Source organism: Lynx canadensis, chromosome E1 (assembly GCF_007474595.2).
Source record: "Lynx canadensis isolate LIC74 chromosome E1, mLynCan4.pri.v2, whole genome shotgun sequence".
Classification (NCBI taxonomy): domain Eukaryota; kingdom Metazoa; phylum Chordata; class Mammalia; order Carnivora; family Felidae; genus Lynx; species Lynx canadensis.
In genome coordinates, this window is record NC_044316.2 from 36,333,710 (window position 1) to 36,885,611 (window position 551,902).

The window sequence follows — 551,902 nt, forward strand, 5'->3', positions numbered from 1 at the left end:
AAGAGTGGAAAATAGATTATGAATCAAACCATCTGGCGAGGCTCTTCTGCTACCTTGCTGTGGGGTTTTGGGCAAAGCCTTTAACGTCTCTGTGCCTTCGTGTCTTATTTATCAGGTGAGGATAATATTGTCTGACTTATCGACCTCTAAGATATGTTAAAGATAAAGTAGGGGAGCAGATTTAAACTTCTTCTTAATTTAAAAGAATATTAGGGGAAAAAAGAGAAAATTCCACCTAAATAGCATCACGTTGAGGATTTACTTCCTCCAAAATCACACACACACACACACACACACACACACACGATTTTTTTTTTTTAATTACCCTTCTCTACCAGTGTCCTCTGAGGTATATTGATAAGCAGCTAAGGGCTAAACTGAGTCTGAATTTCATCTCCTTTAATACCCTGTCATCTGGGGAGAGGGGCTGATGAGTGGTGCTATACTGGGTCAGGAGAAATAGAGGACCTGCATAATCCAGAAAGGTCTGAACAATCTAGTGTTGATTGTGAAGAAAAACCAAGGGAAAAAGCAGTAGGATCAGACTCTGGCCTCACCCGTCTCATCCTAGCAAACCTTTCCCATCTGGCTATTGTTAGGGTTGAGCTCCGATTGGGTTTGATTTATAATTAGGGTCCAGGAGAGGATTAGGGTTAGGGTTGGGGTTTCAGTTAGGATTAGATTCTGAGTTTGGGTATACGTTTAGTTTAGAGTTAGGGGTGGGAAATTAGGTTAAAGTTATATTTAAAGTTAGGGTCTGGGGCACCTGGTTGATTCAGTCAGTAGATAGCGTGTGATTCTTGATCTCGGGGTTGTAAGTTTGAGCCCCATGATGGGTGTAGAGATTGCCTTTAGAAAATAAAAAATAAGGGTGCCTGGGTGACTCAGCTGTTTGAGTATCTGACTTCGGCTCGGTCATGAAGTTATACTTTGTGAGTTTGAGCCCCATATGGGGCTTGCTGCTGTCAGTGTGGAGCCTGCTTGGGATCCCCTGTAGCCCCCTCTGTCTGCCCCATCCCTGCTTGTTCTCTCTCTCTTTCTCTCAAAAATAAATAAAAAAACATTAATAAAAGATAAAATAGGGGCACCTATTTTTGGCTCAGTCAGTTAAGCGTCCGACTTCAGCTCAGGTCATGATCTCACTGTTCGTGGGTTCAAGCCCCGCATTGGGCTTTGTGCTGACAGCTCAGAGCCTGGAGACTGCTTTGCGTTCTGTGTCTCCCTCTCTCTCTGCCCATCCCCAGCGTGTGCTCTGTCTCTCAAAAATAAATAAAAACATTTCTAAAAAATTAAAAAGAAATAAAAATAAAACAAGGATCAGTATTCATTTAATTTAGAATTAGGGTTAGGTCAAGGTTAGGGCAATGTTTCTCAGTCCAGGCACTACAGCCATTTGAAGCTGGATAATTCCATCATGGGGGCCACCCTGTCATTTTTAGGGTGTTCAGAAGCAACCCTGGCCTCTACCCACTAGATTCTTATAGTATCTGCTACATCATAGGAACCAAAAATATCTCCGGACATCGTCAAATGCTTCCTTGGGTGTGGGGGTTGGGGTAGCAACAGTGGGAGTCTCCCTTGGTTGAGAACCCCTGAGTTAACATCAGGGTTAGGGTTAATGTTAGGATTATGGTCTGGAGTCAGGTTGTTTTAGATTTTAGAGTTGGGTTTGTGTTTAGACTGGGGTTAGTCGAGAGGGTTGGGAAGATGTTTAGATTTAGGGTCAGGAGTGAGGTGAAGGCTCAGGTTCAGGTTCAGGTTCAGGTGAGGATTTGTATGTTGGTTATGTTTAGGGTTAGTACCTTGCTACAGATGCATTGTGGAAATATCATGTTATGAATTTAGTGTCTTTCCTCTGGCATTATTGGCATTATTGGGAAGTGGCTGTATTTCTTGGGGAACAGAATACAAGGAGATGCCCCACACTGGGAAGCTCCCCGTAGAACCCCGCTGTGTCTGTGGAGAGTGACTTCTTAAGAGCCTTCGTGTCTAAGGAAGGTCACTATTTGGGGTTGTTCCTCATCTCTATGTGTGACGTAAAGATAAAGACAGCTGGAAACAGCCCATATGTCCACCTGCACCAGCATATATACTCTGTGCTGAGTCTCTATTTACATTTTATTGCATATGTCATTTGCATAGTGCAGACACAAAGACCTTCATGCCTAAGGTCAGGAAACCAATATATATGGCAGGGCTCCCCTTCTGCCACATTGTCACAGGTACGAGGAAGCCCACCTGAAGGCAAGGGTTTCAAGAACAGCACAGCAGGATGACTCAAGGACCCGAGCAATGGGAAGATCTCGGAGCTGGAAGCCAGGACACCGATTGTTCACCCCTTTGTTGTTCTACTGTGTGCGGAATCACGGGCAAGTTCGTCGCCCTGCCTTAGTTTGCCCTTGTGTAGAATAACCAGAATGGAACTCACCTGAAACCCTCCATCCCTCTCCAATTCAACCGAGGGTGAGGTTCATTTCAACAAGCTCTTGAGTTGTTTGGGAAGGAAGGTGTGGCGTCGGCCCACGGTAATTTTATTATTCTGTTTCCAGAAGAAAGGGGTGTATACAGCCTCTAGGCCAGCACCCGCGTGGTGGTTGGAGCCAGCCAAGGCGTCCATCTGCCCATGTCAGAGAATACAGGAGGGATGGTGGTGTCAGAGGCAGACGCAACAGAGAGGGAACGATGCTTCACCAGCTTGTCAACATGTCATTAGGGTGTTCCTGTGGGAACCAAGAGCAGAGGCAGGAGGCAGGAGACATGGGAGGGAGGGGGGAGGGAGGGAGGGAGGAAGGGAGAGAAATGGAAGAGATGAAGGGGTCCGCATTCATCCCTGTCATGAGGAGAGCTCTATCAAACCAAGGCCAGGCCTATAAATCAGGCCATAATTAGTTGCAAAGAGAAAGCTTTAACATCCTCATCAAATTGATTAATACATCTTGCAGCTCAGGACAGGCTGGCCCTGCCTTGGAAAAACTGCAAGCTGGCCCGGCTGGATGGGAAGGGAAGGGGAGAAGGGACAGTTCTAGCTGTGACAGCGTGGAGCCAGCTGAGTTCTGCCCCTCAGTGTACTCACTTGAAGGAGGCTCGGACAGGTGGCAGGTGGGGCCGTTCTCAGTCCGGGGGGGGGGGTCATCAAGGGCCAGGAATTGGCCCCAACACCTCTGGCACATTATTGGTTTATTTTTCTAGGCCTCGGTTTCACCATCTGTAAAAGGGACGTTTTGAACCGGAGGAACTTTCATTACTTCCGGTTCAGACACCATAAATATCTAGGAGCTCAAGGGACAAGGATGTTTGGGGGTTATGGCCAGTAAAGACCTAATCCCAGGATCAATTCCTAGGATATCCAAAGGCGGGGGGGGCGGTCAGGAGTTTGGGATAAGCTTAAGGAATCTGGTCTGCCTCTGGCTTGAGATTACCAAGTACTGCCTGTGTGTCTTTCCCAAGGCCTAAGCAAGCAGCAAATACCCTTCATCTTCTTCTAAAGTGGCACAGAGAGAAAAGATATGGATTGCCTTGGATTCACATCCTGCCTCAACCGCTTATTTGCCGTGTGTTTGGGGAAAATCACCCAGCCTCCTCAGCTTTCTCCTCTATAATAGGGATAACAAAATAACAATATCTACCTTGCGGGGTCATTATGAGGAGTCGGTAAGATATATATGTCATGTGCTCAGCTCAGAGCCTGGCACATAGTAGGTGGTCAGCAAGTACTAATTAGTATTGTTGTTCAGATGACTCTTGATATCTTAAAAATGGCATCTAACTCACACGGAGACTGAAAAAGTCAAGTCTCGTAAAAAAGTAAAGCCCTGGGGCGCCTGGGTGGCTCAGTCCGTTAAGCGTCCACCTTCGGCTCAGGTCATGATCTCACGGTTCATGAGTTCGAGCCCCGCGTCGGGCTCTGTGCTGACAGCTCGGAGCCTGGAGCCTGCTTCGGGTTCTGTGTCTCCCTCTCTCTCTGCCCCTCCTTCTCTCGTGCGCATGTGCTCTCTCTCTCTCTCTCAAAAATAAATAAACATTAAAAAAATTTTTTTTTTTTTAAATCAAGCCCTGATTCCCCCACAAGATGTCCAACTAGTCACCCTCCTGGGGTATAAAATGACATTTTGTGTAAAAGGTACTGGACTTGAGCTTAAAGACTTGGGTTCTGATCTTACCTTTGCTGCTTATGGGTTACGTGACTTTGTTTGTGCAAGATCTTTCACCTTTCTGAGCCTTGCTTTCCTGAATCAGGAATGTTTTCAGCATTCAATCAGATAATGTGTATAAATGATCCTTGTAAAATGTAAGTCATATTCAAGCATATTTAAATATAAAGCCTTTTGGGGCCCCTGGGTGGCTCAGTTGGTTAAGCGTCTGACTTCAGCTCAGGTCATGATCTCGCAGTCCGTGAGTCCGAGCCCTGCGTTGGGCTCTGTGCTGACAGTGGGGAGCCTGGAGCCTGCTTTGAATTCTGTGTCTCCTCTCTCTGCCCCTCTCCCACTCACACTCTGTCTCTCTCTCTCTCTCTCTCTCTCTCTCTCAAAAATAAATAAACACTAAAAATTTTTTTAAACAGCATTTTATGAGCAACATTCAGGGCATCAGTCACTTTTGTCTGCTGCTGACCGCCCCAAATCCCCCATTAGGAATAACAAATGAAATACATTTCTTCTCAAGCCCTTGGGACGTGCTCCATTGCTTGAAAGGACCCTGTGGGCTTTATGTCTTCTATAAATTGCATTTTCCTATTTCCTGCTTTAACAAAAACTCTCTGACTTAATTGCTTATAATAAACAAAGATCCTCTATTTAGTGGCGTTTGGGGCACATCCAGGTTTATGTGGTGACGCTATCCAAAAATCCATTCTTTCCTTCTTCTGTAATAATTGAACTGTTGAACATATGGCTGCTCATATGTATCTGTTTCCCAGACTCCCTTGCGTTTACGATGGCTAGATGACTAAGTTCTCGGTAATGGAATGAAAGCAAAAGTGATGTGGGCCAATTAGGAGCTGGGTCCTTAAGAAATGAGTGTGCCTCTTCTACACTTTTAATCCTTCCTGAGACCCAGAACACGAGTGTACCCTCCATCCAGCTTGGACCAGGCAGATAAAGGCCACCATGGGGGGGTGGTGGGAAAGCAAGGCAGAAGGAACCTGGGTCCCCGATGACAACATGGAGGAGAATCCCCTGCCAACCTGGAGCTCAGGCTGTTCTGTGAGAAAAAACATAAACTCCTACCGTGTTGAGATGTTGCATTTGGCGATCTTTATTATAAAGTTTAATCTTTCATCTTGAGGAATTACTTCTTTGCACTGAGTGTCCCTCAGGAGTCCATTTTCTTTCTTTTTTCTTTTTTTTAATTTTTAATGTTTATTCATTGAGAGAGAGAGAGAGAGAGAGCGCGTGCACGCAGGGAAGGGGCAGAGAGAGGGAGACACAGAATCTGAAGCAGGCTCCAGGCTCTGAGCTGTCAGCACAGAGCCTCATGCGGGGCTTGAACCCACGAACCGTGAGTTCATGACCTGAGCTGAAGTCGGATGCTTAACTGACTGATCCACCGAGGCGCCCCCCCTTTTTTTTCTTTAGGAGTCCATTTTCTTATCCACCCCACTATGTTTAGGCTATAGTGCCAAACGTGGGAGACACTCTCCATTTTAAAAGACACAGTAGAAGATTCCACCGCTTCTGCTATATTTGAAGGTTGGGTCTGCATCTCATTCAGAGTCATCTTCTGCTAATAATTTTATTAAGAAACCCTCCATCCATTTCTACTCAAAACAACCCCCCCAAAAATAATAAACTCCGTTTTCTTTTTTTTTTTTAACATTTATTTATTTTGGAGAGAGAGACAGAGAGACAGAGCATGAGCGAGGGAGGGGCAGAGAGAGAGAGGGAGACACAGAATCCGAAGCAGGCTCCAGGTTCTGAGCTGTCAGCACAGAGCCTGACGCGGGGCTCAAACCCACGAACCATGAGATCGTGACCTGAGCTGAAGCCGGACGCTTAACCGACTGAGTCACCCATGCGCCCCAATCAGCTCCATTTTCTCATACTCTTCCTGCAAGAACAAAGTCTACTCTATTCCTGGAAAGCAGCTGCAATTCGAAGACCAATGGGGGGAAAGAAGAAGCAGAAAATCAGACAACTGTAGATTGAGGATGCCTGGAGGGATCCACAGGAATCTGAACTCTGACCCCGGCCCACGTGAAGGGACAGGGAGGGCTCAGGGACCACAGAGCTGGAGAAATAAACCAGAGGTGCCCAAATGACTCGTCATGAGCCGCCGGTAGAGGAAGTGGGCTTTTCAAAACCTGTGCACTGCTTTCTTATGCTTCTAATCCCCGAGAAAACTTGACCCTCACCGGCTGACCCATTGGCTTCCCACCAGTTTGTCATCATCAGTCAAGATTTTTTTCAAAGCCTATGACATTTAGAAAGCCTCCCTCCTGACATCCACCCCTCCCCTTTCGGAATGTGGTCCTGGGCAGACTCAGAATTCCTCTTTAACATGTTGAACTGAGCAGATGGCTTGGAATGTGAGTGCTGAATACCTCCTTTCAAAAGCCAAGAGGTATGGGAGTCCAGCAGACATGGGATCATGGGGAAGAGGAGACAACGGAGGAAGCCACAGGTGGGAGCCAGAGGGGGGAGGACGGGCAGCCTCGCCTTGCCACACCACTGGCCCGAATCGCAGGGCAAGGCCGGAAGGGAAGTACCAGTTGCGAAAGTTCCAACCTCATCTCACAGCTCACCAAATATTACGGCCTAGCACATAAAAGCCAGCGTGCTAATCTGCCAGGAGTGTTAAACTCAAGGAGCTGTGACCAGAAGCAGGCGGGCTCTGGGGACAGGAGTAGGGAGGTAGCTCCAGCAGGCCAGGGGCTCCCCTTAGGCCTCGCCGGCTCTCAGGCAGCCTGAAACCAAACAGGGAACTCAGCCCTTGTCCTGGAACCCATGTCTGCCTCCTGCCTCTCCACGGTGAGAGCATTTAGGGGAGTCCTGAGCCTTCTTAGAGGGACCCGGGCCGCTTCTAGGCAGAAAATAAATGCTTTCAAGCCACATAAATCAACGAAAATTAGCAGGAGTCAAGGTAGAAATCTGTCCTCCAGCACTTGGATGTTTGAGCCACGGTTCTTCTCTGTGATTTAGAGCCGTGTGATTAGAGTGATCCGATCTCGTTTTTTTTTCTTTTTCTTTTTTTCCTTTTGTCCCCCCCTCTCCTCCCCTTTCCAGATAAAGTCCTCTCCTATGAGGCAGGTTCCCACTGTCCGCTAGTTTCTCTGGCTAGAAACAGGTGTGTGCACCTGTCCGCTCAGCCCCTTGATGGATCTCTGTGCCGTCTTGGTTCGTCTCCTCCCCGCCTGCTCCTTAATGAACAGTCCGCCCCAGGCCAGGGATGAGTTGTGGGTGGGAGCCCACATTCCGAAGAATGCTGCAGAAGAGGAGATGTGTGGCTGCTGACCCAAGTGAAATGCGGCACCACCCTAGAGGTGGAGGAGGGGGGCTGCGGTGATCAGAACTCCTCACTCTGACCTCTGAACTTGGGAGAAGATTGATAACGGGCATGAAGGTTTCCCAGCCCTGAGCCCCCTGCCAGAGGAGGAGCATATAACCCAGCCACTGATGGAAGTGTGAGCTGGGAACCAGAGAGCTGAGATGCAGTGTTTCACCTCAGAGAACGGGGACTCAGGGGCGCCTGGGTGGCTCAGTCGGTTAAGGGTCTGACTCTGGATTTCGGCTCAGGTCATGATTTCACGGTTGGTGAGTTCGAGCCCCCATCGGGCCCTGCGCTGGCAGTGCGGAGCTAGCTTGGAATTCTCTCTCTCCCTTGCTTTCTGCCCCTTCCCCACTCACATATGCATGCTCTCTCTTTCTTTCTCCCCAAATAAATTAAAAAAATTAAAAAAAAATTTTAAATGGGACTCAGAGGGACAACATTGTGTGGGAAATGGTGGAATTTGGAATCAGAGAGACACAGGTGCAAATCCCATCTCCCTCACTTACCACCTAGATGACCCTGTGCAAGTTTCTCAAACTCTTTGAGCCTCAGTCTCCACGCCTTTAAAATGAAAATAATGAGGGGCGCCTGGGTGGCTCTGTCGGTTGAACATCGGACTTCAGTTCAGATCACGGTCTCACGGCACGTGAGTTCAAGCCCCACATCGGGCTCTGTGCTGACAGCTCAGAGCCTGGAACCTGCTTTAGATTCTGTGACTCCCTCTGCCCCTCCCCCACTCGTGCTCTGTCTCTTTCTCTCTCTCTCAAAAGTAAATAAACATTTAAAAAATAAAATGAAAATAATGCTATTAATCTCACAGAGCTGTAGTGAAGGCTATATGAAATAATCAAATTAATGTCAAGTTTCTAGTACATGGGGTGCCTGGAACGTAGCATTTGCTCATAACATACTTTCCTGCCTTTCCACTCTTCTTGCCCAAGGCTGTACAGCAAGCTAGGAAAGAAATCAGTGTCTCCTAACTCCTCCTCCAGTACCTGGTATCCGTCCAGCTCAGGAATCTACCCACTCACTATGAGTTCTCGGTCTAGACACTAACTGAATGGCAGAGAGCAGTCCTCTAGGAGACAGACTAGAACATACCCATTCTTTTTTTTTTTTTTTAATTATTTCTAATGTTTATTTATTTATTTATTTATTTTTAATTTTTTTTAACGTTTTATTTATTTTTGAGACAGGGAGAGACAAAGCATGAACAGGGGAGGGTCAGAGAGAGGGAGACACAGAATCTGAAACAGGCTCCGGGCTCCGAGCTGTCAGCACAGAGCCCGATGGCGGGGCTCGAACTCACGGACCGCGAGATCATGACCCGAGCCGAAGTCGGCCGCTTAACCGACTGAGCCACCCAGGCGCCCCTAATGTTTATTTATTTTTGAGAGATAGAGAGATACAGAGCATGAGCAGTGGAGGAGCAGAGAGAGAGGGAGACACAGAATCCGAAGCAGGCTCCAGGCTCCGAGCCGTCAGCACAGAGCCTCACGCGGGGCTTGAACTCACAAACCCTGAGATCATGACCTAAGCTGAAGTCGGACGCTCAACCAACGGGGCCACCCAGGTGCCCCTAGAACATGCCCATTCTGAGGAAGGAAGAATCACACCCAGCATGGTATTGTGCCATAGTCACTGCCAGGTTCAAGCCCTGACTACAAGCCACCTGCAAGTTGTGACCCTGGGCGATTCCTTGAGCCTCAGATTCCCCGATGTGAAGTGGCTGTGATTGCAATCCTTGCTACAGGGTGGCTTTGGAGTTCAAAGGAAATAGTGGATGGGGAAAACCTGTGCAAATGATTCTTTGTGGATAATGGGGTGCTAATCATTTTATTAACCAGATTTCTCTTGGGAAGGGAACGCTGGTTAGAAGAACACGTTGGTATGTGCCTATCATATGGCAGATGTTACCAAAATATTAGAGAAGGGAGAGCATTGCTCTGCATGAGAGAGACAAAGAAGAGAGAAAAGAGGAGGTGGGGAGGCTCCAAGAGGATAGAGAGAGGCAGGGCTTCCTGAATGCCACACTGGTTAGATGGACTGGGAGGCATTTTAAGAACAGTGGTGCCCACTGTGGTCATTAAAGCTGTTTGTGCCATGTAACAGAAGCTCGTCCTCTTGTGCCCCTGCAAAGTCTTTGGGTTTCTCCATTAAACTCACCCGTTTTGGAGCACTGATCACACACCTCTAGTGATTTATACACATTCTTTAATTTATCCCTCTATAACCTTCCACGGATGTAGCCCTGAGGCCCAGAAACCTTGGACAGCTTGCTCAAGGTCACGTAAATCGTAGCTGCCAGAGAAGGGATTCCAACGGGTGCCTAGCCCCCGCTACTGTGCCCCATTGCCCCTCGGGACCTTGGTTTTCTGAGGTTCAGAAGGTCACTTAACCTCCCCGAGCCCCAGTTTCTCTAGCTTTAAGAAGAAATGTCTCTGTTGCTCCTCTCCTTGGTCACTCAAATACTTGATAGATGGGAGAGGTAATAGATGTGAAGTACTTTGAGAGCTTTTAAACAAACAACCCTGTTGCGAAAGTAAGCTATTATTAATACCACATCTCACATGCTAAAAGGTCCGCTTAATCCGTCCTGCCCCAAGGAGCCAGAGAGGATATTTCTCCTCTCTGTTTAGTTTATCCAAGTGCCAAGGGTGTTCTTCGTTCCTTTCTCTCATGGGAGAGAGCGTATGGCTCTCCCCTGAAGCTACCCAAGTCCAAATAGCATGATCATCTCCAAGGATTCCCTTCCTCCCACGCATCTCTCCTGCCCCCTCCAAAAATAGGGACTAGACCCGTGGTATTTAACATACAGCCCTCCAGGGAAAAAAGGCCTATTTTGATTCGTAGCATTTGCCAATTTCCTTGGTGTAAATACTCTCAGCATGCCTGATTTCACATGATCGTTATGATATGAGTGCAGAATTGGGGAGAGATGGACAGTATCACACCCTTATACAGTATTTCCGCCATATAGGTACAAGAGGTATCAATGACCCCAGAAGGGATGCCTGGGTGGCTCAGTCGGTTAAGCGTCCGGCTTCGGCTCAGGTCATGATCCCAGACCCGCGTCTGTTGTCAGCGAAGAGCCCACTTCAGATCCTCTGTCCCTCTCTCTCTGCCCCTTCCCTGCTCTCTCCCTCTCTCTCTTAAAAATAGACTTAAAAAAGAAATAACCCCAAAAGGTTATAGTAAAATCTGGTGAAGGGGCACCCAGCCAACTCAGTCATAGAGCATGTGACTCTTAATCTCAGGGTTGTGAGTTTGAGCCCCATGTTGGATGTAGAGATGACTTAAAAATAAAATCTCGGAGTGCCTGGGTGGCTCAGTCGGTTGAGCATCCGACGCCAGCTCAGATCGTGATCTCATGGGTTCGTGAGTTCGAGCCCCGCATCGGGCTCTGTGCTGTCAGCGCAGGGCCTGCTTCCTATCGTCTGCCCCCGCCTCTGCCCCTGCCCCGCTCGCGTGCTCTCTTTCTAAAATAAATAAACACAAAAAAAAAACCTTTAAAAAGATCTAGTGAAATAAAGACTAAATAAATAAAGAAGGGATGTGTTTTTATTATTTATTATTTTTGTTTTTAAATGTGATTTATTTCATCGTAACTTCACATGGTTTTAGGGTTTTTTTGGAGTAACTGTTCAACAAAATTCTTGAAAACTTAAAAATCAGTGCTCGCAAGCCAGCATAAGGAGGTTCCACACCACCCCTGTGTGACCCACACGTGCACATGAAGACAGTCTACAGTCCTCCCCGTTCATGCTCTATTTCTCTCTATCAGAAATAAATAAACATTAAAAATAATTTTTAAGAAAAGAATGGGTATGTCCTAGTCTGTCTCCTAGAGGACTGCTCTCTGCCATTCAGTTAGTGTCTAGACCGAGAACTCATAGTGAGTGGGTAGATTCCTGAGCTGGACGGATACCAGGTACTGGATGAGGAGTTAGGAGACACTGATTTCTTTCCTAGCTTGCTGTACAGCCTTGAGCAAGAAGAGTGGAAAGGCAGGAAAGTATGATGTTATGAGCAAATGCTACGTTCCAGGCACCATGTGCTAGGAAGCTGAGGAATGTGGGGGGAAGCACCAAGTGATCCTGTCATATATTTTTCTTCTTTTTTTTTTTAAGATTTTTTTTTTAGAAGAATGTCTTTTTTTAAATTTTTTTATTTTTTAACATTTTATTTATTTTTGAGACAGGGAGAGACAGAGCATGAACAGGGGAGGGTCAGAGAGAGGGCGACACAGAATCTGAAACAGGCTCCAGGCTCTGAGCTGTCAGCACAGAGCCCGATGCGGGGCTCGAACTCACGGACCGTGAGGTCATGACCTGAGCCGAAGTCGGCCGCTCAACCGGTTGAGCCACCCAGGCGCCCCTTTTTAAGATTTTTTAATGTGTTTATTTTTGGAGAGAGAGACAGAGAGACAGAACACAAATGGGAGAAGGGCAGAGAGAGAGGGAGACACAGAATCCGAAGCAGGCTCCAGGCTCCAAGCCATCAGCACAGAGCCCGATGTGGGGCTCAAACCCACAGACCGGGAGATCATGACCTGAGCTGAAGTCGGACGCTTAACTGACCGAACCACCCAGGAGCCCCGTTGTGATATATTTTTCTCTTTCAGAAACAAGAATCTCACAAGAAATGGTATGCTGGATTGACAATGGCCATTTCGATCTCAAAGATTCTTTTCTTCTTTAAAAATGTTTATTTATTTTTGAGAGAGAGAGAGAGAGAGAGAGACAGAGAGGAGCGGGGGAGGGGCAGAGAGAGAGGGAGACACAGAATCCGAAGCAGGCTCCAGGCTCCGAGCTGTCAGCACAGAGCCCGACGCGGGGTGCTAACTCATGAACCATGAGATCATGACCTGAGCCGAAGTTGGCCGCTTAACCGACTGAGCCACCAATCTCAAATATTCTTAAATTGGAAGTACTCATCTAGTCCTTTTCCCTAACCGTGAGCAAGAGTCTGTTCTCCAGGATCCAGTGTGGATCAGGGTCCTGTTGGGAAAGAGATGGTACCCTGGAGAAGAGTTTAACAAAGGCATATTTACAAAGCTCTGGGCAGGGTTCAGAGACATCCACAAGGGCTGGTGAAGTTAGCCAGAGCGGGGAATGATTGGCACTCGAGGCTCAAAGGGTTAAAGAAGGAGCCTTCCCCCAAATCTGGAGAGTGTAGCAGAGGGTGTCCCACTGGGGCCATGGCCTTTTTAGTTAAGGAACACAGGCATCGTCAGCCGGAGGCCTGGCTGGTGGGGAGCTGGGGGAATAAAGACCCTGACCTCACGCTCTCTCTACCTTCCGTCGCTTCCGGTGACTTGCTATAACACGTAAATGTGTTATCTTGTTCTCCTTTAAAAACTTCAGGTCGGGGCGCCTGGGTGGCTCAGTCAGTTGAGCGTTTGACTTTGACTCAGGTCATGATCTCGTGATTGATGAGTTTGAGCCCCGCGTGGGGCTCTGTGCTGACAAGCTCGGAGGCTGGAGCCTGCTTCAGATTCTGTGTCTCCCTCTCTCTCTGCTTCTCTCCGCTCATCCTCTGTCTCTGTCTCAGAAATAAATAAACATTAAAACAATTTTTTCTTTAAAAAAACAAACTTCAGGTAAAGTCACTGGTTCTTGAGCATTGGCCATTGACTGACCCCAACCAGAAGTCAGAGGACAAGGGAGCCTGTTGGAGTAATTCATGAGGAACATTTCCCAGCACCAAGAGCAGGAGAGGAGAAGGTGAAGAATGGATATGGAAGGCGAGAGAGATCACCCAGCACACGTCCTCAGTGGCTCATTGCAAGAAGCCATTCCCAAAGCAGCATGCTTCTGAAACTTTAACAGACATACTAGCCATCTAGGGATTATAATGCAATTTCTGACTCAGTAGGCCTGGGTTGAGTCCTAAGATGCTGCTGGCCTGTGGGCTACCCTTTGGGTAAGAGGGTGTTAGGCCATACCCACCCCACTGCAAACTCTAGTGGGCTTGTCCAGCTATGAGAAAAGCAGAGCCGTAAAACTCCCTTAGTCTTTCCCTTCTCACTTCCTACCTCCCCCACCTCCTTTCCTTCTCCCAACATACCCTGCTGGGGCAATCCGACGATCCACGACAACCTAGAATTTGATTCTCTCTCCTCCCCACCCTGTTCCAAGGCCATACTAGAAAGATGTGGGTTTGCAGACCCCCAGAACTGGAAGGCAGATCTCTCCACTGGAGGCAATCCATAGGGAATATTCCTAAGTCCTACAATCTCCCCTGTCTCCTTTTTCTCTCCTTGTTTTCGCCTCTACAGCAGGAGGAAGCAGCTGCGGGCTTAGCCCCTGGACACTGGGTCCAGTTGCCTGGTATAAGAAAGGCTGGCCCTAAGGGGTATCCCCATTAATTCCAGACACAATGCATGTGTGTGCACTCGCAGGAAGATACACACACATATATATGAGGTAAGTGCACCGGGGTGGGCAGGGAACGGAAGGCTGGAATTGGATCAAGATGGCTTAACACAATTCCTTCTCCCTGGGAACTTAGATAATCTGGAAGAGGGACGGTGTAACAACAAAGACCTAGCGACTTTCAAGATGTGCCCCATTACCTATATTTATTCACTACTATTCCCACATAGGATAACTTCCATGCAAAAGTCTAGGAAAAAGGCCTAGCCAAGTGAGGATTTTCCAAAAGTGGCCTGTTCATAAGATCAGCAACAGATATCCAGATTCCACTGGAAAAGGCCCCCCAGGCCACATGTGTCCAGCAGCCTAGGCATAGTCCTGCTTGCTCCTTTTCCCAAGAGAAAGCAGGAGAGGATGAGGGCCCAGACTCCCAGCCAGTGAATGTACTGTCTCAGTCCACAGTACTGAACTCACTGTGTCCTTTATTTGGCGCTTGTCATAAAACACCCGACACCATAGAGCAACTTACAGTTTACAAGGAACTCTTCAAATACATTACCTCCTTAAATTTTTACAATACACCTATGAGATAAGGCAAGGCAGATTTATCACCATTTTACAAACAAGAAGCTGAGGTTCTAAGAAGTTCAATAATCTACCTAAGGCCACCAGACTCTTGGGTAGTGGAGCCGGGACTGGAATCCAGTTTTCCTCACTCCTGCCTCATATAGGATCCTTTCTGTACACTCCCTTCCTTGCAAACGCTCTTTTGTCTAGTAGCTAATTGTTGGGCATTTTCTGACTTTGTTCCCTTACAGATAAGTAAGCGCCCAGACAGCATAGACTTTGTCTCTCTTCCTTACCGATATTTCTCCAACACCTACAACAATGCCTTATGCGTAGTATGTGCTTAATAAAATTACGTTGAATGCGTGAACAAATGAAACAGACGACAAGCTGCCGGAAGGTGGGGCTCTAACTTGGACTTCTTAGAATCCCTCCCGATATTTACACAGTGGGAGAGAAAATGTTACTGATAAGAAAAATGACCTAATATCCAGTGGGTGTGACTGATGCACAGGAAGTCATCTGCCCTGGAAGGTAATATATTTTGAGGAAAGAGAGTGGCTCCCATAGCTTCTAGAATTCTAAGCACTGACTCTCTATTCTCAGTATTTCTCATTACCTTCAACTTTGCCCCTCTCTCACCCTCGGGGTGAAGACATCTGCCCTTGGGACAGACGGTCCAGAAGTTCAGGCTGCGTCTTTTCGATTTAGGGAACAGGCACCACGTATGGAGTCTCGTAACAACGGCCTGCACCTCCACACGATCCCACTGCCACCAGAAATAATAAAATGGTTTGTTTCTCTTGGCAGCCTCCGCCTAACAGCTCCCCATGTGTGTGTCGCTTTCTTCAATTTTCCCCTCTACAAAATCTGGTCATGTTTAATAACAATAAATCAGAGGAGAGATTGCAGCCCGGAAGAGAAGTCTGGAGCAGCCGGGGTTTCCACATCTGGGGCCCATTCGGGTTGAAGCGATGACAATTCCTAATAAATGTTAATGGAGAACCTCCTCAGATTCATACACTCCAGCCATAATTTAGCCTGTCTCCATGCCAGATGACCTTTTGAACATCCAGAATACACCCATCATAGCACCAGCTATAGCCCTGGATTGCTTCCTGCATATGAAGTGGGGGTGGGGGGGGTGGGGGAGAAACACAACACAAGGCTTCTTGTTATTGATTACATTTTTCCATTTTCTCTTCCCCGGTCTCCTCTTCAAGGCTCACAAAGCCTTGGGGCCCCCAGCCACCCAGGTGGTTAGAGGCCAGAGAGTCAGGTTAAAGGATGCTCCCTTCTACTCGTCAAGGAGGCCGCCTGAAGTCTGACAGCTGACAGTGTTCCCACAAGAGACAGGCCTGGACATCAAAATTCCTCCCTTTCCTTTTTTTTTTTTTTTTTTCTCTTCTGAGAGACCCTTTGCTGGTCCTGTTTGTTCTCTTTCATCAGCCACCCTTCCCCCTTCTAGAAGCCCCTTCTAATTAGGCAGTCTACAAGGCTGGCTTCGGTCTTTGGTTTCTCACTTCCTATACCTGTCACCTCCGTGGATCTAATGTCCACGTGTCCTTTTCTTCTGACCTCTCTCTCAAGAGGCAGTCAGTCCTGAGATTGCAGGCCAGGAGCCCTGGGGCAACGTGTTTTCACCTGATACCCAGTCCATTGTCGAAAATTCTAAATTAACTTATCATCTCAACAAAACGTTTGGCCTCTTGGCCAAATTTCCATATCTCAGTTGATACTTAGACCCTCCCTCTCTGCTGCCTTCTTTTCCCACCAGGTGATAGGGTTATAGGAGCCCCCATCCCAACCTCACCCCTTTTACTTCCACTGCCACCTCATGCCTCAGGTCCTTATCACCTCACTTGGAAATTGCCTCCTAACTGGTCTCTCTCTGCTAAACCACCCCTGGACACGGCAGTTAGAGACACCATTCCAAGATGGTATCTCGATCGTGTTTTCCTCAGCTCAAAATTCCTCAGTGGCTCCCCATTGACTTACTATTATTGTTACTCAAATGATTGTTTTTCATAACTAGGTACCCTTTGAACTGTCTAAGATCACCTAGTGTTGGAGCAAAAGAGTTTTAGACTGTATATCCCAGGCTTTCTTTTTTTTTTTTTTCACCATTTCCCCCTTACCTGGTCTCATGACATGCTTTATTAGAATTTATTAGAACACTCCTTTATTTATTCAACAAATATTTCTTTTAAGTTCATTTATTTATTTTGAAAGAGAGAGAGAGAAAGAGAGAATCCCAAGCAGGCTCCACACTGTCAGCATGGAGCCCGAAGCGCGGCTTGAACCCACAAACCGTGAGATCGTGACCTGAGCAGAAGCCAGCTGCCCAACCAACTGAGGCGCCCCTAACATTTACTTCTTGCTTACAGGTGTGTGGGCTGGCTGCAGTGGCTCTGTCCCAGGTCGTGGAACAACCGTGTACCTTCGTATTGGGGGACCCAGGCTGAGGCGATAACCATGCCGTTCTCACGGCCAAGGGCAGAAATGGAAGAGGCCAAGCCAAATCAAGCAAGCAGAGTGAAAATCTCTGCTTACACTCCATTGACTAAAGCAAGTCACATGGCTAAACCCACCAGCCGGGGTGCGGGGTAAGTTTTCTTCCCCCATGGAGGGGTATGTGCTGAATAATAATAATACCTTCCACCACAGGGAAGTTCTAGTTTTCCTTCATAAGTCCTCTTTATGAATAGAAGAGACTGTCATTTATCTGGGTGTCTCTCGGTACCACATTACCTGAAGTATAGCAAAGGAGGACCAGAAGACATGAGTTCTTAAAGATGCCTATTTTGGTACAAGGGCAATGTAATTCGTGTTTGATATCCGGTTGCCACTGAAGTGCCTTTTCCTTTTCCGCCAGAGCTGTGCCATGGGGGTGATTTGCAGCCCAAGTCTTAATATCAGAGTCTCTATGTGACTGTATACAAGTGACAGTCACACAGCAAACATAAATACAGAAGAGGTTCTGATACCATCGGGGAACAGTATTCCTGCCATCGGGCCAGCTTTGTCTGCTGCTACAGCGCAGTTGACTCTGGAATAAAATTGGAGAGCTAACTGATGGTCAGAGGGGACCAGGAAGGCTTCCATTTGTAACGGAGACGGGCAGGGCTCAGCCAAAGGGAAGGCAGGAAGGGATTTTACCACCCTAGATAAATGCAGGGCACGAACATTTATACAGTGTGTGAAATCACTGAATGGTATAACTTTTGAACTTATTCAAAGGTAAAGACACAGGCATAATTGTGAACCCACACCTTCAGAAGTCTTTGACTCCAAATTTCCATATTCTGTATCTTTTTCATCCGTAATAATGACCTTCCTCTCTCTTTTTACCCCAGGGTGCTTTTCCTCCTTTTCCACTCTCAGTATCTGCTATTAGGAACTTTTTTTTTTTTTTTTTTTTAATTTTTTTTTCAACGTTTATTCACTTTTGGGACAGAGAGAGACAGAGCATGAACGGGGGAGGGGCAGAGAGAGAGGGAGACACAGAATCGGAAACAGGCTCCAGGCTCTGAGCCATCAGCCCAGAGCCTGACGCGGGGCTCGAACTCCCGGACCGCGAGATCGTGACCTGGCTGAAGTCGGACGCTCAACCGACTGCGCCACCCAGGCGCCCCTAGGAACTTTTTTTTTTTTAATTTTTTTTAATGTTTATTTATTTTTGAGACAGAGAGAGACAGAGCATGAATGGGAGAGGGTCAGAGAGAGAGGCAGACACAGAATCTGAAGCAGGCTCCAGGCTCTGAGCTGTCAGCACAGAGCCCGACCGGGGCTCGAACTCACGGACCATGAGATCATGACCTGAGCCGACGTCGGACGCTTAACCGACTGAACCACCCAGGCGCCCCGGAACTTTTTAAGTACTACTCAAAGAATAGTGCCCAGACTGGGGCGCCTGGCTGGCTTAGTCAGTACAGCGTGTGACCCTTGATCTCAGGGTTGTGAGTTTGAGCCCCACGTTGGGTGTAGAGCTTACTTAAATAAATAAACTTAAAAAAATTTAAAAAAAGAATAGGCCCCAGACCATCAGCAGTGGCGCCACCTGAGAACAACTTGTTAGAAATGCCAATTGGGGGCGACTCCCCAAGACTTGCTGAATCAGAACCTCTGGGGATGGAGTGGAGAGGGGTTGTTCCAGGAAATGGTGTTTTAATAAGCTCTGTAGGTGACAACATAAGCACACGCACTGAAGTCTGGGAATCAGGGTAGTTCTGACTCAGTAGGTCTGGGGCAGAACCCACGACTTGCAATTCTAACAATATGCAAGTGATACGGATGCTGCTGCTTATGGACCACACTTTGAGTAGTGCTGGTTTAGACCTCAACCACATACACGTGAAATGACAGCCAACAGTGAAAGCCTTACTGGTCCTGGGTGGATAGTACCAAAGTGTTAGTGAAAGAAAGAAGTCACTAATGGTAGGATTGCAGGTAAAAGCCACCAGATTAAAAAAAAAAAAAAAAAAAAAAAAAAAAGGCAGGTTTTGGTCAGAGGATGGACCTGAACCTCCTGAAGCCACATTGTGTGAGATTAACTTTCTTTCTCGTATAAAGCCTGGCTATGGACAGTTAAAGAATGAGCATTGTATGGGGGGAAAGCACGGGGCTGGGAGTCGGGAGACCTGGGTTCTATTCTTGCCCTATCACTGAGAATCAGCCATGGTTGGGTCCCTCCTAAACCAAAGAAGATGAGTGTTATGCAATCTCTACCACCCCTACTCTCAACCCCCTTACCAACTTTTTATTACACAAAACTATGATTATCTTAGCAATGATTTTCTCTCTGAGTAAAGGAGTCTGAAAAATAGGGAACCCTGAGGTGGAGAATTGAGGGCCCATTGAACTCAATACTTGACCCTGAATTACACTGAGGATCATGAGTGGAATTAGGACTGACTCCAACCTTTCCACCACACCCTCCTTAGTGTAATGCTGAGCACCCAGGCTCTGAGACACGCTTTCAGGGTTGAGATCCCAGCCGTCCACTTTTTTTTTTTTTTTTTTTTTTTTTTTGACACAGAGAGAGAGCGAGCGTGAGCCAGGGAGGGGCAGAGACAGAGGGAGACACAGAATCCGAAGCAGGTTCCAGGCTCCGAGCTGTCAGCCCAGAGCCCCACGCGGGGCTCGAACTCACGAACCGTGAGACCCTGACCTGGGCCGAAGACGGACGCCTCACCGACTGAGCCACCCAGGCGCCCCTCAGCCTTCCATTTTTTGGGGGGCAAGTTACTCTCTTGGATCTGTAGTTTTCTATTCTACGGAACGGGGATGACAATAACATAGGGTTGTTGTAACGTTTAGAGGAGTTAATAACACATCAAGCGCTTGGGAGAGCGTCTGGCAGGAGAAAGGATTGGATAAATGTCAGAGGCTACGAGGAGGAGGAGGGGCGGTGTCCAGTCGGTTCCAGACCCACCAGCGGTTGAATTTTCCAGATCAGGTTGCAGGTCCTCCTCTCTCCTGTAGGTGGCGCCTCCCCTCGTTGAGCGCGCTACCTGCGTGCTGGAGCGCTTGAGGAAGCTGGAAGAAGTTTCTTTATGTCTCTGCTCTGTTTAGGATTACCAGAGTGGGCTCTCCCCCACTCCCTTGAAACCTGTGCCCAGGACAGCCAGGTTTGGGGATGCCGACTTCCTTCCTGGAATGGCTCCGCCTCCCCCCACCCCCAGCAGAGGCCACACACTAAGGCCTGCAGCCTCCCCTGCGGATGCAACCATGCAGGCCTTGTCGTGGGAGGATTTAACGCCCAGCACCTGAGCTAGGGAGTTCGGTGGGAGTTTCTTTCCTGCTCGGTTAAAATGACAAATTGGTACATGAGCGCTTAATGAAAGATGCTGGAAACGTCCGTGAAGATCAGAAAAATCGCCTCTCGGAGCTGACAGCCAGGCCATCTGCATTCCCGCATTCCTATTAATTCCTTAACAATAAACGACAGGAGCGCCTAGAGGGTTAACAGCTTAATTTAATCTCTGAGATTCCTTCCTGGAGCATTGAGAATTAGAAAGGCATTTACAAAACGTTATCTGCACACCTGATTTTTCCCCACTTGATGTGTCTTCTGGGCCCGGCACACCCATTCCTGACGCATCTGGCACAGAGGCTCTGCCCCTCCCGCCACCGATAGAGTGCTCACTCTCCGCCGTGCACTCTTGGCTCCTTGAACCGCACGATTGGGCTCCAAGTGTCACAAGATTTGGCTTCTTAGCAGTCACCTCAAATGCTGGTTTACGTTATTTCCCCAGGGCCTATTTAGGGAGGAAAGTCCCTTTATAAACAGAGCAGGAAAGCTGTTCCTCCTGTTTTGAGTAAATTTCCTTCCTGGTGGGAAGCGATGCGAAAATGGGAAGAGGTACCTGGTAGCAGCAATTGGCTTCGAGAGCTATTGGGTCAGGCTTTGAGAGTCTCTAGCAGAGGACTATTTACGGAAGATGCCAATCCTCTCATTTGACAGATAAGGAAACAGACCCGGAAATATTTAATAGTTTGGTCAAGCTCCCATATCCAGGTAATGTCAAAACTTCTAAGTAAGATTCAACTCCTCTTACTCAAGGACAAATTATTTGTTCCACGACAGGGTTAGCCAATAGATTTCCTCTTGCCCAGTAACTCCCATCACTGGTTGATAGGGACTGCCCAGGGCTTCTCCAGCTGTGTCGTAGCTTAGCAGGGAAAGCCTCAGTGACAATTTGGAAATGTCTTCTAGGGACAGAGAAGGGCAAAGGTGCCAGGTAATTGCCCTCCGTGCACTTTTCCGGTGGTTTCCTTTGGGTTAAGGCATTTAAAGGCTTCCATTAAAATGGAAATGTTATCTGGGAGGAGTAATGCATTCAGCCATTATCTGTCATTAACACCTTGGCTAGCATTCAGTTAAGATTACTTTGTTTGTTGCTCAGCAGATCCTTGAAAGAATGAGAGTTTTGACCTGGATAGGGGCCTAGGAAAGGATGAAGGGCCTCCCCTTCCCTGGTGGGTGCAATATTCAGGGGCTCAGTGCAGACAGGAGGTAGAAAGAAGACACTGGATATCTAGTAGGAGGAACGCTGAGGGGCCGAGGTAAGGGCAAGAGATGATCCCCAAGACATTTTTGCATGATTCTCTTTGGGCTTACCTTTGCATCATATGGTTTCTACCAGTCACACTGTTTGAGCCTCAGTTTCCCCAACTGTTAAATAAAGAATTGGACTAGACCAGAGGTTCTCAAATCTCTACATATTAGAATCACCTGGGGCCCTTTTTTCTTTTTAAATACCAATATTTGTGTCCTACACTGGGTCAATTAAATCAGAAAATCCAGGAGCCAGACCTGCCTCCCCTTTGCCCCAACACCTCTCTACAGAATATTCTTCCATCAGTCATTCTACCATCCATCTTGTCCTTGTCCATACCCTAACATATTTTGTGTACTTACAATCCCAGTTTCTGTACCATGTTACATTTTGAATGTATCAACATGCTTTCAGAAGCAGGTAACAAGATTAACAAAAAGCCTGGATGGCACTCTTTACTGTCTCACAAAACCGGAAGTGTTGAGGTCCCATTTTGGTTTATCAGCTGAAAAATACTACAACTGACCAGGCTTCTTTCCACCTTTTGTTTCTTTACCCTCGATGTTGGCTCTTCATCTTTAGGCTGGCTGTGGTACGGTCACCATAGCTGAAGAAATCATGTCCTCACACAACTACGTTCATAGACAGGAAAGGGCAGGAGCCTCGCGCACACTCAGCCTTTCACCTACAAGAAAAATATAGTCTTCCTTTTGCCTCTCATTGGCCAGAATGGGGTCATATGGCCATCTTTAGCTTCAAAGGAACCTGGGGAAGTGAGAATCTTGTATTTTCAGCCTCTATCGTGAGATGCAGTTCTGCCAGAAATAAAGAATGGTGACTATTAGGTAAGCTACTTACAGAATCCACCCAACTGCAATGAGTATGTGTGATAAGACATACAAGACAATTAAATCTGCAACAACAGTTAAGGCCTTCAACGTAGCAGCTACTTCATGTACTATTTCCTTAAGCGGCTAATGCCATTTTATTCATATCTGCAGGGCTGGCTCCTGAGACCACATCCTCCTACCTAGGCAGGAAATATAAAAGAAGATCAAGGCCGTTTCGATGTGTTTTGTTAACTTGTGATGTGACTTTAAATGTCTTCCTGAAGAGCAGACTCCTGTCATCTGGGATCTGATTCCCCTACCCCATCTTGCTAACTGACCTCATGGCATTTAGACCTTCATTATACTCTTGAACAAGGGAGACCACCCACATTCTGGCATCTGTACCTTCGACTCCAGATCCCATACCACTGGTGTTTGTCTGTCCTTGACATCTGCAGAGCTCTCTAGAGGTCCTGTCTCTCCAACGGACAAACTCAATTCTGCTGCTGGGACTGTAGGGGTGGGGGGATGTGCACACACCGAATAAAGCTGAATATCTGTGAAACAGACCAAATGCGTAAGTATCGAAGGGGTGCCAAACAAGGGAACCATCCGCTGGGTTAATCAGATCTTGGCTGGCTCCTGGCAAAATCTGACATTTCGAAAATGGTCTTTGGTTAGTGGGGTAATCCTTTTTCATACACAAAGAGTTCTAAAAAATCTATAAGGAAAAAAGGACAAATACCCCCAAAGGAAACAGGTAAGGAGTAGAACTGGCAATTTACAAAAGAAGTAAAGAAAGGCCAAGAGATGCATTTTTAAAAGTTCATCTTTACCAATAATCACATAAATATAAATAAAAACAAGATACCAATTCTGTCAACTTGACAAAGGTTTTAAAAAATTTAGTACCTAGTGTGCTGGATAAGATCAATTAGCCCTCAGGATCCATTTCCACTGTTTCTGCTGTACTATTCTTGTCCTGCAGAGGCTGGAAAGCTAAATATTACATTTTCCACCTAAGATTCTGGATGGGAATTAGGTTCCCCTGATTAAAAACACTTTCCTGAGATTTGAATGGTGCTGTCTGCTGCTGTCCAGAAGCCTTAGCCACGTTTCCTTTGGGTTGGATCCTTTGGAGTACCGAGCCCCGTGGCAAATAAGAGACTTGACAATCACTGATATGTGTTTGTGCTTCAAAGAAGTGAGAAAACAAGTTTACCATATATTAGTAGCTCAAGGAAATAAAGTATTTAGTTCCAGTTCTGGCTCTGACTTCTAGCCTTGAAAAGCTCACCTGTTTCTCTAGGTCACAGCTTCCCTTTCTGCACAGGGTAAGGGATTTATTAGCTGACTCCGGTCCTCTTGATAGTCTAGCCTCATGCCAATCAAACACAGTGCCGAGTCCTTTCTCCTTGGGAGAGTCTGTCAGGCAGGTGACCCTAAGCTAGCTTGCAGGTCAGTGGGAGAACCTCCAATCCTGGGGCGGATCCAAGTTCATTTCCTGGGTCAGGGCAGAGACCTCACACAACACTCTCGGTGTTAGTATCCATGGGCTGTGCCACTTCTGTGACTCTTTGACACAAGTGGGGTGGGTGACATGGTTTTAGGAGTCCTTACACAGGAGTTCTTGCAACCTTGCTGCCAACTATTTCCCAACACTCATCCACCCCGAATGCTGGCATGGTGTGATCACCACTAGAAATGGCTCCATTAGGTCAAGGAATTGTTTCCAGTTAAAGTGAAAACACATCGTCAAGAGAAGGAATACATTAATATGGTAACCACAGTTACTAACCTCATTAGCACTCATTCCACACGGGGTTAGCTAACTAGCTATCAGTCTGGAGGGCAGAGAGAAGAGAAAGGGAGGGCTGACAGAGTTTGTCTGGAAGAAGGGGATCTCAAGAGACTAGGTGAGGTGCTACAGGGGACACACTAGGCAAGTTGGGGGCAACATGAGTGTACTCATTCATCCATTCATTCTTTCAAACAAATAAATATTTCTTAAGTTTTTCTTATGTGCTGGGCACCCACAACGTTGGTGTTATGGATCCAGAGACAAATAAATATTAGTCCTGTTTCCTAGGGCAGGTACAATCTCTCTGGGGAGAAATGTAACATGAGCAGGACAGTTTTCTTTTTTTTCTTTTTCCTCTCCTCCTCCTCCTCCTTCTCGCTCTCTCTTTCTTTCTCTCTCTCAGTGTGTGCACAAAAGAAGGGGCGATCAATTCTTTTTGGAGGCATCAGAACAAATTTCATAGAAGAAGTATTGCTTTCCTTCCTGGTACGATGAAGGAGTTGCTCAGCGGGAGAGAACCAACTATAGTTACCTCGTAATTTTGATCTAGGGTCAGCCTTGATAACAGAAGTGAAAAACTTTCTTTGTGGTTGGATAACGCAGCAAAATAAATTTATAGAAGAATCGGAGGCAGAGTCCTATTGAACTCCCTTAGTGGTCCGAGGTCAAACTGCCCTGCATCTACGGGTGACCAATGGCAACTTGGAGTAGCGCCTGTGGGGGCCGAGAGCATGGGCTTTGCTGGCAGCCTCCGTGGGTTTGAACTCTGGCTCTGTGACCTTATGCAGTGTACCTGCCAACCCTGGTTTCTGTTTTATTCTTCGTAAAATGAGGAGAAAATAATACCTATCTCATGAAGTTGGGAGGATTCAATGAAATAATGCATGGAAAGCCCTTAGCAGGTGCAGCGATTACCCTGTATTATCTGAGCTGTGTCCTGCAAAACAGAAATTACCTTATTCAACGGTGGAGCTCCAGTTCGGTGTCTTGTCTCATTGATGAAACCAACAGCTTTTCCATGGTGTCCCAGGGATCTTGTGAATCTTTTTTATAACCTCTTTGCCAGCCTCATGGTCCCATCCAATTCTTTTGTAATTACAACTGTGTCTTACGTTCAGAAAAACCAGGACAGGAAAAGCTGAGTGTGTTAAACAGATACGCTTAGGGTCCGTTATTCATATTACAAAATAATTATTTGTTTTACAGGAGAATTAGCCTTTATGAAGTTAATTTCCTAGGTACATGCAAAACTGAACGCAGAATATACAAACCTATTTTCAATGCATCTGAGAATCATAGAATGTGAAACCTTAAAGATGCAACTGGCCTAGGAATCATCCAGGCCGGTGTTTTTTACACTTTTATTGCAGCAGCCCTATTTCGCTAAGAGTCTCTCTTGGATTTCTTAGATGCACGATGCAGAGAAACACAGGTCTATGTGATTAAACCAGGGATGGAGAGCAGGCAGCACCTGCTTCCTGATTCTGTTGCCCTATACTTGAAGCAGCCTTTGGAATCCTCTGAGGAACTCGTAGGGCTTCAGGAACACACATTTGAGTCCCACCCATCTCCCTCAATGATCCTACTTTGCACATTCCTTCTGTAAAACGTGGTGCTCCTGTGTTTCTATTCATTCAACTGTCTTATTCTCTCTTTTTAATTATAGGTCTCTTGAGGGCTGGTGCCTTTTTTATTTAAATTAAAAAAAATTCTCAGTATACTAGTCTGAATGTACGTTGAGCATTTAAGGCCTTGTTAAAGTCTTCCTGTGCCAGAAATGACCAGAGACCATTATTACATATAAACATCCTTTATTGAATCTTTGAAAAGTGATTTCATAGAACCAGAGAATTTTCAGCTTGAAGGGACCTTAGAGAACATGTACTTGGACACTCTCATTTTCTGGATGTGGAAATTGGGGCCCAGATAAGTGATTTGGCTGATGTCATGTTGTAAGTTAATAATAGAGCTGGAACAAGAGTGCTGGACGCCTGATTCCTGGGTTAGGGCTGTTTCAACTCATAACCAGAGGCTGCTCTTACAGTACTGGGATATTATAGATTTGTATTCCTAAAAACACAGGTAAGATGCCTACAAATCTCCTTCCTTTTCTCAATAGTTAACCCAGAGAACTATCTTTATAACCCACGGCCTATGTTTTAGTATGTAAAATTTAAAAAATATTTAATGTTTATTTATTATTTTGAGAGAGAGCGAAAGAGCAGGGGAGGGGCAGAGAGAGAGGGAGACACAGAAACCGAAGGAGGCTCCAGGCTCTGCGCTGACAAGCTGTGAGCCCAACGCGGGGCTCGAACTCACAAACCGTGAGATCATGACCTGAGCTGAAGTCTGACACAATTGACCGAGCCACCCAGGTGCCCCTTGTATGTAAAATTTTAAATTATAAAAGTAAAAAAAAGGACTGACATAAAAAGACGTCTGTGATATAGTAAATGAAAAAATGCAACTATTACATGTAGGATGATCCCATTTTGTGTAAAGCTTAGGTTATTTCTGTAAGGTTTAGCTGGACGTAGTTTTCTCCAATCATTCCACTTAAGCATCTAAAGATGTGGTAACCACACCTGTTAATTTATATAAGTTGACATTGATGCATGACTCTAACAAACTGTAAGGGTTTTTACTTACTTTATCTTATTTTTTTACTACTGCGCAGTGTTGCCTACAATGCATGCATCATAATTTATTTACCCAACCTTCTATTGACAACATTCAGTTTATCTCCGAGTTTTCAACAAGCTGCAGTGAAATTCCTCACGCATACATCCTTCTGCCCCGCAGAGCGTTTTTGTGGGATAAATCCCTGGAAGTCGAGTTGCTGGATCAAATTCTGAGATGCTGTACGGCTTCATCTTCATTGTTTTTCTTTTGTTGCTGAGGCTAAAATGAATGAACCCTAGCATCTGCACACAACTTTGTAATTTACTGAGGCTTTCACATATGCAAAGTTCTTTGCACGTTGTGACAGCCTTGTGTGTTTGCAGATGAAGAAAGATGAGGTTTAGGTAAATTAAGTAATCCACTCAAGTTTTACAGCTAGGGAGGGTAGGACCAGACTTGAAAACTGGGTCTTCTCACTCTAGGTGTAGGCCAAAAGTGCCCAGTGTGAACACAGAAAGAAACCATTAGGACGAGAACAGGAATGTGAGTACATTGTCTCTGGGCTGTGGATACCATTAATTTGGCCTGTTGCTGGATAGTAGATGGGGCATCCTTCAACTTAAAATCACATTTTTTAAAATATTTATTTTAGAGAGAGCGAGGAGGAGGAGAGAGAGGGGGGTGCAGAGGATCCGAAGCAGGCTCTGCACCGACAGCTGTGAGCCCGATGCGGGGCTCAAACTCACAAACTGTGAGATCATGACCTGAGCCGAGGTCAGATGCTCAATCGGCTGAGCCACCCAGGCGGCCCTTAAAATCACTTTAAAACCTTCAAATCATCCTGAGGGTGGTTCAGTTGTATGTCCACAAACACTGTCACACTATCTATGGTGAGAAGAGGTTCAAAGAGTATTGAATAAAGCATTTGTGCCCTAGGTGCAGAGGAGAAAAGCCCTAAGATTTGCTAATCAGACTTATTGGATAGGCCTTTGTGAACAGAAGCGGGGTATACATGTGAGGGGGGGAGGCATAAGGCACTTTTTCTTCTGGAGACTGAGGACTCTGTTCTGCTGTGCTCCAAAGAGCTGTACTTTGACTTGCCAGTGGGTTTCCAACATGGACTTGGGCCCAATCAATGGCTGTGACAGTAAAGACATCCCTAGACAAACATCTCTTTTTCCTTTCCCCCACCAAGACCGTGCCCATGCTATCTTGTGTGAACTTTTCCATCTAATCATTGATGCTAAAGCGAATATCAAGTCTTACTTGGTTTACTGGATATTTATCGGGCGCCTACCAGGTATAAGGCCCTGAGGATGTTGTCCTAGTTTAGGCTGCCATAGCAGAATACCATAGACTGGGTAACTTCAACAACAAATATTTCCCACAGTACTGCAGGCTGGAGGTCTGAGGAGGCGGGTGGGGCCAGCATGGTTTGGGTTCCCCGTGAGAGCCCTGTTTCTGGTTTACATATGGCTGCCTCTCTTCCTCACTGTATCCTCTCACGGCTGAGAAAGATCTGTGTCTCTTACTCTAATCAGAAAGACACTAATCAATCCCATCACCAGGGCCCTGCCCTCCGGACCTAATCTAACCCTAATTATCTCCCAAATGCCCCACCTCCAAATACCAGTGGCGCTGAGGATTACAGCGCCAACATATACATTTGGGGAGATACAAACATTCAGTCCATCGGATGTGAAGTTAAACAGAGCACAGAGGTTTCTGCCACAAGACTTGGGCCACTTTTGCGGGACCTCCATTCTTGACCACCAACCCTAGCCAACCGTGGTATCTCTGGGGAGCAGAGGTCGACGTGGACAGAAGTAGAGCGAGCCCAGGCCTGGCTTCTCACAGCCACTGCCACGGGCCAGTAGCTGCAGGGGAGGGGGGGGGGGGCGGCAACCTTTCGGGCCCAGGTTACATTTCGCTTACTCTCTCTCTGAGACCCCGGCTCCAAGCTGCGTATTACGCTAGCGGGACCCAGTGAGATTTATTTGGTGACCTTTCTGGATGCGGAATCCAAGCAGGGGGAGGGAGCAAGTCAGCTCCGAAGCGGTTAATTTTACTGGCTCCTAAATTGATAAGCGGTGGGACGTCAGTCTGAAATGAACTCGCCTTGTTCGAAGGGGTTCTAAGACAGCGGAACTCAATCAGCAGCGGGCCGCACGGTTCAAGGCTGCAATTCATCCCGCCGTGCCTCTGAAAAATGGGAAGGTGACAGTTCATTTTGCCAGTGACAGTCTGTCGGTCTCGCTCGCTGCTTCTCCTGTCGATTGCCTGGCTGAGGTGAAGTGCGGCTCCGAGACACCCTCGTTTGGTATTCCACTCAGCCGAGCAGGATGGTCCCAGGACCCAAGGTGTGGCAAATCTTACTCTACCCCACGGCTGCCTCTTCCCTTCTCTGAGGCTCTGAAATGCCCATGCGCGATTGTGGGTCCCAGGAGCCATCTTTCCCACTTCCTGTGCCTCATCTTTCCTTCCAGCTTCCACTTCCGGTAGCCTGGGCTTCCTCCTGTTTCCGGAGCCTGTGGAACAAAGGCCTCCTGCCCCCGGGGTGGGGGGCCCTCCCAGTCTCACCACAGGGGACTGTGGGTGGGGGCCAGATGGAACAGGGGGGCAGAGAAGTTACTGGAGCAAGTGGGGGGCACGGGGGTGGGGGGACCAACAGGCACCACAGGCCCCTTCTTTGACCACAGCTGCAGTTTTTGAAGAAACCCATGAACAAGGGCAGAGAGAGACACAGAGAGGAAAGAGACAGGGATGTGACCTTGTAAACGCATGAGCTTAATCCGGGACAGCCACCCTTCCCCAGTACTTGTACTTGTCTAAAAAAGCAAGAAAGAAAAAGACAAAAAGACGTTTGAATTAGAACTCATTTATCTTTGTTAACGTTCCTCGTTTTGATAACTGTACTGGTGTTATTTAAGGAAATACTACTGAAGTGTTTAGGGGAACAGGACCCTGATGTCCGCAACTTGCTCTCAAATGGTTTGGAAAAAAATATGTAAATTTACATACGTAGGAAATAGTAAAGCCAACGTGAGGAAAGCTAACAATCGATGAATCTAGGTAAATGGTATATAAGAGTTCTAGGTACTCTGCTAAATTTCCTGTAAGTTTGTAACTAATTCAAAGTAAAAGTATAATTAAACCCCAACAGACTTAACCTCACAGCGTTTCCCCAGTAAGCGTTTATTGAGCACTACTAGGTGCCAGGCACAGTAGGTGCTGGGGATACACTGAAGGACGAGATAGGAAGAGTCTGGACCCTCAGGGAGCTCACAATTGGGAGAGGAAGATGGGTGGTAGACAAGTAATTACAGATGGAAGGGGAGGTTTTTATTTTTTATTATTTTTTTTAATGTTTATTTATCTTTGAGGACAGAGGACAGAATGTGAGTGGTTAGGGGCAGAGAAGAGAGAGGCACAGAATCCGAAGCAGGCTCCAGGCTCCAAGCTATCAGCACAGAGCCCGACTCGGGGCTCAAACCCATGAACCATGAGATCATGACTGGAGCCGAAGTGAGATGTTCAACCCACTGAGCCACCCAGGTGCGCCTGAAAGGGGAGGTTTTGAATGGCAGGTCTTAAGTGCTACAGAAATGTGTGAGAGGGAAACAAGGCAACCTGGGGAGCCAAGAGTGCTGACCAGAGGAAATGGGATGTTTGAGACCTGAAGCATGAGTAGGGGTTAGCTGAATGAAGGCAGGGAGGAAGAGTGTTGCAGAGAGGGCAACGCAGGGAACAAAGAGAACAGCAAGTGTGAAAAAAAAAATGGCAGTGGGAGAAGGTGTGGACTCATTGAGAAACTGAAAGAGTGGCTACTGAAGATGACATAGAATAAGGGGACCATGCAGAGGGTGGGGCAGGGTAGTTAAGCAGGACATCAAGCACGGTGGTGGTGGGTGCTTATTAGCCATATTTGGAAGTATAACATTGGGAAGCTACTGATGTTTTAATTGGAGGAGGGACACGAGCAGATTTTTAAAAAAGAGTGAGAGCGAGAGAGAGATCACTGGCTATAAGGTGGAGAATAGATTGCTGAGTATAAGACCAGAGGGCTGCAAGGTGAGAGGTGATGGTGGCCTGGACCAGGAGGGTGGCCTCAGGGCTGGAGAGATGTGGATAGTTTGAAAGATATTTAGAATTGGCAAAGAGAGAAAGAGGAATGAATGGCTCCCAGGTTTCTAGATTGGACAATTGGGTTACCCCTTTACTGACCTAGGGAAGCTGGAAGAAGAAAGAGGATTGGCTAAGGAAAGGTGAGCTGTTATCTCTGTGGAATCCGGGTCTACTTTACACATTTCACAGCCAAAAATATAACACCTAGAAGCTCAGAGTCCCGGTCAGGCTGGAACTCTATGGCTCCAGTGAGCAGAATAAGGATCTAAGGCCCCTATGTGACCACATCCCTGATTTTCAGGGGCCCAGAAGTCATGTGAGAGAGAATTTGAACCTTCTCCATAGTGACTGAGGAGGATACGTGTAGATCTGAAGAATAGGGGGTATGATGGATACGTCGCTCTTTCTGTTCAACAACTCTACCCACTTCTGGAAACAACGATCCATGCTGTCTAGGAGTTTCTTTCTCTCCCATTTCCACCCATTTGGATTCTGTAGGATCTGCTGCGTTCTGATGTGACACTGCCTCCATGGCCCTACCACTAGCCAGGTTGGGCCAATGACAGCCTGCCCTATGGCCAAAGCAACAATGGAATCAGAGACTCCAGAACAGTTGCATTTAAGATGCAGTTATATTCCTGCCCTTCCATGTTCGATATTCAACTTTTCCTTGAATTCTTGGTCCTAATTAATTTTCCTTTTTGCCTAAGGCTTTTATTTGGGTTTCTGTCTCATTCAATCAAAAGTCTTGATTCATTCAAGGGACCCTTTAAAGAAGCCAGGTGGTTGGAAAGACAATGAGAGCCAGATAATCACAAAAGTAAGGATAGAGTCTGCAGATGGGCCAGCAGCAGTGACAAAATTTGAGTGGAAGGCAGCATGTGGTTCTTCTTCTTTTTTATTTTAATGCTTATTTATTTATTTTGAGAGAGAGAGAGAGCACGCAGGTGAAGGGAAGAGACACACACACACACACACACACACACAGAGAGAGAGAGAGAGAGAGAGAGAGAATCCCAAGCAGGCTCCATGCTGTCAGCGCAGAACCCAACATGGGGCTCGATCTCACAAACCATGAGATCATGAGCAGAGCTGAACCCAAGAGTCAGATGCTTGACCAACTGAGCCACCCAGGCACCTCAGCATGTGATTATTCATAGGTCCTCCTGACCCAGCCCTTGCAAGTGCTGAATTCTCTGTCAGGTGAAGGGTAAGCAGTGTCACATTTCAGGGGTAGCAGAGCAGAAGTAGGACTTTCAAAACGAGTCAAGAGAACAAACAAGAAAAAAAAAAAAAAAGGACGTTAGAGTGGGAGAGAGCCAAAGCATAAGAGACTGTTAAAAAACTGAGAACAAACTGAGGGTTGATGGGGGTGGGAGGGAGGGGAGGGTGGGTGATGGGTATTGAGGAGGGCACCTTTTGGGATGAGCACTGGGTTGTATGGAAACCAATTTGTCAATAAATTTCATAAAAAAAAAAAAAGAGAACAAACAAAACCCAATGGGTTGACAGAAGGAGAAGTGATGCAAAGCTGTGAAATGACCCTGGAAATATCAGAAAGAAGGACTGAGATAATTACATTTGAGACACGGGTTATGGATCTGGTGCCCTTAGGGACAAATTGTTAAAGTGATCTCACCTGGTAATACCTGGGGGCCCACACGAAAAAACTTTTACGAGCACAAAGAGAAGCCACGGAGGAAGCCCATAGCCGAGCCAGGACTTTTGTAAGGCTGAGCAAAAATGGAAGATTCCAGAGGACAATGATCAGAGGTCCTAGGGAGAAACTTCTGAAATAAGCATTGCTTGCCTTTCAGATCCCTTTTGTTCTCCATCCTTCTTTGGTACCCAGGCCCTCGGGCGATTTTAAAATTTGTATTTAATTATTTTTTAATATCCACCCAGACCTGAAATGTCTTCTGTAATCCTCAGTGGTCCCGACATTTCCTGCTTTCATGTCCTATCAAAATTTACCTGCCTGTATCCGGTATCAGCCCCTCAGGACAGCTACTAATCTGATAAATCAGTGTGTACTAATGGGATAAAGAGTATGAATGTAACAACATGTTGGCCCTGCCAGGTAATTCGTGTCTTATTTATTTATGAATTCCACTACCTGACACTGTTCCTGGCACATACCGGGTGTTCAGTTCATGTCCGGTGAAAAGAAATTGATGGAGTATGCCCCCTTTCACCCAGACTTTCTGGAGACAATACCTTACTCAAAGGTAAGACCCTCATGGTAAGAATTTCAAGCATGTGGCACATCAGAGTGGGGGAGATAGATGGTGTTCAGATGGCCTTTCGACATTCCTCAAACCACATCATGAGGTCCGTTGCCCATCCTGGCTCTGTATGGAATGGATCTTAGCTTGCATCTCGTGGTCCACATGGAACATTAATTGAGCATGTGTTTTGGGAGCCTCTGTTTTAGCACCAGACATCTTGGGGCACTCAGTTAATACGGAGGCATTAAACAGACAAGTATTTTGGTCTCTACAGAGAATGGCATTGTCCTTTGACACGAAGGTGATATCATTAATATAGCATTTGTAGGTCATGTGTTTGGGTCCAATCATGAGAATGGGAATATTTGACAACTACCAGGTCATGTATTTCTTCTTAGGGGCAGCCATACTGTCTCCATGTTTGTGTCCTACTGCTTTGAACATAGTAGGAGCTTAATAAAGAAGGAAGGGGGTGCCTGGGTGGCTCAGTCGGTTAAGCATCCTAGCCTTGGTTTCTTCCGTTTAGGTCATGATTTCACAGTTTCTGAGTTTGAGCCCCTCATCGGGCTCTGTCCTGACGGTGTGGAGCCTGCTTGAGATTCTCTCTCTCCCTTTCTCTCTGCCTCTCTCTGTCTCTCTCTCAAATAAACTTTAAAGAAAAAGAAGAAGGAAAGAAAGAATCCACAGTAGTATTCCTGGTTCTCTCTCTTTTTTTTTAATTTTTTAAAATGTTTTTATTTATTCTTGAGAGAGAGAGAGAGACAGAGCGCGAGTGGGGGAGAGGCAGAGAGAGAGGGAGACACAGAATCTAAGGCAGGCTCCAGGCTCCGAGCTGTCAACACAGAGCCTGATGCGGGGCTCGAACCCACAAACCGCAAGATCATGACCTGAGCTGAAGTCGGATGCTTAACCGACTGAGCCGCCCAGTCACCCTAAATTTTTTTGATGTTTATTTATTTTTGAGAGAGAGAAAGAGAGAGCACACATTATCAGGGAAGGGCCAGAGAGAGAGGAGACACAGAATCTGAAGCAGGCTCCAAGCTCTGAGCTCTGAGCACAGAGCCCGATGCAGGGCTCGAACTCATGAACCGTGAGATCATGACCTGAGCCAAATTCAGACATTTAACCCACTGAGCCACCCAGGCGCCCTGATTCTCTTTGTGACTAAAGGAATACACAAGGGTTTCTTACTTCTTTCTTTCTTTCTTTCTTTCTTTCTTTCTTCTTTCTTTCTTTTTCTTTCTTTCTTTTTAGAGAGAGAGAGAGAGAGAGAGAGAGAGAGCGCACATGCATAAGCGAGCAAGGGAGAGGCAGAGAGAATGAGAGTGGAAAAAGAGAATCCCAAGCAGGCTCCACGCTGTCAGTACAGACCCCGACTTGGGGCTCAATTTCATTACTGTGAGATCTTGACCTGAGCAGAAATCAAGGGTCAGACACTTAACCGACTGACCCACCGAGGCACCCCAGGAATTCCCAAGGCCTTTTTGCAGTTCATGTTAACAGAAGTTCCAAGGAATAGAAGTGTTGGTGGTGTTGTTGTTTCTGTTTTTCTCTTCTTGTGAAGCCGTTGGGTCTACTGAGGACTAAACCTCAAGTCCAAACCACATGATTGCCCTGCCTCAAGCTGTCCTGTTAGCTGGAGTATTATCAACTGGGACTGACATGAGTAGAACGCAACAGGTTTCCTCCTCCTCCTTCTTAAAGCACTAGAAGAATTTTCACTGCACGTGCCAATTCTGGCCTGAAGTCCATGGTAAATCTGTGGGAGTTGAACATACCTTTGGTGTTCGCCACCCGGATGGTGCTAAACTTGGGGCAGAGGAAGTAAGCCACTTACATTATGTGCATTGCCATTTATGTAATCAAACACTGTAGCAGGATACTGGAAAAGCCTGGGAAGTCTCCACTTTTAGGATCATGGAATTCTGGACGTTAGAGCTGGAAGGAACCTTATTTCCTTGTTCACAGTGGAGGAGCTGGGTCCTTTCATAAAAAGGAAAGACAATCAAATTACCTGTCCTAGATAGTTGAGTTACCAGGAGACATAGTGCCAAACCAGATATTCTCCTGGAGTTCTTATAAACTCCATTATTCTTTGGCTTCATGACTCTGTTGGACACTAACCAATAAACCCCCCCGAACGATCAGATTCATGCTCCCCTCAGTGGCCTGAGAGAAATAGTGTGGAGTGGTTGGGGGTGATTGTGCAGAAGCCCACAGTCCTGTCCCTTAACTCTTTTCTTCTCTGGAATCTTCCCCCATCTTCCCTTCTTGGGCATCAGCTAACACAGGAAGTGGTACTGCTATTATCTGTAGTTTCAGCCAAATCACCATTTCCTGATTCTAATGTTCAACAACCACTTTTGAATCCTCCCCCACTTCCTCTCTGCTTCAGTTTGAGGTTCAAAAGCGTCCCGGAGGTAAATTCGTACTTAGCCGAGCAGAGCGGGGGCCCTGACACCCCTATGGCTCTGCCATTAATTTGCCATGCTTTGGGCATCACGCCTCTCCATTTTGGGCCTCAGTTTTTCCCCTGTGAGTTATGGGGTTTCTAAAGTCCCTTCCAGCTCTGAAATCCTGAGGTTCTTTGTGGGAGACTCTGGAAGGAAAAATCTTAATGGGTCTGCTCCCTTTGGGAAGAAAAATATGTCACAGAGCCTATGAATCTCTTCTTAGCCAACCTGTTGGTTGTTGTTGTTTCCAGAGCACTATATTGGAACAGTGAGAGGAAATCGGAGAAGCAGGGTGACCTGTAACTGAAATCTGCCAGCGTCTCATGTGAATCGGCAAATGGAATCAGAGGATGCCAGCATCGAAATGGTCAGAGTAGCTCTTTGCTGAGGCTGAGTGGGATTCAAGGAGAGAGAGGCTGTGGGCTCCTCCTTTGAGATTGCTACATTTTCTCTGAGGCTGTTTCCTGTCAAAACTCTGGACTCCTACTCCAGGCCCGCTCGGAAAAAAATCGCATCCTGGTTTTGTTTCCAAATCAACATAGAGGTGAGGAAGTCCTGCTGAGGCCCCCCAATGGCAGTCCCCACGCATTCTGTTGACAGCCGTGGAATTAGGGCTAGACAGCGTAGTGACTAGTCACTTCTGGGGGCAGAATTCCACTGGGAGTTGCAGAATTGCGTAAGTGGGTACCACCTTCTCCTGGGGACTTTGGCAGCCCTCAGCCTCCTCGTCCCCGGGCATTTCTTTCTTGTGGGAAGATGTTGAAAGTTGGAGGTCAAATGACTCGCTCAAGGTCACGGTGTTGGTAGCAAAGCAGAGATGAAGACTTCAGCCAACATTTTGCGTCCTTAGCTCTCGTCGGACCATGCCACAGCCGCTCCTCAGTGAAGGGCCAGTCACACCTCCTGAGGATGCTGGGCGGGGATGACTGCTGTTCCGGTCCCCAGTGACCTTTCTCATCCTGCAGCCCGCTCAGACGGGGGGAGGAAGCAGCTCTGGGGCAGAGGGGGTTGCCATGTGCAGAGCTGGCCTGGCGAAGATAACAGGTTGTCTGTCGGTGTATGAAGCCTGTGTACAGCCCAGACCACAGAGCCTCCACCGGAGGAGAAATTAAACCTGTCTCACATACCAATCCCAGCGCTCTGATTACATTTACAGAGGTCACGGCCTGCATTCTGTCACCATGGAAACCTCTCATGCTGCCAGTGTGTTGTCTGTGTGTGGGGTTGATATTTAAAGGCAAAGTCACAGGCCCTGTTGCCGAACTCTCAGCTGCCAGGGGCAATTGCTCTCCTTCACCAGCCCGAGTCCTGGGGCTTCATCCCGGAGATAAGAAGAAGGGGAAGAGATGGAGAAAAGAGCCCACCTGCCTCTCCAACAGGCAGGTCTTCTTAGTAGAGCCAGGTTTGCGGGGAGGAGGGCTCTGGGCTGGAGGTGCAGGGAGAGCAGAAGTGAGGGAATCAAGAGCACCCCGACTTTGTCAGAATACAGACCTCTTCTCACGGCACATGAGCCCCATTCTTGAGTGGAGCCCTTCTCCTCTGATACCTTCTCTGACTCGTGAGCGCATCTCCGAGCGGCCAGATGGAGCCGGAGAAGCCCCCTCTGCCTGAGTGCCCTTGGTGGTTTCGATTCTGCACATCTGGTGGCTGTGTGAATTGTGCTGATAACAACACGGCTTATGAAGGATCCCTGCTTCTTCCAAAGACCCCATAGCACTGTCCTGGAAAAGCTACCAGGGAGTGACTTATCAGGAGTCCCAGGTGTTGGAAGAGGTAAATAACACCTGATTCAACAGAGTAAGAAAGGAACACAAGTGCTGACTCGGCTTGTGACCATCAATTTTTTTTCTTTAGTCTCAAGACAATTATTTCCACACCATTGAATGGAGTGTAGATAACACAGGCACCTTAATAGGCCGGGAGCAGAGGCTGTTTAGAGGAGATTTTAAGCACTGTGAGCATAAAATGAACGTGAATATTCTGCAATATGCATCTTACGACTTGTCATTAAGTGGATGGCCTCAATGATGTGATGCAACAGGCTTTGATTGGAATATTGAGCTCTGAAAAGGGAAATTCTGCATCAATAGTCACATGATGTGGAATATCACGTATTACTCAATAAGACATGTCATTGTGTTGGGAGTGCATATGCTAAAAAGCGCAGCAGCAGATAATAATGGCTTGAGTCTTCACAAAATGCACCTTTCTCTAGGAATTTACAGCCACTCCCCGAAGCTTCTCTGTGTCCTTGGGGGTGGAACATGGCATATCCTGAAATTACAACTTCAGGAAATGGAGTGAATCTGTTTGATTTAGTTTCTAATCCTCCCAAGCATGGAAATCTCTTTATTTTCTCCTTATGTTTTCTTTCTCTTTCTTCATCTCTTCATTGTTTTCATCCAGTTTCTCATTCACTTTTTTCTTTCTTGTTTTCTTCATCCCTGGTCCATCACCCCTCCCTGTCACCTGCCCCCCCTCCCCGCCCCAGCCCTTTCTGCAGAGTTTAGCCCAGCTGGCAGTCCTCCAGAGTAAAGACGTAAGGACTCTACCCGGGGGACATAATCTGCCTTCTGATTGGCTCTTTCTGGGGTTGGTGTTTATAGTGGAAACTTGGTTTCTGCCACAATGAGTGAAAAGAGGAGTTAATATCTCGTGCCTTCCAGATGAGTGTTTTCCCCATGTGGTTTGGAGAACACAGCAAGTATTCCAGAACAGATAGGTCAGGGAGGAAATCTTTGTGGAGGTGGGCAAGGAGAATCTACAGGCAGATTATCCCAATTTGTTAGAGCCTCATGCTAAGGAAGTGAAGACCACTCTTTCCATCTCTCTGAAGGCAAGTTAGAAAATACTTTCAATAGTGTCATTTTGCAGATGAGGAAATTGAGGCATGGAGAGGATAAGTAGTTTGCCCAGGCTCATAGTAGGCAAGCAGTGGACTTGAACACAGGACTGTCCAACTGTAGGGCCACTATACCCTATCTGCTCTTTGCTGGGGTCAGGATCGTGCTTTGGGATGTGCATTCTGGAACTTGGGTGATGGGGGCAGAGATTGGATGCCAGAGGCTAGATTGGAAGCCATTTCGATATCCCTTCTCAACAAAGATTGTAAGAACCCAACACAGCGTGGTGACGCTCAGGATGCAAAGGAGGGTAAGAATTCAAAAGCCATTGGTGAGAAGGTAAGACTGGCAGGCTTGGCAGATGTTTGAAATGAGGACGAAGAAAGGTCCCACGTTTTACGCTTAGGTTACTGGAGAACAGCCATTCCTTTATAACTGTTACAATTTATTGAGCATATACCATATGTTACATGCATATGCCATCCTATTTAAGCTTCACAATTACCCTGCAAGGTAGGGATTATGATCTCCAATTTATAGATGAGGAAGCTGAGGATCATAGAGCTTTGCCCAGAGTCTTAGAGCTGGTAGGTGGCTGAGCCAGAACTGGGATACGGGTCCTTTGATTCATAAGCTTTTTAACTGAGCTTTGTTGCCATTACAAGGATTAAGGAGAGAGGAAATGACACACTCGTGGAACTGTTCAGATATCCAGGTGGAAATGTGGGACAGCAGTATAAATTAGAGAAGTAATGTGCATGAAGGAGAAAGTTAAAGCAGTGGGAGAATGAAACCAAGGGGGACTCGGAGAGCAAGGAGAAATCCAAGGGGAAGGAGGAGAGGAGAAAGGCAGATGCAAACCTCTGGTGAATACCTGTGACCGGAGGTGAAATGAAGAGAGTTGGCAGGAAAGGAGGCAGAATAACATTAGTTAAGAAGAACAGGAAGAGGGAAGCCGAGGTGGTTCAGTGAGTTGAGCATCTGACTCAGGGCAGATCCCAGGGTCATGGAATCAAGTCCTGCCTCGGGCTCCAAGCTCAGCATGGATTCAATGGCGGAAAGATGGGCAGGCGAGGAGACAGGACGTGAGCTCCGACAGGGGAAAGAAAGGAAAAGAAAAGATGAGATTTAGAGAAAGGAGCAGGGTTGAAGGAACGATTTTGTTCATTTTGTTTTGTTTTGTTTTGTTTTGTTTTGTTTTGTTTTGTTTTGCAGTAAAACTAAGAGTGTGGTCTTATATATGAAGGAGAGTGTGGTTTACGTGATCAGAAAATGCTGCCAGGAGGGAAGCCCAAGGATGTTTGGGAACAGACATTTAGAAAGGAAAAAAACCAAAATTGTCACTGACGCAATTCTGAGAGCAAGGAAAAAACATATTTGGGGATCTGAAGGTCATTGCATATAGGATGTCCATTAGGGAAAGGTGTTTTTACCCCACTTTCTTACACTGAATAATCAGCCCTTGCTGGCATTATCTCTGACTCCAGGTAGTGCTTCTGTTGGTAATTGTGAATACAGGCGATTCTGGTCAGATTACATCAGCTCCTCTTCATGTGAGTTATTCTTCCAAAGCATGTGTGCATATGTGCCACGCAGGCCAGAGCCTTCTATCAGATTCTAAACAACCGCCTCTTCTCTCACCTTGATTCTCCCTACCTCTATCTTGAATTCTAAGATCTGTAATAAAGTGAGGGAGAAGAAAGAGCAGAAATAAAGGAAGGGGCTTAGAGGGTTTAAACTTTCACCCTTTGAAATAACAGATGAAAGGAAACCAAAGAAAGCCTGTTCAACTTTAAAAAATTGCTATCCCTCTGCGGGGCACCGGGTGGCTCAGTCAGGTGGGCGTCTGACTTCCGCTCAGGTCATGATCTCATGGTTCGTGGGTTCGAGCCCCACGTCAGGCTCTGTGCTGACAGCTCGGAGCCTGGAGCCTGTTCAGATTCTGTGTCTCCCTCTCTCTCTCTGCCCCTCCCCTGTTCATGCTCTGTCTCTGTCTCAAAAATAATAAACATTAAAAAAATTCAAAAAATTGCTATCCCTCTGCTATTTACCTTCAATCTCCTTAATCACCCCCAAAGAAATGGTTACTCCTTCTGTATAATTTCCCAAAGTTATCATGTCTGTGAACCCCACCTGCCTCCCATGCAGACTAACCCCGTAGATTGCCTGTACATCTCACTCAGAGAGTACACAGCCTCATCTGGCTACAGCTGACACATTCTCTGTGCCCCCCCTCCACTTTGGATTCCCAAGAGAGCCAATCAAAGACAGAGAATGTCAGAGTCAGCAACCTCTTTGGTCTTTAGGGTTTCTGCTGGGCTCAGCAGTGCCCACGGGGGATGTCTAATATGGTCTAAGGGATAGGCCAAGAAGACACCAAAAAAAAGGGGGGGGGGGACTGGGGAATAGGGCAAAAAAATAATAAGAGGGGGGAGTGATAGAAAGATAAGATAAAGAACAAAGAAAGAACTGTTACTATTTAGATGGAGGGAGCCCAACAACCATGGCTTCCCAGACAAGTGTGTCTGTGATCCCTGGCTGTAATTATTCACCTCAGGAGTTCAGTCTACAAGAGCTTTGGATCAGTGCTAAAGAACCAGGATTCTAATGCCAGCGCAGCCCCTAGTGAGCTGAGTGGCCATGGCAGAGCACTGGGTCTGTTCCTCATCTTGAATTTGATCACTTGAAGATCCTTTGAGTTTTAATAGTCCCGTGTTCTGTTCTGAGCCTGCACATCATTGAGAACCGCTTTGAGAATGTTCCCTGATATGACACGAGAATCTGCTTATTTATCGTATGTGTGGGTGCAGAGAATCTAGGAGTGTGAACTGGCAAGGGAGACCATCAAAGTGCTTTTGGGTGAGTGTGGGCGTAGGTCCTTCCTAAGTCACGAGGTTAGCTAATTACTAAGAGCATGGCTTCTGGCAAGTGGTAGACACTTTGCATTTTAAGGCCGCTGAAGTGATGAGCCCAAGTGAACACCTCGTGTCTGGCTCCTTAGGGGTGGCAGGAGGCTGGGTGTCCGGGGCCTTGCAAAGCACGTGGTGAGACTGCTTCTTGGCACTGGGCAGGATGCATCATCTCTCCTTCCACAGCCCTTAATGAAGTGTGCAGCTCTTGTCCTCATTAGGCCCCAGCATCGTCAATAAAAGAGTCAATAAACCCGGTTGATGGGGTTGGGACCGAGGGGCTGAGATGCGGCAGCCGCGCATCCACAGGGCAGACGTCAGCTCGGCCGTGTGTCGTGACCCAGCATCCAGGGATCAATAACCAGCTCGGAATAAAGTCCAAAAGCCTGCCCTCCCCAGCCTCCTCTCCAGACCCATTTTAGCCAGGGTGGCGCGATGCCAGCCGGCTCCTGCTTTGCTTGTAGTCCCACCCCATGCCATTCTGGGTGCCAGATGCTTTTGTTTCTTCCTGATTGAGTCCCCTGGACACCCCATGGATGCATATTTAGTGAGTGCCCACCTGGCATGAGAACATGTAGACGGCATCTCCGAGCAGCCCAGAGGCTGGCATGGGCCCTGTTTTGTGTGTCTTCTGTCTGCTGACAGCGTGTGAGGGGCCCCAGTGGACCAGGAGGTATATTCTCTGCATGTTGTGCGGCTGGAGTCCATTCCTGGCTGCTATGCATCTCTTTAGATAGCCTTATCTTATCTAATTACAAGGAATTTCAGATTAATTTCGTGGCCTCTGCTCCAAGGACCTCTTATCTGTTGGGGGCCTTGTATTTTGACCTTGTCATTCTTTTGTTGTTTGCCCTTTAAGGGGCAGGCAGCTTTCGAAGGGGATGCTAAGATCTTGCTGGAATTGGGGCTGGGGGAGGGGAAGAAGAGGGAGGCCGACAGATCTGGGGTTTGTGTATTCTGCTCCATCCCCCTGCCTGTGTGAGGAGACAGCTGGCTGCTTACTTCCAGGACAGCCACATGGTACCCAGCCACACAGAACAGGCCCCGGGCAGGGACTCGCCGGCTTGCCAACCTCTCCAGATCCCTTGATATTTCCGACCGAGCAGTAAAGGACTCTTGACTATCACGTTTTGCCTTGCCTCTCTCCACCTTCTCAAAGACTCCTCGGTGTGGTTTCCATGGCTACCCCCAATCAGATCTGGCTTCTTGCGAAATTGGATTTCAAAGAAGGACAAGGCTTCAAAGGAATTTGTCCATTAACAGAATGTCATTAGGAGTGAGGCTGACTGCTGAACCAGGGTCCTCAGATGATTAAGGAGGGGCCGCGCTCATGTGTGGAGGCAGGTTTCTGTCTGCAACGAGGAACCTTGATGCAACATGACAATGCCGTATTGCAATCTGCCAGTCACCCACCGCACCCTACCCAACTCTGCACCTCCCTCTCCCCCTGTCTCTCTAAGACCCAGAATGGATGTAGAATACCTATGCCTCGAGTTTCTGCTGCCTCCTTTGGTAGAAGTAAGCCAGGCAGTGAAGGCCTGGGAGGTCGTAAGATTACCTGGGTTCATTGCTCTTCCCCAAATGACTCATTAGCTTGTAGCCTATATTAGCATTTACAAATATCCTTGAAGAAGTGGGAAAGGTTGTCAGATTTCCTCCCACTGCTGAGAGGGAAGGCAAGGCAAAGTGCTGGGGTTACATACAGGAGGGACTTTGTTTTCCCTTGCCTTTTTTTTTTTTTTTTTTAGAACGGTTTCAGATTTAGAGAAAAATTATGGTGATACTACTGAGAGTTCCCATATATCCTCCCTTGCCTTTTAACACGTCATAAGTACCCAAAAAATGATTCCAGAGCAACCTACAATTTTATAGAAGGAGCAGTATGATAAAAATGCCCGACAGGGACCTGGTATTTGCTCCAGAGCCTGGAGGAGGCGGCCTGCTTGTGGTTAACTTTTCCAGAGCGAGAAAGGAAGAGCAGCGGGAGCTAGAGTCCCCAGAGACTTCCCAGCCCGTGTCCCCCAACCCCAGTCCAGTTTGCTGCAACTTGTGGGTGGGGTCATGTGATCCCCAAACCATTCCTCTTCAGATTGCCGGATGTGGACGCGTAAAGATGCTCGAAGCCACTGCACTCCTTAAAGGATCAAGCCCCCAACCTTGGGAAACTATGCCAGGCAGTGCTACCCCACATCCTTCTGGACAGTTTCTCCTTGTGGCTCCCGTCCCCCCTATTCACAATTCCGTCATTATTTCCCCTGAGGCTGTCAAAACCACTTCACCCATCTTCCCTGTGTCCTCTCCCTTACTGCTCCCAATCCTCCCCACACGTTCTGTGGGCAGAGTCTGAGACTAGAGACTTCATGTTTTAGAAAGAAGGAAAACGGTAGAGGTAAAGTGAGATGTGTAAGATCACACACTACACAGGTAGGTTGCTCGCCAGCTCAGAATTGTCAATGCTCCCAAGTGCACACTCAGCTGAGTTCAAAATCCTCATTCTGACTTTCAAGTCCCTTCACAATAAAAGTTTTCTCGACAACCACAATTTCCCTACAGTGTCCGGTAAAAAGGGTATTAGCTGTTCCTCAAAGAAAAGGTTTTTCCGTCTTTGTTTACTCTGGTCTTTCCACCTGGAAAGCCCTCCTGCCCCTTCAAAGTCAGGTATGTTCAGAGCCCATCTCGAATGCCACATGCACCATTAAACACACATGCACCCACACTTCCCTCTTTTTTTTTAATATATTAGTCTTCCTCCTTTTACCGCTCATGACACTGTCTACCTTCATGGCACTGGGTTTATCGTACTTTATTTTTTAAATATGTAATTTATCGTCAAGTTAGCTAACATACAGTGTATACAGTGTGCTCTTGGTTTGGGGGGTATTGTGCTTTAAAACCCCCACAAAACTATTCTGCGATCGCTGAGACTCACAAAAGTTCAAAGAGATGATAGAGTGATCCTGTCTACCCCTTACCCTGTTTCCCTCAATGGTAACATCTTGCAATATTACAGTACCGTGTCACAACCAGGACACTGACCCCCACTGTACTTCGGATGAGGGGAGGAGAACACGTTTTCTGTGGTCTTTCACTCCCCCCCTCCCTTAGAGGGAAAAGGCTTGGTTCCCCTCTCCCTCACCCTTCTCTCCAGATTGCCCCTCCCCTTCCTCACATCCTTTTAGCCTCAGGGAGGAAGGGACACAGGGCTCCCTGTATCTGCTGCAGCCCTGCTTCTGCTTCTCCTAAATGTTGGTGGCTTTGCATTATTTATTGGGACCTACGGCCATTCCCTTTAGACATCCGGTTTGCCTGAGATAGTGAACGTTCTGCCCTGGTTTCCTGGGCGTGTATGTGCGAGCTGGATCGGGAATTGCTTGCTGCTGCTGGGCTGGGAGAGGACGGCTCTCCTGGGATTCTGCCTCTCCGCGCCCCGTTTCGGGCACCACCGTGGATTTTAAGCCTGTCCCTTGAGGTCAACTGTCCAGGCTGAGGATAGAAAGTCTCCCAGGGGACCAGGTTCCTTTGGGTTGAGTCTTTGTGCTGGTGGGGCTTTGCCTGTGCGGCGGCCCCCCCGCCCCCAGGTCTTCCACCTGAGGGCGCCCCGGGAGTGGCGCGTGCACCCACGCACAGGTGTCCGCCCCCCCCCCCGCCCCCACCGCCCGGGGCGCGCCCCCCGCCCGCCGCGCGCGCCACTTCCTGAGCGCGCCCCGGGCCCGCGGCCCCGCCCTGCGGCCAGGCCGGGAGGCGGCGGCAGAGACAGAGGTACAGGTGCCTCCGCCGGGCGACCGCCGCCCGCCAGCCCGCCCGCCTTGGCACCAGGCCTTCACGGCCCCTCTCCCGCCTCACACTCCGGCCTCCTCACCGCCCGGCCAAATGCAGGCCGTCGCCCTCCCCGAGGAGATCCGTTGGCTCATGGAAGGTAACGCCCTGGCCCAGCCCCAGGCCCCCTCCCGCCGTCCCCCCCTCCTCCCGGGGGAGTCCCTCTGGTGCGGAGCTAGAGGCCCCCACCCGGGACGCCAGAGGCTTCCCAAGGCCGGCCTCTCTTTGCAGCTCCATCACCCTCCACCTTCTAGAGCCTCAGGGCTTCTAGAACCCTCACTCTGCAGAGCCACATTTCATTCTGCCCGCTCAGGGTCCCATTCGCCCCGCTCAGTTCCACATTTTCTTTTTCCTCGAGGCGTCTCCACTCCTCCACGTAACCTCCCAGGCTTCCGAACCACCTTCCAGCCAGGTCCTCAGGGGCGCTCCTCACGTTCCCGTCTCCTGGGGACAGCCCCCCACCACCGCGCCTGTGGGGCTTTGCCTTCTTCCTCCCTCCCCAGCCCCGAAGTCCCTCACCCTCCTGCTCAGAGCTCCCCCGAGGCTCTCAGGGGGGTGCGACGGGCTCGTGGGATGCTGTCGGCCAAGGCCTGGGGGTTAATGGGAGTTTTGCTGGCGCCCAAAGCCCGTGCCTTCCCTCTGCCAGCCTGCAGACTTGTGGGGCGGGGTGGGGGCGGGGGAGGTCTTGCTGCCCACCCAGGGCAGGCTGACACGCAGTATTACATTTCTGACTTTTCTAGAAATGCCCCATCCTAGGGTGTGTACCTTCAAACTATCGTTCCTAAGCAGTCCTTTTAAGAGTTAAGGTCATACTCAGCAACACTCGACACATCTAAGAAGGATGTCTTCTTAACACTCGAAATATCACCTGCTCCATTCACACTTTTTCTCGTGCAAGAAACTTGCTTCCCTGTAACTGACCTTCCTGGAAGGACAGAGGCCTGGAATCTGTGCTTGCATAAGGGCCCCAGGAGGAAACTACTCGGAATTAAGCCTTTTGGCATCCGAGTGACATTTTTGACACATATTTAACAGATGGCCTGCTTTGGGCAGGTCAGACTTTTGGCAAGGAGTATTTTTTTTTTTCCAGTTTCTCTCAATTTAATTGGTTTTATATCTCCATTACCTTGTTATCTTGGTATAAATGCCTCCTAATCAAATATTTGGCAGTCCTTTTGGTCTCTGTTTGTAGCACTGTTTCCAGTCTGGATTGCTTCTATGTAAAAGCTGTCAACTAGGTATTTCTTTTAAGGTGAAGCTTCCAAAATCCACTTTACTTATGACCTGAGTAAATCTAAACTTTCAGAGTAAAAAAGTATTTATAGGCTAAAATAGCATCATCTGGGTGTCTGAGAAGAAGCAATCCAGCCTTTCCCTCTGTTGTTGGTTGAATATTCGATGTTAAGTATAAAGAGGCTGTGAGTGTGGTTCCTGGGAGACAAGGAACTGTGGCGAAAAGTTTAATTCTGCCCTTGCATTAAAAAATATAAAGTGATTCTTTTTATTGGTATCTGTCATTTGATGAGAGAAAACCTATTTTACAAGCTCATTAAACTATACTTCCGTTCTGTGTGCATCTTAGTAGAAAATTCCTTTTTATTTTCAGAGGCTTGCAGTGAAATCCACTCCTTCAACATTTTTGATGTGCAGTTCTTTATTGTTCAAAACTGACACTTTGGTAAACAACTCATTTCTGCACCTGCCACCTTCCTTTAGCTTAGATTATTTTCTTGTTAGCTGACTGTTTTTAATTGAAGTCTTCAGATCTCCTTCTAAAGCAGAACCTTTGTTTGCTGACAAGTAGAGCAGGGTATGAATGGAGATTAATTGCATGTCACATACTTCTGTATCAAACTTGCTGTGTCTTAACAATGTCTGTTGGTGCTTGCATCTTTAGAATATACAGAGGAGTCTGAGATTAAATTTTAAGGAGCTTCGTTGGTTAATGTATTTCTTTAAGGCCTTTTTTTTTTTAAGTTTGCAATTGGAATCTGAATCCGAACTAGAGGGGAAAAAAGATAAAAGTGGGATTCCAACCAACCAATAATTCTATTGAAAAATGTTTGAAGACTATGTTTTTGAAAGGTTCATGTAATCATAGCAACATATTGGTTATAGATTTTTTTAAATATTTTTTTTACTTTTTTTTAGATTTTGTTTTTTATGGAATACAGTCTCTGGTGTAGACCAGTAGAATTATTCATTGTACTACAAATAATTTGTGGATATTAGAAACCCATAATGGCTATCAGTTTATCGTCTGTTACTGTGTACTTGTCTCCCCCCTTCTCTGGCCCCTCCCACACACACTTTTTAAGGTTAACTGTTGACAATTAGAAAATATGTAGGTCCTGATCTCTATATTGTCACTCAGTGGAGAGAGTCACAGGGTGAGAGAGCTGCCACTTTAGTGCTGCCACATGGCTGTGGTGGTGGGGTTTCCACAATGAATTACTACTTTCATAAACCAAGGCATAAGCATTTGCACGGTGATTTAATGCTGGCCATCACAGCCATAACTTAAGCATTTATTTATTTATAACTACACGAGCATAAATGACAGGGGCATTTTTGACATAATGTGTGTGCTTTTAAAAATAAAATATGCAAAGCATTATGAAAGGTTTATGCCAAAATTTTGCATAAGGAAGAAGGGAACAGAAATGCTGAAGGTCTACAATTAATTTTGTTTAAGGATAAAATTTTAAACATTTGGAAATGTTTCATTTGACCCAAAAACTCAACTTCTGGGAATCTGTATTACTGAAATTAAAGGACAGGAGGTATGCGTACAAGGATCCATCTCGAATGTCCATGAGTTGGGAAAGGTGGGGCGATGGTATGAATGAATTATCCATCTTATGGAATATTTTGCAGCCATTAAAAAGAATGTACTGTATCTGTATATATTGGCTTGGAAAATGTCCATAGGTTTAAGACTAAAAGCAAGGCGCACAATAACATATATGATCTGTTTTTGTTTGAGAACAAAAAAGTGAACCATGCCCTCCCTCCCATATATTATGTACTATTTTGTAAGCCTAGGAAGAAGTAAGAATATATACCTAGCTGTTAGCATTGGTTTCTTTGGGAGGGGAATAAGAAGGTGGGGGAGACAGAGATCATTACTTTTATTTCATACACCTTCATGTTGTTGGAATTGTGACAATGACCATGTATTAACTTTTGTTAATCAGATAAACAATCAGTAGCGTTCTTTAATTTTTTTTTTAATGTTTATTTATTTTTGAGACAGAGACAGACAGAGCATGAACGGGGGAGGGTCAGAGAGAGAGGGAGACACAGAATCCGAAGCAGGCTCCAGGCTCCGAGCTGTCAGCACAGAGCCCGATGCGGGGCTCAAACTCATGAACCATGAGATCATGACCTGAGCCAAAGGTGGAAGCTCAACCGACTGAGCCACCCAGGCGCCCCAGTAGTGTTCTTTAAAAGAAAAAGGGACAAACAAAAGACAAAAAGAAGCTTGCAGATGTCAGAGTGGTCAGAGTGCTAAAGGACCATTAACTGAGGTTATGATTATGTTTTTCTCTTGTTAGCTCTGGGGGTGTGTGGAGGGTGGGGATTTTTTTTTTTTTTTAATGCTTTCTTGGAGTTTTGGCAAATGTTAAAGCAGCGAGAGTACTTTTAGAGTAACTCAGGAAATAGCCTCCTCAGACTCTGTCAAGCTCTCTTATAGAAATTGTAACTAGTCCATATCAGCAAATAAGTACCTTACAGATAAGTAAAATGAAAAGTGTTTGTTTACTGCCTTATTGAAAGAGGAGGAAATATTCAGGTCAGTTTTCAAATAATCAGGCTTGAGATGTAGAAGCTATCTTTTTGTTTTTGTTTTGTGATAACCATACTGAAAGCAAAAACAATGGTGTGCTGGCAGTTTGCATAATCTTTGCTCCATAGATATAAACATAATCAGTTTCTTCCTTGTCTTTCTATCCCTGCTTTTGAAGTAAGAAGCACAAGAGGCAAGTATGAAGGAGGTTGAATATATATTTATTTCTTCAGTTCAAAATGTGCCGTGTGTGATGGAATGGGACCTACTGATTTTACCCTAAGAGCTAATAGGTGCCAACTACCTACAAGGTACCTAGATCCTGCTGGGAATGTGGAGTAAAGCCAAAACAACATCCACATCCCAGCTGCATTTAGTAGCAACTGCTGTGTGAACACTAATTCTGATATGCCTATGGTTACTAATTTTTAAACTTCCTTGGAAAGAAATAGTAATTAATCATTTCCTTCTAGATTGTTCTCCAGATTTGTTTTGGTCGATGCAACCAACCCTAAAATTCTTTTCAGTACAGTAAAATTCCAACTCTGTGGAACTGGTAAGAGTGAGTTACTCTTGATAGTTTGATTCTCTTTAATGAAGCACTCTAACTTTTTATCATAAAATTTGTGATTAATCTTTTTCTAAAATGTATTTGGAATTTTTCTCACTTCCTCACTTTCTCACTTCCTCAACTAGCCAATCTGTAACTCAAGAGTTGTTACAGTGAATATAGGTTATCAAACTTTGTGGAAACATATTGAGTTGTTTAGAGCTGTTTTTGTCCCAGTTGCCCCCGGACTGCCTTGTGAAGGTCAACATCTGTTTTCTATTTTTATTTTTGTCACTTTTTTCCTACTGCAAGGTCGGGTCTATCACTTTACATTGCTCTCAGTGGTTCTGGAGCCATACTGCTACTGGAATATGAGGGAATCAAGCTTGTTGGGATTGAGATGTGTAAAAGAAGGTATGAAGGGCTCTTTAGATGAACACAGTACCCAAATCTTTAGGTGTAGACTTTGTGACATGCATTTGGCTGCTCAAGAGTCTTTTTTGCTTAATTTCTGATACCGGGTTGTCTTCTAGATAGGAGAGACTACCGGCAGGTGAGATCTAACCATTCTTCTTTTTCCATGTTAAAATTTTCTCTGATTATAAAGGTAATAATGCTCATTGTAGAAAATTTAGAACACACACAATGATACACAGTCCCCCATGGTCAACAATTGTTAAAGTTCCATGTATTTCTGTCAGCTTTTATTGTATGTACGTACTTTAAAAGTTGGGACATAGTGTGTGGATAGTTTTATATAGTGATCTTTCCACTTACAGTCTTTCAATTCCTAAGGTCTCTTGAGAATTTTCTCAGATCATTAAAATTATTTTTTTCTTGCCAGTGATCTAGAAGTTATATATTCAGGTGTTATTCCACTGATATTTTTTCTCTTATGGCTTAAAAAAAAGCACCATATCCCTTTGATTTAGCAACACTAAGAATGAATCTTTTCTTTTGGCTCTTTCCTCTCAGGTGAAATGTGAAATTCCTGATATAATCTGAGATTTTAGACTTAGAATTGTTAATATTTTATTATGTATATTACAATAATTATTTTCTGACATTTGCATAATATTTTTAAACCATAGATATAATACTGTTTTTTTCCCTTTGATTTGCTCATTGCTTACTTTTTGTACCATGGTTTTTTCATTCTTGAACTTTTAATTTTATCTCTCTTAGATATTTAGACTGGGCTAATATGGTGGCCACTAGCCATAGGTGGCTATTTACGTTTAAATTAAATTAAAAATTTCGGTTCCTCAATTGCGCTAGCTACATTTCAGCTGCTCAGTAGCCATGCTGGCTACTGGATTGGACAGTGCATAAGGCCCTAGTAGATGATGATCTAGAATATAATACTGGGTGAATTTCTCAAGAAGGGTTCCTTTAAAAAAAATCTTTTTTTAATGTTTATTTTTTTTGAAGAAGAAGAGAGACAGAATGCAAGCGAGGGAGGGGAAGAGACAGAGGGAGACACAGAATTTGAGGTAGGCTCCAGGCTCTGAGCTGTCAGCACAGAGCCCGATGTGGGGCTTGGACCCGTGAGCAGCGAGATCACAATCTGAGCCGAGGTCAGACTGAGCCGACTGAGCCACCCAGGCACCCCTCAGGAAGGGTTCTTTGATACTACACTTCCTTATCCCCTGCATGTCCAAGAATGTGTCTATCTAGTTTCATATAAACTTAGGTGTGTAGGGGCGCCTGGGTGGCTCAGTCGGTTAAGCATCCGACTTCGGCTCAGGTCATGATCTCGTGGTTTGTGAGTTGGAGCCCTGCGTCAGGCTCTATGCTGACAGCTCAGAGCCTGGAGCCTGCCTCGAATTCTGTGTCTCCCTCGGTCTCTGCCCCTCCTTCGCTTGCATTCTGTCTCTCTTCTTCAAAAATAAATAAACATTAAAAAAAAAATTAAAAAAAATTTGAAACTTACGTGTGTACAGAAAGTTCTAGACTTGCACTCTGCCCATTTCTTCCCCTTCCTACTAATTCACTCTCTAGAAGTATCCCATTATCTTCTGGCCTTCAGTTTTGTGGAGGAGAAGTCTGATGCCAGCCTGATGTATTTCTTTTGTAGCCCATTTCTCCCACCCTCTGCCTAGATGTTTATAGGATGTTTTTCTTTGCTCTCAGAAATGTCACTAGATAGTGTCAAAGTTTTAGATTTTTAAAATAACTTTTCTCAGTTTGTAATGAACCATTTTGACCTGTAGACTCAGGTCTTTAACTTGGGGAAGTTTTCTATTATCACTACTTCTGCTCCATTTGCTTTATTTTGTCACATTGGAGTATACTTTAAGATATATTAAACCTTAAACTACTGTCTCCAATTCACCTTTTTTATTGTTCTATCTGTCACTGACTTCATCATGATTTTAAATTCAGCATTCAATTAAAAAAAAAATTCCATGTATTTTTTCCTTATAACTCATTGTTTCCTTGTCATTACATCTGCAAAGCTCTGGCTTATAGATCTGAGTTTTTGTATGTTTTTGAGAATACAAATTAGAAATTTTCTATACATCTGTTCTTTAATAATAAATCTACTTGGGGCCCCTGGGTGACTCAGTCAGTTAAGCATCCAACTTTGGCTCAAGTCATGATCTCACAGTCTATGAGTTTGAACACCATGTCAGGCTCTGTGCTGACAGCTCAGAGCCTGGAGCCTGCTTCTGATTCTGTGTCTCCCTCTCTCTCTGCCCCTTCTCTGATCATGCTCTGTCTCTCTATATCTCTCAAAAATAAAGACACATTACAATTTTTTTTTTAAATAATAAATCTACTTCAGAGGAAGGCATTTTTTTCTAGTTTTTCAAGATGATCTTTTCTCTTTGAATTTGAGTGTTTTCTCACAGGTCCTGTATGGTTTTGTCTGTGTGTGTGTGTGTGTGTGTGTGTGTGTGTGTGTGTTTAGTTTGCCTAAATTCAAATCCTGACTCTGCCACTTTCTTACTACCTGGTTGACTTTGGGTCTCAGTTTGCTCATCTGTAAAATGGGAATCATAATAGTACCTATCTCATAGAATTTACATGGGGAACAAAGGAATGAATATTTGAAAAGAACTTACAATAGTGTCTGGCGTGGACTAAACATCATATAAATATTTGGTAAATTTAAAAAAATTATTTTCTTAGAGAAAGTCTTATTGATTTTTTTGGTTTAGTTTGTTTTGTTTTGTTTGCTTTTGCCTCTTTATAGGAAAGCTCTGAGGTGTGGCCTTTTACCTATGTCGGTGATTCACCCTTGCCTCTCTAAATTAGGGGAAGTTTGTAGGGGTTCTTTCCGAGTCTCCTCCATTTCTATCCTTCCTTAGATTAGAGTCCAGTGATCATTCTATGAGAAAATTTATGGAAGAAGAAGAGATATTAGCTTCATTGTTAACTTAGGAAAAATATGGGCTCCTTACCTTGTTGTAGAATGCTGTGTGTGTGTGTGTTTGTGTTTGTAAAATAGTACTTTTGCATTACTTCTCAGTAGAAAAAAAAGAAAGGTTTACTCTTCCTCTTCTTCCTTTTTGTTTTTTAAAAAAACATTTTTTTAATAGGTAGAAATATTTGAGCTTCATTGTGGGTATACCCTAGGTGTTGGGTGGGCTGCCCCGACCTTTTGAACTCTAGGCATGATCTATTCCCTGTGGAAGCCCAGACGTCTCCTCAAAATCCTAATAATTCTCAAGGAGCATGCATTCTCAGGGTACTTTTCCTTCCAGGCTCTTAACTGCCCTGAGTCATGTAGGCGTAAACTTTTGGTTCCCAAATCGGATGATTTTGTTTCTCAGGGGACTTTTGGCAACACATGGACACGTTTTTTGTTGTTGCAACTGGGGAGGTGCTATGGAATCTAGTGGGTAGAGACCAGGCCTGATGCTAAACTTCCTACAATGCATAGGACAGCCCCCACAAGCAAAGAATCATACAACCCCAAATGTCAGTAGTGCAAGATTGAGAAACCCTGGCCTAGATAGACCCTTTTCCTCAGTTTCCACAAAAGCCTACTCATGTGAAGCCCCTGCAATTGTAGAAGACATCACTGGAATTTTAGGGGGAACAGGAGGAGGGATGAGGGGTTTACATAGCAGTAATGCAAATTATTTCAATTTGAATATTAAGCATCCCTATTCCTAAATCTTTGCCACCCCAGTCATCAGAGAGTGCCCTCTGACCCTTCACCTGATGTAGTTCTCAGCCTGTGCTTTCTCATAGGCACTTTCTCCCTTTATCCTATCTGGAACAAAACCAAAAAGAAAAAAGAAAAAGACAACAACAACAACTCTATTTCCCTGGCCAACTGAAAAGATAGTTTAGCTGTCTGTTGAATTTTTTAGGCTCCCCCCACCAACACCCACACAGAAAACAAGTTACTTTCCCAAACGGTGACAGTTGTCTCTCTAAGAGGAATTTTGGTGCCACCAATTAAGATAATAACATTTTTTCCTCATTATATACTTGTAATACTTAAACAATTTTCAGTCACTTTAAATATTGGAAAAATAAGATAAGTTTCAAGTTTTACCATCATCTGAGAATCTTAACATATTGACATAACTATCATAGATCTCATTTTTTCACGTCATAAGCCATTACACCCTACAGAAATCCTATAATTTCTGCTACATTTATTCATATTTATTTCCCCTGTGTTTCCAAGTTCATTGCTTGCTTTTCCGGTTTGTCAGTGCTGCATTATAGGTTAGATGATTCTAACAGATGGCTTTTCAGGTTTGGAGTCTTTGAGTTCCACTGCTTAATTTTACTATCCAGCTTTTACATGGAAGATAGGACAGATGTGGGCTCAGGAACAAAGTGGTCTTAACATCCAGAGAGCAAGCTTTACTGAAAGCTGATGGGTTTGATAAAATAATTTATGGGTTACTTAAATTCTCATCTAGGGTCTCCTCCTAACATTGTTGACATTCTAATGTTAGTATGATACAAGGAAATAAGGTGTTTATTCACATAGTAGGAGCTTTGCTAAAATGTGTCCTGTGACACATATTTTTACTTATGCAAACCAATATCGTAGTTGAGTTGGAATTAATTAAGGTAGTGTACCTTATAACTCAAATATATGGAGAATGCTGGGGTATTTAGCTACTGAAAATACCTCTTTTTGTTTGTTTTATTTTGTGTTGTTTTTTATTTATTAAAAACTATTTTTTAATATTTATTCATCTTTTTGAGAGAGAGAGACAGAGTGTGAGCAGGGGAGGGGCAGAAGGAGAGGGAGACACAGAATCTGAAGCAGGCTCCAGGCTCTGATCTGTCAGCACAGAGCCCAATGCAGGGCTCGAACTCATGAACCGTTGAGATCATGACCTGGGCAGAAGTTGGACGCTATACCAACTGAGCCACCCAGTACCCCCTATTTTGTGATGTTTTTATTGGGTACAATATACTTCCAGAAAAATGCTCAATCATAAATATACAGCTCAGTGAATCTTCACAAAAAGAACACATCCCCAAAACAAAGGCAAAAACGTTACCAAAACTTCCAGAGACCCTCTGTGTCCTTTAGTACCTACCCACACCTATAAGCAAGCACGCCTCTGATTTCTAACAGCAAAGTTCAGCTTTGCTTATTCAATCATACAGTATGTCCTCATGTATCTGGCTGCTTTGCTCAAGATGATGCAGAAAATATCTCTTAGCTGTGGTCTAATAAACCTCCTGAAAATCACACTGCCTTTAAAATAATTTTTCTGGGGCTCCTGGGCAGCTCATTTGGTTAAGTGTCCAACTTTGGCTCAGGTCATGATCTCGCGGTTTGTGGGTTCAAGCCCTGCGTTGCGCTCTGTAGTGACAGCTTAGAGCCTGGAGCCTGCTTCAGATTCTGTGTCTCCCTCTCTGCCCCTCCCCTGCTCACACTCTGTCTCTGTCTCAAAAAGAAATAAACATTTAAAAGAATTTAAATAATTTTTCCTTTCTGATAACTTTTTATATGAACCTCTTCCTCCCTCAATCCATCTATTCATTCCTCCCTCCCTCCCTTTCTCCCTTCCTTCTTTCATTAAGGTATGATTTATGTACATAAAATGCACTAATCTTAAGTGTTACAACTCGATGACTTTAATATACGTAAACACCTGTGTGACCGCCACCCAGATTAAGATATAAACATTTCCATCATCCTGAAAAGTTTCCTTTCCAGTTAGTAGCCCTCCCCAGAGGTAACCACTATTCTGACCTCTATCATCATGGATTACTGTAGTTGTTCTGGAACTTCATGAATCAATATGATCTCTTTTGTGTCTGTCCTCAACATCGTATTTTTGTGATTTATCCCTGTTGTTCTGTGTATCAGTTTTATCTTATCCTTTATGCAGAGTAGTATCCCATATTCCATATTTTGTTTATCCATTTTTCTGCTGATGGACATTGAGCTGTTCAGTTTGGGGCTATTGTGAATACAGCTGCTGTGAGCACTCTTACATAACTTGCTTTGTGAACATGAGCACTCACTTCTTTCAGATAAATATTTAGGAGTAGAATTACTGGGTCATAGGGTAGGTATATGTTTAATTTTATTAGAAACTCCAGTTTCCCAAAGCAATTATACTTATTTTACACTCCTACCAGCAGTGTGTGAGAGTTCTCATGGATATATTTTTATTATAGAATATTTACACAACATAGAAATAAGACTACTTGATTTTTTAGTATTATATACTTTTCCATGTGAATCTGTCTATCCATGCATATATATAAATTGCTGCCTGGTGTTGCAAAATTTGTAACTATTTTTCTATTGATGGATGTTTAAGTTTTTCCCAATTTTTAAAAATATTTCCACAGTGCTGTAGAGAACCTATCTCTGTGCATCTTTGTGTACATGTGAAAATATTTCTGTAGGACAAATTTTTAGACTCTCAAATAGATTGCAGATGTGTTAATCCTAGAATTTTAGTTTGGCCACTAGCTAAAACTTAATCTAAAGTACTCGCTGTGTTTTAGGTTCTGGTTTTTGTTCTCTCTGTGCTGTGAGTATACAGGTATTGTCATTTTCCCCCCTCCAGGAGGTAGAAAGAGAATTAAAAATATAAACACCACAATTCTTGGGTCATGGGGCAGAAACAATCAGCAGGTTGAAGCAAACCACAACCAGAACATGCTGATAATTTCTCTGTTGTATGCTGACAACTTCCTGCACGCCAAAACAAAGCTGGTGGGTATGATTTTAGCCTTGCCAATAAGTTTACCTCTTAACAGAAGGCAAAAAATATATGCCTTAAGGATTACAATTAATTGCCAGATAAAAATGTAATGCAAGGTTTAAAACAAGTTTTAAACAAACTGAAAGTAATTATCCCCTTCTATTATACTTTTATTTAATTGGTATGAAAATAGACAATATTTCCTTGAAGACTTCCATTATTGATTGGGGTAGGAAAAATCAAACACTGAAGTTTTAAAGATTGAATTTCAGTGTGACATTTAAGAGTGACTGCAGAAATCTTAACGGTCTGAAATCTTCAGTGTACCTGTGATAGGGAATCAGAAATTTTGGTTTCTTTCCACCAGAAGCTGTCAATGAGACTTTGTAGAAGCTGGATTAGCAACCAGGCTGGTTTCTTCTGTAAAATAGGAATATATAATTTAAAGGAATAGTTGTGATATTTAATTTAATGTAAAGAATACTCAGGGTCACGTAGGTGGCTCATTCGGGTAAGCGCCTGACTCTTGATTTCGGCTCAGGTCATGATCTCAAGGTACGTGGGTTCAAGCCCCATATCGGGTTCCTCACTCACTGACAGTGCAGAGCCTGTTTGCGATACTCTGTCTCTCTCTCTCTCTCTCTCTCTCTCTCAAAATAAATAAATAAATAAATAAACTTTTTTAAAATCCTAAAAGGAAAAAGAATACCCAAGTATCTTAGTAGTAAATGTGACCCATAAGATATCATTGTCCTCAAAATAAACGAAAGAGTAAATGGACAAGGTCAGATATTTGGGAAAATGTCAGAAACTTGCACCAGTCTACAAAACCTAGTGATCTTGGACACATCCTGCCAAGAATCTTTTCAGCTGGCCCTAGATCCTGCAGGGGTATGATGATCATATTACTTCTACAGTGTTCCACATACCTTCTGTTCCCTTATCCTTCTGTCTTCTTTTCCTACTCTGACTTGCTGGAATAGATGTCCAAATAAGCTGCCCAGAAGCTGAGGGAGTCTGTTTTAGAGCATCTATGAATTATGAAATGCAGATACAGCTTTGCCAGAGCTGAGTTTACCTTTTAAATATGGGACTTAAAATCACTGTATATTACTTTTAGTACGAAATACCATATGCTACTATAAGCCTTCCTTCCAGAGTAATCTTTCACCATTGTCCCTCTCACCTCTAACCTTCTGCTGTCTAAGTTGAGACTCTTTCAGTCTCTCCAGCTGAACTGAGATCTGTCACCTCAGGACCTTTGTACATGATGTTCCCATGCTTGTGCCATTCTTTTCCTAGTTCCACCAACTCCCTACCTTCTCCCACACACAACATACATACTTAGCCTGCTAATTTGGGAATTTCAGATAAAAGATCAGTTCTCTAAGAGGTCTCCCCTGACTTACTGCCCTCCCTAGATGAGGTGCCTATACCATGGGGTTGTGGCCTCCCTTCCTTTTCATATTAGCACAATTAACTCATATCACAGTTTATTCTAATTGCCTATTTAAGTCTGTATTCTCTGCTAGACTGTATACTCTTATGATAGAGTTTAGATCTAATTCACTTTTTCCAGTACTTGGCATGTATTAAGCACTCAACAAATATTTGTTGAAGAATGAAGATGTGTAGGAAAAAAGTGGCATTGTTGATGGTATGTTTCTCATTTTGTCTTTTCTCTTTGATGTGAAGACATTTACACCATGTGGTTCGTCTTGCTCACTTGCCAGTTGAAGGTAACGATGTGCAGAGCCTGTAACGTTGAGTATTACACACAGTGAGAGCTGCAGGGTCAGAGGTGCCTCAAGAGTGTTCTTACACAGTGGTGTTTTCCACACTGGGTTATGCAATTGCAGGATCCTAAGGCATCCTGTTGTGGCAGGATGTGATGTTTATGTTAGAAGACTTGTTTGTAAAAGGTTGATTGCTTAACAGAAAACCTATAGTTAGCTTGGTGAGCTGGGTTAAATATAGGAGCTGATATGTTGAGAGACCTTTTAAAATCTCTTTCCTGTTCAGTGGTGAGGAGTGTGTTTCCGATCAGGGTTGTGCAGGCACCTTCTGGTCATAATCACTGTAAGTGGCATCATCTAAATTGAAAGATAAATGTATTATATATTGATCTGTAATTTTTGTTTCCTTAATATCTTTATCACGTTGTGATGTCAGGGTTATGCTGGCTTCATAAAATGAGTAGGCAAGTGTGTATAATACTGGATATATAATCCCTCATACAGCCCTTATAGCCCTTGCTTTTAACTCATTTTTTCTTTCAAATGTTTTATTTATTTTTGAGAGAGAGAGTGCGAGCTGGGGAAGGGCAAAGAGAGAGGGGGACAGAGAATCCGAAGTGGGCTCTGTGCTGACAGCAGTGAGCCCAATGTGGGGCTCGAGCTCATGAACCCCCTATGAGATCATGGCCTGAGCTAAAGTCGGCCGCTCAACCAACTGAGCCACCCAGGTGCCCCGCTTTTATTTATATTTTTCTTGTTTATACACTTGTTTATCTACTAAGTTGTGGGTGTAATTTTAGATCTGATTTTTAAAAAACAGATGAGACAGACAGCAGAGATTGTCTTTGTGTTATTTTATTCCTGAGGAGATGACACTTGCACGTGAATTAACATTTGGAAAGGAAGCTTTGCAAAAAAGTAATTTGAAAAAGTAAGATCATAACAAAAATGGCAAGCTTTTCTTAATATCATTGGGGGGTAATTATATCCTGTTGATGTTCTTTTAACACTTTTCGTATATAGAAATACAATTACATAGGATACTTTACTTACAAGAGTACAGTAAGGAGGGTAGAAGTACAAAATACTATATAGTTGATCCTTGAACGTGTGGGTTAGGGCTGCTGCCTCCTCCCCCCTCCCCCCCCAACCCTACAGTTGAAAATCCTCATATAGCTTTTGACTCCCCCAAAAGTTAACTACTAGTAGCCTACCATTGAGCAGAGCCTTACTAATAACATAAACAGTCAATTGACACATATTTTATATGTTGTATGCACCATACACTGTATTCTAAAAATAAAGTAAACTGGCAGGGCACCTGGGTGGCTCAGTCATTTAAGCGTCCGATGTCAGCTCAGGTCATGATCTCACGGTTCATGGGTTCCAGCCCCCTGTCAGGCTCTGTGCTGACAGCTCAGAGCCTGGAGCCTGCTTCAGATTCTGTGCCTCCCTCTTTCTCTGGCTCTCCCCTGCTCATGCTCTCTCTCTCTCTTTCTCTCTCTCTCAAAAATAAATAAACATTAAAGAAAACAATAAAGTAAGCTGGAGAAAAGAAAATGTTATAAAGAAATCATAAGGAAGAGAAAATACATTTACAAGACTGTACTGTATTTATAAAAAAAAAATCTGCATCTAAGTGGACTGGTCAGTTCACACTCAGGTTGTTCAAGGGCCAACTGTATACATTTATCATCTGTGGGAATAAAGTATACACTGTGACCACCCCTCTCTCACAGGATTCCTCTTCATTCCTGACTTTCTATCTGCCCAGGTGGCCTCCTTCCCTGCTCACAACTATGAACCAGCTCAGCACATCACCACCAAGTGAAACGAAGATAGACGTACAAGTACGTCTCCAGTCCTCCCTCCTTTTTTTTTTTCAAAATGTTAAAATTATACTGTACACCGCTTTTTGAAAATTAATAGACTTCTTATTTTTAGAACAGTTTTAGATTCACAGAAAAATGGAGCAGTAGTACACTGTTCTATTTCCCCTTCTTCCCAGTTTCCCTTATTATGAACATTTAACGTTAATATGATAACATTTGTTACTGTTCATGAACCAACACAGATATGTTATTAACTAAAGTTCATAATGTATTCTCTTTCCCTTAGTTTTTACCTAGTATCCTTTTTTCTGTCCCAGGATCCTATTGATGATACCTTACTTAATTTAGTTTCCTTACATTCCTTTTGGCTGTCACAATTTCTCAAACTTTCCTTGTTTTTGATGACCTTGAAGGTGAGGAGCACTGGTCAGTTGTACTGTAGAATGTGCCTACATTAGAATTCGATGTTTTTCTCATGACTAGACTAGGGCTATGAATTTTGGTGAGGAATATCACAGTGGTAAAGTGCCATTCTTATCACATGTTGAGGGTATGTAATATTAAGATGATTCATGACTGTTGGTATTGACCTTGATCACCTGGTTGATGCAATGTTTGTCTGGTTTCTTTACTGTAAAGTTACTCTTTATTCCGCCTTTCAGTACTGCATTCTTTAGAAGGAAGTCTGTATGTGAAGCCTACACTTAAGGGGTGGCAGTTTATGTTCCCTCTTCTTAAACAATTTTTTTTTTTACGTTTATTTATTTTGAGAGAGAGAGAGACAGAGTGTGAGCAGGGGAGGGACAGAGAAAGAGGGAGAGGGAACCTCAAGCAGGCTCCACACTGGCAATGAAAAGCCTGCCTTGGGGCACAAACCCACGAACCATGAGGTCATAACCTGAACTGAAATCAAGAGTCAGGTGTTTAACCGACTGAGCCACCCAGGCACCCCATATGTTCCCCCTTCTTTAAAGTGAAGTATCTACATAAATTATTTGGAATGCGTCTGCACTGGAGATTTGTCTCTTCATTCCCATTTATTAATTTCTTGAGTTACTTGTTTAAATGTATGGACTAATGAAGAATACATATTTTATACTTTGAATTGTAATCCAATATTACTTTATTTTATTGCTCAAATTGTTCCAGCTTTGGCCATTGGGACCTCTTTTACGTGGCTTCTGTGACTTTTTTGATACGCTCATCATGTGTGTGTGAGTGCGTGTTCGGGGCATATTCTTACTTTCTGGCACTACAACATACTCCAGGCTCATCTTGTATATCTCCTGCCCCAGTTCTAGAATCAGCCATTTCTCCAAGGAGATTTTTTCCTTTTTATTGAAAATCGGTATTAGAAACCAAGATCTGGGTTCTGGGTGAGCTCATGGGTACTGGGATGTTTCTTTTAGGGCCTCTCCGTTGACAGAGCAAAGAAACACATTGTTTATAATAATCCCATATACACATATATCTATAAAAAATCCTCTATATAACCATCTGTATCTATATAAAATTAGACATGAGTTTTTACAATGTCTTCAATTCTAATTCATTCTACACTCCTCTCCTTGCTATTCTTCATACCTGCTCTTCTCCTTTCCATTCCAACAGGAAGAAACCTGGTTCCAACCATTCATCATCCATTTATTGTTTGATCAGAATATACACATATAGCAATATAAGAATCATTAACCCATACACCTTTGGGAAACAAAAGACCAGTTTCCCAGTTTCATTGACTGAAGACCAGTATTTATGTGCAGTTTCTTTTGCCTTTAGTCTTATAAACTCCACTTATTTCCAAAGTTACTTAGGTCAGTACCTTTTCCCCCATCCCCTTCAGTGAGGTTTTCCCCCATTATTGGTAATACAGTGAGATTATGTTGCTACAATCTGCATTCTTTCCTGAGATCCCCCAACCTCCTAAATGTTGGTTGTTGTTGTTGTTGTTGTTTTTAATTTGTAGACATTAAGGCTCACTCTGTGTTGTAAAGTTCTACAGGTTTTGACAAATGCATAATGTTGTGTATCCACCATTAAAGTATCATATAGTCTGGTTTTACTGCCCCCAAAATCCTCTGAGCTTCACCTATTCACCCCTTCCCCACTCCTGTTGGACCCCTTGCCAACCACTGATCTTTTTACTGTCTCTACAGTATTGCCTTTTCCAGAATGTCATATAATTGGAATTACACAATATGTAGCCTTTTCAGATTGGCCTCTTCCACTTAGTAATATGCATTACTTAAGATTTCCCCATATCTTTTCATGGCTTGATAGCTCATTGCTTGTTAGTACTGAATAGTATTCCATTGTCTGGATGTTTATTTATCCATTCACCTACAGACAGACATCTTGGTTGCTTCCAAGTTTTGGCAATTATGAATAAAACTGCTATAAACATCCATGTACAGGTTTTTGTATGGGCATACATTTTCAGTTCAATTGGGTAAATACTGCTGTTCTAATAGGCATGTAGTGATTTCTTATTGTTTTAATTTGCAATTCCTTAGTGACACATAACGCTGAGCATCTATTCATATGGTTTTTCATCTTCTGTATATCATCTCTGGTGAGGTATCTGCTCAGATCTTTTGTCCATTTTCAAATTGGTTTTTAATTTTCTCATTGTTGAGTTTTAAGAATTCTTTGTGTATTTTAGTTACCAGTCCTTTATCAGTTGTATGTTTTGCAAAGATTTTCTATCAGTCTGTGTCTTGTCTTTTCATTCTCCTATTGTCTTTTGCAGAGCAGAAGTTTTCCATTTTAATGAAGTCTAACTTACCAATTATTTCTTCCATGTATCATGCTGTTGGTGTTGTAGCTAAAAGCTTATTGCCAAAAACAAGGTCACCTACATTTTTTCCTATGTTATCTTCTAAAGTTTTATAGTTTTATGTTTTACACTTAGGCCTGTGATCCACTTTGAGTTAATTTTTGTGAAAGGTGTAAAGATCTGTGTCTTTTCAAGAAAAATTTGGTGAATGGATGTCCAGTTGTTCCAGCACCATTTGTTAAAGACTATTCCCTCTCCGTTGAATTGCCTTTACTCCTTTGTCAAAAATCAGTGGACTCTGCGTGGGCCTATCCCTAGACTCTCTGTTGTGTTTCATTGATCTGTGTGTCCAATCTTTCAACAATACCACTCTGTCTTGATCACTGCAACGTTATAGCAAGTCTTGAAGTTGAGTAAAGTCAGTCTTCCAATTTCTTCCTCTTTCTCCTCCTCCTCCTCCTCCTTTTTCTTCTTCAGTATTGTGTTAAAAGTACACTATGAGAATTTTCTGAATTTCTTAAAATTTCATCGTGAATATTATGTTTAAATGGCTATATAATATTTCATTATGTGGATCTATGATATAACCAATAACCAATGTTTTTTTTTCTTTTTAAAGTTCATTTTTTTAGTTGTTATCGTTATTTTTCTTTTTTTAAATGTTTATTTATTTTTGAGAGAGAGACAGAGACAGAGCACGAGCAGGGGAGGGGGAGAGAGAGAGACACACACACAGAATCTGAAGCAGCTCCAGGCTCTGAGCTGTCAGCACAGAGCCCAATGGGGGACTTGAACTCACGAACCGTGAGGTCATGACCTGAGCCAAAGTCAGAGGCTTAGCCAGCTGAGCCACCCAGGCATCCCAACCAATAACCAAAGTTGAGTGTAAAAACCTCAGGACATTTGATATCTTATTTTTGTAAATGAAGATTAAAAGGTCATGTTAGCAGAGAATAAAAACTTAAAGAATGGTGGAATTGCAAGTAATTGCAATTTTCTTCCTTATATCAATTTCTGTATTTTCCAAATTTTCTACAATGAGCAGCAATACCTTTTTTATTAGAGGGAAAGGTAAAATATGTTTGTGTTTATTTTCTAAAGTCTGAGAAATATCTCTTTTTTCTTTTCCTCTCTCAATCTGTCTGGATACTTTAATGGTTGCATAGTATTCAAATATGATACACCATAATTTATTTACCTATAATTATGTTACTGGATTAATGTATTTGGAGGAGCAGCACAGGGTAGTGATTAAGAGCTCAGGCTCTGGAACCAGACTGCTTGAGTTCATATCTTTGCTAGGTGTGTCACCTGGAAGCAGGTTTTTTTAACCTTTGTTTTCTCATCCAGAAAATGGGACAGTAGTATCTACCTCATAGGAAACCCAATGTCTTCTGATGTGGTGTGATATGATATTTACATTAGAAAAGATTTTGTTTTAAAATGATTGATACTTAACAGAAAGCCTATCAGATAGAGTGGTAAGCTTGGTTACATAAGTGAGGTGATATACAGAGGGACCTTTTAAATTCTCTTTCCCATTCAGTGCTGAGCAGTGTGTTCAGATCACATTCACTGTGATTAGCCTTAGCTTCTAAACTGAAGGGCAAATGTATTATACACTGATCTGTAATTTTTCTTCTCTTAATATCTTTATCAAGTTTTGGTATCAGAGTTATGCTGGCTTCATAAAATGAATTAGAAGGTGCTCACACTACTCTGTTTTCTCTAAGAGTTTGTGTAAGATTGGTATTCTTTCTAGCTTAAATGTTTGGTAGAAATCACTTGTGAAATCATCTGGGCCTAACCTTTCTGGAAAGTTTTTTTTTTTTTTTTTAACTATGCATTCAATTTCTTTTATAGATATAGGGCTATTTGGATTTTGTATTTCATCTTGCACATTTTGGTAAATTGTGCTTTTCAAGGAGTTTGTCGGTTTAATGTAAGTTGTCAAATTTATTGGCAACAAGATGTTGATAATATTCCCTTAGTATTCTTTTAACTTCTGTGAGGTTTTTAATAATATCCCTTTCTTCATTCCTGATATTGGTAATTTGTGGGGTTTTTTTCTTTCCTTTGATGGATCTTGATAAAACTGTTAGGGGTTTATCAAATTTATTGGTCATTAGAAAGAACCAACTAATGTTTATTCTGCTTTTTAAATTGATTTCTACCCTTATCTTTATTATTTTCTTTTTTCTACTTGGGGTTTAATTTACTTATATTTTTCTAGTTTTTTACGGTGAAGACTTAGATCATTGATTTTAAAACTTTCTTCTTCTCTAACACGAACATTTAAAACTATACATTGCCCTTAACTACAGGAATCTATAAATCCCATAAATTTAAATATGTTGTATTTTATAGTCATTCTGTTTGAAATATTCGTTTTATTCAAAGAATACTATTTCTTCCTTGGTTTATTTTATTTCTAACTGTTGAATCTTTTTAGATATCTTAGTGTTACTAATTTCTAAATTCTTTTGTGGTCAGGGAACATATTCTATAAGGTTTTAGACTTTGGGCATTTATGAAGACTTATTTTATGGCCTAGAATAGGTATATTTTGCTGAACATACCATGTGCATTAAAAAAATGTATATTCTGCAGTTGTTGAATAGATCATTCTATGGATGTCAATTAGGTCAAAGTGACTGATGGTGTTGGTCAGGTCCTCTATCTCCTTAGTGATTATTCTTCTAGTTGTTCTATTAGTTTCTGAAGGAGGCTGGTAAAATCCCCAACTATGATTGTAGACATGTCTTTTCCTCACTTTAATTTGGTCAGAATTTACTTCAGGTATTTTGTAGCTCTTGTTATGTGCATACACATCTATGATTCTATCTTCCTTATGACTTGGCCTTTTTATCATAATGAAATATCCCTCTTTATTTCTGGTAATACTCCCTGTCTTGAAGTCTCCTTTGTCTTACATTAATATAGCCATTCTAACTTCTTTATGCTTGCGGTTTGCTTCTATATCACTTCCATTCTTTTATTTTCAGCCTGTGTGTTTATATTTAAAGTGTGTTCCTTGTAGATAGCATGTAATTGTCTTGCATTCTTACTCAGTCAAACGTACTCTGCTTTTTAAAAATTTTTTAGGTTTATTTATTTAATTTAATTTATTTTATTTTTTTAATTTACATCCAAGTTAGTTAGCATATAGTGCAACGATTTCAGGAGTAGGTTCCTTAATGCCTCTTAACCATTTACCCCCTCCCCCTTCCCACAATCCCTCCAGTAACCCTCTGTTTGTTCTCCATATTTAAGAGTCTCTTATGTTTTGTCCCCCTCCCTGTTTTTATATTATTTTTGCTTCCCTTCCATTGTATTCATCTGTTCTGTGTCTTAAAGTCCTCATATGAGTGAAGTCATATGATATTTGTCTTTCTCTGACTAATTTCACTTAGCATAATACCCTAAAGTTCCACCCATGTAGTTGCAAATGGCAAGATTTCATTCTTTTTGATTACCACGTACTCTGCTTTTTTAAAAAAAAATTTTCAAGTGTTTATTTATTTTTGAGAGACAGAGAGAGACAGAGAGGAAGTGGGGATTGGGCAGAGAAAAAGGGAGACACAGAATCTAAAGCAGGCTCCAGGCTCTGAGCTGTCAGCACAGAGCCCAATGAGGGGCTTGAACTCACAAACCGTGAGATCATGACCTGAGCCGAAGTTGGACACTTAACCGACTGAGCCACCCAGGCACCCCTCTGCTTTTTAATTGGAGTGTTTAGTTCATTTATATCTAATATAATTATCATTATGAATGGATTTAGAGTCTACCATTTACTATATGTTTTCCAATTGTCACATTTTTTAGTTACACTTGCCTTGTTAAAAAGTAATCAAATGCTTTTTAGTATTCCACTTTAATTTCTCTATTTCTAAAAACTGTACCTCTTTGTTTTATTTTGTTTGTTAGATTTACTCCAGTGATTACAATATCCTTAATTTGTCACAGTCTGCTTAGGTTAATATTGTGCCAATAAACTGGTTTCACTTACCTGCCTCCCCCATCCTCTGTTGTTGCCATATATTTTACACATACATATGTTATAAATAACGAAATGCAGTGTTTATCTGTGGTTTAACTTGCCAGCTGTCTTTTGAAGAAATTAAGAAGAGAAAAAAAGTGATAATGTTTTATGTATACCCACATACTTAGCACTTTGGTGCCCCTTTTGATCTGGGTTTCCCACTGGTGCAGCTTGATGAATTTCCTTTAGATTTCTTTTAGTGCAGGTTTCCTAGCAAAAAATGTTCTCCATTTTTATTTATCTGAAAAATGTCTTTATTTTGCCTTCACATTTTGATGACTGTTGTCACTGGATATAGAATTCTGGGTTGACAGGTTTTTTTGTTTTTATTTTTTTCTTTTTCTTCTCAGCACTTTAAAGATGTCATTCTAGTGTCTTCTGGCCTCTATTATTTTTGATGAACAGTCACTTTTATTCCTATCCTTATTCTCCTATATGTAATGGGTCATTTTCTCTGCCTTCTTTGAAATTTTTCTCTTTATCTTTGGTTTTCTGCAGTATGACTATAATATGCCTACATTTAGTTTTCTTTATATTTATCTTATGTGCACTGAGCTTCCTGAACCTATAAATTAATACTTTTTACCAAAATTGAAAATTTTCAGCTATTATTTCTTCTGTGGTTTTTGTTTGTTTGTTTGTTTACCCATTTCTTTCTGCTCTTCTGGGACACTGAATATATGTAAGTATTGGCATTTGATGTTGTCCCACCTTCCATTAAGCTTTGCCTGAGGGTATTCCTCAGTTACTCCGTCCCACACAGGTTGGGTGTACCCTTAGAGGAAAAGCTGTAAAAATGCAAGTCTCATTCTGCAGTTCCTTTCTTTCAACAGTCAAATTCCTGCCAGTTTCTGCCTGCCTTTGGGTACTGTTTGGTGCCTTAAAATGGTTGTTTTTAAATATTTTGTTGATAATTCTTATCTTTGCAAAAGTTAGTCCAACACAAATTATTGTACTATTACCCAGCAAGCTATTGATTTTTAAAATATTTATCTTCTGGCTACCCTACCAAATTCTTACAAGTTCTAAAAGTTTTCAAGTTCAGAGTTTTAAGTTTGTATATATTTGATTATAATATCTGCGTAATGACAGTTTTATTTTTCCTCCTTAGGCTTCTTTTTGTCTAGAACCTCCAGAACAGTGTTAATTAATTAATAGTGGGAGTAGTTGGCAAACCAATCTTGTTCTTTTTTTTTTTTTTTTAATGTTTATTTATGTTTGAGAGAGAGAGGGAGCATAAGTGGGGCAGGGGCAGAGAGAGAGGGAGACACAGAATCCGAAGCTGGCTCCAGGCTCTGAGCTGTCAGCACAGAGCCTGATGCGAGGCTCGAACTCGTGAACCACGAGATCATGACCTGAGCTGAAGTCAGCTGCTTAACCGACTGAGTCACCCAGGTGCCCCAAACCAATCTTCTTCTTTAATAATAATGATTTTAGTTTTTTAGGCATAAATATGATGATGGTTTGTGATATATATATTTCTTAGGCTAAGAAGGTATTTTTTTACTTCTACTAAATACAGTTTTGTCATTTATGTTAGCTAACTAGAATTTCAATAAAAAAAATTTAAAAATACAGTTTTGTCACAAATAGATAATAAATATCATGAGGTGAGGTTTTTGCCATTTATCACCTGCTTGTATAGATCTCTTCTTTAACATACTAAATAAGTATGTAACACATCAATAATATTCAAACATCGTTATATTCCCAGGATAAACTTTATATTATTCTTTTAATGTACTGCTAAGTTTGACTTACTAGTACTTCATTTAGGATTTTTGTATTTACATTAACTTTAAACTGATTCCTTTTTATGCTCTTTTAGAACTGGCATTATGCTGGCTTATAACAAATAATTAAAGAAGCATTATGTTGGGGCACCTGGGTGGCTCAGTCGGTTGAGCGTCTGACTTAGGCTCGGGTCATGATCTCACAGTTTGTGGGTTCGAGCCCCGCGTCGGGCTCTGGGCTGACAGCTCAGAGCCTGGAGCCTGCTTCGGATTCTGTGTCTCTCCCTCTCTCTGCCCCTCCCCCACTCATGCTGTGTGTCTCTCTCTGTCTCAGAAATAAATAAACATTTAAAAAAAAAAAAAAGCATTCTGTTCTGTGCACTGGGACAGTTCATGTAGTACGGGAATGATTTATCACTTAAAACTTTGAAAGACATTTATACAACTGTATGAATCTGAATTTTTTTTTAAACAATTTGACCAACATTTCTTCTTTTTCCCTGGTTATTAGCATGTTCCAGATTCAGGTTTTCCATTCTCAATTCAATTTTAGAAATTTATTTTTTTCTCAGAAACTGTTTCACTGAGATTTTCAAATTTATTTGCATGACATTTTATTTTGTTTGCATAGCATCTTACTTTTGAAAATAACCTCTCAGGGGCGCCTGGGTGGTTCAGTCGGTTAAGCAGCCGACTTCGGCTCAGGTCATGATCTCGTGGTCCGTGAGTTCAAGCCCCGTGTTGGGCTCTGTGCTGACAGCTCAGAGCCTGGAGCCTGTTTCAGATTCTATGTCTCCCTCTTTCTCTGACCCTCCCCAGTTCATGCTCTGTCTCTCTCTGTCTCAAAAATAAATAAATGTTAAAAAAAAAAAAACGAAAAGAACCTCTCAAAGGGGAGAGAAAGATAATATCACAAAATGCAGAATACATAAAAGCACAAAGAAGAAAATTAAAATAACTTGAAATCTCACCAGCTTTATGAAATATTTCATACTTATTAAAATTCATGTATTTGTTGTTGCTTCCTTTTAATTCTGCTTCATTTCTGTATATTTGTGCTTTCTTTCCTTTTTCCTTGATTACCTTTGCTGATGGTTTATTAGCTTATTGGATTTCCCCCTCACCTCTGAAAATTCCCAGCTGTTAACACTTATTTAGCATTTACACATTTTTTTCCCACTGTTTTAAGGTCAGTGCCTTTTTAACCATTAAGTTGTGCAATGGAACCCTTTTCAAAGTTAAAGTATTATGTGAAATCACAGTGTATAAATAGATAAAAGCCAAGTGCTTGTGATTCAGACAAAGGGGAGTGAGGGGAAAGGAGGGGATTTCCCAGAGTCTCGCTCACTTGACCTGCCCCTGCTTTTTCTCTTCCTTATCAGAGGCTTAGGACTCCAGAGAGCACTGTTACGACAGCCACTGTTCTGATTTATTAATTCTGCTTTTATCTTTATTGTTTCCTTCTTCCTATTTGCCATAGACTTGTTTTATTGCTCTTTTCTGATTTCTTGAGTTTGGTGCTTACTGTATTAATTTTCATTCTCTCTTATTTAATACTGGAGATATTTAAGTCTATGAATTTGTCACTCAATACAACACTGGTTATATCTTATAATGTTTTATCCAGGCTACTTTCTCAGTAGGTTGTAATTGTAGTTTTAAGTTTCCTTTCTAATCCATGACATAAGTAGGAGTGTGTTTTCAATGTCTAGGTGTGGCAGGGTTTGTTTACTCTTTCTTTTAATGTTTATTTATTTTGATATAGAGAGAGAGAGCAGGGGAGGGGCAGAGAAACAGGAAGAGAGAGAATCCCAAGGAGGCTCTGCGCTGTTAGCACACAGCCAGGCGCAGGGCCCCATCTCACCAATGGTGAGATCATGACCTGAGCTGAAATCAAGTGTTGGAGGCTTAACCAACTGAGCCATCCAGATGCCCCTGTTTACTCTTTTTGATTTTAAGTTTTGGTTTTATTTCATTGTGGTCATAAAACAAGATCTTTCTAATTTTGAGTTTTAAAGAAACTATTGATGTTTCCTTTGTAATCCAGTGTTTAATCAACTTTATAAATTTTTTGTCAGTTGTAAATTCTATTTTTAGGTTGAGCTTAGTTTTTAGAATATATTCTATTCTTAGGTTGCAGAGTTTAGTTCACTCCTAACATCTACCTTATTAATTATATTATTTAAATCCTCTATATCTGTACTATCCAAAGCAGTAGCTGCTCTCCACTTATGGCTATTGAACATTTGAAATGTGACTAGTCTGAACTGATATGTGTTGTCAAGTATAAAATACACACGAGGTTTTGAAAATTTACTACAAAAAAGATAAAATACCTCAACAAAAATTTTTATATTGACAATGTATTGAAATGATAATATTTTGGATCTGTTGGATTGGAAAAAATAAGTAAACATCACTAAAATTAATTCCATCTTTTTTTGGTACTTTTTGAAATGAGGCTACTAGAAAATTTCAAATTACGTATATAGCTGATGTTTTATTTATTTTTTTATATTCAAATTTGAGTTAACATACAGTGCCATATTGGTTTCAGGAATATAATTCAGTGATTCATCACTTACATACAGCACCCAGTGCTCATCACAACACATGCCCTCCTTAATACCCATCCCCCATCTAGCCCATCTCCCCACTCACCTCCCTCCATCAACCCTCATTTTGTTCTCTATCATTAAGAGTTTCTTGTGGTTTGTTTCCCTCTCTTACCCCCGCTTCCCATATGTTCATCTGTTTTGTTTCTTAAATTCCACATGAGTGAAATCATATGGTATTTATCTTTCTCTGACTGCCTTATTTCACTTAGCATAACACATTCTAGTTCCATCATTGTAAGTGGTGTTGTAAATGGTTGAATATCTTTTCGTGTGTCTTTTGGCCATTCAGAGTGTATCGTTGAAAAGATTTTCTTCAGGAAAAGAATGTAGGTGGTAGACGTTGAGAGCCACAACTGTTTGAAAATGTTTTTCTGGTCTCCTTCTTATAACCAACATCTTGGCTATGTTTAGAATTCTTGAACACAGAATTTTTCCTTTAAAACTCTGTAAAACTTTCATCTTCTGATGTTTATTTTGTGGAGAGGACATTCTGACTCCGTTGTTTTGTAAGAAACTTATTTTTTCTGTCTGGGTCCTTGAGGGATGTTTTCATTTTCCTTCAGTTTTGAAAGTTGAGAAGGATATCTGTAGATGTTGTTATTTATTTATTTAATTTTTTAACAGCTTCATTGAGATGATATGCAGTTCATATACCATGCAACCTACCCTACACTTTAAGTGTACAATTCAGTGGCTTTTAGTATATCCACAGAGTTGTGCAATTATTACCACAACAAATTTTAGAACATTTTCGTCATCCCGAATGAAGACTTAAACCCCTGAGCCATCACTCCCCAATTCCCCTCTCTCCTGCAGTTGTAGGCATCCACTAATCTGTTTCCAGAGATTTGCCTATTCTGTGTATTTCATGTGAATTGATTTATACAATATGTGGTCCTTGTGACTAGTTTCTTTCACTTACTATAATAGTTTTGGAGATTCACCCATATTGTAGCATGTGGCATTTCGTTTCATTTTTTTTTTTTATTGCTGAATAGTATTCCACTGTATAGATATAACACATTCATCAGTTGATAGACATTTGGGTTGTTTCCACCATACGTACTGACTAGTAAGAATAATGCTGTTATGAGCATTTGTTTTCGTTTCTCTTGGGTATATATCTAGTAGTGGAATGGCTGGGTCTTTTGGTAACTCTCTGTTTAGCCTTTTGAGAAACTGCAAGACTGTTTTACATAGCAGCAACGCCATTTTACATTGCCAACAGCAATATATGAGGGTCTCAATTTTTCTGCATCTTTGACAACATTCATTTTTGTCCATCTTTAGACTACAGCCATCCTAGTGAGTGTGAAGTGGTATCTCCTTGTGGTTTTGATTTGCATTTCCCTGATGACAGTTGATGTTGAGCATTTTTTCATGTGCTCATTGGCCATTTGTATATTTTTGGGGAGAGTAAATGTCTGTTCATCTCCTTTGCTCATTTTAAAATTGAAGTGTTAAGAAACAAAGCAGATGAACATAGATGAAGGGAAGGAAAAATAAAATAAAAAGAGAGAGAGAGAAACCACAAGAGACTCTTAAATCCAGAGAACAAACTGAGGGTTGCTGGAGGGGTGAAGAGTGAGGAATGGGCCAGATGGGTGATGTGTATCAAGGAGGGCACTTGTGATGAGCACTGGGTGTTGTATGTAAGTGATGAACTGAATTCTACTCCTGAAACCAATACTACACTATATGTTAACTAACTTGAATTTAAATAAAAGAATAAAATAAAAAATTGAATTGTCTGAGTTGTAAGAATTCTCTATATATTCTACATAGAAGTCTCTTGTCAGCTATATGATTTGCAAAAATTTTCTCCTGTTCTGTGGGTTGTCTCTTTGCTTTCTTGATGACATCCTTTGAAGCACAGTAATTTTTAATTTTTGATGTCCAATTTATTTTTTCTTTTGTTGCTTATTCTTTTGGCATCACATCTAAGACACTTACCTAATTTTGGAAATATTACCTAATCCAAGGTCACAAGGATTTATGCTTGTTTTCTTCTAAGAGCTTTATAGTTTTACATTTTACATTTAGGTCTTTGATCCATTTTGCCTTCATTTTTGTATATTGTTTGAGGTAGGGATCCAACTTCGGGTTTTTACATATGGATATTCAGTAGTTCCAGCACTATTTGTTGAAAAAAAATTTTTTTCCTATTGAATTGTCTTAGCATCCTTGTCAAAAATTTATTGACTATAAATGTGAAGGCCTATTTGTGAAATTTTCATTTTATTCCTTTGATTTATGTGTCTGCCTTTCTGCTGCTACTGTATTGTCTTGATTGTTGTAACTTTATAGTAAGTTTTGAAATCAGAAAATGTGAATTGTCCAAATTGTTCTTCGTTTTCAAAATTGTTTTGGCTATTCTGGGTTCCATGAATTTCCACATGAATTTTAGGAGTAGCTTATCAATTTCTGCAAAAAATCCAACCAAGATTTTTATAGGGATTGCATTAAATCTTTAGATCAATTTGAGGAATATTGCCGTTTTAACAATAGTAAGTCTTTCCATCTCTGAACATGGATGTCTTTCCATTTATTTAGATCTTTAATTTCTTTTAACAGTTCTTTTTGCAATTTTAAGAGTTTAAGTCTTGTGTTACTTTTGTTAAATTTATTTCTAAGTGTTTAATTCTGTTTTATGCTATCTTAAGTGGAATTTTTCTAATTTCATTTTGGTTTGTTCATTGCAACTCTACAGAAAGACAATTGCTTTTGTACATTAATCTTGTTTCCTGCAAACTTACTGAATTTATTAGTTCTAATAACTTTTTTTATTGGATTCCTTAGGGTTTTCTATACACAAGAATATGTAATCTGCAAGTAGAGATAGTTTCACTTCTTCCTTTCTAATCTGGACTATTTTAATTTCATTTTCTTGTGCAATTGCCCTGGCTAGCAACAGTACAATTTTGAATATATGTGGTGAGAACAGAACATTCTTATTTTGTTTCTGATCTTCGGAACAGGGGGAAAACATCAGTCTTTGATATGAAGTATGATGTTAGCTGTGGAGTTTTTTGTAGCTGCTCTTTATCAGGCTGAGAAAGTTTCCTTCTATTCTGGTTTGTTGAGTATTTTTTATCTTGAATTTTTGCCAAATGCTTTTTTCTGTTTCTGTTGAGATGATCATGTGTCCTTGTCCATATTAGTAGGTGTATTACATTCATTGAATTTTGGGTAGCATTTATTTATTTATTTATTTATTTATTTTTTTTTTTTCAACGTTTATTTATTTTTGGGACAGAGAGAGACAGAGCATGAACGGGGGAGGGGCAGAGAGAGAGGAAGACACAGAATCGGAAACAGGCTCCAGGCTCTGAGCCATCAGCCCAGAGCCTGACGCGGGGCTCGAACTCACGGACTGCGAGATCGTGACCTGGCTGAAGTCGGACGCCCAACCGACTGCGCCACCCAGGCGCCCCTAGTAGCATTTATTTTTATCTTTTAATTCAACTTCCCATTTCCTCATTCTTTAGCCTTCAGAGAACTTTAAAAGAACCCATAAATGACACATGCAATAGATGTGGTGCAAACCCTGGAAGTTGGTGGCGGTCCACTGTGAAACTTTTAATTTCCAGAACTTTATACCTCATCAAAAGTACTGGTGAGGGCTATCTAAGATTGGTTTGTTTTGCTTTGGTGTTGTTGAATGGTGTGAATGTAAAACAAATTTTTAAGCATGCTTATGTAACCCAACTGTATAAATTCATAACATTATTTTTATAGTGTATATGACACAGTTTTATATTGCAGGCACTGTTTTTTAATGTGGGAAATTTTGACTGTGTTATTTATATATATGTTGGGGGTAATAACCCTTTTCTGCATACTAAGTATGTAGCTAGTATTTCTGACAATTGTAATCATTATCAATGTATTTTATCTTTGAAGATATCTAGATGCCCCCCCCCCCCACCATTTCTTTCAGCATAACATGATTTGTTTCATGCTATATATTTCTATTATGTCCTTATTTGATTTTGTTTATTTAATTTAGTTAATGTTTATTCTCGAGAGCGAGAGACAGAGTGCAAGTTGAGACAGAGGGAGACACAGAATCCAAAGCAGGCTCCAGGCTCTCAGCTGTCAGCACAGAGCCCAATGCGGGGCTAGAACTCACGAACTATGAGATCATGACCTGAGCCGAAGTCAATGCTGAACTGACTGAGCCACCCAGGCGTCCCTATCATGTCCCTATTTTATAATGTATGTTCACATTAATTGCAGTTTCCTTCTCTTGGACACATTTTTCTTTCCATGTGAGTTCCTTCACTTGGTTAGATTGTCATTTTCATTGATAATGCTTTTGCTAATCAATTTTTCTTCTTTGAATGCCTGTCCTTTTGTTCCTGATTTTGTAGTTCCACTCTATTTTTTATTTCAGCTGTATTTATTGGTATTTCTTTCTCATTTCTGTTGGCCTATGACCTTCTATTACTGGTTTATGATATTTATAGGTTTATGAAATTGACCGTCCATCCTCTGCTATCAGAGACAATTAATATTTACATGTTTCTTAGAAAATAGTTATTTTTTGTGATTAACATATGTGTTAGCATTCCAACTTTATAGCAAGGTCTTGGATTATCAGAAGGCATCACTTATAGGCATATAAAGTTTTATTTATTTTCTATCCAGGTAAAATTTACATAACATAAAATGTACTGTTTGAACCATTACTAAGTGTATGGTTCGGTGGTAGTAAGTGCACTCACATTGCTTTGCAACTTTAAAGTTTTTAAAGAGAAAAGAATACCCATTTCTTAATCCTTCAGACTTTCCTATTCTCCCTTATTACTTATTCTTTTCTGTTGATCAACTTTCCATTTCTTTTAGATGCTGAGGAGTTCTTGGCTGAAGGTTTGCGGAATGAGAACCTCAGTGCTACTGCAAGGGACCACAGAGACCATATACTAAGGGGCTTCCAGCAAATCAAAACTAGGTTTGTATAAACTGGTTCCATTTTTCTTTGTCAGCTTTTACACAATTTATAACCACTAAAATCTACTTATACATTAAAGAGGTAAGATGTACTTATCATAGTTCTTTATACTTGATAGAGGCTTACTAAATATTTACTGAATTGAATTGGAGGTAGGCAGGCATGATTAGTGTAGTTAGTATACCAAAATAAAAATATTTTTATAATTATGTACCTTAAGATAAAGAATCTGCCTTTAGCTGTAGACTGTTGTGTTCATCTTTATTGAATACTTTGGCCAAATGTGTGAAAAACTAAACATTTATGCCTGTCCAAGTTACTAAAGGGAAGATGTTAGGCGGTATGACATAATTTTTGTTGTGATTTTTGGTTCTGATTTTACTTCCACATCTCCTTCCTTAATAGAAAACTTAAACCAGACTTACCAGTTGACTCTTTGGCCGTATTGGAATGTTTTAGTCTCAGACTGGTTTAGAGTATCATGGTCATTGACTTTTAAAAAAAATTTTTTTTTCAACGTTTATTTATTTTTGGGACAGAGAGAGACAGAGCATGAACGGGGGAGGGGCAGAGAGAGAGGGAGACACAGAATCGGAAACAGGCTCCAGGCTCCGAGCCATCAGCCCAGAGCCCGACGCGGGGCTCGAACTCACGGACCGCGAGATCGTGACCTGGCTGAAGTCGGACGCTTAACCGACTGCGCCACCCAGGCGCCCCGGTCATTGACTTTTTAAAATGAGAGGTCCTGACCTAATTTGTGCCTTTTAGAATGTGAGCATCTGACAGATACATACATACATTTGCTTGGGGGAGAAAGAATAAAATTTTTCTTTTACAGTGTATTTCCTGGCCATCTTTTGCTTGAAATGTGGTAACTGAAAGAGATTTGGGGGATAAGTTGAATGTTATTTTAAGCTTTTCTCAACCCAATGGCAATACGGTTCAGAATGTTTGAACTAAGTACTCTTAGAAAAGGGAGAACATCTGTAGGGTTATGACTGGGATTTAATTTGTGTGCCTGACTGATCTTAGCATCTACTTTTAAAGCTCACTGAAACTCCTTAGAAGCAGGGAATTTTATCCTTTGGAAGGGCACAGCCAGAATCTATTCCCTCCAGAAATGTGAGAGAACCTCACAAGATGCCCTGCTGGATCTTAATCGATCTTTCCTGCTGGCTAATTAAGCATCACTTTTACTCAGCAACTGGGGACTGTGTAATTATCAGCCTGGGTTGCCCTGAATAATTGAAACAAACAGAATGCAGAAGATGGGAGCTTTTTGCAAAAGTGAGAATATCTGTAATTTTTGGTAGGCTGGAAGAGTGTTTAAAACAAGTTTCTCCATAATGTTACTTTATTAGTAGATAAGTTTAGGCTTACCTGTGTATCTGAAGGTTTAGTTAGTAACCCATAGAATTTTTTTTTTAATTTTCACAAGTTGACCTTTGTATTTACAGGAGTATTATAAGCTTTGCATAAGGAATGGAGGTGGCATTACTTCAAATTGTATTATAGGGAGACGGATGCCCAGAACATAATTGTGTATTGATGGTGCTATTGGTATAAATTTGTGATAAGGAATGCAAAAAAAAATGAGTGTTACTGTATCTATATGGACAAATATACAACGAGGAGGAATTTTCCTTTTCCATATTTGTACCACAGCGTTTGGAAAGGGCTAAACTTCAATCTGAAATTGGTAGTAAAAGGTGATTTTGTGGTCACTCGTTATTATCAATTGCTTATTACTTCTTAGTCTTCTTTTTAAATGCACACACATACACACACACCCATGCACACTCACAGAAGCTGTCTTTGGTACGGGGTCGAGAGGGTTCCTTGTTCTCCAAGAGCTTGCTGTGCGGTTTGTGGGATAGACGTTCAGGAAACAATCAGCAGGAGCTTTAGGAAACATCTGATGGGAGCTTTCTGTTCATTGATTTGTTGCAAGAAAGATGACACTTTATTTAGAATTTCATAATTATCAGATCATGGAGGAAATGAGGAGCCAGAAATTAGATATTGTACCAGAAAATGGAAAAATGAGGCTTTCCTTTGGCAAGCTGTTTGAAATTGCCTTACATCCACCCATTCAATCATCATCCCCTTAATGTAACCCTTGTTTTACTGAACACTCTTCTTCAGCCATATTGCTTCTACAGTCCTATTGACGGCTGGTCCCCATCATACACTATTTGTACGGATACCGAAAGCTTGTACAATACCAGCTACATTTACTCTTGTTGTGTGGTACTGTATCTCATGACAAAAAGCCAGGTGTGAAAAGAAATTTGGAAATCACAAAACTTGAGAGTTAAATGTATATGGTAAGTTGACATGTAACATGGAAAGAATCACTGAAAGTTGCTTCTAACATTGTATCTTTAATCATATTAAGCCAATTATATTTTAGGGTTTGGTACATTTTGAGGGGTAGGAACCTATCTAAAACTATGATCTGACACTTCAGGGCTTGAAGGTGGGTAAAAAAATCTCAAGGTAATCTGAGAAAGCCACTAGATGGATATAAATACTGTATGTATACATACACACACACATATATTTCACACACACACACACACACACACACACACACACACACCTTTCCATTCTATTGTTATTTTCTTGGTTCGGTTTCTCTAATTCTTTCCTCAAGTTGAGCTGCGTGAGAACGAGAAGGGTAGAGAGGAGTGAAAAGAGCACTGCCTCTGATTCTTGGTAAACTTTAGAGGGTTGGCCCTAATTTTTAGGGTGACTGAGAATTCAGTGGTGTTTGCCATGACTATGGAATTACTGTAAGTCCCAGTGTCTGTCACAGCTGTCACAGCTGTCACATTATAAAACGTGCCATTTGCTACCTTTCTGTTGTCTAGCCCGACTGACCCCAGGAAATGATAGCTGTGTCCAGAGTCGTGGGTGTCCTCCAAGTGCTCATCTGTTTTCCAGAACCGGTGGCTTAGCCATTCTCTTTCCTCACAGACTTAAAAACAGACAAACAAGGCATGCCTGAGTGGCTCAGTCAGTTAAGCGTCTGACTTCAGCTCGGGTCGTGATCTTGCAGTTCGTGGGTTTGAGCCCTGCACCAGGTTTTGTGCTGACAGCTCAGAGCCTGGAGCCTGCTTTGGATTCTGTGTCTCCCTCTCTCTCTCTGCCCCTCCCCTGCTCACACTCGGTCTCTCTCTCTCTCTCTCTCTCTCAAAAATAAATAAACATTTAAAAAATATTTTAAAAAACAAACAAAAATCGTCTCTGTATCTCCATCTGCATACTAGTTTTTTTGGCTTACATGTATTACCAATGAAGGATCATGTATGCCACGTAAGACAAAATGAAAAAATGGGTGCTTTCAAAGAAGTGGAGCCCTTGTGTGGTATTCCATGTCCTGAGCTGTGATATTCATTGCTCTTCTTCCAACTGCCTCATTTAAACCTTCTCCCTAAAATCTAACAGCTTTCACATTCTGAGTCCAAGTTTTCACTGAGCTCTTTAGAGTATGATTAGGATGAAAGCCAGGCACAGGCTCCTCCTGTTTTATTACGCTGGTCACTGCAGGATCCGCGCCAGATGTGGGACACCTGGAATGAAGCAGACGATCTGCACGTAGAAGCTGGATGGCAGTCTCATGCATTTGCCGAAACAGTCGAGCATTTCTTAAAAGTTTCATTCAGGGGAGGCCATCTGACAGCAAGGATACATTGAGAGTGGGGGAAGGAATGAAGAAAATAGAATATTTTTATTACTAAGGTAGGGACATACATATTCTCTCTTGATGGCCTGTTTTGGAACAACCATTTATGCTCACTGTTGGAAGTGAAGGCCGGAGCCAATGGAAACAAACTTGGAGTATTGTTTCCTTCTGTGAAACTTAAAGGAGTTCCAAAAAGAGACAGGTAGATTTATAGCATATTGAAATGGAGAGAAATCAAGAAATAACTTTCTGTAACAGGATTACGGCAAAAAAGCCACAAAACCCAGGACATTTAATGCATAGGCTGGAAGAGTATCTTGAACATGTTTCATTGTGGGTGGCTAGTCCGGCTCTGCATGAAACATGATACATTAATATGAATATCATAATAACAATTCCAGTTTCCTTGAGAACTTCAAGTGTTTCTTTTCGGTTTACCGTGGATTTAACTATAAAGTAGGATTTAGCTTAAGATTATCATCGGATGGCCTTTGCTTTATAGGAGGAGAGACAAAAAGTTAGTCTGATACAACTCTTGGGAGTTAAAAGTTTCAAAATAGTGTACCGTAAATACTATTACCATTAATCACATAGAGGGTTTCACTCTTCTTAAGTGCTGGTTAATGAGCTTAAACACCCCAAAAGAAAACACATTCAAATGAAGCATGCTTAAAGAGAACTAAGGTGTAATGTGCTGTTATATTAATTAATACATTTGTGTTGCTTGCAAGTTTAGGTATTTGCTCACAACATCTTTCTGATGTTTCATTTTGCTACTTACACTGGAGTTTCAGTGCCAACTCAGAGAAAAGAAAGAGTAGGAAATAATTATACCATCCATCTAAGTTTCAATAGCTCTAAAAAAGGTTCAAAAGTCATAGCAATAATTTGACCACATCTCGAAGGTTGATAATTTATTTTTTCCTTTTCTAGTCCCATCCCTGCCTCCCAGCCTTAAACTAAGAAAGAAACAAAACCCCGCCAAAACTTCAGGGCTCTCAACTGATCGTTTATATGCCAAATTCCTGTATACTAGTGTTCTGTTATTCAGTGAGTGTATGTTGAGATTTCACGACTGTGTTAAAAGATTTGGGGGAATATACTTATGTGGCAGTGAGGGGTTATATTTATTGTTCTTTGAGTCTGAAATGCTCTGCAGGTGAGACTGATATAACATTACCCACTTCTGGTCTCTTGGCTTAACCTGGAAGGGAAAATCATCTCAGTATGTGTTCTTTCCTAGCAAGCCTTCTGCTCTTCCCAAGCAGCCTTGAAGTGTATAACTTGCCTTTTGATGTTATGATGATGATAATCCTATGTATTCTTTCACTTGTGAGGATATCTTGGGTTTGGTACCAGCTCCAAGATTAAATTGATCCATTTTTTGTTTCTTTTACACTGGGCTATTGTGATAGTAGTGAGCAGAAACTTCTCTCTTTGGGCATCCTATAAAATAAGTATTTTTATATAAGTAACTCTGATATGTAATAATATTTTAGTATTTTTTCATGCTAAGTAATAGGTGGGTTTTTTCAAAAGCATGGATGAATAAATTTGTTCCTTCCAAAAGTTTTAATAAAAATTCCGAGTACTGCTCTCTTTAAACAGAATAACATGTTCTATTGCGAAAGGAATTTTGAAATGTGACCTAGGAGGCAGGCAAGTAACTGAACTTGCACCCTTTAGATTGGACTAACTCATTAGAGTAATAAGCTGAGCACTACTCCTTAGCCATACAGTGAGGTCGCTGAAATTTGCTTTATTCCTGATGGAATTACAGCTATCATTATCGCTTGGGCACATTCCTATTATCTACTTAATATGGATTTGTCTTGAAAGGTCTCAGAAAATCCTGTGTGTTTTTTTAATACAGGAAGCTTGTATATTTGTCTCTAAATGGAGGCTCTTAATTCATACATTGTGTGAAAAGATCATTTGTATAAAATCACTGTCTTCATCTTCCCTTGATTTTAAGTCTCATTTTATCTAGAGCTAGTCTTTTATCCCAGCCCTGCACTATTTCCTCGGCTTATAGAAAGCCAATGAAAAAATGCCTCTCTGCGTTCATCTATTTGTGGATTTCCAGGGACCTTGTGGTTGTGGGGCCTTCCGGATTGTGGTTTTCTCTAATTTGCTTGTTTTCTCTTATTTCAGATATAGACCCACTCTGTATCCACTTTGTGAAAGTAGAGCAAAGGGGAGAGAAATACAAGAGCACTGGGTCAGCTGTCAGAAGCCAAACTCTTTGTTCGGATGTTATTTTTCTAACGCTGACTCATTCAATTGAAGATTCCCCTAACACCGATCTTATGTTGTCTTTCGAAGTTGCCTCTCTCATCACATTGTTTGGAATTTTTTTTTTTTTTTTCCAAGTGTTACAAAACTGCACACATTACCAACCAAAGTTTGAAACCTCTATTTGATTTTCCTTTATAATGTCGCTATGATTTTTTTTTTAATTTGGAAAATGATGCAGGAAATTTCATTTCCTTGGGATTTTATTTTATTTCACAATTCTGCTGAAAATGAGTTGGGCCTAAAGTGGGTTTTTATCATCACACCACGTGAATCATATCTTCTTTGGAAGCCGGATCTTCTCCCCCACTGTGTACACTCATCTAGTCTCCCCAAAGTGCAGTGCTAGCAGGGTTGGTAATGAAATGCGGTCCTACTTATCACGCTCAGGAAAGGGCTCAGAGAAGACGGGGGAAAAAATCAATCCCACAGGAACTTCTCCAGTGCTAGATATCCATATTTAACCCCCATGCATTTAAAATGGAAATGAGATTTCTTAGGGTTTTAGTTTTTGATTTACACAAGATGTCACCGCCTCCTTGGCAATGGGAATATTTTACAGACCTACTGCTGACCCGTTTGGGAAGATCTCAGCCTATCGCCCCAGGTCCAATGTAGTTTCTTCATATTTCTTTCAAAACTCTCAGCAGTGCTTTGCAATAGCTTTGATTCTTCAGGCTTCAAAGGATGCCCCTTCCAGGGCCAATCCTCTGAAAGAAAAAAAAAAGGAAGACCAGTGTAGGGGAACAAACAGCTCATAAAGGAAGGCGCAGCTCTCCCTGTGGCAACTTTTACTGTAGTCCATTATTAGGGAGTTTACAAATCAGTAATACCACAGCTTTGCAAACCCAAGAAAACTCCATTTTGATGCCAGTACTTTGTTGCCAAATTTGTTCCTGGAGTGACCTAGTCTTCAAAAGTCCGGCTTCAGATTGTTGTATCGGAGAAACAGTGTGGCTTACATGAGATGCATTATTATTTAACGCTCGAACTCAAACTCCCTCCTGAGTTGGTGAGCCTTGTTGAGGTTCTCATTATAACTTACCAAAAACTTTATGTCCGCATGATCTCCATTAGCTATTTCTCTAAGTTATACTGGGGAGTGTCTCTCTTATTTGTGAATTCTGCCATACCCACAAGGTCCATCTTGCAATTTGGTAATTGAGACCTTTTACCATGTCTATTAAGTGCCCTTGTGCCTTTGTTGATGAAAGAACTGAGATATAAGAAATTACACAAAGTAATAGAATTAATAAAAGATTAGGATTTAGGATTTAGAATTTGTAATTAGTTGCTTAGTTCACTTAGCCATTACAAAAAATGAATTGGCATCTTTCAAAGATTATTGGTTTAAAGAATTGTAACAAATATTGAAGTTTAGTCAATTATACATGCATATGGAATTGATTAGGTGGAGTATACTAATGTCTAATGTATACTAATTTATTTTGGAATCCATCCAAAAGAAGATGGATGAGTGGATGGATGGATGGATGGATGGATATGTGACAAAGCAAATATAACAAAATGTGAGTCATAGAGTCTAGGCTGTAGGTATATATGGAGTTCTTTTAATATTTATGCATATTAGAAAATTTTCATAATATAATATAAAAATTATTATATTAATATTATTCAGAAGTCATGGACTTAATTCACTGTGGTTTCAGAAAACCACAGACTTCCTCAGTTTGGAAATGTAATAAACATATTTGGGATTTTTCAGGATGTAATTTTCTAGGAATAGCATTATGACTTTTGCTTTTCTAAGTGAAGTAAAGGATAATCCTCTAGTTTGTTATTTCTGTCATAAGTAGCTAACTTTTATACTTGTTTAAAACTTCTAGGCCAGCAATTATGGAGTGCTAAAATTCAATTCAAGCATTCTGCCCAGGAGATCCTGAAATTTTGATTTTTTTTTAAGGAAAGGCAATTTCTGACTTTTCTCATAAATTTGATAAAAGGAAAGCTAATATGAGATTGGTGGTCCAGTAGGAAATGGAACTCAATTTTACATTTTTAAAATCACTTTATGGTATTAAAAATGACAGAGGTTAGAAACAAAGCTCTTATTCTTTTATTGAACTAGAATTGAAAGTGGCAGAAAATCATTTTGGCCCTAGTGCAGTAAATGTTATCACTAAAACATGTTCGGGGGATATTAGGATAGTCTCTCAAGCACTGGAGACAAAAGTTCACAGAACAAGAACTGATTTTTCTGTCCTTATCTTGAAATTATTAGATGTACAGGAGATGAAAGTATCTTAGCTCTAAGAGGACAGGGGAGTGGAGTGTGTGTTGAAAATGATAATGTCTCCATTCTGGAGAGAGGTGAAATGGAGAGAGTATGGTGGAGTGGGTGTCCCAGCACTGACAGGATGATGGAGGGGGTCCACAGGCATGGGGAGCCAGCACCTGAACCAACCCCAGCACTGGGGAATCCAGAACCAGAGATAATTTCACCCGTGCAAAACGGTGCGCTGATAATGAAATGAAAAGCCAGGGATTCTATTCATTAAAAGAATTGCTTGAAGATTTTATTTAAAAGGGAAATGAAGCTGGAGCTGTCAGCACCTACTTTATTTTGAGAATCCAATAGGAGAGAAATTTTAAGTCCATGTGGGAAAAACCAATCATTTTTGAGTGTGCAGTGTGATTATTCTTTAGAATTTTGTGTAAATGGAGCAGGTTGGTAGGCATATGTTTGCTGATCCTACAATGATTAAAATTCAGAATAAGTAAGGCTCCTGTGAAATGGAGTTTTCAGGCTCCAGCCAGTGTTCTGTACTGCCATATGGCATAACTAGAATTAATTGCTGTTCCCAGTCTCTTATTCTTTTACTGAATATCTAGGTGCTCTGTGTGAAATATAAGCGGTTCCACAGAAGTATTTAATCACAGGAGATAGATGTTTGACATGTTCACGAAAGCAGTGTGTGTAGCTAATAGTCGCTTGGAAGAAAAAGCCCTTTGTGAGGTTTTCTTACCCCCCCTCCCCTTTTTATTAAGAAAAATGCATGGACAGGAGAGTTAGCAAGGAAAAGAGGGAAGATTCTCAGGACTTTATAGGTCAGAGTCAATAGAAATGGTGAAGCAAGGAATCTTTTCTGCTCGAGTCTTCATTACTCCAGGTGTGGCTCGTGGACCAGCCACAGCAGCATCACCTGGAAACTTGTTAGAAATGTAAACTCTCGGGCTCCACTGAATCAGACCTATTGAATCGGAATCTGCATTCCAATACAAATCCAAGGTTACTTGTATGCACAGTCCCATTTGAGAAGCACTGCTCTAACACATACGTTTAATTTCATTTCAAATTCATTTTCTCAGAATTCAGAATACATATTTCTGGAGATTATAAACTCCTTAAAGGCATGGATGGTCTTATGTTAATTAAAAAAAAAAAAAAAGCTCTAGCATGGCGCTGGCAAGTGGTGTGAGCTAAATAATGTGAGTTGAATGAATGGGGGAGGGGGACTGTTAAAACCAGAAACTGATTTTTTAGGTCCTTGGCTAAACCTTAAAGCAAGAAACCCTCTTTATTAGAAAATTTAATATTTGGTAGCTAGCCCCACATATTCTTTTTTTTTTAATTTTTTTTAGCCCCACATATTCTTTAACAAAGATAGGATGCCTTTTTTTTTTAGTTTATTGATTTATTTTGAGAGTGCGCGCGCGCACACACACACACACACACACACACACACACACACACGGGGCGCGCGCGCGCAAGTTGGGGAGGGGCAGGGAGAGAGAGAGAATCTCAAGCAGGCTCTGCACTGTCAGTGCAGAACCAGACGAGGGGCTCAATGTCACAAATCGCGAGAGTATGACCTGAGACGAAGTCGGATGTTCAACCGACTAAGCCACCCAGGCACCCCAGGGTGCTTTCTTTTTACCGAGTGTTAGGGAGTACAGTCTCCTATAGTAGTATCTCTCTAATGTTCTGTGGTAAAAGGGTACCAGGTTGCTGACCATGCACTGGCATTCTACTGGAGCATGGGTGCCAGTCATTCCACCATCGGTGTGACCCATCACCAGCCCTCTGCTTCTGGTCATCATACTGCCTACTCAGTTCTGCATATCCTTGTCTCCACCATCTCTCACCTCCCCCGATGACCTCTCTTCTAGCCTTTTCCCTGTGTTTCTTAGCATCCATGTCTTTTTAGAATCAAACTCCATTACATCCTCAACCATTTTGCTCCGTCTCTGCCTTCGTAAAACACACCTATTCTGCAGGACACTGTTTTGCTCACAGTCATCTTAAATAGAATTTGCTTACTTTCCAGTAGTGCTGTTGGCATTCTTCAAACTCCTTGCTGACACTTCTAGACTTTTCCCATTCAGTCTTGTCCCAACCTCTCCCCTTTGAGATGTGTCTACATGGCTTTACATGTCTCTGACCCTCTGTCATCTTTTGAGATCACGCTCCTCCTCCCGCTGTTTGAGGACTGAAGCAGTGACACGGTTATCTTCCCTCCTCTGTTATCACTACGCCCCAGAGACCCTCTCTTTCTTAAATTTAGCTTTCCTCCCCCCTCTGTTACATGTCTCCTTCATCACAGAAATATGTTCAAATATCTCCTAATGTTAAGAAAAACATTACATCCTGCACAGCGGTTCCCTACTGTTCTGTATCTCTTTTTTTGCAGACAGAAGCCTAGACTCTGGTTTCCTCTTCTCTGGTCACTCCTCATTCCTCTACAATCTTGCCTCTGCTTCTGTCAAGTTACTCTTGCCAAAGCACCAAAGTGCCAGTAACTCTTTAATTGCCACATCTAGAAGACACTTTTCAGTCTTTGTCTTATTTGTTCTCTCTGCAGCATCTGACGCTGTTGATAGCTTCCTTTTCCTCCAAAAGTTAAAAACAAAACCCAAAAATCCTCTCCCTCTCTTAATAGTAATAGTCTCTCCTGATTTTCCTTCTTCCTTGCTTTTATACTCTCTGTCTCCCCCTCCCACTGCCCCAGGTTTTTGCTTGGGCTCATTTTCCTGCCCTGCCCTCTTTACCATTGCCCCTCAGTCTTGCCTCTTTCCCCACCACATTCTTCTTAGGCAGTTGCACGCATGTCCACAGCTTCATGACTTCCTCTACAGTTCTGCAGCTCCACTGCGCATCTCTCCGCAAGGCTTCAGACAGCATATTGGATAGCTCCTTTTGGGTGTCTTAGATATCTCAAAGCTCACATGGCTGAGGCAGACCCTTCTGGATGCCTAGCCAGCAGGCACCCTCCACTCTTCCTTGACAACAGAACCCTACTAGCCTAGGGATGAATCATGATTTGAAAGCCATGACAGACTTCTGATAGCCTCTTACAGGACAGTCTTATGCTTGGGAGATGGCATACATTAAATGCAATAGCCACCTTAAGACATAACTCTGCTCTTAGGTATTCGAGCAGAAATACAGGAAGAGCCTAGGTCCTTCATGCCATTGTTGGGCCCCTGTATCAACCCTGGAATCACCTGTCTTCAGACCTTTTGTTTTAAAAGAAAAATAAACTTCTGTTTATTTAAGCCTATGTCCTTTAGGTGTTCTGTTACTCGTAGTCAGAAAAATCCTGATGCAGTGTCCAGAGCTGAACTCACTATTTTCTATTCTGCTCACCCCTAAACCTAATTCTGATTTCCCTAGACCTAACACCCCCAAGGCAGAATCCTGGGAGTCATTCCTGACTCCTTTGTCTTTAGTCCCTGATCCATCAACAAGCCTATTGATTCTTCATCCTAAATCTGTCCTCCCTTTTCCCTTTGCCACTGGCTAAACTTCAGTCTTCATAAAGTCTTACTCAGAGCATTACAAAATTCTGCTTTCTGGTTCTCTGTCTCAGGTTTCTCCCTGTTCCAGTTTATTCTGTTTATCCATTCTGTTGGAAGGGCAAACTTAAAAAAAAAAAAAAAGATAAGAAGATAATTTAATCATGCTATAGAAGATTTCTTGATGTAAAGCAATAAGATATATACTATAAGTGAAAAAAGTACTATATATATATATATATATATATATATATATATATATGTATAAAACCTCAGAGAAAAATGCCTGAAGAAACCACCAAAATGTGTTCTTTTTATGTTAATTTATTTAAGTAATCTCTACGCCCAACATGGGGCTCGAACTCAAGACCCTGAGATCATGAGTCACATGCTCTACCAACTGAGCCAGCAGGTACCCCACCCCACCAAAAACGTATGGTAATGATTGTAATCTCTAGGAAGTGGAGTTTGAGTGATTTTTAATTTCTCCTTTTTGTTTATTTGTATTTTCCAACTCTACAGTGAATATGTATTTAATACTAAGTCATTGAGATCAGAGCCTTTCCTGTTTTAAAAAGGGACAGATTTAATAGCCAAAGAGTATTTGGTTTCCAGGTGAGAAAGGAGTTGGAACTGAGGGGAAAAGAGATGTCAAAAGAGGAAATTAAGCTTTAATTGTGTAGTATGGCCTTGGGTCACTCTTGTGAAGATTTGGAGGTGTTTTACCCTGTGCCAAAACAAACATACACCCATAAATGCACATGAAAGTAAAATTATTTTTGAGCCATATGAAATACAGCCATCCTTTGAGTAATTTATGATGATTTTGCTAAAAAATAGTTTTGTTTTTTTTTTTAAATAAAGGAAGTTCATTCTCAAGGTCTTCATTAGATGAGGTATGACTGACTGGGAACAACTTTCATTTCTTAGATATTATCTCTTTGAGCTGCACTGAACTGACACAGGATGAATCCTTCATTAGAAAAGGATTATCTACACTTTGTGTGACTAGTAAAACATTTGGGTTTGTGGGACTAGTTTCCCAAAGTGATGGTGCGTGAGTAAACCCCTCACTTCCTCCTTCTCAAAACATCAGTCACCATGATTGAGTTTTATGTTGGTCATAAAGAGAAATGGAATCACCTAAGAGCAGGATGAAGATTACAAACTGGAAGCAGTTAATTTGCTTAAATATTTATTGGCTCTTTGTTTACTCTCTGTTGGGAATGATGCCAGGCAATCAAGACAGTCTCACACATGACATAACCCTGTTTTTCAAGAAGTTACTGGGCCAGTGAGTGGCCAGACTCATGACCAGAGCCAGCATGTAGACCACTGCTCACAGATATCTTCTATAGAAGGTCTGAAATGTTTGATTTCAATTTGTTACATACCTGGAGTCTCACCATTTAGAAATTTATTTAGGCTCATCACCTTATTTTAAAATACAAATTCACCTGGAGGGTTAAGAGACTTTTGAGTGCACATGCATGTGCATTAGCCCTGTTTAATGGTTTTCTTGTAACTTTTGGTTAAGATGACTGTGCTTGGGAAATTCAGTGGCCAGTGAGTTGTTGAACCTACTTTTTATGTGTAATGAACAGTGTTAGGTACACTGAGGGTTATCAAAGCATCAGAGGACCCTTTTCCTTGGGAAGAATGAGGGCTTCAGAGACTCTAACGTCTGTGATTTAAGAATGACAGAGCCAACATTCATTGCACATGCACTGTATGCCAGTCCCATTGTCAAGGGCTTTACACACATTATCCCATTTAATTCTCCCCATAGGTGTGTGAGATGAATATTGAATAATCCCTATTTAGCAGATGAGAAAACAGATTCAGAGAGGTAACCGACTTTCTCAAGGTTACACAACTGTTAGGGTCTGGAATTGGGATTTGAACCCAGGCGGTATGATTGTTGGGCCAGCACTCTTTTGAGGCTCAATTTCTTTATAAAAAGCAAAGAGTATAACTTTATCCATTCATTCATTCAATGTTTATTGAGCATATACTATTTGCAAAGCATTTTTGTGGTGAATATGACACAGATTCCAGTCTTCCCGTAACTTATTTTTGAGCTGGATAAACCAAATAATTATACAATACATGCACCTAGTAGGATTGTTGTCCTGCATAAAAGTGCCTAATATAACCCATGTTACTTAATTAGATACCCCAAAAATATTCCCAAGAAACTTATAACCCAATGGGAAAGATGTAAAAGCGTGCATAAATAACTATAACTCAAGATATACTGTGGCTAAAGCTTTAGAAGAGGTACACATAGATTGTACTGTGAAATCCCAGAGAAAGAAGTCAGTTCTGGCTGAGGGGATCTGAGAAACCTTCAGGGCTATGAGATGGCATCATGGCTTGGCTGGGGATTGAAAAGGATGGGTTTTGGTGAGGTACATGGCACCCAGAAATAGCAGGTACAAAGATACAGAGAAGGTAAAGTTTAGCCATGTTTGGGAACCAAAGGGTAATTTGGTTTCTTAAGCATAAGGAAGTAACTGGAGAGATACCTGGAAAAGATTGGATGGAACCAAACGTTGGAAATGAGAGCTTTGACTGGATTTGAGAGAAGTAGGTAATTTGAGAGAGGAAAGCTCTGGGCAGGGGTATGTAAGCTGATGCTTTAGTAGGGAGCTATGGATAACATGTGAATCCTTGGCACCTGGGAGGTGGGAGATGGTTGCAAAGAGAATAGAGGGTAAGAATGTCAGAGTTTGCCTATGTTTCCTATGCCCAGAGAAGGAAGGCATATCATTTCTCCTTCTCATTATCTTTTGCTTTGAGGACACCAAGCTCATGTTTATATCCTTGGTTCTATAGCTGGCTTTGGTTTGTTACGGGCTTAATAAGCTTTTATGGATAGCCAGGTAACCTAACCATTTCTTGGAACTTTACAGAAAAATTAGCCAACTTTATGCTTCAACTTCTGAAATGTGATTGGTTTGTAAATGAAAGATTGTATCTACTATACTTCAGATCTGTTAACAAGATTTAATCACTGTTCTGTTTTGTTTCTAAGATTTCATGGGTTTTTGAAACTGGCCCAGAATACTTAACACTATTATTTTGTTTCATTAGGAAAATGCATTCCAAGGTCCAAGCAACTGGAAATGGAGCACAGACTATACTTGAACTGGGGCCTACCTGTCTAGAATTTTCTTAACAGACAACCATTGGCAAAATACCCATTTCCTTTATAATGTTTTCCAAGCTTGCCCCATCATATGAATTACCTGAGGATCTTGCTAAAAAATAGTTTTCTAGGTCTATACCCTGGAGATGCTAATTTACTAGGTCTGGGGTGATCTCTGGGAATTCATGTTTCAATAAGGGCTCCAGGAGAGTCTTAAAATCGGGCAAGTATATGTAAAAATCTTTATCAGAAGTTGTTTTTTTTTTTTTTTTTTAAGGTAAGGGACTACTTTGGTTTTCAAATGAATTTTAATAATGAAGGGGAAGGAAGGAAGAAGGATTTGACAGGGAAGTGTGAGTTGAGGCTGTTAGTTGGGTGGTGAGGAGGGTCCCCCAGTATGATTGGGGATCATTGACAGGAAAATTTTACCAACAGGGCTTAAGACCAGCAAGTAGCTGACAACATTTTAACCTAATTGACTTGTAGGGTGGGGCATAGGGATACAGTCAGCAGCAGCTGGCTTTGGTCCTTCCTTTGGCATGATGTTTGCCTACTGTCTTTTGCACTTATGTGTGGCCTGGCAACATGTGGAGACATTTCTGATGCTGAAAAATCCCTTAAAGTGGGACAGAACCAAAGTCCTGGCCCCGTGATGGGTCAGGTAAGTTCTAGGATTGACTGATTGATTGTAGTTGAACTGCTGGTGACCCCTGGTTCATATTGATACAGCCATAGAACTGGTCACATAGTCACTAGTCTTTATTTTTTTCTTTTCTTTTCTTTTTTTTTAGTCATTAGCCTTTAGATCAAGCAGTTCGATTCTTTATGATTTAGATAATTGGGACCCTCCTGTAAGGATTTAACTATGACTGCTATAGATACGGTACAAAGAAATAAATGGGAAAGTGATATTCTAGTATAGAATCTTGTGTAATTAGGAAAAAAACTCAAGTTGAGGGCAAAACTGAAACAACTTAAAAATGATCTCTGAATTTCTGTGTGTATATCTCAGTTCCTAACTGGAAGAAAGTGTATATATAAGGGCATGAGGTTTTTGAAAATTTCGGTAAGTAATTCATTGTAGCTTTTAGAGTGGTTACCAGTAGAAGCCTGCATTTTAGATTCTATTTTTATATATTTAATTATTCAGATTTTGGAGTGGTATGAATGAGTGAAATAATATTATGTCTTTAATTAGGATCCTGTTGTTATTTTTCAATTAATCTGTGTCAGTAGCTTTAGCATTTGTATTAAATCATTTTCTTCATGAAAGCTTTTAATGAAGAAACAAATTGATTGTATTTATATATTGGATTCTTGCCACTACAATGTGTATTCGGTCGTGTCTTTTGAAGTATATTTTTGCCGGTCATATTGTGGTTATTTTTTGAAGCCAGTCTTTGAAGGGGAAAAACTCTTCGTTTGGATAAAGGTTTTAACTTAACAAAGCATTCTTATTTTTTCTCTTTCTCTTCTTCCTTGTCTTCTCCTCCTTTGGTTTTCTTCCTGGTTTTCCCTCTTGCCTTCGTGTGAGTAATTTAGAGGGAAATGAAAGTATCCTTCCCCATCTTCTTTGGGATAAAATCCATACCCCATGGCATTGCTTGGAGAGCCTTGCCTGCTGCCTGTGTCTCCAGCCTTGTCTTTGACCCCTCCCTGAAATGCGCTCTGTGCTTCACTTAGGCTGAACTCAGACGGCCCTTCTGTTTCTCATGTCCATTCACTTACTTAGCAAGCATTTATTGAGCCCAATTTCTGTGCCACTGCGCCCTGAGGGCTCAGTGACATAGAGAGACAAGAGGACTGTGGTGCAGTATTGTAGGTGTTGCTCAGAGGCATACATAGAGGTGCTATGGGAGCACCAAAGGACCACCAAGGGTTCACTGGGACAAGAAGGGGCACGATGGAGAAAGTGTGCTGGCAGAGAGAGCAGAGACGTGTGAGAGCTGCAGTGTGAACAGAGGAGGGGAGAGCCTCAAAGCTAGAGCTGGGGTAAACCACTGCAGGATTTCAAGCAGGGGAATGATAAGACTGGGTTTGCACTTTAGGTCATTAGAATAACATGGTGGTAATGACATTACAGCTGACATTTACCAAAGGCCTGCCAGGCGCCAGGCCTAGTGCTCAGCTCTTCGTGCGCATGATCTCAGTTAACCCTCCCCAAAACCATACAATGCAGGTATAGCTTTTATTTCTATTTTAAAGATGAAACCAAAGGAGGGGGTGGGGCAATGGGCAAAATGGTGGAAGGGGAGTGGGGGATACAGGCTTCTAGTTATGGAATGAGTAAGTCATAAGAATAAAAGGTACAGCACAGGGAATATAGTTAGTGATGTTGTAATAGCATTGTGTCATGACAGGTGGTACTACACTTGTGGTGAGCACAGTATAATGTATAGACTTGTGGAGTCACTATGTTGTACACCTGAAACTAATGTAACATTGTGTGTCAACTATAACTCAATTAAAAAAAAAAAGATGAGGAAACTGAGGCTGCAGCCAAAGTCTGACAGCTAGAAGGTGGAGAAGCTGGGACTCCGACCCAGACTTGTCTGCAAAGACTTTGCTCATCACTTCCTTCTTCATCAGCACTGGGAGAATGGGTCAGGGAGGAGCAGGGTGGCAGGTGGACATCTTAGGATGTGGTGATATCAATATATGAGTCAGGCATCTTGAGGGCTTGAATGAATCCAGCATCTGTAGACATAGGAGCTAGATTAAAAGATATAAAGGGAGTAGAATTTACAGGTCTTGGTGTTTGATGGGATGTCCACAGTAATTGAGAAAGAGGTGAAGGGGCAGTTCCTGAGTTTCAGTTGGGTGGGCAGAGATGTCATCCATTAAAACGGGGAACAAGAGATAGGAGAGGTTTGAGACTGGTGGGACAGAGGAGAGTCCTGAGAGCAAAGAGAAGAATAATGCTATTTCCTGTTTTTGGATATTTTAATTGATTGTGAAAAATCTCCACTATATACAGGCATTACAGTCAAGTCTTTGGCCATTGGTGTCTCTCCCTCCTGCCCCAGCCTAAGCCCCAGGACATGCCCTCCAGTCTTCTCTTACTTTCTTGTCCTTCATCTCACAAGCCTAGAAGAACCTTAACCTCAGATCAATTCAACTATCCATCCACCTTCTCTGCTTTTATACTTGGGCAGCTACTCAGTGCTGAAGAAAAATTACGCAGTGGGACTTAGTAAGTCTTAGTTTCCAACCCCAGCCGAGCCCTTAATGACACCTGGCAGTTACTTTACATGCCTCCTCTTAGCAACATTTCTAATTTCCTCTCCTCCCACCCTGCTCCCCAGTCCTTAGCAGATTTATCATATCACTCTTGAATGACATCATTGCCTACTTCACAAGATAAAAAAGAGGCTTGCAGGTTGGAAACCACTCAGAATCTTGCCATATCCCCTTCTCAAACATGCCTGCTTTGGGCCTCTGCCATCTGTTCTGAGGGGACTGGCCCCTCTGCATCCTGGGCCTGGCCTCTCTGTGACCCCCCCTCCCTCCCCTACCAGGCATCCTCCTCTATCTGATCCCAGATCCTCCCTCAGCAACCCTTATCTGCAAGCAGTAAGATGGGTTCTGGCATTAGCCAGACCTGGGTTCTTCTGGCCCTAGTTTTTACCTTGTGTGTGTTTTGTGCCAATCAAATCACTCCTGCACAATTTGACCATTCCAGCCAAACAGTCTCACAGTTGGGGCTTTCTGTACTCTCAGTCCCTCACAGTGTCTGGCAAATTGCAGAGATTTATTAATGTTTGAGAGAGTGAATGCAGCCTTCATAACTTAAGATATAGATGGTATGTTGGCATGTTAATGTTGAGAAATCCACTCTGCCTAGATGAGCTCTAAGAACTAGTCCAGCTTAAATATTTTTATGTAACATTTGCTCTCAGGTGAATAATGTGATCATGTTCATAACAAGGTAAATACCAAAGGAATTTTCGAGTGAATATCATGTTTTTGAACCTGCCCCCTGATTCTGCACAAGATAAACTGTGGTAGCTTCACAATGTGGACTTCTAAACTTCTATGATGCAATCAGATAACCTCTCCATACTTCGTTTTCCCATCTATAAAGTGATGGGCTGGATTAAATGACCTTCAGTGTCCTTCCAGCTGTAAAATTCAATGAGTATAGGGTCCACAGTCACAGTGTCATGCAGATAGCAGTTATTTACTAATCAGATAACTAGGAGTCTTGGTGGCCCAAGAGTAGCTATTAACCTGAAGCAGGCAAAAATAAAATAAAATTAGGTTCCAAGCATCAACACAGACACAAATGGCAGAGCCCAAGATACTACAGTTTAAAACATGGTGATCAGCTGGATTTCTTTGTAGGTGATTGCTGCCTTGTTCTCTCCAATACACAAGTTTGGAACCAAAAGATATCTCTGGTTTTCCTCTTGACAGTCTATTCCCAGCCTGCCTCCATATCTGTTGTCAAATCTCTTGTCCCTCTTCTTGGTCTTCAGTAAACTGTCTCTCAGGCTTTTTCCTTCCCCTCCAGGCTGCACATTTCTGCTGGTTTATCACAGTGGACATCATTCCCTGTCCTTAAAAACAAGCAAGCCAACCAACCAACCAAACAACCGGTTCTTCAGCTGCTCCCCTTTATCTACAGAAAGAAAAAAAAAATCTAAACTCCGACTTGACATTTATAGTCATTTATTTGGTCACAATATACCTGGCTGGCATTTTTCTTTAATAGTTCATCGAGTTATAATTGGTTGCCTATTACACGTAGGGAGCATGGAGATTATGAGACATACAACCACAATTTGCAGTCCTGATGCTAGAACAAAGGAGAAGGGATATTTGAATGCAGGTTTTCAGTGATGTGGTGAAAGACCATAATCATTGACTAATTGAGGAAAGCATGTAGATCTCTTACTGTTGGAATCCGAGTGGATGTTGGATTGACTGTGGGAGGGATTTCATGTAGTGAAAGTGTTATGGAAGACTCTACTGGTGAGTAAGGTTTTGTTTTATTTCTTTATTATTGTCTGGGAACAGACTTCCAAAAAATCAATACTGTCAACATTGGATAACAATGCTTGTTTATTATTTAATGAAAGCTGAATTGTGACCAGTTCATAAGTAAGAGAACATTGTGTTGTCTTCCAGAGTAGGTTTCTAAAATTTGTGGGTATAGCAGGGCACCTGGGTGGCTCAATCGGTTAAGCATCCGATTTCGACTCAGGTCATGATCTCAATGTTTGTGGGTTTGATCCCTGCATTGGGTTCTGTGCTGACAGCTCAGAGCCTGGAGCCTGCTTCAGATCCTGCCTCTCTCTCTCTCTCTCTCTCTCTCTCTCTCTCTCTCTCTCTCTGACCCTCCCCTGCTCATGCTCTGTCTCTTTCTCAAAAATAAACATTAAAAACAATTTTTTAAATTTGTGGATATAGTCTCAAGACCACAGAAATATTACGTCCAAAAAGAGAACCTATGAACTTATGGCAGATCCTTCTGTTACATGAGTTATATGCTTCTCTGCTATTACCACAGTATTTGTTATTTACTATCTTAGATTGACATCTGTTCGTGTATAAATATCTCATAGTTTAGACCAGATTGTAAGCTTCTTGTAGGCAGATACAAGGTCCTGTTCTTTTGATGGATTGAAGGTACTGGGCTAGATGGGGCACCAGCTCCCCTCCAGGGGACTTCCCATTCCTGCCTATTTCTGAGACTGGTGCCCCAACCCCTGGGTCCCAACCTCTGAGGCCTCCACCAGAGACTTCCACCAGATGGTGCTCTTTTCCCATTTCTGTTCTTGGGTGTCGTTGGCCATATTACCCTTTGCCACTTGTCCATTCTTTTTGCAAGGTAGTAGATGAAACACTGGTACTAGAAAGAAAATTTGAAATCAAGTGAATCTTCCAAAGTGAGAAATGAAGTTTTAGGAAACATCTGTAGTGTACAGACTATTAGTATTGTTCACAAAAGCCATTTCCTTGGTCATATATAACTCTCTACATGTGGCTGATCAAGGCCATTTGCAAGGGTTTTACTAGTGTTATCAACTTGCCATTGAAGCCCTGGTCAACCAGGTTTCCATTTGAATTCTAAGATTCCATTACTAATATCAGTATAACACTTCATTCTTGGCAGTCTGTTTGGAGACAGCCATTACCAGAGAACAGAGATAGTCAAGAGGGAAATAGAAGTCATCTCTGGACCTTGAGTATCGCAGACAGCCTATCCATTTAGAAGGCACCACGGTTTTGGTATAAAAACCAAAGTTCAAATTTACATCCTTAAGAAGAGATTCAATTTTGTTTAGCAGGTGGCTTAACAAGACAGAGAATGTATGATGTGTTTTAAATTTCCATAAGTCACAGGTAAAATAACACCTTTAATAGTTTAGTTGCAAAAAAAAATCATCTAGATGTTCTAGATTTATAACATTACAGATGTTGGCCTTTCTGGGTAGCTATTTTATAATGTCATTGCAACCTTATTCATCTAACCCAGAGGGTCTTATCATTTTGGAGGAAAAGAGTTATTGACATTTTTGGAAATCTAATGAAGTTTATGGACTCTTCTTCAAGGGAAAAGAAAACATAGATTGATTTTAACCCATAATTTTAGGGAGTTTATGAGTCTTCTAAAGCTCAACTATGGACTCCAAGTTAAAGATGTCTGGTCTAACTACTCTCTGATGCTAAACTGTCTGACAAAACAATTATACCTTCTCTTAATAGTAGATTTATTTCCTATAGTACAGTAAATAGAAAAACAGTTAATGTGGAATTTAAGAGCTTGAACTCTGAGCCAAGGAGACCTGGATACAAATCTTGGTTCTGCCATTTAATAGCTGTGTGATTTTGGTCAAGTTTGTTGGCCTTCCTGAGTTTCAGTTTCCTTATCTGTAAAATGGAAATAGTAATAGTACTGACCTCATAGGGTTTTGATGAAGGTTAAATAAAATAATACATATAAAATGTATACATAGCACAATGCCTAGCATATGTTAAGTGCTGAATATGCTAACCTTTGCTATAATCAAGAGATGGAATTATTTTTCTTTCTGAGATATTTTCAGTAATAGAGGATAAAGTAGTTTGTCTTACCTACTTCACCAGGATCTATCTAATTAGCTAGCTAAGGGGTGAAAGCTCTGAGTACTTTAATCTCAATAACTATGTTCATTGGTTAGCTCCATAGTCAAGAATTTGATACCCACCCCAACTTTCCAGTCTAATTAAGAGTCAGTAGCTTCATTTTTAGCAGACATCTAGTGTTCTGTGACTCTTGAGTAGCAAACTAGACCAGTTTGTTTGCAGTTTGAAAGATACTGAAATATATCAGCAGGTGGACTCTATGTATTTTAGACACCATTTTGTCCATGGCACCAGAGCAAAACACTTGTCATATACAAGACATTCGACAAGTATTTGTTGATTGAGTGACTGAATTCTGTTACAATGGTAAAATGTATCTAGAGAAAAAAGTGAATTTTGCTGAGTGTTTTTTAAATTAGATTATATTTTTAAGACTTTCCTCCTCAATTTTTTATGAGAGTGCATGCTCTGGAACTAGTTGCTAAAATTGGAAACTTGTCTGCCTCATTACGTGCCGAGTAAACCGTGAGCAAGTTATCTCCCCTCTCAATACCTTGGTTTCCTTAGTTATTAAATGAGCATAATAATAGGGTTACACAGTGTGGAGGAAGTGGGTTCATATAAGAGAAGTATTTAGAACAGTGTCCAGCAATATATTCGAGAAATCTTAATGTTGTTATTACTGTCCTTGCTATTACTACTACTGCTACTGCTGCTGCTATAGATTCAAGATCCCCTCAATATGGTGAATTCAATTTATTTGTTGTTACCTTTCCCTAAGTTTCACTGAAAACCTAATTTAAAAACACAAGTAGAATGCAACAAATATTGCATTGCATGTTAAGTAACTAGAATTTAAATAAAATTTGGAAAATAAAATAAAATAAAATAAAATAAAATAAAATAAAATATAAAATAAAATAAAATAAAATAAAATAAAATAAAATAAAAATAGCAAACTTTGTCTGACATGTAATGTAACTGTAAATTTTCTAGGCTATTCTGCCTAGCCGACCGTTAGGAAATTTTATTCTTCTATTTTCATTTTTTGAGGAACAAGTAAAGATGGATTTGTTTTGACTGAATGTGAAAATAATAATCATCAATATGGTTGCAGCATTTTCTCTCTGCTCATTCTGTGCTCATCTTTTTCCAGTTCCAAATATCATTTGCATGGACCTGATGATGTTGAGTATGGATATTGCCGCGGAGTGATAGCTTCCTTTTCATATTGAAGCTGAAGCTTCAAAGGGAAGATTAAAGAAGTGTTTGTTATCTATCTGCACAGGCCTGATATGAAATTCTCAGAGGCTTTTAGGATAAACACAACTCTGTGTGTGTGTGTGTGTGTGTGTGTGTGTGTGTGCGCGCGCGCGCGCGGGCATGTGTGCATGTGCCTATGCTTTTTCTTCTATATAATTCTATTGTGGTATTTGCATTTTGGTTTAAAATTTCTAGTTTCAGACTTGTTGGAGTCTCCAGCTAAGAGATAATTGTTTTCAGAATGAAGGAAAAGAATTAGAAGCTGTTGGCTGGATTTGACTAAATGCCTCCTAAAGAGCATAGAATTCTCTAGTGTGGAGTCATCTTTCCAGAGAATGTGATGAAGGCCATCTATAGGATATGTTTAATGAAACAAGATCAAAACTTTAAATGTGTTGTGTTCAGCAAAGAATAATCCATAGTGCCCTGCAGTGAGGGATGAGGTTGCTCACCTTCTCGCCTTACTTCTAAAAAGAAGTATCCTCTGTGAGCTGTGGGGTAGAGGTGTGTGTATGAACAAACTTCTTGAGGGTTGTTGCACAATTAAGGCTTAGGGTAAGAAGAAAGGGGAAAGGTAGGGTAGCAGGATTGTTTTATACCTTCTGAAAATGAAGGGAACTAACATTCCCCTTCATGCCATTCCACATCAAGTTCTACATATGATTTTTATTGGCAGAAATATTTAATTACAACGTCATCAAGATTAAAGTGGATTCTGCTTTTTAACATCAACTAGATAGACCTGCTACTTTATTTAATACCATTAAGCTGAATTATTTCTTTGTAATCAGCCTTCATATGATACAGCTATGATTGGCAAAAGCAATACTCTTGGTGGGGTGCTTGGGTGGCTCAGTCAGTTGAATGTCCAACTCTTGATTTTGGCTCAGGTCATGATCCCAGGGTTGAGGGATCAAGCTCTGCGTTGGGCTCCATGCTGAGTGTGGAGCCTGCTTAAGATTCTCTCTCTCTTTCCTTCTGCTCATCTCCATCCCCTTTAAAATAAAATTTAAAAAATAAAACATAAGCGTTATGTGAACTTACAAGATCTTCTTAACTAAAAAGAGAAAGCAGGAACCCAAGGGCACTTTACAGTAGGTAGAGAGGGGAACTGAAGATATGTGTGTGCATTGTAGTAGGGGTTGTGGGGGAGAGAGGACAAAAGAAGAGGTTGAGATCATCAATAACATATTTTGCCTACTTAATAATTTGCCAAGAGTTGGCCTTTAAACTGCCACAGCATGGCTCCATTTTTTTTTCTGGGTCAATAAATGAGAACCACATTGGTTAGCAAAGTTCCTGCTGTTGCTTTCATATACATTTTGGCAAGAGAAGTGCACACACGCATGCATGCATACATGTGCGCACACACATACACATACGCTTGCACAGACTCACATTCTAATTTCTATTTCTATTGAATTGGAGGTTGGGTAACTATAGGAATCAGGGGCTAGAGCTGTGGCACAAGAGAAGATGGAAAGTTGCTCATCCCTTTGATGATTTGCTTGATTAGCTGTTTTTTATAGAAAGGAGTTTTATGGAAAAACTCTTCACAGTGGCCAGGTACAGTGGGAAGCTGCGCTGTCTGCCAGGGCGAGATTGACCCATCATACTAATTTATGCAACTTAAGTTACAGCCACTTTCAATCTCCATATGCCTTTATATCAACATGGACACCCTTCTTCCCAGCTGTTGCTGCTTTACCCTTCCCACCTCTTCCTCCTCTTATTCCCTGTCTTTCCACTGCACATGTCAGAGCTGTCCTGAACTTTCCCTGCCCTATCATCCAAGTATCTTACATTTCTCTTCATCTGATCGCCAGCCCGGAACTGTTCTGGGAAAAGAAAGGAATACGAGAAGTCAACCAGGAGGCTTCACCATCTTCTCTTCCTTATCTTTCGTAGTTTCCCACAAATTCATCTTGAATTATGGCAACATACTCCCCACTTATCTCCTTCTTTTCCATTTTCTGAATTTTTGTCTTATAAAGAAATAACCTAGGTACTCACTGGGATGATACTCTCTCAAGTAGACTCACCTTATTTCAGTTGTGGGTATGCTGGAAGACACTCCATTATTACCTATGTATTGCCTTTTCCTTAATCTTTTTTTGGGTTATGGATTTCTTTTAAGAATTTGATTTAAAAAATAACTCTGGACTCTCTCCCAAGGAAAAAGGTGCTCAAATGCACATACACATTCCTGAGACGTTAAGATGAGGATAGAAAAATATTCATTCTATTTAGTGGCATGGAATTCACTATGTCCATGACAGGAATTAATGTGTGGTTACTATAAGCAAGATTGGAGTATGTTGGGGAGCGAGTGGGAGGTGAGAAAACAGAGAGAAACTACAGACAACACTTCTTGAAAATTTCACTGTGATATGAAGGGAAAGAGGATAGCAGATGGAGGGATATGAAGAAAGTGAGGGAGGGTTTGCTTTATTTTTATACAAGCATAAATACTGAAGGAAAGGGCCACATTGAGAGGAAGAGGTTGAATATATACAAAAGGAAATCAATACAGAATAATGTAAGGTTCCTGTGAAGGCAGGAGGAAATGGAATCCAAAGTACAGTAGACTTTTGTGGGTAGCCGCCATATATAACATTGCTTCTATGGGGGAAAGTGCTATTAGATTCCAAGTAGGTGACTTACAAATGATCCTTTCTGCTACTGCCATTTCATTAGGTTTAAGACTTTAAGGGTTGTTGGCTTTGCCAATGATACCCCAAAATAAAAGAGGCGATGGAATGACACAGTGAATTGTAAGAGCCCCAATCCTGGCATAGACACTCAAACGTTAGGTGACCTTAAGTCAGTTGTTTGGGTTTCACCTGTAAAATTAAGAATTTATGCCTAGAAGTATTTGAGGATGTTTTGGGGGGTGAGGGGGATGCTGTTTGGCTGTCATTATAAGTGGGAGTGCCACTGGTGTTTGGTGCCAAGGACCAGTGATGCTGATTGTCCTGTAATACACAGGACAGGTTGTCACAACAAAGAACTGTCATACTCAAAGCCTGTAGGGCTCCTGATGAGAAACTCTGGACCATGGATGGCTAGGTAACCTCTTAGGACCTTTCCAGCAATATGGTCAAAATTTTCTGAGTTACAGTGAGTTAAATGTTGCCTTCAGGCCATTGAGAATCTTCCAAATCTCAGGGACGCTTTGGTTTTTCTCAGAGTGAGTAGTGGCTTGGCTGGTTATTGACTATTTAGCAAGCTTTTTGGGCTAGGTGCTGTATCTACCATATGTTTGACTTATTTCCATTCTTTTCCTTGTATTTCAGGTACTATTGGGATTTTCAGCCCCAAGGTGAGTGCTTTTTGACCATTTATGGTTTCACACTAAAAATGTGTGGATGGTATTGTTTACTTCTGTGTCTTCTAAACAAGCTTCTACACAGAATGGTATTAGCCATATCTAAGGAAAGTTAGTGGAGTGTTTAATTAACCTTCACCCTGCTGGGCTCCCCTGCCCTGCTTTTTAGCAACAAGAGGCTGTAATGCATCTGCCTTCTGAGTGGATTGGTGCTAGATTATTTTATCGAACCAAAGCTATAATATGCTTTTACTCCTTGAGCTTTGTTAGATGCCAACAGGATCCAGTAGCATTCAAATAAAATGGTGGCCGAGTCCATAATAAAAACCTTGGGAGGGCTCCAACTCAGCTAATCCTTCATTTGCTCCAGAAATAAATTCCAGTTTGTTACCTCCTTGGTCACAGTGGTCTTCCACACAGCCTGCCTGTCTGGCAGCAGAGAAATGTCAGAAATAGAGTAGTGTTGAAATTCCCACTAGAACAGTGTTATCACATTTTAATATGAGCCTCACTGCAGCCTCGGTGCTTCTAATTGCTTTCAAACCATTGTTTTCCTGCTTTTGCTTGATGAACCCAGCATCTGGCATGATTCTAAAAACTACAACAGACAGCTGTGTGCAAAATTAAAAAAAAAAAAAAGGACAGGATTAGAACATATTTTTAAAAGGTTCAAAATTGGATTTTTTTTTGCCTGAATTCAGTTTGAGGGGGTGTCTTTCAACTATATGCATTTTTTCCTTTTTAGTACTCTGATTGAGAATGTCAGAAACCTCATTCTGAATATTGATTATTAACCTATTATAAATGGGGGATTTTCATTTTTTTCAGAGAATCACAGAGTGTTTTAGATCAAGCTTGCAAATAGTTTTATGAACTCTTTTGCTCTAAAACTTTTTTTAATCAATTGCAAACTTTTCCAGGTTTTTTTTTTTTTTTTTGCTCTTAATATTGTAGTGTATCCATTGTCAGTGAGCAGTAATACCATAGAGAAATTCAAATTGTGAGGAATGATACTAGTTTTATGAAAATTTTAATTTTCCTAGCTCACACTTTTAGTGTATTTCAAGTCTATATAAGGTTTTCTTTAAAAACAGTCAGAAATAAATACCTTACACTTTTAAAGGCTTTTGACTCTTGTACATTGGTTGTAGTATTTATAATATTTTTAAATTTATAATATTTTAAATAATGTGATGTATTACTGTGTATCTCACTGTCCTAAAGCATTTATGGCTAAAAACATAGACTGAGAATAGAGAATTATATGTACTAATGTAGCAGTTTGCTTTGCAGACTATGAAATATGCTCTTCAGGCAATGGCCCTCTATAGTTCAGGGTTTAACAGATGTTAACCAAAATCCACAGGGGCTAGAATGTGAATGTGAACTGGCAGAAACGAATGGAACTGTGAGAGTAGAATTAATTACCTAAAGGAGAAATAAAGAATTAGTGTCAGAGATACGGCATAGTAATGTGTTGCGAAGAGAAGATACTTTGGAGTTTAACACAGGAGACTATATGGGACCACAGAGACAAAGGGCAGATCTTACCAGATTCTTGTAGTGGTGGCATTGCAGTCACCTTCCAGTTTATGGCAACTTCTACACAGCCTTTCTCTCTTAGAGGACAGAGGTAGAGTAACCAACGGAACAATTGAAGAGTTTACTTAGAACAGACAACTCTATTTGCTTCTCAACAATGATTGGATATAGGTAGCAAATTCTTTGCTCATTTGGAAGCACAAGTAAGGAAAGATCAAGTTGGAAAACCCATACTGATGTCTTGGCCCCAGCCTTGCTCTTCCCCCTAAGACATTTTTTTGACGGAGTATCTTTTACCTTGCTCTTTGGATCAGATCTTAGCTGATTGCACATTCAGAAACTGGCAGAGTGTGCGGGGCAGGAGGGCACTAACAGGTCTCTGGAAGGCACTATAGGACATTTTAGGGATATGAAAAGAATAAGAATATGTAAATAAGAGAACAGCAGGCAAAAGAATTTAAAAAGCCCTGGAAGACTAGGGAGTATTGGGAAGGGAATGAGAAAGGACAGAAATGATGGCCTCAAACTTTCTTACCATTTTTATCTATGGCAGCATCCTCATGCAGGAAGGTGATGGGATGAATTTTATTAACTCCGTGCATTTGCCTAAATACACACCTGTGTTCTTCAGGATATTTGGACTAAACTAGAGTCTGGTGCCTGGGAGGAAAATAGTTCTTAATTATAAAGGATCTCTTATTTACACATCTCTTTAGTAGTACACATTTAAACATCTGGTTATGGGAAAGTCTGTGATGAGTTGGTACAATGTGTTGAAAGGGTCACCTTTGAAGAAAGATGCTTGGGAGGATGGACTGCCCCGAGATAGAAAAGATTGCAAACAAACTCTTTCTTACCCATCATTCCATTAAACCCCAGGTTTAATGTGGTAGCAGGGTGACCATTGAATAGTGTTAGGGAGAGTCTTGTCCCTAGTCTAGAGAAGAAACATGCCATGGTAGAAAGAGCGTGGACGTTGAGTCTTGACAGACCTGGTTCAAATCCCACCCAAAACATTTAGCTAAAGGTCATGTGACCTTAACAAGTTGCTTAATTTCTCTGAAACTCAGCTTCTTTATCTATAAAATGGGAGATGCTCCAGACACTGTGCTAAGTCCTATATATGTGTTCTCTTATTTGATTTTCAGAACAGCCCTATGAAGCAGGTACTAATAAACCCATTTGACAGACATGGGCACTGAGGCACAGAGAGGTTGAGAATTGTTCAATGTCGTGCCCCTCAAGGATTCTAACTTGGTCAGGCTGACTCCATGGCATATGCTTTTTTTTTGAGATAGAATTCACATAACACAAAATTCACCCTTTCAAAGTATACAAGTCAGTGGTTTTTAGTATAGTAAGTACAGTAAGAAACCTCATGCTCATTCATAGTCCCAGAGCCCATGCTCTTCGTCACTGTATTTTACTGTCTCATTTGCAGTGCTGTTACGAGGACAAATGGTAATATGTGTAAGCCCTAGCACAGTACCTGGGCATAGTGAACAGTGAGAAAATGTAGTGTGCGTTTACGAGTGTGTTAATGGCAATTCTTGCCCTCACATTTCCACCCAAATTTTCTTATTGGCCCACAGTCACCTTCCTGAATGATGTTTGTTAACAAAGAATGAAACATGGGGAAAATAAAACATAATCCAAATAGTTTATTTTCATGTGGAAGGAACAGAAGTGAAAGAGCTCTTTTAGTGAGCTCAAATATGATTGGAGAATGTGGGAAAAGCTTTTTATTTTTATTTTATTTATTTATTTATTTTTTCAACGTTTATTTATTTTTGGGACAGAGAGAGACAGAGCATGAATGGGGGAGGGGCAGAGAGAGGGAGACAAAGAATCGGAAACAGGCTCCAGGCTCTGAGCCATCAGCCCAGAGCCCGACGCGGGGCTCGAACTCACGGACCGCGAGATCGTGACCTGGCTGAAGTCGGACGCTTAACCGACTGCGCCACCCAGGCGCCCCTTTATTTTTATTTTTTAATAAGACATAGATTCCTTTCACAATCCAAGTCCTGCTTGCTTTAAGAACTTGTTTTTCTACTTAATGTTTCACTTAAAGTTACAAAGAAAATTCACTGGGATCTTTGCCGTAGAGCTTTTACATTTCATGAATCAGGTATCTAAAGCAAGATATTGATCAGATGTTAAACATTAGTTTTACTTTTTGGATATAATGACAGTATGACTTTGTGGCATTAAGCAAACTGATATACTTCATTTTGTTTAGCTTCCCTTTTTGTAAAACAAGTTAATTACCAACAGTTATAGTTTAATCAGATTTGAATTACAAGGTATAATGTTTTTAATTAGAAATTTATTACTGGAAAAACATTATCATGAATAGTAGAAAAATTGCCCACCATGGACCCAGAGCCTAAAGCAAATGACACGATATTTAAATAAAAATTTAAGAAAGACCATATGTAAATATATATAACAACAAAAATATTTTTTTTAATCCAGTGGTCACTATGAGCCAGTGAAATTTCTTGCCAGCTTGAAGATTCTTTGAGTATCTTCATGAGGGGTGTGGAGAGTTTCTGAGAAAATTATTCAGTATATTTTAATATGAAAAATTTCTACTGTGTGAACCTTAAAAACCCTATTATGAAATGGCAAGCCTATATCCCTTATCAAAGTAAATTGCCTAAAAATATAGTTTGGCATAAGCAAATAATGCAAAGTGAATAAAGAAAATGTTATTATAAAGCCTTATTAACTGTAGGCTTTAAGAGATGTAAGGGGCACCTGGGTGGCTCAGTCGGTTAAGTGTCTTGATTTCAGCTTAGGTCATGACCTCGCAGTTTGTGAGATTGAGTCCTGCGTTGGGCTCCACGCTTACAGTGCAGAGCCTGTTTGGGATTCTGTCTTTCCCTGTCTCTGCCCCTCCTCACCCCCCCCCCCCGTCTCTCTCTCAAAAATAAATAAATAAACTTAAAAAAAGGAGATTTAAAAGGCATATCAACTAATGTGTAGACCTCATTTTCATCTTGAGTCAAATAAACTATAAAGAATTATATCTGTGAGAGAATTAGAAATTTTAACATTGAATAATTTATGTTAAGAATCTACTGTTGACTACATCAAAGTAAAAAGCTTTTGCATGGCCAAAGAAACCATCAACAAAAAGAAAGGGCAGCCTCCTGAGTGAGACAGATATTTATTTGCAAATCGTACATCTGATAAGGAGTTCATTCCAAAGTATATAAAGATACAACTTAATGTACAAAAAAACCCAAACAACCTGATTAAAAAGTGGGCGAGGACTTAATAGACATTTTCCAAAGAAGACACACAGATGACCGACTGGCAGGTGAAAAGACGATCAGCTTCACTCATCATCATCAGGGAAATACAAATCAAAGTCACAATGAGATATCACCTCACACCTGTTAGACTGGTTAGTATCAAAAAGACAAGAAATACCAAGTGTTGGCAAGGATGTGCAGAAAAGAGAACTCTTACATACTGTTGGTGGGAATGTAAATTTGTGCAGCCACTATGGAAAACAGTTTGGAGGTTCCTCAAAAACTTAAAAATGGAACTACCATATGATCCAGCAATTCTGCTTCTGGGTGCTTATCCAAAGAAAACAAAAACACCAATTCAAAGATGTATATGCATCTCTCTATGTTCACTGCAGCATTATTTACAATAGCTAAGATATGGAAGTAACCTAAGTGTCCATTGATGGATGAATGGTTAAAGGTGATGAGGTAGATTTATACAATGGAATATTACTCATCCATTAAAAAGAATGAAATCTTGCCATTTGTGACAGCATGGATCGACCTAGAAGGCATTATGCCTTCTGAAATAAATCAGTCAGATAAAGCCAAATACCATATGATTTCACTTATATGTGGAATCTAAAACAAATGGGGGCACCTGGATGGCTCAGTCACTTAAGCGTCCAACTTTGGCTCAGGTCATGATGTCACAGTCTGTGAGTTCGAGCCCTTCATGGGGCTCTGTGCTGGCAGCTCGGAGTCTGGAGCCTGCTTCCGATCTGTGTCTCCCTCTCTCTCTGCTCCTACCTGGCTCGTGCTCTGCCTCTGTCTCTGTCTCTCTCTCTCTCAAAAATAAACATTTAAAAAACAAAAATAGAAAAATAAACAAAACAAATGAACAAACAAAATAAAACAGAAACAGACTCATAGATATAGTAAACACACTGTTGGTTACCAGAGTGGGTGAAATAGGTGAAGGGGATTAAGAGGTACAAACTTCCAGTTATAAAATAAATAAGTGACAGGAACGTAATGTACAGCATGGGGAATATAGCCAATAATACTGTAATAACTTTGTATGATGACAGATGCTAACTAGACTTATCATGGGGCCCATTTCATAATATATGTAAATATTGGATCACTATGATGTACACTTGAAACTAGCAGGAGATAGTATGTCAATTATACTTCAATTTAAAAAGAATCTATTGTTATTATTTTAGGTGTGACAATGGTGTTATGCTTATATATATATATTTTTAAAGAGTCCTTATCTTAGAGAGATATACACTGTGATATTGAAAGATAAAGTAATAGATGTCTGACATAGTATTCAAAATAGTATGGGAGAGGAAGGAAGAAATGGGGTGGGGGTGTATATTAGACCAGATGGATCATAAATTGACTCTGATTGTTGAGGATGGATGATGTGTACATGGGGGTTTATTGCACTGTTTTGTCTTTTGTATGCATTTAAAATTCTCATAATGCAAAGATAAAAGAAAAAGAAATCCAGGTTGAGAATTTTTTTAAATGTGACATTATTCTTATATTTCTATTGTAAGAACTAGTACATTAATGCATTAGATATTTTATGTGTCTTGGGCACAAAATACATAGAATAGTTAGCCTTTTTCAAAAAAACCCCCGCAAGTTTAATGTTTTGTGATGGAAAGAGCATGAGTTTTGACATCAGAGGTAAATTTGAATGCCAGCTCCTCTACTTACAAACTGTGTGAGCTATGGCAAGTGACATAACCTCTTCATCTACAAAATGTTGCTAATAATATCTACTTCATAGTTATTGTGAGTTGTAAGAAATTATAATGCTATGACAAACTCAGGGGGAGTGCTTGCTTCCTGGTAGTTACTTACTACACACAAAACCAAAGTATTATTTTTATGTTTCAAAGGAGGTCTATGTGAGTAAATCCATGCATAGAACTTAAACAATATGTACCTCATGTCTTCCCATAAAATTCATCTATTCCAGCTGAACCCTAGTATAGGGCCATGTATATATTTGTGAGGTTTGCATTTAAAGGATGTATGTGCAGGATTTGTATTGGTAGGCACTTCTGAGGTTAGATTGATGAGCTTGCTGCTCTGTAATGTCTGAGACATGTTGAATCGAAGCAAAGATGTCATTTAACTTCTCGTCTCTTACTATCACATACTTGGGGCATGTAGTTATGACAGCTACAAGAAGCAAACCATTAACGCAGCAAAGAAACACCATCTTAGCACTAAAAAAGGAGAAAAGGGTCTCCCTTTGAAGTTGGAGAGAAGTGTTTTTAAATTGATGGAGTGTACAGTGATTTTACTAAGTTTTATTTATGAAAATACTCTTTGCATTCATGCCAGAAGGCTTTAGCACAGTCGTAAGTAGGATTTATACAAAGAAACACAGCCCAAATTTATGACGTGTTTGCAACTGTAAGAAAAAGTCTGAATTTACAATATTTGTAATTTATTGTTAAATATCTTTTCTATCACTATTCCTGGAATGCTAATATTTTATAAACACAAGTGTTGGTTATGAACCTAGAATATCCTAACTTATACTACTTTTTATAAAGAAGTCTTCCGGAATGTTTTCTATGTCTTTTGGGGATTTAATAACGGGAAATGTACACAGGACGAATACTCTTGCCTTTGGCTTTAGCCCAACCTCTTAGCATCAACAATCTTGACAGCTGCTTTTGTGACTTGACTTCCTTTAGGCCTTTCCCCCTTTCCTTTTTTGCTACATTTTATACAAATTAATCTGTAGAAAGTGGATATACACACAAGTTGTTTCTGAAGTTAATTACTGACTTTGATACCTTTTCAAATATTTTACTTCCTATACATCTACTGTTTGGTGCATTTTTTTAAAAAGAGTGCACCAGTATATTTTAAAATTAATACACTGTTTTGTAGCTATTGCCAAAAAGAGTTAAGATTTTTCTTTAATGAAAAGACTAATTTTTTTTTCTTTTCAAGGTTAAAGTTTTCTAAGATTTTTATGTTCTTTCTAAATTCCCTATTCTGGAATAGATGATATTGAGATGTAAGAAAAATAATTGAAAAAAATAAAATAAAAAATAAAACCTATTGTTGGTCAAAAAAAGAACTGGATTTAATACAGTTGAAGGAAAAAATCATTGGAATCAGATGATGCTGCCTTCTGTGTCCTCTACACCATGAGTTATATGTAAGCATTCCTTAGAATAGGAAAGACTCCAAATAACCTGAATGTCTAGCATTAGGGGACTAGCTGAATAAAGTACGTCACATCCATTTAATGGAATATTACATACAAGTTAAAAGAACATAATACATATAGATGTGTAACATGTAAAGTTCTCCAAGGCATATTGTTAAATGAAAGGGCAATTTGGGCACACAGTGTACAATTCTCTGTGTGTGTGTACATGTATCTTGCACATGTGCTTGCTTTTTACTCAGGTATAGAATATTTGGGGGAGGATACACATGAATCTATGAACAGTGGTAACCTCTGCTGAGGGGGATATCCAGATGAGCGGAAGAAAGAAGCTTCATTATTCATATCCTTTGGTACTATCTGAATTTTCACCATGTGTATATATTATTTTTAACTAAATATTGGTTAAAATGAGAAATGAGATAAATCTATATATGCTGATATGGAAGAACCTCCAAGATAAATGAATGGGAAGAAAAGTAGATTACAGAACAGGACAAATACTAACATTTGTTTAAAAAAAATCCACTAACACAGACTCTTGTTACATTGAGATAAAAAATTTATGGCACACTCAGAAACCCCCAGAATGGTTACCTCTGGAGAGAAGAACCAAGAGAAGCAAAGGAAAATGAGATTTCATTATATACCTTCCTGTAATGTTTGAAATTTTTTGCTCTGGGCATGTTTAACTTTTTTTTAAATCTAATAAAGAAGTTTACTATAGTTGACAATACTGTATTGTATATTTGGAAGTTGACTAGAGTAGATCTTAAAAGTTCTCATGATAAGAAAAAAAAATTTGTAGCTATGTGAGGCGATGGATTTTGACTAAACTTACAGTGGTGATCATTTCACAAGGTATACAGATCACGATTTTGTCCACCTAAAACTAATACAATGTTGTATGTCGGTTATAGCTCAATAAAACTGGAGGCAAAAAAAAAGCTCACAAAACGACCTCATTTAACACAATAGTGAGCTCTTTTTCAGTAGAATCATGATTTGGTAGTTTCATGTCCGTTCAGATATTTTTTCCCTCTCCTTTACTTACTTATTTTTACATTTGAATTTACATCAGGCAGAATCCTGATGATGGTATGAAATAACGGCATTCTCTGTTGTTTAGTGTTTGAGGGCCAGCAATATATACGTGTGTTAGGTTGACTTATCACTTAAAAGTGAATTTAAAAATAGATAATAAAGTAGTATCATATAATACCCATGGTCATCGATAAAGAACACCTTTCTTACCCCATCTCAGTCTTTTTTTTTTCCCATATGTGGTCATTAAAAGTTCATGAAATTTCTTGTTTTTATGCAGATGCAAAGAATGAAACTGATAAATAAATGACTGCTTTAAGTTTGATTAGTCTGGGAACTTTTGTTGAGGAAAAAAAACATATAAATGATTTCTCTTGGAGAGTATTTTCCCTGGATAATACAGAAAAGTATGTGAGGAGTAGTTTCTGAACCAAAAGTTTGGGCATAAGAACTAATCTACTTCAGGAGTGCTGCTTCTAATGAATTCTCATGTTCTGGACACAAAATATTGAGAGAAATGTGTAATGTGAGGTAAAGTGGAACATAACATTTTTCGCTTTTCTGCTCAAAACTTCTGTAAGTAGGTTAAGTCTTTGGACTTGAACCCCAGTGAATTTGTTTGATATTTGGAGGCTAAATAATGTGATGGTCGAGCCTAATTATACAGCAGTGATTTTTCGCTGTGCTGCCCATCAACACATACTTCTCTCAGAAACTTGTTTAATAGTTACTGTTTACCAGGATGGCTGAAGTACCACTAATACAGGAAAGGGATGGCTTAGTTATGGACAAGGGAATTATACGATATGCAAAATGAAGCTTCCAGTTCCTGCTGACTCTTGTGAGGCAAAGAGTAAGAGAACCAACCTTCACACGTACCCTTGTCAGCTGACGTGTACTTACGCAGACTTGCCAGCCTGACCCGGTTCTTGATCACAGTTCATCACCAGACGGCATTTTCCTAAACTTAAAATGCAACACCCACTTACCCTCCTTAAGATTTGTGCACTTTCCTCGTGTTAGCAATACCCTAATGAAGAAGCAAACATAAATCTTAAAAACAAGGAAATGCTCTTCCATGTGAAACTTCTGTTCCAAAAAGGACCAAACATTGAATGGAATTGTTGGTAGTGAGAGATTTTGGTTGTTGATGTTGTTGTTATGTGTTGTTATCATACACGAACACCTCTTTTTGAGGTGAGGTAGGCGTGGGGAGGCTGAACTTTGTCACCCTCTGCCATTTCAGCGTCAGTGGTATTGGAGGTCTGTATTACTCAAAGACAACTCACCTTCTCTTCAGTACATTAAAAGTCATTTCATGTCCAGGAGCACCTGGGGGGCTCAGTCGGTTAAGTGTCTGACTTTGGCTCAGGCCATGAGCTCCTGGTTTGTGAGTTCTAGCCCCGCGTCGGGCTCTGTGCTGACAGCTCAGAGCCTGGAGCCTGCTTCAGATTCTGTGTCTCCCTCCCTCCCTGCCCCTCTCCCGCTCACACTCTGACTGTCTGTTACAAATAAATAAACACTTAAAAAAAAGTCATTTCACATTTTCAGGCCTGCTGATCTTACCCACAGTCTATTCTTTATTATATGTTGTTTTATTTTTACTCTTTGGATTCTTTTCTTACATCTGATCTTCGCCCTATAGATCATGGAGTTCTATTCTTCTTTAGCAGAAGATACTGGGGTCCAACTGGCCTTACGGTTTCTCTCAAGAAGAAGAGATATGGGTAAACTAACTGGGGTATAATAGATCCTAGAATGCATCAGGACTGGAAGTCATTGCTAAAGACTACTACAATTTGTTATTTGGGAGAAGGAAACAAAAAAGATGGGAGGAGAGAGCGGGATGAACCAATAGTCATAAAATTGCTGCATTCATATGTAATTACATCTTTTTTGAGGCATTTTCCTGCTGTGAGACTTAAAAGATGATAGTGCCAGAAAGGAAGTACATTCTTTAATTAAGCCAGGTCAGAACTGCATTTGGGTGTGAAGTATGTTGGCCCATTTTCTATGAGGCAGGGTCAAAAATACCCAGGATTCAATAAAATCAAACAGAAGATGCTGGGAAAAAATTTCAATATATTGATAGGACAAAACCCAAAGTTTTCGGTAAGACTTACAAAAGACTATCTTTTGTAAGCATGAAATCCATGCCAAAAGGTGTTATTTTAAAAATCACTGTAGGGGCTCCTGGGTGGCTCAGTCTGTTGAGCGTCCAGCTCTTGGTTTCGGCTCCAGTCATGATCCCAGGGTTGTGGGATTGAGCCCTGGGTTAGGCTCCACCCTGAGTGGAGGGATTCTTTCCCTCCCCCTCTGCTGGGATTCTGTCTCTCTCCCTCTGCCCCACTCCCCAACTTGTGTTAGTGCTTCTCTCTGTCAAATAAAAAAATATATAAAAAATTAAAATTAAAACCACTGCGACAACACTACTCCAATAAATTTGAACCCGTGAATTGAACCAGCTCCTTCTTCGCGAAATCACTGACCACATTTGGCTTTGTTGATCAGTTCAATGCCTAATGTGGTTACTAGCATTACTACTATTTATAATGATTTATACCTTTGATTATAGATTTACTTCACCCAAGTAAAGAAAAAAACACTAATTAATAGCATATGCCATAAATCCAAGTCATTGACGGTCATTCAGTATGCTTTGCCTTTGAGTAATGATCATGATTTAGGAAGCATACAGTTTTGAAGACTGTACAGCTCAGTGGATTAGAACAAGAGCTTAGGAATCAGACAACAAGGGGTCAAAGCCTAGCTCTGCCACTTATGAGTCACTTATGTGACTTTAGGTAAGTTATTTAATCTCTGTGTCTCGATTTCTTTATCTGCAGCTTTGAGATAATAACATACCACAGGATTAGCTTGAGAATTAAATGAGATAGTATGTGAAGAATCTTGACCTAGAGCCTGTACCCAGTAAGCCTTCAGTAAGCTGTTGTATTGTTATTCTTGCTATAGCTTTCTCCTGTAAGTCAAAGCATGTGGAGAATTCAGTTGAATAGCTTCATAATAAGAATTAAACACTGAAAAATACAGTGGTCCAAGGAAAACAGAACTATGAACCAATAATTCCAGGTTATGATTGCCTGGTTGACATATGACAAATGCGTTTATTTTACATTGTATTTATCCATATATACCAAATACTTAGGTTTACATGTTTTGAATTCTGTCAAAGTCTCATTACTATTGAAAATATTCTAACCCAGCAGGCTCCATTTTAGTACCAGTTGAACGATAACAGTAGTAGATAGAATGTGTTATTATAAAGCCAGAATGATTGCTGACAGGCTATAATTTGCTTTATGAAGTGTGCGTTGTCACATATACAATTATCTGGTTTGTATTTGTTGCTGCCAGCCCCCCAGTTTGTTAATGTCCAGAAGTTATGCCTTATGTGAAACCTAAAAAGGGTTAAAAATCTCAGCGTTTTCTGGTGGGGGAGGGGTAGGAGCAGGAAGGTTCACTTGGTGGCTACCTTTTTTTTTTTTTTCTTTTTTAAGAACTAGGATGATGCTACACACTGCAGCCCACCCTACTGGTCAAAATGAAAAACTGCATCATAAAAGACCACTTTTTAGAAGGAGGGGGAAAAAAAACTTTTCAGTTTGTTCCCCTGGGTATTTTCCTGTCCAACCCCCCACTGACAGGTGTAGTTCATTTCTGAAATATTATTAAGCTATGCTGCACTTTTGGTTGTTGGATTCACAGATGTTGTAGTGACTGTGCTATAAGCGTCTAAGCAATTTGATTCCATTTCTAATCATTTGGACTGCTATTCTCTGCAATGATATCCCTAAAAGTTCTTAAGAAGGCTGTTATTCTCAGCATGTTGAAAATAATACAATTAGTAAACAGTATCATGAGCTAAAAAACTTAACGTTAAGCTCAATTTATTTCTTGTACATTCAAGATCTAGTTGGAGCAGCTTTTTAAAAGAATGATAAATGGGAACTTTCTTTACCTGACCTATCATTTGTTCTGTAGACTTAATGACATTCAGTACTATTACACTCACTGCCAGGGCCTTGGGGGAAAAAAAGAATATTTATACATTGAGTTATGGCTAGATGTTGGGGGGCGGGGGATGGCCAGGAAGTCAGGCTGCATCGAATGGAGAAGAATTTGAGACCTTCACTACACGTGGATTAATCACAAGGACTAACCACGTAAATCCAAATGGATATTTAGAAATCAGTGAAGCTTCTAAGATGTTCTGTGGGAAACACCATACATTTTCTAATGCATGAGTGTGTGCAAAATGTTATCTAATTTATAACACAAGTGTTGACAGAACTTTAGCTTTGGTGTTGCAAATGGGCTCCATAACATATTTACATGTGAGGAACATTTCACATATATGGGCACATATGTACCCAACCTATTCTAGTTGGTGTTATATTCAATAACTTAGGTGAATGCTTATAATAAGGAATAATAAGCAGCAGTTTTTCTAATCTTACCTTAGTTCAGCTTTGGGAACTGCATTACCATTAAATTGGTCTGTGAAAACCTGGCAATATTAATGCTATGAAGCATGAAAACTAACTGGATTTGGATCAGGGACCTTTATTTATAGCATTTTCTTTAGGATTTATTAGTTTAAAGAGGGAGCTGTGTGTCTCATGGGTTCTTAAATATTAAATAGAGTCAGAAGTCGTGTGTTCCTTTCCAACAGCAACAATAAAAACAAAGAACAAAAAATTGCAGACAATTCTACATTAATTTCAATTTCCTGATTTTATCCAGAGGTACTTGGTGAAGTGATAGCAAACCCTAGGAATTTTGAACCACACCATAGAAACAGTTGGTTGCAGACGTGAATAAAGTCTTTGTAATAGAGCTCACAATTAATTAGAAGTAAAAGATGATGGCTTCATACTAACGTGGAAAAACCATTGAGCCTTTACATGTTGAATAAGCAAACATAGACTTATATGTTTTATCTATTTGTTAACTGTCATGTTACTTTTTATGCCTAAACTGCTTTCGGTCTGTTTTCAGTTCTTTGGTAAAGTTGTCATTATGGCCTGTTTTTGTCCCTAAATAGTACCTGTAAGTTAAGAATCAGATGGGTTTGCTATGAGTCAAAATAGTTACAAGGGGAACATCATCATGGTTCATTTTTTTCCCCCTGTTTTATTTGGAATTGAATTAGGAAATGAAAGTTTTTAGCAGTCTAATTCACTTCTCCATAAAGTTTATGGAGCAGCAACAGCTGGTTGAATCCATGGCAGAAAAAAGCCAACTTCTAGTGGCCAAGCTATTGTTTCAGAGTTGGGGGGGGGGGTGGGACTCATTAACTGTTAATGAAAACACAGGGAATAAAAACAAATAGCACAGAAACCCTAGCAAATAATTACCTCACACCTGACACAAAGCTGCTTTATATTTCTGCTCCAAACTTCAGAAATTCCCAACTTATCATTCTATGGAGCATGGATGAAATTGAGTTTGACTCTCAGGAACGAACAATAGAGAAATCATCCCCCTTATAGGCCCCTCAGCACGATACTCAGAGGAGAACCGCCATTGAATATACTGAGGAGAGTATCCGGTGCCCAATTCTTACAACACTTAGGGTAGAGCAGCAAATTACCAGCTAATAGCAGATGAACACTTGATATAGTTTCCCCAGATCTTGTACAGAAATACAAAGAAAAGGGACCAGAGGTGGTGGATGTGATTAATGGAGATATTGTGTGTTAGAATATATATCTGTGTAGAAATATATTGATTCTGGGCAAGTTGCAATGGGAAAGTGTGTCTCCAGTGGCAAGGGGTCTTGCTTGTGAGAAAGCCACTCTAAGCAGATGGAGTTCTAAGCCCTAATTGTAGAGCTGCTGAATGGAAGTGTCTGTCACTATAGTTTGTGATCATTTATGTCTGATCCCACTGGACAACGGTAGTGGCCACTTGGAACTGCGATTCTCAGAGCTGCAGATGAATCCAGCGACCACTTGCGGTTATGTTTTAAGGAAAAATGATGTTCTAAACTTAAACAAATCCAAAATGACCACAGTAATTGCTGGTTCTCCTATAAAACTTTTCACCCATGCATCTTGAGTAGTTGTAATCATTTTAATTACACGGGAGTGTCTATTTATATACTGTTATAGGCTTTTTTCTGTGTGTGCCCAAGGGAGTTGGGCCACTTGATGTGACACTAAAAACACTTCTAGCAACATTTCCATCATCAGGAACTAATTATGCTTGGAAGTAAAACATATTTTTAAATGTTTCCCCCACCACAACCATTTTTAGTACTGACCCAGGCTCTGTTTTTGCTGCATCGAGTTGTATACCTTTGCTGTTGATACTTTACAAAAGCACGGCCTTATATTTGGCACAGGAATGGCTGTTAAAAGCCCCCCTTGGGTAACTATGTCCAGAAACCATAGGAACCACATGGAAGTGACTTTTCCATTTGAAGTTGATAAATCAAATGCCAAATTCAGGCAGGTATTTTGGACGAGATTTTTTTTTTAAGTTTATTTATTTTGAGAGAAACAGAGAAAGTGTGAGTGGGGGAGGGGCAGAGAGAGAGGGAAAGAGAGAATCCCAAACAGGCTCCATGCTCAGCACGGAGCCCAATGCGGGACTCGATCTCACGAATTGTGAGATCATGACCTGAGCCAAGATCAAGAGTTGGATGCCTAACTGACTGAGCCACCCAGGGGCCCCTGATGAGGTTTTTTAAGTGGAGACTCTAAATCCAATTGAATTGGATTCTGAAACAGAAAAAGAACATTAGTGGAAAAACTGGTGAAATCCAAATAAAGTCTATAGTTTAGGTAATAGCAGTGTACCAATGTTAATTTCTTGGTTTGGACAGACATAGCCTAGTTATATAAGAAGTTGACATTGGGAGAAGTTGGGTGAAGGGTGTGCAGGAACCCTCTGTACTATCTTTGCAATATTTACAATAAATCTAAAATTATACCAAAATAAAAATTTCATTTAAAATACAATAAAACAGGGGGCCCAGGTGGCTCAGTCGAGCGTCCAACTCTTGATTTCAGCTCAAGTCATGATCCTAGGTTTGTGGGATGGAGCCTGTTTGGGATTCATTCCCCCACCTCTCTCTCTGCCCCTCTCCCCCACTCGTGCACTCTCTCTTTCTAAAATTAAAAAATTATGCTCTGGTTTCTCTTCAGATCACATAAATCTTTCACCTTTTACTAAAATTAAAAAATTAAGTAAGTAAGTAATTAAAACACAACAAAACAAAGTCCCTCCTGATCTGCTTATTTAAAAAAAAAAAAAAGTCTGGAATGCTAGAATATGTAAGAGTAGTTTTGCAAATTTCTGAAGCCAGCAGAAAATTGAGTCTAGAATGATAGTTGATAATGTTCAGTATATCCTACAGATGTTAAATTTTGCTTGGCAACCCAAACTGCTACTTCTTCTTCTTTTTTTTTTTTTTTAATGGATTTTGGTTTGGCTCAAATTTTTAAAATTCCTTTAACCTCACAGCTCACTTTCAGGTTACTTGCCAAAGCAGTCCATTAGGTTGTATTGATAATATAATTTCAGTGGATTTGCAGTGATGTAAAATTTGAGTCATTTAACCTTCAGTCCAGGTTTTGAAAATTTTTCTGGTTATAAAGGCGAAATTTCGCAGTGATACTTTAAGCATAACCGTAATCAGCTTTGTATCCTGATCAGTAGCCTAATAAAGGAGAGCATTTCTTCTGGCTCTGACCAGCAACTACTGTGTGAGGTGGTGGTGGTGGGTGCTGTTGTCTTGTTTTAAACTTTTCTTTTCCACCATAAAGCCCATAGTTTATTTCTAAAGTCCTGTATATGCAGGTGTTCAACTCAGTTATGGACAAGCTACCTACCATTGAGTATTCGTAGAGGAGTCTAGATACGATCATCTAATTTATGGAAAGAGAAGGCCACAGCCATTCTCTTTTCATCATTTTATATCCTCCCTATCCTTCCAGTTTAATTGTAGGAAATAAACCTTTAAAGTGAGGCAATACAGATTCTATGTAGGTTGTTTGGTTTCACTGCTCCCTCGTTGAAATCCAGGGCCAAAACTCTACAGTGTTTACGGAGATTAGCATTGGTGATTTCCTTTGGAAATTAGTATTTGAGATAATATTAAATTCAGTTGAAAATCCCCTTTTCATGTTTGTGAAATGAACTGAGCAGCTGTTGGTGTCCTTTTATCAGCACACTGTACCTCTGTTTGGGGGATTTTAAGGAAACCATTTGCAATGCAGAGTCTTTTCTTCCGGTTTCTGAATGATAGAACATCTTCCATCTGAACCTTTTAAAGTATCATAATAGCATGGGCCACTTCTACAAAATATAATCCAATGTATGTTGAAAACACCCAAAAGGGATTAGCATTGTTTTAATTGCATAATTCAGTATTGCATATACATTACCTTTCATCAAAGCCATTTTACAGAACAAACATTACCTTCTTAGGGCTTTTAGAATTCCTAAGAGGTTGGTTGCATGGGCTGTAAACTAGAATTATAAAGAGAGAACTTTCTTAAGATTGCAAAACAAGTAGTGATTTAAATTGGAATAGAATCCAGCAAAGTCTAGGTTCTTTCTGTTTTTAAGGCTCTTAGTTTTCAGAGAAGGGAAGAATACTGGCCTTGTTACATTATATTAAGTATAGGTTAACCCTTTGTGTGATTTATTCTATCCTATTTGGAAATATATAGAGAAACAGGCATTCAGAGTAAAGGCTCTAATTAATGGAAGACAAGTAAATACGAATGCATATTTATATAGCTGTGTTCTCATTTTAAGTGTGATGGAGAAGTTTCTTTCTGGTGGCAAGAGGTCTCCCCACTCTCTGATAACCGTTTCTAAGTTCTAGTTAGTTGAATGGAAAATTTCCCAGCCAGGTAAGTTGGTTCTTACTTATTTTTTTCTCATATGTTAATGGATAGTGGCCATTTTATCTTTTGGGGTTTGGGGGTTAATGGCAGAAGAAATCTACGAAGACCTTTATAAAGATGTCCCAAGTGTGACCTGACTTTTGTCCTTTTTTATCCCTCAGGGGGAGACCAAGCTGAAAGTTTCCTTGGACAGGACAGCTCTGATGATAACCATAGTGGAACTCATGGCCCCTCTCTCACATCAGATGCACCTTTTTTGCCCGATTATCAGGATGAGGGTGAGTGTCATCTTCCTGGATCTTGGGTTGACCGCACTTTGTTACTTTTTGTCTTGGTGTCTTTGCCTTTTGTCATTTTGAACCAAGCTGACTTCAGTGAGTTTTCTGTCTTGGTAATCACTAGTTTGCAAAGAACAACTATTTGTTTAGTTGTGGTGCTGATCCTCCTAGGTAAGTCAATACTTCTGAAGCTAATGTAGTTAGGGAAACACTAATTCCATGCTGGAGCAGGAAGACGTCGTTATTGATCTTTTTATAAGAACCATAGCTCAAAAGCTAAGAGGGCATTTTAAGATTGCCCAGTTCACCGTCTTACAGCTTTCTTAGTTTCACAGTGTTGCATGAGAATTGGAGCTTTCATTTGGTGATTATTGGATTATTGATTTGTTGTGGATTATTTGAGACCCTTGAACCGATAATATTATAGTAAGATATGATTTTTATCCATGCTTCTCACCTATCCCTCTCTGACCATGTTGGTGTTATTCAAAGGGAAGTGGAAGCCACAAGAACCACAATGTAAATCTTCATGGAGCATTCATTTTCCTTGAAGATTTGGGAATGAGAGGAGTTAAATAATTCAACTGTTACAAACATTACTTTTATCTTAAATTTTATATTACATTGGTATGTAATAGAGTGGGATGCAAAATATGCATTAATTTTTAAGGTACACGAATATAAAAACGTTGTCTTAGTGGCTGCTAGTTTCTGGCTCAGGCTCAGATATCCCAAGGGTGGGGGTTCACTGTGCCTCTTCTGGCATCTGGCCACTTGAACAGACGGTTTGATCATCACTGATGCACACGGTTATCTTACCAAGGCCTCTCTTGTGCCTTTTCAGTGGGGGCAAAAAGGTAGAGATGCTACTAAACTGAATATTAAATTGGAATCATATTATTCACCTAGGGATTGGGAGTAAAGCTGGTAAACTATTCCTTATTTCTCTTCATTAGCCTGTAATCTTTTAATTTATTTTTCTGTCAGATTTCCCTATGACTTTGGCATTTGCCGAGAGTTCACAATCCCTAATTCCTTTCTCTCTTTAACATAACCATTAATTCTTTTTTTTTTTCTGAAGCTTTTGTTTAAATTCCAGTTAGCTAATATGCGGTGTGATATTAGTTCACTTATCCATTAAATATCATTTCATTTAGCCCATTCGACAGTTCATATTTTCTCCACGTCAGAACTATGAATTCCATTGTGCAGAAACATTTTATTTTGCTTGAGATTTGTATACTAACGCGGTTAGTAATACCCAAGTTTTAGAAATTGGGGCTTACAATTTAGGATCTGTATATTGACTCAAGTATTACACTTAAAAACATTGTTTGGATTGAAAGCTTAATAGTTGCACTGGTGGTTTATTATAATTTTAGAAAATTAACAGTGCAAAACATTAAAAAAACCAACCTTCCGTTTGTTTTTGATTAACCTAATGCTTGACAGAATTAGAACAGTAGCACCTCATTAATCCATAGGTCACTTATTTGGTACTTCCAACTTTCCCAAACACAGCTGAGAACACAATAAGTTAGCCAGAAAGACCTCTAAGTGGGAATAGATGTTCCCGAGTGCTGTGTTAACACTTACATATCATATTCTTGGGAAGACCCCGGAGGCCCTCACTGGGATTCCTCTTCTTACAAATGTCCTTTTTTTTTTTTAAGTTTATTCATTTATTATTTCAGAGAGAGTGAGAGAGAGAGAGCATGTGCGCACGCACCTCCACAAGAAGGGGAGGGGCAGAGAGAGAGGGAGACACAGAATCCGAAGCAGGCTCCAGGCTCTGAGCTGTCAGCACGGAGCCCAATGCAGGGCTCGAACCCAGGAACCGTGAGATTACGGCCTGAGCCAAAGTCAGACACTTAACCGACTGAACCACCCAGGCGCCCCTCCTCTCCTTACAAATTTATAACCATTACCATGTTTTGATTTCTCAACCCACAGTAGGATGAAACATCAAGTTAGAAGAAGGGGCACTTTAGAGGCATCAATTAAATAATATGGAGGTGAGAAACAAGAAAACAACTAAAAACTTATACAGAAAACAAAATCTGTAAAGAAATAAAATTTATATAGGAACTTAAAAACACTGGGGCCATATCATACTGTAGAAATAAGTGGCCCAAACTAAGAGCTCAGTGCCTTAATAAAGTAAAACTTTTTTAGCTAGCATTTATTGAGCACTTACTGTGTGCCTTGCATCTGTGTTCTAAGTACTTTGCATATATCACCATTTAATCCTATGAAGAGCCCTAAGAGGTAGATATTAGGATTAGCCTCATTTCACAGAGAAGGAAACGGAGACCCAGGGAAGTTAACTTATCTAAGATCACACAGCTAGTAAGCAATAGTGCCAGGATTTATACCTATGCAGTCTAGTTCTAGAACCTCTGCTTTTAACCACTCTACTATCTTTACCACTCTCCTTATCTATGTTGGAGATAAAGATAAAGATGATGGATTAATGTCTCAGACATTTTGGGGGCACCTGGGTGGCTCAGTCAGTTAAGCATCTGACCTCAGCTCAGGTCATGATCTCACGGTCTGTGAGTTCAAGCCCCGCATTGGGCCCTGTGCTGGCATCTCAGAGCCTGGAGCCTGCTTCAGATTCTGTGTCTCCCTCTCTCTCTCTCTATCCCTACCCTGCTCGTGCTCTGTCTCTCTCTGTCTCAAAAACAAATAAACATTAAAAAAAATGTTTCAGACATTTTGGTTAAGACTATACAGATACGGAAAGTTTGCGTAAAAGTAGTTTCATTAAAAATAGTTGAAATTAAAAAAAAAAAATAGTGTTAAAAGAGGTAAACCTAGTATCTGGAAAATTCCAAGGTGGAAACTTTGCTCCATAATAGTTCCCCATAAGAGAGGAGCTAACTATATTAGTAATATTAAATTCTTACTTCATTGATTTTAATTTATAGTTTTGTGCCTAAAAGTTAAGAGAATTCTCAAAAAAAAAAAGTTAAGAGAATTCTCAAAGGGACACAGTCAATGCCAGAGGTAGGAATAGATTGTTTATGTGTTAGAAATTTGATTGTAGGATGTTGAAATAATGTTTATTTTAAAATATTTTTTTAATTTCACTTTTTTAAAGTTTTTATTTAAATTCCAGTTAGATAACATGCAGTGTAATATTAATTTCAGGGGCACAATGTAGTGATTCAACACTCCCACGCAACGCCCAGTGCACATCACAAGTACACTCCTTAATCCCCTTCATCTGTATCACTCACCCCCGCCCCCCCCACCCCCCCGTAACCGTCAGTTTGTTCTCTTTAGGTAAGAGTCTATTTCATGGTTTGCCTCCCTCTCTCTTTTCTTTTTTTTTTTCCTTGCCATTTGCAATGACGTAGATGAAGCTAGAGAGTATTACACTAAGCAAAACAAGTCAGTCAGAGGAAAACAAATACCATATGATTTCACTCATATGTGGAACCTAAGAAACAAAGGAGCAAAGGGGAAAAAAAGAGAGGGAGATAATGTTTTAATATGAGTTTCTGCAAAGCACTGAAACCAGCACAGTACCTGAGTGCCTGATGCATAGTGGGCACGATAAATGTTTGTTTCCTTCCCCTAAAAAGTAAAGATACATACATTTCCTGTGACATTAAGGAGGTTTTAAAGATGTTAAAATTTTCAGTAAATGCTATATCCTAGACATAACTAGATTTTACCATTATTGAGAACAGTAACATTTGATATGCTACTTATTCATTATTTTAAATACTTATTTAGAGATTACAAGGTACTACCAAGGCACTGTGCTAAGCAGTAAGTGAAATATGCAGTAAAAAAATCAGACATAGTCCCTGTCCTATGGAGTTTACCATCTCATTGGGAAAACACACTGTTATGAGCAGACAAATGAACAAATATAAAAATGTCTTCATTTGCTGGGGAAATAGCTAAGGTGATCCTTTAGGAAGAAAAGATATTCTTTGACTTTTTTTTGTTGTGTCCGTTGTTTTAGACTTTTGGAACTTTATATCTTTGTTAGAAAATGAAAAGTCACTGTTAAAATATTTCAGCTTTGTTGAATTCCACCTCCAGCCAGAGCAGTATCCTAAATGTACAATTATAAAAGGACACACGGTCTGACCCATCCACCCATAACGTCAGTGTGAGAAGCAATAACCATGGTGCGTGTCATGTTTGGATCATGCTTTTGTGAAGGCTACAAAGAGCTCTAGAAGCATATAGAAACCTGGCCAGGTGCACAGCTCAAAGAAAGAAAGAAAGAAAGAAAGAAAGAAAGAAAAGAAAAGAAAAGAAAAAAGAAAACCAAGGTTACAGGCTAAACCATGCATAAAAATGAGAGCATGTTGCTACCTAATCACAATTTCTTCTCCTTTTCCTTTGCAAATGCCCTCAATCTGAGAACAGCAGGCTATACCCTGTGGAGAGACACCCACAAATAAGAGCATAGTCACAGCATGGGAATGAAAACTTACTAACAAGTAATAACATTTAGATTTCTAAACCTAAGGAGGCGTAGTTTCTACCATATTGAAGTTTACTATGAAACACTGGATATAATTAATGTACAAAAGCCAGCCAGCTATGAAGCTCAAGATCTAATTGCTTTCATTGTCCAAAATATACGATGGATTTTAATGTGTCCATAAAATTATTTCATTAGTATACATTTTTAAAAGATAAGTGTACGTATATATATTTTTTGCAGATCAGTTGGGGAAGGTACTCTATAAACAGGGTATAGTGACTCCTTCTGGAAGAAAAAGAAAAAATAAAATTATTTTCTGGGAGAAGAAACCCAGAGTCTGTAACGGTATATTATTTATTATGTATTATATATTATCACATTCTAATTAAAGAAAAAGGAATGAATGGATATTGGACAAATAAATCTGGGAAGAAGTAAGAAAGAATGTTTTTAGAGTTTAGTTTTACATCAGGCTGTCAAAAGTTAGAGAAAGTTCTTATTCTCCAGTGAAATGAAAAATAGAATCAGAATTGTTAAATAGCTATAACCGTTTTTGGAGAAGAGTAATAATGAATATGTGAAAACCTGTTTTTGAACAATTTGTTATATGCTACTTGATTTCAAAGAAATTGCAGACCCATTTAGCAGAGGCCATTTTCAACTCCAGGCCCCTTTTGAAAGGTACATTAGAAAATATATAGAACATTTTGAAAATGAAGAGAATCCGTCTTTCACAGCTTTATGTTTAGCGCTTTCCTTGTTTTTACATTTCTGTTTTCATTTTAGTTCTGAAATAGAAGTCTGTTTTTGGATTTTTTTTTTCAACGTTTATTTATTTTTGGGACAGAGAGAGACAGAGCATGAACGGGGGAGGGGCAGAGAGAGAGGGAGACACAGAATCGGAAACAGGCTCCAGGCTCCGAGCCATCAGCCCAGAGCCCGACGCGGGGCTCGAACTCACGGACCGCGAGATCGTGACCTGGCTGAAGTCGGACGCTTAACCGACTGCGCCACCCAGGCGCCCCTGTTTTTGGATTTGATATTATGAACAACAGTAGACTAGCTTTTGTTGATCCTTGTGTGTTTCATTTCTATAGTAATAGGAAGAGAATAGTATTTTAATATCTTCCCTAATGGCAGGAAGAATGTATTTTCAATAAAACTATATTAGTATTGTGAAATAAAAATGGACTTAATTTATTGATTAGACTTTTTTGGCTGGAGTTCATGTTTGTCTTAAATTTCATTGTACCAAAGTTAGAATCATGCCGTCTGGGAGTCGGAAAGTATGATAGTAGCAGGAACCATTTATTGAGCACTGTGCTACCCTAAGTGCTTGTTGTGGATCATCTCGTTTAATTCTCAAACCAGCCTAAAGAAGATCCTGTTATCCCCATTTTACAGGTAAAAAAAGAAAAATTGAGGTTTAGAGAAATTAACTACTTGGCCAAGAATGGAGTACCCAATCCACCGGTAGAGGGTGGAGGTAGGGTTCCAATAGAGTGCTGCATTGTGAAGAGTTTTGGTTAGCTGCATAGTTTTCCTCTGAAACATCCATTCTTATGGGCTTTACATATCATTCTCCTTATTGCTTTTATTCCAGCAAATATAGTGTTCATTTACAAAATAAATGTTTTCAAAGCTAAAACCTATCCTCTAAATACCACTTCAACTGCATCCTTTGATATGTGCTACTTTCATTATAATTGACAATTCCTTTCTAAGTGTTTTGTAATTCCTTTGATAATATCCTTTTAAACCTACGTGTTATTTAGAAGCGTGTGTGTGTGTGTGTGTGTGCGTGTGTGTGTGTGTTTTCCCAGTTTTTATTTTGGTTTGTTTTTAGTTTACAGGGATTTTTAAACCTGCTTTTCCATTTTGAAAAAAAAGTCTAAGAACATATATTATAGTCTTATAGTCTAAGTCTAATATAGTCTTATAGTCTTATAGTCTAATATAAGAACATATATTATGTTCTTATAGTCTAAGAACATATTATTTAGATTCTTGGGACTTTGTTGAGATTTCTTTTGTGGCCTGGTAATGATCAATTTATGCTTATATGCTGTGTGGCTCCCCCAGTATTTATTTAACACACTCACTATTTTTATACTTATAAATAGTATTCTTCAAATCTTTTATATCCTGGCTTTTCTTTTATCTGCTGAAAGTTTGGCATTAAAATCTCCAATTATAGTTGTAGATTTATCCATTTTTCTGTGTTTTGCTTTACATTTTCAAGGTCATGTTATTAGATACTTATAAAGACCTGTAATTTGTTTTAAAAGGTTTCCTCTTATTGAACTGAAATCCTATCTCTAGAATTTCCATTTATTAAGCTAGTCTACTCATAGCACCCCTGATAGACTTTCCGCTCAAGGAGTAAAAAAAAAAATGTTTGTTCACAAGCCACTTTGAGACCCCTGTTGCTCTGAGTCATGTATGAGGCCTGATTTTGGCATTAAATCATGTTGTATCACAGAATAAATAACCTGCACATCTTATAGTGTTTACTGAGGTATGTGAATTAACGACGCAGTGGTTAGCAGTAAGTGACCTTACTGATCAGGTAAATCTTAGGCCAAATCCTGCTGATGACTTTGGAAGAAAATGTGCATATTTTAGGGCTGCTCTACTTGGAATGTTAGAAACCTCTATTGCAGGCTCGGTCATTGGTACCCTAGTAGGTGGAGAGAGTTAATGGCCTAAATACAAGTTATTTGCTTCCTTCTCACTGATAGGGTCAAGCCCACTATTTTTGTCTGTGTGTGTGTGTGTGTGTGTGTGTGTGTGTGTTTAGTTACATAAACTATATGAAGATATTTAGAATTTTTAGTTCCTTTTTATTCTATGATGTGAAAATAATGCATATGACTCAAAATAGTCGCTCTCCATATTCAAATATGTAAATAAATATATGTGCATATATACATGCATTCAAACGGTATTTATCTCATTTTCTTTTTATTCTTCAGACAGTTGCTTTCATCTTTGCTGCTCACAGGTATATTTTTCTTTAGTAAAGGCACATGACTCCTGTCAACCCTGATGGAGTTTATGTGTGTGTGTGTTTATGGTACGCACTGTGGAAGAACGCAAAGCTTCCTTCCTTCCACATCTGTGTTTTTGGAGCCAAAGAACAAATCCTACTGTAAAACACATACTTTCATAAGCATGGTATTTGTGAACAAGTTTCTGTTGGCTTCAGGTGAGTCCGTCAGATCAGATCATTGGGAGAAATTAAGGACTCAATGTTGAGTTAACTGTGATAAGGGTAAGTAAGCTGTCACTCAGGATCACAGTGGCCTCCTTCATGAAGATAAATGTCTTATTAGATCGAAGACATCATGTCGTTTATATAGTCTGGTATAAATCACAGATGAAGATGACAAACTGGGTTTCAAAGTTGACAGTAATTTATATAACTTAAACAAATGATTACCAAGGATTATACATGTTTTGTGAAGAATAAAAAAACAATAACAATTATCTGTCTATGAACAACCCATTTTTCATTCTTCAGCCTGGCATGTTGGGCTGTTAGCGCATGTTTAAAGTCTAACCTTCTGTCCAGTACCCAGTAAAGTATTCTTTCGTGTGTTGATGGCTGGATATCTTCCGTAATGCTTTTTTTCACTATAATGTACTCTATAGAGTTAACGCAAAGTTTTATATAGAATAATGGCATTTTACAGCTGGAAGAGGCTTGGTAATCACCTAATCTAATCTCTGTTTTACCAAAGAGGAAACTAAATTCTAAAGAGGCTAAATTCCTACATCTCATGTCTAGCAAGATAGAACCAGGATGGAAACCAAGACCACCGCCTGGGAGTGGCCTTCCCAGACCCACACTACACACCTTCCCTCACCTGCATGATCTCAACAAGCTTTTCAGAGCAGTCCCCAACAGCTTTTCAGGAGACTTGATCATGGCTCTTAGGCTATTTCTTGCAAGTTCTTCAGACACACAGGTGTCTCTCTGGCCTTTGTATGTTCTTATTCTCTTCCCAGAATGTTTTGGGGGTATTACATTTTATAAAGAATCCCAAAGAGTTCCATAAATGCTAGCAGTTATAACGATGAGAAGCATACTATCAGCCTCTGAATTGATTTGACATAGAACTAATTAGTTGTCTTTTTTTGGCCTTTTTGTCCATGTTATAGATTTTAATATACTGCCAATGAAGAGTTGGCTATTGAATACCTATACTGAATGTCCTTTTATTCAGTCATGAGTTTAGAGTCTGTGTGGACGATACAAAGAGGAATAAGATATGATCCCTTTCCTAAGTGAGCAAATAATCTAGTTGAAGAGAAAAGATTAGACTCCCCCAAACAAAGTATACAGTACATAATCAAGTGCTGATTATCAGGGACAGAATTTGCAGGGGGAAAAAAAAACAATTGGTTAGACTTGCAAGCTTGGAAGAAAGTCAAGATAATATTTGGCCTGCGCTGTGGCCAAAGTGTTTTTAGAAGTCGATTCCAGGCTGGGAGTGTGCACAGAAGTCCATTCTCTGAAAGGTCAAACCTTTATTGAGCTTCCACTATAATTAGGGGCGAAATAACAGTGGCCATTTTTAAGTGCAAACAGTTTATTTTTAAGTGAGTGACGTGGCAAATGAGATTAAGCCTTCTCATACTGCCTTGAGTATTCTTTGTCTCTCCAACTTGGAGTTCTCCAAATTCTAAAAAGAGTCAGCAACTCTAATGGTATTGTGAAAGTTCCAGTATATGGTTATTGAAGATGTGTGTGCGTGGTCATTACAGTGGTGGTAGCATGATACGCCATGTTTTGGTTGCTAATGTAACATATTTATCGAATTGATATATAAATCAATCAGAAGTGGGGAGGGCTTATGTATCTTTGTGTGCTGTTTATTAGAAAATCTTATATACCATGCTTAATTACCTTGCTCTTAGAATCTGTAAATGCATTATAATTAAACATAGCATCTGCCTTATAGATGAACACTGAATCACCTGAGAGTTAGCTAACTGACCTAGGACAATCATGTCTAAAGCTCAGGAATTCTATACTCTCAGGTGTGATATAAATACATGTACTTAGTTTATGTAAATATACAGTTATATTTATACTCTTTCTATTCATATATATTTTTTCAACTCTTCATGCTTTGGTGATCTTTGTTTTTCAGCTGTCCGTAAATTCTTTGGCCTGTCATAGAACTCTGAATTTTCAAGTAAAAGTAAATGTTAGTAATGCTGTTTAAAACAACGTGAAAGCACCTGTTAATCTAGAACATTATGTTCTACTAGGAAAAGATTGTTGAATTCACAGATCATTTTACACTTAGGCTCTAGATTGCCTTTCTGACTTTGAGTGACAGCCTTTTTTTCTGCTGGGCCCTACGTAGCTTAAGCCCAGATACACTAGTCTAATAGCAAAGAAAGATTATACAGAGTAGTTTCTCTGGCTTGTAAAATTGGGATTTATAGGGGAATTGTTCCTTAATGGAAAGTTTTCACTTATAGAAGCCTTTATCCAATTTATAGATCCATTTCTATAAAACTTTAGGGTATAACTTATATGGCACAGTATATTTTAAAGGAGTGCTCTGACAGATAAACATTGTTGCTGTGGTTAATTTTATAATTAAGTTATTTTATAGTAACACTCAGATTTTTTTTTTTAATCAACAGCACATAGGGTTAACTGGGATCGTGAGCTCTTCTCTCTACCAATGATCATTATCATCATTGAAAGACATTTATGAATGCCCAAGAACACAGTTGGGCCTAGAGATTGTCACAGCTTAGGGGAAAAAAAAATCACTTGAGTTATCTAATCTAGCCCTTCTAATGAATTCACATCATTCTTACTAATATCTCATTTAATTAATTATCAAATATAGCGATTATGCTTTGTATCCTTCCCTTGCAGGACATCTTGCCCGCCCAACTATTATTACTAATTTATTCTTCATGTCTAACCTAAACTTTTCCTTCCTTAGTTTCAGGCCATTGCTCTTTTCTATACCATCTTCTGAGACTGAATAATTCCCCTAATTCATTTATATTGTTACCTTTAGAAGGTATTTAAAGACTGTGAACGTTTATCCCCAGAGTCTTCACTTTTCCAAACTACATAAATTTCAGTTCTCTTAATCCTTGCCTCACTCTGCCCCTGCCATACTCTCTAGTCTTTGAGTATTTTATCACACTCCTTGATATTTTCCATTCCAAGGGGATCACCTAACCAAGAGAGCTGCCTTTTGGGGGAGGAAGTGCTAAAGCGTAAAATCTCATATAAACCACTAGAAGATGCCTAAGTGCTTATTTGATGTTGTTGTTGGTGATCATCTGGTGGGCACGCCAGTGTAGTGCTTGCTTTGGCATATGTTGGGATATATGTGTATTTTAATGCCTTAATGTATTATGGCCTGTTGTAATTGAATGTCTATAAAGTAGCAGTTAAGAGGGTTTTACAGACCTTAGAAGAGATCAGAATTCTCTAGCCCCCTCTTGTGGTAAAAGAAAATACTACATTTGGGCTTTCCTAGATTATTTTGTTTTAGCTGCTGAGGAAGGCTGAAATGCTTAAGTTCTCAACATATGAGCATAGATAATGAATCAAAAAAATTAAAAATTATACACACATGTATATCCCTATATATGTACCCAAGTACACATACACTAAGATCTGAGAAATTCCTGTTCTTTTATTTTATTAATGCCCTAAAACCTAAAAGATATTACTTTCTTACAACTGTCATTTCAGTATATTCTTATTATGTAAGTTAGGATGAGGACAAATAAAATAAAACTATCATCTTGAAGGTTTTATATTCCTAAATAGATAAATAAAGGAGGTTTGGATATGAGTTTTAAACCAAATTTATAGGTATTTTTTTTCTTTGCCATTCTAAATGCATGTGGTTAGCATTTCTGACAGAGTTAAACAGATATCCTAAATCCTCTATAACATATTAATTTGACCAGTTTTTAAATTTATGACCGTAGCATTCCTTCTATGGTAGATGCATTTTAGATATTCATAAAGGCCTAGTAAGTAGCATATAGCTGAAGGGAAGACTGAACTGGCATGCAAATAAGGTCATGTATCTTGCCGATGGAAAGAAATTTCTACAGGTAACACAAAATTGCGTTTATTATTCTAGGACACCACTAAAGGTAACACCTATGTCTTGGAATAGTTGGTATATAGACAAGAACCAATGAGGGATTGTTATTAACATGCCTTACATAATAATCCAGGAAGGAGAGAGATTCAAATTAAACACTGCCCCTAAGTAGTTTTGTTTTGTTTTGTTTTGTTTTTTAGAGATACTCAAAAAACTTGAGTAATGGTTTAGGTTGATTGCCTTCATGCTCAGGTCACGTGCTAATGAAAATATGGGGTCCTATCTGGAAATTCCAGGAACTCTAGAAATAAATATGGGACCATGCTTTTTAATATTAGATTTTTTTCCAAAAGGGAGATATTGAATATTGCACCAGTTAAGGCATTGCAAGAGAGGAATGGCATAGACATAGCAGAACAAAATGAAAAGGGTTTGGTCACAGGTGAAACAAGTAAGAATATTGTAATGATTTAAATATTAAATAGAAAACTGATAGTTTTGACTGATTCTCTTTTTTCTTCCCTACTTGAAGAGATGATAGTTTTTTTCTTTTAAATAGGGAAATTAATTCAATTTGTGTGCTTCCCCCTTAAGATGTATGAATAAAATTTTAATCTCAGCTATTTATTAATCTCTGGTATTGACATTCCTCTGAGCTTCTGAAGACAAAATTTAACAAACCTAAACCTCTTAATAACAAAGTATGGATCTTAATAGGAATAGTATAATTTTTATATATTTTTTTAACAAACAATAATTTGACAACATTTTTGAGATTTCTCTGTAATCAGTTTAGGTGATCTTTAAACCTGATTTTCTGATCTGTGTCAGCTTTCTCAAGCAACTGCTGTATCCAATTTTTTTTTTTCACGTAAAGCTGCACTTTTCATGAGACAGATTAAGTTGTGGATTTTCATAAAAATGGAAAGTGGAGAAACGGAAAACGGCCCTTACTTATCCCTGCGCTATTTACCACCACGTATATTTCGATTGGTTTGTTCACCAAAAAATTGTGACTGCTCTTGGACATACATTCTTTGACTATCGATTTTAAGTCATATATATGTATTTTCACAAAGCTCTCTGGCATGTATGTTCCTACCTAGAGATCTGTCTTTCCTTGACTCTTGGAAGAAGATTTATTTTAGAATAGTTATTTATTAACCCAAATTTACTAGTCAGTTTGAGAGTTTGAATTCTTTATTTTAGCATTAAAACGGGGAAAGTATAATGATCAGTTTCTTGGAAATTACAGTTAATAATAATATAGTATAATAGAGAAATTTTTGCAGAAGTTTGACTTTTCTAGCTACAAAGAGGTGTCAGAGGGAGTATCATAGTCATTGTTGGTATAGAAGAGAGTTTCCTAGAAATTACATCTGAGTTCTTATTAAGTGTCTTATTATAAAGAATAGTTATTTTCTTTATCATATCATTGAAGCTGAAAAGAAAGCAAGTTACTTGTTTCTTCCTTGCTTTCTCACTCTCTATGTGTAAATACCTTCAGCTGTAAAGCAAGCATCTTTCTGAATTTTCTTAAGGAACACCAAGGCAGTTCAAGCAGCTTTTCATATGGAATCTTTTGCATGTTTGTTTCTCCAAAAATAATACATTTATTTAAATTTGATAGTGTTGCTTTTTAAGTGTTTCCCCCTTAATTTGCAATTCATTAAAATTCCCTTTCATTTAGGATGAGAGACATTAAGAAGGAGCCAAACAGGGAAGACTTTTTTACTACATTTTTAACTTGATCAAATCCTGCTTTTCAAAAAAGCAGCTTCTCGGTGCTTTTGTGTCTGTCCGATGAATGACTTATCAAATTGTACTGTAATTTAGCTCTAAATATGTTAACTTTGAAAAAAAAGATATGTTTCATTTAGCGTTAAGAGACAATACATATAGCTTGTCTTACCAGTGCAGAAAACGTTTTCCAGCTATAAAAGAGGTCCCAGCTTTATCTAATTGGGAGAGAAAAGTACATGCATGAGTAATGACTTTGCATATCTGGTGCAAAGAAATTTAGAACGAATGTTGGAAAAGTTGGTATTAATTCTAGTTCAGTGAGAAAGGTTAGGTTACTCCACTAAATTATGTCTGGCAAAAATAAATGGGGACTAGCTTGTGAAGGCACATAACATTTATAAACTTTTAAGATGTTTAGCTTTTATATCTGATGGTCTTCCTTCAGCATTTTTGTTGTTTCTTATACTCTTTTTGTTTACCTGTTTGCTGTAGGAAGTTAGTTAAGGGGGGATTGCTGGAAAGATACAAGCGGCGAGATGGTAAATTCTAAGAGTTGGGTGAGTATTGAGGCACATTTTACAGTTCACTTATGATGATTAGAGTGTGGTATACTGTATATTACAGTTATGACCGCTACGGTATAAATCACTATACACAACATTGCAGAGACCCAGGTCTAGCACTGCAGAAGCCAGACTGAGGTACAAAAGTTTCACAACTTGCAAGTTTTCTTTTCCTATATAAAATGGGCAGGAATTGAGTTCTGTCTGATTTAGTTACAATGTCCTTTAAACTCTTACCCGACTTATCACTCACAGTAATTTTAACATATTCTGTTTTTCAGTCCAAATGATATAAGAGCATGCTGGGTATGATTTTCAATATATGGCAAAGGTGTAAAATTAGGAAAAGATTTTTATGAAATCTTTTGCACACTGCTAAATGAATTATTGGAATTCCAATAAAGAATTTAAAAAAAAAACCCTAAAAAGCAGTATGGGTTTTATTTTTCCCTCAGTCCTTTCAGGTCTCATAAATGTCTCCATGAAAGCTGTATCTGCAGGGTTAGGAAAGAATATATCCTATAATATTTACCTGATCAGGGAGATTTTTTAAAACATGGCATCTCAGTGTGAGATATTGACTGAGGTGGGCTGGCAGGTTTACTGGTCTGGCAGAAATAGCAGGTTTGCAGTAAATCCCTGTGGTGAAAAATCCCTGAGAAGTTTTTGATTAAGAAACTTTTACTATCCTTTAAAAATGAAATATGCTGGTCATTTTTAAATGATAAAAGGCAGATATTTTATGTTGTTGTCTGAGTCAGTTTCTGAAATATATTTTAATGAGTTTGTTACATGAAAGTTTCTGGATTTCTAAGATGCTAACTTAAATTATCGGTCCTTGATCCAGCATATCCAGAGAACATATGAAAAGAAATGATAAAAATAAGCCTACTCAGCAAAAGTAAGAACAAAATTTTGTATCTGAAGGCTAGGAAGCCTACATTCAGAGAAGAGTTAATAGTGTCATTCTTTTATAAATTGCATCAGTATTTTAAAGCTAGAGTAATATTATAAACTCTGCTGAATGATAAAATTAAAGAAAAATCTTTTAAAAAAACGAATGTAATTTTAAAAATTGTAGTTTTTAAAAAAACAAACTAAAATTATAAAGTGGTTTTTGCTAATGTATTACAGGTTCCATTTCTCTTTAGAGTCAGTAAAAGCAATGATTAAGTTAAAATATAACGTGAAGAAACTGTCAAGTGGCAAACAATTTTATTGGGCAGATGAACTGAGAAATAACATTTTGTGTAGCAGTTCATAATTAGAGTAAAGTTTATATTTTATTGAGAATTAAATTTTGAAGTCGGTGCCTACTCCTTCAAAACCCACGTGCCCAGTGAATATATTCTCCCTTTCCTTAAATGTTTTACTAACTAGTCCTTGAATGTTGCCTAGAAGCTAGTGTTCAGCCCAACTAGACTTTTAAGAAGTCTTATATGATTGAGTATTTTAAAACTTTTTAGTTTAATGAGGTAAGAGCAGAGGTTACAAAGAGATCTATGTCTCAGATTGATTCCTGGTTGCTGTTGAGGAAGAGGTATGTGTCTATATACCCTCCCAAATTAAACTTAAATTTTAAGAAATCCTCAACACCACAGTCACAAAAACTGCTCCGTAACTTGCTGGGACCCTATGTTCTACTCCACAATTTCGGGAGAAGCAGCTAAAACAATCGGCATCGTTCTTCACCTAGATAATGCTTTCTCTGCAGCTAATAGCTCCTTGTTCATCAAGGAAACGAATGTGCAGAGAGGTGACATGCTCGTCACCCACTGCTCTTTGTTCTAGGGGCTCTCAGACTGATTATATCAGCCCCAGCACTGACAAATATCCCCCCAAACTTTAACACTATGTTAAATTGAGTTATGAGGTTTTAAGGTTACACTCCTCTGGCTGAAGGTTGATTGTCTCTGAGAGATAAAGGAATCCTGCTCAATGATAACAGAATCCTTTATCTCTTGCCATGGGATAATCCCAGTTATTGAACTCAGAGCTCTCATTATTTGGTTACTTGGTCAGTTGGTCACTCTCTCTCTCTCTCTCTCTCTCTCTCTCTCTCTCTCTCCCTCTCCTGTGGAACGACTGGGTACTAACTTGGTTATTCACTATTCTCCACCTCCTCCCCCGGGGATATTTTAGAAAGACCCACAAGTTGCAGATGAAGGAACAAGACAACTCAAGCAAATAGAACACCTCCTTGAAATATACTCTCACTTAGGGTGTACCAACTGCTAGAAGCAAGAGAGATTTGATTTTCGTTTGCCCTTCTCCTGGCAGCATGAATGTGTAAGAGGGTCTCAGAATGCAAAATGTTTCCCTTCTCCTTCCCCCAGCCCTCCAATTCCTCATGCATGCATCTAATCTCTGTTAAGACAGAAAAAAAAAAAAAAAAAGTTGTGATATTTGGATTGTGCTCTGAAGGCATATATTTCAGACTTGCCGTCCAGGCACAATTTTTAGCTGCAGCCTCTCTTGGTGACAGTGATGGTGACAGTTCTTTATGCCAATCTTTGCAGTGCCAATCCAGCATGCCACTCTGTAAATGCCTTTAGAATAGTAAAAACTACTGAGTGACAGTAAGTTAAAATCCATCTGATGAGTTGTGAATGCTCGGTTTTTTCACCCTATCATACAAACTGAAGATAACTGTTATGAGTGGAATTGATAATACCACAGAGGAAAAGTTTAGTTTAGCTGTATCCCAGGAATACTAAAGAAAGCCCTATGTGGGGAGAAGTGTTGGAACAATGCCTAACACCTAACACATTCTACAAAAGGTTTATTAGCCTGACCTTCATTAGCAACAGCAACAATCACTTAGCATCTAACTATGCTGAATACATGGCACTCTCCAAGGTGAATTAATAGTACCTGCCTTGTATAATAAATTTATTGAACCCATACCATATGCCAGACATAGTGTTTTACATACATTACCTGTAATCATCATTACTACTGTAATACAGCATAAATATTATTATTCCCATATTATAGATGAAGAAACTGAGCCTCAGAGAGAGATTAATTTGCCCAGGACCCTCAGCTAATAAAATGGATCTAAACGAGTCTCTATGCATCCAAAGCCCATAATCTTTCCAATATGCCACATTGCCTCATAGAAAAAAGAAAACAACTTTTGTTGTTTTTCCTTTAGATACTTGTGTATACTGCTAAACAGAAAAGGTAGAAGCTCTGGAGTTACCTGAACAAGGAGTAGAGTATTAATAATGGCTACCATTGAGTGAGCACCTACTCTGTGGCAGGTATTGTGCTAGGTGCTTCCACAATTTCACATAATCACCCTTTTCCGTCCAATATGCAAAAGCTAGAGGGCATTTAATTTCAGAGCTCATATCTCTTCCGCTACACCACATTGTCTAACGAGATTGTAGAGGGAGAGGAAAGGTGCCCCTGCACAATGCTTTCCAAAAGAACTTTCTGCGGTGATGAAAATGTTCTGTAATATTTACACACCACCAAATGTAGCTACTGAGCACTCGACAACATGGCCAGCAAGCGTGAGAAACCGTATTTTTCAAATTAATTTAAATTTAAATATACCTGTAAATAGTCACGTGTAGCTAGTAGCTACCATATTGAAGAGCACGGCTCTGGACAAATGGCTTCTTCTTAATTAGATAATCAAGACAACCTGGAAATAGTATTTCTGAAACTCCCTGAGACATGGGTTGGATGGGAGTTGGGTGGGCAAGGGAGAGAAGAAAGGAAGGCTCCAGCACAAGCTGCAGCTGAGAAGGTCAGAGGTGGCAGGTACATGACTAGGCAGAAGGGCTCTCAGGTGAATTTATGTGAGAAGCCCGGAGAAAACAGGATGTGGAGTGGAAGAAGAAAAGCGACCTGGCAAAGTGCTTTAAAGAAGAGAGTATTAGAATCCATAGTTAACGGATTTGCACAGATTGAAAGGTAAATGAAGTCAGCATTTCCCCCTCCCCCCCCGACCCAGTATTCACCTGCTATAAATCATTACTCATCATTTTGATGAGTGGCTTTGGAATGGGTTGCTTAAACGGTACCGTGATGTTTGTGCATGGTGGAAGCTTGCAAGGCTCTCATCCTACGGAACTCGCAGAGCTCCTGAGTCCTAGGGCCGTAAGTTTCTGGGGTGCAGCTGGGAGGCTGTCATTTATTCCTTCACAAGTATTCATTAAGTCATATCATCTTTTTGTTTTGTGCTAGTGCCTCATCTAACCCTTCTCAAGAAATTAATTCTCCAAGGCATTAAAATGTTTTTTCATTATGAAAGTGTTTAAGCCCCCGCTAATGAGTAATGTCACTAATTTGTACATGTTTATAGTACTTGAGACTTTAAAACTCTTGTGTGATTGCATCACCCCATTTAACCCTCAGTTGTCTCATGAGGTGAGTGGCATCCCTGTCTGATCGAGGGGAAGGAAACTGAGCCTGAGATTTGTCTGGGATCACCTCACATGTGGCAGAGCTGGAAGCCAGACAGAAGCCAGGCAACAGCAGGGTCTGGGTTCTCTGACCATATTCTTGCCAAGGTAGTTTCTTGGTCTTCAGCTCCCTCCACAGTGAGCTGTAATGTGTGGGTCTCCTTTTTTCAAATTAAGAAACTGAGGAACAGGTAGTCAATAGTATTGTAGTAGCATTAGGTGGTGACAGATGGTAGATAGCTACACTTGGGGTAAGCACAACATAACCTAAAAAAAGAAAGATAAGGAACCGAGGCACAGAACAGTGCCAGACACGAGCCATCAAGGCTTTGAGCCCAACTGGCAATTTGCAGGAAAAACACGACAGAAGAACATGGGGAACTGTGAGCCTGCAACTAGCAAAATTCGGACAGTGGGAACCTCCAAACAATTGAACATCCCAGGTTCTTCAGTGGATAAATTATAAGGAAAAGTAAGGGATGAAGGGCAAAAAGATTTACGAGACATAACATTTTTTTTTTTACATGGGCAAGATTTTTAAAAAGGAAAAGAAAAACTTAAGGTGCAGATATATCTGAACAGAGGATTTATTTCCTGGTCTGCCACTTAGTATTGTGAGCTTTATGCCTTTCTGTAAGTTGAAAGAGTGTTCCATTAGCTTCATATTTAGCAATCACTTTGGAAAATACATATTTAAACATTTTTAAAAAGAAATAAGCGGGAGTTACTCTTTTGTATGTTGATCCTAATGGTCCTTTCTGAATGGCCATAAACTCTTTGCCCAACCAGTTTTCTTATCACACACCTTGTGGTCATCACTTAAAATGGTTCTTTGGAAAGAAAGCATTTTGGATCGAGGAGCTTTGTAATAAGTTACTAGTGTTCGGTAAACCTTGATAATGCTCGAGTTTATGGCCATCAGAACAAGGAATAATCTAGGAAAAACAGTAAGGAGAAATTATTAGATATGTTATTAATGTCCTGCTCTGAATTCTGATCTACAATCAATATAAGAATGAAAACAAACATAAAAATAAAAGATTTCAAACATGAAAGGAATGCTCTTATACTGCATTGCAACATCCAGGTGTTTGAATTTGCTCTAGGTAAACCATTTAACACAAAATCAGTCCTTCACTCACAGGGGTGCTGCGTTTGCAGGGAAAAAAAATATTCCAATGAGAGACAACCTTGCAGATGTCATTTCCAATCAATTCCAAAGCTCCAGAAGATTGAAGAGGCTGGGCCATTCGACCTGTAGAATTTCCTACAGGCTATGATAGTTTCTTTTGTTTTTTATCATCTCTATTTCCCTAGCTTTGAAACAAATGAACTTATTGAGGTTTCAAGAATATAATATGGACAGGAAGATTTTGACAGCATCCTAATCAGTGGGGGTCATGCTAAAATAAACAATGCCTTTCCCTTCATTATCAGGATAGTTCTAGCAAGATGTAAGTTCTAGCAAGATGTTCATATTTGGGGTTGTTTATAATAAAAGTGGAGTTATTGATGTTTTACACCCTTGGAAGGATTATGAAGTGTTATAAAATTAGTTTAACATAACTATTTTTAAGTTTCCCCATATTCTGCTTGGCTGGAACTTGTAGATCTTCGTTGTTTGCACGCAGAGATAGGGTGTGTGTGTGTGTGTGTGTGTGTGTGTGTGTGTGTGTGTTTGGCAGTGCTAAGTGTGTTTGTGTTTATTAATGAGCATTTTCCCCTTTAAAGTGAAAGCAATTTATAGTATTAAGACATTTTTTGCTTATAAATATGTGGTAGAGATTTTGAAATAGAAGGTCAAAGTTTGGAAACGCAAGCCTTGTTTTCCCTTCCATAAAGATTACTAATGAACACTTCCCACTAGATTATACTTTAAAAATCCGGACACTTCCTGTGTTTAACACCTACAGATTCTTACATAACTAATTATGTCAAGAATTGAAATCTGAGGGGCGCCTGGGTGGCTCAGTCGGTTAAGCGTCCGACTTCGGCTCAGGTCGTGATCTTGCGGTTTGTGAGTTCGAGCCCCGCGTCCGGCTCTGTGCTGACAGCTCAGAGCCTGGAGCCTGCTTCCGATTCTGGGTCTCCCTCTCTCTCTGCCCCTCCCCTGTTCACGCTCTGTCTCTCAATAATAAATAAACGTTAAAAGCATTTAAAAAAAAAGAATTGAAATCTGAAATGAAACTTGTGGCATTTTCTGTAAGAAAGCATGGGAAGTTGTGACAGTAATCTGTATATTCACCCAGCAAACATTTCTTGGTGCCTAGTGTGTGTCAGACACAGCCAGGCACGGAGACTATAGCAGTGAATAAGATGTGACACTTACCTCCAAGAAGTACACAGTCTAGTTGGAAAGACAATATTTGAATGAGTAATTTAACTTCTTAGAAGTAAACACTAAAAATGAGGAGTATTAATTGTGTTAGAGAGCATTGTGAAGGGAACAACTATACCTGGAAAGGAAATGAGATCAGGGAAGGCCTCTCGGAGGAGGTGATATTTGAGTTACATCGTAAAAGATCTATAGGAATTTATCAGGCTGACAAGGTTTGGGCAGCAATAAGTGAAAATATTCAGGGTTGGGCAAAATTGTAGGAAGCGGCCACACACTGCAGCGTGACTATAGTACTGACTATAGTCTTTCTGGAGGGACATATCAGGGGGACTATAACAAAAACTTTAATTGTAAGTGCCCTTTGACTTGACAGTTTAACTTTAAATGTGCTTTCAAAAAATAAACAGTATGTATAAGGATGTTCATTGAACACTTGTTTATGAAAGCACAAAATTGGAAACAGGCTAAATGTCTAACTACCAGCATATAATGGAATATATGTAAGCATTAGAAGTGATGTTTGTAGAAGAACATTTAATGAGTGGAAAGATGCTTATACTCTGTTAAGTGAAAACACAAGGTTATAAGAGCCCCACTTTTTAAAATAGATATATATATGGAGGTGCCTGGGTGGCTCAGTTGCTTAAGCATCCGATTCTGGATTTTGGCTTAGGTCATGATCTCGTAGCTTGTGGGATCGATCCACACTGTTAGCACAGAGCCTGCTTGGGATCTTCTTTCTCCCTCTCTTGTTGCCCCTCCCCTGCTCGTGCTCTTTCTCTCTCTCTCAAAATAAATAAATAACAAATTAAAAAAATAAAATAAAATAGATACATATGTGTACAAAAAACCCCCATAATGTTCTTCACCATAATTTTTGACATGCTTTTATTTCTAAATTTTATATAGAATATTATTTTTATAATGAACAATAAACAATAAAAATTATTTTTCAAAAATCTTGAAAACATACAGAGCCGTAGGCCCAGAAGTTTCACTTCTAGGAATTTATTCTAAGGAAATAAGCCAATATAGCTCCTAGAACATCAAGTAATTGGAAACAAGCTAAATGTCTAATTACATGGGTTTGGTTTAATAAATTATGGTACACCATATGATGGACTGCAGTGCAGCCATTAGAAGTCATGTTGTCAGTAGATGAGTCATTACTGTCATAGGAAGATGTTCATGATATATTAAAGGGAAAAAGCAGGATACGAAACAGTATGGAAAGGACATTTACCAAAATGTTAACAGTGGGTTTTTCTGGGTTATGGTATTATATGTTGTTGGTTTTTTTTTTCCTTTTGTGCATTTCTATATTTCCTAAGTTTGCTGCTTTGAGCATGTTAGTTTTTTAAATGAAAGGTCATTGGGGTTTTTTTTGTTTTGTTTTGTTTTAATGAGCGTGCTTGTTAGTTGTGACATTAAATAAGTATCGATGAACAGCAGGGGATGCAAGAGAGTCCACAGTGACACGAGCGCATCAAAGGAGCGAACGGTAGTCACAGCACGTGTTTGTAAAGAGCTCGATGTCATAGAGAACATGCCAACCAGACCTGAGAAGACTTCTCCATCCTGTCGCTGGAGCAGTGTTAGAGTAACAGACAGCCCAACACTCACGGTCCCATTTGGAATCTTCCTTGGCTCAGCACCATCTCTCCCATCCTTCTGTTTCGCCCAGGCCTTCATATGTGTCTCCCTCTTCATCATCACCTCTTTTGAAGGCGGTGATGATGCCTAATCCAACTTTGTGTTTTGGGTTTTTTTTTCTTCTTCAGCCTCCAGCATCTGGCATGGCGCTTTTCACATAGAAAAGCTCAGTATGTACTTGTTAAACAAATTTTAAAACAAACACATTGAAAAATAGAAGTCACAAGGCTTTTTATCATATCGCCTCCAATTTTGTGCCCTGTTTGCTCAGAGAAGCCCATTAGACTAATGTCTTCAAGCATCACTTTCTCATGATCTAAGTGAGAAACTTTTCTTTAGTTTTAATTGTTGAATGTCCATAATCCATTAAGTATAATTTAGATTCTGTGAGTAAAATTTCTTGTATGTTTTCCTAGTACTAAAAAGCATTAGCTAACACTTAGCTGCACTGGAGCTCATCTGCCATCTCTCTGCCTGTGATTGATGCAGGCTTGTGAGGCTTTTCTGCAATTTGTCCGCATTAACGTGCTTTTTTTTTTTCCTCTGGCTTTGTTTTACTGTTGCCTGAAAATGTAGCAATTTGACTATCTTCCTTCTTCTAAGTTGTTGCCGGCCCTACTAATTGTGTATCAGCATCCATTTCATTTCATTTATTACTTACAGAACCCTGATTTTGTCCAAGTGGCCATGTGCCCAGCTGAAAACCCTTGTCTTCCTAGACAAACCTGCAGGAAGGTGGCCACCAGACACAGTTCTGGCCATCAAGTTGTAAGGTAAAGTCACCAGAGGAAGCGTCCGTTCCAAAATAAGAAAGTCCTTTGCCCTTTTATCCCTTCACCTTCCTCTTACCTGGAATACAGACTTGTTGCCTAGAGCCATAGCAGCCATTGGCTCAGAGATACTGTGATTTGCCCTAGACATAGCCATTAAGTAGCAAAACTAGAAGAACATAGATCTACAGAGCACTCTTTCTGTTATTCTTCCAGTGTAATTATCAGTAAACTTCCCTTTATTATAGAGCCTGTGCAAGATCTATGCCAAGAAATAAAGGAGAGAGCATCCCTGCCCTCAAGTGGATTACAAATGAACTTTTGTGCAAATGTAATGAAGATAGAATATGGTAATTATGTAATGTGTTAAAAGAACAAAGGAGTGCGAGATCCATCTTGAGTGGGAAATTCTACAGAAACTTTGAGAAGGCCGTGGGCCTTCTGAAGTACGGTCAGCAGTTTAAAATAAAGGAAAGGCAATTCCAGGCAGATAATGAAACATGAGCGAGGATATGAAAGGAGGCTTTTGGGGGTAGCATGTAGTAGTGGGAGGTGGCTGCGGCATATGCTGCACAGGTAAAGACAGAGGGAGACAAACCTGGAAAATACTTCGGGTATGGATTGTGAAGACTATGTTTCAATTTTATTTTGTAGGTGGTAGGCATCTATGAAAAAAATTTTAAGTCATGAATTGACACAGTCAGATCTATGTTATAGGAGGAAGGAAGCAAGGTTAGCAGGCTCTTGCCATGGTGTTCATGAGCAATGATGAGGACCTTTCCATGTCATTCATTGCTGGGGGGAAAGGCAAGGGATGGGTTGGAGAGAGCATTTTAACTGTAAAATGATGAAACAGAAGGGTGAACTAGACACCAAAGATGACAGTGGAATATTGTTACTTGAAAATTTTTAAAGAGGATGGTAATCATCTATCTTGAATAAGTTGCATATTTATATCTAGGAAGGTAAGGGATTGGCCATGTGATTTCTTGAGGGACCATTTTCTGCCTTGTGGTAAATAGAAAACATGAACGAATGGTAACTCCTACAATGTGGGTGGATTACTGATTATCTAAGTCCCTTGCTTTTTTCTCTCCATCATATTGTAGACTGCTAACTATATTACTCATTAGCATGACATCCTCCAAAAAAAATCTGGAGAAATTCTGAGACCTCACATACCAAGGTTCCCATTATCTGGATGCCCGCCATTGGCTTGGGTAGCCTGTGCCTGAATACACAGATTTCCACGAGAAATAGAAAACATTAGACGTGTAATGAGTTCAGTAATCACTGTCTTCTATTCCTCCCTGGTCAGCATGATAACAGTTGAATGAGTTTTTAAGTATCTATGAATTTTATTCATGATTGTTCTTTTTCCCTCAACTTTGTTGAGGAATAGTTGACAAATATAATTGTATATATTTAAAAGTGTACAGTGTGATGATTTTGTATACATATGCATCATGGAATGATTGCCAAGATCAAGATAATTAACATATTCATCACCTTACACACTTAACTCTCTCTTTTTTGTGTGTGCTGAGAATGCCTGAGGTGTATTCCTAGCAACTTTCAAGTATACAATATCATGTTTTATTACTGCTGTTTTAACTACTGTTATTACTGATAAGAAGAAATCCTTTTCCTTTTGATGAAAAGTCTGTACTATTTTTTCTTTTAGACTGTGTTTCCTTTGCCTTAATAAGATTTTTAAGAGAAGGTTACTTTTTGGGGCGCCTGGGTGGCGCAGTCGGTTAAGCGTCCGACTTCAGCCAGGTCACGATCTCGCGGTCCGTGAGTTCGAGCCCCGCGTCGGGCTCTGTGCTGACTGCTCAGAGCCTGGAGCCTGTTTCCGATTCTGTGTCTCCCTCTCTCTCTGCCCCTCCCCCGTTCATGCTCTGTCTCTCTCTGTCCCAAAAATAAATAAACGTTGAAAAAAAAAAATTAAAAAAAAAAAAAAAAGAGAAGGTTACTTTCTTTTTTATACTAGTGTAACTATTGCTATTTTTAGGAATTACAAAGTTCAGCCCCAATAAGTTGTTTTTATTTAACCTTTATAAGTGTGCTGGACACTATGAGTTTCTACCATGTTATAGGTTTTTACAGCAACCTTATCTCCAAAATAGTAAAAAAAAAATTTACTTTTGGAAGATATCCTTGCCTAGGATATCAGTTTAATTTTAAGGTAATATTATGGAATTATTTAGGACCCAGAATTGATTTAGGGGCTTTTTAAGGTATACAAAGAGCCAATAAGATCATTTAATTCATACTTAAGGCCAAGTTTTTCCTGATGACCTGCTCTTGAGTTATTGTGTGGTTATTTGTAGTTCATGAGAGACTATTTCCTGGTATAATCAATATACACATCCTTCTTTATTTTTGGCTTGATTTTTGTTCCCGGGTTACCTTATGTATGCCTTTGGATCTCTTATCTCCTGAAATATCTTGATAATTTTGCTCTTCAGTTTTTTTCACCTATTGATATTTGGAAGACCTTGGGTTACTTGTCCATTTGGTAGATGCTCTTTGTTTAAGGGATATTTTAGACACTTGGTCATAAGCTTTCTCATTAAATCTTTAAATTTTTATTCACAGAAAAGAGTCATCTCAAATACAATATTCATAATTTTAATAGAACTGTTCTGTTCAAGTTGTGAAGCACCACTATTGACCACCAGAATACACCAATGGAGAAAATGATTGGCTTCTCCAAGTTTGTCATTATTTTCCCAGTTGGGAAAAGACTTTATCTATTCTTTCAAATTATTAAATATTTTCTAGCTCTAATTCCTAAAATTGTCTGCTCCAGAGTTATGGAACGGGTGTGGCGGGTAAAGACCTTTCCCGAAGGAGAGTCCTCTCGAGGTGATAGGAACTGGGGGTTATGGCTGAAAATGCTTCTACAATGGATATTTGAACCTGAAGGCGACTGGCTCTAGTTTCACACTCCTGATTACTTGCCTGCCTTTTGCCATTCCAGTCTACTTATTTTATTTTATTGTGTTTTTTTTTTTTTAACTCTGTCAGAGAATCGTCAACAACAAAGTCACAGGAATTCATTTGTTCTAGGAAATTTCTATCAAAAGGTTATTCTTGCCACTCTTGTGTATTTATGGCCTCCTTCAAACATTAAAGGTTCGTATCTCCTTTTTGTCTCCACTTCAAGATTATTATTTATATTAAATTGGGAATACCAGAGTCTTTGAAAACATGGAAGCTAATAATAGAAAACTTTGATTTTTTTAAAGAGAGCCACGATTTTTAAGACATCAGTTGCTAGTACAAATACAACCGTTTGTATTATACCTACGTGATTCCAAATCCCTGAGAGCCTAATAGTGACGGTGATGACAGCAGATTGTGGAAGTAGTCTAGTGTGTCAGAAAAGCCAAGTGAATGAAGATAGCAGCCTTGATGTAATTTTAAGTGGGACATCTTAAGTGGGCCACCCAGCATGAAATCAAAGTGAGTCAGCCTCCTGCTTTGGGTAGAAGATAATTGCCATCTGAGGTCAAAAAGAAATGATGTTCTTGATATAGAATTGCACCATTAGGTGTATTATTGGATTTGGGTTGCTGAGAGGAGAGCTTTCCTCTGAAGCATCTGTTCCCCGTCAGAGTCACATGGCAAAGGGGATGGACCCGTGGTCTGTTTCAATATGGCAGTTCCTGTGTAAGAATATAGAAACCCAAATGCCTTCCTGGGCCATTATGAATTATGGTGATGAATATGAAATTTAAAAACCATTGTCTTTGCTAGTGTGTCATATTGCAAGTTCATTTGCCCTTCTCTGTGGCCACAAGCTCTTTAATAGTATTATGCTTTTGAAACCTTTCCTTTTAATTGATACTTGTATTTTGGATTATTTTTCCCCCAGACCTGTTGATTGCAAATTTTTTTTTCTTGATCGAATTCCATTTTATTTTTATTCTTGAAGTGCTTCAGTTTCTACCTGTCCTCTGCCTTTTGATTACTTCTCTGTTTTTGCGGACTTCTAGGATACCTTCTAAGTTAATGTCTCCTGAGAGTAATATTTGTTCTAGTCTTCATCATTAATAAGCATAAAACACATAAGCATCCTGAAAAACCCAACTAGATTCATATCTGAACTGTTATCATTCAAATAAGAAGAGACCTGAAGAAGTTATTTATTTCAGTTCCTTTAGTTTGTAGATAATGATAGTAAGCTACAGAAGTGTTAAGTCACTTGCTTATTATCATTTGTTTTCAAGTTTTATCGAATTTTTGGTATGTAAGAATTATTCACGTCCAAGTATATTTGAATTGATTTCAAAGGGAGATTTTTATGGACATTTTATATGACCAACCTACCGATCTAAGTATAGAATTATATTTTGCTTAGTCTGAACATTTGAGCACATTTCATTTCATCATCCTTAAAATTGTTCCTATTGCATATCTTGATTTAAGTTTATTCAATACAGTATATGTACCCGTTCTAAGCATTGTTATTTAAGTGCCATGTTTGTGATATTTCAACTTCTGTTGGGAATTGACCTCTAAAAAAGAAATGAAGGTCATCTGATAATTTAAGTTTAGTCTCTATTTGTGTTCATCATTCTTTTATCAACATTGAGATAGTTTTTCCCTCCATTATCATGCAAGGAATTGGTGATTTTTCATAGATTCATTTCCAGTGTGAGTCTTTTTTCTTCATTCAGCCTTGTCAACAGATGAATGCCCATGAACATCCATCTGAGTGTAGAGTCAAGGATCATCGTTTAGGGTAGCTCCAAGGGGCTGGCAACCCTCACTCTTGCATGAGCAGCTGGACCTCAATTTGTCATGGCCAGGATGTGACTGTCAGCTCCCCCCCCACCCCCCACAATCCAGAGGCTGGGCACCTGCTACATGTTGGATGTGGTGATGGGTAAGATAAAGGATTAGATTGGGATTTTCCCACAAAGGCTACTAGGGGAGATAAGATCTGTATGCAAATAAGCATGATGAAAAAGAAGTAGTAATAGGTACCATAAGGAAGTGTGGTTTTAGTGTTAACTGAGTTGAGAAAAGAGAGAGCTGACTTTTAGCTGATTGTCAGCTGATGGTTCACCTTAGCATGGTGGGTTCTGTTATGTAAATATTCCTTTGAGGTTCATTTTCAAATGAACAACAGGTGGAATGCCTGTCAGTTGCCTTGACTCTTCATTTCTCATTGAAGACCTACTGTCTGCTAGACTGTAGGCCAGGTTGTTTGGGACCCGGAAATGAAACTGACAAAACCCCTAGCCATGTGGAGCTTAAATTTTACTGGGGAGATAAATAGTATAATGTCAGGCCACGGTAAATACTCTGAAACAAAACAAAACAAAAAGACTGGAGGCCACAGACATAGAAAATGACTGGAAAGGGGTGGCAGTAAGACTCTTGGAGACAGAGACCTAAATACAGTGAGAAGTCAAACCATGCTGTGATCTGAAGGACAAGTGTTCCAGGCAGAAGGAACAGCAAATGCAAAGGCTCTGAGGTAGAAACCATCTTGGAAAGTTCAAGGAATAGTTAAGAAATCTGTGCAGCACTGGGGCGCCTGGGTGGCGCAGTCGGTTAAGCGTCCGACTTCAGCCAGGTCCCTATCTCGCGGTCCGTGAGTTCGAGCCCCGCGTCAGGCTCTGGGCTGATGGCTCGGAGCCTGGAGCCTGTTTCCGGTTCTGTGTCTCCCTCTCTCTCTGCCCCTCCCCCGTTCATGCTCTGTCTCTCTCTGTCCCAAAAATAAATAAAAACGTTGAAAAAAAAATTAAAAAAAAAAAAAAAGAAAGAAATCTGTGCAGCACTAAATGAATGAGACAGAGTGAGGAAAATAATGTTGAAGAGGCAGAAAGAACTAAGTCCTGGAGGGCCTCTGAAGCCATAGTAAGGTATAATTTATATTTATAAAAAATTTCTTTAATTACTCTTTGCAGAATTGATTAAAAGGGGAATAGAGGTGGATGAGGGGAAAAACCAGAATGAGAGGTACTAGATGACCCACAGCAGATGGGGAGAAAATACTAGAATGTGTGCATGTGTGTGTGTGTGTGAAATTAAAGTTTTCTAATATTAATGACTTATTGGTAGTGTATGTATATAATTTGTAAATTAATATACATATATTTTTGTGTCTAATAAAAAATTTACAATTGGAGCAATCAGTTTTTAAAAGTTTGAAAACCGCTGTTCTAAGTGAGAGATGATGGTGGCTGCTAGTTGGCTTCCAACATCTTTTCTTTGGGAACATAATAATCATTTTTTGTGTGCTTTTATTCCTTTGCTTATCACTGTGTAGCAGTGGTTCTTCATGCCATAAAAATGAGCATGCACAGGCAAGCACACACACACATTTGCATATAATTTCAGGGTGTTCACAGATACCACATTAAGAATCTCAACTGTAGAGGATCATTTCACAGCACCCCACCCCCCCAGGGATATCCCATTTGTCCTTTCTTTCTGAATACTCTACTCCAGTATTTCTGTCCATGTTTGTGTTCAATCCTAAAATTGTTATATGAGTTCAGATTTTTAATTTATTCCTCAAGTATAGAATTCCCACCTGCAAGTGAGCCAGTTTCTTTAATTATATTTTGCTACCTGTCTATTATGACCTCTTGACATTTGAACCATCCTGAGGTTCAGAATGATGCCAAATCCATTTCTGAATGACTATTCTATTTCTCTGTTTCCTGGAGTGTTGCCTGGTAGACCAAAATTAATATATATTGATAAAGGTCCTTATGATAGTCAAACACAAATAGAAGTACTGTTTATATAAATAAGTGATGTGATTTTAACATGGATCCCAGCCATCTGGCTATATGTTGCTCTCCTCAAGGAAGTTCTGTGACACTCTTTTGTCCTTCCTTGGCTATACCTCAGGTCCTTGTGCAGAAGTGGGAGTAGAAATAATGGATTTTTCAAGTATTCTTCAGAGTTCTTTATAATTGTTGTACATTTATAAGTGAAGGAAGGTAGCAGATTTTACCTGCTTCCTTTAGAAACTCTACCCAATGGCCCAGCATCATGGGACTCTTCTAGCCTATTTTGTAATGTCTGTCCAACCCTAGTTACATTTGACATCAGAAAACATTAATCTAAGATTTGCCTCAGTGTACACTGTGATAATTTCCTACTTAGAAAGTTTGCCCACATACTTTTTCTCCCTGTTTGCTTAGGCCTTTGGTTTCAGAGTATAATTAAAACTAATTACTGAGAATAAAACTTGGGATGCTGTCCACCATGTTGATCAGATGAAGGATTACATTTTCAGTGTTGTTTAATTTTGCAAGAGAGGACACTAGTAGCTCCAGCAAAAAAGAACTGACGATGCAACTTCATGTGTGTGTTTTTTTCAAGCCTTTTGTCCTCTTCCACCTGTAATGCCCATTAACATTTGGAGTGATATGATGTAAACATGATATAAGGGGGAAATGATTGTCATTTCATTTGTAAGAGAACATGATGCCCTGAGTTTAAACTATGACATAAAGAATGAAAACAATCTCTTCTTTGTTTATTCTTTCTTGTTTAACTTTTTGCAATTCATCTTTATTTTTCAGTTGTCTAAGACAAGATAGTGAAAACTCTGTGGTTTCAGTTTATTCCTTTTAAAGACGTAACTCGAGGTAGAAATACCAATTCATTTTAAAAATCAATTGATAGTTTCTATCACCTATACTTTTGCTTTTAAATAACATATTTAATTTTTAAAAATGTATTCCATGATTTAAACTTTCTTATTAAAGTCTTTGTTTGGCATTTGTTGCAATAAACTGAGCAGACATAACCCCCCTGCCACCCCCCCCCACATTCCCTTTAAAAAAGACAATCCCTTATAGTTTAAATTGATTGTACTAACTCTATTGATATTGCCAGTGTCCATTTTATAAGCTGAAGTTTGTAAATTATTAGGAGAGAGTCTGAATCATAATAGATTGATGCTAAGAAGTCAGATAATTTCAGAATCTTGTGGGAACTTTCTAGTTTCCACTCTTTTATCACCTCAGAAGACTTTTTCATGAAAGACAGGGATTAGTGACGACTTTCTAATGCAGAGTTAGTCTTTAGTTTTTTGTTTAAAAATGACACTTTGAACATGTAGTGCATAATGCATTTGAAGGTCTGTTGCCAAGCAGCTTGAAACCTAGGGGGCATTGTTGAATTTGAAGGAATAGTGGGTTCAGGGAAGGGGCCAAAAGAAAACTTGAGAAAAATAGAGTAAGACTGAAAGTGTTTTATGATAATTAGAATAAAAATTGGATATCAGAACTTCACGGGTCAGCTTCTGTTCACACATTTAGCTTTCACCTTGCAAAGAAAGGGATGTATCAGATAATTAGGTCAAATCAATGATTATATATCTTTAACTCAAGTGGAAGGGACTGTAATTGTGATGAAATTTGTCTGAAGGGGAACGCATGGGGAATCTTGTCAAAGGTCATGAGTTCAAAGGGGAAATTAAGTTCAAGGTTCGGTTCCTGTTCACATACCCCCACCAGTAGTGTATAACAAGAAACCAAACAACCAATATTTGTATAAACAGTTATTTTATCATTTTTGGAACAAGTAGAATCTTTCTCATTCATATCCCTTCAGGGATATAGAATTAAAGCAGTTACATCTCCTTCACAGGGTATTTTCTCCTGATATGGACAGAAAGAATACCTCTAGTATTATATTTCCTGCTTGTTGTTTTCTTCTGCTTTGTTGCTGATCACACACAAGACATTCAGCTGCGCGGAATGCAAATGAACAGCTCATCTTCAAGAGATCACATGGCTATGTGTCCCCTAATGCAAATTCCTAACTCATTTACAAGATAACAATAAAATATTTTAAGTTTAAGATTGGAGGTGGTGGGGGGACAGCTCAGAAAGTTGTTTGGGTCTTTCTCTCTCTTTTCCTGAATTCAGTTTCCCCTTAAACTTGACAAAGTGGAACCAAAATTCACCCTTGTCTTGGTCATTCTTCTGAAACAAAGGGTCTATTCTCCCTTTTAATGCATGTAGAACTTCCATTAAGGTTGACCGTAAGCCTTGCATGGGATGAAAAAAAGAAAAAGCCGTCAAATCTTTTCTTTTCCCTGGTATTATTTTTAAAGGGCAAACAATAAGAACATAGTTTCACATAGTGGTAAAGAAACCCTGGCTAAGGAGACACAGCCTTTAAGATCCAATGGCCTTTAAACATTCTGGATTCCATGTGTAACCCCAATACATTAAATTCTATAAGAGTGTTTCGATAAGTGTTTTAAGAAAGAGAAATACATGCAAAAAAAGTATAAAATTGCTTAAAGCAAATCAAGAAAGTTCTTGCAGATTTTTTAAAAAGTATTTTTTTGCACCCAATCAAGTATTACATTTGCAATTCATGAAGTGACATTATTATTGACTGGAAACCAAGAAGCATAACTGGTAAAAGAAAAACTAGCCAATCTGTTTTCTCTGCTCTACAGTGGAGCCATGTGTGAGGACCTGCCACCACACATGACTGGGGCTCAAACAAACTGGCTAATGACTGAAATGGTATTTTCATGTTAAACGTTATTCATGTACAGAATACAGAAAGATTTCAAATATAAACACTAGTAACCAAACCCCATTTGCTTGTATCCTTAGAACGATATTCAGTGAAGTAGATTCTTGCCATAAAACAGGACAAGAAGACACTTGATTAAATCTACCCATATTTTTGCTAATGAATTTCCTTGTATTTATCATGTCCAATGCTTGGATGGGCTCATTATCCTGGAGTTCCTTCTCGAACAACTCCTTTTTTGTGTCAGAGTGTATGTGATTTCTGTCTGTAAATTCTAAGATACTTGCCAGATTTTAACAGAAAAACAATCTCTGACACAGATCGTGATTGATAAACTATTTTGGGACAAACTATTTTGGAATAAACAATCCTATGAGTGGAGAAGATTCTAGGAGACAGGTGCCTCACTGGACTAAATGGGTTTGGGAGGGAGGGGTAAAGGGCTAGGGCAGTTCACACTTTGGTTAAACTCGAGAAACTAAAATTTCCACCCTGGTGAAACTTAGAAGTTCAAGGAACAACATTGCCATGATATTAATGACCTTTGAGGGCATATAGAGTTCAAAGTTCATTTTCTGTTTACAACATCCCTTGCTGCCCCACCTCTTACCCTTCCCCCTTCCAAAAAAGAAAGAAAGAAAGAAAGAAAGAAAGAAAGAAAGAAAGAAAGAAAGAAAGAAAGAAAGAAGAAAAGCAATCATTTAGGACATTGTGACATTCAGCCTGACTAATTTTTATACAAAAAAAAAGAAGAAAAAAAAGTCAGTGGCAAATATAGCAGTTAAAAGTATTAGTAATGGACAGAACTAGGGGTGCCCAATGTGGGGAGAGGGAAACTCCTAAGCAGTTCAAAGTTCATTCTTTGTTCACATATAATGAAAAGTCTTCAGTTATCAGGTATTTAAACCCAAATCAGCAGTTCCATATCCGTAACCTGAGCCGAGTGTTCCTCCATCTAATGGCCATACTGCTGTCGTTTGCAGTGAGTTGGGTGACATTCGATTTGTACTCCGAGACAGGAACAGATGGGCTTTCATTGTGAGGCTCCGCCTGTATGCAAATGTGAACCGAGTTTCACCCGATCCCGGGGCCTGACCTGACCGTGCACATGCATTTACTCAACGTGGCTCAGCCTGGGGGGGCGGCGAAGGGGGAATAAAAAATGGCGATCGGATAGTACCAGCGGCAGGTCAAGTTTACCATCCGTCTTTCAGCGGGACTGAGATGGCAACACAGTTATTTGGTTTCAGTGTTGATGTGCGTCGCAATAAACTCCATCATTTCACCTGTTTATGAACCCAGCCTCGTATGAGATCTCTGTGAAATCAAACAAAGCTGGCAATCAACTCTCTTGTTTCCAGCCGAATGGGGGATTATGGACTTTTTTTTTTAAAGCATCTTTATTTTTTTCCCCCAGCCTCACATACATAAATCAGTAATTTTTTTCTTCAGTCCTTTTTATTTCTTACATTGAATTTATTAATTTCTTATTTGGAGGGGACAAAATACATTTTCCCCAAATGCTTTTTGTTTCAAATTAAGAAATATGACCATTAATGTCAGAATAAACAACCAGCATTTTAGATGTCGATTAACTGTTTTGCATGTACACAGCAATGTAATAAATCTTACAATTAAATGTGCAGCCCTTCATTAGAGTGAAAATATGAACAGCTGTAATCATACACATTCTATTGACAGAGAAAAATTTGGTTTCCTTTGTAATTTTTCACACTGGGAAAGAATGAGGGATGGATTGAAACACAACTGTTTCTGTAACTGTGGGCTTTTTCTTCCTATGTACAGAAGGACAACAAACCAGTGTCTCTGACTTCAGGGTCTAACAGCAGTGATTTGCCTCAATTTTCTTCTCTCATGAAAGTAAATTTCTCTTGGGAAACATATAAGCCTTTGGCTAGAAAACCCACAGGACAGACACCCCCAAACTGTAACAAATAACGAATTGATGCATTTCTTCAGTACATCTGTTCTTTAAGGGGTTCTGTTAACTGATGTCTGAAACTGGCATAAAAGAAAGAGTTGCTAAGAATATAGTGAAAGTTGCTGCGTGTAGCAAAAGCTGCTTCTGGCAACAAAAGACACTGCTGCTGGTAACACATACATATTGTTCAGAATGGAAGAGGGGTCTTTCAGAGTTGTATTTGTGCAAGTGTGGGCAAAGCCAAGGCAAGCTTCCCTCTAAAAAGGTGCCAAATTGTTTCTGCATAAGGACTGCTCACCCCCTCCCCTCACTCTGGAGCGCAAGGCCAACACATCAGGACAGCATTTTCAAGCAGTTCGAAAGAGTTAGGCTTGAAATAATTCCAAATAGAAATAAATGGTTGGGACTGGGACTAGCATTTGTCTACTAGGCACCTGGTAGTAGCTGACAGAGATAATAAAGAATAAAGGGTTGCATGACAGTGTAGCAGGTATTAAAAAATGTCATACTCCTTTTCCTTGCCTTATTGAAAATTGATTTGCCTATCTCGCCTGGTCTCTAAACATGCATTTCCATCTATTTGTAATATATGTGGAGGGCATATGCGTGGACATATATGTATACACACGCACTGACACATATATATATATTTACATCTATGTATACAAGATCTCTCCTTATACAAATAAGGATTTATGTGAATGCAGGATTTTATGTCCACATAAACTTTTGCTCATGGTTGAATTATTGTAGGTCACCTTAAGTTAAGGATACCATTTGTACCCTTAGAAAATGTGTTTGGGAATTGTCAAGGCAGTGCTTAGGAGGAAATTCAAAATTGTTTATTTACTTTAGAAGCAGGGGGCTCATATGTTCTAAGTTTAACAAGAGGCTTAACAAAGTTACATTCTGGCATGAGTAAGGTAGGGAGATTTTTTTAACTGGTGAAAAATGAAAATTAAAACTTGTATAATATGCACATTGTAACCAAGTTATGAAACCACCACTTACGGTTGTTTGCTTGAGTAAAGTGATGCATTTGGTAAAATAACATCTGAAACAAGTTTTAGAGTTGGAAATTGGCAGTTTATTTTTCTAATGTCATGTTGAAAGTAATATCATGAATTGGGGGGAAATGCTTATATAACTTTTTAAGTTCTTGAGGAGGAAAAAGCCCAGACACCGCCTGATCAGAACATTCAGGTATCTAGAAAATGATACATTTGTGTCTTTACAAAACCCATGGAAGTCCATTTGTCTCAAATGTTTGTCTCACGAAATACTTGCCAATGAGGAGGTACTGAGCTCAAATGAATAATAATAGTAATAGCAAACATTTATATAGCTCTTGTGTAGTACCAAGGACTCTTTCAAGTGCTTTATGTATATTAACTCATTTAATCCTGACAAAAAGCCCATGAGGAATAGGTCCTATTTTTACCTCCATTTTACAGATGAGGAAAATGAAACTTGCCCAAATAGCTTGTCCCTGGAACAGAAAGTGGAAAATGTGAGAAATTAGGACTCAGACTTTTGGAAAGAATTTCCATGTAATCAGATGAATGATTTGTCTCTCTATGCTTGCTTCATGTGTAGAAAATTAGGATGTATTCTGTAAAAATCACCTTTGTGAAATATGGACCCTGTTTCCTAAGCAGCAAGAAGTAGATACATGGTATTTCTATTCCTTTTAAAGCCTGGAAGTGTTAGAGATCACTGTTCTTCATCTATGACACGGTGCAGGACGTCTAAGCCAGTGCTACAGAGTCCTCACAAAAAACTTCCTTGTGTGGAAGTTCCCAGAACAGAAAACTCAAACCCCTTTTCTACTCCAAATGCAGGCTCCGGTTTGAGCAGGAAGAAGTTGCATATTTCGCTTGAAATTTTGCCTTGTCCGCTCTGTGTCCCTCTTCTTTGGCAACAAAATTAGGTTCCTCTAGAACACGTCATTATTTTCCTTTATTTTTCTCTCTCAAAGTTTAGTTGGTCGTACCCTTGAAAGGATAGGTGAAGAGCCATCAGGCAGGACACGAAAATCTTCTTCCTTCTCCTCTTTCTGAAGACCAGTTTTCCATTGCATCTCACTGTGCCAGCGTCCGGGTTGTTATCCATTCAATTCGCAATGAAAATAATGGTATTTATGGATCATAATTAGCCTCTGAATCCTAGTCTGCCGGCAGTACTCAGCAAAGGTGTGTGCCCTGTTGGCTAGAGAGAAGGGGTGGGGGGAGCCACCTTGTGGCTGGAAGATGACCCAGCAGCCTCTGGAGCCCTTGCTCTGTTCCGTGTAGAAAGTAAAGGCGATGAGGGTAGAAGCCAGAGAGAAATCAGAAATATCAATCACTAAATATTTGCAGAAAGTGGTAAGGGATATAAATAGAATCTATAACTACAATAACAGGGGAGCTGTAGTTGTAAATATACATTATCCTCTTTAATATGACACAGAGTAGATTGAGAACCGAGAAATTATTAAGAACCCCACAAAAAAAATTGGAAGAAAGAATGAAAACATTTAAGTTAAAATTATGTTCATTTTGTAATTCAATAAAGAAATCCCAGAGACATATTTTTAAATTTAATGTTGTTTTCCAAAGCACAGAAAAAGCCCCACAGACATCTGTTTGCATACATTGTGTGTCAGGCAACATCAGATTTGAATGGAATTTATCTAAATTTTATATGCATGGCTTGATGTAAATTGAAATAAATTGCACAGCATACTCTGCGTGGACATATTGGTTTTTCCATCGCTGCTTGAACTTTTAACCCCAGGGCCTGAGCCGGTCACACGTTGACCTGTCTGAACTCTGCTGGTAGATCCAAGTGTGGAAGGCTGACCTTGCCTCCATGGCAACCATAAAGTAGGGTCCATGACTCCTTCTCTCCCTTTCTCTCTCTTTTCTCCACACTCCAAACAAAACAAAACAAAACAAAACAAATTAGTATATTCTCGCACACCCAGTCAGTGTAATCTTGGAATAGTTTTGCCAAAATGCATTTTGCCCCTAACCCAAGCTCTAAGCAAAGCTTTTTCAGCTTGCTTGTCAGATGTTAATGAAAGTTTGAAATGAAAGCCTTTATAAAAGTTAATGGAAAAGACCCCTTCCTGGGACACATTCAGTTTGCTTGTCTACTGTTATAATAAAATATACTTCACATACTCATATATTAAGTAATGTTGCTATCGGTATATTATACATGCAGATGAGAATTATACCAGTGCGGGATTCCAACATAATCCTTTATGGCTGGATTTAAAAAAATACTTAGATAAGGTTTTACCAGTGGCCACCGTATCCACATGAGATCTAACATTTTCCAGTGTCATAGAGCTAATGTATCTGAAAAGGATTAAGGATCTAGAGTTAATCTTTCTTTTGTGGGTTGCAGTCTCCATTTTAATTAAGGTGCTTGTACACTTCTGATTTGTTTTAATTTTGATGATTGATCTTTAAACCCATGTACTAACAAATTATCATCTCCACCATCTTGGTGGTAGTGTAAAAGTGTTATTTTATTCATCTCTAAAGTTAAAAATTCTGTTCATGGGAGGTGTTTGTGGCTATTCATTTATTAATGCAAGAAGCATTTGTCAAATGCCTACTACATAAAAAACTTCAAAGAAGTACTGTGACGTGATACCAAAAAAAATGGTATGTGCCTGGCCCTAAGGAATTCCAGTTTTGTTGCAAGATAGGGTGTATTATATAGAAAGAGAAAAAGTGGAGCAGAGTTAGACAGCAATGCCAGATGTATAATTGTTTAAAATTGTATACCACCTGACAAGGGAACATGATATAATGGAGTGACCATTTGGGAACGGAGTTAATGAAGAAAGACTCCTTGTGAACAAATCTTCAAAAAGGGTGGTTGTCCAGGGCATCCTGCTAGGTTTAACAGGTGTTGTAGAGTCAGCAAAACCTGGGGTGGTGTTGGTAACGTGCAAGGGTTGATAAGGAAGAAAAGAGACCAGAGAAAATGGGTTATGTTTTGCCGAGAATAATAAATACCCTTGAATGCACATGGAATAATCTGCTATCCTTCAGATCTTGATGTCTGTATGCACGCCTCAGTTCTTGGTTTCTGAAGTTTTTGCAGTAAATATTGGGAAAAAAGCCAGACTCATCAGTTTTGAGTTGTAGGGGACTTGGATTGTCCTTTTTGTGGAAGGCATAAAGAAAATCTTGATTTCTAGAAGTTTGAGGTAAAGACCTGAAAATCACAAATGTTCCACAAGTTGCCTTTGGGTGACTGTAGGTCCCAGAATTGATAGGAGACCAGGCTGATGAAACTGAAGTTCTCATTCACAGTGGCCTTCAGGTAGTTTAAAAACAGAAACCAAAACTTCAGAAGAACGTTTTTCTTTGTCAGGCAATGTAGAAAGTAAAAAAGACAACCTAGGCAAGGAGAATCAAGAAGTTTGCCGTGGGCCAGTTTCTTCATGTGTAATAGTAAGAACACTGAACACTTAGCTGAATTCTTGCTTTATACCAGGCCCTTGTGTTTTAAGCACCTTCATTTATTCTCACAACAACCCCGTCAGGTAAGTACCATTATTGCCCCCAGTTTACGGATCAGGAGACGGAGGCATGCCACCTTTTCCAGGATCACTCCCAGGTAGTCTGGCTTTAGACTTTATGTGCTTCATCCACTGCACCAGGGGGCCAGCAAACTTCTTCTGTAAAGTACCATATGGCATCTTGGGATTTTCAACCTCTAGAGTGACAGCTGTACCGGTATAGGGCAAAAGTGCCGTAGATAATATGTGGATGAATGAATGTGGCTGTATTCCACTAAAACTTTTTTTAGAGACACTGAAATTTGAATTCCATATAATTTTCACCTGTCATGAAATACTATTCTGATTTCCCCCAGCCATTAAAAGAAAATGTAAAACAAAACAAAACAAAAACAAAAACAAAAAATGCTCTAAGCTTGCAGGCCCTACAAAAACAAAGGGTGGGGCCGAATTTGGCCCATGGGTCATAGTTTGCTCATCTCTCCACTGCACTTACGCCCCTCAGGGTTCAGAAACTAGATGGTCTCTAAACTTACTACTCTCTGAAAAACTTTAAATTCAGCGACTTTCTAGCTCTAAAAGTAGGGTAACCATTTTGGATTCAATACTGTGTAATTAGAAAATTGAAAGCTGCTTTGGAAAACAAGCCTGCCCATCCCTGTCCTTTAGATAGACTATATCTAAACTATCTCAGAAGGATGAAGAATTATCTTCATTTAATTGATATTTTGAGAAGGAGATTTCATTATCTCCTTTAACAAGCCATTTTACGTTAATGGCTATTCCTATTGGGATCGTAGTCCTAATATCTAGGCTGAGTCCCTTACGACGCAGTGGAAACCCACTTCTCCACTCCTTAGAAATAATGATGAGCTCGTCTCTGTCTTCTACACCATGCTACCCCACCTTCTACAACTTCTACATCACCTCTGCAGCTGAAGATGAGGACCTCCAGTCCTTTTCTCAAGCGTTCATTTTTTTCTCGTGTATATTTTTCCTATTCTCCTAGCTACTGTTGTAATGTTCAAAGAACTCTTTCCAAAATGTCTTTATCTCTATTTTATGATAGGATCAGGAACAGGAAAGGTTAAAGACATCTTTTCTTTGTATCTGAAAGTTTCATTTCCCAAGAGATGCATATGTGAAAATGTCTATAAATGTCATTATTACTTAAAATAAGTCATTTGCAGGGGTCCATATTCTTAACTCATAACTGTTTTAGTTGCATAATACTTTGATATTATGATAGATGTGGCAAATCATCTCTTCTCTTAAAATCAAGTAACATAGCTGGTTGTGAATTTAAACTCTTTTCTTGCAGCTCTAAATTTTTTTCTAGCATTTATTTATTTTTGAGACACAGAGAGAGACAGAGGGTAAATGGGGGAGGGGCAGAGAGAGAGGGAGACACAGAATCTGAAGCAGGCTCCAGGCTGAGCTGTCAGCACAAAGCCCTACGCAGGGCTCTAACCCACAAACTGTGAGATCACGACCTGAGCTGAAGTCAGACGCTCACCCAGGTACCCCTCTTTCAGCTTTAAAACTCACAGTCATCCCAGAGTTTGCTTCTGTTTCCTTAGTGTCTGTTGAGGTGATGTGATAAAAACAAAACATAAAACCTCTCAGATGTGATGGCAGTCCTACATATTATCCCCAGTTACGACCTTAGTGTTCAAACTCCTGGATGGCCTACTGAGCTGTATGCCTTGTAGCTTCACAAGCACCAACAATTTATTTCATAGGTGGCAAGAAAACATCCCCTTATTATCTAACAATCTTCTATATGTCCTAGGTATGATAAATTCAGAGGACTGTATTTCATTTTCAGAATAGCCATTGAGAGTCAAAATTTTGAAGGTTTTTCCCAAGCCTGTATCTTTTACAGATATTTTTGTCAGAAAACTAATATTAACACATATGGAGGGTGTTTTTTTTTTTTTTGACATAAGATGGTTCTATAGCCACAGAATTAGAGGTACATGAAGGAAAACATTTGGCCCTAAAAGTCTGCCTCCTTTATATGTGTTCAGTATGGTCTTAGAGTACTCACTGAACAACTTGGGTCATAGAGTTGTAGTGAAGCCAGCTGAATAAAGTGTTCCATGAGAGTAAAATGCTCATCTATTTATATTTCTAAGACTGCAGAGTATTATTTGACAGATTACAGAGGCGTTAATGTAAAGACTATTTACAGGTTATATGAAGGGGCTGAAATAAAATGCGATTTATCTAGAAAAAGAGGGCCTTTAAAAAAGAAAAAAGAAAACACGACTGTAATAAAAAGATTCCCTTCCCTAAAACAGTGTCACAGGACAGTGATACTGGATCACCCACCATCTGGTAACTTCTTAGCATAACCAAAAGATAAATTTGCTAGTGGTAGTGAGATTCTCTAATATCTCCTTGTCCCCTACTACTGTTGAATAAAAACATTTAATGCCTTTGAAGATCTTTATTTTGAAAGGAATCTGTTCTGTGACTAGACTTGTCATTGTTGTTGTTGTTGTTGTTGTTGTTTTACTTTGTTCTTATTTATTTATTTTGTTAACATCTAAAGGATCTCTAAAACCTTAAATTTTGAGTTTTAAATTTGGGCAATTCTACATTTTAAGATAAAACTTGTTTTTAATTAAATCTAAGTAATTTAATGTAATTTTTAAATTTTATCTTAAAATGTAGAATTGCCCAAAGCATAGTTCATTCTTTTTTTTTTTTATCCCTGTGATTTGATTTTTCCAAACCACTGCCAATATTATATTGGAATCTGTGTTTACAAATCTCTATTCCCACTGGACTCTGGCTCCTTGAAGGCCTTAGCATGATGCCTGTCACAGGATAAGTGCTCCAGGAGTGTTTGTTGACCTGAACTGTTGAACCAGTGACAAAGAGGGTGGATTTTGATTTAGCACTAGAATGCCACGCAGAAACTCATGGATTCTTTACATTTTTGGTGGATACACCCACTCTAAAGGAACACTGCAAGCAAACAACTGTAACAAGCCCCTATGGCTGGCTTTCTTGGGCATTTTGCATGGCTTGTAATAAGCTGGGCAGGGTAGTGTAGACAAGTGGCAGGGTACCTCTGGTATGAGCATGTGTGAAGAGGTCATGTGACACTTGTGCTGGTCCTCACTACTCCTAAAGGATCTCAGTGAAATAGAGGAGTTTGTGAGAGATGGGAGAAAAGGCCTCCACGTCCTGTTAGTAAAATTCTGTAGCAATATAAGACACCAAAGGAGGGGCACCTGGGTGGCTCGGTTGGTGAAGTGTCCAACTTTTGATTTCGGCTCAGGTCATGATCTCACGCTTCGTGGGATGGAGCCTCATGTTGTACAACATGGAACCTGTTTGGGATTCTCTCTCTCCTTCTCTCCCTCTCTCCCTCTGCCCCTCCCCTTCACACTCTCTCTCTTTCAAAAAAACTTAAAAAAAAAAAAAGACACCTAAGGGAAATGTAGAAGTAAAAAAGAGTTCTTACATCCCATTGATTATCTTTATGCATTTGGATTTCAAACAAGAGTGTGTTCTTGTACCCTCTACAGAAAAAAAAATCATACGTATTTATTAAAGTTGTCATAACCACACATTAGTAGTGACTGGCTCAATTCCTGGTTATGTTTTAGTATTTGTCGTGTCTCAGCCACCTGTAGAACTTCCTGGGGAAGAGTCTCAAGAAATATAGCTTATTGAATAGAACAAGGTACTGTATTACAACGTGGTTTATGTTTGGGTCAATGGGAGGCCACTTGATAAGTTTGGCAAGTCAGTTTGTCTTTTTTTCTCTTTAATATATATTTTTTTAACATTTACTCACTTTTGAGAGACAGACAGAGTGTGAGCAGGGCAGGGACAGAGAGAGAGAGGGAGACACAGAATCCGTAGCAGGCTCCAGGCTCTGAGCTGTCAGCACAGAGCCCAATGCGGGGCTCAAACTCACGAACCACGAGATAGTGACCTGAGCTGAAGTCAGATGCTTAACCGACTGAGCCAACCAGGTGCCCCTATTTTTTTTTTTTTTTTTAGTTTGTCTTGAATTCTCCATTTGTGAACTGTTGTTCATTACTATTGATCATCATGATATACATTTCATGTTGGGTATTTATTTTTGGTTTTGTGTATGTTAGCAGCAAAATAAAAATAACACAATCTTCACCATACTTTCTGGTAAACAAGAGTTTAAAATAATTTGGTTGTCAACAACGGAGGATGAGATGTTTTCTAATTCTCTAAACCCATGAGAGAAAGCTACATGCCCTGATACCAGCGATAGCATCTGAAACCATTGCTAGGTTCCTAATGTGGTAGAATATCAGGAGCCATGGGGACCATGAGGAAGGTTGAAGAAATTCAGATGCAATTCACATACTCTGGGAGTCTCTACCACATGCAAAGCATAATGCTGGGTGTTGAGGGGTTATAAAGGTAAGTAATTAACAATACCCCCATCATGTTCATAAGCTTTTAGACATGCGCCTAGGGGGCAAGGATGGTGGGAGTAAATGGGAAACAAAACAAGAAGTTATTTGCTAATCTTTTGAGAGGCAGGTAAATAGAGTAGAGAAGGCAGAAGCCTGGTTTTAGGGATTCAGGTGTGAGCAAGAGGTGAAAAACTAGAGGTTGTGGATTTATGCTGCTCTCAAAATTTGGCCAAAAGAAGAGCAGGGATAAATGACAGCAGGGAAGAGGAACTTTTTTGGTTGTTTTGTTTTTGTTGTAGGAGAGGGTAAATCTGAGCTCATTTTTCCAGGAAATGAGAAAGAACCAATCTAAAAAATAATGGATAGAATCAAGTCCTGGAAAAGGTAGAAGTGGGTTGGATAATACTATTCAAGAATCAGTCTTAGCTAAAAGGCAAAACACTCACTCCTAGGAGTTCAAAGATAAAGGAGGTAAAGATACAGGGTGTTTTTACTTGGAGGGAGAGGAGGGCAAAGCCTTGTGCTGAGAGTAAAGAGCATAGGGTAGGGATTGGTCCAGGGCTTGGAGAAAATGGGGAGTAGAAGTTCAGGGCAGCTAAACTCCCTAAAGAAATACGATAGTCAAGAAAATAAGAATTATTTCTGAGCAGTAAATAATATACAGTGAGAACCATCTCAATCTATTCAACAAGCATTAAACATTAAATGGAGAATTCACGGAGGTATGAAATGGTAAAAGTTACTGGTCCAACTTCATTTTCAGGCTCAGCCCTCCTCTCTCTCTTTGCTGGTATAATGTGAGCCATAGCCTCCAGTCCATAGAAAATCACATATGATCTCTTGCCAAGCAGTCCCAAATCTTTGCTTACCTATCTATCATCCCTGCTGACACCGAGGCCCAGTCCTGAAGACATATCACATTCACAGACACACAGTAAGAGTAAGCATTGCAGTTCTCAAAAATACCTAGGGGCGCTTGGGTGGTTCAATCCGTTAAGCATCCAACTTCGGCTCAGATCATCATCTCATGGTCCGTTGAGTTTGAGCCCCGCATCGCGCTCTGTGCTGACAGCTCAGAGCCTTGAACCTGCTTTGGATTCTGTGTCTCCCTCTCTCTCTGCTCCTCCCCCCACCCATGCTCTGTCTTTCTCTCTCAAGAAATAAAAATAAACATTAAGAAAAAAGATTTTTTAAATATCTTTAGCATATTTTACAAGGCAACTTTCCCCTCTTCAAAATCCCCACGACTCCCCAGAGCCTCTTACTCTCCTGCCCCAGAAGTTTCTCAAACATGCCATTCTGCCCTGTCTCTCTGGATCCTCAACCATGCAAGGTGGAGAGTGCTTCTTTGCTTCTCTGTCCTTTACTATTGATTGAAGTGACCTCTGTCCTTTCAAACTCCTCTCTCCTTCTCCTCAATCTCTCCATGCTGCATCACAAACCACCAAGACACTTGTCTGAGGATGGCAGAGCCCTCCTTGGATGGGGGAAGACCTGGGAAGGAACTGAGCCAGTGTAGCCAGACCCTGTTGAGCCCACAGGGGGAATAACAGACTAGGAACACTCGTTGTTAAGAACTATTATTTGGTTACACTGCAGTTTCATCATCTCAGCTTATTTTGAGGAGGATTTGAAATCACAATCTGAAATACAAGTTGTGTTTCTGAACCTACCTTTCCTCTTACCTCTGGCCTTATGGAATTATTTGTATTTCCCTAAATCCAGTCTTGTGACTGGAATGCCCTTCCCAACCTCTCTGGAATGCCCTTCCCAACCTCTACCTGGAATGCCCTTCCCAACCTCTCCAGCCACCCACATTCCACTAATCCTTCAAGGCTCCGCCTAAACTCTTTTCTTCTCAACATGGCTTTCTAGCTGCCCCAGTTCATACTCAACATCTCCCTGTCTTGCGGTTTACTTGATCAGTACCTCTATTTTAGCTGTTACTTCCATTTGCCTTGCATTATAGTACTTACATGTGCTGGCTTTTCCAATGGATTGTGAGCTCCAGAGGGCAGGGGTTGTGTCTTAATTATTTTTATGTATCTTACAGGTTTCAGCATAGATTAGACATTCAGTAAGTGTTTGTCAAATTGAACAAAATATGATTATGTGGTTCGGACTCTCAAATTATGTCAGATCCTAAAAGCCTTCAAAGAACCATGAGATAATAACAGTCTCTTGTTTCACAGTGTTTCTTACTGTGCCACAGAGTGACTGCCTCCCTCTCTCCCCGCTTCCATGGTATCTGGAGGACTTAGACACCAGACATACTGAGGGTGGAAAGCACTATGCCAGACAGATCCAAGATAAATGTTTACTTCCTTCAGTTATATAACTTGGGAGTTCAAAGGCAAATACTGGACAGTACAGTGACACCACAAAGACAAATGAAAGAGACAGGAACTTTAGAAAAGGGAAAAGAGCCAGCCAACAAAGGCATGCTCTATTGTGTGTGCTACAACTCAGGGAAGAGAAAATGGCAGAAAAAACCAAATCCACGTAAGAGTTTATATCCCTTGGACTACTGAGATATGTTTATGCTGAGATATCAACTATCTGCGATCATCTACATGAAGTGAAAATGCTCATATTTATTTTTTAAGTTTATTTATTTATTTTGAGAGAGAGAGAGAATCCCAAGCAGACTCCGCACTGTCAGGTCAGAACCCAATGCGGGGCTCGATCTTACAAACCGTGATTATGACCTGAGCCAAAATCAAGAGTACAAAGCTTAACCGACTGAGGCACCCAGGTGCCCTGAATATGTTTATATTTATATGGTGCCTTTTATCCAGAGAAATCCCAAGGTACTTTATAAATTATAAATTTGAAAAGGCCTTATGCAATGTCCCTGATGTTGTCCATACCCCAAATCCAGTTCCTAAAGTCTGGCCAAAGTCTCCTCACCCCCACCATACCACTGAAAATTTTAATATTTTTACCAGGTCACAGTTTTTTGTCTTTAAAAAAAAAAATCCTCTATATACCAAAAGTCTACAATTAACACTATTTATCTTCTAGCATATACTGCATTTCTCCTGCCCACCTCCCTTCCCCCACTAACATGGAAAGTGAATTCAATTAGATTTAAGACAAAGAGTAATTGCATTGGAAAATAGAAAAAATATCTCATCCCAGAGTGATTAAGCTCTTTACCTTATAGAGGGAGTTTAACTCCTTGGAGAAAACAGGATCCCATGTAATAAATGAATACAGAGATTTGCTAAATCAAAGTATAGTGTCTTGAATCTAATTCCCTAGTCATCAGTGAGCTCTTTGCTCCAGGAGAAAAGTGTACTCATTCATTATAAGGTGTGTAGGAAATGTAAAATAAAGATCAAGTCAATTAAGGGTTTTACAATTGTATCCTTAGCTATTCTTATTTTTACACTAAGTATCTCAAAATTCAAAACTTGTTCTAAAATCGTGGATTCCTTAAAGCAGATTTAATCATCTGCATTACCAGAATCGTTTTGTGCTTTTGGTTATCTTGATTTTGATAACCTTTTCACATACTCAATGTGAATTGGTTCAAGCAGAGCCTGAGTTATTCGTGCTACCAAAACCGCTTTGCCAGCAGCTTCTGGCAGCTTACTGGTGCTCATTTTGGAATTTGCAGGAAGATTATAAAGTACCCTAATGTGACAGGTTCTATACAGAGGAAGTCCCAGAACTTGAGATGACCAGTCATTAGGGATGACATATAGGACTTTCATTTGCAACACTCCCTGTTTGAGGTGGGTGGGGATTGTGTTAATTGCACAGAACCTTAAAAGGTAAACGTTGGATCATCTGAGAGAATCTGGAGTAAAGAGACAGGTCAAATGTGCAAGTCCCGGCTGCAGTTAGCCCTGTGGGGGTGGCTGCTCAAGTTGGAGTGCAGCAGACAGGAAGAGATCTTTCTAGGCAGGGAAATAAGTTCAGGTGCCTTGAACTGAGTAATCTCCCTTCTTGGATTTTTCCCACCTTTTTTTTTTTTTTTTAATTTTTTTTTTTCAACGTTTATTTCTTTTTGGGACAGAGAGAGACAGAGCATGAAGAGAGAGAGGGAGACACAGAATCGGAAACAGGCTCCAGGCTCCGAGCCATCAGCCCAGAGCCCGACGCGGGGCTCGAACTCACGGACCGCGAGATTGTGACCTGGCTGAAGTCGGACGCTTAACCGACTGCGCCACCCAGGCGCCCCTCCCACCTTTTTTATTCAGGCATTTTCGTAACTATCATGTGGTTTGGCTTAAGTAAAACTGCTCAGCTTTCTGAAGCTGGCCTTGTTTTAGTACCTAAGTTCAACTGTCTTTTGTAATGGTAAAGTTATATAGGTCCAACCCCATGTATTTCCTGTCTGTGCTCTTTAATAACCAGTAAAATAGATACTACGCATTTTATGTCACATTTAGAAAGACACTAGCCGCACACGGCACAGGCTCAGTTTTGACCTGAGTTTCTCATAGCAGCGTGGATTTTTCTCTTCTGAGTAGTTCCTGGACCGAACCGGATGTTTTTGAGTGTTAGTAAGATTCTACTTTTAAATAGTGGCTGTTCGAATGGGGTGGTAGGATCTGATTTTAAAAGGTAAAGGAACAAAAGTTGAATACTTGTCTTCGAAGTTTTGCTCTGTCTCACCATATGATCTTGTTTGTCCCATCCTAACTAGGGATGATGATATCTGTAACTGTTTATAAGGTCATCTATGTCGTTCTTTGAGATCTGCTTGTGAAAGGCAGCATATAAGCTAATCCTGATGTTAATACGTCTATATTTTATCCATACCTTATAAACTCTGTTGTACCTAGGACAGATTCATTTATTTATGATATGTCCTTAGTTTGTTACTCTTAGCAAAATTTGTGTCATGATAAATATTTCAGAATAATGACACATGTTTACTGGGGATCAGAGAGATTGATTTATAGATTCAGAATGGAAGAATAAAATAAAACCACCATTTACTTGGATCGTGGAATAAAGTAAGTTTAGAAGTTCTTAGCGAAATGTGTTTAGTTAAATCAACAACAGGGTGGATCACATCCAAAGGAGCATCTGTAATGAAGGAACACAGGGATTTTTTTTTTTTAATCTGGAAAAGAGTGAGTTAGGAAAATTAATGTCTCTCCTAGCTCCTTAGACAGAGAGTGGTCCTTTCAAGTTTGATGAAGGTCATTTTCAGGACAGTGTAAGAGAGAGGTTACAGTTCAATTTCTACTTGCAGGACTTCAGAAAAGGCAAAAATGGCTCAAATTTCTGAAGCTTCTATGCTTTTTTAAAAATTAAAGCTGATAAAAATGCAAACAATCACCTATGGTCTGAATACTTTATAACAATATTTTTACTTTTCTCCCCCCACCCAAATTAGGAATTTATCACTTTTTCCAAAGACTGGTATGGAGGGAATACCAGCTAACCAAAACACGGTGAATGGGTGCCAGTGTGTACTCCCAGCTGCCCATGTAAATCTTTCTTCACAGTAGGATCTGAACAAAAACACACCACTTAATTCAATAGTTCAAACGCCACTGAGTAGGAAATTTCTGTTAGCCCAGAATATGTGTAAACTTAAAGTAGATATATGTATTCTGGCAGCATACACAGTAATTCTGAAATATCAACAGAATTTAAAGGAATTTTTGCACCCTTAACGCCAATTGTGGGTATTACTTGTTTTAGGACTATTAAAAGTGTTACTTTTATACTGTAGCTGTCTTTTTTTAAACAACAACAACAACACCCTTGCTTCATTTTCCTTTTTATTTTTGAGCTGTTTGCAACCCCCTTTTGAATAGTGAGAAACAATGCAATTAATTTTCTCCAGCGCAATCATGCATAGATTTAATAAGCATCCGAAGGTAGGATCCATCTGTAAAGTATGCACTGCATGCTAAATTACTTCTCTTCTGTGGTTTTTTTTCTTTCCAAACCTTAATTAATTGAAGAAAAAAAATGTTTATTAAAGTGGGAACAGGCTGGGCTCTGGCTCTCCGCCTCTGGTTCAAAAGTTCATACAATTCCCTGAAGGCTCATCTGAATGTGTGTGTCTCCTTCTCACAATCTTCCTTTCTCCGTGTCTATAGTCGGGATGAATGCCTAGGAAGGTGTATTATTTTGTTCCCAGGATCAATTTTAATAATCCTAACTTGAGTAAACTAAATTTTTTGTGTGTATGGATTTATATACATTATATATGTTTACATAAGCAGTACATACACATAGACACATAAATGTGCTATTTACCCATTTTCCTATTGCTTACAATAAAATATTGATATGCTTTCAGTGGCATCTTTAAATAGGATGTAGATAGAGAGCAGGAAGCATAATTCTACAGGTGGATCTCAGACAGGAAATTAAAGGAATTATGTATGAAAATAAGATAAGTCTTTATGAATAATTTTAGACCAAAAGAAAAAATATTAAATCTATCCCAAGTAGAAAAATATCTACCTATAAACAGAGAAATGGAAAAAATAAATCATAGGAAGTGACTCACTCCTGTGAGCTGCTCTGGAAACAGAAGACATTTCCTGACCTGCAGTAAGCTTTATGTGACCTAGGTGAAAAAAAGAACAAGTTTATTGTGAAAGAAAAATATTATCTAAGAGACGGACTCAAAATTTTTTCAATTATCTCCATTGCTTACCGAGGATGTCATGATCTTCCTTTTGTTTTTTTCAAAGTATTGCTTCTTTCTCCTTATTATATGCCACAATTTTTAGATATTTTTTAAAAGTAAATACAAAGTTGTCGTTTACATCCAAACTCCTTATTTCTTTTTTACTTTAAAGTAGGATTAGTGTTCTCCTTTAACACAAACAAGGTTTATACATCCACTTGCAGATTTAGGAGTGTATGTATGGAATCCGAAAGCGGTGCCAAACCTGACCGTGATGTTGCCTGATCAAGTCTACTGCCCTTTGCCCAGTCGCTGCTTGCAGAGCATAATGTCCACATAAGAGCCTAACGGAGGACTTGGTACAGGTTGTTTCATTTTCTCTTTGGACTCTTGTACAGGGTAACTAAAGCCAGTGGTCTATTAGTCATTTAAATTTTTTGCTTTTTAAAATAGGCATTTAAGTAGGGAAAAACTAAACAACACAGAGGAGCTGTTTTAGTTGATGATAGACACAGCCTTATTCACGTTAGCCCTCTTATCACGTACATGTCTACCGTCCCATACTTTTGCCATGTGTCAGAGGAGCCATGGGGACGTTACTGGAAGGAGTTTTGAGGAATCAACATTTCATATTTCCCTCTCAGAGGTCCTGTTCCTACTGTATTATTGACATGTACACATTTGGGCCACATTTGCAAACTTGTATACCAACTTCCGTGGAGGTGGTAATGAAATATGATCACCAAGTAGCAATTGTAATTGATGTCTTGGAAACTTGAAGGCTATCATCCACTATAGTAGGACATCTATTTATGTGCAAAACATACCAGAATCTCCCCACACCCAAAATTCTGTGACTTCTGGAAGAATCTTGCCACTTGCTTTCCAAACAGATTTTGGTTAGACTTCTGTGAAACCCCTGAATCGAATAGCTGTGTGTTTCACAAATTACATGCATGTAAACAACATACCTTTGTAAAGAGGATGTGTGGGCCCTTTCTCCTATATGCTTATGTCTCTGTTGTCGTAGATTGGCGTCCTTTGTGAGCTATTCAGTGACATTTCAGAACCATTTCGCTCTGCAGAAAACCCACAGTTGTGTTTCTTTAGCTGACACTGTGGTACTTGCACTCGAAATTGCTAGTTAGAAAAAAAAATTGTTGAGGCCGGTGGCTGTAATCAGCGTTGTTGCTGTCTGTTTCCTCAGACTAATAGCAGAGCGATCCGAGTCTGAGAGTTCAAACAGAGGTTATCTTTCCCAGGTAGCATCTCGTCCAACGAGAATTTGATTTTTTTCTATAGGACTTTACTCCATTAGATTAATGAAATTTCAATGAGAGCCTGGCGCCCCCTGAAGCTTTGTTAAGAAAACAAATGGTGATTCTGTAGGTGTGACAGCTTGCTTGGAGAGTTACGAGAAGGTGAATACATCCCCACAATCCAGGCAGCCTGGAACACATTGATCTCTATTTAAAGCACCAATCGGATTTTTGTTAATTATAAATGATTGATCTGCAGTTTTTTCCCCCTCTCTCTTCTTATATGTGTGGTTCCCCCTCCTTTCTCCACTTCTAACTTCTTTGCATGCTGAGTGCAGAGCTTTTTGTTTAAAGGGACAATCATAGAGAGCAAATTATAGCAATACCCAGCAGCGATGCTATTGTGAATGTCATTGTCAGAGCATTCACTGTTCACCCGATTGAGGTGAGCCCTGAAGTCGATTTCAAACTGACTCCATGTTCCCTCTTTACTTGGCTCATTCCTGAAATAAAGAATTATTTTAGTGGAAATAAAGCATTAGATTCATTAGAATAGTATCATAGATACTACCATTATTATGTTTTAAAATCTGACTTGTGAGCCCTGTGAAGCAAATCCCCAGTATTAACTCTGAACCACAGTGCATACCTTCTACGAACCAGGGTATGATGTGTAACCAACCAACCCCATGTGAGACAACAGAGTGAGCGAAGGGAATATCTCTGACCTTAAATCTCAATTTATAGGCATTTAGGTGATTAATCCACCTTTTATCACCTTTGTGGAGTGGTTTTTTAATAATGTTTAGAAGCAATACTGTACTCAAAAACTGACACGTATATTATTCCTGATAATTGCTCACCACACATAGTTCTGAAGAGTATAGAAAAATGTCCCCAGCTTCTTTGTGGAACTATCTTTAGTGAAAATATCTGAACATTTAATGCATTTATTTATTGAATCCAAAAGCACATAGTTGTTTATAACATATGCAGGGCATAAAGGAGATAATTTACACAGCTCTTAGGGGACATATTTGTAGAAATTACAGTTTAAAGAGTATGGTTATTAGTGGATTACATTGAAAACCACACTGATTTCACACTTCTAACTCACGTGTAGGTTTTTATGAACACGTCTTTAAGTTTGAGCCCTTAATTAAGTTTTAGGGCATGTCACATTAGAAAAATGAATTTCCCCCAGTGTTCTTTTTTTCTTTTAATTGTCTAAATAATCCATGCAATGCACAAGAAACTTTTGTAGGCCAAGAGTCTTAAAGTAGTTTATAGCTTGCAGTGACACTTTTCTGCAAAATCCTTTAGATTTGAAGAAGTATTGCCTCATTTCTTCAAGTGTCCTGGAACTTGTTCAATTTCCCTGTGAGTTGCTGTATCACTAATTGTATATGATAAACTCTCAATAGTATAAAAGCAATACTGTAAAGCATAAAAAGGGCAGCAGTATAAAAAGCAGCAGTCTAAAATGGGCAATAACCTTCTGTATAACATACCATAGTCTCCCCACACCCCAAATTCTGTGATTTTTTGGGAAGAAGTTCACTATTGCTTCCTAAGCAGGTTCTAAGCTATAATGCTCATCTAAATATGAACGGTGTTCTGACAAAACTTCCTCATGCAGTAATTATTTAACGATCCTGTAAGTACTCTTGGAAAACTAGATTTAAAGTGTTATTTTTGCCGTGTAGTGTTTGTTCCCAGTACTTTAAAATACTAATTTTTTCTCTTTATTACTACTTATTGTTTCTATTGTAATATTTTTTAAATTAGCAAAAGTCATTAAGGCGCATTTGAAAATAACTGTAAGTATGACTTTTAAAACCAGGTTTCGAATTAGGCAGAAAAAAGCAATGTGACTTTTTTTAATACAAATATTAGCATATCAGAATAGTTTGTTGATGTCAATATCCAAATAAGTGACAAACAACAACATTAAGAAATGGGCCATTATGGTAAATTCACCAAGTTATTTTTAAAACATGTTTCCAAAGGACTGATTTTAAAATGTTTTAATTTTATTCCAGTTGTTGTTGTTGTTTGGGTTTTTTTTTAATAGGCTAACTAATGATTTTCATTAGTGTATTTGTAATTTATGTGATCTTAGTAGGTTCTACCAAGGTTAAATAATTTAAGGAAATAAACCCTTATCTGATGTAAGATAGCTAATGAAGTATATTAGATACTTGCCCTATTGCTGTATGAAATGGATCTCCAAAGCTAACAACAGCTTTCTGCGGGAACACAAATCTCTATATAAATATCCAAATGTAGCAAGATGTTGCAAATTTTTAAAGATATGCCATAAAAATAGATTAACGCTAGTATGCAGTCCTGTTCAACTGAATTACAAAGGGATATCATGGGATTGCCAGTGACATTCACATAAATAAAAAATCAATTCTTAATGATGAGGCAGACTTGTTTTAGCGCATTACCCAGGTTAAATGGGAGCACACAAAGACATCAACTCCTATAAGACTAGTGAAATCATTGTATATTAATATGATTTAGGAAGCTACACACCTCGATGGAATAATTGTTATTATATCTATAGAGCCAGATGGCACTTGGTGTAAACAGCCATTGAGCACCTCAAACACAAGTGTGGCAGGTGATCTTTAAGGTGTTCTTCATCCTGCTCATTCATCTTATATCTTATCACTGGAATCTGCGTTACTGTTTGCAAAATGGTTTGATTGCCAGTACGCAAATTTTTCAGAATGATCCTATTGTTCAGTAGGAGTATAGAATATAGAATGTCTTTAGCAGGAGAATGGATGATGCAGAATAGATGACAATAGAGGAGGCAGCTACCTGGATTTGTGTGGTTAGGATTGTATTTTTTATAAGAAACAGAATGGAGGGAGTCAATTTTTTTTCCAGCACAGTGACAAAAAAAAAGAAAAAGTAGGGGGGAGGGGTTCCAAAATTTAAAAAAAAGGATTTGCAAATTCTCAGTGGAGTAGTGTCAAGTAATTACTGTTATCAAAATAACCCTATAAAGGAAACCAAAGTTATAAAAATCTCTTCCAAAGTAAGAGAAATCCAAGTTCGGAGCGGAAGTACCTTTTGTTTCTTGTGAAATGTCTTTCTTTGCTTTGAAGGTTTAAATTGACTTCTGTTAACTCTAATTATCCAATTGAAAACTCATTCGTTGATTCAACAGATATTTATTGGGCACCTACTATGTACTAAGTTCTGTTCTAGGCACTGGGGATACATCAGTGTAAAAACCCTGCCCCCATGGAGTTTACATTCCTCAAGGGTGGCAGTAAATGATATGAGCTGAGCTGAGCTGAGATGAGATATGGGAGAAATGAAATAGGGAAGGGAGACAGTGTGCTAAGATGAAGCATAAGATTTGCCTTTTCCCTCTTAAAAACAGAAAAGTTCATCTTCATCTAGGAATAAGAAAAGAGGCCAGAAAAGTTCGTGTTTGTCTTCCAACTTGATTGATCTTGTGAAATTTCTAGTGGGTTGTCTGAAAACACACCGCTGTTACAGCCTCGGCTCAGTGGGCAGGGTTTTAAATAATTGGAGTGAGTTCAGTATAAGTTTAGATTTTCTTGGCCTAAATTTCATAATGTTACATAAGATTTTATGCTTTGGCTTCTTTCCTTTGGTAATGACATTAAAAAGCGTATCGTTTTATTTTAAAATAGCATATTAAAAAGCATATTATTTAATTTTAAATAATTCTTAAATTGCCCCTTGCTCTACTTTATTTAATCCATATTTTCTAGTTTCTAAATAAATATCAAGGACATAAAACTAGCCTCATATAGGAATCTTTATCATAGTAGATTTAGTCGATTTAGATTTCCAAACATATAAAACAGATTTTCCAAGTGCTAAAATATAGAAAGCCCCTCGAAATTTTGGGATCTCACAAATTAACCCTTCTGCCCCCTAATGACAAAATTCACCTTAATCCAGAGAATATATTCCCCATCTCACTCCATGGTGCTATTGACTAATTAACTCCTGGATTTTAAACTAATGTTCAGTTCTTCACCAAAAGCCATTTATCATATAATTGCAGCTACACTTTAGATGAAACATAGTACCTGCTGTGAAGTATTCCTTTAGGTGAAAAGTAAAACTCATTTTGTAATATGCATAGTCTTCATTCAGGCTTTTTATTAAATATTAAGAATAAAAAATATAGATGCTTATTACTGCATAGATAAAAACCTGAAAAGATGTGTTCCAAAGTGTTAATAAAAAGCCAAAGGTTATAACATAACATATAGTTTTTGCTTTGCACTTTTCTGTAGTTTTATTTTTTCTACAAAGAACTCACATTCTGTTTGTAATCAAGAAAAAAACTCTCCGTATTATTTTCTGAGAGCTAAAGGAGCCTAAAAGTTGATATTTTTACTTAACAAAAAACCTCACAGCTGGCAAGTATATGCAGATCAGTTCTGCAAATAATAGATAGTGGAAATCAGCAAGCATCAAGATTTAGATAATACCATGAAGTTATCTCTTTTATCTGTTTCTATTCATTGTACTTGAAAAGTGCCATACTGTGCAAAATTTGACCAATTTGTCCTTTTTTTTTTTTTAATTCCCAAGACATCAAGTTTCTTTAAAAAAAAAAAGTAGACTGAGATATTACTGTAGCAACATGCCAGATATACCAAATTTCATAAGGAAACATGTTTTTAATTTCAGGCCTTTGAATGTAGTGTTGCTCATAAGGATGAGTATTTATGAAGGTATAAGAAAAAAAGGGGCTTGAAAACTTTATTTCTTTTAACAGTCAATAATATTTAGCCTATCAGAATGCTTGAATGGATAAACATTCCTACTGTTTTAATTTTGAATATAGATTGTCTCGTGCTGATGGGAAGTATTGTTAATTTTAATAAAATTAACTTTATATTGTTATTTCACCGCTTTATAATAATTTTACATGGCGCCCTGGGGATGCCTTTGTTTTACATTATCAGGTGTCACATTTGCCATTTGGTTGGTACAGCAGCGTTCAGCTTCGCTTCTCCCTTCAATTGCCTGAAGCCACACTCTTCACGTTATATTACAAGTAGCTATATTGCTATACACTGCACAAGTTTATATACTTTTATTTTATATGTATATATCATTTTTGTATTTTCTTAAAATCATTGTTTTGTGCTATTTCCCAGCATTCCTGTTGCTTGCCTTTAGGTAGACACAGTTATGATAACAAGTTGACTAAGACACCTTAGCAATCTGCCTCAAGTACTAACATGTTTAAATTTATTTTCAATCTGATAGTCAACCACAATTTTGATACAATCTAATCAAGTGCTTCATTGTTTTTGATAAGAGTGAAAACTTATAAATCCATTAAAACATAACTTTTTACACAGAGGGAATTACTGCTATTTGAAAATAAGGGGAAATTATTGACAACTTCCATAACTCACTGTATGTTGGACAGATCACTCAGAGATAATTAATCAGAACATGTCTCCATTAAATGTTACCAACTTGGCTTAGAGTCTCCCAGGAATTAACAGAAATCAGACAGACTAGCAAATAATCTGTAAGCGAATTGAATACTTGTCAAATTAAGTACCACTGTTAACAAATATACAGTAGTTAAATTAAAGACATACCAGGTTAGTCTTGAATCAGTCCATCTTCTTTACTTTTTACTTTTTTAAAAATGTACATTTATGGCTTAGCTCTAAATTTGAGTTTTGTCTGCTTTAAAGTCTATTTACATGCTTTATCATGCTGCTATTTAAGGTGTTAAGAGTGCGCTAAAACATTTTGGTTAGCTGTGTCAACTATTTATTAAGGACAATTCAAAATATGTATTTTAAAATAGACTTTTCTTTTCCACTTGAGTCTGTGTATATATGTTGATAAGCAAGCTGGTCTCTTGTCTGAGACTTTATGTGCAGATGGCTGGTATTTGGTTGATAAACTAATGATCCCTATAATCTGAGGATCATATAACTAACTGATAACTGATAAATAGACTAACCAATTTAACCCTGTGCGTTTTAATAGCGCATAGTCAGAAACTACATAAAAATGAGTACTGAGAAGTTTCTATTTTCGTATGCTGTGTATTGGTATTTTTGTTTTTCAGAAATTTCTCCCTTTTTTCTTTTACCAAAATTTCTGTGGCTAATAGGAACTGTGTCTCTGCTTTGAATTATACCACTATTCCACGTTATTAACAATCATATATCACTTCCTTTCACACCTTCAAGCTTAATATTTTGTATACACTCTTTTAGTTAGAATCTTGGAACGAAATATTATATAATAGTCTCGCCTTTATTTCTACTCAATAAATGTAATTACCCTGCCATTCTCCTAAAGTGTAAGCTGCTTATTGGATATATTTTTCATTTTCTGTTATTATTGTGAAATTTGTAGTTTTAGGGGAGGTTGCTGACTACAGGTAGTGAAACGTGGAACCAGGTGGTAAGAGCCACACGTATGTCCTAGTTATGGCTGGCACAATCTGCCACCTGATGAGGTAATTAAACTCATCTGGCTAGTTAAGATGAACAATATGAAGAGGGATCATTAAAAAAGGTGGGGGGGACAGTATTTATTAAGCTGATTGAAAGCCAAAAAGAACTCTTGCTCTTGAAGAAGTCAAATATGTGTGTTTGTTATATGGATGTTACAGGTATTGGTTGTAAATGTTGTGTGCCTGTTGAGTCCTTATGTAGCTTAGATCCACTCAGTAATTCCTAGTTGGCTGTTTGCCTCTGGGCTGAATTCATAGACTTTATCTTTGCTCTTCTAATTCAAATATTTAGAGATTCTACATGTGCCATTTGAAAAGTCCTGTTTATACCACTGCAATGGCAATATTGCAGAGAACTTTCTTGTAAAAATTTAGCAGGACATGGAGAGAATTGGGGGATAAAAATAGTTTGCATAAACTCCATTCTGAGCCGGAATTGAAGGCAAATGACCCACAATGTATACGACAATTTAATGGCTATTAATATATTTCTAAATTTTTAGAGGAAAATTTATTTGAAAAAGATTTTATGTAGGTAATTTGAATCATGTTTATAAATATTTTACCTGCCTTGAATAGATGATTAGTTTTGTCCAATAACAATTTCAGAGTAGCTAATGTGGCAATATAAATATGAATATTTAGGGGGGCATTTTTCCTTTATATAGGAAATGCATGATTAGTAATGATTTGTATTACAGAAGGTTTTATTATGGCACATTGCTTTATAAAGGAAACGAAGTTAAGTCTGGAGAATTACATAATGAAATCTGGGAGTATGTGGTTTAGGTATAATTACAAAAGTAAAAATGTGTAATTTATGTTTGCGTAATGCCCTTCATTGAAGGTTGTGAAAATAAGTCTTACGTACTCCAGGCTTCACATCTCTTATATGCCTCCCTATTTAATTGAAACAACTTCCCTACTATGGCCTAGCAATTCTCCCACATGCAAAAATACCTAAAATTCAGCATCATTCAGCAAATTCTCTCCATATGGTAATGTGACCAATACCTCGGTTGTCTTTCTTCTCAGTTGTTTGCTTATATAGTTCCTCCTTCCACCAAGCATTTGAAGCAGCTTCCCCTACCTTTTAAAAGACTTTTACCCAAACTAAATAACTACCGTCAAAAATTAAAATTGCAATCATTTAGTGAGAGCCCTGTATGTACTAAGCATAGTCCTGGCTGCTTTCCATGTAATATCTCATTTTCACTCTCACAGGAGTTCTGTAAACTAGATATTGCCACCCCCATTTCACAGATAAGAAAACTAATACTCAGAGAGGTGAAGTAACTTTCCCAAGACCATACTACTCAGCTGTGGCAAAACAGGAATATTAACTTATGTCCAACTCCAAAAATAGATGCCTGAGAAAATGAAGAACAGAGTAAGCAACAATACCCAGAATTCCTGACTCCTGTTTTCGCCATAAGATTACACTTGGTGGTTATTATGATTTATGATGGAGAACAAAATTAATAATAAAAATGTAGCATTTCTTTAGGGCCAAAGGATCAAAAAGGGTTCATGGGAAATACTGACATATGGGCTCTGTCTGTCTCTCTAGACCCAGCATGACCAGCAAAAGGAGTTGGTATTTTGTGAAGGAGAGTGGGTGTTTCATGTAGTCCTACTTAATGATTTTTGCCCTTTTATCTTGCGCTTTTGGTGTCATACCCAAATAAGCCACTGCCAGGACCAACGTCAAGGAGTTTTACCCTACATTTTCTTCTAGGAGTTTTATGGATTCAGTTCTTATATTTAAGTGTTTAATCTATTCAGAGTTAACATGCAGACCATATATCTGATATGGCAATATCCAAAATATATAAAGAACTCATACAAATCATTACAACAACAAAAATCCAATTTGAAAATGGGCAGAGGAACCGAATAGATATTTTTCCAAAGAATATATACAAATGGCCAAGAGGTACACAAACAGGTACTCAACATCACTAACCATCAGGGAAATGCAAATCAAAACAACAACGAGATATCACCTCACACCTGTGCAAATGGCTACCATCAAAAAGGCCAGCGATAACCAGTGTTAATGGGGATGTTGAAAAAAGGGAACCCAGGTGCACTGTTGGTGGAAATGTAAATTGGTACAGGCACTATGGAAAGCAGTATAGAGGTTCCCTGCAAAATTAAAAATAGAACTGTGATATTACCCAGCAAGCCCACTTCTAGGTATATATCCAAAGGAAATGAAAATAGTATCTTGAAGAGCTATCTGCCCTCCCATATTTATTACAGCATTATTAACAATAGCCGAGATATGAACCTAAGTGTTTGTCAGCAGATGAATGTATCTATATATATACGTACATACACACAATGGAATATTATTCAGCCATGAGAAAGAAGAAAATCCTCCCATTTGTAATAGCATGGATGAAACTTGAGGGCATTATGCTGATATAAGACATACAGAGAAAGACAAATACTTATATATAATAACACATGTGGAATCTAAAAACATTGAACTTGTAGAAACAGAGAGTAGAACGATGATTACCAGGAGTTGGCGGGGGTGGGGGGGGTGCGGGAGAAATGGAGAGATGTTGATTCAAAGGGTTCAAAGTTCCAGCTAGAAGATGAGTAAAGTCTGGGGTTCTAATGCACAGTATTGTGATTATAGTTAATGAAACTGTATTATATACTTGAAAGTTGCTAAGAAAGTAGATTGCAAATATTCCCACAATAACAACAAAAAAGAAATGGTAATTATGTGACCTGATGGAGGTGTTAGTGAAAGCTATGGTGGTAATCATTTTGTCATATATAAGTGTGTCAAATCAACATGTATACCTTAAACATATGTAATGTTAAATGTCAATTATATCTCTGTAAGTTTGGAAGAAAAAAGAAAGGACAATAGGTGAAAATAAGCTTTCTGTTCCTCTCTTAGACTCACCCTTCCCATCTTACTGCTCATTCAGAAATGGCTCAAATATTTTGCTAGCTGTTTCTTTCCCCATCCCTGACCATCGAGCAAAAAGCCAGAAGAATATTTAAAGATGGCTGTGAAGATTTGGAGAGCTTAGTGAATGAATATACCAAAAGCATAAAAAATGGTCCTCTCTCTGTGTCACAAGAGGCCTCAGGCTTACCGTGAGAGAACTCTGCATTTAATTGCTTTGTAGGCTAATCCATACCTCCATGTCTTTCAATATGACTTCCATAAATCTCAAGCAACTAAGAATTTCAGTGTGCACTGTCTGGCATCTGATGCTGAAAACTACTGATCGGGTAACCTGAGCGAGGTTTAATGACTACTGTGGGAGAATTTTGTTGAATTGTGAATAAAACCTAAATGCTTTCAGTCTTATCATGTAGATCTGTGCCAGATTCTTTGGCAGCCCATGAAAGCCGGGTCCTCCAAGAGACTTGGCTAATGTCCAATTTTCTTTAAGATTTCCAAGTTTATAGAACTCCTAAAATATATACTGGTTGACTCTAGTATAAGGTGAGAATGAAATTGTCACAGAATATCTGCATCCCTGAGTTACTTATAGGAAAGGGACCTGTCGAAAGCAAGTATCTTTTTTTCCCCACAACGTGCCAATTGTGCTTTTCAGAAGCTATTTCTGAACACGGCGATAGAGAATAACTGAACGTAAACATCACCCATGTACTCATACCCAAGCCCCCATCACAGATGACCACCTGAAGAATGGACTGAGCTGCCACTGGCCCACGTGTCTCCGAGTACAAGGAAAGGAACGCCATTTCATAAATCACCTGTGCTAAGATGGCAGACAATGTTTCCTACATGTTCTGACAATGACCCATGAGTGGTCTCTTTCAATGTTTCAAGTTCACCAGAAAGTTTCTATTTGATATAGAATGTCTTAAAGGACACTGACCTCCACAAATTATTCCTTACCTTTATCAGCAGTTCTGTTGATGACCTACTTTCAAAAACATTATCGTGAAGGATCACCTAATTAAAATCAGAACAACTGCAAATGTTTGCCATAAGCAGTGTTGGGTTAATCAGTCAACAGGTTGGTAGTTCCCGCTAGGAGAAGGGGCTGTGTGGGATTTAGCTAAGGAGAAAGAGGAAGCAGGGGGAGAGGTAGAGGGAGATTTAGGGATGTGGAAAGAGAGGGAGCAGCTGGGTTTTACCTTGAACTGAGTTTAAGCAGGGCTAACAATTGCAAAATGACTTCCAAGGTATTCAATGTAAAAGGGCCAGACAGAATGGCATCAAAACAGACTGAGTTGTTTAAAAAATGACAGATGGGAGCCTGGGGCATTCACCAGGGAGTTCCACGTGGGAAGGAAGGAAGTAGAGTCTGGTCTCAGGGAAGGAGGATGGCTAGAATACTAGCTTCTGCCTTGGCTGGAGTTCAAGCCCATGGGCGACCAGCTAGGTACAAGAAGCCCAGACAGAAGGCCCAATTAGGCAGACTGAGAGCACATTGTCCTTCTGATACCTTACTTACCTACCCTGAGGGACACAGAAGGGAGCAGCAGCTCGTAACCAGACCTCACCTACAACTGTAGACGAGTGTTCAGGAACCAATGACACCCCACCCCCTGCCTGTCTGCAGATTTCAGTGAGAGTGAAGTATCACTAGTCAGCCAAATCAACAAACATTTGTTCTCACTAGTCAGCCAAATCAACAAACATTTGTGTAGTTCTCCTTGTCCCAAGCCTGCTGCACCTGAAAATAGCAGAGGTTATTACAAGCACCTGGAGTCAAGCTGGGTTTGAAAGAGTTAAATAGGGGCACCCGCGTGGCTCAATGGGTTAGGTTCCGACTCTTGATTTCGCTTCAGGTCATGATCTTGTGGGGTTCATGAGTTTGAGCCCCACATCAGGCTCCATGCTGACACTGAGCCTGATTGGAATCTTCTCTCTTCCTCATTCTCTGCTCCTCCCCACTCATGCTGTCTCCCTCTCTCAAGGGAGGAAGGAAGGAAGGAAGGAAGGAAGGAAGGAAGGAAGGAAGGGAGGGAGGGAGGGAGGGAGGGAGGGAGGAAGGAAGGAAGGAAGGAGGAAGGAAGGAAGGGAGGGAGGGAGGAAGGAAGGAAGGAAGGAAGGAAGGAGGGAGGAAGGAAGATGGTTGGTTTAAATAACTTGTCTCAGGCCACAGAGCAAGAGGGAGTTGAACTGTTATTTGATCCAAGCAGTTTGACTCTAGAGAGAATCTGGCTTTAACCCCTAGGTTACACTGCCTCAATCATGTGCACTTAAACGTTAGATAACAATTTTAAGCAGATTTTTCTCTTGGAATACTTTCTCCAGTTCTGTCTCTTATAGTTCACCCTCATCACAGCTCACCTCTGTATTCCCTCATCAGTCACATATTTTGTCTAAAAACTCTAAACTCTTTTTCACTGTTTAAAGCTGCTTTGGGGTTCTCCTCAAGTTGTTAAAGATATGTGACTATTCTGATGACCTTGACAAAATTGTAAGCGCCAAAATGGCCTAGGCCATGTTACTTGCTGTAGTTCGCTTATTTACTGGGGATACAAATAGGAACAGAATCACAACCCTGCTTGCTCTTAAGGAGTTAAGTGCGGTCTCACTCACTCTGCCTAGGGGAGTTAAGAAAAGCTTTCTCTCTGCAAAGTCCTCGGTCCTAGGATCCCAAATATTTGATGGCTTAGATAACTTACTATATTTCATAATAAGTAATATGGAATTCTGAGAGGCAGGGAGAGCTTCATTTACCCTCGAACATTTTTTTTTTTTTTTTTTTTTTTTTTGAGAGAGAGAGAGAAAGAGCATGAGTGGGAGAGGAGCAGAGAGAGACAGAGGGAGAGAGTGAGAACCCCAAGCAGGCTCCACACTGTCACTGCAGAGCCCAATGTGGGGCTTGATCTCATGAAGCTAGAGATTATGACCTGAGCCAAAATCAAGAGCTGGATGCTTAACTAACTGAACCACGTAGGCACCCCTACTCTTGAACATACTAATGGTAGAATCAGAGCAGGAATCTCTTGACATTAATTATCTATATTTTAGAAACAGCCAATGTGTCTGAGCCAAAACTTTATGGTACTTCTGTGTTTGGATCATAGGAGCTTGACTTTAGCAAACATCTTGTTAAGTAAAAATGTCATTAGTATATGGCTATTTCAGAGATCTTAAAATACTTGCTTTTTTAATCTAAATTAAGAAAATAATTTTGAGGAATTACAAAACTGCTAATGATGGATGGATGGTGTTTTATGGTTAATGTTCCTTCAAATGGATGAATTTGCACTCAGCAGAGGAGTACAAAAACTGTGCAGTGTTTCTTGCAGAAAAATAAGAATAGTTTCTTGGTTTGGGCAGCTAAGCTGTCATACTGTGGTTTTGTAATATGTTAGCATCAGAGGTTGCTGATGAAGGATATATGGGAACTGTACTATTTTAGCAACTTTTCTGAAAATACAAAATTATTTCAAAGTTAAAAAGTTAAAAAAAAAAAGGCATTAATTTGGGTGGAGGTGAGGAGTGAATGGGAGATAGAAGACATAGGATTGACCAAGAGTTGATAATTGTTGAAGTGGGGTGATAAGTCAAGGAAGTTTATTATAGTCCGTATGTTAGTACATGTTTGAAATTTTTATAATAATTTTTTAATCTAATAAAATAAAAAAGAAAGACGTAAGAACAATTATGCACAGTTCAACTTTGGGCAAACAGAAGAATTTTCTAAGTGGCATTGTTAGCTGAGACAAACTTGTATCTTATTTATTTACTTATGTATGTATGTATGTGTGTATGTATGTATGTAATCTCTACACCCAACATGGGGCTTGAACTCATGACCCTGAGATCGAGAGTCACATGCTCTTCCAACTGAGCCAGCCAGGTATCCCTAAACTTGTATTATCTTTTGATTTCAGTTTTCTCTGTCATTCTTATCCTTTGGTGCACCAAGAATCAAGTATATGCTTGATTGTAATTTTTTTAATTCTACAATCTATATTCTTAATTACTTTTAGTTGTTATTATTCAGGTTTTCTTTATTGTTATAGTACTAAAAATACATGCCTACAATAGTAAACTAGAAAAAATTTTAAAGTTGTCTTTCTTGTCCATGGACTTTTCGATACTAATATTTCTCTTATAAGTCTATTTTTGGTTTTTGTTTTTCTAAACGATATGGGTGTAAGGTCACACCATTGGCAGATATTTTTCCACTGTTTATATAATGAATTTATGTTGTTCCAAAGATAATAAGTTATGCTAGATCAACCCTTCTGGGTAAGAGAAGTGTTAAGTGCCATGTTAGAACTTAAGCCATAGACCACCAGATGGTGGCCACAATGTTAATTTATTTTCTAAACCCTCCCTTTAAAGATATATAAGTCAGGGGGTGCTGGGTTGCTCAGTCAGTTAAGCGTCTGACTTTGGCTCAGGTCATGATCTCACAGCTCATGAGTTTGAGCCTTGTGTCCGGCTTTGTGCTAACAGCTCAGAGCCTGGAGCCTGCTTTGGATTCTTTGTCTCTGTCTCTCTCTGCCCTCCCCTGCTTGAGCTCGCTCTCTCTCTCTCTCTCTCTCTCTCTCTCAAAAATAAACATTTTTTTAAAAATCTAAATTAGAGGGTTTCCTTACAAATAAATTTCCTCAATTAGTTTGGGAATACAGAGGCTTTCTTTAAAATACAATTTGAGGGGCGCCTGGGTGGCTCAGTCGGCTAAGCGTCCGACTTCAGCTCAGGTCATGATCTCGCGGTCCATGAGTTCGAGCCCCGCGTCGGGCTCTGTGCTGACCGCTCAGAGCCTAAAGCCTGTTTCGGATTCTGTGTCTCCCTCTCTCTCTGACCCTCCCCCGTTCATGCTCTGTCTCTGTCTGAAAAATAAATAAACGTTAAAAAAATTAAAAAAAAAAAAAAAGAAAAAAGATAAAATACAATTTGAACATGAATAGACACTTCTCTAAAGAAGACATCCGGATGGCCAACAGGCACATGAAAAGATGCTCAACGTCGCTCCTTGTCAGGGAAATACAAATCAAAACCACACTCAGATATCACCTCACGCCAGTCAGAGTGGCCAAAATGAACAAATCAGGAGACTATAGATGCTGGAGAGGATGTGGAGAAACGGGAACCCTCTTGCACTGTTGGTGGGAATGCAAATTGGTGCAGCTGCTCTGGAAAGCAGTGTGGAGGTTCCTCAGAAAATTAAAAATAGACCTACCCTGGGGCACCTGGGTGGCGCAGTCGGTTAAGCGTCCGACTTCAGCCAGGTCACGATCTCGCGGTCTGTGAGTTCGAGCCCCACGTCGGGCTCTGGGCTGATGGCTCAGAGCCTGGAGCCTGTTTCCGATGCTGTGTCTCCCTCTCTCTCTGCCCCTCCCCCGTTCATGCTCTGTCTCTCTCTGTCCCAAAAATAAATAAACGTTGAAAAAAAAAAAAAATAGACCTACCCTATGACCCAGCAATAGCACTGCTAGGAATTTACCCAAGGGATACAGGAGTACTGATGCATAGGGGCACTTGTACCCCAATGTTCATAGCAGCACTCTCAACAATAGCCAAATTATGGAAAGAGCCTAAATGTCCATCAACTGATGAATGGATAAAGAAATTGTGGTTTATATACACAATGGAGTACTACATGGCAATGAGAAAGAACGAAATATGGCCCTTTGTAGCAACGTGGAGGGAACTGGAGAGTGTGATGCTAAGTGAAATAAGCCATACAGAGAAAGACAGATACCATATGTTTTCACGCTTATGTGGATCCTGAGAAACTTAACAGAAACCCATGGAGGAGGGGAAGGAAAAAAAAAAAAAAAAGAGGTTAGAGTGGGAGAGAGCCAAAGCATAAGAGACTCTTAAAAACTGAGAACAGGGGCGCCTGGGTGGCACAGTCGGTTAAGCGTCCGACTTCAGCCAGGTCACGATCTCGCGGTCCGTGAGTTCAAGCCCCGCGTCAGGCTCTGGGCTGACGGCTCAGAGCCTGGAGCCTGTTTCCGATTCTGTGTCTCCCTCTCTCTCTGCCCCTCCCCCGTTCATGCTCTGTCTCTCTCTGTCCCAAAAATAAATAAACGTTGAAAAAAAAAAAATTTTAAAAAAAAATAATAAAATAAATAAAAAAAAAAACAACTGAGAACAAACTGAGGGTTGATGGGGGGTGGGAGGGAGGGGAGGGTGGGTGATGGGTATTGAGGAGGGCACCTTTTGGGATGAGCACTGGGTGTTGTATGGAAACCAATTTGACAATAAGTTTCATATATTGAAAAAAAAAATACAATTTGAAGGCATGTTGCTTTTGACCACTTGCCTAACTCTGTGGTGCTTGATTTGGGGCCAGGCAATTGCTACTTGGAAAGCATTACAGGAACCAGGAGTAGTCAGGAGAACAGGAGAAAAGGGGTGCTGTGATGATGGCAAATAGCTTTGTGGCTCCTGATTGGGCAACAGTGGAGTGGAGTACTTACAAACGTGGGTTGTGAATCCAGACTTCCTAGGTCTGAACACGGACTCTGCCTTGAGTGTTTGTAGCAGCTTTATTCACAATAGTCCTAAACCTAGAACAGCTCAAGCATCCATCAACTGATAAACACATAACGTGTGGTATATCCATATACTGGGGGACTGTCTGGCAATAAAAAGTAATTAACTGCTGATACATATAACATGGATGAATCTCAAAAGTTTTATGCTAATTGAAGGAAGCCAGACATAAAAGATTAAATATCATATGATTTCACTTATAGAACACCGCTAAAAAGTCAGATCTATAGATAGAAAAATAGATCAGTGGTTGCCAGGGCCAGGGATGGAGGGAGTATATTGACTGCAAAAAGGCAAAAAGCAACTTTTTGGAGTGATGGAAATATTCGATATTTTGATTTACTAAACTGCTTGTACAACTATATATATATATATATGTTGTCAAAGTCATCCAACTGTACACTTAGAATTGCATTTTATGTAAATTATGTCTCGATAAAATATTCAGAACCAAATATATAAAATACATTCATTTACCAGAACCCTTTTTGATTTGTCTGGCTTCCGTGAACAAGCCTATTGTTATTGCTTCAGCTTTAAGGCATGCCTTTCTAGAACTAAGAGATATGTGAGTTCTTTGCCACATGTATATTCTCATATCTACCTTCTTCTAGTAAGACTGTATATGACAACAAGGCTCCAGGGGGATAAAGATAGCAAAAGACATCCTGAGGTAAATACTGGCCTTGGATGACAAGCTCCTAGAAGGGATTCAGGAAAAGTGGAGCTGCCCAAGCTACAGAGAGAGGAAGACTCAAGAACAGAGCGTTGGCTGGCCCTCGGAAGGGAGAAGGGGGTGAGGTGACCCTGTTGGGGAAAGGCAAGCTGAGAGAGCAAGATGAAATGTACCTCTTTAGGTATCACAGCTCTCAAATTAACATGTTTACACATTCATGACACCCACGTGGCTTCAGTTTCTCGGCAGTGGAATTTCTCACATAATTAAGCTTTTAGAAAAAAATTCATTTTTTTGCCATTAAAAAAATGTAACAAATGATCCACATGTATCATTTGGACACAGGTCACACTACCCAGATAATGAACTCTTTCATGTAGAATTTCCAGTAGATTTTTAACATGCAAAAGTCCTCCTCATACGTTATCCCGTATTGATCCGATTGGAGCTGTTAGTGTCTAGTGGATCAATGATCAGCAAACTAAAAAGTCACTTAGTGACTATGACACCCATGGCCGTGTTAGAATCTATTGTGTCAGGAATTCTTGTTTTATTAACTCTGTAATTACCTGTTCAGCTGAACCGGTGAATTTTATTACACATTTTCTTTCACCTGAACGAGACCTTTGCACTTCTACCGGTGCCCTGAGGATCCACCATTTTTTTTCTGTTCCCTGTCTTTCTCCAGTGGCCTATGACTTCACTGCCATCTGTTTAGGCAGACATGTGTGGGAAAGAATGCCACCACCTAGCTTTGGAAGCTGTTCAATGGCCTTGCCCTCCAGCATGGTTGCTTCAGTTGAGACACATTTAGGCCTCCTGAGGAAGAAAGTCAACAGTGCACCTCTGCTTGCTATATGTATTGGTGCTTTCTCGAAACCAAGGATCACTATGCTATATGGCATGGAAGTTAACAGCATGGGCTTTGGAGGCAGGCCTGGGGCTGCCTCCTAGCTCTACAAGCTAGCAAGTTATGTCAACTCCTCAGCCTTGGTTGCCTTGTGTGTTAGGGGAGGGGATAGGAATAGTGCCTTCCTCATAGTGATGCACGGATGTCTCACCAGCACCGCGGGCTCAACATGCCTCAAATTGTGTTCCCCCTAAAACCTGTAGCTCTGCTACTTTCTTTTGGTAAATGGTGCAATCATCTTTGACTCACTCTTTCATTCACCCCACCCCAACATCCAGCTCTCCACCATATCCAGCATTTCTGCCTCCTAAATGTCTCTCTGATGCATCCGTCATTCCCCATCCGCCATCTCTGCCCTAGCCCAAACCTTTACCACTTCTCATCTGGATTACTAATTGTCCAACTCAACTCCCCAAATTCACTCTTGCCTTCTTTCACTTGTTTTTTTTTTAACTAATTTATTTATTTTGAGAGAGAGAGAGAGTGTGTGAGTGGGGGAGGGACAGAGACAGAGGGGGAGAAAGAGAATCCTAAGTAGGCTCTGCACTGTCAGCGCAGAGCCCAACATGGGGCTCGAACCCACGAACTGTGAGATCATGACCTGAGCTGAAATCAAGAGTCAGATACACAACTGACTGAGCCACCCAGGTGCCCCTTGTCTTCTTTTAATAGAGACACCATGCTGCCATCATTCAAAGATTCTTGTTATCCTTAGAATTGGACTCACTGTCATTAACACATCCAAGACTTTGCATGATTTCATTCTTTTCTCCACCCTCATGTCACTCTTCTTGGCTATTGTTGTACCGGTATTTATACATGTAATTAATTTTTTTTTATTTATTCACTCATTTGTTAACACTTACTGAGCATCCGTTATGAGTCAGGCACAGTGCAAGTGGTGAGAATACAAAATGAATATAGTCTGCTCACCGCCCAAGATAAGCTCAATACCTAATGAGGAAAAGAGATACAAAAAAGTGATTAAAAGTGGTAAATGTAACATGAGAAGTGAGAAGAGAGAGTGATTAGCTTTCTGTTGGCATGTCAGAGAAAGCTTTGCAGTGACAGTGACTGTATCACATCTGGAAGGATAATTAAGAATATCATGTGCATGTATGTAATTTTAAGTCAGATTCTTCATGCCAGAAAATATTTTAGGAATATAATACAAACCCAAAGCATAATTCTTCTTTAGAGTCTGTAGACCTGGGGTGCCTGGGTGCCTCACTTGGTTAAGCATCTGACTTCAGCTCAGGTCATGATCTAGCGGTTTGTGAGTTCAGGCCCCACGTCAGGCTCTGCACTGACAGCTCGGAGCCTGGAGCCTGCTTCGGATGCTGTGTCTCCCTCTCTCTCTCTGACCCTCCCCCACTCATGCTCTGTCTCTCCCTCTATCTCTCGAAGATAAATAAATATTTTTTAAAAATTTAGAGTATGTAGACATGCTGGGTAGTTTCCCACATCACTGAGGTTACATATCTAATTACCACTAGCTACTAATTTCTCTTAGAACAAATACAGCTAAGGAAACATCCCCTTCTTTAGTCATTGAGTACTTTTCTATCAACTTTTGTTAAAATCTTTCCACTTGTTTAGGTGGCCAATCCAATATCCCCAAATTTCCATTTTCTTGAAACATATATCGGGATTTAGAAATTGAAAAAGCCATTGATTGTAGAATATGGTCAAATCAACCAAAAAAGAAATTAATTCAACATCTTCAGATTTTGAATCTTTTTAAACAGCTGCTTCTTCTTCTTCTTCTTTTTTTTTTTAGAGAGAGAGAGAAAGAGAGAGAGAGAGTGAGCATAAGTGGGTTAGGGGCAGAGAAAAAGGGAGAGAGAGATTTAATCCCAAGCAGCCTCCATACTGACATCACAGAGTCCGATGTGGGTGCAAACTCACAAACCATGAGATCATGACTTGAGCAGAAACCAAGAGTCAGACACTTTAACCAACTGAGCTACCCAGGTGCCCCTTTTTTAAACAGCTTCTTAACAGGAATACTGCATATACTCATCATGTAAATCCAACCTTCTTTAGTAAATTAATTTTAGAACAGAGGAATTAGACTATCTACAAATGACAGAAGGTCTGTCACTTTAAAGTCTTGTGGCCTGCCTAAAGCACAGATTAGGTATAAAATACTAGTTTTCTAGAAATGAAACTTTTTTTTTAATGTTTATTTATTTTTGAGAGAGAGAGAGAGAGAGACAGAGCAAGAGTGGGGGAAGGGCAGAGAGAGACACACACACAGAATCCGAAGCAGGTTCCAGGCTGTCAGCACAGAGCCCGATGTGGGGCTCGAACTCATGAACTGTGAGATCATGACCTGAGCCAAAGTTGGCCGTTTAACCGACTGAGCCACCCAGGTGCCCCTAGAAATGAAACTTTAATACTTAGTTGCTGCTGAATGTCCACTTGATAAATTTAAATAACTGTTTCCTTTAAAATTTGGTCTTCTTTTTCTTAACGTTTATTTTTGAGAGAGAGAAAGCACGTGTGAGCATGCATGCACAAATCATGCACATCGAACCCACAAATCATGAGATCATGACCTGAGCCAAAGTCAGATGTGTAACTGACTGAGCCATCCAGGTGCCCTGTAAAATTCAGTCTTCTGATTGTATTTTATTTTCCAAACTTTTAGATAATCAAAAGCATTCTCTTAATTAATTTTTGGAAAAAAAAGTATTATTCAATTAAGATAATTTTCATAATATAAAATCAATATTCTTGAAAGAGAAACTTAAATTTCCCTCTGTGCCTTTGTCAACTTACCGGCCATACTATTTTGCAAACATCTCATTGAAGCATTTTTACCATAAAGAAACTAATTCATAACCACAGACACTTATTTCCACTATTAGAGATAATATCCTCTTTTCTGAAGTCTGTCACATAAAGATCTCAACACACTTATTGCGTGAGATATTTTAGCATTCTTATTTTTAAGCCCAGTGTCTAAGATACAGAGAAATGCATGCAACGACTTCAGTCTGTGCTTCTGAAAGAAACATTTATCAATTAAGCAAAATTGAATTGCTTGTTGGATCTCTTAAAGTACTGATGACACCTCAGTTGTGAAGAGCAATGAGAACATTACTCTTTCCTTCTTTCAGCTAAAGAATAAGAAATAAGAAAAGTTATCTGACCCAGAGTGAAGTTGACCTAGAACTCTGTAGACTGTTTCATTTGAAATGATTAGGCAAGTACAATGTATGGAGCAAAAGAAATTCAGCTGAAAAATGTAAACCATAAGCTAAGAGACCTTATCATTATAGCAACCTCACCTCTTCTGTTTCCTGATTCTTCCTTAAAATGTGCTTACTGATGTAGACGCTGAAGATATGAAGATGAATAAGACCCAGTCCCTGCCTTCAAGGAACTAATAATCCAATGGAAAACAGATGTGTGCAGCTAACCCTAATCATTGAGATACATGAGTGTTTTTAGCAAAGTGCTAAGTAGAGGGAGAACAAAATAAATTAACTCTGCCCAGAGGAATCAGAGAAGGCTTCATAGAGGAGGTGATACTTAGCTGAAACTTGAAGGAAAAGTAAGATTCAGCCAAATGAAGGAAAGTAGGGCTACTTTAGGAAGAGAAAATATTCAGGAAACAAAGGCAAGTTTTATGAAAATACTTGCTGTGTTAGAGAATGTATAGGGAGAATGGCTGGGGAAGTAAGTTGCAGTTAGTTGTAAAGAATACGGGGGCGCCTGGGTGGCGCAGTCGGTTAAGCGTCCGACTTCAGCCAGGTCACGATCTCGCGGTCCGTGAGTTCGAGCCCCGCGTCGGGCTCTGTGCTGACTGCTCAGAGCCTGGAGCCTGTTTCCGATTCTGTGTCTCCCTCTCTCTCTGCCCCTCCCCCGTTCATGCTCTGTCTCTCTCTGTCCCAAAAAGAAATAAACGTTAAAAAAAAAAAAAAAAAAAAAGAATACGGAGAGTCCTCCTCTGTTGGTCCATTCCCTTCACTTCCTGTTGATAGTTGAGACTTTATTTTACAAGTCATTAGGGACCAATCAACTATAGTATTTTGTGGTGGGTATATTTCATTATTTGGCCATCTGCTGTCAACTCCTTTCCCTCCCTATAAACTCTCTGGTTGCTAGGGGCACCTGGGTGACTCAGTCAGTTAAGCGACCGACTCTCGATTTCCGCTCAGGTCATGATTTAGCAGTTTGTGAGTTCAAGGCCTGCATTGGGCTCTGTGCTGGCAGCGGGGAACCTGCTCTCTCTCCCTCTTTCTCTCTCTGCCCCTCCCCTGCTCAAACTCTTTCTCTCTCTCTCAAAATAAATAAACATTAGAAAAATTAAACTCTCCAATTTCTTTTTGTGTTGTCTCCTAATATATGTGGTATCAGTTGAGAGGTGGTGGTCCCCTTCCACTACCAGGTCCTTCTTCAGCCAAATCTGGTGCTGCCAGAGTCTGACCACATGATTTGGACTTAGCCAAAACGACGCTCCCTCTTTGAATCTTGACCATGCGGTACAAAGATGGGAAGACATCTGGTGATTATAGTCATAGCAGCAGCAACCATTGTAGTTGGTGCACTGCTGGATATTTGTTGTGGTTCCTGTCCCCTGGGCCTCGTGAGCTCCCCTGATTCTGACCTTGAGTCAGTTTTTGTCATGCAGCTAAGAACTCTTACGCAAATAATGTCCAAAACAAAACTCATCATTCAAGTTCAAGGAACTTGGAGCTTGACACTGTAGGTTTAGAGCTTTAAATGAAAGACTTTTCAGAGAAGGGTACAGGCTTAAGATTGTATTAAAGCTGAGAATTAAAGCCTAAGAGATAGATCACTCAGGGAGAGAATGTAGAGGAAGAAAGCAAATGGACCAGAGATAATACACTGGGAGATGCGAACATACAAAGAAGCAGACAGAGGAACTAGCAAGGATGTCCTAAAAGGATATCAGAGAGGTAGAAGGAGAACTAGGGGGAAATAAGCTCAAAGAGGGGCTTAGCAATATCACGTACTGCAGAGAGTATTCTGCAGACAGAATTAGCACTGAGAAGTCATTGGGATTGGCTTTGGTCACTAGATACTTTGAAAGAACAGATTTAGAGTAGCTTTCCAGGTGGGAGCCAAAATCCTATGGTTAAGGAAATACAACTGATACTTGAACAATGCAGAGGTTAGGCATGCCAATCCCCCGCACAGTCAAAATTCATATATAACTTTAACTCCCCAGAAACTTTACTAATAGCCTATTGTCGAATAGAAGCCTTACCAATAATACACAAAGTCAACATTCTTTGTATGTTATATGTATTATAGACTTTATTCCTAAATAAAATAAGCTAGAGAAAACAAAATCATAAGGAAGAGAAAATACATTTACAGTACTGTACTGTATGTATCAAAAAAAATCCACATATTAACTGACACTGTAATGGAAGGTGACAAGTAGACGCCACAGTAGATACTGTTTTAACTGAAAATCTAGTGGAGTGCTGAGGGATGAAGGAACAGCAAGGGATTTGGGGTTAAAAGAAGGGTTTTTCTCTAGAAAAACTGAGCCTTGGGGCACCTGGGTGGCTCAGTTAAGCAGCCGACTTTGGCTCAGGTCATAATCTCGCAGTTCATGGGTTCAAGCCCCGCATCAGGCTCTGTGCTAACAGCTCAGAGTCTGGAGCCTGCTTTCAATTCTGTGTCTCCCTCTCTCTCTGTCCCTCCCCTGCTCATACTCTGCCTCTTTCCGTCTCTCAAAAATAAATAAACGTTAAAAGAAAAACTGAGCCTTTTCTAGCAGAAGAACTGGTGAAGAAGAGATTGAAAATGTTAGGCAGTAGAGTGGTAGATGATGAAGCATTATCTCGGACAAGAAAAGAGGCAGTGGAAATCGTAGCAAGGTGGTAATGGTTGGCCTTGGAAGGGGATAGAGCCCCTTCCTCTTTGCAGTCAGGACTAGAAAAGGTAAGATGAAGATTTAAATCACGTGGGCTCTTATTAAACATGGAGATTCCTGGGGCACCTGGATGGCTCAGTCGGTTAAGCATCCGACTCTTGGTTTCAGCTCAGGTCATGATCTCATGGTTTCATGAGTTCGAGCCCCACGTCGGGCTCCAAGCTGACAGTGTGGAGCTTGCTTGGGATTCTCTGTCTCCCTCTCTCTGTCCCTCTCCCACTTGTGCTATCTGTCTCTCTCAAAATAAAGAAATAAACTTAAAAATTAAAAAAAAAAAAAAACATGGAGATTCCTCAGGCCTGCCCTAGAGTTGGTGAATCAGAATATTGGAGGGAAGAGCCCCTGAATATGCATTATTAAAAAGCCACAGGTGACAGTGATGCATACTAAAATTAAAGAAGCACTAATAGAGATCATACAGAATGGAGATGGAGTTGAAGCTAAAGAATATTAAAAGTTTGACATATCCCCTGCAGGAAAAAAACATGGAACCTAGCAAAAATGAAATAAAGGATTTCCAAAGAACACTAAGAACCTGGGTTGAAATCATAAATAAAGCTGCCAGTCATTTAAGTATGCTGTTTCTTTCTGATGTACTCAGTGGCACAGGAGGGGTGGAAAAGCCAATGTTCAGATCGATCCAAGAGGTTGGGAATGGCACAGTGATAGATCTCAAAGAGGTAAGAGGAGGTTGACCCTGAAGTCCAGGCTGGGTAGGCAGGAAAGAGAACTGTTTCTAAGTGAGGTAGGAACAAAGAGGAAGCTCCATTCCAAGTAGGTTGGCTGGATTTAAGGAGCACAGTTGGTATTACCAAACTCTAAACTGCTCTCTTTACTACTAGGCAACAACCCAAACTGAACAAACCTGCTATACTCTAGTTTTGATGTCTTTTTTTTTTAATGTTTATTTATTTTTGAGAGCGAGAGAGAGACAAATTGCAAGCAAGGGAGGGGAGAGAGAGAGGGAGACACAGAATCCGAAGCAGGCTCCAGGCTCTGAGCTGTCAGCACAGAGCCCGATGAGGGGTTTTGAACTTGCAGAGCACGAGATCATGACCTGAGCAGAAGTCAAATACTAAACCAACTGAGCCACCCAGGAGCCCCCAGCCTTGATGTCTTGATCACTATGGTGAAAAGCTGCAAACAACCTAGGTGTCCGTCAATGGGAGATTTGTTAAATAAATTATGATGTGTCCAAATCATGGATGGTATGTACTCATTAAACGTAATGGTAACAACCTACTTATTTTAGAAAATTAGTCATGACATTTTAGAAGCATGTTATAAAACATTGTGTAAAAAGCTATTGGATTTTGCTAAAATTAGGTGTGTATTTATGCAAACATATGCATGTATGCAAAGGAGATGTCTGAAAGAAAAGTCACAAATGTTGAGATACTTTGGTGACTATTTATTTCTATATTCTGTATTTAAAATTTGACTATATGTTTCTATTACTTTGGGGTTAAGAAAATGCAATAAAGTGGTTTTCATTTTTTTTAATAATACAAAGTGTTTAAAACTCCCAAATTACTTATCTCCCCCCCCCCCACCTGTCACAATTCTCTTTATAATAGCATAGATTTTCTCAGCTAGAGGCAGGAGCTGGGCTGATTAAGTTAATATGTGTCAATTTGTGAGCGATTAGTATCTCCATTATCCTTCAAAACGTATTTATTGTCTCAAAACATAAATGACTCTCCAAATGATGGTATTCAAGGTGGAGGAACACCGAAGCACAATAATTTGGGCAGGGTGAATTAGGGGAATTTTGGAGAAGAATATGACCACATTAACTCTTCCTGGGAACGTATACCCCTCAGGGTCAGTGTCCTGAAGTTCTGACCATTTATGTGACATTCTGCCGTCCTGGCATAGATTGATACTTGCTACACACAAAAGTTGTTTTTGTGGTTATTTTTGTTTTTTAAGCTTGTCATATTTATTTACTTATTTAACCACTTCTAACTTAGAATGCCCCTTTTTTCCTCCAGAGATTTGTTAAACTTTCCGTTTTCTTCCAGCTTTCTATAATTTGACTTCTGTATTTATATTTAATTCAGGGGAATTTATTTTGATATGTAGTGTGAGATGAACATCTAAATTCATTTCATTCCAAATTGCTACTTTTCTCAAAATAATTTATTGAATCACCCTCTTTTACTTGTGTGCCTTATTTGTCATATATTAATATATTACATTTAAAGGAGCTCTTTATTCTGTTACATTGATCTGAATATTTTTGCACCAGTACAAGGACCTGTTGTAGCCTTTTAATGTTTTAATAATTGCTAACGTCAGTCGCCACTTTTCTTTTTCAAAATTTCCAAATTCTATTTTCCTCTTTTTATTTTTCCTGTAAATTTTAGAATGGTTTTTATCAAGTGCCTTAAAAAATGTTACTGTAGTTTTAGTTGGTATAGCACTAAGCTTAAAACTTGACCCGAATCTCTCCACTTGGTACCAACAAATTATTTTCAGTCTTACAAGCATTTCCCACAGGCGCTCCCTGTCGGCAGCAGCAATGAATGTACGTTATACGTGGTAACTCAGGACTTTATAAGTCCAGGGATTGCCCGTATTCACGTAAAGTTTGTATTTTGGAGAACTGTGCCCTTCAGAGCCTTCCACTATGCAGTACAGGTTTTGTTGTTTTTTAGAGCAGTCTTTTGTAATCCTGTGATTTCAGTCTGCCGTGCTGAGCGTTACCCACCAATTGGTAGGTTACCCAGGACTGATGCACTTTGCACCCTCTTCCCATTTTCATAATCGGCTTATTATATTCGGTTGGAGACTTCTTTAAGTTTTCTTCTTTGCAACTCTAGAGAGTAATGGCTGTCTTTCCAGGATTTTGCGAGGTTTGTTTTGTAAACTGTTCCAAACCCCAGAATGATTATTACATTAACTACTTGATCTCAGGGAGGTCATTCAAGTTCTCTGATCTTAAGCTTTCTTGCCTGTAAAATGGGCATGATAGTACATGCATGAGGTGGTAAAGTAGTGGTGCCCATAAACAGCTTCTATGTAACCACTCAAGAAGGGTGCGCCCCATCTCTTCCCTCTGTTCCCTCACCCCCTTCCCTCTGTTTATCTGCTGAGATCAACCTTGCCAGTCACCCCTGCCTTTGGTTCCATATTTCCCCTTCCTCAGGGAGTTCCTGAATTCTCCCACAGCTCAGCACCTAAGGCCAAATGGGGAAAGAGCATAGAGATAGAGCAAAATAATTTTGTAAGCAATCTAGCATTAAATTAATTGATAATGAATTACAAATCATTTTAATAATAGCAAATGAAGCTAAGCCAGTGTCCATACCCTTCTTTAGAAAAATAAGCAAGGTTTAGAAAATTATCATTTCCTAAGTTATTAATAATTAATATAGGGCAATAATTTGGGTATAAACCTTAAGGGCTTCTATAGAGAATGTCTATTAGTACCAAGTGGTAATTCTAAGTGTAAATGCTGATCATGACCCCTTAGAGCCAAAATCGTTGATTAGATGGGCATGTTCAACATTAAAGTGTGTGTGTATTTAATTAAAATTGATTTTGGAAGAATTCTCCAACTACTGTTCCTTATGCTCAACTTTATTTTCTGATTGTGAAAACGAAGTAAAATTGAGGTATTGTTTAGGGTAAATCATGTATGTTGAGGAGTATCTAATTTTGTTTTTTCTGTCTAAGGCCTAAAAACTTAAATAGCGGCTTCATGGCTTGATTTCATTTCATTCTAGGAAAGGGTTATTACTGTTAATAATTCAGAAGTTGAAATTTTATTTAAAGAAGATGCTAGGACATTCAGAGCCCTGGGTATGAGGAGGGATGTAGAAAACAAATTTGAGAAAAATAATTCTGATCAATCTCTATCACATTTTTTCATAGGCAAAACAATATTCAATGTGCTAATTCTGTCCTCTGCTGTTTTCTATGAAAGCTATCCTTAGAGCAGTGAAAGCATTATATGTTCAATGTACTCATATTCGCAGAAAGAAAATTTCTATATATTTGAACAATTTCCATGTCCTTCACCTAAGAATTCTCTCTTGTAATTGTATGGTGGAAATATTATTTTTGAGCTTTTTTAAAGAGAGAGAAAAAGAAGAGGAATAAGGAAAAGAAACCGGAATTTTTAAAATTTAGTTGATTTCTAGATATGGACCTGATTTCTTGCACGAACAGTTTCAATACTGTATTTGTGGATGTATGTAGCATAATTAGTATCTCACAGGCAACAACCATCCATCTGTTCCCATAGACGGAAACTGTCTTTAAATAATAAAGAAACTCCTTTCTGACATAAATGCTCTCTGCCTTTGAAAGCTAAGTATAAATATACAGCATAATGTTTGCATCAGCCTGACATTTACATGGAGGCGTATCTGACTACATCTTATAAAATCTATTATTTTTAGTAAATACTTCAGTCGAATAGCCTGGGTTGGTCTTTGTTTCTTGTTTGTTTGTTTGTTTTTTTTAGATTGCCCCTAAAATATTTCCAGCTCACTCACAGGTTAATAATCACACGATGATGTCAGCCAAATCAAGTGCTGACAAGGAAATGGGAGCCCTGTTCAAGAGAGAGATGAGTAAATATCCCAGGAGAGGAATCAAACGGCAAGCAGTCATTTTTCATAAAGAGAAAAATCACTAAACTAAAGAAAAGAGGTTTTAAAAAAATAAGTTTAACTGAACACTTGGACAACCCCCCCCCCAAAAAAAAATGTGCAGATGGTAAGATTCTAATGGAAGAGACATTTGGGAGTATGGCCATCAGCTTGTGCCACCTGCCGTGGGAGTTTATCTGTGGGCAGATACAACTCCCTTGTTCGAGAGGAAAAAAAAAAAGAGAGAGAGAGAAAAGGTTACAGCCCAGGTGGGTTAGACACACTGCTAGCCAGAGTGATGCTCCTAAGTTATTCACATTGCTGATGGCAACAGAGCTAGAATAAAATAAAATGTGAAAACAGCATGCTGATCTTTAACTACCATGTCAATATGCTTAAAAAATAATTTGAGGTTTTGTGGGCCTTTTCTGAATATACGGTAACCACATACCACAGTTTCATAGGTTTCTTGCTAATAAAAGACTCCCAATTTGTTAAAATCAAACTTCATTTTAAAGTCTTGGGCTTTAATGTGAACTAACTTTCCAAATTAAAACCGGATCCAGGAACCCTTTCTCTTTAGCAGATTGGAATCCAGTAAATCTCCCCACATACACAAATCCTATAAAGAGTGTGTATTGTTTCAAATAGCTGGAGAGGAGAGCAGCTCTGCCCATCGCTCACAAGAGCCATGGTTCTCCCCAGTAGAGTCATGTTTTTAGCAAGGTTCCTGTGGGAAACCTGTTTGTGAAAGTGGCATTTGTGATTCAGACTTCAGCTCCCCATGCCAGCTTCGGAAAGTCAAACAGATGTTTCCTCGTTTACTGCAGCGTAGCTCATCACTTATCCCAAGAGGAAAATCAGAAGAGGCTGGGGACAAGCGCAATTCTGTCAGCCAAGCCACAAGAAAATGGAGATAGAGAGAGGTCTTATTTGTGTGTGTATGTGTGTGTGCGTGTGCGTGTGTGTGTGTGTGTTCTAAATCTGATTAAATGTGGGCTTAAACTTTGCTTTATTTAAAGATAGATTCATCTACAGGAAACTTTACCCTCCACCTAAATTTCAGTTTTTTATTCCCTTTTCTCTCCCCGTTTCCTGGGAAAGTTCAGTATCTTTGATAGGTCTCTTTGGAGTACAACCTTTGTGCCTTTCAGTTTTGCTTGGGAGTAAGAGGTTGTTTCAGAGCAAAGCTTAGCTCTTGATTTGTTTTGCAAGAATAATGAGACCAAAAGTCATTTCTTATTCACACGCATCAAAACACATGCATACCCCAAAAAAAGCAAATAAAATGTATTTTGAATCTCATACACCACAGTGATGTGGCCAGGGAATTATACTCATTAAATGGATTTACAAAGAGCTGGGTAGCATATAGTAGAAAACAATATTGCATTAAGCCTGAACTAACATTAAACGGGACATAGTAAGTCTTTTTCATTTCTGATCTATATTTTTTTTAAAAAATAGTATTGACAATTTTTAAGCTAGAAATCAAATTGCTATAGGAAATACAAAAAAAAAAAAAAAGCCTTAAGCATTCCCCCGTTTTTGTTTTGGACATACAGTAGATGTAATCTTGCCTAATTGTAATCTAGAGTCAGATTTTTAAGTTGTGTTTTTTTGGAAAAAGATTTGCTGTCTCTTTGCTTGGAATGAATTCCTCTCGGTCCCAGGCCTTAGACCAGTGGAAGGGTCACGGCTAATTTAGAAGGTTCTCTGCGGATGTGAATCTCTGTCTCTCCCTTTCAGACATTCTCGTTTTCTCTCCTCTCTTGCTCTGTGCGTACGCAGAGTGGTGTCTGTGTTTCAGGAAAAAGAATGTGTGTTAAAAGAACTAATGGTCCGACTGTCCATCAGACTGGGCAGCGATGGAGGTCATCTGGCGGTCAAAACCAAATAATTTCAGCCTGTTCCTAAAGCCCCTAAAGCTGTTGACTCGATGACTGGAGTTCACCGCCTCTGTTGCTTCTGTATCCTCTGAAACCTGGGAGTTTTATTTTTGGAGACAAGAACAGGCATATTTTCTCCCTAGCAACTGTGTGTAAACAGTGTCTGCCATTCAGCATTGGCTCAGGTTAGCGTGGCTGGAGTATAGTCACTGCTCCCTCTTGATACATGTCTGCCCTGAATAGACAATAGACCAGATTCTAAACCTAGAGTCTCCCGACATATTGGAAGAATCTGAATATTTGTGCTTGTCTTGAAGTGCATTGTTAAGGTAGAAATTCTAAATATTTAGAGCTAGAAAATAGTCTCCCCTTTATAAAAGGATCTGATGTTCTTAATGTGAAACTGTGTGCAGGCACACAGTTTAAGGTAACTTCCAAGTTTCCGCATTCATAAGGAACAGATGGGAGTGGAAGTGGTTTCAAAGTGCTGACAACTCCATTAAAAATGTTTTAAAAATCCATAATCCATAAATCTGAACCACATATTGGTTATAGTCACAGCCCTTTCAGTATTTCTTGTACCCTATTTGTGAATACCACCACCTGCTGGCAGTTAATGACAAGCTCTTACTTTGCTGAGGAATCCATCTAAAAGTCAATATTAAATAAAATTTAAATGTTTCTAAGTAGGTAAGTTTTTGAAATGAAAATCTGTTTACTGCATCAGTTTGAAACATCCTAGCCACAATCAATTTACCACAACTTTTTAACGGGTATTGGAAAAATTGCGCGTGGAATATTGTTTTGAAATGAAAGCTATTCTTTATTTTTACTTAATACCAACTCTTCATCATCTTTTCTCTTCAACTTGTCTTTCCTTGCCCCTAACACTTCAGAGTGATGTTAGAAGTATCCAAATCACCAGATTTGAGTTACAATTCTTCTTCTTCTTTTCATCTGCCCACTTTCTAAAAGAAGTATTTGTGTGCAATGAAATATCTAAATATGGGAAAGGAGGAGGGGCAGGCAAGCTTGGAAAATGCACAGGCTGGATAATTAAGTGTTGACTTCTAAAGATTATGTCTGTGATTGAGGGATTTACCACTCTTATTTTGGCATAGACTCATAAAACATATGTTCACAAAATCTGTTTTATGGCTTTTTTTTAAACAGGGTAGGAAATTTTAAATGTACAATAAAATAGGCAAATCAAATCTTCATGCAGTGATATTACAATACACTGGTTCCTTTTCATTGTTCAAATCTTTACTTATCAAACAGAAATCTAATACTTTATAATAAAATAAAATACAATGTCACTATGGCCCAGTACAGTGAACGACAAAATTTTTGGATTCAGGTAATCCAATACTAGTTTTCCAGCCAAAAAAAAAAAAAAAAAAAAAAAAAAAAAAAAAAACACACCATGTGTGCTGTTTTTATTCTGAAGCTGTGCTCCTAAAATTTTCTGTGCATTCTTTAAAAACGCATCCTGGTCCAATTTTAATATATGCCTTTAGCCAGGTAAATCTTTGTATCTAATAAGGCTACTGGAAAGACACTAGTTAGGAGCCAAACTCAGACAATAATTCCTTCTTCTTCAATATGTTTTTCTAACCTGCTGATTGAGGGCTGTCCTGCAAATGGGACGGTTCTCTGTTGCTCCAAAGGTGAGATGCGCTGACACCTCAGCCACACTCCTAATAGTTTTAGTTGTTTGCAACACTAATGTAACATTATGTTCAGTATTTCAGGCAGTTAGAAGTAGCAGGTCTTTGGAACCGAGAAACAAAGCCTTACTGAAACTTGATAGTACTTAGGTAGCCTGGTGCTGATTTTTATGCGCTATCTGGAGAAGGATGAAATGGATCCAGTGCCTGAGAGGAGGAATGCCTTCCAGAGATTTTGCTCTCAGGCAAATTTTCAGTATTCTTTCATGGGAGGAGGGGGGATCCCCCCACCATAAAACAAAGGTAATCTCTAATGTCACAAGGAGGGAGGAACAGAGGGGTAGAGAAGGACGGCATTAAGTCTTTTTTGATAATGGAAATCTGAGTAGCTCCTCAATTCCACGTAAGAACTTTCTCTGTTAATCTGAGAATTATGGGTTCGGGCTGGCTCTTACTTTTAGAGATTTTACATTTTTCCCATAGGCATCTGATCATTGCTGGGCGGCCTGACTTATATGCCCCCTTCTGCTTACATTTAAAAGGTCACCAAAACAATGACTAGGTTTTCTGCAGGCTCCACCCACCATGTAGTCGGTGAGTTCACAGTCCACCAGGATCCTCAGCTGTAAAGCACCCCCTACTGCTTCTATGAGGCCAGTGCACTAACGATTCTCAAGTCTGCGCTTCCAGGACTCTGCGTATAAGGAGAAGGTGGGGCTTGGTGCCACATTTCTTTTTATGCTTTATAAGGGTCTGTTCAGAGCAAGCCACTGTTCTCTTGATCAACAATCCTCAGTAACCTCAGCTTTGACACAAGTCATATTCGGGGAGGTGACTTTAAGTCATCCTTTCAACTAATTCAAATAAACACACATGAAGCCATTCTCTTCTTGGAGAGCATGGCACCAAAAATTGTCAAGGAATGACCCCTGCCTTCCTGAGACTTGTGAACTTGGAGATCATCCAGACCCAAACACAGGCATAATGATTTTTATGCTAGAATATAGTACTGCAATGTGATAATTACTATAGAAGTTTTTTTTTTTAATATATTGTAGGAGTGGGAGAGATTAATTCCACCTGGGAGATTCTGAAAGGCATTTTGGAGTAGGTGGATTTTAAATTGAATCCTAAAAGCTGAATAGAAGAAGAATGTTCCAGGCAGGGGGAACAGTAGTATTGAAAATGTGGCATTTGCTTTCATCAGGTTTCTTGCATCCCTTGACTTCTTGGATGCCTTTGTTGTTAACTGCATGGTTAACCAATTAAGGCAAGGAGAAAAGCTGATTTGAGATAACCATGGTGTGAAAAAGCTTTGATCTGGACGTTTACTTTCTTTTCTTTTCACACAGTGATTCTGATATGAATAACATTATTAAATTTCTTTTTTCCTCTTACAATTTATTTTTTTGTAATGTTTATTTATTTATTTTGAGAGAGAGAGAGAGAGAGAGAGCATGAGAGCATGGGAAGGACAGAAAGAGAGACACAGAATCCTAAGCTGGCTCCAGGCTCCGAACCCATGAACCACAAGATCATGTCCTGAGTCAAAGTCAGGCGCTTAACCCACTGAGCCACCCAGGAACCCCTCCTCTTGCAATTTATTTACCTGTTTCCTTCCATCTGTACACACACACACACACACACACACACACACACACACACACACCTGTTTCCAGAGTTTATTCTTGGGCACTATCCCAGTTTCTACTATGATCTCTACAAGTCAAATCAATTAGATTAAATTGATAATACAACTTAATGACCCTGCTTGTCTTTGCAGGTAAACTTCAGAAGAGAATGAATCTAAGTGCCAACTCATTAACCTTGAAAGACAATTCAGGTGGTTTTATTCTAACGTTTCTAGTGTTTGTTTAGAGTTGAGCACACTTTAAATATGTCTGCGTTGTTTAATAGCCTCTTGTTGTACACAGTTTTTTTGACGGACTCAATTGATATTCTTCATTAAAGACCAGATCCTAAAGAACTAATTCGCCTTCCTCTTGAATTTACATTCAAACAGGAGATTTCGTAATGGCTCCTTAAATGCTAACACTAGTTTCGAATGCTGCCAACCTCAGAGTTTCTTGTCCACATCAAATTCCTAATTCTTACACTGAGCTTTGTGGGAAACAATTGTCCAGCCCTTCTCTCTTTACGGTTTTTTCTAATTTTCTCATCTGTGCTGTTCACTCTTTATGCTGTGGATATCTTCATTACGGGGTTGGTAGGACTTTGGTCCCTGAAGACAAATATTTTATTAGCTCTTAATGGTGATCTGCTATGGAAGGTTACATTTCAGGAAATTATTTATTTTAGTATGTTTGTAACTTGTTTTTAAGGAGGTTTTTTCCTCCTTTTACAATTCCAACGGAGAAAATTCATCCAGAAATGTCTCCACTGCCACCTACTTGCAGTTTGGAAACCTACATGCACCTGGTTTATCAAATAAAGCTGGTATTTTTCTCCCGCAAGGCAAGATTACTGACAAGAATACTGTAGGTGGCATTGTGGATTCTTCTCATGTTTTTAAAGACATGGGTTTTGTGAAATGGCTAGAAAAATTCCTGCGTTATAGGATTTTTACTAACATTCGTGGAAACGGTTTTTTCTGTAAATGTGGTATGTCTTCTTCTATGATAATTGTATTGCTACAAATTATGTAGGTAACAGTCTAAGTGAAAATACCATTCCTAAATGCTTTATTCATATTTATATTAGGTTTACGTTGCTATAGTCATAATCCTTAATAACTTCTTATAAAGCACGTTATATAATGCGTTCATGATTATGCTATGGAAAGCTGTTACCTAGCACATTGTAAAAGACAGACATTTTAAAAAACAATATATGTTCCTATTTAATGCAGAGAGATGAGTTATCAGACACAGTGTGTACTTGTAATTTCATAAATAATAATAAGGTATGCGTAAATGGCTCTTTAATGCCCAGTGTTATTATGTTGAGAAGAAAGTGAACTATTCTAATATAATAACAGATATGAGAATTTTGAGTTATTTTTTCTTCTCATCATAGCAGTGACCACTCTTTGCCTAATGATTTCATTTTATTGCAAATCCCCTAGATGGAAGCTTAAAGATTTGACATTGTTATGTGCTTTTTTAATACAGGTTATTCTGCATTTTATTCAGCCTACTAAAAGTACATTGCCCTGTCTTAGCATATTTAACTGGAAATCATAGCTTAAGCCATTTTTGCGGCATGTTCTCTAGAGTCTCCCGTTTTAAAAAATTATGAGCATCTGAGCATCTACCTGAAATTTTAATTATTTCCCAAATTTCACCAACTTCACTTTTCTCAATTTTCATACGAGATAACAAGGCTCAGTTTTTAAGAATATTTTGGGGAGCGTGATTTAATTGTTCTTAATCTGAGAAATCATTTGGATCTCACACTAGACATGTACGTATTTGCTTACGATAACATATGATTAGTGATGAGAAATATTTTATTCTTTCTCATAGCCGGCTGTTGGGAGTACAGAGCTGGTCCTTTCCTGAAAGCATTCAGTACTATCTAATTTCCCATCTATACAGTTTGTCCCTAAGTGACATTTTAAAAGCAGCTGTAACTTTATGGTTGTTTATGTTCAGTGACTGTGGAATGGTTGTCTAAGAGAAGTACAACAAATCTTTGCGGTGTGTTCCCTGGCTGGTACACAAGCAGTATTATGCTTGTACTTTTAAACAACTTCTAATGTCATCAGATTTCATTTGTACGCTGCACATCCTTTTTAAGTTTTTTTTCCTTCTGCCTTTTTTTTAAATATGAAATTTATTGTCAAATTGGTTTCCATACAACACCCAGTGCTCATCCCAACAGGTGCCCTCCTCAATGCCCATCACCCATGTTCCCCTCCCTCCCACCCCCCATCAACCCTCAGTTTATTCTGTTTTTAAGAGTCTCTTATGCTAAGGTTGTTTTTTTTTTTTAATCTCATCTAGAGAAACTTCAAGTCATTCAAGTTTCCTTAATGGCACCAATAATGTATATAAACCGTGTTAGTATGCAGTACATTTCAGAGTAGAGTAGCATTAAAACTCCTTTGTTGCAAAGTCATGCTTCAAGGAAGGCTTCCAGATCTAAAGATAAACGGTGAGCTTGGAGAATCCACTTCATTTTGAAAGTGTCTAGAATATAATTTGTCTAATAAGGGCAGTCCTTTCACATAACATAGAAACCAGGTGAGTTCTAAAGCATGTGGAAATCTGTGCACAAGGATTAAGTAAATTTTGCATCCTCTCTGATGAGTGCAATAGAAGAACATATTGAGCTTTGTGAGAGATTTTGTTTCTGGTTGTTGTTCAGGGAAACAAAGTCCTTTGAAATTTCTTTATCAAAAGCACCATCAGAGGATGGTCCTGGCGGGAATGCTGAATTTACTGCCTCAGAGCATCACTGGAACTGGCCGAGAATCCTGACTTCCTTGGTGTAGGATGATAAAGCACTGGCACGTCACACTGACAGCTTTTTGCTGGCACTTGGTACAAGAAGACAGGCAGGCCAGAAGGTGACTGTCCTCAGCAAACTCCTAGTGTTGGGTCACTTTTCTCATCCACGTGGCCCACGCCCAAAGTAGCTTTCCCTTTGTAAGTAGATCAGCCTCTTGCCAGCATTCAAGAGATATATAGACAGCTTCCGAGGCTCCAACTGTCAGCTCCTTTTCTGCTTCAAGAAATGAAGAAGCTCCATACACTACAGTTATTTTTTTAAAAGACTGTAATAAGTTACAGTTATGGGTCATGGTAGTTTTTTTTCTATAGTGTTATTACCATTATTATCTTCTACAGCAGTAAAAATTGATTGTTCAGATGAGCAGTGTGAGAGACCCTCAAATTCAGGCAGCAGAACTAAATCTCCCATCTAGATAGCCAAAAAATGAGAAAGCAAAGAAAAGAGTATATTAACCCGCTACTCCTCTCCCTTCCTCTTAACTTCCTAGCAAATCTTATGAATGTCCACGGATGTACCACAAATATACCCCTCTACGTGAAACTACATTGTGAAGTTGTGATTCTTAAGCTCACGACCATCTGTCACCTGTCTTGGTCATCTTTACCCATATCTACATTACTGCTGTAGTTATGCTAACTTCCTACATAGCTCCACATGTAAGATTTGTGTTTGTGACAGAAATGGCTTAAATAGTGTTTGGGTACATATTTGTGATTTCAGGCAAATGTGAAAGGCAAACATTTTTGAGCCCCAGAATGCGTTAACAGAGAATACAGCTAGTGGTTAAAACAGGGAACATTAGTCCAGAAATCCTTGGGTTCCATGACCTACAGCAAGCTAAAGTACTTTCTGGACTCCGTAGGCAATGAAACTTATTTTAAAATGTTTTACGATAGAGATTTTAAAATAACAATAAAATACATTTAAAACTACATTATGCTAGGTTTTCATATAGTTATTGCCGGTAGCTTTAAAAATTGAAATTGTTGAAATAACATTCTGTGTTTTTTCATCCCTTTACTACATATCAATTCTTTGGTATCATCCACATGCTTAATCAAGTAAACTTATAAACACTTAATAAAACCCTCTTTGACTTTAGGGGGTATTTTGAATCCTTCTAAAATCACAAGAGTGCCAGCGGTGTTTGGACCAAGTGTCTTATGATATTGGCTCTATTCCATCTTGAGATGTGGCCACTTTCCCTCCCATATTGAGATATATTTCACAATCATTAATAATGCATCAACCACATACCATTTCTAGAAATATTTTTTATTTATAGCTTGGCTCCTTCCTTCCCCACCGCCCAATTGCCAAAGGAGCCCTCAGTGCCTCCTGCCCCATTTTTACTCTCCCTCTCTCATATCATAGGCATTGTCCTTTAGAAGACTTTCTGAGCACAGACAAATCGGTCAGTCCTGCTCTTCCACGAGTCAGAGCATCTCCAAAGAGTACAGGGGGTTACTCTGCATGAGGCTTTAAGAACACCACCTCATAGCTGTTCTGAAAAGTAAGAGGACTGCGGTGCTGGGGGAGATCTAGCTTCCTTCACTGTCAATGCAAAAGTAGGACTATGTAACGCCACAGACTGGAAGAAACATGCACTGTTATGTGACCCTGAAAATATGTTTATTTCCTTTCATGTGTACACTTGACATTGAAATTTTTAATTTTTTGCTAAGTGTTTTCATCTTGAAATACTCAATTTTCATGGATAGTCATTTCAACCATGGATGTTAGTTATTTGTACAGGTTTTTTTTCCCTTTTCATCGTGTAATATCAGCAGACCATTAATACTGTTTATATGGGACTGGTTTACTGGAATTTTTCTTTTTCTTCTCTGTGGACCTTCTTGACCTAGTTCCATGTGTCAACTCCTACACACACACACACACACACACACACACACACACACACACACATTTTGGTAAACTGAAGAATACACATGAGTATAAAGAAAGGGACAAATGCATAGGGGTAGCAAGCAAGGAGGAAACCATGCTAAGTCTGGCTATTTTATAACCTTATTTATATTGATTTAAAAACGCATTCTTTGCAGAAGCCTCTTCCCTTTGCTCTCTCACCTGCTAAACTGAACAAGAAGGAGAAACCAATGATAGTCAGAGTGTTAAGCAGAGAGCAGACGGTAGCGATTTAGTAAATATTGAGGTGTCAGTTTTATTTCATTTACACAATTTATTTCATTGAGAAATATTGGGTAAAATAGATTTCCAAAACAAACGTTATGACTTATATTCTCCCAGGGTGAACAGACTGCATTTCTCATAAGCTGAGGCTGCATATCTCTTCGAAGGAAAAATTGTGGGGGTCGATATTGCAAACCTCCTAGATGGCTCTTAGGGTGTGGAGCTTAAGGTGGGGGGACTAGAATGTTTGAATAACCTGGAATAATTGCATAACAAAAACTCGAATCTCTGACCGCATCTTACAGTTAAGGAAAACCGTAATATTCAACTGGAAGACAAGTCTCTTTGCCAGGCTACATAATTATCAATTTTAGGGGAATTGTTTTGAATTTTATAATTACATGATGCTTCAGAGGAAAGTCATGATTTTTTTTCATCTGTTTCTGTATTCTTCATTCTAATGGGCAGTACATCTGTTTCCATACATTTATTTCATAAGTGTTCGTACACAAAGGAGAAAACTCCTTTTTTCGTGTGGCTAAGAAATAAAAAAGCACTTGCCTATAAGTGGTGGAGGAAAATGGGAGACCCGGAAAGTAGTACAGGTCACCTCTAATGAGTGCAAACAGATGACTGCAGTCTCCAGTGTTAGACATAATTCTGATTTAAGATCCAGTCATTTTGTCTGGCTTTAATTATAATTCTGTTCTGTTAATTAAAAACAAGATAAGCCCAAGAAGAGTTTTAGACTCTTTTCCTCTCCGTTTCTTCACCAAGGATGAAGCTCTTCACCATCAGCTGCCTCTCACTAGGTCCCTCTGCTGTGATGACGTTCAGCCTTAGGAAGGGAAGTACTAGCCCGTCCCAGGGAGGAGCTTCTGTTTCATTTCAATGTGTGGAGAAATTTCCATGAAAGGCAAAGAAGACATCTCAACAGCTTACCCAAAGGAAAAAGAAAAACCAAACCTCAAGCTTTAAGAAAATTCAGGTCTCTTGGGATCGTACCATAGATCTGCAGACCATTGCCGATGATGTTAGAGTTGTATTAGCCAGCGTTATTGAAGTTCACATTTTCACCACTTTGAGACTATAGAATTTAATGGTATTTCTAGGTGACAAAAGTATAGGGGAATCCTCGTCACTTTAAGGAGGTATGATACCAAATTCAAGTAAAGCTACTTTTCTTCCAAGGAAACATAAAGAAGAAACTTCATGTCTGGCATCTAATAGACACTCAGTAAATAAATACGAAAGAATGAACTAATATCCCCTGAACACTATCAGAAAGTCGTGTGCTGTGAAAATTCTCCACAATAACATGGTGACAATGTCACGAAGTCTGGATATAAGTAACTCTTTAATCATGCATATACGTAGGTGTGCACCTGGCATGTATTCACGCCCACTTGATTGCTTATACTGTGTATTAAGAAACTAGTTGAAATTTGTCAAAATGCTTATGCCTTATGCGGAAGGCATGAATTAGAGAGCTAAGTCAATATGTCCAGTAGCAGCAAACGGCAACTGATGACGTGCAAATTTTGTGTACCCCATCCTAGCTTTGTGACGGGGACTGAAAGTTGCTTCACACATATGGTGCATCATGAACTGAAGGGGGAGAAAAGAAAAGAAAACATTTCCTGAAAGAAGTTTCTCTTACCAAAAGTTTTCCTAGTGTTATTTTTATAGCCGAGTGAGAGAGAATTTACAGGGAGCTGAAATCATTGAAGCTAATTAGTTGAATGGCTCTATTATTTATCCAGGGACACGTAGTACAATAATTGCTATTGCAGGTTTGAAGCATCTCAGGGATATTAATTCCAGAGCTTTCATGTCATCTCAGTACAGTAAAACTTCCTAATGGCACCCTGAAGGTGCATAATCTCATTTTAAAACTACTTTTTCTTATTTTTTTCTGAAGGAACTGGCAGAATCTCCTTCCATAAAAGCTGAAAAAGGGGAAGAACTCATAATATTTTCCTCATAAGAAAGCAGTTATATTTTCTTATTATTTTTTTTTTTTACTGTGTGACCTTTCCTACCTTCTGATGAGGGGTTTGCTATGGCACTTTATCAAAAGTTTATCTGAACTCTGCTTCCTTGCCTCCCCTTGGCAGCAGCCGGCGTATCTCTTGATCTCTCAGGGGAAGATAGGCAAGGTGTGAGGTGGCATGGGCTTTGGTCCCTTCCACAGTCATTTAGGAGAAGAGGACTCATTACAGAACACAGCAGGGTCCTGGTTAGGTGGGGAGAGAGAGGTCCAACACCTATGCCTAAGAGAAGCCTCCTGTAGCCATCCTATCCCGTGCCTAATTTGGGTCCCCTTGGAGAAAAACAACAACCATAATATGATCTCTATAAAATCACACCAAGAAATGCCGCTTGTGTAATTTTAGAGGGAAATGAAGCCATTGCTCATAAAACTGCTAGCACCGTCTTGAGTCAAGAACAGTGTTGGTTGTTTGGCAAACATCCCACACTCATCTCTGGAAAACCATCTCAGTTCTTTCATTTATCTGTCCTTCCTCCCTTTCCCTCCCCTTGCTATTTCACTCTTGGCCTTGACACAGCTTAAAGACCCAAATGCTGACCCAGACAAAAAAAAAAAGTCCAGTCTTCAAGTTTTGGGACTTAGGCTCTTAAAAGTGCTTTTGGACTTGGGCTCAATGGGATTTGCAGGAGCCATTTTATTCCTGCCTCAGCCTCAGGCCTCTCTCCACTCTGACCTTACCAATCTCCGGGGAGGTCAAGATTCCGAGCCTCCCCTTCAGTAATAGTCCGGAGAGCTCACCACCTGAAATGTGCTGTGCTTCCTTCATGGTGTCGTTCTTTAAGTGAGGAGTAACCAGAGGACCACAGTGATATGTCTCCACTGGCCACCAGAATGATGCCACTCAATCTGTGGTCTTAAACCCTAAGCAACAATTTGTATCCAGTTTTCTCTCAAGATCTGAAAAGCAAATACAACTCTTACTATGCCATTAAACCGGAGAGAAGTTCTATAGCATCTACTGCAGCAATAAAGCAGCAGAGACCTCCAGGGAAGCTGATGCAATTAGGAAAACCTGACTTAAGTACAGTATATAGATCAAAGTTCCTCCCTCATATTGGCTGTGGTTGTAAGTGGCTGGATCTGTACACACACATATGTGTGCCCACGCGCACACATACTGTCTTAGAGCTTTGACCATTTTTTATCATGATAACCTAATCCCTTTGTTAGGTTCCCTTGGATTCCTTTAAATCTAATGTAAACGTATTTGAATATCCATTCTATTCATTAAGGTCTTAAGTTGAACAACACACTAAGGTGGTAATAATGCTCCACCCTTGTACTCCTTCTCTGAGAAGTTCGTTGTAAGGATTGGTAGGTTTTCCCAGGAGCCAATGGCTATCATTGATAGATATGCATATAAATACAGGCAAAGTAACAACCAGTTTGTGGCTTATTATCAAATCCAGGGCAAAAGAGCACATATCAGAAACTCCTATAGGGCTGCTGTGGGACCTCTGCTCTTGCTAAAAAACAGGATTGTCTCCTTATCTGACTTTTGGGCTCAAGAGGTGTTGCTGAGTGGGAAAGCCAGGACTGAAATCAACGACCCTGGCTTCCTGCCCTCTGTCCACTAAACAAACTAAGTCACTCATGTGTGTCTTCTCCTCTTTATTTCTCTCTCTCTCTCCGTGTTTTTCTTTCTCCCTCGTTCTGTTCCATTCTCTCTTACATATATTATTTACTCAAGAGTCTGTACCAACCCTTTGGGGGCTGTTAGAATCTATTTTATAGTTTGTTGGTCACTGACCTGATAAGTCATAATCGTTCAGAAAGAATCATCACAATTTTATCAGGTGAGGGCAGCTACTGTGCAGGCATAGTAAATTCTTGGGCTTAAAATCTGTGCAGCAATTTTTTTTTTCCAAAAGAAATGTTAAATGGGTGCTTTATGCATACAATAGAGGACTGTTCTTACTTAGAATTTAACGATGGTGTTTTTGGAAGGCAAAATTTCCAAGGATTCAAAGAAAGAATAAAAAAAAGAGAATTTTGAAATTTCGCATGGTCCAACCCATATTAAAACCCTCCTAGCTTCTCCTTGCTGGAGTTTCCATTTGTAAAAAAAAAAAGAAAGAAAAAAAAAAAGGATGTAGGATTATTTGTTGCACCTTGTGTATGTGTGTGTGGCAGGAGGTGGGAGGTGATACAATATTAGAAACACAAAATTTCTAATATTTAATATCCTTTAGAAAATCCAAGCACAAAAAAAATCTCATGTTTTAATCAATTAAAATCAATTGAGCTGGAATGCCTTTGAAAGCTTTTTTTTTGGAAAAACCAAGAAAATCCCACCTGAATGTCTTAAATCACTAGTATGTCCATTTCTTTTGCCCCAAGAGGGACTTTGAGGTCATTAAAAGTAAATAAAAATTCATTTCCAGGCCGAGCTTCTCTCTATTAAGATGGGTTTGTTTTTTTTAATTTTCTTCTGTCCTTTCCAAGTTATAAACTTGTGACAACAAGGCTTTGCATGATGTTGACAGACCCTTAACCATAACAAGGCAAACGGTGCTACTTTCCTTTTAATTGAACTTGATTTAAATGAAAAGAATGTGGAATAAAAGAGGGTATACATTTGGAGGTGATTCTATATACTTGGTTTTAACCAACAGGCTTTATAAGTGTTCATTAAGAAACTCCACTAGGCATGTTTCCTGCTGCAGAATAGACTTTAACGGAAGAAATAAAGCTGTGAAGATTCCGTTTTCACTTTGTTTCTCGTAAAGACAGTCAGGATCCAACATAAACAACAATTTACACCCAGCATTTATTCTGGAAATTACAGTATCGTGCAGTTAACGCACACAGATAAATAATGTTTTATGGGATTCTGCGGAGCCCTTTCAGGGTAGCGGATGTTTAACCGAATTAAAGGATTTTGAGAACTCAAAGCTCTCATTTTAGGCAGGTTTAAACAGTTAATATTACAAAACACCAGCACAGAGGAGCTGGTCCAAATATATTTTTAATGCAGTTATTTTATTTTCATGATTTCCCATTTTGGCTTTATTACCATTTGGCACCTTCCGCTTATACTAAGTTACTTGTCTCCCAGGCCGTCTCCCTCAGGATTTTGCTTGCTTTATGGTAACATTTCTTAATCCACTTTTAATCCCTTCTATATCTGCAGGTGTGGAAATATCAGAAATGGAACCGTAATTCCTGATAGATGGAGTTATATAGCAGAAGTTATTATACAGATAAGGAATTGTGATTTTAAATAATAATACAGAAAAAACTTTTTTAAAAAAGGAGAGAATTGCATATTTAGGCTAATTTCTAACTTTTCCATTAGTGAAAAGGGGCAGTTTCACAACCTTTCACTGTAATAGCGGTGATGTATCAGGACACATGTAGCTACACTTGTGGTGAGCACAGCATAATGTATAAACTTGTCCAATCACTGTGTTGTACACCTGAAACTAACGTAATGTTGGGTGTCAAATACGCTCAAATAAAAAAAAAAACAGTAATAATACAAATGTTTAAAAATTAAAAATCATCTTGACTTCCAGAGCAGCAAAAAAAGAAAAGGTATCATCCCTCAAATCATAATAGATTATAACAGTTTGGGGTCATTTGAATATAAAACGTATTATAGAGGGGCGCCTGGGTGGCGCAGTCAGTTAAGCGTCCGACTTCAGCTCAGGTCACGATCTCGCGGTCCATGAGTTCGAGCCCCGCGTCGGGCTCTGGGCTGATGGCTCGGAGCCTGGAGCCTGTTTCCGATTCTGTGTCTCCGTCTCTCTCTGCCCCTCCCCCGTTCATGCTCTGTCTCTCTCTGTCCCAAAAATAAATAAAAAACGTTGAAAAAAAATTAAAAAAAAATAAAATAAAATAAAAAATAAAACGTATTATAGAAGGGCCTATATGAAAACAGGCAGGAGATGTTTAAATGGCATCATCAGTGAAGGTGAGAGGCTCTGGATAGGATACTCCAGGTAAAGAGTGACAGCTGCAACCAGCAAGCTTGAGAAAACGCTCCTAAGGTGCTCTCTTACCCTTCAGAGCTATAACAAATTTATGTCGTTTTCAAAAGATTGCTCCCTTTCCGTGTTGTTAGGCCTACCTAGTCTCCTTCCTCACTCACTTAATGGGACCTCTGTGCTCTCCCAGATAAGCAATATGTGTCAACAGTTATCAGTGAGCCATAATTTTTAGGAAAATTCAAATTGTGATTTTAAATTTTACTAAAATTATTTTTTAATATAACCTCAGGAAAGAACTATAAAGTTTTAGTATTCTTGTTTCACTCACATATTTTATACGAGGTATGATTTTCCATACAATGATAGCATTAGTTTAACTGTGGTTAAGGTTAAGTTGGCATTTCTATTTTAAATCACTTTTTAGGCTTTTGCAACTTGACCTTTTAAATTCTAATGGGACTAAAGCTGAGAGAGCTAGACCAAGTAAGTGTGATTAAACATACATAAAGCCATTAAACCTGCTATGGGGCCGGCCCAATAGTCTAATAGAACTATATTGCATTGACAAGCTGCTATCTATTGGAGGATCTCAGAGTATTTCTATTCTTTAATTAAACTTACCTAAACCTGGGGTATATTGAGGCATAACACGGCTACAGTATCTTTTTAAAAGGCCTTCTAGTGAGCTTCTTTTTGAGAGAGAGACCGCAGTCAGGAAAGGGCAGAAGAGAGAGAAAGACAGAGGATCTGAAGCAGGCACCATGCCAACAGCAGTAAGCCCGATGCAGGGCTCGAACTCACAAACCGTGAGATCACGACCTGAGCCGAAGTCAGACATTCAACTGACTGAGCTACCCAAGCGCCCCTAGTGAGCCCTTGTCGTGACAGAAATTCCACTTATCTTCAACTCAAAGCCCCCACCCCCCCCCCCCAGGCAGCCCTTCCTGACCACACCAATCTAAGACAGTTTCTCCCTTCTCTGAGAGCACATGTTGACTGCACCACTTTTTCCGAATTTGTCCTTACAGTCTTATATCACTATCATATTGCTGTAATCACATGGCCTTCTCTGGGACAAGGATTATATCTTAAACTTCTTGTCACCTGCCGTTCTTAATGCAGTACACTATACAGGGAAAACAATAATTGGTAAAGAATTAGGAAAACTAAAAACTACGAGGACCTACTTGTTCCTCTGACCATCTTTCTTGGAAGAATAAATGGGTAAAAATACAGTTAAGCAGTTCTACACTAGGAAGTCTGTTCATTGGCCTCTTTTATCATTATGACTTAATATGCCTTAATGGAAATAGCTTTGTTAACCATTCATTCATTTATTTAGCAATTTTAGATAGACAAGGTCCCTGTAGATAGACAAGGTCCCTGTCCTCATGGGGTTTTATATTCTTTTGGGGAGACTGGCAATGAAGAAGCAAACCAATAAATAGAATAATCACATATTGTGATTAGTGTGATAAAGAAACTAAGGGTATTGTCATAGAGATATGCTCTTCCTCCTTTGGGGAAATTCATAAAGGGAGATTCCAGAAATAAAGTAGAACAATGTTGCAAAATTGATGTATTGCTGATATACATCACATATACATCTATGGTATATGGATTGTACTTGGCACTTCCCTCCTGAGTTTGTTGGGGCAGGGGGTGGGGGGAAGGATAGAAAGAGATCTATAAAAACACATTGAAAAACTGAAAACGTTTCATGTATTGTTACTCTAACTGCCCTCAGGTGAGAAAGTACACGTGTAACAGTGTTGAGTCCAACTTTGGTCAGTGACTAAAACTTTCGTAGGGAAGGAAAAGAAGGCTATCCTTGAATCATCCAATAAAGAAAATGAGTGACAGAGGGAAACAAATCACAAGTTGGGCTTAGTTTGCAAATCAGAGGCCCATTAAAGAGACAACATGCTACCTGACGAGTGCTTTCATGGTGCTTAGTTAATAAAGTGCTACTTGTATGTCTCTGGCTCTTCCCTGTTGACTGCACCAATCCAACCAATGGAAACACGGGGTTTGCTGTCCTACTGCTTTGGTAAATGATTGGTCCAAGATCTCCCATGCACACCTTATAGTGACATGCACGCTCAGAAAGTTTTGTGAAGCAAGTGAATGCGTGCACATTCATTTCCACTAACTTCTCTGCGAACGTGGACGTATTTATTTATCATGCCCCGGAATTGATAGTTCAGCTCAGACAGTTGGGTTAGAAAGAACTTCGAGACTATGAGAGAGGAATTACAGGGAAGGAAAAGCTGCTTAACTCCTCCCTCCCCTTGGTAACATTCATTCATTCGAACACGAATTCAAATATTTACTAAGTGCCTCCTGGTTATAGGCTCTGTTCTAAGCCCTCTGGGGGTAGAAATGTAGGTGTCAAAGGTGGATGAGACATAGGGGGAGATAAGACATGCCCCTAAATAACGTCAGTTCGGTAGGGCCGCGATGTTTGTTAAGTGCAATAGGTACCATAGCAGCTCCGAGGAGACCAGTCAGGTTCAGAGTCCAGCCAGGAGGACCAAGAAGCTTGGCACTTTACTCTGAGGTCTCTGCACAGTTCAGAGGCCCATGTTGTAGACCAGGCTGTAGCTTGGTGTCTTTGGGCAAATCACTTCACCTCTTGTGTCCTTAGTCAAAGAAAGTAGACCGTTGAGTCTCTAAAGCTCTTTTAGCTCCAGAACTCCATGATTCATGAAGTAGCTGCATTTGACTCAGGCCTTGAAGGGTGGATAGAAAAGTAACATAAAGCCTTAATGTTTGGATGAGTGAATCTCTTCAGTGCTACAATGTCAACAGCTGGGGGGGGGGGGTACAAGTGGGAATGGCAAACTCCAGAGTGAAGACCTGGGAAAATGCAGGATGTGCTCAGAAAACACCACGCAGGCCAGTCTCACAGGGTTACTTGAATGCCAGTCTCAGGCCGAATATTCAGCTTAATTGGAGCTTTTTAAGAGTGTAATTGACAGGGGGCGCCTGGATGGCTCAGTTGGTTGAGCGTCAGGTTTCAGCTCAGGTCATGATCTCGTGGTTTGTGAGTTCAAGCCCCACATCGGGATCTGTACTGAGAGCTCAGAGCCTGAAGCCTGCTTCGGATTCTGTGTCTGCCTCTCTCTCTGCCCCTCCCATGCTCATGCTCTGTCTCTCTGTCTCAAAAATAAATAAACATTAAAAAAAATTAAAAAGAATGTAATTGATAGCCTTTACTTTAGATGCCATCTAGATGGCTGAATTACCTAGGCCTTCCATTTTATACACAAGTTAATACCTACACAGCCCCTACAACATGCCAGGCTCCATTTTAAGAGACTTACACAAGTTAATTTATTTTATCTTTATAATACCCAATGAGAAAGGGAATAGAAAGGAAAATAATTTAGAAGCAATGAAGGAAGAAAAGATATAACGAAATGAAATAAAATAGGAAAAAATGATGAAATCTTATGGATTAGGGACTGAAATTCATTTAAACTATGACTTTAAAGTAGATTTTAGTGCAAATAAAGCAATGCTTTAAAAGAGGGGGGGGGACTGTGGTTGTACCCATTTTGTAGAGGAGAAAACTGAGGCACAGAGCTGTTAAGTAACTTTCCCAGGTTTACACAACTAGTAAAGTGTCAGGGCTGAGAGTCAAACTCATTTGTTATAACTGTTACAGAGAAGTTATCAATGCTATGTTCATTTTTCTCTGTAAGGGGCACCTGGGTGGCTCAGTCAGTTAAGCGTCAGACTCTTGGTTTCAGCTCAGGTCATGATCTCACAGTTTGTGAGTTTGAGCCCCCACACTGTCTGCACTGACAGTGCAGAGCCTGCCTGGCATTCTCTCTCTTTCTTTCTCTGCCTCTCCCCTGCTTGTGCTCTTTCTCTCTCTCAAAATAAATAAATAAACTTAAAGAAAATAAAAGCACATGTAAAAATCAAAAGATTGAGGTGCCTGGATGGCTCAGTCAGTTGAGTGTCCAACTCTTGATTTCGACTCTGGTCATTGTCCCAGAGTTGTGGGATCGAGCCCCGTGTTGGTCTCTGAGCTGGGCTTGGAACCTACTTGGGATTCTCTCTCTCTCTCTCTCTCTCTCTCTCTCTCTCTCTCCCCCCCTCTCTCCCCCTCCACACCTCTCCACACTCACTCTCTCTCTTTAAAACCAAATAACAAAAAACAAATAAACAACACAAAAGATTGAGTAAAATAAGCCAGTACAGAACAGCCATTCTCAAAGCAGTGAGGACATCTTTACCCAACTCCAGTCTAAGCAAGAAACATCTTTTTATAATCACCTGCAACCTGTCACGATTATTATTACTTCAGAAGACTTAACCATTTTATCAGAATGTGTTCATAAAAGTGCCGCTTTTTAATAATCAGATTGGGGGTTGTGTGTTACAAAGACCATAGTCAGAAAAGTCACTTTTGAAAAGTATACCCAACTTAGAAATTCAAGAGGAACAATTGCTCTAGCCAAGCCAAGGAGGAAGACACCCATTACCTCCCATGTTCTTACCATTTTAGATTCCACAATTTTGGAGTTGCCAACAGTGCCTCAGGCAGATGGTTTTCCAAGCATAGAACTGCTCCCCAGAAAGGAAGGAGAGTCACTCTTCCCTCCGGTACCCCAATTCTGCTAAGTAAAAGAGTGCATTCTTTCTCCCAACCTCCGGCTGAGCAAGGACTTTGTATTGCTTTTCTAATCCTGGAAATCTGCTTCCATCAGGTATGATTATAGTCCAGGGTTCAGACCCATGAACCAATGGAAAGAATTCATGCAGCATTTTGGAGGTTCTAGAAGAACAAAAGCCACTGATACTATACAGCTGTTTTGTGTGTTTATTTGTAGCAAGTATAATTTTTAACTAATTAGTTAAAAGATGACAGCATCTTCTAAGTGAATCTTCATGCTTTTTGCTGGACAATTTGGTCATTTCTTAGTCTAACCAAACCCCTTCTTGGAGGTTCTCAGACTCCCTTTACTGCGCTAAATGTGTGTCATCAGCAGGGTTTTCCGTTTTCTTCCCCCACCTACTTCTAAATGTTTGCTGAAACGAACCCTTAACAGGAAGTAAACTTGCCTGGCATGGCCCAGCTGTGCGTGAGGCTTGAGTGAGAGGTATTTATGACCTGACAGGAAGATAAAGATAAAGATAAAGATGAAGCTGACTCGGTGGCTGTTAGCAAGGGGAGAAGGAAATGTTTATGACCCCATCTGCTGGCGTTTCAATAGGATAGAACTGCCTTTATGGCGTCAATCTCCCCTGTGACTTCCTTCCATTTGGGGAGTGATATCTTATTTCAAGATGTTCCCACCGAACACACTGTTGTCCCCTTTGTTTAGGGGCACAGGAGGAAGGAAGGACTTTGTTACTGGAATGTGGGGATGGGTCAGTATTTATGGTTATGACTCAAAGCTAGAGAAAAGGCTTCATTGGAGTTGATTGTATAGATCCAGAAAGCTGCCATACATTCCACTACTTCCTTAAATGTTATCCACACTGAAAACAGAACCATATTAGCTCTGGTCATTATCAAGCATTAAGGCTAACCATTTTCTAACACTATTATAATGAAAATTACTGTAGCTTGATTTCCTTGCCCACTGCGGTGGGGGGGGGGGGGGGAATAACTTTTGTTAGTTCCTTTTTTCTTATCTTTTTTTATTTAACTTCTCTTATTTTCCTTCTCAACATTTTTTTTCTTTTTCTTGGCAGAGGAGACACTTAAAACCAACAGGTGTAATGTCTGCTCAGTTCAAAATCTATGCACATATAACAAAAGCAACATGAAATGACCCCTCTTTTCAAGCTAGCCCAGGTTAAGAGAGACTGCGATAGGTTGATATTCTTTTGTGAGGCAATGCATTTTTAAAGTGCCAAAAATATGGGAATATTCTTACAATACAATATCATGTGTCACTGAAACCTATTTTAGATAGATAGACGGATAGATAGATAGATAGATAGATAGGAGTCATTTTACGGCAAAACAAGTATTTATTTCTCAGTTTTATTTGTACTTCCCCCAGGCCCATTAGTACAGATTAAATTTTATATTCAGTTTCTCAAATACTCAGCACAATGTATGATAATCAGGAACCTTTAACTTCATTGGTACTATTTGTGTGGATATATGTAACCATATTCAACACAACTTTTTTTTTTTTTTTGCAAAAACAGGATTTCTTTCCTTTTTAGTGCTAAGAACCTATTTCTAAAAGATGAACTGTTTGCCAAATTACACACACAAAACTCAAAATTACAAAAGGAGTGAGTTTGCTATTTTCATTGGGTTTGTCTGATTTAAAGAACAGAGGGAAGAATTTTTGCTTTGGGGTGAATCACCCAACGATGGGCTTATATATCTCCTTAAGGTCATGTCTTCTTGTTCACTGGTGGGAGGAGAGGAGGAAAAGATGGTTTACTCAAGCATTTTTCCCCAAGGAATTCCATAGTAATAATTTTTTTAGTGGAAGAGTCCCGTAGTTAAGTTGGGCAAATTAGTTATACTATTTGCATCTGATTACCTAAAGACCAGAAGGTCATAGTGTGTGACGAGTTACATTTTACATCATAGATCAGGTAGAGTCAGTTCACAGAGTGGAATATTCAGGTGGCAATGTCCCTTCAAGGGATTGGAACTATCACAAGTAAAATGTACCCCCACTGAACATCATAATTCCAAGGTTCGATCCTTGATCTTTGCAGAAGTTCCTCCAAAAAAAATATTCTATCACTCCTTCTACAGTGCAGGCCCAAGTCTTGACATAGTCAGTAGACCAGCAACGTCCAATCCCAAACACATTTATTCAGTGTGATTCCTGAAATAATTTGATAGCCCTACTAGGGGAGGTCCTATCACACCTGCAATTTTCTGAGACCTTCTTTTCAGCTACAGGTTACCAGGTGGCATTCCTATTAACAAAGGTTCAAACCACACCATCAAATGGTTCAAACCACATAACCTCCTGTCTTAGGAGTTAAGCTAGCTTCCAAACCCTCCCTTGCAGTGGTTAACTCCACTGAGAAGCTTTCTATCAGCAATAATAGCTTCAAGGTAGGAAATAAAAAATGGAGAGTGTTTAAATTGTTAATGGGTTTCATGTTCTTGTCACTGTTGAGGGTTTGTTCCCTTTTATAAACTCATAGTTTTTGGTTGACATTGCTTTTATGCGAGCCATCAGCCAGTTGGTGATGGTGTTGCTGTGTTAGACCATTACTGCCGGATTGTATTTGCAGTAAAGAAGGAGAATGGAGGCTGTAAATCTGCAACTGGAGATTTAGGGCTCTGTTACTCTGCAGTTTAGGCCCATGTGCTGGGGAGTCCATTCTCCTCCGGCAGAATTATACCCTCCAAACATGCCTTCTCAGGCACTGATCGACGATGTTCATTCCCTGGGCTACCAAGGCACTTAATACGGCTAATTCAGTTAAAGAAGCCTGAGGGGTGAGGTGGATGAGCCTCTCTCCCTGCTGGAAGCCAGATGCCAGGCAGGTTAGCAATACTGCTTTCTCCCTTCCCCCCATGTTGGAGCTGCAAGGAGGAGCCATTACTGCAAACACAGAGAAAAATAAGAAGAAACTGCTGCTAATGTTGTTGGACTTTTTTTTTTTCTCCTTTAAAGAGGAAATGCTGCCTTATGCAACCTCATTAACCCCTTTAGTATTAAGCCCATTATCGGGAATATTCAGGAAACACGTTCTTCCAGAATTCAGGATGTGTCAGGGGCCTCGGTATCTTGACATCATTTTACAAAGCTAACCACCAAAGTACGGAAGGCAGGAGAGTCGGTGCTTTGGGGACAGGTAACTAAAAAGTAGGGAAAAAAATTTCCCACCGTGACCCGGCCAGGTGGTTTTGAATATAGATAAGCAACTTGGAAGATAATATCTCTGACTTCGGGATTCAGAAATATTTTGGAAAGGCATCAAGGTCAAACGTATGTGGAAGGGCTTTATTAATCATGCAACATTCCTACTACTAGACATCTTAGAGTGAAAAGAATGCCAGAATATTTCTCTGGCCGGCAAAAGTTTCAAGCAGGATTTTAGATGTGTTTTGTTTTGCTTTGTTTAGCCTTCCCCAGAGAGGAAGAATGTTAAATATAGACTCATCCACATGGTCCCTCTGAGGCATGTGGGTCTGTTTGTGTGTGTCAGCTGTGGCACAAATGTGCATGATTTAACCATACAACTATTGAACCAGCATTGGCCTATTAAGACTTCAGATGATCTGTTCATGAGCTGTCAGCCCAAATTGAGCTTGAAGCCTGCTGTAAAAGATCTAATTTTCATAATTATCCAGAACCTTCACACCCTCCTTCCCTTCAGCACCACCCACCTCCATACACGCACACGGAGGAGTAAACACGTACATGCGGACACAGAGGCACAGAGCAGCACTGTCCCTGGAGATTCATCAGGCCCCTTGCCCGAAAATGCACCGAGTTCATCCAGGGGTCATGCCTGGCTTTGACTTCCTGTTTGAGGAGCCCCATGTGTGGTGTTCCAGCATCGCTAGAGGCTAGTGATGACTAAGTAACCTCTCACACTATAGCCTCCCACCAAGAAACAAGGTCCCTTATGATCCTGGACCCGGAGTGATTAAGGGACAACAAATACCTTTTTAATATATAAGGTGGAACTAATGCCTATAGAAATAGCACTTTACTGTCTCATGGCCTTACATTTATATAAAGAGGATAGAGCTGTTGTCTTTGAGGATGAAGAATTTTAAAGGCAACCTGATTCAGTCTCAGAGTACACTGGGGACTTTGATCATTTAGCAGTTGCTTAAGGCTACCTTTGAGCTTTACCTGACCCTAGTCTCCAAAGGAAATCATCACGCTACGGATAGAGTTCAGCTGGTAATATCCCACGAGGTACCCTGGCCCAAAACGTGGACCAGCGGAAACGGGCAGCACGTTCAGGTGTAACCCTTTGCAGCACCGGGGATAAATAGTACACGCTTCAAGGATCCAGTCATTCTGATGTCCCCACAGTAATTCCACTGCAGCTACACTGCACAATAAACCATTTGGTTTCTGGACATATATTGCCCATGCGTTAAGGGTGGACAGGCAGCAGTTTACTAGGTTCTTCTCATACAACCGCAGGTTTCTGAGGCTGCCGAGGCTTAAATCCCTTGTCTTAACATGGGACAACTGTATTTCTACATTGGTCGTCAATTGTCTTTACCCTCAGAGGGTATTTGCTGCAACTCAGGGTTCTACAGTCAGAATAAAGGGAAGCATTTCCTGTCTTCACTGCTTTTCGCTTTTTTTTTTTTTTTTTTTTTTATCATGAGGGAGACTGAGTACATTATTCAAACCTTGGCTTTTCCCTGAAGTCCGTTGTTTACAGAGAGACATTTGGGTCCCTGGGGCTCACTCCCATAAAACCTTATTATCATATATTTCAAGGCATAAACTTCAGTTGTCAGCTTGGGAGCACAGTTTTTAAAACCCTGGCTGCTCTTGTTTTTCTCCTGCTTCACTCTGGTTTATTTTTCTTTCAGCTTTGGCTTTTTCCGAACCCCCCCCCCCTTTTTCTTCATCTCAAGCAATGCTGAGTTCCAAGCTGGCTCGCTCCGTATTCCACTAATTAGACAAGAAGTCCAGAGAGGCCATTATTAGATTCTGAGAATCTTTATCAGAGCCCATTATGGCCTTAAATACTGCACAAACATTTTGCTAACTGAACCCATGAAAATTTCAGCGGATCCATCCTTGGTCTTTAACATCTACCTTCTTTTGTATCGACAGAGTTACGTTACTGATGATAGAGATTCTTAGCAGCTTATTTTTCTCTGCATTAATTTCCTTAGACGTTCCATTCTGTCTCTCTCTCTCTCTCTCATTCTGATTACTGGGGGTGGGGGTGGAGAGGGGCTGAGAAGCCTGCTTTTGCTTGGTGGGGTATGTGGTGAGTGTGTGTAAATGTCATATGTATTAATGTCACCAGTGAGTAGGATTCATGGTTGCCTGTTTTTCTCTCATTTTCTTTACAGAGCCAGGGATTATTTGTATGGACCAATGGTCTCCCTTTTCTTTCAATGGAAGAATAATCCTGCATTATAATATAGTAACTGCAAAAGAAAGCTCTTTTTCTATTTCATTCTTTTCTTTCTTAATTCACTGTCTAGTGAGTTTCTGATTGACTCACAGACCAATTAAAGTAAAATTTAATGGAAGAATAGATTAACTCCCTGAGGTTTCCCTACCATCCATCACATTTTTATAGCAGGAGCTCTGAGGAAGCTCATAACTTCATGCTGTGAATGTGATAATAAAGAGGGCACGGAGAGGATTCCGATTTACTACCGGGCTGATGTTCGCCAGGACAGAATTTACTGCCCAATCCCCTTCCCCTTTTTATTCAGGAGGAGGTCACTAGATCTGCCCTCAACCCGGGTCTGAGATACTGAAGGGCAGATTGTCAGGTCGAGATTCTTTCCCTTTAATTGGGGTGGCATGAGGAGGGAATGTGAATTTCATCGTCCAGAGATGGATGTTGTCTTAAATTCATTTCTGTCTTCAGGAAGCTGCTGTCACCCCAAGTGTTCATATTTTTTAAATGGTGCATTTGATTTGTTACTATTTACTCTCATAGAAATTCAGAAATAATATCAAGTATGTCTGTTTCCAAGTCCCTTAGTCATTGTCTTTTACCTGCAGGCTTTTCTGGATAACTAAAGATTCCTCTCTATATATCCTAATAGCCAACATTAATAATGTGTTCTTCTGGGCATCTTTCATTTGAAGATCTCAAAGCGCTTTGTAGCCGTTAGTCTTTCTGATAGGTGCAAAATAACCTACTGGCCTTCCAAACATTTTGCCTGCTCACTAACATTTCTCTGATTCATCTTAACAATGAAGTATGACAGTGCTCACAATATAATAGTGGTCATATGATAACTACACCTGTGCCTAAGATTAATTTTGTACATTTGCTAAAAATGTTTATTTCACGTAGCAAAATTTATTTTTTAGGCCTGGAGTCTTTATATCAAGTGTCATGACTATATTGGTAAGGTAGAATCAACATTTAAAAATCATCTGTATCTGATGGTCCTTGAAATCAAAACATGTCTGAACTGAACTCTCTCCTCTTATCACCCCACTCTTCTTCCTGTATACAAACTCTTATACAGGAGGGTCCATCCTTCAAACTGTTATAGTTTGGAGACTAGGGAATTGTCCTAAATTCCCTCTCTCTCCTGCACACCCCATGTCTCATTGGTCACCAAGGCCCACTGAGTCTACCTCTTCAGTGTCCCTTGAAATGATGCCCTTCTCTTCATTCTCTTACCTTAGTCTTGGCTCAAGGTTCTTATCATCTTTGTTGGACAGTTACACTCATCTTCCAGCTGATCTCCCTGTTTTCCCTCTCATTGTCAGTCTATCCTCAACAATCATAAAGAAATAATCCCTCTAAAATGCAAAATTTATCATTTTCCCGCTAAGAATGCTTAAATGACTGCCCATGGCTTACAGGACAAATTTAAATGCTATAGCATGGCTTACACAACCATTAGTAAGGCAGCATAGCTTCATAGCTTAGAGCAGTAATTTCGAGATTTGGAGAAGGACTGAGAATTTTTAACTTTGATGAAAATATTTTTTAAATAACTATCACCTTCTATCAATGTAATTTCACAAAAGAATTTTTTCATGTCAGAAAACAGGAAGAATGTAAGTTCAAAGTAAAGTCTCTTATATTGAATAGTTACATAACCTTATGGAAAAAAGTTCCTTCTTATTCTTCTTGTTTTACTGTAGTCCTGAAAACTGTATGTTGTTCTCTTATTGTATTTGGGAATTGGGAACGTGGAGTGGTTAAGGCATAATAAATATCTTTTTAATATGTAAGGTAGTACTAATGCAGTTTAAGCAGATGGTCTCTGGAGTCGGAAAGAGCTGGACTTGAAATCCAGATGCATGACTTAATAGTTGTATGATCATGGGCAGGTTGCTTATCCTCAATGAATTCAAGTTCCTTCATCTGTGAAGCAGAGACAGTAATAGCACCTTCCTCCTAGTATTGTTTTGAAGATTGCACAGTATAATGCATATAAAGTGCATCGCCCAGTTTGGCATGTAGTAAGCACTTGACAATAAATCGGTGTTACTATTATGACTACCTGGCTTCATCTCCTATCACTCCCCGACACGAACCATATATCTACAGATACACTACAGTGTATCCAAGTGGTCCCCTGGACGAAAACACACCTTGGCATATGCTTTTCTCTTTGCCCAGAATCCTGTCCCAGTGAATTATATGTCTAGTGAATGCCTACTCTTCCTTCAAGATTCAACTCAAACTTTATAGCCCAAGTTAACATCCTTATTTGTCCCTCCCCCTCCATTGTCAAATAGTCTTCCATGGTCTCTTAGTGTTTTGCAGATTGCCAAACTCACGTGCTTGTTAAGTTTCTTTGTTTAATTTCAATAAATGACTAAAGAACTTAATATTATATATAGATCATTTATATTTAGGGGTTAATCACTTTCATTCATTAATTCGATGAATATTGAGAACCTACTATGTTGCATAAGCCTCTACATATATTCAAGATTGGGGAAGGGTTAGTGACTCTCCTCTGTGATTCCATGGAACCTGGTAGAAGCATTAATACAAATGATAGTTTGTATTATAATTATTTGTTTACCTTCTGTCCCCTCCTTTTCTAGAGTGGATTCCATGAGGGCAATTACCTTACTTATTTTGTATCTCATATAAGGACTCATTATATAGTCCTTGTAACTTTGAAGGCGCTCAGTTTATGTTTATTGAATAAAGAAAAGAATACCAGAAAGCGTTCTCAATGTTAAAGAGATTGATTGAACTTTATGGGCTCTATGATTGATTTTAGTGTCCTTGCTTTTGAAAGAACACCATCATACCATGCCCATGTAACTATTTTTAAAAGGTTGAACATCTTTTGTGGTGAGTCCGTGTGAATTTTATCCTTAAATTGTGTCTGGGCTTCATCAGAAATCCTGGGGTGGTTTCCCCTCTTAAGTCAATGGATCATCCTGGGGTGCCTGGGTGACTCAGGCATCCAACTCTTAATTTTGGCTCAGCTCATGATCTCATGGTCAAGAGGTTAAGGCCTTCATCAGGCTCTGCACTGGGTGTGGAGCCTGCTTAAGATTCTCTCCCTCTTTCTCTGCTCCTCCCACACTCGTGCTTTCTCTCTCTCTCTCAAAAACAAATATCAATGGATCATCCTAAACTATTACTTTAAAAAAAGGGGAGGGGTGGAATATGGTCCCCTGAGCTAATACTAGATTGTAGTAAAAAGCCAGTATGCTCTGGTATGTTTGACTGTAGGTTCGTTGTGAGTAAAGCAAGGGCAAGAGTTATGATCTCTGGTCCCAAGTGCACGAGACTTGCCTATGGGTGATATTATTTTGGGAGTGGAATAGCATCTTACGTTTGCAGAGAATGTGTTCTCAGTGCTATGAGCCTGATTTGGGAGGTGAACACCAACATTCCCCAGGCGTCCTTGGCGTTGCTGAGCTGCTAAATGCTGTGCTTCATGGGCAGTTGAACATGTCTCTAATCATGCTTGTCCCAATTTAACACATTGTGCAGCAGCATTGTGGGTATTCTGCTGTTGTTACATTGGCACAGGATAGAATGGCAGCATTTCCCAGCCCAGAGTTTTGTTGTAATTGATCTCACTCTGTAGTTTGAGCTTGCTACTAAATGAAATTAATGAGAGTCATTGATGAACTCGGTAGAAGAATGAAAGCTAACTTTTGAAACTCTGTTCCAATTTCATAGAAACATAACAAGTTGGGATAGTCTGCCGCTTCTTGACCTTCAACTGTCATGGTGCTTAATGCTCCAGTGTCACACATTCTGTGATGCTCCCTAAGTATGTACATTTTTGTTCCTTTCTCAGTTTCTTTGAAGACCAGTCCACTCTCTAGCTTCATTTCCCTTTGCTGTTCACTCTCCCTTTTGCATACCAGCTGTTCCCCACTTTTTACATCTCTTTTTTATATATTGTTTCTTTATTCTTAAAGAACTTCTATTCATCCTTTAAAACCCAAGCCCCATCTCTGTCCCCTCTGTGAAGCTTTCACATACACACACACACACATACACACACACACAAGGAAACACTTAACATTAACATTTTCTTGAGCTCCTGCTAGGAGACTCATGCCAGAACTATGTTTGATACTTTTACAAATCTTACCTTGCTTCGTCTTCACAAAGCATTTCAGAGTTTGTGTTATCCCCATTCTGAAAACGTAAAGCCAAGGCTAAGACAGTCAAAATATTTTCCTCAAAGCTTCATAGCAAGCAATTGAAAGATCTATGATTTAAACCAAAGTTCACGTGGTTTCAAAACCAATACATATTCTACCATAAGATACCCCTACTTATCTCCTTCATCTGTTTCATATTAATGCATGTGTCTATAGTGTTGCTTTCTCTTCATCATGTGTATTGTGTTATTCATTTGACTGTCTTTCCTACCAGAAAAATAACTCCTTGAAAGTTAAATTTATTTCTTCTTTATCTTGATACCGCCCCCCCTGCCGCCAGGGCTTTCAGAACATTACCTGACACATAACAGACACTGACTAAAGGTTTACATGATTGGGTTGGATCGCATTACAATTGGATCGAACTGAACAACATATTTACCTTGAGTTTTGCATTGCTGATGTCTTGAGCTCTGGATGCCATTTCCATGATGCCAGGTGACATGTAGCCTCATTGGCCTTTGCAACTGGCTGTGTGTAGCCCTGTAGCAACTTCATCCTGAACAATTGCTTATCTTCCCATGAATGTGACTGAAGAACACAGTCATTAGCATATACAAGTTCCTAGAGAAATGTCTTCTATCTCATATATTTACTGTAGTCAGTGGAGTATACTCAGTCTTTTAGGAATAATTAAAATAGTCTGTGGCTCTAATTAAAGTAGTCTGGATATTTTTAAGAAACCTATATATAAGAACAAGCTGAGTGCTGACATCAAGTTAATTGTGTTATTTTTAGTGGCACTATCATTGGAGATAGCAGTATGGCACCCAATGCCTTTTTAATTCTCATATCTGGATTATAATGTTAAATAACCAGCATCTTGAGCTCTTAAGAGGAAAGGCATTAAAGCATAGATAAATAAAGCTGTTATGAAACCTCGGAAAATTATCTAAGTGCACTTGAATAAGAAGTCATGTAGTTATGAAATTGCTGGCTATGGAGATAAATGCCCTCAAACACTTTCCACTGCCAAGAACAAATGACCCAACAACTTGAAACTCTTGTCACGTGAGGGTGGGGGAGCCAGAGAGGAAAGCTGTTGGGCCTAAGTTTTGTAGTGTCATATTCCACCTGTTTAAATTACAAACTGTTCTTACTTTCACTGGAGGTCAGAGTTTTCCCCCTGCTTTCTAGTCCCTTTCTCCAAACCTTGGCCAAACAGGGTCATCGTGCTTGCCTCTCATATATTCCCCTTCATCGTAATTCCAGTTAAACACGGGGCCCCATCGTGAAGCGGCTCCCTTTAATTTTCTGTAGGTGAAACGGGGTTTCTTTTAAATGTCCTCCCCAGTCTGTGATACCTGCTGGCCACAACTGCCCACTGAAATGGAGCTGGAACGCACAGTGGGGGTGGAGCCTTTCTCCTGTAACATTTCCAGAGGCACTCACCGAACCAAGCTTCTCCTGTCTCTTACCATTTCCCACGATCGGGATTGGCAAAAAACGAAAACAAAACAGAACCAAAAAAAGCCGCGTCTCTTGGAAGTAATCAAGGCACAAGGCTGACACAAGGACATAATCATGATCATGGGTATCCACTGGGGAATTTGGCTCCAGATCATCTGTGAATCTAAGAGAAGGAAGATCAGGGAGTGAATTTATTTGGAAATAATAGAAACCGTTGGTTGGGTTTCGTAGGCTGAAGTTCTGGAGTTAATCATTATTCTGCGGAATCCTGAATGATGTTGCTGGTAGCTTTCCTATGCAGGCGGCATCCCCATGGGAGTCCTCTGAACGGTCTTTTGTCAGGCACTATCAGCAGTATTGAGCCAACCTGAGCACCCTATTATTAATCCTTTTCTCCCAGTGACATGACAGCGATCGATGTCTGAACAAGCTATTGAAACTGTAGCAATCAAGTGGACTCCAGTTAATCCAATGGGATACTTACTCAGAGCCGATGGGAAGGGCAGGGAATTTTTTTTCGAACGTTGTACTATTCCCATATCCACACACTCTATGCTGCTATAATTTAAGTAAAGGTTGACATTTACCCAGGCCTGTAAAGTACACAGGGAACCCTTGCCAATGACTCAGATGCATTCATATCACCTTTGCAGCCATCTGCTACTTCTGTAAATACATGAACCTGGGATCGTTATATAAATATTTGTACCTATGTGAATATAAAGCCAGGACGATGAAACGTTTATATGGAAAGCTACTCACCTGGTGATGTTTTTGGACTCACAGAAATTGATTTGCAGTTACAAAGAAGAGTATGTACAACACAAGATTATCAGATTTCCTGCCCCCTAATTCAGACAGAACAAGTCCAAAATGGTGTACATTCAGATTCCTGAGTCCCTTTCCCAAAGTTTGTGATTCAGTAAATCCGGGGTGGTGCCCAGGAATCTGCATTTTAAATTCCAAGGTGACTGGCCTGAAGTAGCAGTTTTCAGGCCAACCCAAATTCCAAGGTGCTTCAGGGCTTCTTAAAAGGCACCTAAGTGGTGTATAGGGTGGGGCAAGGAGGCACAAGAGAGAAGGCCAGGAAGGACAGGTCTGTTCTCAGCTTTGCTAGCAAGCCCATCACTTTTGGCAATTCATCTTAGCTCGATTCAACTTCTCTGACTGCAAAATGCTTATTGGTAATGTATGCCTCTATTTATTCTACGTAGATATTTTGAGAAGCATGAATAGGAGAGTATAGAAAGAATATGGAATTATAGAGATAAAGCCAACTTCCCAGTCAGTACAGGACTGTCAACACGAGGTCACATGGTCCCTGCTTAACCCTACAGTGAGGTGGGGCTTCCTACCTGGTGGCCAATGTTGTTCCCCAGGACTGGGGATTGGGGGAACACTCCAGAGTTTAAAGGGTCTTCCTAATGCTGAGCCTAACCTTCTTTCTCATTAGCTCTTGCTCACAGGTCCCAGTACATCCACTTCTACACGTTTCTATGGGACGGCCCTTCAAATATTTGGGGACAGTTATCCCATCCCAGCCTACAGTCCCTTGCTTTCTGAAACTATTCCTTGATTAACTCATTTTCTGAAACCTCACCTGTGTATTGTGCTAAGTTAATTGGCTTTTACTTTCTGCACCTGGGTTGTCCTGTTTTTCACTCAGCTCTCTTTCTTCAGCATTTTGTTTTTCACAGTGCGTGCTTTTACAACAGCTCTTTCGGTGAGCACCCCCTGCATTACTAGCTTTTCCTGAAATAATAGTGTAAGCGTTGGTCTGAGAGGATACTCGGTGTGCTAGATGCTTCTCAAACATGCCTGCATGATAGAATTATTGGGAAGTTTGTAAAAAAGAAAAAAAAATGTAGATTTCCCATTTCCTCAACGAGAAATTCATCCTGAGATCCAGTGGAACAGAGGTAGGCTCTGGAAAGTGTATCTTTAAGGTGTTGCAAATGCAGCTGACCTGGAAACCACCATACACACTGACTCGAGAACCCTAGATGGTTTAAAGAGGCTGAAACAAAGAACTCCAAGCCCTGCCTGCACCTGTCCCTTAAATGGTGTGAGACTGTGCATGTTACTTAAGTACTAGTGGCTCTTTCCTCATCTACATCACATCTACCCCCTACATCATGAGGATTACATGAAATAATCTATGTAAGACACTTGGTTATCATAAAGGACTACACAATGTCCTTTTTAAAAAAAATTTTTTTAATGTTTATTACTTTGAGAGAGGTAGAGAGACAGAGCATGAGCAGGGGAGGGGCAGAGAGAGAGGGAGACATAGAATCTGAAGCAGGTTCCAGGCTCTGAGCTGTCAGCACAGAGCCCGACGCAGGGCTCAAACCCATGAACTGTGAGATCATGACCTGAGCTGAAGTCGATTCTTAACCGACTGAGCCACCCAGGTGTCCCCACACAATGTCCTTTTTATACAAGTATATTTTTAGATAAGGATCAGTCAAGTGAATATTTTATTATACCTCTATTCTACTCCATTTTAATATATGCTTGTCTAATAAAAGGTTAGGATCTTATAGTCATATATGTTTATTAATAGAAGAAATTTAAGAGATGATCATGTTTGTTTTGAGTAGTCAGCAAATCATTCTTTTGTTGGACACAATTTTGCCTGTGTCTATCCAGCAGTTCTGGAAGAATCTACAGGAAGAGACCTTTAAGTTTAACACAAAACAAAGCTTTGTTGGTGCCCTAACCTGACGTGGACAGGAAACATTCTGGAAGGCTCCCCTGCAGACAGCAAGTGTTAAGAAACAGGTTTCGACAAGAAAATTGCCTGGCTTATTATTTTTAATTTAATGAAGCTTGTTCCTGTAAAAATTGCAGGGCAGATATTCCAGGAAATCAGCGTCTTTTTTTAGCCCCAGAGCAGACAGCCCAGTAGTGGCCACGACTGGACAAGTGTGCCTGACCTGCATTCCAACCCAAAGGGGCACTGTCGAAAAGTGAGAAGGGTTTTTCAGTTCAAGGTCTGAGCCTGGATGTTCTGCCCTTCGCACAAATACTGTCAGCAGGGAAGCAAATGCGGAAACAACATTTTGTGGCATGTGCACTTTCCACTACAAACTGGACAGGGCCCAAGACTCATTTCTCAGAGCTCCCTACCCAAGAACAAGATGAGGAATGGTCTTCAGTCATTAGTACTTGGTTTGGAATAGTCCAGGGGTGAAACAGTTGCTGTTGGATTTCATTAATCCGAAGAATAATGTTTGGGTTCAAATGTCTTCCTGGTATTTTAATTGGGGAGGGTAATGTTGGCGTTCGCAATAGGCAAAACACGTACTCGAGATTCGGGGCTGGGGCGGGGGGTGGGAGGGGTTATAGTAGTGATGAGTCAAACCTGTAAGTAAAAAACTGTAAATGTTTTATGACAACACAAAAAAAGTTTATTTCTGCTAACTCAGTTGATCCTTCCAGACAACCGATGCTTATCATTCCATTGCTTCGTTTCCAAGTGTCTGTGATAAAAACCAACATAAAATCAATTTTTCATATTAAAAGTTTAACACTGAAGAGAGTATTCATACTCCCCACATACTTATTGGGCACCCACAAAGGGCATGGCAAAAATCAACTTTTTTTGTGTTGTCATTAAGAACCCCACCACACTAACCTCCCCTTCAGCCCAGATCTGTGGTGCCTCGTTCTGTCTCGTTTCCTCAAATGCCTAAAACCCCAGCCAGTAAGCTTAAAGTCTTGACTATGAGCTCTGACATTCACTAGCTGTGTCACCTAGACAAGTTACTCTCTTCATGCCTCAGTTTCTTCATCTATAAAATGGGAGAGTGCCTACCTCCTATGGTTGCTATAAGAATTGAAACACCTAGAGCAACAGCTGGCACATAAGTGCAGTCTAATAAGTGTTAGCCAGGCCATTCCCCCAGCTCTAGCATAGTACCTAGTTCAAGGCTTAAATTATGTCTACCTTTGTCTCTATGTTGGATACGATTTGAGAAGCTAACAGAATCCTACAGCAGTGTCTTGAATGATGCTCCAAAAGCAGAAACCAACCTGTGGAAGCTGTTATTAGCTTTGGCCAGATGTTGGAAAACATTTAGAGCTATTCAAGTGTCAGTGCTCTCTATGGGAGGTTTATTAACACAAATGTTCTATATCCTGTCTTTGAGCTAGGCACAATACACCAGTGAAAAATGTCTAAAGTATTTTATAGACAGACTTTTCCTTGGTGGATTAGAAAGATCTCTCTCTCTCTCTCTCTCTCTCTCTCTCTCTCTCTGTCACACACACACACACACACACACACTCCGCATGTATGATGATGGTTCCAGCAATCTTAATGATATTGAATCTTATCAATGTTTCTATACACATAAGCCTACAACTTAATTCTAGATGTGAAATATGGGCCATAATATCTCTGCTACTCATGAATGCTCAGGACATACATAGAACATACTTTGAAACTTTGAAATGCATGATGGAATTTATAGCTCCAGTGTTTTTCTTTATCTAGCCAACATTTATATAATACTTACTATGTGTCAGGCATAATTCTAAGCACTTTTAAATGGTAACTCATTTTTATCCTCATTAGGACCTTGTAAGGTAGATATTATCATTACCCACATCCTACAGATGAGAAAATTGAGTCACAGAGAGCAATTTGCTCAAGTATCACAGCTAGTTAAGTGGTGGAACCTGAATTTAGAGGAGGCCATTTGGCTCCTGAATCATGCTCTTCCCTGACACTTTGTACTGACCAGTAAACTTCACATCTTCTAGTCCTCATAACAAAAAATTAAAAATTAATTTCTCTTTGAGGCTACTTTCTTGAGTCTCCTCTCTGAATATAAATCTCCAAAGCGCCAATACTCTCTGCATTATATAAAATTCTAAAATTCTTGACACAGAGTGTTAATGCTCAATCAGCATTTATCAAGTGTGATGATGATGCATAAAATTTAGGTTTTAAAATGCTTTCCAGTCCCTTTCTCTATTGAGCTGAAGCCAGGGACAGGGATCCCAGGTAAAACAAAGGAGGATCTAAGAATCTTGGAACTTGGAAGGAGCCATGTATTCATGAGTCCCAGTGTACCCATTCTACAGACCAACACACAGACCACATGACTTGCCCACCATTAGAAAGCCACTTGGTAGCAGTGCTGGGACCAGAGCACAGGAAGAATGAATAGGGGCAGTTGAGGAAACAGTCCTGCTGGAAACTGTCTTAACTTCTCCCAAGCTGGAACTTTTTTCATTGTATCATGTTCCCTCTCTATGTACAGAAACTGAAGTAAGACTTGAGGGATCACACCAATCTCAGAAGTCAGAGTAGGGGGAAATCCAGAATCCACGCCATTAAGTAGGGCTTGAAGAATTCACCTGTGCTGGAATTCAAAGCAAGATCAATAGCCAAAACTAGAGAGGCAAGTCAAGATCAGGCCAGGAAGAAGATGCATTGAAGGGTGAGGGGAAACAGTTAGCTCAAGTCCAGGAAAACTAAAGGTGAAAAGTTAGGAAGCAGTAATTGGAATTACAATAACCTGCCCATTTCAAAGCCCAGCTGCCTTAAAAAAAAAAAAAAAAAAAAAAAAGTCCCCGACTTAGAGGAGGATGCACTCTCATCGTAAATGGTACATCTCTTTTGAACAATAAGCATTAGATTTACCATGCAGATTATATAGAATTTTTCAGCAAGGTCAAAAACAGCAGAACCAAGTTTAATGTCCACTTAAAAAAATAGATGAGATTATGGGTTACGACAACTCATCTAAGAGATCTGTGCACAGTAAGCTTCTTAGTATCTTAATTTATCTGCCAGTGAAGACTTGAGGACTGAGCCAATTCAGCTGGGAATTGAACCTGTGGTTCCAGGAAGTCTAGATATTGCAAACCTCATACTTAGTCCATTAAGATATCCCCTCCAAGAACATAATGTAGTTAAAGTAGACTTAGATATCTTTAGTACAGAGAGTGGATTTTATTTCCACTTTGGGGATTTCTGATCCATAGTAAGGAAAGATATAGATGAAACTCACCTACAGTAGTGCCTATGGAATAATGCATGTATGTAACACACACTGTCACTTTTCTGATTTACGGTTAAGAAGAGAAAAAACATCTTGGGTGAAGAATAGATTATGAATGCATTTGCTAAATGGGAGCTGCATACATATCCTCCCTCTCTCACTCTTTCTAAAGACTCTTCCCTCTATCAATAAAATAGAACAAATTATACCTACCCACAGAATCTGAAGAGGGACCACAGATTTCGCACATCTGTCAGGTGAGTCCGTTTATTTGGGGGACAGTTGGGGAACATCCTGTAGCATTACAGGCTGTCAGCCACAGAGAATGTTTACTAATAAGCCTAGCCATTAAGTTGGGTCAGTGATGGATGGTCTGTGTTCCCCTGCCCTGGCCTGGCATGTGCTGTGATACTCACTGACCAGCAGCAGCTGTTGTACTAGCTGCCTTGTTAAGGGTCTCGCCAAGTGACATCAGCTATACATCACCCTGGCTGATACCTTTGATTATTTGGACAGCTCCTGGCATGATGAATCGTTCGGATTGATCTGTCTTTTCTTGCACGTCCTAGTCAGTGTTCTTTACCCATCTCCCTCAACTCTTCATTCCTAAGTTAAGGGTCCTTATTACTGCTCTTTCAGACGTATGCACCTTCTACCCTCTCCAATTTAAAGGACCTGCTCATTTCAGTATTCGTAATGAGAAATTGGGATGGGGCTGAGGAAAGTAAGTACATCATAGTTAGAATAGGCAGGCAGGGGAAACAGCAACCATTCTCTGACAGCCAGAAAAACAAGGAGAAAACGCTTTTTTCCATGGGCATCAAGGGCTCAGCAGCTTTCATTACTGAGGTCATGGACCTTCCACATATTCCATGTGGTACAAATTAAATTTGAATGCTGTGGGTAACGTGAACAATGCCTTCTATTTATAAGATCTCTTTCTTCCAAGAAGTGCAAATCATTTCACACACAGTATCTCAGGCATCACCATATTTCTGCAAAAGAAGGTTTATCATCTTGATTTCACAGAGGGAAAAAAATGAGCACAGAGGGGCTATATACCCAAATCTATTTGATAAATAAATGTGTGACAAAATCAATAATGGGGCCTAAAATCTCTGACTCCCTGCTATGTTAAATCCTTTAATTCACTGATTTATAAAATGTTTATGAAGTACCTACTATGTGTGCCAAGAGCTGAGAAAACAGAAAACAGTGGGGCATCCACTAACTCAATCCCATTGAATTCTAAGTCAAAATTAGTGGGGGCGGGGGGCATATGGATTAATACTGCTTTACTTCAGAGAATTTACATGCATGTATTAGAGCTATATATACTATTCTACTTTACTATGAATCAGCCAGAGGCCATTGTAAATTGCCCTTTCCTATGAAATTATAAATTCCTATGTGGTAAAGACAATGTTCCCTATAGGCCTTTCAAATCTGTTGAAATTGAATAGATTGGAATATGGCTACATAAAAGCAGTAGTTCTTAAATGTGTTCCAGCACTTGGTAAAACCTTATTAAATATGTGTTTGATTCATTTTATATAAACAATTTTACTAACATAAAATATGGCCACACTATACATATACAGTATAAATTTTCAGTCAGGAGTATACCCATCTCCCTTTTCCCCCCAAAAAAGCCACTGAACTAAGCAGGATCAGTATGGTCTCCAAAAATTCCCATTAGTGTATTTGTTTACTAGTGGTTTTTTTTTTTTTTTTTTGGACACCTGTGGAAAATAGTAAAATAACCCAGGATATAAGGGGAAAATGTGTAAGAAAGTCTTTTATTGTTTGTTTGTTTGTTTGTTTGTTTGTTTGTTTTGAGAGAGAGAGCATGTATACAAGTCGGGGAGAGGAGCAGAAGGAGAGAGAGGGAGAGAGAGAGAGAAACAGAGACAGAGAGAGACAGAGACAGAGAGAGGGAGAATCTTAAACAGGCTCCATGCTCAGTGCAGAGCCAAACACAGGGCTCAATCCCATGACCCTGGGATCGTGACCTGAGCCAAAATCAAGAGTCAGACATTCAACCAACTAGCCATCCAGCAGGCACCCTGGAAGAAAATCTTAATTTGACAACATTTCCTATCAATTAAGTAGGTAAAAATATGCCGCATTGTTCCAGAAGGAAATCTAAGGCAAAAAAAATAACTTTTTGTTAAGAATTATTATTCTGTTTGAAAAATGGAATAGCTCAGTCAATAGGAGAATAGTTGTAGAACAGCTATATTAAGAATTATGTCCACTGAAAAATACTGGTTTTATCATGTAATTTCCTGGCTAAAAACTTCCAATGACTCTGCATCACTGAAAGGGAAACTAGATTATTGGAACTTCTTAATTTGATCATTGGAGTCTTTCATAGCTCAGTCTAAGCTCATAGAAGAAATGCTGAGTTATTTCCCAGAATACACCCACACCTGCACACCCAACAAAAACTCTAGACTTTAGTCAAGTTCCTGTTGGCCAAGAATATGCCATATTCAGCATAAGGTTTCTGAGCCTGCTCATGCTGTTTCCCTGTCTAGAAAGCTCATCCTTCTTCTCTCCCTGTGCCGTCTGTCAAGGTCCAGCTCAAATACCCTTGTGCAGTCTGCGGACACTGCCTTTTCTGAACTTTAAGTGTTTGTGTGGGCCCCTAATCCTATCCTTTCTTATGTTGTTAATTAACAAGCTCAGAGATTCGGCTTGCCACATGATGGCCTGCTCCTAGAGACCATCTGCCCTTCCTCTTGGTCCCTAACACAGTACTTGTGCTCCTAGAATATGCCAATAAAGTTTTGAAATAATGAGAATAACTCCAAGCAAACTGCTAACCAGGGGGTCACTATGAGCTCATAAAAACCGGTTGAATTGGCTTATTTTTTAATAATTGGTTATTTTTGAATATATGTGATAGTTCTTCTAGACTTGATTTGTGGAAATTTGCAGAAGTTTCTGTCCTGTGGCCTGGCTTATATAGATATACAAGCACACAGGACATTAGTCCCACGCTTCAGTGTTCAGCAGCTCATGGATGCCTGCGGAGAGGACATCGCGGTCTACTGTGCAGGGTATAATTGCAGCATAGAAGGTGGAAATTCAGTAGTAACTAAGAAAGTGTCCAGAATGTAAGGGGATTGGTCATATATTTCAGAGGACTGCAACGTTGCTTATAACTGAGCACCTGTGCCTTGGTTGTGTCAGAAAGCCACTCCAGAGAAGTTAGAAAACCTAGAAGGGCCTTGAGATTTCCACATAATTACTTTTCTCTTACATAGGTTTTTATGGACATAAATCTCCTTCTGATTCTTCAGACCTTGGTTGCTGTAACTCAGTTCCCATTTACCAAGCAAGAATCAGCGGTTTTTAGAATGCCAATATCTCTAAAACCACATGGGAATTGAGCTAAAACCCTGCTAGCACTTTAACACTGAAGACCTTGATTTCGAACCATGCACCTTTCAAGAGGACATTTTAGAAATCATTAAAAATATTTTCTAGATGCATTTCTTATGTTAGCCAAGTGTATTTCAGCTCAAAACAACAACAACCAAGGCAGTTCAATTACATCTCTGGACTACTGTTTGGTTTGGGTTTGGTTTAGTTTTAACAGCAGCAAGAGTTTAGGAGTATGGAGGAAGATCATCAAAGGGAAGAAAACTTCTAGAAAACTCAAAATGACAGCTAAAACTATTATTGTTTTGTGTTCCCTTGAGAGATGCTTTTTTATCACATTTGCTAACGGGTTCCTCCAAACCCCCCATCTTCCTTTACCCTAGCATAGCTCCCTAACAGTCCTTTGGTGATTCCCTCTACTTAAAGCCCCAGGGTGCCTAAAGCGATTTCATTCCTGAGCCGATGGTAAGAGTTCTAAGCTACCACCATTTAAATTGACATTTCTGTCACCATCGGCGTTGCAGTTGGCTGGGTTTATGGTAATAATCATTCTTTATATTTACATAGCACAAGTCATCACAGACTCAGTACAATTTATGCATGTTAACCAGTTGGGCTTTCTTCCTCCTTTATCATCAGGAGGGGCAGACGCCTGAGATTTACAGAGAAAAACTTAGGGATATCTCACTGTCGGTGAGTAAGTTTAGGGATAAAACTCTAAACTTGCCGTGCTCTCTGTAAGTATTATTAATAGTGACACAGTGAAGCTAACTAATATTTTTGAACACTTACTCTTACCACACATTGTGATAAGTTCTGTGAAGAGTAGGTTTTTAAACTGTGCCACCTTTCCTATTGTTTTTTTTTGTTTTTTTTTATTTTTGAGACAGAGACAGAGCATGAGCAGGGGAGGGGCAGAGAGAGAGGGAGACACAGAATCTGAAGCAGGCTCCAGGCTCTGAGTTGTTGGCACAGAGCCCGACACGGGGCTCGAACTCACGAGCTGTGAGATCATGACCTGAGCTGAAGTCGGACGCCCAACCGACTGAGCCACCCAGGCGCCCCACCACCTTTCCTGTTGAACTGAAGAGTAGAAAGATCTTATGATCCGTCCACCGGCCAGATGGTTTTTCCTTCTTTTCTTCAAGATACATAGCAATTCTGATTCCACAATCATTTAACTTCCTGGCCCAGAAATTCCTCCTAATGTCCAGCTGAAGTTGTTTCTGTTTTAATTTAAGCCAGTTTCCTATGGCTGCACAAACATAATAGCTGGCTAGCACCCTCCTTATAACACCTCTGATATAATGCACGATACAATACATCAAAGTCTAAATCAAATCACCACTTACTCTTAAGAGCTCCAGGCAAAGAAACACGAAAGTTTTTAACAATGCCTATATAATTTGTCTGGAATTTTTTAAATATAATTCTGTGGTAAATTTCACTCAAGGAGAAACTGCCTTAGTGATTCTTCCTTTGTTTCCTAGTATTTCAGAACCTGACAAAGGCATTAATTAATAATAAAGTGCACGGATAATTTCTTTTAACTTTTTAGTTGCAGTATATCGTATGTACTGAAATATGCCCACATCGCAAATACCGAGCTCAGTCATTTTTTAAACAAAGTAAACAGTCATGTAATCCCCACCCAGATGAAAATGGAGAACATTACGAGCACCCCCAAAAGCTTTTCTCCGTGCCCCTTCCCAATTACTATCTCTCCAAAAGTAACTACTACTCTGATTTCTACCACTAGATTCCTTTTGCCTATATTTGAATTTCAGACGAACAGAGTCACACAATATCTACTCCTGTGTGTCTAGATCCTTTCGTTCAGCATTGTATTTGTGAGAACCACCCATGTTTTTGCATGTAGCAGTAGTTCCTCGTTCTCATTGCTGTACAGTATTTCGTTTATCTTAGCGTATTGTGGGTAGACATTTGGGTTGTTTCTACTTTGGAGATAGTATGAACGTCCTTATACCTGTCTTTTGATGCACATCATGTTGGTGTTTCTGTTGGGTCCATACATAAGAGAATTGCTGGATCAGACGGTTCAGCTTCAATAGATTCTGCCAAACAGTTTTTCAAAGGGTTTATACCAATTGATACTCCTACTAGCAGTGTGTGAAAATTCTGGTTCCTCCCCATCCTTAGTGACACTTAGTATTGTCACTTTTTCTTAATCTTAACAATTTTTGTGGAGAATAGTATGTTCACTTGGAATAAATCAGCTGCCTGGATGGAGTAGGCCTCTGAGAATATGCTTTTCTCCTCCTGCTGCTGTGCACTTGCCAAGGGTTCACAAGAACATCTGCACCGTGAAGAACAAAATGGTAGCCGTAGCCCATACTTGCATGACTTTGACCTGTTATCGGTGGCTGCTGGAGATTGTAGACAGAGATGACTGGGAGACACCATGTGTGGCCATGATAACCTTTTCTTGTTCATTAAGGACCCACTTAGCTCTCCGTGGGGCTGCAGTCTACAGCCTAGAAAAGCAGGTCATGACTTCATGACTACAGTGATCATCTCATCAATAATAATTCCAAGAGGAAAAAAATAAATAAATAACTGGGTTAAGATACCAACCCACAAAGGTATACAGGTTAGGTCGAGGACAGCTGTACTTGTTTTTGCAACATGCATATGACTAATATGGTCCCATTTTCCATAATATGTATTCAAATAGAGTTTTAAATTGGGTGCTGAAATCTAGAGGAGGGGAGGGTTTAATTGTCTTGAAGTGTTTTGAAAATATTGACCAATAAACAGTCATATTGGAAGCAGGTAGACAGAACTGGTATAGTTGGGTACATAAGAGTTTCATAGAGTTTTGTGAATGAGAATTCCTTTCCTTTTATCAGCAAAAAATTCAAGTTCAGTGACTGCTTTTTGTGCCAGTGAGAAGTGAATAGTACAGCTATCTTTAAAAAATCAAATGTCAGATTCCATACACTTCCCACCTTGGTTTCATTTACTGTCTTAACAAGGGAGCAATCTTCAATAAATGCAGAGATGAAAATGGTGTCCAAGTAACCTTGTTAATATTGAGGGGATTCTTAACTCTTGGAGATCTGTGTGTTTTTGCCCCAAAATTGGAAACGAGGAACCCTTTACTAATAATCCTGAAAACTCAGACATTAAACATATGCTGTTAGATAAATATGAATAGGAAATTGGTTTATTGTATTTTTTCAAAAGGTTAACGTTTTTCTTTCTCAATCTACCTTTCACCAAGTTCCCACCAAAAATGTGTGTGTGTGTGTGTGTGTGTGTGTGTGTGTGTGGACATTCCTTTCTGCTTTATGTTCCAATTTCACATGGCTACCCGTAGGAGGGGTCTGTTAATCTGCAACCCCCAAAATATTGGATTATTATGGAAACAAGGTGCAGTATTTCAAGCATCATGCCACAATAAAAGTAACAGGATAATGATTTTCTTTCTCAGTTCAGATATCGGAGGCCCAAGTATTGATTGCCTGTTTCTTTTGCCTCCTGTCCTCTGATGAAACTACACTTTTGACACAGAGTCACCATAAAATGTGCCCTTTCCAGTATGAGATCTCTGTAAATGTCATTCACAGAGTCATTGTTTTCTAATTCTCTGTGTTTTCATCAGGAAGCCTTTCACTGATGGAGAGAGAGCAAGCAATGTTTAGATTTAGAATTCCCTGGAACAAACAAGTTTCATTATTTTGCTAAGAACACGTAACACAAGAAAAGTCAGACTACTTTTCATAGTGACTATGACATTACTCTTATCAGGATTGGCTGAGCAATGAAGACTTAGATAAGGGAGGCCTCATGAAATGTTTGTGAGAATATTCATTTGGGGTTTGGCAAGGAAAGAGAGGTCATAAAATCAGCGCGTATGTTAGTGTTCATGGTTTGTTGGTGGCCTGAGCTGGAACCAGGCTGGAGACCCAGAGGTGACAGCTAGTTCCTTGCCCAAGTCTTCCCCCTGACCTGTAACACTCTTGCCGTCTCGGCTCCAGGTCTCTGATCCTGGCTGCCGGCGAATGATTTGTGATTTTGTTTAAGGATAGCTATTGGTGGTGGCCTCGCTTGAGGCCACCAAACTCATTTCATTTGTGCCCTGCACCAAATGTGATCCCAAAGGTGCGGGGCCCGTGTATTAACACAATGTGACACTTATTACCTTCCTCCCCTTCTGTGAAATCAGTTTATCTAAAAATATCTCATACAAAAGACCTGCAAAAACAAGCCACACACAAAGCACTCACTAATGTCGTGATAAATGTAATCAGTGCACCTATGGCTTTTCAAGATGCTCCCGCACTGTGACCTTCCGCTTCACATAATGTAGCCTTTTTATTTATTTCCAATAGCTTTCCAATCAGTCAGGGCCAGCGTCCTTTTTCTAACCTCAGATCATGGTCTAATAATCAGTTTTGGTGCTTTTATTGGCCTCCAAGGTAGTTTGAGCTGTTAAAATCTTTCTTTAACAAGTTTCCCTCTGATTAGAGATGCTTCGGTGGGCTCTGTATTTCTCTTACCTTTGCCTAACCTTTTCTAGACAGACACAAAACCATGAGTGACACAGACCCTAACAATATCACCTAACCATGGCATGGAAACTCATTTAGATGTAGCATCACCCGAATTTCTAATAATTCCTAGTCATGTTAGGTCCAGAAGAGAAAGCACATGGTCTGTACCCAGAACTGCACAGTATTGCATTTTATGAAAAATTTAAATGAATTGGTATTATGACGATAGCATTCTTCCCACTGCTAGTTGGTTGACTTATCTTTAGGGGATGAAATGCAGGGAAGAGATTCAATTTTTTTAAGTTTATTTATTTATTTACTTACTTATTTTGAGAGAGAGAGAGGGTGAGCACGAGCAGGGGAGGGTCAGAGAGAGGGAGAGACAGAATCTCAAGCAGGCTCTCCACTGTCAGCACAGAGCGTGACACGGGGCTCGAACTCACAAACCATGAGATCATGACCTGAGCTGACTGAGATCAAGAGTCGGATGCTTAACCACTGAGCTAGCCAGGCGCCCCAGCAGAGTCAATATTTTATTTGTTTTCTCCATTTTGTTTATATGTGTCTCAAGCTCTACCTCTCTAGCTTAGTTTATGACCCAGAGGGATAAAATTGTCCAATTGTAGTTATCTAGCACTGCTGCTGATCCAGTCTTGAGAGCAGTCCCGCTACAGGTCTTTCCAGAAACTTCTCTTTTGTTCATATTTGCATCAACCTGTCTGGGAGGGAGGCCGCTGAGAGAGCAAGTGTTAATCTGTCTCTCCCTCTCTCTCTCTTTTTCTTTTCCTCTGCTTGCTTTCTGTTGATTGTCCCTAAAAGAAAGGTAACTGATTTAGAGAGTCTGAAAATGGTTTGGATAGACCATAAAGAAAAAAAATGAGATCAGCAAGAAGAAGTCAATACCACACACCTTCTCAAACTTGGCAGAAACATTTAAGTTCTGAAGTATTTCAGGTAAAGAAATAAACTGTGTGATAAGAGGTAGGCTACCTGAGATACATTTTGGGAAATACAGACTTTAGCCCCTACTCCCTCCCTTCTACTCTCACCATATGAAATGCTGAAAATGGAATTTCTGCTTACTATATTAGAAGAGTTTTCACTTTAAATTTCTTAGAAAAGTTTTAAATCCGGTACGTGTAATATTTGCCAAGTTGTCAACTAAAGTAAATGTATTTTAGAAAACGTGTGATAGGGGTGCCTGGGTGGCTCAGCCGGTTGAGTGTCTGACTCTTGATTTTGGCTCACGTCATGATCTCACAGTTCGTGAGTCCGGGCCCCGGTTTCCAGTCTCCCCCAATCTCTGAAAGTTCACGTTACACCACTTTGCATTGATGAAAGACCTACATTAGTACCTGTTTGCAGTAATCGAGAGAAACCTGAAGAGATTTTCACTTTTACAAAATGCTAATCGTGTCTTGGCTTTACTCTATCTCAGCTTACCAAAGGTTTCATAAGGAACAGCAGGGAACACCTGTAGTTCTTAAGACTTATCAGAAAAGTGTCAGATGTTATTTATATTTTATAAGCAAGGAAGATAAGTAGTGGCTTTACTGTTATCGTACAATATCAGTGTATATATCATACAATATCATATATATCAGCAGGACATTGTCAAGATAGAACCGAAGTTGTAAACTGTCTGTTTAGGAGTTTTACCCATAACATTGTATTGCTCCCTGTAACTCAGACAAAATCAAGTTGTTGCTGACACGATTTTCTGAAGAGTGCCAAAGACCGAACAGATTCCTTTTTAAGAAATGTCAAGAGTTATCCAGCCATGGAGAGGTTGACAGAATAGAGACTGCCAAGGAAAACACGTGCCTGCCGTGTTGCTAAGGTCCCCCGTGCAGATTTCCTCTCCGTGGCAGTGATGCCAACCCAGCAGCTTAAAATAAGGCCATTTCAGAGAAGCGGGCGTCCTGAGCCCTCATGGCCTCCCTCAGCGCACTGACAGAGCAGTGTTCTGGGAGCCAGTTGTTTAAGTGCAGGGGGGGCGGAGGGCTGTGGTGAGGGCCGCAGAGGCTCGGACCTCTCCTGGAAGGTGAGCCTGCCCTGTTGGGACTCACCTCGCGCCCGGTGGAAGGAAAGAAGGAGGACACTCAGTCCGCATGAGGGAAGGCTGGTGAGGCCGGGGCCACCTCTGCCTAAACCCTGATCTCATACTGCTTCCCTGTGGAGGATTCTCAGAACTGCAGCTCCCCTCTGTGGGTCCCTGCCCGGCACAGCCGCCCGGCGTGGCCTCTGGCCTGGCCTTGGTATCTTCCGACTGCCATAAAAAAAAAAAAAAAAATACAATAATAATAATAATAAAAATTCTTTAAATGCTGCTGTTACAACCTCAGCAAAAAGAATGGAAAAGCCACAAGAGAATGGTCTTGTCCCGAATCTAGAAGTACATCAGACTGCAGGCTGACCTGATGGGCCCACATCCCCACCTTTCCCTGTTTACATACCTTTTTAAAAACCCAAGAAGCCTCTGTCTGCCCAGTGGTGTTCCTCCAGCTTTGCCTGATCAGACCTGTGTTCTGACTTGCACCCTTGGAAATTCCAAATCAATTGGTAACATTGCCTACTCTTTCTCTGAATTTTTTTCACAAGAGCTAAATCACAATGCTCTGGCCACCAGGGAGATTCCCATATTCATCTTTTTATGACTGCTGTCACAACTTCCTGCTTGGTACCTCAGTGCCCACCCAGAGGTGTTTCAGTGGGAGACACAGGCATTGAAAGGGATACCCTTAAGGGTGCCTGGGTGGCTCAGTTGGTTAAGCATCTGATTCTCGGTTTCAGCTCAGGTCACGATCTCACCATGGTTTGTGAGATTGAGCCCCAAGTCGCGTTCTGCACTGGCAGCACAGAGCCTGCTTGGGATTCTCTCTCTCTCCTTCTCTCTGTACCCTTCCCCCAGTCTCTCTTTCTTTCTCTATCTCTCAAAAATAAATAAATAAACTGTAATAAAAGGATACTTGGGCGCCTGGGTGGCTCAGTCGATTAAGTGTCCGACTTTGGCTCAGGTGGTGATCTCGAAGCTCACGAGTTCAAGCCCTGTGTCAGGCTCTGTGCTGACTTCTCAGAGCCTGGAGCCTGCTTTGGATTCTGCCCTCCCCCACTCACGTTCTGTCTCTCTCTATCTCTCTCTGTCTCTCAAAAATAAATAAAAACATTAAAAACTTTTTTTAATAAGTAAAAATTTAAAAAGGATACTCTTACCTCCAACTACCCTTCTTTCTAGGACTTTAGTGCATTTAAACACCTTCTTAGGCCATAGATCTATAGCTGATTACTTCTTACCATATAAAAACAGCATTATAGGGACACTATAATTTCCCTACAGTGGTATGGCTGTCCCATTACCCTGTTTCCTTACATTTTAGGAATAAGGAGAAAACTTGGAAGAAGAGAGAATTAGTAAAACAGTCCGAAGCTAATGGAAAGCTACAATGATCAAACTTTGATACTTTTGTGGGGGAAGTGATGAAAAGGGCAATAAATCCTTTGGGCTGGTCGGTGGTATTTTCCAGGGAATATCTGAATCAGAAAGTAGAAAGGAAGTTGATGATATAATTCACATTCCACAGAGAACCTGTGACCCTTTCTCTTCCTCTCCTCTCCACCCCTGTCGAAGGCTCCAGGGTGAAAAGCTGTAAGCTGAAGAGGAGAAGCCATCAGCAGAGGGTAACATATGACGAGAAATGAAAATATTTGGATTAGCTATAATACCAAGCCAGTGATATTTACAAATTATTAAACTGCCATCCTCACATCAAACGCTTTTTCTTTTATGAAATGCTAAGCTGTACTTTCAGTCTGTTTCAAACTGTCAGGTCTATTATTTGATGTTCCTCTTTGTTTGTTTATCTTAATTAAGATGTTGAATCAATCATTTTTACTTTCTCTCCCCAAGAGCAGCAGCCGGCTCAGAGTCAGGACGAGGGGCCAGCCACCCTTGAGTGCCGCGCAGGTGCTGAGTCTCGTTTGTTCACAGAGGGATAAAAAACACATTTGTTCTCCCGCTTGTGTGGACAGACTGACAGGTCTTTGATAAGAGCGGGGAGAAGTCTTCCTGTGGTGAGAAATGACATTTCTATCTAGAACAGGTGAAAGCGGTGGCAAATCTTATTCCTGTTTTGAACATGATTTTCCTCCGCATCATCATGACAACTCGCCACCAGGTGGGGAACATGGAGGTGGAGTGGGAAACTGGAGACAGAATGTGGTGTCCTGGCTCAAGCAGGAAGCAGGAAATGAAGGGCTCTGAACCCTAACCTGTGAATACGACAATTGTTCTTGCTTCTCCAGCTTTCTTTCCCCGTTCCTGAGGTGGCAGTTCAATCTCCGTGCTTCTGGGTCGTCATCTCCTGGAAGTAGGATGACTTATTGTTGGAGGGACCATTTCATTTCATTACTTTGTGCTCCTCTTTGTATAGATATACTTCTGGTCCATCAACTCTGTGTAAGGGCCTTCGCAGAGTTTTTCCCACAGTACAGCTTAATTCTGCTGAGACACCCACTCTCTCCTACTAAATCCTCCTTTTGAAAAGCTTGCATTCTTTCAGAACAGCTAGCCAGGGATAGAGAAGCAATCAACTCGTCATGGAACAGAATTTTACTCTGCACACCAGTCAGCCTATCTAGGGATGAAACGTGTGACCTTGGTCTCGTTAGTACCATGCCCTCTCTAACTGAGCTAACTGGCCATACAATTCAATCAGCTGGACAAATGAGAAACACAAAGAAAGGAAACACTTCTATTGGATGATTTAGGGAGATCAGATGGGAAACAAAGCAGGGCTTTACTTTTAAAACCATCCTAGTCAATGAAGCAATCCAAACACAGCCATAGAGCTAAACAGATTTCTTATATTTCGGATAACATGCCATTCGGATAACATGCTGTTTGGATAGACCAGCGTTGTTTTGGTTGCACTCTCAGATCAATCACAACTGGAGGGTACTGACATATCCATATGCGCGTGGAGTCCTAGAGTCAAGGGAAAATACACCTTTTCACTGATCAGAATCTTTTTAAGCACATCCAAGCAGAATTTGTATGTGAAATTAGCATTAGCATTTCTCCCAGTTAGCGCTGTGTGTCCTAGAAGCTGGTGAGGAAGTCCACTGCCTAGTATGCTATTGTGCTCCTGACAGATTACAGACGGTGACTCCAGGGACTTAGACAAGAAGGACCACATTCCAGTCCTTCGTTAGGCGAGAGGTGGACTTTTGAATCACATAATTCCAAGAGGAAACATAAGCTTTCAAAAGACAAACCAGGCACTTCATTTATTTGAGGCCTCTGTTATGAATCCTGGGCCACAGATAACTACTTTCAACAAATTCTCACTCTTCATTAGTGGAAAACACTTTCGTCTAATCACCACAAATTACCCAACACCTGGAATTAATAAGCAGCCTTCTCTTACCACACTCATTTGCTTTCTTTCCGGTGGGATATTCTAGGTTCAGAAGGTGACCACCAAGAACTTCTCTAGCTGTGTGCACAATCCCCAGCGTGGCTGAGACTGCCAGCTGGCCCCCAGTCTCCCTTCTCCCCTTTCTTTGCATTTCTAGATGGGTTTGTGGCCGCCCAGAGCAACTCCCTGCCTCCATACTTCCCTGGCATCTAGATTTGACCATGTGACTTAAGTTCTGACCAGTGGAGACACGTCACACAACAGTGTCCTTACCGGCGAGGGGAGGGTGATTCTCTCTTCCTTGCCCCTTTCCCTCCTTCCTGTTGGGCTGGACCTGGAGCCAGCGTGGACCATGAGGAAGAAATCACATGCTAAAGGTAGTGGAGACACCACCATCTCCAGACTGCCTCCCTCCATTCTTATTATACCTGAGTAAGAAATTGTCTTCTATTTTGTTAAGGCCTTTATTATTGGGGGTTTTCTGTCACCCTGGCCAAAATAATCCAAACTAACTCACCTGGTAAGAACTGCCTTTGGAGGATAACCAAGGACAGACTGAGTAGGGCAAGACTTAGGGATGTGACTTTAAAGAATGGGATGAGACCCTACAATCCAGAATTGCACTACTAGGTATTTACCCAAGGGATGCAGGTGTGCTGTTTCCCAGGGACACATGCACCCCAATATTTATAGCAGCGCTCTCGACAATAGCCAACGTATGGATAGAGCCCAAATGTCCATTAACGGATGAATAGGTAAAGAAGACGTGGTGTATATGTATACAATGGAATATTACTCGGCAATCAAAAAGAACGAAATCTTGCCATTTTCAACTATGTGGATCGAACTAGAGGGTGTTATACTAAGCGAAATTAGAGAAAGACAAATATCATATGACTTCACTCATATGTGGAATTTAAGATACAAAACATAGGAACAGCAGGGAAGGGGAGCAAAAATAATATAAAAACAGGGAGGGGGACAAAACTTAAGAGACTCTTAAATATAGAGAACAAGTTGAGGATTGCTGGAGAGGTTGTGGGTGGGGGGATGGGCTAAATGGGCAAGGGACGTTAAGGAGGACACTTGTTGGGATGAGCACTGGGTGTTATGCGTAGGGGGTGGATCACTGGATTCTACTCCTGAAATCATTGTTGCACCATATGCTAACTAACTTGGATATAAATTTTTAAAAAAAGAATGGGTTGAGAAAAGATACTAACAGTAATGAAAAGACTATAAGTGCCTTCTTCAGCCATTTGAAAGGATGAAATAAACTGGAGTTATATGAGCATAGATCCTGATATTTCCAACCTTTTTTAGAAGTCCTAACTTTTATAGATTAAGGTTGTTTCTTCAAATTTTGGTACTAATACTCCAAAGTAAGTTGTCAAAATTGTGATGTGGACAAGTTGCCTTGGTTCTCACCCAGGTCGTCTTTGGTTACTTTGTTCTTAGGGCACCTCTCTTGCCTCTTACCGCCTGTTTTGGAACTCAGCGTCCAGGCCCCCCACCTGGGGGCCAACCTCACCAAGGCACACCAGCAAGCCATTAGTTTGACAAGGACCCAACCCACAAATTCACTCTGAGGCTGTGGTTTTCAGCCCTGGCTGAGATTCAGAACATCCACAGAGCCTTGCAAAAGCAAACATGCCTTTAGCCTGATTTCCAGATGATCTTGATTCAGCATATCTAGGGTGCAGCTCAGGCATCTACATCTTTTGAAAGGTTGACCGGTGATTCTGATGTGCAGCTGCAGTTAAGAACCACCACTCTAAGGTGCTAATGATTGATCATGGCTCCATGCAGCATCACCAGCCGTACACGCTTCATGGATAAGTCACTGCTGGACACGCTTCTATCAGTTAGCTCTGCTCAGTGGCCTACTGCACAGTTACAAATGGCTGTGCCTTGTCTCGGAGAGAGCTGGAACTTTGCACCTCCTCCGCCAGTGATCTGTGATGCACCAGTTTGTTTCCACGCAGTGGGTGAGAATGCCTAGTTTAATGTACAACCTCTCCCAGAGGCATTTGTATTCCAACAGGGAATAATGCTTTCATCTAAGGGAATGGGTGCTGAATGGTGGAACATCAGGAATTAGGGAGGTCAGTTGAGAAGTTATTTTGGAAGAGGGACCTTTTCCCAATTCCCTGAAACGCATACTATTTAAGCAGCACCAATTTGACTTGGTGTTACTTAAAAAAAAAAAAAAATTTTTTTTTAAATCACTGGGCCTGTTTCAGAAGATGAAGCTTCTGGAGGAAAGAAGAATCTTATTTCTTCATTTTTCCTCGAATACTGTTTGGAATCCCCCTCAGCCCTCACGCTTTCTCTTGCCCCCTTGAGAAGTAGTGCCATTCATCCTTAATTCAGCCACAAGTTAGATGGCAAGAGAACTCGTGTTAAAAGAGCACATTACACTATTCTGAATATCCTTTCATATGATCTTGAAACATGGAGCAGAGGGTCATTTAGAGATCAGTTCTCTATTACAGCACAGAGCCGGGGAGGCTGATCAATATTTTCATACATCTGGCCAAGTTTTACAATCCTGGAGTTATTAAGATTCTGCAGTGTCTTAGGTAATCCTTAATAATTCACTGGTCTCTCTTCTCAACTGTTGAAGTGGTTTCGTCTTACTTTTATCCTCTCATCCCAGATTCTGTAAATATCTACCTCATAGAGCTATTATAAAAATCGAACCAGGGGTGCCAGGGTGACTCCTTGGTTAATTGTCTGACTCTTGATTTTGGCTCAGGTCATGATCTCACAGTTCATGAGTTTGAGACCCACATCGGGGTCCTCGTTGACAGCACGGAGCCTGCTTGGGATTCTCTCTCTCCCTCTCTCCGTCTCTCTGCCCCTCCCCTACCTTCTCTGTCACTCTGTCTCTCAAAATAAAGGAATAAACTTTTTAAAATATCAAACTAGGGGCGCCTGGGTGGCTCAGTCAGTTAAGCATTCGACTTCAACTCAGGTCATGATCTCACAGTTTGTGGATTCAAGTCCCGCATCAGGCTCTGTGCTGACACCTCAGAGCCTGGAGCCAGCTTCAGATTCTGTGTCTCCCTCTCTCTGCACCTCCCCTGGCTCATGCTCTGTCTCTCTCTCTCTGTCTTCTCTCTCTCTGTCTCTCAAAAATAAACATTGAATTTTTTTTAAATCGAACTAAATAAGAGGTTTGAAAAGTGCTCTAAAAATTGTAAAGCTCTATACAAATGAATATTCATGTTTCAGTAATAGGGAATATATTCTTTGTGTAGCTGTCCTTCAAATCTTTGATGAAGAGAGGAAGGTGTTGAGCTAGAAATGGGGCCCTGGCATTCAGGCATTTAGTCCTCAATTCTAATTACTAGCATACTTCCTGTGCTAAATAAGATTCAGGGAAGAGCTTTTGCTTTTCCTCATTACAAAAACACATTGAATTCTCTATGGTGATTTTTTTTTTTAACCATCACGAATTTATTATCCTGGAAATGAGGATTTGTAATGAAGGCATTCTCACACCTTTGATGGTGTGAGCTGTTCTCCAAGAACAGGCAGAGAGATCACAGGACCAGTAGACTAAGTGCAACCTCCACTAATTGTTTATTTTCTTTCCAAAGTGGCAAGAAGTTGTTGGAGTTTCATACTTCATTTTCTATACAAATTGAGGTCCTGGGGGAGAGTATTCTTCATGTGAACAGCTCTCCCAGTTACAGGAGAAAACTGAGTAACAATAAAACCCTAAGGGACATCATTTAATATTTCCAGCATTTCACATGAGCTTCTGACACTCACGTCTTCAAGGGGAAAGCTGATTTATACCTTCAGTCCTTAGACAATGTAAAGGTGAGGTCAGGCATAGGCATCCTTCATCCCTTTCCCCCGTACTCACAGGTCCCTTGGGCAAGGTGGAATCAAAGCATTGCAAATGCTAGAGGTCACAGGAGTGACACTACAAGAGGTAAGAGAGCACAGCCTCCTTCCTTTATCAATGGGTCTGACGCCCATATATCTTCATATTGCCGTTGTTTCCACTTGAAAAATTACATGCAGTTGGTTTTACCTTTCCTTCCCTTCCTATTCTTAAAACAGGATTTCCACCCCCAATCTAAAGTGTAATTTATGTCAAGAATGATGATTATGTGTTTCTGATTATTTTTTAAAAAGGCGAAACCTTTAACATAAAGGCAGGACAACAAGTGTCTTGTTTTATGGCTTTGTGCCTTTCCAACCCTATAAATTAAAATCACGTCTGCACTCTCTGTGTCTTTGCACTGATCCGAAGTTGTCTTTCTAGGACATCCTGGGAATTCTCTCTCTGGCACAATGCCTTCCACGTGGTAGTTTCCAAATAAATTTTTCCTGATTTGATTGTATCTGCAGGTACTTCATCCAACTCTGGTCGTGCCCAGTGATACAATACAATTCTGTAAATTGCAGTGCAAGTTTATTTCCTGGGCTTCCGACCCCAAATTTCATCATGGAATTGCATGCCCTTTGTTACCTGTGAAATAAAACAGATCTCCAGTGGAAGGAGGCACCTGTTTCTGTGGGTTCCCTTGCAGTGCAGGAAACGCTTGAGCAGAATTTAGACCTGTGGTACAAAGTACAAGATTAGAGTTGCAAATGAGTCTTGGCATTGCATAGAGACTACAGGTTATTAAAATATTCTTCAAAGGATAACCTAATTCAAACATGGCTTTGTGTTAAGTGTTTTTAATAAAACTGTTTCTCTTTATTCTATACAGATTTCTTCTTTCTTTTCTGGATTCCTCTGACAGAGACCCTTCATATCAAGCTTAAGAATTTTGTATATTCAGCCACTTGGAATGTTTTTTGAAAAATCAAATACTATAGAACTGCAGGCAGTCAACCTTTCCCAATCCTGGGGTACTGCTCTCCAGAGGCAAGCCCTTTCAATTCATTCATCAGTTCTGGTGTGTACTTCCACATTTCTAAATAATATTATTATACAGCTATTTTTTTGATTTATCAATTTCAGACATTATGTATTGATTTCATATCGTGGCAGAGGAGGATTTAACACGCTTATCTCACCCCGACCCTCCCTTCTCCTCCCTTCATCTTCCCAACGTGATTATACCATCATTTTTAGTTAGTTTAGTTTTAGGGCTTAGATGATTTTAACTATGTAGATTTTATTTACTGCCAACCCTTATAAACTTCTGTAATTACATTTTATTTCTTGTTTGTTTGTTTGTTTGTTTGTTTTCTAGAGTTGGCAAATGCCTCGGCTTTTTCATTTGATTAGTTTTCTAAGTCGCCATCCCAAATTCTTCCCAAAGCTTCATGGCAGAATTGTAGTATTCCTCTGACTACTACTTTCCATATGGTCAAATGCATCAGATGGCCCATCAGTTCCATTTTGTTCTTGGAGCAGCTCTCCCGGAGACCTCTGTCCTCCTCCCCACTCTTGGATGGCTGCTCTGGAGGTCCAGGGCACAACTGTCACCCTGGGACTTGCCTTTGTCTGTTTCCTGGATTTAACATCACCTTGTTTCTCCCTCATTTAGGTGGAGCACCTCCTCTGGTGTCAGGCTTTCTCTAGGAGGGAGATTTCTTGAGACTGTGCATGTCTGAAAACCTCTTTATTCTACCTTTACACTTGATTGACAGTTTGGGTGTAAGAATGCTAATGGAAATTGGTTCGCCTTAGATTTTGGAAAGTTTTGCTTCATTGACTTCCAGCTGCTAGTGTTGCCGTGGAAAAGTTCAATGCCATTCAGATTCTTCGTTCTTTGTGTAGGACCTATTTTCCCCCTGATTCAGAAGCTTTTACGAGCTTCTCATTATTTGTCATGTCCTGAAATTTCACAGTGATTACCAAGGTATGAGTCCCTCTTCATTCAGATTCTGGGAATATGGAGGACCCTTTCAATCAGAAGACTCATATTCTTCATTTTGAGAAATTTCATCATTTCTTTGATCACTCCTTTCTTTTTACTTTCTGTATTCTAATATTTTTTAAGTTTAGTTATTTATTTTTATGTGTGAGAGACAGAGTACGAACATGAGCAGGGGAGGGGCAGAGAGAGAGGGAGAAAGAGAATCCCAAGCAGGCTCTATACTGTGAGCTCGGAGCCTGATCCTAGAACTTGAACCCACGAACCACGAGATCATGACCTAAGCTGAAATCAAGAGTTGGATGCTTAACCAACTGGGACACCCAGGCACCCCTCTATGTTCTAATATTTTTATCACTTCTGTTTTCCTTTCCTTGATCATTTTGCCCAATTTCTTTAAGATTTCCTCAATTATATCTTCCAACTCATCTGTTGATTCTGTTTTTAATTTCTGCTGTCATATATTGAATTTCTGACCCTCCTTTCTTGCTCTCTCATTGTTCCTTTTTAAGCATCCTATCTCATGGATGCAATGTCTTCTCATCCCTCTGGGAATATTAATGATGGCTTGTTTGTTTGCTCTGTTTTTTTCATTTTACTTTCTGCAACCTAGCTCTGTTCCCCCTAACCTTTTAATCTGTTACATGTCTTGGTCTTTGTCTTGCATGTTGGAAGCTTTTCTGCAAAGTCTGGTGATCCTTAGACCCTGCTTATATTTAAAAGTGAGACACCAAAATGCAAACCGAAACTTCTGTGTGCCAAGGTGGAATGTATCAACCGATGGGCTTTACTTTAGAAAGCCTAAGATTGAGAGTGATAAGGGAGAACCCAACCGTTTTTGCCTAAGATGGTTGCTCCCAACCATCAGTAGATGTAGGCCTTTTTTCTGAAGCCATTCATTTTTCCAGAGGAAGATCCATGAATCTCCCAGCGGTGCCATTATACACCACCACCAGGGTTCTTGGAAATGAGCAGTAAAAGGAAGCTAGGGACCTCGGTGTTCAGGACATGGACTATTACTTAATTCACCTGTTCTCAGGATGGCGTCTCACTCTCCACCGAACTGTGTGTCCCAGCTTTGGGACTTCCCTGGTCTCATTTCCCCACAGAAATTATACCCCCTGTGCCGAGCTTACCGAATGATGGGAGCAAAAGAGTGATACGATGCTGGAGTCAGAAAACTCTATTTCTCTTCTCAACTCTACAACAAATTAGTCACATTGCCTTGGGTAATGCCGCATAATGACATCGTTGGGTGAGTCACATAATGACATCATTGGGTGAGTCACATAATCTGGCTGCCGGGGCTTTGGTTTCCCCATCTGTAAAATGAGTGGCAAGGTCATTTGCTCTGTCACCACTGGAGAGCCCTGTGACCTCCCCAGGCAAGAGTTCTTCATTAGGGAACCTTACACAGATGCTAAAATATGTGATGAAATAAAGTGTAAAAGAGTTCCCTTAAGTACCACTACCTTCTTAAACTATGCTACTTTTTAGCAGTTGGTCTTTCTTGCAGAAACCTGAGCTTTGGCAACACAGGACATGCTGCTCAGACTCTGCACCAGAGCCTCTCTAGCCCCTTCTTTCATGTGTTCTGTGCAGTCTGGCTCATGGGAGGCCCAGCAAGTCCGCTCGGTGGGCAGAGCTAAACATCCCTGTGAGCCTCAGACAGGGAGATCATCCAGGCGCCCACCTCTTCCCTAGCAAGGCCAAAGATCAAGTCCCCATTTGGGGCTGACGTCCTGAGCAACTCCCAGGCTCCATCTGGCGGTATTGGTGCTGTAGGCATGCTTAGCAGAAAGGGTTCCTAAAAACCATGACATTTGGGCCGAGAAACCTATAATTAAAACATTCTTCATCTCTGGGGGCCTAGGTGGCTCAGTCAGTCTTTAAGCGTCTGACTTCAGCTCAGGTCATGGTCTCACGGTTCATGGCTTCAAGCCCCGCGTTGGGCTCTGCTGACAGCTCAGAGCCTGGAACCTGCTTCGGATTCTGTGTCTCCCTCCCTCTCTGCCCCTCCCTCACTCTCTCTCTCTCTCTCTCTGTCTCTCTCAACAATAAAATAAGCATCAAACAAACTTTTTTTAATTAAAAACACATTCTTCATCTTGACTTTACGTTATAGTTATGACTATAACACGATTCATTATGTAAAATGTGTAGCAAAAAAAAAAGAAGTATCGGATTTGGAGCTTAAAAAAAGAAAAAGAAATAACCAGTCTGTGTCTTGACTCTCCTTTCAAGCTTTTGTGAGAAAGTCACTTACCTCTCTGAGCCTTATTTTCAGCCTCCAAAGGCTTGACTGGTAAGACCTTTCTATCTGTATCAGAATCAACGAGGTGCGATAAAGGAAACCATTTGACAAACACTAAATAAAGTACTATCCAAATGTAAAGTATTACTATTATCACTGTTACCATTGTAACTATTTGGTCCAGAAAGGCTGAGTTTCATGCTGCCTCTCCTGTCTGTCACACACAGGCAATTCCACAATTAGAGCTGGCTTTCCAAAAAGACACTTTGGTTCTTTTTTTCCTCTAAAACAAATGAATCCGTAACCAATGTACCCTAGCCATCCAATATGTGCAGCCTCTTTTGTTCATGAACAACCTTAAGGTAATAAACTGGTATGCCCCTGTGACAGAGAAAAATGTCGGAAGGAAATGGGTTTCCATCTGAGGCTTCTAAGGTGCTAAACCAAACAATAACAAGGGAAAAATTATTCCGCTAAATGCACCTGACGTGCATTGGCATCCAATATGCCACCCTCCTCGCTCGGCATTATTACTTATATACCTGCTTCTGAGAAGGGCCGCTCAGAAGAGCTACTCTGCTTTTAACAGACATACATTTTAGGGACTTTTAAATAAACTTATATAGCAACACCGAGCTCATGTCTTCTAAACTTTGCTATTTCATCCGTCTGTACCAAGCACCGTGAAGCAAAATGGATGTGCCTTCAGCTTTCTGCAGTCCTGGAAAATGAACCAGTCCACTTAACAATAAATGGTGGTTGGTTCGAACACACATGACTGGTCTAGTGAGGAAGAAAAGAAAGTTGAGCTTAATGAAGTCCAGTGTCTGTGTCCCTGTGCATGGACAGGAAAGGACGAGTGTTTTATAACTGTTTATTGGAGTTAATGGTAATAAATTCCTCACTTGTGATGCATTAACTTTAATGTTTTCATTACTTGGTGATTTAGGTTTTCCCTTTTCACATTGTAAATCATGTTGTCCCAGTAGCAGAGCAGGTCGAGTGCCTGCCATAATGTTCATAATGCTCAGTGGGGAAAGGAATGTTCTCTTTCTCTCTCCAGCATGGTCTGACAAAAGACACTTTGCGTCATCCAGATTTGCAACTTTCTAAATAAGCAATAAAGACAGACAGACAGATGCATCTGACAGCAGCCTAGCAGAATGTGACAGAGTCTAGTTTAGATCCAGGGAAAGACAGGTCTCCATAGTAACTTTCCAAATGTATTTGGTGCTGAAGGTTCTTTTTTTTTCTCTCTCTCTCTCTCTGTTTGCTGAGTGTGAGCCCTTAGTTAATGAGCTGTGCAAATAGATATTGAGATTTAGTGTTTTTATTTTGCAATTACAGACTTGGTGATTTGGTTGGAAACTTTTGGGTCTAGGAACATCACCCTCATTTTCCCCTCTTTAATTTTTTTCCTTACAAAGTTTGACTTACCTCAAACTTACATGAGTTTTATCAGGTGAAACAGGAGATTCAAGAAAGATTTTAAATCTCAAATATGTAACTGATAAGGGAAGGAGGCGATAAGGAAAGGAGGCGATTTTTGCCCTAGAGGTTCCTTATCATAGCCATCGTTTTTGTCCCTGATCGTGTGCCGCTGTACAAAGACACACACCCAGGGAGCTGGCTGGGAGTGAGGTCTGGCTGGGGAGTGACACTTTGTCCAGTAGATGATACATACCAGGTCAAAGCCACATTGCTAAGATCATTGCATTCCCATCAAGTCCTTCCTGATGGGGTGTGTGAGTTCTCATTAGATCACCCACCCTGAAAAACCCCCGGAGAATCACAATAATTAGTTCCTGAGTCTCCTTTTTGATTTTCTGCTTTGTTTGCTTTAAAAGTTTCCTCAATGCAGCGCTCTGATGATATCTGAATGTCTTTTACCAGAGAGACACAGAGAAGGCAAAATTGTTATCATTTGGCTTCTCCTTGAAATCTTTTGTTTTTGGAGAGTAACTACAATAGAGACTCCAGGATCCTCGTACGCTAATCCCCACATGGGGTTCGCCAGCAGCAGTATGAAGTGTTCAGACACACATGGGATCTTAGCGTATGGGATGCAAAACAAATGGAGACCAAAGAGAAAAATACCATTTTTTTCCTCAGAGAAATAATAAGACTGGGGAAATGCTACAAGAAGAGGTCAAGTTCTCAGCCACTCAAGGCCTGTAGCTCAAAAATTGCCTTCGACAGCTATTTCTGAGAAGTATTTGGTGATCCATTTGTCAGGTTGTTGGCATGTGGCTCGGCCCTTTGCCCGTGTCTGGCTTCCTCCAGATCCCATCCTTTGACGCTTTCCGGAAGCTGATGATGAGGTCTGAGGTGAAGAGAGCCGGGTCTCGGTGAGGCTGTGAAATAGTCTCAGAAACTTCATTCTCTCCAGTTGAGGTTCATGGCATTTTTCCCCAATTTCCCCCCAAAATTCTCTTTGCCCCCTTCCTATCATTCTCAGTCCTGTTACTCATCCTGGCTTCTGCACTGCCCGTTTCCTCCTTGCTGTCTTGGCTAACGCTTCTTTCTGCCTTTTTAACTTCTTATTTCACGTTACCAACCTTCAGATTAAAATTGTGAGGTACAGCAGAACAAAAATTACCATTTGTGGCTTAAATGAAAATGATTTATCTAACAAATATTCAACTCCCATATTGCCTGCTTAGACCACAAGTCCCATTAGGCTAGAAGTGGTTGCAGTTTCTCCTAACACACATATTTCGGGCACCTACTGTGTGTACAAGGCCCCTGGGGATACAGGGAGAAATAATGAATAATGAATTGTACTGCCCTCTATGAAAGGGACCAGATTTCCCACCAGCAGCTTTTCTTTAAGTGTCAAGAAAATAAATAATTAGCACCGAACTCCTCAGCGTTTCCTGTGGCGTATTTTAGGGAAGGATCCTTCTTAATCCCATATCAGTCCAGCAGTTACTTAAGGTACAGCCCTAGCCTGCGATGGGTCTCAGTTGTTCCCATGTTCCGGTTGCCCCTCAGTCTAATTCTTACCCTCCTTAACTAGACAGCTGTGGTGCAAACACTGGCCCGTCCCCCTAGGTGCACAGGTGTACTGGATTCTTCTTTGTTCCCTCCTCTCAATCCAGGTGCTATGATGTTTGTTCACCTAATTTCCTCCGTAGTGTCATGTCTCCACCTACAAATGCAAGACCTACTTTTACCCTCATTCCCCTTTCTAGGCTATCCTTCCTACTGCCTTCTACCTAGACCCGCAGCTGTATTCCTTTTTGCAGCAGTAGCCCCTTTTCAATTCCCTTGTTCATAGTAGCTTTACATAATAACTAAGTCAAGACTGGAGAGTACTGGGGAAAAGGGCCCCTGGGAGCCAAGACTGTGCTATAATAATGCCCTATAGAAAATGGCATTAGAACACAGAAGAGGGAGTGTATAATTCTACATGGCAAAAATAGAAAGATCCAGGGAAGATGTGATATTTGAATTGAGTCTTAAAAGAGACGCCCTTGGGATGCCTGGGTGGCCCAGTAGGTTAAGCAGCTGACTCTTGATTTCAGTTCAGGTCATGAGTTAGAGCCCCGCATCAGTGCAGAACCTGCCTGGGATTCTCTCTCTCTCTCTCTCTCTCCCTCCCTCTCTCTGCCCCTCCCCTACTTGAGCACAGGGCTCGCTCTCTCTCTCTCTCTCTCTCTCTCTCAAAATAAACAAACAAACAAACTTAAAAGGGGGTAGGGGGAGCATGCCCTACTTTGAAAGAGAGAGAGGAATTCCCAAAGAGGAAAAACAGATGAGCAAAGTTCTGTAGTGTACAGTACATGGCATGTTCCAGACGGCAATTTGTTACTTTTACTGTTGCTGGAGCATTGGGAGGTATGGGGCTTAGAAGAAAACTAAACTGGACAATAGGTGAGACCAAATATTTTAAAGTTTTTGTATGCTGGAGAGTTTGATGTTCATCCTATAAGGGATCGGTGATATTCGATACCACCCTATAATGGTTCCCTATAAGTAATGGGGAACCATTAGCTTTAAGCAGGAAGGTGACATGACCACTTCTGTGTTTCAGAAAAATGATTTCTGGCCACAGTATGGTAGACAAATAGAAGGTAAACCAATTTAAAATTTAAAAAAAATTCTTCCAAACCTAGGCAAGGCTCTTTTCTTTTTTCTTTTCTTTCCCCCGTGTTCTTATCACAGCCCAGCGGAGTAGTAAATAAATAGATTTAGAAACGATATTTTGTCATTCACTTTATAGATATGCTTTTAAATGACACATATCTATCTAATGGTGACCTGACTCAGGACAAGGAGGGAATACAGTGATCCTTCAAAGTTTTGTAAAAAGATGATTTGGCATTTTCCATCCTCTCTACCTACTTATTAGAGTCGCAAGGCCATTTGAAGCCTTGCTGCCTGGATTTGTATGAGGATTCTCACTTTGTATGATTGCCAGTTACTGTGGTTTGGCTACTAAAGAGACTTTAGGCAGCTTGGATCTTTGTGGTTCTAGGATTCCTAGGATAAAAATAAAGCTGAGGGTGCTGGGTTACAGGTACGCATCATGAACAAAATCAGAAGACACAAGAGACTTACTGAGTTTAAACAATTTGTGTGGAGATCGCATGACTTCTCAGCCTTTTTCCCACCATGACACATGTCCACCCACATTTATATGCTCGGCCCACTTCCATGGAACACCCGTGATTTTGAAGAAACACGATTTTCTCAAGGAGATAAAGCACTGGGGGAGCTCTTGATTCCCACCATTGTAATAGTGCATCTGATGTATTTAGTACCATAGATTGTAGCATAAGTAAGATAAGCTATAAATTATTTTTCGATTGGCTTTTTCCCTTAAGAAAGCATATCAGAATGCAGATATTAGTAAGAAAAACTTTGAATCCATTCTTATTCTAAAAGGGAATTATTTGAAATCTCTGCCCTGTAGATTAACACCTGCAATTGATCAAAAACACCAATGTGTCATGATTCGATGATTGAGACTTAGTGGATTATTATATGGAGTGAGTCATTCTTTAAAGTGAAATATGTAGGGGTGCCTGGGTGGCTCAGTCGGTTAAGCAGCAACTTCGGCTCAGGTCATGATCTCACAATTTGTGGTTCGAGCCCCGCGTTGGGCTCTATGCTGACAGCTCGGAGCCTGGAGCCTGCTTCGGATTCTGGGTCTTTCTCTCTCTCTCTCTCTCTCTCTCTCTCTCTCTCTCTCTCTCTGCCCCACCCACCCCCCATGCTCTGTCTCTCAAGAATGAACAAACGTTAACAAAATATATTTTTTAAAGTGAAATATGTACACTTAGAAGATGCTGCTGATTACTATTACCATTTATTTAGATGCTAGAAATAGTGTGTTGAAGTTAGCATACCTGGAGTTGGAAAGGCTTTTTTCTAATTCTTTCACTTCTTACAAGTAAAATCCCACTGAATGTGAAGACATGGAAGAGGAGCATCCCCTAAGACCACAGGCCCCTCCGACGATTAGTGTGGTGCCTCTTTGTAGAAATAAGAAGGTTCTTCATCCTCCATGAGTCGTCATAGTTTCCATATGTTACCTTGTAGCGTGGCATTGTTGATGGAATGTTTTGTGAAAAGGAACCAACTTGGGGTATTTGGCTTAAAAATCTTACTCCTGGGGCACCTGGGTGGCTCAGTCGGTTGAGCATCCGACTTCAGCCCAGGTCATGATCTCGTGGTTCGTGAGTTCGAGCCCCACATCAGGCTCTGTCCCCCTCTCTCTGCCCTTCCCCCACTTGCGGTCTCTCAAAAATAAACATTTTTCTAAATCTTCTTTCTCTTTAAACCAAGTGCTCTTCCTTAAAGAGTAAATACATCATGTTCAAGATTCCTGCATGAGCCCTACACTGGATACCATTCCTCTAGATACCACTCTTGCATCAAAAGACATCTTCCAAACCTTGGTAACCAAGCACCATTTGTGAGAGCTCCAGGTGGCTTCCTCTTGTATTTTCTTTACCCGTGTATCCTTTTATTGTATTCTCATATGTTCTCTTATTGTGCTCCGTACTGTGTATCTATTGACTTCTTGGATTTTACACAGACCTGCCCTGGAAAGCAATTCCATAGATTAGTCAGCCGGTACATTAAAAAAGTTAAATAAATATAGTATCTTAAAACAATTTTGGGGGGTGTTGAGTTTGGTAAGTTCTTTATAGAGTCTGGATACTAGTCCTTTATCTGATATGTCATTTGCAAATATCTTCTCCCATTCTATCGGTTGCTTTTAGGTTTGTTGATTGTTTCCTTTGCTGTGCAGAAGGTTTTTATCTTGATGAGGTCCCTACGTGGATAAAAAAGATGCGGTTTATATATACAATGGAATACTACTTGGCAATGAGAAAGAATGAAGTCTTGTCATTTGCAACAACATGGATGGAACTGGAGGATATTTATGCTAGTTGAAATAAGTCAGTCAGAGAAAGACAGATATCATGTTTTCACTCATGTGTAGAATTTGAGAAACCTAACAGAAGACCGTGGGGGAAAGGAAGGGGAAAAAAATAATTTCAAGCAGAGAGGGAGGAAAACCATAAGAGACTCTTAAATAGAACAAACTGAAGGTGGATGGGGGCATGGGGGAGAGGGGAAAATGGGTGATGAGCATTGAGGAGGGAACTTGTTCGGATGAGCACTGGGTGTTGTATGTAAGCGATGAATCATGGGAATCTACTCCCAAAGCCAAGAGCACACTGTATACACTGTATGTTAGCTAACTTGACAATAAATTGTATTTTTAAAAAAATATTTGTAAAAATAGTAATAATAATTTTTTGACATTAAGTATTAGAATAACCACACACTTGTCTGCTTCTTTTTCTGTACTTAAATGGGGTCTTTTGTGGGAGAGTGAGGCTGGCAGACCCTGTCTTTCCTCAGCCACCCTGAGTGTGTCTCCTCAACTCAGGCTCAGGGTGGGGGAAAGTGCGTGGGCTGTTCCAACTGAGCAGGCTTCAGCAAGGTCAGTAATTTCACTAAGACTCAGTTTCCTGGGGCACCTGGGTGGCTCAGTCAGTTAAGCATCCAACTTCGGCTCAGTTCATGATCTCTCGGTTTGTGAGTTCGAGCCCCATGTCGGGCTCTGTGCTGACAGCTCAGAACCTAGAGCCTGCTTCGAATTCTGTGTCTCCTCCTCTCTCTGCCCCTCCCATGTTCATGCTCTGTCTCTCTCCGTCTCTCAATAACAAATAAATGTTAAAAAAATTTTTTTTTTAAAGATTTTAGAAATTTTAAAAAGATTTCCTGGTCTGTAAAGTGCTAATAAAGAGCACTCATAAAGAGTGCTATTAAAGAACTAATAATAATACAGACCTCACAGACTGTTGTGAAGCTCAAATGAGATATAAACATGCTTTATAAAATGCAGATTAAAAGTTTATTTGGTTTTTTCATTAGAACATATTAGTTTTAATTATTTTTTTCGTTTTATTTATTTATTTTTTTAATTTTTCTTTAAACATTTATTTAGCTTTGAGAGAGAGACAGAGTGTGAGTGGGGTCGGGGCAGAGAGAGAGAGAGAGGGAAACACAGAATCTGAAGCAAGCTCTAAGCTCTGAGCTGTCAGCACAGAGCCCGACGCGGGGCTCGAACTCACAAACCGCGAGACCATGACCTGAGACGAAGTCGGACGCTTAACCGACTGAGCCACCCAGGTGCCCCTATTTTTGAGAGAGAGCGAGCACAAGCGGGGGAGGGTCAGAGAGAAGGAGAGACAGAATCCCAAGCAGGCTCTGCACCATCAGCACAGAGCCCAATGTGAGGGCTCGAACTCACAAACTGAGATCATGACCTGAGCCGAGATCAAGAATCAGATGCTTAACGGACTGTGCCATCCCGGCGCCCCTAGTTTTAATTTTTCCGCTCATCAATTATCTGCCTTTGTTCTTAGTACTACTTATTGGCCTAGAACCTCTCATGAATTTTCTTTATCCTCAGGATAACAAGGTTTCTTCCACAGATTTTTATAGTCTGGTCTGGATTGCCAGATCCAGTAACCTGAATTAACAGATCTTTTTTAAGACCTTAAAAAGTTTGAGGGCCAACAAGAGTCCATCAAGATCTCCCAAATGTTGTCTCCTGTGCTGGTTTGCTTACAGCTAGACCTTCAGTCTCACTCTAATTCCCCTTGTTTTGTTTTCTAGCTTCTTCTGCCACAGCTTGTTGAAGAGTTTGACCAAGTACTTTGAGTCCCCTCCTCTTCCTCTCCTCTGCATCCCAGTTATTCCTCCACGAAATTAAAGCTGTCTGAGCGGTCTTTCTGCATCTCTGAAACTTTCCGATCCGAAGTCGATTATTATTCATGATTTAGAATTTTTCACCTCACATGTGTTACATGTGTTGGTGTAAATTCCTTAATAAGTGAAGCAAAATGACAGGAAAGTGTGAAGGTGTCAACTGAGGCGGGTAGCGAATAGAACCACGGAAGTTAGAGAATTCTGTGAGGCTGTCCCAAGAGACTAAGGGAGGAAGAGTCTTCGAAACCAACTTCCCTGTTAGTGTCATGCTTCGAAGTTGAACACGCCTGACACCTCAGACTGACTGTCACTTACTGACTGGCTTACTGTCACTTACTGACTGTGACTTACTGACTGGCTCCCGAAAACTGAGAAAAAAAGGCAAAAAAGCAGCCGAGACGTTCAAGAAGCTGAGGGAAAACTGTAATGAACTTATTTTACAAAGGCCACAGAAACCAACTACAAAGGAGATTTAGGACCAGCGACCACCAGCCAGAAGAATACTACCCTCACCCTCCCTGCAATACTCTCTTCCCCTTTGTACATTTGAGGCATTGTGAACTGTGTGTTTGTCACCCACCAGCCATCTAGACCAGATGGAACCATCTAGACCATCTATGACCAGATGGAACATAGTTCATCCCCCACCTCCAAATATTAGATTTTCTCCAACCTCATCCACCCAATCCCCTGGGGCCCTTAACACAGGTACTTTAATGGAGGAACCTGATAAACTTCACCCTGCCTGAAATTCACCCCTGGTAGCTCTCAGTCTCTAGGCTGGAGTTTGGTCCCTTTTTCCAAACAATTGGAAAGAACTTGGGTTAAAAGGAAAAGGGACAATGGGAGAAGTCCACAGTTTAAAGGGGTGGGGGGGTGGCAGTTGAACAAAAGATGGTTTTTTTTAAATCATTGATTAGGGGCACCTGGGTGGCTCAGTCGGTTGAGCATCCGACTTCAGCTTAGGTCATGATCTTGTGGTTCGTGAGTTCAAGCCCCACGTCGGGCTCTGTGCTGACCGCTCAGAGCCTGGAGCCTGCTTTGGATCCCGCGTCTCCCTCTCTCTCTGCCTCTCCCTCGCTCACACTCTGTCTCTCTCTCTCAAAAATAAATAAACATAAAAAACTTTTTTTTTTCTTAATCATCGATTTTCATTTCAGGTTGGCTTAGCAAGAAACCAGCCAGCTGCCTCTAAGGGAAGTTCACGGGCACCTGCCTGGTTCTGCAGGGGTTGTGACCTTTTTGCAACGAGATTGCATGGCCTCTTGTACTGTTAGCCTTGTGCTGTGGTGTTGCCAAGTGATTTCTCCAATTCTCTTTTCTCAGTGGGCTAGAACACAGCTGATTAAATAAGCCGTGACTCACATAAGCTCCCATGTCTTTTTTATTGACTGCTTTATGGAAATGTATCACACTCAAAGGGTCCCCATTGTTGTTGCTGTCCATAGCTGACTGAAGAGTCATGTTTAGTGCTGAGAGACAGAATCCTAGTCCGTCGTGTTTTATTGCAGAGTTGGGTATGGGTGGGATACAAGGGTTTAAAGGAATCTGGATGAGGAGAGAAAGATGTCCGAGAATTTCTTTTATCTTCATCTGCCACGAAAGTTGGGTGGCCATCACTTCTAGGTAACACCTTCTCTGCTGATCTTATCTTTATGGCCCCACATCCTTCAGCTAAGTGAATCTTTTCTTTATATGGGCTATTCTGGGAGATTTAGTTAAGTGCAGTGGTAGAGAGAGATGATGACACGAATGTAATTCTGTTTTGTGCTGATACACTGTGATGCACCCTTAGGTTTGTCCAAGAAGGCCATTTCTTCCCAATAAATCTAAATCATTTCTATTTTTTCATTAAGATGGTGATATCTTTTTTTCAGGTAATGGACAAAAAGGCTCGATTATTTTTAAAAATTGTATACTTACATATAAATGTTTTGGCCTTAAAATAGCAACCCATGCAATTATTTGTGGCTTCTTCCTGTTTTTATTATCATCCTACAAAGCATTTACGTGCTTCCCATTAGGCATTAAGTAGCTCTGCAGACCTGTTCATTTGCCAGTAGGTGTGGATTCAGGCATACAAGGCTCCTCCTACTTCATCACCCCGGGACCATGGCCAACGTGGTGCACCCTCAAGATCACTGGTTCTTGATCAGTAGGACACTGAGCTGACACCGAAGTAGGAGACAGCTTGATTGCCACAATGGCTTCCCATCTTGGTTGTCTGGATTTATCTGATAGATCATGGAGCTAATGAAATTGAGCTCAGTGTCAACTTACACTGAGAACAATTCTGTTATTAGACTCCCCACACAGTCCCTTGCACACAGAAGACAATCACTAGAATAGAGATTGCTTTGATTTGATTTCCTAATTGTTTTCCATAGCCATTTCAAACTTCCCCTTCGCTTCATCCCATTTTTTCCACTGCCCATAAGGGAAACCAGGGAAGAGAGTTCCTCAGTACAGATTCCCTCTAATAAGAAAGCAACATAACACGTCTCGCAAAAACCCAGCACATAAAATACCATATCTCTAGCTCTTCAGAATCTGTTGGTGAATGACCAAGAGAGAAAAGTCAGCAGCTCCCTTTTTGCCCAGTTTCAGCAAACTGAGTGTGACTCTTTTCGGAGAGAAGGCGGTGATGGTACTGACCCTAGTTTCCTAGAATTAGTGACTCGAGGTTCAAACGTCTCTGCGGCATTATGTCTTTGTTTTCTTGGTGGTGGCATTCTTGGGTTTCGGTTGGTGGGGAGAGAAAAGCCTCATGCTGATAATGTACTGAAAGTAAATGAAATTAAATAAGCGAAGCAGTGCTCATCACTACTTCCTTCCCCCCTGGGTAATTCAATTCAAGCTCTTTTTCTGATGGCAACTCGCAGGGACTGTCTCTGTCACCCCGCTGGGGCCTGGAGTCTTAACATCTAAATAAAAGTTTCACTCAAGCATTTTTTATGCTCCTGCCAGCAGGATCAGTGAGCTGGTGTGGGCACATTAATGTAATATTCATACTCACAGACTCTCCCCGCACACGAGGCAATGTCTTCCCATTTTCATAATTATAGATGTTCCATAAAATGGCATTTAGATTTGCATTAAAAAAGGAGGTTTGAATTCTAATAGAACGTTTAACATGTCTTTTATGATTCAGACTCTCGGCATCTCTAACTAGAATCTGTATCTCTAAGTTTAACAAGACCTTAAAACAAGAAAAAGAAAAGAAAAAAAAACTGCAAGAAGAAATAGAAACTCCAAGCTTAGGGGATCCTGTTTTTCTCATCTCCTGTGTCTTTCATTTAATTTTTAAGCCTCTAGGAGCAATTTTTGATAGCGCTGCAGAGAAGATAGGCTCTCCTGCAAAGGACCTTCTCAACCATATCAGGCCCTCAACCCGGCCACTCCACCCTCCATAAGATCAGTTTCTATTTTCTTGGAGAGCATTGCCAGAGAGGTATTAGAATTTTCAGAAGGGTGGGAGAAATGAAAGGGTCCTAGACAAATGAACTTCCCTTTGCTGCTCTTCATCTCACGTGTGCACCCTGAGACCCATCTGGGAGGATTTATAGCAGCCACAGAGTTCGCTAACCATAGAGCACACAAATGAAAATAGTCCGTGAACAAGGAAGTTGACAATAAGGACAAATAGAAAGAATCAGGCACTTAGACACACTAAAAAAGAAAAGCCCTTCAGATCTCTGTTTAAAACTAAGTTCAAAACAACTTAGAAGCAAAAGGTAATCTTAGTTGCATTTTAAATTGTCTTAAAATGTTATTTTTAGGGGCGCCTGGATGGCTCAGTCGGTTGAGTGTCCAACTCTTGATGTCGGCTCAGGTCATAACCCCAGGGTCATGAGATCGAGTCCCACGTCAGGCTCCACATTGGGTGTGGAGCCTGCTGGAGATTCTCTGTCTCTCTCTCTCTCTCTCTCTCTCTCTCTCCCTCCCTCCCTCCCTCTGCCCCTCCTCTGCTCACACACATGCTCGTGCTTGCTCTCTCTCTCTCTCTCTCTAAAATAAAAAAATTCTTAAGTTATTTTTAAACAAGAAATATTTTAAGCAAGAAGTAAACTGCCAGCTCATAGCCACCACTGAATAAATGTTAGTTATGGAAAATTTCAAAAAACAATTGTGTAATTGAAAAAAAATTACTTCACCCAAAAGTCTCAAGATATTGTATAGGTGACCCAGTTGATTCCTATGTGGTTGTCCCTTGAGTTGGTTTGTATTTTGTTTTGCTTTCTAAATCTTTTAAGGGAAACCAAAGGAGCTTTGGTTTTGGAGACTAAAAACAATAAACATTAGGATCCTGCCAGCCCACTCTCCTTATTTCTCCTAATTAAGAAATATGGACTTGGGGGCACCTGGCTGGCTCAGTCGGAAGAGCACACAACTCTTGATCTTGGGGCCATGAGTTCGAGCCCCACATTGGGTGTAGAGATTACCAAAAAAATAAACTTAAAAAAAAGAAATATGGACTCGTATTTTTTTAAGAATTTTTTGTGTTCTTGTTTCATTTGATTTTTTAAGGAGTAAATCCCTTCTTTTTTTGTCCTTTACTCCTCTCTTCTATAAAATAAGTATAAACCTCAGGGTGAAAGATGGATGAGGATCTTGACTTCTCAATAAATTTGTACCTAACAAGGCTAATTGAAAGTCAAGGATGTTAGCAGCATACGATTAGAGGCTGATGTCAATTCCAGAGTCTTCTCTTGGTAAAGGCTTCTACCATTGTTAGGCTCTTTCCCATACTTGGACAAAACCAGGATTTGGTGGCTATTGTCAGTTCAGCTTGCATAGCCCTTCTTTGTGTGAACTTAATAAAATTTATGTTCACTAGATGGCTTTGTGTTTTGGTGTGTGTGTGTGTGTGTGTGTGTGTTTTTTAAGAGTGAGTGTGTGTTTATTGCTCTCACGGAGGTGGCTGCGTCTATGGTGAACTCTATCACTCACTAAAGCGTCTCTCTGCTGGTAGCTATTCATTTGACTTTTGATGATCTCAGTGTGGTTATCCAATTTGGAGCTTATCTCCACTGCAAATTCTTAATTCTCTGGAGTCCTTTTCTTGCCAATCAGTACATATTTAGGCTACCTCCCCTTGCACAAACTAATGTATGTTTAGATCATTGTAAGTGGTTTTAGCATTAGATATAATGAGGGAGAAAGAAAATTTACTCTTTTTCCCCAATCATATAAAAATTATCTTATTTTGTGCTGTGCTTAAGCAATTGCCCTTCTGCACCCCCTTCATTAATGTAGATTATCTAAAGTTGCCTAAATAAATGAAAACTCTGCCAGGTTTCAACAAAGCATTTTTGCCGTTGTTCCTTTCAGGAGTGGAAGACATCACAAGAGGAGCTCAAGAGCTGGATAACATCATCAAGCAGGGATACTTGGAGAAGAAAAGCAAAGGTACTGATCAGACCCACAGGTCTCAGAACAGTCCAGGAAGGGAAGGGAAATGAGGAAAAAGGACTAATGTAGAAAGTGCTGTCTCTATGCCCAATTCTGCGCTCAGGAGCTGGGAGACCAAAAGGAAGGCAAGAGAGAAGTCTGGTGTAGTCCAGCGCCCCCCCAAATCTTCAGCAGATTGTGAGTTTCGTCAGAATAGGAACTGGTTCTGCTTTGCTCACCTGGTACACAACAGGTGCTTAATAAATCCTTGTTGAATGAATTGCCGATGATATTCTTGTTCTCATCTCTCAGTGTGCTCCCATAGAGCAAAACCGTTGCCAAGAGTATCATGTTATATCCTGTGTGAAGCAGCCCAGTTTCAAGTTTCAGAGGAACCCACCTCTTGACCCATCGCTCACTGGATGAGAATAGATACCGCCATCCTAGGCCCGGGGTCCCAAGTTTAGCACTCAAAAAGCAAATTGGCTTTAGTACAAGGAGAGCCTTTCCTGTGCCCATGGCCTGAGCATCAGTTTGGTTTGCTAAAAGGCACCGCATAAAGGGATCATAGAGAATTTGAAAAGCACTGGATGAGATTAGAACCTGAAAGATATCAAGGAAGATAAATAGCGAGACAGCTGTGAGAGGTCAGAACAGGCAAACCCCGTGTAGAATCTGGACCTTTAACGGAGCGAGCCCTCTGGACTCTGAGTCAATATGGGATAACCTGCGGGAGTGAAAGGGAGGGTTTTACAGTCCATTAACCTAGGAAATAAAACAATAACACACTGGACTGTGTGTTGTTGGACTTTACGGACTCTTCAGTGGTTGTAGTTACCTGAATTTATGTCCCCTTACTGCTGTTCCGTTTAGATCATAGTTTCTTTGGATCGGAATGGCAGAAACGATGGTGTGTCATCAGCAGAGGCCTCTTCTACTACTATGCTAACGAGAAAAGTAAGTGTTCTTCATCTGCACAGCAGCAGCTCACTCCTGGATGCAAGCACTTCGTAAATTCTCAAGCACTTAGATCTCAAGATAGCAGTCCTTAACTAACACCCATAAAGGGACATGCTTGGGAGACTGAAAGAGGCTGTTAAGTAATACCTTGTCCATCACCAAAAACTCAGATGCCAATTTAGAAACTATTTTCACTTCAAACACTAGGACGGTGTGGTCAGCGTGTCAAAAGGTTGTCTTTTATTATGACTAATAACACAATATTATCAAGGTTGAACACTTTGGTATTTTTTTTAAAGAATCTCAAACTCTTTATGGATATTAATAATATAGTTAAAATACTGGGGGGGAAACTTGTGAGAAAGATTTAAACAGCTTGCCAATGGCCCAGAAACAGAACCCTTGGGTCCAGACTCTCAAAGATTATGCTTTCAACTTCATCCTATGGAATGCTGGGAAGTAGTCCCGTGGACATCCCTAGAGCCGTGGAGTGTTGAGACCCAAATGGCTGCTGTGCCCAGGAGACACCCTCCAGCCAGATGGCAGCAGCAGTGAAGTGTTGACTCAGGCCAGAGACAGCTTCTTAATGAGCCACCATTGAGTCAATCAAGCACACCACTCATACGCTCTCCCGAGAAGGCCTCCCATCCGTGCTTAGCACAGTCACTAAGTTCACGAGAAGAAACAGAGGATATAAGCATAAACCGGAGACAGCGACAACTAAACAAAGCCTAAAAATGATCACTGTCAGTGAACACAAACTTGCAAAGAGGGGATACCCTCCTGCAAAGCATCAGGTCTTGTGGGGACTTTCCTTGGGCTCTGCCACCTCGGCACAGAGGCCAGTGATTCAGAGTACACCCTTCCTTTTCCTTCCAGTCACTCCCCGTTTCTCTTCTCTTCCTTCTTTCCCAGGGGGAGGCATCTCCCAATGCCTAGATATCCAGTCTTGGGAATAATCGGATGTCTACCCAATTGCCTTTGGACTTGCCGTGCCTTTGGCATCAAGAACAGCACCTTTGCCAGGTGACCTGGCATCTTTAAGATTTGTGCTTGGGCTTCAAGGCCAGCGGCTCACGCTGCCTCTCTGCCTGCCTCAGGTTATCGCTGGCTTCGTCTTGGGTTCGCCCTTTTATATTCCTCAGAGACTTTCCCACGTAGGGGTGAAGTGTGAAGCCCTACATGGCGATCTTAGCAGCATAGCTCAAAACCTGCGTAACACACCCCCAGCGTCCTTCCGATGCCCAGACCACCATCCGAGCCAGCAACCACAATCTGTTCCCTGAATTCTAGGCATATACAAGCCCGCCAGGGGCAATTTTCTTATTTTAAACCTTAAAACTAATATACCATGTATATCATTGTAAAACTCTTCTTCATGCCAGCTGCATTTAAATAAGTGGTTGGCATATCTGGATATAAAACCAGGTGTCACGTTCATTCATTCCGAATCCTCTATACTCAAGGTGAGAGAGCGGGAGAGGGAGAGACTTGGAGACTTTTATGGACCATTTTGCCGTCAGGCTGAAATAAAACCTGGTGACCAAAGAAACAACAAAACATTTTAGTGGCCAGTTAGAACAAGGAGAGATACTTTAACAAAAAAGATTCCGGTGTCAGAAAGCACTGTTGCATGGCTCCCTTCTCGCCAGTTACTTCTTATTGTGCCCAAGACATTTTCTCAGGACGTAGTGAGTGTTTGTGTGTATTTCCTTTAGCTCAACCAGGTAAGGATGGAGTCTTTTTCTTTTCTTTTCTTTTCCTAATATTGTCATCCCACTGCCACCTTATCACCATCAGCCTCAAAAAGCATGTATTCAGCAATTCATTCCACATGATAACAGGACACAAATCATCACCCAGGCATTGTGGTTCCACTCCTCTGTATGTCCTGCCTGAACTACACCAGGAGGGCACAAAATCATTGGGAACCACCCCGTCTTTTCCTGTTCCTAGTATTTTATGTTTTAGAAAGAGAGTGACAGCCAGGGTGGTCTCTCCTTTCCCTCCCTTAGGGTCCTTTCCCTCCTTCCTCATCACCCAATGCCACTTCCCAATTTGACCTCTGGGAAGGGGGACAAAATACTGAGTTTTAATTATTCTCCCTCTCGCATGAATTCCCTCCGGACCAGCAGGACGTAGAGAGCGGTCTAGCCCAAATACCACACAGGGCATAGGAGGGGACCCCAGGAACTCGTAATGCCCCCTGAGCTGCTGTCCCTTCCCCTCAAATGTGAGCTCTGCTGGCCCTGACAGCAATAACGCTGCAGGGTTCTGTAATAGCCTTCAAGAGCCTCACGTTTACAGCCACACTCTCCCTGCTGTAATAATTCCTCCTTTCTGTTGTTATAGATCTCTTAACATTCTAATAAATTCTCCATCTCCGTTGTCCTCTTTTGGCAAAATAACCTTTCATGTTGCATTTCCCCAGCTTGGCAGTGATCTCTGCCTCACTGTCATAGTAGCCCCTTCCTGAGCCTCCTTAATGACCTTTCCTTGACTATCGTGGCTCCTCGGGGACAGAACAGCTGTTGCTGTGCTTTTAGCTTACATACCAGAGAGGACGCCTTCCTTTGGTCGCATCTTCTCTAGGGACACAGGGGGTTTTCCTGTCTTGCAGGCAAGCAGCCCAAAGGGACCTTTCTCATTAAGGACTACAGTGTCCGGATGGCCCCGCACCTGCGAAAAGATTCCAAGAAAGAATCCTGCTTTGAACTGACCTCCCAGGACAGGCGCAGCTATGAGGTAAGATGAGCCGAGGAGGCGGTTGGTCCTCACTGCTTTGTAGTTTCGCTCCACGTTTGTGTGTGAGCTGGGGGTGCTATGCTGGGTTCCATCCTTTCTTCATTACCTGCTCACTTCTTACCAGGACCTTCTTTCTTGACATGTCTTCACCTGTGCCATGTGGTGCCCTCCCTCCTGCTCTGTGTTGTCACTCTCATCCTAGATACCGCCTTTGGTTGGCTTCCACCTCCTCACCCCTCCCCTTCCTGGTCTCACTCCATAGGTGAGAGTCTTGTCTGTTGCAGCCCACAACCCAGTTCCTCATTCATCATCTCTAACTTCACCGCTTTAATTCCCATTCTCTTTACTCGTTCCCTGATTATCTTCACTTCCTTCCATGACATCCAGAAAGAGAAAAATCTGACTGTAGAGTGAAAAATAAGTTATTTTCCCATATTCACCTCGCTATCCAAAATAATCTTCCTGTGTGTAGACACACTGCGTATCTCTGGAAGGATTTCTAAGATGTTGGTGACAATGATTAGTGAGCAGTAACAGTGATAACTGGAGGGACTAGAGGACCTGCTCTGGGGTGGGAAAGGCTGATTCTTCATTGCGTTCATTTTTATATATTTGATATGATATAGTAGGTAATATAATAAGTAGTGGATTTAACTAAAGAAATAAAAAGCTCTGAATAAGGGAATGTCATAATTTTCACCAAAAATATATTTTTACATGTGTGTGTATGTGTACAAATATCGTTTCCTGGTTGTTAGTAATTTTTATCTTATCACGATTTTACTGAAACAATTTTTTTTAACCTTTATTTTTGAGACAGAGAGAGACAGAGCATGAACAGGGGAGGGTCAGAGAGAGGGAGACACAGAATCCGAAGCAGGCTCCAGGCTCCGAGCGGTCAGCACAGAGCCCGATGAGGGGCTCAAACTCACGGACCGCGAGATCATGACCTGAGCTGAAGTCGGCCGCTTAACCAACTGAGCCACCCAGGCACCCCACTAAAACCATTCTTTAGCTAACTTATGGAAAACGAGAAAAGCTATGCTAAGGTTAATATTAAGGTTAATATCACTCACTTGAGTAAGCCTTTGACTCTTCAGATGGCTCTCAGTACCCATCGTTTTATGTTTCTACAGTATCTTAACTCTCATTTTGATAAAAACAACCTAGGTCTCCAATATGCAATTTCAAAATTTTATTTATTTATTTAATGTTTATTTATTTTTGAGAGACAGAGCACGAGTGGGGGAGAGAGAGAGGGAGACACAGAATCCCAAGCAGGCTCCAGGCTCTGAGCTGTCAGCACAGAGCCCGACACGGGGCTCAAACTCACAGACCGCGAGATCATGACCTGAGCAGAAGTCTGATGCTTAACTGACTGAGCCACACAGGCGCCCCCCACCCCCGCAAATTTTTTATCTTAACACTAAACTTTGCTAGAGAATCCTTTATAGATATGTACGTAATAGATGAATATACTTGGTATGTTTCTAAGTTATTTTTATTATTCAGTATTGATGGTGCCTCCTCCAGATAAAAATTTATATGACAAGTCTAAATCAATTTCCTTAGATATTTTTTATGGAAATGAGTTTTTAAGAAATCAAGAATGACAATGTCTATTAATAAGTATTAAGCAGGAATCTAGGTTTCTTACACAGCACATATCTTTGTCTTACCCTAATGGCCAGATGATAAAAATGTTTTTCAGGAACAGTCACTTCAAGTTGATTCATTTAAAATAAAAAATTACTAAGGCTTGCTGCTTGACTGGCTGGTTTTGTGAATCAGAATGTAGAGTTTGTTTACTTCTTTTCTTTGGCCCATTGAACCCAAGTCATTACCATGGTCTGTGGATTCTTCCTCTACGATATCTTTTGGATCTTTGCCTTCTTACTTATTCCCACAGCCATCACAATGGCCGTCCTCATCACCTCCCCCAGAGGACTAGTTAAATAGCCTTCTAGCTGGTCTTCTGTCTCCCATTCCTCCCTGTCCAAACCCCTCCTACCCACAACTATTGAAAGAATCTCCTGCTCCTTTTGCTAGAATTTACGGTGGTTTCCTATTGCCTGCATTTTAGGTTGAACTCCTAGTACTCAGAGCCCTCTCATCAACTCCTCCCTGACCCGCAACACTCCGGCATCACCTGTCACTGTCCTCCGGTCAAGCTGATCTGCCTTCCTTCCCCCATACACAGTGGACTCATTCCTAATCCTCTGCACATGGTTCCTTCCAGCAGGCAGTTTCTGCCAACTCTTTTAAAATCCAACCAAAACAGGGGCACCTGAGTGGCTCAGTCGGTTGAGCGTCTGACTTCTGCTCAGGTCATGATCTCCCAATTCATGAGCTTGAGCCCCACATCAGGCTCTGTGCTGACAGCTCAGAGCCTGGAGCCTGCTTCGGACTCTGTGTCTCCCTCTCTCTCTGCCCCTCCCCCATCCATTCTCTGTCTCTCTCGAAAATAAATAAACATTAAAAAAAAAAAAAACATTAAAATAAATAAATAAGTAAAATCCAACCAAAACAGTATTACTTCAACAAGCTTCTCTGGCTTACTCCAGGTGACAGTAAGTGCTCCTTTGCTCTCTCAGCATCTATCTGTTACCAGATGAACATTCTTTGTAGTGTTCCCATCTCAAGTGTGTATATTGTCTCCCTAACCGATGCATTGTTCTTTGCAGTCAGGAATTTTGGTTTGCTTTTTCTTTTTTTTCCTGTAAACGTTTCCCAAAGTAATGTCTGACGAATGCATGGAAAATCGAATGAATGCACATGAACATGAATGTCCAGACTCAAATAGTAGTCCACATTGGGGATACAGAATTGCTGAAGGGAAATATCACTCTGAGTAAGATTTTGGTCTTTTTTGTAAATAGTTAGGCAGAGAATCTCGAGCTTTCAACTTGACTCCGCAACTTAACTCACAAGGCTCTCCTCTTTGAACCTCCCTATGGGATTCATGGAAATTTTATGAATTCACGAAGGTAATAAATTAATTCACTAATTTTTCTTTAGTTTACAGCTGCTAATCCAGCTGAGGCCAGAGACTGGGTGGATCAAATAAGTTTCTTGTTAAAGGGTAAGTATCATTACTACAGAAACAATACATAAGTGGATTTGCAGTTGAAGTTATATTGCATAAATATAATCCACAGCCTTCAATCTGTACTTCTTATCTGCTTGTTCTCCCTTCTACCAGCCTCATGTTATAACAACAAATAGTACCACGTATGAATCAGAAAGTAATGAATCAACGTGGAGTTGATTCAAGTTGATTCAAGTATGAATCAACGTGGAGATGACCTCTGTAATATCCGTACCCACTAGACAAGGAGATTTTGAAAACCAGCTTAGCTCAATTAGGTGTCTTCTAACCCCTTATATTCTGGAAAGGAAAGTTGTGATATCAAACATAAAGTTGCCTAGACGCAATTTAGGTCCCAAATCTTCTCGTTTTAAACTTAGTAAGAAGTAGAAATCTACTCTCATCGAAGTGGCCTTCATGGCCATTGGACATTAGAAGCAAATTGTTCTTTCCCAAACCACAATAAAACGTTCCTTGCTTTGGGATGGGAAGTCCTCCTGCCTGAAGATGTTAAATGACCACTCTTAGAGTGCCCTCTGCTGGCCGACCTGCAGGCACAGCGGTGCCAGTGGCCCTGGAAGTCTAGTCCGGAGTGGCCTGACAGGTAGAGGTAGCCGACTTGAGTCTGTCGCTTGGCATCAGATAACTCACGATACGCCATCATGGCAAGACCCTGCCGCTGCAGAAAGGCAGAAACACCAACTTTATACATGGGCCAAGACCTAAGGAGGAGCACATCAACCCAAAAACACCGAGCCTTTTCATCTCTGTTTTTTATTCTGCTGTGAGATTTTATTGTGGAGAAAAAGAAGGAAGCACCAGAGCTTTAATTACAAGAATTGCCTATTTTACTCGGTTTATGCCTTTGCTATCACAAAAACAAACTATTGCATCTACCAAGAGCGTCACGTATAATAGACTGGAACTAGGCAAACATGAACATTGATGGCGAGACTACAGGGTACACTCTCATCTAGGTGCCTTGGATTTATGCGTGTAATATACCCCTAAGTGTGTAAGCCTCAATAAAACTCAAAGCAGCTTTATTGAGCTGTACCCTGTGGTACTTTCAGAATCCCACATTGAAGAAATTATTCACTCCATTTTATTTTAAAACAAACAAAATAATAACATATGGTTTAAGCCACAAATGTGTCTTTGATCCCTTCCTCAAATGAGGTGGCACCAGAATTCAGATGAAAATTGTTGCGAAATCTTTATTAAATGCCTAATCAAGCCAAACAGCTTTATAGTGTTTTGAAATGAACGTTAGATGTCTCTCCATCCTTTCCTTCCCCAGGGTACCCTGACGGCACTCGCCCATCCTGCAGAGGCCCCTCAGCAGGGTTTCAGAGAGCATTCTGTCCTAGACATCAGAGCACGAACCTTCCCAGTTCCCCATTAAAATAAAAAACCAATCTCCTTCTCCTGCCCTGTGCTCCCCAGTGCCGCAACAGCTCAACATCCTCTGTGCGATGACCCACTTTGAGGTCAGCCAGACTGTGCGGTTGCAAAAGGGCATGGTAACCAACACGGCTCAGCCATTCTATTTGGTCTTGCATTACTGTTACATTTTTCTGTATCTCACTTTCTCCTCTTCCTCCACTTTTTCCTGTTTTTCCTCTTCATAAACAAACTTGTCTGACACTCCGATCTTGTGAGATCATGGAGGAGATGAGCTTCTGGCAGCCCAGCTACCCTGTGGAAGCTGCCATAGTCCCCACAGCTCCGTGCCCCCTGGAGAAGCACAGGCCATCACTCACCCTTCCAGTTTTCTACTTGGCAAACAGTGTGCAGCACGCTGGCATTTCCTCTTCTGGCCTATTTTCTTCCCTTCGCCTCATGCGCTCAGTCGCACACTCCTACTTTTCAGAGCTGCTTCATCCTGATCAAGTTTTATTGCAAGGAAGGATTTATGTTGACGGTTTAAACCTGACACGGTGCTAGTCTGGCCTTTTCTGTAGATTTCCTGCCACCGAGGCCCACATTAGAAATAACAGCACTTAACCTGGTGTTTCATTTTCCTTTGACATATTTTATTCTCATCCCACCTCCTCCTCCTCCTCCTCCTCCTCCCTCCCTCCCTCTTTCCTTCCCTGCCTTATTCTTTTCTTTTTCTCCCCGTCTTGATTATCATCTCTGCCCTGGCAGATCTGAGCTCCTTAACCATTCCATATGAAGAGGAGGAGGAAAAGGAGGAAGAAGAAGAGATGTATGACGATATTGATGGCCTTGACTCCCCAAATTCCAGTTCCCAGTGCAGACCCGTCATCTTGCCTGGGAGTGTGGGGCTAAAAGAGCCCACAAAGGAGGAGGAAGAAGATATTTATGAAGTCTTGCCAGGTGAGAAATTTTATCTTCTGGTTATCTTCCATTAGTTTTAGAAATTCTTGACCTGGTGGAAGAATATAAGTTTGAACCCTCCCAAGGAAGCCAAATCTCTGAAGAAAAGAGTACGAGGAAGCTTCAGTGGCGCCTCCATGATCCCCAGTACAGAGGCTCTCCCTAGCTCTGGGAGCAGGATGAAGTGATCCGGGAGTGTCTTTGACCATTGCCATGTGAAGTAGCCTATCACACACGGCAGCGAGGTTAAAGAGTCAAGAATGCTCACGCTGGCCTCCGTTGGCTTGCTCTGGATCTTGAGCTGGGTCATCAAAACTCTCTAGTCTCAACTTCTTGTCTGTGTAAATGTGAGAGTAAGGTAAAGTCGTCTCAAAATGATGAAGGGGATATCAGAAGCCTGAAGGAACATAGATCAGTGCTGACAAACCTTCTGCGTAACCTGAGAAGACCCTGACGGAGCACAACACAGGAGGACCTAGTTCAGACATACCACAAGTCAGATCGCACCTCTTACACATAAACCTGTTTCCTCTGCCCACCATTACAGCAAGCCCAGGTACAGATTTCTTTTCTTCCAAAGGCATGATAGCTGGCATCTCAAAAAACGTATAGTCATCACTGCTTCCGCCTAGCCACTTCTTGTGGGAACGGCAGCAGCTGTTGAACAGCGCAGAGCACGGTGGGGGTCAGACTGTGGAAAACCGAAGCCTGAGCCTTTTAATTGTGAGGTAGTTAGACCACAGGAACGCTGAATCTTCAAGTCCATTCAGAAAGATCGCTCCTGTGGAAATTTGCCAGGAGTTCAGGGCTCTGCTGAGAAATTCAAGTTAAGCCTAAATTTATAGCAAGTGAAACCTCGATCCCAGATGAACTTAGGAACTAAGGTGAATCTAACACTCGGGCCCCTGAAGACAGGGCTGGTTGCTAAAAAGCACGGTCAGTAAGCAACTGGCATTTCAAGGCTTCCTGAGAAGAGGGTCCAATCCTGTCAGCACTGCATTCGCCTTTTCCCTGGGGGGGCGAGGGTTGGGGGTGGGGAGCCACGTCATTGCTTCCTGAGTCAAGGAGCAAGGCTGTGGCTGCAAGGCTCCTTCCTGCTGGGGACCTCACCCACCTCCCCACCCTCCAGGGAGGGCCTGCTTCTCCTCCTCACACTTCCAGCCTCTGCCAGCCCCGACTTCCCCTGCCTTTTTGTTGTCTTTTATTATGCAAATGATATCTTGGTTGAGGTCGAGCCATTTCTTGTGTCTGAAGTTAAAAAAAAAAAAAATGATAATTTCCTCAGCAAGTCATTGTCGTTAATGAAGTTTTACAAAAACAGATACAACCAAAGGAAAATAAAATTTCACAGGTGATAAATTTTTCCAATTTCCCTGGCAGAATTCGATAGGATTGTTAAATTAAGAGTGAAGGTGTCTGTTAGAAAGCAACGAGCAGTGATGGGTAATTTTATAGAGTGGAAAATTGAATCAAATTGCTACATTAAAACACAGCTCCTCTGAGAATCTTCCCTTTCACAGGCTGCTCCATTGCAACAGCAGGGTGCAGAAATGGATCTAATTCACAACACTCCCTAAAAGGAGATGTACTCCCCAAGTTGGCCAGAATCTTCTTAAGGAGCTCATAGCCTACCCACTCCCGTCCAGGCTGGGGGAAATAGCTGGGTGACACTCCGCTTTGGGTCACAGCTGTGGAAGAGTGCTCTGGGAAAACCTCACTGAACCACTCAGCCCTGTGGGAAGCAAACAAGGGCCTTTTCATGTACTAGGTTTAGTTCTCAAAGAGGCCAGAGAGGAGGGGGCTGATGCTCAGAGCAAAGGAGAGGAAAGAGAAGGAGCCTCAGGAAACGAGATGAGTTTGAGACCATCACCTTACTCCAGACGATGGATCGATGAGTGTGTGATTGGCTTCTTAAAGACCATTCTTCCCCTGCCTCCTTAACTCCGACCTGTGGCCATCACGGCACTGCCAAGGGTCCCAGGGCATTCCTCCAAAATTCACGGCAGGTCAGATGTTGGGGTGGGCTCCAAGAGCATGGCAACTGGTCTGCTTTCTCCGGGAAAGCCATAACCTCTGCTCACAACAACCGTCCCTTGAACATGAGGAAGCCACACTGCAGAGAGCCAGAGCAACTTACTTGCTTTTGTAAGTTTCCAAAGGATGGTGCTGTACCCAGCCAACAGGTTCTCTCCTGAAAGCCTCTATCCATCACAGTCTTTAGAGACAGCACTGGAGGTGGGCTGTATTGGCATTGAATGATGATATGAATATTTGAGCCCCAAGTCTCCATCACCCAGCCTCCCATCCACACACTCAGCTTGTCGCTTCTGAAGTTTCTGTTCATTATACAAGTGCCACACTACCAGTCCTGGAGGAAGTGAAAGGGAAAATGAGGGGGCCTGACGTTACCTACCCACTGCTCCATCTCACAAGGTCTACCAAGCAGCGGCAGGTGAGAGACAGCAAGATACTGCAGGAAAAAGTGCTGGCTCTAAGTCAGAATGCACCTGCTCAGCCACCTGCTAGCTATGAGACCTTGAGCAAGTTATTAGCCCTCTCTGTGTGTGATTTTCCCACCTGTACAATGGGGATAACAATAGTACCTATCATGGAGAAAGGCTGTGAGAAGCCTGGAACTGTAGTGTATAAAGCACTTAGAACCGAGCCCTGGCATACTGTGAGTACTCAGTAAAGGCTGGCTACTAGTAATTTGGTGACGTGTAAATAAGAAGTGTTACCTCCTTGAAAAATTGAGGAATGGCTAGTTCCCCACCCCCGCCAACCAAACCTGAGACAGTCCAGTTGGACATTTTCAGCTATACGTACGAAGCAGGTGAAATTGAAAATCCTGAGCAGATGGCGTGTGGACTGCACCTTCTGCTCAGGCCCGTTTTTACTGCAAGGACAGGTGCTGGGTGGAGGGACGGCCAGCGGGAACGTGGGGCTGTGCTAACACTGCATACCCATCCGAAGTCAAATGACTTGGGCTTCTAACATTCGTCTCATTATAACAGGTAAATGTGCTTTGCGGAAGATACTTAGCATTGGTGGTTCTGCCCCTCCTTCGCCTTTGGGCTGGGGCCTACAGAAGCCTCCTTGTCTCTATTGGGAGACCATGGAAGTGAGGTCTCCCTCCCAGAATATAATTTCAGTGAGCTTCCTAGTAGAGAGAAAAGTGCTTATCACACATACCAAGTCAATACAAAAATGTTTTTTCCTAATCAGAATAATGTATGGGTCATCAAATTAAATGTGCGACATCACATTGATCATGGGATAATTAGCATTTGCTACGTGGCTGGCACCGTCCTTCCCATGAGGGAAAACCAGAGCACTCGAGGTTTTCGGCCAAGACCACAAAAATGTTAGTCCTGGGTAATATGGTTTCAAGGTTGGTATCCAGTGGGATTTCTGAACATCCGTGTTGAGCATATGGGGGCCCTTGATTTTTAAGATCTCATTTGCAGTAGATTAAACTGTAGGGACCCGCCACAAAGAAATGCTTTTAAAGCGATGTGTGGGAGACAGGAGGCTTTTCTGAGCCGTCTCTCACCCCTCCCTGCAATTATTTTACAGGCTAGCACAGGCCCAGTTTTGTGATTCAATATTCCATAAAAGGACAACTTTTATCAGGTTTCACTTTGTCTGGGGCCTCAAAGCTGGGATCCAGCAAGACGCCAGAGACCACTGTACAGCTTTAACTGGGGCCTTACAGCAGCTGCAGTGACAACAGAATCTGACTCTGTTCTCCAGAGAGCTTTCAGGAGAGCAAACGGGAAGAGAGACACAGAGTTCTCCCTAGGAATTTCTGTGTGCATTCCGATGCTGCCCACACTGCCCGGGAGGGTTATTACAGAACCAGAAACCAGATTGCTTTATAATAAAGCATATAACTGGTGCTTTTTTTTAAATTTAAGTCAAATGAAAACAAGCATTCTGTGAAATTCTTTTTCCCCCTGTACTGTTGTCCAGACCCACAGGAAGAGGGAATGGTGATAGTGGGTCTAAGGAAAGAAAAAAGAAAAGAAAAGAAAAGAAAAGAAAAGAAAAGAAAAGAAAAGAAAGGAAGGGAAGGGAAGGGAAGGGAAGGGAAGGGAAGGGAAGGGAAGGGAAGGGAAGGGAAGGGAAGGAAAAGAAAAGAAAAGAAACAGACACCAAAAACACAAAGTTTAGGGGTGTCTGGGTGGCTCAGTTGGTTGAGCATCTGGCTCTTGATTTTGGCTCAGGTCATGATCTCATAGTTTGTGGGATTGAGCCCTGCATCGGGCTCTGCACTGAAAGTGCAGAGCCTGCCTGGAATTCTCTCTCGCTCTCTATTTCTCTCCCTCTCTCTCTCTCTCTCTCTGTCTCCCTCTCTCTCCCCCTCCCTCTCTGTCTCTGCCTCTCCCCTGCTTACACACTCTCTTTCTCAAAATAAATTAATAAACATTTAAAAAAAGAAAACCAGGGTACCTGGGTGGCTCAGTATGTTAAGCATCCAACTTCCGCTCAGGTCATGATCTCACGGTTCATGAGTTCAAGCCCCACATTGGGCCCTGTGCTGACAGCTCAGAGCCTGGAGCCTGCTTCAGATTCTGTGATTCCCTCTCTCTCTGTCCCTCCCCCGCCCCCATCAAAAAAATAAATAAAAATTAAAGCAATTGTTTTAATAAATAAATAAACCACAAAGTTTATGAAGAAGGGATTTTTCAATTTCAAAGAAAAGCAACACTCCATCAAAGCATCAATGCCATCATCAGGCCTAAGCTTCCTGGCCGGGTTCTCTCTCACTCCTATGCACACTGGGCCCTAGCCACAAGGGCTCTTTGACCAGCACCAAAACCAGAACATGACCATGATCATGACCATGACCAGCACCAGAATCATGCTGACTTTTTGGTTTGGTTTTGTTTTTCACCTGGAATATCCTCCCTGAGTTCACCCTATGAAGCCCCCCTACGCATTCTGCTTAAAACATGTCTCCTTAGCGACACCCCCCCCCCCAAATACTCAACAGGAATTGAGCTCCGTCTTAGCCTTTACCACGGTGATTTATATTCAGGTCTTTCTCCTCCAATTAGTAGGTGCTCAATTATTATTGGTGGAATTAAATTCAGCGCATTCCACGTGCTGCTGTTAGTGCAAATTGGATTTAATATCTTGTACATCAAGACCCATACCACAGAGATAGGATGCAAATATTTTCAAGTAACAGTTTAGATTACCAACTATACAACAGAGGATTAAGTGTGTTATTAGCATCTTGCTCATTTTTTCCACATTGTCTGAAGAGGTGCTATAACACCCACAGATTTATAGCATATCTGTGCATGCTGTGGAGTGGTTTCTATTTCCACTTTCCTGCACGTTCTCTTTATACCCTGAGTCTATCTGCATTTCTCTTGCGTCTGTCACCAGAGCACCTTGACATCTGGTTGCACATTGATACACTTGGCATTTTTTAAGCTTCTGTCACCTTGCTTTGTTTGGGGGAAGTGGTTTCCCTCTTTCTGATCTAGTCATTTTTTTAATGTTATTCTCAGTTAAGCCGGTGTCACAGCAGCGCTTCAGAAAAGAGCCAGGTGTCATGGGAAGCCAGCCCCTCTCTGCACCTCCACGGTGGAGTCAGTGTCCTGTTCTTTTCAGCCTCTCATTAGTGTCCCTGACACTGTGCCAAGACTGTTGATTGAAATCAACTCTCTGGATACTGATGCTCATTTGTGATGCCCCATGGTTCTCTTACATGTTCACACAACTAACAGAATCTTCCTCAACTGTTTTCCCAGTTGAAATGAGATATTTGGGAATCAAGTAGAGCATTTAACGTAATAAGTGGACAGTAATCTTCAGAGGTTAATTGTTTAAAACCTATGTAAGGTTGGGGTCCCATATGCCCTGTTAGGAGCAAGGACCATTATAATCTATTACTGTTTAAAGTTGAGCTAGCACATAAATTTTAATTCTCTCTTAAATGAAGATGTATTCCAGTAGATGTAATACTAAAATGCCTACTAATATTCTCATAAAGAAGTTCAACAAGCTCTTTAGCCTAAAGAATTTTTTTTTTCAAAATAATCTCTTTAAAATGAAAGGTTCATCTTACAGATGGAAAAAAAAATGAGAAATCTAGCTGTTTAACCCACCCTCTTTTGTGAGCAAAGAGACATTTCTTTCTGTTGCCATGAAATCAGTTTTCTCAGCGTTGGCATTTGAAGGATGCCAGTTTGATTTGGTTGAAGGACCAGAGGTAAAGTGTATGCCTCTCTGTTTGTATTGTGCTATCCCCCGCCCCCGCCCCCCTGCAGCTGGGAAGGTGCTGAGAGGTACTGCCTTTCACAACCAGCTATAGAGAGAGCATTTGCCTCCACTATGTTGATGATACCTCCATACTCACCCTTTCAAAGGCACAGCACCCAGCCTCTCACATCAGTAGCTAGCCTTCTTGACTTGAGCCCACTCTCAGCCACCCGGGAAGGTCAACGTTAGATAGAACAGATGTGGGGATTAGAGCTTCCCCATTCCCATCCATCACTGAAGAGCTTAGTAATGGTGGCGAATGATATACAAGATCTATGGCCAGCGTTCTGCTTTCTTTCTAGGTGACTCCACAGGCGCAATGGAAATCAGAGTATCTGGTCTGGAATTGAACTGCGTAGAACAGATTTTTATTTTTCCCATTTTTGTATCATGACTAGATTAAGTGCTGTTGCCTGAAAGGATAAAGGAATCAAGTTTAGTTTTCATTTTTATCATTGCAAATACATTTACGTTCTCCTATTTTACAAATGCAAAGAGCAGGCAAGCCACTTTCAATAATTTATTTTAAAATCAATGCTAATGAGGTTATGTCTCGTCAGTGGCCGAGTTTTACAATAAAGTCTGATTTATTTAGAAAAGATCTTTGGTGTAGCTTCCCATCTAATGGTGGTGGGAAGGAGGTGGAGTCACAGGCACGGTGACCCTCCAACTTCGGATCCAATTTGTAATTCACAGCGGAGATCTGACCCAATTTACATTGATTAGAATTGGGAGGAAGAGACATCTGTGCACAGACAGCAGAGGTAGAATAAACCCTCCCTGCAAAAGTGCCTAAGCACAGCAAATTATTGGTCTTTGTGATTGAGTTGTTTGGTTATCAGCAGAAGAGATGCTCCCTGTCCAAATCATTGGGTATCTCAAGAACGGACGCCGCACCAACTCTTCTTCTAGCGTTTTCAATCCTGTGAAATTGGTCCCATGTCAAAAAGGAAAAGCATCACAGCAGAGGAAGGAAGGAAGTGGGCAAGTGATAGGAAGACAATGTGCAAAGAATGATGTTTAACGTGATTTATTTCAGCACGGTCTATTTCCGATATTTGATTTCACTCCTCCATTATCTCACATCTTTATCCCTCCTGGGGAGATGGGGGAGGGACGGGGAGCACTACAGGTGGGAAGTAGGAAATTCTCTGCTGTGAAGCCATATGTGAAGGTAAGAAGAGCTGAGTTCTTTCCCCACGGATCTTTCCCCACGGAATCTTTTAAGGCAAATATAGGTTATGTGTATGGTATTTTTTTAAATTTTTTTAATGTTTTTATTTATTTTTGAGACAGAGAGAGACAGAGCATGAGCAGGGGAGGAGCAGAGAGAGAGGGAGACACAGAATCCGAAGCAGGCTCCAGGCTCTGAGCTGTCAGCACAGAGCCCGACGCGGGGCTCGAACTCACAGACTGTGAGATCATGACCTGAGCCGAAGTCGGACGCTTAACCGACTGAGCCACGCAGGCAACCCTGGTATTTTTTTTTTTCAACGTTTATTTATTTTTGGGACAGAGAGAGACAGAGCATGAACGGGGGAGGGGCAGAGAGAGAGGGAGACACAGAATCAGAAACAGGCTCCAGGCTCTGAGCCATCAGCCCAGAGCCTGACGCGGGGCTCGAACTCACGGACCGCGAGATCGTGACCTGGCTGAAGTCGGACGCTTAACCGACTGCGCCGCCCAGGCACCCCTCTGGTATTTTTTTTAATCTTGGTGACATATGACTCATTTCTCCAGCATACCAATCCCTTAATTTTTATTTTTGCATGGAAACCGTATCATCCATCTTGTATGCGAAATCAGTTACTTCTTTAATGTTCTATAGTGCTCTCATATACTTTTGTGCTGTTTCTTCTTACTCATGAGCTTAGAATTTACTTCCCCCACTCTGACATACCAGAATTCAAATTGCTCTGGAAAACTTATATTTAAAACAAAAGGAACTGTCCCCAAGCCATCTCCTCAAAAGTTTCATTTAGTGGCATAACTGTGGGGAAACCAGTCAGATAAGTGCCCCAACTCCCAGGGAGAGAAAGTATATGTAGACAAAAAAACCAAAGTCTTCAGCCCTCAAAATGTTGCTTATTATGCCCCATTCGTTGTGTGTGTGTGTCCATGTGTGTATGTGGGGGGGGGGGGGGCGGAGAGTGTGTGTGTGTGTGTGAGGGAGTTGAGGTGATGAAAAGGAGAGGAGCAACTGTAATTTTGCTCATTTTACTCCACGTATAAAATGGCTTAATATGATTCTGATGCTCATGCCTTCTTTCTAAAGGCCCAATTCCCATGTTATCAGGTAGTATGAGATGAAACAGGTTAATGAGGGCAAGAAACAAGCCAATCATGTGGTGACGTTGACCATATAAACACTTGATCAGAGTTAGACAATAGCACTGACTTAGAACCCATTGTGTACCTGCAACAATTAATTAAAAGACCATTCCAACTGCCCTCAGGAGCTTACACTCTAATGAACAAGGCAGGCTAAATAACAACAGTAAAAAGATAACTACAAGCCCCAAGTACTAGGAACATAAAATTACTTACATGACCAGGTTCTGCTACAGCTGAACAAAACTTGATGCATTAAGGACTAATTAATCATGGAGGGTTTAAACACATGCTTAGCTACACACACACACACACACACACACACACACACACACACACTGTAAGTCTGGATGCTTACACTTACAAAGAGACAAGACATTTAGAAGAGAATTCTAGAAGGAGAGGAGAAAGAGCTTGAGGGAAAGGATTAAGATTTCAATGACAGAGATATTTAGTGCCTGAATAATCCAGTGGATTGGAAGCGCCACAGGACGCGGACCCCGCCAGTCTTACCCACTGCAGCAATCTCCAGTTCCTACCGTAGCGCTTTGCATATAGTGAGCACTTAAAAATGTTTATGAATAAATAAATGAGGAGGGAAGGAGAAGGGCCAATTTTAAGGTGGGAGATAACTATTAAAAAAAAAAGAGGGGCACCTGGGTGGCTCAGTCAATTAGGCATCCGACTCCGGCTCAGGTCATGATCTCACAGTCTGTGAGTTCGAGCCCCGCATTGGGCTCCGTGCTGACAGCTCAGAGCCTGGAGCCTGCTTCGGATTCTGTGTCTCCCTTTCTCTCTGCCCTTCCCCGATTTGTGTTCTGTCTCTCTCTGTCTCTCAAAAATAAATAAAAATGTGAAAAAAAACAATTAAAAAAAAGACCAATTAGTGCCTTGAAAAGAGCACGTTGAGCTCTGAAAAAGAAGACCCCCATTGGCATAAATAGTATAAGACTTGACCACTAATTGCTAATGCTGCTGGTGTTTATCCCCTCAGATGAAGAGCACGATCTGGAAGAGGATGAGAATGGGACTCCACATAAAGGAGGTATGAGAGCTTCGCAGATATATAGGCACTGGGTAGGATGCTTGGGCTTCACTAATTAAGAGGGTGCTGGTGTGTCGGCCTCAGAAGCCCCAAATAAGATGACTGGATAGGGAAATATCTCAACCTTAAAAGCAGCCACCCATTCACCTTAATTAATGTTCCCAGAACAGCTAAGATTTATCCGACAGAGGGTAGGAAACCAAAGCAGATATTTATTTTTTCCTATCAGTATTTCCTAAATCAGTACAGTGAAAATAGAATTGCCTCATCTCTAAGAGATCAGAGGATTGAGAGTGGAAAGAATGGAAATGTCTCCTCTCTGAGAGGCCTGGAGATTGCGAGTTCAGAGGGGAATGGAAATGTGTCAGATCTGGAAAGTGAACATGGGGTGAAGGATAGAATTGCTTGGTGATGCTGACTTCTGATGGCCTGCTTTGATTCCAGGCACATTTGGAAATGAATATGTAACAGGTTTGTTGAATACAAAATCACATCTTATTCATCCCAGACTGTTAACCATGCTTTAGGCTGTTAGTGAGCCCATCTTTTCTTAAGGTCAGATGCCCCTCTAAAGCCTCCTTAAGTGGACCAAGGACCTATTCCGTCCTTGTCAGTAAAGGAATGTGAATCACAAAGGCCACCTCAAGGACATTCATCCCATCAGCAGAGCCTAAATTGTGGCTGATTTGGATACTAGCTGATTTTTTTCTTCTTAGAGATTCTATGAAAGTCTTAAGCCTAGGAGTTCTTTCCATCTTTCCCTCCCTGGTCCCTCTCCATTTCCCTGGCCCTTCCTTTTCCCATTCTCCTCTCTCTTCTTGTGCCTTTTGTTTTCTTCATTACCCACTCAGCAAGGCCCCGTTTTCCTAAGGTTCATGTTCTATGGGAAGTGAATACGTAACAGGCTTAGTGAAGGACCTAACTTCATTTAAGTGCCCAACTTCTCCCAGGGAGAGAAAAGACAGGGAAGAGACGGCATCAGAAGTCATGTGCCAAAGCAGGAGAGTAAGAAAGAACTGGGGCAAGGGTGGTACGGGATTAGTGTGGCTCTCAGTAAGCGCTTCATAATAATTAACACGTATAATGAAGTCCCTTCTGAAACCTATTTTCTACTGTTTCCTACTTGCTGTGCAGAATTCCAACAGAAAATCTGTTTTCTGACCAATCTATGTAGCTGCCTTTTTTCAATCAACTCCCATCATCAGTGCAGGAAAAACAGCTAATGTGGACAGGCCAGGGTAGAAAACTGTAAGCTTCCTGTGCCCAACTTTATATTAAACTCCATTCAGGAAGCAGCAGTCTCTAGCAAAAGTCTAAAATTCAGTTTCAGGGGGCACCTGGATGGCTCAGTAGGTTGCGTGTCCAACTCTTGATTTCAGCTCAAGTCATGATCTCACGGTTCCTGAGATTGAGCCCTGCATCAGGCTCTGTGCTGATAGCATGGAGCCTACTTGAGATTCTCTCTCTCTCCCTCTCTCTTTGCCCTCCCCTGCTCACACACTCTCTCTCTCTCTCTTTCAAAAATAAATAAACATTTGAAATTCAATTTCAGACTCCTCCCTCATCCCATTTCCTCTTTCCACCTTTCTTTGTGAGGCTCTGTCTTGGATGGGGGGATGGTGAGAGAAGGTTTATTTCTTAGCTGTTCCAATGGCTCTAATTCAAGTAGGTTTAAAAAAGAAAAAAAAAACCTTTTGTTCCTCATGCTTCCTGCCTCCAAAATAGGTGTTGTTAAAGTGTAGTGAGCTCTAAATATGCTTCCATGGTTTATGTTTATACTTCCCACCAGTTATAATGATTGGTGACTTAGTGATTAAAAAACAGAGGAGGACTTTTTGCTCTCTCTGCAGAATCTGAGGCAGGAATTTTTATTATTTGTGTTTACTTATTTATTTATTGAATTTATACAGTGCCTTTTCTCCAAAGGAGCTATAGAAATGGCGACAAATACGGAGCATCCAAATGGCATCTCTTAGCTTTATAACAATAAAACGTAGAGGTCCAAGGGAAGGGTGGGCAGCCCCCTGAAGGCATATTCTAGGGAATATGAAGGGAATTCTAGGACAGTGTGCACTCTTATGTAATAGACAAGCTACACAGGTTTGCTTCACTTAGTTTTTCTCAGGTGTCACATGTCTTTGGGGGGTGGGGGGGAGTGGGATGACTTTTCTCCTAAAAGATACCATGACTAGCAGGATGACCTTTAAGATCCACATACTTTTCTCCAGAACTCTTCCAGAGATCCTATTCCCAGAAACGCTGTGCTTTCCCATAATGGAATTGCTAACATTTTTAAAGCCCAACTAGATCTTATCAGAAGAGGAGGAAAAAAGGAATTCAGTTTATCCTCATTGGGTGTTAATGACCCTGTAAGATGTAATTTCTTTTATTTTATTCTGTTACCTAGAAAATCTATCACAGCCTTGTCGTATTGATTGTTCAATCTATAAAGAGCTCAGTTTACAGCATGACTGTTAGTAACAGGGTTATTTTAATGAGTGACTCTTCAGCACCTCAGATTCTCACTAAATTGCAACCCATCAGCCTAACAGTCTAACACTAAGTGTCTTCCGTGATGAGAGTTTATCTCCCTTCCCTATCATGAGAAGGCAGTGTGCAGGTAACCAAAAATAAAACTCATCCTGTGCTATTTATATGAAAACTACCGGCCATTGGCTTGGGTATGCCATGCCAAATAAAAAGCCAAGCTGGAGGCACAGCTCATTCTTAAGTACATCAAATATCTGACCAAGAAAGATCTCGAAACAGTTGTTTTCACTCTAAAATCATGGGCAAAGTCAGCCAAAAAAAGGAGCCCCTATGTAGTAATTTCCGCAGGGCAGAAAAGCGGTCACTCATGAGCTTCCATTTCCGAGGCACTTTTTCCATTTTAGCATCTACTAATGGAGTGATCGCATGAAAGAAACTGAGGGAAGCCACAGAGGTATTTGCAGCTCTTACTTTTTGAAGCTTGTTTCCCAAGGCCAAATGTGAGTTGATCATCAGCCAGCTACAGTTTTGGCCCAATAAAAGGAGCGTAGGAGATGAAACTCAGGATCTGTGGATGTTCTCCACTTCAAGATCCTACTTACAACATTAAGGACCAGAGTGACTTCAAAACTCAAGGTTAAATGGCCATGAAAACAAGCAAATGGCAATGTTCAGTTGCTCTTCCTGTTCTGGGATCATCGTCAGTGGAACTTGGCAGATTTTTTTATACCTTTCCTTCTGAAATGGTTAATACGGTGTCAGACTGAGTCTGCTTTGGTGGGCTGAATGAACATGGTGGGCTTATCCGGCCTGGCTTAGAGAATATTCAAGTCTCTTCCAGTGGGTCACTGCCTTAGCCTTCTACGCCCATTTCTCACCTACCCACGGTCTAGCAAGGACGGGCTCTATCCATCTTCTCATTCTGTCTCTTGTTTCCATAATTTGCTGAGTATTTGCACCCACTGCCAGGCCTCAGTAGCACAGTCCTTTGGCTCATCAAGCGAATGTAAACAACATGCTGACCTGCCTTTAGCCTCTTTTCCTTGTTCACAGCTTGAATTCTGTAGCTACCCAGTGTCTCCCAAACAAAAGCCCAAGGTGACATTTGAACTCTGGAAGGAACACAGTCAAGTTCTGCCCTTCCTAAGGAGGAAGAGAGGCAGAAAGGTATCCTGGTCCTTTTACCTTAGAACTCTCCACGTCATAGAGGTTTATTTTCAAATTCTGAGTCTGTCAACAGTAGTACCAACCTGGCTTCAGTTACAGGAGAAATGACTATTACTGGTTATAAAGAACTTGGTGTGGAATGACAAATGCTTTGCAACAAACACCTAGAGAAGAGAGAAAAACACAATATGTTTGTAAACTTAGACCGTCACTATTCTTCCTATGACATTTTGTTTGCTGGGAGCTTAGCTTCTCTTAGGTGGGGTAAAGAAAATAAGATGCTGCCCCCCCCCTTTTTTCTCTAGAAAAAGTCCTTCTCAGCTCTGCTAGCAATTTAAATGCAGTGATCATACCCATTAGCTTCTCTATCATTGTAATTGTTGTTAATTGTTATAACTGTTTTAGTTATTAGTGGTGTCATTATTGCTCTAGGTCCTCTGTCTGTTTTATGCTGAATATATTAGTGCTTTGCTTTTGAATTACCAGGCTTTATTTAGTGCAGAGTTACGTTTTTTTGGAGAGACGTTGAGAAATGCTGGCATTAAGCTTTATTCTTTTGTTTTTCATTCCAAATGGACAGACTGGAAAAAAAATAATTAGATGGAATAATGTCCCCAAAATGAGCATGAGGATGCTTTGAATTAATTAAATGGTCAGAATGCTGCACCATTTCTGATCTCAGACTGCTGCTAGAGTAATGTAACCCTCAAGGAGCCTCGGTCCAGCCCACAGAGGAAATCCTCCCTCTCAGGCTCCCAATTCTTCACTGATCTCAAGACATCAAAGCCTCCTCATGCATTCCCTCGTTTATAGAATGACCTGGTCAAGTTTAGGGAGAAGCTGGACTGGCCCTGCAAACTTCCAGGCCTCCCAGGCCTTCCTGAGGCAAAGCAGCAGGAATGAAGCCCTCCTCCGCCTTACCTCTACCCACTCTTGGTCAGGTTTTTATAACACAACCAAAGCTTCTGGGAAGCCTTCCATGAGGTTAGCTTCCCTACTATACACAGCACCCTCAGCTTCGCCTTGGAAGGCCTATCATAATCATAAATCAGTAAATATCTGTGCAACTCTTTGTGTCCCCGTGCCTCCCCACCTGGACGGCAGCCTAAGAGCAGGGACTCTGTGTGTGGCCAGTGCGGAATTCCCAGCATCGAGCACCGTCCCCGGCACTTTGTAAGTGCACTGTATGTGTCTGTCGAATGCCAAGGAAGGAATGTAGTGAGGTCGTGTGCACACATTCATATAAAGGTGAGTCACACATATGTCAAACGGGATGTCTGCACGCCCACGGCCCAGTCTCGTCCAGCTAAGGCGTTCCTCCTCACTGATTTCCCAGTACCAGAATACCTCTGTTTGGGGAGCAACTCCCCATATCTAGCTCTTCATTCTGCTTATTTTTCAAAGCTGTGCTTTTATGGTGCTAGTTCTGCCAATTCTGATTCTTGGGCTGGGTAAATTATCTGCTGGATCCCTGAGCTCTATCTTCTTTTAGCCTTTAGCTTCTGAAGAACCAGGGGCATTTTCTATATTTGTTCTTGGAAGGCTTTTGTTTTCCTCCTAGCTTCTTGCTTTCCATGTGCTTTTAGAATAGATCTTTTTCCAGGTATTCTTCCCTGGTGTCTTATGTGTCCAATATCAATGCTTACATTTATACCCAAAAAGTACTCATAATGTTAAAAGTTATCCCATATCCAGGCACATGGGGAACAGTACCCCACAGTGACCATCTGCTAGGCCAGAAAAAACCAAGACAACTTTGTTAGCCTTCTTACCATTCAGAAATGTCAAGTTGTGTTTTAAAAATCTATTTTTATAGGGGCAACTGGGTGGCTCAGTCGGTTAAGCATCCAACTTTGGCTCAGGTCATGAACTCATGGTTTGTGGGTTCTAGCCCCAAGTAGGGCTCTGTGCTGACAGCTCAGAGCCTGGAGCCTGTTTCCGATTCTGTGTCTCCTTCTCTCTGCCCCTCCCTCACTCGCACTCTGGCTCTCTCTGTCTCTCAAAAATGAATAAAGTTTAAAAAAAATTGGGGTTGGGGACAGTGCCTGGGTGGCTCAGTCGGTTTAATCGTCTGACTTCAGCTCAGGTCATGATCTCGCAGTCTGTGAGTTCAAGCCCCGCATTGGGCTCTGTGCTGACAACTCAGAGCCTGGAACCTGCTTTAGATTCTGTATCTCCCTCTCTGTTCCTCCCCTGCTTGCACTCTGTCTCTCTCTCTCTCTCTCTCTCTCTCTCTCTCAAAAATAAAGATTAAAAAATTTTTTTAATAAAAATAAAAATCTATTCTTATAAAATCATTTTCTCTGTAATATATAAATGCATGAAGAATATTGATGTCAATATACTTTTCATTTATAATTCTGTCCAAATCTTCAGGTGATTAATCAACTCCATTATGACTAAAAAATACATTAGTATATCCTCTGAGAAAACTATTTTCATTCTTCAGGAACTGATATTTCTCTATTATTCCATGCCCTGGTATCCCCCAAAACACATGCCTTGTCTTTCCAATAGTTAGCATTTTTCTCGCAGTGTATTTTTCTTCCAAACACGTTCTTAACTCTGGTTTCCAGTGTAGCTGTGCCCTCTGTCGTCTACTGCATATATAAACAATCATCTTTGTAAAGGGAAACATGCCTGATTTCTATATGGTTAACATTTTTACTTCTGTTTGCAATATCCGAGCCTTAATTACATAGCTCTGTCCCTCCTCGAGTTTTGCGCACTTTAAGGTTCCTACTAAAGTTCTTAGACATACAAGGATTTGGTTCTCCTGTGCCTTTGTTGTTTGAACTGCTGGTAAGTGAGGAATGAGCGTTTTAAGAAGCAAACATAGCCAGGGCCTCCGCCCACCCGCACCGCCCACCTGCTTTCCTCCACCTGTCCTCATCCTCAGGGACCAGCACTATCCTTCCTCCCGGGAGGGTCAAAACAAATGAAGGGAAAGGTAGAAACTGGTGCTAATAGGGTGCCCAAAAGTCACTTGAGTTTTCATCAGAAGCCAGGACTCCTGACTGCCATCAATAAGAATCTCATTTTTGGTGGGTGTCTTGCTGACAGCGCTCACACATAGCATCCTAAGGAACGGTAGCGCGGCCACATCATCCCTGGTCTGGTGGGCATTAGCTCTCCTGCCATTCAAATCCCCAGATCCTCTCCCACTTTGTGCTCTAGTGTTTAACCTTTCCGGGTAGAAGAAGATCAATACAGATTCTTCATTGCTAAGAATCAATGGCTGTCCTGTGGCATCACTGCCATCTAGTCTTGCTGAGAAGCCCAGTAAATCTCCCCAGCTGCTTCAAACGCTTAGTGTGTCGTCTTCAGTTGCTTTCATTTTTAATGCAGATCACTTTAGTTTCTGTCCCCCTGGGGGTTTGCAGATAAATCTTGGCAGACATGTTCAGGGTCTACAAATGAGATGCTGGAAAAGGGCCAGCCCACCCAGAATTTAGTTGCAATGGATGAGACACCCCTTGGTTCCACTTAAAGCCTGGGCTCTTCGTAACCGTATTTATTGGGGATTACCTCATATAGTACCTGGGTGGGAAGTGCCCAGGATGAAGTTTCCCGTGTAACAGAAGAGACCCACATGGGAGACTGTGATACAGATGCATGTGGGCTGACTCAGCCTCTCAGTAAACGGGCAAAAGTCGGAGATTTATCCCATTCTTTGAAATGCACATTGAAGAGAAGCACTGGCTAGTTTAGAGGCCCTGGATCAAAAAAATATCTGGCAGGAAATCTCTGCACTACTTATTTACAAACCAAGCAAAAACTTACCTGCCTGATTTTCTTTTATTAATAAATGAATGTATTTGTCATATTGTTGAATAGCATCTGACTAAGGGTGATCTGTAAATATTTAATGTTACTTAATGATCTCCTTTTCCCACAGTCCTTTGCTCATGCTGAGTGTTTGGCTGTATCTCATCCCAACCCCTCTGAATCTTAGGTTTCCTAGGGGCAATATCAGAACTCTGGTTTCCATTTGCAGCAAAAATGTGGACTCTATGGAAAAAGACAGAGTCCTTTTAACTTTGATTTCTCCTCTCTTTGATCAGTGGACTATACCAATTATTACCAGGGCCTATGGGATTGCCATGGTGACCAGCCAGATGAACTATCCTTCCAACGGGGTGACCTCATCTACATTCTGAGCAAGGTAAGGACATAGAGTGTGGGGCTTGGATCAAAAGTCGATTTTTTCATTCTTGATGATGTAGTCACCATAACTACAGAATCATTCCATGTCATACATTTCTCTCGTGTGTATTATACGTCTCCCTCACTCATAAATTCCCACTGATTTATAATTGTTAGGGAAAAGCTTAATTGAAAATTCAGGTTCAGGAACTAATTTTCAAATTTAAAAATGCAATAAAGTAGACATAACACTAAAACTATGCCAATCAAATGTATTCTTTTTAGGGTCTTATGGTGCTTAAAAGGTCATCATTATGTACATAATTTATTACTGTATTAATACTCTTGAAAACATTCTGGCTCCGTAAACCACATTTTTATGTCATTTACAGATAAAGAAGACTGCGGTATACTAATGATGAGTTCAGAGCTAGTTGGCTCAACTGGTGTGAGCAAGTGTTGATAAGGCCAAGATAGTGAATCCAACCCCACAAGGGCCAGCTAACTTTATTCTCTTCCTCAGTCATAAAGTTAACTAACCCCTAGCCCCAACTAACCCTCTCACAGACAGTGTTGTTGATCATAAAAGAATTAGGAAAAAGTAAAAGGATAGATTATCGCAGATCCATCACTAATGTGAAGAAGATTCAGAACTCATGGGCTACTGTTTGAGGGATCAGTAGCATCATCTTTATAAAGAAAGATTATACATTTTCTATATACGTGAGCTAAGGAAATAGGTTCTGTCCCTGAAATAACTTCCTAAAAAGTTCTTTATGAGGTCAATCAAACACATTTTTGGAATAGACACACCTTGCTCTTTAATTAGTGTGTGGATTCCGTAAAGGCAAATTGAAAACCCATTGTATTTTTAACTCATCGTTTGCCACTTATCTTTATTCTATCAATGGCCAAGGGTTTGTCTCAATTTGAAATATACCATAAGGGCCTTAGGAAACAGACTGGGCTGACTTAACGTACCTTTGAGTGTTTCCAACCGGTCCCCTTAGAACGAGGACCAAATTCAGACCCCAACCTTTTGCAGAAGAGTAGGGAGCCTGCAAGCCCTGCTGACTGAGATCACAATCTTCTAGTGATTTCTTCCAGAGCCCTAATTCAGTGCTATCCTGGTGCCATTCTGGTGCAGCTCCAATACACCAAGAATAAATTGGAAGCAAAGAAGGGAGTGGACATTGGCCTGATTGGTATTTCAAATGCCCGAAAGCAAGGTTTGCCTTGTAATAGAATTTGTGTACATTACCACGCTGGCATTACAGGGGTAATCGAGTTATCCACTCAGGTGTGACCAGGCCTCTGTTTGCCCAGAGCCTGCAGGTGAACAAATTAACTGTTTACATTGTCTGAGGTGCCTGCAGCAGGAGGAGGGGGGAGAACAGAGCCAGACTGTCTGCTGGCCTTCTCTCTCGGTCATGATTATTTTGTTTGTTTTGCATGTCTTTTTGCCTTTGTTAATGGCTTCTCACTGGGGGTCCCTCTCCTCCATTTAGAAGGGGCTGTGGGGTGACTTTCCCTGCAGTACAGAGCTGTCTGCAGTTACCACGGCTGTTGTATTTTTAAGAGATACCAAAGAACATGGAGAGCCTCCCCTACCTGTTTTTCTAACCAATCCCCCTCCCCCTCCTCCCTCACGGAAAGCTAATATATCAAAGTTTGATTCAGGGAGAATACGTCGCTGTTCTGGTTCTGTCTGGTTTCTTTCTCCATCTTTTGGACGGTTGTAAGTCTATTTTCATCCCTTACCATTGTTGTAGCGCATTTCTCCCCCCAGAAGCCACACCAGCTGCCTCCCTTCTCCATGTTGTTAATCCCTGCATGTCAGAGGAGGAAATGAGAAGCTAGAAACTCAACTGGAGTTTCCCTCATAAAGCTTCATTCCACTTAACGTTGGCTTGGGGAACATTTCGGATTGGATTTACCTTTATTATATCACCTAACTCAATAACAGTCCTTGGACAGGAAGGAACCTTAAAAGGCCACCCAATCCATTCCCTTGCCTCTAAGAAGCACAAATGAAACAATTCAGACAGATAGGAAAGGAGATCCCTCTACCATTAGCTGTTTGTCTATTCAGGCCTTCAATAACTCTTAACCTCCGCAATTTTCTTTTCTCATATGAATCCTAAATTCATTCCACTTTAACCCCAACCGGCTTGATTTGTTGGAATCAGTTATCCTCTGCAACCTGCCTCTCACACCTGGAGGAAAAGAACTGACTCAAGTTGAGGTTAGTCCAGAAAAATGGTATCCAGAAATCTACGTGTTACTTTTCTCTCTGACCGAAAAACCTTTGTTAAGGGAAGAAAGGCCTGCTGGTTTAGGAACCTGGAGAAGTCTATTTCCCCCAAGAAACATAAGACAAGACACAACTGGGGCAGCTCAGCTTGCCTCGACCAGTTTCCTCACCTGTAAAACGAGGCAGTTGTGTTGGGTGACCTCTAAGTTTCCTTCCACCTCAAGCATTCCTGTTGTAAACATGATGAGACAGATCCCGCAAAACTGCTAAAGAAATCCCACACAAAAATGCATTTAGCTTTAATTATGTATTCAGATTAAACGAATTTAAAAATTTCAATTATAAGCTCTTTTGTTTTGGGCCCTCATAAATGCCTCTGGCTTTCCCCTTTCTCTTTGCATGATAAAACAAATATGTTGGGGCACCTGGGTGGCTCAGTCAGTTAAGCATCCAACTCTTGGTCTCGGCTCAGGTCATGCTCTCACAGTTCCTGAGTTTGAGCCCCTCGTGGGGCTCTGAGCCGGCAGTGCAGAGCCGGCTTCGGATCCTCTCTCTCCCTCCCTCTCTGCACCTCCCCTGCTTGCTCTCTCTCTCTCTCTCTCAAAATAAATAAATAAACCTAAAAAAAAAAGATATATTAAAAAAGAAAAGAAATACGGTGGGAGCAGGCTAAGAACAGGCAGTGGACCCTAGATGAGGAAGTGGGGTGGGGTGGGGGCTTTATTCCTGGGCATCTGCTATTGTTAGTAGTTGCCCAAACATGACCCAACCTTGAATCCTAGAACACTAGGGCCAGGAGAGACTGTTAAGGTCTTTAGGCAAGAATGATCCCAGAAAGAGAGCTATTTGTCCTTTTTAAAATAAAATTTCCAGAGATGATGACTGGCTGGGTAAGAAAGATACCAAATACCCATCACCTGTCCTATTCTTAAGGAAGCTGGTCAGTAACAGATGAGTTACTTACGTGACCCTGAGCAAAGTCACTCAATCCTGCTTATCTTCAGCTTTCTCATCTGTAAAAATGGGAATAACTTCCGTTCATAGGGGTTCTGATGCTTGCCCTAGAGAGTGTGTGTCAAGAAGTACCTGGCATCTAGGAAAAGGCAACTATTATTACATTCATCTCTTTTCCGCTAACAATAAAGTAAACTGCTGGGGTCAATACGGGGTACATACTAGGCGTTCAGTAAATTATTGGTGAAGTGAGGGAGGAAAACCAGGTAGCCTGTCCCACTGAGAACTCTTCATAGAGACACTCAAAAGCACAAAGGCTTCTTACTTGGAAGTAGAAAGCCATCTAGTGCAGAGGCCTACACAGAAACCCACGTAGCCTTTCCTGGTCTGAGAGACTGTGTCACTGACAAAATTGATGGATTGTTCAGACTTCTCGTTGGATGAGAGGCCAGAGCCACATATCCAAGCTCTGAAACAGTAACCAACGGGGCGCAGGCAGCAGCAGCCCTGCTGACCTCCCCTAACACAGCCATCCATTCCTAGGCCCCATGCAGTTTCGTGCCCACTTAATCCACCGAGTTCCAATTTGGGTCTTAAAATATATTGAAGGGAGATTTTAATAACGAAGCCGATCTGTGCGTCCAGCGGATGTTCTCTGGGCCCGGATATATTCCGAACAGCTTTTTCTGGTCCAAGAACTGAGCTCTGTTTCCACCCGCTGCAGGGACGCAGCTCAGGCCACAGCGGGGTGTTTAGCGCTCTTCAGTGGCTCCAGATTGTGGCGCTTGTGCAGGTCTCCTCATACGTAACCGATGGCTCCGGAGAGCCTGCCTCTCGTAAATTACTTCCCACGATGCCTGCGACCACCGCAGAATTCAAGTTTGAATAGAGCAGGAAAAAGGTGTTTGAAAGGCCTGTTCACTCAGCTGCATTTTAATTTCCTTTTCAATCTTGTCCCAATTAATTTCACAGAATTAATCTCACAGAAGCAAACTCGGCAGCATTGAGGCTGCGGTTTTAGTGTGGCGGTCGCTCTGCCTGAACATGAAATAGGAGCTAATATAAAAATCCATCTGCTGTGTTTGAAATACACGCCGGCTGCTGCTCAGTCCTGTCTGACATTCCAAACATCAACAGCGGGGAAAAGTGATTTGGGGGTTAGTGGCCATCAGTACTTGGCAGGGGTTCAACAACAGGTGTACTCCAAAAATCCATTCAGCCTGGGCACCAGGCATGACAGGGCAGGTGCTGAATCACCCTCCGTGCAGTAACGCTGTGCCCTGGCTTAGTTCCTTTTATCTGCAGACCCTGAGACCCTTCTGTGGACCAGCACTGCTATGGGCATTTATTTTAAGTGGAAGAAAGGGAGGTACAAAGCCCCTACTTGGATAAGATGAGTCACAAGTCCCAACTTTCAGAGAAGTGACTCTCTTACTGGCTCCTAGGTCTCTCACTAGGGAAACCTTTTTCTTAAGGACTAAAGGTGCTTGTTCTGCTGTGTGGGAGAACTTCAGTAAACGCCCATTTAAAGATTAACCCACCTGGGGACTCCTGGCTGGCTCAGTCAGTGGAGCGAAGGACTCTTGATCTCAGGGTTGTGAGTTTGAGCCCCACGTTGGGTGTGGAGATTACTTAAAAATAAAATCTAAAAAAAAAAAAAAAAAAAATTAAGCCTCCTATGCTCCAGCAGATAAGGGCAAATTAAAGAGAGAAAAAGAATCTCTTTCTCAATTGACTAGAAAGGAGACAAGGTCCCTAAATGAGATCCTCTATTTAAGGTAAACTGAGTCAGTAGGCTACATCTCTGGGGCTTATGTGCTGTGCCTCAGTTCTTGGCCTTAGACCCCTCAAAGATTTGCCCAACTACTTAACCCCATGGCGATCGGCCTTGGAGCAACCAGCTGGGTACCACGGAAGGTTTATATTTATATGGTGGCTTAGCTGGGGTGGGAAGATGTTCTCATGGACCACACCACGCTTTTGTTGTGTTCTCTGCCAGTGCTATTAACATGGAAACAGAGAGCCTTACAGGCAAAGTTAAGTTTACCATCACACTCATGATGCTGTCAAAAGGCTTTGGGCCTTATGAGGATGAGGATAGACCGACTTTGTCGCCCTGAGTGACATTTAGCATCTAGTGAGGGATTGAAGCTACTTAAAATTAGGCTGGATCCTAGCTCCAAACCCAGCTCCTTGTAATCTGGACGCAGCAGGTCTGTTCCTGGCACACCTGGACTGTGTTATGTCTGTTATAATAGGGTTTTTAAAGCCCCGTGTTCTCCACCCACTCCCTCAAAGGACTACTTAAAGAGAGTAGACCTTTCCCCCTCCCTTGACCCCCTCTCCTCCAGAAGAGATTTGTATGTTGTAAAAATTATCTGAATGCAGCCGTACTTGCTCTTCTAAGTGTGCTTAGTTGAATGTGACAACAAGCCTCATAAAAACAGAGAAGTTAATTCCTTCAATTGCTTTAAATGAAGGGTTGGGTTTCTTTTTTTTTTTTTCTTTTTTTTTGGTTTTTAAATTTCAGGGCTCTGAGGGAAAGGAGGTGTTTGGTGACATCTAGTGTCCATTTAGGACTTCCTCAGGCACCATTACCCTCAGCCTGGCTGAGTGGGGGGATGGGCGGGTTATTTGGGAGGTAATGCAGGGGTAGTAAGTGGGGAGAATATAGGCCTGGGGCACAGGCTGCCCAAACAGTGTGATGAAACTGATCAATGCCTGTCAAAGAGCAATTATTCACCTCTGACCCAACCAAAGGGGGCGAGTGAGGGGGATACCATCGGAAAATATCTTTTCTTATTTATGATGATATGAAAGAGAAGCAGAACCTGTCCCCACCACCCCATTTCATGTTAACAAGCAGGTCCACACTGTGCTGTGATGACGAAGATGATGATGATGGTGGTGTTTTCTCTCATTAATAACCCCAATGGGAGTCTATAGAGTCAGGAGGATGGGAATGGGATTTGGGGTCAGCTGGAAGGCAACGGTCATACACCGGTCAGATTCAGTAGAGGCCATTCCTTTCCCCCAGACAGGAACCAATCGTCTAGAACAAACCCTGGCAGCCTCATTCCTTCCAGGTAATTTTATAAATGAGGGGACACCCATTCCAAGAGAGGACAAAAGGGAGAGGATGCCTCTGTGTGTGTGTGGTGTGTGTGTGTGTGTGCATATGCATGCATATAAACCTACTAACAAGAGCCCCAATTGCATATCAACCCTATCCTCCAAACTCTGGCCATTTATTGTAAAACCAGTTTTTTTAAAGAGAGTAAGATTGGCATTTTCCACTTTACTCTCCTTACTCTAAAACTGTTGTCCTGGACAGGAGCCTTCACTTTCTACACACACACACACACACACACACACACACACCTTTCAGTCAGGTGGAAAGTCCCAAATCAGATAATTAACTATGAGGCCCAGACAGAAATGTTTACCTAGAACCATATAAGCCATGGCAGGGTAGGTTAATGCTCAGAATCGCCCGATGCTTTACCAGCTCCAGTGCAAAAAAAATTCCAGCCATTTATTTTGCAGTGAATTTATAACAAATGCTGTTAAAGGCTTCGTCTTTTGACAGACGTAATAATAAATTCACTGTTAAAGACGGTAGTTTAATTCCTTATACCTCCAATACTGCACAGAATAAACCATATTCATCACTGAGTAATTTTTTACCACATAAATCTTTAAAACTAACCGGTGAAGGCTGTTGAGACTGAAATATTGTGAATTATTAGATATGCCCATGTAGTATTGGATTCAGAGGTTTCCATTCGAATATATTAGGGGAAAATTTGTGTCTTTAACTGTGACATTCTCTCCATTTCCCACTGCCAGTATTATAACAAGCGGCTCCTCCAGAGTCAACTGCACGTTTATTAGACAGAGATTTAGTAATAAACTCCTCACTAATCTGCCAAAGAGGCTGGATGACATTTCGGTGAGATGCTCTATTTAAAAGGAGTCACAAAAGCTTTGTTTCTGTGTAATTATTTTCTCAAAAGGAGCTCAGCCTCCCCAAACCTCTGCCTGCCAGCATTTCTTGGTAGTGTATGGATCCAGCTCTCCCACCCGACTAGCAAAATATTAAAAGCCAATTATAACCTCATTGCAAACATACAGGGCAGTAACTTCCAAGCAGTTTATAGGATTAGTTAGCGGGGGAGGGGGCTTGGGGCAATTGGTGAGAACAGAGAAAAGCTGGAATTAGCAGACACTGCCAGACGTATGGTATTTCAGGGCTAATAAAAAGATTATATTGATCCTCAAACGAGAAATAATAGACAATGGTTTCAGAAAACTTGCTATTTAAAAACTTTCTTCTTGACATATGACACATTAAAGATACAATTAAATCCTCAGATTTGAGCAAAAATCCTTTTACTCTACCACATTAATTTTGAGTGAAAATTCTGTGCCTGTTAGATGAGAATACTCTGAACCTTTCTCATGATTTTGCTAGTGAAGTGACATTTAAACTAACCAATTGATTATATCAAATTGTAATGCCCTCTCCAGTTTCATTAAGGAAACATTAATATTGCCAGAATGAAAAATATTTTTTTTCACTTAGATGCAGAAATATACATTTTTTTTTAGCAAAAATCTTTGGCAGTTTCTCTGTTGCCACTATTCCCACTAATATTCTGTATTTGGGAAGAGTTCCAGATACTAAAACTTCCAAGGAACATTGTGAACTTTAAGATTCTTTTTAATAAAATCAAATCAAATAGGTTTTTAACTGTTAAACAAAGGAGAAAAATCTCCTGGCAGTGCAAGACTGCAGCCCATCAGAATAATTGTTAAAAGACAGAACCCGGCTAGAAAGATAAGCATAATACCAGCAATTAATATTCAGCATTTCACATTATAGTCAAGAGGATGTGTTTTTCTTTGTGATGTGGCTCATAAGCTATGAGTGTTGGGAGCCAGACTCTGAGCTCTGTCTTCTTTCTGTGCATGAGGATTAAGGAGGGGGGAAAAAAAAAACCCAGCAACAACCATCCTGCTCCATCTGTAAATGAACAAACATCTTGATTTTATAGCTATTTGCTTTGTAAAACTGAGGAATGAAACAAAAATTACTGGATGCCTAAGTAACACTTTAATTCCGAATTCATTTACGCTGTAGCTATGTAGTTGTCACAAACCATAATGCAGTATTTAATTAAAATAACAGAAGTGCATCTAGATATGTCCTGGGGTAGCTATCACCAAATTATAGTCTATGCCATCCGTATTTTATTTATGAAATGGCAGATTCTAAGGTGCAACTAGGCTGATACAACAGCATAAACATTTTTAAACCTGCATTTTTATAAAGGCTCTTTTTTTTTTTCCTGCTGTGTCTTTAAATATTTTCCTCCTATCGTTCTGGGGTTTTTTAGTGGGATTGTTTTGATGTCGATAAAGATCTCGCTTTCTAACTCTTGCGTTTCAACTATTGACCTCCTGAGTCTTCTGGCTGTGAGAGCCCCCCGTCTGTTGTCATGGAAAGGCTTGAGTTTTCACTGGAGCCGCAGCAAGCATGGGACATCTTAGCAGAACTTGGACGTGGATTCCAAGAGGGTAGGAAAAAAGCAACCCCCTTTTCAGACTCGGTATGCTTGTTCCCATACAATCTTCCTTGCACCTTTTTTCCCACCTATAAATACCCATTATAGTTTACACGCTTGCTTGCTCTACTTTGTGAATGTTCACATGCAGACATACTGCTCCTTTTCATAAACGCATAGCATCTATCTTACACGCACCCACCATCTATCTCCTCGTTCACATTGGCTGTCCCATCCACCTCCTTGTCTGTAGAATTATGTTCAGCAAGGTCCCGATTTATAGGAAATAAATAACGAAAATGGAACGGACTGGGAAAGATAATCGAAACATTCAAATTGTTATTTTTCACTGTACTTTCCACAAACAGAGCATCCGTAAACACCTAGCAAAGGTGCTGGCCGATTCCTAAAACGCAGTGCCTTATGGAACATTCTGAGCCGGGCAAGGTCTCTGCGTTGTATCTTTCCTGTTCTCTCTCTCTCTTGCTTTTTGGTGCTTCAAGACCTCACCATTTTTAAAGGGCAAAATGATGCCGTGCTGTTATTTTCATTCTTTCTGCTGCTTATTTATCCTCTGTCTAATGACAAGTTTTTGTCATCATTTATCCTCTATAAGACAATACTAAGAATTTTAAAACAGAAATAATCATTGCAGTCACCTTTTTAAAGAAAATAGCCCTTGCAATTGCTGTGTAAAGATATTCCAATAATGGTATCCTCGGATCACAGCCTGATCCTACAGCAAAGGTCTTTTGGAGAGAGTGTTTCTTATACACACTTGTAATTATTTTAGCCCCTTTCACAGGTCACATAGAAAGTTAATTTCAATCGCTGCTAATTTCCGTCCAACAAGAGTGCGGTACTTTCAACCACCCAAAATAATTGGATTCAAAACAAATTTAGGAAATTGAGTGTGTTAGAAAGCAAATAAAAATATCCTTTTGGTAAGGAGGAGGGTGAAAGTAGTAAAAATGGCCTTTTTTTTTCCCCTCCCTTCTTTCCCCTTCACAACTTTGCCATTAAAGTTGCACCTACAGCTAGAAGTTTGTCCGTGAAAAATGGTCATTTTGTTTCTCTGCTCAAAGAATGTTATTAAAATGCTAATTTAAAAGAAAAAGGAGTTAAATATCTAGCGATGGTGCATTCTAATTGCAACCATAATGAGCTCTCTAAATGTGCGTGCCCCTGACACACACAGAGCATAAACAGCAGTAAACAGATCATTAGTACCCGCGTTCATTTATTCTGGCGACCTTACCATGACCCCACCGAGGGTAGGGTGAAAAGCAGGTGGATCTGGCTGTGACACCCCCTAGAGGGATCCAGGAAATGAAGCTATAAGCGGTTGTCATGGAAACGCCTATGTGTGCAGATGATGTAACACACCGACAGGCTGTAGGGCTCCGCAACTGGGACGTTGCCTTTCCCTCGCCGGAACAATCTTGAGGATTAAATTATTCATTTCTTTAATTCACAAAGCAAAAGGAATCCTAATTTTCTTGGTGATGTGCAACTCTCTTTCATTTGTCTAAGGTCTGGAACATGGTGACTTATCATCCCCTCTTTCTCCGAAACCTACCCCAGCTTCCTATATCCTCGCCCAAGTCACTGAATCTGGCAGAATCAAGTGGGGGAAAGGAAGAAATCTGATGCTCAACATCTGTACTTTAAGAGAGAAAACCTAAGGTTTTAAACTGAAATTAATAATACAGACAGCGTCCCTTTCTGGTGAGGGCATTTAGTTGACCAGGGACCGAGAGCATACCTATCCTGAACAAGATGGCTTTGTGTGGAGCAGGGCAGAGTTAAGCATAAAGCAGAGAAGGCACCAGCCCCAAATGAGCACATCACCCTGGCAAGGTGCGAGAAAAAGAGATAAGAGAAAACAAGCATCTGCTCGCCCCCCTTCCAAGTCCAATTGAGGGAATCGAGATTAATAAAAATAATTCTTTGGAGAATGATTCCACTCTATCCTACCCTGTTTTGTACCAAACAACCTCAATAACCTTACGGCAATCGTAGAATAACGTTTCTTCTTCTTTTTCTTCTTTTTTTTTTTTTTTAAGGAAGCAAAAAAGACGATCTCTGGAAATTATTTTAAAAATAAAAATATCCTGGCCTGCGCCTCTCCCCCCGCCCCCCCCCTCCCCATTGCACTTTAGATGAACCTGTGATATTGTAGCAATGGCCCTTGAAGTGCAGTGGGGAGGTGATTTAGGAGAATATTAAAGGCAATGTGGAGATTCAAGGCGCCTCTCTCAGGGAGATCTGGAGAAATACGCAGCACAGATGGGCTGAGCAGATTAAACATTTCCGTCACATTGTTTCCAAATTGTGTTGTGGTGCCTGAGGCTGGTACTGCGGTCAGAGCAAAACAGAGCGGTGCAGAGCTGCGAGCCGCACAGTTTATGGAATACATATTAATACGCCGGTCTCACATGGTATCACAATTCTATCAGCGCCGAAATGCTGCCGTCTCTATTGTTCCTGAATTCTGCACTTGGCGCCTTGTTTGCTCCCATCTGCGGAGTGTTTACCTTCCCTTTATCCTTCCTCTCTCTTTCAGGCAAAGTTCAAGTCGTGTGTGTCTTCCTCTCATTTCTCTTCCCGCCTTCCCTCTTTCCTTCACGGCTTACGATTTTTCTGCCGTGCACAGTCTGTGTTTTGCACACACCGTCATCACCAACAATGTCCGGTCTGTGCGGGGGTCCTGCATACCAGCCTGGCCTCGACGTGATCATTATCCACTCACACCCAGTTTTAGGACATGAGCTCCAGACTTGAGGCTGAATTTCCCCCTTTGCCTTCCAGGGCTCTCGGACCCTCCATCTAGCTGACACAGTCCTCCCCAGAACACCAACTCTTAGCTGTACAGTTGTCACCATGCGCCCCCCCCCCACCTGCTGTTGCTGACCACCCAGCCTTTCCGGGCCCCCTTTCTCACATTGTCACATACCTTTCCCTCCTCCCCAGTCCAGGCCCATCAACCTCCAGGTTAGCAAGTTCCCTGAAATGTAATAATAAATAAAACTGGCTCAAATGAGACAAATTTAACAATTCATTCTTATTCTGATTTATAGACCAAAACCCTGAATAATGGAAAAAAGAGAAAGTGACTGGCAAGAACTTAAACCATGGTTTGAAACAGCCCAGGGAGGCAGCCAAGCTACCCAAGGTTTCAGCGGAGCGCTGAGCGCTCCAGTCAGTCCTCTGACAGCTTCCAACATCGCGAATCCACCGTCCACCCGACTGACCACTTCCTTTTTCCTTCTGTAAAATGTCTCCACAAAACCTCTTATGCTGCAAAGCAGGCACCTGCTTGTCTTTGGTGAACGATCCCTGTCCCCCGCCTTGCTCTCCTCAGCAGTTGGAAGGGCGCTGAGTTAGAGCCCTCAATTTATTTAATAATTTATGACATCCTCAGAAAGCATTAAATTTCCAAAGCTGGATTTAAGGAGTAGAGAAACTGAGGGCCAACCCAAGAGTAAAAATACGATGTTTTTGGCTGACCATGGGATATTACAATCTACTCTGCTTAGGAATTCGAATTTCCCATCCTTACTTATGATGATGTCCGATGCAGAACCACTGATAAAAGAAATAAGCAATCATAAACCAATAATTCTGTGATTCATTGGCCCTTCCCATACATATATCAGGCACCTATCGATCTCTCATGTCAGGAGCTGACTGATTGTTCTCTTGAAGAGGAATCCTCTTATTTACAAGCGCTGATACAGTGAACTTTGATGGTTAAAAGAACAAAATGTGAGACATTTTCCGGGAATCTTGTTCCATGGAGGCTTATCGAAGCCCAATTCAGGGTGAACAGAGAACATCTCTGTTAGGAGCATTCTCAGGGTAGACAGTGTCAAGCGGCTTGTTCCCAAAGCCCTCATGTGGCTTTGAACAAGAGCCATGAGAAGACAGCACAACTTTTAAGTCACAGTTAAAGGGATGGGGCCTTAGTGGTACACCTGAAAGTAATATAACATTGTACATCAAGTATATGTCAATAATAAAAGAAAAAAGAGAGAGAAAGACGGTGCCTTAGAAGGAATGAGCAAGCCTGGTCAGCCTTAGAAGAAGGAGCAGACTCTTCTGCAGCTGGAAGGCTGAAGCCTAGGAAAGCCAGCATGGCAGGAACAAGGATTCCTGATTTCCTTTCGCTGTGTTTTTAAACGCAGAGGCTGGGGAGAGGGTGGATGGAGATGGCCACACTGGGCCAAAGTGCGGATCCAGGCCAGAGAGATCATTGTATTTTCCCCCAAGAGCACTGGTTCATAAACTGTAGAGGGTTCACAAACCCTTCGAGCATCTGACAGAAGTTCTGGACCTCACCCCAGGGACAAGACACATGTACACGTACACACACAATTTTACACCAATTTCAAGGAACTCAAAGATCCCTTCGTGTCCATCCGTGGACAGGCCAGGGGTTCGCAGACTCCATTTTAAGAATCTGTGCCCTAGAGGGTGGTGCTTTCCTTTTGTTGGAACAGCCTAGGATTCACTGAGCCTAGAAATTGAATTCTTATCCCAAGACAGGATGGTCATTCCAGGTCATGTCTGTGCTACTCCAGGGGAGCCATGGAAGAGCTTATACAAATAGGAACCAGCAGGGAGGAGAGAAATTAAAATGTAGCAATCATGGAGTAGGGGGTATTTAATCTCTTTTAAGGCTTATGATAGGCGCCTGCTGGTTTTCCCCCTGATATCCCCTGACACCTACTGACAGGGTATTTGCAGCACCACACAGGGACTCAGGGCCCTGTGACAGGAGGAGCGCTGAGGAGGTCCATGATAGTCTTGAAACCATAAACAGCAATAGGAAACCACTGGAGGCAGAGTCAAGCTGTGCAACGTGCCCGTGGTTGGTGGCCATACTGCTTTTGTTTATAGAATTTGCTGTTCTTTTTATGGCAGGTTTGGTAGGGTTGGGTTTTTTTTCCTTGTTGATGGAGATTAGCAGCATAAATCCTTTATGGCAGTGTGCAATCCCCCATAAACACTTCTGATTGTTGCTGATGGTGAGCGCTGTGTCTATTTCAAGTTCACTCAATGTTCTGCTCATCTAGGCCAATAGCTTGTCCAGCCAGATAAGGGAGTCCAAATAACCAACCTTTACTTTTAAGATCCCTTCATTTGGGAGTTCAAGGAGGTGGGACAGGGTTGGTGTTGAGGGAAACGGGTATTTAATCAAGCCTCAAGATAATAACGATGAGAACAAACCACACGTCGTACTATTTTTGAGTGAAAAGCTTCTAAAAAGACTTTGTGACGACAAGCAAGTGCTATGTTAAGGGTTTGTTTCCTTTTTAAAAAAAAACAGCTTTTTATATTCTTATCTAAAGCATCTTCAGTTAACAATTTTGTGTAATTAACCTCTTAGCTCTACCATACATGATGTATATAGAGTTAAGGACTGAGGAGCCTGTACAGTTCTGATTCCTTAACATCATGGCCACATATCCCCACCTTGGAGGTAGAAACACTTCCGCGTTGAGGATTTTAGGTCTCCCGGGAGCATCTCAGCACTTTTTCTGGTTTTTCAAAACATCTGGGCACAAGAAGTCAAACTTCATTGAAAACGTTGATCCCAAGAATTCAGTTCTCTCTCCCATCTCAAAACTAAAATCCAAGGATCAGCAACTTCATAAAAATGCAGTAAATTAGCACCTCTAGACAAGAGCAGAGTTCATTCAGAGCCGGGGTCTGCCTGGCTGAGCCAGTACTCTCTCCATTTTAATAGTTTAATAAAAATTAGCATAATTAACGAACATCTGTATGATCCAGAGTGGTGCAATTTGGCACTTGGAAACGAGGGCTTAAACATGATTGCTGTGAGTTTAATGTTGTTTTAATTCTTTTTGGCACTGTGCAGTGAAATGAACGTTTGGTGGTGATAGTTCTCGGCCGGATCTCATCTGCATTTTTCTCCCTTTGATTATGAGCAATTGTGGACTCCCCAGCAATTCATCAAAGTAGAAATTATTTTAAAATACCTCGTGGTGTTCAGACTGGGCTGGGGCAATGCATGGGGGGTGGTAGCGGAAGAGAAGGCTAGAAATTTTCCATTCATGCTTTAAACATCTCAGGCCCTGCAGCCCTTTTTGCGTCTCCAACCAAGGGATGAAATCTGGAAAAGCCAGTCAGATCCCAAGACCTGTAGGTGCTTTGATTAAGCTCCTAGGCTCCCACAGCAGGATGCTTATGGTCTCTGAGATGGTGCCATCCTCCTTACGCTCTGCCTGCTCTTTTGTTTTGAAGGGCAAAGAGTTGATTTCACTCATCGCGGTCTCACCGCTGTGGTAAGGCTACTACATCTGCGGTCGGCAGGGTCAGTGCTCCCCTCGAGCGAGAGCCCGCCGACTGGGAGCCTGGCCTTGGCAGGTGTCCTGCTGAGGCTCATCTGCTCCCTGTTTGCACCCTCTTCGAGCTGGCAGAGAGCGCCTTCCCAAGGCTTAGTCCCTGCTCCTGGCATTATGGCCAAAGGCGGATGCGACGAAGCAGGAGTCAGAGTCAGGTGTCTTGACCCGTCCCTAGGAAGGGAATGCCCGATCTGAGCCCCTCAGGTGATGAAGACGACACCATGTGGCAGGTGGAAGACCACACTTCACACATGTTTCAGAAAGTTGACTTCGAGCAGAAGACTGTCAAACAACATTGTGCCCACCCTCTGCCTGTGAGGAGGCGGAAGAGTAAAGCTAGGGTTTTTGTGAGTAACAGTGAGAGAGGAAGACAGAATATGTGTTCCCCTTCACAGAAAGGCTTTATTGGAAATGATGTTCCAGCAACACGCTAAACAAAAGGCAACACAAGAAAACATCAGGCGGAAACTGCCCTAACTTTAGTGTTGGAAAATGGACAGTAACATAACTTGTACAGAGAGGAGCTTAAATCGTCCTGACAGGCAGAGGCTAAGGAGCTCTGGGTAATTTCCCACAAGGCAGAGTGGACAGTAGGGAGAAGCTGGCCTGGGAGACGAAGGGAATGAGAAGGCGTGGGGAGACGGCGTGCTGGGTGGTAGACACATTCATTTACTTAAAACTGGCTTTCAGGGGCGCCCGCGTGGCTCAATCGGTTGAGCGTCCAACTTAAGCTCAGGTCATGATCTCATGGTTTGTGAGTTCAAGCCCTGCATCAGGCTCTGTGCTGACAGCTCAGAGCCTGCTTCAGATGCTGTGTCTCCCTTGCTCTCTGCCCCTCCCCCACTCATATTCTGTCTCTCTGTGTCTCTGTGTGTGTGTCTCTCTCTCTCTCAAAAATAAACATCAGAAAAATTTTTTTAAAAAAGACTGGCTTTCAAAAGCTAATTCCCTGTTCTTCTTAGGATCAACTCAGTCTCACTTGTTATGGCATTTGAGACTCTCCTCATGGTATTTAGGGAGCCATTTGGGGAAAGTGTCTCCAAAGGCAGTTGCTCTCTTCCTGCCACAACCAGTCTAATCACCAGGGGAATATCTTGGAGTTAGTTGTAACTAAATCTGCTCAACTGAAAGAATAAGTCCCAATGCTCCCCTCATTTCTTCATAACCTCATTGAACAAGTATTTTTTGGCCCCATTCTGTGCCGGGTACCATGCTGAGTGCTGGGAGTGCAACAGCAAACAAAACCAACAAGGTCCCAGCTCTCACAGAACTTTCCAGCTAGTGACTGGCTCTGAGACAAAGGCAGACTGATACAAGGCAGGGTGATGAACTCATTTCCGGGGAAGCACAGGGCACAGTACTGTGGACCACAGAGCTGGGGCCCTCACACAGAGAGTTTCAAAGAGAGGCTTCTAGAGAGTCTAGAGCAACCCAGGAATTGAGATCTGAAGGCTGCTTAGGAGGGAGCCCCATGACAGGGAGGAGGGCAGGAGAGGCTAAACAGACAGAGGACAGGCTCCAAGATAAGAGAGCCTGTGGGCCATGGGAATAGTGAGACAAAGTCTGTTTTACTAAGGGTCCACTGATTTAGGGGTGTACGGCAATGCTGAGCAGTCGATGGGACCAGGTCATGCACGGCCTCGTCCACCTTGTCAAGACGTTGACAAAAGGCATTGGGAAGCCACTTAAAGGCTTCAACAGAGCACTGACATTATCAATGTGCATTAAAATGAGTCTGGCTGCAGAATGAAGACAAGATTGGAGGGGCAAGAACGGAAATACAGAAACCAGTGTGGGGGGGGTTGTTTCGGTAGTCCTCATGAAAGATGACAGTGACATGACTAGGGTATCGGCAACGGGAATGGAGAGAAGTGCATGGATTCCAGTAATGCTTTGAAAAGAATCTGCAGAACTCAAGGACTGACTGGAAGAGGGGGGTGAAATTGGAAATGACTCTTGGTTTTCTGGCTTAATTAACTGAGTGCATGGTGCTACCACTCACTGAGATAGAGGACACAGGAAGTAAAGATAGTTTGGGGGTGGGAATGGAGACAGAAGCAGGATGAGGGGTTACATTTAGGATATGTTGAGTCTGAGCAGCTTAATAGATATGCAGTTGGGTATTAGGATCCAACACTTAGATCTGGGCTGGAGCTATTGTTGTGAGTCATTTACGTGGCAGCTAAAGCATAGACGTATATAAGGTTGCTCAGGGAAAGTGCAGTTAAGTCAGGAGAGGGCCAGGACAGAACCCTGGAAACAACCATATTAAAAGGAGGGGTAGAGAAAGATGAGCTTGCAAAGGAGAACGAGAAGAAGCAACCAGAGGTAAGAGGGAAGCCAGGAGAGTGTAATTATCATAGAAACTAAGAGAAGAAAATGCCTCAAGAAGGGTCCATGGTGCCAGGACTGCTGAAAGATCAAGTAAGTTAAGGACTGAGAAGTACCATCCAGTCTGAGCAGTTAAGGAGGTTGTAGGCGACCACGGACAAAATGTGTAAGTGGAGTGATAGAAGCAGAAGCCTGAGAAGAGTGGCTTGGAGATGGAATAGAAAGCAAGAACTTGGGGTAGAAAGGGAAGTAAACCCTTTCAGTAAGTGTGACTGTGAATTAGCAGTTGGCATAGGCTAGTAGAAATGGGAAGTTGATGGGGCATCTGGGTGGCTCAGTCGGTTAGGCGTCCGACTTCGGCTCAGGTCATGATCTCGCAGTTTGTGGGTTTGAGCCCCGTGTGGGGCTCTGTGCTGACAACTCAGAACCTGGAGCCTGTTTCGGATTCTGTGTTTCCCCCACTCTATTTCTTCCCCCTCCCCTGCTCACACTCTGTGTCTCTATCTCAAAAATAAATAAATGTTTAAAAAAAAAAGAAAAAAAGAAATGGGAAGTGGACATGTGGTGGGAACTATTTAATAAGTGTTTTCAGGGGGGCCTGGGTGGCTCAGTCGATTGGGCCTCTGACTCTTGATTTCGGCTTGGGTCATGATCTCATGGTTTGTGAGTTCGGGCCCCACGCTGTCTGTGCTGACAGCGTGGAGCTTGCTTGGAATTCTGTCTCCCTCTCTCTCCGCCCCTCCTTCTGCCTCTCTCGCTCTCACTCTCTCTTTCTCTCTCTCAAAAATAAATAAATGAATATTTTTTAAAAAGATAAAGAAAACTCAGCTTTTAAAAATATTAAAAAATAAGTGTTTTCAACGACAAAAGAAACTTGAACACATTTTGTGCTGATGGAAGGAGCCATTTACAATAGAGGCCGAGGTCGGACTCCACAGAATCTCATCTCTGAGAAATAAAGAAAGTGGAAGAGTTACAACGGCACGTAGCGAGGGATAGTCTTAAACCCAAGCACACGTGGGGAGAGAGTCTTTAAACCAGAGGAGGGATACGTCCTCCACTTCAGTGGTAAAGAGGGATGGTTGTCAGTACAGGTTAGTTCCTCTTTGGTGGCTGAAAGTTGACACATCTGACAGGTTCTCTTTCCTTTTTGAAGGTGGAAAAAAGGTCATCTGCTGAGAAGGAGGGGGGAGGCAGAGGAGGAGAGGTGGGGAGATACTCTATCAAAAAAGAAACAGAAAGATGCCCAGTTATCCTGGAATTTTATTGTGTCACCAACCTGGTTTTCCTTCTTTCTTTTCGTTTCTTTTCCTAGTAGAATTCAACAGCCAAGGGTGCAAAAAGCAGACAGGTAGCTTCATGGTACCCCAAAGCCAGCTGAACCAGAATGCAAGATATTGCCTATATATTCCTAAATTTTACTTCCATCAAAAGAAAGAAAATATTTTCTGGTGCTTTCAGAAGTACTCCCATAATGTTTAACACCCACTGTGCTTTTGGAGAAGCTCTTCTGTATTCAAGATGCTCCACTCCCAGCCCTGTGACTGCCCCTTCTCTTAAACCCTTTCATTCCCTCTCTTATTTGCCCCTCTCTGGAGCCCTTATGTCCTGCCTGTCATTACTGAGGTACCTATCAACCTCCCACCTCTTCCTGGAGAAGAATCTAATGTTTAGAGCACCTACTATGTATCAGACGATTATACTCCCACAACAAGAGGGGAGAGATACTATCCCTGCTCTTACAGAAAAGGAAGCGTAAGCTAGGAGAACATAAAGTCACATGGCTACAAAATGACCAAGTGGGGATTAGATCCCAGTCTGTCTGACTCCAAAGCCCATTACTCTATATGCTATAAGCTCCTGGGGAGCAAGCAACGCTCTGATCCATCATTACATACCTCATGGGAACTCAAACAGCACTTTGCACATGGAAGATGCGTGGTAAATATTATTGATTTGAACTGTGACCTGATTCCCTGAATATCTTTAGTGCTCTGGCATTTCGGACGTGCCCGACTTTCTCAGAAGAAGCCAATCCACTCTGCTTCGTAAAAGACATGCTCTTTACAATGCAATGGCATTTCCTATACGAGGTTTACATTGTTAACAGGAAGATAACAAAATGAAGGGTTTGCTTTCTTTCTCTAGATGATTTTTTTAAATTTAATAATCCTATCAGAGGATAATCCCTGATGGGATAATAATCCCATCATGGACCCAAGAAGGGTCCATGGTGCCAGTACAAGTCAGACTGATAGCGTCGACAAAGAAATCACGCAACATTGTGTCCCATGAAATCACTATAAAAGATGAACAGAAACGTGACCAAATTCCAGCTGAAACCATCCTCTTTTCCTGTTTCAGGAGTATAACATGTATGGCTGGTGGGTAGGAGAACTGAACAGCCTCATTGGGATTGTTCCAAAGGAGTATCTCACCACTGCCTTTGAGACGGAAGAAAGATGAAACCCAGGTATCAGAACTATTGCCGAGAAGTCTGTTGGCCATGCCGTCATTTCTCTGGGAAGAATAAGAATTGCCAGTGAAGTGGCTTTTCTTCATGATTTCATTGACATAGAAATTTCATTTTTCTCTTCTGCAAAAATCTGGAGGTTAATGATCCAAGGTATCAGGTCCCAGATATCTTCTTTTTTTGCTCCTCTCGTGTGTGGCCAGCATTCTAAAGCTTACCTCACGGCCCAAGACGAATGCCGCAGCTCCAGCTATCATGTCTGTACCCTGCCCAGCAGGAAAGATAAAATGAAAGAAGGGCACAACCGCTTGTTTTAAGGACATTTCACAGATGCCGCACACACCCCTGCTTGCATTCCATTGGCCAGAAGTTGGACAGATAAGACTTATTCTAGGTAGAACCTGTGTCCAGCTTAAAAGTGAAGTGGGGAGAGGATTTGTTAATAAAAGGGGAGAATGCATATTGGGGAACAACTAGGAACTTCTGCCACAAGACTGGGTCTGGGTTTCTTTACCCCCTGTTCCCAAATCCAGAGCACCATTTCCCCCAAATGCCCACGTATTACAATATGACTGGCCAAGACTAGGACTCCAGTATGAGGATTCCCATGAAACATAATCAAATTAACTTTTAGGTAATAAAGAACATGGCTTGTGTTTTATGAGCAAGAACCACATCATATTTAAAACAGTGGAGTGAGTGCTTGCTTTGGGCGGGGTAGCAGTAGGAGTTGCTTTGGAACCGCGTGGCTTTTGTTTAGACTTAGGATGGCCCTGGAGAGTACCCACCCTAGCATGGTGTCGCGAGCTCCATCTTCCGGCCTAAAATGGGAGCTTGTGTGACAGTGACACACAAACTGTCCTTGGAACCTTCCAGACCAGGGCCACTCTAGTGTGCAGCAGCAGCTGCATGGATTCATTTAGGGAGATACATAAGTATAGATCTTACTCTGCGATGCCCTTGTACAACCGTAAAGCACCAGCTCAGGCCTGTCACTCAAGGTTTGACTGTATGACTTTCCTGCTGAGGACTTCATTTCCTGGCCACGAATGCAGAAGAGTTGGGCTCTTGCTGTCAAATCTAAACAGATTCACTCTACTTTGCTTTGTCCTTTATTTAATGACACTGTCGTTTATCTCCTCATTCTCTCTGACTCAACAATTCTACATCTAGAAGTTAATCCTATAGGTACATTTGCACACGCACAAAAGGATATACACATGAGGCACCTGGCTGGCCCAGGCGGTTCAGCATGTGACTCTTGATCTTGGGGTTGTGAGTTCAAGCCTCACATCAGGTGTAGAGATTACTTAAAAATAAAATCTTAAAATACACACATACACACACACACACACACACACACACGTGGTCTGTAATAGCAAACCACCAGAAATGCCCTAAATGTCTGGGAGAGACCTAGCCAAGTAACTGTAGCACATTCATAGAATTAAATACTATGCAACAGTAAAAAAGAAATGGAAGCTCTCTACACTAATGTTGGTAAGGGGGTAAAAAAAAAAAAAAAAGCAGCAAAGTAGGGTAGACTAATTTGTTCCATTTGTGTAAAAAGGGAGTCTCCAGGGGCATTTGGCTGGCTCAGTAGGTACAGCACGCGACTCTTGATCTCAGGGTCATGAGTTTGAGCCCCACGTTGGGTGTGGAGAATACTTTTTATGTATTTTTAATTGTTTTTAATGTTACTGATTTTTTTGAGAAAGACAGAGAGACAGAGCGTGAGCGGGGAAGGGGAAGACAGAGAGAGAGACACAGAATCAGAAGCAGGCTCCAGGCTCTGAGCTGTCAGCACACAGACAGACGCAGGGCTCAAACCCACAAACTGGAAGATCGTGACCTGAGCCAAAGTCAGATGCTTAACCGACTGAGGCACCTGGACACCCCTAGAGATTTTTTAAAAGGGGGCAGGGGGAGGGGCGCCTGGGTGGCTCAGTTGGTTGAGCGTCTGGCTTCAGCTCAGGTCACGATCTTACGGCTTGTGGGTTTGAGCCCCGCACATCGGGCTCTGTGCTGCCAGCTCAGAGCCTGGAGCCTGCTTCAGATTCTGTCTCCCTCTCTCTCTGCCCTTCCCCCGCTCAAGATCTGTCTCTGTCTCTGTCAAAAATAAATAAACATTAAAAAAATTTTTTTAAAGGGGGGGCAGGGGTAGTCTCCAATTGCCTCTATGTGTAGAAGATATCTCTGGAAGGACAGAGACAATAACACTGGTTGCCTCCAAAGACAGAGAAAGTGCATGACTCTGGGTAGGAGGGAGACACTTTTTACTCTGTGCCCTTTTATACCCTCTTTATTTTGCATCATAAAAGCAAATTTCTGTATTTTTCCTCTTTTAGGACACATATCCTTGTCTCTGCCCTGCCTTTTTGAAGAGACTGCTCATCAGGAGTTCCTATCCGCCCCCCCTCCCCAGCCACCCCACCAACACCATGGACTCTTCTCTTGACTGAACGGACCCAAGCCTCTGACACCTTGCAGTCACTGCAAACTGCCAGCAAGATGAGTGGGCAGAGGCGGAGTCAGCAGATCTGTTGCTAACCTTGCCTTGTACTTTCTCCCACCTTCATTTTGTTTTCACCCCACCTCTAAACGTGTCCCCACATCCACACCTGCCCTCTCCACAGGCTTGTCACAGAGAAGGTGAGAGAAAAGGAAACCTTTGGAGGAGGAAGTTGCTAGTTGTTTCAGCTGATTTGAAAAGCATAAATAAACTTCCTATTTGGTTCCTTGCAGTGTGTGACAGTGTCAGATTTCTTTTTGCAGTGGTATCCAAAGTGCTGGTTCCAGGCATTCTTGCCACCTCCAAACAAAGGACAAAAGGATAGCCTGAGAGAAAACAAAAACTCAGGCAGAGAAGGAGACTTGCAGTTATCTTGCTGGGCAGAATCCCCTCTGGAACCCAGGCCTGCCTGCTCTCTGGTTGGCTTCTCAGACTTCTTCTGGCTGCATACTTGGTTATTTTTCCTCACGTGCTGACTCTGAAATGAGACAGGGCTGGAAGCAAGTCCTTGGAGTCAGCACGTTGGAGAGTTCCTTTTCGGACCCCGGTGAGCAACCACAGTGCGTCTTGCACCTCAAGTCCCAGATAAGGGCCAAGGAAGTGCTTTGAGGAGGTCTTATGTGTGCACAGCCCCATTCTTGTCCCTGTTGTCTGTACCTAGCGCTCAGGTTATCTGTGTCTTGAAGAGGCAGCAAAGCAAGGTGGTTGAGAACATGAGAATAAACCCCAGTTCCCCATTTACTACATATGTTCTCTCAAGCAAGTTACTTGACATTTTATGCCTTAATTTCTCCACCTTAGAATCTAGTGGGGACTCTGTTTCAGTGGGTCATTAGGAAAATTAAAGAGGCAACATGTGTAACATACTTGGAACAACGCCTGGCATGTAGTAACTGCTCAATAAGGCTTAGCTATCATTTATGGCCAGACTCACTGTGCAAGAAATTTTGCAAAATGTACAACTGAGCAGCTCTAGAAATTTTACCTCTGAAACTGCCTATTCAGAGCAGTCCTGGAATGGCAATAGCCCTCCTCACCTCTGCAACAACCGTATTCTAGCCCTGCAGTAAGACACCCATTTCACATCACCAAGAGAGGGAAACTGGAGAGCTGTCAGTGCATCCCAAGTTTCTCAGAACATTTTATGACAGCCATTCATTTCCAGATTGCCTGACCCGGGAGTTTAAAAAAAAAAAAAAAGAAGCTTTTTGTGTATGAGAAGATAAAGAGGTAAGAAAAGGGGACAATGGGGTCTGGCAGAACAAACAAAAAAGAAGGAGATAAAAGGCAATACAGAACTGTTGATAATGTGCCCTCCGCTTTACACAGGGCGCTAAAGGAGACTGAACCACTAGGTGGCAGCAGATGAGCAGATGAACCAAAAACAACCAATTGCCTCCCGTTTCAGGAAGCTTTGCACCAATCCCAACCTACAGGTAAGCACAATGGGCATTGCTCTGAAGTGTTTACCGGAGGAGCAAATAGAAACCCCTCTATGCTCCCAGAGTGTTCCCTCCCTTAAAGAACCCCCAGGGACCCAACGCTAGAAGGCTGGTGGCTAAGAGGAGAGAGCACCATTGTGCCACTGCTGTGTGAATGAGACACCAGAAAACCAGAAGAGGAAGAGCAGGTTTCTGGGGCAGGGTCAGAAGAGGGATGAAAAAGGAGAAAGGTCAAGGTAACTTCACTCTCTGCACAGTTCAGCAACCTCTCGGTATCATGGTCATTGGCTTCCAGCATTTAAAACAAAATCCCCCTTAGTGCAATAGTTTCTTCTATGCCTGGAGGCCGGAGGAAATAACCACATGCCATACTGTGCAGGTCTTTGGCACCCCCATCAACTGCAAGAACAAAACTCTCAGACTCTGATCCTTCTAGCTGTAAAACTCAGCAGAAAGAGAAATTAGATTGGCCCTCAAAGATATGAACAAATGGACTAATCAGGAATTTGGCCCATAGCCATCTGGCGATCTCTGACATGGTTACAGGAAAAGACAGAGGAAGTCGGATGGGTTGATAAGACTATCTACAGGCTGAAGGACATTCTCTTTTAGGAGAAAGTTCTAAAGGAGACCTTTTGGAAGCAGTAGATTCCTACAGTCTGTCTGAATCTAAGCCACACCTACCAAAACTGCTCCCACTCAATTTGACAGCCACTATTTTAACCAACAGCCTCAGAAAGCAACTGGCTAATCAGATTACCACTTCTCTGACTCCTAACCAAAGCCCCACCTTACTAACTGGATAACTGGGGCATTAGACCGTATATCTAACCACATTATATGTAGGATGGCTTCTTGATGGCCACTGATTGCTCTGGCCCAGGAAATAGGAGAGGGAGGCTTTTTCCCTTTCCTGATTTTATGTAAAGGAAGGAAAAGAAGAACAGAAAGATCCTTAATTTTAAAAAAAAAATTTTTTTTTTAATGTTTTTATTTATTTTTGAGACAGAGAGAGACAGAGCATGAGCAGGGGAAGGGCAGAGAGAGGGAGACACAGAATCTGAAGAAGGCTCTAGGCTCTGAGCTGTCAGCATAGAGCCCGACGCGGGGCTTGAACCACGAACTGTGAGATCATGACCCGAGCCACCCAGGCGCCCCAAGATCCTGAATTTAAGAAGCAAATGTATATCTGCCTTTTACAGGTAAATAAGTAATAACTTACCGAGAACGCCTAACATCCGAGAACAACTAACTTAGTGACATCCACTGGATAATCTGACCCGGGGCTGCTACCATTTGGCCCGTATTGTCCAAGCTGATATCTGAGAATCCTAAATGCTCTGAAAGCAGCCTTTCAGCTACATTTCACGAAAAGTACTTTCTCCTAGTGTGTTTTCTCTGTCATCCATATAGCAAAATAGCACAGACACTGTTTTGCACCAGCTCAATGTTAAATTCTCTCATACGGTTGTCTCTCTTAGAAAATCTGTATTTAACTCAAAACCCACTGCACCTGTTCCTCTGGCGAATAAAAAATGGGAAAGAGAAGGGAATTCCTCTTGCTGCTCATTTCCTAAATTCAGTCTGATTCTGTTTAAACTAACAGCAAGGGCAAAAGTTGGACCTGACAAGAGGCACCCCCTCCCATTGGAGACAGATACTTGATCTCAACATAGCCTGTGAGGAACTGCCTAGATTTCAAGTTAGCGTTCACTTCTTTTTTTAGCTTGCTCAGTTGCACCGCCTCATTTGCCATCAGTCTCTGCAAGTGGCAAAGCTGAGGATCTGAAAGGTGTTGACTTGGACAAAAATCACACAGAATCTGCCCGGGAAAGAGCAAATACAATGAACAACCCCGGAAATTCTCAGTCTGCTGCTCTGCTTGTTGAATCACCCGAGCTGGGCTGCAGTTAGACACCTCCAGCGACACATTTTCAAATTCTACTTTTGGTGCCAGTCACTTGCATCACAATGAAGCAGTGGTTCCGTGCAAAGACCAAGATCACGCATGTGCAGGGGGGAAGGGGTGAGGGTACATTCCTGCCTTTAAAAACCAGTCTGAGAAAGATGGAGTTGAAGAGAAGAAAGAAAGAAAAAAAAAAAAAGAAAGAAAGAAACCAAAGTATGTTTTGTTTTGTTTTGTTTTCATATAAGAACAAAACTCTCAGATGACAAGTTCAGAGGTGCTTTAATCATTGGCCAAAGAGAAGCCCTCCCCACCGGTCTCCCCACCAGGAGTGGCTCTGGAAGGATAAATCTTACATGGCATTGATTTGCTAATTCCTGGAGCACCAGCAAAATCTGTGGAGCTGATTTAGAAAAAGCAGCCGTCTACGCAGAGGATTATCCCTGCGACACAGCCCAGTGACTCAGACTCATTTTCTAGTTTGTGGATTACCATAGTCCCTTGCTCCTTCCCCTTCCCTCCCGCCCAGCCATTTCATTTCCCTTTAGAATTTAGAGATTGGTTAGGGAGTTTGAAACTTAGCAACTCAAAAGAGATTTTTCTTCTTCAAGGGATTTGAAGTGTTCTCCCTATTTCCCTATCAAAAACTAACTGTTCAGAAAACAGGTTGTTTTGGTGGGAGGTTTTTGTTGTTATTTAGTGTGAATGGATGACCGTTCTTTTGCAACTCTATAGGATTCAATTAGCAATACATTTTCAGATGTAGCCCACTTCGTACAAAAATCTTTTATAAATGTAATGCCTCCCCCCCCCAAAAAAAAACTATCGTATTAGAGGAAACTGAACTAGAATTAACAAGGTGACCATATAACTTATTTCCCAGACATTGTTTGGAGACAAAAGGGGGAGTTATTGATAATTGATCATGTGGCCAAGACCACAGGTATAAACCAGGATGAGAGGTCCCCCTAAAAATCAGGCCAAATGGGGCATCCAGTCACTTGGGGAGTTGAGTGGACGGTAGACAGATTATCTGGCTCTCCGGATACGACACTTGGGAAATTCCTTCTCATGAAGTCCTCCCCTGCCAGCCCAGTTCCTAGACAAACTCTGCCAACTAGGCTTCTTTTCCTGATGCCTAGGCTGTTCCGAGAGGCCCGCTATCTCTGGCATCAGGCTGCTCGTGGGGCTGGCCGGCTGTTGGCCGCTGTGTGTGTTCAGTTCCATCACGGGGCCCCATCGCGGCCAGCCACCCCTCCACCTGGCAAGGCGCCACGGAGGGAAGCACGTCTGTAGCCCTGGGCAACAGTGCGCTGCTCCCTTGCCTCCTGTGATGGGAGCGAGTTCCAAGAGGCTTCTAGTGCTGGTCCTCAAAGAGGGCATCTGGCTCTACTGTAGACGCTCTTAACCTGATGGTGAGCAGCTGGCCCTCTTTTATCCCCTCATCAGATCAGAGAACAGAAAACAGGCTACAGACACTTCCCTCTTACCTGCGGTCAGACATTCCTTACTCTGCCTTGAACCTCCCACCCCCCTCCCCCCAGGCGGCACAAGCACACCACCCGCCCCCGTACTGGATGCCTCCCATGGGTCGGCACCCCGCCGGGCCTGTCACTGACATACCCCACCTCTGGGAAAGCACCTGGCATCTGGAGATTTTAGATCATTTCTTCGACGTCTCTAGGGCAGTGCGGGGGCGGGGCAGAACTTGGAGCTTTACTACTTCTTCTGTTAGTGGGGAATTCCTAACCTGGCACTATTGACACTTGGGGGCAGGTGATTTCATGTTGTTGGGGACGCTGTAGGATGTTCAGCAGCATCCCTGTTCTCCACCTACTAGACGCTGGTAGTACTCCTCTCCACTCACCCCCTCTCCCCCGGTCTGACACCCAAAACTGTCTCCAGACAGCGCCAAATGTTCCCTGGGAACAAAATCCCCCGTGGTTGAAAACCATGGTCTTGGGACATTGGTGTGCGTAGAGCCAAGCACAGAGAAACCGTCCTGCCTTCTAGAAGTGTGTGCTTTAGCCACTGGATTATAGTGATAGAAGCTTACTGCTAGGTTGGGAAGACCAAGGGTAAAAATGCCATGAATTCCTCAGGGTCTAAGAACCAGCAGGCCAACCCCGATGCTCCATGGAGATCTGCTTGCCTGCACTGCTGCAGATTCCACTACAAAAATGTTTGCAAAAGTGGGGGTATAGCTCAGGGGGAGAGCATTTGACTGCAAAAATGTTTGCAAATGAATGGGCCTGTAATTGCTGATTTAGAGAGCTGCGTGCCAGTGTCTCATATCTTGAGCTCTGCGGTTGTGATCCTTGTTTCCCTTTCCTGTGGCAGAAATCTACAAGCGGAGCCCTGATCAGAACTCTTGATCAGGACTGAGCGAGATGCCGTGTACGACCTCAGAGCAAGAAACCAAGTTCACTGAAACACGGCACGAGGGCAGGTGCAGCCCATGGGGGGTGCTGGTTTCCTGTGCTTTGTACTGGGTAGGCTTGGGTGGTCCTCAGGCAGAAGTGGCAAGTGTCAGGGCACCTGTCATCTCCCTGCTGCAATTACCCTTCCTGGTCTTTCACGTTAGTTTTTAAGGGAAGTTTTCTCATGCAAAATAACTCCTAGGAGCTCTGTCAAGAACTAAAAATAAATAAATAAAACAACCAAAACCCACTGCTCTCTCCGGAGGCCAAGACAGGATGAGGGGTCTACTGCCTTTGTTGTTTTTGCCCGCACGGGCCAGACAGCAAGGCCATCGCTGGCCCTGGTGCCAGCCAGAGCCCTGTCAATGCTGCCTCCCCTGGGCTCCGAATCCAAGGCACCTGGAAGGGTTATTAGCAGGATTGGAACTCATCCCTCTGCTGGGACTGGATCATAATTACAGTAATTTTCTAACAGAGCTGGGCAGTAGGACTGTTTAATCAGCATTCGACTCCCTTGTGCTCCCAGCCCTCATCACTCAAGGAGAGGAGTGGGATGGCTCTTAAAGAGACAGTGCCCGCCTTTCAGCACTTTGAACAGATGTGCCCTAATTGGTAGAATATATCTAAGTCTCGTAGCTTATAGCAGGCAACCTGCATTGCCTCCAACAAACTGCCCTGGGCTCTCACTATTCTGGGCCTTCTGCTCAAGGGACTTGGGTCAGGCTGCCGGTGGGGCTGGCCTCCCCTACCAGCTTAGCCACCAGGGGAAGTCCATACACAGGGCTAGAGCACTCACGGAAGGATCTAAACTAGCTGGCCCCTTGGAAACTGATGGTCTGAAGGAAAAGGTGCTTGACGGAAGGAGGGACACAAGAGCCATAGATTAAGAAATTTCGGCAGGGGGTTTCCCATAATCCAAAGATTACAGAAGCATCTCATGTTCCTGCACTTCTGGGGGAGAAAAAAAAAAACCTTAAAAGACTTTCAGGTAGTCTCTTAATTCTCACACTCTGGCTTTCCCATGTCTCTCTACTTACTACTCCTGCCCCTTTTACTGCTGTGTAAATGCTCCCTTTTCTCTTCCTTTGCTGTCGGAAGTGGACCAGGTCTCCCCTGAATGGAAGGGAGTAAAATTATTCACTTTGCTCATTGAATCAGGAGCATTCTGTCTTCTAAAAAGTGTGGCTCTAGGGGCGCCTGGGTGGCGCAGTCGGTTAAGCGTCCGACTTCAGCCAGGTCACGATCTCGCGGTCCGGGAGTTCGAGCCCCGCGTCAGGCTCTGGGCTGATGGCTCAGAGCCTGGAGCCTGTTTCCGATTCTGTGTCTCCCTCTCTCTCTGCTCCTCCCCCGTTCATGCTCTTTCTCTCTCTGTCCCAAAAATAAATAAACGTTGAAAAAAAAAAAATTAAAAAAAAAAAAAGTGTGGCTCTTGTTATCCTTTGGAGCATAAACTGTCCGTGTTTATTAGACGTTGAGATGTGAGGTTCCAGCTACCACTCCAAATCTAGCCATTTCTAAAGTGGAACTGGTTTTTCCCAAGAAGTTATTTCTCTAATAACAGGCTAGCAGTGGCCCCTACTGCCCTGTTGGTAAGCCAAATGCATACGTGGTCTTTGTAGTGGTTCCTCAGCGTTGTGCACAGAAGAGAGCTAGGGCAGGGCGTAAATGAGAAGAGGTGAGTGGGGGGCTCCCAAAGTGGGGTGGGCACACCCTCAGGAAAGAAGGTAGAGTGGGGTAAGGAGAATAGGAAAGGGGGGGGGGGACACTCATCCACAATTCAAGGACAGGTTACTTTGAGCCAGGTGACATGCCCTCTACAGAGCTGAGTCCTGCTGGCAGAGGGCTGCCCAGGAAGGTTGCTTGGGATCAGTGCCCAGGCGTGACCGAGGAAGTCACCGTCCCGCGCAGCGCTGGTTATCTGCTTGGCTTCAGCTGCGTCTCAGCTGGCTGCTCACACAGAAATCTGCAGATGCCACCCCGATCCCTGACTGAATGCTCCTGCGGCCTCCGTGAGGCAGGCCAGGCACTGGTCTATTTCCATTTCTCCCTTCGACCCCATTTCACATCTTCCTGGCTCACTGTCCTCCCCACCCCTAAGGTGTTGCGAATATAAACAAATTCACAAGCATGCAGTTAACTTAATGTCCGATCAGACTGTTAGAGTCACGATCACCTCCCAAACTAAGCTACCAGAGAGGTGTCTAGGACTTGATGGTGTGGATCTAAGGCCTCCACAGTCAGAAAGCTGAGGACTGCAGAGGGGCTCTGACTTCTGAGACAACTCCAAAAAGCTGTGCAAGTGGACTTGGACATTTTTTTTTTTTTTTTACCTTGAGTAGCAGTGGGTTTATTTTAGTTTAAAAATAAATGGGGGGGAGAGGGAGGGACAAACAAACACCCGGTCTTTCAGAGCTTGGAAAGTAACTCTCACATGAATATGCTCTCCCACCACCTAAACATGTTTTTTAGGGGGGGCTGGCTGGCTCAATCGGTAGAGCACGTGACTCTCAATTTTAGGGTTGTGAGTTTGAGCCCCATGTCAGGGGTAGAGTTTACTTTTAAAATAAATAAATTTTAACTAAGTAACTAAATAATAAATAAAAAACATGCTTTAAAAAAAAATTGTTCTTTTTAAAGTAGGCTCTATACCCAACGTGAGGCTTGAACTCATGACCCCGAGGACAAGAGTCACATGCTCTTCTGATTGAGCCAGACAGCCACCCCATAAAACCACAGTTTAGTTTCCTTAGCTAGAAAATGAGTATAGTACTTGCCCTGCCTTCCTCACTGGACAGAGGTCAAGTCAGAGGATGCAAAGGAGACGTTTTCATACAAGAAAACCTACCTCCCCCCCCCCCCCCCCACACACACACCCTTCCATCCACCAAACAAGATGAAAGCCATGAGCATGAGCACACTTATCCCGGGTAACAGGAGAGACCAGACTTGGGCCACAGAAGCAGCAGTCAGAAAAAAGGTGACTACATCAGGCACAGAGCCCAGCTCAAATCTAAGTTCAAACGCAAAATACTTGAGTTCCACAAAAGCTGAGCTGAGTACAGCTGGGCCAGACCCTCTCCCCAGGGGCTCCCCAGTCTTCCCTACTGAGCTCACCAGCCCTGGTAGCCGGCCCTTAGCACACGCAGGGACGGAGTAAAACGTGACAGGCCAATGGCACTGCCTGGATGGAAAGGAAATTTTGGTTTTGCTGTTTTCCTGGCAACTCCAGGCCCGCATCAGAAAATCTCTTCCCCTCCCTTCTTAGGACATCTCCTCCCATGGCATACACTCAACTGTGCACAAGACGGTGCTGGGATGGCGCCTGGCCTTGGATTAACTGAGCTGCTGTTGTACGCACTGCTGGTAATGGATCATTAAAAAAGCCGGGAGTCAGAAAAATCGCATCCGTGTCTTTGAACGGCTCCTGCTGTCCCAGCAGCCTACCCTGCTGGCAGAACTAGCTGCTGAGCACCAACTCCAGGAAGAAAAGGAGCGAACAGAAGAAGGCCAACCCAGCTTGCTGTTTTTTGGCTGAGTAGGGAATTGACACAGACCACCTCCGGCTCCTGTCTGGAAGTTTCGAGATCAGAGAGCTTCAGGCACAGCTGGGTTCACAGCTGCACCATTTGGAGCATTGGACTCATTAATATTCATGAGTCATCCCCACCAATCGGCAGAGCGGATGCCATTAGCTTAGCATCTGTCGGGTTTTTGTGAGGGTTGCGTATGGAGTTTTTTTCCCCTTTTAAATGAACTTCTTTTGACATTTTGGATTTGCCTCTGTAGGTTTTCTAGCCTCGCCTTGCTCCGCTGCATCATATAAAGGAGAGACCCAGGGGAGGCGGGCAGGAAAGAGGGATGGGTCCCAGCCAGGGCTCTGCATCTGCCTGTTGACAAACTTTATTTCTCTTTCAGCACCTGGCACCTCAGACAGGCTGCGAGGACGGAAGCGGCAGCAGGTAAATTATCCCTAACAAGGTTCATGCCCACAAGTGCGAGAAAAGCCGGATCCTGGCTCTCCAGAAGACGACCCTTCCTCCAGCGGTGGACTAGCGCGGCACACACAGTGCCGGAGAGCTGCGGCCCCCGGCTCTGAACCGTTATTTCCACGCTGATAAATTCATGATTTATGAAAGCAACTACTGCCAGCCCTCCCTCCCTCCTCCTCTGCTACAGCTTGTTAGACACGAATGGCAACAACCGTCTTAAATACTTGGAATTTTATTTCAGGCCAAAGCCCCTCAACTCTGAACTAAATGCCATGACAGTCCCACAGCACAGGCTGGTGTTAAAGGAGCCCGCAGACAGGGCGGGCTGGCCAGAGGAGGGGGGGGTGGGCGAGAGGAGAACCGCACACCCATACCCACACCCACACCTAAGCGCCACGCAATGCACACCGCCAGCGGCACTGGGCTCCTAGCCGCTCGGCTCTCCACGGAGAGGAATTATGGCAGCAGGAGGGCAGAATGCCTCATTGTGTGAAGGCGTGTCGTTCCTCACCTCCATCCCCAGAGCCCTCTCTCCAGGCACAGACAAAGCCCTTGCGCCCCATTGGACTGAACATACGGCCTCCCTGCAACACAGCAACACAGCAGAGGGACACCGTGGTAGCTGAAGCCCCGGGGGCAGGAGGCTATTACTCAGGGAGAAGAGAAGGATTCAAAAAAGAAAGGAGCCCACGCTAACCGTGCAGAAAACACAGTCACATCTCTGCTTTGTAACCGGAAAAGACAGCGACAGCGCAGGACCCAGGACAGCCTTTTCTAAAACAAAACCCGGAGCCGTTGCCTTTCCTCGGGCTGTGACCGACCGCTTCTCTTCCGCAGATGGCCATGAGCTCAGGCCCCACGCGGTGAGACTGAGGCCTCAGAATATGCGGGAAACCCCGGCGACAGAGGAGTCACAGCACTGTTCCGTTCCCTGGGATTAGTGAAGGAAGGCAAGCGAGGGGGTGGGAGAATCAACATTCACCCCCTGGTCCACCAAAGGAGGCAGGCAAGAGGCCAGCCTCCCAGAAACAAAGTGCTCCAAGGGCCGCAGCAAAAACACAGCCCCCGGGAATACAACTACGCAAGTGTTTCTGTTGGGTCAGTATTCAACAGGACAGCTTAAAATCTGCCACTTGCAGGTCCCCAAAACCAGTCACCTGAGGCAATGCTCTCGGGTCCATTAACGAACATCTAAAGAAACTCAGCTCCCAGGGGAGTAAATATACCACCCCCCGCCCAGTGTTTCCGTGCAAAACCAACAGCCCGCGGGCCTTATGCCTACCTTACAACTGTACAGTGTTTATTCCTGCGGAGGAAGCCTGAGGAGCTATTGCGACCCGCCTCTGTGCAACCAACCTGAGCAGAGGCAACCGTAAGACACTAAGTGGCCCAACCGCCCACACCTACCCTGTGCCCGATCCCACCCCAGCAAGTCCCCTTGCCGCCTCGGAGCAGAACCCAGGGCTCAGACCAGAGCTCATTTCTCCACAACCGTTTCTAACTGCCCAGGGTCCAAAGGCACAGCATGGTCCCCTGCCATGGCCCTCCTCACTGGCTGAGGAGCAGACGTCCCCTCATCGGGTCTTGTAAAATCACAGCATGATGGCGAGGGGGAGGGTGGCAGAGGGGGGCTTTCCAAGGAAGGAGCTTCAGAGTCAACAACGGGAGCCCACACCTCGAAATGGTCCTTTTCTTCCCTGGGAGGTGGTGAGGGAGAGCTCCTCCTGCCCGATCGTGGAAGAAAGCAGCAACTGGGAAAGGACGGGACGGGAAAAAGAAGGGCATGAGCAGAGAAACAAAAATCAATAGATAAGCACAAGTGAACAAACAAACAAACGGTGGGCCGGCCATACAAATGGAGTATTATTTGGCCATAAAAAGGAATTAAACACTGAAACCCCCTACGATACGGATGCACCTTGAAAATGCGGAGTCGAAGAAGCCAAGCACAAAAGACCACACCTCGTATGACTCTGCTTGTGTGAGATGCTCAGAACAGGCAAATCCACAGATGCAGAAAGTAAACTAGTGCTCATCAGGGGTAGGAGTTTGGGAAAATGGGGAGTCACTGCTAATGGGTCCAAGGTTTCTTTGGGGATGATAAAAATTGGGGTTCTAAAATGGACTATGGTGACTGACGGTTGCACAAATTAATTTGTGAACAAATTAAAAACTACATTAACTGTAACATTAAAAGGATGACTTTTAAAATATGTAAATTATAACTCAATAAAGTCACTTTTTTTTATATAAGATTTTATTTTTAAGTAATCTCTAAACCCAATGTGAGGCTTGATCTCACAAACTCAAGATCGAGAGTCACGCGCTCCACTGACTGAGCCAGCCAGGTGCCCCAAAATTGTTACTTGAACAGGGCGGGAGTTGGGGGGGGGGTGCCTGGGTGACTCAGTCAGTTGAGTGTCTAAATTCAGCTCAGGTCATGATCTCGAAGCTCAGTTCGAGCCCCACATCGGGCTCGCTGCTGTCGGCTCAGAGCCCACTTCGGATCCTCTGTCCTCCCTCTCCCTCTGCCCCTCCCCTGCTCATGCTCTCTCTCTCTCTCAAAAATAAAATAACCATTTAAAAAATTAATTAATTAATTACATAAAATGGCGGGGAGAGAAATAAAGAACAGAATGAGAAAGTCTTCTTTTCCCCAAGTTTCAATAGGAGAGCCTGCTACCCAGGGACGAGGTAGCCCAGATGCTCAGACCCTAGCGCACAAGATAAGAAAACCATGCACAGGGGGAAAGAGGCCTCTTCTGAAAGGCTACCAATGCCGTGATAGGACCTTCTCTATCCAACGGACACCTCACAGGCCCGGGCTACAGTAGTCCTAGCCCTCGGTGCCTCAGAAATGAGAGCTCCAGTACCTCTTAGGCTGGTCTCCTTTAGCCAGGTGAGAAGAACCCCGCCTCTCCTCCTGGACCCAGCCACAGTTTGACATAGCGTAGTGAAGAATGGCGTCAGAAACTGTCATGGGGCTTCGGCCCTGGACACAGGCTTCGATCTCAGGCACTGAGAGCTGGCTTTGCAGGAAGAGGTGTAACTGGCTGTCTGACAGGAGGACCACACTCTGCAGGACCCTGGGGAAAACACAGGACGTACAACACAGCATCACCCTGAGCAGCTGCCCTCCCCAGCCCCACTTGCTGAAGAGCTTCCGGCTTGAGGGAGCACTGAAGGTATGGGGGTGCGAGAAAGGCATCTACCATAAATGTGCCTGTCTATTCAAAGGGACCATCCTGCCTGGCCCCCTCCCCCTCCCTGCCCACCCGCACGAGGCAGGTGCTTGCCCACCACGCCCACTCACTTTTCCAGGAAGTGCTGCAGACCTTGCCGGCGCTTCTCAATGAACTCATCTGAGCTGCCAAAGAAGGTTGACTTCCCAGGAAGTTCAGGTACAGGGCTGTGGGGTCACATAATGTTGAACACCCAAGATGAGTGTGACATTAAAGACAGTCATTCCACCCCCTGAGCAAGGAAACCCCCTAAAAAGAGGCACAAATCAATGCACATAGCTTTTAATAAGGTGGGGAGGGGGGCAAGGCTAATACCGACTGCGGGACATCCATGTGTCAGGCACCATCAGAGAAGTTAAGTAAATTTCCTGATGTCACACAGCTAGTAACCAGCAGAGTTGGTATTTGAATCACATCTATGACTTCAAAACGTCATTGCTGCTATACTACATTGTTTACAAAACCCACTCCCACCATCAGCTTTCAGGTTTTTTTTGTTTGTTTGTTTTTTAAGTGCATTATTTATTGTGAGAGAGGGGCAGAGAGAGAATCCCAAGCAGGCTCTGCACTGGAAGCATGGAGCCCGACACAGGGCTCGAACCCAAGAACCAAGAGATCATGACCTAAGCCAAAACCAAGAGCCACTTAACCAACTGAGCCATCCAGGTGCCCCTGTCAGCTCTTATTTTAAAAAGGAAAAAACTGGGGCACCTGGGTGGCGCAGTCGGTTAGACGTCCGACTTCAGCCAGGTCACGATCTCGCGGTCCGTGAGTTCGAGCCCCGCGTCAGGCTCTGGGCTGATGGCTCAGAGCCTGGAGCCTGTTTCCAATTCTGTGTCTCCCTCTCTCTCTGCCCCTCCCCCGTTCATGCTCTGTCTCTCTCTGTCCCAAAAATAAATAAACGTTGAAAAAAAAAAAAATTTTAAAAAGGAAAAAACTTGGGGTGCCAGGGTGGCTCAGTCAGTTAAGTGTCCAACGTCGGCTCAGGTCATGATCTCATGGTTCGTGAGTTCGAGGCCCGCATCAGACTCTCTGCTATCAACACAAGAGCCTGCTTCAGATCCTTGTCCCCCTTCTGTCTCTGCCCTTCTCGCGCTCTCTCTCTCTCAAAAATAATAAAATTTTAAATTAAATTAAATAGATAGATAGATAGATAGATAAGAAGAAGAAACCTGGACGCGGAGATGTGGAGCCTGCTGGGTCCCTGCATGTAAATTAAGACCTACCTCCTCCAACCCAAGCAGGTCACATGCTTAGAATTTTCTAAAAGTAGTTGAGTTGTAGCAAGCCATCCACAAATTCTTTAAACCTCCCTAGCTTCTATTATGAACATATTTTTAAAAAAAAACAACAGGCCAGGGGCCCCTGGGTGGCTTAGTAGGGTAAGCATCCAACTTCGGCTCAGGTCAAGATCTCACAGCTCGTGAGTTCGAGTTCCGCATCCGGCTCTGTGCTGACAGCTCAGAGCCTGGGGCCTGCTTCGGATTCTGTGTCTCCCTCTCTCTTTGCCCTGTCCCCAACTCATACACACGTGTGCATGTGTACACTCTCGCTCTAAAATAAATAGACTTAAAAAAAAAAAAAAAACAGGCCAGGCAATAGGATGCAGGATCCGTCAGACGAAATCCCAACTGGCAACGAGGACCTGACCCATGACAGCGGCTTCATCAGTCCTACATGTTAACTAACCGGCTCGGGCACCCACAGGCCACCTGTCCCCAGGGCATTCTGTTCTAAACTGTCTCCAGTTTTAGGACTTATTTGGGATGGTATAAGTGAGGAGTGAACAATACTACTTTCCCTAAGGCTCTCAATCTGTTATGTCTCTCAGAAAATTTCTCTGCACAAAAAAGAAAAAAAAAATTAAGATTTTTTACAGGTCAAATGGACAGGAACACCACTGGTCACGTTAAGTCCAGGTGCTAACAGGTTTCTGATAACCAGTGACACGCACACATAAAATGCTAGCAGTACACTTGTTTAGCCCTGGATGAATATGCATATAAAAAAAGAAAACTATTTTTGATATTTGTATGACTTTGTTAGGTCAAAATACTAGAAATAAGAACTCTGTCTTTACTTTTTCCACTGACTTGAAAACATAATTTAAGAACACATTTCTCAATTTCCTAAGTGCCTGACACGTTGCCAGGTTTGTTTGTTTTTTATTGTAAACTCTGGTTCTCACATAAGCACCAGTCTCAGATCCAAGAAAGAAGCAGAAGCAAACTCACACTAAACCAGCATTTCTCTGTAGCTGCTTTCTCAGCCACACGAACTCACGGTAGCGGCGACGCACACAGGACGTCTTGGCGGTAAAGGCCTTGCTGTTGGTCTACAGGAGGAAGTACGTGAAAAAGAAAAAAAACAGGTAGAAAAAGACCAAGTTTACATGAACTCCCCATGGTCCCTCTGACGGAGGATCCAAGCCATCAGGCCTGATCAAGGGCTCTGACCAGAGCAAGGTGCCACCAGGCAGCTAGAAAGCAACTCTCACCCATTATTCAAGCTCATGCCCCTCCTCCCTCCTTTTCTTCTGTCTCCGGACTGTCAAAATACCCACAAAAAGGTTCTGCTTCAGCACTAGCCCTCAGTGCTAGAGAGTGTTGATCCCAATGCAAAAGTGTGATGCACTTACGTGGAGAAATATCTTATAATCCACATAAGAATTCCAGGAGCCCTCATTCTGCACGCGGGGGTCCTGAACACGCACAGTGATCACCTCCTGGAGGTAAGAAAGGCTCCTTCAGCTTCGGCTCAGCCACACAGTAAGGCAACTTTGACAACACAGGTGGCCAGATTTTTCCAATCAGCACCAACTTTCATTCATTTATTCATTCAATTCAACAAGTTTTATTGACCACCCGCTATGTGTCAGACTCGGCTCTAAGGCACTGGGGGCAGAACGTGAACAAGAGACAAAAATCCTTGCCCTCGTGAACGTGACATTCAACCATATTCCAACGAATGGAAAAGGTCAAAATGGAGTCTCATTTCCCTGCATGGCTTTACTATGGATTTCCTTCTCCTGCCTTTATTTTGAGCTCATCAGCACCCCCGAGGTATTACTGTCAGTACAATACCACGGAGCAATGATTTGCATCTTTTCCCAAATCCCACCAAACTTTTACCCACCTGTTTCCTGGAGACCACACACTTACCTCCTGCTCTTGGTTTTCCAACATCCTACAGCAAAAGCCCATTGGAAGAAAACATCTGATAAGGGACAGAAGACAGGGCAACAATCACGGTTAGTATGCCTCTGTTCTTATCACTCTTCACCAAGGCAAAACCCTGAAAATTCTTAATTGAACCCCTGGGAAAACCCAGGCAACTTTTTTCGTTCTCGTGTAAAACTTAAGAGGAAGCAAAAAAATCCCCCCCGTCCCCCCACCGTAGCTCAGTGCCAAGCTAAAAACCCAGATGATTTGACTCCCTGTGCAGACCACTGCCAGAACCCTTAACTAGGCCACCTCCAGCCAAAGCAGGTTTGGGTCTGTGCACCTCCAGCAGCCAGAACAGGCAAGTTCAGCTGTAAAACCTCTGCTTGAGGATTGCAGGTGACAGTAGTGTCTCACCAGCACACACTACACACCCTAGCAAATGAGCCTAACACTGCCCCCTCCTGGCGGTTTAGAGGCAACCACGCCCCACAAACACCAAGGCTTTTAAAAGTCTCTCTTTGTCTTGCTAACCCTACAGTCGCCTACCCAGAGGTAAATCATAGAGCTGGAGAGCTCCGGGAGCACCTGAGTGGGTTGCCCAGTGGCAACCTTCCTTTATCTAATCTGTTCTCCGGAACCCAAGCCAATGGCTCCCAATCATTTCCTCTCTCGACATGCTATCCGGTTTGTACCTCTGCCCAAGCACCCCACAGCTGCACACAGGTCGGCTCGGGATGTTTTCCGCTCCTTTGTAAAGAGTCATTAAAGCCTAAGCCCCTGATTTCCCCCAGTGTGGCAGTTTACATGTGCAGCGACATCGCCCACTCCGACAAGGGGACCATGAAGCCTACAGCACAGGGTTACTCGAGTCCAAAGGGGCCCATGATGTCACCTTCTGTTAAAATACAGCACTAATCTTGTTACTCCTAGAACCACTCCAACAGCATCCACCCTGGCTGCCGCCTCCACCCCCTTCTCCTCTCTTAAGAGCAGAACAATAAGGTTTAATTTCCCTTTCCAATTTACCTTGAAATGAAAACTGACTTCAGCCAATATGTACTGCCAACAAATGATCTAGGCTGGCTCCTGGGAAAACAAGACTATCTCTAAGCTCTCCCTCTCCTCCCCACCCCCCATGCCCATTCACACACCCACTCATTTTTACAGTCCTACAATTAATTTGAAACACATTCTCTTATTAGTTCTGCCTTACCATTAGAAGAGTGTGTAATGAGTTTCTTTGTATTTTATGTTTTGCTAACACAAGACTAACGTTTCAAGAGAAGGGGAGCTCATTTACACCACAAAATTAGCAGAGCAAACAACTTTCCCAATTCTTTCCAGAATACCAGAAGATCTCTCCACCCTAGCCACTGCACACAGAGACAAAACTGCGTGGTATGTGACAGGATTGGGCTACACTGTTGAGCAAACCAGAGTTTTTGTGACTGTAATACCCTCTTCGTATTCTTGCCGACAATTTGATTTTTCCATCTGATGAAATCACCGTCACAAAGGGGTCCTGAACTGAAAGGAAATTCCAATTCCGTAACGCCCAAAGTATAACATCTCCGATACAAGCAGTCATATGCCTGTAACTGAAAAGAACAGACCAACTAGCTGTGAACAGTTAACCACCTCAGATTTTTAAAAAAATAATCAAATTTTCTCTTCTCTTTTCAGCCATTTGGTAAACTGTCAGCACAGAAGCAGAGGGTTCAATATTCTGAAGTGTCTTTTTCACAAAAGTAATGATGGGAAAGATGAGGACAAGGAAATCATAGTCATCATACACTCAGTGGGGCTCAACACATCTCCTGTGCCTTGAAAGGTTTGCCAAATTCAGGACCATAATTTAGTAATGAAATGGTCATCGTTCTGAGGCTCAAGTAGAGTTTGTATAGGGCCCTCCACCACCTCCAAGTGCAAGTCCCTCTCCTTTCCTTTGGGGCTAAAACCACTTAGAAACAAATAGCTATAAACTCACTTTAAAAAAAAAATCCCAGCCCCCCCCAATAGGCTGTATACTTAAATCTAACTTTAAAGGGCACCAACAAAGTTTCAATTGTAACTTGCCCTTAAAAACGCTAGACACTGGAACAAATACAAAAACCCAGACTCCAAATAATAATTTCTAGTAACTACTATTCTCCATCAGCTTCCTCTGCATAGATGCCACTCCTCACAAGGAAATGCTCAGTTCTGCCTGTGAAGGGGAAGGAGGAAGTTCTTTAACTTTGGCTCGTGATCTGGGAGATGGATCCAGGTCATCTAAATATGGGTAAGTCAGCGATCCTCTCAGCTACAGCTACGTATGCATCCCACTCGGCACTAACTGCATTTCCTGGGTTCTTTCAATCACATCCAAAGCTTCCTTTTCTTTCTCCATCTGTAACAGCACCAATATCTCCGGGAAGAATCCAGTTGTTTGCTTTATACAAAGCAGATTCCTTGTAAAGCTCTCCAGTGTCCTAACAATTCAAGGTAGTAATTCAAGGCTTTCCCACCATTTTCACCCCCATTTAAACTACTTCAAAAGGAGGTTAAAAACAATTTAAAAACACCTTAATCAAGTAGGTTAAGCATCTGATTCCTGATTTCAGTTCAGGTCATGCTCTCACAATTCCCGAGATCCAGCCAGGCGTCAGGCTCTGCGCTGATAGCGCGGACCCCGCTTAAGATTCTCTCTCTCTCCCACTCTCTCTCAAAATAAATGAAAAAACATTTATTTTACATCAGGTGATAAAAGTGTATTGAGCCACCAATACTCCTATCCCTTCTTACTCATTCTTGAGCCCTTGGTGCCAGATGGCAACTCAAAAAGCTCTCCTGCCTAAACACCCACACGTGGTAGAGAATGCTCCCTTTTCTGACCAAGTTCTGTGTATTCCCAACCAAGCAGCTCCACTCCATCCTTCTGTCCATTTGTAATTTGCCACTCCTTACACATGGAAGGTAAATCACAAAAGCGACCACACTCTAGCAAGAACCGCCTCCATCCCCGTAAAATACTTGTCACTACTCCTACCCCTAGCCATTTGGGTAATTGTTCCCAAACTCTTTAACTCTGACCACTCCCTCTCCATTCTTAACGAACTAGGAGCAAAAGGGCCCCATGACCCTTCTTCTCCTTTGGCGATTCAGCTTGGGGAGTGCAAAGGAAAGATGCTTTCTACTTTGAAAACAAATGGAAAAGCCGGGATTCCTTCCTTGGATCCGGAGCAAGCACCCGCCTTCATCCCGGGACGTGAGACAGCCTCTTCCCTAAAACGTCAAGCGAAAACCCCACCCCCAAGCGCCAGCCGGGACGCTCAAGCCTCGCTGGAGAGCAGCGATCTGTCCCCGCGGTCCCGCCCACGACCCCTCACCTGAGAGCAGCACCCACTCCCCACAGCGACACCGCCAGCGCCGCACCATAGAGCCAGCCTCGGCTTCTCCTTCCGGGTAAGTGGCCGGTGCCCCGGTGCACGACGGGAGAAGGCTCCCGGCCACGCCAATCGCGGGTGCCCAGGACGCCCCGCCCCTGAAGGCCCGAGCTCTTAGTGGAGATTCCCGCTCCGGAGGCGGCGCGCTCGCTCCGCCCAGTCCCCGGCCGGAGTCCCGGCCCCCTGAGACTCACTCGGGACACTGGAGAGTGGACGCGGGTGAGGAGCGGTGAGTGGGCTCTGACGGCCAGTCCAGAGCCGTGTCCCGCTCGTCGTCGTCAGGCCCAGCCAATCAGCAGCGAGGGGGCGTCATTAAAGGTCCGAAAGAGGGTCCCCGGACCGGGAGGTGTGAGGAGGTTGTCGCCTTCATTTCTGTCGGGCCGAGGGCCATCTGGAGTGTGGGAGGGTCGGGGAAGAAAACACCCACATTCCTGGAATGTCTCAAAGTCCCGAGAGCTTCCCCATTTGAACCCACTGGGTTGCAGTTCCCCCACGGAGTTATCAAGGGCGGGCGAACCCACTGACCAACTCACGTTGGTAAACCAGGGATTGTCAGAGCGAAAACCGAACTGAGATGGCCCAGCAAACACCCGTTTGACTCGCGGAAACAAGCCCAAAGAAGAATCGCGCAGCTGGTTAGTAAAAAAGAAAATACGTTGGATATCATGATTTTTTTATGTTGTTGAAACGTCTGTGAACAACCTGTTTAAAGGTAATTTTTGCAAAGATAATAATGTCAAGGAAAAAGGGTCACAAAATACAAGCTCTGGCTTTAGACGGCCTTGGTGCAATACCCAGCACTACACTGGACTGTGGGGGCTTAACCTGATCCTAAATCTTTTTAAGTCTTAGTCTCCTCATCTGTAGAATGGAGGTTATGCACAAACCTCAGAAAAGCTTTTCTCAAACATTTATTCTCAGGATACCTTTACATTTTTTTTTTTTTTTAGTAAAGTGTACGCCCAACTTGGGGTTCCAATTCACGACCCCAAGATCAAGAGTCCCATGTCCTGAGGACAGCCAGGCACCCCAACATTCTTCAAAATTGGTTGAGTGTTTATGTGGGATATTCACTGGATTAGAAATTAAAATTGAGAAATTTAAGAATATGTATTAATTCACCTAAAATAATAATAAACCAATACATGTTAATATGTTTTATGAAATATAATTACACTTCCCCCCAAAAATTAGTAGAGTGTCATTGCATTACAATTTTGCAAATCTCTTTAACGTCTGGCATAATAGAAGACAGCTGGATTCCCATATTTCCTCCCCATTTTCTCTGATTTGCTATGTTATTTTGGTCTAGGAAATGAAGAAACTCCAGTCTCTCACAGATACATAGTTAGAAAAGGAAGGAGTATTTTTAGCCTTCTCCAATAACTGTGGATACTAGCAAAACTCAACAAACGGTAATTTCTTAAAGATTAATTGCAATGGGGAATCTGAAAACCACTCAGAAAATATTGGTTTACTGAATTATACAGATCTTCCAAATATTGATGCATTTCACTACTCAACATTAAAAAAAATCACATGCATTATAATCATTGATCTCATCACAAAAATCTTGGAAAGCTGTCAAGCTCACTTTGGTGGATACCCAGCACCTTTTCCAAAATTACAATTTTTTCTTGAAAGCTCAAATTTTATCATTGACAAAAGTACTTTAAGTCACTTTTCTTTCATGTGCCAGGCTCATTCCATTCAAATATGCAAGTCTGAATAACTATAGTTTCCCTGTCATTCTTTCAAGCAAAACTTGTGTCCTAAATTTTTTTTAGTGTGTATTTATTTATTTTTGAGAGAGAGAGACAGAGCACAAGCAGGGGAGGAGCAGAGAGAGAGGGAGACACAGAATTGGAACCGGCTCCTAGCTGTCAGGACAGAGCCGGACGCGGGGCTCAAACTCAAACCCGTGCGATCATGACCTGAACCGAAACCTGACGCTCAACCGACTGAGCCACCCAGGTGCCCCACAAAACTTGTGTTCTAAAGTCCATGTCCGTACCGTCCTGAACACTCCCGATCTTGGAAACTAGCAGGGTAAGCCCTGGTTAGTACTTAGATGGGAAAAAATGGTGTTCTATGGGGGGAAAAAAAGCTCGTTCAGTTCACACATCTCAATCACACAACCATATACTTCAGTAAGTGGCAGAAGGGTTTTATGTAAAACTCCCATTTCATTACACAGAACATTTAAAAGATACATACTCCAGAAGAGAGATTTCACAAAATTAATTATTTGTACTGTTTCATAGTTTAAGTGAAAGTGGTTTTTCTTTTTTTAAGATTTTTAAGTAAACCGTATGCCTAACAGGGGGCTCAAATTTATAACCCTGGGATCAAGAGTCCCATGCTCTACTGAATGAGCCAGAGTAAACCAGCCAGGCACCTTGAAAGTGGCTTTTTTTTTTAATTTTTGAAAATGGCTTCTTAATTATTTTATTGCATAGGTGTGGCAGAAGAGAATACCATGAGTCTAGCACCTTGATTCACACTAAGGTGCCAGCCATCTCACCTGCTGTTGTCTTTGCACCATTAGTGAAAATGTAAACACAGTGAAAAAGCAAAGCATGTCTTCATATTATCATGAAAATAGTTCTGACCTTGCAGACTCCCTGTAATTCTCTTAGGCACTCCCAGAGTCTGTGGATTACACTTGGAGAACCGCAGAGTATATCTGCAGAATGTATCCATTCATTCATCAAATATTTATTAAGCCCTTTCTATGGGTCTGGACACTGCTGTAGGCATTATGAATAAAGCAGTGAGCCAAACAGGAAAACACCCTGACCTTATATTATAAGTAATATAAGGGCTTAGCATCATTGCCTCATATGTTACTCAATAAATGTCTTTATTTTTTTCATTTTATTTTTTAAAGTTTATTTATTTGTTTATTTTTAATTTTTTTTTAACGTTTATTTATTTTTGAGACAGAGAGACAGAGCATGAATGGGGGAGGGTCAGAGAGAGGGAGACACAGAATCCGAAACAGGCTCCAGGCTCCAGGCTCCAGGCTCCAGGCTCCGAGCTGTCAGCACAGAGCCCGACGCGGGGCTCGAACTCACAGACCGTGAGATCATGACCTGAGCCGAAGTCGGCCGCCTAACTGACTGAGCCACCCAGGCGCCCCAAAGTTTATTTATTTTAAGAGAGAGAGAAAGTTCATGTGTCTCGTGAGTAGGGGAGGGGCAGAGACAGAGAGAGAGAGAATCCCAAGCAAGCTCCACACGCTGTCAGCACTGAGTCCAACTCCCAACTCGGGGCTCGAACCCACAAACTGTGAAATTATGACCTGAGCCCAAACCAAGGTCGAATGCTTAACCGACTGAGCCACCCAGGTGCCCCTCAATAAATGTTTTTAAGTAAATTTATTAGTGGGCACCTGGGTGGCTCAGTCGCTGAAATGTCCGACTGCAGCTCAGGTCATGATCTCACGGTCTGTCTGTTTGAACCCTGCATCGGGCTTTGTGCTGACAGCTCAGAGCCTGAAGCCTGCTTGGGGTTCTGTGTCTCCCTCTCTCTCTCTGCCCTTCCCCTGCTTGCGTGCTCTCTCTCTCAAAAATAAACATTAAAAAAAAATTTAATAAATAAATGAATATTAAACAATAATTTATTAAACAATTTGAATGTAATAAGGTTTCATAGTGCCATATCTTATGTTTTATTGACCTTATTTTTTCAACTGTAATTTCTAACACTTGATAATGGGGCCAATCTTTATTATACTTAAAATGCTAGTACTTCTTCAGGCAGTTAGCACTTTGCATGAGAAAATCAATCAATGTCAAGGCTATAGGTGCAAGATTTGAGAAGTATAGGTTTTAACTAGAGTCCAGTAACTACCAGGAAGTCACGTGAGAATCACACTGACCAGGGGAGGTAAGAAAGACAGACAGCTCTCAAGTATATTTGCCTTTTAAAAGAGAGTCCTTGTTAGCCCCAAATGACTAAATCCTTAACAATAGAATTTCAAGTAGTAGTTAAAATGAAACAAAGACTCTCACACCCATTAGGAGATGACTACTATCAAAGAAACAGAAAAAGACAAGTAATGTGAGGATGTGGACAAATTGGAGCCTTTGTGCACTGTTGGAGGGAATGTGAAGTAGTACAGCCGCTGTGGAAAAGTTTGGCAGTTCCTCAAAAAATTAAAACCATATGATCCAGGAATTCCACTTCTGGAATTGAAGAAGGGTTAAACAAGCCAAAAACGGATCCAAAATGGAGTCACTCGTGCTAAGCGCGTGTCAACAAACCAAGACTTAAAATCTAACCTAATTTCTGTTTCAGCCCCTCCCAGGAATGAACTCTTAACTGGTCAGGCTAGTGAGGTAACCTTGTGGGCACCAGTGAGGCAATCTGCCTGAAAGACCCTTCCGTCTCCCAAAGAAAGATAGGTAATCTAATTTTTCCTCATCCCTGCCAACCTTCTGTCTATAAAAGCTTTCCATTTGGGGTCACCTGGCTGGCTCCGTCAGTAGAACATATGACTCTTGATCTCAGGATTGTGAGTTGGAGCCCTGTGTTGGGCGTAGAGATTTAAAAAAAAACAAGGCTTCTAGCGGCGCCTGGATGGCTCAGTGCGTTAAGCGTCCAATTTCGGCTCGAGGCATGATCTCACAGTTTGTGAGTTCGAGTCCCACATCAGGCTCTGTGCTGACAGCTCAGAACCTGGAGCCTGCTTCAGATCTATCTCCCTCTCTCTCTGCCCCTCCCCGCTCATACTCTTTCTCTCTGTGTCTCTCAAAAATGACTAAAACATTAAAAAAAATTTTTAAAGCGTTCTATTTTGTATGCTCAGCCCCTTTCTACTTGCTAGATGGGATGCTGCCCGATTCATAATCATTGAATAAAGCCAATTTAATGTTTAAATTTTCTTAGTTGAATTTTGTCTTTTAACACCCAGAAGAATTAAAAGCAGGGTCTCAAAAAGATATTTGTAGGCCATGTTCCGAGCAGCATTATTTTTTTCAATGTTTTTTTTTAATGTTTATTTATTACTTTGAGAGAGAGAGAGAGAGAGAGAGACAGTGTGAGCAGGGGAGGGGCAGAGAGAGGGAGACACAGAATCCGAAGCAGGTCCAGGCTCTGAGCTGTCAGCACAGAGCTGGATTTGGGGCTCAAACTCCCAGACCACAAGATCATGATCTGAGCTGAGGCCTGAGTTGAAGTCAGACACTTAACCGACTGAGTCACCCAGGCGCCCCAGAGCAGCATTATTTATAAGAGCTAAAACGCAGAAGTAACCCAAAGGGCCAATAATGGATGAATGGATAAACACAATGTGATATATACATACAACGGGATATTCTTCAGCCTCAAAAAAAAGGAGGGGTTCTGACACACGCTGCAAACATTTGAACCTTGAGAACATTACACTAATGAAATAAGCCAGTCACAAAAAGACAAATACTGTGCAATTCCCCTTATATGAGATTCTTAGAGTAGTCCAAATCTTAGAAAGTAGAATAATGGCTGCCAGAGGTTAGGAAGAGGAGGAATGGTGGAGTTTTTGTTTAATGGGTATAGAGTTTCAGTCTTTAAGATGAAAAGAGTTCTGGAGATGGATGATGATGATGGTTGTACTGCATTATGAATGCATTTTTTTTTTTTGAATGCATTTAATACCACTGAATTGTACACTTAAAAATGGTTAAGATGGGGAGGGGGGTGTTCCTGGTTGACTCAGAACGCTGAGCGTGGACTTTTGATTTGGGTCAGGTCATGATCCCAGGGCTGTGGTGATCGAAGCCCTGCCTCCAGCTCTGTGCTGAGTGTGAAACTTCTTTCTCTCTGCCCACATCCGTCTCCCCCACTAGCACTGTCTCTAAAATAAAGTTTTCTAATGGTTAAGATGGTAAATTTTATGTTGTGTATATTTTACCATCATTTTAAAAATTGGGGGAAAATGAAATAAAGAATTTCAGACAGTGGGGAAGAAAATATTTCAAAAGTTCTGTACTGGGGCACCTGGTGGCTCAGTCGGTTAAGCGTCCGACTTCAGCTCAGGTCATGATCTCACAGTCCATGAGTTCGAGCCCCGCGTCGGGTTCTGTGCTGACAGCTCAGAGCTTGGAGCCTACTTCGGATTCTGTGACTCCTCTCTCTGCCCCTCTGCCTCTCACGCTCTATCTCTCTCTCAAAAATAAATAAACATTTAAAAAACATTTAAAAAAAAAAAGTTCTGTACTTCCCCCACTCCTTAAATCACATGAGAAGCAACTATGTGCTGTACCTAAAATAGCCTACTGTTTATTAGTGCCAGTATATACAGGCATTCCCTTTATACATTACAGTCCATCCCACAGAAATGCTGTAAGGTAGGTCTTAGGTAATGTTTCCATGTTTCAGATTTCTCTGTTGGCTAAGGCTCAGAGAAGTTAAGGAGCTTGTTCAAAGTTACGCAGCAGGCAAAAAGTAGAGACAGAACTAAATCCAGTTCAGCCTGATTCCAAGTCCTTGTTCTTTTTTGCAGCATCAGACTTCCTCTCTTCCCCACATTCCTTGAGATTTTAGGAACTTCATGTGAGAGACACATTTCCTGTGGGCATGAGCAATGTGACTTCAAATGTTGTCTTGAGCAAGATTACTATGACTGGGTTGCTGTTACCCTTAGAAGGAAAAGAAACTCTGAGGGTCTGAATAACTTAAAATGCCACCATTCTTATGAGAAGAGAAAAGAACTAAACCCATTTGATCCTAAAAGATTTTCAAAAAAAGATACTGTTACAGAGAAACATTAGGCTTGAGAGTTTGACATTCATCCCTGGCAGAATTCCAGAATAGATCATTAACAAGAGAGCTCTGAGTTGATTGCAGATTCACGTAAACCAGTGGTGCTCTGCTACCTAAAAAGAAAAGGTACCTTTGACTCCCTTAATTCAAGAATGGTGTAGAATGGCTGTGCAGTGATGACTCCCCCTATTTTGAAATACCCATATAAAGAGCCAGGATTTAATAACAGACTAGATATGGTAGACCCAAAACTATTTTCCCATGATGTACGGTTAAGAAAATGGCGATATTTAGCCTGGAAAAGTAAGACCTTGGGGCGGGGGGGAGACATAAGGCTGAATTTCAATATTAGAAGGAATATGAAAGAGGAATTACGTTTACCGAACAGAACTGTGTACAGCCACACACCCAGAACTAGGAGGAGTAGGTGGTATTTCCATGGGAAAGCCGAATTCAGCTCAATATGAGGAATTGGGGATGGCAGCATTTCACGTAGACAGAATTATGTTTGGGAGTTAGACAATGACATCAAATTGCATCCCCACCACTTTCTTGATGAATGCCATTAGTTCAGATTCTACAACTTTCCGTAAAATGGAAATAGTACTTCCCACCTCCCAGCGTTGCTTAGGATTAAATAACATTAATCAAGACCTTAAGAGAATTCCTAGTGCTGGGGTAAGCACTCAATAATATGTAGCTTATATTATTAGAATTTTTTCATCATTAAAGTTATTACACACAGAACAGGACACTTTAGGAGGGGAGTAAGTAGCTGAATTTTTGCCTCTTCATAGACACCCAACCCAAGGTCTCAGGAAGAATTGCCCTCTCCCTGTGCTCCCACAGCGGTCTTAGCAAAGTATTATGATATTGTTGAGCTGGGTTTCTTACATGACAATTCTCCAGAGCCCTGCACAGTGCCTGGCTCAGCCAAACTGTTATATACACACAGGCTCCCGCATTCTGAAGTGGAGTACAATAGACTGGTTGCCTTTCCTCTTTACCTCTGATTAGGAGGATATGTGAATATTCAGAGTAAAGAAGGAAAAAAAAATCATCTTCTGGTAGTTCTATTCCTGATTTGATAGGGAAAAGAAGCACAAAAGAGTTAACAAACAAACAATAAAAAAGCACAACCAACCAAAACCCCACAAATCTGATGTGAAGAGATGAAGGAAGGAAAGCTTGATCACCTGCCCTTTCTGTCAGGTAGGACATTTCATTAATTCACTTAATCATTTATTCAACAAATATTGCTTGACAACTGTATGCCAGGGACTGTACTGGGCATTGGTATAGGGTGGTGAACAACACGAGGCGGCAAGGTTTCTGCCCTTACAGGAGGTTAGAAAACAGAAGACAGACATTAATGACAATAAAGTGGGGTAAACGTTATGGGAGACTGAATTTCCATATGAACAGAGTTGGGGACAGCGAGATAGTTGAAGTCAGAACTAAACCTTTTGTCTCGAAGAAGAATAAGCGTGGTTTTGCCTTTCTCGGTGTCTGGGAGGTGGCTGGGTGAGGAGTGCTCACGGAGATAAGGGGGTTCTGCACTAGAGCTCTGGCTTGGTGCAGTCAACGAAAAATTTCGAGAAGTTCTGGAGGCCCTGATGAGGAAACTACCTGGGGGACCTAACCTAGTCTAAAGAATCAGGCAAGGACTTTGAAGGGGAAGTAATTATAAACACTGAGAAGTAGGAGCCTTACAGAGATTTGGGGCAGAAATTGAGGATTACAGAGATTATTGGCGATTTAAGGTCTGGTGAGAAACCTCTTTAGATTCAAAAATGTCAAGGATTCACGTGAACTGTCCAGAAGTGGTTGATTTTCGTACCAAGCATCATGGGGCTCGCTCGTAAAACCATACGTTCTAATTCCCTAGGTCGCAACGTTCTAAACTAGAGCTTCCCCGGCGCTTGTTAAAAAACTAAAACTCCCCGAACCCCGCGCACACTCCGCGGGGCGGTGTAGCACGCGCGCAGTACTTTGGGTCTTGTAGTCTGGGATGGACTCCAAGTCCCATAAGTACTGTGCGGAGGGTCGTCGCGCCTGCGCAGTGTGGGCGGCGGGTAGCGCCGAGTGCGAGGCTCTTTTGTTCGTCCGAGGGGAGGGCCGTTGGCCGGGGCCTGCGGTACGCCGCTTCAGTGAGGGGCTCGACTGCGGCCACCGGCTTGTTGCTTTTCTGGGCGCCACTCCCCCGGCCGGCCCGACGCGACGCGCCATTAGCGCGGCACCGATTCCTCTCGGGCTCTTTGGCGCTGCTCTGAGGTGAAGAGCCCGCTAAAGGAGGGGAAGCGGGGAGCGGGGGGGAGGTGCGCGGCGGCGGCGGCGGTGGCGGCGGCGGTAGCGGTAGCCCTGGGTGAGGGGCCGCGCTTGCGGCCGAGGTCGGGAGCTAGGAACGCGCCGGGTCCCGAGCCCTTCCCGCGCGAAGCTCTCCGCCGGGTGCGGGGGTCGGGCGCCGGGCGCCGAGCGCGAGAAGGATGGAGAGGGCGGGGCGGGCGGCGTATCCTGAGCTGGAGATAGAAGCGATTCGGGGTGGGCCGAGCACTGGCGGGTCTCTCCTCAGGGCCTGGGTAGACCAACAAGACAATGCTACGTGGTTGGGTGCGCGGCTGCTGGATTGGGCTGGGGAGGAAAACACTTGAGTAAATTGGGAAGGGGACAGGCTGGGCAACCTTGATGCTTGGACATGAGTGGAGAGGGTTGACGGCTGCGAGACCTTCGGTTTCGAACGCAGTCTGAGAATATCGGGTCTGGCTGGGGCATTCAGAGGCATTTCGCTCGCCGGGCTAAGGAGAAGTAACTTCGAGGAAATTGGAGAGGGGGCTGGGCAGCCCAAGGTGTGCTTCTTGGGGAGATCATCTGCTGGATAACCTGGAGTGGGGGCTAGGAGAGGGAGGGGCGGTGAGGTGCCTGGCTTGGATCTGGAAGGGGAGGAGCTGTTAGGGTAAATAGGGCGGAGGCCCGGGAGTATTTCAGTTAGGTGTGAAAGGGGCCGCCTTGCTTCCCGATGGGTCCTCCTCACGCGGTGGGGAGGCTGTTAAAAAGAATGTGTGCAGAAAGGATGAAAACAAGATTTCTCCTCTTTTTCTAGGCTTTCAGCTATCTTTACTCTTTGATTCCTTTCAGGGAGTTAATATACCAAGTGTAGCGCTTCTGCTTTGATTTCTCGATTAGTTCCATAAGTTTTTATCTGGGATCGTTACTGGTCGCAAAGGGCAGTGAAATCATAGAATGTGTAGATGAGTTCACTATAAGGAATTAAGTTAGTGAGAGAGAGTGTGAAATGATGTGGGAAGTGGGGAGACAAAGAGGAAAGTTTGTGAGATCGTGAGATTTGTTTCATAGGCTCTTGTGATTTTAGCCAGCCTTTCTTTGTTGTTGGAAAATTTGAAACCAAAATGAGCAATACTTCTTCAGAGCTTCAAATGAAGATTTTTCATGGACGGCTTATTTGCGGACTTGTATTGGTTTAACTCAATTGAGGTGGAGTTTACAAAAGGTCAGTTGTACTGGAAACTCTGGTCAGGGTAAGATAGCCTCCTCAGTTGTATAAGAATCATGCTACCAGTTTAGAATAGCTCTGAAAAGGTCCAGTGTTTTGGAATAGAAGCATGAATACATTTGGAAAATTAGTACCTGTGTTCCTCCCTAGGTGCTTGCAGACATTTATATTGTAAGTAGTATTGTTAAAGGGCAACTTGTTGGAACTGGTAGCACCTTACTAAAGCTTTAGGGAAGGTTCAGGGTCTTCATTTCCGATTTTCCTTTTGGTGCCATTTTTCTTCATTGGCTGCTGTAGCCTGAATTGTTTTTCATTAAAGATGTAAATAGTGTGTAGCCTGGTGCTTCTAGCTTCTTGATTGAAAGGGACCAAGTAAGAATACCTTAGACTTCTGCATTTTTGACTGAAGATACTGGTAATTGTCTAACCAAACCTCTAAAAAGAAGCTACCGTTATATAAGAGCACTTGGGCTGATTCATTTGGAAGAGCATGTGACTTTTGATCTTAGGGTCGTGAGTTTGAACCCCGCACTGGGTGTAGAGATTACTTAAAAACAAGTAAATAAGCTTAAAAAAATAAAAAGCAACTATTATATCTTGTGCCCATTTTAGGGACCAGGAAAGTGTTTCTTTTTCACTTCATACCGTTTAAAAAGAATTGATTCACTTTTGTCATTCTCTAGTAGTTTATCCATCAGAATCTCACCTTTTTTATATACTATCTCTGGTAGTATAACGGATTTTGCATTAGGCTTGATAGATTTTCACTTCATAGGTTATTTCTCTGAAGAGTTTTTGGAACAAAATGCTAATGGCTAGTATGTGGGCTCACATAGAATGGGGCTATGCTTCTTGTTCACCTAAATGTAGGTAGTTTAGATTGTTGAGTATATGGCTTTGAGATCCTTTCTTAGAATTCCATGTGTTAGCAGAATGAATTAATGTGCATTTATATAATTAGTTTTCCTGTCTTTGATCAATAACATTGGGCAGAGTATAACTGTTGTCCTTGGCATGTTTGTCTTAACAGTTAATTTTTTTTTTTTTAAGTTTTATTTATTTTGAGAGAGAGAATCCCAAACAGGCTCTGCATTAGCATAGAGCCCGACTTGGGGCTTGAACTCATGAACCGTGAGATCATGACCTGAACCAAAATGGAGAGTCGGATACTTAACCAACTAAGCCACCCAGGCGCCCCTGTCTTATTAATTTTTATATACTCAGCTTGGTGTGCAGATTGTGCAAGTGACCATTTTAAATACCTTAGGTGAGGACCTGGAGAGGCCCCAGGTTCTGGATTTTAACAGCAAGCTATATAATTTGAATATTTTGTTTTAGAAGTATCTTGAAAAATCTTTTGGGGTCTTTGCATAAATTTAAATAAATAGTATTTCCAGGGGCACCTGGATGGCTCATTCGGTTAAGCCTCCAACTCTTGGTTTCAACTCAGGTCATGATCTCACAATTGGTGAGTTTGAGCCCCACATCGGGCTCTGCACTGATAGTGCAGCTTGGCATTCTGCTTGGATTCTCTCTCTGCCCCTCCCCCACTCAAGCTCGCTCTCTCTCTAAATAAACAAACAAACAAACAAACTTAAAAACAATTGTATTTCCAGATAGTGATGTCTACTGAAAAAGTGAATAGCCTCTCCCAAAATTGGAAAAGTTATTCAAATATGGGCAAAATCAGATCATGTTAGTATTTGAATTGAATAATTTGTGTTAAATCTTTACTGCTTTCAGCTTTTTATGTTTTTGTAAAGTTTATTTATTTGCTTAGAGAGAGAGAGAGAAAGAAACCGTGTGCACACGAGCAGGGGAGCAGAAAAGAGAATCCCAAGCAGGCTCCAGACTGCCAGCATGGACATCAATTCAGGGCTCATTCCCGGGAACCACGAGATCATGACGTGAGCCGAAATCAAGAGTTGGACACTCAACTGACTGAGCCACCCAGGCGCCCACTTTTACGATTTGCTGACCAATGGGGGGGTAACCTAATTTGTCTGTGAAATTGTGCCTTTCTCCTTTAATAGTAGCTAACACATGAGAGCCTAACAGAACTGTGGTATTTGAGAGGTTAGTGTCAATGATCTGGTTTTGTTTTGTTATCTGTGAATGCTTTGGTCTCTGCTTTTAGTTCCAACTTAGGCCGGGACTCCTGCGTTGGCTCAGTCGGTTGAACAGAGCCTGCTTGGGATTCTCTCTCTCTGTCCCTCCCCCCTCCAAAATAAATAAATAAACTTAAAAAAAATTTCCAACTTAGCTGTAATTCTGGTCCAGCTTTCTAATTTTATTTCATCTTAAACTAAAGACTTGCCAGTTATCACTGTGCCCTACTAATATTTGCATATCCCTGTGGCCTCTTAACCCAAAGCTGTATCTGTAGTTTCATCCCCATCAGCATCCTGAAAGGGGATAGCCAACTTTCTGATAGAGCTCAGATAAAATTTTAATTTGATTAGCACACCAGTATTCTAGTCCTAGATCCTGCAATTCAAGGGCAGCTATTCCTTTAAAAATGAAACTCCTGCTACTGGGTTTGTGGCACAAGTTGTTTTTCTGCTCAGTAAAGTTTTCCATCTGGAAAGCATTTACCTCCCAAACAGTCATAGCTAACAAACAGACTAAACAGCAGTTTAGAAACATGAGTCAGGAGGACTACAATTGAGTATATACTACACATGCCTTCACCTGCCTTTTAATGACTGGTATGTAGCTGCTAATGCTCAGCAAAGGTGTACTTCTTTTCTTGTTTCCATTTTGGGGTTGCAGATCAGATTTTACTGATTATTCCCTAAAATGCTTGACAGCTTTAGACTTCTCTTCCCTGATTGTGGCATCTGCGGACTATATCCTTCCTGCCCATACAGGGTTCAACATGTTACACAGGGCCCAGACCTATCTTTGATTGAGTGTCTGAATAAAACAGAAAGAGAGGTGCCTGTGTGGCTCGGTTGAGCATCCGACTCTTGATTGTGGCTCAGGTCATGAGCCCAGTGTTGTGGGATGCTCAGCATGGAGCCTGCTTAGGATTTTCTCTCTCTCTCTCCCTCTCTCCTCCCATCCTGTCCTCCCCTTGTCACTGGCTCTGTCTAAATTTTTTTAAATATTACAAAAAATAGAAACAATGGAACTGAGAAGAAAAGAACAGTGGTTGGCTAGGTGAGTAGGCTTCATGGAAGTAGGGTTGTTTAAGCCCTGTCTTTAAGGATGGGTAGGATTTTGACTGCTGGTGTTGGGCAGGAGCACTTAATAATGAGCAAAGCCTTTTGTGGAGAGGTGTGCAGTTTATAGTTTTGACAGGAGTGTAGGTTTTGTGAGGGAAGTAGAAGTACGGAATGGTTGGAATGAAAGGGTGTTACGTGTTGTGCTGAGGAGTTTGGTCTTTGTTTTAAGGAGAAGGGGCCTTGTAGAAAATTTTTTAGTGGTTACCTTTACTATTTAGTCTACTCTGCCCAAACTGGTTTACACACCATCTACCTCAGACATACCTCATTGCTTTTGTTCACCACCGTTCCTTAAGCCAAATTGCCCTCCTCAATCCACCTTTTCAAATACTCTTGGAGCTTGGCTTCAATCCCAACTTTTTAAACTCTTTCCTGATCACCCTAGTCATTCATTCTTCCAAGCCTCTGGTGCTTTGTGGCTACTTTTTTGCTTAATTTTCTTTTGCTAATTATTATATACTCTTAACATTTCTCTTCTTGAAATGAAGTTCAACTTGCATTGTTTTCTTGTATTTATATTTCAGGCCTGGCTCTGGGGACTTTGGGAAATTTTCTTTGCTTCGTAAGCCTCAGTTTTCTCATTTGTGAAGTGGGTTTAATAGAGTTGATGTGAGGATTGAATGCCTTATATGCATGTTTTAAGTATTCAGTAAATTTAGCTGTTATTATGTTGTTATTACTCACCACTAAGGGATTCTTTTTTTTTTTTAATTTTTTTTCAACGTTTATTTATTTTTGGGACAGAGAGACAGAGCATGAACGGGGGAGGGGCAGAGAGAGAGGGAGGACACAGAATCGGAAACAGGCTCCAGGCTCTGAGCCATCAGCCCAGAGCCCGACGCGGGGCTCGACTCCCGGACCGCGAGATCGTGACCTGGCTGAAGTCGGACGCTTAACGACTGCGCCACCAGGCGCCCCATCACTAAGGGATTCTTAAAAGCCTGTGATTCTTGTGTGTCTGCATATCCCACTGGCCTGAACAAATAGCTCCATTTGCCTGGGTCTGAGAGGGTTCCTGCAATGTGGACCTCTCAGTGCTTTCGGCCAGTGAGTTGGTCACCTATATTCCACTCTGGCTCTTAGTAAATTGTTATTGGTTTTATTTTATTTAATTTATTTATTTTTTAATAGATAGTGTTAAATGCTGGGAGAGTGTAGTTAGAAACTTTTATAGTTATTAATGCCTAGGTCTTAAACCTAAGCTAGAAGCGCAAAAGAGGCAATAGGAGAATAATGGAAAAAGGGGCTAGATGAGAGAAGGAGTGATGTGGGGAGTGATCTGCACAGTAATTACCTCATCCTTACTGGCCGTTTCCTCAGCCTCTCTTTCTAACTGGCCACATTTCTGTTCCTCAGATAAAGCAACCTCTTCTCACTTTAGGACTTGGAACCAACTATTCCCTACACATGGTGTGTTTTTCTGATTTTTGCTGAGTTGTCTCCTTTATAGCAATTCTCACAATATCTTCTTGCTTATTGTCCGTGCCCTCCTCTGCCTGCACATGCATGTATTCACACACCCCCCACTCATGCTCACTCATGGCACTCGTCCACATTAGAAAATAAATTCTAAATGTTTGAACAAATATCTGGGCATTGTGGCCCAGTCAGTATAACACATAAAATTAACTATCACAAGTATATGTATACGTATATGTGTGTGTGCGTGTGTGTATGTGTATATACATATACATATATATATACACACACATACACATATATATATACACACATACACACGCGCACACACACATTCTAAGAGACCAGGGATTTTTGTCTTTGTTGCTCACCCCCTTTGTCTAGCACCTTACCCATAATGGGTACCAAAAAGATAATTGTTAAATGATGAATACTGTAGGAGGGTGTTCATAGGAAGAATTAACCTAAACCTAGCCTGAGGCTTCGGGAAAGCTCCTGAACAGGACATTTTAGGTAAGGGAATTGGTCAAATGAAAGAATGAGGCAAAAGGCAAGGTAATTGTGATTGATAGGTTAGGTGTAGTGGTCTTCAGCTCAGATGCCCACACATAATGATATGAAGAGATCTGCATTTTATTTTTTTTTAATGCTTATTCATTTTCAAGAGAGAGAGCGCGCGCGCATGTGCGAGTGGGGGAAAGGCAGAGAGAGAGAGAAAGGGAGACAGGATCTGAAGCAGGCTCCAGGCTCTGAGCTGTCAGTGCAGAGCCCGATGTGGGGCTCAAACTCAGAAGACCTGAGCCGAAGTCGGACACTTAACCGACTGAGCCATCCAGGCATCCTGAAACCTGCATTTTAAATGAGGGGCTAGGGGCGCCTGGGTGGCGCAGTCGGTTAAGCGTCCGACTTCAGCCAGGTCATGATCTCGTGGTCCGTGAGTTCGAGCCCCGCGTCAGGCTCTGGGCTGATGGCTCAGAGCCTGGAGCCTGTTTCCGATTCTGTGTCTCCCTCTCTCTCTGCCCCTCCCCCGTTCATGCTCTGTCTCTCTCTGTCCCAATAATAAATAAACGTTGAAAAAAAAAATAAATTAAAAAAAATAAATAAATAAATGAGGGGCTAGTGTTGAGAATAAATCTGGTCAGGAGTTACCCAAACAAGAGATGATGATGGCTTGCAAATAGGATGATAGTAGTAGTAGGGCTAGAAAAATGTATGAATTGAAAGATATTTAAGATACATACTCAATAGGATTTAATAAGAGGCTAGATATGGAAGATGAGTGGAACGAAATCAAGGATGATTGTCATTTTTGTCTTGAACTCAATAAATGTGCTATGAATACTTAGACCATTGTTCATTTAATTGAATGGCTGCCTTTTTTAAAAAGTTAGTATGTAAAACAGTCTTGTGGGGCATGTGGGCGGCTCAGTGGTTAAACATCCGACTTTGGCTCAGGTTGTGATCTCTTGGTTTGTGGGTTCGAGCCCCACGTCGGGCTCTGTGCTGACAGCTCAGACCTGGAGCCTCCTTTGGATTGTGTGTGTGTGTGTCTCTCTCTCTTCCCCTCCCCTGCTTGTGCTCTGTCTCTATCTCTGTCTCTCTCGAAAATAAACATTTAAAAAAATAGAAAACTGAGCCTGAAATCTCAACTTTTAAGTTTGTTATAAAACTTTTACTATTTGGATCATCAAAACTGATTTTTGGTATTTACATTGATCTTCAGAAACCTTAAAATTATTTTCACAAATAAACCATTTTGTTGACATTTTCCATTGTATTTAGAACTTCCTTTGTCACCTCTCTCATCTGTCTTCATAGGAAGATAAATTCCTTTTGCCATTTTCTTGTATAGGCCAGATAAAAGGAAGAGCAGAAGAAATTCCTACACTTAAGATATATGAAATGTGATTTTTCAGTCTCTGGCAGCTCTTCTGTCTTGGTTTTCTAGAACTGAGATCTTGGTTTCTCTTTTTCGTAATTATGGTTCCAGCCAGACCTGGGTCCTTCTTGAGTGTGTTCTGGAGTTGCTCTCTGGTTTTTAAAAACTTAGCCATGAGTTTCAGCTATACACAGGATGGAAGTGCTGTTTTCTTATTGAGTCTTAATATTTTGGGCTTCAGAAAGCTATCTTTAAACTTGAAGCAGTAATCTAATGAAGTAGAACATATATGCAAATATATAAATAGATTTAATCCTAGAAGGTCATAAAAGCTCACCTCAAAGGCATCAATCCCATGAGGGTTGTTATACTATTTTGCTTATTAGGAAACTGAGCAAATATATATAACTACCTGTAGGCATAAAGTTGTTTTGAGAGGTAGGGACAGGAAAGGGACTTTTCTGGTGCTCATACTAGCTTTCTTTTGGTGGAAGGAACTATATAAGGATCCTTCAAGCAGTGTTCTTCCAATTGCTAGTACCAAAAAAAAAAAAAAAAGATCTAGATTGAATGATGTTGAATGTGATACAGAGATCGTTTTGTTTTCATGAACGTTGGTTAGTTTATTGTTCCAGTCTTAATTCTCAATTGGATGGAGAAAGTAAAATGTTCACCTGCCTTTTAGCTAACTCTGAGAATTGATTTATATCTGTAATAATGTGTGTAATTTCACCTGAGGAATGTAGTTTCTGCCAATCCTCTTCTAGCAATGGCTTTTATCCAAGGATATGCATCAAATCACCTAACGAGCTTTTTATTTTATTTATTTATTTTTAAGCAAACTACACCCAGCTTGAACTCATGACCCTAAGATCAAGAGTCCTACAGATCTGCTAAGGAGGTTTTAAAGATGCAGATGCCATGTTCAAAGAACATTGTAATAATAGAAAATTGGCAACAACCCAAATTTTCATCACTTGGTAAATGGTTAGATATGATGTGTCCATACAATATGGAATACTATGCAGCTTGTTAAGAATGGAGATCTTTGGGGCACCTGGGTGGCGCTCAGTTGGTTGAGCATCTGACTTTGGCTCAGGTCAGGATCTTGCGGTTCATGGGTTCAAGCCCCATGTCAGGCTTTGCGCTGACAGCATAGAGCCTGCTTTGAATTCTCCAGTCTCCCTCTCTCTCTGCCCCTCCCCCACTAGCACTCAATCTCAAAACAAATAAACATTAAAAAAATTTTTTTAATGGAGATCTTTATGGAACAGTGTCAAAGATATGGTACATTTTATTAAAAGGCAAGTTGTAGAATTATAATATCTATTTTCACTTAATATATATCTGTGTTTATGTATAGAAACATAAACAGGCTAGGCCGCCTGGGTGGCTTAGTCCCATAAGCATCCAACTTCAGCTCAGGTCACGATCTTGCAATTCATGGGTTCAAGCCCCATGCCAGGCTCTGCACTGACAGCTCAGAGCCTGGAGCCTGCTTCAGATTCTGTGTCTCCCTCTCTGCCCCTCCCCCGCTCGTGCTCTGTCTCTCTCTCAAAAATAAATAAACACTAAAAAAAACCATAAATAGGCTGACAGGTTTTGGGCCAAGGAATTGTAATTTCCTACATTAAATATTTTTGTAATTGAATATGAATACACTATATTATGGTTAGTATGTGTGTATTATATATGTATGTGTGTGTGTGTGTGTGTGTATATATATATATATATATATACACACACACACACACACCGTACTTTCTATGTCATTGGATCTGGGTATCTGTAGTTTTTAAACTCCGTAGGTCATTCTGATTCTTATGGGTGAAAACTCTCTATTCAAAGTCTGCTTTCCTATGAATTCTTCCTTAGTAGAGGTGGTCACCTCACCAGACCAACATTCTGAATGCTTTTTCTTAACATTTAGCTAAAAGCCCTACTGCTTTGGTTTCAGAGGTCTGTGGTTGTTACCTTGTACTGACACCTGCAATTTGATCTTTCAAGCTGGCAAGAAATCAGTACCAGCTACTCAAAAACAAAACAAAATGCCTTGTATCTGATACTATGCTGCCTTCTGCTTTCAAGTAGCATTGTTCCTGTTTTCTAGCTTCTAACTGCCTTAGTGGAGGATGTGTGGGTTTTTTTCTCTTGAAAGAGCTATGAGTTCATGACTCTTGCTTCAGATTTACATCATTCCTGGATTCATTGGGACACTATAGATAAATTTTGGTTTCTTAAAATTGGCATTTTCTCTGTGCTGTCTTCAGCCTACTTAGTAGGTGTTTAACTTCACAAAATCTGCACCATCTAGCACTTGTTGATTTAAAAGATTCCAAAGACTTGCTGGGGCCCTAACAACCAATGCTTTGTTACTGCCTCCTGATTTAATTAACAATGAATACCTTTGTATTCCAGTAACCAATTAGGAATCATTGGTTTTTTTAACAGCCATACCTTACAAGGTCTTTTCTTTTTTTTTTTTTCCTCTTTTTTTTTTAATTTTATTTTTTATTTTTTAAAATTTACATCCAAATTAGTTAGCATATAGTACAACAGTGATTTCAGGAGTAGATTCCTTAATGCCCCTTACCCCCTTTAGCCCATCCCCCCCTCTCACACCCCCTCCAGTAACCCTCAGTTTGTTCTCCATATTTATGAGTCTCTTCTGTTTTGTCCCCCTCCGTTTTTTTTTTGTTTTTTGTTGTTTTTTTTTAAATTTTTTTTTTTAACGTTTATTTATTTTTGAGACAGAGCATGAACGGGGGAGGGTCAGAGAGAGAGGGAGACACAGAATCTGAAACAGGCTCCAGGCTCTGAGCAGTCAGCACAGAGCCCGACGCGGGGCTCGAACTCACATACCGCGAGATCGTGACCTGAGCCGAAGTCTGACGCTTAACCGACTGAGCCACCCAGGCGCCCCCCCCCCCTCCGTTTTTATATTATTTTTGTTTCCCTTCTCTTATATTCATGTGTTTTGTCTCTTAAAGTCCTCATATGAGTGAAGTCATATTTTTGTCTTTCTCTGACTGACTAATTTCACTTCGCATAATATCTTCCAGTTCCATCCACATAGTTGCAAATGGCAAGATGTCGTTCTTTTTGATTGCCGAATAATTACTCCATTGTATATATATATATACCACATTTTCTTTATCCATTCATCCATTGATGGACATTTGGGCTCTCTCCATACTTTGGCTATTGTTGATAGTGCTGCTATAAACATGGGGGGGGGCACGTGTCCCTTCGAAACAGCACACCTGTATCCCTTGGATAAATGCCTAGTAGTGCAATTGCTGGGTCATAGGGTAGTTCTCTTTTTAGTTTTTTGAGGAACCTCCATACTGTTTTCCAGAGTGGCTGCACCAGCTTGCATTCCCAACAAGGTCTTTTCAAAAGAAAATCATTATCATCACTTCCTCATTTACTGATGACAAACTGTAGGAAGGATCCACTTAAAGAGACCTCTGTCCTTTTCTTGTACAGGCCAAAGGGAAGACTTCGTACAGATGTGTGGCTAGCTCCTAGTTGTGTGTGTGCAGCAGGGCCCTTAGCTCACTCAGCCTTGCTGTCCTTACTGAGGTGCTTGCTCTGTTAATTATGTGACCTTAGGTGATTTATTTCTTGTAAATCTGTTATCTATGAGGTGTCGATAACATCTCGGTGGTTTGTTTCACGGGATGGTTTTGAAGGATCAAATGATGTAACGTGAGGTAGCACTTTGTAAACTCTAAAGTTCGATACAAGTGTATTATTTTTTTTAGGCATCTTAAAATGTGGCAGACTCAGTAAATATTTAGATAAAAGTTATAGCAGCTTAGTTAACTCTAGTTTGTTGGGGTTTTTTTCTTTTTACTGTTGATTTTTGAGAGAGAGGGAGAGGTAAAGCATGGGGGAAGGGGCAGAGAGAGGAGGGGAGGGACAGAGGACCCGAAGTAAAGCGGGCTCTGTGCTGACAGCAGAGTCCGACGCAGGGATCAAACTCAAACCATGAGATCATGACCTGAGCTGAAGTCAGACGCTCAACCTACTGAGCCACCCAGGCACCCCAACTCTAGGTTTTTTATCTGCAACATCATGATAAGCCTTAAGAAGACCTGTCCAAACATTAAGATTTGAGTTAATCAGGAACTTTCCACCCTGTGTACCCCTCTTCGATGTTTTGTCATAAATAGTTCTGACATAAATGTTCTATGATCATGGCCATGTTCATAGGCCATGTTCTATAACTGATGCCATAATTTGGTTGCCAGGATGCTTGGGGGGGGGGGGTGCCAAGTTGTGTTGATGAAAGGCATTTTTCCATTGTGCTACTACACTGATTTGAGTTACTTTGAAATTTCCTTGCCAAGCAATTCCAATTGAGAGTCCTCAATTCCAGATATCCCTGCTAGTGTTTGGAGACTGTCATATTCAGGGAGGATTTCTCTTGAAATAATCCCTTTGGAAACCATAGGAGAATTGACTCGTAATATTTAAGAGGGCTCTTGGCTCCTCTGAAGGTGATAGATTCTATAGGAAGAGTGGGTTGCATTTTTAATCAACTTCTACATTGATTTTAACAAACCGCTTATTCAGGCCCCCATAGAACTACCTATAAATAAGAGAAAAACTCAAATTGGGAAGCCTGGCTGAGAATCTCTAATATAAAGAATCTGGTACCTGAGGTAGATGCTGGGATGAGCCAGTTAAGAAAGCTCAGAGAGGGGCGCCTGAGTGGCTCAGTCGGTTGAGCGTCTGACTTCGGCTCACGTCACGATCTTGCGGTTCGGGAGTTCGAGCCCCGCGTCGGGCTCTGGGCTGACAGCTCAGAGCCTGGAGCCTGCTTCGGATTCTGTGTCTCCCTCTCTCTCTGCCCCTCTCCCGCTTGCTCTCTCTCTCTCTCTCTCTCTCTCTCAAAAATGAACATTTAAAAAAGATTAAAAAAAAAAAAGCTTAGAGAAGGGCATCTCATTGGTTCAGTTTGTTGAGCTTCTGACTCTTGATTTCGGCTCAGGTCATGATCCCAAGGTCTTTGGGATGGAACGCCACCTTGGGCTTGGAGCCTGCTTGAAATTCTCTCTCTCTCTCTCTCTCTCTCTCTCTCCCTCTCCCTCTCCCTCCCTCCCTCCCTCCCTCCCTGCCTCTCTCTCCCTCTCCCTCTCCCCCTTCCCCACTCACACTCACTCTCTCCTTAAAAAAGGCTCAGAGAGAAGTGGGAGTCTGTTTATTCTTCACTTCTTTTTTGAGTTCTTCTTTTTTATTTATTTTTTTTTTAAAGCTTCTTTATTTATATTGAGAGGGGTGGGGAGGGAGTGAGAATCCCCAGCAGGCTCCACTCCTTCAGTGCAGAGCCCAATGCTGGGCTTAAGCACACACTGTGAGATCATGACCTGTGCTGAAATCAAGAGTTGGCCACTTAGTCAACTCAGCTACCCAGGCATCCCTTGAGTTGTTAAGACAGTGAGTTAAGCTAGTTAAACTGTTCTGTTCTATGACTCTGCCTCCTTGGGACCATGCTAATGATACAGGGAGAAGAGGCCTACAGTAGCCAGAGATAAACCAGAAGCTGTCCTGATCCTTTTGGTTCATAGTAGGACAATCGGATGGGCAGTATTCAGTGCTGTTTCTTTTTGTAAGACAAGTATAGCTATTAATGTGGATAACACGGGGCTTTAAATAACTCTGAATTCTGAAGCCTTAGTGATAGAATGCCTTTCCTTTACTTTCTTGAATTTAATTACTTGGTAGAGAGGTTATTAGGGAACAATTACTGTTTTGCATGGTCTATAACCCATTATTTTCCTTCCATCAATTGAGAAAGGGAGTATCTTACAATGTCCAAGACCAAATTAATGCAGGGAGTTGTGGTAACCTTTGTTATCTAAAGGTGATGGTCAGTTTATTTTTCTCCACATGTTAACCAAAGACTGACAGTGAATCCTGCTTTACCACTTCAACTCACAGTGGAAGAAAGCAAGGAATAGAGAGCATTTATTCTTGGAAGGAAACACAATTAACTTCATTTATCCAGAAGGGAAATTAGATTTTTCTTTCCTCATAAAATAACACTTGCCATATAGCAGTCAGAATTTTGAAAACCTGAAAGCATCTCCCGCCAGAAAGAAGTACACACAGCCTCTGAATCAAAGGCACATGAAGCTAACTGCAATCCACTCATAAGTCGCAGTATGTAAATGGAGAAGGAAGAGGGTTGAAAAGATGCCTCTTACCTGAGCACAGGTAATGTTCTGAACCCCTCTGTAGAGGTGGGGCTTAGGTGTTGCCTTAGACCATACTAAAAGCACTCCAGAAAACATTATTTCGTGCTACTTTGCAAAAGTTCAGAATACCTTTAAGTGGAAGCGGTGTCTACATTTTTCTTATTGGACATTAAACATCAGAAAGGCAGGAAGCATTTCTTATTCTCTTGAATCTCCAGTATCCACCAGTGTCCAGATTTTCTAGTAGTTAAATGTTTCAGTAAGTCAGCATTGCTCATATATGCAGACATGGGAATATCTCAGTATAAACCAAAATTTCTGTGGATAATTTAACTGATTCATAATGATGATCCTGACTTCCATGAAAATTTGTTATATTTCATATGGACTATAGTGGACTTTTTCAAAAAGACATTCTGTACATGTCAGTTTTAAAGTTTGTTTATTAAATATTTTCTTTTTATGTACTCTCTATACCCAACGTAGGGATCAAACTCAAACCCTGGGATCAAGAGTCTCATGCTGTTCTGACTGAGCCAGCTGTGAGACACCCCTAAAGTATATTTAGAAGAGTTTCTACCTAGGCTAAGTAAGACTCTTTTTCCCAAGGATGAACAACCAGTTTAGCCCCAAATCAGCATTGTCTTAAATTCATAGATGGTAGTAATTTGGCTTGAATTATCTGCCATTCTCTTGATTCTTTGTATCTCATTGTGGCAGCTGTGATCCATGAATTTGTAGATTTTGGGCCAGTTTTATATATCAGTTCTGATGTGTTGATATCTTACGGCGCCACCTACTGACACAAATTGGTAAACAAATGGCTTTAAGCCTGCCAGCTGTCGGAATTGTATTTGAAGGACTAAAAATAGATTATAGGGGACTAGAGTTTTAGCATTGGAAAAAATGCTTAGAAGTCACTCAGCCTAAAGAAGTATTTTACAAAAGAATTAACTCAGGTTTTATTATCTGTGATAACTATCTCTTTTTTTCCTGTTCATTTTCCAAATTATTGCAGTGCCCCAGTTAGAGAATTTCATGGTCATTCTGGCATTTTTATAAGTCTTTCTGAACCTCAGAAATAAGCTAAGTAGAATAAGAAACGAAGAAGAAACTTTCACATTGTAAATCATTGATGGCATTTGGAAAAGACCACATAAAGAACCTTGTGGGTGCTCAGTTGGTTAAGCGTGCAACTCGATTTCTGCTTAGGTCATGATCTCATGTTTCATGAGATTGAGCCCCATGTCGGGCTATGCTGGCAGCACGGATCCTGCTTCGGATTCTCTCTCTCCCTCTCCCTCTGCCCCCCCCCCCTCAAAAATAAATAAACATTTTATTTATTTAAAAAAACTTTTTAATGTTTATATTTGAGAGAAAGAGAGTGTGTGAGCAGGGGAGGAACAGAGAGAGGGAGACAGAGAATCCGAAGCAGGCTCCAGGCTCCGAGCTGTCAGCACAAGCCCCATGTGGGGCTCAAACTCATGAGCTTGTGAGATCATGACCTGAGCCACCCAGGCACCCCGATAAACAAACATTTTTAAAAAAGAACCTTGAGACTCAGGAGAGGATGTTGTAACAATGCAGAGGGATGCATTGTATTATATATGCATATACAAAGGGGAAGATTGAACCAGATGTTTGATAAATAGGACAAGCTACTTCGCACCGTAAAAGTTGGAAGTCTAGTGATATGATGAAAGTATGAATCAGAGGGTTATATGTATAAGTTTAATGTGTATGTAAGTTATGTATGTAAGTTTAATGTCTATACCTTATTTTTAGGAGTCTTGTTTTCAGTTGAATAACATTTTAGATGCCATGCTTTATACTAAAAGGGGTATTGGAAACTTTTTAACTTAGAATAGGTATAAAAGTGTTAGGTGATTATGCAAGAATAAAGGAGTTTTGCTGTGAGATTGGTTGGGGCTTTTTATGAACTAGCTTTCATATCAGAACATATTAGAAAACTTTATTTTTTACTGAAGCCGAAAAGGTGGAATACGTAATACAAGCATACACTATTAAAGTCATCAGTGATGCCCCTGGGTTTCTAACCATCCGAATATTCACCTAACCAAGAAAAGTGTGCCCTAATGCCCTTTTTATTTTGTCACTTTAGCAGCGTCACCCTTTAGACCAGAAAGCTGGCGGGCACTATGGGGAAGAAACAAAACAAGAAGAAAGTGGAGGAGGTGCTAGAAGAGGAGGAAGAGGAATATGTGGTGGAAAAAGTTCTTGACCGTCGAGTGGTAAAGGGCAAAGTGGAGTACCTCCTAAAGTGGAAGGGGTTCTCAGAGTAAGTTTCATTAACCTGGGTAAATCCATCCATGTAGTCACCAACTTTCTCAGGAGTCTGTAATGTGCAAGGCCTAGAGTGCTCTAATATGTAGTGTGACCCAGGCCTGGCCTCCATGGCTTATAGTCTAAAAGTCCCTTATCTCCCCTCCCGCCCACCAAGAAATTTCAGCATTACCAAGTTCTTGATCTTGGACAGAATCTGGTTCCTCATCATCATTAACTCCTCTCTTCCAATGGCACCAGCTCTTGTCATCCTGTGCGTCTCCTTAGTATGAGTGTGCTAACTTTGAGTGGAAAGTGTGACTCACTGTGCCCTCTGATTTCAGTGAGGATAACACGTGGGAGCCAGAAGAGAACCTGGATTGCCCTGATCTCATTGCTGAATTTCTACAGTCACAGAAAACAGCACATGAGACAGATAAATCAGAGGGAGGCAAGCGCAAAGCTGACTCTGATTCTGAAGATAAGGGAGAGGAGAGCAAACCAAAGAAGAAGAAAGAAGAGGTAAGGAGAGAAAATTTTTACTAGTCTAGAATTCCTACTGCTGTCAAAGAAACTAAAAGCTCTTTAAATTTAAAGTTAAATACTTTTATTCTGCTGTTTCTTGGACCTCAGCAGCCATCTCTCACTCCTTCTGGAATCTTAGATATGCTAATGCTTTCAAAGTGTTTTGGGGGTTCACTTAATCTATACTTATTTTATCTAAGGTTCAGGAAGAAGGGCAACTAAATTCATTCCTGTAAAAAGATCGTTTTCAGTGTTGTAATCATTACAACTGTAAGGTAGCTATTTTCATCTGTTCAATACCTTAAAGTAAGTTGTCTTCTGAAGGTGAAGAAACAGTTGTGAACATTTATTTTGCTTGAGATGTATGTCCCTTTTTACATATGGGGAAACCTTAAGACCTTGATGGAAGAATCACCCAAGGATGCAAAAAGGCCTGTGACTTGGAGCCAAGGTATTGGTGGAATATTGGCAAGAGTGTCATTATATTAATCAGAGAAACCGGAGTGACTCCAGTCTGGAAACAATTCCATATAATTAAAATTGTTCCATTCATCTGGTTTTCACAGTCAGAAAAGCCACGAGGCTTTGCCCGGGGTTTGGAGCCAGAGCGGATTATTGGAGCTACAGACTCCAGTGGAGAACTCATGTTCCTGATGAAATGGTGAGTCTGCCAGTGGCTCTGTGTGGTGGTTTTTTCTTCTCCCCATCTGTTCCATGCCAGAGGAAAAGAGCTGGACCTTCGAAATTCCAGTCGCCCAAGTGTGAAATCTTTAAGATGGCCTAGTCCTTCGATAGTGACCCTCGGCCTGACTGCCAGCCTGGACTCATGAGTTATACAGGTAGGGGCCCTTAGGATTCTCAGTCTTTGCCCATTTTTTAGGAGGTGGGAGAAAATCCAGAATGGAGGTGTGGGGAGGAATCACATTTCACTTCTGTAAATAAAGGAGAAAGATATGAAATGTGATTGAACCACCCTCCCCTTCTACCACCTCCTTAATAAAGATCGGGCTGGCCCCAGGATCAGATGTTTTCCGTTAACTTTTGAGGGTTAAGAATTTCTGTAGCTCTTCCTTTGTCCTTGATAGATCCTTTCTAATTTGTGCCAATTGTGTAATTCCAGGATCAGCCAGTAGGGGTCAGCAAGTCCCCTTTACTATACTGAGTATAGAACAAGGCTTTTTTTTTCCTTCCAGAAGTATAAATACCAATGGTAGTAATATTCCATGAAACGGCTTAATGAAAACAGTTGTCTTGCGAATTTTAAGAACTGTAATTAATCCCAAATTCTCTAAAATTCCCCTACTCTGTCCAAAAGAAAGGCTTTCTTCCCTATTTCTTGCTTGTTGAAAAATGCTTGTGCTATTTTCTTCCCCCACATGGGTCTCAATTATTGTCCTAAAAAAAATGTAGGAGTAAATAATTCCAAACTTCTGCCAGTCAAGGCAGCATTCTAAGGATTTTGTCCTTTTGTCAGTCTAGACCCTTCTTGGAAACTCGTATCTACTCTTCATTCCTCTTGTTTAGAAGGTGGCCAGAGAGGCCTAACTTTGACACCACTGGAAGCCTATGTCACAATTAGCTGAAACTCTGTTTTCTTATTATGCATTCCCTAGGTGTTCACTGAATCTGATCATCTTTTAGCTGATACATTGCTAGCCCATAGGAGAAAAGTTCATTTTTAAGGTGCTGCATCTGGGGGGGAAAGGATCAATACCAGGAGTTACAGTCCAATTAGAATATACTTTCTGTCTGCATGTGACCATTCTGGGTTACACTAGTATCTCCATATTGTTTAAGATTACACTCCTTTAATTAAATTACTGCTGTTTGTAAAGGTTCTACCTGAATGTAACACTACAGGTTGAAATAGTAAGATTGTGATTATAAAACCAAGTTCATTTTAAGGTTATTTTCCTGGAAAGTTGAGATACTTGTCCATTTCCAAAATAGCAAATATTTCTTGGCCATAAAATGACTGAACTTTCCTCAGAAGGTGTTGAATTGTCAATAAGGGCAGCCTGCTTCAGGCTCCCATATTGTTATACTCCTTTTCCCTCCCATTCTCTTCAGTCCATTGTTCAACAGCCTATTTTACCAGCTTAGTCAACCCTGGTTCCTTGGGGCTCTCTGGCTTTGGTACCTGTTGCTGAGTTGTGGAAGTTTTGGGTGGTGCCTCATCACAGATCCCATTATATATCTGCTATCTGCCTTAATGCTACTGCTCCCATCTAGGACATTCCCAATGGCTTTACTCCTAAGTCCCTTGTAATATGTATATGAATTTCACATTTTGAAACCATCTTAAATTCAGAAAAATATAAAGAATTATGTAACAGTCCCTTATTTTCTACTTCCCAGTGTTGAAGCACCATTTCAAAGCACCTGGGAGTTGTGGAATATCTGTGTGAGCATGGCATTTGGTAATGTTAAACAGTGTAATTATGAGTCAGCGCATTGGCAAGAGCCAATGGTATTAAATCTTATTATCCAACATGGTATTACATTTTATTACAAAGCTGAGATATCTCCATGGGTTCATGGCAGCTGAGATATGACTTTGGGAAGATTGTAGTAGTTTTTTTCTTTTCTTTCTTTCTTTTTCTTTCTTTCTTTTTCTCTTTTTCTTTTTTAAGTTTTTTTAACATTTATTTATTTTTGAGAGAGAGACAGAGTGCAAGGGGGAGAGGGCAGAGAGAGAGGGAGACACAGAATCTGAAGCAGGCTCCAGGCCTGTCAGCACAGAGCCCGATGTGGGGTCTGAGCCCATGAACTGAGATCATGACCTGAGCCGAAGTTGGATGCTTAACCAACCGAGCCACCCAGGTGCCCCTAGTTTTTCTCTGCTTTTCAAGAAACTGAGAGTCATGATTTTTTTGTGGCCTTGCCGAGGTTCAGATGTGATAGACTGAGTTAAGTGACTTAGCTTTTAACAAAGATACCCAGAGAGGATTTTCAGTAGAAGATCTCTGAGGATGTCACTCCACTAAATGCTGCTTGGGCCATGTTATCACCCTTCCCTAGGCTACTCTTCTTGAATTAATACTTTTAAAGCCCTATCCCTTGTGCGATCCAAGTCAAGAGACCACCAGCACCTGGTCTCAAAGTCTCTCTGCTTTGTTCTGCAGGAAAAATTCTGATGAGGCTGACCTAGTCCCTGCCAAGGAAGCCAATGTCAAGTGCCCACAGGTGGTCATATCCTTCTATGAGGAAAGGCTGACGTGGCATTCTTACCCCTCGGAGGATGATGACAAAAAAGATGACAAGAATTAACTCTCCTGAGTACCAGCCCCTGTCACATCTGACTGTGGGTTTCAAGTGGGGAGGGAAGGAATTCTACTTGTCTTGGCACCATAGAGGTGGCTTGAGAAGATGTCCTTTGAAGAGCCAGTATCGTTTCTGTGCCCTACAGCAGCCCAAGTGCTTTAAAGCCTTTCCATGCTGTGTAGTTTGCACACCCATCCCAGTGGAGGGGAAGGAGAAGTGTTGCAAGGCAGCCCATTCTGTACTTTGCTGAGAAAGGCAAAGGGCCTTCCATGAAGGACAGAACTTGCAGAATGGGTGTGTGGGAAAGCAAAAGATACTGTAGATCTTCAAAGCGCATCTCCACAACCCACAGCCTTCTTCCCAATAGTGTTAACTCTGCATTTTTACAGCGTAGCATGTGTGTAGTTTTTGGCTATTACTGGTGTATTATTTGGGGGTGGGAGGGTTGGGGGTGGGAAGGAACGGAGATGGGTAGGATCATTTTTGTTAAAATTTGGGGCCTGATTGGGGAAATGGTGAAACAATGGAAAGAACAAACTTGTGGTGATTCGGTTCTGTGTCCAGAATATTTTATCTTTTCAAAAAGGTCATTGGCAACCTAAATGAGGACTGTGAGAGACTTCAAAAGCTGTGAATGCCTGAAACTTATAAGCCAAGGTGTTCCCTGCCTGAGCTTAATGCTGTTCCCAGCAGAGGACTAAGCCAGTTAATAAGTTACCAAAGCTGCCATTTTGGGGAAGGAAACTGGTTGAAAAGGGAAGGTCTTTTTGGAGCGTATGCAGAGGCAGATGGTTCTGTTTTAGAGGTGCTAATTCTTGAAATTGATAAGAAGACCCTTTATTTTCCAATTACGAAGTTTTAAACATCAGCTTGTCCATCCAAGCCACTGGCTGAGGTATTTGGGGAAGGGAAGAGGGTGGCATAGAAGGTGAGAGAGTAGAAAAAGACAAGGGCCCACGCTCTTAGGGTGGAAAACTCTTGGAGCCTGTTATTTGAACTTTGAACTCTGAAATCATTGGTGGCAGGGTTCAGTCACTGACAGCACAAGTTCACTGAATCACTTACAGAGTTGAGTGATTTCAAAAGCCCTGGTCTCAGGAGAAGATTAAACTTTCATACTGGGGCAGTGGTTCACTTTAAAACACAAAACAAAAAGTTTTTTTAATCCTAAGAATTAACTAATACCCAAAATGCTGTCTTGAATCAAGAGATACATCAGTTCTTGACATCGTCTAGACCTGTATCTAGAACTCCATTGTAAAATCTTTTTAGGCATGTGTTAGGTTTCTGTGAAAACTTTGTTTAAATGTAAACTTCATATCACATTGTCAGTTTTTGTCTTAATAAAACTATAGATTTATAATCGTTGATTTCTGTCTTGATTACTACCAAAAACCCTCCTTGCCTTTCATAACCTTGTAAGTTCAGCCTATAAGGAAGCAACTTCCACAGTTGGTTTTATTTCTTGAACACTGTAAACTTAAAAATCTCATGCCTGCCTGGTCTGAATCTTTGAGTGGTCTTATCATTTATATAGTAAATATTTATTGAACATTTACAATTGCTACAGATACTGTGTAAAGAATGTCACATCATTCTGTCTTCATATTGCTCAAACGGTTTATTTAGCTCTCTAACCTGCTAGCACTTCCAAACTAGGATAAGTTTGGAAACGTGGGTTTTTGAGTTAGGTTTAGTTCTTGGCTCATGTATTTTGTAGATTTATGTGACCTTAGCTCAACTCCAAAGTTTACAGGAATTGGCCTCGTGTTTGATCACTGAATTAAAACGTTATCCTTTTTTTTTTTTTTTTTTTTTTAGTTTATTTTGAGAGAGAACAAGCAGGGGAGGGGCAGAGAGAGTGAGAGAATCCCAAGCAGGCTCCCCACTGTCAGCACAGAGGTAGACGCAGGGCTCAATCCCATGAACTGTGAAATCATGACCTGAGCCAAAATCAAGAGTCTGACGCTTAACTGACTGAACCACCCAGGCACCCGTTATCTGCTTTCTTAACAGGTTTTCTGCCTATGATTCTAGAGCCAAAATGGGACTACACCCTTGTTATTAAAAGGGAAAATGGGATCTCCACTGAGCTCATCTCAGCTCTACTCACTAGTACAAAGCATTTGTTCCAAATAAACCGATGTGTATTTTTTTTCAAAAAAACCTCCTTGGGGTGCCAGGCTGGCTCAGTTGGCAGAACATACAACTCTTGATCTCAGGGTTGTGAGTTCAAGTCCCGTGCTGGGTGTAGAGATTACTTAAAATCTTTTAAAACAAAAAAGCCTCCTAGGAGTTTGGGGAGACAAGGTAGAATGGAGCTGGGGAGGAGGCCTTTCTGTGCAGAGGCCTAGGTACGTCCTTGTGGTTGGCGGCAGCAGAGCCATCAGTTGCTAGTGGAGACAGGGTGAGGTGGACAGAGACGTTCCGGTTCTGTTGTGTATCATTAGATGCACAGAAATTAGCCCCCAGCCTTGGTGCGTGTCCGGAGGACACTGCTGTTTAGCCCTGGTCTTAACCTTTGGAACCCACCTGTCATCTCTGGCATTCCTGAACTCCCACGACACCATACCATTCTTGCCCTGGGAAGACGCCGAAATTGATAATGCGATGTTCACTGAAGTGAGGCTAGATGGTCAGTTTCGTCTCTTTGAAAGCCAACTGTCACGTCTACGTTAAGGGTCAAGGATAAGTTTTTCTCAAGTACTTGTGGAAGCCACAAATGCATGCAGAGATGTCGAAAAGACCAGACCTAGGCGCAGTCTCACATCGGTTTCAGAAGGTATTGGGGAGCATTGCCTCAGGCAGTGCGAAAGCGATGTGGACGGCTTCAACGGAGCTGCGCCATCGTAGACTCCTCACCCGGGGGTTGAAGAGGAGAGAGGTGATTACCCCAGTCATCACGAGAGGAGGCTAGTTTACTCAGGTGACAGCATCATCTGGGGTGTCCTCCACTGGCAGAGCCAGCCAAATGCTTTGCTCCTCCACGGTCTTGAGCTTCAAGTTAGTGCAGTAAATGGACAGTGTCACCACCACAGAGGCATTCTACCAACTGACGGTGCTCGGGAATAATCGTTTCTGCTTTTCAATGTCATTTGGAAGTTTTGACTACGGATTTTAAAGCCTTTTTTTTTTTTTTAAAGTATTTATTTTGAGAGCAAGCATGAGTGGGGGAAGGGCAAAGAAAAAGGGAGAGAGGGAATCCCAAGCAGGCTCCACGCTTGTCAGCACAGGGCTCGAACTCACGAACCATTAGATCGTGACCTGAGCTGAAATCAAGAGTTGGCGCTTAACTGGCTGAGCCACCCAGGCACCCCTTGACTACCAATTTTAAATAATTTTTGATAGTTGAGTTTTTAAGTACTTATTTTCAGATACAGTGTTCTATTCCAGAACTCATTCCAACTCAGCTCAATTTGATTTTAACATGGCCATTTGGTGTTTGGCCATTGTATGCTTAGCACATCTTTATGGCCTATGGCACTGGGAATGTGCGCTACAAAGTTACCTTTTCTGTCACAAAGGGAAAATGAGGAAATTGCTGCTCCAAAACAATTTGGTGGGACTGAAATTCTGAAATCCAGGTTTTCTAACAATGGTTCTAGATCCAAAACTATGTAGGGACCCGGGTTGAATGTGAGATCAAATTAGCCTGATTGGTTTATCTAGTATTAATCTCCCATGCAAGTTGGATCTTTTCATGAGGATGTCTTCTTTTAAAAAGTATTTACAGCTGACAGGACTGAATGAAGTCAGGCTCGGTGTTTCCCCTCCTCTAGAACTTGACTGAAATACAAATTCCACTACCAAGCCAGCAAAGGAAGGAGTCTTGGCTTCATCTTGCCTTTTGGCAGTAGGAAGCAATCAAGTAGAGGCATCCGGGTGTTCTGGTGTGTGGTTAAGGAAGCTTGATGAGAGCAGAGCTTAAGATTCCCCTGACAGTCCTCGGTCCATGATCTGCGCATCACCTTGGCTTGACTGTCCAGCACAGAGATTTTCTTACGAAGTTATTGCTGTTTTAACCAATGGGTTCACCATTGCTGATCTCTCTTCTATGGATGACTTTTAATTGACCTTGGCCTTGGGAGCTTCCTGCTGCGTACACTGCTGGGTATTGAAAGCCAACGAAATCTGAAATAAAACCATCCTGCGCCGGAATTAAAAGTGTAGCTGGCTCTGCTCTGTGGAAGCAGGTAGAGCAAGTATTGTTTCTAAAGGCTTTTTTCTTTCTTTCTTTCTTTCTTTCTTTCTTTTTTTTTTTTTTTTCTTAGTTAGGCCAGTGACGTAGCAGGACTCTGAGGCAAGGCTGAAACATTGTTTACAATAGATGCTGATGGTTCAGTTCTATAATTTTTGTTTATATTAGTTTGTGTTAACATATTCAATAGTACGTCTGGATCTGCACTGTTGGTTTGCTTGATGGTTTGTGACAGTACCAAAGCCCCTGTTTACCCCACAAGGAATTTAAAATTGCAGTTGACTTTGACCAATCCTGCCATTTCCTGTTTGCAGAGCCTCAGATCAGACTGGGCAACTTTAGGGCCCAGCTGTGGGACACTGGCCCATTGTTTAAATTACTGCTGGCGCCCCTGGTTGAGGATTGGAAGGTTTAAGACAACTGAATTAGCCTAATTAAGTCTGTGTTTAAAACAAAAGGCGGAGCACCAACTCCTTGGCCTTTTCTCTGCCTCTCTCCAACTAGGTTTTCTTTCCTTGGTTGAAAGAGCGTCTGGAATTAAGTAATAAATACTACGTGGCCCATCTCCATTCTGCAGTTAGACTGGAAAAGAAACCAGCTTTAAGAGTTTCTGCAATGTTTGTGTACTCAAAAAAGGAAGACAGGGTTTCTATCCAACTGATTTTGAGAATACACCTCTTCAGTGGGGGCCCAGACACTCACTCCTCCAGACAATTTTGTGCGCTAAATTCTGTATCTCAGCTGAGTCAGGCTGACCTGAACCTTCAAAGTCCTGGCCACAGCAAGGACCGAAACTTAAATCGGGTGCTAAGTTCCATGTGCATCCCAAGTCCCCACGTGCTCCGTCTGCATTACAAAGTTCAGAACTAGAGGCGAGGAGGATCGCTGGCCTCTGAGAAAAAAGTAAAAGGTGAAAGAAAGGTTCTTGTTACCTTGACAAACCGAAGGTCTGCATCCTTTTCTTGTCCCAGATGGACGATAGGAAAACAAGGTTAACCACTCATGACAATGAAGCACGTCGGTTTTGCTAGAGAATTTCTACACTTGGTTGGGAACAGGACCTCCAGAGAGGCAGCCAGCAATCTGGTGCCTGTGCTTGCAGGTGGGTAGTGCTGATAAGGAAGTGAACTTCTTGCTGGCCATGCCATGAAACTGGTTAGTTGGAGCTGAAGCCGGAGCTCTAGGTCATTGCCTGCTGGGTGAGGTAGGAGATGTGAATGAAGGTGGTGGGGATGTTATTTTCCTGTAAGGCACTTGTTTTTCCAGCTATTTGCCAAAGAAACCTAAGAAGCGGCAAGGCCTGGTGTAGTTGGGGCTTGTAAAAGGGCCGAGGGCTGCTCGAGGAAGTCAGGGTTCCAGGGGAAGTACTTCCCGTCCACCGGCTTTTCAACTAGTTGCTCTTCAGCTTTACCTAGTCAGGGCAGGGATTCCGCCATGGAGGCCAAGTCTTGGTGACACCGAACCTTCTCTAGATCACTGTATTTCCCCTCAGTTCTAGATCTCTCCTATTTTTATCGACCCTGAAATAGTGACCCCAGCTCCACTGGTGAGATCTGTGCAGGGCAGAGGCTGGAAATGGGTCTATTTCCCAGTGCTTACGTGAATTAGGATGTGGGGGGGGAAATCTCTTTGAATGGAACCTAGGCTGAAGCCACGGTAAAGCCAGGCTTCTGCCCCCACCCAAGCAGGTCACCCGGAAGTTTGGTCCTCAGTTAACTCTGAGGCCTGTTCATCTCCCTGCCAAGTCTAAGACCCCTTCTCACTTCTTGTCGGAGGTGCAGCAGCTCTTTGACAGGCCTTACTTGAGTCCTCAGATCTTCCTGCCAGAAGAAGCCTTGAAGCCGGAGCACCCACTCCACCTGCCAGCAGCAAAAAGAGGTCAACCCCACGGCAAGTGCTGACCAACTTGGCCCAAAGCCAAGCTGATCAGCGGGATCCTAGACATAACTGTGCATCTCTCCGTAAGGGGACAGCGGGGAGGAGAGACAAAAATATACTTTCTCAGGCCAGGGGCAACACTAACAGGGTGAGAGGAATTTTTCTCTCGAAAAATACTTAAATATGTTAGGTTAAAAAAGTTGCAAAACAAGGTAAAAGTTACAGCCTAATCGTGTCCTTAAACAGACAAAAATGCATATACACATTTCTAGAAGGGATACAAAAACAGGCCTCTCCGGAGTTTTACTTCTCACGATTTACTCTTCTATACGTCATTTGTATTTTTTACCAGCACGAATTAAAGTTGTTAATGTTTAGTCCTTCTCTTTTTAAGAATGTTGGTTTTGTATGGCTTACAGACCTTAGTTAACTCCTGACTAGGAAAGAGCTCTTGTTTGAGATGACCAACGCTTTCCAACTAGAGATGGCGGTTTTAAAAAGCCATTGTAAACTGAAACAAATTGAGGTTATTCCCAGAATTCTATCCCACCCCTTGGGGCACTCCAGTAGCATCATGGAAGGTCTGCCGCTCTAAGCCGAATGGTACACTGGAGTTCGAGATCACAGGTTCCACTATGGGGATCACAGCTTCTGGTCCTAAGCCTCGTCCAGTAATTTCACAGGCTGCCAGGTGAGCGTCTGCTAAGCACCTACCCCAAGATGTGGTGGCGGTTCCAGCAAGCACGAAGTACCTGGGGGCTCTTTCAGCTCTTTCGGAAGCTTGGTATTAAAGGAGGTGTTTTGAGAGAGACCAGAGTCTGTTCACCTCTGCCGGGGAGGCTTTCTGATGCCTTAACCCCTGGAGTCTAGCCTCCTGCTTCCCCGGTTCTGTGGTCCTGCTGACACACGCCAGCGCCAGCGCTTGGCATGTGCTGGTCTCGTCGACCTCCCAGGTTTTCATTGTCATTGGCGTGACCGCCCTCCGATGCGCTGCGCCTCTCTGGCAGGTGGGGCCACCAGAGAAGCAACAGCGTGGTCAAGATTTAAAAATGCGGCATTTCACAGGCGAACAGGTGAGAGCACCTCCGCCTAGCCCAGTCCCAGCCGAAAGCGGCCAAAAGGACTCGGAATCCTTCCCCAGAGGATTCAGCTTGGCAAACCCTGCGGAGAGGTGCCAACACCTGCTTGGAAGGTTTAATATCCACTTAAGAGTTTTTTTAATACCCACTTAAGACTTTTTGTCTTTCTAAATTCCTCATCGTCAACCTCCCCTGTTCTCCACCCACCTTCCCCTGTAAGCTCTGCCTTAGCCACACAATGGCCAGTCCTCCCCTCATGGGGTCAGGGTTTTTTATTCAAAGTAGGGAAAAATTGCACTTGAGAATGAATCATCCATTTTATTTTATTTTATTTTGTCATGTGCTCACAGCATCTCTCTCTCTCTCTCTCTTTCTCTCTCACTCTCTCCCCTCTCCCTGGCAGGTCAGAGATAAATTAAAAATAAAATCTACAAGGAAAATAATTTATAAAAGCACTTCCCAGGCTCGTGCCTTCTATCCCTACTGCTCATTTAGAATGCACCCCTCACCCCTGCCAAGCGGGGAGGGAAGGAGAATCAGGACTTCTCCCCCAACAACTCACTCCTGCTCGCCTGGGGCTGACTGTACTCCAGAGCCAGGCAGGGGTGGGGGCAGCAGTGGCAAACAGTTAAAAATAAAGACACTGTGGTCCTGGAACCATCTGGCCACCTTGGCGCTCCCCTCTCTGCCTCCCCCAGGCAGTCCTCCTGCCTGGGGCCTTTGCTAAGATGGGGGTGTGGAGAAGCAGCCCGTGGCCGAGAGCCTAGGGGGAGGTGCTCTCAGCCCCCATTACATGCACTTCTCATTCTAGAAAGAAACCCAAAAAAAAAAAAAAAAGCAGACGGAGACCTCGGGACAGAGGAGAAAAATCCCAAGTGTTCACACAGTTACACGGAGTCTTTATGGCAAAGAGAACATTTAGCAGCTTTGAATATTGGGGTTATCTCCTTTTTACTCAACACAAGCATTCTAGACCCTATAAGTGATACAGGGCTCAAGCCCTAAAAAAATCAAAGCGCAAGAAATTCTAAGAGGACTAGTTTTTGTTGCTGGGTTTTGTGGTTTGTCTTCCAGTGACATGCCCAGTGGTTGGCAGGGGAGACCTGAGGGAAGGGTCACCCCCCAGTGTTGTGCTGAATGCTGCCTGGCTTCTCCACATCATCCCCCCTCCTCGAGGCGGCACCCCAGCTGCACAAGAGCTCCAGGCGGCGGGGAGGGGCAAGAGAACAGCATTGGCATGCAGGCTCTGATGGAAACTGGGGGCGCCTCAGCTCAGGGGGGACTGGGCACCGGGTGAGACGGAGTGGCGGGGCAGTGAGTGACATGCTTGGTGCTGGGGCTGCTGCGACACTGGGGCCTCGTGACCCTTTCCCATTCGCCCTGCTCTTGGACCCAAACCCTCCAAGCCAGTGTTGGGTCCCAGCGGCTCCCCGACGACTGAGAACATTCCAGGAGACCTCCAAGGCTCCCCTTCAGGGCTGCCACAGGGCAGGAACAGCAGGAGCCTACAGAGCCCCTCCCAGATCCCACCTCGTGTTCCACCCTCCCGTGGGGCGAAGTAGGGTTTACTGGTGCCTGTGGCCTAGTCCCACCTAAATCCCGCTGCCTGGAATCCTGGCCAGAGCCGACCTTTAACCTGCCCTTTGATTTTCTTCCCGCTTTGATTTTTTTGGGGTTGTTTTTTTTTGTTTTGTTTTTGTTTTTACCCCTTTCCATCCCTCCTTCCTTCCAGGAATGAGACTTTCTACACCTTTCCTCTCACGGTCCTCCCTCTTCCCCTCGGTCGGCCTGCAGCAAGGCCAGCACCACCCCCTCCCTCAAATGAAACAGCAGGGGAGGACCCTGTCCACCCAAAACGGTCTGGCCATCTCCGCCCCACCCCACCCCCACCGGGGGGGAGCGGAGCCAGACAGCGCCTGCGCCCTCCTCTTCCTGTCCACTGACCCGCAGTTTCTCCCGTCTGAGATCTGTTGGATAAGAAGGCGTGTAAGTCCCCGCTGTAGGTCCAGGTCCAGGCCCAGGCCCAGCCCTTCAGTTTCCGTCCCGGTGAGCGTCAACCCCCCTCTCCTCCCGGGCTCACTTTCTTCGGTCCTTTGGCTTCCTCTCCTGTCGCCGGGCCTGCTGGTCAGCCAGGGTGCGGGGAATGAGGAGGACGCTGCCGTCCCCGGCATACTGGAGTGCGTACTGACTGGGCGAGTAGGGCCGCCCGTTCTCATCCCGCAGCCGCCCAAACACCTCCTGGTACAGGCTCTGGACCTTCTGCTTCATCTGCCGCAGGGACCGGAGGAACTCGACCTTCTCCCGCAGCAGGCGAGCCTTATCGCGCTGCAGGTCCTCCACATCCCGCTCCAGGTTCAGGATGGTGTCCAGCTTGCGCTTGCGGCAGTTCTGGGCGGCCATCTTGTTCTTGCCCCGGCGCCGGATGTCGCGGATGAGGCTCAGCTGGGCCTCGCTCAGCTGGTACTTGGACAGCAGCTCGTTGAACTCCTCCACGGGCAGGTTAATGATTTTGTCGTTGGTGAAGGGGATCTTCATGGCTCTGGCTCGATGCTCATCACGGCTCATCTGCTTGTCGAGGAAGTCGGCCTGTTTCTCCTTGCTGCCTTTCTTGAGGGCGCTGGGCGGCGGCAGGTCGGCAGAGTCGAGGGCGCTGGGCGCCATGTTGTACGTGTGGTTGTGGCCCACATGCTCCAAGTAGGGCAGGCAGGAGAGCTGAGACGGATCCTGGTAGCTCATGCGGCAGAACTTGGAATACTCAGGCTGGTAACCCACGGCGCCCTCGGCCTCTTCCAGATCCAGGGTCTCAGAGTCAGAGCTGTAGCCAACAGCACCTTCCTCAGAAAAGGAGGAAGAAGCGGAGGAAGAGGACGAGGAAGAGGAGGAGGATGAAGAGGAGGAGGAGGAGGATGAAGAGGAGGAGGAAGAGGAGCTGCCTTCTGAGCTGCTCAGGGAGGAAGGGCTATGGCTGGAGTCCAAGGAGAGGCCTGAGTCAGAGTCAAACTCCTCCTCGAGCTGGGAGGCCTGCACCGGGTTAAAGCCCTCTTCGATGGCCAGGTCCATCAGGCTGATCTCGTCCAGCATGGCTTCGTCTAACAGGCCCCCCAGCGGGTCAGGCAGCTCCGGGCCTGCTGTGTCGTTGGCTGTGCCGTTGAGCTGGGGTGGAAAGAAGAGCCCCGCCAGGTTGGTGGAGCCAAAGGTGGAGTTGAGGCTGGTGGAATTGCTGGGGACCAGCGGGAGCAGCGTGGAGCTGCTGGCCACAGGCAGGCTCTCCACCTCGGGACTGAAGAGTGAGAAGTCCTGGCTGCAGCCCCCCAGGGACGCCTGATGCAGGCTGACATTCTGATTGATGGGAGTGTTGGGGGCAAGGCTGTAGTTGGTGCTCAGGGGGTCTCCAGGAGGGGCACTGTACAGGATCTCGTTTGTTGAAGTGTTCACTTCCATGGCCTGGGAGGGGAGAAGAGCACCACCGTTCACTCTGAGCAGACTCCCTCCCCCAGTGTGGCTGGGGGCACAGCGGGCACCTGACGCAGGCACGGTTGCATGGGTACAAGGGCGACACACTGGAATCCAGAGCCCAGGGGTCAGCTCCTGGCCCTGCTTGGTCCACTGGCGGAGATGGTTCCTCCCTGGAGACCCCACCCCAAGGCAGGACTGCCCGGCTCCCGCTTGTGTTTGGCCAGACTCCCCCCCCACCTCGGAGAGAGAGGAAGAGAACACCTAACACTGCCCACCTCCTCGGTGCAAAATCCACACATTCAAAAGAACACCAGTCTTGGAGTGAGAAAACCTAGCTGCGCTGCTTGCTGTGTGACCATGGGCACATCGCTTAACCTCTCTGAGTTCCAATTTCCTCACCTTTAAAACAACAAAGGGCTAACTAGACGACTGTAAGGATCAGGAAAGATGACAACGGCTACAAAGCACTGTGTGAATGTCTAGTTCTATCAGTGCTAAGCCCCGGAAGCACTCAGTCGAGTGACTGCCTACCTAAAGGAAAGGAAGAAGGCATACCAAGAAGACGGTCCTGCTTTAGAAGGCTCAGCCCTGGGGTTTTAACCCAAACCCCAATCCTGATTTTACCCCGTACCCCAAGGAGACACCTGGACAATGACCTCTCAGTGTCCCCACTTCCCTGAGATCAGAGAAAAGCGTGACTTTCTCTTCCAGAGGTGGAAAAGCAACTGAGCGCTAAAACACTCCCCACACTGTCCGATAGGATCGTGGCCCATTTTAATAATCCTACCTGCATTTCCATAATAGACATGAGATCTTGCCACTGCTGCTCCAAATCAAATGGCGAGTCTGTCCCCGTCAGGAGAGGAGACAAGAGGTTGTTCTGAAGGCCTGGGGGCTCGCTCTCGCTAGGCACTGCTTCTGTTATGCTGGAAATGTCTGCTGGAAACTAGGGCAAAACACAGAGGCTTTAACGAGGCGAAGGAAAGACCACCTTCTGCGTTCCTCCCAGAGACTACCACCTGAGGTTCTGTTTCTTCCTTCCTCTGAGTTCACCCCCAGCAGCCAGAACAAGGCCGGCACCAGGACCTGGCCCCTCAGGCAGCCGCAGAGGGGGACACGGTGTGCAGGCCACCCTGCTGGCTCAGTGGGCTCTCCCTGGAGTCCTGCTCACCTCAGCATTCTCCCCAAAGGGGCAGGTGGCCTCCAGCAGCCTAAGGCACTCTTCCAGGGACAGGGCCGTCTGGTCCTCCCCACCAGGCACCTGTGGCAACAGCAACTGTAAGTCTGACTGACCTGGGCCTTGGCTGCCTGCGGGCCAAGGCCTCTTCCCCAGCCTTTCCAAGGAAGCTGAAGGAGGACGTGTATGGTTACAGGCCTGCACTCTCCCTCTGTTCCCGGGCTAACGGCTGGCCCTGAGTCCCAAACTCCAGGAAAGAACGGAGGGAGAGTGGAAGCGTCCTCGCGCAAACAGGAAGCTGCTAGGTGCTTTGCCTCCTCTGCTGTTTGTTACCAAGGCCTGGCCCCTCTGCTTCTGTTGCTCATCCACTCCCCCTTCCTCAGTCCAAGCGACTTAGAGACCCAGCCCGCAAGATACACTCAGGTTCATCCCACAGACAGAACCTGCCTTCTGTGAGGACGGGTTTCTAGAAGTGGGCGGAGGCGAAGGTACCTGTGCAGGGAAGCTCTCCCCCGTTTCTCCATCCACTAGCAGGTTTCGTGCCAGAGCTTCTGCACCCTCGCCTGACCAGGTGTCGTCCTGCTCCGCTCCATCTTGCAGGTCCTTGTCCACATCCTGCTCCTTCTGGCGATGACTATAGTCAAAAATCTCACGCCCAGCCCCCAGGTCAATATCCTGTCGCCAAAGGATGTCAATCAGATCTATGTCCTGAAAGACAGATCACCATGACTTTAGTTCTTGGATCCAAGGGCCCTTCCTAGCATCAACCTGGTAAGTCCTGGGAGTAGGAGGCAGCTCTCCCAGCTCCTGTCCCCTCTGTACCAACAAGGCTTCATTCATCCATTTCCAGATACCGGTCTCCAGAATAAGAAAAAGAAAGAAAGAAGGAAAGCCCACAAACAAGAGCTAGTAAAAATTACCAGCGTGACCATCCCCACACAAGTCTGTGGGCTTAGGACCAGAGACACAGGCAGGCGACACAAGAAAAGAAGGGGGAAGCAGGAGACACTTCTCATTTTGGGAATGGGAATCCCTTAAAACTTGGGTTTGTAGGATCCTGGCCAGGCCAAGCAAGGGCGAACTGTCATGCAGAATTGCTTCCCGGTGGCCAGGCTTGCATCAGCCTATGGTGCCATTTCATTTGCATAAAGGGGTGGGGTGGGCCAGAGAGGAAAATCCCTGCATTTGCAACCACCTGATGCAACCAATGACAGCGACAGGCTGTCTCCGGCCCTTCCTACGGCCATCCTCCCTTCCCTGGCTGAGGAAGGAGTAAGGCAGAACACCCACAACTCTTAAAGCCCAGGCTCACCTCAAGATCCATCCCTGCCAGAATCCCCACTCTCAGCTGCTCCTAGCAAGCCGCCTCAGTCCCAAGAGAGCCTCAGGCAGTCAGCTGATCCTCACTGGGCACCCCACCCCTGCCAAGGCCGGCCCCTGGTGTCCCCTCACATGAGCGCGCTCACTCCCTCGCCACACCCCGGGACTCACTGACGCTCCGTCAGCCAGCCCACTCAAGGACGTGGACCCCATCACCGCTCAGCCACAACTGCCACCCCAGGCACCAAAATGCCTCCTTCCCACTCTACCCTGGTAGCTCCTGATCAGTTCCTGCACCAACTGCCACCCCCACTGCCACCAGCACAGAACACCGGTAGGTAAGAGCCATTTGGGCTTCCTACACATGCCATCCCCTGTGGCCGAGGAAACCCTGAACTCTTGCCTTCCATTCAGAGAGTAAAAAAGCACTTTCCAGAAAGCAACATCCTCAGAGTAGACCCACCTCCCCAGCCCTGACCAGGTATCCCTTTCCCACCGAAACCCTCCCAGATCCTAAGACCTCCCAGGTGTACCTCTCCCTTTAGTCTCCCCCACATACACCAACCTGAACAGAAGCCCTGGACCCAGGAGCAGAGGGGGGCTGGGCCACCCGGTGACCAGCCAGCAAAGAGTTAAGGGGCCGGCTCCCTTTGGCATGGCCCCCACCACTGTGAGAGCTGCGGTCCAGGCGGGTCATGGTCTGCGAGATGAGCCCCGGGGCAGCTGGTGCCGGGAAGCCGGACAGGGGGCTGCAAGGAGCTCTTGGCTTGCAGGGAGCACACCAGGCTGGAAGGGTGGCCCCTTGCTAGCTCCAAGGGGCCCGAGGAGGGTGCCCCGCCCGTGCTGCTGCCTGGGCGGCCCAGCCCAGCCCCCTTCCTCCATCCTTGAGCAGCCCCCTCCCACCTCACAACCCCAGTTCCACTCAGGCGCCCGGCAGCCCCCACCCTGAGCTCACCGCAGAGGCTGCAGTGAGACGGGACTCCCACCCCATGCTCCGTGCTCAAGCTGCAGAGGAGAGCAAGCTCCCTCCGGGGCCTATCCTCCCGCTCCTCCCTCTCTCCCCCTCCCCACGCCCCCCAAACTTGTTACCTAGGCTGCAGCAAGGAGCCAATCCCCTCCCCCTCCCACCCCGCAGGTCACTGCTGAGGCTGCGGAGAGCCAATCCCCTCCCCCAGGTCAGCAGCTGGGCTGCGGAAAGAGCCAATCCCCTCCCACTGTCGTTACCTAGGCTGCGACGAGAGCCAATCTCCTCCCCCAAGTCTCCGCTGGAGATGCGGAAGGAGCCAATCCCCTCCCACCGCCTGTTACCTAGCTGCAGCCGGGAGCCAATCTCTGCACCAGGGCAGCTGGAGAAGCTGCCGCAAGGAACCAGCCCATCCCTGGGCCGCCTCCGTCTCCTCAAGGAGACGCACCCAGGGGCGGGCAGCCCCACCCAGCCCAGTCAGCCAGCCGGGGTGGCGCAGTGAGAGAGCACTGGGGGGAAGGGGTGCCACTCTCCCTCTTGTCGCATCCTGCTCACCCAGCCCACTCACGACTGGGCAGAAACCACTCCCACAGCTTTTGGGGGCATCTAGTTCTTCCCTGGAAGTGGAAGGAGTTTTCCGGTTTCTCAGAAGGGCTGTGGCCGGTCATCCTGAAGCCCAAGGATCACAAGCTGGGCTGGGCAGGAACCCAGTGCACCCGGCCCCGCTGTGAGCCAGGGGCTCGGTCACCCACCGACAGGCCAGAAGGGAGGAAGAAGGAAAGCCATCTGCACACAGGGCCGGCCAGGCCTAGCTCCGAGCAAGAGAAGAGGGACACAAGCCCGAAGGCCAGCACTGAAGGAGACAAGTGCTCTGCAACATCCTGGCCACAACTGTGTCCCACGATCCCGCTTTACCCCAGCTTTTTTCAAGAGCATTCTCTTCTGCCTGACCCCTGGCCCACATCTCTAAAGCAAGGAAGGAGAAAGCCGCCAACAGAATCAGGATCACAGTTCTGACTTCCATCCTCACTGCTGCAGCCCTTGAGCCTAAGGTCAGGTCAGGGACAGTATGTTCTCCTTGGTCACACACTGCTCCTCGCCGGGGAAGAGCTGTACACAAGCCACCCCCTGCGCTGGGCAGAGCGCCAACCTCGAGGGGAATCCTATCCCTGACAAGGGCCTGGGCTATGGCTGTCCATCGAACCGGCCTGGCAGCGGGGGAGCGCTGCCACCCCGGGGATAATACCAGCTCCAGCAGCGCCTGTCACATGCTCTGGACCCGGGTATTTTTATCCCGGAGTTGCTGAGGAAATGTTGTTCTGGACACGTAATAAACCCTCCCTTCCCCCACACCCAGTCTAGGCCCCTAAGGCTGACCCACCCCCAACCCCCCAATGGGAGGAGAGAAGGCCTGGAATCAGGGAACACACAACCTTCATGAAGGCCAAAAAATGGAAGAAAGCAGGGTCAAAGTCCCACCCCATTCTGCCCCAACCCTTCCAATTATATCCAAACAACCCACCCTATCCCATCCCAGGAGAGCTCCCAGCTGGAACAGGAATGGAGCTACACTTGCAGAGCACCCAGGAGCAAGCCCAGTCACACCACCCTTGGGGAGCAACATCAGGGCGGGCGGACGGAAGAGGAGGCTGGGAGGCATACTTTGTCAGACCACCGTACCAAGACTGAAGCCCATTTGAGCGAAAAGGACAGAGAAAGCAGAAAAAAAAGCCGAAGTTCCCAGTGGCTCTGTAAAATATAGATGAGGCACTACAAGGTAAGGAATGCTTACAGCTCCCATGCTCAGATAATTCTAGTCTCTCTCAAAGCAGACCCAGCACGAGCCAGCTGAGCATAGAGGAACCCCGGCACTACCGGACATTTGGGACCAGATCGATCCGGCGTTTGGGGCCTGTGCTATGCTTTTTAGTATAAGTGTAGCAGCATCCCTGGCTTCTCCCTACTAGATGCCAACAGCAGCTCTTCCAGTTGGGACAACCAAACCGTCTCTGGGCACTGCCAGATACCCCTAGACGGGCAAAATCGCCCCCAGCTGAAGACCACTGGCCCAGAGGAAGCCACACGCTTTGACAGTCACTAGCATTCAAAGAAATGAGCTCAGGAACAGGCCTGAATTCAGGACAGGAGGCAAAGCCTGGTCTGACTGGTGGGCAGAAAACAGCCAAGATCCGCAGCACCCGTAAAACTTTCTACATACCCAACCCCCCTCCCCGAGACTCACAGCTCTGGAAAACCCAGGCCAGCGCAATCCAGCCTTCTCTTTCCCTAATGGTCAGGAGAGGGCAGCGGACCTTTTCTGAAGCTCCTGAAGGCCGAGCGGCAGGCCAGGGCCAAACACAGAGCTCAAAGTAGTCTTATCATCATGTTGGTGAGGTAGGAGCAGCAGGAGCCATTCATATCGTTAAAGGCAAGGGCCTCACTTTCTGCCCAGAATAGGATGTCAGCCACATGTCAGGAGCTAAAGATCTCTGATGGCTCAAAGGAAGTGGACTTAGGCAGCAGAATGCAGCTTCTAGCTCCCAGCCCTATCCTCCCTACTCCCTGCAACAGGCCTTCAGCAAGGAATGGGAGCCTTGGCCCTCTCCTGGCCAAGAGTAACTATCTAAATCTACCCCTTGGCTCAGGCCCAGGAGAGCCGACTTATCAAGGACCTTACAACAACAGGCCTGACCACAAAGGAGGAGAACTTCAGGATATGCATGTGTGTTTTGACGTGGGGGAGGTACAAGGCAAGAGTCCACAAACTATTTGTGTCTTAGCAACAGATCTACACCGCATCAAAGCCCATCACAACATGACTCCCTCCCCCACCCCGGGGCCTCCAGCAGTCATGTTGAAATCCAAGCAGTAAACACGCTGGCATGTTCTAGGAACCTCCCACTGCTCTGACGGTACATTTAGAGGTGGGTCAATGGTTCAACACAAGGAAATGCTCCCAGCCCCCAACCCCGGTCAGACAATTCAGCTCATTCCTGTCACCGAACAATGCCTGAGAGCCCCCCACCTCCACCCTGCCCAACCACTGATCTTTACAGGGCAAGTACCATGACCAAGCTCCTTCGGTACCACCCCACCCCTGCGACCCCAGATCCCTCTCGCCCACCCCGACATGTGGCCACTAACCTCTTTGGTTAGGTCTCCACTGACTGGAGGGGCTACAGCTCCCAAATCCTCCAAATCTTCACTGAATCCCTGCTCCGTTTCGCTTTCTCGCACCCCGTTGTCCGGGCCTGTCACATCTTGGAGGCCACTGGAACTCTCGAGGGTAAGGCCTGAGCTGGGCTGGCTGCCAGAGACAGACCCCTCCGGATCCCGGTGGACCAGCCAGGCGTTTACCTCAGTGGTGGGCACCTGGAACCTGTCCAGGGCCCTCACCTGACTCAGGAGCCGCCGGGCAGTGAAGTAATTGTCCAGGTCTATGCTCTTGGGGTGGACACCATAGCCATCCAAGGTGTTCCTCAGGTTGTGGAACTGGGTCTGAGTATAGGCAGAACTGGGCCCCAGGATGATCTCCCGGAGCGGGGGGAGCTGTGAGGTCAGGTAAGTATCCACGTCCACCCGCACCCCAATCAAACTCAGCAGAATGGTGAACTGGAGGAGTCCTTCCGTTAAGTATTTCTTCAGAGAAAGCATTGCTGAAGGACCAGAATGTTTATGCTTTTTGGTTTTTAAATCTTCCAAAAGACAAATCAAGGCCACTGCTCTGCTGCTCCAGCCAGCAAGGTACCCTCCTCAGGGCCAAACCCTGTATCCCACCCTGGCAGAACACAGGGGCTGAGCTCCTGGATGGCCTCAGAGGAAAGCACGCCCTGTGAAGCCAAGGCCACACTCCAGACCACATTCACTTTTCCCTTCTCGATACCTCACCTCTGCACATACAACTGTTGCTAACCCAGGCCAGGCCCTCAGGGCCCACGTGACTTACTGTCTCCACAGTCCACATACAGTCATTTCCTCACTCACGTCAGTTGTCCTCTCTGTGGATTCCACTGCAGGCTGTTCTCAGGAACAGCTGATGGATTTTTTTTTTTTTTTTCTTTCTCCCTAAGGTTTATTTTCTTTGGCTGGAGCTACAGGCCTTTTGTCTTGGGTCAGAGTGTCCCGCCTCCTCCACACTTACCAGGGGGGTTTCCAGAGAAACCTGAAATGGGAATCACAAGAGCAACAGGATAAGATTCTAGAATTTTCACACCATCATCAAGGCAGAAGGCAGGAAACACATTCAAACGCCACTTTTATATTTTATTGAAAAAATATCCCAGAGAAACAAAAACCAAAAATCTGTTATAAGCAGGAAAACTACGAAAGGAAAATACTGCTCACAAAGGATCCCAGTCTCTGGATATTAAATGTGTAATACCCTAAAAGGTAGCTTGTGTGGGATAAGCAGACAATGCCCGGGGCATCCAAAATATTTTACATGTGGTCTGATTTACCAACCCTCCCCCACTTCATCCACACACTACCCAGCTTCTATTTTTAGCCCCAGAAGCCCATTTCCTATCTTCAAGAAAAGTTGATTTCCCATCTCAGGAGAAAACTACCCACAACCCCTGTCCCTTCCAGTTCTAAAGGGAGAGAGAGGCTATTAGTGAGAGAAGAGCGCAAAAGGACATGAGGACAACGTTCAGGACACCACTTGGCAAAAGAATAATGCCTTTTGTCTTCCCAGCTTTAAAATATTAATTCCTTTTCCTATCTCGCATATAAAAGGGGGGCTGAGAACACTGAGGGGTGAGGTGGTGAGGCAGGATTATTCGACCCATAATTTGCATAGGCAGGTTTTATTTTCATTCATATGACCTTCTGAGCCAAAATAGAAGGATAAGGCCAAGTTCTCAAGCCAGATAGCCAAGTGGGGAGGGAGTAAATCTGCCTTTCAGTTTCTAGTCTCAACTTTTCAGCTTCCGTTAACCTCATAAACCAAGGTAACTCTCTTCACTGTCGTGACCCACCTACCAACTTCATCTTAAGGGGGACGAGGGACGGACGGACAGACGGACGGACACACACACCCCTTATTTGGTTAAAGTAAACAAAACTGCGACCCAGAATTCTTGCTTACACTACCCTCCCATTCTCACGCAATTTATGACTAAAACCCCCCAAGAGACAGTTCACTTCGAGAAACTGGACAAGGCCCCTTAAAGACGGAGTAAGGCCAGAGGCCTCTGGTCTGAGCCCGCTCCCACCCCGCCCCGGATACCCGAGTCCGGCTGGGACCAAGTCGCCATGCCCGCTGTCGGCGCCTGGGCTTCTAGCCTTCTGGGGCAACAGCGAACAAGTGCTACTCGGCCGGCCTTGACCCACCCTCACAGCCAAACCCCACCCCGCCCTCCGTCCGGATGGCCCCACCCCGTCCAGGCCCGGGCCTCACACCACGCCTTCTCGCGCCCTCAGCCCTCCCCAGCCCAACCCACCCCCGAGCAGGCTCTCTCCACGGCCTCGCGGCCCCTCCCAGCCAGGCCCAGGGCCCGGGCCCGACGCGAACCTCGCTCACCCGCCGTTCCCGCCTCCTGCCCCTGGGCTCCACCCCGCCGCCCTTCACCCCACAAGCCTCGGCCCCGCGGCGCTACGCCCCTCGCGTCGGGAAAAGGAGTGTGCCTGATACCCGCTGCAGAGCTCGGCGTCCGCCGCTGCCGCCACAGCAGGCCCTCAGCCCGAGTCCCGGCCTTGCAGCCGCCACCACCGGCCGGCCTAGAGCTCCCCAGCCTCCGCTTCCCTCCCCGCCCCCTCCTCCCACCTCACTCGGAAGCCCGCCCTCCGCGTCTTTCCTAGGAACACGTTTCTCCAATCAGCGAGCCGAGACAGCGGCCTTCGCCGGATGTCATTTTGATTGACAGCCGAAAGAGCCCAATGGCTGAGCGTGTCTCCTCCTCCTCCCTTTCCCCATTTCCCAAGACTGACATGGCCCATGGCCCAGTGGACGCGTAGGCCCGCCCCGCGGCGTGGGCTCACCAATAACTGGGGCGAAGGCCCTAGAGCCCGGCATTCTGGCCTCTCCGCCGTGCGTCGGCCGCCCGAGGTATTACAGGCTGGGCGCCGAGTAAAGTGTGCAAGCTGATGGCTCCTAGTGCGTTCTTCAGCCGGGGGATGAGGGCCTGGGGCCGGGAGTGAAAGGCGGTATCGCTGCCGGAGCGCGGAATTCCCCCCCAGAAGGTTCCCACGGTGACTTGCAAAAGTCCAGTGAGACCTGAGGGGGCCGAGGCGGGACACAGAGCATGTGTTTCCCGCGGCGGCGACGCTCGAGCCACCATATTGAATGCTGGCAGCGGAAACCGCTATCGCTGCTTCCGCTCTGTGCGAACCTGGCACCGCGACCCGCGCCAGTCAGGGATGGTTGCGTCGCAGGTTCCAGGCAAGGGTCGCATCGCGGGAATGGCCCTGCGGGCGGGTTTCCACGACGTTGGTGGGACGTTGGCGGTGGGAGGGATGTGGCATAATTAGCTATTTTCGTCGTGATAGAAATACCCTGTAGAGCTCTTCTTCCCCGTCTTGTCTCCCGAGTCCATCCAACCACGGAGCTTAGTCTTGCCTTTCAGGAACTTTCCTCGCGTTCAGGTGCTGGCCTATCTCGCTTAGCCAACAACCTTGTGGTTTTCAAACATTGCTTTCTCCCCCAGCCATCGCTTCGGGGAGCTTGTCAAACCTACAAACTCTGAAGCCTCACTCCAAAGATCCTGATTCACTTAGCCCTGGGGGGGGGGGGCGGGGGGGGCTGATCACCTGCCCGCTTAGTAGCGACTTGGGTCATTTTAATGCAGTTAGTCCTAAAACCACCTTTAGGCAATCACTGAGTTGAAGTTCATAGTGTTTTGTTCTCAGCTGTGGGACAAAGAGGCATCAACTCAAATGCCTGAGCCCAGGACGCTCCTTGTAATCTAGTGGGCAAAGCATTGGTTCTTGTACAACTAAGGAGAAGGCCAACCACTGACTCTTCAGATAAAAACATGGAATCCTCAGATGTTTCTAGTTAGGAGGCTTGCTTTGGGGCGGTTCGCAGATTCTAAAGCACTTCTAACATTTCATTCAGAAATGTACACCAGCGTCCATTCATCCAGTCCTTAAAAAACTGCTGAGGTACTTCTGCATCTCGAAGATTCTGATTCAGAGACCACATCTTCTTATTCGTTTTACCATTTGTCTCCCAGCAAATGCTAGAATGTAGACTCCATGATGACTAGAATTCTGTGCATTAACTGTTTAGTCTCCAAAACCTGAGAGCAGTACCAGGGATGAAATAGACGATAAACTGAATAATTGAAGAACTGAAGCTGGCAGGCCTGTGATTAGAAGTTCCTGCTAAAAGGGGCGCCTGTGTGGCTCAGTCTGTTAAGCATCTGACATCAGCTCAGGCCATGATCTCATGGCTCATGAGTTCGAGCCCCACGTAGGGCTCTGTGCTGATGGCTTGGAGTCTGGAGCCTGCTTCCGGTTCCGTTCTCCCTCTCCTGCTCACCCTCTGTCTCTCTGTCTCTCTCTCTCAAAAATAAATGATCATTTAAAAAAAAAGTTCCTGCTAAAAGCAAAAATTAATACCGTGGAAGACGTGGTTTTGAAGGATATGGCACGTTGCCAAGGAAATGGGGGACTGTTAAGCCCCTGAATTCATAAGACCATGAAGGTAAATACTGCTGTGGGATAAGAAAAGAGGAAAACCTGAGGTGTGCTTTGTTAACTCTAAATATATATACCAAGGGGGTTGAGAAGGGAATATTTAAAAACCATAGAACTGAAAGATACCAAAGCTAAAGTTACAGAGCTTAAATACAAGAGTATTTGGAGAAGATAGGAGAGTGTCATTTGTTTGATATGGCAAATACGGAACAATTTTAAAGCTTGACACAGTTAAACAAAACCAAAAAACAAAAACCTGGGCAATCCTTTCTCTAAGGGGAGTCAGGAAACCTTAGCACCAGCAAAACTGAGTGTTTTGGACAGGTCCATTTGTATTTTCCAAGTTCCTTTTGAGCTTCATAGCAGGGTACCAAGTGCCTGGGATAAGAAATGAAGTCCTATAGTGGATATCAGACTGACTAACATGAGATCGAGTAAATATTCACTGAAATGAAATGGCAGTTGTAGGTGGGAAGGCCACACTGGGGAGACAACACATGATATCGTCACATCACTTTGAAAGCCTGAATTCATTTGGTCACTTTGAAGGACTCAAGTTTGTGGAGATAGCACTCACCCATCATCTCCTCTCCTTTCCTTTCTGGGGTCCTGGAAGTCGAGGGAGTAGCAAGCACGGAGAACCGGAGGGGCTCCTTGTTAATCCCTAGAGAAGGGATGGGAGAGGTGTGGAAAAGTCTTTTGTTTGTGCCCACTCTGTCCCCGTCATTTCCTTTTGCCTGCCAACTTCTAGTACTGCGCTTCGATGCGTATAATCATTCTTTGAACGTACAGTGGGAGGGAGGTGCATCAGGAACCGTATGATTGGGTTAAAGAATGACTGGATAAAGTTTCCCGCTCAGCAGTTACTCAAGGGTGAGAAGGAAGAACAAAAGACAAAGAACTGCTAGCGCATTGCAAGGGCTGAGGAGGATCTAGATGTAGAGACGGTCTCAATCAGCAGCAGGCAGTTAGGCCTGGCAGGGTGTGGGCGTCCTGGATATTTAATACCCCTTGGTAGCAAGAGAAGATCAGATCAAAACACTGTCTTCTACTCAGTCTAGAGTTCCAGATCAAGTCTGAGCAGGTGCAAACCTCCTTCCCAGAACCCACTGATTAACCCTGTGAAATCCAGGGCGTGTGTCCTTCAGCGAGGAAGCCACCGCCCTCCCTTCCCCTGGCATCTTCTCCCCCTCCTTTGCTTTGGACAGCTGTTAATAGGACAATTACCCAAGAAGCAAAAGAACAATCCCATGCTGATGTGTCATCAGTCCTGGTATATCCATTAAATCAGACTGAGAAGACCACTGGAAAAAGTGAGCACATGCATTCCCCTCCCTAAGGGAGAGGCTGAGAGCCATCAGAAAAACCAGGCCTTGCCCGTGTGACTCGAGACTGCTTGGGAGAGAAGGCAGTGGGAAGCCAGGAAGAGAGTTAGTTCTAATGCACAGGGATTTAATGTAATCGAAGAGCCCGCTAAGTATACACTGAATTCTCTACTCATCTGGGTTATATCCCTGTTGACCCGGCTTCCTCCTTGGAAAAAGCTGTTGCCACCAGCAGGCACATCCATCCTCCAGTCATCCTGGGAGGAGGACACCTGCCAGGAAACGCTCAGAGAAGGGATTGCATTTCTTCTGGAATAGCAGGAATTGCTTTTTCCCCTAAAGGGAAATCCAGTCTTTCTGCTATTCTGGTTGCCCATTCTTTTTCCTTTTTTAAAAAATGTTTTGAAATGTTGCTAATCTATATAAACATTCCTCACTCTCCAACTTCCATCTAATCCAGGGGAGTGTAATAGATGACTGCCTGAGATTTCCTTACAGCCCTTCTGAGAGATTCTAGGATTACATCCTGTCAATACTAAATGTTAGCATGTCTTGCAAAGAAATCAATTAGTTTTCCACCTAATCCAGACATCTGGCCTCCTTTCTTAACATGGTAAACATCATTAGCAAGCTTGTTACCATTAAACCCTCAAAAGAGGTAAAGCTCTTGGCAAGCCAGCCTCTTCCCTGTGCACCTCTACCTTGGCTGTCTTAGAAGATTGCTTCTCAACCCTGGCTGCACATTAGAATCATCTGGGGGGCTTGTAAAAAATATCAATGCCCAGGTCCCACCCCCAACCAATTAAGTCTGAATCTCCCAGAGCAGCCCTGGGCATCAGGATTTTGTAAAAGCTCCTCAGGTGATTCTTATGTGCAGCCAAAGTAGAGAATCGCTAGCTCGGAGCAAGAATCCAAATTGGGTAAAAAAAAGAACAGCAGTGGTAATGCACAAGCACAGACTCGAATCCCCACCTGATTTTAGGATGTTTTCTTTCCCAGTCCTAAAATGCCCTCCTCCTGGAATTATCCAATGAAAACACCTCATTGTTCAGTCACGTCTTGGTAACAATTTATGAAGCTGAGTTCAGCCTTTCTGTATGTCTCACCACATTGTCCCCCAACAATGTTGGGTAAATTTCGGGGAGGTGCTATTGTGAGGTGGGAAGAGTGGGTGTTTTGGACTCAGAGCTGGGTTCAAAAATCTGGCTCTCCCACTCACTTGTTGGGCCCTCCTGAGCTAAATGGAGATAACAACATACAGATTCACAAGGTTTAAAAATCAGATCCTGTGGGGCGCCTGCTTGACTTGGTAGAGCAATGCAACGCCTGCTCTCAGGATCATGAGTTCAAGCCCATGTTGGGCATGGAGCCTACTTTTTTTTTTAATGTTTATTTTTGAGACAGAGACAGAGCGTGAACGGGGAGGGGCAGAGAGAGAGGGAGACAAAATCTGGAGCAGGCTCCAGGCTCCGAGCTGTCAGCACAGAGCCCGATGTGGGGCTTGAGCTCATGAATTGTGAGATCATGCCCTGAGCCAAAGTTGGATGCTTAACCAACTGAGCCACCCAGGTGCCCCAAGCGTGGAGCCTACTTAAAAAAAAAAAAAAAAAAAAAAAAAAAAAGTCAGATCCTGTGTATAAAGCCACCTATGGGGGCGCCTGGGTGACTCAGTTAAGAGTCTGACTTTGGCTCAGGTCATGATCTCACAGTTGGTGTGTTTGAGCCCTGCATCGGGCTCTCTGCTGTCAGCACAGAGCCAGCTTAAGAACCTCTGTCCCTACCCCCCGCCACTCCCCCCTCCCCCCACCCCTCGCTCGTTCTCTCTCAAAAAAAGTTTTTTTTTAAATAAAGAACAAAGCCACCTGTGACTGGGTAACGCTGAGCATGAGGCTCCTTTCTTGCCCAACTCTCCACCCACTCTACAACCTTATTATCCCACAGAAGGCCAAACGCCTTGAAGAAACGTGAACTGTCCTTAGGATGGTCAACTGGAAATTCATCCTGCAGACAGAGCATGGAAGCTTTCATTTTCTCTCTGGAAGATGCCAGAAGCTCACACATCCACACCTCGCATTCCACACACACCTCCCCCTCTTGACATTATAGCAAGAAAAAGAGAGAGAGAGAGAGGCTGTTACCCAAGGGAGCTGTTTCTTCTTGTCACACAAGAACAGATGCCCAAATCCTAGGACAGCACAGAAATGTGGCAGCAGGAGAGTGAGTCAGAGGAAACAAAATGGCCTCACCTCCAAGATATGCTAAGGCCCAGAGGGGAGCCCATTTGAATCCATTCCGACTCTAGCTGGTTAGAGCTGTGCCCAGCCCCTCACCGTCCATCCCCTTCCCCCCCCCCCCCCATCTCCAAAGGCACCCACCCTTAAGGGAGCAAAGAGCAGGGAAACAGGAGGCTGCATTCTTTTTGAACACAGCTTTGGCTTCCTCATTCCAGGGAGGCTCTCCAGCTGCTTCCCATCCGCTACATTTGCAGGCTTCTTAGGTGCTGCCAGGCTTATGCTGTGAAGTCCTCTTGGGACAATGCTCTGTAGGACACTGACCTGCCACTGGGCTCACTGAGCTGGTATTTTTTACATAGAACTACGTTAAAGGGGCATCCTGGGGGCCCGGAGGACAGAAAGGAATCCTGAGGTCTCTGCTGAGAGACTTTAGAGAAAGAACCATCACCGGGGAGAATCTCTTCCCGGAAAAGTTCAACTTGAGGCCTCTGAACTCACTTTTTCACCACAGCACGTAAACATGTAAAGAGATCCTGGTGATTATCAGGATTAACAACAACCAAGGTGGAAGAGGCGGCAGTGAGGAGGATTTTGTGGTTCCTGAGCTTCCTTCCAGGGCCTTCTCTTTCATCCCAGCCCCTATGCCCCTCTCTAGTGCCTTCTAGTCGACTGTCCTGTAACCAGCTCTCCCACCTCCACCCCTACCCCCACCCCCATTCCCCTTGGAGCCACACAGGCTCCCTAAGTCCCCTGACTTCCTTGGCCTCCTTCCCTCCCCTCTTCTGCAAGCTGACCCTCTCCCACTGTGGGGACCATATGCCACACAGAGGCTAGGAAATGCCCCCTGGAGGCTTTTCAATGCTGTCCTTGTAAATATGAGCTAAAAATGAACTAGCTGCCAAAAACATTAAGGCATTGAAATAATCAAATCAGTATTTTTTTTTTTTTTTATTACATACCGAGCCAGCATGACCGTTGACATAACTTCTGATGATCTGGAATCCAAACAAATAAAAGACTGCGTCTTTTCCCCCATTGCACCAAATAGTGTTGATTCATGTTCACTATTATAACTCTGATAGCCTGCAAGGAAGATTCAGATGTGTCTTCTAAATCATCACAGAAAGAGGTTCGGCAGATGTTTTCCTCAGGTGCTTGCGTGGCTCGCTCTCTCACTTCTTTCAGTTCTTTGTTCAAATGTCACCTTCTTGAAGACTTTCTCAAATGACCCTAATGAAAGTGGCATTCTGCCCTCACTCCCCACCCCTTCACATTCCTGATCCCCATTCCTGCTTTATTTTTCTTCCTAGCAGTCATCACCAACTCACGTAATACCTAATTTATTTGTGTCCTCTGTTTCCCACAGAAATGCGTGCACACACACAAAAACTCTTGAATATCAGCTCCACGAAAGCAAAGATTTTGTTTGCTTTGTCCACTATTGCATCCCAATGACTGGGAAAGTACCTGTACACAGTAAGCACTCAATAAACATTTTTACAGCACGTAAAATCTGGTTTCACTGATAAGCATGTTTTTATTATTATTTGTTTAAAATACGTAGTCGGTGGGGGGGCGGTTGCCTGGCTCCGTGGGTGGAGAGTCCAATTTCAGCTCAGGTAATGATCTTGCAGCCTGTGAGTTCTAGCCCCGAGTCAGGCTCTGTGCTGACAGCTCGGAGCATGGAGCCTGCTTCCATTCTGTGTCTGCCTCTTTCTCTGCCCCTCCCCTGCTTGAACTCTGTCTGTCTCTCTCTCAAAAATAAACATTAAAAAAAATACAAATAAAATAAAATAGGCAGTCTGTGACTATGTACTATCCTCCTCATCCTGAATTCATTTACTCATTGACTTAACAAATGCTTTAAAAAAAAATTTTTTTTAACTTTATAAAGACAGAGGAGGAGCAGGAGGAGAGGGGCAGAGGGAGAAACAGAGAATCTCAAGCAGGCTCCAAGCAGAGTGCAGAGCCTGACAGAGGGCTTTATCCCATGACCCTAGGATCATGACAGGAGCTGAAATCAAGAGTCAGACCCGGGGCACCTGGGTGGCTCAGTCGGTTGGTCGACCGACTTCGGCTCAGGTCGTGTTCTCGCGGTCCGTGAGTTCGAGCCCCGCGTCGGGCTCTGTGCTGACAGCTCAGAGCCTGGAGCCTGTTTCAGATTCTGTGTCTCCCTCTCTCTCTGACCTTCCCCCATTCATGCTCTGTCTCTCTCTGTCTCTAAAATGAATAAACATTAGGGGCGCCTGGGTGGCGCAGTCGGTTAAGTGTCCGACTTCAGCCAGGTCATGATCTCGCGGTCCGTGAGTTCGAGCCCCGCGTCAGGCTCTGGGCTGATGGCTCAGAGCCTGGAGCCTGTTTCCGATTCTGTGTCTCCCTCTCTCTCTGCCCCTCCCCCGTTCATGCTCTGTCTCTCTCTGTCCCAAAAATAAATAAACTTTGAAAAAATAAAATAAAATGAATAAACATTAAAAAAAAATTAAAAAAAAAAAAAAAAGAGTCAGACCCTCAACCAACCGAGCCACCCAGGCACCCCAACAAATGCTTATTAAATACCTGTCACATGGGAGGCCCTGTCCAGGGCCCCAGGGATTCCACAGTGAACAAGACAGACACATTACCTCTGTTCTCCTAGGACTCAAAGCCTGTTGGGGAGAAGGACCATACACATTTGTACGTAAGTAAATTCATAAAGACGATATTCAGAGATTGAGAAAGGTACAATGTAAGAAATCACTAGGGAGGCACCCCTGGCTGGCTCAAGTTGGCACAGCATCCAACTCTTGATCTCAGGGCCATGAGTTCGAGCCCCACGTTGGGCATGGAACCTATTTAAAGAATAATAATAACTCGGGGCACCTGGGTGACTCAGTCAATTAAGCAGCCAGCTCTTGTTTTCTGCCCGGGTCATGATCTCACAGGTTGGTGAGTCTGAGTCCTTTGTTGGGCTCCTCTCTGATAATGCAGAGCCTGCTTGGGACTCTCTCTCTCTCTCTCTCTCTCTCTCTCTCTCTCTCTCTCTCTCTCTGTTCCTCCCCCCCAAAAAAGAATAAATAAACTTAAAAAGAAAAAAAAGAAAGAAAAAGACGAATTTGGTTTGAAAATTTTAAAAAAATAGCGGCAACTGGGTGGCTCAGTCGGTTAAGCATCTGATTTCAGCTCAGGTCATGAGTGGTTTGTGAGTTCGAGCCCTGCATTGGGTGAGCTCAAGTCATGTTTAGGGTGAGCAGGAGCCTCACTTCAAGTGAGCAAAGCCCTGCTTTCAGTGAAAACAAGCCCCACTTTGGGTGATCCCAGAGTCTCTCTCTCTCTCTCTGCCCCTCGCTCACTTGTGCCCTCTCGCTCTCTCAAAAAACTATAATAATAAGGGGCACCTGGGTGGCTCAGTTGGTTAAGTGTCTGACTCTAGATTTCAGCTCAGAGCATGATCTCACGGTTCATGAGTTCAAGCCCTACATCAGGCTCTGTGTTGGCAGTGCAGAGCCTGCTTGGGATTTTCTCTCTCTCTCTCTCTCTCTCTCCTTTCTTTCTTCCCCTCCCCAGCTCTCTCTCTTTCAAAGTAAATAAACTTATAATACATAAATAAAATCTTTTTTTTTAAATCTTTTAAAAAAAAAAATAAATCTTTTTAACGTTTATTTATTTTTGAGACAGAGACAGAGCATGAACGGGGGAGGGTCAGAGAGAGGGAGACACAGAATCTGAAACAGGCTCCAGGCTCTGAGCTGTCAGCACAGAGCCCGACACGGGGCTCAAACTCACGGACCGCGAGATCATGACCCGAGCCGAAGTCGGCCGCTTAACCGACTGAGCCACCCAGGCGCCCCTATAAAATCTTAAAAAAATAAAATAAATAAAGAGTAATAATAAATTAGAGTGCTGAGACAGAGAATGTGACAGGAGAGACCTACCAAGTTCGATTCCATGGGTTAGGTTCCCTTTGGTGATGAAGGTGACACTTGAATAGTGAGATCTTTCTCAGCAGAGGAAGAGTCCCCTTGACAGGCATCTGGATGAGTGAGTGCAGTACACAGGGTAAGAGGCCTTGAGAAGAAGGGACAACCAATGTTGAGCCTGAAACCTGGTTCCGATCCCCAGTCAACTGAAGTCTTTACTAGCTGCACCATCCTGATAAGGTCACACAAAACCTGAATCTCCCCACCCCTTAAAATGTGGGTGACGGTACCTCCCTCACACATGTGAGTTACATTTGGTGACGCCTGTAACAGTGTTTAAATGCAAAATACCTGCATGGTGTTGTTAGGGGTAAACGGGTAAGTACCACTCACTTTGTACCTCTGGAGTGTGAATTTCCCACTGGCCTTAAGTATCCTGAAGTGAACCTTTGAACTCCGGTATATTTAGACCAAAGAAACCAAAGCATGGCAACGCCTGATGCCTGGTGAAGCACTCGTGCTGCGAGGCATCTGTCCTGCCACAAACTGTCCTGTGTCTTGAGAGATTCGGCGGAGGGGGGTGGGGGGGAGGAAGGGACCTCGGCTCCCTTCCTGAAGAGTGGGAGAAAGTATTTTGCATAAAAGGGTCTCCCCAGAACTGTTCTTGTCTGCTTTCACTCCTAGAACCTTCCCCTGAGACCCGAAGGATGATTCGAGATACTTGTCCGCGAGTTATCTACCAGGGGTCAAGAGACAAAACTGGGCTTTGGCCCCAGGACAGCCTGCGCACACCCGCGCAAACCAAACTCACGGGCCAGCGGGGAGGCAGGAGGGGAAAGCAGGGCTGGTCCCGGGGCAGCCTGAGGCTTCGGAGAGCTCTGGACTTGGCCGAACCCAGAGGAGCGAGGAGCGAGGAGCGAGGAGCGGAGGAGGAGAGAGGGCAGGAGTGGGGTGAAGGGAGCTGGGCTGCGGGGCGCAGCGCGGAGTGGGCGGGAAGGCAGAGCGGGGAGGGCAGGAGGCAGGAAAGGACCACCGGGAACAGGAAAAGACACACACAGCGGGGCACAGGGGGAGGGCGCCAGGCCTGCGGGCCGCGGGGACAGCGCAGGCGGTGGCCTCCGGGGGGGCGGCCCGGCGGGCAGGGCGGGCCGGACGGGCGGAGGCGGGGCGGCGGGCGGCGCTGTCAGCGCGAGGCGGCGAGCGGAATGCAGCGGCCGGAGGCCTGGCCACGTCCGCACCCGGGGGAGGGGGCCGCGGCGGCCCAGGCCGGGGGCCCGGCGCCGCCAGCCAGAGCCGGGGAGCCGGCGGGGCTGCGGGTACGGAGCGGGCGGGCGCCAGGGTCCCGGGCGGTGGGAGCTGGGCTGGGGGGGGGGGGGGTCCGCCAACTCACGGCCCGCGCCCCCGCGCCCGGGAACTTGGGGCCCCCGCCCGGGGAGGGGGCCCGGGCCAGGGCAGGGGATAAAAAGTTCTACGGGCGCGGACCCGCGAGGAGGCCCGGCTTGAGCGCGCGTGGGGTGAAGTTCTGGATCAGTTCGGAGAGGTGATGGGCACGGCTTGGGGGTGGGGGTGGCCCGAGGTTCCGCCGGGAGGGGTGAGGAGTGGCGGGGCGGCCCGGGACTCCAGGTCCCACGGGCCGTCGGCTGACGTGCGTGCTTCTGGAGCCCCCCTCCCCGGGCCAGGGGGCTGGGGGCGCGCTGAGAGCGCGGGTCCAGCCTCGGCCCGGGGTTCGCTGGAAGGAGGAGGCTCGGCGCCGCTGTCCCCCCGGCCCAGGTTCTGTGATACACTCCGACTCGGGCTCTGGAGCAGTCAGTGCATGACAGAACTTGGGCCCGGACGGACCTTCTGCACCCAATGGGCACAGCGCCCACCCGGGGCCTGCAGTGGAACATCTGCCTGGGAGTGGAGCGGGCGCTGGAGTTGGCCCGTGTAGCACAGGGTTGGGCCAGAACCAGCTGTGGACCTTTGGGGTCGCTGGAGCCTGAGGATGGACCCCTGGGGCCAGCAGATGCCATAGAGACAATGGCAGGGTGTCTGCCTTGAGTCAGGAGCCAACGGAGCTCTCCCCTGGTGTCAGTTGCAGGAACCTTCCCTCTACACCGTCAAGGCTGTTTTCATCCTAGATAATGACGGACACCGCCTCCTAGCCAAGGTAACCTCCCACCCTCACCAGAAGGCCCCTGAACACACCGTGCTCCAGCCCCCAAAACAGAAGTCCCCATCCCAGCTGACTCCCCTCTCAGGAGGACCCCACTGTGGGCTCTGTGATTCAGAGCAGCCGGGCTTAGACCCCCTCCAAAGATCATTCTGTGCATCCTCCTGCCTTGTCAGACTGCTGGCCCCTGAAGTCCCCTCTTTCCACTCACATTCCCTGAAATGTCTTCTTACCATTCTTTGCACTGGCCAGCTGGACCTTGGGCATGGAAGGGACCTCCTGAGGGGTCAGTGGAGTGTTGAGCTTGAAGCCGAGGAGTCTTAGTCCCCAACTCTAAAGAGGCAACCTCCACTTTTCTCCTACAGTTTGGTAAACACTGAGGATTTAGTCGGAGAAGTCTGAGAACGTAGCTTAGAGATCTTAGAGACCAGACGATCCAACTTTTTCGTTTCATAAATGAAGACAATGTGGTCTAGAGAGCTAAATGAGTTGCCTCAGGTCACAAGTACCACTACCAGAACACAGATCTGAACTCAGGTATTCCGACCTGAAGCTCGGGAGGGTGATTTTCACTACACCAACCATCTGGTTGTCCGGTATCTGTCCTCCGCAGCCTGGGGGAACCGAACTAGGATAATCCAGAAAATTAATGTCTGTCGTCAACACAATCAGCTACAGCAGGGCTATGGCACCTAAACTAGCTACGAAATACCTTCTAGGTTTGTTTGTTTGTTTGTTTGTTTGGGACTGAAACTTTTTGTCTTCCTGGTATTCAAATGAGCTTGCTCGCCACAGCAGTGGCCAGCAGGGAGGCGACTAAGATGCCTGCAGAGGGGACTATCAAGTGGCAAAATTCACATCCAGGACGCTGAAAGCTCAGCCGACCACACTGTGCTCCAGCAATGCCTAGGCTCTAGGGCCTCCTCCCAGCGGGACCCATCCCTGTTCAGATTAAGAAACTGAGTCAGAGAAACGGGCTCACCAAAGCCAAATACGAAAGCATTGGCTTAGTTAGCCAGTGGGTGCTGGGAACGTTCCCTTAAATACTTAGCCTTCCCCATAACCCTGTCTACAGTCAGACCCTGCTTGGCTCTGCCCCTTACAACTAGGAGATGTTGGGGGAGATCATCTGATTTCTTCATGCCTCAACTTCCCCATCAACAAAATGGGGATAATAAAGTAGCTGTCATGACGGTGATGGTTGTCGCAAGGGCCCCCTGGCTCTGCCATCTTTCCGGCAGACTCCGCTTCCTGTAGAAACGGTGGGACCTAGTGGCCACCCCAGTCCTTAGCGCACAGCACATCTGCCAAATGGCCAAAAGCCGCCAGGAAATCAGGAGAGGGCTCCGAAAGGCAGGGCTTAAAATTCCTCTACTTCTTACGACGTTCTTTGCTTAAAATTTGTGTCTATGGGGAAACAGTGAGCATACGGCCTAAAGGGCAACAAACAGAGGAGATGGGGCTCTGGTTGGCCAGCACCTACATTCTCTGCCGCCCGTGCAGGGGGGATCCAGGCTCTGTGGAAACCTGTCACCCCTTCTCCTTCCCTTTCTCATAGTATTATGATGATACATTCCCCTCCTTGAAGGAGCAGATGGCCTTTGAGAAAAATGTCTTCAGCAAGACCAGCCGAACTGACAGTAAGTGTCTGCCTCTTCCTTGCTCAGAACTCTCAGATGCACTTCACCGTCCTCTCCATCTGGACACATCTGTCCCTACCAGCCATACGTACCCACAGGCCACCCCCTTTTTTCTCAGAGGTTCTTTTTCCTCTCCTTCCCAGCTGTTATTCTCTCCCTTCCTGTAGGGAACCTTCACTCCCGATCCCGCTCTACCCCCCACCCCACCCCCCAACACGGCAAGACCTCTCTCTCTCGGCAGAAGAGGCCAGTGGCATTGTATGTCCCCACAAGGCATTGCACATAGTGCGGGGGGTGGGGGCGGGGGGCGGAAGTCAACCCTGCACTGGGTTTGTTGACTCCTCAGAATGAGGTGATCTCTAGAAATAGAGTAGAGCCTGGAGGAAAGGACACACAGCAGCCCGGTGGTAGTGTCCCTTGCGCTAGTCTTGTCAAGGGTTCCTTGGAAAGAGGAGGAAAAAGGGGGAGACCGGCAGAGCTGGAGATCAGGAGGAGGGACCCGGCAGAGGTGGCCAGACCTGAAAGCCCCCTCCACTTCTAGGTGAGATTGCATTTTTCGGGGGCATGACCATCGTCTACAAGAGCAGCATTGACCTCTTCCTGTATGTGGTGGGCTCCTCCCACGAGAATGAGGTGAATTCAGGAGGTTGGGGTGATGGGGAGGGTCTGTCTACGTCTCGGGCTCCGGGGTAGAAGCTGGGTTCTGAAGGCTCCTCATTGGTACCCCTCCTTCTAGGCTCTGGGGGATGGGGAACAGCCAGAAGTGGTTCCTTCTGGGATGGTTCATATCCACGGTGCCTCTTAGTGTCCTTGGGAACCAGAAGTGAAGTCCTCTGCAGGGAGTCTTTGCTTCTTCCTTAAAATATCACTGGGGAAGGGTACACTCAGTGTCCCACAGTGGGGCACTCCAGTGCTTCTCAGCCCATGCCAGGGAGGCACGCACGCCTGAGGTCCAGCTGCACTCAGTCTCCAGCCCTGTCCTCTCTGGAAAGGGACAGCTGCCCACACAGGTAGGCTCTGGATTCTCCGTTTGGCCTTCTCGACCTCAAGCTCTCGTGTTTTCCTCCTCCCGTCTCCACCCATCCTCAGCTGATGCTCATGTCTGTCCTCACCTGCCTGTTTGAGTCCCTGAACCACGTGTTAAGGTGAGTGAGGTCCTCTGCCCTCCAAGGCCCTCATCCCCCAAGCCTTGATAGATCACAGAGGCAGGGCCCTTCCTCTGCTTTCCTCCTGAAGTCCCCAAAAGACTAAGACTGGAGCCAGAGCATCCGCCTCGAGGCCCCTGCCCTTCCCGGGACCACTGCGGTACCACCTAGAGCAGAGCCACTGGAGGGTTTGGCCAGAAAATGAGGTCCAGAGAAGCTGGGTGATTTGCCTGAGGTTGCAATCTGTTTACATCAGAACAGAGACCCAAATTCCGTTTTGTTTTGTTTTTTTCCTTGAAGTCCAGGGTGGTTTCCACTGCCTCCCCATTCAGTTACCTGGTATCTATCCCAGTGAACATGGCTTGGGTAAAGCAAACCAGGATAATCCAACAATAAACGTCCACAATCGAGACAATTAAGTATAGTATGGCTGTGACATCTAACCTAGCCATGAAATGCATTAGGGGTCACTCGGGGGGGGGGTGTAATGTCAATGCCCCATGTGTGGGAGGTCGGGCAGAGGAGGGCCTAAGGAAGCAGACCTGTCCTCTGCTCAGGAATCCCTTGCCTAGGCGCTCCCTCACTGCCCTTGGTGTTCTCCTCCCCAGTGCTTGTCGGGGGTGGGGTGGGGGGATGGGTGGAAGGAGAGAGAGTCTGCCTCATCTAGGCAGAAACGCAGCTCCTCATAGCCAGGAGCTTTGTCTGCCTTCAGGAAGAACGTGGAGAAGCGCTGGTTGCTGGAGAACATGGACGGAGCCTTCCTGGTGCTGGACGAGATTGTGGATGGCGGGTGAGGACCAGGGCCGGAGAGAAGAGGGGCTGCTCAGGGACACTCACAGCAGGAGGTGCCTTTGAGGGTCAACAGCACTAGATTGTACCAAGCACACTGTTGGCTCTCTGGCCAACTCTTCCCTCCCTGCCCCCCACCCCGGCATATTCCCAGTGCTCCCATCCCCCCACCCCACTCACGAGGATGGAGGTTGATTTCAGTGTTAGCCAAAGTCAAGCAAACAAGAAAGTCATCTGATGCTGAACTCTGGCAGACTGTTGAAAGGCAGGGTTTGGGGAATGGTTTGATCTCCAGTGCCCAGAAAAAAAGGGGCAGCACAGGCCCCTGCCCCTCTCTGGAAGATCTCCATCCTGCTCCCTACTGCCTGCATACCTCCCGCTCTTAGAGCTCCATTCCAACCTCAGCTAGATGCGCGACCTGGGCCACTGCTCATTCTGCCTCAGCCTTCCTTTCCTCATCTTTCCGATGGGGATAGGGGACTGACTACCTTCCTCATAGGCAGTGGGGATTCAATGAGGCGAGGCAGGTGGAGTTCACGGCTCTGGGCTCTCGTTCAATAAACTGCTATGCTACTGCTATGCTAGGATGTTCGTGGGAAGCCGGGAGCTCTTGCGAGAAGGGTTGATTAGTGAATTTCCATAGGGTGGGGCGTTGATATTGAGGGAGAAAAGGAAATTCTGGCTCTGGGGCAAAGGATAACAGAAACCAATCACCTTAAAAACATGCCTCTTTCGTAACATCCATTTTAGAGATGAGGAAACAGAGGTTCAGAAATTCAAGGGACCTTTCCAAGGTCCCATGACTAGGGAGCAGCAAGGCCAGGATCAAACACCATGTGCGTGGTTCCAGAGACTGTGCTCTTTCCACGACACTGTACCACCACACACACTCTGGGAGATGGGGTACGGCGGGACTCCTTTCTCCTTCCCTCCTCCTTCCCTCTCTGTCGACTGCCTGTTGAGGCGAGGCCTTGTGCTAATTGCCAGAACCCCAAAGTGAGTGGGATAAGACCCAGGCTTCGTGGGACCGGAAGTATATGCAGTTTGGTGGAACCTCTTTAAGGAACACAGCCACACACATGCGCGCGTGCGCACACACACACACAAATGCACACACTGTTACAAATATGAAATGAAGCGCAGGGCCTTGGAAGAGCCCTTGGAAGGGAGGATGTAAGCTCCAGGTCTCTGAGCCCCCCTGAGGAACTCAGTTTCCCTCCAAGGAAAATCAGGGAATGTCAGTTGAGGCAGTGCCAGGACTGGAACCTTGGCTGGGATGTTTCTGTATTTTTTTTTAATGTTTATTTTTGAGAGACAGAGCACGAATTGGGGAGGGGCAGAGAGAGGGAAACACAGAATCCGAAGCAGACTCTGGGCTCCGAGCTGTCAGCACAGAGCCCGACGTGGGGCTCAAACTCCCTAACGGCGAGATCATGACCTGAGCCAAAGTCGGACCCTTAACGGACTGAGCCACCCAGGCACCCCGGGATGTTTCTGTCTTATGGGTGAAAGGATCTCTGGTGAGGGGCTGCCAGGTGCCCCAGTGATAGGGCCTGGAAGAAGCTCTTCGAGAAGTATCTGTTCACTTCCCTGGGACTGGTATGAAAGAAAAACTCGGCGTCTGCATTGGAGGAGCCTCATTGAGTAAAGAGGGGCACTTGGTCAATCCCACTGCCTCTGTCCCACCCACAGCGGCCAGACCTCGCACCTGCACCCTGAAGCATCCTCACAACAGCTTCATAGTGCCCCCGCTGTGTCGTGAAAGACTGAGCAAAACTGAGCAAAGCCTTGAAACTTGGGTCTATCGAAACGGAAGGCAGATTCTTTTTTTTTTTTTTTTCAACGTTTATTTATTTTTGGGACAGAGAGAGACAGAGCATGAACGGGGGAGGGGCAGAGAGAGAGGGAGACACAGAATCGGAAACAGGCTCCAGGCTCTGAGCCATCAGCCCAGAGCCCGACGCGGGGCTCGAACTCACGGACCGCGAGATGGTGACCTGGCTGAAGTCGGACGCTTAACCGACTGCGCCACCCAGGCGCCCCAGATTCTTATTTTACCTCTCCCGCTACTTTCATGTACAGCATGACCCTGTGGCGTAGAATAAGAGTGAAACAAAATGGGATCCCCAGGGGCCTCCCTTCCTTCACCGCATCTGAATCCCTCCCTACACCCAGAATGCGAATAGAACTTTTCAGAGCTCAAAGGTTTTCGGTCTCTGCTTTTGACCCTCTGACCATTCTAGACCGGCCTGCCCTCACCCCGTTTCAAAGCTTTTGCCCAGTGACAACCAAGTGTGTGACCAGGTTTGATGTGGAGAGGAACCAAAGCTGAGGGCTGTCCACAGTAAGGGAGAGTTCTGGCTGAGGAATACCAGGGGGAGAGGACCCCCGGGAGGGGGGCTGCTGCAGGATGCAGTAAGGGGGGTGGGGGTCAGAGGGAGGAGGCTTAGCAGGGAGAAGAGGCAGAGGGGAGTGTCATGGCATTGATTTTCCTCCCGGTTTCTCTCTTGTAGTGTGATTCTGGAGAGCGACCCCCAGCAAGTGATCCAGAAGGTGAATTTTAGGGTAAGAATTTTCCGGCATGCCCCTCACTCCCATCTCCCCCAGGCTGCCCTTCCCACCCTCCCCACCTCCTATCCTCCTGGCGCAGGCGGGATGCTAGGAACCCAGACTCTTCCAGCAGAAGCAACTACTAGTTTTCGGGGGGGGGGGGATGGCAGTTAGTACAAGCGATCTCCTCCTGCCCTCCCCCCTTTAGAATTCCCAAGTACCTCACCATCCTCCCCAGTGGCAAGTATGGACTGGGGAAAGAAAGAAAGTCACCAAAAGGCACCAGATGGCTGCCTTGGCCTTGAGTTTGGAGAGTGGAGGTACAGATAGACCCTCCCTGCCTAGTTTGGCTTCTCATGTCTGGATGAAACCTTTTCTCCCATCTTTATTCCCTTCGTGCCCTTGCTCCCCATACACCCATTGACGGGCCCCGGGGTCCTGGCTTCCAAGTGGCAGGCCGTGGGGCTTCCCCTCACCGGTGATACAGGTGCAGTTCTGGCTCCCCTAACCACTGCACCACCCCACCACCTCCTCTGAAGCCCCCTTTCCCTTCCTTCACCTCCCTTTCTTTACCCAATGCCCTCTCCTGGTCTGACCACTCTCTGACACTGCTTCCCCGCAGGCAGATGACAGCAGCCTGACTGAACAGAGCGTGGCCCAGGTAGGCCCCCGTTGTCTGCCTTGGCCAGGAATGGGACAGAGGGAGCCTCCCAGGGGGACCCGGTGGGACTATCGAGGCTGAGAAGTTAGGGGTGCAGGAGGGAAGGGATGAGGCAGTGACAGGCCATCTCTCAGAGAGAGTCACTGGAGGTTTCCAGAGTCTCCAAGATGGTACAGAGCTGGGCATTAATAAATGATGCATGCCTTACTAGCAACCCATCTCATCTGGCTTGGTGTAGTTGGCTGAAAAACCAGGGTCGTAAGCAACCACGCTGGAGATGGCTGGGTCACTTGTCCCCCGAAGCATTCTGGGGACTTATGGGCCCCCAAACCCAGAAGGGATAGCAAATAGAGGAGTTTTCCTACCACCTCACCCCTTGCTGTTCAGGGTTTCTGCTGGGGTTGTTAAGGGACCCTCAAATCTGTGACAGGATCTAACCACCTCCACTCGCCACTTGCCACCTTGCCCCTGAATGACCTGGTTGTGGAAAAGCCCGTCCCGGCCAGTCTCCTGCATGGTACTGTCTGGGATGCATGTGCGGCCGGGCGCCGGTTCCTGGATCTGTGGCCTGACTGGTTCCACAGCTGTGCAAACTTCCTGCTTGTCAGGCCGACTGCTTGACCTCCATTCTGTCTGCCCACAGGTCTCTCTGCCCAGACTAATCCTGCTTTTATGGAACTTCCTGCCCTCGTGCACTAACTACCTCCTGCTGTGATAGCTAAGGCAGAGATGGACCCAAGCCATCCCGTGTGGAGCCCCAGGTGTGCTGCCCCCTTCCTTTACTGCCTTTGCTGCTCCAGCAAACTGCCATGCGGCTCCCTCCTCCCGGTTCCCCGTGCCTCCTCACACCTTACCGGGAAGAGGGAGCCGCATGGCAGTTTCTCAGGCCAGAAAGAGGTTGGAGAGCAATGAGCAGAGCAGTTGAGAACACAGGCGCTGGTGGGAGTCATCCCAGGATGTACGTTCCGCCCTACCCCCTGCAAGCTGGGTGACCCACAGCAAGTTACCCAACCTCTCGGGGCCCCCACACAATCACAGGACGCTCCTCTTAGAGTTACTATGAGAATCAGAAAAGCAAATGCATGGAAAGCTCTTTAGCCCAGCTCCTCTAGTTTTTTCTGAAAGGGGAAAGAATGAAGACCTGGCAAGTTAAGGGAATTCTTGAGTAAAAAAACCAAGGGAGCTGTAGGTAGTGAATGCGAGATGAGGGGAAGGTTAAGTTCCTGGCTGGGACTACAGGAGAACCCCAGGGCCGGGCTGTCTCCGAGAGCGAGGAGGGGGACTGTGCAGGAAGAAGGGACTTCAGTGGAGGGGAATGAGGCTTGATGGCTGGAGGGATGAACTGAAGGACATACCTGGGGTCCCCACCGTGTTGCCACTGTGTGTGCACAGTCGAATGCATTTGTCAAAGTCCCGGACCGAGGCAGTTTTCCTCAGCAGGATGTGAGGATGACCGCATCTGAGTGCAGGTGTCCCAGGACAGCACTGGGCCAGCCCTCTTTGCCAGCTGTGCCACATCAGCAGCGGGTTGGGGTGGGGTGTCGAGGATACACTGCCAGCTGAGACCAGAGCTAGGGGTTTGCTGAGGTGTCTGGGCACAGGAAGTGTCTGGCCTGGGCCTAGTCTCTGCCTAGACGTGGCACTGTGGGCGGGCGCTCGCGTGGCGTGCCGTGGGTAGACGGGGCCTGCAGCCACACCCAGGGCGGCAGAGGCACGATCGGTGGAGGGCCCGGCAGGCTCCGGCCTGGGCCGGGAGCTGGCTGCAGCCAGTTTGGACTGCTCTGTTGCTGGCCTAGCCCCACTTAAGCCTGGCGGAGATGAGCTGGTGCCACCTAGTGACGAAGGGTCACAGGGACACTTAGGAAAAGTGGGCTCGTAGACCTGGCCCTCACTGCAGTGTTAAGGCGCTTGATAGTCCCCCTCTCAATTCTTTCAACCTTATTCCCTATCCCCCAGGTTCTTCAGTCTGCCAAGGAACAAATTAAATGGTCATTACTGAAATGAAGGCTGTGCATTCAGGGCTCCCTGCCCCCAGGGCATTTCCCCAATCCTGGCAAAAGCTGAAAGACCTCCGGAGAGGAGAGACCCCTCTGTCCCCCTAGGCTCTCCCAGAACTGACTCCTGAGGTCTCCGGCCAGGGACTCTGAGACGCAAAGATTTGGCTTCAGAAGTGACTCACCCCTTCTCACTGCCCTGACCTGCCCCTTGGGCCATGAGAACCAGCTGAGCTGCCTTAACTCAGACCTTAGGCATCCTTGGCCCCAGAACCCTAAATAAACCTGCTTTGTCTCCTGTCAATGGTCTCCTTCTCTCCTGGCCTGAGAAGTGTGTATAAGTTCTGATAAGGGCTCCTGCACTCCCTGTGGCTCATCTTCAGGATGCCCAGTGCCAGGGTGTCCCGGCAGTAACCCTGTGGTCACGATCGGGAAGGGGGTGGGTCAAGGGAAAGGGGACGATTTATCTCCCTGAGGGGGTGTGACACTAACACCACGGAGCCCCGTGTGTGTGATGAGAAGAGCCAAATATGATTGTGTGGCACGGTAAAAAATAATGGGTTGGGACACCTGGGTGGCTCAGTCTGTTCAGCGCCCGATTTCAGCTCAGGTCATGATCTCACAGTCTGTGAGTTCAAGCCCGCATTGGGCTCTGTGCTGACAGCTCAGAGCCTGGAGCTTCGGATTCTGTGACTCCCTTTCTCTCTGCCCCTCCCCTGCTCGTGCTCTGTCTCTGCCTCTCTCTCAAAAATTAACATTAAAAAACATTTTTTTAAAAGTAATAATGGGTGATATGGCGCACATTTGGGGGAAACAATACAAAAGATGGTACACACATAGTGACCCTGTTGGGGATTCTTTACGTCATTTTCTCCATTCCCAGCTTCCAAAAGGGAAGGGCGTAAGGCTTCCTCTAGACAAACTGAGCAACAACACGCCCGTTTTTCTTGGCTTGACCCGTACCGCGTAATTCCTATTACTAGCATACATCTTCGGCACTAGAGCCCTGCAAGCGTACCACGGCTGGGCCTGGAGGCTGGCGGCGAGGAAGCATCAACCAGCCCCCACCATGCGTGTGTGTCCAGAGCACCCAGTGAGTTCCAGAGGGTGTAAATGAAGCGTTGCAGGTCCGGAGGATGAGGAGAGAAGGGCGGGGGCGGATCCCAGAGGAAAACGGGAAGGTGGAGCGACTTCCTAGGAGACGTGACTCCCCTTCTTTCGCTTCGTCCCAGAACCGCCCGTTTTTCCCTTTCTCTGACGCCTACCCTTTCTGCGTCTCTGTCCGTAAGTCCTCTACGGTGCCTAAGGGTCCCTCCCGGGACAGCTCAGGGACCTCGATACCTTTTTAAGAGCAACTGGCAGGTAAAAGCCCCGTCGAGACCCCGCCCCTGCCCCGCCCCTCGCCGGCACGCGGCGCCGCAGGGAGCCCCGCCCCAGGACCGCATCCGCGATCCTACAGCGCCACCTGGAGGGAAAGGCAGGAAACGCTCTCCCTCCGGGTCCTGCTCCCCTGACTAACTCCGCCTCCAGGGCGGGACCAACCCTCTGCTCCTAAGTTCCTCCCGGGCCTCCTATCCCTGACAACAGGGCGTTGCCCTAGCAACCAGCACGCTAGACCCGCCCTGCGAGTTCCGTGCCAGCTCGGACACACGAATTTCTGCCAGCCACTACAGTAAGAGAGCAGCGAGGCTTGGATGTTAATAGAAGCTGTCTCTGCGGGTTACCACGTCCTACATTATAAAACACCCTAAGATTGGATATTTATAATGGCCATGACTACTTCTGTAATTAGAGAAAATGATAAAGATATAGTTATATAAACAAATACGTTGTAGGCACTGTCTACATAACCCATTCCAGTAAATAATGCAAAAAGGCAACTCTGAAAGGGAAAAAAGAATATGCAGTTAAATGCTGTAGAGTTCAGGGGCCAGTGTGGCGACGGGAAATGAGAACTTCTCCCCTAATACTTTGGCAAGTATGCGGCCTCATCCGGTGCCCGGCTCCATCCACTGCCTCTAAACGACCGCAAGGTCGAGAGGGGCAAATTAGCTTCCTAGCAACCCGGTCGCGCCTGCCCAGGCCCTGTAATTCCAGTTATGCAGGGACTGGAATGGGAAGTCCTGACCCTTCACACAAACAGCCTCACCGAATTCCTGTGGACTATGCGATGCTATCCCCATTTTACGGAGGGGCAACACCGAGGCTCTGAAAGTTAAACTGTTTGCAGCAGTTTCCGCAAAGCCCGGCTCGGGAAGGAGAACTGGAGAGAGGTGGCTTTCCCGCGCCCCCTGACCTAGGGCCACACAGGGACTGTACTGGGTTAAGAGGAATGAGCGGAGGGGGCATAGTAACGCAGAGAGACGACAGGAAAGGTGTCCTCGCCCGCTGTGACTAAAGGACTACGGGGAAGGGAGGTGCAGCAAAGCCGCCGACCCACGCCCGCGGCGGGGAAAGGACGGCGCTGAGAAGGCAGCGGAAGCCGGGCAGTGTGGGCAGGGAGGGCGCGCTGCTCCTTCCCGGGGATCTCAAGTCTGCTGGCCCGTCTGGGGGCCGAGACGGAGAGTCTGCTGCGTCCCCGGGCCCCTTGGCGCCCGCAGCCCCGCGGAGCCGCCAGAACGGCGGGCCTGGCGGTCTGCCTAGAGCTCTGCCCGCCCGCCCACACCCGCTTTCCCGCAGATCGCCTCATTAGCGCTGCCCCGGGCCGGAGCCGGCCGCCGCAGAGGGGAGCGCGCAGCACCCGGCAGGCGGGGGCGCCGTCTGCCGGGGACCGGGTTTCGGGAAGGGCGGCCGGCGGTTCCCGGCGGGAGCGGCCGCGGAAGCCTGGTCTTCCAGTCTGTTCTCATCCCCAGGGGCCCTCCCCGTCTTTCTGCTTCCCCCTCCCCCTCGCCCTCTTGGGCGACCCAGCGGGTCTCTCGAGTGTATAAGGGGAAGGCGACTTCAGGGCACTCCCTTTCTCCTGCAGAATGGGCACCGGGGCAAGTCAGAAACCGAGACTGTCTGGCTTGAGTCCAGACAAGAGGGCGCACACAGAAGCACTGGCCCCAGGACTCTGCTCGCAGGAGGAACACTCGCCGCACCTAAACCGGGCTAGGGACATGGTACCGCCAGGCCTTCGGGGTCCCTTTACGCCACCCAGAGCCGGTGGCTCCAGTTCCCTCTACGCGCGCCCCCAGCTTTCTGGCCATTGGCTGGCAGGAAGGCAGAGCTGGTCGGATTGGCTTGCGTCAAGACAGTGATGGATGGCTCCCCGTTGGCTGGACCGTCGCGGAATAGAGGATGTCTTTGCTGGGAGGCCCAGATCCGCTAAGGAGGAGCCAACCAGGCAGGGGATGAACTAGAGACCCGCCTAAGCTCACACTTTCTGCCCTAAATCTACCTTAGAAACTAGAGAGAGAGAGAGAAATCTTACCTCTGAATTTCCAGTAAATACCCCTTTAACTCCAGAACCTGATGTAGGCAAAGTTGAAATTTTTACCCAAAACAGGGTTGGCACAAACCTACAGGCCTCCCTTTCCCTCTAGATAGGGTCTCCTTCATTTAACAATATTCGTGCATTATATTCATTCATTCATTCATTCAAGTGTTTGAGTGTTTGCCATGAGCCAGGTACTAGGCAAAGAAGAGAGGGAGACTGATTTGCAAGTGATAGACTCCAGACTTGGCAGTGGGGTAGGGGTGGAGGGGTAAAAGTAGAAAATGGTTTTGACATCTATAAATACTAAATACTAAAACTGGAAAATACCGTAGATGAGGACCCAAAGAAACGAGAGCCGTTGTGAGGTACATGTGGACTTGATCCTCTGTAGGTAGATGAGTGGCGTTCCCCAAGGTGGACCCTTTGGTAAGAAAAGCAGTACTGATGCAAAATAATAATAATAATAATAATAATAAATTCACTTTCGTTTGGAGAGAATTCTTTTCAACAGGCATTTGCTAACTGTCCTTTCTGAGCAGGTCACCTTGCTGGAGGGTGGTGGAAGCTTCTAAGAAGAATTGCAAGACACAGCTCCTGATCTGACTGGGAACAAAGTTACATACGCAGAAATTGTAAATATTGGCAGAGGAGATGGTGTGTTACACCAGGCTTTGTTCTGTCGAAAGAAGTCAGGGAAAGAGACACTACAAAGGGAACAATATTATCTGCAAAGCAGAAGGCAGAGAATCTTTGGCTAAAGACTTGCGGGTAAATGTAGCTGGAATGGGTATGTGCATCCCTGTGAGGAGGACTGGGGTGTGTTGAGACAGGAGACTTCTGCCTAGACAGGTGGCTCCTGGATGGAGGTGAGGGTTGTGCTGAAGAGTAATGACCACATGCTGAGTTTACTACTATTCTGTCCACCCCAGAAACAGTATGGTTCTCAAAACACCCAAACAAGGCAGATACCGTTAGCCTTCTTTTTACATCTGAGGGACCTGAGTGTTTGGATAATTTGCCTCATGGCACAGAGGTGAGATTTAAGCCCATACTGGTCTGACTCCGTTGCCCGTTGCTTTTTACCCACAGAGCCAAGGAGCCTGGCTTATATTCCGAAGGCTATAGGGAGCCACTGAAGATTTTTCAAGCAATTAAGTGATAGCGACTCTGTGTTCTGAGCAAGACTCTTTGAGCAATGTGAAATGTGGATTGAAGAGGCAAGAATTTAGGGTCAGTGTGTGACTCACAGAAGGCAATCGTTTTCACTACACCCACTTCTCATTCTTTACTTAAAACAGCGCCACCCACTGAGGCTGAGGATCTCACCAAACAGCTTGCAGAAATCAGAGTTCCATTCAGAGTTTGATTCGGAATTTGAGTTGGTGCTTTTGAATTAGTTCAGATAATTCCAGGTTATCATTCCAAAACAGAGCTTCCAAAGGGACCACTTCGTTAGGGACAATGATTTGGATATTTAGGTCCGAAAATGTGTGTTAAGCAGTAATAAATTCACAGTGTAGCTTATATGTTTGGTACTCTCTTATCATCCTCACCTACTCCCAGTCTGAAAACACACACACACACACACACACACACACACGCACACACATACTGAAAAAAAAAAAAAGAGAGAACCTGATTTCGTTTGACCAGACCCACATTTTCTTTTTATTCAGACACCTCACCTGATTTTTAAGGCATTGAAATATGTATCTTATTCTCCTGGCTGCAATGAGCCCTCATCCAGAAAAACTTGAGGAAAGAAGAAAATTCTGAAAGTCATGGAGGCCCCCACCCGCAGGCAACAGCTCCTTAGTGACTGACAGGGGTTACTGAGGTGGGTCTGTTGGGGACGTATGGGGCAGATTAAGCAGAGACAGGGTTTCACTGACAGAATGACTGGAAGAGACTGGCCTCAGCCGCTTTGGGGCCGGTGGGTTAGGAATCATCCCTACCACTCCAGAGGGTCCAGCCCTGTGTTCAAAAGGCTGGGAGGAGCCTCCTGGAACGTTGTCTCCTAACAGATGACTGGGAAAGTCCAGAATTCAGAACTTGGTTATGGGAAGCAGATGAGATTTTGAAAACTTCTGAGACCAAAAATTATCTCCACCTTCTCTGAATGGCTGCAAGTAGTATCGCCTCTCACAGATCTGCCCAGAAGATGGTGCTGTAAGACAAGGCCCACTTCTTTCTTGCCCGGCTGCGATCGGAATGGGACAGTGAAAGCCTGCAGGAACCAGATCTAGGGGGCTCCACCACCTACCCAGCGGCAGTTATCCCGCAGTGCTGAGCACTGGAGTCCGTTCCTAGAGATCCCTAGATAACTGAACAGAAGCTTGCAGTTGGGGGGCATCTCACGAGAGAGAGGCCTGAGCATCTTGATGGAAAGGATGGGGGGGAGGGACCCTAGGAACCAGGGACAATTGCACTGAGAAAACAGGGACTCTGATAAATACACTGTCAAGAAAACCAGATCTCCCTTTCAACACTGGAGACTTGGCCCCACTCCTTAGGGTAGCTGAAGATTGGGCAAGAGGGCTGAGGGGCTCTGGGCACTGAACTGAGTTTATACTCTGTGGTAGAAAAAGGAAATTGGGTGGTTGTGGGAGAGCAAGCTAGAGACCCTCAGACGAGGGAAGGGGAGCTGAAAGGGTGATTTCTTCAGTGTCACAGAGCTAACAGGTGACAGGTTTCCCGAAACCCTGCTCACCTCTCTCTGCCCGGCTGCCCCCTGCTTTCGGCAGAACATTGGAATCTAACACTTACAAATAGACTTGCCACAACAAGGACTGCCTTCCTGGGCAATTAAAAAAAAAAAAACAAAAATAGGGCTCTTGACTCAAAATCCCAATTCACATCTTTCCTTGCATGTTTTCAATCAGATTGTTTGAGGTATGATTTACACACATTAAAATTCATCCATTTGAGGGGCGCCCGGGTGGCTCAGTCGGTTAAGCATCCTACTGCCGCTCCAGTCATGATCTCGTGGTTCGTGGGTTCGAGCCCTGCGGCAGGCTCTGTTCTGACAGCTCGGAGCCTGAAGCCTGCTTCGGAATCTGTGTCTCCCTCTCTCTCTGTTCCTCCCTCGCTCACTCTCTGTCTCTCTCTCTCTCTCTCTCAAAAGTAAATAAAGCTTAAAAAAAATGATTTGTCTCAAAAATAAATAAAACATTTTTAAAAATTAAAAAAATAAAAATAAAATAAATAAACCTTAAAAATGAAAAAAAATCATCCATTTGAAGACTACATGTTAATTGACAAGTGTGTATAAGTAGTTTGTATGGTTTCTAGGTATGGCAACTCCAACAGAAATTTTTAAATAATGAAATTAATAAATGGGTGCCCCCCCCACTGCATTTATTTTCAACAGAGGAAGGAGAATATATATCCAGCATATATATGAATATATATAAAGCTTCTCACATAGATTTCTTCTAAGAAGACTTATGTGAATAACTCCTATTTGCCATGTTAGGTAAAAGAATTCTGTTTCCTCTGCATATGTAATTTTATTTGCACTCCATGGGCTGTGGGGTGAGTCACCCCACTGACAGCTGGGGAAAACTAAAGCTACTGTGGTCTTGGGAGCACAAGCAGTGAGGTCTTGAACCACGGTGCGAGCTTCACTTGGAAGAAAGATCTCTCTTCTGTTAGGACAATCTCCTGGACTCCGTGGGCCTGCCATTCCTATGTGTTCCCTGTGAACCCGGAATATTTGCTGGAACCAGCCAGGTGGAGAGTCAGAATGGCTGGGATTAGGCTGATGGGTGGGTAGGTGGGGATGTGAGTGCAGGAGGGAGAGGGAGAACAAAACACACTTCCCTAGGGTCCATTAGAAACTCTGGGGGCAATACCGAAACAAATCAGAGAAGGTAAGAATCCTGGAAAACCTTGTGGAGCACTGCGCCTCGCACCGCCCCTTCTAGCCCAAACCCCAACAAGGATTAGAAGGCAGGAAGGCTACTTTTGTGCACCAAGGACAGAACAAGTGTTTACAAAGCCTGAAGAAGCGTGCCAGGATAGTAGTCTAGGCACAGAATCAATTTCCAGGACATGAAATTAATACCGCTCCATCCTGGAAAACAACTAAAAGAAAAAAAAAGCGGAGGTCTCTAGGTCTGTACCTCTTTTGTTCTGAGGGGGTGCATTTGGGGTCTTCTTGAAGTTCTACCTGAATGCACCGAGAGGAGCTGAGGTGCAGCAGGTAGGAAAGAGACAAAAAGGAGCTGGGAAGGCATGGGGGCGGGGGGAGCAGGGGAGAGACCAGGAGGCTGGGCTGAGAGCCCAGGACTTCGGAGGGTTCCTGCCTGCATCCTGCGCGCATCATGAGCACCCCCTCCAAGATGGGGGCCCCCCAGGGGATGCTCAACTTAAAGCTCAGAGGCTGGGCAGCAGCAGGAAGGAGGGAATTGGGGTGTCCCAGGGCAGACCGGCTCAAGGGATCTATTCGTAGAGCCAGAGGCCCAGAGACTGCTGTATGCAAGCTGCTTAGGGCTCCAGCTCGCAAGAGAAGTAAGGAGCTTCCCTGATGGCAGTCTGACTCCTTCTCCTCTTCCTGACTCACCTCTTCCTTCCACTCTCCTTAAACCTGCTGAATCCCTTAGGCAGCTGGGATCAACATAAGCTAGAGGCTGATCCGTGTACAAGGGAAATAGGGGAGCCTGGAAACAGCAGAACCTGGGAGAGGTATCCGTGTACAGGGCAAATGAGGGGAGCCTGAAAACAGCTGAATCTGGGGAGATGGAACTGCCTAGTGAGAGAGCAAGGGGGTTCTGGAAACTGCCGAACCCAGGGAGGCCAATTTGTATACCGGGGAAACATGGGGGAACCTGGAAACAGCAGGATCTGGGGAAACAGTTCGTGTACAGGGGGGGCAGAGACTGAGAAGCCTGAAAACTGTTGAGGCTGGGGAGGTGGATTCGTGTGCAGGGGGAGCAAGGGGAGACTGGAAACCGCACAATCTGGGGAGATGCGCAGTGTACAGGAGAAGCTGGGGCAGCCTGAAAACAGGGGCTCTCAGGGGATGGATTTGTGTGGGATTGCAGTGGGGGGATGGGGGAGCCTGGGGAATCTGAGGAGGCAGGCAGGGCAGAGAGACCGACAAGCACCGGAGTGGAGTCAAAGAGGTGGTGATATGGAATGGGGGAGCACAATGAACCCCCCTTTCTAGGAGGTTTGAGTCAGACTCCTTGGCAGCCCCTTCTTCCAGACACGGCAGGGTAAGCGAGTAGATCTCCAATGGTGACCCGAGATTTCACAGGGCAGGAAGAGAAGGGTCTTTGCGGGCAGTTGCTATCCTGGTCCTGAAATGAGCAAAGCTTGGAATTCCCTAGGGGAGCTGAGGAGTTGCGGGGTGGGGGTGGGGTTGGTGAAGAGACTGAAGAATCTGTACCATCCTCCTGCCTTCTTCCCTACTCCTCACTGACAGGGACAGGCCTCTTTCTCCCTTTCCACCAACCAGTCTGACCTCTCCCCCCCAGCGGTTCACTTCTGAGTGACAGACAGACAAAGACAGAGCTGCAGACAATCGACTGAGGGAGGCCCCACCAAAGCTCCTTCCCCACCCCACCCCCACCCCCCCAGAGAGGCCTTAGGCTGGCCAGGGCCAATGGGAGCTGTCACTCCAGTGGCGTTGCCTTCAGGTGACAGGTCTTCTGCAGACAGAGTGACGACCCGGCTAAAAAGGCCTGAAATTTTTGGGATTCTGCCTGTGCCTCTTGGAAACCAGTTTCCCAGTCAGTTGCCTCTGGGAGAGGAAAGGGAGGGGCACCAGCAGCCACCACAGCAGAGAGCAAACCGAGGTCCCACTATCTGCTAGGGAGGGGATCTTGGGCCAGTTATGGTCCCTCTCTGAGTCTCTGTTTTGTCATCTGTAACATGAAGGATTGGTTTAGATCTCGGAAGGCCCTTGCAGCTCTAACATGAGGATTCTTAGTAGACTCGGGAGAAAGAGCCCAGAGTAGCATTTCTTCTCATTGGCTGATACTGCTCCGGGACTCTGCAGGCAAACATGGGAGGAGGCCGGCATTGGGTGCTGTGGGAGTGTTTATGTAAGCTGTTCCTGGTGCGGAGGAGAACTTTTCTCCTCATCACTCCGAGGGGGTCCCTCCCTCTAAACCAGATTGCTTTTTGCTCCAACCACCTTGGACTTCCTGGCTCGTGCATTAGCCTGGAACGTGGAATCGGCACCAACAGCCTCGCAACACTCTCCCACATGTTTTGCTCTGCTTCTAGGCTGGCCTCACCCCTCGCCCCTCTGTCCTCTTTTGTCTGTGGCCTCTGTTATTACCCTGTTTCTCCTGAAGCCAGAGATGTTTGGAAAGGGATGTCTGGGTCTTGTAATGAAGCTTCAGAGTCCAAAGGAAAGGATTCTCCTTTTTCCATAGAAAGACCTCCAGAGTCTGGTCTCAGAAGCCAAGCAGGGTCTGGCCTGGTTAGTACTTGGGTGGGAGCAAGACTTCCAGGTTCCCAAGGCCCTGAGGCCTTACAACTGCCCCTTGCCCACTAGCAAGCCTGGAGAAAGAACCCAGTACATCGCTTGCAAGGCTGCCTGCTGGGAGTGCATGTGAGATCACCTATAAACAAAACCCCTCAGCCTGGGGGCATGAGAAGCATTCGGTGTGTGGGATGGCTAGGGGGTCAAAGCAACCACGGGCCAAAGTCAGGCCAGGCTGCATCATTTGAGTACCAGACCTGTGTCTCTCCACTCCTTCCTTAGTCTGAGAAAACACTGGGTTTTAGCATAAGGGGCCTGGCTTGGACAAATGCTCTGACTGTTCCAGGAGCCCACCTTCCCCCCCCCCCCCCCCCAGTCTGTGCAGAAGAAACCATTTCTAGCATTTTCAGAATCGCAATGGAAGAGCCCTGCCCAGGTGGAAGGGAAACTAGGGTTGCCTGGCTTACCTCTCTTGGGGACCTCAGGTGACCTGCCTCAACATAACCAAGAAGTCGGGGGGGGGGGGGGGGGGGGGGGAAGACCCCCCAGGGGACAGTACTGGGGGCTGGGCCGCTGGGGGTGGGAGGAATGGGGGGTGTCCAGGGCCACCAAAGGTGGCTTCAGGTGCACAAAACCTCTTCCCAACTGGGGCCAGTCATCCCCAAGCAGCGAGTGCAGGGTGTCTCTCCCACTCCGCTTTCCTCGGGGCCATCAAGGATGCGCCCGCCGCCCTTCTCACCGGTCCCCAGGCTGTGGGAGCTAGAGGGGCAGTGCGCTGGGCGGAGGAGGGTGGGCTCCGCTGGGCCGCCGGGAGGCGGGGGAGGGGAGGGGATCTGATTAGAAGCCGGGCCGTATGGCGAACGCTGCGGAGATGGAGGTAATCACTGAGCGGGCGAGACAGCGTGCTCGGCGACAGCAGGCGGCCCGGCCGTCGTCATGACAACCGCGGCCTCCGGGGCGCGCGGCTCGGCGCAGCTCCGCGTCCGCGGCGGAACATCTGCTTTGCACGGGGCTGCTGGGAGCCGGGGGGCGCGGGCGCGGCTGCTCCCCCCTCCCCGCAAAAAAGAAACAAATTAGGCCAACTGTCCAATGAGGGGCCGCAAATGTATTTATTAATGCGAGGGAAAGGTTGTTCCGGAGCGCAGTTTGATTAATGTTTGAGTCTTCAGCCTGTCAGTCTGGTTTTGTCTCCCGCGAAAGGGGAAGGGGAGGGGGTGGTGGTGGGGGCTGGAAGGGGAGGTGGGAGGAGAGAGACAACAAAGCGGGAGGGGGATGTTAATAGCCAAATAGGCTCTTTTTCATGTTTCCCTCAGCCTGCCACCCTTGATGGATGGCTCAGACAGAGACCGGAGCGCATCGGGGAGACGCGAGCCCCTCCAGAGAGCTGGGGGAACGGGAGAGGGGGGAGGCTGGAGCCTGGCTGGGGTCTGCGGGGATGGAGCTCCCCGAGGGCTGCAGGGAAAGGAATGGCCCCGGGAACAGGGCAACTCCTGAGGAAACCGGAGGGAAATAGTGCAAACTGTTTACAAGCCTCCCCCGTTTGCAACCTCTGGGCCCGGGGAGACAGCACCGGAAGTCGGAGGTTGAGGATCTGTGTCCCCCTCTGGATTACAGGGAGGGGCGAGAGGCTTTCACCCGTGGGGGTAGGGATGGGGGAAGGGAAGTGGGCAAAAGACGATGGCTTCGAATTGTCCCTCTTTCTGTCCTCTGCTTTTCCCTTTGCTCTCCACCCCCTCCCCCACCGTATTTCTACTCTTCACTTTTTTGCTCCATTTTCCCTCCCTTTGTCTCTTCTTCCATTGTTTCTTTCTTCCATCTTCCCCTCCTGTCTTGGTGACATCAGCTGGCTGTGATAGGGTCTGCCTTGCTGAGATGTCTTCTGTGAACACAGACTGAACACATACAATGTTTCCTGTTTTCTGTGTCTTCTTTTCTGGAGGCATGGGGGGACTTTGGGCCCCATTGGAACCCCAAACTTGACCTCGATTAGGAGAAACACAACCGACCCTTTTTCTGCCATCCTCACCAAATTCCCCTAAGCCCCAGCTCACTAGGAAATGGGGAGTGGCGTTGGCCGTGGTGGAGGCCGAAAATTACAGATTTCTGGCCAGGCCTGGGATTCAGAAACACAGGAGACGGTCTGTAGACTTAGACTGTTCTGAGGTTAGAGGCTTCCTCATTACTATCCCTTGCCAAAACACAAAGTGAAAAGAAGAAAGTAGCCCTTTAAAGACCAGGCGAAATTCTAATGTTATTTTGCGGCTCGTTTTATCTTCTCATACAAAAAGGGATTGAATTTATATTTCTTTCCCAAGTGCGTTGCGAGAATGAAGTTATTAAACGTTGGAAAAGCTGCTAGAGCAGATCAGAACCCTATTTTCCTTAGAAAAATATTATTTACTATCATCAGCATCACAATTATTATTATTTAAAGTCTTGGGGTGGGTGGAATGTCCTCTCCACAGCCATAGCAGGGTAGTTCAGAGCAGGGACTCTGGATTCAGACCATTTGGGTCGAATCCTGGCTTTTCCACTCCCTAGGTGGATGATCATGGGCAAATTCCTTAGCCTTTCTGAGCCTCGGTTTCCTTATCGGTAAAATGGGGATTATAATATCCCTAGATCACTGGGTTGTGGAAGAAACAACTGATTTAGTCCAAGTGTATGGCATTGTGTCTAATGGTTATGTGCTCAATACGTGTTGGCTGTTATTATTTCTCGGTTATAAATCCTTTTCAGGGGCGCCTGGGTGGCTTGGTCGGTTGGGCGTCCGACTTCGGCTCAGGTCATGATCTCGCGGTCCGGGAGTTCGAGCCCCGCGTCGGGCTCTGTGCTGACAGCTCGGAGCCTGGAGCCTGTTTCGGATTCTGTGTCTCCCTCTCTTTCTGCTCCTCCCCGGTTCATGCTCTGTCTCTCTCTGTCTCAAAAATAAATAAAAGTTAAAAAATAAAAAAAAAATCCTTTTCAAACAAATCCCATGATCACCAGCACTGAACAGGCGTAGTGCTCCAACTATATACATGGCATTACATTAAATACAAGATGGGAAAAAAAATAAATAAAGTTAGACAGGAAAAAAAATACAAGATGGGAAGAAGTATAAACATGGTATCTGCTCTTGAAGGGTTTACAGTCTTTCTTACAAGACAGAGTAGGTGCGTTAACGTTAAAAATGATCTAAGGAGTCATCCGCCAAGTGCCAAATAAGTAGCATGGATGCCAAATGCTTTCAATACTCAGGCGAGAGGGAAGGGTTGCAGGACTTGGAAACAGGCACCCCTCCCCCAAAGGAGCCATGGGGACCTGATCCCCATGAGAGATGGGGTGAGAGACGGACGTGGAACCTTAAGGAGTATTGAATATAGACATGGAGAAATTAATGATAGATAGATAGATAGATAGAGATTTTTATTTTTTATTTATTTTTTTTAATTTTTTTTTCAACGTTTTTATTTATTTTTGGGACAGAGAGAGACAGAGCATGAACGGGGGAGGGGCAGAGAGAGAGGGAGACACAGAATCGGAAACAGGCTCCAGGCTCCGAGCCATCAGCCCAGAGCCCGACGCGGGGCTCGAACTCCCGGACCGCGAGATCGTGACCTGGCTGAAGTCGGACGCTTAACCGACTGCGCCACCCAGGCGCCCCTCGATAGAGATTTTTAAAGGGAAACTTAATCTAGTGGTAGTACATACATAGAATGAATTGATAGAAGAGAGACTAGAGCCCAGGGGGCCAGCAAAGTAGGACCTGGACCAGAACGGAGAGGAAAGAATAAGTGTGAGATGCGTGAAAAGGTTTGGTGCCTCACTGATGTGAGGAAGAGAGGGAGAAAGGGAAGCAATTATACACTGGGCTCTAATCTAAGGCTTTGAACCTAGCACGAGGGAGACGATCTACAGAAACACTGGTCATCACTGACTTGAGTTCTCGTTGGAGCCTGCGTTGAGCCGACCACCGCACAGCCTGGTGCAAAGTGGACATTATCCACCCTCCATCAGCCTGACACATGTTTTGAGTTGTTGGGAATTGATAGCCCCGTACATCTTCGTTTGCCTCCCTTCCTCCCTCGTGACTGACCTTAGAGGGCAAAGGTTCATCTTCTGGCAAGTATAAATAGCCCTTTTGGGGGACTAAGCCCGGGCTTAGCCCCAGCAGCCGGACACTTCAACAAATGAACCAAGAAGGGTGTGCCCATCATCCTGTCTCTGTTCTCCAGGAACTGAAACTCTAAGATGGTGTGCAGTTTGACTATCATGAATTGAGGCAAATTTAGAAGCAAATGCCCTAGGCGTCCTGCCTGTCTTTGAGGATATTCCCTCCAAAGTTACCTCATCAGGTGGCTGCACTTGTTCCAAATGTTTCCATGGCGCAAACATTGGCGAAGGCTTCATGGGAAGTACCTGCAGAGTCTGCGGCACATTGTTTTGCTGTCCTCGGTGGTATTCGATCTTCATCCTTGGGAGGTGGGATGGTTTCACTGTTTTTCGTAGGCTGGTGTTTTTCAAAAAAGTTTCCAAACTGCTTTTAGCAAAGTGTTGAAATAAAGCCATCGCCTCCTACTAAAGAGCTTGACTACTGAATGCCATGTATGATTCTGGATCAGAGCCCGGACTGGAGGTGGAGGAAGGTGGGGATGGGAATAGTTATAAAGGACATTACTGGGAAAGTTGATGGAATTTGAATATGGACTGTGAGTTACATAGTGGTCTTGCAGCCGTGTTCAATTTCTGGGTTTTGATCATCATGCTGAGGTTATTGTGTGCGAGAGAATGCCTTTTAGGAACTGAATACTAAAGGGAACATTATGTCTCCAAATTTCAAAACAGGTCAGGGAAAAAAATACATAAGTACACATGTGGATAGAGAAGGATAAAGCAAACAGGTAAATGTAAACAGTGAATGAGTCTGGGTAAAGGGCATATGGGAGTTCTTTGTACTATTTTTGATATTCTTCTGAGTTTGAAATTTATCAAAGTTGAAAGTTATCAAAAAAACAACACCCCAACTATGGCCTCCATTTGAAGGAGAGAGACTCATTTAGACATTGATTCTTTCAAATAGTCCTCTCAGGAGGCACAGGATTCTTTTTTTTTTTATGTTTGTTTATTTATTTATTTTGATGAGAGAGTGTGAGCAGGGGAGAGGCAGAGAGAGAGGAAGAGAGAGAGAATCCCAAGCAGGCTCCACACTGTCAGCGCAGAGCACAACGCGGGGTCAGTCTCACATGAGATCATGACCTAGGTGGAAATCAAGAGTCAGACGCTTAACTGACTGAGCCACCCAGGCGCCCCAAGGCACAGTACTCTTTGACACTTTATGGAGGGTTGGATGAAGACATGGAAGGAAGCCAAGGTCATCAGACCTGGGGATGATACAGAGCTGGTTAATATTGGGTGAAGGGCTCAGGATCTAAGACCTTGGTAGGATGGGAACACTGGCCCAAATTGACCACAGTGAGACATGATAATGCTCCATCTGTGTTCAATTAAGTTGTATGAGATGAAATTTAAAAGGGCTAACTGATATGTTTCCTATTTGTCACTAAAAGCATTAATAATTCAGTAGGGATGAGGAGGACATGGCCTAAAGGTGGCAGTACCCAAAGAAATACGTTTGGTTGACTGTAACCTCCACAGGCTGATAGAGGCTACTATGATCTGTGGTTGCCATAAAAAAATTATAGATTCAGAGCTGCATTAATAAAAGTACAGTCTCTAGAACAAGAGAGGTGATAGTCTTTCTCTGTCCTCTGCCCATTGGACTTAATCTAGAGCATTCATTTTAGGCCTGGGGCAGTATGTATAAAGAAAGACATTGCTAATGAAAAGAGGCATAAAGAAAGAGAACAGTGAGATTTTGAAATGAGAGCATTTGAGGAATGGCTGAAGGAACTAGGGACGGCTAAACTCTCCGGGGTTCCTATTAGCTGCCTTCTAGACATTCGATTAGCATCTGGAACTGGGGAGAAAGTTTACACAATCTCCATCACTTCACAAGGTGAAAATAAGGACAGAGGGATGGGAATTGTGGGGAGACAATATGAGAAATAATTTTCTAAACATTAAACCAGTCTGAATATAGAAAGGGGATACGTAGTGAGATAGTGAGTTCCCTGTCACAGGAAGTATTCAAAGAAAGACATTTTCAAGGCTACTGCAATAAGAATTCTTGCAGCGGGAAGGACCCTGGATTGAATAGACCTCTCTGGTGCCTTGAACTCTGAAATTCTAGGCAATCATGTGTCTGTTTAGAACAAACAAACAAACAAAAAACCCACTAGCCTCATTACTCTGTGGTCTTTATTAGATCATGTTTACAGAAACTGCTCACAAACCCAGTGCTTTCATAAGGCTTGGGAAGTCTGAACAAGGAACCTCCTTTGGAGTGCTCTCTGCTTCTCTTCTCTGCCCCTTGGTTGCCTCAGAACTTTCCGTATCTACCTGCAGAATAGGACTCCCCCTGACGGATTACTAATGATGGAAATTCTAGGTCATGTAGCAGTCTCCCTACCCATGCTGACCCCGGCCCATATTTGGCATTTCTTTCAGAGCACAATTCCTGCACTGAGGAATTTAGTTGGGATCCCAGCACTCCTGCCTAAGGTGGGAGAAAGCTGAGTGAAGGTGTATGGGTTCTAAACCCCCAGTGAAACTAACTTCTGGGGAAGGACTACAAATCTTAAACCAAAGGAAGGTAGAAAATAGAGATAAGAAGTAGGCTCCCCTTCTCTGCTGTAGTCTCCCCCCCACCCGCACCCCCAATTCTTTTCTGTTTTAATCGCGGGAAAGAATGATTAGTCAGCCGAGGAAGGACGGGAGAAGAAAGCAGATGAGTTTATCTGGCTGGGGTCTGCCCTGAGCCACAGCCATGTGACTACCTGGCTGACCTGGGGTCTCCATCATGTCCCTGCCTGTCCACAAGACGGATCAGGCTGCCCTTCTCTACCGCCCTCCCCGCTCTCATTCCAGGGGAGGGTGCTAGGATAATTATAGCCTACTTGTTTTTCTCTTCTCCTACTCCTTGGGGTCCTATTTATTTATTTATTTACTTATTTATTTTTAATTTCTCGGGGACTGAGAAACTTCTTCAACACTGTGGCAAACTAGAATCTGGAAGCCTCCCTCCAGCAGAAATAGAGGTTAGATTCTCAAAGTCATCCCTAATTCCATCCCTGTTATCTGGGGACCCATTGCTCTGCCCTTCATCTGGGCAACACAGAGCTCTCCCCAAATACTCAGGCCCTCTCTGGCGTCTGCACAAGCTGCTCCCTCCTGCGATCCCACGCGAGTGCAAAATCCCCCAAAGCATCAATTATTCCACTTGCAGAGTGGGGAGTATGATACCTACTTCATAGAATTTTTGCGAAGATTCAACAAAACAAATACATACAGCTCTTAGCCGGGGACTGGCAAAAGACAGCCTCAAAACATGGTAGCTCTTATTCCTCGGACTCACATTTGTCTGAGCTCCGTGGACGAAACAAAAGGAGATGGTAAAGGTTAGGGAGACAAACCAGGGAGGAGACTCCAAGAAGACACGTTGAAGGGGTGGGTTCGGTTAAATGCAGGAAAGAAGCCTGGAAGAAGGAAGGGAACAGGTGGGCTCCCTGGAGACCGGCCCTGCGGAGAAGGACGGAATGGACAGAACGAGACAGAACAGAGGGATAGGGACAGACAGACAGACAGCAGATGGGAAAGGAAGGTGGCATGACAAAGGGCGGGGGATGGAACCCAGCTGGTGTGAGACAGACAAGAGGTGTTGGGGAAGAGAGAAGGAAAAGAGCAAAGTGAGGGGGTGGCCAAAAGGAGAGGGGAAGCAGGGGCAGGACAGACAGACTGAGAGCGAGTGGGGAAAAGCATAAGACGGACAGACAGATGGCAGGGACAAGAGGGTGCCCTGGGTTGCCTGCATTCTGCTGTGTTTACCAGCTAATTGAGTTAAATTGTTGTCAGAGATGTAATTAAAGGGTAGAGAGAGCTCTCTGGCAGCCCGAACAGATGGAGGGGGCTTTAATTGGTAATTAAATTCTTCCCTGGCAGCTGAGGAAGGAGCTTGTGCTTCAGCCTCACAAGGCCACGGGTGGCCTTCCCCCCTCTCTTGGCCCCTCTCAGGGGCTCTTTGGGGAGGGGGCTGGGCTCTGCACACCAGCAGCCTGGCAGGCGGGGAGGCCTGGTAACTGCAGGAGAATGCCAAAGCGATCCTTCCTCCCTGCCCGGCTGGCTCAGCTCCCATGGGCTTAATCCAAGCAACCCCTCCCCTGCCCCCCCCCACCCCGTGCCTGCCCCTTCCTAACCTCCAGACTCCCACCCACCCAACTAGCATTGACCAGTGAATTCCTTCGTGGCCCCTATTGCGTCACTCGGGATCCCAGGGAAGAATAATGAGTTCTGGCCCCGCATCCGGATCGGCTCGGGAAGGGTTAGTTGGTTTAGTCAGGGACCCAGGCAGACCCATCTGTTGGCACGGCTCCCATGAGCCTCTCAGCATCTGCCCCCTCCCTGCTACCCTCCCTTTCAAGGACGGCACCGTGCAAAGATTCCATTCGCCTGGCACATCACTGGCGCTGACTCTGCACCCGTCCTCGCCTCCCCCCCCCCACACATGACCCCCAGCAGCAAATAAGACAGGATGGGATCAGCAGCCTTGATGGGCAGATTAGTTAGACTCTCTAAGATGTGAACGTTTACACTAATCGGCTTTCAACTCCAAATCTCAGGTTGACCTGCATTTCATTGGAGAAGGACCCTGGGGACAGCAGATTTCCCCGAAACCCGCACATTCCCGACTTGTTCCACTTCAGAAAGAGATAAGTACAAAGACAGCAAAGAGGCGGGGCTTTTAAAAAGAAAGCTGAAAGGGAAGTTAGGCAGAAATAAAATCCAAGACACACATTGCGGAATTCTTGCAAAATGCATGGCTGACTGTGAGTCAGTAATCCGGTGCTCTTACATCAGGAAAGCTCCATGCTGGATGCATAAATAAGGGTCCTGGGGATCATTGTCTCATTATAGCTCAGCTGATCAGACAAAAGTTCTTTGTCTTGCTGTGGGCTCCTCGCTCCTCAGGGCCCAGAGCGTCATGGAGGAGCTTAGAGGGGTTTCTGGGAAGGGCCATAGAAATGACAGAAAGGTTCAGGAAGCACAATGCCCAGCTGTATGGATTTCCACTTGGTTCTTGGAGGTCCGCTCTGCTGTTTAACTTGAGCCCCACATATGCTGTTCTCTCGGCCAGGAACTACGATCCCTGCCCTCCCATCCACCTTCCCCAGACGATCCTGAGGCCACAGCCGTGCCCTCCTCTCTTCAGGACGCTAACCCTCACCCTGTCTCCCCTCTCCCAGCATCCGCACGTTGCTAGTTTATTTCTGATTCCCTCCCAAGGCTGAAAGGCAAAGGCCAAGGACCCTGTCTATTTCAGTCCACGCAATCTCCCCAACACCTCCTGTAGGACTGGCGATTGGTAGGTACTGAATCCTTTCTTGCAGAATGAAGAAATAAGCCCAGAACACTCAGCATGGAGGCAAACTCTGAAAGCCAGCAGTAAAGTTATGCAGATGAGAGCGTTAGAAATGCAGCAGGGAGTTAGGCTGGCTGCAGGGAGGAACTTTTTAAAACTCTTCCTATTTGCTAAGGGAGAATGAGGGAAATCTCTTTTTATTTATTTTCTGTTTTCAAAAATTTTGTTTAATTTCTAGCTGGTTAACCATAGGATATCTTTTTTAGATATAGAAAGAAGACAAAGTCAGGGGCATCTGGCTGGCTCAGTTGGAAGGGCATGTGACTCCTGATCTTGGGTCATGAGTTGGAGCCCCCCGTTGGGCATAGAGATTACTTAAAAATAAACACATAAATACATATATTTTTTAATTTTTTTAAACGTTTATTTATTTTTGAGACAGAGAGAGACAGAGCATGAACAGGGGAGGGGCAGAGAGAGAGGGAGACACAGAATCCGAAGCTCCAGGCTCTGAGCTGTCAGCACAGAGCCCGACGCGGGGCTCGAACTCACGGACTGTGAGATCATGACCTGAGCCGAAGTCGGACGCTTAACCGACCGAGCCACCCAGGCGCCCCCATAAATACATATATTTAAAAAGAAAGGAGACAAAGTCAAATTGATGGCCTCTGTCTCCACTGTGGGCGGCCAGGAGAGTGAATGTAATGGCTCCCAAACACCAGAACCCCTCCCCCACCATCGGAGATTTTTAAATCTGTAAATTTAGGGGCCGGGGAAGACACTGTATTTTTAAAATCTTCCTAGTAATTCTAGTGATTGGCAGATTTAGAAACAACTCAATTAAATGTCAGGTTTCTCTCAGCTGCAAATATTTGTTTTTCTTTCCTTCTGCGTGTTGCTCCCCCCTCCGCCCTCTCCGCAAGAATGAATCAGTCTGGCTGATTCTAATAAACCTGAAAGAAAGCAAGCTTTGGGAATATTGACTTCTATATTCTTCACAGAACCTGGGCAAATGTAGGAGTGAAACCTGCTTTGCTGAGTGGGTCCTTTCACTCCTAGCTGAATGAGGTTATGATCCCTGGTGACCACCCTCTACGTTCCCTGTTGAAAAGACCAAATTGAAAATGAATATGATTTTAACCCTGGTTTAGCAGTCCCATCCCACAAAACATTACTGAAATACAGAAGTTGTCAAGGTCAGGGACTGCTGGAGCTGAGGGCTGAGCCCTGCCTTTGATTTCTGGTCTCGGCCTCTCTTGTTTGGTATCCTCCCCACCACATATTGATGAAGTCCACTGGGCTTCCCCAAGAAGGCTCCAGCTCTCTCCGTGCCTGAATGGACCCAAGCCACATCCCTTCACCCAGGAGGTCAGGGTTGGGGAGGTCAGGAGAGGAGATGGGTGGCATGCCTCCCACCCCCACCCCCAGGCAGTCTCATCCTCCTCCTGCCTCTCAGACACCTGCTGGTGTAAGACTTCTCCTGAATGCCCGACCTTCGGAGGCCACCATGAGGCCACCACAAGGCCTCGGGGGCCTGCAGGATCAAGCATCTCCCAGAGTCGCTTCCTGGCCCCTCAAAGCTAACTTGCCACAAGGCCGAATGCAGCTGTAAAACCCAAGCCTCTTTATTGTTGTGCATTTCCCTCCTGTATCCTCTGTGGCCTATTATTGAGACCCGCAGAACTGAGAGCTGGAGCAAATCTCAGGCTTCTCCTGGTATGACAGTTTTCAAGTCCCGGATTTGGGCAAAGCCTGCTGGGGAGGCGGCTCTCCTGCTTCAACCAAAGCAGTTCTGCTCTTTTTCTGTTTTTATACCGCATGTTAGAGTTCTGGTCTGTGGTGTGCTGGTAAAATGGAACAGCGGCCTGTGGGTGGTTGTGAAGTCCCGATTTGGCACATTTGCCAATTTCTGTGGTGCCAATACTCCCACCAAAGTCCTATTTCAAACTACCAACTGGAAGTCACCTGAGGCAAAGTTGGGAAATGCACATCAAAAGCTCTTGGAAGCCCTCGGCAGATCTGGTGCTGGTCCTTCTTTTTAAAAGAAGTGTTGGGGCGCCTGGGTGGCTCCGTCGGTTAAGCTGCCGACTTCAGCTCAGGTCATGATCTCGCGGTCCTCAAGTTCGAGCCCCACATCGGGCTCTGTGCTGACAGCTCAGAGCCTGGAGCCTGTTTCGGATTCTGTGTCTCGCTCTCTCTGACCCTCCCCCGTTCATGCTCTTTCTCTCTCTGTCTCAAAAATAAATAAACGTTAAAAACAAAAATTTTTTTAAATAAAATAAAAGAAGCGTGAAGGGTGCTCGCTTCGGCAGCACATATACTAAAATTGGAAGGACACAGAGAAGATTAGCCCGGCCCCTGTGCAAGGATGACAGGCAAATTCGTGAAGGGTTCCATGTTTTCGTAATTACACCTGTTGTTAAAAATGTTTGAAATAATAATAAAAAAAAGAAAAGAAATGAAAAGAAGTGTGAAGAGGGGAGCCTGGCTGGCTCAGTTAGTAGAGCATGCAACTCTTGATCTCGGGGTCATGAGTTTGACCCCCATGTTGGGCAAAAGGTTTGCTTAAAAAAAAATAAAAGAAGTATGCAGACCACCGTCTAGCACTGTCTTTTTAAAAAATTTAATCTAGGGGCGCCTGGGTGGCGCAGTCGGTTGAGCGTCCGACTTCAGCCAGGTCACGATCTCCCGGTCCGTGAGTTCGAGCCCCGCATCGGGCTCTGGGCTGATGGCTCAGAGCCTGGAGCCTGTTTCCGATTCTGTGTCTCCCTCTCTCTCTGCCCCTCCCCGTTCATGCTCTGTCTCTCTCTGTCCCCCAAAAAATAAATAAACGTTAAAAAATTTAATCTATTTTGAGAGAGAGAGAGAGAGCACATGCGTATGTTGCGTGCACACAAGCGGGGGAGGGGCAGAGAGGGAGCGAGAGAATCCCAAGCAGGTTTTGCGCTGACAGCGCAGAGCCTGATGCGAGGCTCGAACCTATGAACCCGCGAGATCATGACTTGAGCCAAAATCAAGAGTGGGACGCTCAACCGACTGAGCCACTTAAGCGCCCCTAGCACTGCCTTTAAAATATAAGGCAAATGTTGTTTTGGATTCTGTGTCTCCCTCTGTCTCTGACCCTCCCCCGTTCATGCTCTGTCTCCGTCTCAAAAATAAATAAACGTTTAAAAATAAATAAATGAATAAATAATATATAAGGCAACTGAGGCCCAGAAAGACTAAAAGAACGGCTGAGGGTCACACAGTTAGCCAGGACCAGTGTCCTCCTGACACCCAACCTCTGGATGCCACACTATATCAATCCTGCTCAACCTGCCCTAGGCAGCTGGGGGAGAGGGGAAACCAAAAATCATCACAGACAGAGCCAAGGCCACGGCTCCGGGGATAGAGTGGCAGCAGATATGTCCAGATAAAGGTCAGAGGGTCTTGAAGCCAACCTTTGCGGGCACCTACTTGGTGCTTCTCCTTCCTCTTCGTGGGGGCAGAAATAAAAAACTCACCCCAAATCATAAAGCTTTAAACTCAAACTCAAAGAGCCCTCTTTTCCACCGACCTCATTCTCATCCTCAGGGAGTGAATCGTTCCCCATTCCTGGCTCGGATCTCAGGAGGCACCCTACCTTGCCCTCCCCGGGTCTGTCTCCCAGACCTGCTGCAAGCCCTTCCTTGGACGATGCCATCTATGTCGTTGAGGGGGGAGCAGGAAGGAACTGGGAAAGAACAAGCCCTTTCAGACAAGTCCAAGAATGATTATTTTAGCAGCTCTTCTATTCTCTTCCTGGGTAAGAAGCAAGAAGAGAGTGAGGTGGATGTCAAGTAAGGGAGCTTGATCTTCTAGAGCCCCGGATCCTAGCTCTGGCTCTGCCACCAATTGGGTGGGCCTCTTTCCCTCCCTAGGCATCAGTTTCCCCATCTGTATAATGAAAGGTTAAAGCTGATGCTTTCTAGCATCTCTTCCTTTTAAAATCCTGTGAACCACTAGGGAGGAATATGTAGGCAACCGTCCAATGTTTTCCCCCTACTCCTGCATCCCACTCTTTTTCCTGCTTCCGAAGAACCTTCTCCTTGCACTTCTGAAGATGCTCCCCACTATATAGACAACACCCCGCAGAGGCTCCCTCCCTCCAATTTCTCTGCACATGGATAGGAGACCCCGAAGTCTCCTGGGACTGCCTTGGCAGCCGGTCTCCTGTTTCCTAGGGATTCTTTGTCACTGTGCTTCTTCCCAAGGAGCTGGGGGTCACAGCGCCAAGGAGAAGGAATGAGGGGTGGGGGTCATCTTTTTCCCCTCTAGCCTCTGCCCATCTCTTCCTGCTCCAGTCTGGTTTGCCAGTGGAGGGGAGGGAGGGTAGAGGGAGGTGGGTGGCAACATAATCCTATGGCCCCCAAGCCTGTCCTGCGGCTTCTCACACCACTGTCTTCCCCTCCACAGAAAGAAAATGGGTCACGCTCAACAAGGGCCATTATTGCCAACCTGGCCCTGCTGCTCCCTGATACAGCCCAGTCCTCCCCCGCCAGATCTCATTAAGGGGTCGCCACTTATGCTTCCCAGCCGCCCCCCATCCATCTTTGGCCACGGATGACAGACCGGGCCCGGGGGCTGATGTCCGGCAGGTGACAGGGTTAATGGCAGAAGAGGGCAGAGGGCAGAGGCCAGCCAACTCACAGTGGCGGGAGGGCAGCCTGGGGAGGCCCTGGGTCCATTCCAGCTCGGCAGCCCCTCAAATTACAGCACCTGGGGGAGGGATGAGTCCTGGACTCCTCCATCCCTAGGGAAGCAAGGTGGGCAGGGTCTGTCATCTTGGGAGCAGATGGTAGGAGGAGAGAATGTTAGCCTGGGAAGAAGAGGAGTAAAAAGTCCAGGGTGCGGCTGGGGGGGGGGGGTGCGGAGTTGGGGGGGGCAGGGCTGGAAAGAGGAGGAAAAAAAAATCCCTATATAAAGAATATAGTATATAAAAAGCCACTGTGTATGTGGGCTCAGTGAAAACATTTACCCCTGGGATCCCTGGGTGTTCCTTGGCAAGAAACACATTATCCTGGTGACGTGCATGAAGTCAGGTGAGTGTTTTGGAGGGGGTGCCCATCACTCATTTTGTTTTCCTCCCCGCTGCCTGTTACAGTGGCCTGGCACTGTGGTTAGGGGCAAGGTTCCAGACTCAGACAATGTGGGTCCAAATATGTTCAGATCCTTCCTGTGTGAGCCCAGGTAAGTTACCCAACCTCTCTGAGCCTGATTTTCTCCTTCTGTGCAATATCTCTCTAGAAGTACTGGCTCCCAAGAGGATGAAATTAGACAGCGAGTGGAAAACACAGCACTGGGCCCGCCGTGAGTGTTCGGAAGGGCTGACTGCTCTCGGTAGGAATGCACTGCTGGCGTTATTACATCACCTTTGCAGCTTCCCATCCATCCCCCGGCTTTTTCCCAGGCCGTCTGCCTCAGGACCTCCCTGCATTTGACCTCCTACATGCTCATGATCACCCCCTGGCCTGCTCTACTCACTCCCAGGAAGCCGCTGAATGCTGCTTTGGGGGCAGCTGTCCCCCCATCCCCCCACTGCTCCCAGAGAGGAGGCCCCACAGTGGCAAGGGTTAGTCCCTCCGGGCCTTTGAAGCCTGGAAGGGGGAGGGGCTGCCCTGCGCTCCCGACCTGGGGGGGTGGGGGGACCAGGCTCAGCCCCCCACCTCCCACCGTGGGAGGAGAGCCAGGAACAATGGGCAATGGAGGGCTGGCCCCAACGCTGGCCAGCTGGCAGGCAGGGGCGGGGGTGGGGTGAAGGTGGGAGCCTGCCCTCCCCAAAGCCAGCAGAAAGTGCTTCAAGAAAGCTGATAGTGCCTGGGGTCTCCGCGAGGACCTCAGATACTGAGGGTATCCCATGGAGAGGAAGAGAAAGATTGTGGCAATGTCACCTCCTGGACTGAAGTTGTCCAGAGCCCTTGGGAGGGGTTGCAGGAAGCCCCTCCTCAGTTCCAAGCACCCCCCCTCCAAGCGCACCCCAATCTCAGGGTAGGTAAAGGAGCCAGCTAGCACTGTTCTGCCCTCCTTCCAGAGCCTGGATGGAGTGGCTCCCCCGGGTGCTGATCGCCTCCATTAGGTCCTCAATCTTGCGAGGATAATGCATGGCCCAGGCTGGGCCGGGGGAGGAGGCCCACCGGCAGGGAGCCGGGAGGCAGGACGCAAGGGCCTGAGCAGAATACCAAGTACCCAGCAGCCAGCCTGGGCCTGAGGCTGTCCCTTGTGGCCAGCAAACCTGGGTCAGGCCAGAAAAGATGTGGGGGGGGTCTGTCCCCACCCTCCCCAGCCCCTGGCCACCTCTGTGCCCTCGTGCCAGCTCCACCAACTCCCTACTGTGGCTGAACTCCCAGAGCTCACCTTTGGGAGGCCTCACCTTCTCAAGGCCATCAGCCCTGCGTGGTGCCAGGAACCCGGGTAGCGGGAAGACGCATCTCATCCACTCAACTAGACCAGAGTCCTGCTCAGCTCAGAGCCTCTGAGGAGGGCCTAGCAAGAGCAAAATAAAAACACCCTCGGTGGGGGTGGGGAGACTCAGACAGAGTGTTCTTCCTTTCATTGTCTGCCCACAGTTTTAAAATGAAATCAACTATAACGCATTCTTCCAAAGTAACTTTTGCTATGATGCAGTCCCCTTTGGGATGCTTGGGTAGCTCAGTCGGTTGAGCTGAGCGTCCAACTCTCAATTTCGGCTCAGGTCATGATCCCTGGGTCACGGGATTGAGCCCCATGTGGGGCTCTGTGTCCACAGCTCGGAGCCTGCTTGGGATTCTCTCTCGCCCTCTCTCTCTGCCCCTCTCCTACTTGCTCTCTCTTTCTCTCTCTCAAAGTAAATAAACATTAAAAGAAAAAAATTCTCTAGATTTTCTCTCTCTCCCTCTGCCCTTTACTCATGTGCACACTCTCTCTCTCTAAAAAATAAAAATTAAATTCAGTCGCCCTTGGGATGTTGCTGTCTTTCCCCGCTCTAACCTCAGTGCACCCCAGCCCAATCTCTTCTTTTGCTTTCCTTTGGGAAATGCTTCTATACCACCATGAGACCACTGTGTGGTTGATAGAGCCCTTTCACTCCTGCGGACACATCTGACTGCCCCCACCCTGCTTAGTAGGGGGACAGGTGTTACTGTCCCCGGAAGGCAGTGTAGCCTAAGAGTTACAGGCTTGGGCCCTGGAGTCAGACAAATCCAGGTTGTAAACCAGCATCCCAGCTGTGTGACCTCAGGCGGGCTTCTGCACATCTGGTGCCCGAGTTGCCTCATCGACCAAGTGGGGACTAAACTAGTATTATATACATTCGTTCTGAGAATCCGTTAAATGAGATAAAGCATTTAGCACAATGCCTGGGACATCATCAATGCTTAAAAATGGCAAAGGGAAAAAGAAGTCTTAAAAATCACTATTTTAGGGGCGCTTGGGTGGCTCAGTCGGTTGAGCGTCCGACTTGGGCTCAGGTCGTGATCTCTCGGTTCGTGAGTTCGAGCCCCACATCGGGCTCTGTGCTGACATCTCAGAGCCTGGAGCCTGCTTCAGATTTTGTGTCTCCCTCTCTCTCTGCCCCTCCTCCTGCTTGGACTCTGTCTCTCTCTCAAAAGTAAATAAACATTTAAAAAAAATTTTTTTTAATCCCTATTTTATAGGAGAAGGAAATGAGGTCCTGGAAGGTAAGAGGTTGGGCTCAGTTACAGGACTAGAGGCATGTGGTCAAGCTCTTTCTCCACCAACACACCGGACAGGCTATCTTCCTGCCCTTCCCCGCCCCCCCCCCCACCCAGTTCTCTCTCACTCTCCTGCCCCATGTCTCTGAATTTTCTCCCAGGGTTGGGGAGCAGACCAGGCTCCAGCCTCTGAGCAATCCCTACACATGAAAGTCTGGTTCTCTCTTCCTGTCAGGACCGGGTGGAAATGTTTGCAGTAATGGGAGCAGCGATCAGAATTCACAATTCATAATTCACCCATGATCAGATGTAGGGGAGGTGCCGGGACGGTTATATTAATAACGGTGCCATTAAAAACTAGTAAGTGATGTTCTCATAAAGCATGTGTTGGTTGGGGTGGTTGGGTTTGTTTATTTATTTATTTTTCCCTTCAGGAGCAAACAGGGCCACAGAGGGAGAACATTAAATTATCCCTTGAAATGATTCCGGTAATAAGTCGGGCAGGTTAGGAGAGCTGTCGGCAGCTCCCGCCAGACCTCCCTCGACCTTTCTGAACTCCTATCTTTCACTTGGCCTTGTTTTATAAGAGGCCAATTACTCCCTTCTGGGTTAGCTGTGTCCCTTGTTTAGAGCTGCTGTCTATATGGGCAGAATGTGCATTTTTTCATCAGCCAAGCAAGTAGGAGAGATCATATATTATTCCTTGCCGGAAATCAGAACATGCCATGGGACATGGAAAAGAGAGGGGACTTGTAGGGACAAAGGCTTTGAATATTTGAAATAAGCGCTCTTCTGGAAATCAGGCCCACAGAGACCCAATGATCATAACATCAATAATAATCATAAGTAATGTTTATATCGCGTGGACAACAAGCCAGATTCCCTTCTGAGCACTTTACGTGTGTTAACATATTGGATCTTCATAATAACCCTATGCAGTGGTTACTATTATTATCCCCATTGTAGACATGAGGAAAGTGAGGTGTCACAGTGGTGGGGGAGGTAGGACTGAGTCCCAACCATTCTGACTTCCCAGTCTGTGTTCCCACCAGCTACCCTGCCTCGAATATTCTTCACTGGCGGGGGGGGGGGGGGTGCCTTCCCCATCTTTAACTCTGAGATGGGGATGCCCTGGCCTGAGCTAAGGAGATGATTCCTCAGCCTGGGAATTCCTTCCTGCCTAATATAGTCACAGCCATGGTACCCCGAGTGCCTTCCATGAGCCAGGCATTAGGCTGAGATCATGTCACATGCATGACCTCACCTGCTACAGTACCTGTCAGGTTGGTACGAGTATCGTTCCCACTCTGCAGATAAGCGCAGAAAGGCCCAGAGGTATCTAGAAGCCCATCACAGCAAAGGAAGTACCAGAATCAAAACCAGGGCCGAGTCTTGCTGCCCTAGACGGTTTCTCCCACTTCCCATGCCCAGACTTTTATGATTCTAATATTCTGGGGTTGGGTTTGACCAGGCTCCATTGCCAGGGGTTTAACCCATTTCTAAGACGCCCAGATTTCCAAGGAGTCCTAGGCCAGGCGACCCAGCCCCCGCCGGAGACAGGCACGGACAGGAAGGCACAGGGAGTCTTTCAATTTTACATTAAAAGAGAAGGTCCCCTCCCCCTCTCCTCCCCGTCCCCCTGCCTCGGCAACCTTCCAATCACATCAGAGACCCGAGAAGGGGCTTGACCTCTGTCCTCGGGGGAGGTCAGCCGGGGCGACCCCGCCTGCGTGCAGGATCCCGTGAGAGAGGCCCAGCTGCAGGCCCCGGAGGGCTGGAAGCGCACCCGGAAACGGGCTTGGGGTCACCGAGGGCGGCCTGGCTGAGGGAGGGGCTTCCCTGGTCCTTTGTGAGCTGATGGGCAGGGGGAGATTAGTTCCACAGGCAGCCCCTGTGTCTCCAGAGAAAGGGGCTATTGTGGAGCGACTCAAAATACAGGGCACAGCCTACCCCACCTCCCCTTTTATCGCCATGGAGATGGGGGGAGGGTTAAGAGACCAAAAGAGGGAGGGAAAATGCAGGGCAGGTGAAGGGGGGGTGGGGGAGGGGGGCAGTGGAAGCCAGCATGAGCGAGAGAGGAGAGAGCTCTGCTCCTTTCTCACCTCTCTCCTCCTCTCCATGTCCTGCCTGAGGGCTACTAGAGCAAAGAAGGGCTGGCCCACTACCCTGCAGCTGGCCCAACGACCTTGGAGGGTGAGGGGTCCGACCATCTGGGAGTAAATTTGCAAGATGGCCACATGGAAGGCAGCTGGTGAACAGCTGCTAGGCCTTGTCCAGCTCCTGGACGTACTAAGCGCCCCAAACCACTGAATCTCAGAGTCACATCCACCCAATCGCCCAACCTCTGCGGCAGCCCCACCGGATACTGATCCGGTGTCAGCCCAAGGTCCTCCGTGATGGTGACTTCCTCACCTGGGCCTTGTGGGCACCTCTGGCTGTCAGAAAGGGCTTCCTTGTATTAGGTAGAAACCTGTGTTCCTCTTCCCTCCACACACAGGGCTAGTTGTGGTCTCTGGGGCGGCACCACAAAATAAGGCAGGCTTTTAATAAATACTGTAGAAAGAAAAGATAACAATCTGACACTTCTTGACTTGAACTATTTGGAAAAAGCTGCCGAGAAGGTAATTTTGTTGAAAACACCACAGTCCGTGGTTTAAAAAATAGCCAAAGCTAAGTGGAATCCCCGGATGGGAAGTGATTCTGGCCATCGCACACTGGGGGTGCAGAAGACAGGACAGCTCAAGGCACCAAGGTCCTGGGTGCTGCCCTGATGCCAATGCAGAAGGTCACGGACAGGGCCTGTGGTATGTTTTAGCGAACTAGGCATTTGGTGAATACCCAGCCCCGTGGACAGAGATGCAGCCCAGCGTCAGAATTTGCCAGGGGATTGATTGTGCCTGATCTTGGGCTCTACGACTGCTGCGAGCCAGAGGAACCCCGCTTCATCAAACAGGATCCTCTTGAAAAGAGGCGCCAGCTCCTAGCAAGCAGTCGGAGACCGCGTGTTCTCGTCAAATACATAGAAAGGAAGAGGCCTCCCTGTTTTCAGGCTAGCAGTCCCCGGGGCAGAAAGAGCTGTGATCTCACAGCTTGGAGAGACTCAAGGATTCCGGACTGACTGGGGTCCTCCAATTTGCAAGGTTACAAGTTCCAGCCTGCATTCCAGTGGGGGAACCCACTGGAAAGCCTCAGGTCGGCTTCTGGTCCCCAACAAGTCTCTTCCTACCGAGGTGGGTCAGCCCCGAGGTTACGTGGGGCAGGGAAGGTAGAAGAGAGACCGGAGGCAAACTCCATCATGGAGGAAGAACTTAGGGCTCTCTTATAACCTTTTTGTTCCTTCCCCCATTGCGCTGCCTGGGGAGGCCTAGGGGGCGGGGCTGCACAAGCAGACGTTTAGAACAGGTGCTATTTCAGTGCACCAGGCACCAGAGAGAAGTCGGGGTGGGTAGGGGGGCTGTGTTCATGCTAACAAAGGCCACATCCCATCCTCGAGAGCAGTGGCTTCAGAATGCCAGGCCTCAGCAGATGTTGAAGACGGCCTTGATTCTTGTATTGGAGAGAAAAAGGAGATTAGTCCACGGGTCCCTGTTTGAATGGTGCCAGAGCCTCAGCTGTCAAGAAAGGCAGGCCTACCTGCTGTTGTCTCTTCCCATTCAGCACCGGGGCTCCTGCCCAAATGCTCATGTCCAGATTGTATTTATGACTGTTTTAAGAAGGAGTGACAGAGCCTTTTAATATCCCTGACAGCCCAGGATGTTTTAATAGATGGTGGAGCTGGGCTGCAGGAGTTAAGGAAAAGGAGCAGAGTCACTGAGCGTGCTGTCAGGCCTGGTTTCTATGACAGACCTACTGATCCACTCTCCGACAAAATAAAATACGGGGCCACGTCTCTCCACGGCCCCGTCAGGTTGACAGACAGTCTGTCACCGTTGTATGTCATCTTTCACCTCCTAATCACTCAGGCTTAGGGGACTTGCATTTCATGGGGAGTCCCTACAGGATTTCCACCCGAACTTCCTCTGGAGCCTCAGGCTTCTGCTTCCACCGCCCCAGAGTTCCTCCGGGCGTTCCCCAATTGTCTCGATTTCAAGCAAAACTTTCCTACCTTCTGAGTTCAGCTTTGCTTGTTGCTGTTGGTTAGAGGTGATGATAGGTGTTACAGAACGGCTCAGTCACCTGCAAAAACAGACAGAATGGGTGGTGGGCATGGTTGCACAACAATGTGAATGTACTTAATGCCCATGAATTGTACACTCGAAAAGGGTTAAAGTGGTCAACTGTGTGTTATGAGCTGGGTCAGATTATCTGAACACACACACACACACACACACACACACACAGATGGAGTAAACTTCGGTATCTCCCTGTGTATGCCTATAAACTGTGTAACTTGTCATCAAACTATTCCCAGGTCTCTAGTCCCATGAAAGCCCCCCCCCCCCACCTTGCTCCTTTACCTCTTCCCCCTTCCCCTGGCCTAATCAGCCTCAAGGTCAGTTTTGGAGTTGAACATCCGGAGGTTCCTTATACATGCTTTTCCAGGACCAGGTTGGAGCTGGTCTGACCAGGAACCTTTTGGGTCGTATCTTCAGTTTGTTGTGGCAAAGGCCCAAGAGATTTTCTCGCCTTTTTTTTTTTTTTTTAATGTTTATTTATTTATTTTTGAGAGAGGGGAGAGATAGTGAGAAAGAGCGCGCGCGTGAGCACAAGTGGGGGAGGGACAGAGAGAGAGAGGGAGACACAGAATTCAAAGCAGGTTCCCGGTTCTCGGCTGTCTGCGCAGAACCCAACACGGGGCTCGGACTCACAAACTGTGAGGTCATGACCTGAGCCGAAGTCGGAGGCTTAACCGATTGAGCCACCCAGGGGTCCTTTTTTTTTTTTTTTTTTTGGTGGGGGAAAGAAGGGCAGCAAATCCCAGGGTCACTACCTGTTCTTTCTGGAGAGGCTGAAAAAAAAAATCCCCGAAGAGACCACCAAGTCCTCCTTCCCCCTGTCAAGTGTATCTTCTCCCTGTCATTGGGGCTCCCTCCTTCCAACCCCACCGACAATGGACAGTGTGACAACAATGAGGCAGGTTAAGGGGCAGCGCTCATGCTCCTCCGCGCTCCTCCGTCCCAGCCCCTAGGTCTGCAGCTCCAGGTCAGAACCTCCCTCCACCCTCACCAGCCCAGGGCTCTGCGTTCAAGTCCTCTGCCAGGAGAGAGTTAAGGGCTTGGGTTTAATTTGCCCGTTAATCACAGTTAAAAGAAGTAATGAGCGTCTCCCCAAAGCCTGGGTGTTTCTCTGCAGATTAAGCAGCAATTTGCATAGCCCCTTTATTCATTCCCACCTTCCCCTGTGGGGCGGCTTGTCCTTCCAGACACAGCCGAGCGCAGCCCGCGGCGGGAGCGCTTTGACAAATGGCTTTGCTGCACGTGGTTTGGGCGAGAGGGAGGGAGGGGCAGGTTGGGAGGGAGAGGGCAGCTCCCGACAGTAATGGATAGCTGGGCCGTTAAATAGTGCAGAACTTTTTATTAGACACACAGGAGAAGTTTAAATATTCAAACTGGTTTTCTTTGAAGCCTGGGGAATGAGTAGAGGGGTGGCAGGCAGAGTTTACTCAGGGCCAATTTACTCAGGGAGGCCCTGCCCATCAGCTGAGAGGAAGGGCACCTGGAGGACAGGCGGGTCTGCGGGTCGGTCGGCTGGCACCCTGGCCAGCCTCCGAAGCCCTGGGGCAGGCTTGACACCTCCTGGGCTCCGGGATCTGTGGGGGCAGGAAGGCATCTGAGCCCCATTCAGTAGTGGGGGCTGGGGACTAGCCCCAGCTTTGGAGCAGAAGCTGTGGTGTCTCCAAGAGGGTAGGACAACAGCCCTTTCCTCTGCTCTCTAGGAGAGCCCTCGGCTAAGCGGGGAGAGGGGAGGGAGGGAGCCCAGATGATGCTCAGGGCAGAGGCTCTCACTGGAAAGCATGCAGAAGGGAATTTTAGTTTGACCACCGGTCCATTTTAAAAGCCTACTTAAGCCAAGTTTTCTTCCTAACTTATAGTGCTCTGTGGGACTCTTCCTTTTTGCTAACTGGGGAGCCACATGATCGTAATATTTTAGAGGTCAAGGTCACTTTAGAGATCGTGAAGACAACTGAAGTTCGGAGAAGTTAATTTTGAGATTCCAACGGGGACACACAAGTGAGCAAGACCCAGTCCCTATCCTTAGGCAGCTCTGGTTGGGGCACAGATGTCAGGAGGTCACGGGGATGTGGTGACAGGCGCTCTGAAGGGCATCTCCACGAGGCTTCAGGGATGCTGCTGAGGAGGAGGGGCTAATTCTGTCGGACCCTGGAAATGTCCACAGAGGGAGGTATTTGGGTCATATCTGAGCCGGGGGGCGGGGGGGGCGGGCAGGAAGGCCTTGAGGGGGCCAAGAAGAGGGTTGGGGCTTTGGGGACACATGTGGGTTTGGTGTCTTGGATGGATACCCAGGCTGGAAGGGAGATGGAGATCTGATTACCAAGGGCTGGCCCGCCACTTTAGGAGTTTAGGGAGCTAAGGGGGCATTAATTAGAGTTTCTAAGCAGGGGAATGATTGGGGTGACAAAGCAAAGGCTTGGAACCTGCCAATTGGCAGAGATAGGAAATATCAGAGAGGGATGAAGGACAGAATGGGGAAGATTATGGGTTTGGTCTGGGACCTGCTGGGATACCTGAGACATACAGCTAGGCCCCAAGCACAAGTTTCTAACCTCAGTCCTGGTTATTTCTGGTCCATCCCCTCTCACAACAGCTGACATAGGAGTCCTACTGGACCAGGGACCACCTAGGTGTTGTATATACCACAGCTCCCTACCCGGAGGGCTGTAGTATCTCTTGTTCTCATTTTATAGGTGAAGGAAATGAGGCACAGAGAGGTCCTGGGCCGTGTCCAAGATCACATGGTAGTAAGAACAGAGCCAGGATTTGACCCGGGCCGTCCGGATCTAGACAACGTGCTAATCATCATGACGCCTTGCTTGCTTTCTTCCTAACCTATTACCATTATCAGATTTTGTACGTGCGTGTACAGGAGTGCGGAGGAGAGGATAATAGGTGGCAATTAAAAGATGAAATAAAAATTAGTAACAGGACAAGCAGGTGTCAGAGAGGCAGGGAAGAGCCACAGGACCTGTGTTTCTAGAGGAGAAACTGTGTAAGCAACATCTGGGGAATTAACGAGGGGGAGAGAAAGGGGAGGGGCGGGTGCGCACGAGTGAGTGAGCAGGACTCCACGCCAGGCCACAGTCAGCTCCTGCCATCCTGGGATGGCTTTCCTTTGGTCCTCAGCTCCAGGCCAGTTCTCTGAAGCAGGGAATTCTTTCAATGGGTGAGGTTTCCTGTGTGGATGACGCAGATAACCCCTGCCCCACACTGGCAATGAGAAACTAGTTCTAGATGTCCTTGGCAAGCCCTTAGTGGGCAGCCAGATCCCAGATGGACAGTCATTAGCAGTCCGCTCAGCCCATGGTCACGGTCATGAGCCAAGAGCCGGTGGTGGGGCCTAGGCAGCTGGGTTTAGCAGGGAGGGAGGATCCAGGAAAAGTGATTCTGCCTCTTCGTCTGAAGCAGGGTGACCAGGGGGTGCCTGGGTGGCTCAGTTGGTTGGGCATCAGACTTCTGCTCAGGTCATGATCTCGAGCTTGTGAGTTCGAGCCCCGCATCGGGCTCTGTGCTGACAGCTCAGAGCCTGGAGCCTGTTTCAGATTCTGTGTCTCATTCTCTTTCTGCCCCTCCCCCATTTGTGTTCTGTCTCTCAGAGATAAATAAATGTAAAAAAAAATTAAAAAAAAAAAAAGTGAAGCAGGGTGACCAGTTGGCTGAGCGGTGACAACCTGAAATCTTCTCTGGAAAAAGGTGGCATAAAAGTGAACACAAAAGCAGGGGGAGCTCTTGGCACTATAATTCACATCAAACTAACAGAAAATCTCAGCCCACCTCCTCCCCCTCTCCTGGAACATTTTCTTGGCGGCCCCAGAAACCTGACTGCTCAGAAGTTGGTCCTCAAGCTCCAAGGGAGCCTCTCACCATTCCCTTCCAGGAAGCCAAGTTAGACGGGGATGAAGAGTCCCGGGCCATTACGTCACACCCCGGAAATGAGCTCGCATTTGCCCAGGAGCGCTTACTCTGTGCCTGGCACCACTCTAAGACCCCTGTGTATATTAACTCGTTTCATCGCCGTGATGGATTCTGTCAGGCAAGCCAGAGAAAAGCCAGCAGGAACCCAACTGCAATCAGAGTGGCGCTAGGGGAGACCTGGGGGCGGACCTGCGAGACTATTCTCCTGCGGGGTAAAAGAGCCAGGCAGGGTCTCGGTGTCTCAGGGTGGTCGGGAAAGTGAGGCCCCAGGAAGCGAGGCCCGGGCCAAAGGCAGCTGGAGCTAAAGGTTCCTCATGTTATGGGGTTAAAGGCTTTTAAGAAACAATTTACACCAGCCTGGAGCGGGCCTTCGCTTTACCAGGCAAACAGCGAACCAGGCCTAATCCCTCTGAGAGAGAACAGTCCCCTAACCACACCGCTTAGCAACGTGGCCAAAATCTGCAGAGAGAACCCTTTCTATCTAAACCCACTTCCCCTCCTGCGAAGATGGCCAAACCTCAGCCTGTGTGACTTCCTGCCATTGGCCCCAGGCAGGGCAGAGAAGGCAGGCGAGGTGCCCCTCTGGAAGGGCGAGGAGCAAGAGCTTTTGAGGCCCAAACCCAGCCTGCTGCAGTCATGTGGTCCACAGGGCTTCTCCCTACCTCGCGGTGCCTGGAAGCAATAGTGTCTGTGTAGCAGCTGGTGATTGGACGAGGGACAGGAGAGCGGGCGAGGGCGGCATGCCTCGGTGAGCTGATGGCTGCTGCAAGAGGCAGGCCGGAAGGCCAGTGCAGCCGGCAGCTGAACAGGTGGGGCAGGAGCTGGCGGCCACCCTCTCCGAGGGAAAGGGACGAAGAGACGCAGACAGCTCCCTAGGGGGCGCCTTCACGGCGGCTGAGGGCAGGGTGCAGCCCGCACAGTCCCCTCTGTGTCCTTCGACCCTAAGGACGGTTTTACCTCGACATTCCACACCAATGTTTTCCCTTTTCCAATTCCTAGACTAATTCCAGCCCCCAATTCCTCCAAAAGGAGGTGAACAGGCAAAGATTGGGGGGAAGCGACGGGCTGACATTAATTGATAGGAGCGGCTTCGAGCAGTTCATGCTGCCTTATCTCTCTCTCCTTCGGATAGCGTGTGTCCGCCGGAGTCCGCGGGGTCGGTGATTAATAGGGGCCATCACTCACTGTCCGGGACGGCTGAAAGGCAGCGGGGAGGGGGCGGCCCTCCCCAGAACTGAGATAACAAGCAGCAGGAATAATGAGTGGTGTCACTCCACTTTTCATTTTGATGGAAAGTCATTACGGGAGTCAACGCCAGCGACAAAGAGCCATGAATCAACTGCTCTGCTATGAAATTAAAATCGAATTGCTGGCCACCCCCAACCCCTACCCTTCCTGGGAAATGGGGATGGGTAGGTGGCTTGGGAGAGGGGCACCATCCCGGGGTGGGCTCTACCCAATCACAGTGCGGGCAGTTACGGGCAGGAAGTGGACAGGCGGCTAGTGAAGGTGACAACTCCTGTCTCCACCTTGTTTATCAGACCCTTCCTCCCCAAACCACATTTTCCCCCTGCCTGGAGGTGAGCTGTGATTAAAAGGAAAATACAGCTTCGCTGGCTCCAACAAGGCTGCCACTCGACTGTTCCCCTTGGCTTCCTGGCCCAAGTGGGGCAGTCTGGCCTGGCCATGGAGAGAAAGGGGCCCAGCAGACTCCGCTACCCCAGAGCTTGCTGAACCACTTGTAGATGCTCATCTGGGGCCCTCCCTGTCACCAGAGGCAAAGAGGGAAAGTCTCTAACCCAGGACTCCACAGGAACAGCTGATGGCCTAGGGAACCCACTCGATCAAGAACCCCAGGCAAACAGGCGCATGGCCTTGACTCAAGGCCCAGAGAAGCAGAAACCGTCAGTGGTGAAGCAAGAGTCTCTTCCTCTTTTATTAAGTCCAACTAGATGATGAGAAGGACCAGAAACTGGGGTTGCAGGCTGACAGGCCACAGGGCCAATCAAGATAGCTTCTTGCCAGAAAATACAGTGAGGGTCAAGGTCACCATCTAGGTGACAGCTCCTTCATGCGGCCTTCCATCCTCCAATCACTTGGTCTCTGGCCAGGAAGGGCCCTGCCGCATCAGCCCTGGCTGTCGCACCCCCCCTTCCTGAAGGCTGGGAAGCCGGGAAGGTAGAATGTGGGGGCTGTCACAGATAGGTTCCCATCAGGTTCACGGGGCGCCCACTGTACCTCTTGGAAATGTCAGCTTCAATCTGAAAGACAGAGGCACCAAGTGGGTGGGAAGCAGAGAGGCAGGGGTGCCTTGCTGTGTAGAAACTGGGGGTCCCCCACCTGCTTGGCAGGTCTGCCTTTCCGGTCTCACCAGCTTCTGCAGCTCCTTGGTCTTCTCCAGCAGCAGATCCAACTTGGGCTCCAGGGCCGCCTGCTCCTGAAGCGCTTCCTGCTGCTTCTGCACCATCAGCTCCTTCTTCAAAGCCAGAAGCTGGGACTGCTTCAGCTTCTGCTGGAGAAACTCAGTCACTCGGTCCACATACCTGTGCAGGGTATTCAGGTGAGGGGTGCAGCAAGCAACCCCGAGCATCCCCATTCAGCTGCTGGGAAAGGTGAGGCTCAGGAAACCAATCCCTAACAGGCCTCTCAGCCTCCACACCCTTCAACTCCTTCTTTGCGAGGTAGAGTGCTCCCAGCTCCCCTGTCCTACTTGGGAAGCAGAGCCATCTTGCCCCAAGACAACCCCTGATCCCAACCGTGACAGCACTGCTATGGGAGGCAGAGAAGAGCTCTGGGGGGTCATGGAGAAGAGGAACACAAGGAGTCGGGGCTGCTCAAGATGGCAGAGCCCCACATCATGCTCCGGAACAGCCCGACGTCAAGGGGGAGACCAGACCTTGGTGAGGCCAGGATCATAAACAGGTGTTGCATTCGAAGACTGGTGAGCCGGCCGATCAGATCCTGCAGCGCCGACACCATGGTAACCATCTTTGCTTTGGTCTGGCCCTGCAGGATGGCGGGAGCCAGCTGGAACTGGCTCACGGACAAGATGTCTGCCTCCTCACTCATCTCCACGGCTCTCTGGGTCAAGAAGATCTCGAGCTGAGGGCAGAAGAGGATCTGGTTGAAACCAAGAAGAGAACTCAGATGTTCTCAGATGCTCAAAACGCAAGAATGAGACGTGAGGGTTGGACTCTGGGTGAGAAGGTGTTATTTCCTCTGAATACTTTTACTGCTAAAAACTTAGCAACTATAATGTGAGAGCTTGATGGGGCGCCTGGGTGGCTCAGTCAGTTAAGTGTCCAACTTCGGCTAGGTCAGGATCTCACGGTGCCTGAGTTCGAGCCCCATGTCCAGCTCTGTGCTGACAGCTCAGAGTCTGGAGCCTGCTTCGGATTCTGTGTCTCTCTCTTCTCTCTGTCCCTCCCCGGCTCACACTCTCTCTCTCTCTTTCTCAAAAATAAAAACACATAAAAAAAAAAAAAAAAAGATTTATAATGTGAGACCTTGAGGCAGCCTCTCACTGTCATTCTTCTGTCCCCTACTCCTATCTCAGTCCCTCTCAAGCCCTGGACACCTCTCCTTCCTCCCAGTGTATGGATAACTAAGGACACACAGATTCAACGGGTTCTCTCTGCCCCGTGAAGGTATTTTCTCTCTGTGAGGAATGAAATTCAGGGAACAGGAATCCACATCTGAGAAGCCCTGGATTAAGAAAGGGCTGGCAAGAATCTGGGAACCAGCCGCATGTCTTGTCACTCTTATTCTACCTTAGAAACTTGATCCCTTTGTCCTTCTCTGTCCTGGAGGCTAAGAGAGGCATCTCTGGGCAGAAAGAAAAGGGAATAGGTGAGGACTAAGAACTTTGACGAGGACCTCACCAGCCAGCAGTCCACTGGGAAGGCAACAGGCGGAGATTAACACAAAGAGGAAGCGTCCTCCCAGAGGACGAAGGTACCTCCATGAGCTCATCAATGAACTGATTCCGGGTCTCAGGGTATTCAAGAAGCGTCAGGGCATCTGGGCCCTTAGCAACACCTTCTGGAGCTGCCAGGAGGAGAGACAGAGAAGTGATAAAGTTGCTGGGGACCACAGAAAAAGATCCTCAAGTTCGAGAGGTTCTGGTGGGTTAATATGGACACAAACCCATTGCCCTAAAGCTACGATCGATCTCATCCCAGGGGGATAGGGTTACCCTTTCCCTAACCGGACACTACTACCAGCCACTACTACGGGCCACCAGTCTGTGAGGGGGGCCGCAGAGCTGGGTTCAGGGCCAGGAAAGGCCTCCTCTGCTCTGGTAGGCCGCGAAGTTTCATCCTGCACCGCCCTCTAGCGGCTCAGATCGCTGCTGCATCCTCTCCAGCGGTGGGCAGGGGGTCAGGTCACACCTCCAAGTCCAGCAGCCCTCCAGGAACCTCCCACCAGGAAAGGTGACCCATATTTGGGGTCTCAAAAGTTGAGAGCTTCCAGACTTATAATGTTCCTCCACACTCACGTCATCATCAAGATTTTGAGAAAACAGTTAAATGTGTGAGAAGCCCAATCTTGGCAAGTGCATTTCTTCTTTGTTTCTAGAGACACGTGGCGGGGGGGGGGGGGGCAGGGTGGCTGGCTTTTGAGCACTCACTTCTGCCAGGGCTACAGGGAGGGCTGCACTTACCCTGGGTTCCAGCTTCTAGCACTGTGATCTGCAAAGCGGCATCGTCTCCCCAGTCTATCCCATCGCCCCCAGTTTCCTAGGTAGAAAGCAAAGAACCCTGGCAGGGTTGCAAGAATCTTCCCCAGCAAAGGGAGCCGGGATAAACCAAAGCCCTTGATAAGTCCAAGGCCTACACATTTCAACTGTATGAAGGACTTACAGCCCTGACATAGGTGGTAAAGATGGCAGGGGGGCCCATGTATGCTGCCACTCTCATCCCTGCTTAGAGTTACCACCTGCCTGTACCTGACACCTTGCCCCAAATGCCAGGAGAAAAATGTCAAACCTGGGATATGACACTGTGGAAACTGCCTCCCCCTGCCAATCTGGTCTGAAAGCTATGGACTTCAAGAAATGCCTTTAGAGACAGACAACGCTTCTTTTATCACCAAAGCAGTGATCACAGAAAAGTTCTCAGAGGGATGGACTGTGAGAGCGTCCTAACCTTTGAGTCCGATTCCAGGGAGATGCCCCAGTCAATTTCGGCAGCCTGGGCAGAGATGCCAGAGTCCGTCCCTTCAGAAGCCACCTCCACCCCAAAGTCACCCCAGTCAATCTAGAAGGGGAAAAAAGTGTTAGCTCACAGAAAGTGGGTGAAAGCAAAGGGGCCTGCCTCCCCAGGGGCCTCAGCTGCCCCTGGAAGGGGCACTGGCACACTGTTCAAGTGCAGTGGGCTCCACGCTCCCCAAAGGACCGCCCAACTTCAGAGTTCACGGGGCTGAAGGATTTCTAGATTAAAGCCAACAGGCTCACTGAGCCTCTTCAGTGCTCATCTACACTCTGGCCTCAAGGAGGCCAGAAAATTAAAGGAACAGGGCCCCCCTGGACCCTTCTATGTATAGTCTCTTCTTTTCTTCCTTCTGAGACTCTGAACTCAGTCAGGGCGGGGTGGGGAGGGGTGGAGCTGTGTGGGGGGATGAGGAAGCAGCTCTCACTTGGCTCATCATCTTACCGCGTCTTCTTCCACCGGCTCAGGAGGCTCCTCGAGGTGCGGCCGCTCCACCACAGAGGGCTCGGTCCCCGTCCTCCATTCGTACACCGTGGTGTTTCCCCGCCTCTGCACGAATCGCAGCATCGGCAGCACCTGCTCTGTGGGGCTGCAACGGAGCACCAGACTGACCCTCCCACTGCCCACTCACAGAGCCCCCGCCGGCACCACCCTGAGCCCTGCGGCCAGATGGTCAAGGCTTCCACAGGTTCACGTATGTAAAATTAAACTCAAATGTCATGTCCGAAAACACAAGCAGAGAAGAGAGGACAGCAGGAAAAATAGGTCAACTGTCCCTGCTGCTGGAGAGAAAGAGGTCCTTTACCTTTCACACACAAACCCCACACAGGCCTGGTAGAGGTCAATGGCTTCGCCCAGAGACTGGGCCCCGGCCCCGATCTCAGCCAGCTGACTCGGCAGGTCCTTCACCAGGGCCAGCAGTTCTCTCCGGACGTTGTCTCCCTAAAGAGGATGGACGAGGGAGGCTAAGACAGGAGTGGTGGGAAGCAGAGCCCAGTGGGTTAAAGAAAATGCCCGGAGACTGGAGATGGGTGAGACACTGGCCCAAGAAGGGTGCAACTGGGCCGAGAGGGAACCTTTCCCAGAAGCCAAGGAGCTGGGCTCAGGCCAAGAGGCCCCAGGAGCCCTCCTCACCGTGATGCCGTACTGCTTGCATGAGTGGTAGAACTGCTCTCGCATCTCGGTGGCCCCTGCCTGGCCCTCCTCCTCCTTGCGACTATATTCTTGCTGCAGCTGCTGGCATTTGGCGATCTGCTTCTTCAGCGAAGGGATCTCGTAGTTGACATTCCGAACCAGGAGGCTAGAGAGTTCCACTGCGAAGGGCCCAGGAAATTCACCCCAGACGCCACACCACAAGGCAAGCATGCCCCCGGGACACGCACAAATACACCGAGGCCTGGCAGCGGAGAGCACGGCTTGGCTCCCCCCACCGCCCCCCCGTTCCTCCCTTCCCAGCCGTGGAACCTCACACAGCCACCTTATCCTCTCCAATCCAGTCCTCCTCTGTAAAATAGGGGCCAAAATATTTACCATGAGGACTAACAGAATCCACATGAAACAGGAGTATGATTCCTGGCATTCAGTAGATACTCAGCAAGAATCAGCTATTATTATTATAATACTTGGGGGAAACATACCCCGAAGTACAATCGGCCCTGTAATTACTCTCAGGCATCCAATATGGCCCCCCGGTTGACCCATGCTTCCTCTGCCCAGTGGAGAAGAGGGGGGAGGTGGTCACCAAGAGGTCAGTGGTGTTGGGTCTATACATACCTGCCTGGTCAGGCCCAGCAAAGCCCTCTACTTGCCTGGTCTTCCGCTTTCTCCCAACACTCTTTGGGGGATTTCTTGGCCCACCTGGCAAACACTCATCCCCCAACCTCATCCCCCACACGGACTGTGCCTCCTGGAAGCCTAATGTCCCAGAACTCTGGGAGTGGGCTGCCCCTGGACTCCAGCCTCCCAGGCTGGGCCACTTTACCTAGATAGATGTTGTCCTTCTCATACAGGGCTACGATCTCCTGCCAATCCTGGGTAAGAACGGAAATAGGAAGTGAGTCGGAATAGCACTCGGGCAGCCACATCTCAGCTCAAGCCGCACACAGGGGAAGCTCCCCCAGCCTTCACATCACATCAGACGCAAACCCCTTGCCTTTCTACATAATGCTGGCTCGACCACCCACTTCATTTTAACAACGTGGTGCCAATGAGCATTCCCCAAAGCAGCAGGCCTGAAAATGGAAACCCAGGGGTAGGATCTACTTTTGGTATAAACTTTGGGGATGGACAGAAAGCTCAGGAAATATGCTATGTAGGCATCTCCACCGGACCCTCAGCGAGACCAGAGCTCTGACCCTGTAGACCAGATGGGTCCGGCTGCACATTAAGCGGCTTCAGCCACACTTGCCTTCATTCGCTGTGAAGAGTACCGGCCAAAAATATTTTTTGTGGAGGCTTCGGTGCCTTTGAGAAGGTCCACGATCCTTAGGCAGTGGAAGTAGTGAATGTCTAGAGAGCAAGGAAGAGCAAAGACTCTGGGAATTACAGTATCTTGCCCACTATGCTGGGCAGATGGCTGACTGATGAATGTGCTGAGAATCTTAGCATGCATAGCTTTCCCCTTCACCACTGTGTGTTGGAAGAAACTAGCATGTACCCCCCCCCCCAAATAAATCTTTCTAGGGATTAGTCCTAAAGCTAAACAATAAGGGAGGAGGTTGGCTGATATACAGTGCTCCAGGAAAGACGGGGCTCCAGTAATGTAGTCCCAAATCACTCACAGGATCCAGAGAGCAGCTGGGCGATCTCCTCGCTCTCGGCATGTCCTGGATGGCAGCATTGATCTTCTCTCGGATGGTCAACACCAGACTCTGCCATTTCAGATTGCAGTGTCGTCTGTCGACCAGCCAGTCTATGTGAGAAACACCCAAATCATAGCATTCCCACTCATGACAGCCAAAACGCTGTCACTAATTCAAGTGAAATACGCTAAGACACTGGCTAAAAGTTGTGTTCATATGGTTAAGGTGTGGGGGATCACGGGAAGATGGGAATAAAGAGAGCCTCAAAGGGACCCTTGGCGTTAAACAGACTCCAGCAACCTGACTTCATCGCAGTGTGACTTTTATAGAGCAACTGCCTCCGTGCAGGGATAAAGAAAAACTGTGAATTAGTCCTGACATCAAAGTGCCACTTTTGACCGCTCTAAATTCTCCATAATATTTTTGCTTCCATGAGTAATTATATCTTTCTTACTGACAGAGGATGCTTTTCAACTTCCACTTCCTCAGGGCTGGGATTAACCGTGACAATGGAAAATACAAGATGATTATGCCAAGTACCGGATGAATGAACAACTGCAAAGCCCCTAATACCTACAGCGCCCTGCAGACTAGGTAACACCTGGCACCACGAGAATACCAATATGACTGACCTCCTGGAATCTGAGCCCAGATTTGTGTTTTTAGTAGAGCGGGTGGGGGGATGAGAGCCATGTACATTTCCTCAGGAGGAGAGCACTAAGAGCTAGGCTTTGCGATCACATGGTCCTGGCTTCTGATTATCAATTTGCTTAGGCAAATCTCTTAACCTTTCTGTGCCTTGGTTTCCCCACATGTAAGATGGGGATAATACGGTACTGGACACAAGAGGGAATAAAAGTAAAACATGGGGCACCGTGCCTAGCACATGGCAAGGACTCGATAAATCCTAGTAAAAATCATTTTTACAATGTCAAGTGCTTAAAAACACCTGGTAGAGCCAACTCTGAATGAATGGTTGCTGTTCCATTGGTCCTTCCCATGACCAGTGACAAGCTCATACAGCAAGAGTGCACAGGTGCTGCAGAACTGGGACAAATGTGAAAGGACACTAAAGAAGCTCCATCAAGTGGCCACTGCACAGAACTGACCGAATGGTCCACAATGGTGAGTCCAGAACTTTGCCTTTGTTAATACACCTGCCAACTAGCCAAACATTGGGGTCCCACGCTAGCTATCACTTACACTGCTTCTGCTGTATTCTCTAAACTCTTCAGAAAAATTCTGTAGATGTCATAGAACTAGAAGGGGACGAGGTAGTCAAACAGAGGTCATCTTAATGACTAAGCTAGCATCAAATCAGTTGATCCAATGAGCATTTTAAAATCCAGGAGCTGTGCACTCGCCCTGGAAAAGTCATAATGAAGAGGTCCTTGCCTGGCTCTGAACTGAGGAGGTATAGAGATCAGATACTGGCAGCAGGGAGATGGCCTGGCCACTAAAAGGTCTTTATTCCCAATTGGATCTCTGTCTCTCTTCCTCCTAAAATCAAGCGGAGATGGAAGCTTTTAAAATGAAAGGAAGGTAGGGGTGCCTGGGTGGCTCAGTCGGTTAAGCATCCGACTTCGGCTCAGGTCATGATCTCACAGTTTCGTGAGTTCAAGCCCCACATCAGTCTCTGTGCTGACAGCTTAGAGCCTGGAGCCTGCTTCGAATTCTGTCTCTCTCTCTCTCTCTCTCTCTCTCTCTCTCTGCTCTCCCGTCCCGCTCATGCTCTGTCTCTCTCTCCTTCAAAAATAATTAAAAATTTAAAAGAAGAATTAAAACGAAAGGAAAGTAAGTTTTTTTTTTCATACAAAAAGCATCGACCCTGGGGGCTGACAAACTTAAGTTCCAATTTCAGATCTACTGCTTAGTAGCTGACCGCCTTTAAAGTAAGCCACTACTCTCTTGATGCCTGAATGACCTTACAACACGTGTTAGGAATGACGTGTTAGTAGAAGACGCAGGTCAAGTACAGACTAAGAATGGTTCCTTCCCGCTCTTCCTAGCGCCGGCAGGTAGCCACCGCACAGGGCATAGAACAGGGCGAGTGGTCAGGGGCCTTGGGGCGTCACGGCTCCCAGCTGTTGGCAACAGGAGGCAATGGGCCGGGCTTCCCCCTGACAGCGGTTGCGCGGGGCGTCCCCTCCTACCGAGCAGCTTGCTGGTCTGGATGTCGATGGGCACGTGCTGATGGTCCTGGCGGGAAACACAGCGAGAAACGGGGCTTGAGCGCGGGGAGGGGGCGTGCCACCCGCGCTCTTATTTCCGGGGCCCAACCGCCACCTTGAGGGGCCAGAATGTTGGACCGGGGAGGGCCGAACCCGGGAGGGAGGCCGGAGAAGCGGGCCTGGGACCGATGGGTTGAGCTCAGTCCAGGGGTGACGGACCAGTGCCCCATTCCCCCAGCTCCTGTCTCCACACCTGCATCTTTCCTCCACTTCCGCTTCCGGCCGGCGACCTAAGTCAGCCCCACCTACAAACCAATCCGGCGCAGGCCTGGCCGAGCCTCAGTTTTGGCACGGTCGGACCTCCTCGGGCCACGTCGCCATCTTCCTCCGAGCCAATCGGGGCACGCGCTCCACCCCTGGCCACAAGCCCCACCCACCTCGGGGCTCCGAATGGCTGAGCCCGGGAGGGGCGGGAGAACCGAAGACAGCCAATGGGAGACGCGAGGCGGGCTCAGAGCTGGAGAAGGGCGGGGACGCCGAGAAAAGGCTGCAGGGGCTGCGAGATCACGGCAGACGGCGCCGGAGAGTTGGTCCGGGCAGCTTCCGGCCAGGTGGGCGCGGGGTTTACGGTGCAGGCATTACTGTGCTTGCAGACAGGGTCCTAGCGCCGACCCTGGAGCCTTGTAAGCCGTTAGAAATGCCTTCTTCCTGCCTTGCCTGGCGTTACTGTTCGTCGCACACTTGTGGCACTTGTCACACTTTACCTTCCCATTCAATTTATCTGATAGACGTGTTGAGCACCTGCTATGTGTTGTGTGATTAGGACAGGAAAGGGGTGGAAGGAGGGTCAAGGGAGGCATTCCAAAGAGAACACCTCAATTGAATCTTAAAGGAAGGGCTACACAAAGAGGGGCCTGTGGGGAGAGGTGTTCCGGGTGGAGGAGACCGTCCAGACAAAGCTATGGAGGCCACAAACTGCAAGAGGGGTGCAAGGAACAACAGGCAGGCAGGACTGGCAACATAATTGGTGGGGTCCAGGGCAAAATGAAAATGTAGGGCCCCTTGTTAAAAAGTTGAAGAATTTCATGAGGGGCCCTGCATCAGGTCTCACACTCATGAAGGCGGCCGGGAAGGCAGGCCAGCCTCTGTGCAGTAAAAGGTTTGTGGCAAGGAGTGGCCAGAGAAGAGCCGTAAAAGTGGAAAGGTCATATCATAGGGAGGAGCCTCATTAGGGAACTTGGACTTTACCTCCGCTGACAGAGAGCAACCACTGGAGGGTTTGAAGGGTTTTGAAGCAGGGAGGAACCTGTTCAAAACAACTGCAAGGAGGATGGTTTCGTGGGAGATAAGGCTGGAGACAGGGAGACTATCTGGAAGTTATCATGCCGAGGTCAGTGACCTGGGACAAGGCATGAGGAGGAGGGGAAGGGCTGGATTTGAGAGATGTTTTGGAGGGAAATGGACAGAACTTGGCCATCAAGTGGGTGTGTGGATGGGGGAGATAGACAGCAAGGATGACATGTAAAGTGGCTGGATTAGGAGCGCTACCAACTGAGACAGGGATGCAGGATGCTGACCAGGTATTGGGGAGGCGGGGTTCTTGGCTTTGAACTTACCAGGTTAGTGGTGCTGGGAGGCCCCCATGTAAAAAAAGTGTGCAAGAGACACTTGGGTCTATAGCTTTGGAGTTCAGGGGGAGCCCTGGGGCTAAGGGTGCAGCTTTGGAGAGCCACAAGCTGACTGATCTGAAGTTCACATGCTGGCTGAGGCTGAGGGAAGGCATGAGATTGGGCAAGAGGTGGGTAGAGTGAGGAAGAGACTGGGTGGGCCCAGGATAGATTACCAGGGACCTCACAGGGCTGGGTGTGCCATTTGGGGCCCCTCCCCTTCCAGGATGTTAGCTCCTCCAGGAGGCTCTGGCTGGTTCTTTGGAAAGGACCACCCCCACCCCCAGCACAGCACTTGGGGCTCAGAAAAATTTGTTCTTGAACTGTGTGGTGTGCTATAGCAACAAGAAGATCTAGATTTCCATCCAGGGAGATCTTGGACTATTTCCATAACCTCTCTGCCAGCCAGTTTCCTTAACATGGAGCTAGCACCTATCTTGACTATCTTGGTATTTCTGTTTATAGGCTTACATAAATAAACATGTTAGACGTATATAACACTTTGCATTTTACAACATGCTTTAATATATCTCTCATGCTTTGAAGACCGTGTGTGTGTGAAACATTAATCGTCATTAATTAAAAAAAATTTTTTTAAGTTATTTGTTTATTTGTGAGAGAAAGAGAGAGAGCAGGGGAGGGAGAGAGAGGGGGACACAGAGAGATCCCAAGCAGGCTTTGCACTGTCAACACAGAGCCTGATGAGGGGCTCGAACTCAGGAACCAGGAGGTCATGCCCTGAGCCGAAGTTGGACACTTAGCCAACTGAGCCACCCAGGTGCCCCTAATCATCATTATTCCCACATGGATTGAAAGATTTCCCTGGATATAGCTCACTGGGCAGAACTAAGGGCCTCTTCAGGGCTCTCTCATGGGAATTTGGCTCCCATCTCAGAGTCCTGACTCAGGCTGTAAGAATTGCTGGGACTCCCCCCCATGATTAAACAAACACTTACTGGGCTCCAACTATGTGTTCCTGGCTCCCTGGGACACCCCAAGAAGCATGGCCCTGCTCCACCCTCAAGGTGCATCTCTCCTCCTTGAACCAACAGGTGGGGCACAGCAGGACAGGGTGAGTTGGTGGAGGCAGAGACCACCAGCATTTCACCCCGCCCACAGCTCCCCGGGGTGACTCATGTGGAACAGAAGGATGTTTGACAATAGTTCTCCCGGCCGCTGGCCTCAGCTCAGGGTGGCTGCCCTAGACAGCACAGGAGTGTGGGTTTGGGGCGGCATTCTGCAGTGTTTGTCCTTTTCCAAAGGCCACAGAGAACCTCGGGGCCTATGGGCAGAGAAGCACATATGTGGTCTGGCATCCGGGGCATCGGGTCCTGGGGGTCTGCCAGCAGTCGGAAGGTGGCATGTGGGATGCCTCACTGTGATCCTCATGATCCTCTGAGGATTTAGCAGATGGGACACTGGGGAGGTGGAGAAGGGCATAGCAGGCCTGTGCCAGCTTTGGACAGGAAAGCACGGAGCCCCGGGGCGGCCTGCAGGCAGGCTGCTTGACTATCCTTTGTTGTTGTTGTTAGCTTTCTTATTAAGTGATAACCGTGTGCCACGTGACAGTGTAGATGTTTTACAAGCCTTTATCTAACTTGATCCTTCCAACAACCTTATCATGTGGGTACTATTATAGCCAGATCTTGCTTAGTTAAGTAACTTGTCCAAGTTCACACAGCTGGTAGTTGGTGGGGCTGCGATTCAAACCCAGGCCTGTCTGGCTCCCCAGCCTGCATTCTTGTTCTCCGTGGGATGTGGCTTCTCCCGAGGCCCTGCCTGCCCCATTCACTCTGCTTGGCCATCTCAGCCCCGGGTCTCTTTCTCCCTCCGCTTTGGCCTGATTCCCATCTTTTCCCCCAGTTGTTGTGCCAGAAGCTTGGAACCCCCACCCTTGCAGTCCCTGCCCCTTTCCAAAGTTCTTCTTACCACACCTCATTCTGGGCAAGAACACCTATTACTTATCTTCCTGCAATAGCCATAAAAAGAAGGCTTACCCTTGACATTCAAATAATCCATTTCTTTTATCCACCATATGTTTATTACTATATGGTCCGTGTTTTCTGTGTGTTTGCTCACAGCCATGGTGTGTGTGTGTGTGTGTGTGTGTGTGTGTGTGTGTGTGTGTGTGTCTGCCTGCTGGGCTAAAAGCCCCGGAGACTAGTTTTTCTTTAGTTTGCCTCCGAACATCATCTGTGAGCACCTTGTGGGCAGCGAGGACAGGCTTGTTCATCTATCTGGGTAACCCCAGCTGCATGACACCTGACATTGAAGTCAGGTGCTTATTGGCTGCTTGTAAAGAAAGGAGTAAGAGGTGTGACATGTGCAGGCAGCCATTTAGTAATGAGTAGGGACTGGGGTCACTTGGTCTGGGGTGGGGAGGGTTACACGTTCTCCAGCTCTTTTCGTCATCTCTCCTTCCGCAGCTCAGGACTTAGAATCAGGCCCCCTGAACTGCTTGCAACTGTAACCCAATGGTCCCTGTGTCTTCGTGCCACAATAGGGCCCCAAGATCCTTGGGGCTCCCTAGGTGTATTTTACTTCCTTCACTCAACAAGGGCAAATTTCTGAAAACGTGCACGTTCCATGTTTGTATATGGAATATCATACTTGAACTTGGTTTTTAGGGAGGTGCATTTAAAGGTTAAAAAAAAAAAAACACCATAAAGCAATAAAGTGGCCTGTTTAGAAAATATTCATAGTTTATAGCCTTATCTCAAACTCCCCTCCCAGCCCAGCTCCTCCCAGAATAAATCTCCTAAAGGCCAAGGGTGGGGCCTGATTTCCCAGGCTGGTCCCTGTCTGGAGGGTGGGCCAGAGACTCCACAGCCCGCACCTGGTTCTGGTGGCATTCTCCAGGGGCCGGCCACAGGTGGGCATCCACCGAATCCTGCCCACTGAAGTTCTCATTTGGGCTCCTTCTGCAGTGTGGGAATCAGAGAACAGGATTCTGCACCCACCCTCCCCAGGTCCCAGGCATCAGAAAGTTCTGGAGTTTGGAGTCAGGGAGTGTGGGCAGGAGTGCTTCCAGGAGGAGCCCCTTCTAATAAAGATGGAAATGGTGCCCTGACCCTTGGTTGCTGTACCCCAGGTAGTGACCATCTCATTGACCCTCCAGTGTCTTCCCAACACTTGAGCTGGGATGAGTGTTTAGCCTCTTCTGTTCTCTTCTAGATGGGATGTCCATTCTCAAAGAGATGGGGCTTTCAGAGAAAGTGATGGATCTAGAAAGCTGTGGGCACCTTCCTGGGACAGCTATATTATTTTTTAAAGATTTGTATTTTTAGGGGCTCCTGGGTGGCTCAGTCGGTTAAGCGTCCAACTTCGGCTCAGGTCACGATCTCATGGTTTTTGAGTTCAAGCCCCGCGTCAGGCTCTGTGCTGATAGCTTAGAGCCTGGAGCCTGCTTCGGATTCTGTGTGTGTGTCTCTCTCTCTGCCCCTTCTCCGCTCATGCTCTGTCTCCTCTCTCTCTCAAAAAAATAAACATTAAAAAATGTTTTTAAAAAATTAAAAAATACGATTTTTATTTTTCATTTTATTTATTTTAGAGAGTACACGTGAGTGGGGAGAGGAGCAGAGGGAGTGAGAGAGAATCTCAAGCAGGCTCCATGCCAAGTGTGGAGCCTGACTCTGGGCTCGATCCCATGACTCTGGGATCATGACCTGAGCCAAAATCAAGAGTCAGATGCTCAACTGACTGAGCCATCCAGGTGCCCTTATAAGATTTTATTTTCAAGTAATCTCCACACCCAGTGTGGGGCTCAAGCCCACAACCCGAGATCAAGAGTTGCACACTCCACCGACCAAGCCAGCCAGCACCCCAAGAAGTAGACTTCTTACTAGAGGCAGGCGGACCTTGCAAAATAATATCCTAAGTTCACATAAACCCCTGGGAAGATGATAATTAACAGCAAGCCTGCTGTAGCTGAAATCACATGGGCTTTGTCTCACATTTGCCTGACCCAGGGACTGTGGGAAAAAGGCAAACAAGCTAGATTAAGAATTTCTTAGGGTAAAGACAAGACTTCTATTTCTCATTTGCGTTTTAAAGCTTGTATTAAGACCCTACTATGTCAGGTCTGAATCTGTGGCAGATAATTCTTGGTTCAAGGAGATAAAATTCTCTAAGGGAGCCAAATACATGAATAGATCATTACAATACTATATATGTATGTATGTGTGTACATACACCCATATGATCAATCATGGTATACATCATGTTAAATAGCATATGAGCAAACTCTGAAGGAATAAAAAGTTCCTGGTGGCATAGGAGGTGTAATAATTAATTCAGGCCTTGAGGGATGAATAGGGGTTGTCTTGGTTTAAACATTTTTTTTAACGTTTATTCATTTTTTTGGAGAGATAGAGACAGAGCACAAGCAGGGGAGGGGCAGAGAGAGACGGAGACACAGAATCCAAAGCAGGCTCCAGGCTCTGAGCCATCAGCACAGAGCCCCAGCACAGGGCTCAAACTCACGAACTGCAAGATCATGACCTGAGCTGAAGTCAGCACTTAACAAACAGACTGAGCCACCCAGGCCCCCCAAGTTTGTCTTAGTTTACACAGGAGATCATTCCCGAGCAGGAACACAGCACGCACTCCTCATCCCAGCTTCTTTGGCCAGGAAGGTAGGCAGAGAAAGGGACTAGTGAGAGATTTATGGCACGTTGGGAGAGGAAGCTGCAGAGGCCCATCCTAAGAGGGCTGGGCCAAGTGGGTTCCTCTATGGGCCAAGGGGGGCCTTTGAAGGACTGTCCACTTGAGGCCTAGAGGTAGGGGGGCTGTTGAGGAAGGAGGAGAATATGAACTCACAAGGCCATGAGAAGTTGAACCAAGTAGAAACAGGGTTGGAAATGGTAGGGCAGATGTGAGAGGTGGTTAGTTTGGGAGTTGGTTGAGGGGATTAGGAGCCCAAGGAAAGGGGGATCGTCTGCCTTTTCTCTACCCAGTAGTTGGCTCAGAGCCTGGCACACACTCAGACCCTGGAGGAAGGCGCTGGGTGGGTGAATTGGGCATCTAAGCCAGGCCGCACTGGGACACACAGCTGCAGGGACACTGAACACACAGGGGGATGTTCCTCACTCTCCAGCGATGCCTGTCCTAGGGGAGAGATGCCAGCACAGATGGGCCACCTGAGGGGGGCGGCAAAATAACCTGCTCCAAGGCTCGGAGCCTCATGCGAAAGCAGCCCTGGGTGAACGCTGCGCACCACCTTGGCTAATGCAGGTTTGCAGGAGGGGGTGGGTCAGTGAGGGGATCCGTGAGGATGTCGCCCCCTGCCCGAGCAAGCTCTGCCTTCTTGCCTTTCCCTCTCTTCCAGCCTCGCCACGGCCCCGTCTCTCCTCCTTCCCAGAAAGCTGGCCCCAGGTGTTACCCCCTTTATAACATCCACCAAAGGCCCGTGCAACGGACCCCTGGAAGTTTGGAGGAAGGGGCATGAAGTGGTACTTTGCAGAGTACAATAGGAGCATGGTCCAGTATCAGAAAAACAAATGTCCCTCTGCCCACGCACATGGAACTTGGCATCTGATTTCACAGCCCCTGAAGCCTACCTCTAAGCGATGGAGATGTCTGAGGGTGGGTGGGTCTGGAGAGCCTGGCCCAAGGTGGGGCCAGTGACCACCCCCCACCCTGAGGAGGGGCCCTTCAGGTAAAGAGGGAACCGCAGCCCCCCACCCAGTGCCCGCCTGAGGAGCATTGAGCTTTGGGGTGGAGCGGACAGCCTGGGAACCGGTCTGCCAACCAGTTTAACCAGGGACTGGTTTCGACTCCGTAGTTCAAAGGAGCTAGGGTGCACCCCGTCCCACGTCCCACCCGGCCAACGGGGAACAACGGCTGCGCTTAACCCTTTCACAGTTGTGCCTGGGGCCACGTCCAGATGTGGTCCATGATGGAGAGGGTCCGACCCTCTTTGGGGCATGAAATGGGTGAGGGTGACCTTGGCTACAGCTGGGGGGTGCAGCCAGGCCCACGAGGGTGGGGAAACTGAGGAGAGAGGCTCCCTTGTTCCTCCTGCCCCAGACTTCCCTTGGGGTTTCCTCTTCCTGCCTAGGCGATCCCCGGAGGACCCTGACTTCTGGGTGGGTGCAGGGGCACTGGGATTGGATTTCTGGGGTAATGAATATTCATCAGCCTGATCCGGCCTCTGCTTCTGTTTACTTAGCCGGGAGGGGCTGGGTTTCAGGTTCACCTTGACTCCTGGAGCCGCAGCGGAGCAGGTACCCGCTCCTGCACCTGTTTCTCTTGCACCTGCCGTCCAGCTGCTCCTACCCAGCTCGCCCGGCCTGAGCCTTGCCTGGCGCGGCACCCTGGAGGCACCCTTACCTCCTCCAGTCTCCCTCCCGGGCAGCTGCCACGCTCAGCTCCTTCTCTAAGGAAGGTCTCACCTCCAGCCCGGAGCAGCCAGGATTACAGGTACAGGCAGAGGGTGAGGGGGTGGGGAAACCAAGGCACAGAGCCCAGTCAGGGCACTCCGTTCCACTTCCATGGCTGACAAGACTAACTGGGAGGGGGAACCCAGGCAGGCTGGTTCCCATCTCTCCCCTAGGTGGGCAGGCAGCACTCAAGACTCATCCCACTGGCTCTTGGAGTTAATCCAGGCCTCCAGCAGAGCTCTTTCTGGGAAAGTTTCCCTCCGAGCAGTTCTGTATTAACTCTTACTAAGCTGGAGCCTACCCACCCCCCACCCCCCGCCCCCACCACCAGCCTGGAGGATGTTTCTGGCCGTTTGGTAGGAACATCTCTCCATTCCTATCCAGGGTAGCCCAGTCTTACCCAGAGTGCACAAATGGCATCAGGGGCCCTGCAGAGGGATAGGGGCTGGGGGGTTCTGGGTTTTGTCTTCAAGCATAGAAGCTGACTCACTTCCTCAAGTCCCCTCCACTCCTCCACCCCCAACACTGTCAATGGTTAACTTGTCCCAGCTCAGAAGGGGCCTGGTTCAGTCTGGACAAGGCCCTTGGAACAGTTCATGGAACTCAGCTAGGGTGGTGGGGCCTGTCCTAGGTGGCCACATGCCCACCAGGGTGCTGGCTGTCATAGGCAGGGTGGGGGGTGGTGGCAGGCTATCCTGTGAGGCCCTTTGTGGGCTCCAAAGCTGTGCAAACAGCGGAGATGTAGCTAACTCGCGTCCTCAGGGGTTGATTTCTATCATCCCATGGATCGCAGGGCCCCAGGGCGAGGGCCCAGCCCTCAGTTTGGCCAGCTAAGGGCCCTGCGCACGCAGACCGCATGGCCCCACCACATGTCACCAAATGCTGGGTCTGCTTGAAAACCCAAGGACACCCCCTGCCCCCCGTTTCCTCTGACCTTCTGTGATTAGGCGTGGGCATGTGGCTGTAAGTATATCGCTCTTTCCGATGTTTGATAGCTTTCGATATCACATCACTTTTTTTATGTTTATTTATTTTTGAGAGAGAGAGAGAGAGAGAGACAGACCATGAGTGGGGGGGGGCAGAGAGAGAGGGAGACAGAATCCGAAGCAGGCTCTAGGCTCCGAGCTGTCAGCACAGAGCCCGATGCGGGGCTCGAACTCACAAACCACGAGATCATGACCTGAGCAGAAGTTAGACGCTCAACCGACTAAGCCACCCAGGCGCCCCATATCACATCACTTTTTTGATTGAAAGCAAATCAGATTTTAGACTATCTTCGGGTGACTCACCACTTAAAATAATCTTATAGTTTGGTTTTTGTAAAATAAACAGTACTCTAATTTATCTCTTCTGTTTAGATTTTCATACGTCAGTCTTGCTGAAAGGGGCAAACATCTCTTACCAGTGCTTCTATGTCCTCTCGGACAGAAGGGACAGCAAAAGGCATCTTAGCCCAGAGTTCAAGGCCAGCAGACAAGGGCCCTGATGACTTGGTGCCATGGTGGAGGTCCCAGGGCAGGGTCCAAGGTCTATTCCCCTCTCTCTGTATGGTTTTCTGATAAGGTTCCTTGTGACTGGTCACTTCCTTCATTCTGGGGAGAGTTAAGCCCGTGGATGCCGATTTGCAGCACCCGCTAAAGCAGGTGTCTTTTTTTTTATGTTGCTTTAATTTTTATTTTTGAGAGGGAGAGCATGAGTGGGGGAGGGCCAGAGAGAGAGGGAGTCAGAGGATCCAAAGCAGGCTCTGCGCCGACAGCAGTGAGCCCAATGTGGGGCTTGAGTTCATGAACCAGGAGATCATGACCTGAGCCAAAGTCGGATGCTCAACCGATTGAGCCATCCAGGTGCCCCTAAAGCAGGTGTATTTTAGCCGGCACAGGCAGAAGCACTTTCTCTCAAGGGGGTGGGCAGTCAGATGGTTATCGTCGGCTCAGGAGTTGGATTCTCCACCCCTCTCTGAGTTCCTTGGCAACCCCGGATGGGCAGTGGTGGGGTCACGGGCCTTGCCCTAGACCAGGCGGCGACTGGGCACCCACAGGCCAAGCAAGTGCCCTCCCCACAGCTCCTTCCAGAAACCCATTCTGGAACACCAAGTTCTGTGCAAGATTGTGCTAAGCCCAGGTGGGGGGCAAGCTGCCAAAGCAAACCTCTCAGGCTGTCCCCTTTGTGCACTCACCTCTCCAGGGTGCCCTGAGAGTATTTCTCTGGCCACTCTCACCCCCTTTCACTTTCTAAGTGGGAGCTGCACAAGATCTCCCCTGGGCTTTCTAAGTGGGAGCTGCACAAGATCTCCCCTGGGTTCTCTTGCTACTTGAGCTCAGCTAGAGGGACAGAGCTGGCAATGTGGGATCTGCTTCCCAAAGAGGTAGCAAGGAATCCATCAGGCATGTGATCTGGGCGGGGGGCTGAGTATATGGTGGGACAGGGGCACCAGCAGCAAGGGGCCCATGGAGACGGGCACTCAACCCATTCCAAGCCTAGACCAGCATCCCACTTTTGTTTTTTCCCAAATTTGATATGCTCTCCCACTTAAAAAAAAAAAAAAAAAAATCCTTGCTCATTAGGGAAGATCTGGAAACCAGAAAGAATACAGGGAGAAAACACCCCCAATTCCTTTTCCATAAAGAAAATCACTATTAATCATTTGTTATACTTTCTGGTCTTTTTAGAGAATGTAGCTAAGACCATTGGTTTTTAAAAGGAGGTAACATACGGGGCGCCTGGATGGCTCCGTCAGTTAATTGTCCGACTCTCGATCTTGGCTCAGGTGATGATCTCACGGTTTGTGAGTTGGAGCCCCTCCTCGGGTTCTGCGCTGACAGCGTCGAGCCTGCTTGGGATTCTTTCTCCTTCTTCTCTGTCCCTACCCTACTCATGCTCTCTCTCCCCCTCCTCTCTCTCAAAATAAATAAATAAACTTAAAAAAAAAAAAAGGAGGTGATAGATTTGCCTGTGCTTGGGCTGCCTGACCATCTAGCTTTCTGGTGTATTGTGGCTAGGCTCCTCCCCAGGACCCTTCACAGCCACATGCAGAGTCCTGAGAACCAGACCACCACCCTCTCCAGGCTCACAGATGCCTTGATCTGTCATCCCTCTGCCTGCCCTTCCATTACTCTGAATTCCTTCAGTCTGCTGTCTCTTTCTTCCACCTTCCACCCACCGTCCCCCACCAGCAACGACGTCCAGGAAACCTCATCTCCCAGAACACGTACTAGCTCAGACAGCATCTGTGTGGAAATTAGTAGAAGATGAGGCCAAGCCAGGATGCATCACTTGTCAGTGGGGATGCCTGGATTCTAGCCTCCAAGCCCCACCTCTGTCGGGTACCTTATGGAGGGTCCAGCCTGGTCTAAACCGTATCTCATGTGGACCTTGTGGCCTCACCAAACCTTCCAGATTTCCAAGCTTTTGGCTCCCCTGCAAACTCCTGTCCTCATGGAAGCTAGGTGGGGAAAGGAACCATTCCTCGATAATTACTACCGTTACCATGTTTTACTTTGCAAAGCATGCCTCCCTCCGTGGGCAGGGATTAACGTTAGAGCTAAATGTTAGGGCTGGAAGGGACAGCTGAGGACTCTGAGGGCCAGAGAAGTAACTTGCTAGAGGTCACAGGCTAGTACAGTCCCCGGGACTTCCCACTCCCGGCCTGAGCTTCCTCCCGCTCAGGAAAAATGCAATGGCTCCTTCACTCCTGCTGGTCCCCACTGGGAAGTCCAAATTACTCTCAAAATTGTAAATCCTATTTATTTTACAATGAATACTAAACAAAATGCACAGGGTGTTTCTACGCATCTGATACCAGCCAACCACCTGCCGGCTCCTGGCGGCAGGGCCTGGTGGCCTAGTGGGAAGAAATTGGGAAGGGTGTCAGTGGCCTGGGTGCTGGGTGACCCAGGCAAGCCGTTCACCTCCCTGCAGCCCTGAGGGGCCTGGAATCTCAAAGCTCCCTACAACCCTGCATGGCAAAAGTATGTGGCTGTCCCGCGGCCCTTGGCCTGTTGATGTCCACTTGGCTGCCCCTTCCCCAGGCCCCTCTCTCCCCTCTCTTCCTGGGTTCATTCAGCTTCACCTTCAATTCTTTCAGGCCTGGACTATTGAAATAGCCCACGATTAGGAGTTTAGAGAGGGTTGCTCCGAGGTACCCCCCTGCTCCCCCACTGCCTCCTCTCACTGTCCCACCCTGCTCTTGCAGAAAGCCCCACCCTTGGCTCGGGGAACGCCATGACCGAAGTGGGCTGGTGGAAGCTGACCTTCTTGCGGAAAAAGAAATCCACACCCAAGGTGCTCTATGAGATCCCCGACACCTATGCCCAAACAGAGGGCAGCGCAGAGCCCCCTGGGCCCGAGGGCGGAGGCCCCGACGGCAACTTTAACACGCCTGGAGAAGATTGTGGACAAGAACACAAAGGGCAAGCATGTCAAAGTCTCCAATTCGGGCCGCTTCAAGGAGAAGAAGAAAGTCCGAGCCACGTTGGCAGAGAACCCCAACCTCTTTGATGACAGGGAAGACAAAGGACAGTGAAGGGGGCCAAGGAGGATGCTAGCACCTCCCCACTCCTGCCGTCAGCCGGATCTGAGACAGGAGCTTGCCACGCTGGCCTCCTTGGCCACAGCTGAAGCCGTGGGGGCAGTTGATGCCTGCTGGCAGGAAATGTCTGGTTTTAGGTTTGTATTTATATACCCCAGCTTTCTGGAAGGCCTGGGAGATCCCAGGGTACTCCCACGTCCCCCAGCACATACAGAAGCACTCCAGTCCGAGGATGAGAGCCCCACCCAGGAAGGACGGCCCTCCTCGCTGTGGCAGTGCCAGCAGGGAGGTGGGCATGGCAAGAAATGGAGAGAGGGAGCGGACAGACTTCACTTCCTCCAGGGGCACAGGGTCAAGGGTGAGTTTCAGTTGCTCCCTCTACCTTCTCTACCTGTAACTGTTCGCTGGACCAATTCTGAGAGTGAATTTTCCAGAAGCCACATGATGGGGTGGTTTCCTGGAGCTGGAGGAGGTGGAGACCCTGAACTTGAGCTCACTTCCCATCACAAGAGGGAAGCTTCCTGGAACTTGGTGCCCAGCTGTGCGGGGAGAGAAGGACGCTGGGTGGTGCTGCAGAAGGCCAGGCGAGGGACCCCATGGCTCTCCGCACACATCCTCAAAGGGCGCTGCACTCGGGGGAGGGGGTAGGGAGTGTTGGTAGGAGCTAAGAGCAGCTAACTCTCTTCTCCCCTTCTCCTACTAGTATTTAAGAGGGACAGGCCCCAGAGATGAGTCCTGGAGCCTTGAATTTTGCTTAAAAAATAACTGTAGGTTTCTTTGTAATAAACGATGATGCAAAAGCAGAGAACCTATTTATGCTTTTGTCTTACATTTACTGAGGCCCATTTCTAATGCCTTTACTCCCTTCGTGTAAGTAAAGTAGAACTTTGTGCTCAAAGTGTTCCTATAAAGCATCAGAAAGGATCCCCAGGGGTCACCTAGCTGGTTGGTAGAACATGTAATTCTTGGTCTCCAGGTTGTAAGTTTGAGCCCCATGGTGGATGGAGGGATTACTTAAAAATAAAATCTTTTCTTCCTCCCTTCCTCCCTCCTCCCTCCCTCCCTCCCTCTCCCTCTCTCTCTCTTTCTCTCTTTCTTTCTTTCCTCTTTCTTTCAAAGGAAGAGTCCCCAATGTGAAAATATAGCAAAGGGAGGGGCTAGTTTCAACTCAGTGGTCAGTTCCTTCTGGTCAACAGAGAGACCATCAGGGGCTCTAAGAGAGTGGAGGAGTCCTTTGGAGACTGACCCCCAAATCGCAGGGGTTTGGTTTGGGATCAGGATTCAAATTCTCACTCCATAGCTTAGTAAAAATGGTGATTTGGGGAAAATTAAAAAAAAAAAGTTCTCTGAACCTCTACCTCAGTTTCCTCTTCTGTTAAAAGGGTTGTTACAGTACCTATTTCATGGGAATGGCCAATATTAAGTGTCCCATAAATAGTCCTATAGTAGGTGCTCAGTTAACATTGGTTTCCCTTTATTAAAGAACTCCACCATAGCCCACGGTTTCTGTTTAAGGAAGAGGAGTGTGCTCCCTGTGCTATTAGGTCCAGATCTTTCTCAAGCCCCAGGAGCTGGGAACTAGGAAAAATTGGACAAATTTCTGGAGCTCTTGGTGGGAACAGGGAGAAACCAAGGTGGCAACCAAACAATGTGGTCCTGCAGCTTCCAGGTCAGTTGCTTGCAGGCTGTTGGGCCACTCCACCCCAGGGAGTGTGGCTCAGGGAAATTTATTACCCAAACAAACAGACCTGTACAAGGGGGCCTTTGTTGGGTGGCCTCACCCAGGCCAGGGGGAGTTCTGAGGATGAGTGAGGGACACCAGGAGCCGGAGGAAGGGAAGGAAGGCTGACTCAGGTGCTGCCTTCCCCAAGGCCTCTTCCCCTATCCTCACCACATGGAACTTTCTAGGGTCCATCCAATTACTTAATCCATAAAATGTCCCACGGAGGAGCTGACCCCCATACTCTAGCCCTGTCCACTGTGAATAGCCAAGGTTTACAGGGAGCTTACAATGGGCCAGGCCCTGTGGCAAGTACTCCACGAGGTTCCTCATTCAATCCCCTCATCACCTGAGGCAGGTGCTGTCCTCCCCATTTTCCAGCTGAGTTAGCTGAGGTGGAGAGAAGTGAAGCCATTTGCTTGCAATGGCAGAGCTGAGACTGGAGCCGGGGCTGGCTGTGCACGTGACTGCTGCACACAGCCCCTTCCACTCTTGATTCTCATCCGCTTGGGAGAGGAGAGGGCAATGTCTGGGGCTTGGAATCCCGATTCTGGCACCAATGGGGGAAAGATAACCGCCTTCAAGGCTGAGTGTCTTCTGAGACACCGGACTATAGGAACCTGCCACTTGAGCCCATCTTGAGGTTCCCTGAGGGAGGTGGGGCTTGGGGATGATGCTGGGCCCTGGGCACCAAGCCCTGCTTCTACCCAAAGCTGGCACCGCATTGCCACCATTACCCCTCTTAGGAGAGAGGGTCTACGGCCCTTCTGCCTTGTGCGGGAGACCCTGCTCCAGCCCCAAAGTGATGTCCACAGGAATCTTCCAGGGAAGCCCCACATATTTCCCTAAGTTGGGGGCAGGTGGTGGGTGCATACTAAAAGCCGAAGGGAAATCTGGCTGGCCAGGGAGTTGTCGGAGGGAGGCAGCTGCAAGCTTTCACGAGGCCGGAGGAGGAGGAGGAGGAACCGAGAGTGCAAATATGTGCAGGAGCTGCAAGAGGCTACGGGTTATCGACCACAGTTTCACTGGGACACGACCCAAGGCGGGAAGGGGGAGGCAGGAGGGGCTGGCCAGAACTGGCCTGCACTGCCCAGAAGGGGCCAACCCTGGGCGGCGGGCTCCCCCTGCTGGCTGCCAAACCTCTAGGGGAGAGGAGTGTGGCTTAAATTCCCCAACTCCCTCTTCCCTGGGGTGGTGGGGATGAGGAGGCCAGGCTGCATATTCTTCTCACACACTGCTGATGAACTTTTATTACGGACTTAGCACAGTGATGGTCAAAGAACAGGAAAGGAACAGCTGAAACCAGGCCCACACCTAGGGGGTGGGGGTGGGGGTGGGGGGGATACACAGCTTCCAATAACAAGGCAAAGTAGAGAAATGCACCCCAGCGCCCTCTCCTACAGTGGCCACAGGGTTAGCATTGTGCCTGCCTGCACTCAGGCTTCAGAGGGGGACCAGCACCGAGAGGGCCACCCTTGGAGAAGCCGGTTCGTGACCCTGACGCGCGGCACACACCCACACAGTGGAATGAAGCAGTTCACAGAGTTGGCAAGTTCAATGCCAACGTGCACAGATAATAGATCTCTGGTCCTGGCTTAGTCACAGCAAACATTTACCCAGCCTGGCTCCCCTCCACAGCCATTCATTCAGGTTGTCATTGGTCACCATACTTGAGCTCAGGAAAAGTAAATACAGTTCAGCACAGGCCTCAGCCCAGCCTTGATGAAGAATCCAATGGTGAGGATGGGAGGTCGTTGGTTTGGAGGTCAGGGTCACCTGGGGGGGGGGGCGGTCTTGTTAAATGTAGAAAGGGGGGGGGGGTGGCACCTGGATGGCTCAGTTGGTTAAGCATCTGACTTTGGCTCAGACCACAATCTCGTGGTTCGTGGGTTCAGGCCCCGAGTTGGACTCTGTGCTGACAGCTCAGAGCCTGGAGCCTGCTTCCGATTCTGTGTCTCCCTTCTCTCTGCCCCTCCCCCAACCTTCTCTCTCTTTCTCAAAAATAAAGGTCAAAAAAAAATTTTTTTTTTTTTAATGTAGAATGGGATCCACGAGTCTGGGGCTCCCAAGTGGTATTGCTGCTGCTGGTCTGTGGACCACACTGCGAGTGGCAAGGATCTAAACCAGAGGCTCTCGACTTTTGGCAACACTGAATTCCCTGGGGAGCTTTTCAATTTCCCAAAGCTCGGACCACACTCGGGCCAGTTAAATCACATCTGATTAAAGCTCCCTGAGTAATTCCAGCATGGAAGAAAACCAGTGTCTAGGAGTCATCATCAGTAGAGGTGGGGGGGGGGGGAGATAGGTGAAGGGGATGTAGGAGTAGTCAGAAAGGTATAATCCCTATAACAATTTTATATCTGGAAAATGAAATATATATATGTATGTATATATACACGCAGATATAATTCTCATAAACAAGCATGGAAAGTAAAGCTTGCTTGAAATCTGCCAGGCTGATAGGTACCAGCACATGAATCCCTTCTATAAAACTCCTGACTACCTGGGATTGAATACTTCTAGAGACACTTGCTACCTACCAGGTAGTCCACTCCATCTTAGGCAGTCCTGGCTATTTGAAGTCTCTCCTCACATTGAGATGAAATCTACTTCTGTGCAACTTCCACTTATGGTGCCTTTGGAGCTCCAGAGAAATTTAATCTCTTTTCCACATCGTGGTGCTTCAGATAATGGGGGGCAGTTATCAGTAGGGTACACAAGTAAATAAGTTAAGTCTCCTTTAGTTGCAAGCAACAGACATTGATTCTAGCTAGTTTAAGCGCCAAACAACTTCCTTCCTAACTTCCTTCTTCCCTTCCTTCCCTTCCTCTTCCCTGCCTCTTCCTTTCCTCCTCCCCCACCCCACCCCCCACAGGATAGTGGGTGTTTTGAGGCAGGAGGAGGAATTGCACAACCCAGAGGTGGGAGAAGGGATCCAAGGTCACTCAGGGAATTTCAAGAGCAGCAGCTGGAGGTTGTATCTTCTTGGCTGCCATTAACGACTTGGCTACAATGCCTCTCAGACTCTGGATCTCTTCATTTCAAATTTCAAATTGTTGACAAGAAAAAACGATTGGCTAGACTGGCTCAGGTGCTTACGCTGGAACCAATCAGCTTTGGGCAGTATGGCTCAGTCACACTGGTAACAGGGCAGCTGGGGGTCCTCTCAGGGTCACCAGAAAAAGGGAATCACACCAGCTATTACCTCTTGAGGGAGCTCTCCCAATAAATCACATTCAAGGTCAAGAACATAATTGTGGGATTTCTTTTTTTCCCATTTGTAAATGTCTATCCACTCTACTAGACCACCTACTTGAAAGCCAACTGAAAATACAGAATTTGGAGCTTGAACTCTGGACAGCCTTAAATATAAGGGGTAGGGAGGGAAATGGGTTGAGTTTAGAAGGGTCTGGCTCCAGACCCCACACCCTTCTTAGCACTCGGCCTCAGCTCTGGTCGGCACGAACAGATTGGAAGTCAGGGTGCAAGTCTCTCGTAGAGCCAGTCTTCCTCCCCAAGGTGGGTCATGGGCCCCAAAGGGCAGTCTCCTGTTGGCAGGCCCCGCCGAAAGATGATCCGGTCATGAAGGCGGTTGGTTTGGCCTTGCCAGAACTCCATCACTTGTGGGTACAGGATGTAGCCACCCCTTCAAGGAGAAGCAGCGGGTTCGTGCTCTGTGCGTTTTTCCAGCAGGTCCCCATCCCAGGGCCCCCCGTCCCGAGTCCCCATCCCAGGGCCCCTTGAAGGAAGTTGCTGGGATGCCTCTGAGGAGGATTACCAGGGGGAAATAGATCTGTAATTCCACAGATAAGGTGGTTGTGAGTAAACATGAGGGTTCTGGTGCCCCTTGCTGAAGGAGCAGCAGGTATCACTCACCAGTATTTTGGCTTTGGCACCTCTTGCTCTTGGTAGAGCTGTTCCAGTTCCTCGTTTTTCTTCCTCAGATACTGTCCAGGGGAAGGAAATGGAGGAAGGCTCAGACCACTTACTAATGATTTACTAAGCACGTGCTGTGTGCCAGGCACTGGGGACACAGGTAATCAAGGCAGGCTGGCCTCTGGGAGCACAGTCCAACTGGAGGGTCAGACGAAGGAAGCCAGTTTCCCCACTACTCATCCTTACTTCCCCAGGAAGACCATCTTTTCATTCTGCTAAAGAGGGAGGGCCCTGGCATCCCCCGGAGACAGCTGGGGAGGAGCAAAGGCCCCTGCCACCCGGAGAACTGAGGAGGGGCCCAACTCACCTCCCGATCGGGGATCACAGAACTCTGGTGACTGACCACGGCCCCGATCTGGCTGCTCTTGGGGCGGGAGTGGAAGTAGCACTCAGCCTCCTCCTCAGGCAGCTTCTTCACGGAGCCCTCCACACGCACCTGCTCAGGCATGGCCCTGGCTAGACAGCATTCAATACCACCCGCCCTCCCTACCAACACAGGCCTCCTTCCTCTCTCTTCTCCTTACCCACCGGCCCATCACTGCTGACCCCAACTAGACCAGCTCCCTGAGAGGTATGTGAGAGGTGGGATGTTTGCCTGGCCTGGGGACCTCCACGGGGCTCATCCATCATGAGCCCCAGGCTGTCCTGGGAATGCTCACTCACCTGACGGTTGAGAGGCTCCCAATAGAAGACAAGAGAAGCAAAGGGATTGGAGTCCTGAAAATGAAAGAGAATTCACAGTCAGCCAGCAGAACAGCAGGGAGGACACCTCCGCCAGGCAGAAAGAAGGCAGGAAGTCTGTAGCACGCAGGCCCCCAGCGGATGCATTCACTACAGCATCTCATTGAAACCCTCAAAGGTGTGCCTACTTTTACAGGTGTGGAGATAGACTCAGAGAGGTTAAGTAACATGCCCAAGTTCACACCGTAAGTGGTAGAGCTATGCTGAGAACCAAAGCCATGTGGACTCCAAAGTGAGGCTTGCCAGGTCTCTAATCCATAGATTTGCAAGTCCTCAGAAATGCATTTGGGGCTGGCATGGACTCCGGGAGGGCTACTCCTTTGGATTCATGAGTAGAATGCACACAGAGTATCAGCTCTAGGCTTGACGTCAGGAGAGGTGCTGGGGGGGTGGTGGGGAATAACAGAAACAACAGATGATGCCTCTGTCCCCACAGAACTTACTGGGGGTTTAGCAGAGGAGACAAATACAAATCACATGACCACATAAATAAACCCACAATTATAAACTGGAAAAAGGGCAGAAAGTAAAGCTATAAGTTATAACGACGGTGAACAGTGACTGATGTAGCACAGGAACTGAGGAGGACTTTCCTGGGTCTGAGAGCCGAAGGGACAGGAGGGACTTAGGTAGTTAGGTAAACAGATGACAGGGATGGTCAGAGGCAGCCCTCATTCCCGGCAAAGAGAAGGACAAGTGCAAAGGCCCGCAGGCAGGACGGTGCCTAACCACAGACAGCAAGTGGGTTGGAGCAGGGATGGCATATGAAAGCGACGGAGGAAGTGAGGGCTGGACCCTGCAGGCCCGGGAGGATTTACTGTGAACCCTCACCAGCTCTTTTCCCTTTCGACTCTCGAAGTTAGTGAAGAAACGGAAGCCATCCTTGCCAAAGCCCTTCAGCAGCACCATGCGGGCAGAGGGTTTTCCGTCTCTGGGGCAAAGATCAGAGCATGTGATCAGAGCCCATTTCACAGTCCCTGCTACCACCCCTCCCCACAGATGCTCCCCTGAGCACCCCCCACCTGTGCCCCCTTATTCTGCACTGTCAGGGCACACAGGCTACCCATTCCCACTTGCCCTCGGGGATTTGTCCTAGAGGTGCAAGTGTGACATCACTGCCTGGGGCCTGTTATGGACTGAACCGTGTTCCCCTGAGTCCCCCCCATATCCTTAACCCCCAATGTGACTATATTTGGACATAGGGCTTTGAGGGAGGTAATTAAGGTTAAATGAGGTCATAAAGGGGAGACTCTAATTTCAATAGGTCTGGTGTCCTTATGAGACGAGGAAGAGATACCAGAAAGATCTCTCTCTCCCTTCCTTTCCCTGCATGCACAAAGGAAAGGCCATGTGAGGACATGGCAAAAAGGCGGCCATCTACAAGCCAGAGAGGCCTCATTAGGAACCAATTCTGATAGCACCTTGATTTTGCGCTTCTGGCTTTCAGAACTGTGAGAAAATAAAATCTCTGTTGGTTAGGCCTATCAGTCTGTGGTATTTTATCATAGCAGTCCTAGCGGACTCCAGCAATACTGCAGTCAGCCAATGCTTAGTGATCACAGAAAGGGTGGTTATACCAGGGTCTCTGCTCAGAGCTCTGGGGGATATCCAGGGGCACAGAACAAGAGCCCTGCCTTTAAGGCCTTACACTTTGATAGAGGGGAGAAAGGAAGAGTTGAATAACAGGCTAATACAAGAGGTGTCTCATGGGGTATATGACTGATTGTTAAATAAATAATACAACCAAGCACTGTGCTAGCTTTCAGAAGAGGGAGGGAGCTTTATGGAGAGGTTCCAGGAGATGTAACTGTTTTGTTTTTTAATGTTTATTTTTGAGAGCGAGCAAACGAGGGAGAGAGTGCGTGCGCAGGGCAGAGAGAGGGGACAGAGGATCTGAAGTGGGGTCTACGCTGACAGCAGAGAGCCCAATGCGGGACTCAAACTCACAAACCGTGAGATCATGACCTGAGCTGATGCTGGAAGCCTGACTGAGCCACCCAAGTGCCCCCCAGGAGATGTAGCTCTTAAAGGGCAGATGGGAACTGGGTAAATAGGGATGAGAAAGACAGAGGTGCTGGGGGGAGGTGCGTTAAGAGCAGAGATAAACGAGGCAGTACATTTTATTACTGAAATGGAATTAGGTGAAGTGTGATCTTCGTTTACAGGTAAGGGCACGGAGGCCCAGAGAGGACAAGTAACATGCCTGAGGCCACCCAGCATGCTAATAACATAGCTATAACATAAACTTGCATTCCATTAAGTTGAGAGTTTCCTAAGTTTCCTACTTCATCTGTACCCACTCACAGATGGGCCCACAGCTATGCCTACCTGGTACATGTAGCCAGGCACATGGCATTGGCTTCCCCTATGTCAGGACACTCAACAGCCTCCTCAAACCAGGCAGCAAACTGCTTCACGGGGTCCAGGGAGGTCAGCTGAGTCTCCTCAAATGCCTGAGAAAGGAGAGTTTTATTTAATAAACACATACAGCGCTTACTGTGTACCTGGTACTGTTCCGGGCACTTTTCATTAAAACAAAAAACAGCACCCATGTTCTGCTAGTCCTATTTTACAGGTGAGGACAGAGGCACAAACACATGGCATAAGTTGCCAAGTCCCATAGCTAGTGATCGATGAATTAGGGTGTCAAACCTATCACCTGGGGAGCATTAAAAAAAAAGCCACATTCCTGGGCTCCGCCCCCCCAAATTCTCAGTAGGTCTGAGGTTTAAGGAAAAACTGCTTAACAAAATGTTTAACAAGTGCTTCTGGAAATGCGCACACACACCAGATTTAGAAACGGTGGCTCTGGCCTCAATTCCTAAACAGTTCTGTTGGATCCTCCTCTCAGGAGGAAAAAGCAAAAGAACTTCTGGAAATGGTAAGGGAAGGGGCTGAATCAGGCAGTGAGTGAGAGCTGGAGCTTTCTCTTCCCCACCTCCTTGAGTCAGTACCCCTCGTCCATGTGTCACTTATCAAATATTTAGAAGCTGATTATCACTGTTCTAAGCACTTTGCAAATATCAAAGTCCACAACATCCCTGAGTAAGGTACTCAATTCCCAGGTGAGGAAATTCTGAGGCCCAGAGGGGTTAAGTTATCGCCCAAGGAGATGCACCTCGTGAATGGCAGGATCCCAGCCAGGGCCGCCTCCAGAGCTCGCGCGCGTACCCACTGTGACCTGCTGCCTCTTTTCATCCTTGTTTCCCCAGAGCCCCTCCCCCTGTTGGTTGTCTTTGAACACCTTCTCCTACGCGGGTGACCCCAAACTCCCCTCCCCTCGGGGGATGACGCGGGGACCCTCCCTGCGGGAGGCCCTGCCCGGCGGCGGCCGCACCTCTCGGTCCCCGCGGTAACTCTTGCGCATCGGTCCCAGGTCCATGACGACACCGCCACCGCACAGGTGGTGGAGGTAGGGGCCGCTCGGTAGGTTGCCCGAACGTCGCGGTGACGCCTCGCAGCCCGCACGTCATGAGGCCGCCAGCCACGTGACCCGGCGTCGCCCGGCGCCAGGTTCCGTTGGGTTCGGAACCAATTTCTCAGCCTGGGACTTTACCCGGGGGAAGGAAGAATTCTCCAGTTGCCAAGCCCGGCTAACAGGTACTAAGTCCTCAGAGCCAATGGGCGCTCAGGGTCGGAGGAGGGAGACAGGCGCCGAGAGGCCATTGGTTGGAGTTTTGCGGGAGCGAGGCCAATTAGAGCGAGAGCAGAAGAACCCAGCAGCCAATGGGCGGCGCCTCCGGGGGCGGGAGCAGAGACACAAGGAAATGCTGTCACCGCCGTTAACATGCACGTGGAGGTTTGTTAAAGGTATAGGGACGGCAGCAGCCCAGGCTGGGAGCGGGGAATGAGTCACTGGGGGCTTAAAGGGAGTGGTCAGTGTTAAATGGCTGGCTCCTAGCAGGTGCCTGGAGGCAAGCCTAGTGCAGGAAGTAGCCCCTGGAGGGAAGCTGGTGGGGCAGGGAAAGGACAAATGGAAAACGGAGTTAGGGACCAGACTCTGAGGCCAGGTGATAGGGAGACACAGGAGGGGCAATTTAGTTAGGAGGAGAAACTGGGTGGGAGAGGTTGAAGTGAGTTGTGGGTCGCACAGGATGGATACTGTGTATTGTGCCTGATTGTATTTATGGGGCAGGGAGGGGGGCAGGGGTGGGGTGGGAGTGGGGTTCTCTGGAGTCTGGGGAGATGCAGTGGGGTCAGGAAGAGGCTGTGGGGTGGGAAGGAAGACTGCTGAATGGAAAGGCAGGAAGAGAGACATTTGGGATCAAGCCATCCCAGACCAGAGCCATCTTCCCTGTCCAGCTCTGAACCCTGGGTTCTCCTTTCATGGTGCTCATGGTTTCTCCTTTCATGGTGCAGCGGAGTTCACACTAGTCAGTGTTCTGCTAGATGGAAAGGTTACCACAGCCCCACCCCTCCTGGGCCTCCCTCCTCTTAGCCAAGTTTCTCCCTTCTTCACATTTTGCCCTTCCTAGGTAGTTGGAGTCTAGTTCCTATGTCAATGCCAGCCATAACTGGGGGCACAGGGGAGCAAGTGACTGTGCAAAGCCACTTCCAAGCTGTGGACACAGGGCTGAGAAATGGAAAAACCTACCAGTACCCATTCCGGCTTTGACCTGGCTGGGGCAGCCTTGGGTCAAGTCCTCTCAGTAGTCCTGGTTTCCACCAACATCAGGAAGGGGAGCTGCCAGAGCCATCTAGGCAGGCACCCCAGGACTGTGCCAGGTAAGGGGAACTTCCTGCCCTACCCAGGTGTCTGCATTACTAAGTGTGATGCTTCATAAAGCCCAACATTAGATACCTATCATCTTTTATTATATGGTTGTAGCTTGAGCCAAATGGAATCTAGAAGACCAATTTACTGCAATGAAATAATACATGTCTCAAATCCTAATGATGTTGATCGATGGATTCTCCGCTGGTTGGAAATTTTTGCTACATCGTTTTCCTCCATCCACATGACTGAGGGAGTTGACTGGACTTACTTTCTTGTTGAGGTTGTCTTCCCACCTGTGAACGTTGCTGTCTCCGCTCCTTCCAAGTGCATGCACTTGAACTTGTGTAAGCGGTCATTAGCACCCTTCAACTCAGATGGTTTTGTTCATGGGGCCCCACTCTTAGCACTCCTGGGCTATGTTACCCTGGACCTGGGACTCTGGGACAAGACTAGGATCATCTGAATGGTTTGCTTAAGAGCCAAGAGCTCAGTATAGATATTTATTCATTCAGTAGACATTTTGTTAAAGACCTCTTTTGGATCAGGCACTGAGCTAGGTCTGAGAATACTGAGATGAAGAAAGTGACATGCTTCCTGCCCACAGGGGGTTTGTAGTTTATAGGGGGAAGCAGATCTAAAGGCTGATGAGTTACAGGTACTTTAACAGTTATCTCTGTGAGGTAAAGGGGAACAGAAAGGAGAAAGTGGTCTCCGGGGTCAGTCAGAAAGGCTTCGTAAAGGGAGCAGACATTGATTTGTCTTACTGAGTAAGTGTTTGCCAGATAGACAATGGAACGGGCATGTTGGGAAGAGGGAACGATGTGGGTAAGGGCACGGTTAGGGAAATGTGGAACAAAACAGGTGATTTCCTAGAGCAAGATGGTGAGGAACAGGCTGGACAAGTAGGCAGGCTCGTAACCTGCTGAAGATCAGGCAGTGGAAAGGGTCAGGCTTTTAGACAGCAATTCTTTTTTTTTTTTTTTTTTTAAATCTTTCTTGCTCTTGTTGAACCAGAGTGTCTAATTTCTGTTTTTAAGACCAGATGGAGAGAAAAAGTACTAGATTCCAGCAGCCTCTCCCATCCTTGGCGATTAGGCAGGAAGTTTGCAACTGGTTGCCTTTTTAGATTTTCCCTTCCGTCTTGAAAATAACAAGCAGGCTTGTTTGTGCTTTTCTGCCTAGTGGGATTTGGTGTCTGGATCAGAAAACAGCCCTGCAGCGCAAACTGGAGAGGGGCCGGCCTTGCTGCTATTGCCGAAACCCAGCAGGGGTTTTGTCTGCGTGGGAGAAATGAATTTTTTATGGTTACTGCTTTTTCTTAAACACTTTGCCACCCTCCTGCCTCCCCCAACTTGTAAAATTATTAATCTTTCCTCGGGAGAGTCTTAAATGAAAAGAGAACGTATTGTAATATTTCACTGTACGGAGGAGGCACACTGGTTCTCAATATGAAACAAAGGGCTGGGTACGGGTTTGGGGACTGTGCCTCGCCTGTTTTCTTCCGGGGCTTTGCATTTATGTCCTTATGTCACCTTGTAGTCTAATTGTTTGGTTGAATTATATATTTCACTTGGACCTCAGTGATTGTGTTTGGGGACCTGACTCTGGTGACCGAGTGGGGGTGGGTAAGGGAGGGCGAGGCAGTGACAGGGAGACGTTGAGAGATTCGGCAGTGTTGTCTAAGGAGAAGCTGGGAGCCGGGAGCCTGGTGCCGGAGTCTGGGGCGCCGCCGGAGGGGAGGGAATCCACCCACCATGATAACTTTAGAAAACATGGGTGGTGCTGTTCATTGAAGTGGGGCATGTTGGAGGAGGAGGTTTTGGGGGGAAAATGAAGCCAGTTGGACCCATGGAGCATGAGGGTTTATGGGACACCGATGTTTGGCCAGGTTGGATAATCATGTCTGGAGCTTAGAGAGGGAGGTCTAGGCTGATGAGACTGGGTTAGGCGTCATGAGCCGCCGAGGTGGTATCTGAGGCCATGGGGGAGGATGAGATGTCTGAGAAGGGAAGAGGGCCTGGGAGAATTAAGGAGGACGGCAGGAGGTGGGAGGCCCAAGAAGGTGGCCGTGATGCGGTAAAATGTAGCGCCCAGCCTTCCAGGAGGCCAATGGCAGGCCAGATGGGGTGCGCTGGGGGCCCTAAGCTCAGGCACTCTTGGGTCCAGCCTTGGGGTGCACTGAGGACACACAGGAGGGTGGGTACTTGGTACTCAGCCAGCAGATACCTGAGCCCTGAGTAGTGTGGTCACTGGGGGGCCTAGATGGGAGCCAGGTCGTCAGAGGCTTGCAGTGTGTTGGAGAGGGGGCTGTCCCTTACCCTAGTGTCCTGCCCGTGGTTGTGTGGCTAACCCCTCACAACCCTTGCGTGTGCTCACGGGTCATTCCCAAACACGTCCATTCATGGGCAGCCCCAGGCCTCATCAGAAGTGCCTTCGTGGGAGGGACCACATCCCTTACTGTCTCTGGCTCCTGCTCAGTCGCAGCCAGGAAACGCTCTTCTGTAATGTTTGTGATAAACTGCCTTTGTGAAGCTTCTCTGTACCTGGGTGCTAGGCATGGCGGGGGGGGGGGCATTGGGGGGTTTTGCGCCTGGTGGGAGCAGGGCCAAGTGCTTTCGTTGCCTGGAGGGATGTTAAGTTTTCCAAGGCTTAGGCTTAGGGCATCAGCCCTGGCTCCCTTGGTCATTGGAGTGTGGGCCACAGGCAGAGGGAGGGGGCCTGATGGTGGGTTCCCAGGCAGGCCCAAAGGAATATGACCTGGTGGCTTCTTAGTTTCATTTGAGAAGTCCTGGTTGGTCCGCTTTTGGCCTGACCTGTGGTCGCTTCTCATTTCCTCCCGCCCCGAATGGCGATGAACAAGTGTTTGACTCTCCTCCTCAAGCCCTGATCCTCTGCCCTGCCCGCTGTGGTTTGCCTGTCCCTGTTCTGGAGTCCATTTTCCAGGCTCACTTCCCGCCTCCTCCTTTCCCTCCTACGCTCCTTCACTAGGAAACCTAGTTGCCACTTGTACCGACATGACTGCACTTCCTTAGTGACTTCATCCCAACCCGAAGACCTTGGTCAGGTCACAAGAGGTCTCCCAAGGCAGTGAATCACGGAATTAGGGTTCCTGGAATCCACCACCGTGTAGACCACAGCCGCATTCCATCAGCCATGAGCCCCAGTGGGTACAGGGACCTGAGAGGCTGCAGGTGGCTCTCGGTCATTCTCCAGTGGGGGGCCTCAAAGGGCCTTCAGAAGGTGATTGTAAAGATGGACTGAGGTTTGAAGAAAGCCTGAGCTCTATTTGCTGGCTTAGTTGGGTTTTTTGTTTTTGTTTTCTTTGTTTGTTTGTTTTTAAGGTATTTTGCCTGGATTTGCCTTTAGGAAGGAGGGTCTCAGAAAGGAGGGACCCAGTCCCCTTTCCTTCCAGGCTGTAATCCTAGTACCTGGGATCAAAGAGCCCCAGTGTTGAGCATCACTGAGCAGAAGGGAGGGGGGCAGTGAGGGGGGGACTTGATGCCAACGACCTTGAGGAGGGAAGGGGGCAGAGGGGGCAGCGGAGAGGGGAGGGAGAGGAGTGGCCACCCACTTTGCTGGGGGTGGCCTGCCCCCAGATTTCACAGGGCCTATCAGGTGCCCTGGGGTGAGCTTGGGCTACATCACGGCATCCACAGACCCTGCCCCCTGCAACTCTCCAGTAAACTAAGGCAGATGAGGGCTAACTCGCCACCAGGTCCTTCTGTTCTTTCCTTATGCCATCACCCACACTGGGCAGAGAACACTCTCCCACTCCCCATCTGACTCAGGCATCCCATGGGAAGCAGAGATAGTGAGGCTGACTGTGGAACCTGAGTATCTCCCTGAAGAAGGGAAATCCCGAGTGCCAAAAGGCAGTTTTGCCCACCGGGGGCTGGCACCCTCACTTCCAAAGGATGCCCGGGAGTTGGGTCAGTTTCTGCGCATGAAGCATTAAGCCTATGGCTTGGAATCAACTCCCAGGAAAGGAGAATTCTTTGCGACTAAAAGCAAAGCTAAGGGGGGGGGGGGGATGGGGCAGAAAGTGGCCACGTTATTAGTAATCCCCTTCTCTCCACCAATCCCAGTTCAGAACACAGCCAGACATTTTTTCCAGCCTTGTGACCCACACGTGAGTGAGAGAAACCACCTCGCGTCTTCCTCCTGCCAGTGCAGCGATGAGATACAGGAGTGATGGGGGCTGGTCGAGAGGCTTCTGTGCCAGAGCACATTCAGGTCTGGTTTCACCCAAAGGGTTTGTGTACAGTGGTCAGGGGCAGAGAACCCATGATCCGTCTGAGATCATATCCTTGTTATTTCTTCCGACGTGAGGGTGGATTGGCTCTGAGTAAAAGCTATCTGCTTGCAAATGCAGGCCACCAGTGACAAAGGAAACAGAGTGAGGGAATGGATAGCTCAAAAAAAAAAAAAAAAAAAAAAAAAAAAAAAAAAGAGCCTTGCCACTCCTGCAAAACAGCATCCCTGGCTGTGTCCCTTTGAGCGTAAGAGGTGTCGTTGTTGAAAGGAAAGCACATGCTGTTGTCTGTGTGACTCACCTCTCCCTTCAGCCCGGATGCTCTTCTGGCCCCTGCTAGGTTTAAACATGTGCCCTGCTGTCCTCCTCACAGCTCTGCTCCCCCAAGATCCCCACCAGAATTTCAGAGCTGCAGCACTTGTTAAAACCAAAATCAACCCGCTGTCCTCTCTGGGGTGCTGGGGCAGGGAACAGAGGAAAAATGGAATGTGTGGCCAGGGTCCTCTCTTGAGTAAAGCTGGGGTCCCAGCCCTGGAAAGGGATCTTGGCCCTTTAAGAAATTGCCTTTTCTCCAGACTCTTTAGCCTCTGGGAAGGGACAAAGCCAAGATCCCCAGGGACTAAGCTCTCTCCCCCAGAATAACAGTTCCTACTAACAGGTTCTGAGGCCAAAGCCTTCCTCTCGAGACTGGGGAGTGGAAGGAACTCGCCCGCTGATAAGGAAGGCATTGCTGTGACTCGAGTCTGCAGGCAGAGCGTGCCAGCTTTGATTCCCGCAAAGCTGGCTTCTGGAAGCGGGAACACCTACACTAGGCCCTGCCCGAGGTCCCACCCGGCTGCTGTTGGGCTGCATGCCAACGCTAGGAGGTCCGTGTGGCCGCGGTCCCTTTCAGGCTGCGGCCTGGATTTGCTCAGGCCGGGAGGGCAGGTCCTGCCTGGGTCCCAGCGTGGACTGCCGTGAGAAGCCAGGGCTCCCTCCTCTGGAGGCCCCCCCGCCGCCCCCCAAGCTCTCTGTGGTAAAAGATCAAAGAAGCTGCACCTGCCAAGTTGCAGATTTTGCCTCAGGCAACTAAATTTATTAGCAAGAAAAAATTTTTGTCAGCCCAGTGCTGACCAACAAAGTACATCGTTAATAAAGGATAACAAATCTGTCACTTAATTCATAAAACATACCTCAAGCAGTTACAACTAAAAATAAAGTTGGATTTTTGTTTAATTTAAAAGCCTCAAAAATAACAAGCAATATGTTTTTAAACATGTAGTAGACACAATTGTCTATTATACAATATACACTATACACAAGTAGGGCTGGGGCGGTCAGGGCGGGTTGAGGGCAGAGGATCAGGAGGTGGAGGTGTTTTCATCTGAATCCAGATTTGAGTTGAAATGCTGTGTCCTTTAGAAAAGAAAACTGCTAGAGAGAGAAAAAACCCCGACGCTCCTCATGGCCCCCAAACCCTCAACTGAAGCAGGCGTGGGGGAGGCAAGTAACGAGGACAGGAAGAAGGGAGCAATTAAATAAAACTTTAAAGCACACACAATACACAGTGTTCATCATCTGAAGTAGAGTATAAGGCAACGTTCTCCATAGAAAAAGAGGGCATCAGTGGATAGCTCGACTTTTTAAATAGAAAGTTGGAATGTGCTGGAGGAGGGCGGTGGCAGGGCTGGGCATGTGGCATGTGGCGTGAGGCAGCCCCGTGAGCCCCGGAGGTGGATGCCGGCCGTGCCCTGGGGACAGGGTCCTGGGGCGTCCTGGGTGGCTGGCGGGGCCGGGGAGGGGCGGGAGAGGGGCATGGCACAATGCGACTCCGGCAGTGTTGGGGGGAGAGGACGGGGTCGGGGGGGGGCTCACTTTGCTCCTCGACGGAGTGAAATTCATGTTTTTCCTTTGGAAATAAGGGTTCCCATTCGTCCTGGTTTAGAACGTCTCATTGGGCACGGCCACTGTCCACAGTCTGGGCAGGCCGGAGCTCGAGGTGAGAGGGAAGGGCCAGGGCAGAGCCAAGGGGCTTCAGAAGGAGGTGAGCACTGGGCGACGGAGCCCCTTCCTATGGGACCGGTCGCAGAACAGAAGGGAGGGGCTGAGGGTGGCCCAGGGCACCCGGAGCCTCCTTTCCACCAGGGGCCCAGGCAGGACACAGACGGGGGACTGTATCTTCAGGGCCTCCCGCCTCAGTTGGCCTTACAAGTTCTTCGTGACCAGGTGGGTCTTGTAATGCTTGGTGAGATGGTCGCTCCTCATGAAGCGCTTCTGACACTGGGCACACTCGAAGCGTTTGTCCCCTGGGAAGACAAGATGCGCGTCACTCAGAGCCCACGTGCGGACGCTGTCCCAGCCCGGAAGAGGGGATGCATGTGAGGTGTGAGGGGCACCCTGTAAAGCTGGCGTTGCCTTGTCATCATAACCTACCCACCTCCTGCCTACACGCTTGCTCCCTGTGGTCAACTCACCTAAACCCTCCGGCAGCTCATACTTCTCATATTTCCCTCCACCCCCCACATGACATCACTTCCCAGTCTACTTTGTTCCCTCCCTTGTCCCTTGCCTGAAATGCTGTACTCGTGTCCCTGTACCTGCACCCAGGACTCTTCCCAAGTAGGGCTGTCACCTGCTTCCTTCTGATCTTTGTCCCTGTGACTGACCCACTTGCTGAAAAGCCCCACTTGCCCACCGACCTGTCAGCTGCCATTCTGAATATTTACTCTTCTTCCCCCAGGAGGGTGGCTGGCCAGGGGCTGTAGCTTTGGGTCACGTGCCCCATCCCTAGTCCCAGGCCAGGGGTCTGCGCACTGGAGACACTCGCCCTGGCAGTGGTTCTCAAAGCATGTGCCACAGGCCACTGGAGATGCCCGCAACAGTGTTAGGTGGTAGCTGGACGAACACTGTTCTACTTTATAGTTTTGCATTTATTTGCCAGTGCATTAAAATATGTAACTATTATCAAGCCTGTGGTGCCAGAAATATTGCACTAGACGTAAAGGAGTAAAAACAGTGAAACAATCTGAGGAAAATCATTTGGAAAGTGATAGTAGCAGAGGCAGTGTGGGACAGTGATTTAGACCGTGGACTTGGGGGGCTCAGTCAGTTAAGCGTCCAACTATCTCGGTTCAGGTCATGATCTCACGGGTCGTGAGCTGGAGCCCTGTGTTGGGCTCTGCGCTGACAGCTTAGGATTTTCTCCCTCTCTTGCCCCTCCCCTGTTCATGCTCTCTCAAAATAAATAACTTAAAAAAAAAAAAAAAGAGATTTTGACCTGGGAACCAGAGGGCCTGGTGACCCAGCCACCTCCCCATGTCTCAGTAAATGGGCATAATAAAGAACCCTCCCCACAGAGTCGTTATAAGGATTAAGTTAGTTCATTGGTAACACGCACTGTCCAGTGGCTGGCACGGTACAGCAGGGCTTGTTAAATAAATAACCGTGCGGCTACAGCAGACGTCATCGAGGCTGCGTAACGTGAATGGCATCACTCTGGCAAACACTACAGTAAAGGACTGGCCTGAAAGAATTTCCTGGGTAGGCCTGGACCCCCGAGAAGTGAGAGTGTAGCTCTCACTCAGCGCGGCCGGGAATCTCGATGTTGCTGAGTGGGCTGAGGGAGAGGCCGGAAGCACCCCGTGCGGCCCGGAGCGTGCCGCAGGGGAGGGGACAGACCTGTGTGGGTGCGGGCGTGCCGCTGGAGCTCGTCGCTCCGTGTGAACCTCTTTCCACAGAAGAACCAGTTGCAGACAAAGGGCCGCTCGCCGGTGTGCAGGCGCACGTGAGCCCGCAGCAAGGACGTCTTGCGGAAGGTCTTGCCACAGTCGGGGATGTGGCACACGTGCTTCTTCTTGCCCTGCTCTCCAGACCTGGGAGTTGGGTTGAGGGTGGGGACGGAGGGGGTGGGAAGCCGAGAAAGGGAGGGGGTAGAAGAGGGAGGCAGGACAGGTCAGAGAGAGGACAAGAGGTCAGGTCGGAGGGCACAGGAAAGGTGAGGGGGACGGGTGGCAGGCAGCTGCTACCTCACTCCTCTCCCACCTGCGTCCCGGAGAAGGGCCGGGGCAACAGGGTCCGTGCCGGGCTGGGGGCGTGGCCCCTCCCCTCGAATCACCTCTTGTCCCCGTCCTTGCAGTTGGGACACGTGCAGGCCATGCGGCGCCGCTTCCCCGGGCTGGGCCTCTCCGGCCAGCGCCTGCTCCATCTGTAGCTGGATCTGCGTGGGGCTCAGCCGCTGATGGTCAGGTTGTTCCCGGAGACGTTCTGCACCGTCAGCTGCTGCTGCCCTGTGGACGAGAGGGGGGCAGGGTTCAGGGTCACGAAGCCTGGCGCCCCTCTTCCCTGCTGCACTCGACACAGATGATCATCGGAGTGGCTCACACTTTTGGGAGGCTGTCAGGTGCCAGAGACCACGTTAGAGACTCTAAGGGTGTTAACTAATCTAACCCTCATAACCCCTTGAGTTAGAGACTGTTATCCCTCTTTTATGGTTGAGGCTGAGGCTCAACGGCATATCAAGGTCATAGGTAATAATTGGTAGAAGCTGCGTCTGAACCCAGGCAGTTGACCTCCGGGGCAGTGTCCTGAACACTACACTACGCAGGCAGAGTTCGGTGTCAGACTCTGCCCACGTGACCTCAGTGGGGAAGGGTCTTGTCTTGAGTGGTCCTGGAGTGTTCTTCAGAAACGCCTCCAACCTCAGGCCCTTGTGAGATACCAACTCTGCTCTCAGGGACGTCTCCAGGGATTTTGTTAATAAGAGTGCGGAAACGGGACAAATCAAGTCCTCTGCAACGTGCATAAAGCCATTCAAAGCACGGGGAGTGTCACTGACCTAACACTGGTGTCTCTCTGAGTGGATTCAATCCTATGCCTCTAAACCAGAGTGACATAGATTCATTTAAGGATGAGAGGAGATTAAGGATGAGAGAACTCCCACTGGCTTGAAAAGTGCTCCTCACCCAGCTGAAGAACACTCAACGAGGGGGCGCCTGGGTGGCTCAGATGGTTAAGCCACTGACTGTTGATTTTGGCTCAGGCCGTGATCTCACCGTTTGAGTTCAAGCCCCCATGTCAAGCTCTGCGTGGACAGTATGGAGCCTGCTTGGGATTCTTCCCTCTCTCTCTCTCTCTGTCTCTCTCTCTGCCCCTCCCCTACTCACATACTCTCTCTCTCAAAAAAATAAATTTCTAAAAAACTTTAACCAAAAAATTAAGAACACCCAGCTAAAGCACCAGGAACCATTCTGCTAGGTAGCTCCCATGTTCCTTACGTGCAAGGGCCGTGGCGCTATAAATACTGCCAAGTATTACCACCCAGCTGAAGTGTAGCTCAAGCCATTCCCACTGCCAAAGGCTCCCTCCTTTCCTTCTAACCGTTAACTCAAGGCTGTCTCCTCTTAGGAGGCTTCTTTCAAGTCCCTTTACCTGGAACCTCCCTTGAACATCCCTCTCTGGTCTGTACCATGCTAATTTGCATGTGTATGTTAGCTGGAGAGTTTTCCTGAGTACATCTTATTTCTCCATCATATTCAAGGTCTTCAGCTGTCAGGTGGGGCCAACACGCATCTTAAACTATCTCCTAGGGGCGCCTGGGTGGCTCAGTCGGTTGAGCGTCCGACTTCGGCTTGGGTCATGATCTCACGGTTCATGACTTCAAGCCCCGCATCGGGCTCTGTGCTGACAGCTCAGAGCCAGGAGCCTGCTTCAGACTCTGTGTCTCCTCTCTCTGCCCCCCCCTGCTCATGCTGTGTCTCTGTTTCTCAATAACAAACGTTTAAAAAAAACAAAAAACCCAAAAAACAAAAACTATCTCCTAGGACTTCTGTAAGGACCAAGTGGACATGCTCTTAAGCTAGAAGGGACCAGGCAAATGATGGGCGGTATTCTTGCTGTGGTTCCTGGGAACCCCGGGCTGGCCCACGGCTCCAGGGGTGAGGCGAGCAGGCCTGCTGCCCACACCCTGGCCCAAGGGCCCACTCTCACCTCCTGTATTGGTGATGGTGACAGGCACGCCCTGGACCTGGACACCGTTGATGTTGATGGTCTGCATGGCCTGGGCCGCTGCTGCCAGCTGGGCTGCGTTCAGGCTGATGATGCTCCCAGCGGGGGCGATCTTTGGCAGGGGGCGCTCTTTCCGGAGAATTGCGGCGAGTGCTTTTTGCTGGTCCCACTCAGATGGGGAGCACGGGACGCAGGGCTGCTACAGGTGGTGGTAGAGGTGGCTGCAGCTGTTGTTGGGGGGCTGTCCTGGACGAGGACCGTCTGCACCTCACCGGAAGGCGTACGGATGTAGACCTGGGAAGGGCCGGAGAAAAAGGGTCAGTGCCCCAGCAGAGGCTGGGCCCCTGCACTTTGAACAGTGTTATCCCTCTGCACCCAAGTGAGAAGTGAGGGTGCCTCTTCACCCACCCAAGTCTTCCCCAGCTGGCCCAGACCTACATTCACACACTGTCGATGGCATCCCCACACTAAGGTGGCAAATGCTGACGACTGATTGGAAACCAAACACCGAATTTCCTCAGCATGAAAGATACAACACCAGCGTCAGAAGTAGAGAATTAGAAGGGAGCTAAATGGGAACTTCACAAAAGATGCACCATGAATGACCGCCAAACGAAAATAGCTCTTAGGAGGCACGATCGATGAGGAACAGTTGTCCTCCACCTCAGATTGGCAAAGATGGAAAAATAAATATGCTCACTGTTGGTGAGACAGCAGGGAAACGGGCACTCTTACGTCAGGAGCAGGAGTTGTGAGGTGGTCTGGTCCTACTGGAGGGAAATGTGGGAAGGTCTATCAAAAGCCTTAAAAATATGCACGTTAGAGCGTGAGTGGGATGAGGAGGGCATTTGTGGGGCAGTGATGACAGCAGCCTGGCACGGGTGTCCAGCCCCAGCAGGCACCTGTCCACATGGGAGAGCTGAAATCCAGGGGGCAGTGATCCAGAAAGGGGTATATTAAGGCTAATGGAAGCGAGGGTTCTGTCACAGAAGATGGTTACAAATATGGAAAGGGAGAATCGAGAATAAAGTGTGTGGCACTGGACAGGAATCGGAGGTACTGGTGGAAACTCTTGGGTTTCAATATAGAGAAACAGAGATAGAAATGTGTGATAATATATGTAGGTATATGCGTGTCCGTATCTTTATCTATGTAGGTATTACATATATGTGTACATACGTACTTATGTATATTTATGTATACTTCTTGGCTGTGTCCACTGAGAGAGGCTGGGAGCAGCAATACTCCAGGGATAATGAACTCACCCAGCACCCAGGTCTCAGCTTCTAAAACTCATGCTCCACTAAAAGGAACCAGGGCTCCTTGGAGAAAGAGCTGATTCCAGGTTTGGGGGCAGGGAAAGTGCAAGACCTTGGAACACCTGTTGTACCAGAAAGTACGAAGGTACAAGAATGGTGGTGTCATGGGAAGAGGACATGGGAGCCAGCCTGAGGGGTCTCCCATTGGCCAAATACGGGAAAACCTGAACATCAAAATAATACTACTAATGGGTTATAACCCACTGGATAAAATGGGAACCTAATAGTCCCTATTGACATAAAAAACAGATGGAGAAGAGAATGACACAATTTCCAATCAGAACCAGGACTCCTGGGAAGAATGATCCACCCCAGGGCTGGGGCTAGGAAAATACAAGGAATGAAGAACCTGCTACAACAGGGATGGACCCTGAAAACATTATTACTAAGTGAAACAAGTTGACTGCAAAAGCTCATTGTAAGGTTCCATTTAATGAAATATCCAGAATAGACGATTCCATAAAGACACAAAATGGATTAGTGGTCGCCAGCGGGGTTGGGGGAAAGGGGAGAGGAGGAGTGGCTACTAAAGGTACAGGGTTTCTTTTGCGGGGGGGGGGGGGGGGGGGTTATGAAAATGTTCTAAAACTAGACAGTGGGGATGGCTGCACAACTCTGTGAACATACTAAAACCTACTGAGTTGTACACTTTAAAAGGGTAAATTTCATAGTATGTGAATATTTACAGCTGATTTAAAAGAGAAAAGGATGGGAGTATGTCAGGGGATACAGAGGCCAACCCGAAAGAGCTCCAAATGGCCGAGGGTGGGACCAATGTGAGTAACAAAATAAAGAACACAGTCCTGGATTATAACCCAAAGTATAACATAGATATACATGAGTCCCTCTACTGCTAGAAATAAATGAATAAGTAAATAAAGAAGAAAAAGTCATCTTTATAGAAGAATTCCCAATAATATTATGTAGATACTTTCTCTTCCAGGATGCAGAGCTTAATTCTTAACCCCTACTCTTGCCCATGAATATGGGCAACTCCCATATTAGGACTTAGCAACTCCCTTCCAAAGAACAGAGAGGGGCGCCTGGGTGGCTCAGTCGGTTAAGTGTCTATCTCTCTCTCTCTTTTTTATGTGTATTTATTTTTGAGAGAGACAGAGCGTGAGCAGGAAAGGAGCAGAGAGAGAGAAAGAGAGAGAGAGGGAAACACAGAATCTGAAGCAGGCTCCGAGCTGTTAGCACAGAGCCTGATGTGGGGCTCGAACTCATGAACTGTGAGAATTGACCTGAGCTGAAGTCAGAGGCTTAACCAGCTGAGCCACCCAGGTGCCCCAAGTGTCCATCTCTTGATCTTGGTTCAGGTCATGATCTCACAGTTCGTGAGTTAGTCTAGCCCCATGTCAGGCTCTGCATGGACAGTGCAGAGCCTGCTCGGGATTCTCTGTCTCTCTCTCTGCCCCTCCCCCACTTGTGTGCGTACATGCTCGCGCTCTCTCTCTCTCTCTCTCTGTCAAAATAAGTAAATCAACTTAAAAACAAAAAAGAACAGAGAATGGGAAAAGTAGTAACTTCAATGAAGAGACCTAGCAAACGCGACCTTAACCAGCGACAGAGGTTAACATCAGGGACATGACATCATCAGGACGGCATATGGACATCATGTACTCCTCATATAATGTGATTAGAGGGCCATCTCACCTCTGTAGTATTCTTTCCAAAAACCTATAACCCAGACTGGGGGCATTCTGTAGGATACCTGACCAATACACCTCAAGACTGTCAAGATCATGGAAAATAACGACCAAGAAGCTATCACCTGAGGGGCCCAGGGAGATGTGCCCGCTAAGTGCAACATGGTATGTGGACTGGATCCTGGAACAGAAGGCGGACATAAATGGCAAGACTGGTGACATCCAAATCAAGTTTGGAGTTAGGTAACAGTCTTGTACAATGTCGGTTTCTTAGTTTTGACAAATGTACCTGGTAATGTATGATGTTTAACACTGGGGGAAACTCAAGTGAGAGGTAAACAGACACTCTCTGCACTACCTTTACGTTTCTGTAAATATAACCTCTTCTAAAATAAAACATTGGGGCGCCTGGGTGGCACAGTCGGTTAAGCGTCCGACTTCAGCCAGGTCACGATCTCGCGGTCCGTGAGTTCGAGCCCCGCGTCGGGCTCTGGGCTGATGGCTCAGAGCCTGGAGCCTGTTTCCGATTCTGTGTCTCCCTCTCTCTCTGCCCCTCCCCAATTCATGCTCTGTCTCTCTCTGTCCCAAAAATAAATAAAAACGTTGAAAAATAAATAAATAAATAAAATAAAACATTAATTTTAAGAAAATATCTTCTAATGAAAGATACTAAAACAAGTGGGCAAAAGTCTGATGAGGAATGGGATATTTACATAATCTCAAAGTATCTTCCTCTTAATACTACTTCACTACAAAGAAAAAAAGGTGCAGAAATCTGGTGAACATATTTGCTACTTTAATTGTCACCAGTAGGGAGACAAATTGAAATCATGCACCCTTTTTAGGATATGGTGAGAACACAGCATCACTTCTGTATTTCTGCAAAAAAAAAAAAAAAAAAAAAAAAAAAAAAAAAAAAAAAAAAAAGCACAGCCCAGAGGTCATGAGGAAACATCACGCAAACCTAAACTGAGGAACATTCTACAAATAACTGGCCTGTAGCCTTCAAAAGTGTCAAGATTGTGGCACCTGGGTAGCTCAGTCCGTTGAACATCCGACTTCGGCTCAGGTCATGATCTCGCAGTTTGTGAGTTTGAGCCCTGTGTCAGGTTCTGTGCTGACAGCTCAGAGCCTGGAGCCTGTTTTGGATTCTGTGTCTCCTTCTTTCTCTGCCCCTCCCCCCTCAAAATTAAAAAATATATATATTTTAATTAAAATTAGGGGCGCCTGGGTGGCTCAGTCATTTAAGCAGCTGACTTCAGCTCAGGCCGTGATCCCATGGTTCGTGAGTTCGAGCCCCACATCGGGCTCTGTGCTGACAGCTCGGAGCCTGGAGCCTGCTTCTGATTCTGCATCTCCTCTCTCTCTGTTCCTCCCCTGTTTATGCACGCTCTCTCTCCCTCTCTCAAAAATAAATAACATTAAAAAAATGTCAAGGTCACAAACATCAAGTTAAGACGGAGAACTGTTCTAGACCGAAAGAGGCTAAGGAGACATGACAACTACATGCATGTAGTTCCCAACTACATGGGAAGTCTTTTGCCATAACGGAATCATCGGGACAAGTGCTGAGACCTGAGTGGAGTCTCTAAACTAGATGCTAGCATGTTTCTTTGCTAATTTCCTAGGTGTGATGGTTGTACTGTCATTATGTAGAATGTCCTTGCATGTAATAATGAGACCCTTTCTATAAAATATTTGGAAGTGACAGGGATTGTGGTGGCAACTTACACTCAAATGATTCAGGGGCAAAAAGTTATTTGTTAAAAAAGTCCTGCTGGGATTTTGATTAGTGCTATTTTTAAATTCCTGGGTTATCTGAGACTGTGCTTCTCAGTTAAAAGCAAGAAACAAACCTTACAGCATCTCTTAATGAATACACAGTTCTCATCCCCAATTTTCTCATATGTGCCCCTTTTGCACATTAATTGCTATTTTCTGTGTATCTGAAGTTTCTGTTACTAGAACATTTTTTGTTAAAATAGAGCAAGGGTCAGCAAACTTTTTCTGTAAAGGGCAGATACTAAATATTTTAAACTCTGTAGGTCATGATGAGGTCTCTGCCTTGTAGTGCAAATGCAGCACAAATGGACATGTCTGCTTTCTAATTAAACTTTATTTATGAAAGCAGATGGGTGGGCCAGATTTGACCGTGAACTGCCCATGTCTGAATCAGAATATAATGCCTTTTTAAAAAAAATGTCCATATCCTTTGCCCCACTTTTAGGAATTTATTTAGCTAGAAGACTGGAAACTGCCTACATCTACAGTTAACAGAGAATTAGTGGTAATATACAGCACCTGAGGATATTGGAAAACTATTTTATCTTTAAAATAATGTTGTAGGGACACCCGGGTGGCTCAGTCAGTTAAGCATCCAATTTCAGCTCCAGTCACGATCTCACGGTTTGTGAGTCTGAGCCCACATTGGTCTCTCTGCTGGCAAAGCAGAGCCCGCTTCAGATCCTCTGTCCCCCTCTCTCTCTCTACCCCTTCCCCACTCGTGCTCTGTCGCTCTTTTAAAAATAAATTAAAACTGGGGCGCCTGGGTGGCTCAGTCGGTTAAGCAACTGACTTCAGCTCAGGTCATGATCTCATGGTTTGTAGGTTCAAGCCCCGCGTCGGGCTCTGTGCTGACAGCTCAGAGCCTGGAGCCTGCTTTGGATTCTGTGTCCCCCTCTCTCTCTGTTCCTCCCTTGCTCATTCTCTGTCTCTCAAAAATAAATAAACGTTAAAAAAATTAAAAAAAAATTAAAACTTTAAAAAATATTTTAAAAAATAAAATAATGTTGTAGTTAAATCTATGCACATTTGCATGATTATGTCCTTAGGAAGACCTAGGTTTAAGCCCTGCCTCCATCAGTCTCAAGATCTGGGACCTCAGGGAACGGAGGGGAGGTACTGCCAAGGATGTGTGCACCTGAGCGGGTATCACCTCAATTCCTCTGTACGGCAGATCTGATGATGAAACCTCATAGATATTATAATAAGTAAATTAAACAGTTTAAAGAAAATCACTTGACAATACAGAATGTGCCAGAAGGGAGGAGGCACTCTAAGGCAGACCTCAGATTTCCGCCTGTGTGACTCCCATGTCCACAGGTCAAACTCAAGCGCACTCCTTTTCCGCCCAGGAAGAGGACACAACTCCCTACCCTCGCTGATGGTGATGCCTTGGTTCTCTCTCTCTAGACAACTGCATGATAAATTCCTCGATGGCAGGAGCTGTTTTCTTGCGTTAAAAAAATCCTTGTCCTCAATTTTAATTGTAGCACCTGCCACTGAGATCCAGCAAGTCAAAGTGAAAAGCAGAAAAGAGCGTGGGGTTTGAAGTCAGAACTTCAAGCTGAATCCTGGCTCTTATCACCTATGCCCCATGAGCTACTGGATACTTCCTAACTTCCCTGAGTTCCAGGTTCTCCATCTGCAGCACAGGCACCATCTCTGGCACTTAGTAGGCATACACAGAGAATAAAACCAACTCACACAGAGCCAAAGATATTCCAGAGTAATACACCACCTTAATAAAAGCCCCAATAAGAACATTTTTGTTGAAGTTCTTAGCATCACAGATGAATCTAGCCTAAGAGTTCCTGCCATCAAGCTGGCCTGTGTCTCCCTATTTTTTTTCTTGTCATTAACAATGACCAGAGTTTTCTTGCTTTACATCAAATTCTATGGTTCTGACTGAAATTCGTTTCATTCTTGTACCGTTCTGAGTATGTAGTTCCATAATAAAAAAAAAAACAACGAACTTTACTATTAAAAAGTATATATCTGCCCCCTACCCATCCTCCAAAAGAGACTCCCTGAAAGAAAAACTAGACCACAATATAGGTATATAGGGACATCTCGGCTTATTTCTAAGGGTGAGCTGTACGTAGCCCTATGAACCGAAGAGAGCCCATTTGCCGGCCCAAATGGCCACTTCCTGCCCACCCCAGACGATGCTGAATCCTAGCACTCAGGTCAAAGTGGGAAATGCATCAGCACCATCTTCCAGAGCAAGCCCAGGGGGAACGGAGTGTCAGCCATTCAGTGTGAACGAGAGGGAGGCAGGTGCAGAGGGTGAGTGCGGTACCTGAGTAGGCGTCGGCTCAGCCGCCTGGATCTGAAAGTTCTGGGAGGGCTTCTGGGGGACGGTGGGGAGGGTGGCAGATGCCGCCTGCACCACCCGCAGGGCCTGCTGGGGGATCTGCACCACCTGCTGCTGCTCGGCCTTGGGGGGCACCACCTGGACCTGCTGGACCACGGCTGGCTGGCCCCCACCAGGGCTCTGAACAATGAGCAGGTTGTTTCCTGCCTGGATGATGTTGTCCGCAGTGGTCTCGATCAGCACCGTCTCCACCTGCTCAGCCACAGCCACGGGGGGCTGGGAGGCAGGCAGACTCTTCTTTCGGGCTTTCTTGTTAGTCTTAGACAGTGGTGTGGGGGGGCTCTCCGTGAGGAGCTGAGCGGTGGCCCCGGAGTCACTGGTGTTCACGAGGTTGTTGACGGGCAGCGTGAGCGTCACATTGCCGCCCCCACCTGTCAGCTTCACCACATTGGCGCCGCTCTGCACAGGAGTGGTAGTCGTACTTGACTTCTGGACGGGGGCTGGCTTGATGGGGACAGGCTTGTGGGACGGTGAGGGGGTGATGATGGCTTGGCTGGTGCCGGGGATGATCTGGATCTGGTTGGTGAGACTGGGCTGTACCTGGATGGTCTGGGAATTGCTCGCCTGGGTCTGAGGGACCGCCTGGTATTGGATATTGGCATTTGACCGGGTCCCTTTGTTGATCACAGTGGGGTTCTGGATAGCGAACACCAGCTGCCCCCCAGGATAGGACGCACTCAGTTGTGACCCCTGAATCTGAAGGATGTTTCCTTTGGAGGACAAGATTCCAAAGCTATTCTTGCCAGGACTGAGGGGGAGAGGGGCAGGTTTGATGGGGACGAGTTTCCGTGGCGTGGGCTGGGGGGGCGCAGGAGGCGTCACCGCAGCTTCAACAGCTGGAGGGCCAATTTTGCTACATGTTGCAGCAAGCAGGGCTAGAGGAGATGGCTGGGAATCCTGTGAGAGAATAGGCGGAGAGAAAGTGAGGTGTGAACCCGCTGCCCAGCCACCCTCTGCCCTTCGTGGCCCCTGGCAAGCTCTTCGCCACCGCTGTGGTAGGCAGGGTGCCAGCATCTTTCCCCTCCCTGCTGGCTCTGCTTTCTCTCAGGGAGAAAGAATGGGCAATGCCTTCCTCAGGAAGGAACTCTCCAGAAACCCCCATAGCAGGGTAAACTAACACCCTTACTTCCCACTATCCTTGTTTCTCAGGGCTCACGGAGCCATCCTCAGCTCTTAGATAGAAGTCCATTGGCCCATCACAGGGGTGAAGGGGACCCTGATTCCTCAGCTGAGGAAGGGCTGAGGAAGGGAGGGAGGGAAAGAGGAAGGGAGGGAGGGAAAGAGGAAGGGAGGGCCAATAGGAAGAATAAACACTCTGGTAAAGTGGGGAGGGCTGCTCTTTTGAGGCTACAGAGACAGAGCCTCTGTGTAGGGACACAGCCTCTGTTTCCCTTTTATGGTCAGGGGGTCTGGTGGAAGGGACCTTGAGTTTAACCCCGCTTTTCCCTCGGCTCAACTGTGCCATCTTAGGTAAGCAGCCCTGGCTTCTTAGTTGAGAGAAAGCGGACAACCGAACCTTCCCGGGTCTCATATCCTAGCCAGTACAGAGCTTTTGGCTGTGGTTTAATGTCGGCTTCCGGGAGTGCTTCCAGGCCGATGCAGCCCCAACCCTCAGAAGCCACTGCCCACTCACCTGGGTGGTGGAGGCGGCGGGCTGCAGGTAGTCACTGGGACTGACAGCGGCAGTGGCAGCCATGCTGGTCTGTGGACCTGCTGGAAGGAAAGAGACAGAACAATGCACAAGATGCCGGAACAGAACCCAAGCCCACTGGCTCAGACACTCTTTTCGCCTCTTTGCTGCTGCTTCTCCAAGAGATGTTAACCTTTCCTCACATCTCCCCACTCAAGATTAGCAACCCTATACCTTTCTTTTAAAAAAAAAAAAAACTTTATTAATTTTTGAGAGACAGAGAAAGAGTGTGAGTGGGGAAGGAGCAGAGAGAGGGAGACACACAATCTGAAGCTGGCTCCAGGCTCTGGGCTGTCAGCACAGAGCCTGACGCGGGGCTCGAAATCACTGACCATGATATCATGACCTGAGCTGAAACTGGATGCTTAAACGACTGAGCCACCCAGGTGCCCGTTAGTAGATGACCTTCTTTCCTTCCTCCAACTTGGCCATCTGGGGCTGTGAGGACAGCTGGTCCTGTCTCCAGCCATCATAAAGCCTGGGAGAACATGACGATACAAGACTATACCAAGAGCAGCTTCAGTCACCTAATGGAGCTCTCTCTACAGGGTACTGCTGACTCTCCCTAGCTAGATCGGAATCCCTATTTGGAGGCGCCCTCCCGCCTCCCCCGCAGCTAACTCCCTAGTTCTAACCCAAGCTTCTTGCTCGCTCTTGCTATAGCCAGGTGCCAAGCCAACCTGGGAGAGAAGCATCCCTCAGCCAGGATCTCTACAAGGACACGTCTGCTCCATGAGGAAAACTTAGGTGCTTTATTCTCAGCCTTTATTACAAAGGCACAACGGCCCAGGTATGGATCTTCAGCACATGGGGAACTGCTTTAAGCAAATTCATATAGGATAGTAGGTATGGCCCCAAAGGTGTCACCAGGACTAGAACTAATGACTGAATATAACAAAAAGAATGAAAACAGAGTAAACTCTATTTTTGTTAAATGTGTTATATTTCTAAATATGAGTACAGCAGGAAAAGTCTTTAAAAATGCTGAAATGTTAAAGGCCATTATCCCTTGGTGGTAGAATTTCATTTGACTCAGAATTTTTCTCCTTGTTTTCCTGGATTTTCTCATGTTCCCACAATGAACCTACTCTATTGTGCTTTTTTTTTTTTTTAATTTTTTTTTTTCAACGTTTATTCATTTTTGGGCACAGAGAGAGACAAGATGCATGAACGGGGGAGGGGCAGAGAGAGAAGGAGACACAGAATCGGAAACAGGCTCCAGGCTCTGAGCCATCAGCCCAGAGGCCTGACGCGGGGCTTGAACTCACAGACCGCGAGATCGTGACCTGGCTGAAGTCGGAACGCTTTAAATACCGACTGCGCCACCCAGGCGCCCCCTTTTTTTTTTTTTAATTTTTTTTTTTTCAACGTTTATTCATTTTTGGGACAGAGAGAGACAGGCATGAACGGGGGGATTGTGCTTTTTTTAATTTTTAAATAAAGAAAACTAAAGACGCTGAGGAAGTAACAAAGGGAATCAATACTCTGAACTTAATCGATCTAAGAGAAATATAAGTAAAGTGGAAATCATGAGAATTGGGGCAAAGAATCTATGCCATCTTGTAGTTCATAATTCACTAAGGAGAAGGCCACTGGGCAGTAAGACTTGTACCTTGAACCTCTGGAAAATAGCTTTCAGGGAGTACAGAAACCAGGTTATTAGTCTGGATGACTGGGAGAAGGCTTAGATGAGCCCCTGATCTCCTGGGAAGAGGACTGAAGTCATGGAGAAGAGGGCAATACTCAAACCATTCCGTCTAGGCTGGCTCTGGCGGAGAGTTCATTCTTCCACGGGAAAGGTAGGGGGAAGGGAAAGAAAAAGTCAAGGGGAAGGAACTAAGCCCAGGACAGACGATGGGCCAGTAAGACGATGCCTTCAATGGTTTCCAGGCCCTACGGCCACACAAACTGCACTCCAGAGTACGACTTTACAGGCCACCACTCGCAAAGTATATGAGAAGCCAGAGGGCAGCTCTAAGCAAAATCGTATTAGGAGATCCTGCAATAATACAGACACTGATCCTCGGCAAAATGCTAGAACAGATGACCGCACGCTACAATTACTGCAGTAAGGAAGCAGTGATCGTAAGGAATAAGCACAGGGTTGCAAAAAAATGAGTCATGCTTGTTTCCTGGGGTTTTGCATGGATACACCAAGAGAAGGGTTGTTGCTGTGTGTTTAGTTCAACAAGGGATCTGACTGAAATTTTCGTAATATCCTTATAAACGAGAAGGAAAAAAACAAAAACAAAACCAAAAACACAGGCAGGATAGTCTGGGTTGGGGGCTAAGCTGAATGTGCCTCTACCTAAAAGGGCTGAGATCCACACACCCTGGGGAGTTTGCTGCAAGGTCCACCAGGGTGTCTCAAACTCAGGGGTGGGCCCCAGGGCAAGGGTCGGCAGCTTCTCCTGGGAGGCCCGTGCTTTTTCTACCAGAATGTTTTATTCCGGTGTTTTCACTGTGCTGGTCTTTTAAAATGAACGCATGCTATAGAGATCATGGGTGACTGTTGCTTTACCGGGCTTTGCCTGTTTCGGGGCCTGTGTGTGTTTTCACAACTGTACCAGTGCCAAGTGGCGCCGCTCTAACTGCGTGGGCTAATTAAGACAACTTAATTCTGCACATTTAATTCACGACACATTTGTGCAAAGTGAGGGATGACGGCTCTTAAGAAGCGTGGGAGGGGGGCGCCTGGGTGGCGCAGTCGGTTAAGCGTCTCCGACTTCAGCCAGGTCACGATCTCGCGGTCCGTGAGTTCGAGCCCCGCGTCGGGCTCTGGGCTGATGGCTCAGAGCCTGGAGCCTGTTTCCGATTCTGTGTCTCCCTCTCTCTCTGCCCCTCCCCCATTCATGCTCTGTCTCTCTCTGTCCCAAAAATAAATAAACGTTGAAAAAAAAAAAATTAAAAAAAAAAAAAAAAAAAAGAAGCGTGGGAGGGCTGTGTTGCACTAGACGCTGCAGGGTAGGCGTCTGCAGCTCAGGGAGCCTGAGGTGTCGAGGCTGTGGCACGCTGCTGCTGACAGCCGCGATACGGGTTCCATCAAGTGTCAGCCTCCCAGAAGGAAGTTGCTGATGTGATTCTTACTGGCTTTTTTGTAGTTAATTAATTTTATAGGAGCTAGATCAATGAGTTGATAACAGATTTCTGTGCACAATTAAGTAAGGTTGCAGCATTCTAATGAAGACAATCTAAGTTGACTCAAAAACATTTTTCCTTTAGAGCAGTGATGTTCAAAGCATTCTGACCACGAACCACAGTTATAAAAACAATTTACATAAAGACTGAGTATGCGCGCACCCACACGCCTCCCTGTCCTATGCTCAGGCACTGAGTTTCCTGAAACAAAATCTACGTTACTCTGTGTGATGTGCTTGGGTATTTTTCTACTCTATTTCATTTTTTTTAAATGCTGGCTGTGACTCACTAAATTGGTTCTGCGCCCTAGAGGCTGGAAAACGTGGCTTTAGAGTAGTCGATTCACCACTGAAGTTTGGAAAACCATGCAAAGACCAAGCAGGCAAGTTCAACTCACAGATGTCACAAAACTGAGGGTTATAAATACAATGGGTGTCAGTATTAGGGTTCAGAGATCTTTAAAAACTAGTATGTGCAGTGCTTTTAGAGCATGAGGCTCCATCCAGACCTAAATGAGAGCTGGGTCTGTGCTGTCATCTGTGGGGTGGCGGGGGCATCCCTCTCAGCCTCACTGCGCTGTAAGACAAAGGGCCCGGGACATCCTGGGATTCTAGGAGGCATCAATAATTACTATGGAGAGCAGCGAGCACACAGTGGGTAATCAATAAACAGTAGTTTAAACTTTGTAGTTGAGTACATCTTGCCCTTGGGTTAAAAAAAAAAAAAAAATCACATGCATGCAGAACAGGAAGACAGAGCTTAACAGTGGCTCTCCTGTGAAAAAGCCCCAGTGGGTTCTTCTCAAAGCTAAACGGGAGGCAATAGAATCTAGACGTGGTTGCCAAAAAAGCTACTGCAATCCTGGACTGCATTTCCAAAAGTTCAATCACAGAAGAAGAAGTTAATCGTCCCAGTGCGTTCTGCACAACTGGGCCACATCTGAAGTGTCAGCTTTCATTCTGAGGGACATTTTGAAAGGGGCATTTTCAATTGGAGCTTGGTCAGAGGACAGGAGCAATGGTGTGACCAGGATGCCAGACTAGTGATATCCACCAGGGGACTTATCCCATAGGTGGTTCAAGACTTTAGGGTGGTAACTTCAAGAAGGCAGATTTTGGGGATGCCTGGCTGGCTCAGTCAGTTGAGCATGTAACTCTTGATCTCGGGGTCATAAGTTTGAGCCCCACACTGCAGGTAGAGTTTACTTAAAAAAAAAAAGAAGGCAGATTTTGGATTAATAGAAGGGAAAACTTTCAAAAGATAGAATCTGTTGCCTTTTGAGGTAATGTTCTCCCTTTTCTGGAATCGTTTAGACAGAGGCAGGATGTGTGTCTCTGTCAGAGATGGGATGTCTAGATGGGGTGGGAAGCTGGACTAAACGAACTTTTATAAGACTTTTTCAATTCTCAGGCCATGTTGCGATTAAAAACACAAAATGAGTTACTTGCAGCCAAGGATGGGAAGGGAAGGCAGGGGCTCTCCCAGGAGGCTCCCCTGGGCTCAGGTTCACTTAGCTAAAATTGGTGACTGACTCCCGCAGACATCCTCTGCTCTGAAATAGAAGGACACTAGAATGGGACAGAGTGCAAACGACTTGAAAAAAGGCCTTGAGCTTCTTACTCATCTCCCTTTCTCCCTCTACAGTTGTTGTTACCCTGGACTCAAACTGTTTGGAGACCAGGTTGGGCTCTGAGCAATTCTTCAGTTAGGAAGTTACAGCAGCATTTACCGAAGCAGCCTGCTGGTGCGCGACGACCTTGTACCATTTGGGTTTGGTTTCATTTTCCTCCCCAGTTGGCTCTTGAAATAACCCTCTAGATTTCAAACCAGTGTTTGTAAGTATCTCTCCTAGTGTCACTCAGAGCTTTGTGGCCCCTCGGGTGCAGGCTTGGGCAACCAAAACAGAGACTGATCTCCCTACCACTGGAGAACTATATCCTGGGATTAACCATGAAAGGGAAAAGAGAAGCATTTCCAGTTGGGTGTTTGGAAATGAAAAGTGGTTCAGAAGTAAGCATAGATGTGTAACTGCAAGACGATGATCAAAGGTACTTTAGAACCTCATTAATTTAGAACCTTATATTTAAATGTGTAATTTGGACATAAATTGTGCTTAACTTTGTCTTCATACTATTCAAAGGGAGGCTAAATAGTGTATGAAGACTGCAAAGGGACTCTTGTGCAAAACCACGTAATTGTTTTATGCCACTTCGACCATTTCAATTGTACTGCGTGCTTTTAACAGCAGTTTAGATCCGGTCACTGAAACCTACACTTAGCAGCACTGGTGAGTGGGATTTCCTAAGCGTTCTTGAAAGAAAAAGCTGCATTCCTTTCAGAGTTGTGCCATTCAGACTTTTCATTAATTCAGGTTAGCTAGAACTTTCCCAACAGTCCTTTGGCTGGTGAAGTTTTACAGTGATTTATTACACAAGCAACAGTAGCTCTCTCAGGCTCCAAGGAATGCCAAGGGCATCAAGGAAGGCTTCCAGACTGGAGGGTTGGGGGGTGGGGTGGGGTGGGGTCTAGGGCCTGATGGCACCACCCCTGACTCTCCTTTCCCCAGACTGGAAGCCAGTCTAGTTCGAACACCAGCTGAGAAGCAGCCCCTGAGTCTCGGGGCTCTTTCTGTACAGGCCTGGTGGAAAAGCTGCCGGCACTTTACTGTTTCCCTCCTTTCTCACTTGCTTATTTCCCTGAGCAGCAGCATCAGGACTTTGACCCTGGCTCTCTGCTCTCCCTGCTCCTGCTTGGGTCACCCAAGACCTCCTCCCTGCTAGATCCAACAGACCCTCGGTCAGCCGTTCTTGACCCTGGACTATTCCCAACGCCTCAAAATTCCCATGGATCTTCTCCTATCTCTCCAGCCTCCTCTTCCCCTTTCGGGTTCTGTTCCTCAACACCCATCCTTCTCACCCAATACCTGTTCCACAGGTGACCATGCCCACTCACAGGGCTCCAGGTACTGTCCACAGACTGCCACCTCCTGGATCTGCATGTGGCCCAGCTCTCCTGAGGGGCAGGCGGGTACATCCGGCCCTCTGTGAGCCTTCCACTTGGGCGGGCCACAGGACTTCCCACACCGAGCTGCCACCTCTGCCCATCCTCTCCCAGCGTTCTCATCCCTGGCCCCCACAGGCCCCCTTCCAGATCCTTGAAGCTTTCATCTCTGCCACTGACCCTTCCTTGCTCAGGGCTCTTTCTTCTCTCTTTACTAGCTAACACCTACTCACCCTTCATGTCTCAGCCAGGTTTTTCCCCAGAAAAATTTATTGAGAGCCCACTATGTACCCAGCTGTCATTTACTCAGACCCCTGAGATGAGGTTAACCCTCTGGTAACACTCGCCACCCATTAAATAATCACAGGCTTAATGTCTCTCGATATTCGCAGAAGGGTTGGGGGGGAGGGCGGGGCGGTTTTCACTGCACTGCTACACACAACACAGGGGCCCTTCAGTGCCTGTGGACTCGATGAATAATAGTCTCTGGTGCAACCAACTTCTGTCTGGTATTTCCAATCACAAGGAAACCTGAACATCATCCTCTTTGCCTATGGACTCATCAAGCCCTCATGAGTCTAGCTCCTAAATATAAACCTCTCTCCAATCCACTCACCACTCTCCATCCCCTTTGCCCCGACCCTGGCACTAACCACCTTCTGCTCGGCCTGGAATACTGCCCAGAGTCTTCAAATGGCTCCCCAGCCTCTGGCCTGGCCCCCTCTAATCCAGCCTCCACTATCAGTGTCAGAAGAATCTTTAAAATGCAAATCCCATCCAGCTGCCCACCCCCCCCCCCCCCATTATACCTTTCAATAGCTTCAGATGATCTTAGGATAAGCTTGTAAAAGCCAAAAACACTCTGCCCCTCCCCCTACCTCTCCTTTATCTCTTGCTCTTCAGACTCTCCCCACAGGCACTTCAGTGTTTTCCATTTCTGGAACTACAACACGCCCTCTCTCACTTGGAGCCTAAGCCTGCTCTTTCTGGCATTTGTCTGGCTAACTCCAGTCCTTACAGCTCGGTTTATAATTCACTTAAGCAGGGAAGATCTTTCCTGACCTCTTCCCTCCCAACCCCCAAGTCTGGGCAAGAGCCCGTGCTGTGTGCCTGTGTAAAGGTCCCACAGGCCCCTTCCCCTATCACAGGGCAATGAGTGGTGTCTGTCCTAGGGGTCTTTCCAATGGCCTGGCTCAGGAAGCACCGTAACAGGAGGAGGCCTCAGACAGGACCCGAAGCCCTGGCCATCAGACTGGGGGCCGCTCCACTGGTCTTTCACTTGAGAACATTACTCTTGAGACACAGGGAATGAGAGAGAAGGGGACCTAAGAAATACCACAATAAGCTTTAGAAAGCTCTTTTCCCTCTGGAGAGAACTGGGTCAAACTCCATAGCCAGGACTTGGCGGTACCTGGCTTTTTTTTTTTTTTTTTTTTTTTTTTCTTTTTTGGCCTCATGGGTTCCTACCATGGCCTTCTTGGCCATCCGCTATGGTATTTCCCCTGGAGGAATTTCACTCTGCACAAACAGTCCTTCTGCAGGCTATTTTGGTCAGCTCAGCTGGGCCAGAAGCCAACAAAACAGTTTCTCCCAGTTGCCTGGCCTGGAAGAATTCAGACTTGGTAAGGGAAAAGCAAGCCGTGGCTGGTTTTAGAGAACAAAGTTGGACCTTGAAGGGAGTTCATAAATGGGCTGAGAGAACCAGCCTGCACGGAAGGAGCAGCAACACTGGTGGTTAAAAACACCAAACTGCAGACAAGCAAGACTCCAGCACCACAATAACCATATAAAGGAGCTCAGTAAGGGTAAAAGGAACTTCACTGACTTTCCATAAATGAGAACAACTCTGAGTGGCGGCTTGCTAATGCCTCAGGCCAAAGGCGGCTCAAGCCAGGCCTCTTAGTGGGCCCACGATTTCATCAGGAAGTTAAAATTCCCTTCATCAGTTTGAAGCACCTGGGGGCTGAGGGGGTTAAGCTTCTGACTCTTGGGTTTCAGCTCAAGTCATGATCTCACGGTTTGTGAGTTCAAACCCCGTGTCAGTCTCTGTGCTGACACTGCAGAGCCTGCTTGGGATTCTTTCTCTTTTTCTCTGCCCCTTCCTCACCTCTCTCTCTCTCTCTCTAAAACAACAACAACAAAAATTAAAAAAATTCACGGGGCACCTGGGTGGCTCAGTTGGTTAAGCATCTGACTCTTAGTTTCAGCTCAGATCATGATCTAACGGTTCACGAGTTCAAGCTCCACGCTGGGCTTTGCACTGACAGTTTGGAGCCTGCTTCAGATTCTCTGTCTCGTTCTCTACCCCTCATCTCCCCCCATCAAAAAATAAACATTAAAAAAAATCCCTTCAGCAGTTAAAAGCTGTTATTTCTCCCCTTTCAAACAAAACCCTTTGCAAGAGGTACCCATAAGTGCTGCCCCTAATTCCTCTCCTGCCAGTCTTTCTTGAACCTGCTCCAGGTTTTTGCCCATGCCACAAAGACTGCTTGTGCCACCAGTGACCTCTGCATTGCTATATCAACAGTTAATTCTTAGACCTTATTTTATGTGTGATCTGACAGCTGACCCCTCTTTCTCCTTGAAACACTTTCTACACTTGGCTTCGGGAACACACTTGCCAGGTTGATCTATGTCTCTAGCTACTTTTTCAAAGTATTCCTTTGCCGGGTCCTCCTCTCCTCTCAAATTCTAACTGGTTGAGTTGCCCCAGGGTGCAGTCTCAGCATTTATTTTCTTCTGTCTATACCTATTTCCTGGGTGGTTTCATCTAGCCTCACAGCATTTTAACAACCAGTAACATACAGGTTCTATATAACGATGACTCCCAAGCTTATATCTTGTATATCCGACTGCCTACTGACACCTCTTGGATATGTCAACAAGCATCTCAGATCTAACCAATGCCTGGTATCGTCCTAATTCTGTGTCTCCTTCAAACTTCCCCGTGCAGTGAATGGAATTCTGTCCTTCCAGCAGCTCGGTGCTAAAACCCTGTACGGCATACTTGACCCTTCTTTTTTTCCACACTCTACATATGACAGCCAGCAAACAGTGTTTCGGTTCAAGGTAGAAAATGCATTTTGAAAGTACAAAATACATTCAGAATCTGATTGCTTTCACCACCACCTGTTATCACCCAGATTCAGATCCTCATCATCTGTCACTGGGTTAACTGCAAAAGCCTCCTAGCCGGGCTTGTGATCTTGTTCCCGTCAGTCTGCTCTCAACATGCATCCAGAATGAGACCCATCACACTTAAGTGAAATCACAGTACTCCTCTGCTCAGAGCCCCCCAAGAGCATCCTGTCTCCCATTCAAAGTAAGAACTGAAGTCCCCACCGTGACACATAAGGACCCTATCTGACCTATCCTGTCCCTCCTCTTCACTACTTCAGCCACGCTGGTCTCCTTGCTGCTTTCCAACATACTAGGTACAGCCCCTTCTCAGGGCCTTTGCACTTGCTGTCCTCCTTGGCTGAGTTCTCAACCTCCCCCGCCCCCCCACCCCAGACTGAGCATGGCTCAATCTCTCCCCTCCTTCTGTGGCTTCACTCACATGTCACCTCTCACTGAAACCTTCCCTGACCACCCTATATATTGCACCCTTTCACATTCTTCTGTCTTCTCTTTTTCTTCGTACCACTTCTCATTGTCTAATATCCAGTAGTTACTTATTTATTGTCACCCACTAAGATGTAGGCTTCCTAAAGCAAGGAACTTCTCCTTCCCTTACCCACCATGTATCCCTCCTACCTGGCACATAGTAGGTGCCTAGTGTATATTTTTTGAATGGATGAGTGAATGAATCCTGGAGACTGCAGAGTGGGAGAGCCTAAATGGAGTTTTAAGAACCACAGGAGAAAACCCACAGATGTGCGTGTCCTGGCACGAGGCTGGAATCCACCCGCCAGGTCAGCTCAGCTGATGCTGTCCCCGATGGAACTCCCAAGCCCGCCCACTGCCTCACGCAGGGACAAGTACCTGTGTGCAGACCCGCACAGTCCAGTCCTGCACCCGGACAAAGATCTCAAAGCACACACCTCATCACCACACACCAGGCACCGCTTTTCAATGTTTCTTTCAATGAACCTGCACCAGGGAAGGGGAATTCTTTTCCAAATGAGTTAAGATAATGAGGGCTGGCTATATGAATATGCCTCCTCGAAATGTGACTGTCATTTGCTAGTTTGCATCCTGCCTGGGTCACAGCCAGTGGCACTGGAAGGGACACTGGAGAAGTGCGTGGGGACCCAGGGCAGCTCTTCACCCTGACAGAGCAGTCCCAGGAAATGGTACAAAGAATACTTGGTCCCAGACCGCTCTTAGGGAACAGGAGAGAAAAAGAAACCAAGATACACTTTTTCCCCCTAGAAGACCACTGTGTACAAACACGTGTTTCTCTGCTTTGGCACATTACTTGTGAGTCACGCCCACATTCATCCCCGGCTCGGACCAGTTGTGAAATGAGCACTGACTCATTTCCCCTGGGAAGAGAGGGTTGGCTTACCATTTACCGTTTGGAAGGCTGGGAAAGGTTTTGGTCTGTCTTTAGGCTAATCTGAGAAGCCTTCAGCCCGACACTGGCCAGGGGCAGAAATACTCCACTTTCAATCACACAGCCCTGCCTGCTGGTCTCTTAGTCCCTAGTCACACTCTCTGGGAAGCCGCTCCATGATTCCACTGAACCCCAGGGGAAAGCTAACAAATACGCCAAAGAGGAAGCTCTAGAAAGAGGACGTTTGGCAGTGGGCAGGCCAGAGTCTGCTGGTCGTTCCTGGGCCACTTTTCACCCCGTGGATGAGGTGAAAGAGGCCACCTAACAGCCTAAGTCATGGCCTAAGAGCAAACCGGCATCTCAGAGCCCTCAGTCTCAAAAACAACAGTCCCCCAAGCTAAACGTTGGCATTACGACGCGGTGAGGCTTCGGCCAGGTACAGCACACAACTCTGAAGCTGACACCAGCTGCAGCTGAGGAATGAGACGTCCAAAGGAGGGATGCAAACAGCTGGACCTGCACACATGCTCTTCCGGTGACACAAACAGCCTGGACATCTCAACACTGTTCGAAGCCGTTCACGGGGACAGACTGAACAGCATCTAACCTGGGCACTCAGCCCTTTTGTGCTCCCTTGCTCCTGAGCAGAGCTCGGCTCCCCAGGGCACGTCCTGATGAGAAGCACACGGTAATGCCCTGTTGCCGGTGACGGCCTCGGAGCACCCAGAAAGAGCACCTCCTGGCCGTGTGTGGGGAAGCTAAGCAGCGAGTGCTGACTGAGCTTGCTCCTGGGTTCTCTTTCTAGCATCGTGTGAGGCAGTGGAAAAATCACTTTTCCCTTTCAGAATCCTGTCAACTAGGACAAATCTACCAGTACCACCGGGGAACATCTCTTCCAGGGCAATCTCTAATCCTTTCCCCAAACTTAGGCTGACAGTGCCCTGGAGTTGGTAATGCCCCATGTTTTTACCCTCCTAATTCGTAGCAAAAAACAAATAAGCAAAAACGTCAACGAATTCATTCCATAATGATGTCCACCTCTCAGTCCAGCATGTGGGTCAAGTGTTCCTCGTTTAGAACTTATGAGAAGTTCCCTAATCCCGTTAAGCTATCCAAACTCATAAGTACTGGCGCTTCTCCAAATACATTTTACTTCAAGTCTTCAGCCCGCAAGGTTTCAGACTAGACCCCATAATTGTTTAAACTCAGAAGAGTTCACATCTCTACAATTTCTAATACTCTGTATACACTTTAATTACTACATTTTCTATCCTTGGAAGCAAGCCTTCCAATTTGTGGTAAACAGAGAACAGAGGGAGTGAAGGTAAGTCACGGAAGAAGATGCTACATTTCCATCATAGCAATGTATGGTGACAAAGGTCTAGAAGATTGCTGAACTCAAGCCAGTACCAGGGTCTACCGACCAGTGGCAACAAGCTTAGGATGTCTTCATGAGGGCCCTGGTTGGGCAATACTCTCTGAAAGCAGAGTCAGGAATTATCACATGCCTATTGTAAAGGACTGTTCAAGCTACAAGGGACCCTGCAACTTCTCCAAAAGGCTGCTAGTAATCAACGAAAGAACGAGGAAGTTCAAGGACAAGATATCAAAATGAACTGCCCTATATGCTATTATGCCACGAAGCTCCTTTACCCAGATATTTGCCAAAATCTTCTTTCAGCTTCTCTCCTCTGACAGGCCTCCGGAGGCCCAAACTTTAATAGACTCTGAGAGAAAAAAGCCGGCCAGTCTATGTGCTGTCAACACTGGTGCCAAACTCTTCCTCCTGGAGCCAGCTCCCCTTACAGGGCAGTGAGGTCGAGGATCCAATTATGAACTAATTCCACTTGGGTCTCCTTGGCAAAGACATTGTGTCTTAGCAGCCTAGCTCAGGGAGTTTATAATTATGTCAGACCGGCTTTTTTTTTTTCCTTGTTGTTACTGCTTTTAAATGAAGAGGGTTAAGCCTCTGTACAACCAAGCGGAAGAACCAGAATTAGAAAACTTACCAATCGCCCCAGCCAATGAGAATCCATTTCCAACAGGTATTAATGCCTGTTGGAAGCCACTGGAACATTGACATCATCAGCCCAACTGATAGGTTGTCTGACAGATTCGCCCCCTTCATCGCACACAAGAATTTAAAACAAAACAAGACACTGCAGTTATATTCATTATTGCAGACAACAGGTTTCTTTGTGTTATTAATCAAAATGACTTCTATGGTGTTGACTTCACCACTGTTCCCTCAACAACCTCTCTGTGAACTGGCCAACACCCTAAACTTTCTAGCCCTAAAAATCTTATCCAAAATACCAACTCAACGCTTAGCCCTCCATTGTGATACTTAAGGCCTTCTTGGGTACAGCATGCCAAGTCGTAGACAGTGCATGCTAGTATACCTTGAAACAGTCATCACCCTTTTTTCTGCAATTAAATCAGCGTAATGGGGGACTGTGAGCCAATTCCTTGCTTAAAGCAGATCTACAAGCTCTTCCCTCCCTTTCTCTAGGAAACCATAAATAAGGGAGCAAGAAGTAGCCTCAAGAAGAAACAAACTTTAGGAGAATGTGCACTGAGAAAAGCCAGATGGAGTCCCCCTGGATCAAGTTAATTAAGAAATAAACATGACGGTATACTGGAGTCAAAACCAAGGAATGCGGTGAGGACAGGTTTCTCAATTGCCCAAAGAGAAGACACAGTTCCTTTTCAACTAAAATTAGAAAGCCACTGGGACATAAGCCAAGAAGCACGGGTAGGAGGCTGAGAACCAAAAGTCAGCAATGGGATGGAGGCAGGGTGGAGAAAGAAAGTAAATATCCGTTTTATTTCTTCTGTCATTCCTTAGGTTTGCACCTGGCTTTTGGGATTCAGCAGTCCCACCGACGGAGCACCAGCTAACAGGCTGGGAGCTTTGTCAGCAAGTTCTTAAACGGCTCATAATTCTGCTAAGAGCTTGCGGGTATCTAGCTGGTGTTCAAGGACCCAAGTGCAAACATTACGAGGTTTATGTCCACGTCGCAGTCTAAGGCAAGAGGTCATCTGCCCTTTGGGGGGGGGGGGTGGTGCCCTCATGTCCTGACACACCATCTCTCCATTGGGGTATATCGGGAAGCAGGCTGGCTTCTAGGCCCCGCAGTGCCCATATGGTTGGCGCCGTCTGCATTTTAAGCACTCCCTCGCCCCTCTCTGCACTCGGGAGGGCCCTGAATCGCCGGTAGGTACCGAGTCAGAATGCAGGAGGGTCCCCCAACACAGGGCTAGCGAGAGGAGCGTGGGCCGCCTCCTCGGGGCAGACCCAGGCTATGTCCACAGGCCGGAAGCACTGAGGTGGGTAGGCAACTGGGTGAAGGGGGTGCCAGGCACGCCCGGGTGCCCGCACCTCTCACCAGCCCCCGGAAGCGCCGCCCTCCCGCCCCAGCGGGCTCCGAGGGGGCGGGGAGTCGAACGCCCCTTCCGGGTGCCTCCGCCCGGCTGGCCATCCCCGCTCCTCCTCCGGGCGGGAATCCTCCCTCCCCCGCCCCTCCCGGAGCCGGGCCCCGGCGCCAGGCCCGGTCCCAGGGGGGAACCCCGGCCCCGGCTTCCCCTCCCTGCGGCCTCTGCCCGTCTTCCCGACCCTTGGGGGCCGGAAAGACCCCGCCGGCAGCGGTCAGGACCCACCGCTCATTACGACATCTTCCTCCCTGGCCTCCGCCGCCTCCGCCGCCACCGAGAGCCTGACACCGCCCGCCCAGCACCCGCCAATCCCGGAGCCCGCCACCGCCCGAGCGACGGCAGCGTTCACCAATAAGAGTTCAGTACATTGGGGACCGACAGCACTAGTATCCAATCAGAGAGAGGCGTCTAGAGCGACGTTGGTTTGGCCAATAGGCTTGTGAAATGTCACTGATGGACAGTAGAGGGCACCAACCGGAAACCTACTGAAGAGTGAACGACATGTTCGTCGGCCAATTGGCGGGACGTGAAGTCCCGCCTACGAGGTGGTTGATGGACAGCAACAGGAAGCTAGATGGGGAGGGGCTTAGCTGAGGAGTGGTTTTGTATTGGTCGTGGTTGACCTTCCACCCACCTCGAACCCAAAAGATGAGTGATAGATCTACCCCAAAGCCAATCAGAAGTCCTTAGGGTGAGGCCCAGAAATGCCCTATAAATAGTACACGCTTTACACCTCAATCTAGTGTCGCCCTGGAGTGGCGGGAGCCACCTGCTTTTCGGCTACTCAAACCCCTTGGCTGGTGAGTGGGAAGCCACCAGCCTTTTTTTTTTTTAATTTCCCTCGCCTTTATCGCTTCGGGAGAGGGAAATGAGCCCCCAGGTGACTTTGTACCGCGAGGCATCGGAGTTCAACACAATAGCGGGAGTTGGGCTACGTGACACTTCTGAGAGAAGGGATTATTTCTCCATCTCAGTTCAAGCCCCTGTTCATCCTCACCTAGTTATTGCAGCGACCCGCCCCTCCCCTCCCCCCACAACGGACGGTCCACCCAGAATCACCTGAAGCTCTCTAAAAGGAGATTCCCGGGGCTGCCGCTCATAATCCGATTCTGTGCGTCTAGGGCACTCTTGGAATATACATTCTGTCCAGCACCTTGGGCGGACAGAGAGTTGGGCCTTTCCGATTTACCTCCTTGAATGAGGTGCTGTGTGAGTACATACAGCCCTTGGGAGGCGCGACCCGGGTACGTTTTTCTTTCCCAGGTCTGCTGTACATGCGTAACTTGGGCAGGCTGCCTGGCATTACTGAGCAGGAATCCACGCTGGCTTCAGACCAGCCTGGGTTTGAAATTTACGTCCCACTTACAGAGGGGCAGGGTACTGAAACTCCCTGCGCCTTACGTCCTCACCTGCAAATGAGGCTAGTCACACCTACACTTACAGCAGCGGCTTCTCTTTCTTTTTTAAACACCATAAGCCGCAGTGAGAAATAACATTTGAATCCCGACACAGTACCCTAAAACTCAGGTGAAAATGTGTAGCAAAGTTTCCAAAAACAATACTAAACCTTTCTACCCGCGACGCCCTGATAATTTCTATAGTTATTCTCCTTTCCCCCTTCCCTCCCTTCCTTTTTTTTCGTTCCTTTTCTTGATCTTGACTGGCAGCTTGAAAAAAGCTATCATAAAGGGTTGGAGTGACCAAATAAAATACAGAGCCCAATGCCCAGTACACAGTAATTGATGAATAAATGTTAATTTTCTCTTCCAGTCCACCCCTCTCAGCCTTCGCCTTTGAAAAACAAGACTCTAAAAGCAAGACTCCTTCGGGGTGCCTGGGTGGCTCAGTCAGTTGAGCATCTGACTCTTGGTTTCCTAGGGTTGTAGGATCAAGCCCCGAGTTGGGCTGGTGCTCCACACTCGGCACAGAGCTCATTTGAGATTCTCTCTCTCCCTTCCTCTGCCCCTCTCCCCTGCTTGATCTCTCTCTCAAAATTAAAAAAAAAAAAAAAAAAAAAAAAAAAAGCTATCACTCCTCTAGTTAAGAACCTTCATTGGCTCCCTATGCCGTTCTGGATGAAAAGCCCAAACTCCTTTTTTAGGGGGCAAACAATGTCCTTCACACACACTTGCGTACCTCTCCTCCCCCACCCTATTCCCTTTCTACAGATCCTACCCTTTTGCCTCAAGGAAATATTTTACATTTCTTAAACACTTACTCTTCTGTTTCCCTTCCTGCTTTATCCTTCCTGTCTCCTGGTAAACTCCTGAACATCCTTCAAGACCCTGCTCAAACTCTGAACACCTAACTCCCATTGAACCACGGCTTTTTTCCTTCTCTAGACTGCCGAGGGCTTCACTCGCTAACACTGCACTTTATTTTCACATCTGTCCCCTGCTACATACACTGTGAGCTGCAGTGGAAGGTTTGAAACCTGTACAAGAGGACTGGCAGGAAGTGTATGTTGAGTTAAAGAATGAATATTTGCATACAATTACATCTACATAGGACTTGTTTATATAGACCATACATTCTGTTCCCAGGCCATTTTTCAAGTTCAGATTGCTTCACTGTCAAGCAGAGGACTCCACCCGGGTTCAGTGACTCAGCTATATTAGGGTGCAGGGAGTTTGGGGGGGGGTGAGGTTGAATATCCTGCTGGGCCACTGCCAAACCTTTTGTGGCAGCTGTGCCTCTCTCACCCCCAGAGGCCCCATCATGAAGACTGCAGAGGGGGGTGGGGGGAAGTGTGCATGTGTGTGGGTGGGGGAGCAGGGTGCAACAACAGAGAATTGGGCAGTTCTGAGTTACTTGAATTGTTCTTTCCCTTTAAGACCGCCATTGCCTTGTTTTCTCTTTCTTTCCAGGCTATCTTGCTCCTTTCTTACCAGAGGCATAGCCGAGGAAGGGGGCACTTTCTCAGGAGCCCCTTATCCTTTTGTCAGAACCACTGGAGTCTTGGAACCTCATTTACAACCCCCTCAAAGCACCGTACAACTTCCCTTCCCTCCCACAGGTCGCTTCTTTTCAAGATGGCCCCCATGCACTTTAGACTCATTGGAGAGCTATTAATAAATTCTGAAGTCCAGGTGCCATCCCAGGGCCAGGAAATCAGAATCTCTGGGGTGGGACCCTGGTGATGGTGTTTGGAAGTTCCTCGGGTGACTCCAACGGGCAGCCAATGTTGAGAACCACTCAGTAGCACAGACATCTTTCCACTGTGGTGCCCAAGTGAAAAACTGTGAACAGTCTGACCCTCCACCCCCACCCACTCCTGTCCCTCCCCTTCCTGAATTTCTCCCCTGCCCGGCTTACCTGCCTCGGTCTTCACAGAGCCAGGGCCGACAGGTGGTTCTGGCTGTGTCTCACCCAATGATGGGCCTGGAGGCAGGTTCTCTCTCTCTCTGTCTCTGTGATATTTCCCTTCTTGTTTCCAGCTATGCTTAGCCTCTTCGTGCTCTAACTGACCAATTGCTCCCCCTTTCTCACTTACAAACTCCCCATCCGCCACCCCTTAAAGCCCGTTTTGTCTTATTCACCACTGCACCTTCCACTCCCAGCACATTGTGTGATATGTGATAGGTGCAGAGTGTTTGTTGACTGACTAAACGACTGCATCCTTTTAACACTTTTCATGGACTTCCCTTCTCTTCCAGGCCCAGCTTCCTCACCCTCCAATTTCGCCTCTCCCTCCCTGCCTGCCTCTTCACCCCCTTCCCTCTTCATTCTCCCCTGCTTTTCCTGCTTCCTGACATTCTCCTTGTCCTTCCCTTTGGCATGCAGCTGCCCCCTTTCATTCATCAGTACCAGAGAATGCATCTGTCCCCAAGGATGGGTGAGAGAGCACCAAAGGGAGGGAGAAAGGGATGCAGAGCCACAGTCTCTGCCCTTAGGAAGCTCCATATTCCTTCTGGAGCCTCGTGGGAAAGGTGGTGGTGCAGCACCTTCTGTCCGGAAGCCAGAAGAATATCAGTGTCCGCCCTTGACTTATCTGCTGGTCCTCACTCATAGCTACAACCCAAGCTTGATTGCTTTATTTTTGAAGAGTTCCAGCCAATTCAGCCTTCTAAAGCCTGCTCATCCTCCCTAAGGATTTTCCCAGTAGCCTCTGCTTCTCCCATTGATCTCCTCTGCTTTTCCACGTTCTCATGTCTTCCCTTTCCACCTACAGAGAAATCAGATTTGCCGACTTTTCGAATGACCCCTGACACTCTTAAGCACCCAGGCAAAAACACCTAGTTTAAGTGAATCCTGATTTTTTTTTTTTTTCCTCCCAGGCCCATCTATGGTTTCAACGATCTACATTTCCTTAGTCTTCCATGAGCACAAAACAGTGACAGAGGCTGTAAAATGTGTCCTCCCTATTACCCGTTGGCAGCTACCCCCACCCCGTACCCTGGGTGCACACACACGCCACCCCTCTTTTCTCCACTGCCATGGGATGCACTCCTGACCCATGCCCTGACTTGTCAACTCCTTCTGTCCTCTGGTTGCCCTGCCAGACCGATGACTGTCCACCAACTGCCATGGAATCTTCCAGCAAGAACATTCCGCCCTTCCTTCCCCACAGGATTCTTCCTTCTTACCTGGTTCTTCCATCCCTTAGTCCCCTTAGGATGAGATCTGTGGAGCCTTAGGAAAAAGGGCAGGCCCCTCCTTCCCCCCTGCTCCCCACTCCCCTCCCAGGGAGAAGCCCTTTAGGTAGAAGGCACCTCTCAGCCCTCTCAGCCTTCTTTGTTGCCACTAGGGGGCATCCAAGGCATTTCTAAAAGCAGATGCCGGGTGGTTGGGTGGTTGGTTGGTTCGTCTTAACCTTACTGCAAGGGAAAGACAAGCACAGAAATTGAGTTTTCTTTTTTTTTTTTTTTTTCAAAATTTTTTAATGTTTATTTATTTTTGAGACAGAGAGAGACACAGCATGAGCAGGGAAGGGGCAGAGAGAGAGGGAGACACAGAATCTGAAACAGGCTCCAGGCTCTGAGCTGTCAGCACAGAGCCCAATGCGGGGCTCGAACTCACGAGCTGTGAGATCATGTCCCGAGCCGAAGTCGGATGCTTAATCGACTGAGCCACCCAGGCACCCCCAGAAATTGAGTTTTAACAAGCATGCGTTGAGTGCCTACTGTTTGCCAGGGTTGTGCCCTGCTTCACCTGGAAACAGTATGTTCTAGCCACTACAAAAGCTCCTTGAAGAGCCATTTGCCTCTTTAAGGAATCCTTTCCTACCAATCAGCCCATCTTACCATGTCTGGTAACATTTTCCTCTCTCTGCCTCAGCCTCTCCCCAGCCCTCAGCCTCTCTCCACCCCTGAGGACCCCGAGGACCACAGTTCTGTGTCTGCTTCTCTGAGTCCAGGCTTCCCACGGCAGACTGGAAACATACCAAGGGACAAAGTGAATTTCCCCAGGTGGGCCCTGTCTCCCTCTCTCTTCTGGGTTCCTGACCCTCTCCTGTCAAAGCCCCATCTTGGTCACCATCACTAGCCTCCTGAAGGTTCCCCAGACACCCTGAGTGCGGAGGATGAGGGTTCGGTGAGGCCATTGGCTGGGATGCTGGGCTCAGGAGCATAACTTCGTCACCTGGGAGCCCCGACCCAGCTGGCAGAGACTCGGGAAGTGGGTGACAGTGGCGATAACAATAACAGTAATAATAGTAATAATACACTGGGGCCCACAAAATGGCTGTGAAATACCCTCTAATGACCACTTGTATTTATAGATCTCCTTCTCTTCCTAGACACTTCAGAGCCATTGCCCAATTAACCCTCCTAGCTTCCCTAGGAGGGACAATTAACCCCCTATTTTACAGCCGGGGGAAACCGAGGCTCTGAGAAGGCGATGGAGTGGGCTGAGGTCACACAGTGCATTAGTGAGAGCAGAATGTGGCACTCTCTCCTTGCTTTCCTCTATATCCAGACCCACCTGAGTGTGCGTGGCCCCCATACACACTCACGCACACATGTGCACGTGTCCCTGTCTATCTCTCTACCCTGCCATGGACCTCAGCATCTGGGAGAAGCTGGAACCGGGGCAAAGGATTGCTGCCTGGGGTAACAAGGAGGGAATCCCAGTTACCATGGAGGAGGGCTTCTCGGGGCCAGTCAAGGCTCTGGGGAGATCTTTTTCTATTCTGTTGAATACACCTCATGTCTGACAGGGTGCCAGTCAGGATCGAACCTCCCCAGACTTCAAGACTCACGGGAGAAGAAATGGGGGGGGGGTGTCTGGGTCCCCACACAACATGTCTTCGTGATAGTGCCAGACATGTGTTCACCCTAAGAACCAGTGAGGATGAGGAGCCCCACTAACGCCTTCTGGCCTTGATATTGGGGATGGCAACGTGATTCCAGAGAAGAGATGTGACCACCCTAGAGAGGGAAGAAGGTCTCCCCGAACCAGAATGGCAGTTTATTTTTTAAATTAAGAAAAAAAATTTTTTTAATATTTATTTATTTTTGAGAGACAGCATGAGCAGGGGAGGGGCAGAGAGAAAGACAGGGAGACACAGAATCGGAAGCAGGTTCCAGGCTCTGAGCTGTCAGCACAGAGCCCAACGCGGGGCTCGAACCCACGAACAGCGAGATCATGACCTGAGCCGAAGTCCGACGCTTAACCGACTGAGCCCCCCAGGCGCCCCCCAGAATGGCAGTTTATTTGGCCTCCATGAGAAGACACAAGACAGGAACAAGGGGAGGAGGGGTGAGATGGAGCTGGGCCCGGGAATGATTCTCGGTTTCAAGACTTCACCGAGAAAGTAGAAAAGAAAGGAGACACTTCTCCTCTAGTCTGAACTCAGGCACAGAAAGGGGGAACGTGCTTTTTGTGCAGCAGGAGGGAACATGGTTATCTAATCTAAGAGCTTCCTGGCTACACAAGATAACGCCCTGGAGCAGGTGACAGAAGACTGGATGACATTTGGCTAATATGAACACCGTTCCAGTTGGCTTGGATGCCGGGATTGGAGTTCTCCATACGTGGTGGGTCCCTGCTTAGAGAGAGCAGCAGTGGAAAGCAGGCTGACCGCAGCCTTGCCTGGGTTCTTCAAGTCACTGATCCTTCCTGACTGGCCCCCACCTACCAGCTCCTCTCCTGACTCCTGTCTCGCCCCCGTGACCCCTGCAGCCAGGGCCTGGGCCCGTCCCTCCCACAGCTCCTGGTTCCTGGGCTGAAACTCTATGGCTCCACATTGCTGAGATTTTACTAGGGCTCCCAGCTGGGTCCCACCTTTGATCTGGCTTCAAAAAATAAAAAGCAGTACCAGGAGAGCAATTTTCCCCCGACCTGCTGGGGAGGAAGGCAGGCTGGAGGCAGGTCCTGACCAGCCCGGCCCACTCCTCCTCGAGCCTGTAGTCTGAAGCTGGTGGCAGGGGGGGCGGGGGGGTTGGGGACCAAAGGAGCAAAGCCGTTTCCCTCTCTGACTTCCTCTACCTCCCTGCTAGAGCACTGACCTCAGGTTAGTCTCCCTTCCCTTCCCTTCCCTGCCTGCCAATTGGCAGAAGGAAGGACCCAAGGAAAGTATAGCTGCTCCCTCCCACCCCACCTGCTACCCAGCACTGGGCTCCCCACCCCAACCTCTTCCCTATGGGGCTGGATTAGAGCAGTGCCCTGCGTGGAAGGGCAGTGCCTCTGTCCTCTCCCCACTTGTGCCCCTGGCCTGTTCCTGGGGAGTGCCGGCCGACCACTCAGGGCGGGGCCTGGCAACGGGCAAGTCTGTGCCCACCTGGCTGGGCACCCGAGACATTACTCAGTTGGCTGTCTCCGCGCCAGCTCTGGTCTTGGGAGGCTGGACTAAGGAATGGGGAGGGGAAGGCCAGGCTGGAAAGAGGGTGGGTCAGCCTTTTATGGAGCTTCCTCCGCATCCCTTTGCCTATGATACCGCAAGACCTGGCCGAGGATTTCCATCTTCTGGCAGCCCCCACCCTCTGGCCAAGTTCAAAGGCTCTAGCTCCTCACCTGTCCCAGGATGCTTACCCGGGGCCCTTTTAAGTGGTTAGCAGCACCCCTCCTCCACCCAGCCGAGGTTCAGGGCTTCGCCGTGAGGGTGCAGGGGACGTGGGGGATTAGGGTGATGGGGTGCAGAGTCCAGAGTTGGAGAGGAAGCAGCAACACACCCCTAAAACAGTTGAGCTGCCTGCCCCCAGTGATGTCAAGCCCTAGACACAGGGCCATTGACTACTAGATAATTCCTTCGGGGACCAGGAAGGAGCCTGGGGTCAGGCCCAAGGGCAAACTGGCAGCTGAGAACGGAGGGTAGGGGCTGCTGCCCTGGACACCTTTTTCAGCTCAGCCTCTTGGGTCATTGGTTTAAATAAAAGATGGCCATCAAGCCCAGGGCGACCAAGCTTTCAGTGTTTTGTGTCCTTATTGTTCCATTCTTGTCTCCTTCAGGGAAGACACCTACCCCACAATCATACTCTGAAAGTGTTCCCTAAGTCTTGGGGACTCTTCCAGAATTGGCCAGAACCCACCCTCCCCTCCTGCCTCCACTTGCTGGGAAAAGGAGCCATGGGACCAAGAGCGCCCCTACCTCCAGAGGGAAGCACCTTCTGGAAGTCTCCCCGGCAGTCCCCCTCCTCTGGCCCCAGGCACCTCTCCCTGACCTGGGGGCAGAAAGGAGAGTCCAGGGTGGGGGAGGAAGTTGGGAGTCACCTAGTCTCCAAGTGGGGCGGGGTCCCCACAGCGATAACCATCTTTCTGGCAGCTCCAACCTGTTCTATTGGTGAGTAATTTTTTTTTCCTAGAGGAGAAAGGTGAAGGCCTTGGTGGGGAGTTATTCTGGCTCTGAAGTGTCCTCGCAGCTCCCCAGGCCCCCTCCAGGCCTTGTGCAAGAGCTGTAAATCTCTCACCACCCACGGGCCTGGGGGTGCCTCCTGCCTGGCTTTCATGTCGGGAAGTTTTTATGCTCCTCTCTTGGGCTCCACAGCTCCTGCCTGGGGCCTCTCCCCAGCCTGTAAAAATCCAGTCCCATAAATCTCAGCTGCCCCCCTAGGGGCCAAGCAGCGTTCCTCCTACTCCACCCCCCACCCAGGAGCATCCCACCCCCCCGCCCCCAAGAGATGGCAGACAGCAGAGCAGGGGCAGGGAAGAGAAGCTTAAGGAGTCCTGAGAGGGGCAGCAGTTGGGTGAGGGGTTTTCTGGAGCCTCCTTCTACTTCGCCCCTCAGCATCAGCCACTGCCTGGCTGGCTTTGGACCCTGTAACCGAATGGTCTGTTTTGACAGCATCCGGCACTGGAGGGGCTTCTGCGGGACTCTGATGGGGAGGCCTCTTGGCCTCCACTGCCTGCCCACATCCACCTGAGCCTTCTGAGACAGGTGGCTGTCTGTCTGCCAAGCCCCCAGGTGCAGTCGGAGGTGGCAGGCAGCCCAGTGACTGTGCCACTTTCCTGGATCAAAACGGGGAGCCCGAGGAATGGGAAAGGGGGTAACAGCGCCTGAGACAGACGTGGAGGGTCACAGATGACTTACGTGGTCCAGTGGATTCGGTAGTAAAACACAGTTCTGGACTTCCCAGTCTGATCGGGGAGACTGGACACTCAGCCGGACAGGGCAGAGATGAGGGCCTCGGGTTGCAGGGCCTGGGCGGGGGGGGGGGGGGGGTGGGGGGGGGTAGGGAGTCTCAGGGCTGGGGCAGGTGGGGGAGGGAAGGGCTTGTGCCTGGGAACTGGTGGCTGGGGAAGGGGCTACAGGATGGTCTGGGGAAGGAGGACAAGGTGAGAGCTGCCAAGGAAGCGGGGCGGGTGGTTCCAGTGGAGGGAACAGTCTGTTCAAAGGTTCCCTAGGGGAAAGGATGCAGCCTGGGCGGGGGACACAGCAAGTTTGCCGGGAAGGTGAAGAGCCTGTGCCTGGCTCTGCCCTTCCTGGAATGAGACCTGGGAAGAGAAGAGTGGCCCAGCCCTCCCACTGAAGATTGGGAGAGGAAAGGGGGGAGGTGAGGAGAGGGCTCTGCGAGGGGCAGAGGACTTCCCACCCCAGGGTCTCACTGACCCTCCTAACTTGCCGGGATCTCCGTGCCGGAAGAGAAGGCCATTGGGAGACCATGTTCTCGGCCCCAGGAAGTCATCTCACACCATCCTCCCAATTCCCACCATGTCCAGACTCAGTCTGGCTTGGGTGTGTCTCCCCACCCCACGGCCAGGCCAAGACACTGCTAGTGGCTGACAGTTTTTACTGAACACTCACTACGAGCCAGGCACTGCCCTAAGCACCTCGCGTGTACTTCGCCCCACTTTGCAGACAAGAGAGCTGAGGCACAGCGAGTCTAAGGGCTCAGCAGGATCACCCAGCTGAATAATGGCACGGTCAGGGTTCCAACCCAGGCAGTGCGGCTCCAGAGCCAGAGTTCTCCATTTCTGCCCTCTGATGCAGAAGTGGAGGGAGGGCACTACCCCCCCAGGCCCGGGTACCTCCTCCCGCCTCCCCACACAGGCCAACAGGGATGTTGTCCTCTTTGCTGAGGGCAAGAGGGGTTCTGGCCCTCTGCCTCCTGGGGTGCACCACCTCGGAAGCAGCATCGGGGACTAGCTACCAACCCCCACTGGATGCCCTGCTTCCGCTAGCACCCAGCAACAATCAGGAAACTGGGCAATAGCAAAAGTGAAACTGACAAGGCCGGTTTCCCGCCCCCGCGGAGGGAACTGGGGAGCGGCCTCGGCTGGACAACAACCAATTAGGCACTTTTTATTGCCCACACTGTCATAATCCCCAGAGCTTGGCCGGGATGGGGAGGAAGTGGGATAGGATGGAGTTTCAGGATGCCTTCAGAGTTCATTCCAGCCATCCCCCTGCTTCCAGGTGGGAGAGCCCAGATGCCATCAGGAGAACGTCCCTCCAGGTGAGGCCCTCGGCCCTGGAAGTCAGCAGGCCTTTGCGACCAACAAGAGTCCCTTAGCCTCAGAAAGGGGCTTTCTCTTGTCCTTTGCTCCAGCAACTCAGAAAAGAGGAGTCCCTCCCTGTTTATCCCCAGGACAGGGTCGGCAAGGCCGGGCTCATACCTAGGACACAGACGTGGTGGTGGAGGCCTCTGGTTGGTGTCACCCTGGATGTTGGCATCAGGGGTCAGGGGAATCGTTGATTTTAATTTATGTAAAAAAATTTTAATGTTTATTTTTGAGAGACAGAGAAACAGAGTGTGAGCAGGGGAAGGGCAGAGAGAGAGAGAGGGAGACCCGGAGTCCGAAGCAGGCTCTCGGCTCTGAGCTGTCAGCACAGAGCCCAATCTGGGACTCGAACCCACAAACTGTGAGATCATGACCTGAGCCCAAGTCAGACGCTTAACCGACGGAACCCCCCCCCCCCGGCACTCCTACTGTTTTTTTGTTTCTTTGTTTTTTGTTTTTTAGTACAATCAGACTCCTCTCTCAGACCGACAGCTCCCAGAGGGCAGTGGTCTTGTCTCTTCCATCAGATTGAAAAGTCCTCAAGAAGCTGTCTTCCCAAGAGAGAGCCATGCCTCCCTGGTAGTCTGCCCCTTCCCTCAGTTGCCCAGGCCAGGGGTTTGTCCACAGGCAGGCCACTCTTGCTGTCAATACAATAATGACTCTGGTTCTGGCCCAAAGTGGGCTGCCTTCTGGATGGGAAGTGCAACCATAGTGTGTCATAGCCTTCATTTCTTCATCTGTAAAATGGGGGTGACAATAGGACCCACCTCAGCGGTTGTTGTGAAGGTTAAGTAAGAAAACGTGTGTGCCCGGCCATCCCGAGGGCCCAGTAAATGAGAGCTCTTGTTGGCTTTGGGGGCAGCTGGCACAAAGGAAGACAACAGCTTTCATCCATCAGAAGTCAGGATGGAACTCCGTAGCCCAGGCTTAAAATGGGAAGGCCAGAAGCTGGCCGGCCTGGCAGCTCTGTGGGGGTCTCTGGCTGAGACCTCAGTGGACAGGGCAAGTCCGTCATCTCCAGGAGAGAGCAAGGAGAGCCGCGATCAGCATGGGCAGCCTCAGGGACCCAGCAATGAAGATGGACGTCAACTCAAGACCCAACCATCAAGGCCAAGTGTAGAGGACGGACTGTGTGTTTCATGGCTTCAGGAGACCGTAGTAGCATCTTCGCCAGGGCGGTGGTGGTCTCAAACCAACAGAGATGTTTATCCAGCATGGTGGAGGTTGGGCCGGGGGATGGACACAATGACCTCTCCCAGACCATGGATCCCAGAGTCGGGGAGGGGAGGGGACCGAAGGAGGTGAAACCATATCCGAGCGAGCGGAGCACACATCCATCTTCCCTGTTGTGGGTAGAGACACATCCCTGAGTTCAGAGTGGTCCCCAAGCTGCTTCACATGTTGACACCGCCTCTCCTCAGGGACCAGGGGTCTCGAGTTTGGCAGCTTCTTTGAGAAATTGGAGGCATTGCCTCCCCAGCAGGTTCTGCCTTGAGTAAGGACCCTGGGTGGGGCTGAGCAGTCTGACATTTGGCGGGGAGCCAGCGCCCTCAGGCTGGCAAGGCAGGCAAGGGGGGAGGAGGAGGGAGCGTGGTGCCAGTTCGGAAGACATGGGACAGACCCTCTTGTCCCCTGTCTTGGGCCTCAAGGAGGAAGCAAGTGAAATAGGGAGGTGGGGCTGGAGGAAGGCTCTGCATCTCTGGGGAAAATCTCAGGAGAAAACGTACCCTCTTCTTCCTTTCTTCTTTTCAGTTTCAGCTTAAAAGTTGCCAAAGTGGGAAGCTTTTCCCCTTTACTCCCTGGGCTTATCTTTGCGGACACCCGTCTAATGAGTAGAGAAATCAAGTTTCTCCCGTCTCCCCACCCCCCCCTTCCTCACTGCTTCAGCTCCCCCCACCCAGGGCAGGGGCCTGTGCCCAGTGCTGGAAGTAGGTCCAGAAGGCGACCCCTTCAGGGAGCTGTTGGTCGGATAGGGGAGACATGGTTCTTGACCACAAAGATTTCCCAGACTGACGGGGGAGACAGAGCACGTCCCTGACTCATCAAGAGTCCAGAAACAAGGGCAGACAACAAATGGATGGGATTCTTGAGGTGGTGGCTTGGAAACTGGGAAGACGCTCTAGGGGGCAGGCTGAGTGGAGCCAGTGGAGAGAAGCTCCTAGAAGAGAACGCAGAGTGGATTTAGGGGGAGAGTCCAGCGAATGCCATTTATCCTTTAAAAAAAAAAGTTTATTTATTTTGAGAGAGAGAGAGCACGAGTATGAGCAGGGGAGGGGCAGAGAGAAAGAGAGAGAGAGAGAGAGAGAGAGAATCACAAGCAGGCTCCATATCCAGCACAGAGCCTGACTCGGGGCTCGATCTCACAGTTCGTGAGCCAAAATCAGGAGTCATACGCTTAACCAACTGAGCCATCCAGGCGCCCTGACCATTTATCCTCAAGCCAGGCCCATTTATCCAAAACAGAAACTGCCTGGGACTTCACAGTAAATCAGTATGTCAGAGCTGGGATTCTAAGTCACCCCTTTGCCCTGGGCGGGGTGCAGGGGAGTGGTGGCTGGGCTCTAGGACAAAGTGCAGAGGAATGGGGGAGGTGGAGAGGGCTGGAAGACAGGCCGGGGGTGGCTGAAATGAGAGGGGGATGGGAAGCTTGTCATTTTGGTGAAGTGCCTCCCCAGCCCCCAGAGGAACCAAAGTCCCTTAAATGACAAAGAGAGAGAGGCAAGTTGAACAGGTCCCTGTCTGGCCACTCTGAGTCAGGGAGCCGGGCGTCTGATCCTATGAGCCAAATCCCCGAATCTCTGGGGCTTTAAAGGCTCCTTCTGTCCAGGCTCAAAGTCACCACCGCCAGGTAGGGATCTGTCCCCTCCCTGACCTCCTTCTTTTCCTGCCCTTTCTCTGCTCTCTGACCTCTGACCCTGGAGTCTCCCTGCAAGGCTGAGTTACTTCTCCCCCTACCCAGATTTGGGGCAGACCTGGATAAAAGGTACAGAACAAAGGAGCTGTACAGCCAGGCGCAGGGCAAGGGGCCAGAGAAATCATGTTTCTCAGCTGATGGGGAGACCTGCCCACTGCTGGATCCTACTTTGATAGCCGCATGGGAATTAACCCATAGTAAGAAAGTGCCTGGGTGTGTGCGTCAGGGTGGGTGGGGAGAAGGTAAAGGTGGCGAGAAGGAGGAATGAACGTGCTCCGTCCCCGGAGCCTCCTTTGTGTGGGTGCAAACTGGCATTAGAGGGGAACACTGCAGGGGCACAGGAACCTTCAGCTCTGGGTCCGACCCTATAGGGACATCAGGGAATCCCCCATCAGTCCCTGTTCCGGATAGGCCCACGAGGGGCCAGCCCAGAGGTTCTCCTCAGACATCTCCCAAGTCAAGACACTTGAACTGCCCAACCTCTCAGTGGGAAGGGCCCTCTGAAATGGCACCTAGGCCATCCACCTGTCCTCAGGCACATTCATGGGGGTGGGTTTCCTTGCAGAGCCAATGGCCCATTGAGACAGGGTGGTGCAGGTGGGGGAGGGCAAGGAGTGGGATGTGCATCCCCGTATTGTTGGGGGACAGCCCCTGGACACTCTCTCCCAGCCCACAGGAGCTGGCACGCAGACCTGTGCCTGACGGGCTGGGGGAAGGCTCGAGCCTGGCTGAGCCCCAGTCTCAGGAGGGAGGGAAGAGGGTAGCGAGGGGGTGGGATGCCTCTTCCGGGCCTGGTAGATTAGGGACTCTGAGACAGGAGAGGGCCTGTCACCAGGCCCATAAATAAAGCAGCTGAGTCTCTCCCTCCATCTGTGTTTATCTGTCTGGCCTCGGGTTTCCGGGTTTCCGGGAGAGGAGATGTCTCAGCACCCCCAGCATCAAACGCCAGGCGCGGGGGGGGGGGGGGAGGGGCAGCCTGCCTCCCTCCCTTTGCCTGGCTCTCACCCTCTGTTTCTCTTCCTCAAATCCCTTCCTCTTGGCCCCTCTGTCTGTAGCCTGGACAGTGAGAACAGGCAGGTAGGGTCGGGGGGGTGGGGGGTGGGCAGAGTATGGTAGGGGTGCCTGCCAGACTCCGATGGCTCTGTCTTCCCTCCCCATTGGTGCTCACCCTTCATGGACTGCGGAGAAGGTGCTCTGGGACCCCCAGAGAGGTGAAGGGTAGGAATCAGCTGGGGGGTCTGAGTGTGCCAGCTCCTAGTCTGTGAGGGGTGGCATCGGAAGAGGGAGGCGGGCCTGTTCCTTAGTGATGACGGGAGACCCTGCATCTCCCCTCCTACCCCAGCTGACTCCCCCCTACCTCTGCTTCGCTGGGGAGCTGTGAGAGGTCCAGGTTCTTCTCACTACCCAGGGCATGCCACCAGGGTTTTTAATTTAATTTAATTTTATTATTTTTCAAATGTTTATTTATTTTGAGAGAGAGAGAGAGAGACGTAGAGAGCAAGCAGGGGGAGGGGCAGAGAGAGAGGGAGACAGAAGCCCAAGCGGGCTCTGTGCCGACGCAGGGCTTGAACTCACGAACGATGAGATCATGGTTCTCAGCCAAAACCAAGAGTCGGACGCTTAACTGACTGAGCCACCCAGGTGCCCCACACCAGGGCTTTTTTTAAAGCGTGGTCCCCAGACCGCTTGCATCAACACCACTGGGAAAGAGAAGGGGAAATGCTTGTCTAAATGCACGTTCCTGGGCCTCACAGACTTGCTGAATGAAGAGGGACCTTTCATTTTATTTTGTTTTTTTTTTTTTTTTAATTTCTTTTTTATTTTTATTTTTGGGACAGAGAGAGACAGAGCATGAACGGGCGAGGGGCAGAGAGAGAGGGAGACACAGAATCGGAAACAGGCTCCAGGCTCCGAGCCATCAGCCCAGAGCCCGACGCGGGGCTCGAACTCACAGACCGCGAGATCGTGACCTGGCTGAAGTCGGACGCTTAACCGACTGCGCCACCCAGGCGCCCCTGGGACCTTTCATTTTAATGAGCATCTCAGGTGACGCTGGCATAGCTCACGCTTGAGAACTGCCCCCCTTGTGCTACCTGAGGGCAGGCTTTCTTGTTTTTTTCCACCACATCCCCAGGACCCTGCTCCATGCCGGGAACATAGTAAGCGGTCAATAAACATCTGATGATTGACTGCATTTCTAGACAGTGACTACCCCTCTTTCCACTCCAGACCTTCTTCTCTGGCCGCTCCAACAATCCCAAATCTACCTGGTGATGTCGAGGAGGGGTCCCAGCTTCCTGCTCTCTGCTGAGATGGTAATGTCAGAATATGTCAGCCAGGGCCCCCAGTGCCACATGTCTTTAAGCAGAAGACATCTGTATACATCACTGGCACTCACAGAAACCCTCTATTTTTTTTTTTAATGTTTATTTATTTTGAGAGAGACAGAGAGCGTGCGCGTGTGAGAGAGCACACAAGTGGGGGAAGGGCAGAGAGAAAGAGAACAAGAGAGACATCCAAGCAGGCTCCGTGCTGTCAGCGCAGAGCCTGACGCGGGGCTTGATCTCACGAACCGTGAAATCATGACCTGAGATCAAGAGTCAGACACTTAACCGACTGAGCCACCCAGAAAGGGCCCATCCTCGGGGAGCAACAGTGGAGTGAGGGCAGCAAGTGGCAGGAGCCAGGGAAGGGGAAAATCCTAGAGAAGGAAAACTATTGAAACTGTGTAAAAGAAAAGCCCCAGCTAAATGAGGTCTGGGGAGGGCGGGGGCGGTGAAAGGGGAGCGCGCCTGTTGCACAACTCAGGTCCCTGGCTCCGGGAATTTTCCAAAGGACTAGGCATCCCAACCAGGAATGCATGGATAAGTCACCTCTCCTCTCTAAGCCTCATTTTCCCTGACTGTCAAATTCCCATCTCTGGAAAGAAAGGCAGGGCTCTTCCAGATGAGTCCTCTCTTTGGGTCAGGGCTGCTCCCGTGTTGCTGCCTCTCTGCACCTGGTTTGCATTGCATTTGCATTCATTTGCTTGGTCTGGACCAATAAATGTAGTGTGCAAGTTAATACAACAGTGGTGGGGTTCCAAGGGAAGGAGGCTCCCTGAGGTGGAGACAGAGATGTGGGGGGAGGGAGGCACAGACAGATGCCTGCAGCTAGGATGGGGCCCTTGGGCTTACCCGGACAGCCTCTCCAGCTCCCGAGGGGAGGGGGCAGTCCTGGACTTTGGGATCCCCAGCACCGCAGACCCCAGGAAGTCTGGGAGGGGAGCGAGCTAGGGACCCAGGCATTCCAGGGGAGTAGTGATGGCAGTCCTGATGGGGTGAAGGGCAGCTAAGCAGGGTTCTCAGGCCTCCCAGGGAGCGCCCCCCCCCCCCCCGGGATGCACCAGTGTGGCAAATGGGGAACACTCGCCCTGAGGCCCTAGAGAGGGATGAGGGAGGCAAGAAGCCCTAGAGGAGGAGGAGGAGGGAAGGGACGAGGCAGAATCATTCCTACACAGGAGAGGCAGATGGCAAAAACTGCTACCCTGGCTGTTGTCTGGGGTTGGAGGGGAAGCTAAGAAATAAGAAATCAGCCAATGAAGAGGAGGGAGACGCAGGCTGTCCGGGTCCCTCCTTACTATCGAAAGGCTCCTGCCAAATCCAGGCTGGGGCAGATAGAGGAGGCAGAAAAGTCCTAATCTGATGGCAGAGACACAGTCCCACCCCGATGGGGGCTCTCTTTCCCCAAGACACAACCCAGGTCCTTGGGAAGCCCCCCAGTCTCGTAGGGGGGGAACACAATCCTTGCCTCCACCCTGGAGTGAGGGGGGGCACAATGGGACATCACACATATTCTCAAAATTACTTAGGAGCTCTTTCAGCAATGTACGAATGAGGGTAAACATAGAGGACAGCTGTGAATGCCTAGCCCTTCATAGATGGAGGGGGCCCCAGCAGAAAGGAGCAATTAGTTCAGCAGAATTTATCAGGGGAGGCTCCCTCAAGTGGATTTTGAATGAGATGTGGAAGACAGAGAAAGACAGGGGTTAGGGGTTCATCCTTGGTTGGCCTGGGGCAGTGCGGGTAATACTGGGGAGGACAAGGAAGAGGACAGTTGGCTCAGAGGCCTCTTAGCAGCAACACTGGATGGCCCCGGTGCAAAAAAGAGACTCCATGTCCGGAAGAGCCTTTTTGTCCAGAGATGGTCATTTGACATTCAGGGAAACTGAGGCTTAGAGGAGTGACAGGGTTGAGATGAGCCAGCAAGTTAGGGGCAGAGCAGAGACCAGGGAGCAGATTTTAGGACTCCTAGTCCTGCACTTTCTCCTCCCCCAGCTGGCATGCTGATAACCTAGGGCTGTTGTCAGAAGGTTCCAGGAGCCCTGCCATCCTCCAGGTGTTTTGTTAGAACCGGGGAAAGTACCTGAATCTCTTAAGGCCTCTTTTTCTCCATCTGTACTCTGGGCTTTTTCATCAAGGAGGGGAAAGTCCTTTGCAGGAAGGTCCCACGTGAATCCAAGGTATTGGCAGGAGTTGCTGACAGCTTTCCCGTAGCAAACATGGGGGGACTGGAGAGGGAGGCCCGCAAGAGGCCGGGGTACCCTCAGCTGATCAGGCAAGGTCTGCTTCCGCCGGGGCCTGATCTGCGGACTTTTGGGGGAGGGGTGGTGGTGGAAAGAGGACAAATTTGCGTTTGATTTGCATATCAATTGTGTGAATTCCAGGACTGGCCACGTGCTCTGGAATCTCCCTGGCTCCTGCTCCCTCCTCTGTGGTTTCCCCACCTGCCCCAGAGCCTCCTGGTTGCCAGTTGTGTGGCCACAGCTGGGGAAGGGAGTGGGGGTTCAGATACTGGCCACTGGCCTCCCCAGGACCAACAAAACGCCTCGCGCGATCCAGCCTCCAGACGGGGCCCCCAGGCTCTCCTGGCCTCACCCCTGTGGGGTGCCCAGGAGGCCTCCCTGAGGCCTTGTGGGAGTCTCCTGGCTGGCTGAGGGATGGCTCTAATCATGCCCAGGGCCTCCCACCGCTCTGCCTTCCTAAACCCGGACCCCCTCTGAGGGTGACCCAGCAGGAGTCCCTCGGGGCCCTCCCCAGCTCACAGGGGGCTGGTGAGAGGGGCCCCTACACCCCCACCCCAGCGCCCTCAGCGGCAGTGGGCCGGCGAAGGGCTGTCCCCTCCCACTGGAGCCAAATAATTGCCTCCTGCTTTGTTGTGTGGTGTCTGGGGCCCGGGGCCTCTCATTTGTGGGGACGTGCTGTGGCGAGAGCCTCCCTGCGTAATTACCCTCCTCCCCATCACCGCCGCCGCCGCCACTGAGCCTCCTGCGTCCGCTGGGCCTTACTCACCCCGCCGGCCTGCAGCTCCCCCCACGGCCCAGACGCAGGGAACTCCCCTCCCGGGTCCCAAACTGGCCTCTTCCGGCAAGCCACCTCTCGGCCTTCCCCTACGGCCCCCTGCAACCCCACAAGGCCGGGTGGGGAGGGGCAGACCTGGCGGGGGTCAGTCTCTCAAACAGGGACCTGAAAGGATATTTCTGGTCTGAATGCACACCCCCCCCCACCCCCGCCCCCGTCCTCAGCCCGGGAACCAGACCCAGGATGGGGCTCCGGGCACGCGCCTAGCATTGCACAACATCTGGACAGGAGTTGCACCTGTCGGGACTTGTTCCCAGTTAGGGTTGGAGCTACCTGCGACCCTGATACCTGGGAGAAAACACTCCACTCCAGCTTCTTTTTTTTTTCCTTTGCTTATTTCTCAGTCACCTGTTTACCTATCTGTTGTAAAGGAAACGGAGAAGGAGAAGAGAGAGCCAGCCAGAGAGTTAGCAGACACACCCACACACCGAAGAAGAAACAGCGATACTCCCCCAAGATAAAGGGAGAGACTCCCTCAAAGAAACAGAGACATGGGCCACAGAGAAGGCTACGCAGTGAGCCCGAGGCACACAGCGAGGAAAGGACAGAGGAATGGAGAAGTTTTCATTTCTCTTACATGGAGACAAAAAAAAAAAAAAAAAAGACAAGACAAGAAAAGAAAAGACAAGAAAAGACAAGAAAAGAAATAGAATGAGCAAATACAGCAAGCCTCTTGTCTCTTGTTATATTTTATTAAATCTTGGGTAAGTCTTGTAGAATAGACCACTACAGTTGCATAAAGGCTGAACTTGAAGGGGAGGCAACAGGACACACAGTAAGAGGCATCGGGTGAGCCAAGACAAATTATGAAGAGAGTCACATACCACAAAGGCTTGCACACAGTAGGCGCTCAATCATAATTGATGGTAGATGACCCCTGTCTTCTGAGGGCAGGACAACTGACAGTTTAGAAAACTTTTTATTCTTGAGGGAGACACACACACACACACACACACACACACACACACACACACACACGGAAGGTGAGTGGGGGAGGGGCAGAGAGACAGGGAGACACAGACTCCCAAGCAGGCTCCAGGCTCTGAGCCGTCAGCACAGAGCATGACGCAGGGCTTGAACCCACGAACTGTAAGATCATGACCTGAACCGAAGTCAGCTGCTTAACCGACTGAGCCACCCAGGCACCCCGACAACTGACAATTTAAATGGCAGCAATAGGGGGCACATGGCTGCCTCAGTCGGAAGAGCATGCATTTCTTGATTTCTGAGTCGTGAGTTGGAGACCCAGGTTGGTGTAGAGATTACTTAAACAAACAAACAAACAAACAAACAAATAAACTTCAAAAAAATGGCAGCAATAGGGATGCAGGATGGGCTTTTGGAGGAGGGGCTTTCTAAGCATAAGAACCACTCGTCAAACATTAAATGTGTTAGAGCTCCTACTATGTGCCAGGCACTGTTCTGGATGCTTCTGATTCAATTAATGAATACAACGAACACAGATCCTTGGGAATACTTAAGAAGGTTATGGACTCTGCCTGTTAGAAGGAAGATCAGAAGAGTACAAATCCCTCTTCTCGGCACGTTGTAGGGGAGCTACTTAGAGAAGATGAGTTCTGGGTGCACTGGGTTCTGCCAGAAAATTAGAGAAAGTGAGCTCTAGTACGTTCGATTACGGACACTGTCAAACCAGTGGCGACCAGTCACCTGTCACTCAACCAGTGGAGACCAGTGGAACACCCCCTGAGTTCAGATCAGGAAAGGTTGAGTCCCTCCTGAGGTCACACAACACAGGCAATTTCAGTATCTGCTATGGCTGTAGCAGCTGCTAATTTCAGTAGCAGCTATGGCTGCTATGGGTTCTGGGGTACCAGCTAGCAAACCCACACATTTAGGAGCCCTTGGTTGAGAGATTCATTGCAGTGGAAACCTAGCAAGCCTAGGAACCTGTAAGGACATCTTATCTCTAGGCAGGTCAGTATTCAAGCAACCTTCATCTCTGTCCTGGTTCTATTCTCATTCTCTCCAAGGCCTTCTTTTTTTTTTTTCAAGTTTATTTATTTTGAGAGAGAGAGAGAGAGCAGGGGAGGGGCAGAGAGAGAGGGAGAGAGAGAATCCCAAGCAGGCTCCGTGCTGATAGCACACTGATAGGGCAGAGCCCGATGGCAGGCTTGATTCCACGAACTGTGAGATCATGACCAGAGCCGAAATCGAGAGTTGGATGCTTAACCGACTGAGCCACCCAAGGGCCCCTCGCTCCAGGACTTAACATGCTTGTTATCAGGAAGCTGCCCTGAAGGTCCAGCTCAAAGCCTTCTTCCTCAGTGGCAGTGGAGGAAAGCAGTGCTTGCTGCCCTTTTCCAGGGCAGAGACGGACAAAGACGCAAGGATGTCATTTTGATGAGGTGGGGACCAAAGCCTCCTTCACAAACACCCCTCCGCCTCTCCGCAGCTACCTCTTTTAGGCCCTGAAGCAGAGGAGAGAGATGAAAGGGACAGAACTGACCATGGGTGGGTGGGGGGAGGGTGGAACCCAACCGGGAATGGATTTCAGGAGCCTATAGAGGGGGTGGGGCAGAGGAGAGCAGGGATTCTGGCAATCTCATTGGCTCCCTTGGCATCAAAGCATCCATTGGCTTTCAGCAAACTAAAACTGATTAGTGTGTTTGTGTGAGTATTGGGGAGGGGAGGTAGGGGATGAATCCTAGACCAATGTGTTGACTCTGTACAGCTTCACCTCCCCCATCCCCTTCTTACCGCCCCCCCCCCCCCAAGTCAAGAAATTCTCCAGGAATCTGGCTTCACCAGGTCTTGGTTCTGGAGTGACCCCTGTGATCCTCCCGCTGAGGAAAGAGACAGATGTGAGGGCCCCTTAAAGGAAGCACAAAACAAAGTTTTGGTTTGATGTGTAAAAACATTTTAATGTAAACATTTATAGAACTATGACATGCATATAGAAAAGTGTTATAAGTGTGCGATCTAAGTAAATCATAAGTAAAATATGGAGTGAGCTTTTTCACAAAGTGCACACACCTGGGTAACCAGCACTCGGCTCAAGGAGCAGAACATTCCCGCTGTCCCACAGCCCTCGCTGTGCCCCCTTCGGAACTAAACCCCCCAAGGGTAATGGAAACTCTATTCTGACTTCAAAGAACATAGATTGTTGTTGTCGTTGTGTTTTTTTGCCTAGTTTTGAGCTTCATATAAATGGAGTCAGGTGCCGTGTACTCTTGTATCTGGCCTCTTTCACTCCACACGGTTGTGAGATCACCCTTTGCTTGAGTTTGAACCCATCTGTGAGGGGAGGGATGGGATGTACCAGCGATTGTCCCCTTTGGGTCTCAAACGTAGGCTCCCCTGAGACCCTTGTGCCCCCCCCCTTTTGGAGTTAGGTGTCAGCACCCCTACTTTGCTGGCCCTCTAGACTCCCAGGTCCCAAACAGGATGAACATTCTGGGAGACCTTGTCCTCTGGAGGCTCCTATCCAAGCTGGGATCTGGGAACTGTTGGTCCCAGACCACACCCCTCCAAAGGGACTCCAGAGGAAGTCCCCGACCAGGGTGGGGTTAATTAGATGGCGCTTTGAGATCTTAGGATGAAAGGACTGCCTAGAGCCATTGTCCTTGGCCTCCTGTCCAGCTTGGTGGGGGAGGGGAGGGAGTACCATGTCCCCTCAGGCCCCAGGGATGGGGCATCAGATTATGGGATTGGCATTGCCAGTCTCTGAAGGATTTTCTGTTCTGAGAAGCTCCTGCCCAAAGAGGTAGGGTGCTCAGGGCTGAGATACTGGGGAGTGGGGAGTCAAGGGCCCACACCTCTGGGGTCTACCTCTCTGCCTCCCGGGCAGCGCCCAGACAGCCCGGCTCTGGTGCCGTGTGTGGTTTCAGGATAAGCTGCCGATGCCACCCAGAGCGCCCTGCTGACAGACAAGGATCTCACCCGCTTTCAAAGACGCCCTTTCATCTGCCAGGGCTAATTACACCTGCAGAGCAGAGGAGAGGGCACTGGAGCCAGCCCCCTCCCTCTTCCCCCCGGCCCAGCTCCCAAGCCCCCTGCCTCAGGAACCCTTCCCCTCCCTCCCGCCTGCCTGTTCTAAAGCTCTGGCGGGGGCCTCAGCACCTGCCAATTATGGCTCCTCTAGTGACAAGTGGCCCTGTCTTCTGGGAGGGAGGGTGCCTGAGAGCAGGGGGCTGGAAGGTGGGCCTGTGTGTGTCCCCGAGGGTTGGGAGTCAGAGGGTCTGGGTAGCATTAGGATGGCTGCTGGGAGGCACCAGGGAGCAGGTGAGGGCCTCATGAGCGTGAAAGTTCAAATCTATGACGGAGGCGGTTTAATGGTGGCCGTGAGCACATGGGCTCTGATTCAGGCGGCTCTGGGCTGGAATCTGGGTTGCGCTGCTTTATGGTTGCATGACTTTGCTTCTCGCTTATTTAAGCCTCTGTTTTCTCTCCCGTAAAATGGGGATATGCACACGCACCTCACGGGGCGGTGGTGAAAAACAGATGAGACGATGCGCATAAAACACTTAGCCTTTAGCAGGGGATTGTGTGAGCATGGGCAAGATGTCCACCATGGGTGGGAAGGCTCTCTGGACCCCCAAGACTGAGTTAGTCTCCACAGCCCTCTATCCCTACTCCTCTTCCAGCACTGGCTGCACTGCTTTGCAACAATCTGTTTAATTAGCCCTAGTCTCCCTTCGCCAAGCAAACAAATCCCTTGAGGCACCATATTGTATCTGTCTCCAGCCCCAGGCCTGGGACATAGCAGGTGCTCACTACGCGGAAGGCCGTGTGGGAGTGGAGCGTGTGATGGGCGCGCATGAGCCCAGGGCTCCTCCGGAACGGGGAAGGGTCTTGTGGCAGCCTGAAGAGTGTGTGCGACCGCCGTGTGTCACAGCAACACGAGAGGGGGTGTGTGGGTGTGCACACGTGCATGCACAAGCGGTTGCTGCCGGTGTGTGAGGAGTGGAGTTGCACCAGGGTCTGAATGAGCCTCTCAGTGAGTGATAACCCAGGAGGGTGTGTGGGTAAGGGAGGGGCGTGCGTGCGTGTGTGTGTGTGTGTGTGTGTGTGTGTGTGTGTGAGTGTGTGTGAGGACAGAGAATCTGCCTGTGTGATAACTTGTGAAACTCTGCGCAGGAGGAGCCGTATCCATCTGTGTCTGCAGGTGTGAGGGGTAGAGGGGAGGGCCCGTGCACGTGTGGCTGCACCTGAGGGTCTGATTAGGGCTTCCAGCGATGGTGAGCTCTTTAGAAGCAGATGAGGTTCCCAATCAGGGGCTTCTGCCCTCCCAGGCCCCTCGCATCAAGGCTGGCAGAGAAAAAGGGTAAGAGCCCATCCCTTGCCCAGAGTGGGGTAAGTGGGAGGCAGCCTCCACCCTAACACCACAGTCCTCCACGTCCCCGCTGGTCCCAGGGACCAGGTGACGTGCTGGTGACGGTTTTCTTGGGAGGCACAGGAAGCTGGGTGGGTCCGGGGAGCTGTGGGGGGAAGAGTCCGAGCTCCCTGACTGGCTGTATAGGCAGGTGGCCACCTGCCCGTGCACGGGATGCAAGATTGTACACTTCCCATGTTGTCGGTGGGGTTCTGCACTCAGGGGTCCTACTACAAAAAAGCAAGGACGTTCTTCTCAGTGTCTAACCCAAATCCTCTATATTCCAGGCCAACCAGGGCCCTGCCCTCCCATTGTCAGAATCCTTACATAGACACTAACCTTTGACCATGGCTACTCTGATCCTCAAGCCAGGGGGCCCTGGCATCACAGTTTTCCCCCATCCCTTCCCCCCCTTTCTTTCTTTAAAAAAATGTTTTTTTAAGTTTATTTATTTTGAGAGAGAGAGAGAGAGACAGAGACAGAGAGAATCCCAAACAGGCTCCATGCTATCAGCGCAGAGCCCAATGTGGGCTCAATCCCAGGAACCTTGAGATCATGACCTGAGCTGAAATCAAGAGTCCGATGCTTAACCAACCAACTGAGCGCCCCTCCCCCCTTTCCTTCTAAGCCTTGTCATGTCCTTCCCCTTCCCACATCCCCTCTTCTGACTCTGTCTATCTTAGGAAAGGTCACTCCCCAAGCTCACCCTCACGGCAGGTCCTTCTGGGAGTCTAACTGACTTCCCTTGTGATCTCAGGCCCTGTTAAGGGGCTGGGTGCAGGGGGACCCCACTGGAGCAGTGCGATAAGATGGGGTCTGACGGCGGCAGGCTGAGGTCACAGCGCTGAAGTACGTCAGCAGTGGGTGTGTACGTCCCCAGCCGGCCGCATAACCTCCCTTTCATCCTTTGTTCCTGCCAGCCCGGCCCATTCCCACCACGGATTCTCGGATTCCCAGCGTGGCGTGTCCGATGAGCCAGAGTCTTCGCCCCGACATGATCCTCTCCCAGCCCTGCCCTCTACTCACCTCCTCCTCCCTGTCTCTCTCTCTCCGCCAAGGGGAAACCACTGGGGGGGGGGGGGGGTCAGTTGCCTGCCATCTCCCTCCTGCCCCTCTCCTTGCCCAGCCCTCCGCTGGCCACCAGGGGAATTGTGGTCGGATACAAGGAAGAACTTTTAGGGGTGTTATCAAGTGGGGAACTTGGACAGGTGGTAGGCTCCACTTTCCTGGGAGCCAAAAGAGTGCTGGCCAGCGGGTTGGGAGGGAGGGAAAGGAACGGTGTGCCTGGAGGCAGAGAGGTGGGCTGGGTGACTTCTCCAGTCTCCCTTCCGCCCTCAGACGGACGCCATCCCCAAAGCTTTGCTCCCCACAGATGTCTGGCTGCTCCGGTCTGGGAGCCGGTCCCAAACATTTCTCCATCCACCCTGGCTTAAAGCTGGGTTTCCACATCACTGGAAACGACTGCTGCTGTTGGACCCTCCCAGCTGCCTGCCTGACCCTGTGTCCTGGGCCCCAGCCCCTTCCCGGGCACCATGATACCTCCCCAACCAGGGCCCGTCTTCCTCTTCATCTCCAAGAGTCCTGCGGCGGCTCAGATCTCCTACTCCAAACACCTTCCCACATCTTCCTTCTGTCCTTCTCCAGTAAGCCCTCACCTGGCCTCGCTTCCTCCTTCCTGCCTTGGCCCATCTCCCCAGTCCCGATGCCCCCCCCCCCATTCTTTCAGCCAGAGCCTTCCAGTGTCTCTCCTGGCGTGTGTTGGGTCTTGCTTAGGTAAGCCAGGAGTTCTCAGAGGATGGGGCTTAGATCTCCCCCCACCCCGTCACTGACTGGAAACACCCCAGAAAAGTCCATGACAGCAGGGATTGAAGAAAAGAGGGAGAGGATGAGGGTGATTATCAGGGGAGGTGATGAGAAAGAACTGGCAAGAGTTGAAGCAGAAAGAAGTGTGTCTTCCCTGACCTCTGGCCCAGGTTGCAGGCCAGTGAAGAGAAAGGGGCCAGGCAGGAAGAGAGAAAAGTCTGATGGCTTCTCTGGAGGGTCTAGGACCAGAGGTTCCCAGGAGGAGTTTACCCGAGGCACAGGCTTGCTTTGGGAGCCAGTTGTTGAGGGTGGAGGGCACCTGTTCCCTCGGTTGGTCCCCTCTTTCTTGAGCCCTACCGCCTAATAGGAGTATTTGGATGCCCTGGGCTGACTGGAGCAAATCCAGAGTCATAAAAAGTGCTAACAAAAGTCCCCAGGCATCCTCCAGTCATGGCCTAGAAGAGAACCCACTGGATTCTAATCCTGGATCTGCCATTAATTAATTTGCTGAGTGATCTCTGGCAAGTTCCTCAGCTTCTCTGGGCCTCCCTTTCCTGTCCCCGCCCCTCCACCCCACGAACAGGTGCCTGAGGGACTGAGGGACGAGGTGGAGGTTCCCCCAGGCTGGCTCTGAGGCAGGGTGATGGATGGGATGATCTCTCGGGTCCCTTTCAGTGCTGGTGGTTAGGGCCAGTGGATGGTCCTGGGCCCTTCCCCTGGTCAGTGGAGGAGGCTGACGAAGGGGATACAGCCTGTTTCACTCCTGATGGGAACATTAATCTTACCTTCTTCCCCCCCCCTCCTCAGGGGGCCTCCCGGTGAATCCCCTCCTGTGCTGGTGCGGGGGGGGGGGGGCCCTCCCCAGACACTCCCCATCTTCCTGCCCACCTGGGGGCCCTGCATGGGAGCAGGAGCAAACCCTGGGGAGAGAGACTAGCCCAGCACTCCTGATGAGCAATAATTTGTTTTATGACAGAAAAGGAAATTGTCTTCAGTTTCACAAGAGCGAAACGAATTCGTTTGAAGTAGTCTGCCCTGGGCAGGCAGGAGAAGGTTTCTCTCTCTCTCTCTGGAGCTTGCCTTCGCTCTCCTCTCCCCCCCCTCCCTCTTCCCTTCTAATTACTGCAGCTTCCAAGCTGTTGGCAGGAGTCGATGCCAGGCTGTCAGATGCCAGCTGCCCTAGGATCTCACCTCTTGGGTGTGGATGGGGGGGGGTGGTAATGGAGCCACAGGAACAAGGTGGGGTGGCTCTCGGTTCAGCCTCTGCCATGCCCGAAGCCTTACCTGGCACCATCATGGAGGGTGGAGGAGGGCTGGGGCAGAGGCCAGCTCCCCAGGACCCAGGAGAGTAGTCAGCTGTGGGGGGCCTTGGGGCGAACACTAGCACCTTGATCCCCAGGGAGGGGCCGGGTGGGCTTTCCTGCATGCACTGCCTCTGTTCCCCATCAGCCCTTCTTCCTCTGCCTAGAAGCAGAAGTCAGGCATCTGAGCAAGAGAAGGGACCATGGCCACCTACTGTGTCGAGACTCAAAGATTCATTTGGGGGCAGCCAGGATGGGGAGGAGAGTATCTGTGGATCATCAATGTTTGTCCTTAAGAAGTCCAGGGGACTGGGGCACCTGGTGGCTCAGTCAATTAAGGGCCCAACTTTGGCTCAGGTCACGGTCTCATGGCTTGTGAGTTGGAGCCCTGCGTCAGCCTCCCTGCTGTCGGGAGCCTGCTTCGGATCCCTGTCTCCCTCTCTCTGCCCCTCCCCTGCTCATGCTTGCGCTCAATCTCTCCCTCTCTCTCTCTTTCTCTCTCTGTCTCAAAATAGGTAAATATTAAAAAAAAAAAGAAGTCCAAGGGACTGAAAATTCACGGGACCCTGCTATGCCCATTCTCAGGGTGGCCACCTTCCTTCCTTCCTTCCTTCCTTCCTTCCTTCCTTCCTTCTTCTTCCTTCCTTCCTTTCCTTCTTCCCTTCTTCCTTCCCTTCTTCCTTCCTTCTTTCTTTCCTCCCACCTATTTATCCTTCCTTCCATTCATCCATTCAACAAACTTATAAAGCCCTTGTAGAGGGCCAGGCACCAGTCCAGGCACTGGAATGGAGTGAACAGAAACTCCTGTCCCCACGGAGCTTACATTTAAGTGAGTAGGGTAGTTCGCTACAGAGGAAGGGGGGCTGTGTCGAGAGCACGTGCCGGAATAGAGCAGGCATTTAAAAATATTTGCTGAATGAGTGACTAAGTGCCCAGTGTGAATCAGAGGTGACACTACAAAAAGTTCAGCTGGTGAAGGAAAAAAAGAATCGCTTGTTTAACCCCTTCCCTGCCATGCCCTGCCTCCCCGCTCCCTTCCTTTCCAGGGAGCCTTCTCACCCTGGTCCTCAGTGAGGGTGTGAAGGGGCAGCTGGCTGCACGGAGAGCAGGCAGACGCCAGGCTCCAGGGCTACCAAGCTGGCACCACTGCTTGGCGCTGGGCGCCCTCTAAAACAACAAAGTTCGTGTCTCTAATTCGGCACTTCCTGTTTATCTGATATTATCTCCTGTCCTTGAAGCCCACAGGCCCAATCAGAGCCGGGGAAAAGGGCAGGAGCTTTGGGGACTCTGAGAGAGGGAGAGGCAAGGTTTCTCCCCTCTAGGTCTCCAGGCTGTGCCCAAGGGCACTGGCCAGAGGTCTGAGGTCTAACGTTCCAGGGCACTCAGTGAGGAGCGCCCACAGACAGGGAGTTCCTAGATTCTGGGTCCTGGTTACCATGGATTCTTGGGTCAATGACACCCCTGCTCCTCTGTGACTCCTGGCTTTCTGGACGCTGCAGAGGAGGGAGATTTCAGGGTGGAAACCACCAAGCTTCGCTGCCCTCTCTTTCTCATTCCCAACATGGCTGGGAAGTTCTTCTTGACGTCGAACTTTAGTACCTTTCCTTAGCCTTTGGGAAGAGCTCCGATTTGAGGTTAACTGCCTCAGGTCCTGAATCACCACCGTAGGGCGCCTTACAGATGAACCTTCGTCTAGATTTTGAAGTCTCCCTGGAACCAGCTGTCTTCCATAAAAGCAGCCCCTTGCCCTGTGAGTGTGTCCACTATGCTAGGCATAGTGATGGCTGTCCTGTGGGTGGTAGGATCAGGGCAAATTCCAGACAGGCCTCCACCCCGGCCAGAGGGCAGGCCTCTGCCACCCCCAGAGCTCCAGGTAATAACCTAGGGGCCACGCCAGGCTCGCCAGCACCTGAGCCACCGGCAGCAGATAATGACGGGGGAGCTGGGCAGGCAGAGCCAACCCTCAATCAGGAAGCAAATTAAAAAGGGGAGGAATCTCCCAGACAGACCACAACAATGAGACCCGGCCCCCTTTCCAGGGCACTGCCCGCCCTCCCCCCTCCCCGCCCGATTTTGCCTGCCAGGTCCTGATATCAAGCCATCCCCTCTAATTCCCCTCTCATGGATCCAGCTGGAGGCTCTCTGGCTGACCCTGGCTGCAGGTTGGTGGCAGTGCCCGAATGGCCCGGACACGGGATGTGGGCACTTTCAGTGAGCCTTGTCTGCTGGCTCGATCTTCGCTTCCTGAAAGGGCACTGGGCACAGTGGCGGGTAAAGGGGAAGGGTCAAGGCATGCTTTTGGTGCAACATCTTGATGCATGCACACAAGGCAAGCTATGGGTGGCTGTGACAAAGGGATTTACAGAGAACCCACCAACCTCTGGCCTGGCAGTCCCTTGTCCTCGGCGAAGGATGCAAATAAATCCAGTGCAACATATATTTACTGCACAATCAGTACTAAGTCACTGTATGAGATGTTGGGGCGGGGGGGGGGGGGGGTCGAGTACGAAGATGACCAGAGAATGACCAGAGAAAATTCCAGTCTCCCAAGGGTCTCAATCTGACACACACACACACACACACACACACACACACACACACACACATCACCTATCAGTGCTAAGTGCTCTGTGTTTTAGGACTCTGGGAACACAGAAAAGGGGAACTTGGAGAACTAGAGAAGGCTTCATAGAGGAGGGGGTGCATATGAGTGGGCCTTCAAAGGATCAGCAGGAGCTCACAGGCAGAGAAATGAGGAACAGCATTTTAGACATGGAACAGGATGTGTCATAAAAATGTGTGGACAATAAGGATGGAGTAGAAGCCCCCCCTCGGTGGCTGGGACCTGGGGAGAGAGAGGGGTGAGGCTGGAAAGGTGGGCTGAGATCAGATGGGGAATGGGGCTTACCTTCCAGGCTGAAGGGTATGGACTTTTCTCTTGAAGGTAATGGGAAGCTATTGAATGTTTTTGAGCTGAGGCATGACGTAATCAGGATCCTGCCACCCTGGTGGAGGATTTTAACTGTCCACAGAGGGACAAAGGAGATTCTGCTTTTTCTGCCTCTGCTTTTCTCCATGGTGGCTGTCTGGCCAGTTCTTTCTTCCAGCTTCCACTCACTGCCCTGGGTCCCTTTCCCCCAAACCTCCAATTCATTGTTCCAGCAGACTGACAAGGCAGAGCCCTTGGGCTCTCACCCAAGGTCTGCATGTCCTAGACATCCTGCTGGGTCCTTCTACCTCCATCCCCAACCAGGGTCCAGGTCTAGGGTGGGGGAGGGTGGCGTGGCAGTGTGGTGTGTGTGTGGTGTGTGTGTGTGTGTAGTGGATGAATGGCAGGGAAGCTGGGCTCACTTTCTTCATGGATCTTTGGGTTCAAGGCCCCTGTTGTATCTTCTCACCTGACCTGGGCTTCCGCCCTCACTGCTAATCTCCCCAACTGAGATGCTTCTGGAAGCTTTGGTGCCAGGGACACATTTTCTAATCCACTCAGCCCAATGCTTAGCCACCCCCTTCTTAAAGAAAGGAGCTAGGGCTGAGGGCTGGGTGGCATGAAAAAGGCTGTCTCTGCCCTCCAGGAGCCTACTGACCAGTAGGAAAGATAAGAAAAACAACTCCATGGAAACAGGGCACGTGGCAATTAGTTGCCACTGAACGAGGCAAGTTCAGAGGAGCAAGCGAGGGATGTGCTAAGAAGAGAAGACTTCATAGAGAAAGCAGGCTGTGAGCCAGCAGCTTGAAGGCTGATATGGGGGAGCCGGGGTGAAAATAGTTGGAGCAAAAGGAGGAAGGCTGGATGCGTTGGGGTGGCTAGACGTGCTGGACGGGCTGGAGGGTCTGTACAAGGACCACTGGAAATGGAGATCGCAAAGGTGACGGAGGCCATATAGGAGGGTCTCAATGTCACAGGTAGCCCTGGGGAGCCACTAGAGGTGTTGGAGATGGAGAGTGCCAAGCTACAGTGGCATCTCAGGCATAATTAATCGCTTATTGGTTTAAAGGACGAGCTAGGCTATTGGGCAAGAAGTGGCAAGAAAGCTCATTTTTCAGGAGGCCTGAAAAATAACCCAGCTGAGAAGTAGAGAAGTCATTCCTATCACCACGTTGGTACTTCCCTAGAATTTTCACAGACCAGTGCCCACCTTCCAATTCATTCATTCATTCATTCATTCATTCATTAGTCATTCATTCACAGGTATTTATTAAGAACTTACTGAGTACCAGGAGCCATGTTAGGCTCTTTCTCCATTGCCCCCTCTCTCTTGCTGACTTTAGAATGAGAACACGGAGGTTAACAAACTCTCACCCATGGCACCTGGGGGACCTCAGCTCAGCCTCCTCCTTCTACTCAAACTAATCCAGTAGCTTCCGTCTTTGGAGGCAGGTATATGGGGGAATGAGAAAACTACATGCAGCAAGGGATTGTGGGGTGGCACAGGGTAGGAAAGTTTGAGGACAGGAGGCTGAGCAGCTGGGGCAGCAGAAAGCTGTTGGTGGATGAGAAAAGCAACGTTGACCACGGAGGGGGCGGATATCTGGGGGAAGGAGGCTGGACAAGGAGGGAAAAATGGAGAAGGACGAGAAGGAGGCAAGCCTCCCGGTGAGGATGGGGGCCCAGAGTGAGGGAGGGACAAATCAGAGAGCTGGAGGAGGAAGTGGAGTCTTAGTAGCTAGAAGTGGGTGAGGGAGGCGGTGGGGGCTGGTAGGCGAGGGCAGAGGAAATGGGCCCAGGAGCTGGAGACAAAAGTCTGGGAGTCTGAGCCTCTGAGGAGCCACCTGGAAGGTGCAGGCAGCGGCAACATCAAACTTGGGATCCAGGGTTGGCTCTGGGAACGACTGCACTTGGGGGAGGGGGTGGCTCCAGGGGGAGCTGATAGCACAAGCTGGTCTTCAGCTCCTTCCAGCAGCCCTCTCCTCCCCTCTGAAGGCCACAGGCGACTCCCGAGTTCCACCCCCCCACAGAGCTCTAGGCCCTCATGCGCCCACCGCTGGCCTACCTCATCTCTCCCTCCCACCCCCTGGTGGTGGGAAAGCGCGTTGTTCTTAGTTTGGAGGTGTGAACAGAAGGAGAGAGGGGGTCCCCTGCCAAACAGGGCCTGGGTCGTGTTAATAGTCCCTCTCTCGCAAACACGGTCAGGGTCCCCACACACCCTTTCTGATCCAAAGGCTGGGAGAAGGGTGTGGGCCAGCAGGTCCAGGCCAAGGGCTGAGTCTTTTTCTCGCCCCCCCCAACTGCCCCCACCCCAAGATTCTCCCATCTTTTGGACTGGACCTGCTACCTAAGCATATGGAACCGATTGAAAGAATTTGTATGCTCACCTTATAATTTATGCAAATCAACTCTGTAATTAACTATAATTTGGAGGCATCCTTTGGTATTTGAGACATTTATCCATGAGGAAATGCCCTAGTGATAATGCTCCTGTATTAACATTATTTACTCCACCTGTGTGGTCTCTCCAGCTTGTTTCCCCCCTCACTGATTTTCTGGGCTGGAAGGTGGGGAGGGACAGGGAAGCCCCTCCCTGGAGCCTGCCACAGTCCTGACGCCTGGATTCTCCCAGGGAGTTGTGCTGGCCCTGTCTTCCCAACTTAGCGTAGGATTGAAGGAAGGGGTGCAGTTCTGCCTCCCAAGTCCCCCATCACTCTATTCTCTCCTGCCTGATGGGTGGGTTTCTGCTGAGCTTTTAGCGCTCTTAAAGGCCTCAGTGTCCTCATCTCTAAAATGGGGAGAGGAAGGACCTGTCAGGGCCTTTACAGGATAATTACTGAAAAGCTAATGAAGGGACTGGGAATCCCCAGTCTAGAGATTTCTGGGGGTGTGGGGGGAGGGGCAGGATGAGAGTTCAGGATGAAGGCTCCTTGACTCACCCTGTGCTAGACTCAATGGGGGAGGTGGCATGCAACCTTGGGTCACCGGGTTCTGCGCATGTGCAGAGGGGTGCACAGCAGCACCTGTGCTCAGGGCCAAGGGCGCTGGGCTATGGCTGAGCATGGGATGCGATCTCATGAAAAGTCTCCAGGCCACTCTCCAATGTGGGTCAGAATTCCTAGCTTCAGAGAACTCGGGGAAACCGGTCTTATTCTGTTTGATCTCCTTTCTCCTTCCTGGTCCTTTGTCCCCCTCTGCTCCAGGACATGCGCCTGTTAGCCAACACGCCTAAACTTACCACCACCCTAAAATTAAATTCCTGTAAATCGTTGGGGATGTGGGGCCACCACCTAAATTCACCTCCAGGCCCCGTCTCCCTTTCCAGGCCACCTTCCCAGCCTCTTCACTCTCCTGGAGTCCCAGGATTCCTGAACCGTCTATAAAAGTTCTTGGCTGGGCTCTGCCTCTAGTCTTCGGTGACCTCTTGCCCATCCCAAGCTGCCCCACCCTATCCTAAGTCGGGGAGATGGTCTTCCCACCCCATTTCACAATGAAAGATCCCAGATTCAAAAGGTGGCTTACATCAGGTCCTGAGCGTTCCGAGTTGGGAAGTATCTGAAAAGGGGGTGAAGGAAAGGAGGAGGAGGTATGAGGCTCCAGCAGAGGCAGGGGAGACCCGCTGGAAGAGCCATCCCTGTTGGGGAGCTCTGCAGGGAGGGACTGACTTGAAGCGGGGGCGGGAGGGGGGGCAGTTGCGTCTCAGTCTCAAGTCTTAAAAGTGGCACTTCCTTCTTTCCCACCAAATCTATGGAGAAAACCTCAGAAGGAGGGAGATGTAATGTGGAGAGTTCCAGCCATTCCAGATCTCTCCGCTGATCCTGTGAGAACCACTTTGTCCCTCTCCCACTGCCCGTCCAACTTCTGGGGAGGGAAGTCCTCCTGTTCCCCCGTCCCCCACCCCCAGCTGCCTCTTCCAGCTGAAATCCTCCTTTCCTGGCAGACCTCGAGACTCAGATCTCACCCCCTACCACTCCCCCCAGGAGAGCCGGGGGGGGGGCACTGTTTCCTGGATTATCCTAAAAGCTTCCGAGAGGGCCGAGGACTTGGCAACAGCCCTGCCAGAGACTCTCACCTCCCCCTCTGGCTCCGGCTGTCGCCTCCTTTATAAAAGCCTGGTTCTCCCATCACCCCCCCGCTTGCCCCTCACTGCCGCTGCCAGCTCTGGGCTCCATGGACTGGTAAGAGGGGCTGGGCTGTTCCCTGTCCGGTTCAGGGGGACAAGAGGATCAAGTCTCCAGTCCAAAAGGATCGCGGAGAAGGGTTGGAAGGCTTGATTCTCTCTGAATCAGGAAGGAGGAGATATAGAGTCTTGGGGGACTCTATATGGAGAATCAAAGAGGATTCTTTGGAGGTCTGTGGACTTGGCTGAGCTGAGATCTGGGGGCCAATGGGGCGGGGATTCACCAGTTAATAGATAACCAAGGGCTTCATTCTGAGAGAAAGACGGGCGAATATTAATAGACATGTAAGGCACACGCTCACCACATGGAAGTTCATGCGCGATAGAAGACCCGCAGAGGTAGTAAGGGAGAAACCTCTGTACATGTCCTGTGGGGAACTCCCTTTATGATGGAGACAGGACAGACACCCCACATTCAAGCCCTAAAGGTACACGCAGGCACGATGGGTACACCCCCCCCCCCAGCATACAGATATACTATCCTCAGCTGGGTTCATCTTCTAGACTAAAAATAGATGTGGATGCCAGTGAGAGTTGGATTTGTAATAGATTTAGTGTCCCGTATAGTGCCTGGCCCTAGGTAAGCCCTCAGTAAGTGCTGAATGAATACGGATGAATGAAAGAGAACCATTTGGTCCCAGCTCTGGACTCTGCCCAGTTTCCCAGGAACATGGGAGAGCAGGTGGGAAGAGGGAAGGATAGGAGGAACGTGTTGGTGTCCAGGATCATTAGTTAGCAGGTTTCCGAGTGCAGCCTGAAGGCGGGAGTGGAAAGTGGAGAAGAGAGAACAATCGGGAATTAGGAGATGGGGGGGTTTTGGTCCCTGCTCTGCTTCTGACTTTCTGTGTGACTTTGAGCTACGTGCCTCCCTGTTCTGGGGTCCAGTTTCCCTACCAGTAAAACAAGGGCTCGCATTGGACAATTGTTACGGGCAGACCAGCTTTAATACTTTCGTAGGTCAGTCTCCACAGAAGGACAACTGAGATTTAGAAAGGACCCCAGATATAACTGTGACTTGTCCCCGCAATCCAAGATGGGACCCGTTTGTCCTATTACAGTCGGGATCATGGATGGCTTTGATAGGGAGATCAGTTTAAGAATGCCACCCCCTTCACCTTCTGCATCTAGGGGAGCCGGACTCTCTGGGCCATCACTTCTGCCCTAGCGAGGCCAGATGGAGTAGCAGGCAGAACAATGGCTTTGGAGCCTGACAGATCTGGACTCAGTTTCCTTCTCTGTCTCATTTAACAGCTCTGTAATCTTGGGCAGGTCATTTCACATCTTTGATCCTCAGCTCCTCGTTTGCACGAGGGGAATAATAATAATAGTGACTTTGCTGCATGCCCATGAGAATTAGAGATATTTGGGGAAGCACCTGGAGCATAGTATATGCTCAAAAAGACACGGCAGCTATGGTGGCCGCGGGGACTAGTGAGGCTCCTCCAGGTACAAAACGATTGCTGATTGCTGACCGTAAATGAGGTGTAAGAAGAGGGGTAGCAGGACTGGACATCTGTGGCAACATCTGTCTATTTACCTCTTTGGGGGAATGACGAAGAAGGCTAGAAGTGGCCCGATTCCTGGGCAAATCTCAGTCTGTGTGGGAGCCGACGTGGTAAGCAGCATTGTTCAATGTTGAGAAGACGTAAGAGTACCGGGCAGTGGTTCTGTTAGCAGTCATATCGACATCAGACCATGGGCACCATTTAGTAGGAAAACGTCTGGCCAGTGGGAAATGGAAAGGACTGGAACCAGAAGAATGCAAGTAGAGGGGGACCTGGAAGAAAGGCAGACAGCTAGGCAGGGCAAGAAAGCAGGATGGCTGAATTTTTCTGAGAGGACTGGACTGGGACCCTAGGCGGCCGCCAGTCAGGGTGGGGTGAGATTAAAGGGGGCCTGGGGTGAAAGTGGGGTGGGAAGTATGCTATCCAGGGGCTGGATCCCTTTCTCTGTTGCTTTCCAGGGAATGATGGAAGGAGCCAGGAAGATAAGATAATCTGGTGCCTATAAATAAATGGGAGGGTGGACTCAGATCCCTCAGCAGAGTGTTAGGACCTTAAGAGCAGTAGCTTCAGGAATAGCCAGAAGGCCAGCGGGCTGCAGGGAGGTGGAGGCAGAGAATGCCTATGGGTAAAATCAGACTTAACACAGGAGCCTGAATCACAGGTTCCCTTCTGGACGTGACTGTGAACTGGGATGCAGACCCGAACTGCAGAGATTTGCAGGCTGAGTGAAAAGAGATAAAACCGTGTTGATAGAGAGTTGTTGATGTTGCAGTGGCCACAAAGACCCAGAGCAGTTCTAGAGAGTTCTACATCACAGGGGTCTGAGTGTCCGGAAGAAGGAAATTCGACTGACTGGAAAGTATGATCCCTGACATCCCGCAACACCCGAGGCTCCCCAGGAGCTTGTCTTTTACTCTGCAGGGCAACTGCTCTGCCTGCATTTAATAGAGGAGGAAACTGAGGCTCAGAGTGACTTAACCCACCAGCTCAGCTCAGCAAGTACAGGGCTGGGGCTACAATTTGGGTCCACCAACTCCCAGTCCAAAGATCTTGTGAATATACCTTAACCCAACGAACATTTGCTGGGAACCTACTTATTTAATAATTACAACCACATCTTCCCTTTTCTGCGACCTTACCAGGGGACCCAGGGGCTACGTGTTTAGGTGCATCAATTCCTTTAAGCCCCAGGAAAGTCTCCCAACTTGAACTCAGGTTGCCCAGATGAGGGAATTGAGTCTCAGAAAAGAGGGAGATGGACAGAACGAATCAAACCCTGACTCTGAATCTAAGAACGTGTGTGTTTGGGGAGGGGGCGGGGAACACACAAAGACTGATTTTCAAGTGGCTTGTGGATTCAGTTTAGCCGTTTTATAGTGGCACTTCGAGCGTGTCCCAAACGGAAATTCGAGTCTAGTAAAGCAATAGTGGCAGAATCGCGGCTGCAGAGGTGAGATTCATCAGCCTAAACTTTGGTGCTGCTGTGCCTAATACGACTGTAAAGACAAAAAACGAAATTTAAAAGGCCGATGGCAAAACGCGTAGGGAAAGCCAAACGGCGCAACGAAGAAAAAAAAAGAAAAAATATATATATGGAAATTGATCAGAATTCCGGTGCAAGAAAGGAGTCGCTTCGGGAGGTCAAGGCGGCGGGTAGAGGAGGCACCAATCACCAATCGGGAAGGGAGCATCGGACTATCCGGGCGGGCGCACAGGCCAGCCCGCGAGGAAGAGGGAGGAACTCTTCTAACCAACGGGCGCTCCGTATCTCGATCAACTGGGACCTTGAGAGTTTTTCGGTGGGCGCCGTGAACGCCCTGAAACTTTGCCAGAACGTTGCCCTGTGTATGTGCATTTTTTCCTCAAAGGAATCCCAGACCCTTCTCCAAACTTGGGTTTAGACAGTCAGGTGAGAATCGTGGCAAGGGGTCGCTCAATTCTTTCCAGAAGTGTCCTTCCCAGGGCCATTCAGGAGCCTGCCCCAGCTTTCAGGGCTGGGTGCGCGGGGGGCAAGGGTGGCAGGGCGTATGTAGGCTGAGCAGCTCCCGGACGGAGGGGGTCGCGTACTTGAGAGGTGGTCTTAGGAGGTGCTGGGGTTGCTGCCCAAGGGGAGATGGGGGAGTGGGGACTGAGGGGGTCTGGGAGACGAATAGGGTAAGGCAGACCCGGACAAGTTGGGGAGCAGGGGAGTAGGGCAGAGGAGAAGAGGAGTCCACCCCAAAAAGGCGAGTGGCCGGAGAGGGGGGGGAAGCCAGAAAGGCAGGGCGAAAATATGTCCGGGGAGGGTGGTGGTGGTGGAGAGGAGCGGCGGAGAGAATGGTGAAGGAGGGCCACAGCCCAGAGTTCTCACGGCCTAGGCCCGAGGTAGACCGGACACAGCCTTGGCGCTCAGTCCT

General features: G+C 44.9%; 9 protein-coding genes, 1 long non-coding RNA gene and 2 other non-coding genes across 26 annotated transcripts; 6 read left to right on the forward strand and 6 right to left on the reverse strand.

The window, feature by feature from the left end:
- The first annotated feature begins 45,042 nt into the window (after nucleotides 1-45,042).
- On the forward strand, nucleotides 45,043-332,791 carry SKAP1 (src kinase associated phosphoprotein 1). 3 transcript variants are annotated; one of them, XM_030296976.1, is made up of 16 exons: nucleotides 45,043-45,217; nucleotides 76,194-76,299; nucleotides 102,821-102,846; nucleotides 120,935-121,051; nucleotides 273,350-273,427; nucleotides 274,283-274,366; nucleotides 276,990-277,114; nucleotides 280,133-280,196; nucleotides 282,354-282,545; nucleotides 292,147-292,197; nucleotides 299,919-300,019; nucleotides 319,842-319,950; nucleotides 322,299-323,009; nucleotides 323,628-323,692; nucleotides 323,792-323,898; nucleotides 331,496-332,791. In XM_030296976.1, the coding sequence occupies exons 1-12, from the start codon at nucleotides 45,172-45,174 to the stop codon at nucleotides 319,941-319,943; spliced, it is 1,092 nt and encodes a 363-aa protein (XP_030152836.1). In that variant the 5' UTR covers nucleotides 45,043-45,171; the 3' UTR covers nucleotides 319,944-319,950; nucleotides 322,299-323,009; nucleotides 323,628-323,692; nucleotides 323,792-323,898; nucleotides 331,496-332,791. The 3 variants fall into 3 exon arrangements, with proteins under 3 accessions (XP_030152836.1, XP_030152835.1, XP_030152834.1); XM_030296975.1 differs by having other exon boundaries at nucleotides 322,299-323,692; XM_030296974.1 differs by having other exon boundaries at nucleotides 322,299-323,898.
- On the reverse strand, nucleotides 185,636-185,708 carry TRNAE-CUC. Its single transcript has one exon. It is a non-coding gene; the product is annotated as a tRNA-Glu (tRNA).
- SNX11 (sorting nexin 11) lies at nucleotides 332,433-342,073 on the reverse strand. Of its 2 annotated transcripts, XM_030296977.1 has the most exons (9): nucleotides 341,994-342,073; nucleotides 338,623-338,677; nucleotides 338,100-338,186; nucleotides 337,696-337,796; nucleotides 335,533-335,628; nucleotides 335,093-335,305; nucleotides 333,895-333,970; nucleotides 333,502-333,575; nucleotides 332,433-332,803 (listed from the first exon to the last, which is right to left on the reverse strand). In XM_030296977.1, the coding sequence occupies exons 2-9, from the start codon at nucleotides 338,662-338,664 to the stop codon at nucleotides 332,647-332,649; spliced, it is 846 nt and encodes a 281-aa protein (XP_030152837.1). In that variant the 5' UTR covers nucleotides 338,665-338,677; nucleotides 341,994-342,073; the 3' UTR covers nucleotides 332,433-332,646. The 2 variants fall into 2 exon arrangements, with proteins under 2 accessions (XP_030152837.1, XP_030152838.1); XM_030296978.2 differs by having other exon boundaries at nucleotides 332,436-333,970.
- Nucleotides 342,074-350,852: 8,779 nt separating this feature from the next.
- CBX1 (chromobox 1) lies at nucleotides 350,853-372,481 on the forward strand. Its single transcript, XM_030296979.2, has 5 exons — nucleotides 350,853-351,071; nucleotides 367,162-367,338; nucleotides 367,667-367,844; nucleotides 368,414-368,508; nucleotides 370,973-372,481. Exons 2-5 carry the CDS (start codon nucleotides 367,199-367,201, stop codon nucleotides 371,115-371,117), a joined length of 558 nt encoding a protein of 185 aa, XP_030152839.1. The 5' UTR covers nucleotides 350,853-351,071; nucleotides 367,162-367,198; the 3' UTR covers nucleotides 371,118-372,481.
- A 2,896-nt stretch (nucleotides 372,482-375,377) lies between these two features.
- NFE2L1 (nuclear factor, erythroid 2 like 1) lies at nucleotides 375,378-390,927 on the reverse strand. 5 transcript variants are annotated; one of them, XM_030296971.2, is made up of 6 exons: nucleotides 390,816-390,927; nucleotides 388,328-389,345; nucleotides 383,392-383,607; nucleotides 382,894-382,983; nucleotides 382,510-382,668; nucleotides 375,378-381,710 (listed from the first exon to the last, which is right to left on the reverse strand). In XM_030296971.2, exons 2-6 carry the CDS (start codon nucleotides 388,835-388,837, stop codon nucleotides 380,343-380,345), a joined length of 2,343 nt encoding a protein of 780 aa, XP_030152831.1. In that variant the 5' UTR covers nucleotides 388,838-389,345; nucleotides 390,816-390,927; the 3' UTR covers nucleotides 375,378-380,342. The 5 variants fall into 5 exon arrangements, with proteins under 5 accessions (XP_030152831.1, XP_030152832.1, XP_030152830.1 ...); XM_030296972.2 differs by lacking the exon at nucleotides 390,816-390,927 and adding an exon at nucleotides 390,411-390,506 and having other exon boundaries at nucleotides 383,392-383,574; XM_030296970.2 differs by lacking the exon at nucleotides 390,816-390,927 and adding an exon at nucleotides 390,411-390,506.
- Nucleotides 390,928-401,481: 10,554 nt separating this feature from the next.
- On the forward strand, nucleotides 401,482-411,511 carry COPZ2 (COPI coat complex subunit zeta 2). Its single transcript, XM_030296690.1, has 9 exons — nucleotides 401,482-401,592; nucleotides 402,351-402,425; nucleotides 403,987-404,068; nucleotides 404,610-404,701; nucleotides 405,158-405,213; nucleotides 405,926-406,003; nucleotides 408,516-408,567; nucleotides 409,175-409,213; nucleotides 411,170-411,511. The coding sequence occupies exons 1-9, from the start codon at nucleotides 401,482-401,484 to the stop codon at nucleotides 411,215-411,217; spliced, it is 633 nt and encodes a 210-aa protein (XP_030152550.1). The 3' UTR covers nucleotides 411,218-411,511.
- A 21,303-nt stretch (nucleotides 411,512-432,814) lies between these two features.
- LOC115501957 lies at nucleotides 432,815-432,921 on the forward strand. The gene has a single exon (XR_003964997.1). It is a non-coding gene; the product is annotated as a U6 spliceosomal RNA (small nuclear RNA).
- A 15,262-nt stretch (nucleotides 432,922-448,183) lies between these two features.
- On the reverse strand, nucleotides 448,184-456,827 carry CDK5RAP3 (CDK5 regulatory subunit associated protein 3). Its single transcript, XM_030296028.1, is given in 15 exon segments — nucleotides 448,184-448,536; nucleotides 448,647-448,818; nucleotides 449,172-449,377; nucleotides 450,234-450,322; nucleotides 450,939-451,014; nucleotides 451,423-451,533; nucleotides 451,930-452,074; nucleotides 452,291-452,427; nucleotides 452,620-452,798; nucleotides 453,467-453,515; nucleotides 453,893-453,993; nucleotides 454,266-454,301; nucleotides 454,304-454,396; nucleotides 456,440-456,485; nucleotides 456,711-456,827. Coding segments are annotated over 15 exon segments (1,512 nt in total). The 5' UTR covers nucleotides 456,717-456,827; the 3' UTR covers nucleotides 448,184-448,470.
- Nucleotides 456,828-465,159: 8,332 nt separating this feature from the next.
- On the forward strand, nucleotides 465,160-469,026 carry PRR15L (proline rich 15 like). Its single transcript, XM_030297053.1, is given in 3 exon segments — nucleotides 465,160-465,467; nucleotides 468,697-468,877; nucleotides 468,879-469,026. Coding segments are annotated over 2 exon segments (300 nt in total). The 5' UTR covers nucleotides 465,160-465,467; nucleotides 468,697-468,725.
- A 3,741-nt stretch (nucleotides 469,027-472,767) lies between these two features.
- PNPO (pyridoxamine 5'-phosphate oxidase) lies at nucleotides 472,768-478,902 on the reverse strand. The gene is given in 8 exon segments (XM_030297052.1): nucleotides 472,768-474,398; nucleotides 474,629-474,699; nucleotides 474,996-475,124; nucleotides 475,352-475,405; nucleotides 476,261-476,360; nucleotides 477,758-477,882; nucleotides 478,767-478,845; nucleotides 478,847-478,902. Coding segments are annotated over 8 exon segments (783 nt in total). The 3' UTR covers nucleotides 472,768-474,229.
- Nucleotides 478,903-478,963: 61 nt separating this feature from the next.
- LOC115501845 lies at nucleotides 478,964-516,629 on the forward strand. 8 transcript variants are annotated; one of them, XR_003964925.1, is made up of 6 exons: nucleotides 479,199-479,239; nucleotides 479,905-480,154; nucleotides 499,858-499,984; nucleotides 503,977-504,076; nucleotides 512,343-512,492; nucleotides 512,679-514,996. It is a non-coding gene; the product is annotated as an uncharacterized LOC115501845 (long non-coding RNA). The 8 variants fall into 8 exon arrangements; XR_003964924.1 differs by lacking the exons at nucleotides 479,199-479,239; nucleotides 479,905-480,154 and adding an exon at nucleotides 478,964-479,029; XR_003964926.1 differs by lacking the exon at nucleotides 479,905-480,154 and having other exon boundaries at nucleotides 479,185-479,239.
- Nucleotides 485,445-513,546, reverse strand: SP2 (Sp2 transcription factor). The gene is given in 10 exon segments (XM_030297051.1): nucleotides 485,445-486,683; nucleotides 488,056-488,249; nucleotides 488,492-488,545; nucleotides 488,547-488,607; nucleotides 488,610-488,663; nucleotides 490,363-490,530; nucleotides 490,533-490,674; nucleotides 497,430-498,401; nucleotides 499,138-499,217; nucleotides 513,491-513,546. Coding segments are annotated over 10 exon segments (1,833 nt in total). The 5' UTR covers nucleotides 513,498-513,546; the 3' UTR covers nucleotides 485,445-486,582.
- Nucleotides 516,630-551,902: the final 35,273 nt, after the last annotated feature.

Coding starts and splice junctions, on each gene's coding strand:
- NFE2L1 (XM_030296971.2), bottom strand. CDS start 388,837: ATGCTTTCTCTGAAGAAATACTTAACGGAAGGACTCCTCCAGTTCACC. Junction 383,608..388,327: donor GTGGAGACCTAACCAAAGAG/GTTAGTGGCCAC, acceptor TCTGTCTTTCAG/GACATAGATCTGATTGACAT. Junction 381,711..382,509: donor TGTCTATTATGGAAATGCAG/GTAGGATTATTA, acceptor CTCCCCTCCCAG/GCCATGGAAGTGAACACTTC.
- SNX11 (XM_030296977.1), bottom strand. CDS start 338,664: ATGGGCTTTTGCTGTAGGATGTTGGAAAACCAAGAGCAGGAG. Junction 338,187..338,622: donor TGGAAAACCAAGAGCAGGAG/GTAAGTGTGTGG, acceptor TCTTACCTCCAG/GAGGTGATCACTGTGCGTGT. Junction 333,971..335,092: donor AAAGGAGACCAGCCTAAGAG/GTACTGGAGCTC, acceptor GTCCTTTCCCAG/TTGCTGCTTTCTTCCACGAT.
- SKAP1 (XM_030296974.1), top strand. CDS start 45,172: ATGCAGGCCGTCGCCCTCCCCGAGGAGATCCGTTGGCTCATGGAAG. Junction 292,198..299,918: donor TGGGACTCCACATAAAGGAG/GTATGAGAGCTT, acceptor CTCTTTGATCAG/TGGACTATACCAATTATTAC. Junction 300,020..319,841: donor TCATCTACATTCTGAGCAAG/GTAAGGACATAG, acceptor TTCCTGTTTCAG/GAGTATAACATGTATGGCTG.
- COPZ2 (XM_030296690.1), top strand. CDS start 401,482: ATGCAGCGGCCGGAGGCCTGGCCACGTCCGCACCCGGGGGAGGGGGCC. Junction 405,214..405,925: donor TCCCTGAACCACGTGTTAAG/GTGAGTGAGGTC, acceptor GTCTGCCTTCAG/GAAGAACGTGGAGAAGCGCT. Junction 408,568..409,174: donor TCCAGAAGGTGAATTTTAGG/GTAAGAATTTTC, acceptor GCTTCCCCGCAG/GCAGATGACAGCAGCCTGAC.
- CBX1 (XM_030296979.2), top strand. CDS start 367,199: ATGGGGAAGAAACAAAACAAGAAGAAAGTGGAGGAGGTGCTAGAAGAG. Junction 367,339..367,666: donor AAGTGGAAGGGGTTCTCAGA/GTAAGTTTCATT, acceptor CTCTGATTTCAG/TGAGGATAACACGTGGGAGC. Junction 368,509..370,972: donor CTCATGTTCCTGATGAAATG/GTGAGTCTGCCA, acceptor TTTGTTCTGCAG/GAAAAATTCTGATGAGGCTG.